The 474,882-nt window shown below is 36.0% G+C and overlaps 99 protein-coding genes, 4 long non-coding RNA genes, 6 other non-coding genes and 15 pseudogenes across 217 annotated transcripts in view; 53 read left to right on the top strand and 71 right to left on the bottom strand.

Annotated features, from left to right (window-relative positions):
• Positions 1–2,733: 2,733 nt before the first annotated feature.
• LOC147935651 (uncharacterized) lies at positions 2,734–3,331 on the top strand. The gene is made up of 2 exons (XR_015572550.1): positions 2,734–2,863; positions 2,964–3,331. It is a non-coding gene; the product is annotated as an uncharacterized LOC147935651 (long non-coding RNA).
• Positions 3,332–7,229: 3,898 nt separating this feature from the next.
• On the bottom strand, positions 7,230–8,678 carry LOC104727311 (ethylene-responsive transcription factor ERF010). Its single transcript, XM_010446380.3, has one exon. The coding sequence runs from the start codon at positions 8,038–8,040 to the stop codon at positions 7,486–7,488; it is 555 nt and encodes a 184-aa protein (XP_010444682.1). The 5' UTR covers positions 8,041–8,678; the 3' UTR covers positions 7,230–7,485.
• Positions 8,679–12,347: 3,669 nt separating this feature from the next.
• LOC104727310 (putative inactive receptor kinase At5g67200) lies at positions 12,348–15,722 on the bottom strand. The gene is made up of 2 exons (XM_010446378.3): positions 13,774–15,722; positions 12,348–13,086 (listed from the first exon to the last, which is right to left on the bottom strand). Exons 1-2 carry the CDS (start codon positions 15,215–15,217, stop codon positions 12,521–12,523), a joined length of 2,010 nt encoding a protein of 669 aa, XP_010444680.2. The 5' UTR covers positions 15,218–15,722; the 3' UTR covers positions 12,348–12,520.
• Positions 15,723–17,932: 2,210 nt separating this feature from the next.
• Positions 17,933–19,129, top strand: LOC104727308 (protein IRX15-LIKE pseudogene; annotated as a pseudogene). The gene has a single exon (XR_015571477.1). The product of XR_015571477.1 is annotated as a protein IRX15-LIKE pseudogene (transcript).
• LOC104727309 (uncharacterized) lies at positions 19,078–20,917 on the bottom strand. Its single transcript, XM_087473281.1, has 3 exons — positions 20,387–20,917; positions 20,177–20,283; positions 19,078–19,913 (listed from the first exon to the last, which is right to left on the bottom strand). Exons 1-3 carry the CDS (start codon positions 20,807–20,809, stop codon positions 19,184–19,186), a joined length of 1,260 nt encoding a protein of 419 aa, XP_087329407.1. The 5' UTR covers positions 20,810–20,917; the 3' UTR covers positions 19,078–19,183.
• A 518-nt stretch (positions 20,918–21,435) lies between these two features.
• LOC104727305 (putative beta-1,4-xylosyltransferase IRX14H) lies at positions 21,436–23,420 on the top strand. The gene is made up of 3 exons (XM_010446374.2): positions 21,436–22,308; positions 22,409–22,963; positions 23,049–23,420. The coding sequence occupies exons 1-3, from the start codon at positions 21,584–21,586 to the stop codon at positions 23,260–23,262; spliced, it is 1,494 nt and encodes a 497-aa protein (XP_010444676.1). The 5' UTR covers positions 21,436–21,583; the 3' UTR covers positions 23,263–23,420.
• On the bottom strand, positions 23,278–26,789 carry LOC104727306 (small RNA degrading nuclease 3). Of its 2 annotated transcripts, none has more exons than XR_015571476.1 (13): positions 26,613–26,783; positions 26,319–26,501; positions 26,126–26,215; positions 25,941–26,009; positions 25,699–25,842; positions 25,394–25,580; positions 25,223–25,323; positions 24,981–25,112; positions 24,835–24,880; positions 24,548–24,649; positions 24,145–24,456; positions 23,953–24,054; positions 23,278–23,860 (listed from the first exon to the last, which is right to left on the bottom strand). XR_015571476.1 is itself a non-coding variant. In XM_010446375.2 (13 exons), exons 1-13 carry the CDS (start codon positions 26,643–26,645, stop codon positions 23,531–23,533), a joined length of 1,926 nt encoding a protein of 641 aa, XP_010444677.2. In that variant the 5' UTR covers positions 26,646–26,789; the 3' UTR covers positions 23,278–23,530. The 2 variants fall into 2 exon arrangements, 1 of the variants encoding a protein (XP_010444677.2); XM_010446375.2 differs by having other exon boundaries at positions 24,740–24,880; positions 26,613–26,789.
• A 478-nt stretch (positions 26,790–27,267) lies between these two features.
• Positions 27,268–29,217, bottom strand: LOC104727304 (F-box protein SKIP2). Its single transcript, XM_010446373.3, has one exon. The coding sequence runs from the start codon at positions 29,085–29,087 to the stop codon at positions 27,471–27,473; it is 1,617 nt and encodes a 538-aa protein (XP_010444675.1). The 5' UTR covers positions 29,088–29,217; the 3' UTR covers positions 27,268–27,470.
• Positions 29,218–31,920: 2,703 nt separating this feature from the next.
• LOC104727303 (cyclin-D3-2) lies at positions 31,921–36,484 on the top strand. Its single transcript, XM_010446372.3, has 6 exons — positions 31,921–32,040; positions 33,023–33,089; positions 33,220–35,432; positions 35,538–35,742; positions 35,838–35,968; positions 36,056–36,484. Exons 3-6 carry the CDS (start codon positions 34,932–34,934, stop codon positions 36,326–36,328), a joined length of 1,110 nt encoding a protein of 369 aa, XP_010444674.2. The 5' UTR covers positions 31,921–32,040; positions 33,023–33,089; positions 33,220–34,931; the 3' UTR covers positions 36,329–36,484.
• A 1,182-nt stretch (positions 36,485–37,666) lies between these two features.
• Positions 37,667–38,304, bottom strand: LOC147935650 (uncharacterized). Its single transcript, XM_087474217.1, has 2 exons — positions 38,173–38,304; positions 37,667–38,079 (listed from the first exon to the last, which is right to left on the bottom strand). Exons 1-2 carry the CDS (start codon positions 38,191–38,193, stop codon positions 37,852–37,854), a joined length of 249 nt encoding a protein of 82 aa, XP_087330343.1. The 5' UTR covers positions 38,194–38,304; the 3' UTR covers positions 37,667–37,851.
• A 315-nt stretch (positions 38,305–38,619) lies between these two features.
• Positions 38,620–43,097, bottom strand: LOC104727302 (microtubule-associated protein RP/EB family member 1C). Of its 2 annotated transcripts, none has more exons than XM_010446371.3 (8): positions 42,730–43,097; positions 42,410–42,531; positions 40,481–42,168; positions 40,151–40,306; positions 39,935–40,038; positions 39,408–39,666; positions 39,223–39,336; positions 38,620–39,131 (listed from the first exon to the last, which is right to left on the bottom strand). In XM_010446371.3, the coding sequence occupies exons 3-8, from the start codon at positions 40,601–40,603 to the stop codon at positions 38,865–38,867; spliced, it is 1,023 nt and encodes a 340-aa protein (XP_010444673.1). In that variant the 5' UTR covers positions 40,604–42,168; positions 42,410–42,531; positions 42,730–43,097; the 3' UTR covers positions 38,620–38,864. The 2 variants fall into 2 exon arrangements, with proteins under 2 accessions (XP_010444673.1, XP_087330342.1); XM_087474216.1 differs by having other exon boundaries at positions 42,410–42,556; positions 42,730–42,958.
• A 536-nt stretch (positions 43,098–43,633) lies between these two features.
• Positions 43,634–46,827, bottom strand: LOC104727300 (putative LRR receptor-like serine/threonine-protein kinase At4g37250). Its single transcript, XM_010446370.2, has 2 exons — positions 44,854–46,827; positions 43,634–44,399 (listed from the first exon to the last, which is right to left on the bottom strand). Exons 1-2 carry the CDS (start codon positions 46,493–46,495, stop codon positions 43,765–43,767), a joined length of 2,277 nt encoding a protein of 758 aa, XP_010444672.2. The 5' UTR covers positions 46,496–46,827; the 3' UTR covers positions 43,634–43,764.
• A 3,512-nt stretch (positions 46,828–50,339) lies between these two features.
• On the bottom strand, positions 50,340–51,932 carry LOC104727299 (D-amino-acid oxidase). The gene is made up of 2 exons (XM_010446369.3): positions 51,015–51,932; positions 50,340–50,836 (listed from the first exon to the last, which is right to left on the bottom strand). Exons 1-2 carry the CDS (start codon positions 51,862–51,864, stop codon positions 50,457–50,459), a joined length of 1,230 nt encoding a protein of 409 aa, XP_010444671.1. The 5' UTR covers positions 51,865–51,932; the 3' UTR covers positions 50,340–50,456.
• Positions 51,933–57,841: 5,909 nt separating this feature from the next.
• LOC147935649 (uncharacterized) lies at positions 57,842–58,807 on the bottom strand. The gene has a single exon (XM_087473081.1). It carries the CDS (start codon positions 58,805–58,807, stop codon positions 57,842–57,844), a length of 966 nt encoding a protein of 321 aa, XP_087329207.1.
• A 298-nt stretch (positions 58,808–59,105) lies between these two features.
• Positions 59,106–60,014, bottom strand: LOC104729089 (uncharacterized). Its single transcript, XM_010447982.1, has one exon. The coding sequence runs from the start codon at positions 60,012–60,014 to the stop codon at positions 59,106–59,108; it is 909 nt and encodes a 302-aa protein (XP_010446284.1).
• Positions 60,015–64,415: 4,401 nt separating this feature from the next.
• LOC104727297 (cytochrome P450 81Q32) lies at positions 64,416–67,394 on the bottom strand. Of its 2 annotated transcripts, XM_010446366.2 has the most exons (3): positions 66,481–67,392; positions 66,019–66,397; positions 65,668–65,923 (listed from the first exon to the last, which is right to left on the bottom strand). In XM_010446366.2, exons 1-3 carry the CDS (start codon positions 67,390–67,392, stop codon positions 65,916–65,918), a joined length of 1,299 nt encoding a protein of 432 aa, XP_010444668.1. In that variant the 3' UTR covers positions 65,668–65,915. The 2 variants fall into 2 exon arrangements, with proteins under 2 accessions (XP_010444667.1, XP_010444668.1); XM_010446365.2 differs by having other exon boundaries at positions 64,416–66,397; positions 66,481–67,394.
• Positions 64,507–65,693, top strand: LOC104727298 (transcription factor MYB44 pseudogene; annotated as a pseudogene). The gene has a single exon (XR_015571910.1). The product of XR_015571910.1 is annotated as a transcription factor MYB44 pseudogene (transcript).
• A 5-nt stretch (positions 67,395–67,399) lies between the features above and the next one.
• Positions 67,400–71,648, top strand: LOC104729088 (WD40 repeat-containing protein HOS15). The gene is made up of 14 exons (XM_087474215.1): positions 67,400–67,774; positions 68,193–68,338; positions 68,443–68,953; positions 69,063–69,157; positions 69,289–69,335; positions 69,414–69,567; positions 69,728–69,791; positions 70,171–70,329; positions 70,418–70,539; positions 70,640–70,714; positions 70,804–70,857; positions 70,951–71,024; positions 71,120–71,194; positions 71,279–71,648. The coding sequence occupies exons 1-14, from the start codon at positions 67,714–67,716 to the stop codon at positions 71,496–71,498; spliced, it is 1,857 nt and encodes a 618-aa protein (XP_087330341.1). The 5' UTR covers positions 67,400–67,713; the 3' UTR covers positions 71,499–71,648.
• A 465-nt stretch (positions 71,649–72,113) lies between these two features.
• LOC104727295 (metal transporter Nramp4) lies at positions 72,114–74,487 on the top strand. Its single transcript, XM_010446363.3, has 3 exons — positions 72,114–73,028; positions 73,146–73,282; positions 73,373–74,487. Exons 1-3 carry the CDS (start codon positions 72,499–72,501, stop codon positions 74,248–74,250), a joined length of 1,545 nt encoding a protein of 514 aa, XP_010444665.2. The 5' UTR covers positions 72,114–72,498; the 3' UTR covers positions 74,251–74,487.
• Positions 74,488–74,859: 372 nt separating this feature from the next.
• LOC104727294 (U-box domain-containing protein 2) lies at positions 74,860–78,407 on the top strand. 2 transcript variants are annotated; one of them, XM_010446360.3, is made up of 7 exons: positions 74,860–75,200; positions 75,297–75,362; positions 75,520–75,596; positions 75,719–76,003; positions 76,090–76,206; positions 76,330–78,018; positions 78,104–78,407. In XM_010446360.3, exons 3-7 carry the CDS (start codon positions 75,591–75,593, stop codon positions 78,158–78,160), a joined length of 2,154 nt encoding a protein of 717 aa, XP_010444662.2. In that variant the 5' UTR covers positions 74,860–75,200; positions 75,297–75,362; positions 75,520–75,590; the 3' UTR covers positions 78,161–78,407. The 2 variants fall into 2 exon arrangements, with proteins under 2 accessions (XP_010444662.2, XP_010444663.2); XM_010446361.3 differs by lacking the exon at positions 75,297–75,362 and having other exon boundaries at positions 74,878–75,200.
• Positions 78,408–80,037: 1,630 nt separating this feature from the next.
• LOC104727293 (uncharacterized) lies at positions 80,038–81,356 on the bottom strand. Its single transcript, XM_087471032.1, has one exon. It carries the CDS (start codon positions 81,066–81,068, stop codon positions 80,157–80,159), a length of 912 nt encoding a protein of 303 aa, XP_087327158.1. The 5' UTR covers positions 81,069–81,356; the 3' UTR covers positions 80,038–80,156.
• A 2,118-nt stretch (positions 81,357–83,474) lies between these two features.
• Positions 83,475–86,647, bottom strand: LOC147935648 (subtilisin-like protease SBT1.7 pseudogene; annotated as a pseudogene). The gene has a single exon (XR_015571908.1). The product of XR_015571908.1 is annotated as a subtilisin-like protease SBT1.7 pseudogene (transcript).
• A 2,556-nt stretch (positions 86,648–89,203) lies between these two features.
• LOC104729087 (protein CONSERVED IN THE GREEN LINEAGE AND DIATOMS 27, chloroplastic) lies at positions 89,204–91,390 on the bottom strand. 2 transcript variants are annotated; one of them, XM_087474214.1, is made up of 7 exons: positions 90,904–91,390; positions 90,638–90,790; positions 90,474–90,551; positions 90,288–90,383; positions 89,895–89,930; positions 89,645–89,826; positions 89,204–89,566 (listed from the first exon to the last, which is right to left on the bottom strand). In XM_087474214.1, the coding sequence occupies exons 1-7, from the start codon at positions 91,171–91,173 to the stop codon at positions 89,401–89,403; spliced, it is 981 nt and encodes a 326-aa protein (XP_087330340.1). In that variant the 5' UTR covers positions 91,174–91,390; the 3' UTR covers positions 89,204–89,400. The 2 variants fall into 2 exon arrangements, 1 of the variants encoding a protein (XP_087330340.1); XR_015571909.1 differs by lacking the exon at positions 89,895–89,930 and having other exon boundaries at positions 89,645–89,845; positions 90,284–90,383.
• A 184-nt stretch (positions 91,391–91,574) lies between these two features.
• On the bottom strand, positions 91,575–94,408 carry LOC104727288 (casein kinase II subunit alpha-1). The gene is made up of 10 exons (XM_010446353.3): positions 93,801–94,408; positions 93,367–93,496; positions 93,084–93,278; positions 92,840–92,997; positions 92,659–92,749; positions 92,492–92,557; positions 92,329–92,411; positions 92,147–92,210; positions 91,999–92,067; positions 91,575–91,898 (listed from the first exon to the last, which is right to left on the bottom strand). Exons 1-10 carry the CDS (start codon positions 94,124–94,126, stop codon positions 91,839–91,841), a joined length of 1,242 nt encoding a protein of 413 aa, XP_010444655.2. The 5' UTR covers positions 94,127–94,408; the 3' UTR covers positions 91,575–91,838.
• LOC104727287 (BTB/POZ domain-containing protein SR1IP1-like) lies at positions 94,394–98,435 on the top strand. 2 transcript variants are annotated; one of them, XM_087474213.1, is made up of 5 exons: positions 94,394–94,989; positions 95,936–96,005; positions 96,110–96,724; positions 96,854–97,381; positions 97,728–98,435. In XM_087474213.1, exons 3-5 carry the CDS (start codon positions 96,149–96,151, stop codon positions 98,265–98,267), a joined length of 1,644 nt encoding a protein of 547 aa, XP_087330339.1. In that variant the 5' UTR covers positions 94,394–94,989; positions 95,936–96,005; positions 96,110–96,148; the 3' UTR covers positions 98,268–98,435. The 2 variants fall into 2 exon arrangements, with proteins under 2 accessions (XP_087330339.1, XP_087330338.1); XM_087474212.1 differs by lacking the exon at positions 94,394–94,989 and adding an exon at positions 95,191–95,806.
• Positions 98,436–99,001: 566 nt separating this feature from the next.
• LOC104727285 (uncharacterized) lies at positions 99,002–100,963 on the bottom strand. Of its 2 annotated transcripts, none has more exons than XM_010446352.3 (3): positions 100,535–100,963; positions 99,838–100,021; positions 99,002–99,745 (listed from the first exon to the last, which is right to left on the bottom strand). In XM_010446352.3, exons 2-3 carry the CDS (start codon positions 99,916–99,918, stop codon positions 99,287–99,289), a joined length of 540 nt encoding a protein of 179 aa, XP_010444654.2. In that variant the 5' UTR covers positions 99,919–100,021; positions 100,535–100,963; the 3' UTR covers positions 99,002–99,286. The 2 variants fall into 2 exon arrangements, with proteins under 2 accessions (XP_010444654.2, XP_087327156.1); XM_087471030.1 differs by lacking the exon at positions 100,535–100,963 and adding an exon at positions 100,184–100,525.
• A 3,373-nt stretch (positions 100,964–104,336) lies between these two features.
• LOC104727284 (peroxidase 73) lies at positions 104,337–106,004 on the top strand. The gene is made up of 4 exons (XM_010446350.3): positions 104,337–104,630; positions 104,741–104,941; positions 105,090–105,255; positions 105,422–106,004. Exons 1-4 carry the CDS (start codon positions 104,415–104,417, stop codon positions 105,826–105,828), a joined length of 990 nt encoding a protein of 329 aa, XP_010444652.1. The 5' UTR covers positions 104,337–104,414; the 3' UTR covers positions 105,829–106,004.
• On the bottom strand, positions 105,995–107,657 carry LOC104727283 (SAGA complex subunit Hfi1-like; annotated as a pseudogene). Its single transcript, XR_015571907.1, has 2 exons — positions 107,513–107,657; positions 105,995–107,087 (listed from the first exon to the last, which is right to left on the bottom strand). The product of XR_015571907.1 is annotated as an SAGA complex subunit Hfi1-like (transcript).
• Positions 107,658–107,766: 109 nt separating this feature from the next.
• Positions 107,767–109,645, bottom strand: LOC104727282 (scarecrow-like protein 32). The gene is made up of 2 exons (XM_010446348.3): positions 108,576–109,645; positions 107,767–108,312 (listed from the first exon to the last, which is right to left on the bottom strand). The coding sequence occupies exons 1-2, from the start codon at positions 109,475–109,477 to the stop codon at positions 107,913–107,915; spliced, it is 1,302 nt and encodes a 433-aa protein (XP_010444650.1). The 5' UTR covers positions 109,478–109,645; the 3' UTR covers positions 107,767–107,912.
• A 4,087-nt stretch (positions 109,646–113,732) lies between these two features.
• Positions 113,733–117,627, bottom strand: LOC147935647 (uncharacterized; annotated as a pseudogene).
• Positions 117,628–122,373: 4,746 nt separating this feature from the next.
• Positions 122,374–123,787, bottom strand: LOC104727281 (LOB domain-containing protein 37-like). Its single transcript, XM_010446347.3, has 2 exons — positions 123,272–123,787; positions 122,374–123,175 (listed from the first exon to the last, which is right to left on the bottom strand). The coding sequence occupies exons 1-2, from the start codon at positions 123,453–123,455 to the stop codon at positions 122,589–122,591; spliced, it is 771 nt and encodes a 256-aa protein (XP_010444649.1). The 5' UTR covers positions 123,456–123,787; the 3' UTR covers positions 122,374–122,588.
• A 5,105-nt stretch (positions 123,788–128,892) lies between these two features.
• Positions 128,893–130,694, top strand: LOC104727280 (putative N-acetyltransferase HLS1). The gene is made up of 3 exons (XM_087471825.1): positions 128,893–129,304; positions 129,404–129,564; positions 129,773–130,694. The coding sequence occupies exons 1-3, from the start codon at positions 129,140–129,142 to the stop codon at positions 130,611–130,613; spliced, it is 1,167 nt and encodes a 388-aa protein (XP_087327951.1). The 5' UTR covers positions 128,893–129,139; the 3' UTR covers positions 130,614–130,694.
• Positions 130,695–131,490: 796 nt separating this feature from the next.
• On the bottom strand, positions 131,491–135,424 carry LOC104727279 (phototropic-responsive NPH3 family protein NPY3). Of its 2 annotated transcripts, none has more exons than XM_010446343.3 (5): positions 134,590–135,424; positions 133,659–133,791; positions 133,503–133,572; positions 132,236–133,393; positions 131,491–132,128 (listed from the first exon to the last, which is right to left on the bottom strand). In XM_010446343.3, exons 2-5 carry the CDS (start codon positions 133,718–133,720, stop codon positions 131,667–131,669), a joined length of 1,752 nt encoding a protein of 583 aa, XP_010444645.1. In that variant the 5' UTR covers positions 133,721–133,791; positions 134,590–135,424; the 3' UTR covers positions 131,491–131,666. The 2 variants fall into 2 exon arrangements, with proteins under 2 accessions (XP_010444645.1, XP_087331812.1); XM_087475686.1 differs by lacking the exon at positions 134,590–135,424 and adding an exon at positions 133,979–134,305.
• Positions 135,425–137,930: 2,506 nt separating this feature from the next.
• Positions 137,931–139,301, bottom strand: LOC104727278 (zinc finger protein AZF1 pseudogene; annotated as a pseudogene). The gene has a single exon (XR_015570552.1). The product of XR_015570552.1 is annotated as a zinc finger protein AZF1 pseudogene (transcript).
• Positions 139,302–140,741: 1,440 nt separating this feature from the next.
• On the top strand, positions 140,742–140,813 carry TRNAM-CAU (transfer RNA methionine (anticodon CAU)). Its single transcript has one exon. It is a non-coding gene; the product is annotated as a tRNA-Met (tRNA).
• A 54-nt stretch (positions 140,814–140,867) lies between these two features.
• On the bottom strand, positions 140,868–142,671 carry LOC104727277 (glucan endo-1,3-beta-glucosidase 13). The gene is made up of 3 exons (XM_010446341.3): positions 142,398–142,671; positions 141,203–142,309; positions 140,868–141,118 (listed from the first exon to the last, which is right to left on the bottom strand). The coding sequence occupies exons 1-3, from the start codon at positions 142,447–142,449 to the stop codon at positions 141,087–141,089; spliced, it is 1,191 nt and encodes a 396-aa protein (XP_010444643.1). The 5' UTR covers positions 142,450–142,671; the 3' UTR covers positions 140,868–141,086.
• A 2,805-nt stretch (positions 142,672–145,476) lies between these two features.
• On the top strand, positions 145,477–149,720 carry LOC104727276 (formin-like protein 6). The gene is made up of 4 exons (XM_010446340.3): positions 145,477–147,413; positions 147,498–147,697; positions 148,253–148,494; positions 148,575–149,720. Exons 1-4 carry the CDS (start codon positions 145,900–145,902, stop codon positions 149,367–149,369), a joined length of 2,751 nt encoding a protein of 916 aa, XP_010444642.2. The 5' UTR covers positions 145,477–145,899; the 3' UTR covers positions 149,370–149,720.
• Positions 149,721–150,545: 825 nt separating this feature from the next.
• Positions 150,546–153,352, bottom strand: LOC104727275 (BTB/POZ and TAZ domain-containing protein 4). Its single transcript, XM_010446339.3, has 6 exons — positions 152,693–153,352; positions 152,033–152,305; positions 151,737–151,867; positions 151,329–151,635; positions 150,909–151,222; positions 150,546–150,823 (listed from the first exon to the last, which is right to left on the bottom strand). The coding sequence occupies exons 2-6, from the start codon at positions 152,276–152,278 to the stop codon at positions 150,694–150,696; spliced, it is 1,128 nt and encodes a 375-aa protein (XP_010444641.2). The 5' UTR covers positions 152,279–152,305; positions 152,693–153,352; the 3' UTR covers positions 150,546–150,693.
• Positions 153,353–154,090: 738 nt separating this feature from the next.
• On the bottom strand, positions 154,091–154,653 carry LOC104727274 (uncharacterized). Its single transcript, XM_010446338.3, has one exon. The coding sequence runs from the start codon at positions 154,617–154,619 to the stop codon at positions 154,320–154,322; it is 300 nt and encodes a 99-aa protein (XP_010444640.1). The 5' UTR covers positions 154,620–154,653; the 3' UTR covers positions 154,091–154,319.
• Positions 154,654–154,831: 178 nt separating this feature from the next.
• LOC104727273 (mitochondrial outer membrane protein porin 2) lies at positions 154,832–157,180 on the top strand. The gene is made up of 6 exons (XM_010446336.2): positions 154,832–155,073; positions 155,325–155,392; positions 155,947–156,057; positions 156,151–156,237; positions 156,328–156,536; positions 156,623–157,180. The coding sequence occupies exons 1-6, from the start codon at positions 155,025–155,027 to the stop codon at positions 156,927–156,929; spliced, it is 831 nt and encodes a 276-aa protein (XP_010444638.1). The 5' UTR covers positions 154,832–155,024; the 3' UTR covers positions 156,930–157,180.
• A 495-nt stretch (positions 157,181–157,675) lies between these two features.
• Positions 157,676–158,404, bottom strand: LOC104727272 (large ribosomal subunit protein uL24y). Its single transcript, XM_010446335.3, has one exon. It carries the CDS (start codon positions 158,285–158,287, stop codon positions 157,847–157,849), a length of 441 nt encoding a protein of 146 aa, XP_010444637.1. The 5' UTR covers positions 158,288–158,404; the 3' UTR covers positions 157,676–157,846.
• A 9,190-nt stretch (positions 158,405–167,594) lies between these two features.
• On the bottom strand, positions 167,595–168,629 carry LOC147935646 (uncharacterized). The gene has a single exon (XM_087473080.1). The coding sequence runs from the start codon at positions 168,627–168,629 to the stop codon at positions 167,595–167,597; it is 1,035 nt and encodes a 344-aa protein (XP_087329206.1).
• A 2,583-nt stretch (positions 168,630–171,212) lies between these two features.
• On the top strand, positions 171,213–173,092 carry LOC104727271 (adenylyl-sulfate kinase 4, chloroplastic). The gene is made up of 6 exons (XM_010446334.3): positions 171,213–171,661; positions 171,887–172,018; positions 172,107–172,375; positions 172,502–172,586; positions 172,680–172,726; positions 172,841–173,092. The coding sequence occupies exons 1-6, from the start codon at positions 171,418–171,420 to the stop codon at positions 172,955–172,957; spliced, it is 894 nt and encodes a 297-aa protein (XP_010444636.2). The 5' UTR covers positions 171,213–171,417; the 3' UTR covers positions 172,958–173,092.
• A 319-nt stretch (positions 173,093–173,411) lies between these two features.
• On the top strand, positions 173,412–176,506 carry LOC104727268 (peptidyl-prolyl cis-trans isomerase CYP65). The gene is made up of 11 exons (XM_010446329.3): positions 173,412–173,770; positions 173,870–173,932; positions 174,033–174,136; positions 174,234–174,325; positions 174,432–174,521; positions 174,611–174,686; positions 174,775–175,133; positions 175,210–175,466; positions 175,573–175,861; positions 175,941–176,048; positions 176,141–176,506. Exons 1-11 carry the CDS (start codon positions 173,643–173,645, stop codon positions 176,357–176,359), a joined length of 1,785 nt encoding a protein of 594 aa, XP_010444631.2. The 5' UTR covers positions 173,412–173,642; the 3' UTR covers positions 176,360–176,506.
• LOC104727269 (uncharacterized) lies at positions 176,484–179,001 on the bottom strand. Of its 2 annotated transcripts, none has more exons than XM_010446330.3 (3): positions 178,575–179,001; positions 177,534–178,190; positions 176,484–177,443 (listed from the first exon to the last, which is right to left on the bottom strand). In XM_010446330.3, the coding sequence occupies exons 2-3, from the start codon at positions 178,152–178,154 to the stop codon at positions 176,613–176,615; spliced, it is 1,452 nt and encodes a 483-aa protein (XP_010444632.1). In that variant the 5' UTR covers positions 178,155–178,190; positions 178,575–179,001; the 3' UTR covers positions 176,484–176,612. The 2 variants fall into 2 exon arrangements, with proteins under 2 accessions (XP_010444632.1, XP_010444633.1); XM_010446331.3 differs by having other exon boundaries at positions 177,534–178,090; positions 178,575–178,940.
• A 392-nt stretch (positions 179,002–179,393) lies between these two features.
• Positions 179,394–181,987, bottom strand: LOC104727267 (uncharacterized). The gene is made up of 9 exons (XM_010446328.2): positions 181,608–181,987; positions 181,345–181,532; positions 180,999–181,274; positions 180,849–180,907; positions 180,718–180,754; positions 180,569–180,640; positions 180,342–180,492; positions 180,076–180,252; positions 179,394–179,968 (listed from the first exon to the last, which is right to left on the bottom strand). The coding sequence occupies exons 1-9, from the start codon at positions 181,791–181,793 to the stop codon at positions 179,585–179,587; spliced, it is 1,530 nt and encodes a 509-aa protein (XP_010444630.2). The 5' UTR covers positions 181,794–181,987; the 3' UTR covers positions 179,394–179,584.
• A 596-nt stretch (positions 181,988–182,583) lies between these two features.
• LOC147935645 (U2 spliceosomal RNA) lies at positions 182,584–182,779 on the top strand. The gene has a single exon (XR_015573238.1). It is a non-coding gene; the product is annotated as a U2 spliceosomal RNA (small nuclear RNA).
• Positions 182,780–182,977: 198 nt separating this feature from the next.
• Positions 182,978–185,253, top strand: LOC104727265 (ADP-ribosylation factor-like protein 8b). Its single transcript, XM_087474211.1, has 7 exons — positions 182,978–183,227; positions 183,321–183,574; positions 184,087–184,168; positions 184,268–184,300; positions 184,402–184,523; positions 184,622–184,783; positions 184,882–185,253. Exons 2-7 carry the CDS (start codon positions 183,537–183,539, stop codon positions 184,997–184,999), a joined length of 555 nt encoding a protein of 184 aa, XP_087330337.1. The 5' UTR covers positions 182,978–183,227; positions 183,321–183,536; the 3' UTR covers positions 185,000–185,253.
• Positions 185,254–185,362: 109 nt separating this feature from the next.
• On the top strand, positions 185,363–189,450 carry LOC104727266 (pentatricopeptide repeat-containing protein At5g67570, chloroplastic). 5 transcript variants are annotated; one of them, XR_015571903.1, is made up of 11 exons: positions 185,380–185,983; positions 186,084–186,275; positions 186,373–186,454; positions 186,568–186,759; positions 186,861–186,974; positions 187,087–187,180; positions 187,273–187,430; positions 187,511–187,918; positions 187,988–188,583; positions 188,682–188,818; positions 188,923–189,450. XR_015571903.1 is itself a non-coding variant. In XM_010446326.3 (10 exons), exons 1-9 carry the CDS (start codon positions 185,412–185,414, stop codon positions 188,573–188,575), a joined length of 2,400 nt encoding a protein of 799 aa, XP_010444628.2. In that variant the 5' UTR covers positions 185,380–185,411; the 3' UTR covers positions 188,576–188,583; positions 188,682–189,450. The 5 variants fall into 5 exon arrangements, 4 of the variants coding, with proteins under 4 accessions (XP_010444627.2, XP_010444628.2, XP_087330333.1 ...); XM_010446326.3 differs by having other exon boundaries at positions 188,682–189,450; XM_010446325.2 differs by lacking the exons at positions 188,682–188,818; positions 188,923–189,450 and having other exon boundaries at positions 185,363–185,983; positions 187,988–188,676.
• On the bottom strand, positions 188,634–191,085 carry LOC104727264 (telomere repeat-binding factor 2-like). Of its 2 annotated transcripts, XM_087474210.1 has the most exons (7): positions 190,783–190,919; positions 190,411–190,491; positions 190,072–190,280; positions 189,746–189,966; positions 189,558–189,642; positions 189,404–189,487; positions 188,634–189,313 (listed from the first exon to the last, which is right to left on the bottom strand). In XM_087474210.1, the coding sequence occupies exons 3-7, from the start codon at positions 190,219–190,221 to the stop codon at positions 188,954–188,956; spliced, it is 900 nt and encodes a 299-aa protein (XP_087330336.1). In that variant the 5' UTR covers positions 190,222–190,280; positions 190,411–190,491; positions 190,783–190,919; the 3' UTR covers positions 188,634–188,953. The 2 variants fall into 2 exon arrangements, with proteins under 2 accessions (XP_087330336.1, XP_087330335.1); XM_087474209.1 differs by lacking the exon at positions 190,411–190,491 and having other exon boundaries at positions 190,783–191,085.
• A 72-nt stretch (positions 191,086–191,157) lies between these two features.
• On the top strand, positions 191,158–192,748 carry LOC104727262 (NADH dehydrogenase [ubiquinone] iron-sulfur protein 4, mitochondrial). The gene is made up of 5 exons (XM_010446320.3): positions 191,158–191,471; positions 191,604–191,692; positions 191,927–192,056; positions 192,194–192,223; positions 192,504–192,748. Exons 1-5 carry the CDS (start codon positions 191,316–191,318, stop codon positions 192,558–192,560), a joined length of 462 nt encoding a protein of 153 aa, XP_010444622.1. The 5' UTR covers positions 191,158–191,315; the 3' UTR covers positions 192,561–192,748.
• A 94-nt stretch (positions 192,749–192,842) lies between these two features.
• On the bottom strand, positions 192,843–193,645 carry LOC104727261 (protein CYSTEINE-RICH TRANSMEMBRANE MODULE 13). Its single transcript, XM_010446319.3, has 3 exons — positions 193,391–193,645; positions 193,133–193,289; positions 192,843–193,032 (listed from the first exon to the last, which is right to left on the bottom strand). Exons 1-3 carry the CDS (start codon positions 193,434–193,436, stop codon positions 192,987–192,989), a joined length of 249 nt encoding a protein of 82 aa, XP_010444621.1. The 5' UTR covers positions 193,437–193,645; the 3' UTR covers positions 192,843–192,986.
• Positions 193,646–194,070: 425 nt separating this feature from the next.
• On the bottom strand, positions 194,071–197,322 carry LOC104727260 (uncharacterized). 2 transcript variants are annotated; one of them, XR_015571905.1, is made up of 10 exons: positions 196,800–196,995; positions 196,351–196,564; positions 196,066–196,223; positions 195,812–195,957; positions 195,652–195,711; positions 195,471–195,567; positions 195,193–195,354; positions 195,006–195,115; positions 194,733–194,881; positions 194,071–194,646 (listed from the first exon to the last, which is right to left on the bottom strand). XR_015571905.1 is itself a non-coding variant. In XM_010446318.3 (10 exons), exons 1-10 carry the CDS (start codon positions 196,894–196,896, stop codon positions 194,381–194,383), a joined length of 1,455 nt encoding a protein of 484 aa, XP_010444620.1. In that variant the 5' UTR covers positions 196,897–197,322; the 3' UTR covers positions 194,071–194,380. The 2 variants fall into 2 exon arrangements, 1 of the variants encoding a protein (XP_010444620.1); XM_010446318.3 differs by having other exon boundaries at positions 195,475–195,567; positions 196,800–197,322.
• A 3,610-nt stretch (positions 197,323–200,932) lies between these two features.
• LOC104727259 (uncharacterized) lies at positions 200,933–202,207 on the bottom strand. The gene is made up of 3 exons (XM_010446317.2): positions 201,634–202,207; positions 201,373–201,554; positions 200,933–201,170 (listed from the first exon to the last, which is right to left on the bottom strand). The coding sequence occupies exons 1-3, from the start codon at positions 201,884–201,886 to the stop codon at positions 201,057–201,059; spliced, it is 549 nt and encodes a 182-aa protein (XP_010444619.1). The 5' UTR covers positions 201,887–202,207; the 3' UTR covers positions 200,933–201,056.
• Positions 202,208–204,576: 2,369 nt separating this feature from the next.
• Positions 204,577–206,619, bottom strand: LOC104727257 (uncharacterized). Its single transcript, XM_010446315.3, has 2 exons — positions 205,871–206,619; positions 204,577–205,421 (listed from the first exon to the last, which is right to left on the bottom strand). Exons 1-2 carry the CDS (start codon positions 206,617–206,619, stop codon positions 204,761–204,763), a joined length of 1,410 nt encoding a protein of 469 aa, XP_010444617.1. The 3' UTR covers positions 204,577–204,760.
• LOC147935644 (uncharacterized) lies at positions 205,871–208,143 on the bottom strand. The gene is made up of 5 exons (XM_087474158.1): positions 207,698–208,143; positions 207,556–207,604; positions 207,154–207,465; positions 206,861–206,937; positions 205,871–206,696 (listed from the first exon to the last, which is right to left on the bottom strand). The coding sequence occupies exons 1-5, from the start codon at positions 207,800–207,802 to the stop codon at positions 206,691–206,693; spliced, it is 549 nt and encodes a 182-aa protein (XP_087330284.1). The 5' UTR covers positions 207,803–208,143; the 3' UTR covers positions 205,871–206,690.
• Positions 208,144–208,626: 483 nt separating this feature from the next.
• LOC147935643 (uncharacterized) lies at positions 208,627–210,237 on the top strand. The gene is made up of 2 exons (XR_015571885.1): positions 208,627–208,786; positions 209,463–210,237. It is a non-coding gene; the product is annotated as an uncharacterized LOC147935643 (long non-coding RNA).
• A 396-nt stretch (positions 210,238–210,633) lies between these two features.
• Positions 210,634–211,466, bottom strand: LOC104727256 (uncharacterized). Its single transcript, XM_010446314.3, has one exon. It carries the CDS (start codon positions 211,326–211,328, stop codon positions 210,861–210,863), a length of 468 nt encoding a protein of 155 aa, XP_010444616.1. The 5' UTR covers positions 211,329–211,466; the 3' UTR covers positions 210,634–210,860.
• Positions 211,467–214,148: 2,682 nt separating this feature from the next.
• Positions 214,149–216,086, top strand: LOC104727255 (U-box domain-containing protein 31 pseudogene; annotated as a pseudogene). Its single transcript, XR_015571884.1, has one exon. The product of XR_015571884.1 is annotated as a U-box domain-containing protein 31 pseudogene (transcript).
• A 571-nt stretch (positions 216,087–216,657) lies between these two features.
• On the top strand, positions 216,658–218,811 carry LOC104727254 (uncharacterized). Its single transcript, XM_010446311.3, has 3 exons — positions 216,658–217,485; positions 217,596–217,783; positions 218,032–218,811. Exons 1-3 carry the CDS (start codon positions 216,888–216,890, stop codon positions 218,608–218,610), a joined length of 1,365 nt encoding a protein of 454 aa, XP_010444613.1. The 5' UTR covers positions 216,658–216,887; the 3' UTR covers positions 218,611–218,811.
• Positions 218,733–221,955, bottom strand: LOC104729083 (DEAD-box ATP-dependent RNA helicase 27). Its single transcript, XM_010447976.3, has 12 exons — positions 221,343–221,955; positions 221,069–221,254; positions 220,786–220,971; positions 220,601–220,684; positions 220,468–220,509; positions 220,306–220,380; positions 219,907–220,209; positions 219,776–219,814; positions 219,584–219,688; positions 219,439–219,507; positions 219,229–219,354; positions 218,733–219,109 (listed from the first exon to the last, which is right to left on the bottom strand). The coding sequence occupies exons 1-12, from the start codon at positions 221,766–221,768 to the stop codon at positions 218,960–218,962; spliced, it is 1,791 nt and encodes a 596-aa protein (XP_010446278.2). The 5' UTR covers positions 221,769–221,955; the 3' UTR covers positions 218,733–218,959.
• A 276-nt stretch (positions 221,956–222,231) lies between these two features.
• On the bottom strand, positions 222,232–225,327 carry LOC104727252 (ACT domain-containing protein ACR1). 4 transcript variants are annotated; one of them, XM_010446308.2, is made up of 7 exons: positions 224,983–225,327; positions 224,276–224,377; positions 224,133–224,178; positions 223,911–224,025; positions 223,758–223,825; positions 223,092–223,567; positions 222,232–223,005 (listed from the first exon to the last, which is right to left on the bottom strand). In XM_010446308.2, exons 2-7 carry the CDS (start codon positions 224,347–224,349, stop codon positions 222,345–222,347), a joined length of 1,440 nt encoding a protein of 479 aa, XP_010444610.1. In that variant the 5' UTR covers positions 224,350–224,377; positions 224,983–225,327; the 3' UTR covers positions 222,232–222,344. The 4 variants fall into 4 exon arrangements, with proteins under 4 accessions (XP_010444610.1, XP_010444611.1, XP_087331711.1 ...); XM_010446309.3 differs by having other exon boundaries at positions 224,867–225,215; XM_087475585.1 differs by having other exon boundaries at positions 224,133–224,167; positions 224,867–225,215.
• Positions 225,328–227,818: 2,491 nt separating this feature from the next.
• Positions 227,819–228,641, bottom strand: LOC104727250 (phytosulfokines 5). Its single transcript, XM_010446307.3, has 2 exons — positions 228,332–228,641; positions 227,819–228,117 (listed from the first exon to the last, which is right to left on the bottom strand). Exons 1-2 carry the CDS (start codon positions 228,443–228,445, stop codon positions 228,001–228,003), a joined length of 231 nt encoding a protein of 76 aa, XP_010444609.1. The 5' UTR covers positions 228,446–228,641; the 3' UTR covers positions 227,819–228,000.
• Positions 228,642–231,702: 3,061 nt separating this feature from the next.
• On the top strand, positions 231,703–232,421 carry LOC147935642 (uncharacterized). The gene has a single exon (XM_087471729.1). The coding sequence runs from the start codon at positions 231,768–231,770 to the stop codon at positions 232,383–232,385; it is 618 nt and encodes a 205-aa protein (XP_087327855.1). The 5' UTR covers positions 231,703–231,767; the 3' UTR covers positions 232,386–232,421.
• A 2,098-nt stretch (positions 232,422–234,519) lies between these two features.
• LOC147935641 (uncharacterized) lies at positions 234,520–234,869 on the top strand. The gene is made up of 2 exons (XR_015571746.1): positions 234,520–234,626; positions 234,811–234,869. It is a non-coding gene; the product is annotated as an uncharacterized LOC147935641 (long non-coding RNA).
• A 2,393-nt stretch (positions 234,870–237,262) lies between these two features.
• Positions 237,263–237,985, top strand: LOC147935640 (uncharacterized). Its single transcript, XM_087473079.1, has one exon. The coding sequence runs from the start codon at positions 237,299–237,301 to the stop codon at positions 237,983–237,985; it is 687 nt and encodes a 228-aa protein (XP_087329205.1). The 5' UTR covers positions 237,263–237,298.
• A 1,514-nt stretch (positions 237,986–239,499) lies between these two features.
• On the bottom strand, positions 239,500–240,513 carry LOC147935639 (uncharacterized; annotated as a pseudogene).
• An 826-nt stretch (positions 240,514–241,339) lies between these two features.
• LOC147935638 (small nucleolar RNA snoR8a) lies at positions 241,340–241,438 on the top strand (annotated as a pseudogene).
• Positions 241,439–242,512: 1,074 nt separating this feature from the next.
• On the top strand, positions 242,513–244,044 carry LOC104727248 (protein arginine N-methyltransferase 2). 2 transcript variants are annotated; one of them, XM_010446304.3, is made up of 2 exons: positions 242,513–242,564; positions 242,940–244,044. In XM_010446304.3, exon 2 carries the CDS (start codon positions 242,968–242,970, stop codon positions 243,943–243,945), a length of 978 nt encoding a protein of 325 aa, XP_010444606.1. In that variant the 5' UTR covers positions 242,513–242,564; positions 242,940–242,967; the 3' UTR covers positions 243,946–244,044. The 2 variants fall into 2 exon arrangements, with proteins under 2 accessions (XP_010444606.1, XP_010444607.1); XM_010446305.3 differs by having other exon boundaries at positions 242,516–242,569.
• Positions 242,693–242,803, top strand: LOC147935637 (small nucleolar RNA snoR126). Its single transcript, XR_015573520.1, has one exon. It is a non-coding gene; the product is annotated as a small nucleolar RNA snoR126 (small nucleolar RNA).
• Positions 244,045–244,660: 616 nt separating the features above from the next.
• Positions 244,661–246,192, top strand: LOC147935636 (putative FBD-associated F-box protein At3g60710; annotated as a pseudogene).
• A 2,262-nt stretch (positions 246,193–248,454) lies between these two features.
• On the bottom strand, positions 248,455–250,270 carry LOC147935635 (uncharacterized). Its single transcript, XM_087473078.1, has 4 exons — positions 250,049–250,270; positions 249,811–249,842; positions 249,372–249,561; positions 248,455–249,111 (listed from the first exon to the last, which is right to left on the bottom strand). Exons 1-4 carry the CDS (start codon positions 250,268–250,270, stop codon positions 248,455–248,457), a joined length of 1,101 nt encoding a protein of 366 aa, XP_087329204.1.
• Positions 250,271–252,082: 1,812 nt separating this feature from the next.
• LOC104727247 (F-box protein At5g65850 pseudogene) lies at positions 252,083–253,485 on the bottom strand (annotated as a pseudogene). Its single transcript, XR_015572405.1, has one exon. The product of XR_015572405.1 is annotated as an F-box protein At5g65850 pseudogene (transcript).
• Positions 253,486–253,608: 123 nt separating this feature from the next.
• Positions 253,609–255,672, top strand: LOC104727246 (thioredoxin-like protein AAED1, chloroplastic). Its single transcript, XM_010446301.3, has 7 exons — positions 253,609–254,007; positions 254,092–254,138; positions 254,257–254,371; positions 254,930–254,974; positions 255,057–255,116; positions 255,205–255,300; positions 255,411–255,672. The coding sequence occupies exons 1-7, from the start codon at positions 253,693–253,695 to the stop codon at positions 255,528–255,530; spliced, it is 798 nt and encodes a 265-aa protein (XP_010444603.3). The 5' UTR covers positions 253,609–253,692; the 3' UTR covers positions 255,531–255,672.
• A 634-nt stretch (positions 255,673–256,306) lies between these two features.
• LOC104727245 (receptor-like protein 57 pseudogene) lies at positions 256,307–257,431 on the top strand (annotated as a pseudogene). The gene has a single exon (XR_015572404.1). The product of XR_015572404.1 is annotated as a receptor-like protein 57 pseudogene (transcript).
• Positions 257,432–258,094: 663 nt separating this feature from the next.
• On the top strand, positions 258,095–260,182 carry LOC104727244 (putative pentatricopeptide repeat-containing protein At5g65820). Of its 2 annotated transcripts, XM_010446300.3 has the most exons (2): positions 258,118–258,789; positions 258,928–260,182. In XM_010446300.3, the coding sequence occupies exons 1-2, from the start codon at positions 258,158–258,160 to the stop codon at positions 260,042–260,044; spliced, it is 1,749 nt and encodes a 582-aa protein (XP_010444602.1). In that variant the 5' UTR covers positions 258,118–258,157; the 3' UTR covers positions 260,045–260,182. The 2 variants fall into 2 exon arrangements, with proteins under 2 accessions (XP_010444601.1, XP_010444602.1); XM_010446299.3 differs by having other exon boundaries at positions 258,095–260,182.
• Positions 260,183–260,238: 56 nt separating this feature from the next.
• On the top strand, positions 260,239–261,198 carry LOC104729080 (uncharacterized; annotated as a pseudogene). Its single transcript, XR_015572403.1, has 4 exons — positions 260,239–260,320; positions 260,419–260,528; positions 260,624–260,680; positions 260,781–261,198. The product of XR_015572403.1 is annotated as an uncharacterized LOC104729080 (transcript).
• Positions 261,199–261,287: 89 nt separating this feature from the next.
• Positions 261,288–263,862, bottom strand: LOC104729079 (heat shock 70 kDa protein 2-like). The gene is made up of 2 exons (XM_087475171.1): positions 263,546–263,862; positions 261,288–263,233 (listed from the first exon to the last, which is right to left on the bottom strand). The coding sequence occupies exons 1-2, from the start codon at positions 263,757–263,759 to the stop codon at positions 261,489–261,491; spliced, it is 1,959 nt and encodes a 652-aa protein (XP_087331297.1). The 5' UTR covers positions 263,760–263,862; the 3' UTR covers positions 261,288–261,488.
• Positions 263,863–264,290: 428 nt separating this feature from the next.
• LOC104727243 (putative pectin methylesterase CGR3) lies at positions 264,291–266,400 on the top strand. The gene is made up of 7 exons (XM_010446298.3): positions 264,291–264,518; positions 264,919–265,078; positions 265,183–265,222; positions 265,333–265,371; positions 265,454–265,828; positions 265,920–265,975; positions 266,099–266,400. The coding sequence occupies exons 2-7, from the start codon at positions 264,962–264,964 to the stop codon at positions 266,249–266,251; spliced, it is 780 nt and encodes a 259-aa protein (XP_010444600.1). The 5' UTR covers positions 264,291–264,518; positions 264,919–264,961; the 3' UTR covers positions 266,252–266,400.
• A 2,494-nt stretch (positions 266,401–268,894) lies between these two features.
• On the top strand, positions 268,895–271,945 carry LOC104727242 (1-aminocyclopropane-1-carboxylate synthase 5-like). Its single transcript, XM_010446297.3, has 3 exons — positions 268,895–270,262; positions 270,356–270,516; positions 270,611–271,945. The coding sequence occupies exons 1-3, from the start codon at positions 269,984–269,986 to the stop codon at positions 271,581–271,583; spliced, it is 1,413 nt and encodes a 470-aa protein (XP_010444599.1). The 5' UTR covers positions 268,895–269,983; the 3' UTR covers positions 271,584–271,945.
• A 9,600-nt stretch (positions 271,946–281,545) lies between these two features.
• On the bottom strand, positions 281,546–283,301 carry LOC104727241 (transcription factor RAX3-like). Its single transcript, XM_010446296.2, has 3 exons — positions 282,902–283,301; positions 282,652–282,781; positions 281,546–282,537 (listed from the first exon to the last, which is right to left on the bottom strand). Exons 1-3 carry the CDS (start codon positions 283,035–283,037, stop codon positions 281,682–281,684), a joined length of 1,122 nt encoding a protein of 373 aa, XP_010444598.1. The 5' UTR covers positions 283,038–283,301; the 3' UTR covers positions 281,546–281,681.
• Positions 283,302–287,189: 3,888 nt separating this feature from the next.
• On the bottom strand, positions 287,190–289,918 carry LOC104727240 (branched-chain-amino-acid aminotransferase 5, chloroplastic). 2 transcript variants are annotated; one of them, XR_015572402.1, is made up of 9 exons: positions 289,554–289,916; positions 289,194–289,466; positions 288,706–288,882; positions 288,471–288,602; positions 288,279–288,377; positions 288,076–288,192; positions 287,883–287,978; positions 287,607–287,741; positions 287,190–287,519 (listed from the first exon to the last, which is right to left on the bottom strand). XR_015572402.1 is itself a non-coding variant. In XM_010446294.3 (9 exons), exons 1-9 carry the CDS (start codon positions 289,686–289,688, stop codon positions 287,402–287,404), a joined length of 1,260 nt encoding a protein of 419 aa, XP_010444596.1. In that variant the 5' UTR covers positions 289,689–289,918; the 3' UTR covers positions 287,190–287,401. The 2 variants fall into 2 exon arrangements, 1 of the variants encoding a protein (XP_010444596.1); XM_010446294.3 differs by having other exon boundaries at positions 287,607–287,719; positions 289,554–289,918.
• Positions 289,919–290,173: 255 nt separating this feature from the next.
• LOC104727239 (protein CROWDED NUCLEI 4) lies at positions 290,174–294,858 on the bottom strand. Of its 4 annotated transcripts, none has more exons than XM_019233029.2 (10): positions 294,362–294,794; positions 293,825–294,034; positions 293,479–293,732; positions 293,113–293,383; positions 292,923–293,006; positions 291,101–292,809; positions 290,758–291,004; positions 290,568–290,673; positions 290,413–290,462; positions 290,174–290,337 (listed from the first exon to the last, which is right to left on the bottom strand). In XM_019233029.2, exons 1-8 carry the CDS (start codon positions 294,572–294,574, stop codon positions 290,632–290,634), a joined length of 3,030 nt encoding a protein of 1,009 aa, XP_019088574.2. In that variant the 5' UTR covers positions 294,575–294,794; the 3' UTR covers positions 290,174–290,337; positions 290,413–290,462; positions 290,568–290,631. The 4 variants fall into 4 exon arrangements, with proteins under 4 accessions (XP_019088574.2, XP_087331295.1, XP_010444595.2 ...); XM_087475169.1 differs by having other exon boundaries at positions 290,785–291,004; XM_010446293.3 differs by having other exon boundaries at positions 290,174–290,462; positions 290,785–291,004; positions 294,362–294,858.
• A 270-nt stretch (positions 294,859–295,128) lies between these two features.
• On the bottom strand, positions 295,129–297,813 carry LOC104727238 (uncharacterized). Of its 2 annotated transcripts, none has more exons than XM_010446292.3 (10): positions 297,347–297,813; positions 297,081–297,267; positions 296,832–296,965; positions 296,647–296,759; positions 296,440–296,563; positions 296,171–296,320; positions 295,922–296,077; positions 295,758–295,837; positions 295,611–295,660; positions 295,129–295,384 (listed from the first exon to the last, which is right to left on the bottom strand). In XM_010446292.3, exons 1-10 carry the CDS (start codon positions 297,725–297,727, stop codon positions 295,230–295,232), a joined length of 1,530 nt encoding a protein of 509 aa, XP_010444594.1. In that variant the 5' UTR covers positions 297,728–297,813; the 3' UTR covers positions 295,129–295,229. The 2 variants fall into 2 exon arrangements, with proteins under 2 accessions (XP_010444594.1, XP_087331296.1); XM_087475170.1 differs by having other exon boundaries at positions 297,081–297,262; positions 297,347–297,810.
• A 264-nt stretch (positions 297,814–298,077) lies between these two features.
• Positions 298,078–302,913, bottom strand: LOC104727236 (uncharacterized). Its single transcript, XM_019232531.2, has 9 exons — positions 302,444–302,913; positions 300,470–302,128; positions 300,124–300,350; positions 299,720–300,052; positions 299,389–299,635; positions 299,185–299,313; positions 298,903–299,118; positions 298,692–298,815; positions 298,078–298,608 (listed from the first exon to the last, which is right to left on the bottom strand). The coding sequence occupies exons 2-9, from the start codon at positions 302,033–302,035 to the stop codon at positions 298,367–298,369; spliced, it is 3,084 nt and encodes a 1,027-aa protein (XP_019088076.1). The 5' UTR covers positions 302,036–302,128; positions 302,444–302,913; the 3' UTR covers positions 298,078–298,366.
• Positions 302,777–304,861, top strand: LOC104727235 (uncharacterized). 12 transcript variants are annotated; one of them, XR_015572398.1, is made up of 10 exons: positions 302,777–302,917; positions 303,011–303,081; positions 303,208–303,286; positions 303,374–303,448; positions 303,546–303,660; positions 303,765–303,822; positions 303,893–303,973; positions 304,068–304,231; positions 304,328–304,451; positions 304,547–304,861. XR_015572398.1 is itself a non-coding variant. In XM_010446288.3 (10 exons), exons 1-10 carry the CDS (start codon positions 302,798–302,800, stop codon positions 304,617–304,619), a joined length of 933 nt encoding a protein of 310 aa, XP_010444590.1. In that variant the 5' UTR covers positions 302,777–302,797; the 3' UTR covers positions 304,620–304,861. The 12 variants fall into 12 exon arrangements, 8 of the variants coding, with proteins under 8 accessions (XP_010444590.1, XP_010444592.1, XP_087331290.1 ...); XR_015572399.1 differs by having other exon boundaries at positions 303,889–303,973; positions 304,095–304,231; XR_015572400.1 differs by having other exon boundaries at positions 303,889–303,973.
• An 858-nt stretch (positions 304,862–305,719) lies between these two features.
• LOC104727234 (putative xyloglucan endotransglucosylase/hydrolase protein 6) lies at positions 305,720–307,351 on the bottom strand. Its single transcript, XM_010446286.3, has 4 exons — positions 306,933–307,351; positions 306,746–306,846; positions 306,438–306,634; positions 305,720–306,309 (listed from the first exon to the last, which is right to left on the bottom strand). The coding sequence occupies exons 1-4, from the start codon at positions 307,126–307,128 to the stop codon at positions 305,925–305,927; spliced, it is 879 nt and encodes a 292-aa protein (XP_010444588.1). The 5' UTR covers positions 307,129–307,351; the 3' UTR covers positions 305,720–305,924.
• A 928-nt stretch (positions 307,352–308,279) lies between these two features.
• Positions 308,280–310,711, bottom strand: LOC104727233 (cysteine desulfurase, mitochondrial). Its single transcript, XM_010446285.3, has one exon. It carries the CDS (start codon positions 310,042–310,044, stop codon positions 308,683–308,685), a length of 1,362 nt encoding a protein of 453 aa, XP_010444587.1. The 5' UTR covers positions 310,045–310,711; the 3' UTR covers positions 308,280–308,682.
• On the bottom strand, positions 310,699–314,549 carry LOC104727232 (LRR receptor-like serine/threonine-protein kinase HSL2). Its single transcript, XM_010446284.3, has 2 exons — positions 311,357–314,549; positions 310,699–311,232 (listed from the first exon to the last, which is right to left on the bottom strand). Exons 1-2 carry the CDS (start codon positions 314,058–314,060, stop codon positions 310,853–310,855), a joined length of 3,084 nt encoding a protein of 1,027 aa, XP_010444586.2. The 5' UTR covers positions 314,061–314,549; the 3' UTR covers positions 310,699–310,852.
• A 5,465-nt stretch (positions 314,550–320,014) lies between these two features.
• LOC104727231 (leucine-rich repeat receptor-like serine/threonine-protein kinase BAM1) lies at positions 320,015–323,788 on the bottom strand. Its single transcript, XM_010446283.3, has 2 exons — positions 320,890–323,788; positions 320,015–320,738 (listed from the first exon to the last, which is right to left on the bottom strand). The coding sequence occupies exons 1-2, from the start codon at positions 323,489–323,491 to the stop codon at positions 320,320–320,322; spliced, it is 3,021 nt and encodes a 1,006-aa protein (XP_010444585.1). The 5' UTR covers positions 323,492–323,788; the 3' UTR covers positions 320,015–320,319.
• A 4,062-nt stretch (positions 323,789–327,850) lies between these two features.
• LOC104727230 (COMPASS-like H3K4 histone methylase component WDR5A) lies at positions 327,851–329,562 on the bottom strand. Its single transcript, XM_010446281.3, has 2 exons — positions 328,804–329,562; positions 327,851–328,455 (listed from the first exon to the last, which is right to left on the bottom strand). Exons 1-2 carry the CDS (start codon positions 329,467–329,469, stop codon positions 328,168–328,170), a joined length of 954 nt encoding a protein of 317 aa, XP_010444583.1. The 5' UTR covers positions 329,470–329,562; the 3' UTR covers positions 327,851–328,167.
• Positions 329,504–332,986, top strand: LOC104727229 (putative starch synthase 4, chloroplastic/amyloplastic). Of its 3 annotated transcripts, none has more exons than XM_010446279.3 (13): positions 329,504–330,051; positions 330,271–330,304; positions 330,373–330,442; positions 330,538–330,666; positions 330,747–330,954; positions 331,040–331,174; positions 331,267–331,371; positions 331,508–331,606; positions 331,707–331,836; positions 331,922–331,969; positions 332,051–332,161; positions 332,252–332,340; positions 332,421–332,986. In XM_010446279.3, the coding sequence occupies exons 1-13, from the start codon at positions 329,927–329,929 to the stop codon at positions 332,521–332,523; spliced, it is 1,386 nt and encodes a 461-aa protein (XP_010444581.1). In that variant the 5' UTR covers positions 329,504–329,926; the 3' UTR covers positions 332,524–332,986. The 3 variants fall into 3 exon arrangements, 2 of the variants coding, with proteins under 2 accessions (XP_010444581.1, XP_010444582.1); XR_015572395.1 differs by having other exon boundaries at positions 329,839–330,051; positions 331,703–331,836; positions 332,421–332,783; XM_010446280.3 differs by having other exon boundaries at positions 329,839–330,051; positions 330,750–330,954.
• On the top strand, positions 332,955–336,279 carry LOC104727227 (putative sphingolipid transporter spinster homolog 1). The gene is made up of 13 exons (XM_010446278.3): positions 332,955–333,274; positions 333,655–333,786; positions 333,898–333,999; positions 334,111–334,215; positions 334,318–334,393; positions 334,491–334,565; positions 334,655–334,760; positions 334,857–334,953; positions 335,037–335,307; positions 335,396–335,515; positions 335,605–335,733; positions 335,832–335,910; positions 336,008–336,279. Exons 1-13 carry the CDS (start codon positions 333,168–333,170, stop codon positions 336,115–336,117), a joined length of 1,509 nt encoding a protein of 502 aa, XP_010444580.1. The 5' UTR covers positions 332,955–333,167; the 3' UTR covers positions 336,118–336,279.
• Positions 336,280–336,435: 156 nt separating this feature from the next.
• On the bottom strand, positions 336,436–340,201 carry LOC104727226 (phosphoenolpyruvate carboxykinase (ATP) 2-like). 2 transcript variants are annotated; one of them, XM_010446276.2, is made up of 10 exons: positions 339,887–340,201; positions 339,463–339,766; positions 338,959–339,131; positions 338,701–338,854; positions 338,454–338,538; positions 337,781–338,354; positions 337,450–337,694; positions 337,198–337,367; positions 336,938–337,106; positions 336,436–336,827 (listed from the first exon to the last, which is right to left on the bottom strand). In XM_010446276.2, exons 2-10 carry the CDS (start codon positions 339,756–339,758, stop codon positions 336,684–336,686), a joined length of 2,010 nt encoding a protein of 669 aa, XP_010444578.1. In that variant the 5' UTR covers positions 339,759–339,766; positions 339,887–340,201; the 3' UTR covers positions 336,436–336,683. The 2 variants fall into 2 exon arrangements, with proteins under 2 accessions (XP_010444578.1, XP_087331274.1); XM_087475148.1 differs by having other exon boundaries at positions 339,463–339,762.
• A 4,236-nt stretch (positions 340,202–344,437) lies between these two features.
• On the bottom strand, positions 344,438–347,071 carry LOC104727225 (putative E3 ubiquitin-protein ligase WAVH2). The gene is made up of 2 exons (XM_010446275.3): positions 346,412–347,071; positions 344,438–346,321 (listed from the first exon to the last, which is right to left on the bottom strand). Exons 1-2 carry the CDS (start codon positions 346,808–346,810, stop codon positions 344,564–344,566), a joined length of 2,157 nt encoding a protein of 718 aa, XP_010444577.1. The 5' UTR covers positions 346,811–347,071; the 3' UTR covers positions 344,438–344,563.
• Positions 347,072–355,209: 8,138 nt separating this feature from the next.
• LOC104727223 (auxin-responsive protein IAA9-like) lies at positions 355,210–358,376 on the bottom strand. Of its 2 annotated transcripts, XM_087475157.1 has the most exons (7): positions 357,773–358,376; positions 357,471–357,574; positions 356,652–357,250; positions 356,333–356,559; positions 356,070–356,211; positions 355,852–355,913; positions 355,210–355,574 (listed from the first exon to the last, which is right to left on the bottom strand). In XM_087475157.1, the coding sequence occupies exons 3-7, from the start codon at positions 357,200–357,202 to the stop codon at positions 355,531–355,533; spliced, it is 1,026 nt and encodes a 341-aa protein (XP_087331283.1). In that variant the 5' UTR covers positions 357,203–357,250; positions 357,471–357,574; positions 357,773–358,376; the 3' UTR covers positions 355,210–355,530. The 2 variants fall into 2 exon arrangements, with proteins under 2 accessions (XP_087331283.1, XP_087331282.1); XM_087475156.1 differs by lacking the exon at positions 357,471–357,574 and having other exon boundaries at positions 357,773–358,371.
• Positions 358,377–366,572: 8,196 nt separating this feature from the next.
• On the top strand, positions 366,573–367,615 carry LOC104727222 (uncharacterized protein At5g65660). The gene is made up of 2 exons (XM_010446273.2): positions 366,573–366,943; positions 367,322–367,615. Exons 1-2 carry the CDS (start codon positions 366,707–366,709, stop codon positions 367,502–367,504), a joined length of 420 nt encoding a protein of 139 aa, XP_010444575.1. The 5' UTR covers positions 366,573–366,706; the 3' UTR covers positions 367,505–367,615.
• Positions 367,616–372,290: 4,675 nt separating this feature from the next.
• On the bottom strand, positions 372,291–374,733 carry LOC104727221 (transcription factor bHLH93). Its single transcript, XM_019232151.2, has 4 exons — positions 373,717–374,733; positions 373,020–373,202; positions 372,684–372,851; positions 372,291–372,565 (listed from the first exon to the last, which is right to left on the bottom strand). The coding sequence occupies exons 1-4, from the start codon at positions 374,347–374,349 to the stop codon at positions 372,479–372,481; spliced, it is 1,071 nt and encodes a 356-aa protein (XP_019087696.2). The 5' UTR covers positions 374,350–374,733; the 3' UTR covers positions 372,291–372,478.
• Positions 374,734–388,350: 13,617 nt separating this feature from the next.
• Positions 388,351–391,084, top strand: LOC104727219 (transcription factor GTE7). Its single transcript, XM_010446269.3, has 3 exons — positions 388,351–390,089; positions 390,184–390,394; positions 390,506–391,084. Exons 1-3 carry the CDS (start codon positions 388,611–388,613, stop codon positions 390,583–390,585), a joined length of 1,770 nt encoding a protein of 589 aa, XP_010444571.1. The 5' UTR covers positions 388,351–388,610; the 3' UTR covers positions 390,586–391,084.
• On the bottom strand, positions 391,061–395,089 carry LOC104727220 (organellar oligopeptidase A, chloroplastic/mitochondrial-like). Its single transcript, XM_010446270.3, has 17 exons — positions 394,596–395,089; positions 394,343–394,510; positions 394,122–394,245; positions 393,958–394,034; positions 393,694–393,837; positions 393,369–393,599; positions 393,202–393,292; positions 392,957–393,078; positions 392,767–392,874; positions 392,435–392,680; positions 392,196–392,341; positions 391,972–392,089; positions 391,725–391,884; positions 391,598–391,629; positions 391,455–391,520; positions 391,296–391,367; positions 391,061–391,206 (listed from the first exon to the last, which is right to left on the bottom strand). The coding sequence occupies exons 1-17, from the start codon at positions 395,025–395,027 to the stop codon at positions 391,126–391,128; spliced, it is 2,418 nt and encodes an 805-aa protein (XP_010444572.2). The 5' UTR covers positions 395,028–395,089; the 3' UTR covers positions 391,061–391,125.
• A 121-nt stretch (positions 395,090–395,210) lies between these two features.
• On the top strand, positions 395,211–395,284 carry TRNAN-GUU (transfer RNA asparagine (anticodon GUU)). Its single transcript has one exon. It is a non-coding gene; the product is annotated as a tRNA-Asn (tRNA).
• Positions 395,285–395,939: 655 nt separating this feature from the next.
• Positions 395,940–396,536, top strand: LOC109127635 (uncharacterized). Its single transcript, XM_087475160.1, has one exon. The coding sequence runs from the start codon at positions 396,027–396,029 to the stop codon at positions 396,363–396,365; it is 339 nt and encodes a 112-aa protein (XP_087331286.1). The 5' UTR covers positions 395,940–396,026; the 3' UTR covers positions 396,366–396,536.
• A 2,240-nt stretch (positions 396,537–398,776) lies between these two features.
• LOC104727217 (L-type lectin-domain containing receptor kinase IX.2 pseudogene) lies at positions 398,777–400,867 on the top strand (annotated as a pseudogene). The gene has a single exon (XR_015572394.1). The product of XR_015572394.1 is annotated as an L-type lectin-domain containing receptor kinase IX.2 pseudogene (transcript).
• Positions 400,868–402,295: 1,428 nt separating this feature from the next.
• On the top strand, positions 402,296–410,005 carry LOC104727216 (uncharacterized). Of its 50 annotated transcripts, none has more exons than XM_087475145.1 (26): positions 402,296–402,578; positions 402,749–402,851; positions 402,925–403,031; positions 403,169–403,274; positions 403,370–403,430; positions 403,597–403,638; positions 403,726–403,803; positions 403,922–403,996; positions 404,105–404,233; positions 404,346–404,421; positions 404,510–404,601; positions 404,706–404,804; positions 404,908–404,937; positions 405,875–406,052; positions 406,135–407,410; positions 407,488–407,616; positions 407,712–407,837; positions 407,923–407,969; positions 408,055–408,206; positions 408,316–408,419; positions 408,548–408,745; positions 408,860–409,066; positions 409,158–409,305; positions 409,401–409,531; positions 409,618–409,707; positions 409,803–410,005. In XM_087475145.1, the coding sequence occupies exons 15-26, from the start codon at positions 406,202–406,204 to the stop codon at positions 409,884–409,886; spliced, it is 2,625 nt and encodes an 874-aa protein (XP_087331271.1). In that variant the 5' UTR covers positions 402,296–402,578; positions 402,749–402,851; positions 402,925–403,031; positions 403,169–403,274; positions 403,370–403,430; positions 403,597–403,638; positions 403,726–403,803; positions 403,922–403,996; positions 404,105–404,233; positions 404,346–404,421; positions 404,510–404,601; positions 404,706–404,804; positions 404,908–404,937; positions 405,875–406,052; positions 406,135–406,201; the 3' UTR covers positions 409,887–410,005. The 50 variants fall into 50 exon arrangements, 47 of the variants coding, with proteins under 47 accessions (XP_087331271.1, XP_087331258.1, XP_087331262.1 ...); XM_087475132.1 differs by having other exon boundaries at positions 403,569–403,638; positions 404,121–404,233; positions 406,140–407,410; positions 408,055–408,236; XM_087475136.1 differs by having other exon boundaries at positions 403,569–403,638; positions 404,121–404,233; positions 404,510–404,607; positions 406,140–407,410.
• Positions 410,006–410,276: 271 nt separating this feature from the next.
• Positions 410,277–411,300, top strand: LOC147935634 (uncharacterized). The gene is made up of 3 exons (XR_015572397.1): positions 410,277–410,415; positions 410,497–410,564; positions 410,848–411,300. It is a non-coding gene; the product is annotated as an uncharacterized LOC147935634 (long non-coding RNA).
• Positions 411,157–414,883, bottom strand: LOC104727214 (putative LRR receptor-like serine/threonine-protein kinase At5g65240). Of its 5 annotated transcripts, none has more exons than XM_087475152.1 (12): positions 414,763–414,827; positions 414,117–414,244; positions 413,859–413,991; positions 413,703–413,777; positions 413,426–413,569; positions 413,253–413,324; positions 413,098–413,163; positions 412,935–413,005; positions 412,689–412,829; positions 412,248–412,589; positions 411,766–412,160; positions 411,157–411,683 (listed from the first exon to the last, which is right to left on the bottom strand). In XM_087475152.1, the coding sequence occupies exons 2-12, from the start codon at positions 414,187–414,189 to the stop codon at positions 411,369–411,371; spliced, it is 1,827 nt and encodes a 608-aa protein (XP_087331278.1). In that variant the 5' UTR covers positions 414,190–414,244; positions 414,763–414,827; the 3' UTR covers positions 411,157–411,368. The 5 variants fall into 5 exon arrangements, with proteins under 5 accessions (XP_087331278.1, XP_087331277.1, XP_087331280.1 ...); XM_087475151.1 differs by having other exon boundaries at positions 414,362–414,822; XM_087475154.1 differs by having other exon boundaries at positions 413,699–413,777; positions 414,362–414,819.
• Positions 414,884–414,978: 95 nt separating this feature from the next.
• TRNAM-CAU (transfer RNA methionine (anticodon CAU)) lies at positions 414,979–415,063 on the bottom strand. The gene is given in 2 exon segments: positions 414,979–415,014; positions 415,026–415,063. It is a non-coding gene; the product is annotated as a tRNA-Met (tRNA).
• A 107-nt stretch (positions 415,064–415,170) lies between these two features.
• On the bottom strand, positions 415,171–416,891 carry LOC104727211 (uncharacterized). The gene is made up of 3 exons (XM_010446246.3): positions 416,132–416,891; positions 415,704–415,814; positions 415,171–415,536 (listed from the first exon to the last, which is right to left on the bottom strand). The coding sequence occupies exons 1-3, from the start codon at positions 416,762–416,764 to the stop codon at positions 415,384–415,386; spliced, it is 897 nt and encodes a 298-aa protein (XP_010444548.1). The 5' UTR covers positions 416,765–416,891; the 3' UTR covers positions 415,171–415,383.
• Positions 416,892–416,919: 28 nt separating this feature from the next.
• On the bottom strand, positions 416,920–419,723 carry LOC104727213 (polyadenylate-binding protein 2). Of its 2 annotated transcripts, none has more exons than XM_010446249.2 (6): positions 419,504–419,723; positions 419,280–419,379; positions 419,012–419,082; positions 417,616–417,807; positions 417,381–417,508; positions 416,920–417,294 (listed from the first exon to the last, which is right to left on the bottom strand). In XM_010446249.2, exons 1-6 carry the CDS (start codon positions 419,624–419,626, stop codon positions 417,246–417,248), a joined length of 663 nt encoding a protein of 220 aa, XP_010444551.1. In that variant the 5' UTR covers positions 419,627–419,723; the 3' UTR covers positions 416,920–417,245. The 2 variants fall into 2 exon arrangements, with proteins under 2 accessions (XP_010444551.1, XP_010444550.1); XM_010446248.3 differs by having other exon boundaries at positions 419,501–419,694.
• Positions 419,724–419,833: 110 nt separating this feature from the next.
• Positions 419,834–421,306, top strand: LOC104727208 (ras-related protein RABA4a). Its single transcript, XM_010446242.3, has 2 exons — positions 419,834–420,310; positions 420,642–421,306. Exons 1-2 carry the CDS (start codon positions 420,078–420,080, stop codon positions 421,087–421,089), a joined length of 681 nt encoding a protein of 226 aa, XP_010444544.1. The 5' UTR covers positions 419,834–420,077; the 3' UTR covers positions 421,090–421,306.
• Positions 421,307–421,423: 117 nt separating this feature from the next.
• Positions 421,424–422,643, top strand: LOC104727209 (actin-related protein 2/3 complex subunit 5B-like). The gene is made up of 5 exons (XM_010446243.3): positions 421,424–421,552; positions 421,804–421,925; positions 422,009–422,081; positions 422,183–422,283; positions 422,368–422,643. Exons 2-5 carry the CDS (start codon positions 421,828–421,830, stop codon positions 422,501–422,503), a joined length of 408 nt encoding a protein of 135 aa, XP_010444545.1. The 5' UTR covers positions 421,424–421,552; positions 421,804–421,827; the 3' UTR covers positions 422,504–422,643.
• LOC104727210 (lanC-like protein GCL1) lies at positions 422,514–425,106 on the bottom strand. The gene is made up of 5 exons (XM_010446244.3): positions 424,397–425,106; positions 424,099–424,301; positions 423,665–423,776; positions 423,301–423,527; positions 422,514–423,221 (listed from the first exon to the last, which is right to left on the bottom strand). Exons 1-5 carry the CDS (start codon positions 424,571–424,573, stop codon positions 422,639–422,641), a joined length of 1,302 nt encoding a protein of 433 aa, XP_010444546.1. The 5' UTR covers positions 424,574–425,106; the 3' UTR covers positions 422,514–422,638.
• A 1,024-nt stretch (positions 425,107–426,130) lies between these two features.
• On the top strand, positions 426,131–431,287 carry LOC104727206 (uncharacterized). Of its 4 annotated transcripts, none has more exons than XM_010446240.3 (14): positions 426,131–426,775; positions 427,280–427,368; positions 427,642–427,800; positions 428,026–428,239; positions 428,547–428,633; positions 428,707–428,846; positions 428,981–429,061; positions 429,183–429,247; positions 429,444–429,619; positions 429,747–429,877; positions 429,957–430,038; positions 430,144–430,357; positions 430,451–430,551; positions 430,627–431,287. In XM_010446240.3, the coding sequence occupies exons 1-14, from the start codon at positions 426,608–426,610 to the stop codon at positions 431,125–431,127; spliced, it is 2,208 nt and encodes a 735-aa protein (XP_010444542.1). In that variant the 5' UTR covers positions 426,131–426,607; the 3' UTR covers positions 431,128–431,287. The 4 variants fall into 4 exon arrangements, with proteins under 4 accessions (XP_010444542.1, XP_087331273.1, XP_010444543.1 ...); XM_087475147.1 differs by having other exon boundaries at positions 426,317–426,875; XM_010446241.3 differs by having other exon boundaries at positions 426,343–426,775; positions 427,664–427,800.
• Positions 431,288–431,636: 349 nt separating this feature from the next.
• LOC104727205 (protein SALT UP-REGULATED GENE A) lies at positions 431,637–433,135 on the bottom strand. Its single transcript, XR_015572396.1, has one exon. It is a non-coding gene; the product is annotated as a protein SALT UP-REGULATED GENE A (transcript).
• Positions 433,136–439,589: 6,454 nt separating this feature from the next.
• On the bottom strand, positions 439,590–441,790 carry LOC104727204 (homeobox-leucine zipper protein ATHB-5-like). The gene is made up of 3 exons (XM_010446238.3): positions 441,179–441,790; positions 440,408–440,820; positions 439,590–440,323 (listed from the first exon to the last, which is right to left on the bottom strand). Exons 1-3 carry the CDS (start codon positions 441,243–441,245, stop codon positions 439,871–439,873), a joined length of 933 nt encoding a protein of 310 aa, XP_010444540.1. The 5' UTR covers positions 441,246–441,790; the 3' UTR covers positions 439,590–439,870.
• A 3,175-nt stretch (positions 441,791–444,965) lies between these two features.
• Positions 444,966–446,480, bottom strand: LOC104727203 (transcription factor bHLH99-like). Its single transcript, XM_010446236.3, has 3 exons — positions 446,058–446,480; positions 445,369–445,737; positions 444,966–445,202 (listed from the first exon to the last, which is right to left on the bottom strand). The coding sequence occupies exons 1-3, from the start codon at positions 446,415–446,417 to the stop codon at positions 445,113–445,115; spliced, it is 819 nt and encodes a 272-aa protein (XP_010444538.3). The 5' UTR covers positions 446,418–446,480; the 3' UTR covers positions 444,966–445,112.
• Positions 446,481–450,461: 3,981 nt separating this feature from the next.
• On the bottom strand, positions 450,462–451,575 carry LOC104727202 (protein MIZU-KUSSEI 1-like). The gene has a single exon (XM_010446235.2). It carries the CDS (start codon positions 451,505–451,507, stop codon positions 450,746–450,748), a length of 762 nt encoding a protein of 253 aa, XP_010444537.1. The 5' UTR covers positions 451,508–451,575; the 3' UTR covers positions 450,462–450,745.
• A 2,808-nt stretch (positions 451,576–454,383) lies between these two features.
• Positions 454,384–454,923, top strand: LOC147935633 (uncharacterized). Its single transcript, XM_087473077.1, has 2 exons — positions 454,384–454,401; positions 454,594–454,923. Exons 1-2 carry the CDS (start codon positions 454,384–454,386, stop codon positions 454,921–454,923), a joined length of 348 nt encoding a protein of 115 aa, XP_087329203.1.
• A 704-nt stretch (positions 454,924–455,627) lies between these two features.
• Positions 455,628–456,654, top strand: LOC104729077 (uncharacterized). Its single transcript, XM_087473076.1, has 2 exons — positions 455,628–455,946; positions 456,062–456,654. The coding sequence occupies exons 1-2, from the start codon at positions 455,628–455,630 to the stop codon at positions 456,652–456,654; spliced, it is 912 nt and encodes a 303-aa protein (XP_087329202.1).
• A 2,918-nt stretch (positions 456,655–459,572) lies between these two features.
• Positions 459,573–460,270, bottom strand: LOC104727200 (histone H3.2). The gene has a single exon (XM_010446234.3). The coding sequence runs from the start codon at positions 460,143–460,145 to the stop codon at positions 459,735–459,737; it is 411 nt and encodes a 136-aa protein (XP_010444536.1). The 5' UTR covers positions 460,146–460,270; the 3' UTR covers positions 459,573–459,734.
• Positions 460,271–461,391: 1,121 nt separating this feature from the next.
• On the top strand, positions 461,392–462,855 carry LOC104727199 (putative clathrin assembly protein At5g65370). Its single transcript, XM_010446233.3, has 2 exons — positions 461,392–462,053; positions 462,242–462,855. Exons 1-2 carry the CDS (start codon positions 461,599–461,601, stop codon positions 462,687–462,689), a joined length of 903 nt encoding a protein of 300 aa, XP_010444535.1. The 5' UTR covers positions 461,392–461,598; the 3' UTR covers positions 462,690–462,855.
• A 245-nt stretch (positions 462,856–463,100) lies between these two features.
• On the bottom strand, positions 463,101–467,184 carry LOC109124794 (protein DETOXIFICATION 27). Its single transcript, XM_010446232.3, has 9 exons — positions 466,731–467,184; positions 466,341–466,628; positions 465,834–466,087; positions 465,651–465,737; positions 465,388–465,444; positions 463,819–464,057; positions 463,629–463,747; positions 463,456–463,545; positions 463,101–463,332 (listed from the first exon to the last, which is right to left on the bottom strand). Exons 1-9 carry the CDS (start codon positions 467,007–467,009, stop codon positions 463,282–463,284), a joined length of 1,464 nt encoding a protein of 487 aa, XP_010444534.2. The 5' UTR covers positions 467,010–467,184; the 3' UTR covers positions 463,101–463,281.
• A 3,903-nt stretch (positions 467,185–471,087) lies between these two features.
• Positions 471,088–472,072, bottom strand: LOC104727197 (classical arabinogalactan protein 7). The gene has a single exon (XM_010446231.3). It carries the CDS (start codon positions 471,701–471,703, stop codon positions 471,329–471,331), a length of 375 nt encoding a protein of 124 aa, XP_010444533.1. The 5' UTR covers positions 471,704–472,072; the 3' UTR covers positions 471,088–471,328.
• Positions 472,073–474,057: 1,985 nt separating this feature from the next.
• Positions 474,058–474,882, top strand: part of LOC104727196 (uncharacterized) — a 1,890-nt pseudogene continuing 1,065 nt past the window's right edge. Inside the window, exons 1-3 of the transcript XR_015572390.1 lie at positions 474,058–474,390; positions 474,578–474,681; positions 474,770–474,811. The product of XR_015572390.1 is annotated as an uncharacterized LOC104727196 (transcript). The remainder of the gene's footprint in view (positions 474,391–474,577; positions 474,682–474,769; positions 474,812–474,882) is intronic.

Here is a 474,882-nt window from a genome sequence, read left to right as displayed (position 1 = left end):
AAATTTATCGTGAATTAAAAAAAAAAAGTTTGGTATAAGAAAAAAACGGAAACGGAAATAATGTGATGGAAGCAAAAAAAAAATGTAATACCGAAATTGCCCCAATCCAAGAGTATGGGAAACAAGTCTCGCTCTCTCTCTATCTTGTCCTATCCCTGCATCGCTATTGGCTTTGATTACAACTTCACTCTCTTGTTTCCCATGCGTGTTCTCACGCTCTTTCACATCTAGATCTATTTTTTTTGTCTCAAAAACTTATTAATCAAAGCCAAATTATCCGATCTATCAAATTTTTGTTGGTTTTTAAGGTAATAATCAGGAGAGTTCACACCAAAAAAGTTATAAAATAGTTTAGCGATAATCTGTATTCATGTGCTTAAGAAATCTCACTTTGAAAAAAAAAAAAAAAAATCTCAGCTGACAATATGAAAACAGTAGTGTGTAAACTGAAGAATAGCGAAGAGTGTCTCTGCCGACCAAAAATTATATATTTATTTGACACAAATTTTCATGTATTCTTTGTAAAAGAAAAAAACGCATATTTTTAAATACTTTTTAAATAGTATTTCTTTTGTTTTATAATATAGAATATTTTCAACTTTTTAAATAATTTTTAGATTATTTTTATATTTTCTTATTATTTATTTTATACAATTTTATGATTGGTTGAACTTTTTTAAAATGATTATTTTTTAATTTAGATACTTTCACTCAAAACATCTTATACTAAAGCAAAACATGAAACAAAGAAGAGGTATGGGAAAAAAAGGAGAGCAAAAGCGTGAAAGAAGAATATCACAAGTGGGGGGAGAGATACAAGCCAAACCTTCCCCTAATGGAACTATGACGACGCTTTGATGCTCTCTGTTTCTTTCCCTAATTAGTAATTAAATAAAGCTCTCTCTCTCCCCTTTCTCTTTTGCATATACATATCTATCACTATGGTTTTGTTGTTTGATTCCATATTGGCAAATCTTAGCCCCACCGTACCATTGCCTCGCTAACAAATCATATCGGATAGCGTTTCTCCTTTTTTCTGATCGTAGATTGCTTTTTCCCCTATCAATCATGGAGTCCAACCAATTTGAAGATGCCACAAGAGCAGAGATATTATTGTTACCATTTACCAATCTATTAATCATTGATTAGCATGTAAACAAATAAACGGAAATCAATTCTAGGATACATATATATGTTTTATATTTATGGTGGTTATCGGTTTTGTAATTCTTCATAAAGCTGGAAATTTGAATAAATTTAAATATATAATCCACTGTACAATCCAAAAAATAATTTAGACTGATTTATAATACAAAAAAAAACGTGTAGGAGATGGGAATTTGCTTCTAAATTTGAGTTAGTTTGAATTCCACACTTCGATAACTTAATGGATCGAAAGACTCAGATTTAAACACGCGTAACTATATTAGTAATGACATGTTAACATTATGTTTATGTAGTTGTCAAAAAAAATATATATATATATATATATATGTTTATGCTTGTGCACGTCTTTTATTTCAACCTTATCGTCATGATCTTCAATAGCCAGTTTTTGACTAAACAGAGTACTTAAATACTTAAATTGAATTAAAGATTAATGTACATGATAAACGTGGCTTGTATGAACCTTTTTCACTAGTGATATATTATAATTAGAATTCGTACAAAACTTAAAAAATTGAGAGACACATAAGGGTATTAATGAGAGAACTTTTTTTTGTGTTCTTAGATTAAATATATAGTGAAAATAATGTTAGATCAGTTGTTAAGATCATAGGTAAAAAAAATGGGAGAACTAATTATGGTGTTCTTAGAATAAAGATATACACTAAAAAAAAATGGTTGATTGCATCACTTAGATAGTATCACAAAAGTAAATGATATTAATTTAAATGACTTATTAATAAATGATGCATGATTATGTATTTAGCATCAGTTATTATTATTGATGTCGTAATCGAATAATTTGACATCAGTTAAATAAAAGTGATATAATTTTATTTGAATTTGCATCAATTCAAAAATATTTAACAGAAAATATAATTTACATCACTTAATATAATGATACAAATTTTATATCAATTAAATAAATGATACAAAACTGATATCAATAATAAAATGATGTTAATTCACACACATTCGATTTAAATTAATTAAATATATGTCTTCCAGAATTTTATTATATCAGTTGCATAAAACTGATGCAAGTCAATATTAATTTACATGTGTCAAAACTCAAAATATTCAATATTAATCTCTTTTATTCTCCAAGGATCAATTTACTTTTCCATAAAAAATCAGAATCAAACATATATTACTATTTCCCAAAAAAAGTTTTACAAATTTCTATTATTAATTATTTTAAAGATACGAAAATAATATTTTTAAAAATATAAATTATGTTTATGTTTATTTTATTTATGAAAATATAATAAATATGTTTTCCACCTAATCAACCTGCAAAAATATTTTATTTTCAAAATAATTAATCATTATTTCACAAAGATTTCCATAATTAATAATTATTAAAAAAATCGTAAATGTTTAAAAATCAATATTATCACAAATGTTTAAAAATCAATATTATCACAATTAATCAATATTATCACAAATGTTTAAAAATCAATATTATCACAAATATTTTCCATAAATAATAATTATAAAAATAAAAGAAAACAGATCTGTTTAGATATCGTAACCTGGTCTCTATCTATATAAGAAAAAAAAAATGAGACTGATCAAATCAAAAACTTTTGTAGAAGTTCTTCTTTGAATGTCAACAAGACAACCACTGGTAAATCAAATTATGCATTTACAACATATCTTCAGCATATAATCATCACATCTAAAACATTTAAAGGTAAAATTTATTTTCTTCTCCCTATTTTATATCAAGGTTTTTTTTATGATCAAATATAGAATTCTAATTGTTCCTCTGTTATTTTTGTTTATCTACTCAGAAAATCTCAAGATGAAACAACAATGTCATGAAGACAATGGAAAAGAAAGGGAGGGAACAAAAGCAATATGTGTTTCATATAACACTTATGAAAATACATATGACACTTCAGCAAGAAGAAAAAAAGCTCAGTTATGAATTTATGATCTGAGTTCATATTGGTCTTTTTATTTCTGTTTGTAATTCAACGTTGAATTTGTGATCTGATCAGTTTTTTTTTTCTTTTTGTTGAATCTATATTAAATTAGATGCATTGTATTTATGTTTATTTATTTATTTTGTAAAGATGCATTGTGTTTATGTTTATTTATTTATTTTGTAAATAACAATTTTAATAAAAGATATTAGTACAGATTCGAAAAGATTTTAATAGATATCAAAGACAATTTTTTTCATATTAAAATAATTTCGAAAATATTTTAAATAAATGATTCTGTTATTATTTTTAAAACAAGAAATCTTTTATTAGTATCAGTTATTCATAAATGATACCAAATTAAAATCATTTATAAAAACTGACACAATAATTTAAAATCATTTGTTATAACTGATTTAATATAACATCAGTTTGAAATAAATTGATGTAAATTATTTGCATCAACAAATAGTAAATCATTTTTTAAAGTGATACAAATTATATTTACATCATTTAAATCTGATGCAAATATAGAAAAAAAAATGATTTAAAACAACACATTTTTTGTAGTGATAGTGAAATAATATTCTTAAACATATTACAATTATAAAAACTTATAAAATAACATTTAAATTGCTTATTTATATAAAAGCAATTATATACTTATAAATTAATATAATATTCTTAAACATATTACAATTATAAAAACTTATAAATTAACATTTAAATTGCTTACTTATATAAAAGCAATTGTATACTTATAAATTAATATAATATTCTTAAACATATTACAATTATAAAAACTTATAAATTAACATTTAAATTGCTTACTTATATAAAAGCAATTGTATACTTATAAATTAATATAATATTCTTAAACATATTACAATTATAAAAACTTATAAATTAACATTTAAATTGCTTACTTATATAAAAGCAATTGTATACTTATAAATTAATATAATATTCTTAAACATATTACAATTATAAAAACTTATAAATTAACATTTAAATTGCTTCCTTATATAAATGAAATATTTTTTTTTTCCATAAAATCTCGTCCAATCACATGAAGCCATGTCAAATAAGAACTGGGCTTAGATCAGTTCTACATCAAAAATTAAAAAAAGTGTTCTAAACCACTATTCATTATTTTTATAATTTTTTTGGGCTAAGAACACCTTTGGTGTTCTCTTATTAATGATGGCCTCACACCAAAAGTGTGTCGGCACAATCATCTCAAACTAGAAAACCTATAATATATGTAGTAGTATATATTTTTTTTCTTTAATTCAAAACTATATACGATGATGACAGCTTGGAAACATCGGACGGTGTCGATAAAATCATCCTCGTACTGTCGGTGAATCTAGACAGTTGAAATTTGTGGGCTCCATCTTTTCATCAAGATCACGGAAGCTTGATCTCTCTCTCTGCAAACGTGACTCACATGAATATATAAAACTCTTTTTACGTATCTCTCTACCTATTTCAAAGTACTAACATATCTACTGGGGTTCGAATCATGAATCATGAATCATGAATCATCATCATAATAATAACTTTTTACTATATCTATATGTCACTGTAGTTGATTGTTTTTGTATATAAACTGCATAAAATCGCTTAGATAAATAAAATACGACGACTCCGGGCATTGATCTAGAATCTAGGATTATGAGCTAGCAGCTAATGTCGAATTGGATACCGATGGGTTACTCGACCAATGCACCCAACTCAATTTCCAGACAGTACATACCAAAATGGTATAAGGCATCGCACAAGAAATCGACAAATAAAAAAGGAATCAAACTTGTACAATATATTATATCAAGAAGGGCGGGCATATGAAGTTGATTTTATTTGTTCTTTCTTTATTTTTTTGAAATCGTCTATTATTTATTTACAAAGTCACATATTTTTCTTTTCAGTTCGTGCACAATGAGACAAACTCGCAATGTCTCATGGGCCAAACTAGGCTTACCAAATGAGCTGACGCTTTAATTATAGACCCAAAAGCTTACCGAATGTAAACCGAAATTGACGAACTTATTGGTTTTTTATCTTCAAGTTCAAAAGTAGCTTCAGCCTTATTTTAAAAAGCCCATTTAATTGTGCTTGCTGTTATGAACGGCACGGCTCATCGTCATCATTCATCCACAGAGTGGCAGAATATCATGATTTTTATATTTACACAATAAGTACAAGATTGGTTAATTAAAAATATATCTATTATATAGTTCCCTGATCTTATAAACTTTTGGATACCAATTTATGAACCAGGCTTTCACATTCCCCGGTACTATGCAAAGTGTGAACTCTTTTGATTTGATTGTGGTTTTTAAAATGCCTAACAATTTTAAAGAGATGACTCCATCGAGATAATGACAAGGAGAAACAAGGATCAGACATGAAGTTTGGGTAAAGATGGGGACATGGTTAATGATTTTATATTGATCAGTCGACTCGTGTATTGGCATTAGCCTTGGTCAGATTCGTGATTACGGTTCAATTATACTACTCTACTCTTTTTTCAATTAGTCTGTTTTTTTTTTCATTTGATGTTATAAGAGTCTAAAAAAAAAACAAAAACACCAAAATGCTCTCACTGGAGTACGTGAGACCGATAAGAAGATAAAATAAATAAATTAAATTTTAAATTTGTTTCAGTTCGTGAATTATTTAGCTATAAAAGAAAGTTTACTAATCGCTAAGAGTGTAATAAGGGAGGATCGTCGCCAATCGTATGTAGCAATCGGTTTCCCATGTTGGTTACAACAGCTTTTTATGGAGGATATGGCTAGAATCTAAGGTTATATTAGCTGGTTTTTGCTGGGTTGATTGTCTTTGATCCTTCAGTTATTGTAACGGGTTTCATTTTTCAATATATATAAAATCTTTAAGTGAAAAAAAAAATATAATAAAGTTTACTAACAGAAGAAAAAGTGAAGGCCGATCAAATATCAAATCAAAGCTCCACCTTTGCCATTCTTGTCTTGGACTTATCCACCTGTACTCTTTCTTATTTTAGTATCTTCGCTTTTTTTTTTGTTGGTTTCTTCCCTTTTCTAATAATAACAAAGATTAATCAGAAACTATACTTTTTATGTTTCTAATAAATTCATTTTTACAACATATATATATATATACAAGTTATTTTTTTTACTATTCATTAATAATAATATAAATTTTCACTTTTAATGTACTATGTAAACAATAATGTAAACCTTTTTATAGATAGATAAATATTATTAGAAATAAATGGAGGAATGCGCCGACAAAAAATAATGGAGAAATGCAATACGTTTATATAGGATAATATATGATATATATATATATGTATATACATATATTTTTAGTTCTCCTTGCCCATGTCACAAACAAATACTAATAGATAATTTATAAAATGCATGGTGAAGGAAACTTTCAAGCTCCAATGTAAACTAAAACTATACGTATGAAATTTTTTATTTAAAACACACAACTCAAAATAAAAGCAACAATAATTAATTTGTAATAGTAGAAGTGAAAAAGATGGAGCATATAAAATCTAAATGGTACCCACAGAACAAATGGAAATGGAGCAGAAGACAAAAAAACAAAACACCCCTCCAAGCCAAGTCCCCCGACGACTCAAAATCTTATCCATATTATTATACATTACTACTATGTATATATATATATATTACTACTATGTATATATATATATATATTACTACTATGTATATATATATATATTACAAACTTTATGAACTAGAAGAAAAACAAAAAAAACATATAGACGTAATTAATAAAGATAGACAATGTCAAGTTGCTTTTATATGATATTGCATGTAGGTCATACTTTGTCCCGTTATTATTATTCAACTTGATATCCCATCCCTTCGATATAATCTTTTACTAACCCTTAGATATGAAATTATAAGAGGGCATTTTCTAACAAAACTGTTCCTAATCTTTTTTAGTAAAGAAGACCTTTCTTAGTTTCTTACATTAAGATTTCCTATAAAAAATAGGAATTTTGTTGATTTTAAGGTTGTGTTATGTTTGGAATACAAGTTAAAGTTTAGGGTATTTTGAGTAATTCCTTTTTTAAACACTAACTTAAAGAAAGTAAAAGAAGACAAGAAATAGGGCGAAATTTTCCATTTAATGAGTATTAATGAGTAGCTTTAATATACATTTTTGCATCCTTTAAGCAATAGCCTAAAAATCCATAAACCGCAAATCCCGCAATAAAGGAAAAAAACAAAAACAAAAATTAATAACTAAAAAAAAAAAAAAAAAAAAATCATGAACGGCGCTAGTGATTCGTAGAAGCAAAGCCGCAGCTTACGTTAGCAACAGCCACCGCTCCAAAATAAAATAAAAAAGTATTTTTTTTTAATTAATATCTGCTTTTCCATTCTTCATCGGAGCTTTCCGGGTCGGGTAATTTATTCAAGTCAACCCGATCCAAGAACCGGCCGCCACTCTTCAGTCCCTTGTCATCCTCTTCCTGATCATCTTCTTCTTCTTCACCGTTTTGATAATTCCGATGAAAATTCTTCTTGTCATCATCACTATCTATATTCTGACCAAAGACACGGTGGCGGTTATTCTGAACCGCCGTACCTAAAGCATCAACCTGAGCACCGACCTCCGTAGCTTTTTTCCTGATCGTAGCAGCAGACATATCCTCGTCGGAGAATTTCTCTCTAGGAAGAAGCTCAGGGAAGTTAAGCCTCGCCGAGGGTCCTCTAAGATAGAAAACCGCCGTGTCGTAAGCACGAGCCGCCGCCTCAGGGGTCGAGTAAGAGCCGAGCCATAGCCTAGACCGCTTGTTTGGCTCTCTAATCTCCGCGACCCACTTTCCCCACTTCCTCATCCTTATACCTTTGTAAGGTCTCTCTCTCTTCCTCGTACCGGCGACTGCCACGTCAGCTACTGCGCCGCCGTCCATGGAGCAGAGGATCTTTTTTTTATGAAAAAAAAAACCCTCCAAAGAGAAAAAAAGACTTTTCGAGGGTGGTGGGTTTGTAAGAGACCTTTCGATCGAAAGCTTTTAGAGAGGAGAATAAATATGTCGGAGAGAGCTTGCAGCAGGTAGGTATTATGATGATGGAGGATGAGGATGAGAAAAAATCCAAATTCACCGACAATAGCCCCAAAAAAAAAGTAAAAAAAAAAAGTAAAATAGAGAGAAGAGAGAATTTAAGGTTAGTTGGATTTAGAAGATAAACTTGGATTTCCATCTTTATGTATACATATATATAACAAGTTTTCCTTTTCTTTTTATAAAATAAACATTCTGTTTCGTTCGAAATTATCAGTTTTAAAATAAAAATAATAATAATATAAAGAAAAAATATATTGGGAGAGGAGGATGATGAAAGCTGTATCTTTGTGTGATGATTTGTTATTTTTAATGGAACAGAAACTTTTTAAGAGGATAGGCGGATGAAGAGGTGGTGGAGATGATATGCGCATCCCATATTATATTTTTTTTATAATAATCAAAAATAAATAAATATATATATATATTCTACTATCCATATGTATTATAGGACGCAAACCTCTGTGTGTTTCAGTTTTTTAAAATATTTTTCTCTACGAATATACCCCCCCCCCCCCAAGCCAATACATATTTTATTTGTACATACCAAATTCTTAGTAAATTTATACCAAAGATACCTGAAAACTCTCTCTGTCCAGATAGACAAAGCCTATATAATCATCGTCAAAAAACCTTCTCCATTATTAACTGAAATCATATAGTATATCCTATGTTAATTACTACCAATCATATTGCATGGTGAAAACTTTACAAACAGTCTTTATCAGAAAGAGAGAAAAAAAAAATGAAAACTTTTGTAACATGGATAAACATTTTTGACTGGTACAATTTTTAGAGTAGCTAGTAGAATTATAAGAAAATATTTGAAGAAAAAAAGAATTCACAGAGATATATTTTACGAACAATTCCATGAAATAAAATAATTTATACTCGTATTGCAAGAATCGCATCTCTTCTTTTAATAACCTTTCTTTTGTACTTTTCAAGCCAAAAAAAAACTGGAATTTGCTTCGTTTCCCCTTTAGTTTTTTTTTATTGGTGTGTGTCTTGGTGAAAAAAAAAACAAAATAGAAAAACATAGAATAAAATTTAATTGTATGATGAAAAATTATTGTAAATAAACCAACGTTCCTCCGAAGATTAGAAAAAAAGTTTCTAATATATAAATTAAGTCTAAACCTATTTAGTATGAGGCTTTTTGAGAAGGAACCCAATAAAAAATCCATGCGGGCTTTGCCATCTGGGCCCAAAGCGGACAATATCATACTAATAAGAGAGTTGGTTTGGGCTTGGAAAACCCAACAATTGATATCAGAGCCTAGGTTGAAATAAATAAACCTAAGAAGTAGGTATGAGCTTAATGATTAATGTGGGAGAAGCCTCTCAATATGACACGATAAGAAGGGTATCTTGCGAATAAGGAAGCACCGAGTTAATGGTGACAAGATTTCGCTGAAGGGGAGACCTAAGATTTGTGGTCCTTGGTTTAAGGGGGAGTATTGTTGAGTACAAACTAACGTCCCACATCGGAAAATTAGAAAAGAAGTTTTTAATATATAAGTCTAGTCCAAATTTACTTAGTATAATGTCTTTTGGGAAGGAGTCCAATAAGAAATCCGTGCGACTTTGCTATATGGACCCAAAATAAATAATATCATACTAATAGGGGAGTTGGCTTGGGCTTGGAAAGCCCAACAAACTCCTTCTATGAGCAGTAGTAGTAGTATTAGTGTTAATGTAATTGCCCTAATGGGATAATACAGTAAAGTCGGTACAGAGAGGATTAGTGGAGCAAGGAAGGAAGGTAGGTCGGTGGGTCGGTGGGCTGTGAGGCTGGGGATGGATACCGTTAGGATTTGACTTTGTGTACTCTTATTACGACACGTATTGTATGTTTTTGTCCTTTTTGTCCCTTTTGATTCCATTCCCCGTTTTCTTCACTTTTGTCCTCTCTTTTGCTCTAAACTTTTGTTCCCAGGGAGAATTTTGGTATTAATCAATTTTTATGAACCCACTTACGCTCCATCTCCATCATCATATTTTTATACAAAACCCAATCAAAGACACACATAAACTATATATAATCACTACTACATATAAAAAACAAATGTATAACTATACAATAAGAAAATTGTTTCCCAACCGATATTAACTACAACAGCAAACCAAATAATATGATCAACAAAAACAATAACAATAAGCACATAAAATTAATTGATTTTTTTGTTTCTTCTAAATCAAATAGTATTATATACAGCAGGTGGATATTAGATTAATGATTAGATAAATGTCAATCCGCGAAAGAACCGATCTTTCAATAATTGTTTTATGTTATTTTCAGGAGTGTTGAGTTGTATTTTCTCCATTAATAATTCCTTTGGATAATGATCTTTATTCTAGTTTTTTTAACAATGAATTAGCTTACAGGCTGCAGCATATATTATATACGATATAACTATAAATCTACTAATAAGTTGGCCATATTTTATGATGTTTGCTGCTCGCTTGACTTGTTTCTTCACGATTTCAATAATTTGTGATGTGAAACCATCTGCTATATATACCTCCATAGTCTTAATTTTCTAAGTGGACCTATTTTTTTCTAAGCGATTTTTTTTTTTTTTTTTGTATTCAAAAATTTGCTAGGTGGTCCTTAATCATCATATATACACACGTCTGTTTATATATCTATAAGTTATTCCGATTATATTTTAACGTTTATATACGTATTTTCAATTGTTAGGAGCACACAAAGAATAATTTATATAGTAACAAATTTAATTAGCAATTTATGTTCCTTTCACAATAATTCTACGATCATTTGGGAATCGTTACACGCAAAAGAATTAGAAAAAAAAAAACATTATATCGAAATTATCATATAAAATATGTGGGGTAGGAGTTGAGTGATATTTGGATTGTTCCCACGACTTTGGTTTAAAATTTTTAAAATCTTAATATTACAAGAAGAATAATTACAAAAAATAATTTCACTTGGGAAATATGAGATTTTAATAATGTAACTTTTAGCTGTGACCCAGTTGGCACGTGAACATGGTGCCAATTACCCCGGAAAAGCAAAATATCATTACATTTTATAGAAACTGGACCACTTTGTTTACAATGTTTATTTTCAAAATTATGGGGTTTGCCAATTTCTTTTTATATCATTTTTGTGTTTATATTATTGTTGTTACATTAACATAAACGAATACAACAGAATCAGTCCAATCCGGCCATACGGGTTATATATATAACACCCTTTCGTAAATTATCATAGATAATCTTTGATTTAAATCAATATAACGCACCAACCGATACAATAGTTTAGTTGCAGCAGATCTTAATAAGAAAAAAGAAAAAGATTCAGCTTCACACGAACAAATTCGTAAAACTAAGTATATGCTTAGATAAACGAACCGGCGAAAATTCATTAAACTCCCAATATCGGATTCGATAAAAACAAATCTTCCTAAATCGTTATCCGGAATTCTAAATTTATAAATAGGATAAGAAATCAAGTCAACAGTGTATTGTTGTATCAATCCATCCTACATTCGAAGTTATGACTAAGAAAATACTAGATCTTTGTGTATTCTTTTAAAGGACCACATACATACACAAAATCTTGGTATATCTTATCTGGTAGAGAATTGATATATATAGTCGTCCGATGGAAATATTGATGAGCCGAGGCCATAACTTAGATATGGGCTTTTGCTCTTGAATTAGTTTTGGGCTGAATTGTATAAACGTTTTGTTCCAATCCAAATTTGCACTGACATAGTTATGGACATCAAAAAAATTTATTGGTGATTCTACAACTAATTTTGTAAAACTCTTACAATTGAGCAAACTAATTGGTGATTCTAATTTCTACAACAACTATTTGTTTGTCGATTACAATTGTAAACGTTGAACATCAAAATTAAAATCCCGTTGCATTATGATAAGAGATATACATTTAAATACAATATAAACCATTTTTGTATGAAAGAGTAGAATACTAAATATAGCACAAAAAAATCATATTAATTTCAAAAATACATGTCAATGGTAACTTTGTACTGTAGTTACTGACTTCTCTCATTGTGGGTCATAAATATTCTGACAGAGGTGGGGCCTCAATAGAATCCACAATTATTTGTGGTATAAATACCCAATTTTTTTCAACGGTTGATATCATCCACGGATAAGAAAAAAGGAAACTTCTTTGACTTTCGTCCTCTAAATTCCAACGGTCTTACAATTCCGACCCCACATCCTAAGAAAATTACATTTACGCACCCTATATTCTCTTTTCTCTAACTTAACCCCCCCTCCACTTGGAAAATTGTTCGGAGGAAACCTACAGAGAGTCTTTGATTCACCGGAACGGATCGTTCTCTTCAGCCATAACACTCTCCTTGATCTCTTGAATCATCTTAATCACTTGTCTCATCGTTGGTCTTTGCTCTGGTGATGTCACGCGACAAAGACAAGCTGTTTCAGTCATCATCCCAAGCCTATTATCCTCTGTTCCTTCTTCTTCTTCTCTCATTGCTCTCACCCAATCAAGCATATCGTGAGGCGCCATAAACGGATGCCTCGACGCGTTCTTACCGGTCAAAAGCTCAAAGATCAATACACCGAACGAATAAACATCACATTTGGAAGTCGGTCTACGTGATGATTTCCTGATCTCAGGGGCTTTGTAAGAGGATGAGTCAGGATCATCAGGTGAGGCAGAAGAAGAGTCTGTTAACACACTGAGGCAGTAATCTGTTAAACAGGCTTCAAAGTCTTGTCCTAGGAGAATGTTTGTGGATTTTAGGTTTCCATGGACTAATGCTGATGAGGTTTGGTGGATGTAGTATAAGCCTTGAGCTACATCTTCTGCAATCTTTAAACATGATGTCCAATGTAATGGCTTTGCTCTTGACGATCTTGAACCTGAATTTTGGAGATTAGTTAGAAGTGTCTTTTATTTGGTACAATATCTATGGGACCAAGAGAAGCAGCAAATCAAAGCATTACCAGATTAAGAAACAAACATTCTTAAGATGCAATCCTCCCATTCTTGGAAAATGTTTACAGTTTCAGTAATAAGAGTATTTATATAAATGGTGTACTTTTATTTTTCCGGCATTTAAGCACTAACACAAAGGTCTAGTAGACAAAGCCATTGCAAAAGACGAGATTTCACGTGGAGAAAAAACAGCACAGAGTTCCACCAAAGTCTGTCTTCTTCCCACTACGACTAAGTAATTGAACGAAAATTTTCAAAAAAGAGCAAAAGAACAAAACTTTAATAGTAAAATAAAACCCGAGATTGTCGCTGTGGCTTGTGTGGTCATCTTCAATGTCAACAAGTTCACTACTACTAAGTGGTAAAGCTATGTGCACAAAACCCTCCACACACAAAAAGACTCATGCTTTCATAATTTTTAGGGTTTAAAGCTTATAATAAATACAAAGAGTGGGTCATTAGTAGTCCCTCTCTATGACCCCAAAACGGTTAGTCACGTCATGATTAAGACCAACGCAATTAATTAAAGAAGATCATAAACTCGGATATAACTCAGTGAGTTAGATACACTAAAACCCTTCCAAACAAATTGAAGAAGATGAGATAATTACCGTGAATGAGATTGAATAAGCTACCATTGGGATGGTAATCATAGATGATGAGCCTCTCTCCATTAGATTGAAAGTAAGCTCTAATGGGAACAAGATTCAAGTGTCTGAGTCCACCAACAATTTCCATATGATTCTCAAACGCTTCTTCACTCGTCACAGCCGTTTTAGTCGCGTCTAGTCTCTTCACCGTCACAATAAGCTGATTATCAAGAACCGCCTTGTACGTTATCCCAACTGATCCTCTTCCCAACAGCTCAGCGGAAGCTCTCATTAGCTGCTCCAATGTATACATCCCTTGACTCCTCGATTCACCACAGAAGACAAGACTCCCACTGTTTGGTATCCGGCTTTGTAGCTGCTCCGTTGCTTGTAACTGAACCTCTTTCTCTCGCTTCTGAGATTCAGAATCCGAGTTCGTAACCGGAACTGTTCTTGTTGTTCTTGGAGTTTGGATTTGCGATTGATGTTGTTGCTGTGAGGAAGACGTGTCTCCTTTTGGATTTGGTTCGTCGTTTCGTTTCTTTATCACAAGAGAGAACACGACGAGGCAGAGACCGAGTACAATAAGGGAAGCGAGACCAGCGGTGAAGCCAAGAATTAAGCCACTCTCTTTACCTTTCTTCTTCGTAACCACCGGAGACATAACCACCGCGCCACCGTTCTGCGCCTGTGCGCTTTGACCTAACGGAGCTTCAGACGACGTCGTTTTGTTCGTACTCGATCCAAAGAACGGCGAGCGTGAAGCGCAAGCTCTGTTGATGATCTCGCCGCAGAGTCCAGGGTTAGACCTAAACGACGACGCATCGAATCGAGACAGAGTCGGTGTGACGGGAATAACTCCGGTGAGGTTGTTACCAGAGACGTTGAAAGACGCGAGAAACGACTGATTCAGCGACGGGAGAGTTCCGTTGAACCGGTTAAACTCGAGATTCAGTGAAGTTAACCGGTCAAGAGCGTTGATTCCAGAAGGAATCGGACCGGAGAAGTTGTTACGAGAGAGAGAGAGAATCATCAACCGGTGGAGAGAGAGGATCGACGGAGGAAAAGCACCGGAGAACTGATTCCGGCTAAGGAAGAGAGATTTGAGGTTAACGAGAGGCGAAAGATCAGGAACCGGACCAAAGAGCGAGTTGTTCTCGAGACTCAGAACTCGGAGCTGGTCAAGACGGCTGAGAGTAGAGGAAGAGAAGTAGCCGCGGAGACCAACGCCGGAGAGAACAAGACGAACGACGCGTCCTTGTGCGCATTTGACGCCGCGCCATTGGCAGTAGTCGTAACGCTCAGTGAGGGAATACAAAAGCTTGTTGTCGAGATCGGCTGTGGATTTGAAAGAGAGTAAAGCAACGGCATCGGAAGGAAGTAATGAGTTGAAGTAATTTGGCTCTGCTCCGGCGGTGACACGGGGGACGATGATGAAGAAGAAGAAAACAAAGTTGAGTGTCATTTTTTTTTTTTGTTTACTTTTTCTTTACAAAGTCACACACTCACACTAGACCCAATTCAAATCCATATGAATTGTATCTTTTTGTTCTTTCTAATTAAAAGAAGAGGAAAAGATAAAATAAAAAAAATATGGGAAGCAGCTGTATGTCCGGTGAGAGACGAGGAGAGAGATGTTGGGACTGTGAAGTGGATCACGTGCTTGTGGCGATTAATATTTAGAGTAGAGACTGTTACAAAGGATCGTATTATTTACTATTTTATACTAGGGGTACTACTTAGCTAGTAGTAATAACTTTGGGTGCAAATTATACCTAACGAACGTTATATGTGTAAGGTAGAAGAAGAAAATGACACCAAACGATCCAAAAACTTCAAAATGCATTTATATCTTTTTGTATCGTTGTATAAATTGTAAACCCATATATAAAAAAAAAGTCAAGAAAAGCTTTTTTGGTTTGGGGAATCAACAAAAATCCAAAAAAGTTACTGGGATGTTAAAAAAATTAACAGAATTTTATGCATTTCTTCTTCAAAAAGAGTTTTGCTTACCCGATGCGGGCAAAATTAATGTTTTCCAAGAAGAGAGAATCGCATTGGGACTGAGGGACACGCGCGGTATTGAAGCGCTTTGAGAATCAGCGTTTGGAGCCGTTATTGAGGGCTTGAGCGAGTCCGTGAGAGTGAGCTATAGCCGCTCCATTGGTGATTGGTCCGTCGTAAAAAGACTAGACTCGTAGCCAAGTAAACACTGTGGTCCTCTCTCTTTTTTTTTTTTTTTTTTTTTTTGTCTTCCTTAATTTTTTGATCTTTACAAAATAGCGACGTTTTTAAAAATTTCTGTAAGACAAATCATAAGCATATATAGTTAATGATATTATGGGTGGAAAATATAATAGTGAACCCGATAGTTATTGACATTGTGACAAAGTATGGAGAGTTTCTTCTTTCTACAGAGTTGTACGACTTTGGGTCCAATCATATATCCAATTAAAATAAAATAAAAAGAATCTCTTTGTTCCCATTCTTCTATGTTATTTATTCGTTTGTTAATGATCACTTTTTTTGTTTTTGGTTGAACTTTCTTTATAAAAGATTCAAAAAGATAAGCAAAGCGTGCTGCTTTTAGTGACATGTAAACAGCATCTCCACTCTCCATTTGCGTCATTTCCTTATACTAGTATACTTGAGGCTAAACTTTAAACCTTAAACTATTCACTGTGCTGTTAAAGGTTATAAGTGTGGTGGTGGTGGCTATACGGAAGCCAAAGTGAATTTGACTTCATCATTTGTAAATAAGATCTAAAAAGAAGCACCCATCATTCTTTATACTGGTGTTAACTGTTAACTAATCCTCGGCAACAGATATAAACTGTATAAAGGGTCTGTAGACATTTTTTCTGGAATATGTATGGGCAACACACTAAAGCCCAAAACTAAAATATGATCTTCTAATATGGGCCATATCAGGTGGATTTTAGTAAGGGAGAATCCCTTATGTGACAAAGGCAAAGTCCAACCTGAAAAATTAATCTTTTGTTTCTTTTCAAAATTAGATAAAATCTACCTCAAAATAAAGTTTCTGAAAATCTATAAATTCTTGGGTGTAATAAGTAAAAAGTACATTAAGTGAATATTGGTTTACATTTTTAACCATAATACCTGTTTAGGTTGATATCATCACTTTAAATTAGGTGAAATTAGTAACTACACTTGTAATTTAGTTTAGATGAATCTTAATGCGTAAATCTTTTGGTTAGCTTTTAATTTATACTGGCTCCAAGAATGATCCTACAAAATTTCCAAACAAATTCGATGGGCAAGGCCACAATCTACTTGCACATCTGATACTCAATGTGAACAACCGACTAGATTCATATGACATCTTTCTTCCTTTTTTTTTTCCAATTTACTCAGCTGTTAATTTTTTTTTTTAAATAAAAGAATAAATAATGATGTTAGTTGTTAGAAACCAATTTCTAATGCCACTATATGATACTAATATTTAATGAAATGTTTTAAATATAAATATTAGTATTTCGTAAGAAATAAACCAAAGAAGAGGAAGAAGGGACAAAGACTTGTGGCCTGTTATTAGTTATGGTGTCACTTTGCAGTAACCAAAACGCCGACACCTCCTCTTCTCTCTTCTTCATTTCACCAGCTCCATGCATGTACGGTACAACCACCTCCTGACATTACACATTGTCATCATTTTGCGTTTAGTCCAACTCGTCCTTTGTAGTTTTATGAATAGTCTACCCCGTAAAAAAAACAAGTCAACAGCAGTGCATTTTTATTCTTACAAAGTTTACAACTGCATCAAGGATTCGTTTTGAACTAGTCTTACTTTCACTATCTTCAAATTTACCGGACACTTCTACTAATTAGGTAATATAAGATAAATGTTATTTTCTTAATTGTATTAGAGAAATGTCACCTTCAAGAAATCCCCCAACCCAAAAGGCCAAAACAACACATTTTCAAAGGGAAAGGGAATAGGTTTAATCTTCTAGAATACAAAAAAAAACTATACATTATACTATTTTCTACCACAATTGTGACGTTTGTCGTCATTCTCTGATAACGCTTCAGACCTTTTTTTTTAATAGTTCACTAAACCAAAACACTTGCTCGCTTTTAAAACAGAGTCAATCTCCTCTGCCTTCTTCCTCTGACCAAAACAGAGAGAAGAAGAAAAACAGAGGAAAAGAAGAAGATGAAAAGTGGAGGGAACACAAACACGAAGCTCATACTTGTTCATCCATACATTCAAAAACAAACAAGCACAAATCGTCTATGGCTTCTCGCTTTCGTCTCTTTCTTCACTATCGCTTTCCTCCTAACTCTTCTCTACACCACCGACTCTATCATCCATTCTAAAAACGTCTCCTCCGCCGTCGACCCCGTCGTCTCCTCGGCGTCTCCGATCTCTCAGTTGCCAACGACTGCCATCAATGCAATGCTTCACTACGCTTCAAGATCCAACGACAGCTTCCACATGTCTTATGGAGAGATGAAATCGATCTCCGACGTCCTCCGCCGCTGCTCTCCGCCGTGTAATCTCCTAGTCTTCGGCCTAACACACGAAACCCTTCTCTGGAAATCTCTAAACCACAACGGACGTACAGTTTTCATCGAAGAGAATCGTTACTACGCAGCTTACTTCGAAGAAATCCACCCCGAGATCGATGTCTTCGATGTTCAGTACACGACGAAAGCACGTGAGGCGCGTGAGCTTGTGTCGGCGGTTAAAGAAGCGGTGAGGAACGAGTGTCGTCCGGTTCAGAACCTTCTCTTCTCCGACTGTAAACTAGGACTCAATGATCTTCCGAATCATGTCTACGATGTTGACTGGGATGTGATCTTAGTCGATGGACCACGTGGCGACGGTGGTGATGTACCGGGAAGGATGTCGTCGATATTCACGGCGGCGGTTCTTGCTCGGAGCAAAAAAGGAGGGAACCCGAAGACGCATGTGTTCGTTCATGATTTTTACAGAGATGTTGAGAGGCTTTGCGGCGATGAGTTTCTTTGCCGGGAGAATCTTGTGGAATCTAATGATATGCTTGCGCACTACGTGTTGGAGAGGATGGACAAAAACAGCACGCGGTTCTGTCGTGGTCGTAAGAAACGCTCTGTTTCTTCTCCATCTGCTTGAGTAAAATGTGCGCTAAAATCTTGTGGCGAAGAGAGTCAAATCAACAGACAGACGGTGGTGATTGACAGCTACCGTCAATCGCGGAGGAGTTTGTGTAAAACAAATACTTTTTTTTTCTACCTTTAAATCTTATTCTCTCTACATTTTCAAATCTTTGAACTATATATTATGTGAAAAATTCAATCAGATCAATGGAAACAAAATAGTGAAAGTGTTACTTCAGAAGATATTAATAAAAGATTAAACTGTTTATAAGTGGTGATTGGTGAGACAACAACATAAAACCCAATGAATCAAGAACGTATAAATTCAAGGGACTCCATAAAGTTTATCTAATTGCTTCTTCTTGTAGAGTGGAACTCGTCCGCCAAGCTCTTTTAGCTGATCTACAAGACCGTATAGAAACTCAAACGTCAAAATGTTTTGAGCGTTGAGCTGTTCTCTAACCTGAGGGTGAACCCTAAACCATTCTCCCAACATCTTATGAACGTGAGATCGAATCATCCTCCATGGAACCGGATGCTTCTCGCATAACTTTAAATACTCAACAACTAAATCTCCCTGATCTAATCCTCCATCTACGAATCCCTCTTTTTCATTATCCGCTGCCCATTCAGCTGTTCTAAACCCAGCAAAGACCGCCGGGTTTTCAAGAAGCGTCTCAGCGGAAAGAACACCTTCAACACCGGTCTCTTCAATGCAATCATCAACATCTTCGATACATCTTACATTCCCATTCGCTAGAACAGGGATCCTCAAAGCGTTTTTCACTTCCTTGATGGCACTCCAATCAGCTCTGAACTTTTTCCCGTCCTTCTCATCCCTTGTTCGGCCGTGAACAGCTAGCAGCGAGCAACCAGCATCTTCTAGCATCTTGGCGTATTTGAGTGTATCTTGAAGGTTTGGGAAAATCCGGATTTTACAGGAGACAGGAACATTAAGGTTCTGAGCTAACTTTTCAACAAGTGATTTCACCAAAGGAAGATTATCCATCAAGAATGCACCATAGTTTCCTCGCCTCGCTATACGTTGAGGACACCTGAAACCAATATTCCCCAAAACATTCTTACTCAATATCTAGAGTACTATGTGTCACTGTGCTCTTTCGATACCTAAATCTACAATGGGTATTATTAGCCCATGATTCTAATTACTGAAACTCATTGAACCCTAACGTTCCAAGAAAGTTGGAACCATTGAATCCTCTATCTTAGTCAGTTATCAGAGTTAACAATCTTAAAACAATGAAGCGATAAAGGTACTCTAACAAAGAAAGATGTGAAAAGAGAGAACTTTACTTACCCTAAATTGATATCAACATAATCGCAGTAAGGTTCAACTCTCTTTGCAGCTTCCAACAATGTATCAGGATCATTAGCACAGAACTGCACAAACAATGGCCTGTCCTCCTACAATTTTTCAAAATCCAATCAGAACCCTAAACCCCATAAGAAAAGAAAAAAAAAAGGCAAAAAAAAAAAATCAAATGAATTGGTTTCAGTTAAATCTTACCTTGCAAGTGGTGAATTCCTGATTTCGATACTTCTCAGTCTCGGTGAAAATCCTAGAATGCAACATCGGAGTATAAGCAGCCTGAGCTCCGTATTTTTGGCAGAGCAATCGAAACGGAAGCTCAGAGTTATCCACCATTGGAGCAACGATGTACTTGGGTCTGCCCAGTTTCTTCCAGTGTGTCCAAGCTTGCTCTACCCTAGTATCAATGCTTAAGACCCGACTTGGAGATCCCAAGCTCGTCGGCGCTGCCTCGACCGTTTCCTGAATCTGCCCATCACGCTGCTCCGAGCAGATGAGATCGTCTACTAACTGAGACGGATCAGTAATTGGATCCGGATTTTGAGTCATTGTTCGCGTCTGGTAGATAAGCGATTTTCTTGGGGTCCGCATAAATCTGAGATTCGAGAGATTTAGTTTCATGAGCTGACGACGGAAGACGAACGCATCGCCGCCGCCATTAAAATTAGGGGTGAAGATTTTGGCAAAAAATGTTTTTCTTTTTTCCTTATCACAGTGTTTGGGCCTTGATGGGCTACATGTATTCAAAATAATTGATGGGCTTATATATGCATTTGAATTTGGTCCATAATCGTGTGAACAACATTACAATGGGATGGAATTGTAACTAATATCGTCTTATAATTTAGATTTTAACTTTACCTTACACAGTTACACTACATTTCATATAAAGCTGTTCCAGGGATAAATAGTAGTTTAATATCAAGATTATCAATTTTCCGGAAACTAATAATAGCTCTAAATCTAATTAAGTTGGGCGCTTAAAATAAGCCTTTGCTTGGAAATAAAGTGAAACCGGGTAACCCAAATCGTACGACTATTAGGATAATCCTTGCGTTGACTGCTTACATAATCCAGCACGAATCATTAGTTAACGTCACGTCTCTATGATTTAGACACGTGCTTTAACCCAAATATCCTCCTTAATCATCATCACTCAAGCCTCAGTAACATTTCGCCACGTGTAGCTAAAGTTGCTTTTTCTTTTCGATTTCTTTCACTTAAAATATGTCCGTTGTACCAGCAGAAGGGTGGTGTGGTAACCATAATTAATGATTAATTAAAACCTTAATTGAAACGTAATTAATTAATCTTAACAGACATTTTTATTATTTTTCCCTCTTTTTATTTTGGCCGTTCGGTCTCTCTAACTGTTCACAGAGAAGAAGGAAGACGATGATGAAGCTCTCTATGTTTCGATTGAGCTACTGGAACCGTCGAGGAAGCAGTTTCAAATCACCGCCGTCGTTGGATACCACATTCGACGGCAAATCTCCGTCTTCTGTGTTTTGGCTCGTCATTCACGCTCTCTGCTGCTTGATCAGCTTGATTTTAGGGTTCCGATTCAGCCATTTAGTACTCTTCTTCCTATTCTCGACTTCCGTCACCAATCTATACACCACGCCTTTTCTCTCCGTCGGAAACGGCGGTGTGAGCCAGCTTCTCCGGTTGAAACCTCTGGAAACAGCAACTAATAATAACAGCACGGCGGCGAAGAAGAACTCTCGAGTGGTGGTTGGAAGACACGGGATCCGGATCCGTCCGTGGCCTCACCCGAATCCGATTGAGGTCTTGAGAGCGCATCAGCTGCTTTCGAGAGTACAGAAAGAGCAGAAATCGATCTACGGTGTGAGGAGCCCTAAGACTGTGATTGTGGTGACGCCGACTTATGTACGGACTTTTCAGGCCCTTCATTTGACCGGAGTTATGCACTCCCTCATGCTCGTTCCTTACGATTTGGTTTGGATCGTTGTCGAAGCTGGTGGAGTCACCAACGAGACTGCTTCGTTTATCGCAAAATCAGGATTGAAGACGATCCACTTAGGATTTGACCAGAAAATGCCTAATACTTGGGAAGATCGTCACAAATTGGAGACCAAGATGAGACTTCACGCCTTGAGGTGTGAAATCTTAGATTCACATTTTTATTTGTTTCCTGTTTTGATTTATTACTGACTTGAGATTGTTTTGTGTGCTGATTGATTTGATTTGGAAGAGCAGAATCGTGAGAGAGAAGAAGTTAGATGGGATTGTTATGTTTGCTGATGATAGCAATATGCATAGTATGGAGCTATTTGATGAGATTCAAACTGTGAAATGGGTTGGTGCTTTATCTGTAGGTATACTTGCTCACTCTGGTAACGCTGATGAGTTATCATCAGTCTTTAAGAATCAACAAGGGAAACCTGTAATGCCAATCCAAGGTCCTAGTTGTGATTCCTCTGAGAAATTAGTGGGTTGGCACGTTTTCAACACTCAGCCTTATGCCAAGAAGACTTCAGTATATGTTGATGAAAAAGCTGCTGTGATGCCTAGTAAGATGGAATGGTCAGGGTTTGTGTTGAATTCTAGGTTGTTATGGAAGGAATCTGTAGATGATAAACCAGCATGGGTGAAAGATCTGCATTTGTTTGATGATAATGGTGAGGAGATTGATAGTCCATTGTCTTTGGTCAAGGATCCTTCCATGGTGGAGCCGCTTGGTAGCTGTGGCCGCCGTGTCTTGCTTTGGTGGCTTCGTGTTGAAGCTCGAGCTGATAGCAAATTCCCACCTGGGTAAGTATATTTTTACACTCATTCTGAGCAAATATGTCATCACATTAACCCATCGTCACTTGCAATCTTCTACTTGTGTGTGCAGTTGGATCATAAACTCGCCTTTAGAAATCACAGTGCCACCAAAGCGAACACCGTGGCCAGACTCTTCCTCAGAGCTCCTAGTGGCGATCAAAGAAGCGAAAAACAGTCAATCAGGCTCAGAAAGACGTCCCACGAAGGCAAGAGGATCAGAGAGCACCAAGGGGAAACAGGAACCCAAATCTCTTGATGGTGTCAACACATCAACATCTAGTTAACGAACACGTGAAAGATACATACCAATGAGTTTCATTTCATATTCTTTTTCACCGTAAATAGTAATGTCGTTAAGTGTGCATTGGCTTCATCGTATACAATACAAAATCATGTGGGATGTTTCGAGTTCTTCAAATCGATACTTAGCTCTAAAACAAAACTTGGCATACAATAGTTTCAGAATTCTGTTCAACCTTAAAATTAGCCAAAATTTAATACTCAAAATCAAAAAACAGGTGCAGTGAACTCCGGAACTTTCTCGAATCATGATCAACACTTTGACTGTTTCTTCTCCAATTTCGCTTTGAGGTTAGCTATAATCTTATCCTGAGCTATGATCTGATGTTCCTTGGCTTTGAGTTTCAGCTTTAGTTCTTCAATTTCCTTTGAATGACCTTCAGAGCTGTTCGCGAAGTCCTTAGCTTTGAGTTTTTCCTTCAGTGCTTCAATTTCCTTTAAATGATCCTCACAATGGTTTACATTTTCCTTTTTGGCCTCCTCCTCAGATTCATCTTGAACCATTTTACGAACATATAAACAAGTTCCTGATCCTGAACTCAGCTTAAACGCAACCATTTTTTGTGCCAAACCCCCTTGATCCTGAAAAAGATGAGACAACAGAAATTTATTATATTGATTTTCTTGCGATAGTTTCAGATCCTGAAAATGATCAGAGAGATGATTCTAAATACCTTAACTGCGTCTCCTCTAACGTTTTCAAATGCTTCATTTGCTTCTTCTGCACTCTTAAAACTAACAACTGCATTATAATATCTTCCTTTTCTTCTTGCTGGCTGCTCAAAAACAAATCACAAAAACATGATCCTCGTGAGAGAGGAAAAAGATGAGTATAGAGATTAAGATGTTCAGTATTGTTATATTACCATGGTTTCAAGTGTGAAATTTCCTGAAATAGCTCCTTGTAACTCTTCAGACGGGACGCTGAGAGGGATTTTATGAAGGAGGAGCTTTTTCTTATCAGCCTCTCTTTGGTTTACAACTGCTTCATTGATCTCCTCAGATTCATCTTCTTCTCTCTTTTGTCTCTTAGAGGAACTCTCATTATTCTCCTCCTCTGTTCTAGCTCTCTTTGGTGCAGATATTTCATCATGAACCATTTTACGAACAAATAATTTAGCTTTTAATCCTGAACTCAGCTGAAACGCAACCTCTTTTTGTGGCAAACCCCCTTTATCCTGAAAGAAAAAAGACAACAGTAACTTGTTATATTGATTTTCTAACAGTAGTTTCAGATCCTGAGATGACCATAGAGATGATCCTAAATACCTTCCCTATGTCTGCTTGTACATTTTCAAATGCTTGATTTGCTTCTTCTGGACTACTAAAATCAACGACTGCAGTATAGAAACCTCCTAGTTTTTGTGGTGGCTGCCCAAAAAACAAAATATAAACACATGATCCTCAGTGGGAGAGAAAATTAGAGTATAAGGATTAGAATTTTTGGACTTATAACATTACCCTAACACCGAGGGTGAAATCACCGGTAAGAACTCCTTGTAACTCTTGAGATGAAACATGGGGAGGGATTTTATGAAGGAGAAGTTGTGTCTTACCAGCTTCTTGTCTTGCCTCATGTCTTGCCTTCTCAGCCTCCAACATCTAACGATGGAATTCACAGAAAAGTTTGAATGAGTTTCAGAAAACTATAAATATATCATTTATTTTGGACCTTAGAATGAATTGTAAAAATTCGCCATACTTCTGGAGTTCGTTGAATTGTAGTCTCTACTCCTCTTTCTACAACAGCAAGTACAAGTTTCATGGCAGCTGCTGCGTCATGAACACAATTGTGAGCAGCATCAGCCATTCGCAGTTCTTCACCTAAAACATACTGGAGAAAAAAGAAAACACACGCACACACACAAAGCTTTATCAATCATTTACATATTCAGGATTTGATTTCACAATGAGCAGGGAAGAATAAAAGCTTAGCATGCTTGCCTTGCATAGATTGTTCAAAGAAGGTCTCTTATGCTTTGGTGCATTGGCAAACTCAAATACAAATGAAGTATCTATTACTCTCGCATGATCTATCCTCAACACTGTGCATCAAAGTAACTGGTAAGCACAATCCAATTTAATTATACAGAAAATTTAGAGCTTTTTAGTTACCTTCAAGATCATTATGCAAACCATGCCCTACCAAAATAGTTCCTACAGAAAGAAACCTCCGCAATTTTTTCTGAATATCTGTAACAGATAGAGTAGCTCTCTCAAGATCCTCAGCAGTAACTCCAGTAATATCCGTCTTATAGTTAAGAACTGGTTTGTCCGGTTTCACAAATTTGTCAAGAACCACCTAATTAATGAACATCACAGATTAAAAAAACAAACAACATGGTTACAATGCCCGATCACATAGTGCTGACAAAACAAACTAAAAGATTGAATGCTCTAAAGCTACAGCCTACACACACCTTTAAGTCGCGGTCCACAGCGCCAACTCTAACTACAGCGTCGGTCCCATCTTCACAGGTAACCATCTCACAATCAATAGCAAGCATTCTGGTAGATTTAACCACTTTAGACTTCTTCTTACCAAGCGAAGTTACATACCAATCCTGTTTTGCAATTTAAAAAAAAAATGATTTTTCTTTTCAGTAATCTCAAATGCAGGAGAAAGAGAAGGCAGCTAATGAATGGGATAAGAAACACAAACCTCGGAATGAGAAGGGAAGGAATAGGCTGTAGGGTACTGGTAATGCGCAATAGTCAATCGAACTAGTCTCTGCACTGCCAACAACTTAGAGTTATGAAACCAAATACTAAAACTCAACTGCATTACAAAACACAAAACCTAGAAGTAAGTAAGTAAGTAAGACATCCTTCAAAAGAATTCTCAACCTGCTCAGGAGTCTCTTTAGCCGGTGATTCTTCCTTGAATTTCTCAATTAGATCACGATTAGCACCACATTGCATGATCCTAGCTATTAACTGAAAGTAAAAAAAAAAACAACAACCAAATACACAAACATGGTGAGAACTGAGAGAACTAAGAAAAAGCCATTAAAATGTGTGTGTATGTGAAGTTTGTTACCTGCATATCTTCTTTCTTTTTGAAGGACATAAGAAAAGCAACCAAAACATCATTGGAACGTCTCGCAGGATCACTCAAACTCGACCCGAACTTTTTGTCGTAAACATTCAAAAACTCCTTCCATCCTCCATTTTCGCCTTCTAAACCACGTCTCTGGACTAGCTTCACCAAGTCTACTAGCATCTAAAACTCATCCCCATGATAGTTTTAATTTACCAAATTCGAAGCGAAAGGATATATTTTTAGCTTAGAAACAGGTAGGTAGGCAGTGCTATGATAAGGACAGAGACTTACTTTTTTCTCGGCAGTAGCTAGTTTATGCTCCATTACCAAAAGTTTTGAGGGACGGTGGCGCTGTGAGTTTTCAGAGGCGGCGAGTTGGAAAAAGAAGAGTTTGGGAAGACGGAGAATTGTAATTTAGGGTTTTATTCTGTTTCTTTCCCCTTTTTTTCTTTTTTAAATTATAATTTTAAGTTCCGGGAGCTTATCTCATCTTTTAATTACTGTTTTGTCCAATTCAATGTTCCTTTGTTTGAAATTAATTAATTTATTTCATATTTAATTAAATAAAATCTTTGAAATACCTTTATCTAATGAAATTAATTATTTTAGTGTATAGTAATTTTTATTATGAATCATATATATATTTCAACATAGTATCGAACTTCTAGTATGAAATTAAGACCGTTTGAAACCAAATAGTGTATGCCCTAGTGGTTTTGATTGAATGAGATTAAACTAGATTTGGTCGCGGATCTACTCCGCTCCGATTATAAAACAAAAGACCTTTAGGACAGTTTTAACTTGCTTTCAAAATCACTGTTACCAAAATAGTTCTTTCAGAGAGAAACTCTGCAAAACTCCTTGGTTACCAATAAGTTATAAATACAAGTCGAAAATGACATTTCATTCACATCAATTGACTAATATTCAGATTCCAAACAGAGAGTAAACAAATAAATCTGGACACCAAATCAATAATAGTCAAATACAATAAATTTGTTCATCCTTGGAATGACTTTTCTAATCGACAAAGTCTTCTTGCACACAAATGAAAAGGAAAGAGGATTACAAATCAAGACAGAGATATCACTTGAGGAATAATTTTGGACAATTACCGTTTTTATAGTTATAGCTGATGAATGATGATGATCACGTAGAACTACTAGCATTATCATTATGAGACCATCTTCTGAATGTGCAAGTTACCAAGTTTCTTCCAGCAAGAAACCCTAACTTTGACCTAATCGTTGCTAATCTACTTCCTCCATTGTTGCCGCCAACATTATTAGCTGAACCAATCTCCGCCACAGCACCACCTGCTTGAGCCACCCTCGGCTCCTCAACAACAACGGTTTCAACCTCACCATCCACAACAACCGCTGCTTCTGTTTCATCAATATCCATACTCACCACAAGTGTCCTCCTTTGTTCACGCAGCCAATCCCCAATCTCTCCAGTCACCACTCTACATTTCTTCACCTTCAATTTCACCAGGTTAGGACAGCCCACAGCGAGCGCCTCGATGCCTCGATCCGAAACCGGACATCCTTTGATACAGAATTTCCTCAATGCACCACATTTCTTAGCTATGCAAGCGATCTCTGTATCGCCTATGGTTCCACTTCCGCATAGCGCTAATCGTTCGAGTTTCTCACAGTTGGAAGCAATGGCTGCTAAACTCATATGAGTTGCATGAACACCAATCAGCACAAGTTCTTGTAAGTTTAAGCAGTGTTTAGCTACAGATATAAGACCTTCATCACCAATCCTATTAGTCCTCCAACCGTCAATATGAAGTTTCCTCAGCAGCTTACATCTCTCAGCTACATTAATCAGACCATAGTTTGAGCATTCTGGGGTTTTGACTATATGCAGTGTGTCCACATTAGGGCATTTCGATATCGCAGAGAGCCCAATGTCACTCACTTGGAGCCTCTCTAAATGAATCTCACTCAAAGAACTTTTACCATCTCCAATCATAAGAAGAACTTTATCCCAATCACCCAAACAACGAATGATTTTAAGTGTTTTCAGAGTTCTTGTATTAGCAACCAAAGGTTCAAATACCTGGCCATTAACGAGCTCCTTCAAGCAAATGGACCTGAGCGAAGAGGACGAACCAGCAGCAGGGAGCTGAATCAACTCAGCAGCTTCATGGATTCCTCGGAGACGTTTCACCGACAATTCCTCGAGAAGCTTGCAATGCTCAAGCATGGCGTTGACGCCTTTAGCTCCAAAATTGCAGGATCCAACAGAGAGCTTCTTGAGATTTTGACAATTCCGAGAAAAGTCTTCCATTCCCAGATCCGTGATTTCGCGACAACCGCGAAGCTTAACACGAGTCAGATTCAAACAACGAACAGAGACCAAAGCGAGAGCTTCATCGCTCAAGCTAACGGACTTGCGATCGCATCGGAGAGCAAGCTTAGTAACCGAATCGAAACGATTGAACATAGAGGTGAGGAAAGAGAAGATCTCATCCTTGGCATCAAGAGATAACCGATGACGGTACTGACCGTCGACGAACAACCACCGTTTACAAACGAGAGAGCAACGCTTACGATCTCCAGCTCCGAGAAACTGAAAGACATGAGCTAAACACTCATCGGGAAGATCTCCGGTGAAATCCCGATCTCTAACCGCAACAACATTTCCCAAAGAAGCCATCAATTCTCCTCCTCCTGAAGAAACAATCACAGGAGACCATAACCTCAGATCAAAATCTCGTCCGTTCGATTCCGCCGTAGACGATGGCGCTTGGCCCATCACCACCCAAGAGTCCTTCTTTTTGGTTTCCTCCTATCTATCTATCTTCTTCCCCTTTTTTCTTTTTTTGTATAATTTTGTTTGATAAGGGAAGAGGAAATTATAATAAAAGTAAAATAAAGTACACACAGCAGCAGCAGTAACGGCTCATCCCGTTAAATAAGGGAACACGTGTCATAATCGTAGTTGACACGCTTGACCCAACTCACACTCACACGCGCTTTATTTTAATTCATCTTCAACCGTCCGATCTAAAACTAAGTTGTTGAGCTGAATCGTGATCGTTCATTAATTCGACTTTATGTGGGTTAGCTTTTATTATTTTAACCTATATCGATCGTCACGCTCTTCTTCTGGCGACATCATTCATTACTTTCTTCTCTCCTCGTGTTCAACGGTCAAACATTCAGGTTCTCAAGACACTCCTATTACTATAGACTTTTTTTTTTTCTTTTCTTTCTGGTATGCTAATGAGACTATTCAATTACTACTAATTTTTACGTAATTTTGTTTTCTAATTATTGAAAATTTCAAATTTTGTAAATAAAAAAAAACTGTCAAATACGTTACGACAGGTATAAATTAAAATTTTATATACACCGATGAGAGAATCTGCGCATATGCGCGGTTTTTTTTATTTGTTTTTGTTTTTGTTTATTGAATGTTTGTTTGATAACACCATTTATTTTTATTTAACATATTTGAACATTCGGATGACGTATTATTGATGAAATATCAATGCACCTGTCCCCCCCCCCCCCCCATCATTAATTTAGAGAAACAAAAGTAGAAAAATCATAAACATATATCTGACATCTCATTGGACAACCTTGTCTATCAAATTTGAATTATCAACTTGCTTTCCTTATAAGCCCAACAGCAGCACAAAATTTTGGATCCAAATATTTATAAAAGCCCATATTTGAGTTTGATGGGCCAAATCGTATAAAAAATATATACTATATTGTTTCTATCAATTACAAATTTGTGAAAACTTTTGATTTAAACTGTAAAAGCTATAAATTAATAACAGAATCAAAGAAAATAATCTACTTTGACTTACAAGTTACAAGTATAGAGAAAATTAGAACAATCCTGAACGATGATATTGGACGAAAGTCAAAAAAGTTGGTGTGTTACTTTAATATATCGGCACATTTATGCATTAATATTACGACACTATTATTACACACAACAACAACAACAACAACAACAACAACAAAAAACTTTAAAAAGAATGTGCCCAGATTTAAAATGGAGTTGTCCCTTTTTATCCAACCGAAAACACAATGATAATATGCTTAAACCAAACACAGTACAACATGTTCCATGTTTGACTCCAGATCATATGATCAATTCATAATCCATGTTTTGTTATTTTTCTTTTCTCCCAATTAGTCCCCCGACACATCTCTATCACTATTCAAACTATAAATTCCATATATCATCATGATTGAGTACTTACAACTTAGGTTGGTGTTAATGACGTTGGATTATGTAATAATGAGTACGTTCACATTTTTTGTTTATCTTGCTATGATATTTTGTCTGTGACCATATCTCCCGACTCCCATAGTCCATGATAGTGACTTTTTTAACAGTTAACTATTATACGCCACTATCAATATACATAATGTTACTGATTTTTACGGCGAGCATCGTTTGAATTCGAATAAAGATAAGAGAATGAAATGAATAGGAGAGGTGGGGACATTTTTACAAGATGGAAAAAATATAAAGATGTGAAAGGTGGAAATGTGAAGTCGCTATTAAACTTTGTAGTAGTAATCTCTCTCAGATTCAGACTCGCTTGTTACCAATGGCTTCACTCACATCTATCACTCTCGTGATTTTTACTCATCTATACTGGCGCGTTTACCATCCTTCAGACACAAATAACATCCAAAACCTTACTAATTTGTTGTTTATTTTAGCAATAACATGGAGTAATAATCAGGTTTAAACATGATTAGTAATGATATATCGATACTAAAATAAATCACTAATTTCGTTTATTGATAAAATTCGTTAGTTTCATACAAACATTAACTTCCTTTGTTTCTTTATAGAAACTAACGATTTGTTTCCACTTCCTTTGTTTCATTTTTTTTTCACTTATTAGAAGAAACTAAAGTGTCTGTATTTTAATGAGGTCCAGAAGAATGCATTTTGACCACTAATGTGGCTGTTAAAGTTTAAAACAACATCCTTTTTGGATAATCTAGTTATTATTGGAAAAGGCCAGCGAAATATATTTTTAATTAGCTGGCCTCGAATCCGAATTTTTAGCATATAAGGAAGGAAGGCAGGTTCCAATTAAATAATCACTCTTCTGAAGAGATCTTTATAGAATACGTAAAAATTAAATTTAAAACTATCTATAGAAACAATAAATAAACGATTTTTATATATCTTTTGCTTTCAATTTATGTATATATTTGGACCACAGAGAATCTGCAAAGCTATCAAGAAAGACGTGACTATAATAAATACCACGAACAATAAATAATTAGATTTATATTACGAATCTTTACGTATAAAATAAAAACTACTAGTATAATACTAACAATTTGTTTATATATATTTATTTATTTTACAGAATTTAAATACATCGATACTTAATAAACAGAAACATCATTTACTATACACATGCATATTTGAAAGAAGAAAAAAATTAACAGAAACATCATTTAATAAACAAAATTCAATTATGGAGAAAGAAAAATCTCTATTATAGTAAAAGATAAGTACAACTTTTTTCGGACGAAAATGCCACCGGCGACAAAGAAAGAATACAATATAAATAAGGTCAAATAAGACTTTTAAGCATCTTGGGTCGGGTTTTATTACAAAAAATGACCCAGAATTTTGAAATCGGGCATCCCGAAATAACCCGAAATCAACATAATTGGATCCATGTCAAAAAGATCCGCGTCCTTTAAATGGATTAATGGTGAGTTTTTCTTTTCTTCAATTTTTTCCCAATAAACATAATTTTAGAATTTCATATATAAAATAAAATGTTTTTAAAAAACTTCTCATATCCCTTACGATCCTTCGATGGTCAAAGAACGACATCAGAGAAGTTGTTTACCGGTGGTCATTAACCGGATTATGCCATGTTCGAGAAAAAGGAGAAAAATAATATGGTTTTTGTTTTTGACTCATAAATCAAGGGTTAATTGATGGATCTAAGATATTTCTGTACAAAACTCATCAAAATCGTGAAAAATCAAGTGCTAGCGTGATTTTGGTTTTTGGAGAAACTAGATCTGTAATAATCGTGAGGGAGAGGAAGAAGATAAGGGTAGTTTTGTAATTTATTATTAACTAAAAAAATGAGAATAAAAAATGGGTTGAACACAAAACCAAGTAATTTTAATCTGACTCCGTCTATTACCACTGTGGATTACTTTAAATTTTACAGTACTTGACAACAAATCTTATACATTCAGCTTACAATTGATTAAGTTCTAAATAAAATAACCATTAATGGCCGCAAAAAATCGTAACAAAAATATTCCATAAATATGGCATATTAAGTTTGAAAATATCGAAAAAAGAAAGAATTTAAATAATATTTATAAGTGATGGTAACCAAAACATTTAAATGGTGAAGATTTAGTATCTAACGTAACAACTACAATTATATCCAAATCCTAAAAATCTTTAATGTTAATTATTCGGATTATAAAGAACTAACAATATTTAATAAAATGTTTAGAGATAATAAGGCAATCAGAATTAAATCAATCATAAAAAAACCAATTATTATTATAATCATAAAATCAATTATTATAGTTGTTCATTTCTACCATAGAGAATTTATCATTTGCAATTTTTTGTATTTTGAATTTGCAAGCAAATGATTAATTATTCTCATTGTTTAGTACATATAGCGTATCTAATCTTTTTAATCTTATAATATTTTTCAGGTGTGTCGAGCAAATCACTTCTCCTTAAGATAATATAACTTTTTAATCGGTTAAATATGCTTTTCATGTAATTTTTTTAATCATTTTTGATAGCTATATGTTTAATTCATGTAGCTTTCATCATCCCATCTATGTGTTTGCAATAAGTTTTATTTATCCAATATTATGTAAATTAATGTTTTTTAGTATTTTTGCAGGAACATTTAAAGCTGTAATTATATCAAACTCATATGTTCTTATGTGATACAGGTATGTATACGATTTCATTCAATATTTTACCTAATAATCATTCAGATTATAACTATCAAACTAAATTATAATTTATATTGACTTAACTATATTGATTTATATTAATAATAATTTATATTGATTTATATAAATCCTTTGATTTTTTTCTTATATCTAAATTTATAGTTAAATTTTGTAAATATGCCCCAGGAAATCAGGGGGTTAAAAAAAGGAGAGACCATGATCACAAGATCCAAACAAATTTAATGTATTCCTAATGTTGTATTTGTTTGAAACATCAATTCAAAATATTAATAATTTTTCATTGAATATATAAATCCTATTTCTAATTGTAGAGTAATTTTATCCAAAGAAAATTTGTATTCCGTCCTATAGTCAACGATAAATGTATTCTTTTTCATAATTTTTTTTTATAAATATATTTACATTAATTCTTTTGTTATATAATATTTTCTAAGTCTATTTTCTCTCTTTATTTTATGACAAATCATAGATGAGTTCTCCATCGTTGATATATTGTAGTAGTTAGTCAAAATCATTTTTATAGATATATATGTAGTTTTTCAATGGGTTAGAACATCTTAAGATCCATATATAGGTCTATTTTATCTATAACAATTATTGAAGTAATTAATCAAATTCATTTATGAAGATATATATATATAATTTTCAACGGATCATAACATGTAAAAAAATTTAGCTTTTTAGGTTGTTAGTCCGTAACATACATTGTGAGTGTGTAAGTTTTAAGAATGCAATCTTTACATTGTGAGTGTGTAATTTTTACTAATACAATCTTTACATTATGAGTATGTAATTTTTATGAATGTAATCTTTACAACTTAAAAATAAGTTATTTTTACGAATATTTACTCATTTTTTATGTACTATTATATCCAAACTAATTACAAAAATATGATTCTTTATATTTGACCATATTATAGTTATGTAATATATTTTTTTATGTTACAAATCATATATATCTAAGTAAATATTTCCCCATGCTGTAGCACGGGTCCGGTCCTTGTATTATTGAGTATTTTGAGATTTTGGAAACCATCAATACGAATTACAATTTCTTTGATTACACATTTTTAGTATTATAAAATAAATATATGTATAGAAATGTGAAACATTCTATATTTTGAAATACAACAAAAACATCCTATAGTTTTTTTTAAATTAGAAGGGGTAATAATTATGTGCTGTAATCAATGAAAAAAATCCAAAAATAAAAATCTACTGAGTCCGCAACACAAAGGAGCGTAATCATCACGATCCTATCAAGATATATCTTTGTCTCGATCGTACGCGTTTATGCACGCGCCATATGTAGCGTAGAGGCTGACTGTAATTAAAATTCGTTAATTATAATCATCATCTCGCGCGCCAAACAATCCGAATATTAATTGAAAAAAGAGACAAGAACAAAAATAATAAGAACAATTTGGTAATTATTAAAAGAAATTATTAGAATAAAAAAAAAAGACAAAGCGTGAGATAAATAATAAAAACCCTTCGCTTTCTTAGCAATTGGTCTGGTCTCTTTGGTTCCTTGTTCTTTCTTCCTTCACTGTAGAATCCGTCGACGAAACTAAAAGAGCTTCCAATGGCAGAATGAGCAGAGTAATCTGCGATTTCTTCTTCTCGGAAGGAGAAGATGGCTTTGGAGAAAGAAGAAGAAGCGTCTCAAAACGCACCGTTTTGTGTTCTTGATGGGCTCTACTGCGAGGAAGAAACCGGGTTTGTGGAAGATGAGGATCTTGACGGAGATTTAGATTCCGTTGATGAGAGTGTCGCTGCAACAAAGTTTCAGTTTTTACCTCTTTTGGATATGTTTTTATGGGATGACGATGAGCTGATGAGTCTGATTTCAAAGGAGAACGAAACGAATCCTTGTTTTGGTGAAGGAATCTTAGATGGGTTTTGGGTTTCTTGTAGGAAAGAGGCTTTAGATTGGTTTTTTAGGATTAAATCTCATCACGGGTTCACTTCATTGACTGCTATACTTGCTGTGAACTACTTTGATAGGTTTATGACTACTATTAAGCTTCAGACTGATAATAATAAGCCATGGATGTCTCAGCTTGTTGCTGTGGCTTGTTTGTCTTTAGCTGCTAAAGTCGAAGAGATTCATGTTCCATTGCTCTTTGACCTCCAAGTTAGTTTCTTTTTCTCTCTCTCTCTCTTATAAATGATGTGGATTAAGTGTTTGCGGAAATGCGGATTTCTAATTATGTTTTTGTGTGTGTTTGTGGTTTTGAAGGTGGAGGAAGCAAGATATGTCTTTGAAGCTAAGACTATACAAAGAATGGAGCTTTTGGTTCTATCTACTCTTCAATGGAGAATGCACCCTGTCACTCCAATCTCTTTCTTTGATCACTTTATTAGGCGGTTTGGCTCTGAATGTCACCACCAGCAATTGGACTTCTTTGGCAAGTGTGAGCGTCTTCTGATCTCCGTTGTTGCTGGTGAGGTTTCCATTTTTTTTTAAACCTTTTTCTTTTGATGTTTTTTAGTTTGGATTCTTTTGGTGGTGGTTCTTAATTATGGATCTTGGTTGCAGATACGAGGTTTATGAGTTACATCCCTTCGGTGTTAGCTACTGCAATAATGATTTATGTTATCAAGGATTTGAAACCATGTGACGAAGATGAATACCAATCTCAATTACTCACTCTACTCAAAGTTGATCAGGTATGTGCTTTAGAAAAGACTTTGTAATTAGTCCAATTGTACTGTTAAGGATCAAAATCTGATTCAGCATCATTGACTACTTCACAGAATAAAGTAAATGAATGCTATGAACTGTTGTTGGAGCACAATCCAAGCAAGAAGAGGAAAATGAATTGGCCCGACCAGGACAGTCCAAGCGGTGTATTTGACTTTGATGACAGTTCAAATGGCTCCTGGGTTGTCTCTACTTCTTCAGTGTCATCATCATCATCATCATCTCCAGAGTCTCTGCTCAAGAGAAGGAGAGTGCAGCAGCAACAAATGAGGTTGCCTTCAATAAACCGTATGTTTCTCGATGTACTCAGTAGCAGTCCTCGTTAGTACCTTTCTTTTGATCAAATGTGTCAAAACATAAATTTTAATCTCTCTTTTGCGTATCATTATCGGCTGTGGCTACAATTTAAAGGCAGAACATTTTGTGATAACTCTAAGCTCTGTCTTTTAAATCTTAATATCATTCATTATGCCTTTGCAACATCTTCACAATTAAGAGGATTGATTGATTCTTTATGCAATTTCGTTTATATTATCAAGTAAAGTGTTAAAGTGAGAATTCAAACGTCAAAATACTACATCGTCCTAAGAATTGACTGAGAAACACATAGGGCTGTAGTCTTAAGAATTGACTGAGAAATAAACATCAGTAACAGTAATAAGTTAAAAAGTATACATCTCTCTCTATCAAGTCTCGCTCGTGATGTGTCAATTGTTTGATATAAAAATCTCTTGGACCTCTTTAAGTTATGGGGAGATAAGATTGGAAAAAGAAGAGTGGTTGATATAAATGATAAACCTGAAACATCTGATTTCTTCTGTTGGGTTAGTGAAACATGTGAAAGAAAACCTCAGTTGTACCTTTTGTGCAGAAACAAGAAGAGTGGTTGGTTTTTTCTGTCATAATTCTGTAAAAAATAATCTCTATAATTTTCAGAGGTAATTTGGATTTTGATTTGAAAGGAGAGGTTTTAGAGACCAGACAAAGGGTGGTTCAAGTACTTGTTTTGTTTTTATCCTTGAAGATGAAAGAGATCTGGTGGACTGTGGACATGTATGTATGTAACACTCTCCCCTATGACTTTTGAATTTACTGTCTCATGTCATGTCAAAGACAATAAATATGTTTATAGCTTTTAACCACCATCTGTGTGAATAACCCATTGGACATTTATCAGAATTTCAGACATGTATATGGTATAGAATCTGACATATACATGAATTATTGTAATGTTTTTATTAGCGATAGGGGATTTAAACAATCTTTCTTGGGGTTTTAACTTTTAAGTATTGCTTGAGCTATATATCACCACTAAATACACCAATTAAGACCTTCGTATAGTCTCTGATGGGATTTATTTCGTTCTTTACTCAAATGGTTATGGTTTTTTTTTTTTTTTTTTTTGGTTTTGGTTTAGTATTATTGTTGATATATTGCTGAAAAGAGGATAGTGTATCCCACTCCAACGGTCAGATCTTAGCTTTTTTCTTTTCAACAAAACAAAAAGAAAAAGCCAAACAAATTTATAAAAAGTAGTACGTACATTTGTCTTGCCCACCAACATCCCACACGGTAAAAGCTCACGTTTTCGTACTACATGGTCTTTATAGTGTTTATACGTTATATCCGGATTAATTTTTAATAAATGAACTCAGCACACAAAATTACATATTCTAATCAACTTCATATTCCATTGAGACTACATATATAATTAGCAAAAATCGCTTAAGATGAAAAAAATAAAAATCGGTGAAAACTAATAATATTAGGGGTTTTGATTATGGGAATACAGAAGATTTTTTTTTAATTTACAATTGTAAAGTACTAGAAATTAGTAATCCGATGTTTTTTATTTTTTAAGGTTTTGAGAGATGACTTCTTTGGCAGATTCAAGGGTGGATTCGACCGCGGCTGCAGCTCCGACAAGAACACCACCGCTAGTTTTGGGGTGAAATTGATGAACCACTTCTATATTTTTTTGCTCTGAAGCTTTCCCCGCCGACGAACGATGCTCCGTTGTTTCCACCACCACTTTTGATGATCCATCCTCCTCTTGTCTTCCTTTAGTCTCCTTTTCCTTTGCAAAATTCAAATTAAATTCATTATTTTTATTACTAAAAGAATAACAATTTATATATACCACAAAGAATACAAATAACATATTCAATACCTGCAAGGCTTTTAGGTTCATATCTGATCAAATTAATTCTTTTTTTTCGAAGAATAAAAAACAACTTGTACAAAACAGAAAATAAAAATTATAAAAGAAAGTTCCCAAAAGAGCATATATATATCGTTGTTTGTGTGGGGTAAACGTAGATCCCGTTCTTGCGTTAGTCTTCCTAAACTTTTCCAAAGTATTTGATTGGCCAGCCCGAGTCTTAGGAAACATTTTTGCTTCTGTACCTATATGGCCGACAACGCCGTAATTAACATGCGATTTCACACGATTATGCAAAATTACTATTTTATGTTTGATCACTCTACACTGTTTACTAATCAATAAGATGTGAAACTGTATGCCAAAACATATTATACCATAATGATCACAAGAGACGTGAAACTGTAGGAGCCAAAACATATTATACCATAATGATCATCACAAAAGATGTGAAACTGTAGGAACCAAAACATATTATACCATAATGATCACAAAAGATGTGAAACTGTAGGAGCCAAAACATATTATACCATAATGATCACAAAACATCACAACAAATGATATTTTCAACAGAGTACTAGTACTAGTAGATTTATAAGAGAAGGGATATGGAATTTTTTTTCAAACATAGAGCCAGATTCTCTCTGAGAGAGAATGTTTTCATAATAGAGTAGTATTATAGCAAGTAGTAGCTAATTGATTCAGCAGGTCAAGAGAGGAGATGAACCACTGCATTTGACATCAGAAGCATCAGAAAGGCGTTGTCTTGGAGAGAGTGTTGTAATCGCCGCAGCTTCTACGTCGTGATTCACTATGAGTTTCCTCTTCTGCGACTCTATTACACTGTTTCTTCTCTCTTCTGATCCTTCAGCAATGGGGCTCAAAGTCTGTATCTCTGCCGTCTCAGCTGCTGCTCCAACGTCTTCTCTATCAGCTGCGTATAGGATTCTTTTTATGGAGCCAACAAGCTGCGGAACAAAAAAGAGTGATGATGATTTTTTAAAACATTTATGGAGTTTTCTTATAACTGAGACAGAGAAGAAAAGACTTTTTGCATACAGGTAAGTGCTCTGTGTCTGGGTTTTGGCAGAGAATCTCCACATCTCTTAGTTTAGAGAAATAGAAGTCTCTTTCTTTCTCTAAGCTGTCTATGTAGAGTTTCAGTTCTGTGATCTGTGTGATAAAAGAAGTGGGTTACTGAGCTATATATAGACTTTAATGTTGTGTGCTGAGAGAAACAGTACCTTTTCATCATAAGCAGGCACTGGTTTAGATTGTTTAGCTGATGGTTTTGAAGCGTGGTGATGATTCCCAGTTGAAGAGTGGTGGTGATTCCCGGAGTTGGAGGATTGTGGTTCGTGTTTACGGGTTCCATTAGAAGACGAAGGTCTAGGTGCAGCTGAAGAAGAAGAACTCTTGGCTGATTGTTGTGTAGCTGCAGCAGCTCTCTTGGTTGCTTCTTTTCCTCCTTTGCTGGCTTCTCTTCTCTCCAGTGCGTGGTAACTAACAATGAAAACAAATACAAGAGAGCAGTTTCAGAGACGAGTATATATGAATGAATTTGGATCATATAATGCTAAAACTTCATAGAAACAGTATATATGAACTTAAAGATTGTTGAATTTATATATCTATGAGCAGAAGAGCCAGAACATATGATACTAACTTTTTCCTCATAGTCAATTTTGGTTTTAACTTAATGAAATGGATTCAAGAGTCACATAGCAATCCAAGTTAAGAGATAGGTTGTGATAGTAGCAGCAAAACTTACTTATGCTGGCCTCCATTAACAGAATCACAGTACTTCTTCATCCACTGCATAAACTCCAAGTTATCCAATGGCCTTCCCTTAACGAGTTTGCTCACTTCGATGTGCTACACAGCCATAAAATTAAAACCACACAAAGTCAGTTCTACTATATATGCCTGGAAGAATCAAGACCCCCCACAAAAAAAAAAAAAAATAGTGAAAAAGTAAGAAGAAGACCTTAGTGAGCTTGAGTTTATTAAAGACATCCTGAAGAACTTTATAGTTCTGAATCATCTCATACTCGCTCTTGGCATCAAAATTAACCTTGTGCATCGGAACAGTTCCAGGGTGTACCGAATCCATTAGCTGACAATGAACAGCGCCTGAACTAGCCTATATACAATAATCATCCATAATCCAATTTTCAGATCCAGATCAAACAACAACAACAACACGCAGATAGAGAAAAAATTCATCGAATCTGTACTCAAATTCCCAAATCAAAACAGATAAAAAACGAGATCCTCCGATTCCAAATTCCAAAACGAGATTGATTAGGTTTTTTACCTCTTCGACTTTGGAGAGATTAAGTTGGAGAGTGGAGTTAATCCAAGCCAGAATCTCCGATCTACCAACGAAATAAGCAGAATCCATCATCCCAATGTTCGTAGCCATCTCCGATTTGCTCATATTCGACTCTCTCTCTCTCTCTTTCTCTCTCTAACGGCTCTTTTGAAATTAGAGGAGAAGACCCAATACAAAAAAAAAAAACAAAGATAGGGAAATGGAGAAGAGACGAGAGCGGAGTTTTCAATTCAAAATGCAAATATCCGAATCTTTCTTTACTCGCTCTGGCTATTTCGGATCCGGGTTCTTTTAATAGGCCTATCCATCCAAGCCTTTTTAATCGAAAGCCCAAAATATTGTAAGACCCTACCTCATTCCTTGTATATCCACGCCTTTTTCGTCAAATTTCATTTAACTTGAAATTGAAATGTCGATATACATACAATTTCAAGCCAATCCGACAGACTATACGTATCAATAATCTTTATAATTTATAAATAATCTTTTTTTGTTCGAGGACATATTTTTTGTCTTTCTTATAGTCAAGAAATAAAACTTAAAAAGCTTTAAAGCTTTGAAGCTTAACTAAAAAAACTTGAATACTATAAAGTTTAAGTTTGAAAAAAAAAAAAAAAAAAGTTTAAGTTTTCAATAAAATATTATGTACTTAAATACTAAATAAACATTCAAATTTGTGGAATGTTTAACAAAATTTCAACCAAAATCCAATTAGTACATAATATTTTTTATGTCACTTAACTTTAAGTTTTCAATAAAATTTGTTATTTAAATTTGTTAAGTTTAGAGTAAAAAATAAAACTAATTTTAAATTTTAGTTTTTAATTAAATGAAAGACCTAAACTTAAATACTAAATACACATGACAAAACGGAAACAGACCCAATTTGTGGAATGTCTAACGAAATTAATTGCATCCAAAATCTAGTTATTCCATAATGTTTTTGTAATTTTGTAATTTAAGTTTAAGTTTTCATTTAATTTTTATTTAAATCTGTTAAGTTTTAGAATAAAAAATAAAACATTTTTAATTAATTGAAAAACCTTAACTTAAATACTAAATACGCATAACAAAACGGAAACAAGTCGAATTTGTGGAATGTCTAACAAAATTAATTGCATCCAAAATCCAGTTAGTCCATAATATTTTTTGTAATTTAGTATTTAAGTTTAAGTTTTCGTTTAATTTCTATTTAAATTTGTTAAGTTTAGAATTAAAAATAAAACTAATTATAACTTTTAGTTTTTAATTGATTGAAAAAACTAAACTTAAATACTAAATACACACATAACAAAACGGAACCAAGTCGAATTTGTGGAATGTCTAACGAAATTAATTGCATCCAAAATCCAGTTAGTCCATAATGTTTTTTTTTGTAATTTAGTATTTAAGTTTAAGTTTTCATTTAATTTTTAATTTCTAGTTTTTATATAGTTAGTTAGAAAGAGAAAAAAAATAAAGAGATGAAAAGAAGAGTTACCTGGCTCAGGAATGGATGAGAAATTAAGGGAGGGAATCTGATTGTTGTTGACCCACTTCCATTCTTCCATCATATGCCTTCTTATTTGTTGGACTGTTAACGTAGTTGCAGCAGCAGCCACAACACAAAAAAAAACTGTCGATATCCCTCCATAATATCTCCATCTTCTCAATTTGTTTTATAACAACAACTGCAAATACAAACAAAAGATGTAAACAGATCGGCAGTAAACTTGTAAACTTCCAGATTGAAGAAACAATTTCTAAGACAATTCTAGAGCATGAAGAAAAAACAATTAATCTTTTTTCGAAACTTTATTAAGACATTGAATATGTTTATGAAGAAACTTTACTAAGACAATTTCTAAGACAACTTTTAACTATGAAGCTATCCCAAAAACCTATGAATATGTTTATTATATCAGAGCTTACCCATAAACGATTGTAATGGCATTGAGGAGAAGAATACTCGTAAATATCGTAGAATCAACAAAAGAAAGCTCCGTGATGAGTCCGTTTTACTGGAACTAGTCGTGTGCGGAGGAGACGAGAAGCTTTGGGAAGGGAACAAAAAAAAATCTGTATTAAGATTTTAGCAATTATTTGTTTTCCATGTGACTAAACAAACAAAAAAAATCAAAGCTTGAGCAAAAAAGATAAGTAAAATCAATTCGATAGGAATGGTGGTATAAACGAACAATTTTTTAATGCAAACAAGATCGAAAAATAGGAAAGTAAAAAAAAAAAGTTACCTTTTTTTGAGAACAAATTGCAGGTTGCTTCGATCAGCTGTCGGAGGCGTAGAACAGAACATGTTGACGTTTAATTGCTTGATGATGAAAGAAGAAGAACAAGGAGACGCAGGTTATATATATTACGAACAAAACCCCATTGGATTAGTTAGATTTGATTGATGATGATAATCGGAAATTAGAAGAAGAAGACACGAGATGAAGAGCTATCGATGAGTCTCTCTTCTCTGAGGGTTATTATATAGAAACAACATACATATGTCGGTTTATTTTCACTTTTCAATGGATAAAAAAAAACAAAAAGGTAATTTTCTTTTTTTTTTTGAGTTAGAGAAAAAAGGGAAATATTGTTGTCGAACGCGTTGGGAAAGTAATGTAAATAGTGTAATTAACGGCTATAAGTGTCTAATCAGTAATAACGTAATGATTACTGCGGTGTAATCTCTCTGTCTACACACGAGATAGACTTATGGGCCGGGCTTAGGGTCTGCTACTGGATCCAACTCTTTTTAGCTCGTTAGTTATCCACCCTAAGAATCCATTATTTGAGATTCAATATGTGGGATTATCCAGTATCATTATAAAACTTTTATATATAAAATATCAATAAATTTATAATATTAATTTTTTTTGTTTTACGCTATGTTATATTCCATCCGTTTCAAAATATAAGATGTTTTAACTAAAAGACGCAGATTAAGAAATCTTTACTTTTAACAAGTTCAATCAATCAGAAACAATACTGCATAATATAAAATACTAAACTAATCTAAATGTTGCATAGAAACTTGAAAACATCTTATATTATGAAATAAAAAACTTCTCTAAAACATTTTATATTTTGAAACGGAAGGAGTATAACAGGAGAGGAGAGGTCTCGACTGGACCAGATATCACCACTAAATATAATAAATCCAAACATAAATTTAAAATCAGAGGAGGCCACATGAGAATTTTTAAGAACATAAAAACTCGCCTATTAATCTAACTCCTAATTACACACAGTCAGGAAATATTTCTTATTATTATTGTTGATTAAAATGAATGAGGGAATCTCTCGAGAACTTGTAACGCCTCTTTGATATTATTAGGCCTTCTCTGTGGTATCGGAGATGCACAAGCTAGACCCATTTTCAAACATGCCAACACCGCTTCTTCTTTGCCTTCTAATTCCCCCCGTATAGCAACGTCCGCCATCCGAATCGCCCGCTCACCGTCATCAATCACGAGGCCATTAACCTGTCCAAGCTCGTCCACCACCACGATCTTTCCCGTTAGCAACTCAAGAAGAATAACTCCGAATGAGTACACGTCCCACTTCGGATTCGCTTTTATGCTCCGGAGAGATTCAGGAGCGTTGTAAGGTAACCCGACTGAACTAGGACTTGGACTTGGACTCGGTCCAAACTCAAGAGATGTTGTTGATCTCTTGCTTCCGAATATGGGAGCTGATCCACCGGCTCTATAACTCATGTCGCCAATTAAAAGCTTTTCAAGGCCAAAATCCGCAACTTTAGGCTCCATATCCAAACCCAAAAGGATATTACTAGGCTTAAGGTTCCCATGCACATACTTCTTGTCGTGTATGTACGTTAGCCCTCGAGCTATGCCTTTAGCTATCTTGAGCCGAGCCTCCCAAGGTAAATGACAAGGAGAGGAGCCCACTTTCCCTGGCAATAAAAGGAAAGAAAAAACAAGCCCGTATATTAGGTGAAATCGAACATATATATGTTGTTGTGTGTACACGTTAGCAAATCCCACACTGTTACTTATCAATACAAAAAGACAAAAGTGAAGCAACGGACTTGCTTCTGTCAATACAAAATTACAAAACCTTTTTATATGTGGGGGACTCGACTCAAAAACAGAGAGATTTCACAGAAACACAGAACTGTCACTATCTTGCGCTTGAGATATTAGCTTACGATAAGAAGAAGAAGAAAAAAATCAATTTCGAGACTCCCCGTTGACTCTTGTCCGATCATTAACTGACATACTTTTTTAGTTGGAACCAACTCTCTGACTCCGAGACCGACACTCTGCTTATGTTAGCCAACTAATAAATGATTCTACTAACGTAAGCGCGCATTAAATCAGATTGAACGGAGAAAAGGGGAGACTTACGGTAACGGGCGTTAGCGAGACTGCCGTTAGGGACAAAATCGTAAATGACAAGCTTCTCGTCGGATCCCCAATAGAAACCTCGAATTCGTACCAGGTTTGGATGTACCAGTTTAGCCACGGCCCGAACCTGAGCTTCGAAATCTCTAAACCGGTCTAAACCGCATTCAGCTATACGTCTAACCGCCACGGCCGTTCCGTCTTGGAGAACCGCTTTATACATAATGCTCGAACCGGTGGCTCCCAAAATATAAGCCGAAGCTTTGAGAAGCGTTTCGATCTCGAGCTCTTTCTCTGAGTCGAGATTCACTAACGTGCCTTTCTTGTCTTGATCGTCCAATCCTGACCGTCGGTGATTTGGTCCGACGGAGTTCTCTTCTTCGGATCCCGATGTATCGGATTCTTCTTCCTCTTCTTCGTCTTCGCAGTCACCGTCGACGTAGATGGTTTTGCGTAGACAGTACCATTTTGAGACCTTGGAATCTGTTGATGACGTGGACCATTTTGACGTAGCCGTTACGGTCTTCCGTTTCCTCGACTGGTAAATGTAGAAAAACACAATCCCGAGGATAGCTAAACCGGCAATGTCACCGACAACGATCCCAATTATAAGAACCGGTTTATGATCCCATTTTGGTTTCTGACCGGTTTTGGAGCTGATTGGGTTGTTGGTTAAGCCGATCGTATTTGGTATAGCAGCTAATGCCGGAGGAGAATCTGGTGTCAGCGATGATGGAGGTGGAGATGTTGTTGCTTCACCGTCACGGCAAGGGTGTTTTGCCGGGTCTGTCCCGCAGAGACCCGGGTTACCGGAAAAGGAGTTGGATTCTTGGTTACCGAGAACCCGAAAACCCGGGATTTGACCCGTGAGCTGGTTGAAAGAGATATCTACGGTGGCGTATTCCGGGATTTCGTCGGCGAAACCTGACGGAATCTCGCCGGAGATTCTGTTGTACGAAGCGTTGAAATAGCGTAAACGATTCCCTCCGAAATGTGACGGCAACGAGCCTTTGATCAAGTTCGACGACAGGTCGAGATACTCCGTCGACTTGAAACCTCCCGGGATCTCGCCGGAGATATGGTTGTTCTTCAGTGATATCTCCGTTAAGTTCGTATTCCATCCCAAAGTCTTCGGCAGTTCTCCGAAGAAGGAGTTACCGGAGAGGTTCAACGCCTGGAGATTCAAAAGCGCGCCAAAACTCGCCGGTAACTCGCCGGAGATGTGATTATCCGACAGATCAAGAAACCTAAGCTCCGTCGCGTTGAGAAGCGAGACCGGGAAAGAACCATTGATATAGTTGTTCGAAAGATCAAGCCTTTGAAGAGAACTGAGAGAACCCAAATTAGAAGGAAGAGTACCGGAAAGCTTCGAGCTAGGAAGCGAAAGAACAGTCACGTGCCGGGAAGAGACATCGCACGTGACGCCACGCCAAGAGCAAGGAGTCTCGTCCTCGAACCTCCAGCTCCGCAAAACTGAAAGAGGATCGTCGACGATCGAGTAACGGAAAGAGAGGAGAAGAACACCGTCTGTGCTCAGAGCATGAGATGATCGGTCACATAGGAAGAAGAAGAACAAAACGGTAATTAGAAAAAGATAACGTCGGAGATCATCGGCGGCGAGTGTCGTCATGGTGAGCTTACGCATAGATAGAAAAGGCCATGTGAGTGTGAGCGATATGAAAGTGCTTATCTCTTTATGGAATTCTTGATTTCCGTAAAACTATATACTCCATAGTAATTAAAAATAAAATAAAAACTATATTACTAATATATCCTATGTAAATTGCACGGAATATGATAACAAAAGCTTAACACTATTTTTCCTATTTCGTAAATTATGCTGACGTCGCTTTGTCGTTTTTCACGTTTATAATCAACGTGGACCAAATCATGTTCATCATTGTTTACATTGATCTTTCAAAAGAAACATAACACAAAACCCATATAAATCCGGATATTCTTGTAACACAAATCTTTGCTAGATCACAAGAAACACTATACTATATAATAAATGATTTCTATTATTCCTTTTGACTGTGTGATGAGTTCTAAGAGAAAAATTGTGACGTGAGATTACACATATCGATCATGTGATGCTGTGGGAATATTTGTATTATTAACCAATTAACTTAATATATTATGGACCATGATCAGATGGGAGAATAGTATCTTTGCTATAAGACATTCACAAAAAGTTCGAAGTTTTTGCAGGTCTGACTTGGATTTACTTCTACTATCTATATGTTATGACCGTTTTATTATTATTTTCCTTATTACCGACCTCTGATCATAGTACATCTCTTATAGATAGATATAGGCTAATTAAACTAATGTTGTGATTCGTTATAATATTGACTTTATGCGCGAAACACACATAAATTAAAAAACAAGTGCTTCCTACCAAAAAAAAAGTACGTTAATTTAATAACTGTATTAATCTCTGTTTTGCTTCAGGCTTGTAACTTTACATATACCAAAAACAAAATCTAAAGATATAGTTAATGTTTCTGGAATCTTTATAGTATAGATTAACATGTATGGGGTAATAATCCCAATGGATCACGAGAGGTAGATTGAATAAAAGAGGAAATAACAAAAACAACTAAACAGTTATGTGTTCCATCAAAAAGATATAAATGTGGTACTGTTATCTACCTCCGGAGGTCAACATCACACGTAAAAAAAATAAATGCTTTGTCAAGATTAATGTACGCCCGGTCAAATTAAATTTAAAATCGGTCCCCGTTTTTAATTTTAGCGAGCGTCATTGTGGTCCTTTGTTTCTTTTGTATTTGATTTCCAAATCGCGATTTTTTTAATTTTTATTACACGTATATGTTTTTACCATTGGAATTTATTTGATTTTAACACCACATATGTCAAGGCTGCTTAAAACAAACCAATGAAATCGCTAGACCGAAACAATGGATCAAGTCGTACAAATTGTCAAAAATATAATTTTAGACTCTATTTCTCAACTGCGTTATAATCCATCTGGATTCATAGTATACTTTTTTTCAACAATATTTTCAAAGAAAATGCGTTGACGAAAAATTAATTAAATGTGTTAACATGTCGGTACGTAATATCAAAATCATTTATAATGGTTACTATTCAAAAGTAAAAAAACAATTTTCTAAGTTTTATTTCTGTGGTGTGTGAAACAATAAAACATGAGTGTCGTGTAGTCCAAGTTACAGACGTTGGGCTTATTAATTACCATACAATAACGCTTTCATATTGACCACTATTCAATATTTCGTTTTCGTAACATATTTTTGTTTTATACTATTTCTCAAACGTATATTTATACTACTTGCTAATGTTTAAACGAAATTTACTATTGATGTTGTGTGTGAACAATACCCATAACAGTGATATAGGATTCATAGTTTGTTTTCGACTGTAAATTGTCAGAGCGCATTTAATTTATAGAAGTTAAAATTCATTTTACAAAATTAGACAAGGTAGGTTTCGAGATTCAGTTCACAATTTATTCACCGTTGTGGTTTCTTTTTATCTCCATCTCTCTTTTTAGACGTAAACATTTTGGTAAAAATGCTCGTACGTACGTATGTAATTAGCCAGTAAAGTTTTCAATACGAATATATACAAGATGTAACCATACAATATTAATTAGAGAATGGCTGCTAGTTTGGCGGTGGAAAAAGACGTGAGATACATCAAAAATGGCGTTTTCTACTTACCATTTTGCAAAACTCCAAACTTGTTATCGTCTTGCAAACAAATTATAATTCAATCCCTGATTTCGACAATTTTTCAAACAGTGATAATATATAATAATACAACACTGCGAATTGTCACTTGATCGGTCGGGTGTTTTTGGATATATTATGATATCTGTTATGACTTTTTTTACATTCTTCATTTTCTTCCACATAAATGATTTATAGATTGAAGTCTAGAAAATAAAATTGTTATAATTCCTAGATAGTATATGATAATTATGCCAATAATATTGGGATACAAACCGAGTCCCACATCTGAAGTTTAAAGGGACTATTATTAGTATATAAAGGGTTAGGATCAATCTACTAATTGCCAATTGATTTTTAGTTAGAAGCTCAAGATAAACCCAAATTTAATATGGTATTAGAGCCCAAGGTTAAAAATTCTGGTGGACCTAGAAAAGTGGATACGAACATGCCTCTTGTTAACCTGAGTAATAGGACCCAAGAAAGGGTTTATTATCGGTTCAAGTGGAATCGGTTCGAAATGGAGTTATCATCTCGAAAAGACGTGTTAAGATCCCATATGTGGTCCTTGGTTTGAAGAGGAGGTTGTTTGGATACAAACCAAGTCCGACATCTGAAATTTAAAGAGACTATCATTAATATATAAATGGTTAGGATCAATCTACTAATTGCCAATTAATTTTTAGTTAGAAGCGGAAGATAAACCCAAATTTAATAAATGATATTAAGATTTTTATTGATTCTATGAAGTGAACACGTCGAAGCCATTTCTGGTAGTAAGCTACTACTATCTAGTGACTTTTTTTAACAACGACAGATGATTAGAATGATTAAGTGAAATGGGTCATGATTATTTAATTGTTATTGACATTTTTTTCAAAAGACAAAAGCTTAAAAAACTGCCTTTGCTTTGTTAACGATGTGACAGAAATTAAAGAGAGATATGGTCTTTCTTCTTCCTCTTTTACTAATCATCATCTTATGTATTCTTCTTTTTATAAAGTAATCATATTTATTCTAGGTTTATAAATAACTAATCTAACAATTAATTAGGAGTATATTATTAAAATGATACTGTAGTATAACTAGTAGAATATGTTCATCATAGTTATTAATACATGCGCTTGACAAAAAAAAGAAGTTATTAATACATGCTGGCGAGTAATAAATTTGTAACATTTATTATTATTTAGCTTTTCAAAGAGGTGTAATGGATGGTCTTGAAGATATATTTCAATCGCTTTTTTCTTAGGTTTTTTTTTCTTTCTTTTTATGGAGCCTTTTAGAAAGCTTACAAAGGAATTGGATACAAAATTAAAAAGGCCGAAAAGCTTCACATATGAAAAAGCTTGGGAATAAAATTTAGCAAATCACGTGTAAGATGATTCGAAGGTTAAGATAAAATACTTTTATGATGATGTTAATTTTAAAGATAATATTCTCATTGGATTGGTTTTGTGCGTCCCTTAACGGGTAAGTAAAAAGTAATGTGAAACCCATTGGCATCGCAAATTAAAAGCTTTTATCTATCAGTCAGTCCATTTGGTTGGGCATACGATGCTGTGTTCTCATTTTTATATTGTTTAATAATAAATGAAAAATTCAGAAATAGACCTAAAAAGGCTAATTGGTGAAAAACCAACTTACTATTATTACTCAATTGAGTTTAAAGATTACTTGCAATTTGAAGATAATTCTACCAATAATAGATTTTGGTTTAATTACAATTTGGTTTTAGATCTAACCGGTGCGATCAACAAAAATGCTCAACGGTTACAAAATACAATCACGCATCATTAACACATTAAAGGATCCCTCGCAATCACACATCATCGAACAGATTATATAGCTTACATATCTATGAACACACTATATACAGTAGTAACAGTACTAAACCCTTCCTCTTCGTTTGCTAAACCGGGAAGGACTAAACCGACTAAGATCAACACTAGTGGCTACGCCATCTACAATAAGCTCAGCTAATGCAGCACCAGTGGCTGGACCATTAAGAATCCCCCAGCAACTATGTCCTGTGGCTACATAACAACCCTTGATTCCTGGAGTCTCTCCGATCACAGGGACTCCATCGTCCGTACTGGGCAAAAAACACGCTTGCTCTGCTTTCACTAGAGCGTTTTCTTCGTTCAGATAGCTCGAGACTGTTTTAGCTACTCTCTTGAGGACCTGGATTGATTCAGGATTGGTTGTGACCTGATCTGGATCATCAGGTACTTCTTCTTGTGATGACATTCCACATATGTACACTTCACCTGTCCCACAAACAACAATAAAACATACCAATTACTTCTCTCTCATCTTCCGTTACTTGTATCAGTTTCATATTATCTTAATCAGACTTTTGCATTAATCCTCAGTTATTGAAAGCAGATGATCCAATGTGAAGCTAAACTTAGATAGAAAATCACACGAAAGAACCGAAGATATTACCTGTAGGACGAGGGTATACTTCAGGGTCCAAAGCTTCACCACCATGAGAAGGATGATAAGTTAAGAAAAGAGCATGAGGCGTTATAGCATTTGGTTCCTTCGGTTCCAAGACAATGCTATGAGCTTTCGTACCGTAAACCCTAAAAATCGAAGACAACAGCTCAAATTTACTCGACCATGGACCCATCGCCAGAACCACCTTACCAGTATCGATAACTCTCCCACCTTCAAGCACCACCGCGTCAACTCTCCCTGATTCCACTCTCACCTCTTCCAATTTCCCGATCACAACCTCAACACCATACTTCTCCGTCGCCGTCGCTAACAGCTTCCGAGTGAACAGCTGAGGATGCACTTGCGCTGTGGTTTGCGTCGTACCAATCGTCGATGGGGTTTTAGCTGGGCCGTTGACCCAATCCGGTAAGCCCAAACCGCCAGAACCGGGTTTAGATTCCGTCACGGCGAGGCTAAGAGTCGTGAGCGGTCTGTATCCATACGATTCGACGCCGTTTAGCTCCTCAGCGAGCGATCGATGGAGGTTAAAGCTCGCGCGTGCTAAAGGCGCAACAGGGCTTCCATCGCACCAATCAAAAGCGAGAAATCCGCCGGCTTTACCGGAAGCAGCGCACGCGACGGCTGATTTCTCGACGAGAGTGACGGCGATTCCTTTCTTGGCGAGGAAATAAGCAGTGCAAACGCCGATTACGCCGCCGCCGCATACAACGACCCGATTTGAGGTTTCTCCATCGATTTGGTTTTTTGCTGCCATTGATTTCGATGACTTGGAGCGGATCGTGATTGTTCGTCGGGTTAACGCCGGAGGGAATAATAACGATGAGATCGCCGCCATTAGCGAGATGACGTGGATGACTCCTCGAGTCCACACGTTTGTTAGGAAATTATTTATTGGGCCTTATATTGTTATTGGGCCGATACTTTTAAACTCATTTGAAGGATTCTTGTGCACTGTTGTCTTGGGATATGTTGCATGTAATCTCATTAGATACCATTTGGATAGATTGGTTGAATGTTGAAATGAATCAATTAAGCAGGATGAGTGATTTAAAAATATGATTAGAACATGTAACAATTTGGTTGCGAATCTTAGTCCGTAAGTTTAAAATGTTTAAAAAAAAATAAACTGAGTAAAGATAATATTTTATACTATATATCATTTTCTATATAATTTTGTACATATCAGACCGATCAAAGATATAATTTAACTATCTTTGTAAAATAATCTATTTATCTTACCCTTAACTCCATAGATTAAATATATTGTAAGTTTAGGGAATAAACGGTAGTTTTATTGAAGAATATAATATATTGACTCAGTTCAATTCGTTGTAGTCCTCCGCGAAAAATAATATCCCACCACATTCCTTCTTTGTTCAGGGATTTTCTTTTCAATGTAGAATATACAAAAAATTTTGTAGTCACTGATGTCGGAGCTATAAGTCACTCCAACACTTGGCTCAAACTCAAACGATGGTCCCTTGGGGAAGAAGGAGAGTCTCCCTCGTACAAGGGTTGCATATCCATATATGCAGATCACAAAACTTGCTTTCTACCTCTTCGTCAGAAAACAAATTCACGCAGCAGATAAGTCCTTTAAAGGATGAAATCATGTACATGAAGTCCTCGTGGCTTCTTTGAGATGGATCACTAGTGTTTAGGAGGCAACGTTTAAAACTCTTTGCATCCCTCAAATACAACTTCATTGCTCCCTCCATAATAGGACAAAAAATTAACGAGGGATTCTTCCTTGATTGCTCTAACTGCAGCTTGTAAAAATATTTGGTACCAATTAATAGATACTCTGCATCAACAAAACAGAGACATGGAATGTTGTTAGATTTGGTTGCGAATCTTAGTCCGTAAATTTTAAATATTTAAAAAAAAAAAACTGAATGAAGATAATATTTTTATACTATATATCATTTTGTATATATCAGACCGATCAAGAATATAATTTAACTATCTTTGTAAAATAATCTATTTATCTTACCCTTAACTCCATAGATTAAATATATTGTAAGTTTAGAGAATAGAAGGTAGCTTTATTAAAGAATATAATATATTACAAACTTTTATCACAAACATGTTATAATTTTTTCACCGGTAAATAAAAAAAAATAAAATGAATTAACTCTCCATTTAAATTATAAGAACGTTAGGTGTTACAACCCCAAACATCTCATCAATGAGAATTGAGTCAGCAACATCAAAAGTTCTCTCAAATTCAATTTTGTGAGCTTTTTTTACGATTTACATAGTTAAATGAATTACCATTCGCTTTCTGATTTTTTATGGTTCACAACCACAAATATAATAGTATATTTGAAAATTTTAGATGATATGTCTTGTGGGGAAGCATATATACAAAAATAGATACTTTTGATGCAATGGACTTTCAATCTTTGATCGAATGTCAAACATGGCAAATAATAGAGCATCATGTACATTCAAATCTAATAATTGGTTTTATATTTCAAAAACCATATAAAAGCAACTAAGACCGTAAAATATTTATAACGAATATGACATGCTAACGTATTTGTACCAAAACTGTTTGAAGTAGTAATAATAGTGAAAAGACCAAAATAGCTGAAAAGGTTATAATTTTCTTAAATGATTCATAAATCTTTATCTATCTACCTTTTTATCACGTATTTTTGGTTGTTCTTGCAAAAACATAGAGTTTAGTTTTCTGAATCCATTGTTTTTGCATTTCAAGTACACACATGATACCATTTTTACGATGTTTAATACAAACAATAATATGAATTAGTATTTAATTAATCTTTTTGGATAAAAAAAGTTAATACTTCGTACCAAAGCATTTCTCTTTAGAGTTTGAAACTTACAATGGATAAGTTGGAGGCAAACCTTACCATGAACTTTTTCGGCATCGCGTATTCAAATTATGAATGCTAGTGATATATTTTTCTATTGTAGTACTTTCACAATTTGTTAGGAAATGAACCAAAATGTTGATTGATTAGATGTTTTTTGAAGTTGAAAAGGACTGTTAAAAATAAATAATTGAAAAGGACAAGTGACCAAAACAATCACACAGGCCATTCCAAATTTGGGCTCCACCACTTTGACGACAAAAGCCCATTAATAGGGCGGCTCCTTCTTCGGCCTTTCATCAACCACACATACCCTACTAATGATTATTTTATATTTTATATATTTATGAACTACTGTGATGTTTTCAATTTTCAGTTCGACCCGCCGAAACTTTTCATATAATATTACATATTTCATTCTGTTTATAAACAGAGGCTTCTTTGTGTTGACTGAAATTGGTTTTCTATATTTAAAAAGTTTCTGCAGTTTTAGGAAATATATAAAACCGTTTTATGAAAAAAACTGGAAAAATAATAATATATAATCTGTTTGATTAACTACGAGAATTTGTCAAATTTTACATGATTAGTGGATGAAATGAGTTATATTTTAGCCCATCAAATATCCAAGTGTAAATGAGTAAATCAAAACTTAAAAGACATTTTACATCTACACGTTATTTTTGTTAGATGTGTAAAATTATGTATTAATTAATTTCATTTATAACATAGAATAGTGAATCGTTAGTAAAATTATGTGTTAATTTTGATATATATATTTCATTTATAACATAGAATAATGAATTTATGTGACATCATTAACTAGGAATAGTTGGATAATTATTTTGTTTGTCAAATATCGTTTATATTAGTTTCACCATTGTACTATCGTTCGTTGATATTTAAATCTGTTGGAATATATATCGAAAAGTAGTTCTATTATTTTACATCAATAAAAACAGTAGTTTAATTATAATTTGCAACATTATCTTCTTACGCCTTATTTATCAGGTGTGTCTCGAGCCATTGTCATTGTACACAAAAGTTGATGATCAGGTCGTTCTTTTCTCCACACGAGAAGTATTGTTTCTGATTTATATAAAATGTAGAACAATTCATATATAATTGACCCAAAACAGTGTATAATGTAGAGATACATATCGCTTTTGATATATATATATATATATTTTTTGAATCTAATGTTAAATTATATACAAAAGAAAATTAAATCGTTAACAAAACTTGGATAGGTAATGTTTCAAAATCTTTTTCAAAAAGTGTACAAATTAATAGAATCTTGCTTCAAACCATACTTGAATACTTGATCCTCCGTCATCCTTGATTGTACTTAATTGATTACGGACAGTCTTATCTATGAATTTGACGATCATTTCAGCTGGTGAGTGTTTTTTCCATGTCGTCGGTTGTTCCTCTCTCTCCAGAGTTAGTGGATCGTACTTTGAAAAGCATATCCCACAAGTAATCTCTTGGTCTTGTCCAGTATGTTCCCTACTAGTAAATTCATGACATCTTGCTAGCAGTTTGTAAACTTGTCAGAGAGCAGATCCTGTACTAATACCTCCCAGACCTGCGCCGAGAAAGGACATTGGAAGAACAAATGTTCTCTTGTCTCCGGAGGGTAGGTACAAAAGATACAACCTGTATTAGTCGGTTGATTCCAGCGTTGCATCCTTTCCCCTCTTGCGATTCTGTTTTTTGCCACTAGCCAGGTGAGAAAAGCGTATTTAGGGGTAGCATGTGGAAACCAAATCACTTTATGGTTCTCCATTGTGGGATGAGCGACGTGGATATGGTTCCATGTAGCTTTAGTTGAGAACTTGTCCCGATAAACACCATATGCGCCTTTCCACAGAGCAATGTCATGGGCTGCAGGAACCTGTGCTATCCGATATTTCAATATTTCCTCCTCAACAGATTGGAGCCGAGTATCTCTGTGTGTTCGACGTCGAGACACAACAAGTACTTCACCAACAATACTTTTCTCCGGGATTCCCATAGCAATGTATCCTCTTTCACTAATCAGTTCTTGTAATCTGCCCAAGGAGGACCAGTTGTCAAACCAAAAAGAAGTGGTTAAGCCATTTTTTACCTCCACATGATGAAATTGTGTCGCTATATCTAGATACTTTAACACTTTTTTCCAAATCCATGAACCACCTATGGCGTCATCTCGCACAACCCATAAAGAGCCACTACATAGGAGGTAGCGTTTCACCCACGTAGTACACAGCGAGTCCTTTGCAGACAGAAGTCGCCAAATCAGTTTCAACATACTCACTTTATTTCCCTCTTCAACAGAGCGCAATCCCAAACCTCCTTCACTCTTTGGGAGACAAACCTCTGCCCAGGAAACTTTTGTTTTCCTAGTATTCAGAGAGGGTCCTGACCAGAGAAAAGTAGAACACACCTTTTCAATTTCCTTGATACAAGGTTTAGGCAGTCTAAAAGCTGATAACCAGAAATTTATAAGGCTAAAGATGACAGAGCGGAGTAGCTGAAAAAGACCAGCAAAAGAAAGCATTCGAGCTGTCCATGTACTTATCTGGTGTCGAATTTTTTCCAACAGAGGGGAAAAGTCAGCAGCAGACATTCGTTTTGGGGACAATGGTAGGCCAAGGTACCGAACTGGCAAGGTTCCAGTAGCGAATGGAAATTGTTGTAGGAGTTTGACCTTATCCTCCGGTGAAACCCCTGCTGTATATATAGTGGATTTTTCAAGACTTACTCTTAAGCCCGAGTGGTCTGCAAAATCATCAAAAACCTTGAGGACGCCCATAACTTAGTGTTGGTTACCCGCCATGAATACCATTTAATCATTGGCAAAACATAAATGAGTAAGTTGCAAGTGTTTGCAGTTCGGATGGTAATCGAACTCCCTGTTTTGAGCAGCTTTGTCCAATTTGCGCGAGAGGACATTCATGCAAATGACAAACAAATAGGGGCTAAGAGAGCAACCTTGGCGCAGACCACGTTACTACCAAAATATCTTACAAGTTCACCGTTCACTTGCACTGAGAATGATGCAGTGGAGATGCAGGTCTGTATCCAGTTCACATATTGATCAGGGAAACTAAGTGCGCGCAGTGTGGTGAGTAAGAAGCTCCATTGGACTGAATCGAAGGTTTTTGAAATATCAATTTTTAAAGCACATTGAGGAGAGACCATTTCCTTATGATAATCCTTGATTACTTCAGTTGCAAGAAGTAAATTTTCCAAAAGTAATCTATCCTTGACAAACGCATATTGAGTTGGTGAAATAAACTTAGGCAAAATAATCTTAAGCCGGTTCGCAAGTATCTTAGAGATGACTTTATAAAGAACATTGCAGCACGAAATCGGCATGTAATCCTTCATTACTTTCGCATTTTTCTTCTTTGGAATGAGAGCCAGGATAGTGGAGTTCACCCCCTTAGGGAGAAACCTTGTTCTAAAAAAAGACTGAATGGCAACCATGAAGTCTTCACCAAGAGTTCCCCATGATTCCTTGAAGAATTCAACATTAAACCCATCTGGTCCCAGAGACTTATTAGTTGGCATAGAAAACAAGACCCTCTTTATCTCCTCTTTAGAAACCTCATGTGTTAGAAGACTTTTATCACTCTCTGAACAGCGAAAATCCAAAACACTTTGGAGCTCCTCACAGGTCCAGTCGACATAGTCCCCAGGTATGAAGGTGAGAAAGTCGTGAAAATATCTCTCAGCTTCAATCTTTATATCTTCCTGCGTAGTGAGAGTCTGGCCATCAACACATTCAATCTCGCGAATACTATTACGCATTTCACGGAGAGTTGCACCAATATGAAAAGCTTTGTTGTTTTGATCACCAGTTTGGAGCCAATGAAGCTTACCTTTCTGTTTCAGAAAGCTCTCCTCCACATCTGAGAGTCTCTTCCATCGCTCATAAGCATCAGCTTCAGCACTCACTGCATGTGACGTAGGAGTAGCCATTGTCTACATCTGCAGAGCACAAAGTCTTTTATAAGCTTCCTTTGTACGAACCGATATAGCTGCAACCAGATCTTTCCCCATGGTTCTCAAATGTGGTTTAAGGCCCTTCAACTGTTTAGAAAATCTATACATTGCAGAAGTCGAGTGGAAAAGTGGATCGAACCCTCTCCATTTCTCTCTAATCATATCGTGGAAACCAGGGTGAGTACTAGTAGCAGTGACAAAATTAAAAGGTCGTCTAACCCTTGGGGCCTCTTCCTTGATATAAAATCGACAACACAAGTGGTCGGAACATCCACCAGATTCAAAAACAGAGTAAGAGTGCGCATAGCGGCGAAGACACGGCTCATTCACCAGGACTCTATCCAATTTCTTGCATATAGGCCCATCCTGCCTTTTATTACTCCATGTAAACCGCTGACCCTGATAACTCATATCAATTTGATCACAACTGCGAACCAACTCTTGAAAATCTCGCATTCCAGAGGATGTAGATGGATCATAACTATACAAAGAATGATCATCACCTTCGAGAGTTTCATTGAAATCTCCGCAGATGAACCAGGCTTTATCCTTAAAAAGAGGTGAACTATGAATGTGTCGTAGGTCATTCCATAAAAGCTTTCGTTCTGCTGTCAAGTTTGAAGCATAGATGAATGTGGCAAAAAACTCTTGTTCACCTTCAATATAGATCGAAACAGTGATCATCTGTGATGTTGTGTATATCGGGGTTACTGTCACATTATTTCTCCATACCAACCATATCCTTCCTAACCTGTGTCCTTCATAATTAGAGAGAAAAGACCAATCCGCAAAGACTGATCGAACCACCTTATCTGCCCTTCTCGTCTTAACTTTTGTTTCAAGTAAACAACCAAAATCAAACTTACTATGAGACATCCATTCTTTGACTACCCGGTGCTTTTCCTTTTTGTCCAAACCCCGAATATTCCAAAAGAAACCCGACATCAGATATGGTGAGGGGTTTGACTTGTCATCAGGCTACTAGGAGCTGGGATCCTAGTACTCTGCAACCCTTTTTTGGACAAAAATTTATGATCCTCCTTTGATGCACGAGGTAAGGAAGGCCTAATTGTCAACCTCGTACTGTGCAATTCACTCTGTTGATCCTCATGTACCGCTGTGGTCTGATTCACCACAGGGAGATCCACAGGCTCCCGAACATGCGAAGCTTTGAGACTCTGTTCGGCCCCTGACGTAATGTCTTCTCCTTTTTCCCCCTTATCACTAAGACAGGATAGAAACCTCACCAAAAACGAGGTACACTAGTCTTTATCGGACTACGCGTGCTTTTAGTTGGTGTAATCCAACCCAAGTCCTCAATTCCTGTTTCCTCGTCTGAGTGGTTTTCAGACTCCTTGTGCTCTGTTTCCACCAAAGTCGTTTTTGGTTCCCCGCCAATGACCATTTTATCATTTCTACTCTGCAAATCCTCTCTCAACCCACCAGGATGTGGCGATTTGTCTCCGTTTGGGTCAGTTACGGCCACAATCACATTTTTCTTTTGCAAACAGTCTGAATTTTGGTGTACCCATTTTGTGCAAAGTGTGCATCTCGGTGGCAGCCTGTGATAGACAAATTCCACAACAGTGTCACCTTCTTTTTCTGATTTAAAAGAAAAGTTTTTAGGTAAACTCTTTGTTAAATCCACTTCCACAAACACCTTAGCTTCATCAAACGTCGTACACGCCTCTGTATCAGGATATAACTTTTTGGGTACTCCTAAAGGGCTTGTGATTGCACTCAAGACCTTCCAAGAGAAATACTTCGGTGGAACATTCTTGACTATAACCCAAAGAGGAATAGTCGTGATCTCGTCTTGTTCCATATCCACGATGGGGCTCCATTTCGACAAGACGACATGAACTCCACAGAGATTCCACATACCACGCCTAAGAACACTAGATCGTGTACGTTCATCTTTAATACGAAAGCGCACTGTTTTGACATTCATCACAAACACATTAATCTTTACTGTTTTGTCACCTAGCGTCCATATTTTATTCACCAGAGTGTGGATACCTTCCACAAAAGGAACTTTGGTCAGGAACCTGCCCACGAGGAAATCTTCCCATAAAGGATGCGTATCCTCAAAAACACTATCCGGAATTGGCACTGTTTGCAAACCATCAATCTCTTCAACAGGTTGATCCATCTTTTCCATCTCACCCGAGTTTTTCACACTAGAAACCCAAGAACGCTGCTCTTTAGAAGAAACACGTTGCTTTGGGACTACCAGTTTGCCCGACTCTTTTTCCACCGCGACAGTCTCCACTTCTCCTCCTACCCCCTCACCAGGAGTATTAACTTATTATTATAATAGTCTAAATCATTATATTAACTTATTAAGTCAAAAAAAGCCGGCGGCCAATGTGGGGAATAAGCTTCACACTTTGATGTAATCAGTTCTTTTGTTTCCAACTTTATGTACTATTTTCCCTCACTTTTGCCCGTTCATGACTCGTATGATGCTTCAACGTGTATTCCATATATATATACAAAAGATCAAGTTACTAATATATGCGAGTTGTACATATATATGTTGATAATATATGTTTGAAAGTTGATAACATTTGAGTTACGAAGTTGATAAATTCATTATTGCTATCATGTAAAACATGCATGTCATAGAACTTAACAGTTTATAAATCATGTATATCGAACTATTATGATCCAAGTTTTAGTTATACGTGAAATCAACTAGCTTCTGATAGATAATTTTGGTTTGAGAACCTATTCGTTCCAAGGATTTGTTATGACTCATTGCTTATTATACGTACATACGATTTATGGAGGATAGGTACGGGATAATCGACGAAATTCAGTTGTTACGAGTTTGTTTAACCTACGTGACTTAATAAATCATAAATTGTCTGATTGGTCACTATTTCAGATTATAGAGACGGAAATAAGTTCTTGCAATATGATGAGTATATGAGTTCGGGGTTCTAGTAAGAAGAAGTTAATTCGATAAGTTTTAGTACATAGCAAGTGTAACAGTACTTGGTAGGTACTAAAAATAAAACGTTTTTATTCCGGGCATAAAACTAAAGAGAGTCACACCCCTTTTTATTTGTCGTCTACAAAGTACGCTTTTGAATCATGCTATAGTAAAGGTGTTAGGTGTGTGTGGCTTAAGCATACATCAGAAAACCAAAAGAAATTATCTTAAGCACGAAGGTCACTGAAAGCCGTCGTTTCCGCGGCGACCATACCATTAATTGCAGATGTGTGCGTGTGGATGCATACATGCACACGTGCGGAGTGGAAGGTGAAGGTACAAAATGTGCATACGGCTTAGGATAAGCGAGAACGGAAGAATATTTTTGTTAGCGGCATCTTCCTATTCTATGCAACTAAGTAAACGAACCACATGCGCCAGTTTTATTTTTATTGCTTTAATGAATCTTTGTTAACAGCATTATTGTTTTTTTTATAATAATTATTATCCCCTCTAAATTTACATAATTACGAATATCGATTAGATATGGCATGGATAATGATTTTACATATATATAGCATCGTTTTACAGTAGTTATAAAAATTTCCTGAAATTAATATAACATGTAAAAAGTGTACAATTTTCATTCATTTATGCATATTGTAGTATGAATTAATTGGCAAAAAAAGCATCATTTAGATTAAAATGTAAATAATATCTCATTTCTATTCTGAATTGAGCTTATAATTTTAATAATAGTGACAGTTCAAACCCGTATAAAACCGTTAACAATGTATGAAATGTCAAGGAAAAAAAATAATGAAAGTGTTAATCATGGGGAATAAAAAAGAAGGGAAGCAGACAATGCAAGTGGAAGAATATCTAAAACACGTAGACCAACCAATAGCAATTACAGTTACAGCTTACACGCGACAGGAGGAACAAGACAAGAGTAGTTTTGCCTTGTTAAGAATAACAATGAGTATGACACGTCACTTAAATCTATACGTGAAAGGCTAAGATCAGTACACGTGGACAATAACTGGGAAACAGCTGTTAGATATTTGTCCGGTTCTGGTAAGTTTAAACATTTAAAAAGTATAGTTAGCCGAGTTAGGTCATGTTCCACGTGCCTTTTTTTCTGCACCACTCTCCACTTTTCCACAAGAGGGGCAATGATTTTTTTTTGGTCCAAAAATATACAGTTGTAATCTTGGACGGTGTGTCTTAATAAAATATTATATGGACGGTGTTTTCTTTAATGTTTTCAATTTGTTCATATGAATTTTTTCGGTTGGTCATTTCAATCACAAATTTATTATAACTGAAAACAATAAATCTTTTTAGTTCAATAATTGCCGATGTACGTTGTGTGTATTCAAGTTCTCGTAGATTTTTTTCTGTATTTTATATTTGGAATTTATATTAGTGTCGTGTATGAATTTACATTATTTTTTGTAAATTATATGTTTTGTGTCTATTAAACAACCATATCATTACATTTTTATGTATGGATAGTAGTATAAGTTATTCGTAGTAGCAAATCAAAAATGTTATGATATGGTTGTTTAATAGACACAAAACATATAATGAAATCTTTCAAAATATTTTTGGAATTGTCTAATCTTTGAGTGAGTAAGACATCGTCAATCAACCATCAATGTCATCAATCAAAAACCATCACCTATTGATCCATCTTTTAGGTTTTAAATATAAAATTTTCAAAAACTAGCAGACCAAAACCGACACTCGGACCATTGATCATAGCAACAACGAGCAACGATATAGTAATATTCTGTTTAGTCTCACAAAACAACACGTAAAACCAATATAATAATCACGCAAGGTACATCTACATCTCATTGTGCCGATCACAACAATCTTTTACCATTTTTATACACAATAATTCACTCAAAAGTATGTTTAACTCGACACTGCTAATACGTATTAACAAATGTACGGTTTTCACACCAACGGTTTTCAGTTTTCATATAAGCGAAAAGGACTTCTATTGTAAACTACTACAACTAACCCGTTTATGATTCGTAAACACATTTTTCATGTTTAGCAGTTAGATAAACTAGTTATACAAAATGTCGTTAGTTTGTTACACCAATAGAGAACTCAAATGTTTTGTGGTTATTTACTTAATCTTGAATGTCTGTCTTCTTAATTTATTATATTGTACATCTTATACATGATTGATTAAGAACAAATAATAATACTATAAGTTTAATTAGAAAAGAGAATGAACCGCTGGAGGAAGGTTAGGGCGAAGGTGCAAAGGCGTTGGGGAGCGTGCGTGCGTGCGTGAACACTAAAACCTGACGATAACCGACCAGACTCGTACCGTACGTACAGATCAACGGAGCCTTTAAAAAAACCCGCGTTTGATGATCGACACGTGGCAGTTTGTAAATGGATTACAGTTAGTATTTTATTAATTGTTTTTTGTTTCGATCAACAAGTTTACAGCCTGGCTTGGCTTTTTTAAAATACTCCAAATAATCATCTTTTTTTTTTTTTGTTGGTCAGGAAATAAAAGGGGCAGTGATGATTTTGCGTTCTAATTCGGCAACCTACCTTGTCGTTTTCCGCCACGTCACCAACTCCTATCTTTTGTTAGCCGCATATTTACATCACGTTTCTTAAAAACTGAACATTAATATCTCTAACCACATTTATACATTCACTTTAAATTGTTTGAACACACGGTTCCGTTTCGTATGATCAATTCCATTTTAATTCAGTTTACATATTCACTGAGAAAATGAATTGATTTTGTTCTATTCTCCAAAATAAGATTGGATTTCCAATAATTTGCATCTATATAGAAAGTAAAATCTATAACCATTAGATTTGTTTTGTTGTTTAAACCAACTATAGCATTAGTGTTGTCATGCATAGTTTTTTTTACGTATGGATTAGGTGTTTGTGATTTGTCTAGTAATTATAGACCTTTTAAATCACAATTTGCCTCTTTTTTATACAATTTTTTGATTAGTTTTTCAACCCGGGAAATCGGTTATACTATTGTAAAAGTAGATATTATAAAAAGCAACGTGAAGTGGTATACAGCCTGGCTTCGCTATTCTAAAGTCAGACTAACATATTTTTTGTTTTAAAAAACTGTCCTTACCCAAACCTAACCGTTAATGTTATCATCTTTATTTCAGATATTTCTTTTTAATTTTTATTTCCCCCTCCAAAAAAAATAAAATTAAAATTTTTTCACCTCAAATTGTGCGAATATTATCATGGCTTTGCTAGTTGGGTTTCGTGATTTTGTCTCTTTAACTTCCCACTTCCTCCACGCGCTTATCAAACGCATGTATACAAAACCTTAGTCATTGACGCTCGATTGATCTCCACGCTCAAACTGGTACGATATTTACGAACTGAACAAATAATAAGGAAAACGACAAAAGAAGACACATCGACGTAGTCAGGCTTTGACGCGTGTCCACTTACAGCTGTATCGCAAAACTTTGAAAAACCGCTTGCGTGGAAGAAGCGTTGCCCATGACTTCTCCACCGTCTTAACCGGTCTCCGGTTTATACACCTCTCTCTTAAAAATTCCTGTATAAATAATTTTGTCCTCTCTTTCATTTCTCGAACTTGTTTTTGGTTCACCTCTCGAAAGCAAAATCGCTTCAAAACGAAAATAAGTTTTCACAATCTCATAAACAAAAAAAAAAAAAATCAATGGCTGATCGGATTAAAGGTCCATGGAGTCCTGAGGAAGACGAGCAGCTTCGTAGGCTTGTTGTTAAATACGGTCCGAGGAATTGGACGGTGATCAGCAAATCTATCCCCGGTAGATCGGGGAAATCGTGTCGGTTAAGGTGGTGTAACCAGCTTTCGCCGCAGGTCGAGCACCGGCCTTTTTCGGCGGAGGAAGACGAGACGATCGCACGTGCTCACGCTCAGTTCGGTAATAAATGGGCGACGATTGCTCGTCTTCTCAACGGTCGTACGGATAACGCCGTGAAGAATCACTGGAACTCGACGCTCAAGAGGAAATGCGGTGGCTACGACCATCGTAGGAGCTTCGATGGTTCGGAGGATCATCGTCCGGTTAAAAGATCGGTGAGTGCTGGATCTCCTCCTGTCGTTACTGGGCTTTATATGAGCCCAGGAAGCCCAACTGGATCCGACGTTAGTGATTCAAGCACTATTCCGATTTTACCCTCCGTTGAGCTTTTTAAGCCTGTGCCTCGACTCGGTGCGGTTGTGTTACCACCACCACCGCTTCCCATCGAAACGTCGTCGTCTTCTGAGGATCCACCAACTTTGTTAAGTTTGTCACTCCCTGGTGCTGACGTGGTAAGCCAGGAGTCAAACTGTAGCCATGAGTCAACGAATAACAACAACAACACTTCGAGCCGCCACAAGAAGAACAATACAGTGTCGTTTTTGCCCTTTAGTGGTGGATTTAGAGGTGCTATTGAAGATATGGGGAAATCTTTTCCCGGTAACGGCGTCGAGTTCATGGCGGTGGTGCAGGAGATGATTAAGTCGGAGGTGAGGAGTTACATGGCGGAGATGCAGAGAAACAATGGTAGTGGCTTCGTTGGTGGATTCAAAGATAATGGAATGATTCCGATGAGTCAAAGTGGAGTTGGGAGAATCGAGTAGACAAGTTGAGATTGTTTAGGTAAATGTTCAAGTCGTCATGGATGATATAAGTGGAAAAGAAGACAAAAATGCTCTGTTTTTTTCTCCTTTGGACTAGGCTTAAGAATTTTGGGTTTTAAGAAAATGTATAGAGGCAATCGAGTGAATAAAGCTCGAACAAAATGGGGACCTAGAGGAGACGAAGACGAAGATAAAAATTCAAAATTTCTCTTAAACTATTCAAGAAAATTAAATAAAATTTTCTTTTTAACTAATTATGAAAACTGGGTCATACATTAAAATTGCAATATTTTGAAAAAATGCAACAGAAGTAGTATTATTACAACGTGTCTGCTAATATGTGATTCAGTTAAAGAACAACTTTGTCGAGAATTGGTAAAGACTTGCACTTGGCAACTAAAGGTACAGCTTTGGGCACGGTAAGACCCTTTCCTTCCGACATGTCAACAGCCACATCATCCTCATCTCTCTCCCAATCAAAACACTGGATCAATGAACCTAAAGCCAAGCTCAGTACAAGTTGGGCTAGACCCATACCGGGACATGCTCTCCTACCGATTCCAAAAGGCAGAAACTTACCACGATGGGTCTCTGATTCGAATCTCTCCGGCTTGAAAGAGTCAGGATCATCCCATAGCTTCGTATCTCTCTGAATAGCCCACGCATTTATCAGTAGCCAAGTGTCACGTGGAATGTCATATCCAGCAACTTTGCAGTCAGCGGATGATGCGTGTGGGACAAGTAACGGCGCTGCCGGATACAAACGGAGAGTCTCGGATACCACATTATTGAGATACGTAGACTTGCTTGCATCTGAATCCTCCAACACACGCCTTTCTCCCGAAACGTCGTTTAGTTCTGTTTTAAGTTTCTTTAACACTTCTGGATGATTGAGAAGGTTAGCCATAGCCCACTCCAATGTCACCGACGCTGTGTCTGTTCCGGCGAGCAACATCACCTGCAACAAAAATTCCAGCGTTCAAAAATTGAATGCTTTTACTAAATGACTCCAAAAAGCAAATAAATCAAAAGTTCACTAACCTGTACGAGTCCTTTGATGATATCGTCAGTGTAATACTCAGGTCCCGATTCTTGAAGAGTTAGTAAATGAGCGATCATAGTCTTCTCATCATACTCTGCTTTTCCTCTGTTTCTCCGATGCTCATCAACCAAATCCTGAAAAAACTTATCCATTCTCGAAAAGAGTTCTTTCATTCTCTTTAAGAAGCCGTCGAAATCAAGTATCTTCAGAATTGGAAGAAAATCTCCGACGTAAGTAACACCAGCGAGCTCGAACACATCCCTAATCAGCTCTCGAAATTTCTTAGCTTCCTCGTCCTGCTCTCTTTTCCCGGCGATCATGCTCATAACGATGTTAAACGTAAGCGTAGAAAATAACGGCCTAAGATTCACTCTCACCGAGCCATTATTACCTCTAGATGTTGATACGTGAATCGTCCGAAGCAGAGCTCTCACTTCGTCTCTCCGAACCTCCGACGAATCTCTGAGACGAGCGGGGGAGAAGATGTCTACGGTGCAGAAACGGCGTAGTCTCCGCCAGTGTTCTCCGTAGGGAGCTGAGCCAAGCACCGTGTAGTTGTAAGAAATGATATCACTAAAAGTAGCCTGAGGCCTGTTGGCGAAAACAACATCGTTCTGCTGAGATAAGAACTCCTCCGCAGCGGAAGCTGACGTCACAACCACAGCTCGCCGAGAGCCTAGGCGGAGAAAAAACACGTCGCTGCGTAGGTTCTGAGAGAGGTCACGGAGGCAACGGTGAACAGGTTCTTTGAGAAGGTGGAGGTGTCCGAGCACAGGAAAACCAACCGGACGTGGTGGTAAATTTTTATTCTTCTTCTTTGACCGGAAAACATATGACACTACCGCTGTAATTAGACCAGCGATGAGAGCGACTAAAATCAAATCAATCATCTCACCGATTTGTGTGCCCATAATGTCTAGATAGGAGTGGTCTCTCACGTATTCATATACAGTAATCTATTGATTTTGGATAATGATAGTGACATGTTAAGTGGGTTGGGCCTTAAAAATTAGGCCCATTAGGATGACTGTATTGTGATTTGTTTTACCCAATTAAGGTTTTACATCTGACTGATTAATGTGAGGACTCACAGAGCTTTGATAATCTCGATAAATCTTTTTTTGACGAAGCTCTTCTCGGGCGGGGGCGACGTTGTTTGCTCGGAGCTCGTCGGTTGATTTTTTTTTGCCTGTGTGGTGGTGTGATTCGAAAGGGAGGATTTGGATTTGGAGATGTCTTCACTCACTTCCGTCGAATTGAATTTTCTGGTTTTCCGATATCTTCAAGAATCAGGTTAGTATTCACTTCTCCATCTACCTTGTTCTCGTGGATTTTGTTTCTTTTTGTTCCGGTAGTTACATGCTGAGGTTTTGGATTTGGTATCGAATTGTGAATGTTCGTTCTTCGAATTTACAACAGTGTTAGTGGTTTTCTTGGATTCGGCTTAGGGTTTCAGAGGATTACAGAAAATTTGTTGATTTTAGAATCATGGTAATGTCTCTCAATGATTCAGGGTCCTTTAGATCTTCTAGTTCGTTTCGTACTTGTACTCGCCAATCTAGGTTTTGATTTTTTTTCTTCATGTGGAGGGTCTGTGAGCTTGAGTTCTCTCTATCTGAAGAATTTTTCATTATAAGTTTGATTAGATAGTAGTACTTAGTAGTAGTTTATATACTCTGATTGTATTTTAAATCTTATCTTCTTTATGTAGGGTTTACACACTCTGCGTTCACTCTAGGTTATGAGGCAGGGATAAATAAATCCAACATTGATGGGAATATGGTTCCACCTGGTGCTCTTATCAAATTTGTTCAAAAGGGACTCCAGTACATGGAGATGGAAGCTAATTTGAGCAATGTTAGCATATTTTTTTCAACCTTTTTTTGGATCTATTATTGTGTTTTTTTTTGCATGGTGTTTTTGGTGTGGTTGAACTGAGTTATGTTCTTTTTTACTCGCAGGGTGAAGTGGACGTTGATGAGGATTTCTCATTCTTTCAACCCTTGGATCTGATTTCAAAGGATGTAAAGGAGTTGCAGGATATGCTGAGGGAAAAGAAGAGGAAAGAGAGGGATAGGGAGAAGGAAAGAGACAGATCTAAAGACAACGATAAAGAGGTTGAACGAGAACATGAAGGAGATCGCAACCGAGCAAAGGAAAAAGATAGGCACGAGAAACAGAAGGAACGAGAGAGGGAAAGGGAAAGGATTGAACGAGAAAAGGAGAGGGAAAGAGAGAAGATCGAACGAGAAAAGGAGCGGGAGAGGGAGAAGTTGGAACGAGAAACATTCGAGAGGGAAAGGGAACGATTGAAATTAGAGAAGGAAAGAGAAATGGAACGGGAGAGGGCAAGAGAGAAGATTGAGAGGGAAAAGAGCCATGAAAAACAACTTGGAGATGGTGATAGAGAAATGGTTATTGACCAAACTGACAAAGAAAATGCCGGGGATGAAGAGCATGGGCGTTCGACAGGTTACTCTTCTAACTTTTTTCGTTGTTACCTGTCTTCAGACTTTGCTGATATTTTGTGACATGCAACATCTGTTTTCCAATATGAGTCTGTGTGTTTTTATTTGTACAGGTGCAGAACCTATGGATATCTCGATGACTCCTACATCTCAGACAAATCACATTCCTAGTTCTGATGTGAGGATTTTGGAAGGGCATACTTCCGAGGTACTTTATTAGGTGACTTTATCTGTTAATTGAACATGTTCTATAGTTGTTTCCCATCTTCACTGGTATCTATTTCATTAATCCTAATCACTTATGCTAAGATTACAATATTGTCTATATTACTGACTTAGGTTTGCGCTTGTGCATGGAGTCCCTCGGCTTCACTTCTTGCATCAGGGTAAGTCGTTTGTTGAGAATGCACGTGTCCAATAATTATTTTCTTATTTCGATTTATACATCTTTTGCAAATAATCAGGTCTGGTGATGCAACAGCGCGGATCTGGAGTATTCCTGAAGGATCATTCAAATCTGTGCATACTAGTAGTAGTAGTATCAACGCTTTGATTCTGAAGCATGCAAAAGGCAAGTCAAATGAGAAGAGCAAGGATGTGACCACTCTTGACTGGAATGTGAGGGCTGCTGCATTTCACATTTTAAAAATAGATATTCGTGGATAGTGCTAATTACTGGTTGTCCTTTCCTTTCTTTTACAAAAGCTATAGAATATGTGAAGCATTTCTGGATGTGCCTTAGATTCTGCTAATAAGTTTTTTAATTTCTGAATTTCAGGGTGAAGGGTCTTTACTTGCAACTGGTTCATGTGATGGCCAAGCAAGAATCTGGACTGCAAACGGTATGTCCTCGTTGATTTTACTCGTTGTATGAGACCATGAGTTATCCCTTGGATCACTACCATCTTTGTTTTCTTGAAATTAATCTTATTTTTATTTTGAATCGATAAATACACTCAGTCGTTTATGTCTAAATTAATATCTCTGATCACCAATATGCATGAGCTACAAATTGTGATGTTAGAGTTGTGTGGGCTTTTGATAGTAACACGATTTCAGCGCTTTAAACAATAATATCTATCAGCTAGTAAAAAACCATACAACTCTGCGTTGGGTACCATATCCTTGGCCGAAACATTTACTTCCCGTTCTGTTATGTTTTGGAAAGTCTGTTTCTAAATTACAAATTACTTATGTTTTTTTTGTTTTTCACATTTCCAGGTGATTTGATAAGTACTTTGAGCAAACACAAGGGCCCTATTTTTTCCCTGAAGTGGAACAAGAAGGGAGACTATCTTCTAACCGGTAGTGTTGATAGAACCGCTGTTGTTTGGGATGTAAAGGCAGAGGAGTGGAAGCAACAATTTGAATTTCATTCAGGTACGATTTCTTTTCTTTTTTTGATGATACAGCAATTTGAATAAACTTTTCTCATGCATATAACATTGAATAAAATTGAAAAAAATAGGTCCTACACTTGATGTTGATTGGCGCAACAATGTATCTTTCGCAACAAGCTCCACGGACACCATGATCTACTTATGTAAGATTGGAGAAACTAGGCCTGTCAAAGTCTTCGCCGGGCATCAGGTTTGTATCTCTCATCCAAGTTTCTCCCATATTATTATGTTCTCAGTTTTAAATCTCAGATGTCTCGTACTAACCAAACCCAGGGCTTTCATAATTGCAGGGCGAGGTTAATTGCGTGAAATGGGATCCTACTGGTTCATTATTGGCTTCATGCTCAGACGATAGTACTGCTAAGGTTTTCTGAATTGAGCTAAGCTTAAATATAACATTTGTTTTCAGTGTTTTTTTTTTCCTGTTTATAAATGTATATTTTTTTTTCTTCAGATATGGAGTGTAAAACAAAACACTTTTGTTCATGACCTCCAAGAGCATACTAAGGTAAACCAAGTCTTTAGAAAATTTCAGAAATTTGTTTTTTTTTTTTTTGGTTTTTGAATAGCATCTAAAGATGGATATTCTTCTTCTCTTTAGGAAATTTATACAGTCAGATGGTGCCCTTCAGGACCAGGAACTAACAATCCTAACAAACAGCTAACTATTGCAAGGTATATAAGAAGCTTTAAACATTGAATATTTTAAAATAAAAGTATAATTGTAACATATCACTGATCATCTCTGTGTTGTTGTTTGGATAAAACAGTGCATCATTTGACTCAACAGTAAAGCTATGGGATGCAGAACTCGGGAAGATGCTATGTAGTTTCAACGGGCACGGGTAAAACTTAATCCGTAGTATGATTTTGTGGTTAACGGTTAACCATTGGTGGTAAAGTTAACTGGTTTGTTTTTGGATTTGAAGGGGACCGGTTTACTCACTGGCGTTTAGTCCAAACGGGGAGTACATAGCGAGTGGGTCGTTGGACAAATCGATCCTCATATGGTCGATAAAAGAAGGGAAAATAGTGAAGACATATACAGGATATGGAGGCATATTCGAAGTGTGCTGGAACAAAGAAGGTAACAAAATCGCAGCTTGCTTTGCTGATAACTCAGTCTGCGTTCTTGATTTCAGGATGTAGTTGTCTTAATTGTAGTCCTAATCTCAGACCAAGGAGGTTTTTTTCCATTTTGTTGTTGCACATATTTATATTATAAACACTAAATGCGAATGACGAAGAATGTGAAATTGTACTTGAGATTAATCTTCACAGTGTTTTGGTTTGACTAAAGTGAATAACAAATAATTCGAAAGAAAACAAAAGGAAGCAAATAAAAAACATATCTTGGAATTTAGACCACATCCTGGATTTGAATTGAAATTAATTTATTGTAACTGAGTTACAAGGAGAGATGAGCTATAAGCCTATAAAGACTTTGGAAAAAAAAAAAAAAAAAGAGATAGGAATCTGTATTTATGCAGTAGAAGTGTCGAACCAAGCGTTGGGTGAAATAGTGAAATGGATGGCGCGTGGCGAGAGCTGACGGACTCGTGCAACCTCGCGCGGGCCATGGCAAAGCACGTTTCGTCGTCTTCTACTTAACCCATTCATTACCTTTTTATATGTGTTTTATCTGTTCACCACGTCGCAGTTTTTTTTTATAACCAGAAAAAATAAAATCAGAGCTAATAATATCGTAGACAAACTCCCACGATCATTTATAATTATGCAATTTTTATTAATCAAGAAAGAGCTAAATAACAGAGATTGTAAATTAACAAAAAAAATGTATCCCACACATATTTTAAAATTAGTACATTTAATTCTATAAGGATAGTGATACTTCCAAGAAGAAGACGACTCGATAATCCCCAAGTTTGAGTTTCACAAGTTCACGCGAGTTTTTGACAAATCTATCCCTGCGTTTATATACCATTCACGAGTACTGCCAATTTAAAATTATGACGTGGCATAATTCAATTGGATCAAGCAGTATTAATCTACCCCATTAAGTTGATTACTTATTATTGAAGAAGCAACGAGCAGTTGCAAATAAAACGCTACCACACACTTTAGTAGCAGCAGCAGCAGCACCACCACCACCACCATCGATTGTGAGAATCGCCGGTTTCCGGGAAAAATGTCGGAGACAGATAGAGAGCGACCATTATTACAAGCATCGGAAGAGAGAGCTTATGAAGAAACCGAGAAAGTTCTCATAGTAGGAATCGACGAAGAAGAAGACGCTGATTACGGCGACGAACTCGGCGGCAACTCGCCTAAATTCTCATGGAAGAAGCTATGGCTATTCACCGGACCTGGTTTTCTCATGAGCATAGCTTTCCTCGATCCAGGCAACCTCGAGAGTGATCTTCAAGCTGGAGCCATCGCTGGTTACTCTTTGATTTGGCTCTTGATGTGGGCTACCGCGATTGGGCTTCTGATTCAGCTTCTCTCTGCTCGGCTCGGTGTTGCCACGGGTCGTCATCTCGCGGAGCTTTGTCGTGAAGAGTATCCGACTTGGGCGAGGATGGTGCTTTGGATTATGGCTGAGATTGCTTTGATCGGTGCTGATATTCAAGAAGTCATTGGTAGTGCTATTGCCATCAAGATCTTGTCTAATGGTTTGGTTCCTCTTTGGGCTGGTGTTGTTATCACTGCTCTTGATTGGTATGCCCTAATTTTTTGGAATTTAGGGTTCTTTAATCTTGTTTGTTTGCTTATCTTTAGTTTGAGATATTAGATTGGATACTTGTTTTGCTTTAACAGTATGTGTTAGTATTGCAGTTTCATCTTTCTGTTTCTGGAGAATTATGGAATAAGGAAACTAGAAGCTGTGTTTGCTATTTTGATTGCAACAATGGCGCTTGCTTTTGCTTGGATGTTTGGTCAGACTAAACCTAGTGGAACTGAACTTCTTGTTGGTTAGTTACACTCTCGATTTAACGTTCTTTTATTCTTTTGTCTTGGATGTGGGAAAATATAAATGGTAACTGTTCATGTTTTGTTAACAGGAGCATTGGTACCAAAACTAAGTTCGAGGACTATCAAACAAGCTGTTGGAATTGTGGGATGTATTATCATGCCACACAATGTGTTCTTGCATTCAGCACTTGTGCAATCCAGAGAAGTTGATCCCAAGAAGAGATTCCGGGTCAAAGAAGCTCTCAAGTACTACTCCATTGAATCCACTGGTGCTCTTGCTGTTTCCTTCATTATCAACGTCTTTGTGACTACGGTGTTTGCCAAGTCTTTTTACGGGACAGACATAGCGGACACCATTGGTCTTGCAAATGCAGGACAATACTTGCAGGACAAATACGGTGGCGGGTTTTTCCCTATACTCTATATATGGGCGATCGGAGTCTTGGCTGCTGGTCAGAGTAGTACCATCACGGGTACTTACGCTGGACAGTTCATAATGGGAGGGTTCTTGAACCTCAAAATGAAGAAATGGGTTAGAGCCTTGATCACAAGAAGCTGTGCCATCATCCCAACAATGATCGTTGCACTTGTCTTCGATTCATCAGATTCAATGCTCGATGAGCTGAACGAATGGCTAAACGTGCTTCAATCTGTTCAGATCCCATTCGCGGTCATCCCTCTGCTTTGCTTGGTCTCCAATGAGCAAATCATGGGCAGTTTCAAAATCCAACCTCTAGTCCAAACAATCTCATGGATTGTAGCTGCTCTTGTGATAGCCATTAATGGGTATCTGATGGTGGATTTCTTCTCAGGAGCTGCGAGGAGTTTGGTTTTGCTCGTACCAGTGATCATGTTTGCGGTTGCGTATGTTATGTTTGTGCTTTACCTTATCTCACGAGGCCTAACGTACACTCCTTGGCAACTAGTGGCGTCACAGAAAGAAACACAGAGGGATGATGATGAGTAAAGTTAGTAAGTTTTTCATCGAAAGAATAAGAAGAAAAGAGAGAGATGTGGCTCTTTTAAACTGGAAACAAACAATATAGAGTTGGGTTTTCAGTACGGTAACAATGTCATGATGAATCTGTAATATAGTGTTTTTATGGTTTTAGAGTATAGTTTTGTGAAGAAGATATTCAAGACTCTGAAAATGTAGCTTTTCTTTGAATTTTGGCAATAAAAAATAAAAACATCATTGGTACTACTAGTACACTCAATTATCAAGTAGAATTAGTGTAAAGATTTTTTAGTGTTTTACAAGAAAATTTCACTGTTTAGTCTATGTATCTATGTATGTATGAAGAAAAATACGAGATGTGTTAAAAAGGAAACGTGAACACTGGTTTTGAATTTATTTAGTCAAAAGAGAAAAGGGGAAGAAGAAGCAGAAGAACTAATGGGTAACGCGCTCGCATTTAATTTGATGTTTAAAAAGGTCAAAACTATGTTTAGTCGTTTAGGGGAAAAATAACCACAATTTTCTTTGATTCGTTTTAATTATATATAGCCTTGTACTAGTATTTCTGGAAGCTAGTGAACGAACGAACGAACACTTGGGTAGTATTTGACAAAACGTGTAAATTTAAACATAAATGAACACACCGAAACTGGAGTAGCTTCTCCTAACCCAAAAAAAATCCAAAGAAAAATGGAAAGTCAAAAATAAAATACTGAATTTTAAAATAACAAAAGCTATACCTTCTAATCTATATTATTACCTAACAAGGTTTGACGTAATACACCGCTACTACAAGTCTTCTTCACGAATTTATTATGACTAAAATTTTTTGATTATAAAACATCCCAATTATGGAGCCAATCGATGAGTGAGTGATTTGGTCTTCTTGCCGCGCTTCCACGGTCGTAATCTCCGGTAGAGAGAAAGAACCGAAATTGCCATTTCCTTCTGTCCGCAAGGTTCATTCTTCTTCTTCTACGCGTCTTTGTTCTCTCGTTTCCACATATCTCTGTTTTTAGTTAAGCTTCATTTTTATTTTCTCGGGTTATATGCAGATTCATAACTGTGTAGCGTAGAATTCATCTAATTTAAAGTTTTCGAATTGGAGCTGCAAAAAAAAGGTTGAATTTTTTTTGTTGTTGGGTTCGATTCAGAGTTTTATTATGTTGACTAGAGGGCCAGAGGGGTGGACTTAAAAAGCATCTGAGTTCTTATTCTTGGGTTCTTTTTTTTTTTTTTTTTTTTTAATCTTTTCTTACTTGGTGTGTCTTGTTTCAGGGATTTTCACAGGGGCTTTTTCAATTTCTGAAACACTTTTTATTCATTAATTCACGAGTTCATTTCATTACATGATGGTAAGTTTCTGAATGTCTTCAAATGTCTAAAAAAGATAAACTAGCTTTGATTTTGTTCTTTCTTTACTAATTAGTATAAAAAACTCATCTTGTTGTTGTTGTTCTTGTTTTGGTGAGTGAAGGTACATATGGATGTTTCTTGGTTAAGAGTTCTTCTAGATAACATCTCCTCTTATCTAAGTTTATCATCAATGGAAGGCTTACTACATTCAAACCCAGCTTATGAGTACTACACCAGGGGAGAAGATATATCTAAGCTTCTCATGCCTGTTCTTGACAACCTCATTGACTCTGATGCGGCTCCTAGCGAGTTGCTTAACAACGGGTTTGAAGAGTTATCTCAATACGTTGATGAGCTTAGAGACCAGTTTCAGAGTTGGCAACCTCTTTCTACTAGAATTTTTTATGTAAGTAATTATTCAAACAAAGAATCTCCATTTTCTTGACTGTTTCTGAGCTAACTCTTTTACTCATGTTTGTGTGTTATTATCAGGTTCTTCGTATTGAATCACTAGCATCAAAGTTAAGAGAATCCAGTTTGGAAGTCTTTCAACTTCTGAAACACTGCGAACAACATTTACCTGCTGACTTGCTTTCACCATCTTTTGAGGTAAACTCATCATGTGAACTTCATCTGAATGTCAAAAGTTTGGTTTACCACTTCAAGAATCTGTGTAGGTTTTTGGTTGATCAGGGCTCCTTTTATGTTGTGTGACATTTTTTCATATTGCAGGAGTGCATCGAATTGGTGAAGTTAGTGGCAAGAGAGGAAATTTCGTATACTATTGATCAAGCTCTCAAAGATCAAAAGAAAGGTGTTGGACCTACTTTGGAGGTTATGCTGAAAATTGCTAAGTGTGTTGGTTTAAGATCCAACCAGGAGATTCTTATCGAAGGTGTGGTACTTTCAAATATCAAGGAGACTGCTGAGATCACTGACAATGACACCGAAGCTGAGTATTTAGACGGATTGATCTCCTTAACAACCCGAATGCATGATTACCTTACCGACATAAAGCATGCTCAGTTACGTTGTCCTGTACGTGTACCTTCTGACTTCCGTTGCTCTCTATCTCTTGAGCTTATGACTGATCCAGTCATTGTGGCATCTGGTCAAACATACGAACGGGTTTATGTACAGAAATGGATCGATATGGGACTCATGGTTTGTCCAAAGACAAAGCAGGCTTTATCTCATACCACTTTGACACCTAACGTCATTGTCAGGGCTTTTATTGCCAGTTGGTGTGAAACTCACAATATCTATCCTCCTGATCCATTGGAGTTGATTCAGTCAAGTCAGCCATTCCCTCTTCTTGTTGAGTCAGGTTCTGGTGATGACTCGAGTGGTACTGAGCTGGATGATTCACATAAGTCAGAGAAAGCTGCATCTTTAGATGATGAGGAACTGCATCAGATCTTCAGTAGGTCTGCTTCTGCGCCAGGCATTGTCTCTGATGTGTTTTCCAAAACCAAAAGAAGAACTTATGCTGCAGATAGATCAGGGGCACTGACACGGAGTAATATTCCTTGGAAATTTCCAGAAGAGAGGCATTGGCGTCAACCTGGAATCATCTCCGCAACCATAAGAGAAACTGGAAGCAGTTCATGTATTGATCCCGAGGTGAAGAAACTCATTGAGGATCTCACGAGTTCTTCGTTAGATACACAGAGAGAGGCCACAGCTCAGATCAGGATACTATCAAGAAACAGTACAGACAATCGCATTATGATTGCTAGGTGTGGAGCAATCCCTTCGTTAGTCAGTCTGCTTCACTCCACGGATGAGGGAATCCAAACGGACGCAGTGACTTGCTTACTAAACTTATCCATCAACAACAACAACAAATCCCTCATAGCAGATAGTGGAGCTATCGAACCGCTCATTCACGTTTTGAAAACAGGATACCTAGAAGAAGCCAAATCAAACTCAGCAACAACTCTGTTCAGCTTATCTGTAATCGAAGAGTACAAGACAGAGATAGGCAAAGCAGGAGCTATAGAGCCACTAGTTGATCTCTTGGCAAACGGAAGTCTCAGTGGCAAGAAAGATGCAGCCACGGCTTTGTTCAACCTATCAATACACCACGAGAACAAAACGAAAGTAATAGAAGCTGGAGCAGTGAGATACTTGGTTGAACTGATGGATCCTGCATTTGGAATGGTGGAGAAAGCTGTGGTTGTGCTGTCGAATCTCGCCACGGTTAGAGAAGGAAAGATTGCGATTGGGGAAGAAGGAGGCATACCGGTATTGGTCGATGTTGTGGAGTTGGGCTCAGCAAGAGGCAAAGAGAATGCAACCGCAGCACTTTTGCAGCTTTGTACGCATAGCCCAAAATTCTGCAACACTGTCATAAGAGAAGGAGTGATTCCTCCTCTTGTGGCTCTTACCAAATCAGGAACAGCTAGAGGCAAAGAGAAGGTTAATTTAATCTTTGTTTCCCTCTTCTTGTTTTGGTAATGTTCTAATATGATCATAGTAATAAATGTTATATGCTTTGTTTCAGGCACAGAATCTTCTGAAGTATTTTAGAGCACAAAAAGCCAATCAGAGGAGAGACTGATCTAGGTTTACTGCAGAGGTTGCTCTAACTTATACACACATACATGAATACATATTGGTGCATTATTATCTAGATACATATAGTATGAAACTGTGAAACTTTTGTCCATGTCAGTTCCTGTTGTGAACTCTAAAAATACTCTATTTGTTTTTTTTCATAAAATTTGGTTTAATTTTGTAAAAAAAAAAAATATATTTATATGGTGCTATTTTACTTTTGTTTTCTCAATGAAGCAACTATTTCAAAATTGAATTAATGTAGTGGACTTTGAACCGAAGGACGGCCCCTCCTCCCATTAGATAATGATAACAAGTTTTCCTTGTCAGCAATAAAAACATGTTATTAAAAGTTTAAAATATTTTAGGACAATATTTCAAATGTATCTTTAATTTATTCTAGTTGTACTAGGTTTTTCCTGCGGTACACCACGGGACTAAATTATAAATTATTATATTTTAAATAATAATTTTTAATTTATTTAATTTTCAAATTTCCAATTAATTAACTTTTATCTAATTAATTTATAATGTTTTTTCTTCTTTTTATCTTTTATACAGTTTAGAACATAATTACATTGAATTTGTTATTAGATAGAATATAAAAATTTAAAACACTTAGTTTTGTTTTCTATAATTAAACAGAGATATATGCCTATATGGTATATTAGTGTATATTTTTATGTGTATACAATTTTTTTTTTTTTGGAATATTAAGAATGTGTTTTAGTATGTGTAATATTTTATATTTCATATACTAAATAATTTATAAGTTAATTTTCCAAACTATGACTACAAATCTATATTGTATGAAATAAACTAATAGTTTTAGTGTTGGTTATATGGTTCAAACGTCATGCGAAACCCGTGAAAGTAAAATATAGTATGTGAGGCTAAAAGCTATGTTTTTAAACCCGGACCGACCGGTTGACCTAATAAACTAATTGACCCGTGGTTCAACCGGTCTGACCGGTTGATCCAGTGACCCGAAAGACTTTCAGTTCACCTTCCGATCCGATTTTAAAAACATTGGCTAAAAGTCACTTTTTATCAAGTAAAAAACAATAAAAAATAAAGAAATAAAATTTGTAGATATTTGTAATTATGTTTGTTACCTTTTAAAACACTTAGTTTCTATATAAAAAATCAAATATAGATAGAGTTAATTTGTTTATTGTTAATAGCATTCCCTATAAATAAGTGTCAATTTCAAGATTTATTTCATAAATATCTCAAAAATATATATATAAATAATAGAGTATTTGTTTTTATTAGAAATATGTAAGACGTTCAATAAATTACATATGTGTGGCGTACTAAAATATTGGTTTAAGTTTAAGCATCTGATTACGTATACATTTTTGGTTGTTAATCATTGTTATTTGCAATGACTCACTGAATTGCTTAGCCGTTTATGCTCATAAGTGACATAAATAAGGCCATCGAGTTGATATTCAAACTATAATTATATAACGAGAAAAAGAAAACATTATACTATACGCTATGATGGCGAGAATTAAACGTCCTAGATTAAAAAAAAAACAACACATCATTACTTTAAATCATGCCAAGCACCTGCACCACTCCTCATAAGAGACGAATCTATCATGAAAAACAAAACAAAATAGAGTTTAAAAAAAAAAAAAAAAGTAAGGACACCCATATGAATATGATATTTCACTTTCACATCATTCTCGATATATATACTTTTTTTTTAAATATGATGTTTCGCTTTCATACCTGTATTAAAATATGTTAACTAGCTCTAACTTCTAACATTAACTATATGAATTTGTACTGTTTCAAACCGTATTAAATCTTCTCATAAGGATGAAAAAAATTTACATCCTAATATCAAAACTCATTGCAAAACATAAATCATTAGAAAGAAAAAAAACTAAAGTATATATAATTAACAATTAACACTAACATACAAAAAGAAAATCACGTACGTAGTAATGATTATAACACAAACAAAAAAAAAAACAATTTTAAAGAAATCAGACTAAGCTTCGTCTTCCATGATCGACGACGAAACCAACCTGTGACAATTCTTTTAACCAATCAAACGTTCTCTTCCTCGCCATCGCCGTTTTCTCCTCTTTCTTCGCCGTCGAAGTCTTCTTCTCCACCACCTTCCTCTCATCTTTGATTTTCACAGGCACCACCGTCATCGTCTCCGTCGCTGTCGAACATTTACAATCCGAAAACAAAAAGCTTCTCCTCCGACTCCTCGATCTCGTCGTCGTCGTCTCTCCTGTTTTCTTCGAATTCGAGTTCGTGCTCGTACTACTACAGCTACTGTTCCGACTCACTGACACTTTCCCGTTTGTTCGGAGCTCAATCTCCGGCGTACGGACGAGTCCTAACCTCAAAAAATCCCAAATCGTAGATGACTTAGGGTTTCTGATGGAGTTCACACGAGCCGTCATGCTCGACGATCTTCGAATCTGTGGCTGCGGACTCGGTTGACTGTAATCGATGAAATTGTTGTTTTTGATTTTCCGGTCCGATCTATTAATTCCGGTTCGTCTGTATTCAACCGATTCGGATCTCGTGATTAACCGGGTTGGTTCGGGAAGTAGAAGACCGGCCCCGGCGTCTAAACTGACGGAGTGACGTAACGGAAGGATCCGTCCTTTGAAGAACAATTCGTCGGCTGTGCTCATCTCCGGAGCCGGTTCACAAGAATCCGACCCGGCTCTAAACGATGACCCGATTCCGAATTCGAATTCTTCATCGTCTTCTTTGGCAATCGATCGTAACTCGCTGTTGTTCTCGTTCGGTAGTGAATTCACAGGCAAATCACATAGAGACAAAGCTTCTTCTTCGTCTTCGTCTTCTTGTTCTTGATTGAGATGATGAGAGATCAAAAGGGCTGTTTCATCATCATCTGTACAAGTCACCGCCATATTCGAAGCTTCCGAGTTTCCAACGAAGAGACAGAGAGGTAAAATAAAAATAAGAGTTTACACAAAGAGTGGAACAAAGAATTTGAATATTTAAAGAAGACAAGAAGAGAAGTTTCTGTTGAAAAAGTCAAAAACGATTTCGACCTTTTTTTTTTTTTTTGTTTCTTTTTCTATCACTTAACCTTATTATATAGTATAGTCTTTTGATACATAATTGCATTGTATTTTATATATACTTGGAGCAAGACATAAGCAATCGAAAAAAAAAAAAAAAAAAGTTGGTAATTACAACAATACACCGAAAGTTATTTGTGTTTTTAGAAATGTTAACCAAAAAAAGAAAAATCATGAGAAGTATGAGAGTCCTCTAGTTTACTAGCATAGATGATAGACACGGTTTTTTTCTTCTTTCCTTTTACTTTTTACTTTCTTTTTCTCTAGCAGTATCGTGACCATTTTCTACAGCAAGTGACAGCATGGTCAATATAGTTCTTTACGTGAATAAATATTTTGTAATTTTATTTATTTTGGCCTAATTTTGTGTGCTGAAAATAATGCTTAACTGATTGTATATATATATATATATATATATATATATATATAAAATGGTCAACTTGCATTACCGTCCAATTTTGTGATTTTAAATTTTAAAACCTTGATTTTTTGGGTCACAGTTTATTAGTATAACAAAGTGTATTAAATACTATTAGTTTCATAGCCTGTTTGATGTGTAAATTGCTACGTTTTTTTAAGGAAAAAAAAAAAAAAAAGAAGAAGAACACACATGATAAAGCTGAGAGGTTGTAAGATATGGCAGCCTTTTCTTTTATTTCCTACTTGCTTTTTTCGATATATGAAAACATAAATTGTTAAATCATTTTTTGTTTGAAAAAACCAACAAATGAAAACATAAGAATAGCTTATAAGGTTGGGTCTGTGGAGGAGTGGGCCTAGACCACTATTCTTGGCACGCGATAGCTACACTTTACCCAGCACCATCACCATCATCTTCAACATGCATTACATTTTTTTTATCATCATTATTATCATTTGTTTTGGTGTTTTCTTCCTAATTATGAGCGTTTAGTTTTGTTTCTATATATATATATATGTATGGATAATAAATTATGCATCATTTTCTCTATCTTTATAAAAGAGAAGAGACAGAAAGTTATGCGGGGAAATTGATCATATTAGATCATTCTAATTGTATTTTAGCTAGCAATTAGGAGTTTGGATTCCTTTTCAAACGCGTAGTAATGGTCTACGATTGTCTCCCTTATTTGTAGAAGCATTAGACTTTGACTACAACAATAATTACAAACTATGAATGAAATGAAAATGAATCTTTGCATATTCGAAGTATAAGTTCTACATATCTGATTTGTCAAATTCTAGAAGGATATAAGCTAATAATGGTCGTGAAAAAAGAAAAAAACTTTACACCTATATAGTCAAGACAATGTTTTCATCTACGAGATAAAAGGTAGAACGGATTTGAAATCATATGATACGTCTTGGTCGAATTGTATAATTATAAAAGTAGTTTTTGACTTAAAAGCACTATATAGAAAAGAAGAAAAACATAAATAGTTGAAACTTGCGGTGTGCAAATCACAACAATATGTGTTTGTCAACTTTTGATTTATTTAGATGATGGCCACTATTGTTCATTGCTTGTGACTCATGCGTGGCTTTGTTCCATTGTTTTGTTTTTGTATGATTAAAGGGCCGCAAGAAACGACGTATTATATTGTCGTTTATACTTTTTCTTTACGTTTTTAATTCATATTTTTCAAATCTTAATAAGTGATCCTGTTAATCTGAATTGGAACGTAAAGGATAGTTGGATACCTTTTAACACACTTTTGGTTTTCGTTTTTTGTGTCTAATTTTCGAAAATATATTGAAAATACCGAACTTTCCCTATACACATTGTACGTGTTTAAACGAATGCCCATATGTGTAATGTACTGCGTATATTTAATTTTCGCATGTGGATATCGGTAATCGTGAAATGCCTAATATTTGGCTTCAAAATCTTAAAGATGTTTAGAATCATGCAACGTGAACCAACATTGGCCACGGAAGGCATGATACGAAATAGACTTGTGGAGTGTATAGCCACTACTAATCAGATAATGCATTTACTAAACGACACGACACACGAATACAGGAAACAACGACTCCACCACAAACGCTTTGGGAATAATAAGGTTTCCATTCAAACCAATAATGGGCCAAACATTTTAAAGCCCATTCAGTTACACCGTCCTAATAAAGCCCATTCAGTTACACCGTCCTAATAAACCCATTAATTCACCGACGCCGAAGCCTAATCATGTTTTGTTTTCTTTTTGATGGGTGACAAAGAAGAGGTTTTCTCACAGACAAATCTAATCATTGATAATCAATGCATATGCCTATAGAGGCTAATGCCTATGGTATCAATTTCATAGTTCAGAAACTCTAGTTAAGGAGCATCCCTCGGTAGATACATTTGGCTAAAGTCTAATCAACAGAAAAATCTTACTTACTGACATGATGGTAAACGGTGAATTATCAAATATTCTTGACTTTTTGTTGATCATTTCTTTTTCCAGGCACACCGTTGTGCCCGGAGAATATATTTCTTTTTTAAAATTAGGAAGATAAAAAACAGCGAGACATCCACAAAAACAAACTAAACAAGCCTTAACAGACTGCATGCTGTTTTTTTTTTTGCTAAACAAAGCTTCTTATATAAAACGGCATTACAAGAAGAGCCCTTTCCATTTTTTTTTCTCATAATTAAAAAAGTTTACGACTATGTCCAGCTAATCGCCACGGGGCTTCCAACCACGTGTTTCCCATCTGACCATTCAATAGTCCCAAAGCTGTTAGATCCAGACGCTTTTGATGAGTCTACAGTAAACGTCACCGTATACGATTGCTTCTCGTTAGCTGCCTTGAAATTCAAAACTGCCGGTTCAACCGAAATCTTGACTGCTGTCGTCTCGGATGTTAATTTAACCGAGTAAGTGCCCGCTCCTCCCACGCTCGTTACAGTGCGCGTGTACTTGTACGCTCCAGCTTCCTCAACGTTAACGGCGAACGACGGGTAGTTCAAATCAGCGACGGAGTAAGATTTACTGGGATCGCAAGTGTAGTTACGTCTGGAGACACTTCTGATTTGCGACGATGTGTAGTTCAACGCGCAGAGGAAGCCTAAGTAATCCTCCGTCGTTAGATCGTAGATGAGACCTGGATTAGTGGCGGTTGCTGGTGACACGTGCCCTGCACCGTGTTCGAACGGCGTCGAAGGCTTCCCCGTAGCGATGTCGAGTAAAGGTTTACCGTCTTTGTAGGTTTTGTAAGCTGTGGTCATAAGAGCAGATCTAATCGCCGCGGGGCTCCACTCGGGATGCACCGCCTTGAGAAGCGCCGCTAAACCACTCACGTGAGGGCAAGACATGGAAGTTCCGGAGATGATGTTGAACTCAACGCGGCGAGAATCGGAAGCGAGTCCGGTTGGTCCAGCAGCTCCGGTCCACGCGGCGAGGATGTTGACTCCAGGAGCGATCAGATCCGGTTTAAGAATATTCGGCGTAATCGAATTAGGTCCTCTCGAGCTGAACGCCGCAACCACCGGTGATGGTTTAACACCGACGACGGTTCCCAAGATTGAAACCGTAGCGGTTGGATGAGGATCGGTAGTTACGTAATGCCGGATAAGATCACCGGCCTTTTCACCAACGGTGGTGGCCGGTAACAAATGAGCATCAGCAACAAGCTCTTCACCATTCGCCGCCGTGTTAGCCAGAATCATCCCAACTCCACCAGCTGCTTTAACCACATCTCCTTTCTGAACTCTAGCATTAACTCCTCTGTCACACATCACAATCTTCCCCTTTACTTTCTCCGGAATCAAAGTTCCGGTCATACAGAGATTACCATTAGTAGCGTTACTAGCATTCCCGGCGTAGATAAACGGAAGCAATTTATCAGGCAGAGCTTCTCCTTTAAACAAGGAGACTCCGGTGAAGTTCTTCGCGTTGCCGAGAATCGCAAGGGCCGGGAAATCACGATCTAGAGTACCAGCACCAACAGTTGTAATCCATGGAGCAACGTTTGATAAACTGAAGCTGCTAGGACCAGCATTACCAGCTGAGCAAGATACCAAAATCCCTCTTTCCATGGCGGCGAAAGCTCCGATAGCAACACCGTCTCTATAATACTCAGACGTACCACCGCCGAGTGACATCGACAAAACGTTGACGTTATCGGCGATGGCTTTATCGATAGCAGCTAAAATATCTGAGCTGAAACAACCACCGAGCCAACAGACTTTGTAAACGGCGACACGAGCGCGTGGAGCCATACCACGAGCTGTTCCCGAAGCGTAACCTAATAAGCTAGCTCCTTCGACGACGGATCCAGCGGCGGTCGATGAGGTGTGGGTTCCGTGTCCGTCGTCGTCTCTAGGAGATCTGGATTCTTTAGATTCGTCGATTGGTCCCATGGTTGATTCGTAGCCACGAGCGAAGAATCTAGCTCCGATTAGTTTACGGTTACAGTGAGAAGCGGTGAAGTTGGTTCCGGTCTCGCATCCGCCTTTCCAGGTAGAAGGAACCGGACCGAATCCTTCGTCGGAGTAGCTTTTACTCTCCGGCCAGACTCCGGTATCGAGAACACCAACGACGACGTCGCTGGATGCGCCGGTTTGAGGGAACAGATCTGCGTTGTGATCGTCGAGGCCGAGGAAGAGAGGAGTACGAGTGGTGTGAAGCTCGTAGCGGTGCTCCGGTAAAACAGAGAGAACACCAGGTTGAGCCATGAGGGAGTCGGCTTCGTCTTGAGTGAGACGAGTGGCGAACCCATGAATGGCGTTCTCGTAGGTGTAGAGCAACTCGGCGGAGTCGGAGATAGATCTGAGAGATGAATCGTACCAGTTAGAGTGGAGGTCGAAGGAGGACGGCATCTGAGATTGAGCCATGTGAACGATGTAAGTTCCTTGTTCGCTGGAGGAGGATGAGGAGGACACGTGGCGTAATCCTAGACATAGGATGAGAAAGAAAGCAGTGGTGGAGGAAGAGAGAAACGACGACATGATTGAAGACCTTGTTGTGTTGTTGTGTGTGTGTCTCTCTCTCTCTCTCTCTGAATCGAAGAAGAAGAAGAAGATGAGAGAGGGGGTTTAAATACAGTGGTAGAAGAAGAGAGAAGATGAAAATGATGCGTACCAAGGAATCATTTAGAGAGACTGTTTGTGTTGTGTCCACTCTTCTTCTTTTTGACAGTGATGACTATTCTTTTTTTTTTTTTAATACTCTTTTGTGTTCACATAAGTGTACTTATGTTCATATACGGATACCGTATTATTATCGTATATTATTGTCTCGAGAGCCTCGTTGCTTTATCGTCTCGAGATACTGATTCTTTTATTTTATTACTTATTTTTTTGCTGTGATTTGTTTGTATAAAGATGGTACAGTAGTATTATTATGTAGGTTCGATAGAATCATGATGCCATGTGGTTCAGAATACCATTATGATGTTGGTTTGACGTTTGAAAACCATTTATGAATAATCGAATTTATACGGTATAGCCTTTTTTTTTAAATTGTCGTATTAATTGAGTAGTATTTTGTAGTATATGTTTGTCCTCTCTTGTCCAAGGTATCTTTAATCATGCTTTTTTTCTTATCTTATCTTCAAGTCATTTTTGAGTTAATATGTTGTTATGTTGGTTTCCACGTACGTACGGTTTGTATTAATGCGTTACGAAATGGAAATAATCGACCATGTAACAAGGAGTTGGGAATGACTTGGTGTGAAGTGCCTGATGACTCACCAAGGCATGATTACGTAAATGCGAACTTTGTAGGTCTACTAACCAATGAAACCAAAACAATTCATCTCTTTTGTGCGTTAATAATCCCTAAAATTTATTAAAGATAAAGATTCTAATTATGAATTATACGATATGGATCCAATGCCCCACTCAAAAATAGTCAAAAAAAAAAAAAAAGTCTCGTTTTTGGTTTTAATGATGATCTTTTATATCAACAAAACTGGTTACAAAAAAAAAAAAAAAAAACTGGTTACAACCTATATAATATACGGTATATACCCAATATCAGTGGGTACATTATATTCCGGTTGAAGTAATATATACTATTATATTGAGTTGAAACGTAATGCTTTTGGTTTAGTTTGAACAAAAAAAAAAGCTTGATCTTAGCTCTGATCAACTGTTTCCGATTGATCTATATATATATTCATAGGATTCACTGATTGAGCCATGCAAAATTCATTAAACGTAATTTCTTTTCGTATTAAAGAGATACAAATATAACCGAAGATGCAACTAGTGAGAACACACATAATACTAAGATTTGGATCCAAGCACAGCTTTTTGGGATTACGGCCCACGTGTCATAACATGCCATTCCTCCAGATCTCTTCCCATCCTTTACTTTCCTCTAAAAGAAATCGAACCAGATCTCTCTCTCTTATCTCTGCAAACTCCAAAGTCCAAACTCCTCCAAACCATCCACAACCGTTCGTTATATTCAAGAGATCTGACATTTTATTCTTCTCAGTTTCCCATTCCAAAAAAAGATGTGCAGAAGAAGCTCGATGTTACGTTACACACTAGGATTATGAAACCTTTCCTCTAAACGACATTGATATTAATTACATGGGAACTAGTCTACTGCAGAAACAAATGAACAACATATACGTTTTCAGAGTAAATCCAAAACATTTGTAGTAACTTCCCTATTTTCCCCGATTAGTTGACTGAGGTTCAATCATTCATTGGTTCAATTATGACAGTTAGGACAGCTGAGTCGCAACAAGTAGATATTAATTCGCGACATGTGACCTTAACCTAAACTAATTAATTAGTAGTATTTACTTTTATTCAAATCCTTAGAATATCAACTAAACTACACTAATCTTCTTTTTTTTTTCCCAACGACCACATCATACGAATTTCCTGCCTAATACAGCTTACACTAATGATTTAATATGATAACATCTGCAAAAACAAGATATATATTAAACCGACGAGCTGTTTAACGCCTGGTGTTGTACGGTACGCTAAGTGTCGATTCCGGTTAACAACGGTTTCGATGTATACATCCAGAGTAAGTGTGAGTCAACAATTTTGTCTTACCTCGAAGTACGTTTTTATGCAAGATTCTAGGTTCTCGTGATTCTCTTTTGTTTGTATGTACACAGTACACAACAATACTCTTTGGTTTGCATGTCCGCATTATACATCAAAAACGTCTTAATGTACACACTTTATATTTATTTTAATTTTGTTTCTTAGTAACATATATGTACACACAGCACTTTATTTTAAAGTAGTGTTTATGTAAATTACCTTTACATAAGAAATCTATGTGACGGTCCCCGTGGCGTCCATTAAATGCTTCAACTATTTCTTACTCAGCAAGTTATCGTCTTCGGATTTTAATGGTAACATTAATGTCGTGTTTGTGCAAATTTCACCCGTTACATTTTCTTTCATTTACCGTCGTCAATTTTATAATTTGATCCCACACATGAAGAGATAAACTCTAGTAGTAGATTACATTAATGTTTTACTCACGCAACGCAATAACATCCACTGGTATTACGTATGAGAATGTGTAGAACAAAATTATTTCCGTATAACATGAATTAACGTGTCTTTGTTTACATCAGACCTAACTAAATTCCCATCCAACATAGTTAACCTTACAGTCCATTACACAGTGATACGTTTCCTTATAGTTTTGTTCATAAACGAAAAGAATACAAATAAGATAAAGAGTGAGTAACAACAGCAGAAGCTGGCAGGTTGGTCCATTTTATTGGACTCGTACTGATAATGTCACGATAAAGAGTATTTGACTCTTTGTGTTTTTTTCTTCTTTGAAATTTAAAGTAGAAAGTATACTATATCTAAGTAAATTTAATTGGACCACGCTTTTTCTTGTTTTGGAAATTGAACTGTGTGCCTACCAAAATTTTTATTCTAGGAACATCTTTTTCTTTTCTTTCGAAGTTTTAATTATTTAACAACTCACGCAACCTATGAGAAGAGTAATATAACTCTTGTGCTTTTTGCCTTTCAACTGATAAAGTTAATGGGCCGTTAATGGGAGACTTAAACATCATTAATATGGGCCTTTAGTTCTTGACATGATGACCCCTGTGGTCAACGAACCGACGAATGCAATAATCTCTGTATGGATAAACTATTCATAGTGATGATGAGGCTTTAGGCTTATTAAAGCCATTTTAATCAAAACTTACGTAGAGCTTGTGTGTTGTGTTGATTATTCTATTTTGACAACTATTTATTAACGAGATCTTCCCATTTGCAGTATTGACCACCGGCTAATGCACGGTAGTAACGGTCTCTGCAATAGACAGGTCTTCCATCAGCAGCCTCAGCCGCGGCCGCTGCCAGATCATCGTCGGTCACAACATCTACAGGTAACCGAAGCAACTGTTCTTTCCTGCGATTTTGTATACCGAAAGAGGTGTGAGTTTGCTATTTCTTGTAAGCCATAAATTTCTTTGATCAGTCTCCTTACCTCATATTGAACTTATTGTTGGTTCTTGAAATGGAAACTTCTGGTTGGTTTTCTTTGGCACCCAGAGTGGTTTTAAAGAAATCTTCGACTGGTGTTGCGAATACGAATAGTACGAATGCTGACACGAGTAAAGCTCCTGTTCCAACTAATGTTTGTTTGAGCATCTTGATTACTGGCTTCACCTGAAAATTACAAACTCTGCTGATTTTTGTTTTTTGTCTTTAGAAACATTGTTTGTGTATTGTGTTACCTTGTAAGAGCCTAACAACCTGTCGCGAGCCAGCACCTGAGAACACAAATTCAAAGTCACAGTGATTCATCAGTTGCGTAGTTCTTAAATTAAGCAGGTAGTGTTAATCTCATACACATATATATGCATAGAGTTTGGCAGTGCATAGATCCATCTACAAGCTTTTGCCAATGTTTTGGAATAGATTTTGCTTTGACACTTCATGAATAATTACTGAGGAATATCCACAAAAAAAAACTAATTTATGGAGAACTATAAAAATCAGAGGTTTCCAAATTAAGCTACAACAAAATAACTACAACTATGAAAACTTGGTTGGTAGCAAGAAGATTGTGTTTCTATATTCATCAAGTAGATTAGCAAAAGAAAGGACTATTTTAAGTAGCTACTAACCTCTGGTGGTTTGACCCACATTTGTCCATCATACCATCCACTCTCTTCATATGGTATAACTGCAGAAAGTAGTCTATCTCCAACGTAGCTCCATCCCTAAGAAACATACAAAAAGTGAAGGACAAATCAAACCAAGTTTCACAAGTAAGACTTCTTTGAAGAGAAGAAGCAGAGAAAGTTCAATACCAGGTAAATTCTCAAGACAATCAACGAAACCAGGAATAACGTTCCAGTTCCGGCAGCTAGAGCAAATCTCAAAGGCTCCTGCAACATATAAATAATATAGTGTGTTTTACTCTGTACTAAAACAAAAAATCTTGTGGCGGAGGGCTCTGTTTCAAAAAGCTCACTCTGGAAGGATTAAAGCTAGCAGCTGCAATAGGAACTCCAAGAACAGTGAAAGTGACCAACCAAAGACCACCGAGACGAATAAAGAACTCGCTTGGACCCAATTCTCCCCATGAATACAACATTCCTTCTTTTAAAGACGAATACTCATTCACCTGTACACACCAAAACAAAACACACAGGTATTAAATTCTACACACTCAAAATCTCATCACTGCACTTTAGAATCAGATAAAACAAAAAAAAAACAAAAGTGATTTTTACTTACGGGTCTTTGGTCTGAAGAAACTTCAATCTCGGAACTGGGATCCCAGCTTTGACCAGAGAAACTCATGCTTCCACCTCCATTATTACCTTTGTCTTCAACTGCTTTCACCGTAACGCTTAGAAGAAGTTGCTGCTTCTTACCATCGTCGCCGATTCCGGCATATCTGACGATCGATGAAGAATCATAGTAACTCCCGAGCTTACCACTGTTGCTACAAACCCGGTGAGGTTTCTTGGGAATCAGAGGGTAACTAGCGATTAACCTGAGCATTGTGCTCTATCTGATTCTCTATTCCTGAGAGTGTACCGCTGTTTGATTGAAGATTGAAGGTAAGTGGAGCAGAGCACCTGAAACACGGCAACCAACACAGCGCCAGAAATAATAATAATAATCAGTTTTTAATTTTCGTTTCTTCTGAGACTTGTGGCGTCTCTCTCTCGCCACGTGGCACATGCTCCCTTGCACGCATCCTCTCGTGTTTCCACGTGCCTCTCCCTTTGTTGTCTCTCAGTGATATTATAATTATCTGGGCCATCCAGGCCCAATATATAAGCGTCCTTTAATATAACAAAACGAAGAGCCCAAAACCACATTTTGCAACTGTATGCATATTTTTTCTAACCTTCATACTTTTTGATTTGAATGTCTTTAGTTTGAAAAAAAAAAGTCTATTTTATTTTTATTAATTCTTTTTTTTTTGTCGGCTTTTATTTTTATTAATTCCTCCGACCTAAGTTTTTTATCTGCTTGGATTTTTTTTTGTTTTTGATATATAATAAATGTACGACCAGTTTACATACTTAAATAACAACATACAGTCCGTCGAAGAAAATATTTAAAATATAAGACGATTTGTAGAAGAAACATCACCTTGATTTAATAATACTTGAAGAAAAGATAAAAAAAAGTTTGACAAGCATCTCTGACTCTGAGTTTCATTGACTTCTCATTCTGCTCGTTTCTGCTGCCCTAACTTGGGCGAAGTATGCGTGTCCCTGTCATCAAATCAACAAAGCGCATTATTATTAATTCACCTCTAACATGTGATTAAAAAAAAACGCGGCTCTTATTTGTTCTCTGAAGCATAATGCGTACCATGGCTTCTTTTGCAGTTAATCTGTCTTGATGATCATACCGGAGCAGCTTGTCGAGGAAATCAATCGCCTGCACGGTTTAAGACCATAACACGTTAAAACCTTACTAAACCATTTTCTATACAAAGGAATCAAGAAAATGAGTAAACCTCGGGTGAGATTAAATGCTGATTGTCTGAGTTGATGAATTTGGACCAAGGTTTCCTGCTATGCCTGTGTGTTGTGTTCCATTGACCCAAAATAATACAATTGTTAGCTTTTAGCTCATTACATGGAAATTAGAAGCTCAGTGATTACAAAATAACCATTATAATTCTTAAGTAGCACGTACCGTCCAACCTGTGCTTCGAGTTGTGGCTCAAGTTCTAACTGATACTTGTTCAGATAAGCGTTCAATTCATCGGTCCCAAGTACCTGTGAATAAGAAGGAGAGAATTCATGATGACAACGGAAACGGGAAGGAGATCTGCCAAATTCTAATACTGAGATAATACCTTGGCGATTTTCACTAGTTGATCCTGATTGTCATGACCATAGAAGAAAGGTTCCTTACGGAATATCTAACAGAAGGAATGAAGATTAATTAGGTAATAAATCAGATCACCAAAATTACTATATTGAGAAAAAAGAACGTCCTCCAAATGTTACATCATGCACTCACCATCCCAGCAAACATACAACCAAGGCTCCACATATCCAATGAATAATCATAGTCTTGTAAGTCCACGAGAAGTTCAGGTCCCTTAAAGTATCTGATACACATTAGGAGAGATAAACATCACAGTGAAAAGCTTTTGGCTACTGCGAAATAATGAGAAAAATGGTATAAAGTAAAACCATACCTTGAGGCAACACGGACATTATACTCTTTTCCAGGGTGGTAAAACTCAGCGAGACCCCAATCTATAAGACGAAGCTTACGCAACTCATGGTCAATCATAACATTGTGAGGCTTGACATCTCTGTGCATTATTCCTTGTGAATGGCAGAAGTCCAGTGCCTACAACAAGTAGTCGAAAGAAATGTAAGTACGTAGTCAAATGGAACACTTAAATAATTATAATCCAACCGATACCACATGGTTACCTTCAACAGCTCATATATATAGTAACGAATGTCGTAGTCAGTCAAAGTAGGATACAGAACTTTGAAGTCTGTACTGTTAACATATTCAAATATAAGGCTAGGAGTTTTCGAATGTTGATCTCTAACAACATCAAACAGCTTGACAATATTTGGCCCACCGCATAGGTTCTGGAGTATTTTAATCTCTCTTCTTATCTACAGAAAAAGATACAATAGATATTCAAGAAACAACCTCAACTATCCAAACTAATCAAATCCAAAAACAGTAAAAACAAAAAGTCACCTTCTTTTTCTTAACAGGTTTGAGGATTTTGATTATGCACTTCTCCTTACTGTTCACATTAACACCTTCGAAAACTTCACTATATTTTCCACGCCCGACCTTCCTTACTACCTCATAATCATCTTGCTCACTGAGAGAGAGCAAAGAACAAGATCAAAACTTTAACTAAAACATCATTGCAATAGCAAAACGCGAGTTATACTAAACTAAAAACCAAATTCATCTTTTTAATAGATACAAGCAAAGTTTCTTCATTAGATTAGCTTAATCTAGAAGCAAATCCAGAGCAGACTGAACATCAAATTCACTTAAAAAAAAACCCTAGAAAAATCGATTATGAGTCCTTTTCAAGTACCAATTCAGCTGATCACAACATGACGAAAACACAAAACCAGTATCCGTGACGACTAATTCTAGGGTTTCAACAATCTTACCCCCATTGAACAATGAGCGACTCGTAATCCCAATAATCCTTGGGTCGAATCACGTTGACGTCGGTGTAAACACGAGCTTTCGACATCGCCCCCGTCTGGTTAAAATCAGAGATCTCGACGAGAGAATCTGGATCGATCGTAGTACTACCGGAAACGTCCGAGACAGATTTTGCTGTGGGGGTGAAGACAGATGAGCGCAAGATAGGAGAGTGCGCCAACGGCGCACGTAAGGTTAAGACGGCGCACACTAACAAGAGACGTCGAATAGGAGATTCGAAGAAGAGGAAGAAGGAGAAGAAGAAGAATAGCGTATGCGTATGTATCATTCACTACGCTCTTCCGCACCAGATTCTGATTTCCTTTTTTCTTTTGCGTAGTTTTTGTATAATTGCGCCAATTAAATTTACCAAGAAAGCCTGACATACTGGGCTTTATGGCTCAATTTATTGGGTCCACTCGCTCATACTCAATGTTAGGGGTTTGCGTAGTTTTTGAAATTGCGCCAATTAAATTTACACATACTGGGCTTTATGGCCCAATTTACTTAGTCCACTCGCTCATAATCAATGTTAGGGTTTTCAAATTGGGAAATTAGGGAAATTTTGTATTCTCGATCTTGTGAAAACTTTCTGAATTTCGATTTCGGAATTTGCAATAAGCGAGGTTCAGATCGGTGGGTCTGCTAATTCTCGAGAAAGATTGCAATAATGGGCAAAAAAAAAAGTTCGGAGAGAAGTAAAAGGTGGAAGCTTTTGTATTTGTGTCGTCCCCACGATTCATCTGCGCAAGATTAAGAACTGAAGGGGATGCGACAAAGCCATTTAAAGATTGAGCAGAATCCTATCACTCTCAATGAGTTTTTTTTTTCCGACAAAAATGTGACAGCTAATTTGTCCTAGTCGTAGATACGCCCGAAGATTACGCCATGGTTGTTTTCAAGAAGTGCAGGCAGGGTTCTTTATTAGAAATTAGGCATTTTGAGACATCTCGATGGCATGTGGATGGATGAAGAGAGGTCAACATATAGTGTGGAGTCTACATCAGATTACTTGATCTTGAATTGGTTGATTCCAATGTTGAGGACTTAAGAAGAAGATTTTGAATGTCATCTTTACTCATTCGGAAGAGTTAAGACCTGAGACAAATAATGGAGGAACTGAAACTGACCAAGCCATGAAAACAACTAGAGGTAAAAAAAAACTCAGACTCTATGTACCATCATTCTCTGTTTTTATTACCTCAACTATTTGGAAATTTTGAATTTTTCGTTGAGGACGTCTTATATTATTCAGCGACACCATTTATTGCAAGATTGAGTTGAGTCTCAATCAAAATGTTGAGGCATATAGTGACTTCAATTATCAGAAAAAAGGAAGAGTTTAAAGATGATATGACTCTTTGTAGGGACAAGGATCCTATCTCATTCATGTTCGGTCACAAAACCAAGATTCGGCAGCTTACATATACTCCTACCCTCTCTTCTACTTACCATAAAACCAATATATACCTAACATTATATATTGTATTTGTAAGAGATAGATACATTTGTGGAGAGGAATCAATACTCATTTTTTTGCTCTCTTTTGGAATTATTTGTTTTGGTCTGAAAGATGTGTGTCTGATCCACTGGGACTCTTCTAAAAATTTTAAACCAATCCATTACCACATACACTCCCTCCTTAGACAGACGCTCTATCTTGTACTCTCCTTGAGAATTACATAATTACCCTTTATTCCTCTTGGTTGTAAGGGGTAGTTTGTGGTTTTCTTTGTTTGGGGAATTTTGGGTGCTCTGTTTGGTCACAATTATTAGGGGAAGAAGCTCTTTTGCTTGATCTTATTCTCTCTTTTAGTACGTTACGGCACGTCTTCTTCATGAGTTGGACTTGAAATAGTGTTCCATGGTGAATTTCTTGAGTGAGAAGTTTCTACCACCTAAGTGTTCGTAATATGTCAGCAAAGAAGAAAGATCTTTTGTCCTCAGCCATGAAGAGAACCAGTGAATGGTTTCTCATTCTCTTCTTAAATTTATTTTGTTTCTCAAATTCATCTTTCTTTCCAGCTCTGGAAGTGAAAATTCCTTCTTTTTATGTGGTAAAACATAATAATCTACTCTTGTTTTTGCATCGTTTCAGGATTTCTTCTCAGGAAGTCTCTAGTGATGTCACCGTTCATGTTGGAGAAGCTTCGTTTTCACTGCACAAGGTAGTTTCTAGATCTATATTTACCGATCAATCTCTATGATGTAAAAAACCAATGACATGGTCCCATTCTTGCCGAATCATTTATTCTCTCTCTGAATCTTGCAGTTTCCACTCTTGTCAAAATGTGGGTTTATCAAGAAACTTATGTCGGAATCAAACAAAGATTCAGATTCTTCCGTCATAAAAATCCTGGATATCCCCGGAGGCTGTGAAGCATTCGAGCTAGCGGCTAAGTTCTGCTATGGCATTAACTTCGATATGAGCACAGAGAACATTGCCATGCTGCGATGTGCAGCAGAGTATCTAGAGATGACAGAGGAACACTGTGTGGAAAATCTCGTCGTAAGAGCTGAAGCTTACTTGAACGAAGTAGCTCTCAAGAGCTTATCGAGTTCGATCACAGTCTTGCATAAATCAGAGGAATTGTTGCCCATTGCTGAAAGAGTGAAACTTGTGAGCCGTTGCATTGATGCGATTGCTTATATGACCTGTCAAGAGAGCCACTTTTGCAGTCCTTCTTCAAGTAATAGCGGTAACAATGAGGTTGTGGTTCAGCAACAGAGCAAGCAGCCTGTGGTTGATTGGTGGGCTGAAGACTTAACAGTTCTTAGGATTGATTCGTTTCAACGTGTACTGATCGCAATGATGGCTAGAGGGTTTAAGCAGTATGGACTTGGTCCAGTGCTTATGCTCTATGCTCAGAAATCCCTTCGAGGGTTGGTGAGTTACCTGCAAACAAAAAAACCATTTAGGTTTCGGTTGAGTCTCCTCTTTTGTTGAAGTTTAGTAAATTAGTTATATAGAAAGATCCATGAAAAGTTGTTTTTTCCTTTTCCTTTGCAAATGCAGGAGATTTTCGGGAAAGGAATGAAGAAGATCGAACCAAAACAAGAACACGAGAAAAGAGTGATTCTTGAAACAATCGTAAGCCTTCTCCCTCGAGAGAATAATGCAATGTCCGTTAGCTTTCTCTCGATGCTTCTACGTGCAGCGATATACCTTGAAACAACGGTTGCTTGTAGACTTGACTTGGAAAAGAGAATGGGATTACAATTAGGACAAGCAGTGCTCGACGATCTCCTGATTCCTTCTTATTCATTCACTGGAGATCACTCTTTGTTTGATACAGACACTGTTCAACGCATTCTCATGAATTATCTCGAGTTTGAAGTTGAAGGAGTCCGCATAAGCAACAATGGTGTTGATCTTGCTGGTGATATGGAACGTGTTGGTAAATTGTTGGAGAATTATATGGCTGAAATTGCTTCGGATAGAAATGTGAGCTTGCAGAAGTTCATCGGTTTAGCTGAGCTTATTCCTGAACAGTCTAGGGTTACTGAAGATGGCATGTATCGAGCCGTAGACATCTACCTTAAGGTAATATTAAGCTAGTAAATATTTACATTCATTTGCAATATATTGATCCGTTTTGATGACTACAAAAACTGGTAAATGTTTGATATTTTCATAAAGTGGTCCTGAAACTGATAGATACTTGGCATTTTATATAATTATGACAACTAATTTCCTGAAACTGATAGAGATCGTTTGCAAAAATTGGTGGCAACCAGTTACTGAAACATATATTTGTTGTGTTTAGGGAAACTAATTACCCCTCACTTGAAATCTTGTGGTTAAAGGAGATGATCAAGTTCCCATTATCTTAAGAGATTTTGAAAATTTTAAGAAATCTCTAGTGAACAACTATGTTTTTTTCTTGCAGGCGCACCCGAATATGAGTGATGTAGAGAGGAAGAAAGTGTGCAGTTTAATGGATTGCCAGAAACTATCGCGAGAAGCCTGCGCTCATGCAGCTCAGAATGATCGTCTCCCTGTTCAGACCATTGTTCAAGTCCTTTACTACGAACAACAACGTTTACGAGGAGAAGTCACTAACGACTCAGATACTCCAGCCTCACCTCCACCAGCAGCTGTTCTTCCTCCGAAACTCAGCTCCTACAACGACGAACTCTCTAAACTTAAACGCGAAAATCAGGACTTGAAGCTGGAACTTCTCAAAATGAAAATGAAGCTTAAAGAGTTTGAGAAAGAGAGTGACAAGAAATCATCTTCATCAACCATCAGCACCAATCCAAATTCACCAATCTCAACTGCTTCCATGGATAAGCCTCCATTGCCAAGAAAGTCATTCATAAACTCTGTTTCAAGAAAACTCGGAAAGCTAAACCCTTTTGGCATCACGCCATACAGCGGTAGAGGCAGAACCAAACCACCCAAAGATCGGAGACACTCTATTTCTTGAATACCATATAATATACACACATATATAATAAGTATATGTTTAATTTTTTTGTTGGGACTTCTAAGTTCTGATTCAAGGATTTATTTTTCCTACTTGACACAGCATTTGGTATTTTTGTGTGTTTATGATGTCTTTTTGTACATAAAGCTGGTAATTTTTTTCAAGAAATATTCGAAAATATCCCCAAAGTAAGTTTTGAAAGAAAATCACAATTTTGCAAGAAAAAATACAATAATATCATCACTGTTTTAGATACATACATACAATTATTAATGTATAAACTTTATCTGTGGAACTTATCACTGATGAGTATAATAGATCATAGAGAACTTGGGATTCTAAAGCTGATGATGATCAAACAAGATCGTGGGGTCATGTATGAAAAAAATAATACTAATCACTTTTCGTTTTAAATCTTTTTTTTTTTTTTTTGAGATTAGAAAAAGATATAGTATATATTCATAAATCAGAATTAAAACAGAGGAAGTAGGTGATGCTTGAAGCCTGAAGGGAACATGCCAGCAGATAGTGCATGTTCTTGTCCCATAACAAATTCATCATTGGCCCCTTTTATAACTTCTCCTCTATTATTATTTCTTATTCATAATAATTCAATTTTGCTGACCCATAAAAAAAACTATTTACTTTGTTTCTCCTTTTTTTGTGTGTTTTATAGCTAAAGATTGAACCTTTTTTTTTATAGATATAATATACGTCTTATGATAAACTCGAGCTCGAAAATGATTAATATATTATCTTCGAAAACAATAGTAATACAATAATATTGATTTTATTTACAAGAAACCTAAAAGAAGAAGTAATTAAAGAAGAAAATTACTGATAAGCATTAAAGAAAAAGCAAAAAAAAAAAAAAAAAAAAAAAAAAACCCACCTGAGAAAAGAGGCATGATAAAACACTCTCATCAGGAAATAAAAATTTAACTACTAATTCTTTTTTTTTTTAAGAGAAAGATGCAAATCTATTTCAGAATACAGTCAAAAATTAATATAATTAATTATCAGATAACATTCAAGGTCAATGCCTGAAGCCATGGCTGCTTCTGCTTCTGATGTTTCATCATTCTCACTTGCTCTTCAAGATTGTTGTTGTTGTTATTATTACTTGATCCTGTCGAAGAAGAAGAGAAACTCCGGCGACCAGAGTTTAAATTCCCGTCCATCATCATCTCCGGCGAAGAGTTCTTCTTCTTCTTGCTCATCCTCATCAAATCACCATCACCGTAACACGACGGACCAAGCGTTAACTCGATCTCACTCTCATCCATAATCTCTATATCATTATTTTTGTTATTACCACCGGGGAAATTCGTCGGCCGGTCAATCTCATGGTCAACTCTTCTGATGAACGTTCCTAGTCCTGAGTTCACATTATTATTTCCTTTGGTAGTCAATTTATTGATCTCCATGTTCTTCATTAATATCTTCTGGACTTGATATAACCTATGAAGTTCATATACCTGAAAAATGTAATCAAGAACTATATATATTAATCTTAACATGTATGTGTGACGTAAATATGAATTGGATCAGAATCTTCTAATTAAATTACCTGTTGCTTGAAAGTTTCTTCGTGTTTAAGCATAGCCATTTTCATGCACTGCTTATCGTACGGGTTAAGAAGCTTCTCCATGTTTTGATGTTCCAAGAAATCAGGATTTTATTTTATCCAGGATATATATCTCTAAGTAGATTTGATATGACGCACTTGGAGCTTCTTCGCTTTGTAATATAACCTGTAAAATTTGAAAAGTTGTTAATTAGGGACCAGAAAAAAAAAAATGTTTGTTTGCTAGTACTCGATTTAGATTCTGCAAATTTTTAGCCACTAATGCTATAAATCTGAGCAACACAAAAATATCTTCATATATCTATACATACAAAATCTCATATCGTACTTTCAAACACCGATTTGGTGGTTCATGTTCTTTCCCTTAGACGCATGTCAATCTTGTCTTTTCATTAATAAAGATTCTTTTACATTTCTGAAGGACTTTTGTGGTTTTCACAGTAAGACTTGATGTCAAGTTTGGTGGGAATAATAATAGAGCTATATATGTTCAATCAAAATGAACCAAACCAATCTGAATACTCACACCAAATTATATATATATATATATATTTGGTGATAAAATTTAATATCTGAAACACAGATATCAATATATATAGTACAAGCTGATGAAGAAATGACACGCAAGTAAAATCAAATTAAGAAGAGAAAATAAGTAGGGATTATTATCGTTACTAACCTGAAATCAGTTAGGTTTAGAAGCTGATTAAATGATGGAAGGAGATGATGATGAAAAATTAAAAGAGAACTTTTGTTCTTCTTTTTAAAGAAGAGAATAATGAGCTTAGAAAAGCAGATGATTAAGAGAGCTTAGAGAAGAGATATGGATTGGTGCGTCACATTCTTCCTAGTTATATATACTGCAGATAAACTATTTTGAAAAGAAGTTCACTAATACAGTATATACAATGATTATAAAAGTATTGTTTAAGTAATCATTTGTTTAAAACTATTTAATTAATCATCTCTTTCACACATATCACAAAAACCAAAGTGATTGTTGCAAACTCATGCCAAAACCAAACAACACTGTGTCTTTAGCCAATAGCCTTCAAACGTTTCTTCTGAGAAATATGCCATACTCCACCTCTTCAGACAGCTCCAGCAAAGCTTTACTTACAACATCCTTATATATAATAATAATAATAATATCTTACGTTTATATGTGTGTAAGTATATATGTCTACATAATCGTGTACATAAATACATGCTTGACAGATGAGACAATACTAGATTCAATTTCGGATCCATCACATATCCACATAATTTAAATTCATCCATATAGAATAATACTATATAATATTCATGGATTGGGGTTTTATGCTTCATGAATTTTATATTGGTGGTTGAAGTTATATTTTATATCATCTTTATTTATTATGAATACCAAAACTTTTTTGGAATTTCTCGTAAGCTTTATATTTTTTTAGGTAAAAATCCCCGAGAATGTGTGTGTGTATATACATTGTCAAATAAATGTGAATTTAGTGGTTGTTGAAGACTTTATATCTAATAAACTTTATATAAAATTATGATTCGATAATAATTATGATTAAGATATAATAAAGAGCGACGGGGAACATCTTATATCTTGCTGAGCTTGAATCACATGCAACCCAGACTAACAAATCAACAAAAACAGTTGTCTTAATAAATATATAATTAAATGTATTATACAAAGAAAGTATGATTAGTGAAAAAAATTGAAGATATTATAAAATAATTAGAACAGACTTTTGGAGAATAATTTGGTATTTAGGGAGAGAGCGAATCAGAATCTGAGAATAGGTGGCATGTCGTGGGTCCGGCCAAGTATGGGGAGAAAGAGATCTTAGCCGTTGGATTTTGTTAAGGATGTCCTTTCGAACTGTTCAAAGGTCTTAAAACTGACCCAACAGGATCTGATCTCCACCGTATCTACAAAACACACACATAAATAAAAGTGACCAAATAATTCTTCTGTAAGCAATAATCACATTTGTTTTTAGTATTGTTTATAATGAAAAAAGTTTTCCTGGTTAATTGTTCCTGGACCGACTTTTCTTTCTAAAATAAAATTTTATTATCTCGTTGAGTTTGCATGTTATGTCAAATTTAAATTAATACAAGACATTGGCTTTAGAGTTGGCCGTGATTGTGTTAAATTTATCTTCTAAAAAAAGTCAATTTCTTATGTAATGTGTAACGGGAACAATGTCAAATCCTTTACAACTCACTAATCATAATTCATAAGTATATGTTAACGATAAGGAATGGTTTTAAGAAATATAAAGTAGCAAAAGTGTTTCAACCCCCACTTAATTTGATATAAAGGTGTTGTGTATTTCTATAGAAGCAGTCATTATAAATATATAAATTGTGAAAATGTATGTTGTAATCGTAACTCTTGGATCTCATAAATAGGAGGGATTTAGCTAATTATGCTAACATGCTAAGTTAAAATTAGATAAAAGCGTAGCCTACCGATTCGATCTATCTCTCATTCCAATTTATCAACCTAACCACAAACTCCGTATATGTACCCATCTGTTGTTGTGTTAACATAAAACATGTGACAACTAGCTACTAGTTTTATTTCTATAACCAAATAAAGAAAGAAACGTGCTTCGAAATGTGGATGAGAGAGATAGAAAGAGAGGCACGCGTTGCCGGAGAGAAGAGCGGCAATGGCATGGAGCCGTGGGTCCGATCAACGCCCGCGTTTGAGGAGTGCTCATTCTCCCTCGTAAATTGTTGTTTTCAACTAAAATATCAATTATTTATGTGTTTCTGGAGTGATCGCATACTACAGTATGTCAGTATCAACGCTGGTTCCAGAGGTGTGAAGACTGTCTTCGTAGGTTCTTGAAGCAAACGAAACACTGACTTCTGCAGTAATGTTTTGTCCCTCTTCCTACGCTATAATCACGCGCTTTATACTCACTTTTGTTTTTTCACGTAAGCCTTAATTTTTCGATTAAAAGAGTAGTATTAACAAATTAACGATATCATATTTTGTAGTCTATACGCATGGATATCCGTGTGTGTGTTCACACATGCGTGTCTTCGTGTGCTTCGAATTTGATTAGTTATTGAGATAATATGAACACAGAAATGCATGCGAAAATGTAAATGTATAAATCTATAAGCACATATATATTGTACATATCGTAATTACACTTACTAGCATATACTATATATTATGTAATTTCATAATGAAACTTATTCTAAAGTTATAAATATGTGGAAAAACATATTTTTAGCATTCAAAATGTGTATCGGCTAACCATGAGTTCTAAACCAGATATAATTAAGATCTTATAGGAGAAACTTGAACATTAGTCTTCTTATTCTGTAAGGTAATCTTTTAACAAATATTAACAATTTTAATTGTTAATCAAATTTTGAAATCAAGATTTTTTATTCTTATAGTTAAATGACTACTTCATTATTTATTACTATGTACATATAATACTAGTGTTTTTAGGAGTATTTTATTAGATGTGTTTATTAGGACTTTATTAAAGAAAATGGAAATTTCGTTTTGAGACATGTTGAGAAAATCAAGGATCACGGCCCTCTGGAATTCTGAACCTCGGGTTTCCCATTTCATAATCACGAGAGCTTGATTATTTCTAGTTGGAAAGTGTAATAAGATGATTAAACAAGTGTTCTCTTCCAGTTACGTGTCACTAACACTAAGGGTAATTATGATAACCAATGGGCGACATCTCGAGCTTATAAAACGTCTCTTATTCTTTTTACTGACATAAAAGTTTCGACTTCGAGTTTTATAAAAACAGTAAAAGCACTCTCTTTTCACAATTTATTTCCTCTTTTATTTATCAAATCAACTACAGTATATATAAGTTATACAAGAAATACATGAAGATGGACGTAGATGATTTTTTTTGTTCTTTATATTATTCCATATATAACCACAATACCTTTTTGGTCACCTAGTAGTCCTATAAATTCTACAAAAATACAAATTGTTGCTATTTTTGCTCTGCACGAAGGTCACGTTTGAGAGTATCTTTATATCCCATCTTTAGATTCCCCAAGTGGCATGTTTCTTGTTGCTAGAGACCTTTTTCTAGATTCCCTGAGGCTGAGATATGGACCCATCAAAAAAGTATATAAATTTCTCTAACTTATCTTATCAAAAGTACTTTTTATGTCCATGGGCCTGACTACATGAAACACTTAAAAAGCCTGTAGAAGTCAAATTTACAAAGTTGGCCCAAAATAGAATTATACTAGAAGAAGTAAACACGTATATTCATCCTATAAAGTCAACGATTAAACAAAACTCAAATCCTTTTACCACTAATTGAAAACACATATGACTGAAGAAACAACTCGTCGGCCATCACCTAGAACGTGGCTCCAAGTTATATATATATGAATCGGCCAAATTTGAAAACTTCTTCAAAACACGTACAACTTTGTTAAATCATTTTTTTTTATAAAGTCCAATTTACCATTCCTATAAATACAATTCCATAGTTTCCTTCATTTCTCACGACTCAGACAACCTCTGTCGCCTAAAACACAACAACTTTCATTTTTCCGACGAAATGGCGCGGTTCAGTCTGGTTCTAGTCGTGGCTCTTAGTATCACCATCTCCATGTTCCCGGACACAGCCACCGCTCAGCTCAAAACCAATTTCTACGGAAACTCATGTCCGAATGTTGAACAGATCGTGAGAACAGTCGTCCAACAAAAAGTCAAGCAGACCTTCGTCACCATCCCAGCTACCCTCCGTCTCTTCTTCCACGATTGCTTCGTCAATGTAATACTCAAACAAATTTGTTGATCTTTTGTATTTTGTATTTGAAACTTTTCTTACGATGGTTTCTTAATTATTTTGGTTGGTTTGTATATATATATATATATATATAGGGATGTGATGCGTCGGTCATGATTCAGTCAACGCCTACGAACAAAGCTGAGAAGGATCATCCAGACAATGTGTCATTGGCTGGAGATGGATTTGACGTTGTGATCAAAGCCAAGAAAGCTCTTGACGCAATCCCAAGTTGCAGAAACAAGATTTCTTGTGCTGATATTCTTACTTTAGCCACCCGAGATGTTGTTGTTGCGGTACGTTATATAGATTTCATATTCTTTCTATTATATACATTATTTTTTGGGAAATTATAGGTAAAAAACAGTTATGTGTAAAAAGATTTGCTTATCTATTATACAACAACAGATTAAATGTAGTTTTAATGTTTTCCGATGTAATTAGGCCGGAGGACCGTCGTACCCAGTGGAACTCGGAAGGTTTGATGGTTTGGTGTCGACTGCAGCTAGCGTTACTGGAAACTTGCCAGGGCCAAATGACAAAGTTACAGAACTTAACAAGCTTTTTGCCAAAAACAAACTTACCCAAGAGGACATGATCGCTCTTTCAGGTAATAAACAACTCACTCAGTAATATTTTGAAGTGGATACTCAAGTATATGGTTTGGTTTTTGTATGGTTTATTTGGTTTAATTTGTTTATATATAAATTGCTGCTCAGTTTGGTTATGAACAAAACCGAATCTAATCTAAGTTTTTTTCTTTTTAAACAATGCAGCGGCTCACACACTTGGATTCGCCCATTGTGGCAAAGTGTTCAACAGAATCTACAACTTTAACCGTACTCACTCTGTTGACCCAACTCTAAACAAGGCCTACGCTAAGGAACTTCAATTGGCTTGTCCCAAGAAGGTTGACCCAAGAATCGCCATCAACATGGACCCAACCACTCCAAGAAAGTTCGACAACCTCTACTTCAAGAATCTGCAACAAGGCAAAGGACTCTTCACTTCCGATCAAGTTCTCTTCACCGATGGTCGCTCAAGGCCCACCGTTAATGCTTGGGCCAAGAACTCTGCTGCTTTCAACAAAGCCTTTGTGACCGCTATGACCAAACTCGGCCGCGTTGGAGTTAAGACTAGACGCAACGGTAACATCCGTCGCGACTGTGGCGCGTTTAACTAAGAGAGGGGAATCAGAAACAAAACAAAACAAAACTGGTTTTCCCTTTTTCTTTTTTGTTGGATCGAGATTTGTTTCTTTGATGAACTATGAATTATTTTTTGTTGGTGTTCTCTGTTTGTTTTTGCTTCGTGTATTTTTGAAAAAAATTTGACAATTTTTATACCCCTTTTTATTTATTCTGGCTGTAATATTATCTTATTAAAAATTCCAACCTAAGCATACAACAAATAAACACAAAACCAAGACATATATATTCACATAATCTAATAAAGATGTTCAAAAACACAAAATCTGTAATGGAAGAATCACATCTATCTAGTTATAGTGTTAGTAGCCAGTCTGAATCTGCAGGCAAATCTGGTTTGACAAACCGGATCTTCTCGAGCTTTGCAGGCCAATCTTCCCCGAGTAGTGATGGGTTTAACTCCATGGCTACTTGAAGATCTACTAGAGAAAATGCTGAAGAGTATACTTCTCCTTGGCTACTTCTAGACCTTGAAGCTGCTAACTCAAGACACGGTTTGATCAACCTCTTCAAGAAAACATCGAGCCCTGCGTTTAACAAGTTAGAAAACCCGACCGAAACCTCTAATCCTTCCTCCATTATTCCCAAGCCATCCTCGAGTTTCTTCTTTAAAGAAACAGAGTCAGGAAGCTCACCAGAGGAGTAACAACAAGTCCCTATACGATGTTGTTTCTTAACCGCATCCCTAAAATTAGCACCAAGAGGAGGTTCAATAGGTTGACTTCTCCAACATCGAACCAATTGGTCAACTTCTTCACCATCTTCCAAAGACCAGTAGTACTGTTGCCTACCACTAGAGGAAACAACCTCAGTGATCTGACTCTTCCCTTTGCTAATAATAACTTTATTACCATCTTTAAACCTCCGTTGAGTCCTTCCTTTACGAGGCGATTTCGGAAGGTCTTTGCACAAAGATTGGAAACCATTCAATGGCTTCTTCTTCTTCTCTATACCATTCTTTATCGAAGGAGGTGTCTTTGACAAACAAACATTCCTAAGAATCCCTCTGAGCAACGCGTTGTGTAGACTTACATTCTCCTTCTTAACCGTCGCAACGATAAGCTTATCGAAATCAGATTTGCTGATCTTCAAAGTCAAGAACTTCGACAAGAGATTAAGGTAAGTCTCAGTTTTGACCCGACCAATCTTCTTCTCAATCTGAGATTTTAACTCCGAAACGTCTGTTCTAACGACATGATGCTGACTCGTTGGCATTTGGGTCCCTCGAATTTCCCTATAAAAAAAAACCCCAATTTTTTTTTAAATTACTGAATCTGGGATCCGTATATAAGTCAAATCAACGAGATAATGAGGTCAACCCCACCCAAGTAACGAATACACACAAAAAAAAAGTTGTCGAATTGAGATCTGAATTACGAAACCCAGATTGTAAATCGTCGAAATAAGTAACTTTTTCAACTTCATTGATATGATTCCATGTGTAATCACAATATGAACAGTAACCTACCAACACAAAATCAAAAAAAAAATCCCAGTTTTCGATTCCCGAGAGAAACCAAGAACAGAAAATTATAAACTCTACAGTTTCTTTTCTCAGTCATGAATAGTGAAACTTGAATTCTATCCTACAGATTACCAGATTCGGAAAATTCACAGAGAGCACATAAAAAAGGGTGAAACATCCAAAATTTGACTAACCTTGAGAAGAAGAAGAAGAAACAGTTGAATTGAGCTTGAACTGGAAGAACAGTAATGAAACTCTCGATTTCAATCGCGACTTGGAGGAGTGGGAAAAAAAAAAAACAAGAGAGGGATTTTTGGGAAAATATTATTAGACCGAATAGATCGCATATTCTAAATTTCCTTTTGGTTTTTTTAGAAGCTTCTGTTTTGAGAGAGAGTCAACGTTTAGTCAACGAGGCACGTGCAAAAACAATACTCCAGCTGGAGAGTTTGCTAACGGACCAATCATATTACTTTATTTGCAAAACTAAAACTTTGAAAGTCAGCCCTTTCAGACACTACCGGGTCGGGTTAAATTTCCCTTCACTTTTTTTTAATACAGTACTCGTACTAATTAAGGTAAGATAAAGGAGCTCTATATAAGATCAGCAACAACCCCATTAATTGGTGCCCAAGAAGAGGCAAACACAACACTATGTCCCTTCCAAGTCAGCACAAAACGTTCCACGTCATCATCTTCGTCAACATCTCTCTTCATTCCCCAACCGGTTGCGTGTTCCTCCAGCATTGTTTTAGCCTCCGTAGCCACCTCCTCGCCGAACCCAACTCCCGCAAACTTAGCTTCCCTCATCCGCTCGAACCACCGGCTCTTCGGCTCCAATCTCTCCACTCTCTCCGCACCTTCCTTGGCTATCACGTTATCTATCTTCCAACTTACATCCGCCTCGTACCACTGTCTTTGCTCGCTGCCACGTGTCAAATACATGTCGGCCGTGTCGTAAGGGATCCACATGTAGTTGTAGAGAGACCTTAACCTGAAACATTTGAGCACACATTTACTCGTTGGCGGACCTATTATGAGGAAAGGGGGTTCAATTGACCCCATTCATATTAAAATTAAAATTTTTTTGTATAGAAATATGATAAATAATAGACTTTGACACCCCTAAACCAGGGTTCAATCCTCTCTATCACCCAGGTAAAAATATTTTCTGGGTCCGCCAGTGAGTACGTATCACTTTCATAATAAGGTCAACCGTTCTTTCAAGTTTTAAATAAAACCAAAATAGATAAAAACCTGGAGATAAGATTAGTTGACGTGAAATCCGCGTCTTCATCGATTAGGGTTACGATCGTAGGGTTTAGGTCTCGAAGCTCTTTCAAGAAAACTGATCGGGTAGGATTCGAAGTTAAGGTTTCGTCGGGAATGTAATGAAGCATCATGTGGCAGTTAACAACGAGAGCTTCGTTAAAGACAAAAGGGTCGTTTCGTAGCTGTTCGATAAGGGAGGAGAGACCGTCGGAGTAAGAAGAAGATATGATTCTAAACTCCATTGCTATGTTACGTGTGGTCGCGAAGTTTACTAGCTTCGAACCAAGCTCTTCGTAGGAGATTTCGAGCAGTGGAGGCGGATGAGATTCGTCATCGGAAGCGATGACGGTGAGTTTGAGAAGTGGAGGAGGTTGTTTGTGTAGTTTGTTTGCCAGTGAGTCTATAAGAGTAGGCATTTGCATGCAGTTAGTCAAACTTAAGTCAACGATATGAACAGAAGAGTAACCTTCGACAGCGTCGAGGATTGCGGCGTTCGCGGCTATGAACCCGAAACGGTGCCACGGAGTTAGGTCTACGAACTCAGCTAGCTCTATGACGGAGAAGCGGTGCAGAGTTTTCCGGGAGACGGAAGCAGCGGTAGCAGCGACTGAAAAAAAAGCGAACGCCGGGATTTTAGAGGCGGCGCGTGACATCAACGCGCGGAGGAAGGAGGAAGCGAGTCTCTGAGTAGAGTCTCCGTCTGGTGAAGCGAGGTTGTTGAGGACCCAAATGATATGTTGAGCCAACGTGGCGTCGTTAGATTCGATGGCGTTTGCGCAGTGAAGAAGAAGCTGCTCCATGCAGTTGGCGTCGCCGCATAGAGATTTGGAAGAAGAGAAACCGGGCCAAAGGGGTCGGGGCGGGTTTAGAATCCGGGTCGTATTCATAATTGTATGATATAGCTAGGTAGAGATATGGAACAGAAAGAACGTAAAAGAGAAAGAAGATGAAGGCAATTACAAAGGATGAGAATAATAGTAAATGCAAATCAGAGTTTTTAAGAGTATAAAAGAGCAAAAGAAAACAAAGAAAGAGGATGACAGAGTGTTGAAGGCAAGAAGGAAGAAAGAGACGAGACATATTGAGTAGTACCTTATCAATATGAAACGCACCGTTTGATCCTCAAAACGAGACAAAACCATAGGGATGCAGCTTTTTGCTCTCTGGTCATGTGCTTTCGTTTTCGTTTCTCTGGGTCTTAATTCATATAGGCGTTAAATATGTCTGAAATAGCTCAATTTAGGTTATTGTAGTCTGCTGCATTTATGGTGGTATCTCTATGTATATATGGTCAAAATTATCTATCATTCGTTAAAGTTCGTAATTTTCTTACGTGGTCTCTGTCTCGCCTTCCAAGTTCTCGTACGTTCCAAAAATAGGTATACGTTACTTTATACTAGTTTGAATAGTTATTTATTGGAGAAAAAACACCAAACAAATGTTTGCTTAGATGAGAACCTCAGTACTTAAACATGGTTTTGTCACTAAGTTTACTTATATTTAAACCAGGAGAATTCATATTTGCTACAGTTATTAAAAAATGTTATGTGTGATTTTACTACGCCTAATGGCACAAATCATATTTTTGCTTGTGCAAGACAATGTTAATGAGAAAATAACAAACCAAAGAATATATATATTTCTAGGTGGGGACATCAAATCAAATGTTGGGGGAGGATTCCATAGCCTTGAGATAACAGGGACTAGAGGACATTTTAGGGTTTGGTGTGGTTTCATTACCCGATGTTGAAATAGATAGACACCACGACAAATACAACATTGTCGACCATAAGAGTCTAATATGTCAATCTGATCGGCTATAAAAATTCGTTTGGTAGTTTTGATGAGACGAGCTATCAACATTGTCGACCATAAGACTCTAATTCTTGTCTTAGTCACGTGCTCTATTAGTGGTCACTCCAACTTATGTAATAAGAAACTCTATACGCCAATAATGGACAAGACCGGTGTGAAAAGGCAATTCGTTTTGCGCACTGTGGTTGGGCAAGTGCTATTCGTGATCAGCCCTTAGTACAACTGGATGAAGCGGTGGTCTTGGAGGGCTCATCATATTGCTAGGAGTCAATTAAAAAAAAGTGCTTTGACCAATTTTTTTTTTTTTTTTTTTTTTTTTTTTTTTTTTAAAGAAGAAGAAAGACACTGAATTTTTTTTTTTATTCTTTTAAAATATAATACATAGATAAACCAATTTCCTTTTTTTTTCTTTGGTTAAAATACTGAGATAGGCTCAACTAAACAGCACATTAGACTCTCTAGGCCCATCATTAATCGTATTTGATTCACTGAGATCAGCGGATTCCTCCTACTCATCTGATAACGGTTAGATACAATGTCCTTTTTGCCTTCTCTGTTTGGAAACACCAATAATAAAAAGAAAGGAAACTAGCCGTTAGTTAGATAAACAAATTTCCTTTTTTTTCTTTGGTTAAATAGTACCCTCTGTATCATAAATGATAATTTTCTAGTATCTTTTCTTGTATCATAAAGAATGATTTTCTGTATACTTTAATCAATTAATGCATAAAAATTGTAAATTTCAAAAACCATTAAATAAAAATTTAAAAGTTTGATGAAATACTATTGGTTAATAATTATAAAATATTTTATTATAAATAAATAATATATTTATTACTAAACATTAAATATTTTTCTTAATTCATGTAAAATTCCTAAAACATCATCTATAATAGAGAGGGAGTAACAAAGATCCATTGATCATCGTCACAACCCAAATCTATCTTTCGAAGACTTAAGTGGAAAAGACGATCACCGTGCCTCCGTTTATTGAATCAATTAATGTTCTCGCTGATCTCAACGATCCCATCGTTCCGTTATCAACGTCGGATCTCAGCCTCTCCTCATAAACCGCTTAGAGTCTCTCGTTACTCGTTCTCTACAGATCAAATCCAAAGTTCAGTCTTACAGTCTTACTACCTCATCGCTCATCATCACTCTGTCTTGATGACTCGTCTTATCTTCGATGTCCTACAATAATTAGATTATGACCGTTCGATTGATGTTGAGATTCGTAGTATAACCAAGATAACCGAGAAGAAGATCAAGGCAAGTGAATTTAGAAGAGGGAGTAACAAAGATCCATTGATTTAGTGAAGGGTGCCATCATTTTGAATGAGAAGTTGTTGTATTGAAGGTTTTGGTTGACTGGAATGTTAAGACTAGGGGCTTGCACCTGTAACTCATGCATCTACCTATACCTAAAGTGTCATTAACTAGGCTACAGAGCAATCCAGATCACAAGGAGGTATACCATTTTTCTGGTTCAGATAAAGAGTATGTACTTCTTGTATTTTCTACATTGGTCTATGTCTTTATCTGCTGAACCTTTTAAATACTTACTACCGCCACCCCCTTGAATGCAGATGTGGATGGAGATGCAACATATTCAGGATTTATTTTAATGCTTTGTGCTTTGGAAACACGTTACATGGATATCCATATATTCTTCAGGGAGGCCGACGATATCTTGACCATATCCAAATTTCTTTCAAAGGTTTGCTTTTAAAATTCATCTATCAATATTGAAATGAGATGACTCTACTACTCATTTGAACGTCAAGTCAATAAGAACAATACTTGGGTTCACCCCTAGGGGTGAACCTCTTCATTCACCCTTTATAAAATAAAGAAATAAAATCTGTATGCATTATTATAAAATTAAAAACTTAAACCGCTCTTTAATAAACCCAAACCGACATATAATTTGATTCTACTTGTAAAATCTAAACCCTAACCATCTCATTTGTGAACCCAAACCGACATATAATTTCGTTCTACTTATAAAATCTAAACCCTAACATCTCATTTGTGAACCCAAACCGACATATAATTTCGTTTTACTTATAAAATCTAAACCCTAACCATCTCATTGTAAACCCAAACCGACATATAATTTCGTTCTAATTGTAAAATCTAAACCCTAGCCACCTCATTTGTAAACCCAAACCGACATATAATTTTGTTTTAATTGTAAAATCTAAACCCACATATAATTTTGTTTTAATTGTAAAATCTAAACCCTAACTACTTCATTTGTAAACCCAAACCGACATATAATTTTATTCTAATTTTAAAAATCTAAACCAAGTCAATATTTAATTTTCTTTAATTAAAAATATACAGAATTTGTTTCCTTAATTTGTTTTGCTTTTTAATTTAATTTTGATTTATTTTTTAAATAAAATATTAGATGGAAGATTCTGATTGGCTGAAAGAAGAAGGGGTGAACAAATAGGTTCACCCCTAGGAGTGAACCTAAGTATTCTTCTGTCAATAATTGTAGTCCGCTCTAAAAATGATTTTTGTTTGTTTGTTGTTCCCTTGAGAATCAGGTTGTCACAGAAATATGCTTCTCAATTGAAGCAGCTCTAAAGGAATTGAATTTTGTCTCACCATCTTCACGTACGATTTCCCCACCCAGGTGAACTTTGATTATTATCATATCAATATATCACCATCGTCATATTAACCTTCTCATGTTCAAAAAGTAGAATTTAATAGCAAAAAATAGAATTTAATAGCAAAACACACATTAAAAAAAAAAAGAATTTAATAGCAAAAAAATTCGATCTACAAAAGCATTAATGCTCTCTCGATTGTGATTTTAAGCGACCTATATTGGCTAGTGCCTGCTTCCTCTATTTACAGGGTTTTGACAGAGATATTAATGGGCTAAAAACCATTGGACCTTAATAAAATGATATGGGCCCAGAAAGCATTGAGTGTTAATGACAGCCAGCCAGTTCGAAATCAATTGACGTAAAACATATGAGCAATGGCCTAAATAGATCTAGTACTAGCTAGTATTTCGGTTTTGATAATATGGGGCCATTTATGCTACGGAAACTTTTGTAATTTACATGCAAAACACTTTATTTTAACATTTTATCCAGGTCAGTTGACCCCCCCTAACTTCTATTTGGATCCGTCGTTGCTTCGTTATACTAATAAAATTGAGACTATGGAGTTATTGTATAACAAATATAACAATTATACGCTGTGTGCTTTTTTCAAATTGGTATATAATACTTGCGTGTATGTATATGCAAGCTAAGCTATATGTATATATTTTTTTTTTTTGACGATCAAACCCCATATATTAAGTTATCGGAGATGACTCTCTTCGAGAGAGAGCCAATTAGGTACCGACGAGCTTACATAGGAAAAACAGAAACCTCGTGCTCTTGCACATTTCGCAAGTTTATCGGCACGGATATTATCCTTTCGTGGGATATATCTAATGCTAAAATTAGCAAATCTATCTCTAAAATGAATAAAATCCTTCAATTCTGATGAAAATGTTGGCCAATCCTCGATATTAGACGTCATCCTTAAGAGATCTGAACAATCCGTAGCAAAAAGAGCTTTATCAAAGTCCAACACTAGTAAGCACTCCATAGCCCAAATAAGGGTATCTAACTCTGCATGTAATGGGAATAAGCTTCTGCGCGATCCTTTTAGCCCCATGTGCAGGATTCTATCACCGATAGACGCAATCCAGCCATGTCCACTCCTATCCACCTCTGTATGCCAAGATCCATCTATGAAGCATACAAGAGATTCTTGAGGAATTGGGATCGAAGGTATGCATGCTTCTACTACCGCTGGTGCTAAGTCTCTGTTAATTGCTCTTCTCCAAACTTCTTCTTCTTGGATAGCTTTCTCCAGTGTATCTTGCGGAGATTCAGAGATATTTTCAAACACTATCTTGTTTCTTGCCTTCCAAATGTACCACATCATCCACGGGAACATTCTCAAGTTTTGATCAGTTGCACCAGAGTCTTTACCACGCCCATATAAAAAATCGAGGTTGCTATATAGGGAACATGAAGGGAACACCATAGGATGGGAAGGGATTGTCGATAAAGCCCATACTTGACGTGCTGGGGGGCATTCAAATAGCATATGGTTTATAGTTTGCTCCTCCGCTCCACATCTAGGACAAACTTTATCTCTACCAATATGGCGATAATGCAGGCGTTGACATGTTGCCAAGCACCCAGTCACACATTGCCACACGAAATGCTTAAGCTTCCGTGATGTTTTTAACTTCCATGCTTGCGCCTTAAGTGCCGTAACACTAGGTCCCTGAGAAGGGAGGTCGCAAGCAGGGCGAAAGATAGCTCTCGCGGCTTCGTATCCAGATTTAACGGTATAATTTCCAGACTTTGTCAGAGTCCAAGAATAGCCGTCCCTCGAGGCATTCAAGCTCGGTTTAATCCCAAAATAAGGGTAATATCTTTCGGGGGGAAGAGTTCCCGAAGACGTTCGATTTTCCACTTTTTTGTGTTAAAATCTATCAAGGTGTTAACACAAATCAAGGGATTTCTCTCATTAGTTAAACTTTGGGGTGGTCGTGCTGGCGTATCTGGGATCCATGGTTCAGACCAGATGCACGTATTAAAACCCGAGCTTATGGTCTTACGAATTCCGTATGAAAGAACATGCTTTGCTGCCAACATGCTCCTCCAACCATATGAAGGTCGATTTGATACTTGTATCTCTAATGGACTACAGTATCGAAAGTATCTCCCTTTTAGAACTCGGCTAAGAAGGGAATGTGGATATCTCAACAATCTCCATAATTGCTTTGCCAAAAGGGCAAGATTAAATTCTTCCAGTGTTCTAAACCCTAACCCACCTTCCGAGAGTTGAGTACACATTTGCTCCCATGATATCCAATGTAGTCATTTACTGTCTGCTTTATTGCTCCACCAGAAATTGGCTATCGCGCTAGTTAATTTTGAGCAAATAGCTTTTGGTAAGAGAAAACACGACATTACATATGTCGGAATTGCTTGCGCCACTGATTTGATCAGGACTTCCTTGCCTCCCTTGGATAGAGATTTTGAAGTCCATAAGTTTACCTTCTTATGGAGTCTATCCCTCACGAATGCAAAGATTTGATCTCTTGCCGTATATGGGACGGGACCTCGGTTCCAATCATGATGGAAGATTTGGAGAAGTTAATTTCTTGTCCAGACGCCTCGCCATAAAAGCGGATTATATCGATAATTTCCTTACATTGCTGAGGATCGGCTATGCAAAAGAATAAACTGTCGTCTGCAAAAAGTAAGTGGGAGACACGTGGGCTTGCATTCGAAATACGTAAACCTTGGATCTTACCCTCTCTTTCTGTGTTCCTAATCTGAGCAATTAAGGTCTCAATACAAAGTATAAATAGGTATGGAGAGATTGGGTCCCCCTGACGAATCCCACGTGTTGGCCTAATTCGTCCATTGGGATCTCCATTGATCAAAATACAATAGGAGACGGAAGTAATTCATTGCATTATCCAACCCACCCATTTTTGATCAAATCCCATTTTTTCCATCAAAGCTATTAAGAAATTCCATTCCACCCTATCATAAGCTTTGCTCATGTCCGTTTTTATTGCCATAAATTTTTTCCGGTTGGCCTGATTAGAATGGAGGGCATGGAAATTTTCTTGAGCAATGAGGATATTATCTGTGATTAATCTTCCTGACACAAAGGCAGATTGGGTCTCGGATATAAGTTTCGGCAAAAACTTCCTCCGCCGCAAGCTCAAAACTGTTGAGATGACCTTATAGCTCACATTTCACAAGCTAATAGGGCGAAATCTTGACATATCACGAGGTCGTTCTCCTTTCGGGATTAAACATATATTTGTCTCATTTAGCTTGCCATCAAAAATTCCTGAGCTAAAGAAATTCTTCACCATCTTAGTGAGATCGCCTTTTATGGTTTCCAAAATTTTTGGAAGAACAAAGCAGTCATCCCATCCGGTCCTGGAGCCTTCCCCGGATTCAGGGAGAAAAAAGCTCGTTTAACCTCCTCTTCTGAGATTTCTTTTGTGAGATGCTCATTCATAGCATGTGTGACCAATGTAAATATATCCTTAATGGCCGATGTAGGATCACTCGCACTCGAGGATGAAAAGAGATTGTCAAAATACTCTACCGCAACTTTTTCTATTCCCTCTTATGTATCAATCCAAACTCCAAGTTGGTTAAGGATGCCAGTGATCTTGTTCCTTGCCCTTCTTTGTTTTGTGGAAGCGTGGAAGAATTTTGTATTTTGGTCTCCTTCTGCAAGCCACAGTTCTCTGCTTTTTTGGTGCCAATATGCTTCCTCTTCTCTATAAGCTTCACATAGTCGCCATTTTAGGTTGATGAGAGTCTCCGACGAAGCTTGATCATCTCCATATGCCTCATCAATCTTTTCTTGAAGTTCCTTAATCAGCTTTTCTGAGTTTGTTTGATTATTTTTCTTCCATATGGAGATTGCTCTTTTACAGTATTGGATTTTTTTCAAGATGGATCGTTCGACCGAATTGTCGTCCCCTCCCCATCCATCTATCACCGCCTCTTTGAGGCCTGGCTTGTCTATCCAACGCTTGTCAAACATAAACCTTCTCAAAAACTTTTTTGGACGTGAAAGAATAGATGCAAGGAGGGGACGATGGTCTGAACCCCACATCTTCATATACTCCATATTAGTGTGGGAAAATATATTATGCCACTCTTCATTTCCCATGGCTCTATTTAATCGACAACGAATCTTACCATTTGACCTTTGACCAATCCATGAAAATTGATTTCCTTGGTAGGGAAAATCAATTAAACCACATGAATCAATCATAGCACGGAAAGATAGAAATGAGGCTTCCGATCTTTTTTTCCTCCCCTTTTCTCGTGATTCCCGGTTATTTTATTGAAATCACCAACAATAAACCACGGCTCTGATCGGGTCACTCCAATCCGCATTAACCTTTCCCACACATAGTCGCGGTTAGCAGGAACAGGGTCGCCATAAATAAATGTCATGTAGACACGGTTTCCATCAATAATGGTTTCGATATCAATTAACCGGTCATCTAGCAACAAAAACTTAACCGGAAACTCATTCGAATAAAATAAGGTTAAGCCACCACTAGTACCCTCTGACACATCTCGCGCAGTCGACGGTGGGTCAATTTGGCTCCCGCCCATTGACAATTCCATGCTAGAGTCCTCATTTTTTGTTTCCGGAGGGAGAGTAAGACCCCACCGTACTAACATTGGTTCCCAAGAACTCGACCCTTAATAATAGAACCACCTCACTATGAGGGAAATAACTTGAATTTACAAGGGATTTCAATTCTGACTCCCGCGATATGGATTTCGGATATTTAAGAACATTTAAACTCTCCTTACAATAAGGGATTAATTTGGTTCGAATCTTTATTACAATTTTGTATTCCAAACTCTCCATATAGGAGGAAATTGGTGGAGAAGCTCTCTCTAAATTGAAAGATGAAAATGGCCCGTAATTGACATCAAACAAGCTTGAGATAAAATAGAAGCCCAGTAAAGGAATATCTATCAAGGCCCACTTCGAGGTCCAAATCCAGGTCCACCAACTAGAACTTTTAGGGGTTAGACGTACATCTAAATTTGATGAGCAGCTGCGGACATCATCGTCTCCGGAGACCGAGAGGAGGCTCACGCGCGACTGGGAGGAGGCTCCTATGGCGCCTTGCGAAAACGATGGGTGTGGGCAAGGAACCGCGATAAAAGACGGAGACAAGAGATCCTGCACAGATCCAAAGTCAAGTCTCGACGGCGGCAGGTTGCCTCGTCGGAAGTCAAAGTTATCGGAGGATGCGGAGAGGATGTCGACTGTAATACCCATCACGGAGTTGAAAGAAGATGGGTGAGTGTAAAGAGGAGATGTACTTCTCAATCTCAGCCGAGAGGGATGACGACTTCCGGGGAAATGGAGTGAAGGTTGAAGGCGGAGAAGGGCAGCGGAGATCTGAGTCGGAGATGGCGGAAAGTTTGTCGGTTCACATAGATCCTGTGGTTCCGACGGCAAAAGGTGATTCAGCGGCGCCAAGGAGATCGTCACATAGAGGTGGAAGATAAGAGAAACTTGATCTGGGATCAGAGTAGTGTTCTTCCCATAATGGGAGATATGGCCGCCGTTAGGGAAGTCTCGGATAAAGCAAACTATTTTGACGCCATCTTGGAGAGATATAAAACGGCAAAGCGGGAGAGCTAGTAGGCAAGGCATGAAACAACTTATGTTCTTGTTCATAGTCTTGTATACATAGATCGTAGAATAAACTTACAAAACCTTCAATTAGACAGGAATCTTAGCAAAAGCTAGACAGAACTTGGAGCAGAGACTTAGCAATGGCTAGAAGTGGGACTGAACCCATTCTTAAGTTTTCGTTTTGCCTGACTATCTTCAGTTTGAGAGAGGGAATTTGGATCTGGTTGGGAGTTCTTGAAGATCATGGTGGTGGGGGAGGGAAAGAAACAGCGGATAAAGGCAGGGACCAGCTTCTATTAGTGGGATTGGGTGGGTGAGATCTGGTTAATAGCGTGCATCCTTGTTTCTTGAGTTCCGTGCCTGGGAGATATGTTCCCCCTCCATGTTGCGCAGTTTGCCGAGTATTATACAAGCTATATGTATATTGATTAGTCAAAGTTGTCAATTCCTTTGTAGGCCCAAAGATGCCAAGTCTGGATATATAAGTTCCGGCGATGCGGGAAACAGTCACGTGAAGTTCACGTGTTAGAACACTGTCCGGTCATTGTCTCGTAGTCAAATCTACATTGGTCCCAAGTCCCCAGATTCTTTACGCCTCTCTTCCTTTGGATAGATTTTACCATTCAAAATTATTACCCTAATTACTCGAAAGAACATTCTCGATCCTCTTGAATAATTTGTGAACTAACGACGCCGTTTCAATATACAAATAAATAATAAATTAATACTAATACATATTTTTTCTCTCGCAAACTGCGAATTCTATTAGCTTTTTCCCCTTATCGAAAGAAGAAATAAAAAGATAGACCAAATTAGTTTTTGATTGATAATTCCGTAACCTAATATTAGAAATGTTTGTATTTGCCGGTATATGAACAAGTTATTGGTAGTTCACGACAAAACTTAAGAGAAATTATAAAAAAAAAAACTCATACAGTAGAACCCACACTCTGAAGTCAATGGAATTATAAACCTTAAAAACGTATATTAATTACTTTAAATCAGATCCGACATGTGTGGAAGGCATCAATAAACAAGGGAGTAGATTTATTTTCTCTTAATTAAAAAAAAAAAACAACATGTAGTGGATGACGTATGAATGAAACAACTACGAAGTGCGTGGATTAGGAGATGGAAAAGAAAAGAGTTAAGGATACGACCAATAAAATTGTTGAAGAGGCAATATGTCTCTTGGACTCTCCCACGACGAAGGATCGTTTATTTTGTAAAAAACCCCCTTATTATTTTTTGCCTGTTCATTAGTGGCAAAACCGACACTTGTGAGTTATGACATGGCTTTTGTCTTATAAATCATCGTACGTCATCTTATAAAATCTTTCTCAACGATTCAATTCCTACAAAAATTATAAAAACGCACACAAACAAAGCTAAATCAAATTATTTGTCTCTTTCTTAGGTCTTATAAACACTTATTTTTCCATTCTGATAACTTGTGAGATTGATTCAAATTAATTTTCCTCACATAATCTGTATGAAAAAAAATGTTCATTCATTGTGATAATTTGATAAACATTTGGATAGAAACCATAATCCTATTCCTATAGATGCAATGGATAAAAGCTAAATAATATTAAGTCAGCAGCAAGTGGGCTCAGAGACGTAAGGTGAAGGACAAAAGACTTTAATAGGCCCTACCAGTACCAGGGTCCAATTACAACTACGGCTTTTTTACATCCAGCACGAGTCAGAGTCATCCTATCCGTTTAACATTATTGACTTCAATTTCACATTAAAAGTTTTTTAATATCGAAATCTCTTAATCTTGAGACAAGTCGTTGATGATTTCATCTTTGGATATGACTGAGTTAGGTGTAAAACTGGATAAAATCTCTTACTATTATTATTAAGTCTTCTGTGAGTGTTTAATATGTTATCTATATGCAAATCTGAATAATACGAAGTTGGGGACCTGATAATAAAATCAAAATAATATTTTTGTTTGTGATCTTATTTAGTAAATTACATTATTTTAATAAAACAATAAGCTGTTAAGTTTGCAAAATAAAGAAATAAAACGCCAAAATAGTCATGTCACACTCTAGATTACAAATCCTTTTTACAAGGGATATTGTCTTTGCTTTTTAAAAAAATGATAATTAGGTGGAAGGAACTAAATAAGTAGAACGGACGGATCAGATAGAAAGATGGAGAATGACGTGGGATCCATCCATCACGTTCCCAAGATCGGTGGAGATTAAACATCCTCAAATCAGGGAAGGTAGAGATAATCAGCATATCATAAAATGCCAAATAGAATAAACAACCGAATGAAAAAAAGGAAATAAATGAAGTAATATTAACAAAGAAAATATAATACTTAAAATTCATAGCTTGCTGATATAAAAACAGTTCTGTTTCAAAATTTATATCAGCGTATTTATAAATATTGACCTCTAAATTTATAATATATATGAATTTTGTCATATTAAAAAAATTGTGGATAGTGGAGTCAAGAAACTGTGAACTCGTCAATGTAAGAGTTTTCGGAAAACAGTATATCGATTTTAAAATGAAGAAAGCTGACGTAGACCACTGCCTAATGTTTGCAATTGGATGGTTGGCAGAAGAATAATTGTAGGTCACAAGTCATAATATCCTTTAATGATAAATAGTGTATATAAAACATTATCATAAAATGCCAAATAAATCTTATAAGAGCCGAGCTATAACTTATATAACTTGTTTTTTTTTTTTTTTTTTTTTTTCATTTTCGGCCAACTTACATTTGTCTTCACATAATTAGTTCGGTTTCGTACATACTATACAGAAAAGAACAAGTATAAAACAAAACTTATCTACCGAAAAAAGGAATCATCACATGCAAAAGAACCTGAGAATTAATAACCTAACCAAACAACAACACGGTGAAAATCAAATAAAAGCATCAGTATGAAGAAAATAACAAAGAAACTTAAGAGTGCATGCGTGATCGCAATAATGTATTATTTGCGAGTACTGTATTTATTTATTTTATCTTGTTATATATAACATTGTTGTATCTGATAAAATAGGCTCGTCCGATTAGATTGGAGGGTCGATCCAAAATAATGGGATTGGTTATTGGAAAAAAAAAACGACGTTTCCAAAGGTTTAAAGTATTTAAATTAAAAAAACGAAGAGATATGTATGGAAAAAAGAGAGAGTGTGTTTTAGGGTCTTCCATGGGTGAAAAATGGCTCTTAGCGTCGTCCAAAAGCCGCCCTCTAACACAAAAAAGGCTCCCTTCGTGACATGTGTGCCTCCTCTCCTACCATTTGGTCCAACCACATGCTTTAGATATTCTATATCCACTTTATTGTCATTATTATTATTATACACACATCATTTAAGTATTACTATTTATGTACGGTCCAACTATATCAATTGTTTTTGGTATTTGCTCTTTTTAGTTTATTTTATAATGTGGTAGGATCGTCCCATTCTAATGGCTGGGAAATAACCTTAGGAAATTGTTTTATTCAAATTCTATATGTTTTTCTTTTTTTTCTTCTTTTAGTTTCACATTGAGAGTATATATCCATATAAAAAAAACATAGGTTTTGCATATCTAAGCCAGTACTCGCGATCGATCGTGCTTCTTGGATGCTTAACTAATTCGAGTTTGTTCTATATAAATCCAAAAGTAAAAGGTTAAAAATATACGGACACATTCATATTAGATGATGACGACATTTGGGAGATAAGTAAGTAAATCACACCATCGAAATGATCAAATTTTGAACTCAATAAAAGTTTTACATTGATTAATACTAATAAACCTCTAAACCGAGAGAATTCAAAAACGACGTTGTTAATTCGCCGGACCAATATTTTTTTTACCCACGGGGAAAAAAAAAGAGAAGAAAATGTGTAAAATTACATTTTAAACCCTAAAAACTATTAAAATCAGTGACAAAAAACACGACGCCGTTTTTGCATTAATTAAACAAAAAGGTTAAGCAGCTTGCTCGTTTCACCTCCTCCGTTGCCTCCGTACAACACATCACCCTTGTCACAAAACGACGCCGTGGTCGTGGTCGTAACAGAGTCCTCCGAGTTCATCGACGGTGTTAGTGATCGCCGCCGTGTAGAAGAAGGCGTTGTTGATTTAGGGAACAGAGATAGATCAAGCTCCGAAGATGGTTGTTGTTGTTGTTGTTCTGATGTTGTTACCCGCTTACGTTTCGTCGGAGGAGAAGAAGAATCCATGGTGGATCTAGATCTAGAGCTGGAGAACCGAGAGTGATGGTATATGTTACGATCGGATGAATCATTATTATTATTCTGCTGGAGATTCAACATCTCAGTGCAGATCTCAGATGCTTCTTCAGATGTAGGAGATGGAAACCCAGCGAATCCGCCGCCGTGAGTGAGAAGCTCCGGGATCGGTCTCAAAGAACCGCCGCGAAGCACCGTTTCAACCGCGGCTTGGCAAATATTCCAGTTTTCAGTCCATAACATTCCGATTGCTCCGTTTACTGGATTCACTGTTCTTCCACAAGCTTCGTATAACAAAGACTGAAACAAAGCTGCACGGCCAAAAACAAAAAACAAATGAGAAAAAACAAAATTAAAAAACCCGGTTTAGAGAGATCTGGTTTAGTGTGAGAGGATTTTAAAATTACCAGGACGTTGAGAATCCGGTACGGCGGAGATAAAGGACATGAGACCAGCACGGCCGAAGAATTTAGCGACGAAGACGGTAGCGTGGCCTTGAGCATCGGCGGTTTCAATCCATTGAATACATGGTCTGAGGATACAGTTCTCGCTGCAACCTTTTCGGAGAACACGGCAACCATTGCAGCTCATTTTTTTTTTTTTTTTTTTTTCGATTCTCCAAAAAACTTTTAAATAAATTTGGTTTTCTCTTTGTTGTTAAAATTGTGGGTCTCTCCTGAATGTTCCTGAGGGTCTGGAGAATGAAGATTTTGATAGAAGCTTTGGGAGCAAGAAAGAAAATTGAGAGAGAAACTAAAAATGTTTGTGAAGATAGAGAAGACCACTTATATATATACACACATTTATACGTTTAAACTTTATATTATACTCCCAATTGGTAATTTTTTTTTAATTTGGAATAATAAAATAATAAAGAGACATAGGGAAGGGGAAGCCTATTGGTGCGTGAGGCTCGCCGCCGTAGAAGAACCTTACACTTACACCAATTAAATTTTAAAAACTATAATTATCAATGACTACAATTTTATTTTTTTACGAAAAAAAATATGATTGGGTAATGTTTTGTGAAAGAGAGTGGTAAAAAGATTCCAAGATGATGGGTGCGAGCGGCTCCGTGTTTCCGCGAAAAGTTATGTCTTCTCTCTGCCGTTAGTTTTTTTTCAATTTCATAATTATAAAAATCTCGAAAAAACAAAGAAAAAGATGCGTCGACATTATCCACAGCTTGCAATTGATGACAACTGTTGAAGTAAAAATTGGAGCTTCCTATTTGTTAAAAATATATGGGTCATTTTCTCAACGGATTTCTAATCCTTTAATCATTCAACTTTATTTAGTAGATTAGGGTAATTAAGGGTAGTAATCGTTTGATTTTTGCCGTCAATAATTGCTTCCATGTTTGCTTAATGATTTGGTAAATGCTATAATCATGACAACTTTTGATGTGAAATCTCTACAAGGTCACATGCAATGCAATACAAGAGGGATAGATGCGAGTTTTTGTCCCCCCCCCCCACCCCTTAATTCCGACTAATCACCTAGCTTGATATTATTAATTAGTTCATGACCTCTACACAATCGTGTATGTATGTCTATATGAATTTAAATTAAGAACATTACAAGAACTAGAAAAGGACAAAACTATATGGGATAAAAATATGATAATTTAGGGGACTAACCTCTAAGTTGACCCCTTAAAGAAAAAAAGCTATTGACCCTATAACATACTAAAGAGACCTCACCTACAACAATGTATTATCATTTAATATTTAATTTTGCAAATTTAAGTCTTCTTCTTCTTTTGTCACTCTCCAGTCTCCACACAGCTAAAGAGAGAGCCTTTGCATGCATTGATGTCATGGGTGACGCAATCAACGTTTTCTTTTTCCCACATACTTAATCCTATTTATTGGGATTATACCAATCTGATGAAACGTCGTCGTTTGCATTTTGGTGCTTAAGTGACGTCCATCTTATACCCCCAGCAATTAGGAGGCCCATCACAAAGACCATTAACTTAATGGGAAATTTTTTCTTTATTCATCAATGGACCGAACCGTTTTATATTTACATTTTCTACCTAATGAAATGTATGGATGACGATGTGGGACTCGAATTTGGGTGACTAAATTTTCCTATTAATTTTATTGATCAGTCTTAGTATTTTGGGCTTTAGGATGATTAAATATACGATGGGCTGGGATTTCAGACTAACCCATTAACCGTTGTATTTTTGAAGCCGTTTGATATCCAAAATACAGCAGGAAATTAAATGGTTTTTTTTTTTTTAAAGTAAAAAGTAACTCCAAGCTGAACACACATCCACTACCTCATAAATCCATGCTAGAAATGATCTCAAACTACAATACGAACTCTGATCTTATCAACCGAAATTTTTTGAAACAATATTTTTAAAATGAGGTATGGTAATATAATGCATACATTTTCCTCCTGAAATTTCCACATACCCGTTTATATAAGTTAGGTAAACTAGTAAACCGTAATCAGATACATGCATTCAAATGAATTATATTCTACAAAGAATGCTTATATTGATCATGTATGGGCATACGTGTTTTGGACCAGGTTATTTAATTTATGTGTTATATATACAGATATATTAGGCTGCTTGACGCCTTGACCCCTAAAATAAGGAAGAAATAAGATTAAAAAATACAAATATTTTCGAGAAGTAAGTAAGTGAGGTCATAAAGTTCAATACATCAGCAGACATTTCATGTCTTTTAGCAAATGAGACATGACATACGTAGCGTGATGTACAATTTTGGCATTTTAACTTATTATATTACAAATAAAAGGAAATTCCCTAGAGGTTTACAACTAATCAGGCCCATTTGATTATGATTATCTCTAATTAGTAATTTCTTAATCCATTTTCAACTCTTTTATGTGGACAACAAACAAGGATATAATTAAACTCATGAATATTCTAAAGTAATGTTCGAGGCAGTTGCATGACACACAATTATATATATATATATATCAGCAGTAAAATATGCAATATTTTTTGTTTTATATATACATTTCGTTGTTTTATGCAATATTTTTTGTTAACTATACAATAATAAAAATATGCGTCGAGATTTTTAATCAATCACGTAACTTAAAATATCCATTTTTTTTCCTTTCAATATCTCATATATATATATATATATACTTTTTGTTCTCTAAGATAAATATATAATTGACGCCAAAAGAAAGAAGAAGATGATAACCTCTTAATAAATCCAGCATCTTCTCGTATGGTACTATCCTTTCTCAGTTCGCTTTCAAATCTTGATAGCATAAACCAATATAAAATGTCAATATGACAGAATATTGTAAGTAACATATCGTTTGTAAAATCAAGAACAGATTTAAAAGATAAATAAGAACTAAAGATATAAAGAGATTTGGAGGTTTATAACCAAAGATTAAAATGTCACTTTAATGTAAATGTATAATAATATATATATATATATATATATATATATATATCCCTAGGGACTGTACTTGTGAATAATAGTTAACGAATTGATTGGATGTAAGGAAGTGTAAGGAGATTAGAGAAGAAACTAAGAGATACGAATCCAATCCAAAGAATATGAAAAAGCTGAGAGAATATTGTGGAAAAAAGCAAGCCGTCTGGTCACGTTCGTTATATTATGATTAGCGCAGAAAGATGATTATTATTCCACTATAAGGTAACTAAAGAAGATTGCTAAGCACCTTCGCATTTCTCTTAATTATGACTTAAACACTATTTTAAAAGCCAGAAAGATTAATGTCTTTATTCTAATTGGGTCCACGTCGAGAACAAATCGACGGCCTTAGTTCCAGGAGAAATTTGCAGGACCACCAACTCTTGTTTTGCCACGTTGCAGATTCTTACTCCGCAGCTTTGTTCTTCGGACCCAACCAACCTATCTCTAATTTTTATTAACAAAATCCATTAATCCACTACGATTTAGTACTAATTATTAATTCCGGAGACTATAACATGTTAGTTTTAGTCTACTCTCTATCGTAAGTGTTTCTAGCTAGCTCTCTTCATTTTTTATGATCAGATATATAGTATGCTGGTTGAGATACATATATATGCCGGGGTTGTTCTTTTTTCAACCGAATTAGTCGAAACTATACTTTTCTAGCGACATTTTTATATGTAAACCAGATCATACTTTGCATTGTTGAAGAAATACATATACGATTATAATATTACGCATATGGTTATTTGGGATTTACTATATGTTTTTTTTTTATAAATCCTATTGGTAAATTGCCCGGTCACTCTCGGTAGAAATGCACCGAAATGTTTTAAAATGGACTTCTCCCCGAAGAGCCACCACAATGTTTGTTCCGAATTTGGAATGTCTTCCGACTAATGTCAGAGGATAGTCAGACCGCCTGCATTTCTGACTACCATGTAAACCAATTGGGCCAAGGCCCAACTGACAGACTTCCCACACAACCGTGATTTTTGTTTCCAGGGTGGATCGAACCTGGGTTAATTTTTTTCAACATTTCCCCAATTCTCCCTTACTACTAGACCACAGCTGTGCGAGCGAGATTTACTATATGTAAACAATGATAAAAAGAACAGACAAACGCATACCTAAGCATGTTGACATATCAACTATAAATGTGGTCAAATAAATATAGAAATGTCATATGCACAATTAAAAAAAAAACGGGTCTATGTGGTGGACAAGTAAATATAGAAATGTCATGTTTCCAAACGTGTTACTATACTTAGTCGATAGAAACGGGTTGAAGTCTCTTTTTTTTTTTTCCGGGACTCTCACATCCTGCTGATACGAGCATTTTTCATCGATTACACAGCTATATATATTTTCTTCCGTAGATCTATTTTTAATAAATAAAAAAACAAATTTCATTAGTCCGGTATTATCACATTGACATTTCGAGTTTATTAGAGAGCAATGAAAAAGTAGTTTCAGAACTCTGATGTAGTATGTTTTTTTTTGTAAGACCTTAGTATGGTTTTCATACTCTGTTTGGTTATGCTAAGTGCACAAAACTATTCTCACATTTTTCTTTCGATTCAAGAATCTGAAATAGTTTTGGTGATGAAACACATGAATTGCGTAAAAGACCACAAATCATGCATATTGAGTATGATTGTAATTTTTTTTTTTGGCTAAAAAAAAAAAAGAAAGGATGCAACATGAAGAGTTCCCGGAAGGTCATCCATCATCTTAATAAATAAAAAATAGAAATGACTACGAAAGGGAAAGGATATCGATCGAGGTGATGATGGCAGTGATGATATTGTGCAATCATTATGACCTAATTTAAAAAGTAGATACATACATGTAATATTTCCCATTGAGCTCTATATTTATATTTTCGCAAATTGATATAGGCTATATATATAGCTGACTCTATATATATCTCTAAAATTAAAGCAAATGATAAAAGGGATCGTAGCTAATCCTAAACCCACCACGTTTCTCCGCCGTCATTTCAGCTTTTCTTTTTGTGCGCTTCGATCGACTTTTTCTTCCGCATTTTCTATTTTGTGAACGTATTAAATTCCCAATTGCCTTTCCTTTGTGTGTGTGTTTTTCACTTGTAAAAAATTCGATCGGAATAAGTACAATCCATATCGCATAATTGATTAAGGGTAATTAATAACAAATGGGTAAAACGTTGAACTACAAACGTTATGTGAATGATTCACGATAGTAAATATACATCGATGTAATATTAAGTTTTATTTTTATTTGAAGTTGGCATGTAATGCAGTACTCGCAGTGCCATGTAATTGGAAGAACTATCAAATACGACATTTGGGATGTAACGCAGTACTCGCAGTGCCATGTATCTGGAAGAAGTATAAAATACGATAGAAGTTAGAATCGTGGGGTATTAATATTTGTATCCGTCCATATATTTTATATATGCGCCGTGATATTCCCGGAAAATATATATAGCTATACACGAATCCTAGCTAACCGGATCATCAACATAAAATATAACCAGATATGCGAATTAAATAACACAAGGAAATTGAAAAGAATCGACAGAGCTCCAAAGAAAGAGCACTAACCATCTTTTAAAATATGGAGAGAGATAGTGATGATTAAATAAAACGCCTATCATATATAATCAACCAGGGAGAACAATAGCAAAATAGTAACTATAAATAGACTAATGACAAGACCCACTTTGTGAAAGAGAGAACGATCTGCAATACTTGCAAGAAGGGCAAAAAAAAAAACTTTTAGGTTTTGATTTCTTTGTTATCCGTAAGGTTTTATTATATTAATACTTAAGTTTAACTTAAGGACATGGGGAAAGGATTTCAAGTAGTTGTGGTTAGAGAGTATGATCCTAAGAGAGACTTAACGAGAGTGGAAGAGCTTGAGGAAAGCTGTGAAGTCGGATCTTTATTAGTCGATCTCATGGGTGACCCGCTTGCCCGGATCCGACAGTGTCCTTCTTTCCACATGCTGGTACGTATCTGTATACTAATAATACTATTATGTTCTCAATTTGTTTTGATTTGCTCTATTTGCTAAACTATACTCGTTTTTGGGCAATGCATGTAACAGGTAGCCGAGATCGGTAATGAGATAGTTGGAATGATCAGAGGAACGATCAAGATGGTGACACGTAGTGGCAATGCATTACGTCAAGAAGACGGCGTTTCGCCGGAAATAAGCACCACCAAACTTGCCTTTGTCTCCGGCCTCCGAGTCTCTCCGTTTTACAGGTTCGAGTTTAATAGTGTTTTCTTAATTGATTCATTAACCATAACATAAACAAATACATAAAGAACAATCACTTCTATTTTTTTAAATTATATGATGCTTACAACTTAAACTATACTATTTTGATGATACATAACGCCTAACGGGAAAAAAAGAAGTTATTAACGACTTTTTAAAAAAATTTAACTAATCAATTTTAAAAAAATATAGGAGGATGGGAATTGGACTGAAACTAGTACAAAGACTCGAAGAGTGGTTTCTACGAAACGGCGCCGTATACTCTTACGTGCAAACTGAAAACGACAACACAGCTTCGGTCAAACTCTTCACCGAGAAAAGTGGCTACTCCAAATTCCGTACACCCGCTTTCCTGGTCAACCCGGTCTTTAACCACCGAGTCACGATCTCTCGCCGTGTCAAAATCATCAAGCTCACTCCCTCCGACGCCGAGTCACTCTACCGCAACCGGTTCTCCTCTACCGAGTTTTTCCCTTCAGACATCAACTCAATCCTCACAAACAAACTCTGTCTCGGCACTTACCTGGCCGTGCCACGTGGCGAACACCATGTTCCCGGGTCGTTCCCTGACCAGGCCGGGTCTTGGGCCGTTATAAGTATATGGAACAGTAAAGATGTGTATAGACTACAAGTCAAAGGAACGTCGCGTCTTAAACGCATATTAGCAAAGACGACGCGCGTTTTCGACGGTGCGTTTCCGTTTTTGAAAATCCCGTCGTTTCCTAATCTTTTCAAGTCGTTCGCGATGCACTTCATGTACGGTATCGGCGGCGGAGGGCCACGAGCGGCGGAGATGGTGGAGTCGCTTTGCTCACACGCGCATAACTTGGCTAGAAAAAGCGGTTGCTCCGTCTTGGCTGCTGAGGTGGCGAGCTGTGAGCCGCTCAGAGTTGGTATTCCTCATTGGAAGGTGCTCTCGCCGGAGGATTTGTGGTGTTTGAAACGTCTCCGAGATGACGATGAATATGACGGCGAAGATTGGACCAAGTCACCACCTGGATTGTCTATTTTCGTTGACCCTAGAGAAATATAATAATTTGTATAGATATATCTTAGAGGAATGTAACTACCGAACACAAAACCAAATACTAAATCTCAGTGTTATACTTAAAAATTGCACTTTAAATTTTATACCGAATAAATTGGATTACAAGCACAAACTAGCAAAACATATGTAACCAACGTTCGTATAGTGTAACTCGAATTATATCGTTTCATATTATTAATGTATAGCGGATTGTTGGTGTACGAGTAGATTGTTATAACTACATATCATAATTCTTAAAATGTGTTAATATTAGTATCAATGGTATCACTGTTCAAGTCAAGTATATAAAGTTATAAACCAACTTGTAATTTCTCTGTTTTTTCTTTTCCATTTCAAAGACCAATTAAATAAGCTAATTAGTCGTTGGTGATAACTGATAACTGAATAAAATCTCCACTTGTAGAATACGAGAATGTAAATCTCCAACCCCTTAGCAAAGGAAGTCAAAACCAAGTTTTTGTTGTTATAAGTTCGTCCTTATAAAAAAAAAAGAAAAAAGGAATATGTTTTCTTTTTAGTCAACGAGGAAAAGGTTAATGAATCAAAAGTAAATAAATTACTAAAATGGTACAAACGTAACCTTTTGAAAGTATATAAATAAGTCGGATGACGTAGAACAAAGAAGCTCATGGAAAAATATTAATCGACTTTTCTTTATAGTTTGTATGGTCAATTCTGCCGGCTAAAACCCTTTTTTAAGTTTTCAAAACAATCCTTGCAAATTGCTAATATTATTATCTATCACAAAGAAGGGAACAGGTTCCATAATTAGATTTGAAGTTTGCAAGTAATCTTCAAAAGTTTTTCTTGAAATTATTCTTTTACACTAGAAAATTTGGATTTGGATTTGGATTTCTCAAAATTTCTAAAAGTAACGTTAGAATTTGGATTTCTCAAAATTTGTTACGTTTACATAAACCAAAAAAACTTTTGGGTTTACAATCACCAAAATAACTGACCCAAAATTTAATCTAAACCAAAAGTTAGCTTAAACGAAAAAGGCCTAATCTTATGATAAAAAAGCCCAACTTGTCCAAGTCAAGACGATGATCTTCTGCGGCGAGTCGACGGCGTCGATTTATCACCGACGGTGGTAGCTGAGCCAGGGCTTTCAGATGTATCTGAACTACTAACATCCCCAACACCATCTCTATCTTTACCTGTCCAAAGCTTCGAAAAAATCCGAGACATTACAACTCCTTTAGCTTTCGTCTTCTCGGAACTACCCGTCTTGTCTCTCGTCTCCTCCGTGGCCGTTACTGAGTCACACTCTTCTTCCGTCGTCGTCCTCGAGCTCCCGTGAGAGCCGCTCGGTGGAAGAGAAGGTTTCGCTGTGGGACACGTGGCACGTACTTGCTCGAAGAATAGGATCTGCACCACGACTCGTAGAGGTAACCTCTCGTTTTGCACGGCGTGAGCACAAGCTTCCGGCGATAATTTCCGGCAATCCATTAACCGGCTTAACGATTTCTTCTCGCTCTTTGTTATTCCTGGATGTTGCTGTATTAATCAAAGTTCAAAACTTTAATTTTCAATTGATGATCAAAAACTTAAAAACTGCAACTTTAGAAAATTTAGGGAGCAGATCTGAGAGCAGAAGTAGTTACCTTTAAGAACATGTCAATGGCACGATAAACACCATCATGTGATGATCTTGGGAAATTTGAAACCTTTTCTGCAATTGAGATGAACTTTAAAGGAGACAAATTGGGTTCGATTCTTGAGATTTCAGCTAAGTATCCATCGATTAACTTGGCGACATTTGCTTTTGAACTGTCTGAAACAAACCCATCTCCTTCGTTGATGTCGTCTTCTGAACATTCAAGCTCGTCTCTTTTCTGTGTTTGTGTAACATACTGATCGATTAAGGTTTCAACAATGTCAATGTCATAGACTGTTTCACCTCCCTCTGGAGCTCTGATCAAGAGATCAGTCACATTTGCTTCCTCTAGCTTCTCTCCGATTCTTCTACTTAGCTCTTTCCTCTCTTCTTTTCCACATTCCAAAGAAACAGAAGATTTCAAAAGTTTGATCAAGAAACCACAAGAAACACTCTGTTTCTCCCTAGGCAACAACGAAACCAATGTCTCTAACAAAGATCTTTGTTCAATCACATCTTCAACATCATCGTTTTGGATCATGAAACCTGTTATTCTCTTTGCTGCATAAACCTCAAGAGCTTCTCCTATAAACTGAGGCAAAACCCCGCCTTTTCTTCTGATAGTCGAAACCACTCTCTTGAACAAATCAATGCTAAGCTCGGCGAGATCCTCTATCCACCAATCTACTGGTACACCATTCTTGTTAATCTCAGGTGGAAGAAGCTTCCTTCGGTTATAAGTATAAGACCAATCCACTCTTGCTGGATCAATAGCAGCTTTCAAAGCGATAGACTCCAAACACCGTACATCGAGTTTCACATCTTCGGACCACGGATAGAATGATCTTGTCGTCTGGAGAACAATGATGGAGTCTTTCCAGCTTCTTAAAACACTCGAGTTCAAGAAAACCTCAATCTTGTAAACAAGATTCCCGCTTTCAATCGATTCATACATTTCGAGATACTCTGCAGCGCAACGCACAGCTACAACATTGTATGCGTTGAGAGTCACAGTCATTCCGTAACAGAATTTAGCGCATATCTCAAAAGCTGGAGGGCCTCCAGGGATATCGGGAATGCGGATTTCGTCATCTGATGATTGTTCATCGGTTGTGGTTGTGGCTATTAACTTCTGAAGACGAGCGCTTTTAGACAGAAGAGGGAACTGTTTTTTACACACAACAATCAAAAGTTTGTTTCAATATAGATCAGTAGCTAAAGACCAAAATGGTTGGTGTTCTTGATTTTTGAAAATTAGAGATTGTTAAGTTTACCTTATGAAGATAGAATTTCACATCTCCTACATTTACAACTACATCAGTAGCTAACTCCGTTGCTACGTATCTATAAACAAACAGCCAGAAAAAGTAAGATTCTGAAGCAAAGAACATATGAAGAAAGAAACCAAAATCTTGAAAACATTTTACTACCTTACGGAATCTTCATCGGACTGAAACGAATCCGGTTTGGATCCAAGTTTCATAAACTTCATTTCTTCACAAAGAAACAAGCCAGGAAGAGCTTTCTGAAGATTGTTCTGCTCTCTTTCTCTGAAATGGTATTCTGTGACAACAAGAAGAGCATTAAGGAAGGATTCAAAAATCTGAGATCCTTATTGGATGCAAAAGTATAAACAAGCAGAGTATTGGTGAAGGCAGAAGCAGCTGTGAAAAATTACTATATATTATTAGACTTTTTAGACTTAAACTATAAGAGAAGAAACCTATACATTGCTTCTTCAGTTGCTAACCTTGAAAGAGAGATTAAAGGAAGAAAACATGAAAGAGCAAAAGAGAGAGAGAGAGAGATGCTCTCCACTTGCTTTGTAAGTCCGACACGTTGCATAATACTATTTTCTTTATTTTATACAAATTCTCTCTGTTTCTTTAATGTTCTTCTGTTGTTTTTGTAGCGAATCTTATCAGGTTCAGAAAGCATCAAAAGGAAGGAAGAAGAAACAAAAACCCAGAACCCTAGAAAAAAAAGTGCGAATATCCGATTAAGAATAAAGCAGTTCTTGGTTTGTGTCGTGAAACAAAAGCATTAAACAAACCAAAAGAGAGATCATTAGATCAATGAAGAGTTTGCTAAATAAGCAAAATATATATATATATATATATATATATATATATATATATTATGTTATGTATAGTTAATTAGTGACATAAAACAATTATCCAAAAATCAGAGATTAACCAAAACATGTGGTTAGCGTTACAAATCTACAGAATTAGGAACTTATAGAAATTACTCTTTAAGCTATAAAAAGGTGATTTTTAATTTCGAATTTGGACCTAAAATCTAGAAGCCAAACCAGCAAATTTCAGGTAAAATGAGTTGGAATGAACGAAAAAATCATACCTTTGGTGGAGAAAGGATCAATTCGATGGAAATGAAACGAGACAGAGGCAAAAAGTGTGGGCTATATTGCTGCTGCTGTGTGTAGACAGAGAGAGAGGAACAGAGAACTCTCTAATCCTCCAAGAGTGTTCCGACAAAACACAAAACAGCAATCCAACAAAAAAAAAAAAAAAAAAAGGAAAAAACCCTAAAAAAGTGAAAAAGAAAAGAAAAAAACAGAGAGAATCAAAGAAGAAGATGAGCTGTTTCGTCTTCCTTCACCATAGTGCAAATCTGAAAGCTTCAGAATGTTCTGTCCCCTTTTTATCTCCTCTCTCTCTCTCTCCTCCCAATACTAATACCCCACTCTCTGAATCACCACCACCGCCTCCACCACTCAACTTATAAAAACTTTTATACTACTACCATCATTAAATAATCAAAGATTAAAGAGAAGAAAAGAAAAGAAAAGCTGTGTTTTGATAAATAACCCAACCCCAGGATTTGTTTTTCAATCGAATTCAGTGTCTATCATGTGTTTGCTTTTTCTCTCCTGTTGGTTGTGGATATAAATTTGGAAGCAATGCTTCTTTAAAAACCCTTTATTAAAAGGTAGTACTAGTAGCAACTAGTAGCAAGTAGCAAACGATTGAATGCGTTATACATAAATTCAGCCACGCTAATATCTGACAAGTTAAACTGTGCTATCCTCATTCTGACTTGCACCTTTTTTTTTTTTTTGTAACAATGAATATTATTATCACTAGAAAAAATACTAATATGAGTCAACAATATTTTATTTTATGCAAATTGTGGGAGTCAATTCAGTTCTATCCTCATTCTGTTCCATCCACAAGGATTTGTGCCATTAGTTTGGTTTACTGAGTTGACCGTGGAAAGTGGGAACCAATTTAGAGAAAAAAAAAAAAGAAAAGGTTAATTCATATAAAAATCGTTATTTGTAATCCAATAAAATGTACTTTATATCCCTAATAGTTTGATGTTTAGGATTTTTCACAGATATTAAGATAAAGATTAGTTTATTATTTATTTTTTTGATGATTTTTTATAGTCATTTTATGTATATGTGATGGCTATTTTTCTGATATTTTTTTTACTTTTCCACTTTTCCACTTTTCTAGTATTAAAAATATTTACAAAAACAATTTTTTTTTGTTAAAGTACAAAATCAATTTTGAGAGACAAAGAAAATTCTCTAAAATATCAATTTATCATAAACAGAGAGAGTATAAGAGATTGAAGAAGACTATTATTATTGTACATAACGAATAATAAAAGAGGGCTGAGGAAAAATCAGTTACTATAAAAGTTTTTATATTTGAGGGGATAAATGAAAGACCGATCAAACGAGTGAACCCGTCTTTTGCCCTAGTGGACGAAAGGGGACCGCGCACGCAACTTTTTTTATTTTATTTTACTGTAATTATATACTTATATACTCCATTTAATAACGCTCAAAACTTTAAATACCAAACAACAACAATCAAATTTCTTCTGCCTTTTAATTCTTTCTACAGAACCCAACACTGAAATCCAAAAGGATCCAATGTCAATTAAACAAATAAAGATGTGTTACTATAACATAGTTTAATTCACTACTAATATTTTATCATCGCTTTGTCCTGCACGTCACCCTGGTGCACATCCGCATGAATGTGCTTCATACCATTTATAAGATATAGTTTAAAATATAAAACCATGCAGTTTAAAATTCTTATAAGGGGAATCTGACGAGTGACGGCCATCACCCTTGATATGTAATAGATATAAATTTCGAATGGAAAATAATACGAGCTTTTTAATATATATAGTAATACTTATGAGTCGTGTGTATTCTGTTAATCTTGTTTTATCAAGACACTATGCACGATAAACAGATTTTCTTTTAAGAGTGTGGCTAGAGCTTTGATTTTTTTTTTTTTTTTTTTATGTAAAACAATTAAACAAAAACGAAAAATGAAAACATAATAATGAGATAAAATCAAAAGGAGAGCACATAAAAATGAGGGTCACATGATTATGGAGAAAGATAAGGCATTCTTAAGAGTTTTGGTCGGTTAGGGGAAAGCTTGATATATGATTACTTCCAACGGTTTTGGTCAATGGACTTTTAAAGAAGGTTGAACATTAGTAGTTTAGTACATACCCACATGTGCTTTGTAGATCTTTTCAACGTCGTCGTCCTATCTTAAATATTTATTATCAAGTCAGTGTTTCTTGATCTCAATTTATACGTTAAAATTTGTCATAATATATCCAAACTAAAGGTTTACCATCATTTTCCTCAATACATATCGGCGACATTTTGAAATATTTTGGAAGACATTGCATTGATTACATCTCTAGATCATTTCCCGTTATATACCTTTTGTAGACTTATTCAACGGTCTATTAACATAGTTGATTTCTAATTGTACGATTATGTTTATGCTAAGAACATATATTATACTTACGTACCTATATGCATAAAATCAAAAGTCTAATAAGCATGAGTTGCTAAATTTATCAAATTAGTTGTTGGTAAGATGATAACGCAGTTCATGATTAAATATCGTTTAATTAGTCTCTCATTATCGGTATTGTAGAGAGTAACGTGAATTAAATTAGTAAAAACAAGATTAAACTGATATCAGAAGGCGCACATGGGAGAAGCAGATTCTCATAGACAAACAAGATCGAATGCATGCATATATGCTGATTCATATCCCGTGTTTGGTAACATGTTCGAATCATTACAGTCAAAGTTCTTGTAGTTTTCAACTTTTTTTTTACTCCCAATATCACCTTATTTTATTTCTTGTTATCGATTAAATAAAGTTACAAAATTTAACATCGAAATATAGATTTCTGCTTTGCACTATTGGGCCATCAAAGAAATATATATGGGCTTCTTAAGCTGGCTGATCTCTTTCTTATATTACTGCTAGGGCCCATTCGGGAATACTTGACGACGGTCCACTGCGTTGTCAAAACCATAATGATTTTATATTTTATAAAAAAAATTAAGATGAAAAAATCATTAATTAAACTAATTAAGTGGAAATTTTCAAGTAAATCAGTATGAAACAAGTCAGAATGTTTTCAGTTTTTAATCGATCAGATTAAGCCTTTGTTACCAAACGTTACAAAAATAGTATTATAACTGGAAAATATGACAGACATTTATTGACGTATTATATAGTTTTTAGGTGAAGGAGGAACAGATCACTAAGAGCTGTGAGAGTAACAGAGAATTCAAGTGGCTTTCCTTCGCTTGCGGAAGTAAATGAAGTATAGATTACGACATTAAATTATATATTTATTTCAGAATTTTACAGAATGGTCCACTATATAATAACGTGTACGATCCAATCATCCATCTCTGCATTATTATTACTTTCTTTTTAAATCAAGATAATAAAAATATATCAATATCCCAATTGTTTCCTCTAATCTATAAACAAATCCAACAACAAATAAACATTTCTTTTGTAAAAATAAATAATAATAATAAATGCAAGTCCACTCCAATCATTTTCATTACAGACTCAGTCCAAGCCGAAGCAACTGGAATAGAAACGACCGTTAAAAAAACTTCACCGTCCATCCACTATCCCTGCCTTCGTCGCTTGAGTACAGTTGACTTTTCCTCCCCAAAACCGAGTCAACGTTAAGAAGTCGTCACTGAGACTTGATCAGCCGGTAAATTTAGGTCAAACCCACGGTGGCCGCCACCTATCGCACTCTCTTCAGATGATCTCTCGTTTTCCACATCGCTAACGTCACTACCTCCAGCAACGACTTCAACGCTGTTGCTACTACTGCCATTACCGCCGTTGTTGCCACCGTCATAGTGACACCGTTTGTGTCCACCTAAGGCTTGACCTGACGTAAACGACTTGAAACAGATGGAGCAAGTATGAATCTTTCCACTTGTTTGACCAGCTGCACCGTTACTAGTATTCACGGTAACGCTGATCACAACGGGACCTCTGTTACTGTTACTGTGGTGACTGCTGTTATTAGACAGTTCTTGGTTACCGGAAGTGATGATGATAGTACTGTTGTTGTTCGTCGGTTTCCGGTGACTCGTCTTGTGTCCACCTAAGGCTTGATAAGACGAAAAAGACTTCCCGCATACCGTACACTTGTAGTCTCGTTGATCGGACGGTGAAGGACGTGACGGAGAAGGAGATTGTACGGTGGAGCCACGAGCGAGCATGAGGAGACAAAGAGCGAGATACTCTTCTTCGGAAGGGAGTTTTGTATTCGTTTCTTGATTCTGATGATGGTGACCAAAACGCTGACGTTTAGTGCGTTTTCTTTTTGCCCATTGCTCGAGATTCTCCGGCTCCATTTCTTCGCGATACCGGAGAAGAGGGCGAGCGGTGGTTGTGGTGGTGGCTGTTGGAGAATTGAGAGTCTCGAGAGCCATGTGGTTCTTTTAATTTTGAGGTATTTAAGAAGAAGAAAAAAGAGTGAAGTGTGTGGTGTATTGTGAGCACGTCTTGTGTTTGTGTTTGTGTTGTGTTTTTTGAGTGTTGGTTTTGATTTATAGATATATATATTATGTAACAAATCTTTAGAATTGGGATTGAGAGTGGGAACGTGGGCTATGAGTGATCAAGTGGTGCTGCTCTTGCTTTCTTCAATCCATTAAATTCCTTTGTTTTTATATTAAACATAAAAAGATGTTGTCATTAATTTTGGAGTATTAGATGAATTATTTGCCAAGTCAATGCAGTGTTTTTAGTCAGAAACTGCCAGAATTATGTTGAGATAAGTGTTTATGTTGGATTGTAAAAGTTTAATAACCACTCCTCAAAATATAAAAAGTGTCAACAAAAACACGATTTCGAGGTTTATTTACTAAGCTAATTATGTCATCACTCGAAACTTTCTATCGATCCTATAACTTTTTGAGGGGTTCACAACTTTCGTTTTCATGCTGGTTCAATGTTTTATTTTAGCAACTTGCATTTTCTTATTTATCCCCCTCAAATCTCAACTATATGAATCAATCACCTTTAACTTATCCTACTTTAGAAAACGAAGTTTCCACCTATTTGATTGGGAACTCTTCAAAGGATTTTTAGTTAAATATATGTCCAAATTTGTATGACTTCCAAGCTGATTCTAATATGATACTTTCCGGGGTAGTAGTCACCCAAACTTTTATACAATTAAAGTAAAGAATAACGTCGATTAGGGATGTAAAGATTAAAATTAGGAAGACAATTGTTCTTGAAATGGAGTGCCATATCTTCGGAGTTGTATTTAAAATAAAAATAAACAAAAAGAAGAAGAAAGAAGAAGAAGAAAGAAGAAGAAGCTTTTGCCACTCTGGAGTATAATCTTTTCTCGGTTTGTGATATGTGGTGGCATTGGGGATACTGCTTATCTGGCACTTCCTCATTGGCTTTGAGAAGGCTGGATTCTTCTGTTGGACAACGTGTCGTAACAAGAATGGTGGAACTTTTCGGTGGACAGTTAAAGTCAGTACGAGACTAAGGCTCAGGCTAACATGAGGTTGACACTTCGTTGCACCACCGTCAACACCGTCACACACACTATCTATGTTTTTGATTTATTATCTTCGATTTTGGTTTGTTATATTCATTTCAAATAATAATAATAGCACACTTGATTCTCTCAAAAGAATGTACGTGAGTTTGGGGTTTGTAAGACTTGCCCACTAGTCAGTAGCCACCAACTAAACACACAATTATATGTTATAAAAAAAAAATATAAAGAAGAAAATTAAACAATGCGTAAAATAACAATTGGGGGTCGTTGACGGAGATAAAAGAAAGAAAGTGGAGTAAGTCTTTAAGTCGTCGAGTTTGTTGTTGTATTATGAAGTGGGTCTCGTCGTTACTCATAACAGTTTCTGTCTACTTAGTCAATATTCAACTGCCAAAACATAGCTTCAACGAATATCTATCTTATAAGCTGTCCTTATGCAGAAGAATATTGGGATATCTTCTACGCGGATTTATAGAAGAAGCTAAAAGAAAGTCCTATAAAAATGTCGTAAAGTTTTAAAATACGAGTTAAACAAAAAATGAAATTTGGTAGATAGACAAATTGCCCATCAAGTCAACAGCAACAGAGGAGCCCAAAGAAGTATTGATTCTTATAAATATATAACTGGTAGAGACATATTAGCAAATATCAGAGTGGCGCAGCGGAAGCGTGGTGGGCCCATAACCCACAGGTCCCAGGATCGAAACCTGGCTCTGATATAAATTTGGGTGATTATTTTTTTCCCGTTTTTCCTACACAGAAAGGCCCCATAATCGTAAAACAAAGCCCATTAATAGTAACAACTGGGCCGAATAAACGGCTTAAAAAGTAACAAAAATTAACTTGAACCCTAAATGATAAACATAGTTTTGTAACGATGATTAAATTAATAAAACTAGCGATCGATCACTAGAAACTAAAATTATTTTTCCCTTAATCGTCTTCTTCATATCGCTTCCGTGGTAGATTAGATCTTCAATGGCTGACATATCTCAACTCAGAATAAACCGGCAATGCTGATAACCTGCGGTACCAAAATCAAAGTTTCATAACTCTGCACTATCGAATCTTGAAAGGTAAATGTGAACTCTGCACTATCGAATCTTACTAGGGTCAGTAGTGATAAGCATGGCGGTTCCACCGAAAGAGCAAGTGCCTCCGTTTCGTTTAGTCTTTTGCCAGTAACTGTTGAAAGCGTAAGAGGCATGAGCCATGACTGTGTCTGGATAGTAACATATCCCGTGAGGTTTAATCTCATCGCAATTGGCTCCTCCTTGTCCACACGCAAAGTCCAAAGATTGTTGCAATGTCTCTGCCGCTACGCTCGGTTTCGCCACGCACCATAGTCCTTCCACGTCTTTCTTCTTCACCGGAGAAGGCGACGGCGCCGGATGAGTAGGAAGGCACGGCGGCGGAAGAGAGATCCCTTGATTCCTTTGGTTCGGTAGAGGAGGAAACTGGGGAGGAGATGAAATCGGAGATTGCTCCGGCGTGTATTGTGGAGGTTCAGGGAAATAGGATACTGTTGGTGGAGATGAAGATCCGATTGAGGAGTGAATTGGTGAGTTCTCTGGTGATGGAGAGGGTAGTGTTGGGAAAGAGATTGTGAATTTGCTGCTAACGTTGATTAAAGATCTGAGATTTCTCCTTGTAGTAACTTCTTCTGGTTCAGGGTTTAAGAAATTGACCTTGTTGAAGCTCAAAGATCCCAACTTTTCCACGGAATGAAGCAAATCTAGATGATTGTCAGGTGAAGAAAGGAAATTTAGGGGTGGGTTTATGGTGAAAGTTGAGTTTATGGTCTTGAGGAAGATGAGAACAGGGTTGAACAATTCTGAGCTTTTTGGGTTTTCTAAGCATTGGTAAGAGAAGCCAAAGGAGACTTTGATGTTCTTCTCAAGACCCCATCTTGTGAGAGAGTGGTAAATGTTTTTCAAAGAAGTCAGAGCTAGATCAAAGCTGGGTTTGTGTTGTGTGGTTTGGTGGCAAGAATCAGGGAAAAAGACAACAATGGTGGTGATTTTGATGGTAGGGTAACGAGAGAGGACATGAGTTTTAAGCCAAGTCTCAGCCTTTATGATACTAGAGGAAATCTCGGTAATGGTTTTGTTGTCGCTCACTGAAACAGCGAGATCAAGATCAGTAGTTTGAGGAAGTTGAAGGACTTTGTGATGCAGGTTTAGAGCTTCAATGGGTGTTGATTCTTGACCAGCTCCTGCATACAAAGATTATTATTAGCTATGAGTTCACAATAAAAAAAACAAACAATCTTTAGCGTTTTTTTTTGTTTGTGGTTTTGTTACCTGCAAAACCGAGAAAGGCAATGAAGAAGAAAATGTAAAGAAGACGACCCATTTTTGCCTTTGGCACAGCTTCCTTCCTTTCTTTCCTTGTGGTTTTTGGTTTCTTTCTCAGCACATGAGAAGTTTATAAAAGATGGGTTTTTCTTTAGAGTGCAGAGGAAGAATCAAATAATGTCGTTTAATACTTTTAAGGAAAAACAAAAAAAAAGAAAAAGGAAGATTAATGTTACACAGTGACTGTTGTGCTGCTCTTGCTGCTTGCTGACTATAAAGTGGTCTGACATGGAAAATAATGGCGTTGAATACGTTGAACTGTTCTGTTTTAAGAAACCGTACATTGCGACACGTGTCTTTGGTGGTAACAGAGCACAAGACAAGACTATTGAGTGTTCACAAGATAAGCTTCAAATAGAGCTTCTACAAACATTGAATTATGGTTCAGGCCTTCAGGGTTATAATTATGATCGATCGTTGTAGTTTGATTTCGTGTTAGAGTGAATTCGATTTATTGAGATGAAGACATTTGTTTTTCAAAGGGTCTAGCTCTAGTCCTAAACATCAATAGAGCGTTGAATATCCTGAAAACGTTGCCGTTTTAGAGAATTTTGTAGAAGAGGGAAATTACACGGCAGGCACAAACATCGTGGGACATTTTGATAAGCTTCTGATATAATAAACATTTTGATAAGCTTTTACAGCTATAAATTAAGACGACGGCGTATTATCGGTAGCCTTAAGATGGTTCGGCAATTATGGGCTTTACTTAGGGCCTCTCTTAAAGCTAGAATATGGGCCTGACTAGACATCTGATTTTTTGCTTCTTCGTCCAAGTTTCAGCCATTTATAGTTTTCTTCTTAAAAGGAAACTTTATCCGAACGATCAATTTAAAAGCTCCCATTTCGAGTTATTTTATTTAAAAGGCTTGTGATTACTGATTAGACTGATATTATTAAGTGAAGAGTGGTGTGTGGGATTCTAAAATTACTTTGAACGTTTTGAATAATCCTGTCATAATCATTATGACAACACTAGCAAGGGATTTGTCGAGTAGCTTTATCATGATTACCACCTCAAATTAATATTTAATTAACCCAAACAATAAACTAACTAACGAATAAGAGAGATGACAGTGTATTAAAATCCAAGCATTGACCCATCCGACCCATGAACCTCTCTGATTTGTCGGTATCATTACATGCTAGTAATAGTCTTATCAAACGTTAATTTAGTTTCACTACATCAAGAAATTTGTTTTGACTATTAAGGAAAACCCCATTCGAAATTGGTTTAGGCTTGTGGTCTCAATAGAAAATATCAAAGAGTGGCAATAATGAGTAATGACAGAAAAAACAAAAGAGTACAAATTGTGTTGAAGAATATTGTCTATCTTGAGCTTTAACACAAACACAAGCGTTGGAGAGATTTTTATGTTTACGTGGAAGAGAAGAAAAGTTTTTTATCCTCTCAGGAATATTTATTTATTTTGGCCAAGAGGAATATTTGTTTCTTCTTATTGACAAATGCACATGCAATTTCTACCTAAATATATAAATAAATCTGAAAAATAAGAAGGAAAATTACTATTTTAGATTGAACCTCATGATTTTGTATTAGTCACTACTCTCACTAACGTTTCTGCGTTATTCTTTAGTTAAAGGAGAAGAGATTTAGGGCACAATTGTAATTATGAGGAAAAATAAAAAATGGGCATCCCCAGCAAATAGAAAAAGTTTTAAAGATTCTAAAAGAAAATGAGAAAGTTATTTGTAAAAAACCAAAAACAAAAATAAAAAACGAAAGAAAAAAAAGCAAAAATAAAGCAAAACGCAAGAGAGCGTGTGGTTGACCCCTCAATTAACATTACAATAACTATTTCACCATTACCATTAATATACATAAAAACACAGAATGAGAGTCGGTGGAGCTCATACATCATTTATTTTTCTTATACCCAAAAAAAAAAAGAATGAAGCTAAAGAAAACTGAAAGAATATAAAAGACAAAAATAAAAAGAGAGAAAAAGATAAAAAAAGATAGGGATGTAACGTTAAGCCCGTTGTGTCACTTTATTCCAAAATTACATGTATGGGTCTTCTTCTTTCTTCCTCTTTTCTTTTCTTATTCACTATAAATTTTTCTTACCATAGATTCGCTATAAACTTGATTTATACGTTTACTTATATCGTGTACAATAATTTATTTCTGTATGTGAAAATTCCTTGTTAGAATAGTAAAGTAAATAGTGCCCAAAAAAAAAAAACACAAGCAGTACAATGGAGACTTTCGTATTTTAATGAATGATTGAATATAGCTAAAAACAACCGACACTTTAACAATTTATTTCTACACTCGAAAAAAATTGTTTGATAAGCAAAAAAAAACTTAAAAGAGTCTTTTGAAAATTAGAGTTGTTGTCCCATATCAAATATGTATTCTGATCTACGGTGGAGCTGGACCACCGAGGATTGGCTTCCTTCTACAGAATCAGCCGGACTAGATCTGTTTTTTTTTTTTTTTTCGTAAATCAGAGGGAAAAATACAATAAGATCGAAAAAGTCGACGATGGAGGTATGTTACGTGTCTTTTTCCTGCGTCGTCGTCTTGAAATCAGCGAAAACAAAACTTGAAAATGTCTACGTTGGACGGAAAAGGACAGTCACATTCTCAGTTAATAAATACATACCAAGGGACATTTACGTCTTTAAGCAGCAAAAACCATACGGGGAGTACTGACTACTATTATTAAGATTGTTGAGTAGAAATCTCACGTGGCGGAAATTATATATTATTTTGTGTTTAAAAAGAAAAAGCAAACAAGACGACGATGATGAGAGTCCATCCTTAATTTTTAATAACAAAGTTTGAATTGCTTATGTATTATATAATCAAAACTAGTCAATTAATTTCCATGACGCTAAACGTGAAAACGTTAGGCTGTCTATTCTTCGTTTTAAAAATGTCGTCTTTTACTTCAGCAGCAGCTAGACTAGTAAAAATAGAAGTATTTGTTTAAAAAAAAAAACATATGTTTGTTGTCGCACACGTATAATACAAGATACATTTCGTTACATTATTATTACGTACGATTAGTTTTATTTGTTTGGGGAATCACACTAATTAACGAGGTTTACAGAAAGAAAAAAAAAAGCAGATTAAACGATCCCCGGAATGTAGACGTCAGCATCATAAATCTCAGATCTCGAAACGAAACGAAACGAAACGAAACGAACTTTCGTTTCTTCTCCCCTCTCTCTCTCTCTCTCTGCTGCTGCTATTACTTTCCCTTTTTTCACCTTCTTTTTCCTTTTTCTCTTTAATTATTTTTTTCCCATAAACTATTTCTTAATTTTTCCTTTCCATTGAAGATTACGATCTGACGAACAAAGGCAAACCCCCAAAAAAAAAGTTTCCGAGAAAGCAACAAAAAAAAAAATACAGAAGGAAGAAGATGAATTTAGAGAGAGAGGTGGATAATTGTAAAACTGTTAAACACGATTCGCCATGAGAGCTCTTCAATCCATTTTCTTCTTCTTCTTCTTCTTCCTCTCAATTTCCGTTGGTGCCGTGAACTTGAACCGATTCACTACTACTGAAGAACTTCATCGGAGAATTCTTCATCAGCCTCTTTTTCCAGAAGCTTCTTCTCCTCCACCACCAGATTTCGAATCAACAACGCCGTCTCCTCCCGATCAACCATTTTTCCCGGAGAATCCATCTACTCCTGAGCAAACTCAGTATCCTCCTCCGCCATCTCCTGTTTCCGCCGACGTCAATGGCGGTTTGCCTATTCCGACGGCGACTACTCAGTCAGCAAAGCCGGGGAAAAAAGTCGCAATCGTCATCTCCGTCGGAATTGTCACTCTCGGCATGCTTTCGGCTTTAGCGTTCTTCTTGTACCGTCACAAAGCCAAGCATGCCAGCGACACTCAGAAGCTGGTCACTGGAGGTGGCGATGCCGCTTCTTCTCGGAGATTTCAGGAAGATCCGGTACCACCGACGACGACGTCCTCCACTTTTCTTTATATGGGAACCGTTGAACCGAGCCGTGAATCGGCGAGTGAGTATAACGGCGGAACTAATGGACCGGTTAATTCCTCTCCGTACCGGAAATTGAATTCGGTTAAGAGATCCGATCGTTATCGTCCGAGTCCGGAGCTTCAACCGCTCCCTCCATTAGCTCAACCGCGGCTACCGTCTGATAACTCTCCTTCCGCTTTATCTCCTTCTTCTTTATCATCTTCCGGTGAAGAATGCCGTGACACGGCGTTTTACACACCGCACGGATCTGCGATGAGCAGCGATGACGGTTATTACACGGCGTTTCCTCACTCCGTCAACAGCAATGGCGGATCACTTCCTCACTCGAAGAGAACTTCTCCCAGGTCTAAATTTGGATCGGCTCCTGCGACGGCAGCTTCTAGGTCGCCTGAGATGAAACACGTCATCATCCCGTCGATTAAGCAGAAACTGCCGACGCCTGTACAATCTCTACCTCTAAGGAGCTTGGAAAGCGATGAACATGAGTTTCCTTATTCACAGAACAAGCCGAAGTTCTCGCAGCCTCCTCCGCCACCGAACAGGGCGGCGTTTCAGGCCATTACACAAGAGAATTCCCCTCTCAGCTCACGATTGCCTCCACCACGGCGGTCTCCTCCTCCTGTCCAGGCTCCAGCCCCACCGCCACCTCCTCCGCCGCCTCCTGCTCCTCCGCGTTTTACTCCTCCTCCACCTCAGAAACGGCCGAGAGATTTCTCGATACTACGGAAACTCACCAATTCTGAAGCAACAACGATTTCCACAACGTCTCCTTCAAGAACACAAGCGTTCAAGACTCCAAGTCCTAATTCCAAGGCTGTAGAAGAGGTCAATGTGATATCAGCGGGTTCTCTTGAGAAAACAGGAGACGGAGACACAGACCCAAGCAAGCCAAAGTTAAAACCACTCCACTGGGACAAAGTACGAGCGAGCTCAGATCGAGCCACTGTTTGGGACCAGCTCAAGTCAAGCTCATTCCAGTGGGTTTTTCATTCTTTACTACATTGTTTGGCTTCATACATTTGAATTTTGACTAACTTTGATGATCTTATGGTGTTATACAGATTGAACGAGGATAGGATGGAACATCTCTTTGGTTGCAATTCGGGAAGTTCAGCTCCAAAGGAACCTCTGAAAAGGTCAGTGATGCCTCCAGCTGAGGGTGAGAACAGAGTGCTGGATCCAAAGAAATCGCAGAACATTGCAATTCTCTTAAGAGCACTAAATGTAACACGAGAAGAGGTCTCCGAAGCTCTCACGGATGGTAAGTAATGACGTCCAATTTGATTTGTTTTTTAGGGAAGGATTGGTAATTTGGTATTTTCCTAGATCATGATAAGTTAGTAAGCTATCTACATTTAGGTTCCTCTGTTTGGCACTTAACCAGTTTTCGAGTATTGATGCCTTGATGGGTTAATTGAGATCTTTTGATATGATTAATAGTAATAGGGACTAACTCACTCTTTGTTATGAAGCTCCCTTGTATTAAACTCTTCACTTTTATATAAAATGGTATCTCTTTAAAAAATAAAAATAATAATAATAATCATAGGGACTAATCTCATCAGAGGTAACAGTGGTGAAAATCTGAATTATACTAAAAAGGCTTAGGCCATGACATATGAAATGATTATCTCTGCTTTATATTGCTTCTAACATGATTGTTCAACTTATGAAACAGACCACATGTAAAGGAGAAAAAGAGCCAACCTATAATTTTTATGAACACAATTGATTTCATTACGTTATTGTTCTAAGATGCATGAGCATTTGTGGTCCCTATTACTTTAATTTAATTATACTTGTGGTACTGTATCAGGTAATCCGGAGAGCTTAGGTGCTGAGCTTCTAGAGACTTTGGTGAAGATGGCTCCAACAAAGGAGGAAGAGATAAAACTCCGAGAATACTCTGGTGATGTCTCGAAACTAGGAACAGCTGAAAGATTCCTCAAAACCATTCTCGATATCCCTTTTGCATTCAAAAGAGTTGAAGCGATGTTGTATAGAACCAACTTTGATGCAGAAGTCAAGTATCTAAGGAACTCTTTCCAGACATTAGAGGTTAGTTACACTCAAAGACTCTTAATGATCTAATTGCTCGAACGATTTGTCCTAGTTCTGATCCCTTGGTTGCTTTGTAGGAAGCAAGCTTAGAGCTAAAAGCAAGCAGACTATTCCTAAAGCTCCTCGAGGCTGTTCTAATGACTGGAAACCGAATGAACGTTGGCACGAATCGGGGAGATGCCAAAGCCTTCAAGCTTGATACTCTTCTAAAACTTGTAGATATCAAAGGAGTTGATGGCAAAACCACATTGCTTCATTTTGTCGTCCAAGAAATCACAAGGTCTGAGGGAACAACAACAACAAAAGACGAAAACATCCTCCATGGAAACAATAATGACGATTTCAGAAAGCAAGGATTACAAGTAGTTGCTGGACTCAGTAGAGATCTGGTTAATGTGAAAAAATCAGCGGGTATGGATTTCGATGTACTGAGCAGTTACGTGTCAAAGCTCGAAATGGGTCTTGATAAACTCAGATCATTTCTCAAGACAGAGACAACTAAAGGGAAGTTCTTTGATTCGATGAAAACGTTTTTGGTAGAAGCAGAAGAAGAGATTCGAAAAATCAAAGGAGGAGAAAGAAAGGCTTTGTCAATGGTTAAAGAAGTAACAGAGTATTTCCATGGGAATGCTGCAAAAGAAGAAGCACATCCTTTGAGAATCTTCTTGGTCGTGAGAGATTTTCTCGGAGTCCTAGATAACGTTTGTAAAGAAGTGAAGACAATGCAAGAAATGTCGACGTCGATGGGCTCAGCTTCAGCTAGGTCGTTCAGGATATCAGCAACAGCTTCGTTACCGGTTCTTCATAGGTATAAAGGAAGACCAGACGACACAAGCTCAGATGATGAACACAGCAGCAACTCTTCCACGTGATGATGAAACAAAAAGCTGTACAGTTTCTTACACCAAGACAAAAGAAGAATTAAAATTGGTGCCGGAGGAGATATATCAGATGTTGAGTTGGTTTAGTCGGAGAACACGGACACGGTTAGAGAGTAACAACAAAAACACTATAATGATCAAATTTTCGTAACAAATAAGGAACCCTTTTTTCTTTCTTAGATTTTTTTTTTTAAATTTTATTTTTGTCGGCAATTTAAATATAGATATAGATATATGAAAATATCGTAATTTCTTGACTTTGGTTGTTTATTTCTTTGGCCTTTTACCGTGCCAAGGTCAATAGAGGCCTAAGGCAAATAATAAAAAATGTAGCTTTTCACATTCTAACTTTGAGAGAAATTTTATCTTATTTTAGTATAAAAAAGGAAATATTGTTTATTTTCAAAACAAATTGCAAAATTTAGTAGCTAAGCAAAGGAAAAACAAACAAATTTTCCATAAATGTAAATGATATGAGTCTTGTTTCCAAAAAATGTCCTATAACATTACATAAAAATGAATGTTCAGCTTAATTTAAGAAAAAAGTAGCCTATTATTTATGTAAATTTTTTGTGGCCTAAAGCAAATGCATTTTTTTATATACTTAAGGCACGACTCTGGGCCTTTATAAGCTTTTATAACTATACAAAGATCAATTTAAATATAGTGATGACAGGTTCGAATCGTGTGTTTTTTTTTTGTTCTTGTTGAGAGAGAAAAGGGAATCAGAATCCAATACGAAAGTGATATAAAAGGATACGTGGTCTAAAATACGATATAGGGAATTGGGTTTGTGACAATGAATGTTCCCAAACATTTACTTATAATAAATGAAATAGAAACATGTGATGTGAGTGAGACCGAGATTGTGTACACTAGTACCACGTCCTCTCTCTCTCTCTGTCTTTTCTTATTGGTTTTGTCTTGTTCTACGTCACTTTTTCCCACCACGATCTTTTCGTTTCTCTTTTCCATTTTTGGAGTTATTAAAAATAACAAAACAAGTTGGGTCCTATATAAATTTTTTTGGTAGATTCTTTGATTCTTCTTCTCCTGTGTTGTTTTGATGCCTCAGCTTATTACCAATTTTGCCACTGAGTAATTAAAAGAACAAAACCATTGTTAAACCGGATCAAATCCGGTTTACAGATATTTTTGACCCTTTGCTGACAAAATCTTTGTGTTATTATTTCCATTGGTTCAATTTTATTATGGTACACTTGTTGTTCTTAGGGTAGGAGGGGATCACAAGAAACGCTTAATACTCGCCCTTCTTGAGGTTTTCGAAGATGGTGAAACCTTGAGATTGAGGATTTTAACCGCTGGTCACCGGTAAAAAGTAAGGAGACCCTCCGATTTTCTTACTCCCCAATACATTCTTCACCAGAAGTTTCCATCTTGTTTCATCTTTCTTGCTCTGTTTCTCCATCTTTTCTTTCAAGTTTCTGTTCCCAAAAAAAAAAATCAGACATAAGACCACCCTGATTCTGGTCTGAACAGCTCTAAAGGTTTTTTAAGTTGGGTGTTTACCTGCATAGAGGGACTCGACATCGATCAGAATCTGCACAGAGACGTGAGTGCAATTCAAGGAGTTGCCACATTCTCTTGCAATGTACGCAACCTCCTGGAACTTTAAGCTTACAGCCTGCAAAATGCCTGATCAGTGATTCTAGTCCCTTGCAAGCTTCATAATTACACTGTGCGTGGTTCGGTTTGAAATCTTTGTCGTGTGGTCCTATTGTTTTACATCCATCTCTACATATATGAACAAGAGCTTCCATTGCTTCATATAGCTGCGAATACATCCGCTGATCCTTGCGTTTTCTGATCTTCTCTTTCCGCATCTGCGTTTTTATATATTTACACATATTTAATACTTAGACGTTTGTTGAATATATATATATATATACAAGGGGACAAAAGGTTTTTGTTGAACAGAACTGTACTTACATTTTCTTGGAGGATCACTGAGTCTCTAACTTCTTTCTCAAGAAACGGATGGCTTTTCTTCATAGCTGTCCATGATTCTGTCGCAGAAAGCTCCTTAAAGTGTTTCATGATCATACGGTGAGATATGACGCTCAGCCGAGGGAAATCACACAGCAGCGCAAGCTGGAACACATCAACCACGTTCTCAGTATTAAGCAAACCATGTTCTAGATGCCATTCACAGACCCGTTTCAACTGAGGAACCACATACGCGTGCGACAGTAGTAGCAAATGCATGATAAACTCGTTCATTTCTTCTTTCTCATAGCTACACCCAAGAAAGTAAAGTCTAATCAGTACTACGATAAGACAAATGTTCAAAAAAAGCACAGAGCAAATAAGTAGGTATAGAGGCAATGAGTTATATACCAAGAAGAGTAGAGGAAACGGATGAAAACACGGACAGCATCATGAGGGACACCACGGATAGAGATTGTATGCCACTTGCCATGTCTTTTGGCTTGCTTCAACATGCCTTTGATCACAGTGGAAGCATTTCCCTGTAAATTCAACAACCAAGACAAAAAAACAAAACTATCAATATAAACCAAGTCTAGAGATATACGGGACTAGGAAGCAAGTATGTATTCGCCTAGCTAAGTAGTAAGTAGACATTGATCAACATCAAAAGTTTTGAAAAGAAGTGTTAAAAGGAGAGAGCTTACAATGATGTTGGCATGAGCATAGATGACGTTGCCAGTATCTGTGTAAATCACAACATCAGCTTTGTATCCATCGTTGAAAAGACGATCCCACAAATCTCTTGTAGCCGTCGAAACGCAGCTATTCCCGAGTCCTGGTGCGCCGTATGTTCTCTTGTGTCCATCAGATTTTGATGGAAGAGGTGGAGGAATAGGCACAGCAGAAGAATCTGAAGAAGATTGATGAAGATCAACACAAGCAGTCACCATTCTCTTTTGATTCCTATCTTCTCTTTCCTGCCTCAATCAAAATGAAATATTTCTCCATGAATATTTGGTAAAAAAGATTCGTAAATATTTGCTTAAAAGTTAAAAGACAAGATCTTGCTTTCACTCCAAACATGCAAAAATGAAATCCAAAAATCATGTCTTTGATTCGTTTATCCGATTAATGTGATTCAGAAAACAAATTCCACATCATATCTTTATTATTACTCAAAAAAACGTTTGGATAGCTTTCCAAAGGAAGAATCAGATCTCTCTCATTCATTGATTAAGGAATTGAACAGAAAAAACAGAACAAAATAAATCTCTATACATTTTCATAAATCTGAAATGTTCCTCACAAACAAAACAAATCCAAATCGATAGAAAAATGAAAGAAACAGGATCAATCGAACATACCTTTTGAGCTCTCAATTACGATAAAGACTCCTCCTTTATCAAGAAAAGAGCAGCAGGCGAAGAAGCTCTGTAATAGAGAGAAGCTTCTTGAGAGAAAGAGATCAGAGATCTCTTCTCATTATATAAACACACACACACACACACACTAAGTCACAAAGACAACAAAATTATAGAAGACGACAAATCTTTTCGAGAAAGGAAAAAAAATCCAAAGCTTGGAAAAGGATATTTTTCTTTTTAATTTCCTTGTTTTTTTTTTTACTTTTTTGCGTTCAATAATAATATAAAAGATATTATTTTGCTTCCTTCTTCATCATCATTTCAATTTCACGGCAGGCAAAGACAAAAACCACCTTGCGGGAAAAAAAAAATTACGAAGAGGCGCGTGGAGCCTACGGTTACGAAACGGACGGCTTAGAATCCACGCGCCTTAACGGCTGAGAAGAGGTGGTGGGTTTTTATACATTTTATCTCTTCCGCTTTCTCAATTCAAACACGACTACTCTGCATGTTTTCTTTTTCTTTTTAAAATGGGTTAAAATTTAAGAGCCGTACAAAAAACAGATCGGTTTTGTCCTTTATTTTGTTCTTGTTCGGCGTTTCACAGCTCATTTTTAGCTGTCCTCGTTTTTTTATATTTGTAATCTCGTATTTATTACTAGTATTATCCCTTTTCTTGTTTACAAGATAAGTTTAGGATTAGTCTTAATTTTGTTAACAAAATAATAGTCTTAATTTTAAACCACTAGATTTTTGTCTGCTATCTAATAAATAAGGGGTATACTATTTCAGATACTTTTCATTTTCAATATGTTCATTTTAGTTATAATCGCGTGCATTTGTGTATATAATTCGTGGTCCGGAAGATGAGCGTCATAAATATTTTATTTGGTCTTTTGATACTATTTCTTATCATGAATTTTGATTGTTACCCATTTTTTTGTGTGTGTTTCATTTTAGTGACACGTTTCCTTGCTTCTATCGGTTATACTATAAAAGAAAGAAAGAAAGATATTTTTGATCATATTTCTGATATTTTGAAATTTTATTTTTAGTATTTTGATCGGAGTTCTAATAACAATTTAAGTTATTAGCAAATATGAAATCAAATAGTTAATGTTGTAAGGCTTCTAGAAACTCAGTGTGCCGACAAAAAAAAAACATCAGTGAATTGCACTATTCTTTTTTTTCTCAAATTGAACATAAATTTTATTCTGCAGTGAATCACTCTAGTCTTAAGTGATTAGAGAGACATTGGAGTTTTGCAACAAATATAATTGTTAACTGAAATGTATTGAAGTTTTTCTAACTACAATGATTACGGAATTAAAATTCGATTTCGAATCAAAAAGCCAGAACTAGCTAGCGAGTAGCGACGATAACAAAATCAAGCGAACCTTATGGGAATCTTATGTATTCATCAAATCAATAAACCCAAGCATGAAAATGAAGCACACAAGGAAACGAACATAGAAGAATTTGAAGTTCTACTTAAGTTTCTTCTTCACTGTTCTCCCATTATTTGCAATTACATAAACACATATATCAAACGAATTTGTTCCCCAAATTTTCCCAGAAATAAGAAAGACAAGAACAACCTACAGTTTTTTTTTTAATAAGGATCGTCTCAGAAATCAGAGCATCGACCACGTTGTTCCCAATCGCCGTACCGAGTCGGTTCAGGACCTCTAGGTCCTCCGATCTCACCAGTATCTTTGTTCATAAACTCCTCACCTCCTTCTTCTTCTTCCTCTTCCTTCTCTTGAAGATTCTGATCTGGCTTCACGTTATCCTGATTCGGAGTCGGAGATTGAGCTTGCGGTGGGGGAGGAGTACCGGAGCTAAAAAAACGTGAAACTGGCTCCAGGAATCTAGAGGAGACGGATCCGCTTGGTGCGATCAAACGAACGATTTTGTTCGTCGCCATTCTTTTAGATGATGCAATCGGCGAAAATCAGATCCCCCGACCTTCACGATATAGGGGTTCGATAGTCACTTTGGACGGGCCGTAATTTGATGACAAGCCCATTAGTCTCGAAGCCCAACTTTTACATGTTTATTAAGATGGCCTAGCCTGGATTAGTAGGCCTCGTTAACAAAAGCGATTCGATAAACCGGCATCTTATGCTATGATGCCACATCAACGATTGTGAGTGGTTTGTCACTAAAGAATGTGACAGGCTGTAATTATAGTAAACGATTTCACTATTTATTTTCGTCTACCACGGAATAACAAAAAAAAAAAAAATAATAATAATAACAAGACGTATTTTTCTATCTTCACCGCTTCTCCTCACAAATCTTCGACGATCTCTACCATCTCCGATCAACCATGAGCAAAGGTCCAGGACTCTTCGCCGATATCGGCAAAAAAGCCAAAGGTTAAAATCATCGTATCGCTCTTTTCTTCTATTTATTATTAAATCTCTCGTCGTTTCGATTCCGGTTGAAATCACAACGCAGTTGTTGCGTGCATTTTATGCCTGTTCACTGATTCTGGTGTTTCGAATCTTTTCTTGTACGCTAGAAAAGATTTTCAGATATTTTTGATTTAGGTTTGGATGGTTCTGTTGATTCTTTAAGCTGATTCCGTTGCTTTTTTTTTTGTTTGTTTGTTTCCCTTTCTTGGTAGATCTGTTGACGAGAGACTACAACACCGATCAGAAATTCAGTATTTCCACTTACAGTGCCTCCGGCGTGGTACGTTTTGTTATATCGATGCATCCCCTTTCGTAATCTTAGGTTTCCGTTCGTTTTCGGTTTTGGTTAGATTCATCTGAGTATGTTTCTTTATATTCTTTTTCCATCGTTGTGTTTCTGTGATACTCTTCTGTGTCGTGTGCATTTAGCAGCTCTTAGAGTCTATGTTCTTGGTCTCGTTGCTTGTTAAAATCGATTTCATAAGTTCTGTATTAGATCTTTGGGTAGTTTGGATCTATTAAGTGCAAGACGAGTGTAGGATGATGATATTACTTCTCTTTAAGAAATACATGTTTGAGAATGATGCAAATGAGGTCAACGTTGCTATAGCTTTGTTGTATCTTTCATATTTCTTCTGTGGGTGTAGATTTGCTGTAGAAATTATCTATTTGTACAAGTTTGTTATTGTGTGAGACTGTGTCAATTGATAGCGATTTTGTTGTTGTTGGGAAATTTTTGTCTTCAGAAGCCTAATAATTTAGGCAGGCTTGACTCCATGTATAATTTTGCACGAATGGAGAGCCTTATTTACTTGTCTGTGTTCTTTTGTTTAGGCCCTTACATCTACTGCTCTGAAGAAAGGAGGAGTTCATGCTGCTGATGTTGCCACACAATACAAGTACAAGAATGCTTTGTTTGATGTCAAAATCGACACTGATTCTAGTGTGAGTGTAGTAGTAATTGAGATTCAGCAAACACTTTTTCATCTAAAACCATATCAATCTGTTAACCGCGTTTGTATGTTTTTGGCTTGGTAGGTTTTGACAACAGTCACATTCACCGAGATCCTCCCATCCACAAAAGCCATCGCCTCCTTCAAAGTCCCTGATTACAATTCTGCTAAGGTTTGAAATCCTTTTTTTGTATGAAATCACAGATGTTAACTTCTCAATGGTTTGAAAATTAACCCTTCAACTTTTGAATCGCATTAACAGCTCGAGGTCCAATACTTCCACGACCACGCAACAGTAACCGCTGCTGCAGCTTTGAAACAAAACCCACTAATTGACATAACAGCTACTCTTGGTTCACCAGTCATCTCATTTGGTGCTGAAGCTGGATATGACACAACCTCCAAAACCTTCACCAAGTACAATGCTGGGATCAGTGTGACAAAACCAGACGCTTGCCTTTCTGTGATATTGTAAGACCACCAATCTTAAATCAAATCAATCCTAGGGAAGGCTGTGTCTTGTGTGGGTCTAACTTATATGAGTTTTTTTTTTGCAGGGGAGACAAAGGAGACTCAGTCAAAGCATCGTACCTTCATCACTTTGATGAATTTAAGAGAACCGCAACAGTTGGTGAGGTTTACAGGAAATTCTCAACTAATGAAAACACGATAACGGTTGGTGGGGTGTACGCGATTGATCATTCGACTACAGTGAAAGCTAAGCTCAACAACCATGGCACACTCGGTGCTCTTTTCCAGCACGAGGTCATGCCCAAATCACTAGTGACGGTTTCCAGTGAGATTGACACAAAGGCTTTAGAAAAGCATCCAAGGTTTGGTCTCTCTCTTGCTCTCAAACCTTGAGAACTCACTCACACACAGAAGACCTGCTGGAGTCTCCGTACTTTTCTCTCATTGTTGATTTCTTCTACGGCAGGACACGAGAGAGTTTGCTTGTTTCTTCTTCCCTTTTTTTCCGTTCCGGTTAATTGGAATAAAAGATCCGCAGTGAAACGGATAATTCTTTTTCAGATATGTTTGGTTTTTGTCTTGACTTTTTTGTTTCGATTAAGCAGTATTCTTGAAAACTCAATTGATTTTTAGTCTTTTTACCATTTCATTTTGCACAATCCATCAAAGAACAAAGAAGTAAATAGTTTGATAAAATATGATACTTTACAACTCTTGAAAGTAAATAACCTGATTCGATGAAATCTAAAATGGTTTTCAAGTTGCGTCTATCATTCGTTAGGCTGATAATGGGTTTACATAAACTTAGAACAATAATCATTCACACACTAAGAGCCAAGAGGAGGATGCAAATTATGCAACAAATCTCTAGGAAACCCTGAGCCAGTTTGCCTAGTTGGTCAGCTGACTGATTGGAGTATCGAACCGAGGGTGTATACATTTGCAAAAGAAGATTCTCTCAAATCGTTAACCCTAACTTGTTCCCCAATACTGTCAGCACCTTTTCAAAACCGTTAGCGAAGAGATTGGATAGAGATTTACAATCACTTCAAAATCATCCCTCGATTGATTGAAATATATATCAATAACGATTAAAACCACAATTTAAATCTCAATCAGATTCTTTAATCACGATCCAATGTCAAGAGCCAGGAAATATATTAAGCATAAAATGATGGTACATTGGTACCAAAACCAAAAAAAAATTAACTTCGAGTTCTGAATAATATATATCATCATCCATGGAGTAAAAAAAATTCATATAAACTTATATAAAAATAGAAAACTAGAGAAAAAAACCTCATTCAATATCAATCTACGTTCTCCATAACATCAGCCGCTGAGAACTTGGTACCCTTCTCCTTATCCGCGGCAGCACGTCCATTAGCCTTACGCTCCAAAAGCGATTTCCTGTCCTTGTCGAGACGGAGCTTAGTGATCATCACATTCGACGCATTAACACCGACGTTGACCGTTGTTCCGTTGACCTTCTCCCTTGTGATTCTCTCGATGTGAATCACCCACTTACGGCGATACACCTGCATCACCTTCCCTTCTCTTCCTTTGAACGTCCCACGAACAACTTGCACCTCGTCGTCTTTACGAATCGGCATCGATCTGACATTGTACTTATGTCGGAGATCTTTGGATAGCGGCGAGCTCATGAGCACGCGTCTCACGCTCGAAGGAGCTGTGAAGTGAGCCTTCCTGTTCTTCCGGCGAGAAGAGGTCACACGAGGATTGTACTTCATCTTCGCCGGATTTGTGAACCAAAATGAAGAGATTAGGGTTTTTGTGTGTGTGTGTGGCTGTAGAAGTGAAGACAGAGACTTGTGAATCAGTTTATATATCAGATTCACTTAAACGCTGCCGCTTTTGTCTCATAAACGAGAATTAGGGTTTTTCAAGATACTGGGTCAGATGGATTTGATAAGTTTTACATGGGCTTTTAAAACCGTTAAAATGGCCTTAGAAGACCTTCTGGACGAGTTAGAGGGTTCGCAGCTATTTGTTTTTTTATTAATAAAGTAATACCACACCCCCGCACGTGCGGATTTTCTTATCTTTTTTTTTTTTTTTTTTTTTTTTTTTTTTTTTTTTTTTTTCTGTATTTATTTACATCCATTAAATTTAACTGATAAAGAAGTTATATTAACGTTTTGTTCAAAAAAAAAAAAAGTTATTAACGTAATTTTCTCCAACTATTTGAAATTTGATGTGTTTCTCTTATTTTTGAATAAATAATACATTTCTTACTTTTATTTTTAAAATTACATTGTTTAGCTCTTATTCACAATTCCTTTCTTAAAAACATTAAAATGTTATCTTTAAAAATAGACTGAAAATAATGTTAGTTTGATATCTTATATACCTTAAAATGAACCATATTTTAACTTATATCCTTTAGAACTAATTTCTACTATGCAAAAATAGAAAATAATTTTAATTCATATTATTTCAATGTTAGTACTTTTAAATTAAAATTCTTTTGATACTATGTTATGCATAGTTTTTAATAATTTTCTTAAATTTTCATATGGGTTTGATATTATACTATAACTAAAATTTTCTTAAATTTTCATATGGGTTTGATATTACAGTATAACTAATTAAATTTAAGATATTTAAATATAAGTGAAAACATATCAATTTCATATAATTAAAAGTTAGTGTATGATAAAAGCTGATTGAAATGGTAACAGGCTAATTAGAGATAAGGATATGACAGAAGAATCTATTATAGTTTGAAACAAATCAATATATGTTAATAACAAACGTTTAGGGAATTGTTCTCTTGTTATTAATCTATCCCATAGGATATAACACATAGATAATGATACAACTTTAGGATTTTAGGTTGATCTACTAATGAGCAGATAATGGACATCCATACAATCTAGAATATTCATAACACTCCCCCTTAGATGACCATTATAAAAATATAATTCCAAATGCGCATGTGAGATGCTGCCTCGTAAAAAACCTTACCAGGAAAACCCAGTGGTAAAAACCATGGTTAAGAGGAAAAGAGTGCAACACGCTTTTACTCCTTCTCTTGAGTACATAACTTGAAATCTTCGAGATGATTGAACCAATATGATGAAGTAGCTTCTTTTTAATAGTGGTTAGAAACACCTTGGTAAATGATTCGCCAAATCTTCACTTGAACGAATATGTAGTAAACGTATATCGCCAATTTTCTATTGGTCATGGGTCTCACAAGTGACTCATCTTTATCATTATCTTTGTTTCTCACAATCTCATCAATGTATTTCAAAGACTTTTAAGATGATAGTCTTTCACCATTGGAATCATAATATTCCTCTTCAGGTGTTTATCTTTCGCGTGTTCTTAGTTGTCTCGTTAAAAACCATTCAAGGAAAAACCCAATGGGATAAAAACCATGATAAGGGAAAAAAGAGTACAACCACGCTTATGATCATATTTCTCCCCCTGAAAGCATCATCTTCAGGTTATGCATTATGATCATATATATCATCTTTTCTGAACTGTTATAAACAGAGCCTTAGTGTTATAAAACACATATGATCATCATATATTCTCTCCGGTCATTGGACTTCAAGTCATTTGCACCCTTTTCATATAGAAGATTCCTTAGAAGATTCCTTAGAAGATTCCTTTTCCATTTATTTGAACTTGAAGCTCGAATTTTCTTTTTTCATACAATCTTCCAAACAATAATCTTATATATAAGATTTTATTCATAATCTCCTTGTAAAACTTTCTCTTTCAACTCTTCTTTCTTAGTATGGTACTACAAGACCATTTTTCTATGTAAGATTATGTAAGCATCCTGAGATAACATCTCTTTCATCAGATGCCAAATCTGTAACTTCAAGAAATTTCATGAAATATCTGCTCTTATACAATCTGATTTCTCCATCTTTCAGGAGTAATATTTCACCACTGATTATTTCTCCAAATATTCCTTGGTATATGAAATCTCTACTGGAGATCAGATAATCTTTTCATGATCAACATATTTCGCACTTGTTCTTGAACATTTCTTTTAACAAGAACCAATTGTAAGTGCTGAAGAGATAAAAGACACATATAATTTTTCTATTAACGAGATTCAGCAAATGCCTACATCCTCAAACTTTCTTGAAAATACTTCTTGAACACAATTACAATGAGTGTTCAATCTCGGATTTACACAACCCTAAGATATTCACTTAGCTTGTTCCCGATCTATTTTCAACCTACTATGAGATCACTAAGATCAATAACAATGATCTACACCCATGATTGTCCCATAGAGATAAACTTTCACTATTTTCTCCTTAAAGATGTGAAAAGTCTACAAAACTTTTGCTCGAGAACTATAAAATATTGCTTCTAGCAATATGATCACTTGATCACTTTAAGGAAAACTTCTGACAGTTTGAAAACCTTCTCACTATACTGAATCAAGTCTTACTCTTATTGTCAAACTCATAAGGGATCTACATAGTTGCTTCCACCATATGAGAGTGCATTTCTCATAATAAATATCAAGTATTTATGAGAATCATTGTAATATTACATATACTTTATTTCTCATAAAGATCCCCTTATATTCCACTCATTTTACACTTTCAAGTGTAAGGACTACAAGTCCAAATATTATCTCTTTAAGAGACTTGAACTATTTCATAGTTCTTCTTTCAATGATTAACCAATCATTCTTTGTGTACACTTTTCAATAAAACTTTTTGTATTAACCGCGGTTTATGATCTTCGATTTTCATCAATAACATCATCAACTGCAGCACTGCAACACTGCATGCAAACATATTACGACGTCGATTTGTTTATTGGTTCCTTTTTCATTATAGACATGACTCAACTTGTTGAGATTTCTTTTCATTATGATTCTCAGGTACCTGAATCTCTTTCTTACTCATGTCTACATCTCTCCTAGAGATTTTCCATTACTCTTTGCTTCCTCGGTGCCATATTAATTTATGCTCATTTTTCTTTTCCGATGATGCTTATATTTGGAACCATAAGTCTATCACACTTCATGCGATCATTAGACTTACTAGCAGTTGATCTTATCCTTCTAGGATATTAATTTCAATTGGAGCACAGCTGGTATATGTGACTTTATCACTCAAGGTCAGAAAATGGCTCTTGCATGCTTTTAGCATCTTTGCAAATTTTGCCAATAAATTATCTTTTTAATTTCTAGCGCACATTTCTTAGTACGAAGATCAAGATAATTTCTTACAATATATTTCTTTACCAGCTGTTTATTTTCTCCCCTCATGTTGGAAAGACTGACTCACTGAACCAACAGTCTCTGCATCTCGAGATATTCAATCATCAAGAGAGATTTATATCCAACTATTTCCAACATTCTTTCAAGTCCCAGTTTAATCAATGTGATGGAGCAACTCAATATGTATAACAGATTTAGATGGGATATATGGTTTCTGACCCAAACCAATTATAATGGGGAGTACTCATGATAATTTGTTCATGATGCGAATTTATTGACATATAGAATCATTTGTCAATTACATAGTCTGGTTTCACCACCATTGTCAATTAACCAAATACTCTCGCAAACTCAAGGTTGCATGTTAATAACAAAAATATATGGTGGATGATCACTCCACAATATCTCTTTGTATACGTACCAGAAAATTGACACTATCCAAATTCATGGGGCTGGTGAAAGCCATATAATCGGCTTGCTTTGTAAAACAGCACACATAAGAAATCATTACGAAAACTCTTTAGGTTTTCTAATGAATCTTTTTAGAAATTTCTGATTATTCTTTTGCATCACTAGTGAACCGGAATGGCTTAACCGGTCATTCTAAACAGTGAAATTTTCACAAAGCATTTTATCTTCTAGATAATGCATGTGATCTCTAAAATACTTTTATTGCCCTGGGTAATACTTATGATTTCAAAGTATTTTCTTCGCATATTGTCTCAACATGATTACTTTTCAAATTCTCAAGATTTGCTATTTCATATGAGTGATTAAACTCATTTTGGATGTGAACATAATCTTATATCTGTTCCATCACCTCTGTGTGTGGGATTTATGAATTCTCCCCCTCGAGATGATGACACTTCATGTCTATCAATCTTGATTTGAATTCCACTTTGTAATCAATAACATTCTCAAATTGAGTAATGTATTATATCTTAGACCCTTTTAACTTTGAGACTAATTGGGAGATTATAACACATAATTATCAAATTATGTTCCCATAGGTAATAGAAAATATACTCTTCAAGAGCTTTCAATACTTTTTCTACTACTTCTTAATATTGTAGTAGAATAGTGGAAATTGTCTCACACTAGTTTCTTTCGTCGTCATATATCTTATTATTCAATTCTAGTGGAGAAACTAGTCGACATTGAGCGTGGCTTTATATATCCTATCCACATTCATGACCACTTTTATAGCAATTTTCTCGACTAATGTTATTAGTGTTGCTTTCTTTTTCTTTTATAACATAATTCACATAAATAGAGCAACCCAATAGGATGTGATTCATGATCAACATCTCACTATTTTACTCATTCACAAATAACAAGATTATAATATTTTTAAAATATATTTTCATTATATTGTGTCTACATGACAACAATATTTTATGACAAGTAGAATATATTATCTCTAATATATTCCAACAATGATATTATCTTCTATTATAATTTTGGTTATAAGTGGAATTTAGTTGTTTATATATATTCTCTTATAGACTTTTAGTCATTTACTTTCTTTAGAATGAATTTTTATGGTCATATACTTGGACTTAAACCTCCTCATAGAAGTGAAGCCAGGAAAACATGATCATAATCATTATTTAGTAATTTGTTACTAAATTTTCAATTTATTCACCATACAAGTCGGAGGACATGATTAAAAATATTTCATCATAATATTATATCTAATTTTATTAGATTTAAATTTGTGATTAAACAAATATAATTCACAAATATTATAAACAATCATATAAATGAGTGTTCAATTAGTATTAACTATTAAGCATCATTTCTTTATATATATGTATATATATATCTTTTTCGTTTAAACGTTTTTTTTTTCATTAAAGATTTTATGTTATGAAACTAGAGAATTCGAAGGTGTAAATCTCTTCTTCTTATTCATGGAATCGAATGGAGGTTACATATATATAGGGATAGTACAAAACCGACTAGACATAGGAATTTGGTATTGGGCCTCGGCCATGGGCCATACACTCTAGTACATGTAACGGGCCAGTTATGGAAGATCCACTCCAAGTGTTTTACAACACTCCCCCTTGGATGACATAACCGTGCCGATGATAAGGGATCAGTGCAATACGCTTGGGGGTGCTGCCTCATTAAAACCTTACCAGGAAAACTCAATGGGACAAAACCATGGTGAAGGAAAAAGAGTACAACACGCATTGCTCCCCCTATTCTAAGCATCCCTAAAGTCCTTAAGCCTCCGCATTCCAATCTGGTGCATGAACTTCTTGAATGTAGTTGTCGGTAATGCCTTAGTGAAGAGATCGGCTGAGTTGTCACATGATTGAACTTGCACCACTTGAACTTCTTCGGCCTTTTGTAGTTCATGTGTGAAGAAGAACTTGGGTAGGATGTGCTTCGTCCGATCTCCCTTGATGTATCCTTCCTTGAGCTGTGCGAGGCAGGTCGTATTGTCTTCGTATATGATTGTTGCTTCCTTATCATCGATCATGCCACAATCTGTCCTGATATGTTGAGTCATTGACCTCAACCAAACACACTCACGTCCGGCTTCATGAATTGCTAGGATCTCTGCATGGTTAGACGAAGTGGCTACAATGGTTTGTTTCATAGAACGCCATGAGATCGCCGTACCACCGTGAGTAAAAACATAACCGGTTTGAGACCTTGATTTGTGCGGATCCGATAAGTAACCTGCATCAGTAAAACCAACTAAACCTTCCTTGTTATAGTTAGTATAAAACAAACCAAAGTCTGTCGTCCCTTGTAGGTAACGCAGAACATGTTTAACACATTTCCAGTGCCTTTTAGTCGGACAAGAACTAAATCTTACTAGGAGGTTCACGGCAAAACATATGGCCGGTCTAGTGTGGCTAGCCAAGAACATTAACGCTCCTATATCACTGAGGTATGGCACTTCAGGACCGAGAACTTCTTCATCGGCCTTCTTTGGACCAAATAGATCTTTATCCAAGTCAAGGCTCCTCACAACCATTGGGCTGGTCAATGGGTGAGCTTGGTCCATATTAAACCTCTTGAGTACCTTTTCTGTATATGCCATTTAATGCACAAGGATTCCATTATCAATGTACTCAAGCTGTAATCCCAAACAGAATTTAGTTTTACCTAGATCTTTCATTTCAAACTCTTTCTTGAGATATCCTACTGTTTGGGCAATTTCACCAGAGGTTCCAAGGATGTTTAAATCATCCACATACACTGCTATTATCACAAACCCTTTGTTTGCAAACTTCTTTATAAAAATACATGGACTGATGGGATCATTCTTATAGCCTTCTTTGGCTAGGTACTCACTTAGTCTATTGTACCACATTCGCCCACTTTGTTTCAGTCTATAAAGGAATTTGTTCAGCCTTATGCAGTATTGTTCTCGAGAACCACTCTTATCTTTAAGCTCAAAACCCTCTAGTAATCTCATATAAATCTCATTATCCAGTGGACCATATAAGTATGCAGTTACAACATCCATTAACCGCAAATCCAGTTTTTCTCTTATAGCCAGACTTATTAGATATCTAAAAGTCGTTGCATCCATCACAGGAGAGTATTTCTCCTCATAATCTATACCTGGTCTTTGAGAGAATCCTTGTGCTATAAGCCATGCCTTATATCTCACGATTTCATTACTCTCATTTCTCTTCCTTACAAAGACCTACTTATGTCATACTCGTTTTATATTGAATGGTGTCCTTAAAATAGGACCAAACACATTCCTCTTCTTTAAAGAGTTCAACTCCACATCAATGGCTTCTTTCCATTTTAGCCAATCTTTACTTTGAGTGCACTCTAATATAGACGTGGGTTCATGATCCTCATTTATCTCAAGTGCTACCTTATATGCAAATACTTCATCAATGTCGACATTCTTACGGTTCCATTGAATTCCAGACATGATATAATTGATTGAGATATCATTGTTATCAATACCTTCAGGACCTTGAGGTTCAGCGTCCCAAGCCTCATTTAGTACCTTAGGATTTGCCGCGGCCATGTCTGTAATTTCCTTAACCTCGGTCTGTTTTGCACCTTTCTTAGATTTCCGAGGGTTCTTATCTTTGGAACCTAATGGTCTACCTCGTTTTAAACGTGGCTTAGACTCTGTAGCTACTTGATTGTGTTCCTTCTGAACATCAATACGTACTGGTGCATTACAAGCTGGTATGTACGATTTTGTTACTCTCTTTAGATCAGCAAAGGAATCTGGCAATTGATTAGCTAGCTTCTGTAAATGAATAATCTTTTGAACCTCTGCATCACATGCTAGAGTTCGAGGATCTTGCCAATTCAAGGATATTTGATTCCATGATAATTCTTTAACCAGCTTGCTTGTCTCTCCACCCAACATAGGAAATTCGGATTCTGTAAATTGACAGTCCGCGTATCTAGCCATAAACAAATCTCCTGTAGTTGGCTCAAGATACTTAATTATGGTGGGAGAATCATATCCAACATATATTCCCATCCTCCTTTGAGGTCCCATCTTAGTTCTCTGTGGTGGAGCAATCGCTACATAAACGGCACACCCGAATGTTTTGAGATGGGATATGTCTGGCTCATGACCCGTTAATAGTTGGGATGGTGAATACTTATGTTCACTAGATGGTCTGATGCGTATAAGCTCTGCTGCATGTAATACTGCGTGTCCCCAAGCCGACACAGGAAGCTTCGACCTCATTAACAATGGTCGAGCAATCAATTGTATTCATTTAATGAAGGATTCAGCTAATCCGTTCTGTGTATGGACATGTGCTAGAGGATGTTCCACACTCACCCCCATGGACATACAATATTCATTAAACGCTTGGGATGTAAATTCACCAGCATTGTCTAGACGTATAGTCTTAAGTGGAAAATCTGTAAAATGTGCTCTTAGTCTTATAACTTGAGCCAACATCCTAGCAAATGCTAGGTTCCTTGTGGATAGCAAACAAACATGCGACCATCTGGTCGATGCATCAATAAGGACCATAAAGTACCTGAACGTCCCACAAGGTGGGTGTATAGGTCCACATATGTCCCCTTGTTTCCTTTCCAGAAAATGCAAAGTTGCCTTAGTTACTTTGACTGGTGATGGCCTAACAATAAGTTTCCTTTGTGCACATGCTACACACGTGAGATTCTTAGGGATAACTTTTCTCTCTTTAAGAGTGTGCCCATTTGAATTCATAATAAGCTTACGCATCATGTTAGAACCCGGATGGCCAAACCGGTCATGCCATAGAGTGAACTGTTCATTAAACATTTTATTCTTTGCCAAGTTAGATTCTATCATGTTAATCTTAGCATGGTAAAGACCAGTGGCTAGTGCAGGTATAGTCTCTAGGACTTTCTTATGTCCTTGTATGATTTTAGTATTATATAGAAACTCTTTGTCTCTTTCACCCTTTGTTTCAACATGGAAACCATTCAAACGAATGTCCTTAAAGCTCAATAAACTTCTCTTACAGCTGGGTGAATACAAGGCATCACTTAGTTCAAGATGTGTGCCATTAGGTAATAATATATGAGCATGGCCGTAACCCTCTATAAGGCTTGTTATACCCGCAATTGTACTAACATTGGCATTTTTCATTATGAGATTAATAAAGTATCTCTTATCCTTCAAGATTGTGTGGCTGGATCCACTATCCACCACAAGTTCACTTTTGTCCTCAGCCATTTCTATAATGACAATAATTTTTGTTTTAAACAATATATTGAAGGAAATGAAATAACTTTGAATTTAAACCAAATAATCATTCAACAAAATAATCCAATCAAATGCAAAAACATAAAGCATAGAAATTAAACTAAAACAACATTTTTTTTTGAGTTCACATATCCTCTCCTAAACAATCAGAGGTCTCATGATCAAATAGATCATCCTTCTCATGGTCAAAATCATCTTCACCATCGAGAGGAACCAGGTTAGCCTCTGGATTTTTCTTTAAGCTCTCTTGATAGAGATCAACAAAGTGCTTAGGAGTTCTGCAAGTCTTTATCCAATGGTTCTCCAAACCACATCTATGGCAAGTGGACTTGGTCTTTGGTTGAGGCTTGAATGCCCCGCGGCCTCTACCCCGACCACGGCCGAAACCGGATCGATTACCACGGCCTTGACCACCAAACTTGTGTCCTTGGTAAGTCCCATGACCAGGACCGCCACGTCCACTTCCTCCTCGGCCACGACCACTCTTGTCCCTATGGACATAGTTAGACTCCTTGGTCTCCTTTGGCTCTTGAGGATTTTTCTTTGCTAAATCAACCTTGTGAGCTTCTGGTAATTGGGCTGTACCAGGAGGTTTCATTGCACTATTCATCATTAATAGCTCATTGTTCTGCTCAGCTAGCAGCAAACACGAGATTAGGTCTGCATAGGTTTTAAACCCCTTTTCACGGTACTGTTGCTGAAGCAGTATGTTGTTAGTGTGAAAAGTAGAGAATGTCTTCTCTAGCAGCTCCTTCTCGGTCACCTCAGTACCACACAACCTAAGGATTGAGACTATCTTAAACAGCTCTGAGTTATACTCATCCACGGATTTGTAGTCCTGGATCCTTAGGTTTTTCCAATCAAATTGAGCCTTTGGTAGGAGCACCATCTTTTGGTGTCCATATATGCTTTTCAGCTCTGTCCAAAGGTCAAGAAGATCCTCTATGGTGAGGTACTGATTCTTAAGACTCTCAGCAAGGTGATGGCGCATATGCATAATGGCCTTGTACTTTTGCTTATCAGAACAGTCATAACCTTCCTCAATGCACTCAAATAAATCCTTCGATTTCAGCATGATCTTAGTGTCCAATGCCCATTGCAGGTAATTGTCTCCAGAAGCATTCAAGGCAACATAGTCAAGATTGTTAAGCCCTGCCATCTACATAATACAGAAATAGACAACCGTTCATTAGCATGCAGTATTATGAGACCGATCCATGCAATTACTTAATAGGACATGCGGTAATGAGACCGAACCATGCCAAATACATAGGGTCACGCGGTAATGAGACCGATCCATGCCCAACACTGGATTTCTTTTTTCTTAAGATTGGATAACAACAAAGTTTTAGGAAATATTTCTTAAACCTTTAAGATAATGATTATAATAATTTTAGAAGTTATCCAAATTTTTTTTCATGCAAATTTAGACTAATTTCCGATTTTAAAGTTTTAGATTTTAAGTTTTGATTAAACAAACAATCTTAATTGGTTTTAATCCTTAGAACAATCAGATTAAATTTCTTCTATGAATTTCAAATTTAATAGTTTAGTTCTAGGGTTCTTATGCAACAAACAAACAATCAAACAACCCTAAACTTTTAATTCTTAAGTAATTCGGATTTTTAGGGTTTAGATCTAAGGATTTATGCAACTAATTCTCAAACAATCAAACAATCATAATCGGATTTTAATCATAATATAATTGGTTTAATTCACAAACAATCTATGCAACCCTAAGCATAAGAACAACCGATTTTAAAGTTTTAAAGTTATAGGGTTTTACTGTATAAAACTTGTTTGTTGATTGTTTACTTTTAGTTTTAGGGTTCCAATATATTTAATAGATCAAGTTCGATTTATAGGTTCTAAGAGGGTTTGATCTTATTTACCTTCACCGATTAGGAGGTTGACTGGATATGAACCGGGAGCTAAAGACCTCGGTTTTTACTCTTCTCTCGATCACGAACCTCAGACAAGGTAGGAGGAAGAAACCGATCACGAACTTGAGCTGCTACTTCGAACAGGAACCGATCGCCGAACAGAACTCACCCCGGACAGGAACAGACCACGAACTAGGGTGTATCACGAACAAGGGAAGAGGCGGCGGTTTTTAGGGTTTTAGGGTAAGGGTTTTTCTCAGCTGGCTTTAGAGCTTCGTGCTGATAACGTAGTGTTATGAAACTAGAGAATTCGAAGGTGTAAATCTCTTGTTCTTATTCATAGAATCGAATGGAGGTTACATATATATAGGGATAGTACAAAACCGACTAGACATAGGAATTAGGTAATGGGCCTCGGCCATAAGCCATACACTCTAGTACATGTAACGGGCCGGTTATGGAAGATCCACTCCAAATGTTTTACAACATTTTATTATAAAATCTAAAACGTTTTACCAAAAAATATAATTATAATAATATAATTATATATATTGTTTTTATTTTATTAGTAAACCAACAAATACCGAACAATTAAAACATTTTTTTTCTTTCGGTGAATCATCCAAGTAGATATGGGTCAATCTGTTATATAGAAAATTGAGTTCTATATAACGAAGCCATGAATATATTAATCATGTTTGATTACTGAAGCAATTAGATCTATATAAATATGTTGAGTAAAATAGTACTTAGCTCGATCATTGCCCGTCTCCGTGTCGATAATTATGTGGGGAATTCACGGTTAAAGCAATTTTGCCGGATCATCTCATCGTATACAACATGACCGATTAACCATATGTCATGACCATGAAACAACAAAACATGGTGGAGTTAAACTATACAAATCATATATGGTGGAGTTAAAACAACAACATGTCAACATGAGCATGTGTCGATCAATAACAAAGCATGGTTTGTGATAACAAATTAATTATTAAACTATTATGATGGGATATTATATACAAGATGATAAACCAATTTGATAAATGTCAAATATCTCAATAAAAAAAAAATACAGATCGATTAAAAGGGTAAACCATGTGTCATGACCATGAAACGATTTAATTTGATCATAAAACTATATCAAACAGATGGCTTTAGAATTCAAACTACCAAACCGATATAAGTTCATCAAACCAAACAGTAAAGCTTGACAATACCATAATGAATTATGATTCAAGCAGATCGTAGGAATAAATAATAACACACAATCCGTAGCATGAACCGATCACGACCAAATTATAAATCATGCGACGGTAATATAAATTTAGATGCATGAGTCAAATCGTCAATAAGTATGACTCAAACATAAAGTACAAATACTTATCTGATTGATAACGAAGATAGTTTGGTTCTAGAAGAAAGTCTGTCGGTGACGTCTGCTCAATGCCTCAACGTCTCGGCGGTTTGGATTTTTTTTTTTTTTTTATAGACGGCTAGGGTTAGAGCATGGTGATAACGTGTTAAGAACAAAGTTTTAGGGAATTGTTCTCTTGTTATTAATCTATCTCATAGGATATAATACATATATAATGATACAACTTTAGAATTTAGGTTGATATACTAATAGGCCGATAATGGACATCCATACAATATAGAATATTCATAATAATATATATTTTTTTGATCAATTAAAACTTGTTTAATACTGTATTAGGAGGTTTTGTATCTAATAAATAAATGAAAAGTCGACAAATCACATTCGAGAACATCTAAACAAATTGAATCCGACAAAGCCACCGATGTCGTCACGCTCGGGTCCATTCGTGGCTAACACTCGGCTTCCACAAGCCAAAGTTAAACAACAAAATTTATTTTATAAAAAATATATTATAACCGACTTTAAAATATTAATTTTTACTTTTTAAAAAAATATATAATCTGGGCAATTTGATTCAGAGTCACCACCGTTGAGTCTGTTCAATTGAATCGTTGAATCTCGCCGGTGCCATATTTATACGTTGGATTTTTGCGAATTTTTTTTATCTTTACTTGTTGTGAGATATGGATGTTGCGGCGGTGGCGAGATGCATGGGAAGAAGCTGCGATGTTTCTCCGGCGTTCGGTGATTCTGACCCGTTCCGGCGGTTTCTGAGATTATCGTTGTCTGAACGCTCCACGAATTCAGATCCCACCACCGGTCGTAAATGTTTGAAGTTTCGCAGGAAAAGTCACCGGAGACTGAGTTTCATCCGTCCGATCATGGCGACCGATGAATCGATTTCATCGCGTTCCTCTGGTTGCGCCGGTACGAATCACATAATTCCGACTATGATCCGTTCTTAGCTTTTTTTTTTGTTTTTTTTTTGGTTATTTCAAATGCTCAAAACTTATGGTTCTTTGCTAATTTCAAATGCTGAAGCTTATTTGATTAGATCTTGATTAGATGAACATATCCAAGATGAATTGATGATGAGTTATAATCAAATATCTGAATTAGATCTAATCTCAGATTATTGAAAAAACTAACTAGGTGAAACACAGCTGATCAACGGAAAGCAAAAGAACATCGTATGGCATGATTGTCCTGTTACTAAATCCGACAGGCAAGACTTGATTAAGCAAAAGGGTTGTGTTATTTGGATTACTGGCTTAAGTGGTTCAGGTTTGCTTCTTCATCTCATCATTGATGATCCTCTTAACTACTCACTTTGTGAGGTTCCATTAAAAATCTTTTATAAAAAAAATTTCAGGGAAAAGTAGTCTGGCATGTGCTCTTAGCCGAGCTTTGCACAATCTTGGAAAGCTTTCGTATATACTTGATGGTGACAATGTTCGATATGGTTTAAACAGCGATCTTAGTTTCGGAGCAGAAGATCGAGCTGAAAACGTTCGAAGAGTTGGTCAAGTTGCCAAACTGTTTGCAGATGCTGGAATCATCTGTATTGCAAGTTTGATATCTCCTTACCGGAGGGAACGAGCTGCGTGCCGTGCGTTGTTACCAGAAGGAGATTTCATTGAGGTTTGTTGATGTTTAATGAATGTATAATGCAGGGTCAAACATCTAAGATTTTAACACGGAGTGTATTGAAGTCTCTCTCTCTCTCTCTCTCTCTCTCTCTCTCTTTTGGTGTTTTCTCTTGATAAGGTATTCATGGATGTTCCACTCCATGTTTGTGAAGCTAGAGACCCAAAGGGATTATACAAACGTGCACGCGCCGGGAAAATCAAAGGTTTCTGAAGCTTTTTTTCTCTGCTTCTGTTTTCAACTTAACACACAATTTGAGTTGATTTTCTCTAATTTTAACCCATTTGATTATGTTTAGGTTTCACAGGAGTAGATGATCCATATGAACCGCCTTTGGACTGCGAGGTTCATAACTATCCTTTTTTTTTTCTCTCTCTTTTGTCATTTGAATTGATATAATTGAGTCTCAAATTTGAACTTTAATGATCAAAAACATTGGCCTACTACTACGAGTTGCAGATAGTGATACAAAACAACAGAGACAAAGGTGTTTCTTCTTCATCTTCGTCACTGACTGAAATGGCAGAGGTTGTTGTGTCGTACTTGGACAAAAATGGATACCTCAAGACGCCTTAGATTATTATATATGATCATATAGTAATATGTACTTTCCTTGTAATAGGCTCATCCCCCTCATGTATCCGCGTGTTAAATTAATTGTTTGTTTGAATGTAATAGTAAAGGTGCGGTTTCTTCCCGTCTTTTTCTTTACTTCTTCGACTTTGATTTGTCCTCCCAAATTTTCAGCTCGAAATAACACAAAAGCCTATAGATTTCAAGTTCGATGATGGCAACTCAGTCACTAACCGTTATGATTTTGGAAGTAATTTGAAAACTCAAACTTCTGACACCAGCTTATTTATAATAGAAATTGTTACTTCTCTAATCAAGGATGTTTTCCTTTTTCGATGTGGGACAAAATAACCCAATATAATGTCAATAGTTTGGGCCTATATTTGAAACAATAACAATAGTTTGGGCCTAATGTTTGAAACAAAACAGGCCTTTAAATCCGGGTCGGATTCTATTTGGGCTGGATCTTGCTCTACGGCGGCGACTGGGTAACTAAACGCCTTCCATAATAAAACAAGACGCGGTGGCGAGGGCGGTAGTCTCAGATCTCAAAATCGTAACGGTTAGGGTTCCCAGCTAACTAGAATCGAACTTTGAATCTATCAGGCTCGTGTTGTCTCGGTCCGAATTTGGATTATTCGAGTTTAAAGTTCTAGAAAATCAAAGTCGAAGAAGAAGAAGTGAAAAGATGGGGAAGAAACAGCACAGCAAAGATCGAATGTACATAACGAAGACGGAGTGGGCAACAGAATGGGGAGGCGCTAAATCCAAAGAGAACCGTACTCCTTTCAAGAGTCTTCCTTTCTATTGCTGCGCGTATGTTTGCTTTTTTTCCAACTATTCACTTACTCAAATCTGATTTCGTTTTGCAATTTTTTTGGATTTGAATCCCTAATTTTCAATCTCTGATTTCAGGCTTACGTTTTTGCCATTCGAAGATCCTGTGTGTACTAGCGACGGGAGTGTTTTCGAGATAACGTGAGTACTAGCTTCATTGTGAACTTTGGGCACTAAAGCTTTACTTTTTCTTATTACCTTATTGATTTTGGGAATTGGGTTTTTTTTTTTGATATTGCAGAACTATAGTGCCTTATATTAGGAAGTTTGGTAAACATCCAGTTACAGGAGCACCATTGAAAGGAGAAGATTTGATTCCTCTCATCTTTCACAAAAACTCTGAAGGTTTCTTCTTTCTCTTTCTCTTTTACATACTTATATGGTTCGTTGTGATTCTCATCCGTGAGATATGCTGATATATATATGTGTTGTGCCATTGTAGGAGAGTACCATTGTCCTGTTCTAAACAAAGTCTTTACTGAATTTACACATATAGTTGCTGTGAAGACTACTGGAAACGTTTTCTGCTACGAGGTTTGTGTTTTTTTTTCTTTCTTTCTTTTTGGTGCTTTTTAGAGTCATCTTGCTTGCGATTTTTGGTTTCAGTGATTCTTATTGTTGTTTTGCTATATAAGTTTAGGCAATCAAAGAATTAAATATCAAAACCAAGAATTGGAAGGAGCTTATAACAGAAGAACCATTCACAAGAGCCGACCTTATAACGATTCAGGTAACTGACTCCTTTCTCTTTTCTTGATACTTTGCAATGATTTGGTCTGGTAAAAGCGCATTTACTTTTTCTTTGTTGATGTTTTGCAGAATCCTAATGCAGTTGACAGTAAAGTCACAGTGGAGTTTGATCACGTTAAAAATGGCCTCAAGATTGATGATGAAGGTTTGATTCAGTTTTTATATTTGGTTCAGGCAATATATCATATTAGTTTATGTTGGTCATAACTCCCTTTCGCATGTGTGTTTTACAGAGTTGAAGAAGATGAACTCTGACCCAGCTTATAATATAAACGTGTCTGGAGATATCAAGCATATGCTTGCGGATCTTGGAACTGAAAAAGCTAAAGAGATTGCTTTACATGGTGGAGGTGGAAACAAGGCACGTAACGAGAGAGCCGCTGCTATTGCTGCGATTCTTGAGTCGAGATCAAAAATCAAAGAGGATTCTAAAGCAGAAGAACCGAAGCAGACCTACAGTGTTGTGGATGCTGCATCTGCTTCCGTTTATGGAAGAAGTGCTGATGCAGCTAAAGCTGGTTCTAGTGATAAAACAGCAGCAAGGATAGCTATGCATATGGCTGGAGATAGAGCACCTGTTAATACTAAACTGGTTAGTTTCTTGTACGGGGCACAATCGGTTTAAAGCTTTGTGTGCGTTGTTAAAATGTTTGGTGTTTTTGTTGCAGGTGAAGAGTCGTTACTCGTCGGGTGCTGCTTCTCGTTCTTTCACTTCCACTGCATTCACTCCTGTGACCGGAAACGATTTTGAACTAATTGAAGTCGAGAAAAACCCGAAAAAGAAAGGGTATGTTCAGTTTCGCACAACAGATGGCGATTTGAACATTGAGCTCCATTGCGATATAGCTCCTCGAGCATGTGAGAATTTCATCACTCTCTGTGAACGCGGTTACTACAACGGAGTTCCCTTTCACAGAAGCATCAGGTATCCATATATGCCTCTGAAATCTCCTTTGTTATACTTTTAAGAGTTTCTATGATGTTATTATCAACTAATATAAACGTGACCTTTTGAACTTTCTTCTACAAAGGAACTTCATGATTCAAAGTGGCGATCCTACTGGCACAGGATCAGGAGGTGAATCAATTTGGGGAAAGCCATTCAAAGACGAGCCAAACTCAAAGTTGCTTCACTCAGGAAGAGGCGTAGTTAGTATGGCTAATAGTGGTCCTCACACAAATGGTTCTCAGTTTTTCATTTTATACAAATCTGCAGTCCATTTAAACTACAAACACACAGTTTTTGGTGGAGTTGTTGGTGGTTTGGCAACACTAGCAGCAATGGAAAATGTGCCTGTAGATGAAAGCGACCGTCCTCTTGTAAGTTCCAAAAGCTTTTAACTCATTGTGTTCTTAAGTAGTTTTAGTCTCCTGAGATTGTATTTTGGAATTCTTGCAGGAAGAGATCAAGATAATCGAAGCAAATGTTTTCGTGAATCCATACACGGAGCTTGAAGAAGAGGAAAAAGAGAAAGCTGAGAGAGAGAAGAACGAAGACAAAGACATTGTTAGTATCTTCCCTTCCACCAAATAAATTCTCTTCTTTTCAAATTTGCTTTTCGATTGATCTTATATTTTATATGCAATGTGGTGTATCAGGAGAAGGTTGGATCGTGGTACAGCAACCCCGGATCAGGAACAGCAGAAGCTGGAGCCGGTGGTGGTGGCGTTGGGAAATACTTGAAAGCAAAGAGTAGTACAGCCACTAAAGAGACTAGTGGTGCCATAGACTCTGATCTTTCAACCATTGGTGTGTCTAAGAAAAGAAAAACTACTGCGTCAGCCTCCTCAGGGTTTAAAGATTTCTCTAGCTGGTAACTGATAACAGTCTCTACCCATTTTGTAAAACTGTTGACTAGTTTTGATAGATCCCAAATCATAATAGCATTTGTATGACAACGTTGAACCTTTTATGTTGAAAAGCTGGCTGTAATCAAGCTTCTTCAGTAAAAGATTTATTAGAAATTATAATCCTTACACTTGTGTATGAATGCCTAATCTACAAAATAAATCAACAACAATGATCAGCACAGAGAGATCGGTAAGAACATATATGGTTACAGGTATATCTTTAAGGCAGCCGCCATTTACTGTGCCAGTAGATAGATACTCTGGACCACATTGGGAATCCAAAATTGTACTCCAAAGGCTGGTCAGCAGGTCCACCGATAACCAACGGTAACCATACATATCTCGAATCCCGTAAATCAGCTGGGTTCCATCTATCTGCCATGAATATAAACGCACCGGGAACACCCGGTAACGGAATCACATAGGTGCTCTGCGCAAAGAATGTTGTTAACCGGAAAACTTTGTTACCACCAATACATGGATTCCCCAGTTTCTCCCATGGACCCATGATTGATTCAGCCGCATGAGCCAAGGCTTCATTAGGTGCCCAGCCAGTGCACCAAGAAGTGACCATGTAATAAACTTTCTGATGCTTAAAGATAGATGGAGCTTCCCTGTGTTGTCCCACCATTACTCTTTTCATAACCGGCGTCACATCAAGGTAATCTTCCGTTAAGGGTCCGATATGAAGCACGCTATTGACTTCAGACGAATATATTAGGTAAGCAACACCATCATCGTCTTTGAAGACAGTCATATCCCGACTGTCAAACCCGTGTGGACGTTTACTGTATAGATACTCGAAAGGACCTGTCGGGTTATCGCTAATGGCAACACCAACTGAAGCTTTAGTGTAGTTTGCATCGTCGATATGCATCCACATCACATACTTTTGTGTCTTTTCACTGTAGATCACTTTGGGTCGCTCAAGAACATTGGATTTGTGCAAATCATGGGTCTTGTTTGTTTCTTCAGCTCCGAGTACAATGCCTTCATTTTTCCATGTCCATAAGTCTTTTGAAGAGTAACAACCAACCCCTATAATATCAACCTGGAGACAACACAAGATGGAAAATTTAACCCAAAAGACCCACAAGAGCTAGAAATGCTAATAGGACAAGTGAAACAAAGTGGTACTTACTCTAGCTGGTCCTCTCTTGTGAGCATGGTAAGTTGGTCCATCTTTATATTCTCCATACCAATAGTATGTGTTAGATTTCTCGTCAAGCAGAATCCCTCCACCATGGGCTTGAATTGGATTCCCTTCCGTGTCCATCCAAATTTTACCGGGGAAGTAATACGAAGTCTCGTTTCCCATATCCTTGGTTGGACCAAAAGCAGCAGTTTTCAGACCGGGAAAGAAGAGATGGCGAATTGGTGACTTGTCGTCAAGAAACTCCTCAACCAGAGGTATCGGTTTTCTTGATCTCCGTTTGCTAGTACGAGGAGAACGCTTCCTAGGTGGCGGCATTCTCAGGATCTCTTCTTCAACTCTTACAAGTTGATGAACGACAGGATGATGAAGATGAAGATGTTGATGCTGATGCTGATGTACTACTTGTAACTGATCAGAAGAAGAAACGTCGTCATGAATGTTGTTATCTTTTCTGCTATAGAGCGAGACAAGATGAACCACCAGGAAAAAGCCAACGACGGTCCATATAATAATAGTAAGCAATGAATATCTGCAACCACCTCCTGCATCATTGCAATGCAAAGATGTTGGTTTCTTATTGTATTTGTTGTTCTTCATTATCCTCATTTCTCTCTCTCTCTTTTCTGCCTTCTTCTCAAAACACTGTAAATATATATACAACAACACTCTGTAGATCCAAACACACATATATATATATACAAAACTCAGACAACCACAAGAGACTCATCAACTCTAAATCAGCCAACTAGAAAAAATTAAGCAAATATGAACACAGATTTGATGCATTTCGAAATGGATTACTAGTGTTGATTTACTAAACTATGTAAATACGGCTCGATGCGTTATGTTCGAGAAGCTACTTTAGCTATTTCTAAGCAAATCTCGCAAAGTTGGTGAGCTCAATTCTAGCTGATTCAGATCCGAGGCTAACACCCAAATGAGCTGAGCAGAAGTTTAACCTTAAGTTTACGAAGCAGATTCAAACTAAGCTCCGCAAATCCGAGAAACTAGGGGACGGAAACGTACCTGAAAATCCTCGGAGACCGGCGGCAGAAGCCGAACTTCCCGACATTATTCAAAGATTCTCAACTCTCTTTAGCTTTGTCCGAAAGCAAACACCAAATCCAACACTTCTCTCAGATGCGAGATTAGGAAGCTGAATCGAGAAATCTTAAGAGCTATATTTTTTTTTTTGTTTTTTGTTTTTTTTTTTGTTTTTGCTGAGGAGATTCAGAAAAGTGGAGTAAAATGAAGTCTAGTTGAAACGGATCTTTCTAAGGTCTTTGGTGATTTCGACGTGCGAACGAAGACGAGACTAATGATTCTTCTTTCTTCCTCTGATTCAGCTCTGATTACTTCTTTGTCTTTGATTTCTCTCGGGGCATTTTTCCCGGTGATTTTATAATCAATATATAAAGGAGCTAGTGATGATGATTATTATTAATTAATTAGTGCAATAGTCTTTATTATCAATGTTCTTAAATAGTTATCTAATCCAAATCGTTGTCATTATTTAGTAACTATTACTCCCTTTTATACCAATTTTCTGGTTTTTTTCTTTACAACGTTGATACAAAGAAAGAAAGCAAGAAATTAGAAAGGGAAATTAATACAGCCAAAATAGAAATCAATAAGAGAGGAAGAAAGAGAGTGTTTGTTAATCTAAGTATCTAACAGTAATTATCATAAAGTAATGGTCTTTTTATAAATAAAAAAGATAGTTCATGCACATGAAATGTGGCTTCTTTGAGTGGTTGACCCATTTGTTTTCCACCTTTCTTCTCTCTCTCATCATTTGTTTTAAGGGTTCTCAATTAGACAACTTTTAACTTCAATGGAAACAAATGATACAACATAAGGTAAATAGTATTCTGGTGATAGTTATTTGAATGTATACAGTTTGCTTGTTCAGTCACACACTCACACTTATTACAAATGTTTGATACAATGTCATATTTACACTTTTTAAACACTCTCTTATCTTTCAATGATATTTTCTTTAAAATGTAAATTCCAAAAAAAAAAAATACAGTATGCTATATATTCACCTGTCGTATATCTGCAGAAGAAGTTGGATGAATCGAAAACCAAGCAAAACTTTTTCCTTTCTCTTGGAAAGCTTTAGCGAGGAGGAGCAAAACTAGAACCACCATGATAAGAGACAGAGCAAGGATCGATGCCCAAAGGCTATACATCGAAGCTCTGAAGGGTTCACATTGGTTAGAGACTATGCTCGATAGCGTGTCTTTTACGGCAAGGCATTCTGTTAGGTTTTGAAGAGAAGGCAAGATGTCGAGCATGCCTTGAGCTGAGTTGCTGTATGCATAGACCTTGAGGTAAGCTGATTCCGGGATGAATTTCCCGGTGGTTCTGCACGTTTCTGGTGGATCTTTGTCGTGGCATGTGAATCTCGAAAGAATCTACGTAAAGGGTTTTTATTATGTTCACTCATGTGTCTTAAGACTAATTCAACAGAGAGATTCATGGTTTTAACTTGGGCTGCATGAGTAGAATTTAAAAAACTTACGTTTGGGAATTCGCCGATTGGAATGGCTCCATTGGAGCAACTTTGTGGCGTGTAGCTGTTAATTTGTTGTCCGACAAACGGATCGCAAATGATTCCAGCTTCAGGCGCCCACGAAACAGTATTGCTCCGATCAGTCAACGCATTAGAACGCATTGACTCTGCTACTTTTGAATTTAGCTGAGAACAAAATAAAACAAGAAACAGAGGATTTAGATTCTACAATTAACCACAGTTCTTGACTCTTTCTACCTATTAATCATTAATACCTCGGTGATGAAGGTGTGAATCATCAAGCTTATTGCATTTAGGCTTTTATCAGAATGAAGTGGATCCATACAAGGGAAAAGATTAGTCAGTGTGCTGTTTTGTGGGTTTTGTATGAAACCACTGAAACCTAAACAAAGGTCTTCAGCGAAGCTGCGTGAGTGGAAAATTGAGGAGTTAGTATTTAAAAACACGTGGAGGGTTTTGATTATAAGGCTGATTGACTTACGTGTGAATAAAGAAATCGAATCCAGTTAGAACCCAACAAAGAGTTGTTATGATCCAACACAAGAATATCACCCTTTGTATGAAGATGAAGAGGAGGATTAGTATTTAAAGTTAACCAAATTTAATAACAACAATGTTTGAATTGCTCACATGATAAATCCAGGGTGCCAGTGAAGAAATAGAGGTACTAAGACAAAGACAAAGTCCAAAAATGTCCATTAGGATCAGTCCAATATCACCATAACATTTTCACAATTTAAATGAATGTTAAATGATCCCACCAAAGGCTAGAAGCAGAACGAACAAGTTGGTGGATGCAATCATTAGATGAGATATATACCTAGAGAAACAAACAGAACAGAACAATCAGAGTTCAGACTTCAGAGGAGATTAATCAAATATATATATGAGTCATTGTCATATATTCATACGAGATTTTGATGGCGAGATCAATGGAACGACCGTTATGACGAAGGAAGGATTGAATAAGGCGAGATCCTTTTCCGAGACGATGGGTGGTGACGTTGAGAAGATGAGTCGTATTCTGATCGTATGGAAGCAACAAGTACTGTATCTTAGTTAACGACACTATCACTGTACGGATGTTTCTCTCAACATCTTCTCCTGTTTTGTCTATGGTTTCTTTCATTTCCTCTGTTCTGTTCTTCGAGCTCTGGTTCGCTGCTATCACTATCCCTATCGTTACCCTGTTTTGTAAACCCAACATATTTTATTCTTTTCATAAAAACTTCCATATAAAAAAATGTATAAGCTTACATGGACAGAAGCATGACGAGGAGAAGAAGTAATAACAGAGGAAGATAATAACGGTTGAGATATCGACGGCGCGTGGAAGGAACGCGTCTACTTTTGTCGGAGAAAGCTACGTAAAGTCCCAAACATACTCCGAGAATAATCAACAATCCGGCGACAGCATAACCGTGAAATCCCGTAAATGCCGTAGCCTGATATTCCCATTAACACTTAAAATACCATACAATGTTAATGACAAAACACTAAAGAAGGTTAGAGGGACTCACAGCCCAATAGTGTTTGTTTCGAACATCGAAGCCTCCGTTGTAATGTCTAAAGCTGTTAAGAGGATCACGTCGCCTAAACCTCTCATGATCTCCACCGTCCGATAAACTTGAAACCGCCAAAATGGGAGAGATAACGAACGTTAGAAGGAGCTGAGACAGAACTCCGAGTATTCTTGATTTTCTCATGTTGTTGATGATCGAAAATCATGTTCCTTTGTTTATTGTCCTATTTTTTGGGATTTCTTTGAATAAAACAAAAGAGACTTATGAAAGTATAATTATAATTTTTTTGTTATAAAATTGCCTTTCTTCTTCGAGTATTTGGCTTACTTACTAAGGTAAGGATAGCTTGTGGCTACATTGTTCTTAATTAAAAGATTGTTTTTTTTTGTTCCCTCTCTTTTTTGTTAAATAGAAGAAAGGAGAGTGATTTGAGTAACGTATCTTGAGCCGTTTTCTCTGGATTTTTATTTGACTCGGCTCTTTCTTTTCTTTTTTTGTTGTTTACTTTTCAAATAAAAGGGGAAAAGGATCAAACCATACACTTTATTTTATCACTGAAGTGTATGTATGTATGTAAGTTATTTAAACCAGAAGCTCGAATTAATTAAGGATCCGCTCTTTAACTCTCTCTCACAATACAGATTACAGAAGCTCAATGTTCTTCGCTTTTATGAAAACAAATCTCATGGTTATTAAAAACCCTTAAGATAAGATGACATTGACTTAAGACGACAGTTAATTAATGTTAAAGCTCTAAAATAAAATCCCAGGCCATATGAAAATAAAATAAAATAAAATAAAAACCCAGATCTTGTTGAAAAATTGTGGCGACTTCTTTAAAAACCGCTGAAAGAAAAAGAGGGTTTAGTTTTGTTTAGTTTCACTCGTTCACAAAGTCCCACATCGCTTACAAGAGAAACTCGGAAGCAAGGAAGAGTAGTATAAAAGACGTTGCCGTGAGTCTAAACAACTCATACCTTTCTCGGCCTTTTGGCTAAGATCAAGTGTAGTATCTGTTCTTATCAGTTTAATATCTGATATGTGGGCCATCGGTTCACACGATATTAACTCTATTTTTTAAGGGAGAAGACCCGATAAGATAGCTTGCTATCTGGGCTTTCACGAGTCGCCCATGCGTTGCACTACTGCACGGGCCTGGCTCAACCCGCCATTGCTCAGTCTAAATTAATTATCAAAATAATAAACAGCCTTTTCTGAGATTTATAATTTAATTCCAAAATGCCCAAGTATATAGACGCGAGTCATATGAGGCCTATTACAACTGGGCCTAAATGTCCATAATGAAAAACCTTAACGAAAACGGGGCGTTATGAGTACTACACTACAGCTCCCAATCTCAAATCTCCAACGCGAGTGGCTGGCGTGGCGTGACATTCTTTTGTTTTTTTTCTTGACAAAATCTTTTTAATTCTTCTTCCGACTTCTCTCTGTCCCAATCGAATCTTTCTTCTGATTGGCTAATCAAATAATATTTTACATAAATACTACTCCACGACTTTCGCTCTGTCACACACAGCTTGAGTTTCCATACAAAACGAATAGTAAATCAAATCGTTAACCCCACGACGTTGAAGGACCTACATGATTCGTTTGACGGTCCAGATTTACTGATATTTTTTTGTAACTTTTTAATTCGCCGGCTCTCTCTCTCTCTTGCCGTGTTTTCGATTCTTTTTTTTTTTTGGACAGGAAGAGAAACACACAAAAGGAAAATTATATCTTCGAATGAGATAAATAAATTATCCGCAGCGAAGAGCGGAAGAAGGAAGCTTTCCCTTTTTAAGAACCCCCCCCCCCCCCCACTACATTGAGAGATCCGTGGCGGAGACCGATCTCTGTTTCTTACGAATCTCTCTCTTGTCTTTGTCGGGAAACTCGACTTCTATCTGATATTCTTATAAAAATATGGGTTTGTGGGATGCGCTTCTCAATTGGCTTCGCAGGTCAGTTTTTTTTTTTTTTTTTTTTTTTTTTTTTTTTTTTTATATCTTCTACTTCAAATTTCTTTTCTTGGTTTGTGGGATTTGATTTGGATTGTTTCCTCTTGGTACTACTTGAGTTCAATGATAGGAACATATAGAACTGTTTCCGCCGAATTTAATTTCTGATTCGTAGTTTATAATATCTTCGAATGACATTAGGAATAGCAAATACACGATCACGCTAAGAAAGCAACAAAGTTTGTTACTCTCTTTTATGAGCTTATTGCTACCGTTTAGATTTGATCATCAAGTTTAGGTTTTAGACAATACAACTGGGATGGGATCTATTGTTAAATGAAGATAGCTGCACAAAGAAAGAGCTAAATGAATAAGGGTTGTGAGTAATGAAATATATAAAGATCCCTACGGAACTAGTTGTGAGAGCAACAACTAAGGGTTTGACAAATCTCAAATTTCCTCACGTTTGCCCGATTTGCATAGTCTCAATTGGTTCAAATATACATTTTTTGCAGCCTTTTCTTCAAGCAAGAAATGGAACTTTCATTGATAGGATTGCAAAATGCAGGAAAGACATCACTTGTAAACGTTGTTGCGGTAAGTAGTATTAGTAAACTATACTTCCCCACCAACCTTTCTTCTATTTATCTTCTAAACACTCGTTAATGGCTTCCTCTCTTACCTTTCTTTGTTCAGACTGGTGGATACAGTGAAGACATGATCCCTACGGTGAGTTGCACTACTCCCCTATAATGTTTCGTTAAAAGTAACACAAAAGATTTGCTCGTTCTTGGACTAGTAGTAAAAAAGGATTCGTACGCTTTCTTAAGGTCGGATTCAACATGAGGAAAGTGACAAAAGGAAGTGTCACAATCAAGCTTTGGGATCTTGGTGGTCAACCTAGGTTCCGCAGCATGTGGGAACGCTACTGTCGTTCTGTTTCTGCCATTGTGTAAACATCTTATATCTTACTATTCTCAATTAGGTTTTTAGATGATTTAAACTCCTGACTCTTGCCACAATTTGGTTCCCTGCTGATTTTGTTTTCAGGTATGTAGTTGATGCTGCTGATCCTGACAACCTCAGTGTCTCCAAAAGCGAACTCCATGATTTGTTGAGCAAGACGTCGCTTAGTGGTATTCCTCTTCTAGTCCTTGGGAACAAAATCGACAAGCCTGGAGCTTTATCCAAAGAAGCCTTAACCGACGAAATGTAATAAAGCCTCAAACCAAAAAACACACACAAAAGACTCAAACATCTTTAATCCTTGACTTGGATTCTGATTATGTTTTCTCCATTGTTTTGCACAGGGGACTCAAGTCACTCACAGATAGAGAAGTCTGTTGCTTCATGATATCTTGCAAGAACTCCACCAACATTGATCAAGTCATTGATTGGCTTGTAAAGCACTCCAAATCAGCAAGCTAAACTTTGCTGCAAAAGAAGAGAAGTCAAAAACTCTTTGGAGTTCTTGATCTTTCTCAGTCTTCTTGTGTGTTGCTCCTTTGATGATGATGATGGTGGAAGAAGACAGTTGTTTCTTTTTTTTTTAATCCTGTGAAATACAAGATTTGTCTTTGTTTTTTTTTTTTTCCTGATTCTTTATCCTCTTTCATCTGTGTCTGCTGCTGTTGTCTGTATATTAGATTTGATTGGTTCTCTGAAGGTCAGTTTTTTACAAATTTACGAGTTCATTGCAAGTTTTGAAAGAAGAAAAAACTACTTGGCCTATTTCGTAATTTTGAAAAACTTCAGGCCAAAAACGGATATTTTCAAAAAAAGCAACAAGATAAAATTAAGGACTTAGCTTTACGCTCACTTGCACTATCCTCTCGCAACAATGGACGCTTCGGTAGTGAGATTTTCCCAATCTCCGGCAAGAGTGACACCGGAATTTGAACCGGATATGGAGAAGATTAAACGGAGGCTGCTCAAGTACGGTGTTGATCCAACCCCTAAAATCCTAAACAATCTCCGAAAGAAAGAAATTCAAAAACACAACCGTAGAGCCAAGGGCGAAACGGAGTCAGAGGCGGAGGTGTATACGGAGGCGCAGAAACAATCTATGGAGGAAGAAGCTCGTTTTCAAACCCTAAGGCGGGAATACAAGCAATTCACGAGGTCGATTTCTGGAAAAAGTGGCGGCGACGGTGGGTTAATGGTTGGGAATCCATGGGAAGGAATCGAGAGAGTGAAGCTGAAGGAGCTCGTTAGTGGTGTCAGGAGAGAAGAGGTTAGTGGTGGTGAACTGAAGAGAGAGAATCTAAAAGAGCTTAAGAAGATACTTGAGAAGGATCTTCGTTGGGTTCTTGAAGACGACGTTGATGTGGAAGACTATGATATGGACAGAGAGTTTGATCCTGCGAAGCGGTGGCGTAACGAAGGAGAAGCAGTCAGAGTTCTCGTTGATAGGTTTGATCACTCTTTTTTTTTTTGTTGATTTCAGTTTCTGGAAAATATTTGATGTTATGAGGTGTTTGCTTATGTTTGTTTGGTTGATTGTGTTCATTAGATTAAGTGGTAGAGAAATCACTGAGAAGCATTGGAAGTTTGTTAGGATGATGAATCAATCAGGGCTTCAGTTTACTGAAGATCAGATGCTTAAGATTGTTGATCGATTGGGACGTAAACAGAGCTGGAAACAAGCTTCCTCTGTTGTTCATTGGGTGTATTCTGATAAGAAGCGTAAACATTTTAGGAGCAGGTGATGTTCGAAAGATTTTAGCTTTTGTGGCTATCGTTTCTTGAGGTTGAATGTATATAGCTTGTTTTCTGATTGAATACAACACTGGTTTCTACAGGTTTGTTTACACCAAGCTTTTGTCCGTTCTTGGATTTGCGAGGAGGCCTCAGGAAGCTCTTCAGATATTCAATCAGATGCTTGTAAGTAGCTTCCGATTTGAGTCAATTCATGATGAGGTTGATAGAGATGAACATCGTACTATAGCATTTTCGTTGCAGTTCTTGGATTAACTCTCATTCCTTAGTCACTTTAGGGTGATCGCCAGTTGTATCCTGATATGGCGGCATACCACAGTATTGCTGTGACACTTGGGCAAGCGGGTTTGTTGAAGGATTTGCTGAAAGTAATTGAGCGTATGAGGCAGAAACCGACGAAACTAATGAAGAACCTGCGCCAAAAGAACTGGGATCCTGTGCTTGAACCCGACTTGGTTGTGTACAATGCTGTAAGTGTGCATTTCTGAATTTTGAAACTTTTTACATATCTTTATGCAGCGAATCAGTGTATCTAATTGCTAGATCCATTCTTGGCTTAACTGGTTCCCAGATTCTGAACGCTTGTGTTCCAACACTCCAATGGAAGGCTGTTTCATGGGTATTTATAGAGTTAAGAAAAAATGGTCTGAGGCCTAATGGAGCTACATATGGGCTTGCAATGGAGGTAGCGTTATGTTTTCCAACAAACAAAATGGTTTACATAGTTTTAAGTAAGATGCGGTGTAGTAGTTGTGGGTACCCTCAAGGAGCTGTCTTTAAGATGTCTTTTTTGACAGGTTATGCTGGAGTCAGGGAAGTATGATCGTGTTCACGATTTTTTTAGAAAGATGAAAAGCAGTGGCGAAGCTCCAAAAGCAATTACATACAAGGGTATCTATTGACTCTCTCTGTTTTTTTAGGTTTCTTCATTTTGGTATCTATAAGGTGATATGATGCTTATAGTGCATGCTTGATTTTTTCAGTTCTTGTCCGAGCTCTCTGGAGAGAAGGTAAAATCGAGGAAGCTGTTGAAGCAGTCAGAGATATGGAACAAAAGGGAGTTATAGGAACAGGTTCAGTTTACTATGAATTGGCATGCTGTCTGTGCAACAATGGGCGTTGCGGTGATGCAATGCTCGAGGCAAGTTCTCTCATACTTTACCCTTTTCGATTCTCGGAGAACCCCGCGAAATTAACTTTCTTCAGAATGCAATGATGCAGGTGGGGAGGATGAAAAGACTTGAAAATTGCAAGCCGCTCGAGATTACATTCACAGGACTCATAGCGGCTTCATTGAATGGTGGTCATGTTGATGATTGCATGGCTATATTCCAGTGTATGAAAGATAAATGCGACCCAAATATAGGAACTGTGAACATGATGCTTAGAGTTTACGGAAGGAATGATATGTTTTCAGAAGCTAAAGAATTGTTTGAAGAGGTTGTCAGCAGAAAAGATACTCATCTAGTCCCAAACGAGTATACATACAGCTTCATGCTTGAAGCTTCAGCTAGATCACTGCAATGGGAATACTTTGAGCATGTGTATCAGACGATGATTCTTTCTGGTTACCAAATGGATCAAACAAAACACGCATCATTGCTTATAGAAGCATCAAGAGCCGGGAAGGTAACAAATCTTCTTATAGTTTGTGTTTATGAAAGCATAAACTGTTGTCTAATTTGTTTGTTAATGCAGTGGAGTCTTCTAGAGCATGCCTTCGATGCGGTTCTTGAAGATGGAGAAATCCCTCACCCATTATTTTTCACTGAACTGTTGTGTCATGCAACAGCTAAAGGTGATTACCAAAGAGCCATCACACTGATTAACACTGTGGCTCTCGCATCTTTCCAGATCAGTGAAGAAGAATGGACTGACCTTTTCGATGAACATCAAGACTGGCTTACTCAAGGGAATCTTCAGAAACTCTCCGATCATCTCCTTGACTGTAGTTATGTAAATGAACCAACGGTCTCAAACCTCTCAAAGTCATTGAAGTCTCTATGTGGGTCTTCTTCTTCTTCAACACAACCATTGTTAGCCATAGATGTAACAACTCAAAGTCAGAGCGAGAAACCGGAGGAAGATTTGCTTCTTCATGATACAACAATAAAGGATGATAATGATGCTAATGGTGAAGCTTGGGAATTTACAGAAACTGAACTCGAAACGTTGGGCCTAGAAGAACTCGAGATTGATGATGATGAAGAGTCTAGTGACTCTGATTCGCTTTCAGTTTATGACATTCTGAAAGAATGGGAAGAAAGTAGCAAGAACGAGACTTGAAAATGCTTGTAAGGTTTCTCAAAATATTCGATATGATTTCGCTACTGTCTTACAAAGATTAAACAAAATCTTAATTTATTTGCTTATTCATCTCTCCTCAACCCAGTTTCAAGGTTACTTAACAGATCATCCACATATAATAAAAGACCAGTTTTACAGAATCTCAGAGACTCGGAGAAAAGAACATATATGCGATCAAACTGGGGATTTACATTGCTACTAACCAAAAAAAGAGCAGATAAGGTATGGAAACTTTTAAACTCTGCAGGTGATGAGATATCTCCCAACTCATTTCAGAAACCAGTAAAACCCCTATGTATATATATTTATGGCTTGCTCTGTTATAGAACTTCCCCGAGATGGTTGTTTCCTTCTGTTTCACCAAGTATGATTACGGATCCTGAACTTCAAAGCTTTCATGGCTGCCTTAGCAAAGATCTGAGCAGCTTCAGCTTCAGCTTCTGCTCTTTCTGCCTCTTTTGCTGCTTCTTCGGCCTCTGTGATAGCAAATTCTGCCTCTGCAACTGCTCTTGCTGCAGCTTCTGCAGCTTCTTGAGCTGTCATACCTTTTATCATAAGTAACTGATTGTCTACTCGGGACTTAGTGAGACTGTTGGCGCCGTTCTCCTCGGGTTTTGGTGGGTCTTTCTTGTTGTTTTCTTCCAAAATGAGTTGAGGAGGGTTCGGTCTTGCTCCTACGGTCATAAAATAAGAAGAAAGCCTGTACTTGTGCTTTATCTGAAAGTGAAAAAACACCAAGCATTTGATAATGATGAAAGCAATGAAGTGTTGTAATCATGAATCTTCATTCAAAAGTTGTGTGTTTACCTTAACTAATGTTCCATTTGATGATAAATGCTTTAATCTTACTGCCACATGCCTTTTCATATTCGGCGGAGTCTTGAAATTCTCCTGAAAGTTTACAGCTGCTAAGTATGCAGCAACCCCCAAAGAAACATTAAAATCCCAATGGTAGACTTACCTCTATATACATAAAGATTGATGTTCTGTCAGAACCACGTAGTTCCTTCAAGTTGGTAATTGCCTCCAAGATGATCTTATCCAAACTACAAGAACAGACAATAGCTCAAGATCAAATCTTTAAGAACCTAAAACAAAGGTAAAAGTTTTTATCCGGTGCATGAGTCACGACTTGGCAAAAAATCAAACCTTGTAATTGATCTCTTTGAAGCAGAAGCTCGTGGTGATCCACCACCAGAACGTCCAGGTGAAGTTGGTTTTGCCCGTTCATCGTCATTAGCCAAAGCCACAATGCTAACAGCTGTGTTGTTATCATCCGGTTTAGTAGCTGGTAGAGTCCTTTTAAGCGCAAGTTTAGCCTTCTTCCTTGAACCCCATAACGCTGTCACGCTTATATTTCTCCACTTGTCCTGTTACGCTTTGAACTATCAAGATTAGTCTGAAACACACATTCACAACCTCAAACAAAAACCCATCAATTAAGTTGCTTGTATCGAGTTTTTCTATTCTATTACCTTAAGATCAACATTAGAGCGAGACTTTAGGACTAAACTAAACTCAGGATCCGAGAGTATGGTACGCCACTTTCCAGTCCCATGCTTACGTACTCCAGCTTTAAGAGCTGCTTCTTCTTCTGGTGTCCACTTCTGCTTTGGGGCACCCATCCACAATTATCAAACGTTGTCACTTTTCTTTTAAAGAAGCTAAAATCTCTTCTTGTCGCCTGCCAAGAGATGAAAACACTAAAAACCCTTAGAATCTCTGAAAAAGTGTTTGTGGACAAAAATACTAAATTATGAAACTTAACAGCATCAATGCCATTGTAAAAAGCCACAACATAAAAATGTAATTACACAAATCCAAAGAAGTGATGAGGAAACTAGATACGCCCTAAAATCTCAATTCAACAAATCAACGAGTGCTTCGAGCAATTCCTAACCAAAAAAAAAAAAAAAAAGGATCAAATCACATTTTTAACGGTGATTTCAATTCCATTAACAAAGTCGCAAATCAACAGGAAATTGGAAATTCAGCCAATAATCAGAACAATTAGCGAAATGATCAACCAAAATCATATGGGACGATCAAAGGAATATATATATATAAATGTAAAACTCAGAGAAGAAAACAGCAATGAGGAAGGGGTGGAGAAGAAGGCATGCCAGATCAAACGGAACCAGAGGAGAGTTTTGAAAAGAGAGAGACTTGATGATGAAAGCTAATACCTTTTTTATAGATTCTTCATAGATCAAATGTAAATCTTCTCTGAAACGAACGAAGAAGAAGACTAGAGAGGAGGAGTAGTACAAGGAAAAATATCCAGAGAAACGAGAGAGAAAAGAAAAAAAAAAAAAAAAAAAAACTTGAGCAACCCTTGGTTTCTCTTAAAATACAAATTTGCCTCGATTATTATCAAATTACAAATTACACCTACTAACCAAATAAATCATCTAACTAGAATACAGATTTTTCTACATACATGAACCTTGTGAAATAGGAGGATTTTGGGGTTATCTGATCCCACAGACAGATAGTTGAGGGAGTATTAAAGTGTTTTATATAATACTAAGACCGATATGATAATTTTAGTAAAATGTAAGGACTGAATTGAAAATTTCTCTGTTAGAAAACTTTTTTTGTTTTTTTTGCTTTGCGTTCGCCATTTTCCTAAAATCTACAGAAAAGAAGAAACCCGAAGCGAAAAAAAAAAAATCAAAAAAAGCTCTGAAATTTTCCAGATTTCTCTTTTGGCGTGACGATGGCGCTTCGTGCTACTCAAGGGACTACCCGTCTCGTAACGGCTCTTCGACGTGTCGCTCGGCCTTTCTCTACTGACGCGGTGGTTGAATCGGATTACAAGCGTGGTGAGATCGGTAAAGTCTCCGGGATCCCTGAAGAGCATCTTTCTCGGAAGGTAAGTGAGCATTCGATTTTCTTCGTTTCTTATAAACAATTCAGTTCATAAATTTAGGGTTCGTGATCGGGGATTCATCTTAAGAGATTGAATTGGAATCGTCTTTAAAGAGATTGAATTGGAATTTTGCAGGTGATAATATACTCACCTGCTAGAACAGCTACCCAGCAGGGATCTGGAAAACTTGGGAAATGGAAGATTAACTTCGTCTCCACCCTAAAGTATGATACTTTTTTCATTTTCTCATTTCTCAGTTTTTGTTTTTGACTCATCTATCGATTCACCTAAAGATACATGTTATGGCCTCTTCAGTTGTTATATCGAGTCTTATGAGTTAAGTTCCTGTCATTGTAATGCTACGAGTCCATCACTTCTCAATTGGATGCAGCTTCTCAATTAGTTTTATGCTTGATGGATAATGGTATCACTTCTCTATGGCATTGATATGTTTGTAGGTGGGAGAATCCATTGATGGGATGGACTTCTACAGGTGACCCCTATGCCAATGTCGGAGACTCTGCCCTTGCTTTTGATTCTGAAGAAGCTGCTAAGTCATTTGCTGAGCGTCACGGTTGGGATTATAAGGTATGTTTGATGTTTTCTTCTTCTTCTTTATAATCTCATGTTTCCTTCTTCATTATAATATCATCTCATGGTTTGTTTTAAGAGGCCTAAATATATGAATCTGAGTACTGAAAAAACGCACATGTGACTCATGGCAGGTCAAGAAGCCCAAAACGCCGTTATTGAAGGTTAGTAACAATCTTTTTAGCTAATGCCTCTTGTGAGTTGTGACTTAACTAGCTCTACTCATATGGGGTGTGTAAGCCTAAGTCACTCACTAGTTAGAGATTAGTGCCATTAAGGAACTATTTAAGTTAACTCAGTGTGTTTCATCAGATATGGTTTGCTGTAATCTCTATAGGTTTTACCAAGTTTGTTGGAGATCATCTCTTTATCTCCTTTGATTTATTGGTAGAAGAGTCTTTAGATAGAATTTTTTACCTAACCCCATCAACTACTCAACTGCAGGCCAAGTCTTACTCGGACAACTTCAAGTGGAAAGGCCTTCCTCAACCAGAAAACTGATCTTTTACATCTCGAGCATAAGGAGAAACCTCATTTGATCATATTTCTTTGTTATTTAGCGCATCTGCAAACTTTTGTTTGAAAGAATCATTATCCATGGTTGGACTCTTCCTTTATGTTTCCCTATTATTACCAATAATAATATGATGAAACACACTCCTTTGATATTTCATCAAGTTTTCTGATCATTTTGTTTTTACTGGTTTATTTCTCAATAATCTCGAGTTCGTGTGAATGAAAGAGAGAGATAGATGGGCAACAATTATCCATAAAACACCAAAATTTAAAGACAAATTCGAATTGAAAAGAGATAACAACAGAAGAGAGATTGTTGAACGAGGCAACAAAATCTTTAGTCTTTTAACATTACATTAAACAATATATGAAATAGAATCGTTGGCTGAGCCAACGTGTAAAATCCACCGATCAGAAACAAGCATCCAAGAGACAGCAACAACAGAGAGCAGCCAAACTGTGATATAAACAGAGCAAAGAAGAATCAATATTATTCCATTAAGAACCAAAAAAAAACAACTAAGAGAGAGAGAGAGAGAAGGGGATCAAGAACGTACCATCCTTCAAGCATACCGGCGTTTTGCTTCTGCTGAGGAGCTTGAGAGTATTGCTGCGGAGGATATCCTTGAGCAGGGTATCCCTGAGCATATCCCGGGGGAGGATAACCGGCTGGAGGGTAACCGGCCGGAGGATAAGCGTCCTTGGGAGGATAACCTTCATAAACCGGAATTAAAGAGCAAGTTAAACCAGCTGAGTAGAGAAATAAAAAAAAACGATTCAGAATATCCAAGATTTAAAAGATAAAGATATAATACCTTGGGGAGGAGGAGCACCGACAGGATGTTGTTCTTGATGATACATCTTTCTTCTTCTTCTTCTTCTTTTTGAGTTCTTTGAGCTTTTTTGTTTTTCTCTCTTTGTTTAAGCAAGCAATCTCTGTTTCTTTCCTTTATAGCGAAGCTATGCCGGTGAGGAATATTAAATATTTCCTTTTCACTGTTCTTTTATTTAATAAAGCAGAAATTTTCCTTTAAAATAAAATAAAAATAAAAGAGTCTTTCTTTCATCATAAAGATTACTTTGAAAATAAAATCTTTTTTTATATGTTTATTTAAAAAAAAAAGAATAACAAATTACTTTAAAAATTAGGTGATCATTCATTGGTGCTTGACCCTTGACCGTACAAGAATTTATTTTCAGCTTCTTCGAGAATAAATAATTATGACCTATCTAGTATTTTCATAATTAAATCACTAAATATGCTTGCATTAAGCAATCCCATAAAAGTAGTTGGAATTAATAAAATTTCATTCAAATTTCTCTGTCATCGTTTTCCTTATACTATCATAACAGAGAAGTAAAAAAACAAATGAAATACGACCTCCCTCGCTTAAAAATAAAATACAAAAAACTAAGGAAATTTCAGAATTCGAGAAAAATATGACTTTTATCCACCCACATGTGTTAGTCCATGTTCCCATGACACTGATAACAGTAGAATAAATTATTCGAATATTATTAATATCCATACCAAAAGATTCACATTATATCATCATGAAATATTGAAATGTAGAACCCATTAAAGACCATAAAAGGATAAAGAATGCTCATTGCATTGTCTACACAGAAACATGACACAACCTAAGAAAACCAATTAGGATCGCTACAACAAATCGTGGTCTCATCCACAAAAGCTAAAACACTAACCAAGTCATAAAAGAAGAAAGCAACTTTACCTACAAGAGCTCTCTCTGTCTCTACAAAAATAGTTCCTTCTCTCTGTTTGAGATATAAACCCGGTTGCTTCAGAACCAACCCAGCCATTTCCGTGGCCGGTCTCTCCTACGAGAGTCTTTTCTCGGAGTTATATTGATCCTATCCGCATTTGCTGCTGCCCATTTGCCAAAATCAGGTGAAGACACCAATTCTTGAACCGCCTTTGTCGTGCTATCCTTGGTGAGCTTTTTCCATTCTTCTTTTGTCAGTTTGCTCCTTTCGGGAGTTCTATGGAAAGAGGAAGGAAAAGTATCTGCTTCAGATGGTGGTGATTCTCGCATCCCGTTGTTGGTTCCTGAAAACAATCATTACTTCAGCTTGTTGTTGGTTTTAATATAAGTTTAAGATTGTAATTTGAGAGAGAGATATCACAAATCAAACCTCCTGATGGAGAAGCATAATTAACACCGTTGCGAAATTCAGAAGCATCAGGACTCTTCTGCGTGAAGTCATGAAGATATCCAGGGAGAGATGGTATATCAGCATCACGAATTGCCTCCCAAATTCCTATCAGTAAATCCAATGGAATCCTGTGCAAAAGAAATCAACTTAAATTTTCAGGGATATGGATGCTGTGTAATCAAGCGAACGAGAACACAGATAGTTTGGTTTGTTGAAGAAAACGGATCAAAGAGATTGATCGCAGCAACTCACAGGAATATGCGTAGTAGAACAAACTTCAATTTGGTGATCTTCTTTAAAGTCGATGACATAATAATTACACATATCAGTGCTCCTCCAGAAAGCAAAGGATCTACGGAGCTCTGTAAACAACAAATTCTTGTTAGAAGGATCACTGGTTAAAAGGAGAAGTATATAGTTTAAGGGACATGGAAAAAACCTGAAGAATCAAAACCGCAGCCATTATTCGGATGGACCAAGAAACAAAGAGTGATGTGCTAACGTCAATGGAGCCATCTTCAGTCAGAACAAGTTTTCTCACAGTCCAAAATCCGAAAAATGCTCCACCCAAAGATAGAAACGCCCCCACAAAAATCGCCACCTACAAAACCAAAATGCAGAATTTTTTCTTTGAAATGAGAGTTTTAAACAGCAGATGCTGCCTGATCACCTCTAATACTACGACTACTGCAATGTATTGACATTATCAAAACTTACATACAGGTGTGTACATTTCTTCGTTGATTCCCATCTCTGTTAGCAAAGTTTGAAACAATCCAGGTACGTAGCGAAGAAGAAAACCACCCAAACCAAGCTGGGAAGATAGAAGCAATCTTGTGAGTAGTAGATAAAACAAGGAGTTCAGAGAAAGCGGGGGAACAAGAAAAAAGACAATCACCAGGGATGAGTATATGAACAATGCAAACGAACTCCGTCCAGTTGGTAGAAGCTTCATTCCCTGTACACATCACATTTACAAAGGCGTAATCAGAGATTTGGTACGCTATCGTCTGCAGGTCAACACGATAAACAAAATGAAACAAAAAAAATGAGGTTACCTGAAAGAGAACAAGCAACACGACAAGGATAATACCAACAGCCATGGCACTACCATAGTAAAACACTAAAGATTGACTCAGTGTCGAAGCCGAAGCCAAAAAGACAGCACCAACGATTAAGAATACTAGGCGATGCATATATAATTCTGCAAAGCCAAAATTGATAAGTTAGAAAAGTAGAACCAACTGCAAAACCCGAAAGAAAGAAAATGCAACTTAGACAAGGCAATAAAAGGAAACAGAACAAGAAGCACCTTCCACAGCAAAAACTTCCAGAGTAACCTTGTTAGAGCTAGCTACTCTGACATCAAGGATTTTGAGGTCAAAGGGTGACATTGTCTGAACCCATGATCCTTTAGAGGCTTTCACCCACCGACTTTGAGGGCACATTCCAATTTCACGCGACAAATTCCTTCATAACATACAAATCACGGAAAAATTTAGTGATTTGGATCTATGATAACCGAACCATATATTCTAAACCAAGGTGAAGAAATATCAAGAATTCAAGTCCAACAGCAAAAGAAAACACGACTCACCGGTGGAAGCAGACGTCAAAGTTACTGGTTCTCCCAGAGGTAGACACGTTAACCACCAACTTAAGTGAATGTGCATACTTGTCAATATGTTTAAACCTTCGAATTCCATGGATATGAATCCTCTCACAAAGAGTTGTTCTATCTGGCTTCAATCCAGGAGAACCCTTAACCTCTAAACTAGGAATCACTTGAAGCTCTCTGGTTTCTCCCACAACTGTCCAATAAGGTTTACAAGAAATTAACCACAGCACAAAATACAAAATACGTCTCAAACTAAAATTAGTAAAATTTATACTACGAATTCGTCTTAGTTACTTACGAGAATACAAAATTTAGGATTCCTAGACAAAACATTAATCAAATTCGAGTTCTCAAGTACTCAAATTTACTTAAGCCATAAACCCTAAACTTCTTAAATTTCACAATACGGAAAAATAAGAAAAGCTTACCGAATTGAAGTTCATCGGATGAAACAAGAGAGGCGAAAGCAAAGAGATGAAGCAAAATAATTCCGATAACGACGCCGGAGTTTCGTAACCCACCCATCGGTTTCTGGGTTTGAAGAAGAACGACCGACCAACAAAAAAAAAAATGTTTTAGGGCGCGGACTTGAATTCAACGCAAATAATAATAAATCGTGAGGGTATTTATGGTAATTGAACAGAACAAAATCATAACCGTAGATTCTCTCGAGTCGGCCTTGTAATTTTAAATGGGCCTTTTCTAGCCCAATTATGGCCTACTCATCACCTCCTTCCCGGTTTATTCAATTTATTTTGTGTTAAACAAACCCGACAAAATTAAACACTAGCTAGCTTGTACTATATAGTAGTCACCCTTTTTTCTTATTTCAACATAGCCTTCAATTTTTTTTTTTTTTTTGGATATCTGTCTTATATTAAATATAGAGGAAAGTTTACACTAGTGCCATAGGCACCATTAAGCTTTGGAAAGAGAAAGACATAATGAAACAGAGACTGAAAAAAGTAGGGTGAGTAATAAGTCTTTCATGACAAATGAAAGTGAGAGAACCATAAAGTGAGATAGGAATCTTGTTGTTGAGGCGTCGTGCTTGAGTTTCTGTCGTGTGCAAGTAACCTCCTTCTCATAAGTTGATGAATCCTTTGCTTGATTTGTGCTTGGCTTCGGAGTGTTGGGATGTGTAGGCGCTCATTACGCTCTTTCCAAATATGGTAAATTAGCGCTTGTAGAACCAACCAGCAAATTGCATTTAGCCTCTTATTTGCCGTTGGTCTTTTTATCCAGAGTAGCAATGCGTCAAAGGAGGAGAATTGCGGTGGAGATAAGTGAGCAAAAAAATCTGACCAAAGTTCTGAGGAGTAAGAGCATTGAAAGAAAAGGTGGTTCCTTGATTCCTCACCGGAAGCACAAAGTAGACAAGATGCTGGGATTTGAACAGGTAGATTCCATCTCCTTAATCTGTCTCGAGTTGTTAGCCGATCCAAAACTGTGAGCCAAGTCATGAAAGGCATTTTTGGGATATTTTCTTTGAACCAGACTTGATGATGCCATGGTACTGATGGTTCTGGAGGATATAAGTGACGCCACAGTTGCATGGATGAGAATTTTCCTTGAGATTGATCAGCTGTTAACTTCCACTGAAAAACATCATCACCCGTATCCTTTGTTGGAGGATTGTGAGTCATAAGGCATGATCGCAGGAGTTGTACTATTTGATGCCTCCCCCTTGGAAGTGACCAGGTTCCACTTGGAGCAGCTTGTTTGACAGTAGAGAGAATCCGGATACCCGTAACCCGTGGTCCTGAGTTACCAGTGATATCAATAAGTGGACCTAGTCCAGTCCAGTTGTCATGCCAGAAGAGTGCATTGGATCCAGAGTTGATAATGCAGTAAATATATGGTCTCGCCAGAGCTCTCAACTTTACCAGCTTTCTCCATATCCAACTGCCAGTTGTAGTGAAATTTGTATCCCAGAAACATCTTCCTCTGATTAAGTGCTTATTAACCCACGAAACCCATAGTGAACCTGCTTGAGAGTATAGTAGCCATATTAACTTGAGGCCAAAAATCTGATTCCAGTCAGCCAATCTTTTAAGACCAAGGCCTCCAGCGGCTTTTGGAGTACAAACAACTTCCCATGAAACCTTAGCTCCCTTGGCAGAGGAAGCAACACCCTTCCACAAGAAAGCACTGCACATTTGCTCAAGCGATTGCAAACAATTAGTTGGAAGCAAGAAGATTGATGCCCAGAAATTGATGGTACTGTTAATAACTGAACGTAGGAGTTGCAATCTTCCTGCAAATGATAAATGCCGATTTGTCCAAGAGGAGATGCGTCCCTTGACTTTGTCTAGAAGAGGTTGATAGTCTGATGGGTTTAGCTTGTTTGGGAGAAGCGGGACTCCAAGATATCGAACTGGGAGGGAGCCATGAATGAGGTTATGCCTTTGAGCCATATGTCTGATGTGATCTCTATCATTTCCATCAAGAAAAAGGCAAGTTTTTGCAAGATTTATTCCTAGACCAGAAGTTAATTGAAACTGAGCCAAGATATCAAGGATTGAGCTGAGAGAGGATTCTCTACCATCGAAGAAAACTAGGATATCATCTGCAAATCTCAAGTGTGTGATCAGAGGGTCGACACACTTTGGATGAGGCTGAATCCTGTTCATCGACACTGCTTCATCAAGTTGCTTGGAGAGTATATCCATTACTAATGTGAAGAGGGGGGCCGAGATTGAGTCTCCTTGTCTAAGACCTTTCCTTCCTGGAAAATATCCTATCAATTCACCATTAATATCAACATAGTAGGACGGAGTGGTGAAGCATGTAGTTATCCACTTAATAAACATGGGAGGCAGTTCCAGAGCTATTAGGATGTTGTGAAGGAAATTCCAGTCGATATTGTCAAAGGCTTTTGATAAATCGATTTGTAAGCATCCTCTAGTCACAGGACCATCAGTGTTGAAATCCGTAACAAGCTCAGAAGCTAATAAAATATTTTCACATAGGAGCCTGCCAGGAATGAAGGCTACCTGATTTCGTTGTACTGCTTGACTAGTAATCAGCTTGAGCCTTTTCGCCAAGATTCTTGAGATGACCTTGTAGATGGTATTACAGCAAGAGATTGGTCTGAATTCAGATAGTTTTTCTGCCGTAGTAGTCTTGGGGATAAGTGCTAGAATAGTTGCGTTGACTTGCCTTAGTAACCTCCCAGATTTGAAGAATTCAAGAACTGCTTCTATTAAGGTAGGTCCAACCACCGCCCATGAGTTAACGAAGAACTCAACCGTAAAACCATCAGGTCCTGGAGCCTTGCTTCGCGGTAAAGAGAAAAGAGTTGAGGTAATTTCTTCACTGGTGGGAATTGCAGTAAGCTTTGCTGACAAATCCGACGAGCATCTGAAGGAGTGTAGTTCCTTGATTCTCTCCTCTGATAATGGAAGCACTGATGTGTTTTTTGTACCAAGAAGAAGTTGATAGTATCCCACAATCATCTCCTTTAAAACTCCCTTGTCAGTAATCCTAGCCTTCAAAATTTCACTGGAAAGTATTCGCAAATGTGACACAATATTCGTCTGTATACGTTCGTTTGGCCGTAAGCTGCAATTTAAATTAAGTCTGTATGTGAGAATATTACGTCCAATGCGTGTTGCTTAAAATATGGTTGCTTCGATGATTTTTATGGTCGACTATTAATGAGACTGAAAATGATTGAACCGTTGATTACGTTACGTCGAGTTAACTGACCAAATGGAAACGTTGCATTAGTCGACTGAATTATTGACTGCGTAACTATGATTGACACACACACAAAAAAAAAAAAAAAAGGCCGACCAAATGAGCTGCCAACCATATTTTAAAAAGCAAACTACATTTACGTCTTTCTTACCATTGCCTAATGATCCAATAATGAACATTGCCTTAAAACTCGCTCAACGCTTATCATTTTGTTAGTTGACCGGTTGTTTACGCATAACATCTTCACATGAAACGTTATGATTGGATTAGAATATACGATATGACATAAAAATCTAATTAGGCACCCAGAAGAAGAAAAAAAACTAATTTAGGTCGAACACAACAACCATATCCAAATCTATACGAACTGTCGGTTTACATTTTAATTATTACATACATCGTTTTTTCTTTGACAAGTATTAAGTACATTGTTCAAAGTAGCAAATGATTACTGGAATCTTGAATCTGCAAAACAAGAAAAAAAAATCGGTAATACAATCAGTAAGTCCGGTACATATAGGGCACAACATTTAAGCAAAAAAAAAAAAAAAAACAGTCTTTGGATTGTAACAAATATACAATTATTTGGAAGGTATCACGTCACAAAACAAAAAATGTTTGAACAAGATTATGGATTGATAAAATACTAGGCATACCTAAAGTAACATATAACCTAAAAATCATATTTCAACAACACTATTTCGCTGATGTGCGTAATTTTTGGGTCGGTCTTGTAATGCAATATACAAATTCCAACGTTTGTAGTCTCCAATATATTAAAAAGTAAAAACTCTCTGGATATTTCAATTTTTTCCTTCAAATATTAGAACAATTGAAACGATTTTGAATTTCTTGAAAATTTTGTCGAGACTGAATGAAACTCATTAAAGCAACACAAAATAGTAACACAACATCGCTTTACATTAAACTTTCAAAGTTGTCGGATAGCTGCTTTAAGAATATCTACGGCTTTTAAAGAGCTCTCATGAGGATCCAAATTCCGGAATGCTGTGTAAAGCTGGTCTCCACCCACCGCCACTTCTTCCTCCGCCGTGACTCCTCCTAAGAAACCCATCTCCCCCGTTTTCCCCGGCCACCTATAAGATCGGTCGAATTGAATTAAGCATTGGTATAAGGATTCATAATGGTAAAAGGACAAAACGATGAAAGCAATGAGACCATGGGACCAGTCATGTATGAATATGATGTTACAAATAATATATCTATATGTTATATACAATAAACAGAAAGAAAAAAAACAAAATTGGACGTGGTATGAAAAAATTAACATGCACTTACCGCATCATTAGCGCCATCTTGGTTCGGATCCGAATCAGAATTCGGGTTGACTCGGCCCGTTTCTTGATCCAACTTCTTTCTGTGTTTCTTCTTCTTCTTCTTCGTCAAGTCAAGCCCTCCTCCGTCTTTCAGTAACTTCCCAAGCTTCACACACTTCTTCGTCGCAAACTCGTTCAAAACCTCTGCATGACGAAAAAATAAACAAAAGAAATTAACAGAGGATGTTTTTGAACAGAAAAAAACAGAGGTTACAATGTATACCTTCGAAGCTGACGAGACGATAGACATGTCCGATGAGCAAAGTGTCGTCAGGACGAAGGAGCTTGAGCTGCTTCAATGGAGATCCTTTCTCGTTCTTCATAGTAGGTGACGTCACAACCACCGCAACGTAATGACCGGGATTGGATCTCATGACGTCACTCGCTGTCACCGACCAGTAAATCCTCTCGATCTTGTTCTCCGCCGGATGATGAATCAAAACCGTCGCTGCTTCCGCCGCTTGACAATTCCCCATTATTGTCTTTTTTATATTTGTTGGGTTCCTGTCTGAAACTTAAAGGAGTAGTATATATAAAATAAGAAAAAGGTTTTGTACGTAGTATTGATTTTAATAAATAGTGACGTCAGGATTCTTCATCATTTGGAATTTGTCAGTTTTGACAAAAGAGGTCGCTTGAGATTGATACAAAAGGATTGAACACACACAAATTGTGTAATTTAATTTTTAGATAAAAAGAGGAAGTAGAGAAAAAAGAACACAAGACAGAGAGAAGTTGTAAATGAAAGAGATGTCGACAATTCCACAATGAGAAGAATAAATAAAGAGGTTGGGGGTGGTCGATCTATTTATTTTTAATTTTGATGTTTAGTAATGACAATGACATTTGAATTATACTATAGTACGAAAACTAATAAATGTTAGTATTAAGGATCTTGCATATCGCAACCAATTAATTGATTAACAACATGTTTAATTCTCTTGAATTATTAAGTTGACTAGAGCCTTATGTGGTATTTAATTAAAGACTAAAATAGACTGTAAATTTAATGACCAAACCATCTTTTTTTACCAATATTAGTCAACAATTTTAAAGTAGAAAGTGTATATTGATGATTTGATAGCTAACTTAGAAATCTTTTTAAATGTATTAAATTGTGTTGTTTTATATACAGTCAAATCTTTCTCTCATATGGGATTAATTGTTTCTTTTTAATGGCTTTAATGTGCGATATGACGCTCTAAAACAAACGATATCTGAGCTGAGCCTCACACAGTCAATTTTACATGTTCAACTTTAAACGTAGATGATTATTTACAAAATCTACATGTATATTTATAACCATTCATGTCTTTATGAGTATTTTGGACTTCGTATGTAAAAAAGTAATTTGAAACAATTGCCGAATTATGCAAATATTACATAAAGAAAATTTCCCCCAAGCTTCTGTTATAAATGCAGTAACTATTGGAATATAGATTTATGATTTATGTTAGATCAATGAAAATGAGAAGAATAAAGAAATATTTACAGTAAATGCTGTTCCAAAATTTTTACAGAGGAAGCGTGTTGATTTGGAATTACGGCAACAGTTAAAAGATTGATAGAATGTGTAGTGTGGGACCCATAAAAGTGGTTTAGTGACCGTTGGATTAACGTGGTTCTCAGGTTAGAGCCGTCGGATTTAAGAGACGAGGAGGTGTCTGATAACCCTATATATGACAATGGCAGTATCAAAAAGACACTGCAACTCCCCCTTTATACCGTCTCTATTTTCAATAGATTTGTTCGACTTTCTAAATTGGATTTGCTTATTTTTATTATTTTCTAATAAAAATGATACAAATAAATGATAGCACCATTTTTGATCGAGTAACTTACACTACTATGTAAGTATTCACCAATGTGTGATCTTCTTTTTTAAAAGTTACTTGTTAAGCGAGGTGTAAAATTAGACGAAACAAACTCTTTTTGAGTTTGGATCCATTTGTTTGGCGACTTATCATTAACTCTAGTTCCATAAGCCATTTGTTTTAAAAAAATTTATTGAAGAAAAAGCAAAAGAAAGAAGACACGTTTATTCATAAATTTGTTAATTTTCACTAAATAAGTTGAAATTGACCCGACCAAGCAAATTAAATTCGTTACACCAAAACACGCTACCAAAAAACTGATGAAGTCTGGTAAGAGAACACTCGTAATTAATTAATTACTCTCTCTCTCTCTCTGATAGTCTCAGTCTGATTGAAAGGAAGAGACTTGCATGCGTGTCAAATTTGCGCACTACACACGCATACATGCGTTGTTTAATGATATTGGGCTTTAAGCCCATTAAAAATCCTGAAAGGCCAGACTGATTTGTACAATCCGAATGAAACAAACTGAACCGAAATTAAGTTGACCAAATTAAAAACAAAATCAAAATTTGTACCAAACCGAATCCATAGTTTTGATTACTTATCTTGATCAATGATCATGATCTAGTCTAACAGTCGTGTAAGTTCTTTTTTTTTTCTCTTCAAAATGAATAAATGTGTGTTCTAAAGCTGGGACGGATTAAGAAAATATGTATGCAAGAAGTTGTTTGAGAATAAAATGAATTACATGTTTTCAGAATGTTAAAATAAATGAAAATTTCGTGGAAAGTTCAAAATTTAGTTTTATAGTTTTCTGAATATAGAGAGTTTGACTCACAACTGCTCCTTCAGCTTTTCTGAGTCCAAGGGGACGCTATTCTGATAGAAATTCAAGATAAGAAAAATCAGTTCAAGGGAAAACAATGATTTCTATTGCATTCTTAACAGACAATCCGATAATTATGAGTTTAACAGTCCTCTCCTCCTTGTATTGTAGATATAGGGAGGAGAAGATTGCTAAAACTAGAAATGTTTAGCGATGATTCTGTATGATGGTACATATTTGGCGCGAAAGCTTAAGAATTTGTGGAGCTTCCGAGGAAGAAACAATGGATATTGATGGATCCTTCCAATCTTCAGTCCATATGAATCTTCCTCATCATCAACTTCCTCACCATCAACTTCCTCATCAAATTCATCATATGAATTTTCCTCAGCAGATTGCTCTTTGCACTTAACTCGGAAAATTCTTCATACTTGCTAATACCTCATCACTGGCCTTCTGACAATAACGCTAAAAAAGCATCTACTCATTGTAAATGTCGTTTTAAGAATAAAAAAGACATATCTTTCGTTTAAAAATAAATATATAGATATTTGATTACTTGATGTTGATCATGATCTAGTCTGACAGTCGTTAGAACTTAAAAAAAAAAAAAAAAGGAGACCAAACATAAATCCGCCGAGTTCAACATCCTAATCATAGATATCATTATAAAACACCAAATACATAGGCAAACAGAGATGGGATCCTCAGATCTGCATAGCGTCTGGTTCGTCTTCTGGAGCAGCTTCATCGGTTTTGATTGGTTCACTGAACATATACTGACTCTGATACTCAACAAGATACTGCATCGATCTCCTCACATCCAAGAACAATCGATAAACTCTCTGGATATCCTCAACCTCCACGAGTTTCCCTTTCCGTTTCTGGCAAGACAATGCAGCCGCGGTGATAAGATGAATCGCATACCTTAGAGAAGTATCCCGTCCGATTAATGTCAAAAGCTGTTTGGCCTCTTCATTCATCTCAACGTCTTCTTCTTGGCAACGGATCTCTAAGATCTTCCTTATGTCTTCGTCTGTGTAAGGTTGGGTAGTGATGATGAGAAGACGGTCAAGGAGATCGATTGGGATCCCATGGGGTGATTTCTGGTTCGTGCCACGGATTGTGGTGACTCCTCGGTTTGTAGCCACGACGAGGATTGGTGACATTTCGTTTTCCAGAGCTCGATTGAGGAACGAGAAACACTCGATGTCGAGCATGTGAACTTCATCGATGAAGAGAACACCGGGAACTATCTCGGCTTTTCCTTCTTCCCTCCACTCAGCTACTTTCGTATCGATTTGTTCCCGGACTTCTGATCGGATCTCTCCAGTATCGCCAGTGAAAAGGGCTAGAAAACCTTGAGTCCTGCAGAGGAACAAGTACGAAATACAAAAAGTTACTTTTTTTTTGGTCTACCAATCATGTTTCAAAGATCAATTTGGCAACCAAAATTGATTCAAACATTACCACAAACAGAATAGTTACTTACAGAGAGTGCCCTGATTACACATTGCTGAAGAAACGTCCAAATTGAACATGAGCTTGAGAATTTCAAGAGCATATTAACCAATGAAGTAACCTCACATTTGAGACATATTAACCAATGAAGTAACCTCACATTTGAGACATATTAACCAATGAAGTAACCTCACATTTGAGACATCTACACTGAACTTAGTGAACCAAATCAACTAAATTCCCAATCATACCTAAAAATCACTATAAGAAAATCTCAATTTACAGCCTACATTGGTCATGCATGTACCTAAATCCGGATAAACAATGTTCACAATTCAGGGAATGTGTAAAATTACCTGCTGTTGATAACATCAATCTCGTGAAGAGTCACACAATGAACAACCTCTTTCCTCTTCTGCAACTCGCCTTCAGGGCACTGCACAAACTTAGTCTGCGCACCCATAGCATCATAATCTCGAGACCTAGAAAACGATCTTCCAAGCTTAGTAATCTTCCCAGTAGCCTTATCAATGGCAATGACATCACCACTCTGCACTTTCTCCTTGTTCAAAGCTTCAATCATCTTCGCTCCCATATCATACACAGTCTCCATATCCGTGGTCTTCATAGTCATCTTCCCAGACTTGGAAGCAACACCAGAAGAAGCAGGCCTATCAATCTGAACCTCCACAACTTCACCTTCAATAACCTCAGTCTCTTCTTTGATCCTAACGCCGATAGCTTTACGGAAAGACTGAGTCAAAGCTTCAGTCTTGGACATCTCCAAAGAGAAAATCTCACTTCCTGCAATCATCGCAAAAGGAGTCTCCAAGCCAAGCGATTTGGCCATACCCATAGCAATCGCGGTCTTACCAGTTCCGGGTTGACCCGCTATTAGAATAGCCCGACCCGCTATTTTACCTTCCCTAATCATCTGAAGTATGACACCGGCGGCTTTACGCGCCTTCACTTGACCAACCATTCCTTCGGAGACAGCTCGCGGCTCGAGAGCCGAGTCGAGACCCAGTCCTCGGATGTGTGAGTGTGCGCCGATTCGCTCGACTCTGGTTAAGTCCCGACTCTCAGATAGCTTTAGTTCCGCCATATTAGATCAAACGTCTCCGTGCGATTGTGGCGGAAGAGGAAGAAGAAGAAAAAAGTTGAGGTTTTTAGGGTTTAGAGCTGCACGATAGCAATGGCGATGTTAACTTAAATCCACTTCATAAGGGTATAAAGGGAGTTTCATTAGAACTTCAGAAACGAGAATTACAAATTTAGTAATATACCCTTCTATTATCAAAGAAAAGGCTAATTAACTCTTACATAAAGATCTATGAATTTTTTACCCTAATTACTTTGGCCAGTTTCTTAGCCTCTCTCCTCTTCTTCACTTTTCTGGTCTTATCATTGTCACCAAATTTTTCTACCAAACAGGGAAAAAAAAAAAAAAAAAAAGAGTCAGAGACGTAATCTAATAATTATCACACAAAAATGGACAGCTTTGAAATTAATTGCACCAACAATTCCACAACTTGAGCTATAGTAGATTTTTGATTGAACTCAAAAGAACCCTTAATATGAATTTGGTACAGTTGTGATTATGAAATCTAGTTGGGGAAAAATGTCAAAAAAGCTGTACCTTGTTTCTTCTCTGGGGCATTTACTCGAACAGGTTGTGAGCAGGTTTTGCTTTCACTAGCTTCTTCTTCTTCTTCGCTATCAGAATCTTCTTCTTCAACGTTGATCCCGCTTGCATTTCCCACGAAGACTCTTCTACCATCTGCCGGAAGTAAAGGTCCGATAACTTTCTTCCGTCGAGCTGCTTCTTCTTTGAGCATCTTCTTCCTTAACCTCTTTCTCTGCGCTCGACTCGGTTTCTCAGCATTTCCCGATTCATCTCCGATTTCGTTGTCTTCTCTATTGATGGATGAATTAATTTTCAAGTAATCCTCTGAAAAAAAAAAAAAAAAACAAATTGACTCTGATTTCCAATTGTAAAATAACTTGTATTAAACGTAAAAAAATACATTGGTCTTCTTACCTGGGTTTATGAGCGTTACATCGAATGGTTCGTCATTAACAACCTCTACCTGAAAAACTCAGAGTTAAAACAATGGCGTTACCAATTTTAATATCTATTTTTCTTCAAAAACTCAAATCAAATATAGAGGATGAGAAAGTACCGGAAACGGAGAAGAGGAAGGAGGAGAAGGTGGAGATGAAGGAGGATAAAGCGTTTGAAGAAGAGCTTCGTGAAACTCCCGACGCTTCTCTTCTCGCCGTCGCATCTTCAAAGATCGCTCCAGAACTCGGCAGCGAAATCGCCGTCAGATTCCTAATATGTGCAACTTTTCAATTATTTGTTTTTAGTCCCTTAAGTTTTAGTGGTTTTTTTTTTTGTTCATCCTTGTCGCGGTTAATAGTAATATTTTAGTATTACAAATGTAACTAAAATTTCGAGTCACGTAAGCAAATGTTTCCATGTTCGTAACTTTTGGTCTTCAAATTCTCTAATAATATTTACTCTCATTTGATTTTTACTAGTTTCTCTCTAACAACAAAATGCTATTTTGAAAGACATTATTTAAAAAATTCTATCACTGACGATTTGATTTGACAGGCGAACGTTGGTTGCAGAGAGAAAATATGAACGTTAGAAAGTTTTTTTTTTATTTTCATCCTTCTCGCGGTTAATAATATTTTAGTATTAGTTGAAATGCAACTAAAATGTGGAGTCACGGTGTAACCAAATGTTTCCATGTTAATATAATATTTTTCTAGCAAGGTTCATAACTTTTGGTCTTCAAATTTGTAACACTAACAAGTAACACCTAATATTCATTAAATCATGTTTACTCTCTTTTGTAACAATAACACCTAATATACACTAGTTTCTCTCTAACAACAATATACAATTTAATAAAAAAATGCTATATATCAAAGACATTATTTTAAAAATTCTGTCACTTAAAGATTTGACAACGTTGGTTGCCGTTGCCGACAGAAAATATGAACGTTAGAAACAACTAAGTTTTTATTACCGTTATGAACTTATAAAAATTTTATTCTCTTTTAATTAAAAGGTATGGATTTCGACCCCTATAAATATAAGTGTATACTCCTCTCATTGTTTCGTTCAAAGTTCAAAACGCATTTAAGCTCTTAAATTTTTTGTCTGCTGTTTAATTCTGTTTCCGACTCCGACCACTGTTTGGTTCTCACTTGCTCATAGACAAACAGAGAGAGGCAGAGAGGCATCATCATTGTAAAAGGTAAGGCTCCTCCGCTCATTTTATTTTCTTTGGTCTACCACTAGTGTGTTAGAGACTTATTTTATATAGTTTGGAAACATTAATGACCATGTTTTAAAATCCAGCTCCTGTATGTGGGTGTTAAAAACAAAAATTTGAGATAGGGGACTTGAAATGTTTTTTTTTTTTTGAATTTAATGTTAAATTATATTCAAAAGAAAATAAATGTTTTACAAAGCTGTTGATAAAACCATTTCAAAAGAATAAACATATGGAATCATAAGATTAAAGCTAGTAAAATCTTTCTGCAAACCAGGCTTGGATGTTTATGTCTTGAAATGTTGTTGTCTTCATAGTATTATGTTTTGAGGTTCAAAAATGATATATATATATATCGTAAGTTGGGAATATAGTAGAAACGTTAAAAATTGGTTTCGATATACTACTATGTTTCTGCCTAAAATGTAGAACGATTTTTAAGTTCTGATTGAGAAATATATATTGGTATTATATGATGTCTCAAATGTTTTTTGTTTTTGTTGGGAATATACTAGAAACGTTAAAAATTGGTTTCGATATACTGCTCTGTTTCTGCCTAAAATGTAGAACGATTGTTGAGTTCTGATTGAGAAATATATTTTGGTATTATATGATGTCTTAAATGTTTTTTGTTTTTGTTTTTGGTTATTTGATGAAGGATGGACAGAGGAAAAAGGGATTTTACTATGTAGAGTTGGCAGTGAAACGACAGAAGCTTGATTCGCTTGTGTAATGTCTATGTAGTCTGTACTCTTCACGTTGTTCATCTTCCGCTTGATTGGTGCGGTGCGAGAGACTAAATCTCTATGTATAGTAAGTAGTAGACTAAAAAAACTCTATGGGATACATGTATAGATGAATGTCTAGGGTGCATGTGTGTGTGTGTTATTATTAGATGTATGTTTAGGGTGCAGGCGTGTATGTGTTAGATGTATGTGTAGGGTGCATGTGTGTGTGTATTAGATGTATGTAGAGGGTGCAAACGTAGCGACAATACTGGACCCCTCCCCCAACGCAAATGCAAAAACACTAGAATTAAACCACAAACAGAAAACAAAACGCCGAAACATTCTAAACCCACACGTTAGTCGAAACAAAATTTTAACCAGCAAAGTTGAAGTGTTGACACGTATCCACATTAATCACAAAGTTGAAGTGTTGGCACGTATCCACATTAATCTCAAAGTAGCTTACAACTAACGGTATGCAGACAGATTTGTCCACCCGGTCGACTACGGTTAGCATTTAGACCCATAAAAAGATGCGGACTAGACGGATTTTCTCAAACATAATTAACAGTAGTAAGCAGTCTTTTTCTGTCTAATTTTATAAAGTTATTTTTACAAAAATTTCATGATATATTTTGTTTATATAAATTTGAGAAATCTGATTGAGAATATCCATCTTAAGTTTTTGTAAAAGAATAATCTTAATCAGTAACAATAAAAATTTATACGGTTGTAACACATCGATCGAACGGTACTCTAGATGTGTGGAAAACCTCGTATTTGTGTCCGGTTTCGATTGCCCCAAAACTTTTGTTTCCATGTACACGCACAATTATTGTGTTGACGTTGCGTAAAATGGACTTCTCTGACGCCTAGGAAATAAAAAAGGCCTTGACAACATAATCTCATTTTTTGTTTGACCTTTTTTTTTTGGATAAACATGTTTATTTCCATGATCTCATAAACATGTCTCGCATTTAATAGCAATACTGTATAGTGTTTGTTGAAAGGTAACTACAGTATCGAAAATTCGAAATTGACATTATAGTCGAGTACCTTAAATATCAGTGAAAGATATATGGAACTAAATGATCATATCAATATATGAATTTTCCTATTCTTATTTTGTTTTTGTCCATGATCTATGTGAATTTTGATATTGAACTTTACATATATACAAAAACAAGAAATCTGATAAGCACGCACGCTTGAAAAATGCACACAGAATCCATTCCTTTAGCTGTTTGGCATTTTGAATCTAATCAGAAATGGGAGAGAAAGAAAAAAACAAGAAGAGATATTTTAAATTTGGTCTTCGGTTTTTTCTTTTATTGTTGATGAGTGGTAAAAACTCCACCGATTTTTCTTTTTTTGCTATAATCGAATAAAGATTCCTCAATTTCAAACTCATCACAAACCTTGTCTTCATCGATCCTTCCCATCGCCGCACAGCTATAATTTCTCCGAAGATCCATCCGTCGTCTCATCGCCATCGTAGTCTCCACCGAGATTTCTCCGCCGCTCGAGACAAATCTACAACGTTCACGTGTTGTCGTGGCAGAGTTTAAGGTGAAGCTACGAGGGAGAGCAGTGCTTTGAGCTTCGCAGATTTGAAAACTACCGGCCGGTAACCCAAAAACACCGGAGCCACAGCCACCACCACCGCGGATGAATCCGGCGGAGCATGACGTCATGCTACGTATGTAAGCGTCACGTGCCATGATCAAGAAACGAACCGGAGATTTCACCAACCTTGCTAAGTTGCTCTCTTTCTTCATCTCTTTTTTAGCTTTCATTATTTTTAAAAGTGAAACCAAGAAAATGAATCGAAGATTGATATAAAAACAGTAAATATAAAAAAGAGCGAGAGAGAGAGAGAGAGAGAGAGATGCGAGAAGAGAGGATGCCGTGTGTATGGACTTCGTTATAAATGCATTATTTCAATTCAGAGTTAATTATCAAGTTGGATGTTTACAGTTTGGTGATACTTATCTTATTAAAAGTTTACAAATATGAAACTATACTTTGTTTAAGTAGAAAAAAAAAAGAATGAAGTTGCAAGCTATGGGCCGGCAATATTATTTCTTTATTTTTATTAAGTTTCGAAGTAACGTCGTGGACTGTTTTAAGCTAGAAAAATAAGTACCAAGCTCTGGGATTATCCATATTCAAGCTTAACCCTTGCTTACAATATCAATAATTAAACAACAATTGCCAAGTAGTCCTTATGTGATTTAAACACGTTATCAAAAAAATATTTAAGTCGAATTTATTATTATTATTGTTCGATGGATTGAGATAGGACACCAAATTTCTTTCATAATGACTAAAAATACTGAAATATTACGACGGGATGTGTGAAAGATTTCATTGGACGAAAAAGAAAAAAGAGTGTCCAAAAATACTATAGACTGATACTGTCGACTTGATTCCCTCTAATCCAAGGCAGCGATATGATATTTAAAACCAATTTGTCAAATAAGGTATTGGGTACACCTTTGATTTTTTTTTTTCCTTCCGAAATCGATATTTCACATGGATTCAGTATGTTCGGCAACTTCAAATGAAAGCAATAAATTTCTTATTATATAACTTGTACCACCTATAATAAAGTTTTCGAAAGTCAATTTGAAACTTGTACGATATAGTATAATAATACATCGGACGAAATATATTAAATTTTTTATTTTACATCTTTGACAACAAGAAAGAACAAAAGAAAAAACACACACCCAATTTCGCATCTCTATCTTTTTATTTTAATGACTTGGGCTTAATATCCTCCTAACATGTACGAAGGCCGCGTGCAACGTTTTTTACTATCATTCAGAAGCCTTATAGCCCAATATAAAATACATCTTTATTTTTTACATTTTAACAAAACTTATATTCTGACCATTCTTTTTTTTTTATAAAGTAGTTCTTAAACACATTAACCCAATCTTGCTAATCGTGTTCAATGTAAGTATGTAACCAATGATCGGGATGAGCCGATGCTATATTGTATATAACTTGGCAGATACATCCGGAAAAATAAATCAGTTTCATCATGTTAAAATATTTATATATATTTTAAAAAATAAATATAGGCAACTAATTCAAAAATTAGTGACTATTTTCAAGAACTCATTTCTAATTTAATAATCAGAAGAAAAAAAAAACAGAAGCCCAACAGTAATATATGTCGTGATATTAATCAAAAGCAGTATAACAGCGCTAAACAGCCTGTCCTTATGGGTCACTAGGACCCTCTTATCACATAGAAACTTCCCTTTATTAGTTAAACATACTAATTGTACTATTAGCTTCTAGTATTTGGTTTTTTTTTTTTTACATCACAATCAGTCTCAAATATCACATGACACTAGTCGTTATTACAAAACACGTCACATCGAATTAAAACTCTTGCCGGTCCGCTTTAAGTTTACTAGTTTGACCGGGAAACTCAAATCAACACCGAAATCATTCATTGCCTCTCTATTGATAATGATAACATATTGAATTCGTATTTTTTCTTTTAAATCAGTATAATATATTTATATTTAAAATTTAATTAAACAAAAATATTATAAAAGATGAGACCAAATTTTAGTGAATTTTTCCTTTCTATTATGATTGTTTTTTTACAGCATTAATTGGGGATTTGATATCAGAAACACATAATTCAAACGGAATCCGTGTTGTTATTTAAAAATTTGAAAAATGTGTTTGGAATATCAAAGTTTCTGCATTATCTGGCATGGTACTCAACTCCAACAAAAACAACACATGGGTCTCAGATCTCTCTGCTGACACTCCCCATCAATTTTTTGCTTATTACTAAACATTATCTTCATTAGTTTAGTTAAATTTGTATTAAAAACATTCAAACACTGCTTAAATAAAGTTAAATCTCGATAAGTAGTGGTGACAGGTAGAGCAGTCAAAGGACGGAGCCAACAGAGACACGATCGAGGCGTACAGTCAAAGCAACACACATACATACACACACTGTCATGGTCAAATGTCTAGCTGGAGCTTTTGCATGTCACGAGCCCCACATCCCTTTATTTACACTTTTTCCTCTTTTCTTTTTCGTGCCAATCTAGGAATTGACACTTTAACGCCTACAAAAGAAACTACAAGTACTATTAATTATTAAAAAAAAAAAGTTACATTCAAAATTTTTTATAATAAACCCTGATTAACGGATTTCTCAAGTGACAGTTATATCCCATTTCAATATTCTCAAGGGAGAGAGGAGTAATGTTTTGTTTCTTACATGATTTTATTACTATAGAGTCTAATTTTATTTTTCTTTCTAGTAAGTAAACAAAAATCGAGGGTTGCTTAGTACTAGTAAGTTTTTTTTTTTTTTTTTTAGTACTAGTAAGTTAGTAGGCTTAATAGCATTGATAATGAATGATTAAAAAAAAAAGGTTTAAGTGAGTAAATAGGCCTTGAAATTATCATCGCACGTGCCTTAACCTGTCCTCGTGGGTATTTGGAGTTTAGTGGTAAACTGTGAGACTCTTCGCAGCTTTTTTGACTTCCGTGCGAGATTTTCTTTGCTCATCATTTTTTAATATGACCATTATACCCCTCTTTTATATAAAGTTAGCAAAATCACACACATAACACATTGCTTTAGTTTCAGTAACAATGTGAAGAGAGTGCTCTGTTAAGAAAACATGGAACTGAAATGTTCGTAGTACTTTGATCTGTAATCTGTAATTGTAAGTCCGTAACTAAAAAGATCAGTTAATCATGTATTTATGATACACTGCTGTATTATTTTTTTTACGTGAGTTGAATGTTTCCTTTTTGACCCATTTTTTAAAAAAAAACAAAGGAAGGAAGAAGAAGAAAGGCTCTGTTTTTTTTTTTAATTAAAGGGGTGAATTTGTCGAAAATGCCAATGTTTCATCCTTCGAAGAATGGTGGGTTTGATGGGCATATCCTAGATCTACACACGGCGGTTAAAGACGGTGTTCTCGGTGGTTGCGGCGGCGGCGGAGATGGGAAAATTGTGGTGGTTGTTGCCGACGAGAAGAAGCGATTGGATTTGAAGAAGATGATTTCCGAGCTCGAATTACCTGAAGTACCCTCTGTTTTCATCTGTCCCATCTCTCTTGAGCCGATGCAAGATCCAGTCACCTTGTGTACTGGTCAAACCTACGAGAGGTCAAACATTCTCAAATGGTTCAAATTAGGGCACTGTACTTGCCCCACGACGATGCAAGAGCTTTGGGACGATTTGGTTACTCCTAACAAGACGCTTCACCAGTTGATCTACACTTGGTTTTCTCAAAAGTATGTCTTGATGAAGAAACGTTCCGAAGACGTGCAAGGACGAGCCATTGAGATTCTGGGCACGTTGAGAAAGGCTAAAGGGAAAGCAAAGGTTCATGCTTTAAGCGAGCTTAAGCAAGTTGTGATGGCTCACGCGATCGCTAAGAAGACTGTTGTTGATGAAGGTGGAGTCTTTGTCATCTCTTCTCTTTTAAGTCCTTTTACTTCTCACGTTGTTGGATCTGAGGCTATTGCGATTCTCGTTAATCTTGAGCTTGACTCTGATTCCAAAGCTGGGTTGATGCAACCAGCTAGGGTTTCGTTGATGGTTGATATGTTGAGTGATGGTTCTATTGAAACCAAAATCAACTGTGCTAGATTGATTTGGAGGTTGGTTGAGGAGAAAAGTTTTAGAGCAGAGCTTGTTTCTAGTCACAGTTTGCTTGTTGGGTTAATGAGATTGGTTAAAGATAGGAGACGAAGAAATGGTGTTTCCCCGGCGTTGACGCTGCTCAAATCGGTTTCGGTTCATAAACAAGTTAGAAACTTGATGGTTAAGGTTGGAGCTGTTCCTCAGTTGGTTGATGTTTTGCCATGTTTGGATCCTGAGAGTTTGGAATCAGCTCTGTTCGTGTTGGATTCGTTGTGTTTGGAAAGCGAAGGGAGGATCGCTTTGAAAGATTCGGTTAACACGATTCCGAATACAGTTAGGTTACTGATGAGAGTATCTGAGAAATGCACAAACTACGCGATTTCGATCCTTTGGTCAGTTTGCAAATTAGCTTCTGAAGAATGTTCGTCTCTTGCTGTCGAAGTTGGTTTGGCTGCAAAGCTTCTGCTTGTGATCCAAAGTGGATGTGATCCTGCTTTGAAGCAACGTTCCGCTGAGCTATTGAAGCTATGTAGTCTACACTTTTCAGACACAATGTTTATCTCCAAATGTAAACTCACAAGAACAATCCAATAAATCAAGTTTTCACCCTCTCGAGTCAATGATCAACGCAAGATCTGCCCCATGTTGTTGACGTATATAAATGAAGATTTCAAGCTATTTGATCTGGTGGTACACATTCGCAGGATAAGCTTTAGGAGGTTGAAACGAGTTTGGTTCGTAAATGGAATAATCGTTAAGATGAAGCAAAATGTATAGATCTTTTTTGTTGTGTTTGGTTCAACATTTAGTAGAAAAATAGATGGAAGAAAGGAATCATTTTTTTGACCTCTTGTTGTATCTTATTTAGCTTATTTTAAGTCTTAATTGAAAAAAAGTATTAGTCTCTGAATTCTTTTTCTTGGCATATGAATTTTACACTCTTAATACCATAATGGTTATGTTAAACAAAAAAAGAAATGTAAGAAAAGACCAAATCTTGATTGACGAAATAAATCAAGTGATCCTTGATAGAACAGTAGGTGGGTGGGTCTCAGATTTGTGGAGGGGCACAAAAAAGAAAAGAAAAAGAAGTCTTTCTATGAACATGCATTGGTATGATTTGAATCACTGTGCAAAAATGAACAATTGATAAGAAAGGGATGATTTGACTTGTGACTCGTTACAACTGTTTGTTTGTCCAATAAGACACGTTTATATCTCTGTTCTTACATAACTGTCTGTTTTTATATAATTAATTGGATATGAGAGCTCTGAACATTGTATCTGAACGCGTGTGATGTCACTGATGTGAGAGCTCTTGTCTGGAAAATAAAATCTAACCAGTTACCAATCTTGGAAAAGATTTTGTGTTTTTTTGACCAAAAATAATTGGCGCTAATGGAAGAACCGAAGAAGAAACGTCGAAGCTTCTGAGATATCTTAAAATGGGCCTTAGTATGGGCTTTGATGTATTAGATCCAGCAATATTCAAGACGGTGAATCTTCGCTGGCTCTAAATTGGAATTACGCCAACACGACGAAATCGATTAATATATTAATAAAAGATTTAAAATTAGATAATTATTAAGATTAGCTTAAGAAGTTAAGATTGATTAAGACGGAGCTCTCTCATTCATTATCTCTATTTCTCAAGTATCACGATCGCAACTTGTGTGAAGAAGAAGAAGAAGATAGAGAGATTCATTCAGATATGGCTTGGTTAGCTAGATCCATTGCGAACTCACTCAAGCTAGATGAGGACGATGAAGATGATCAGAAGCAACGAGTTGGTGGTGATGATGAGACCGTTTCGAATCAATCGATATCGGATTCACAGTCTCCTCGAGGCGTTAAGGAAGACATCACCGAACTAACCAAAACCTTGAGAAGCCAGTTTTGGGGAGTAGCTTCGTTCCTCTCTCCACCACCGCCTTCGTCTCCGGATCTTAAGGAGAGAACAGATCACGCGAGGGAAGGTGGAGATGAGGATCTGATTGCTGGGATTAAGAACGATTTCGCGGAGATTGGTGGGAGATTCAGGACTGGGATGTCGAGACTCTCTGGGAACTTACCTGTTTCTGAGTTGAGGACTGGGATTTCTAAGCTCTCTGTACACTTACCTGTTTCTGAGTTCACTAAGATTGCTTCGAATTTTTTACAATTGAGCTCAGAAGATGTGGATTTGAAGGATTACGACAAGGATGTTGGAGTCACAGAGGAATTAGTTTCCTTTGCCAAGGATCTTGCGATGCATCCTGAGACTTGGTTGGATTTTCCTATACCTGATGAGGAAGATGATAGCTTTAATGGTAAGTTTCTCAGTCTGTGCTAATCAACTAAGGAATAGTGAAGTTTGTTTCAGTTTATATGATTTCATGATTTTGGTGTTGGTTTGTTTTGTTTTCAACTAATTTTGCAGACTTTGAGATGAGCGATGCTCAATATGAGCATGCCTTGGCCGTGGAGAGGCTTGCACCGAGCTTGGCTTCTTTGAGAATTGAGCTTTGTCCTGAATATATGAGTGAGAATTGCTTCTGGAGGATTTACTTTGTTCTCGTGCATCCTATACTCAGTAAAGACGATGCTTTGCTTCTGTCTACTCCTCAGGTATGTTGGATTCTCAACTCCATTGCTCTTCTAGATAGTATAATGGTAATCGAATTTGTGTCAAAACAATGATCCTCATTATTGAATAGTATATATATAGCAAATCAATCAGGTTTGCTAGATTTGTAAGTAGTTTTTACAAGTGGTGCTAGATTTGATGGTAGCAAGTCAATCAGGTTTCCTGGGATAAAGTTAGATAAATTTATTGTTCATGTCACTAATGTTTTTATTTGTCTTTGCATATAAAGGTACTCGAAGCAAGAGCAATGTTATCACACGAACTACAGAAAACAAACAAATTACCTATGGAAGCAGGGAGTTCTGAAGCTAATAATGCTGTCATTGTGGAACAACCTCTTGATGTGCCTCATGAACCTTTACCAGAAGCAGCAACTGTCAGAATCGTAAGTACGATAAAGTCATCCGACTTTCAAACAGACAAGCACCCAATTGAGAGCAAGGAGATACAAATTGTTGACAAATCTGTCATTGAAGAGACTGCTTCTTCATCTAAATTAATCAATGTGCAAGTGGATGACGAGGAAGAAGACGATGCAGATGATTGGTTGAACGATGAAGAAGAGACTTCATCTGTCGGCGCCATTGAAGGAAGAGCAAACACAAATCATCCTCCTGGTGAAGACGACGAAGATGTATCATTCAGTGATTTAGAAGAAGAGGATGAAGGAGACGTGAAGGTGAGTTACAAGAAAGTTACCAACTCTGGTTCTGATTCTTCAAACAAAAATTCACCAGATTGGGTTCAGCTAGAAGAGGTGAAAGTGAAGAAAGACTCAAACGACTGGCTTAATGTCGATGAATTGTGATGTGATGGGAGTGACATCCAGTGTTCTTTTCTTTATATATAACAGTCTAAGTCATCTTCCAAATATATGATCCTACCGTTGGAATATGCTGTAAATATTCTTCAAACCCATATATGAAGGCCTTCATAGGAACTGCCATTTTTATAGAGTTTGATTGCAAAAAAAAATGATCAAAATTTCTAAGTAACGGCACAACAGTCACAACACTGGTCTTCCTTTGTCTGGTTCCAGATAAAACAATCGTAATAGAACCAAGAAAAAGATACAACAATCGTAAAAAGCTTGTGCCAGTTATACTAACTACGACGTTGTCTTGGTTCTTCTGCAACTATAATTTTAGTCTGTATTTTTAATACCTCTCATATTTTTTACCGCCGGCTCTACCGCCGCGACCTCTGTTAAACTTATTAACCGGTTCTCTCTTACTCTTGTACCCTCCTCGATCTATCTTCAGAGCAACGTTGGGAGGATCGGCGAAACCGAACGAAGCCGCAACCTCCTGCAGAAAAAAAAAACAAAGATTTCTAGTTAACGTTTGAGGCAGAAAACAGAAACAGATTGTATTCCCGATTTCATGACATTTCATTATGTTGTGTATTATGCTGCAGATTCCATTACTTTGAGATCGAGTCGGTGAACATCAAAGGCATCTTTCATCTTGTGAGAATCATATCCTGCAATGTAAGTCTTGTATGCTTCTTTTGCTGACTCCTTCAATGCATAGTTTTTAGCTATCAAGTCCTCCTGCAATAACATTTTAAATAAATCTCTAAACTTTTTGTCTCGTCAGTGTAGTAAACCTTTTAAGAAAGAGCAAAAATATTTTACCAGAAAAGATTTCACATTGAGCAATTTCCCTTCTTCAAATTCATGTTGCTCAACGGGAATTTTTTCCGCCTGCAAAAAACAATATGTTGATTCTTTAATCAAAATTTCTCAAATTTTTACAATTTTATTGAATGAAAACAATTACCTTGAGATGCCAAATAAATTGCAACTCATTTGGAGTTAAGACAAGCAGAGCCTTTCCTTTTGCTCCTTCACCACGAGCGGTTCTACCAACTCTATGAATATACGTCTAGATAATAAGAGAGTAACATTTCAGACAATGAGTGATTTGTTAACACTAATTTTCACACGCATTTGCCAAAAAACTAAAACAGACCTTAGCGTCTTCAGGGGGATCATACTGCACAATCCAGTCCTATACAAAGCACACAATAATCACAGAGATTTGATTAAAGATCAACAACCAATTCAGACATTTTCAAAGTTCAGAATGTGGAGGAAGCATACCACATGGGGAATATCAAGACCACGGGAAGCAACATCAGTACACAACAGAATACCCGTTTCCGCTTTATTAAATTGGAAAAATATTGAGCTTCGTTTGGTCTGGTCCATCCCTCTACGGATTTCAAGGCAATCTAATTTGATATATCGAAAGAGTTCCGCATGGAACTTTGTCGATTTGCATGTAGAGAAAAACACCATGATTTTCTTTTTCCCAAGGAACCTCTTCAAGAAGGTCAGTAAAAAAATTAATCGCTTAGCACTTGGCACAACACAATAACCTTGCTCCAAGCCTTCATTTGTAACCTACAGTTTCCAGTTTCCACAAAATGAAAAAGGCTTGTTTCGGTAATAAAGTAAAATGTGAGTAAAGATAATAACATAAGTTGTGTTGATTGTTACCTCTTTTCGTCCTTCATCCACATCGATATAAACATGTTCATGTTCTTTAAGTGACACCCGAGCCAGATCCTTAACCTGATAGTTTAATTGAATTCCACTAAGTTAATTAAACTGACACTAATAAGAAACAAGTGACAAAACTATATTGATTGGTAAACAAACCTGGGAAGTCTGTGTGGCCGAAAACAGGGACGTCTGCCTTGTCTGCAGCAATAATACAAAAGACGGTTTATATCTCTAGTATATATGGTAAACTTTAAAACAAGAATACCTATGCAAGCCCCAAAAATACTACCATTGGTAAAATCTTGATAATCTTCTTCAGGTCTTCTTCAAAGTTCTGTTCCAAGATCCTATCAGCCTCATCCATTACAAGATACTGCAATGTAACACAGAATAAGAAATTGCAATAAAGCAAAACCAATGACGATACCAGTAGCAAAGAAAATAGAAATCAGAATTCTGTGGTTAGTTAACAACCTTCAAGTTCTTGAATACAAAACCATTAGTGTTTTGAAGGTGGTCAAGAAGTCTACCAGGGGTAGCTACTAACAAATTAACACCTTTGACAAGAATCTCAGTTTCTTTCTTTCTGTTCTCACCGCCAATAACCTTTCCCACAGTCTGTGAATGATACTTGAGAAGCTCTTTGGCTACTAAAAAAGACTGAAACATAAATGATGAATGATGAGTATCATTCATCATTCATCACAATGGGGTAAAATGATATATCAAGAAAAGGAGTGAGAGAGAAATGAAGGACCTGAATAGCAAGCTCTCTAGTTGGGCAAATGATGATAACACCAGTACCGTTGCGAGGAGTAAAGCTGACATTGTAAAGAAGCTCAATAGCAGGAATAAGAAAAGCTAAGGTTTTACCAGAACCAGTCCTGGCAGCTCCAAGCAAATCTTCTCCTTGCATCAATGGTGGAATTGCTTTAGCTTGTATCTGCAAAAAAGTATACAAATTTGAATCATCATCATCATTGTTCTTAAAAGAAGAAAACATTCATATTGAATTCGAAATTGGTTGTAACCTCAGTCAAGAATTTGAAGCCCAGCTCTTTGATAGATTTTAAAGTTTTATCAGATAAATTCAATGACTCGAACGTTTCACCAGTCATTATACCATTCCCACTAGTTTCCTCCCCTTTCTCTTCTTCTTCTTCTTCTTCTTCTTCTTCTTCTTCTTCTTCTTCTTCTTCTTCTTCTTCTTCTTCTTCTTCTTCTTCTTCTTCTTCCTCTTGGCCATTGTCTTCTTCTTCTTCTTCTTCTTTTGACTTCACAACATTCACATCCTTGTTCTTCTTATTCTTCTTCTTCTGATTCGGTTCGTCGTGGATTAAGATCGATTCCTTCTCTTGCTTAATTGCTAGCTTCTTTAGTATCTTCTTCTTCGCTTCATCTCTTTCTCTTTTTCTACTCTTCTTCTGCTGCTCCAAATCCAAATCCAAATCCGCCATATTTGTTGTCAAATCAAAAGCGAAACCCAAAAAACCCAACAGTGGGATTAACAAATAGAGGTAGGTATGGTTTCTTTAAAATCGGAATCGAGAGAGTGTGTGCTCTTAATTCTAACGGCTGCTCTGCCTCTCTCTCTCTGCTCTATCGACGTCCGTCGCAATTAGTTAGGGTTTTATTAAAAAGCTCTCTCAATTTCTTTCAAATTTTTAGTTTTCCGATAATACCCCTTGCATTGACCTTTTTTATTAGTATTGTATTTTCTTTTATTTTTACTGTGTAAGTAAACCAACTAAAATTGTCCAAGTTCATCAAATTCAAATTAGTTAAAAAAACCAAACCGCAATACTGAGATGGAATGGTGGATGCTCGAAGAACAAAAGAATGCCCCGGTGGATGCTCTAAGAACAAAAGAATGTCACAGTTATGATCGAATGAATCTTCACAAATTCACATCTAAAAGACTTAAACTAAGTTTACGAATTTTTCATTTCATAGTCTGCAAACATTCCTCTAAATCAGAGCTATATTTACAATGATAATCACGAAAACGAGAGAGAAACTAATTAAAAAACACGTCACAACGATTTTATCGACGATGATAACCTCTCTAATTTAGACCAAATCATTCTCCCAATCGACGACTTAGTTTTGTCTCGCAGCTCCACACTATCACTCGTTGAACCCATCCTCATTGGCATCATCCCAACCGCTTTAACCGCTGACACAACCGCTCCACCCAGTTCTCGTACAACCGCTTCGACCGCGTTTGGATCCGTCTCACCACCATTCACATCCGTAACATAAAACGAACCAACCGCAATATCACCTTGAGTACTCATCTCAGCTCTCGTTATCGACAAACCGTTCTCTCTCACAACTCTGGTCACTTCCGACAACAAACCCATCTTGTTCTCCGTCCGAATCTCAAGTTTCAAACCTCGTGAAGCCCGTCTCGAAATCGCAGCAACCAAACAATGTCTTAGTCTCTCTCTTTGCACCTCCGTTTCTAACGTGCAACCATTCTTCTTCCTTATGAAATATTCTTGCTCCGCCGTGGACCCTTTAGCTCCGGCGACCGCGTGAAACACTACGAATTGTAACTCTTTTAAAGCACACACCGTGTCGAAAAGTAGTTTTGGCCTGTCTCTACACTTAACGTTCACCATGGAATAACCATTACATGCCTCGATCGCTACATGTATCCTCTCGCATCTTCCTCTCCACAAAGCATCGCACCTGTCACATTCAAGGTAACATCATCATGTATCGAAACCGACGAAGCTTAATTTGGTGATTAGTACTTGGTATAAACGCAAACGCACCTGTCACCACTGAAGCAATCGCAATCGGAGCAGCTCTCATAGTCTCCTTCGGCGTACATTAGCTCATGAAGTCGTCTCTCAGTGTGAGCCCACCCGACCGGAGCTCCTTTAGCCTCGACGATCCTCACGACGACGCGAGACTCATCGCCGACTATATGATGGGCTTCCATGACGGTATCCAGATGATCTTTTACTTGGGCCTTTCTTATCGGGTCAATAATAGGCCCACCGTTAAACCCATCTTCTAGATAAATCACCATGGCCGCTCGCTCGTGGTGGGTCCATGCAACAGCGGCTGTCACGTGACATCCAATGTCGGAAAGTACGGCAGAGATTTCGGACAGTAGACCCGGTCTGTTTATTCCGGTTATCTCAAACGCCGTATGCTCTGTACACACGTGGCGCTGTTGCACCTCACGTTTTAGATTACTTTGCATCTCCTTTGTTATACCTCCCGTTCTACTAGAACATATTGCCTGAAAACAACAAAAACATACACACTTATATTGGTTGTGTTGTTGAGGTAAATTAGATACGTCCAACAACATCAAACAAAAAAACTTTAAACGAGACTGTTTATATTTTAAGAGTTAGTCAAAATTAAATCAAGTCAATGATTTTTTATAAGGTGTATTTTACTAATGATTTTTTTTTTTTATGTCACACCTGTTGAATGTAGAGAATAAGGCTTCGGTCTGTGAGCTTATTCCCGAGTTGGTCCGTCACGTGAAACACTAACAAAGAGAAATTTGCAGATGTGATAATATATATGTGGTCCACCAATGATGACATGTGAAATTGATGACGATGACGACTTACCATCCATGAACCATTCACCGTCGGATGAGATGTAAGATTTGGAGATAACGAGATCGAGATCAGCGAAAACTTGAACCATGTCCAGTAATATCCCGTACTTGTTCGCGCTATCTACCTACATATATCAACCACATGATTAATTATCGCTAATTAGTCATTATCTATATCAACTAGTATGATAAAGCAATTTATACAGAGTTTAGTATTATAATATATATGTACCTTAACAAGTGTGCACTCTGGGTCTGAGTCGTTGTCTACACAAACCCTAATTAGTGCACAAAAAAACCAGCAAATATTAAGATTACAATAAACTCTATAACAAAAAAATTAACAAGAAGTAGAATGATAAAGTATGAAATTACCTGGGAGGATTGATTCTCTCGACTAGTGATTCGATCTCGGAATCAATCCGAGGCTGATAAGCTATCTCCATCATCTTATTAATCAGCTCTCACAAATCCTACCTATATACACCACACAAACAAGTTTTAATTAGTCGAGGAAGAAGAGGAGCAATGTATCAAAATTTGTTTGTTATATATATACTTCCACGATGTGAACGAGGTTAAAAATATAATTATAGGAGTAATCAAAACATTAAAGTTAAAAAAGATAAATAAAGAAGAAATCGCCGATTCCTTCGGTTCAGAATCAAATCTAAACCATATCTTAAAATTATTATTTTACAAAAAAAAAAAAAAAAAACGTATGAAACAAAAATCTGAGACAATTAAGCTGTTTTTTTCCCTTTCTGAATCAAAATTATAACTTGAGAATTCTGTCCTTATGGTTTGTTAGATTAAGATTAAGCTCAGCTTGAAATTTCTTAAAAAATTAAGTCGCATTGGGAAAAATACTTGGATTACGAAACAGAGCATATTGGCAAATTCAGGAAAAGAAAAATAAAAAAAAAGTTGAAGAAGAAATCAATATTTGAGCACAGGAACACATACACTATTATGAGAATCTGAATCTGAATCCGTCTTGAAAACAACAGAGAAAGGGTTTGTATTTTTATTTCAAGACGAAGAAGGAAGAAGAATAAGAAAACGAACAGAGAGAGAGATACCTGAGTTGAGAGATTCTGATACAATAGAAAGAAGAATCCTAAAAGAGGAGAGATTCTCTAATAGAAAATATTGCGAAAATTTATTTTATTTGTTTTGCTGCTACAAAAGAGGAGAGAACTAGTTTATGTTGGTGGACGAGAAAAAAAAGAGAAGCCGAAACTGTAGCCAAATCGTATCTATCTCATGTACTACTACTTATCATATCTATGAAATGTTTTTGTACATACGATACGAGAGAGCACAAAATAATTTTAAACTTATATATATGTACAACCGATACATGCTGCTTCATTATTATTTTAGTCAAATGCATCCCATCTTTTTCTTTTTGACAAATGCATCCCATCAATCTTTGCTATATGAGAAACTTTTTTATTCTGACACATTTACCTTACAAGTGTTAAAAATTTTATGGTAAAAGATTAATATGATTAGTGAAAATCAAGATAGACTCATAAAAAAAGAAGAAAGATATTAAAAACAATAATAATAAAAAAGAAAGATATAAAATTTTGTAAGATGATGAGGTGTATTAGCAACCAACACAAGATTTGCCACATGTAACACTATAAAGCCACGTGGCAAGATGGGTGGACTCTGAGCTCGCCTCTTCAAAATCGCAAGAATCAAGCTGTCCACGTGTCGGTCTTCCATTTCAGGTGATTTTTCACAAAATATAAAGATTGAAAAATGTTTTTACAACTCATTTATTTGTGATTTCAGCTGGAACAATAAAGATAAAACAAATCTGTTTACATTCATAAATGCAGAGGTGTTTATGTGGGTTACACAAAACGTGGCCCGACCACACACACAAACAGAGGCCACTCCAGTTGTAGTTTACCTTTCTAGTGGTTTATACAACTTATGTCCTGTCAGAAGAAATTAACTTTGAAATCAGTTAATATTTTTATTAACAAAATTAATCATAACGTCGGTTAGTACCATATATATTAACACATTGTTTTCTTATTTAACTTTCATAATTTTTTTATTTTACTAAACTTGGTTCGAAACTATAAATTAGAGACTCTGTATTTTTAACTAGGTAGTAATCTATGAGACTATGACATGTGGTCGGTTGACATTTGCCAAGTTAGAATGGTGTTTACACCATTTTTAGGATTCTATTGTTCAAATTAGAATGGTGTTTATATCATCTTTAAGAAGAAGAAGAAGAAGAAGTGAGAATGATTAAGGAAGGATGTGCTTCTTAGGGTTTTATTATTCTCTTTGAGTTTGCAAAAACGTGAAATACAAGGCACTTACTACATTGTTACATTTTGTTTGTATGCATCGCATCGCCTCCTCCTACAGTAAACAAACATTGTGCTTCCTTGCAAACATTTGTCCAAGCTCTTCTTAGTTAAGGTCGGAGATTTACATCAAACATCCCAAAAATATTTTATGGAGATTAAGAAGAATCAGAGCTCTTTTCAGTGGCGGCTTCCTTTGCAGCAACAACAGCTTCTTCTCCTTCAAGCTTCTCCTTCCAGTATTGATCAAGCGGAGGCCCAAATATAGCTTTCCCTGAAACCACACCAATCCTGCAAAGCAACAAACAAACCAACCTCTCTTTTCATATTGATCTCTGCTTCACAATAGTAATTAATGACTTTGTTCAGGTTAACAAATTTCAGGAGATTTAACAATTTGGTATTTGACTAATCTCGGTTAAGACAATTTCACACAAATCCAATCTGATATGCTTAAATTGAAGTCCGATCCTAAAAAATTATCTCGAATTATACCAATGTTTTAGAATAATATATGCTCGGATCGATTTCTTATAACTAACTCGAAAACGGAGTAATCTACAAAGCCAATAAGCAAAACCAGATCTTCTTCACTCAAGAAACTATTCAAGATTTCGACTATCGCCCAAATAAAAATAAAAATGAATACTTACACAACTGCTCCGATCACCATCGGTAAAGACAGAAACCTGTTCCTTCGAAACATTTTACAAAAGAACGATAACAGTCGCCGCCGCTCAAGCTGATCTTCCGGTCAGCCGCCGTTCGCGACGAATCTATAAGTAAGGGTTTCCAGATTTGAGTTTATGACAATGCCAACTAATTATATTATGGGCTTGGCCCAACATTTTAGCCCATCAAAGAGCCATCTTTCTTTTTGTCAACGCCCCTTTACTTTCAGACACAGGGAAAAAGAGAAGAGACGGGACCAAAATACATAATTGTCACCCGACTCTTCTTCTTGTTTTCTTTTTTCAAGTTTTTCTCCATTTTATAAATAAGTTAAAAACTTGTGATCTGATTTTGACCACTTTCCAAAACTCTATACATGACTTTAATTTATAGTATTTGTACTATTAAATTCTCTAAAACAAATTATGTATAACCTTACAAATTTTTTAACTTCAACATATGTTTTGAGAAAACAAGTTCTTTTTTAAAGTTGAGTATTTCATGGGTGAATAAATTGTGTCTATGTCATTGACCTGGGGAGTTAATGCGAAGTTCGTCGTTATATTTTTAATATCCACACATAATCCCAGAGCATATATGTCTCTATTTTACATTTATAGATGCAGCTGTGTCATTATATAGCTGGTGGTATGCGTTTATTATCTTTATAAATGCGTGTGAGTGAGGTATGAGAAACTGGTGCTATCACCTATGAGGGGATTTAATTTTCGCAAAAAAAAACAAAAAAAAAGGTCAGCTTCTTTAATTTAAGACTGAAAACAAAATAGGAATCAAATGACATGAGATGAGACTAATTAATTTGCTTGTGTGGTCTGCAAGACGACTCTTAAACTATTTATCGAATCTTTTGTTATGATTTATGAACGAAGAAAGAAAAAACACTTAGTTCAATATAACTGATTTACTTTATACGCATGACAAAGATACAATCAAGTGTATATATGTGTTGTAATTTCGTTAAGAACGTAGAAATTGCAATAGTAAGAAGATAGATATGTATATGGATTTATATGGACGACTGATCATTATTTAATTCAAACAATATGTTCAGAAGCAAAGTAATCATATTTAAGGACTGTGGTTTTGAGTGTAGATGTAATCAGTGTGAGCAACTAAAGTTCTTCGTATCAAGACGCACTCTTCTTCTCCCACACCTTCACAGTTTTCCTCTCCTTGTTCTAATTTCTGCTCATAACATAACATATACGCACGTGACGGAAATGTTAGTCTCGATTAAAAAAAAAACTATATCTTGGTGATTATAAAATCTTCAACTGAACCTGAAACTCATATCAGTCCTCAAAACTTTAATAAAAGTTGGATACAGTTATTGGATATTCTTAGTTAGTTCATTATCTATACGCAAATGATAAACACACTAATTAACACTATCATATACCTTGATGGAGATTTCTTCCGGATAAACGGAGGTTGGATTGAGCCTGGCTGATGCGTATGTAAGCGTGGAACAGATAAGAAGAGCTATGATGAAGAAAGTACTGAACTTAACCATTTTCTTTGTATGACTAAGTATTATACAATATTTCTTGTTATACGTACTATGAAGGAGGAGAGGAGCGGTAGTAAATTAAGATGAAGAGGAAGATATATGAGAGTTAAATAAAGTTATGCAATTGAAGCGTATTTATAGAGAAAACATGAGATGAGATAAAAAGTTCTACAACTACGTGAGCCATATAATCTTTTGAGTTTGAGTAAGTGAACGTCATGAAACCATTACCATACCGAACACGCACATGTATATTATTATTTAAATTTGTGTATAATAAATTTTAAAAGTAGACTAGAGAAAGAATTTCCAACGAGAGTCTGTTTTTGGTTGGTTATAACTTATAAGTAATCAGTAGTCTGTTCTTGTGAAATTGATCAATATGGGGGAGTACTCACCTATATTTTTACCTTATTTTCTATTTACATTAATATATGCTGGTCATATAATAAATTTTTATCCTAATGTTGAAAAGAAGTTGGTGGCGGATGTACCTGTATACTGAGAATCACCCAATATTCTCACGTGAAGTTAACTACAAGAAGTTTGGTTTTAATTTACATATTTTCTTGTGGTACATTTTTCTTTCTTTTTTTGAATTTATCTGGTTAAGTGAATATAAGTGGGGATTCTATGTCTCTTTTTATACTGTTTACTAATTTGTCGTTATATTTAATTTATGGTTTTATGTATACTGTGAAGTCTGAATGGTCCTAAGCTTTTTTATATGCGGCCTGTGGCATACCTTGTAATCAAAGTTATAATAAGAGCAAAGAGACAGATAAAATACTGCTTTGTGTTTGACGTTTTCATCCATGTATATATTTACATTGTGAAATAGTCTTTGATATGTAGTACGAATGATCATCAGCTACAGTTATCTGAAATCATGTTCACTTTTCTAAGAAAATGGTTGATACAAATAATTAAGAAGCGTCCATCATAATGAAAATAACACTTCCCTGATAGGTATTACACGTCCATCACTATTCTATCCATGCAAGGAGGCATCGTAGAAAGTTTCGAAATGTGATGATCCATTGGATTCTTTGAGAGTAGTCTATGCATAACTCTGTTTTCTTCCTTGTTTTTTCTTTTTTTTTGCCAAGGAATTAAACCTTAGGTAACTTGTAATACCTAACTCTTTCATTTATATGATATTTACTAGCTTAGCGAAAAAAGAAAATAACACTTCCCCGCATGCGGCATGCCAGTGCCACAACACATTCTCCAGAACAAAACAAAAAAGTCTGGTCAATAAAAGAGGGAAAAAGGGCTCCGCAAACAAGATTCGTTTCAAACATAACATGTAGATTATTTAGTTCTATCCACACACGTACTGGCACCATCATATATGGTTATAAGCCTTATTCAGTTCCTTTCAATTGACTTTTGTTTTTGTAATGTTGTTTCTTGTGTAAATCAAGATCTAAGAGATTTGATCATCAGACAACATCAGTGGACTACATATTATAGGCCTCCGATCCATCAAACATGGGCCTATCTTCTACTCTATTATATGATTTAGGTTTTCGTCCAATTTCAGAACAGCTTGGCTATTTTTTTTCTTTTTTTCTTTTCAAATTCTTGTTATGTAATGTCACGAGCATATACACTGGTCGAAGGCGAGTCAATAAGCTAAGGGTCTAATTTAGTTGTTAACTTTTTAATTTGTAACTTTGTGACCATTTAAAATAATAATATGTATTAATTTTGATGACTTAATAGTTAATAATAGTGAAAAGATATATATATATATATATATATTGTACATATTTTAAGGTTATGTGCACATGAAGATGCCTATAAAGTAGAAAATTTTCGGTCATGCTTTTTTCTGAAAATTTTGCAGTTTGCGGGTACGTAGGGCAGCTTTGAACGCGATCTTTGCCGTTAAGAAAGCTTCCATCAATAATATTCTTCCTTTTTATTCAAAGAAAATTTAGGTTTGTTATTCCAAAATCACGCCTATATTATAATAACGTAGAAGATATACCATAATTAACAAATCGACTATATATATATATACTGTGATCACACGGACCGGTTTCACAGTTATATGAACGGAAACATATAATTTTCATGTTTCATGCATGTTATGATGTTACATATGAGTTTTTTTCCTTCTTTTCATTATGCTGGATTAAAGATTAAAACATGTTAAATTATTTTTATTTTCTTATGATTTTGTCTAAATAGAAGTCAAGAACCAATATCGTCCGTCAAAAACTTTTAAAAGTGCTAAAATCAACTTTATGTTATAATTATTATTATTTCATAAAAGTAGGAATAAACGACATGGCTGTCAATTTCTAAAGAAGTAATTGAATTGGGCTATGAATAGAAAAAAGAAAGCGAGCGATAATATAGAGTAGCAGCTCAACATCAATTTAATTAAGGAACTAATTTCGTTAATATGGTTTTCAACTACAGCTCCGCACATTAACCACTATGAACACAATTTTGGAATCGTTCATTCCCTTCTATATTTATCAAATTATTCGGTTAAGTTAAAGATGACAAACAAAATTTAAATCTTCGGTATTTTTAAATTCAATGTTTTATTGGCATTCAAACAATCTAGAAGATAAAAATGTATTTTCCACTATGAAAAAGCTGTTATCTAAACCAAAAGCAAAACTTGTTTTATCCGCTCATAAAAATCTATTATTACTGGCAGATGGGTCGATCATTTTTTTCATATTTTGTAGTGTATGTTATATATGTCAAAGCACACATCAATACGTCACTAATTGTCATACAAATCACATAACTAACTAAGTATTTGCAACTTTTACAAGCTTTTTTTTTTCATTCTTGTTTGGTCTGCGACTTTTTACAAGTATTTTGGAACCGAATATTCGGAATAAAGTATTACGTGCGTAATGACCGAGAATGATAAAGACCGGCGGCTCAGCTTACCTCTAATCCCATAATGACACATGTTCTTACTTTTTTTTTTTTTCTTTCTTTTTGGTTTGGTATATGTGCTCGATCGCTCGAGCTCGTAGTCACAAGCACTGACCCATGCTTGAATGCTACCAACGAGCCACTAGCGACAAGCACTGACACATGTTCTGACTCTATCTCTCTCTTTATTTTATTTTCTGGAACAATGTAAAAGTAAAATAAGCAAACACTGGAAACAAGAACTTTCATAAGATAATGGCGAAACTAACCTCCGGTTATGAGTCCGTCCGTCCATATAAATATCGACCTCCTACAATGCAATTTTTCCCTTTTCCCCTTCTACCCTCTCTCACTTGTAAATTTTTGAGATAATAATAATTTTTTCCTTCCGGTTTAAATTTTGAGAACCATTACTATGTCTACTATTTCTCCGGTTCTTTCATCTGAACCGGTTCTTTCCAATCAAGTACCGGCTTGGGAAACTGGATTCAACCCATGGGACACATCCGATCATTTCTCCATCTTCAGTTCACCGGTTAGTCCCATTGAAGTAAATCCCGGTTTAGATAAAACAAACCCAAGTCCAATTCAGAACCAACGCTATTCCAGTCCGGGTTTTAAAGATCAACAACCCTTGAAGAACCCTACTGGTTCGAACGTTGTCTCTTCGGATAAAGACGATCGGCGAAAGAAACGAAAATTATCAAACCGAAAATCAGCTCAACGGTCGAGGATCAAGAAACAAAAACACCTAGAAGATGTGAGAAGCAAACTTAAGCAGCTCAAATTCGAGAACCGAGAACTGGATAACCGGCGCCGGTACGTTTTGTACCATTGCGAACATGTAAAGATGGAAAACTATCGTCTACGGTTAGAACACCATGCTCTCCACGAGAAGCTCTTGAACTTACGACAAGCTTTGGTCATGCGTCAAATCCAACAGAACTCGACGTGTGCTACGTGGTCGTGTGTTAATAGTACCGTTGTAACGGTCAACCGAAATCCTTCGATGATGAGAGACCACGTAATCTAAGATTTACAATTACAAACACACAACTAGTATGCATCGTTTTAGACCTAAACAAAATATTTATGAGATACTATAGCTAGGAGTCTTCTCCGTTTCTTTTGTAAATAAATGTCTAGTATAAATATCATATATTCATATGGTGTAGTTTATGAGGGAAATCATATGTTATATGAATCTTTCTCGTTTTATTAATTTTTATTTTATAAATGAAATATAATATCGCTCGATAGTAAAACAACCACTAATTAAGTAAACATCACTTAATATCGCCTATATCCTTCGATGATGAGAGAACGTAATATAAGATAATAATATGCATCGTTTTAGACCTAACGAAGAAACATATATGAAGTATATACTACTAGGAGTGATCTTCTCTATTTCTTTTGTAAATAAATGTCGAGTAGTAAATCATGTGGTATAGTTTATGAGGGAAATCATTATATGTTATGCAAATATATTCTCTCTTAACGAAATTTTATTTTATAATTGAAATATAATATCGATAGTGAAATAACCACTTATATCACTTAATTCACCTCAGTTTTATAAAAGAACAACAAAAGTGTTATAAATCTAAAAATATGGCACTAATTGTAATATGAAATTATGTAAGTGGTTTGCGTGTATCCGGATCAAATACCAAACTATGTGATCTTTTGTCAATTTCGATTGTTTTAAAAAAAAAAAAGTTTATAATACGTCCAAAACAATGCACGCATAATATATTCTTAATTTTTAATTCTGGATATTGATTTTGAATGATCAGTCAGGATTTATAATTTATATTAGAATATCAAATTTGTCACATATATAGCAATTTTAAAAATAGTTCGAGTCTTTGAGACAGCGTCGCCATCCCTATCCTATAAGCTTTATTAAAGCTTTGAGTGCAATGCATATGTTTCATTTTTACTAGCCATAGCGATTCACATGCTTTATTAATGTGCAATGTATACGAATTTTATTTTTTGTTAGAAGGCTTAACGTATAGGAAATTTAACATGTGGATTGTTTTCTTTATTTTCTTACAAAGTTAGGAGATCAAAGATAGATGGTTTGTGACTTCATCGGTCATGTCTTGATTGATTAGGCGCTATCTTTGAAATCTGAACTCATCGTCATGTACTCAAACTACATGCATGTTAAAAAAATTAAAAAATCTGTATACTTTTTTTTGTCTTGGTATACAAAAGTTTCTTCTAAAATATTACATATACTTTCAGATTTCATATAATAAATCTTTGAATACTCATTAAACCAGTTTTTTTTTTTTTTTTTTTTTTTTTTTTTTTTTTTTTTTTTTTTTTTTGCATTGACGTTTGATTTACCTTGTCACAAAGTGCTGATAAGAGTTCGTATTAGTAGACTTCAACAAAACATTTGTCGTACAAGCATTTATTTGATGAATTTTAAAATAGTGAATATATGCCTGTTATGCTGAAATGAAAGAGTGAGCTGTAGCCACACAGCATCACTTCAACGTGTTCTATTCTTAGTATCGGTTCAATGGATTAATAGCTTATCTGTGTGGTTGATTGCATATATATAACAAGTGCTAATTAAGAATTACTTTAATATGGATCATCAAATCAAGACAAGTGTTTGATAATATAAGATGTAAGAGAAAAGACACAAAGATTACAAAGATGTCTTAAATTCGTTAAAAAAGAAAAGCAAAAGATTACTTTCTACAAGAAATCTAATATATATCTCTCTTTCTTTCCCGTTTAGTACATTAATTCAAAGTTGGATAAATACTACGGTTGTGAATGGTTGTACAGTACGCTCCGGACCAGACCAAACTCGGACTAGCCCGCAGTTAGTACGCCATTCACCATTCCAGACTACTATGCACTTCTCCATACTATACAACTCCATACTAGTCTAGAATTAAAAAAAAACTGCAGACTGTGTAAATTATACTATTGGTCCGATTATTTCAGTTTACTCTATAAAAGCTCCATACCAACTCCATACCAATAGTAAAAGTTGGGTAAAAACGTGTTCAAACTAGTTGGATCCTAGTACTTTTATCTCATTGGTTAAAGTTGTGTTTCTTTATACTTTCTACATATATGAATATATATAAATGCATTCATAAATGTTAAAAGTCACAACAAAAAAATCATATTCCCAAAAACAAAATTTAGATCTAGAGAGGACTCTCTTCTCTTTACTCATTGAAGCTCTTCAATCTAAAACTCTTTTGAATCAACCATTTATCTCATCTCAAATTCATAAGTAAGTTTTTTTTTCTCACCTCATTTTCTTTTTAGTTTAGTTTATAGTAGATATTTGAGAATTTATTAGTTAATTTTTTAAACATGATGAGCTAGTTTATTAGTATATATATATATGATGTTTTTAGTTAATTTTTAGTTTAATTTTATATTTATTAATAACTTCATATTGTTTGTGATTATAGATATGTCATCACAAGGTCGTAATATGAATGCAAACATGGATCCTCCTATACGTAGACGGGTAACTTTTATTGATTCAAGCTTTATTTATCTATCTAGTTTAAAATCACGTGTATTGTTTAAATAAATATACACAACTCAAATATACACCTAACTTTATTTGCAATAATTGAATTATATTATTATTACTCTATACTAATAATATATTATTATTATTACTCTGTACTAATAATATATTATTATTATTACTCTGTACTAATTAGAAAAAACCGGATCGAAGATACACTCTTGAAGAAGAAAGAACTTTGATTGAATTATACGATGAAGCACTAGCTTTAAATAATTATATGTTTAAAGACCCGGGACAACCAGGACGAGCATATATTGTTCGTAAGTTCAACGAAAAGTTCAATCAAAACATGAAGTGGACAGACTTAAGATGTAAATTCGATGAGTGGAAGAAACAATATAAAACTTGGGTCCTCTTACAAGGCAAGACTGGTATCACGGTAGATCCCATTAGTGGAAGAATTGAAGCTTCAGATGAGTGGTGGAATGATCGTATAAAGGTAATCTATTGTTAAATAATGTTATTATTTAATTATTTGTAGGTTTTTGTTTTCCGATTATTAATGTGTTGTTTTTTTATAGGAAAATGATAAAGTGAGACGTTTTCAACGAGAACCTCCTAAGTTTTGGGAAGTCATGAGAGTATGTTTTGCAAATCTTGATGTGGGTTCTCAACGTCAACACTCGGTGAGACAAAGAAGAGAAGAATTAATGAGTGAGAATGTGAATGATATAGAGGATACAGAAGATGCAAATGATGAAGAAAATGATGATGATGTGGGGCTCAGCGAAGTGCGTGGAACTCAACATGAGAATGAAGTGTATCGTGTGAACATTTACGATGAGTCCCAACCTCTCTATCAATATGCACGTGAGGGGTCTCAAGTACCTGAACGTAGAGGGAGACAAAGTTCAAGAGCCGCTCCATATTCTTCCGTCGGTGGTGGGTCACTTCGAGGGAGTGGGTCAAGAGGATCTAGTGGATCACGAGGGCCTCGTAGAAGACAAAATTTTGAATCAACCATCCATGAGACAATGTCGACCATAAGGGATTTTCAGAGAAAATCTTTTGAACGATTACGTCCTGGTCATTATGATCCTGAAGATTATGACGACTTTGATACTGCAGTTGAGCTCCTGAATTCATTAGAGATACCAGAATACATGGGTAAATTCTACATGAAATGTCTTCACCTTCTAAGACATGATCGTTTTTGGCGTCGACATTGGATGAATGCTTCTCATTTTCCTACCACGGAGAGTAGGTATTTGTTTTTGGAATCATTAACCCAATGTACAAGATATGGTGAGGAAACTGGGACCCCTCAACCAAGTGGATCTTCTAGATCAACTGGACCATCGTCCAGTGGCAGTGTCTCCGCTAGTAGTAGCCAAAGATCGTTCAGTATACCGATTAATCCACCGGTTCCAGAGTTCCGCCCTCCAGGATCACAAACATGCTTTCAAGGTTTAGGATTCTCTAGTTTTTCAGGGACACAAGGAGAGTATCCCAATCTAGGTTTTCAAACACCAGGAAGAGGAGGAGGATTCTTTAACATCTTTGGACAAAACGACCCATCTACATCTGAACATCCTTGTGTTCCAGCTCGTCAAGCTCTTTTTCAAGACCATTCACGTGATGAAGAAGATGACTAGTTTTATTAGAGTGTTATAAGTAGATTAATTGATAAAATTAGAGTGTTATAAGTATATTAATTAATAATAAGAAAGCTATTATAAGACCACGTACTACAATGTATGTACCCATATTATTATGCACGTACTATTATATAAGACAACATATCATTATGCATAAACTAATAAAACTAATGTTGTTATTTTTTTTTATTTTTTTTTGCAGGTTTATCGGATTTGTCAATTGCAATCACAAGGAATTCAAAATTTATCTGATGCAGAAAGATTTGAGCTATGGTCTTTGGAAAATGAGCAAATGGAAGATTTACTTATACAACCTACATTAGATTACTATGAGCGGTATATTCATAGAGGACCGTACCAGACAGGGGGAGGATTAGGATGGCAGAATCTTCGAGACCGTATTCAAAATGACAACGCTGCATGTCTCCAACTATTGAGAATGTCATTTGCTGCCTTTACAGAGTTATGCAATATTCTCAGTCAGAATTATGGTTTACAACCTACACAAAATGTCACCAAAATGTTAGTGTAGCTATGTTTCTTCGAGTGTGTGGGCATAATGAAGTTCAGCGTGATATTGGCCTAAGATTCGGACGTAATCAAGAGCCTGTGAAGAGAAAATTTGGTGAAGTGTTGAGAGCTACTGAGTTGCTTGCCTTTGATTACATAAAGACGCCTACAATGCAAGAACTACGTCGGATTCCACAACATCTTCAAGCGGATCGACGATATTGGCCCTTTTTTAGTGGATTTGTTGGGGCAATGGATGGAACTCATGTATGTGTTAAAGTCAAGCATGAACTGCAAGCCATGTATTGGAGTCGACATGATAGAACAAGCTTCAACGTAATGGCAATATGTGATATGAATATGCTATTCACATATGTTTGGAACGGAGCACCCGGTTCATGTCACGACACAAGAGTACTCTCACTCGCTCAAGATGGTGATCCTGAATTTCCATTGCCTCCTGGAGATAAATATTATGTTGTGGATTCAGGATATCCAAATAAGCAAGGTTTCTTAGCTCCCTACAGATCATCACGAAATCGGGTTGTGAGATACCACTTGTCACAGTTTAACAATGGTCCTCCGCCAGTGAACAAAGAAGAGTTATTTAACAGATCTCATGCATCTTTACGTTCTATTGTAGAACGAACTTTTGGAGTATGGAAGAAGAAGTGGAGGATTCTTAGGAATGATCCTAGATATGGTTTGGAAGTGCAAAAGAGAGTAATTATCGCAACGATGGGACTCCACAACTTTATTAGAGTTTCGAATTTTTCGGATACAGATTTCTTTGAAGATTTTTCAGAAGTGCATACAGAAAACGAGCAAAATGACTCAAATGAACAAGATGAGGTCGAGAGAGAAGATAGACCATATATGACAAACATACGAGACAATATTGCTGATATGTTATGGGATAATCGAAATAATAGATTTTGATTTAGAATTTTTAAAAATATTTTGTAATAGTTATTAGTTAATTATGATTAAAAATATTATTAAAACTGTTTTTAATATTTTTGTACACACCATTCCATACTATAGTCTAATTTTTACCATTCATAATGGTATGGTGTTATACATACTATTGTATGGTGTTGTGCATACCACTAATTACTCCATACTACAGTCCATTCTACTCCATACTAAAATGTTAGTATGCACTATGTAGTATGGAGTATATGGAGCAACCATTCAAAACCTACGTAAATTTGTAACTGAATACATAGTCGTGTTAGGTCAGAGACCATATGTTAGTTTATAGTAAGAAAAATAATTTTATACCTCTTAAAAATTATCTTTAGCAAATTTGAAAGCTGCTTTTCCTAATATTTTGCTTGAAATCATGCTGCAAATCGTGTATACTGTATATACCGTTTTAATACAATTAGGTGTCTCCTGCACCTGCACGTAACCAATATAAAAACCTAACTTTCTACAAACAATTTTGCTTCATTAAACAAAAAAATACTTTAGTTTATTTTCACCTAAATATGAACCAATAATAATATACATTATATGGATTTAATTTTAAAAATTTATATGGTCTTGCGCAGAAACCCATCTTGCACATGTTCTATGCTATTTTTGCTTACAACATCGTCAATCCATTCAGTCAAAGTGTCTCTTTTATTCTAGAGTGCCTTGGTGAAAAATCATGACAAAGACTAGAGAAGAAAAAAGCAGTGGAAAAAAGTAGCGTGAGCGAATCCATAGTACAACTCTGAACTAACGAACGCCCATAAATGCAGGCCTATTTATGTACAAGTTCATACAATTATAAGCCCAATGAAACCCAAGCTCACCCTTGGGTAATATATATATATATATAGTAGACGCTAGTCACTTCTATTTGTAAAACACTCGCCCAGCCACACATAAGGGCATCTCGCCCAGCCCCACATAAGGGCATCTCCAAACCTAATCTATTTTAGAGCAAAAACTCTATTATAGAGTAAAATTTTTTCCAACTCCACTTTATATTTTATTTTAAATAGAGAAAAATTGAGATTGCTCTATATTTAAAGTAACTCTATTTTAGAGGTGAACTTTTTTATTTATACTTTAGTCCTTCAAATATGTATTTTTTTTGTTTAATAACTCTGTACGCTTATTCACAAACAACAACATGTTCAATTTACTAACATCAACAAACTTGGATCGTATCATAGTTTTTAATATGTTGACGAACTTCAATTGTATATGTTGACGAACAACTTCACCTTTTTAATATTATGTATATTAATTAATTAATTTTATTGGCAATTGAATATTGCTGACAAATGCACATCTACATAATGTAACTTATTTTTTCAATAAAATTTTAATATAACAAGAATGAAACACACTTAACATACATAGTTTTATAAAATTAACTAAACAAACAAGTACCAAATTAAAAATAAGAAACATAGGATAAAGTAAAACAATAAAAAAAAAAAAAAACTAGTAAATTAATATTTTGGTAAATTGTTTCCCGGTCCACCAAGATCATTAAAATATTGTTCAAATGGAATAGATGGAGGAGGAGCTTCTGATCTTGTTGTTGACCACGTCGTTTTTGTAAAAATTTTGCTTGTTCAATCTCAAAATACTCACGAACATTTGGATTCTGAAAAGAATTCAAATCGCAAATAAAATTTTGTTTTCCTCTTTCAACTCATTCAAAGCATTTTTTTTTTTGAATCTCCAAATGATGTTCTCTTTGTCCGCTTGTCTTCTTTAATTGCTCCAAAAATTGTTTATTTCCTTCTTCTAAGGTGTTGATAACCGATATTGTTTGATCAACAAGTTTTCTTTTCATTTTAGACTTCTTTACCCCATTTGGTCTTGGAGAGGGAGATCCGCCAAGAATTTCCTCCTCATTAGTATTAAGAGAAAATGAAGACAAACCTGAAAATGTTTGCGTAGGAGAATCAATGGTAGGATTTTCTGACTCTAAAGATGTATACTCGAAATCACATGAGATTGTGTTTAACAGGGGTGACACCATCTTTAAACTTTTCAAAGTTCTTAATAATACTCCATACATGCTCAAATTTCCAACCTCCTTTGCAGCTTGAATCTTCACTTAACATTGATTTAGCTTGATTAAACTACATACCATTAAAAATAAAATTTATTTAGTTAAAGAAATGTAAATAATATAAAAATTATATATTCATATATACTTACAATATCATCATTTAAAGCACCATTTGGACGTCGGTTTTCACATTGTCTGATACATGCATGCAATTTTTTTGTTGCTTTCTCTATAGCTTGAATACGACATTAAATTGATTTTTTTGTACGTTCACTCCAATTTGCATTTTTTCCTTTCTCATAAGCTTCCATCACATGAGCCCAAAAATAATCAGATGATTGATAAACACCTTTGATAGGATCTTGAGAAATATCTATGTAAACTTAACATAAAAATTTATCTTCCTCTTGAGAATATCCATAAGAACGAGACATTTTTAATAATCAAGTGTGAATATTATAAAATGATTAAAGGGTGTGGATATGAACGTAGTTATATGTGTTGCTATTTATAGATACAACAATGACATGCAAATTATGTCTCAAGTTTACGGTTGTGCTATTTAATGTGATTTTCTTAACTAAATTATATTTACTGTTCACACGTTTATCCAGCCAATGCATATTAATACGTATTAGCCTTTATTTGGTCTTACACGATTATTATAGATCATATGGCCTATGTGAGTAAAAAAAAAAATCTGGGGTTGACTTTCATGTGACTGTATTTGTTGGATGACTATATTGTAGACAACTGTTGTATAGTAGACTTTCACTAACCAATGCATGCATGCTAGTTTGGTTGATTCTCTACGTAAAAGTGGAATTAATGTGAAATATAGATAAATGTTTGAATCTTTTAATAAAAGATTGAAAAACTACAGGTAGAAAATGCCAAAGAGAAAAGAAATAGGGAATCCAAACACGACAAGACAATAAATAGGTTTGGTTTAATTAGGTAGTTGAGCATAAAAAAATGGATCTAGTTGTAAATTTTATAAATAAAAAGTACTCAGAATAAAATAGAAATAGAATATATTTTAGAATATTTCTTTTTAGAGTAAAAAATAGAGTGGTACATTAGAGAGATACCCTACTCTATTTTAGAGTTACTCTATTTTAAAGCAAAAAATAGAGTAATACATTGGAGATGGTCTAACATAACTCTAGGCCTCCTTAGAAATATTTTTCTTTTAGTACGTCCTTTTTTTGTTTTTTTTTGTTTTTTGTTTGTGATTTGATTTTGTCAAAATTTTGATCGGAGAAGAGAAGAGAGCGGTGATTATAAACAATAAGAATTAAAAATTCTGATCTGCTCAGTTTCTGGGCATGATAGACTCATTATACACCCATAGAATATGAGCTCTCTTCTCTAATATCTATTTTTTGTTTTTTTCCAAATTTTTTTTATCAGTTTAGTTTTAGTTTTGTTGTTAGCTGTACCTATAAAGGCGAGTTTTGTTTTGTTTTTCCAATTGACATTGTTAATAGAAAAAACAACTACCGTAAATACAGAACTAGGCAACTTATGGGAATAAGTGGAAGATTTATGAACTTACCTTAAACAAGAAGACATGTCTAGTGGGATTGGCCAATGATCTGCAAACCCACTATCTCTTGCAGATCGAAGGAAGTGATTCCGACTCATGATGCATCTTTTGAGGTGATACATCACACGACTCGGATTTACTTTCTTCCATCTGTAATGGCAACTTTATGGGAATAAGTGAAAGATTTATGAACTTACCTTAGACAAGAAGACATTTCTCGTGACAATGATCCATTGCAGATACATCACGAGTCGGTTCATTTGATTCCGGTATAATTTGATTCCATCTGTGATGGCAAGTCAATAACATATAAGCATTTGGATATTTTATTAAGTGAGGGCTTACTCACTCCCTTGTCAAAATTGTTTACTTACTGGTCCACCGTCCATATGCCTCATGTAGTCATGTGTCTTACTGACAAGACTATGATTACTTACTCAATTAAGTCTGGATGTTGTGATTCGGATTGAATATGAACTTAATACTCAAACCTGAACTTTCGTGTCCCTAAGTCACGAAATAAGTTCCTTTGGTAAAGTTTGGAACAAGTTCCTGTATTAACCAAAGTGACGTAACATTGCTATCTTTAAACTATGAAAAAAGATGGAGTTTCTATCATTCTATGTATCATTCCAATTTTATCGGTTGTGTGGGACTGGTAGGTACAAAATCATGTCTTAACCTAGTGGTATAATGGAGTCATGATGGATCATATATTCAATGTTTCATTTTCCATATGATACTGATTTGGCTGGATCTATATTATTCAGAAATAAGCCCATTAAAGCACACCAACTTAAAATCAGATATAAGCCCATAAAGGTCCAATCAAACCCTAACTCTAATTTCGCCGACACATATATATATATAAACTCGCCAAATAGAAGACACCACTTTTTATTTCGCATTCTCTCCCTCAAGTCCACCACTCTGCATCAGAAAAGGCAAAGTAACCCACAACTTCATCTTCTCAATGTCTATTTCTTGTCAATTTTAATTTCGTTTCATCATCTTCCATATTCCTGTTTTTTAATCTCTTCATTTCCATTTTTTTTTTTTTAAATAATTATTGAGGCGGTGATGACAACAACATTTCTCGATGCTGAAACTTACTAGAGTGACCTAAAAAAAATTCTCTTGTAATGTTTCATATGATGCTTCTTTTTGTGCGTGTCTGAGCCTTAAAAATACCTTCTTTTCGAATTTGATTTAGGGTTTTTTTCGTTCTCATTGATGCTTTGGTTATCATAGATCCTAATTTATGCTTACAAAATTTTGTATTTCAGTTTCTAATTAAAGTTTTGCTTCGTTTTGTTCAGACGGCTTGGCTTCACACAATCGAAGCCCATGGAAGAAGCAGATCAGTTACGTGTAGCTGCTAAATCCGGCGACTTGAAAAAGGTCCAAACTTTAATAAACTCCGGCGCCGACGTTACACATTTCGACAACGAAGGTCTGACTCCGTTAATGCACGCCGCTAAAATCGGAAACGCAGAGATAGTAACGGCGTTACTCGAATCCGGAGCTCCGTGGAACGCGTTAACTCCATCGAATCTCTCAGCAGGAGACTTCGCCATGGAAGAAGGACACCAAGAAGCCTTCGATCTCCTTCTCAAAACCGGAATCCAATCAGAGCTAATCTTAGGAACAATCGCAAGAAACCAAACCAAGAACGAGTACTCTAACCAAGAGTATCTTCAAGATCGTGTTAGTTTCAGTGAAGACAAGATCATGGATAGTGAAAGCAAAGGTGTGATGATGGCTTGGGAAAAACCATTAATGGAAGCTCACGCTAAAGCGATTTGTATCAACGGTGGTCGCATTCTAAACGTTGGATTCGGTATGGGACTTGTAGATACTGCGATTCAACAGTATGGTCCGAGTAAACACACGATCATCGAAGCTCATCCTGAGGTGTATAAGCGTATGATTGAATCTGGCTGGGGAGAGAAAGAGAATGTGCAGATTGTTTTTGGAAGGTGGCAAGATGTTCTTGATAAGCTTGATGATCGTTTTGATGGGATATTTTTTGATACTTATGGAGAGTATTATGAAGATTTGAGAGAGTTTCATCAGAATCTTCCCAAGTTGTTGAAGCCTGATGGGGTTTATTCGTATTTCAATGGGTTTTGTGGGAGTAATGCGTTTTTTCACGTTGTGTATTGCAATTTGGTGACTTTGGAGATTGAGAATTTAGGGTTTAGCACTCAGTTGATTCCATTGCCGGTTAAGGATTGCCTTGGGGATGATGTTTGGGAAGGTGTCAAGCAAAAGTATTGGCAGCTTGATACTTATTATCTCCCTGTTTGTCAGTTTAGTGACTGAACCAAGTTTTGTTAAATTCAGCACTCTTGTGATATTGTAATCTTATTTTTACTCGTTAAAGCTAGATTTTTGTTAACATTACTGATAATTTTGTGAGTTTAGTTGTTGTGTACATCTACAAAATTTCAGACATGCTTGGCAACCTACATTTTATGACAACCAATGTTGAACCCACCGAAGTTAATGTACCTCTGTTTTGAGTATAGCTTGGGGAGTATCTTGTTTAAGCAGATTACATTTTGTTAGCAATTTTACAATGCTATTTTTTGGATCAGAACTTAACATACATCCAAAAAGATAAGAACAGTAATAAGATCCCATAGCCATGAGATTAGGAGCCAAGAGAACTTGACTAGCTCTGTTACAAATATCCAATGTTTTTAAACCCGATCCGGGAAGCAAACCGGAAAGCCTTCCGGGTCAAAGGGGTCGACCCGGTCCAACCACAGATCAAAAGTTTACTGAATTTCAATACAGATTATTCTTATATATATATGTATATATTGGTTTTATTAATATTTTTTTTACATTGTTTTATTTTAAAACATAATTATAAATTTCCATATATAATTATGTAAAATCCAAACAAAAATAGAAATTGGTGTTTACAGGAAAACAAAAAAAAACGAGATTGGAAGGTGAAAAAAAAAATCACAATTAAAATAAAAGAATAAACCATCTTCAATTTTAAAATATATGTTGTCCCACATCGAGAATGGAGGGTAACGTACATAATTGCTCTACTATATTAGTTGGTACCTGCATCACTAACTTTAGATTCGTCTAAGTTTAAATTTTAATCCTTGTAATTAACCCAAACCGCCGGTTCAACCGTCGGTTAGCCGGTTTTAGCTAGGTTTTTCCGGTTATATGCGGGTTTTTAAATGCTTGGGTTTTTAGCATAACCCGGACCGGGATCTGGACTGTGTTTTCTTCTACTCCATTCGGCGAGATATTCGTTCGCTTACTGCGTCGAGATATTATTGTCATACGATCCTCCGTGACAACTCTCCGCCGTGGACTCATGGCAGTCAGATCAGATACACCGTGGCCCAAAAAAAACCCTAGAGAGAGGAGTTACGGTGGAAGACGAACCAGCAACGTCTATTTGGGCGAAACTGAGAAAGTGGAAAACTATTGGAATTTTGTTACTAAAACAAAAAGGAAAAATCAAATAAAAGGATAGGAAAGATTAAGCCCAGACAAAACTAATATAAGTCCAAAATATCTGAGGCCCATTAATTTGTAACAACCCAAAAAAAAAAAAAAGGCTGGACCGAATTTGTATTTTGCGACCAAAAAAAAAAAAAAGCTCTTTCTCTTTGGGTCCTTCCCGGCGTTCCCGCGACGTCTCAACTCAACGGTTTGCTTCAGTCTCTGTCAGTTCACCTTCCTCGACCTTAGCTAGTAGCCGAACCGTCACGGGAAAACCCTAAATTTTGAGCTATTGCACCACGAAAAAGCCCTAATTCCTTGATCGACAGTGAAAAAGCCCTAATTCCTTGATCGACAGTGAAAAAGGGCACGCGTGAGTCTGTCACCACTAGTGTCTTATCGACCAGATGGAGAAATCTCTGGCGACATGTTCCTGGATTGCACTTTATTTGGGATCGTGATGTCACTGATTTTCTCAAATGATTCAGATAAAGATACAGATTTTCCCTTGTGGTTGTTGATCGATAGAGTCGTTACTAGTGGAGTTTAATGTTTGGTGATTGTTTGTTTTGTACAGTCGTTATATTTGAGTAAGCTGCCCCGAAGCTTTTATATGTGTGCTTGTACCTAGTCAAGCTGGGTGATTTTAGTGATGATTGTGAGTTTTTCTACCTACCTCGCCTCAAGACTATATATGCTTCTAGATTTTGTTGACTTCTCGACTGATGTGGTTCTAGAGATGCTTTATCTCGTGCTCACCAGTTCTCCAAGACTTGGGCATTACTCATGTTACTGTTGGAGTTCTGAACGTGCCATCTCAGACATTAAAGAACTTGAGTATAGACACATGTGCGTGTAATTGTGATTGACACTCCTAGCTTAGAGTTTCTGTATATCAGAGAAAAATCATTGCAAAACTTCAGAGAGGATCCGTTGGAAAAATTCAGATTGGAGAGTGTGGGTTCCTCTATCAAGGTCTGTATTGATCTCATCTATTACCGGGAAGATGACTTGTCGAAGATGCAAACATTGCACAAGTTTTTGCAGGGATCTCGGAGGTCACAGATCTTAGCATCTCTGAAAATACTCTAGAGGTATACGTATGATATATATATATATATATATAGGTATTTCAGCATATATATAGGACTATTTTTGAGATATCAAAACTAGTCCTAATTTAGTACTCTTTTTTTTTTTTTTTGAATTTAATGTTAAATTATATTCAAAAGAAAAATAAACGTTTTACAAAATTTATGTGAAAAATCTTAAAATATTTTGAAATAAAATCATTCAGTAGAATCTAGCTGCAAACCAAACTTGGATGACTGTGGTTTGGCCACCTTGAAGTGTACTTAGTCAGTTTCGGACATTCTTGTCTATTAGCTTGATCAGATGCTCTGTCGTCAAAAGGTGTTCTCCATGCCGTCGACCGTTTCTTTCCCTCCAAATCGAGTAGATGGTGGTTTGGAAAGCATAACCAAGGATTAACTTCACTGTTTTGTCCAGTGTATTACCAGCAAGAAGAGTGATGACATCTTTCCAGCGACTTGTGTATTTATCTGCAAGTAGCTTTTCAACTAACCCTTCCCACACCAGCTGCGTATAAGAACATTGGAAAAATAGATGTTCTCTCGTTTCTAGCGGATGATTACAGAGGATACAACTTGCGTTTGCCTGAGGATTCCACTGCTGCATTTTGTCACCTGTAGCGATTCTGTTTTTAACTACCAATCAGGTGAGGAAGGCGTACTTTGGAGTGGCTTGTGCGAACCAGATTGCTTTGAAGTCGACCAGTTGTGGGTGGGGAGCATGAATATGTTGCCATGTATCTTTGGTTGAAAAGCTGTTATGGTAACAGTCGTTTTTCCCTTTCCACAGAGGTATGTCGTGATCACAAGAACGACATAGCTTCTGTTTCTGGATCTCTTCCTCTACAACAGTTAACAAATGCAACCAATGTTTCCATCTCCTCTGCATATTCATTACATCAGCCATAGTGCTTGATTTAGAGATACTAAGATCGATGAAACCCCTATCTCTAAGGAAATCATGTAAACAGCCTAGCGAACTCCAATTGTCAAACCAAAAAGATGTTGATGCACCATTATGCACTTCCATCTTAAAAAACTGCTTAGCCTGATCCCTATATTTCAACAGTTTCCTCCAAATCCAAGAGCCAGAGGTTGTGTTATCTTTTTCAGCCCAGAAAGATCTGGTTCGAATAAGAGACCGTTGCACCCAATCCACCCATAAAGAGCTTATAGCTGAACAAATTCTCCAAATCAGTTTGAGCATACTCACCTTATTTGCTTCTGCGATTGACCGTAACCCCAAACCTCCCTCACTCTTTGGTAAGCAGACCTCTGACCAAGCAACTTTAGTTTTCCTTGTGTTCAAAGAAGGTCCAGACCACAAGAAAGCAAAGCATAACCGATAAATCTCTTGAATGCAGGATTTAGGTAGTCTAAAAGCTGATATCCAGAAGTTTGTCAAACTGAAGAGGACTGAACTGATTAGTTGTAATCGGCCTGCAAAAGAGAGCATTCGAGCTGTCCAAGAAGCTATACACATGCGTATTTTTTCTATAAGAGGGAGGTAATCCCCTGATGTCATCCGCCTTGGTAATAGCGGCAAACCCAAATACCGAACCGGCAAAGAGCCGTATGCAAACGGGAACTCGTGGAGAATCTCATCTCGTTGGGCCAAAGGAATGCCAGCAGTGTAGATAGTTGATTTTTCAATACTAATGTGCAGACCATAGTGAACCGCAAAGTCATCAAACACCCGCAGAGCACCAGAGACTGACTGTTTGGAGCCATCAACGAACACCATTAGATCATCAGCAAAACAAAAGTGGGTGAGTTTCAACTGTTTACATCTGGGATGGTATCCAAATTCCCTATTTGCAGCAGCCACATCAAGCTTGCGAGAGAGTACAGTCATGCATATAACAAAAAGATATGGGCTGATTGAGCAGCCTTGCCGTAAACCTCTCGTACTGCCAAAATAACCCGCTAGTTCTCCATTAACTTGGACTGAGAAAGATGCAGTTGTGATGCAGGTTTGTATCCAGTGGACATACTGCGCAGGAAAAGCCATGGCTCGCAAGGTGGTAATAAAAAAACTCCATTGTACCGAGTCAAACGCTTTAGATATGTCTATCTTTAAAGCACATCGAGGAGAAATTGTGCTCTTGTGATAGTCTTTAATGATTAGGGGTGATGAACTTTGGTAGAATGATCTTTAGTCGGTTTGCCAGAATCTTCGAAATGACTTTATAAAGGACATTGCAGCAGGAAATCGGTCTGTAGTCTTTCATGAGTCTCGCTTTTTCCTTCTTTGGTATGAGATCTAGAATAGTAGAATTGACCCATTCAGGTAGAAAGCAGTTCTGAAAAAGGATTGTATAGCCACTACAAAATCATCACCTATGGTAGCCCATGTAGCCTTGAAGAACTCCACAGTAAAACTATCTGGTCCCGGTGATTTCGAGCCTGGCATTGCAAATACTTCATGGGTGAGCAACCTCTGATCACTCTCATTACATTTAAAATCCAAAACTGATTCTAGTTCCTCTTGTGACCAGGGTGTGTAGTCTGCAGGTTGCAGATTGAGAAAACCCTGAAAATAACTTGCAGCTTCGCTTTTGATTTGATCTTGAGTGTCTACGACCTGACCATTGTCGCATTGAATCTCTTTGATACTATTGCTGGACTCACGGAGAGTAGCTGCAGTGTGGAATGCTTTATTATTTTGATCACCAACTTTCAAATAATTAAGCTTCGATTTCTGCTTCAAATATTTCTCCTCAATATCCGAAAGCTTTTTCCATTTTTCATAAGCAGTCACCTCATCACAAACAGCTTGTGATGTGGCATTTGCCATTGTTTTAGTCTGCATATCACATAAAATCTTATATGCATCCTTTGTGCGGACTGAGATGTCACCAACCATGTATTTCCCAAAGATCGCAAGCGAGGCTTTAATCCTTTCAATTGCTTTGAAAATCTGTGCATTGCAGAAGTAGAATTAAATAGAGTTGGATAATTTCGCCACTGCTCCTCCATATCCTTCGGGAAGTCTGGATGAGAGGTAGTAACATTGATAAACTTGAAAGGTTTCTTAATCCTTGGTGCCACCGGTGAGAGGTAGATTTGACACGTAAGATGATCCGAGCACCCACCCGGTTCAAACACAGAGTAGGATTGAGCAAAGTGCTGAAGCCAATGGTTATTAATAAGGACTCTGTCAAGTTTTTTACAGATTACCCCATCATGCCGCTTATTACACCATGTAAACTTTTGTCCGTGATAATGCATATCGGAAAGTTCGCAGTAGCGAGCAAAATCTTGGAAGTCCCTCATTCCTGTCGTGCAGAAAGGGGTGGAAGCATTAAGAGAGTGATCATCACCATCCAGTATTTCATTAAAATCACCACAGAGTAGCCAAGCTTTATCCCTAAATAAAGGAGAGTCCTGATGATGTCGCAAATCGCTCTAAAGAGCTTGGCGTTCAACAAAGAGATTTGCAGCATAAATGAATGAGACAAAAAACTCATCCATCCCTTCAATGTAAATAGAACATGTGATCAACTGCGTGGTTCTATAAACCGAAGTAACTCTAACATTGTTTCTCCAAATGACCCAGAGTCGCCCCAACCGATGTTCATCATAGTTTGAGAGAAAAGATCAGTCTGGAAACACTGACCTCACCACTCTGTCAGCCTGTCTTTCCTTTACCTTCATTTCAATCAGACAGCCAAAATCGAAATTTCCCTGTCTTAACCACTCTTTAACAACCCTCTGTTTTTTCTTTTTGTTGAAACCCCATATGTTCCAAAAAAACCCCGACATCAGAGTTGTTTGGGAGGAAGACGTGTTGCAAGAGATGTAGAAGCCTAGATCCTACTACTCCGAGAACTCGTGTTAGACAAAAATTTATGTACCTCCTTTGAGGCGCGAGGTAGAGAAGGGCGAATGGAGAGACCAATCTCCAGACGCTCCGGATCATCTGCACCCACACGACTCTGTTTCTCCTGAAACTTGATAGCCACATGAGTCGTATCATCGATAGTACTAGTCTCAAACACAGTACTAGGATTGCTAGGTTCCTCCAAATCCTCACCCTGTTCTCCATTATTGCTAAGGCATGAAAAAGAATTCGACATAGTCGAAACCTCTTCCTTGTTGGAATCCTGCTTCATTGGATTACATATACCTTTAATGGGAGTTTTCCAACCAAGGTCCGTATCACTCGCCGTATTCGTGACATCATCAGCAATTTTAGCTGATGTATCCGCAACTTCCCCCTGCTATATATCAGGCATTTGTGCTGCTGGTTCCACTGTCACTGCACCAGATGCTACACCATTTTCAACATTCTGCTTTGTCGGTTTTTCTGTTAAAACTGTGTCGTGACATGTTACCACCTGTTCCTTTCTCGTTGTACACACTGAATCCAAATGACCCCATTTAGAGCAGAGAGTACAGCGAGCTGGCAGCGAAGGATAAACAAACTCCACTATGGTATCACCACCTTTCTCAGATTTAAAAGACATTTTTTTTGGCAAACTTTTTGTTAAATCAACTTCCACCAACACTTTTGCTTCAATGAACGACTTACACGACTCTGTATCCGAAGGTAACTGTTTTGGGGTACCTAGTGGACTTGTGATCGCACTCAGAACCTCCCACGAAAAATATTTTGGAGGAACATTCTTCACTATAACCCAGATGGGAATAGTCTTAATCTCTTCCGGCTCCATCTCGGCAATGGGACTCCACTTTGATAAAACAACCGGAACACCACACAGATTCCACATACCTCTCTTCAACACACGAGTTCGCGTACGCTCATCCCGGATTCGAAATCGCACCGTAGTATTATCCATTGTATAAACATCAATCTTCATTGTTTTATCCCCAAGTGTCCAGATCTTGTTTACTAAAGCATGGATCCCTCCCACGAAAGGAGCTTTTGCGAGAAATCTCCCCACCAGGAAATCTTTCCAAAGAGAATGATCCTCCTCAAAAACCTTATTTGGTAACCGTACCGTAGGTATACCATCTATTTCCTCAACAGCCAGATCGATCTTAGTCATGTCCCCTTTAGATTTAACCATAGATACCCATAAATGTTTCAGTGAACTTTCAGGAGCGGCAAGAGGAGGAACCAACTGCAACTCCGAAGGAACGACAGAGGAAACCCCCTCAGTATCAATTTCCTTCAGCACCCTCCAAGGGGAACCCTTATCAAGCCCGGCAACCGGTGATAACTCACCTTCCTCTAGACCCAGGATCATCGAAGATCCACCCTCAGTGGACCCCTGTCTCCTGGGGGAGAAGCTCCCGACGGCATTAACCTTGTGCAAGAAGCAAAAACTCTAAATCGCCTTTGTGATCGCCTCTAGAGTAAAACGCAGCGTTTCCACCTAATATTGTCACCGACTTATCGCTACTAGTGGTTAATTGAGTTAAAACACCTTTTGTATTTTCTTGTCTGAACAAGAAAGTTTTTATAGAATTTCCATTTGTGTTAAACGTTTGTCAGGAAATCAAATATATAAAATTTTCCGATAGTTGTTAATTTAAACAATATGTTTCCATTTGAGATGGGTTATTACGAACAAGTCCATGCCAAGTCCTTGTGCAATCTCGTTAAGTAAATTTATCGTGCCCTCTTGTATTTGTATCTCGTTAAGTAAATTAGCTCTAAAAACACTTGTTCGACTTAGATGATGTCCGTTAATTACTTCGGTTAACCGGTTATGTTCTCATCAGACAATCATTACTATGGCGTTGTGAACATCTACAAAATTTCAGACATATGTTTAACAACCAAATGTTGAAGCCACAATCTCTGTTTTGAGAATGTCTTAGGGAGTCTCTCTTGTTTAGACTAAAGTTTAGCAGTTCAACTTTTGGTAGCAATTTTTAGGAATAAATTTGTTAATCTCCCAATGTTTGTGCCAGTTGGTTCGTTGTTTGAAAACAAGTTAGTCATCTGATCTAAAAAGACGAGAACAGTAATAAGGTCCCATAGCCAAGAGAGAGATAAACGAACCAAGAGGCGAGATCATCTCTGTTACAAATATCTCAAAGAAACAAAAAATCCTAACTAAAACATAAGGATAGAGGCTTAACGTTTTCTACATGGTCTAAAAAGGTGAGGACTGTGTGACCCTGAAGCGCTTCCATTCCTCGTATTGCAGCTCTTCTAATCGTTTGTTTCTCAATATTGAAGTAGAAGACATAGAAAGGCACAGTTTGATACCATGGCGAAAACATAAATTCTTTTGAACGAGTCACTCCAACAAAAGTATAACAACCAGTTCCAACTATATCCTGCCACCAAGTGGGCAATACGTACGTATGCTTAATACATTCCTGGTTTTCCACATCTTGTAGAACCCACAACTCGATGCTTTTACTTCTTCTATCAACAATGCGACTTCTTTTAGAAACAAGCGAAGCTAATTTACCATTGTAGTTGATCAGAACTCCATCATGCCCTGCTTGAATGAAACCTTGGATGGCTGTAATAAATCTAAACTTCTCGGAGCTGACATCAAAGCAAACGATTATGTCATCCGTTGAAGACATATCGGTAGCTGGATAATACAGAACACCGTTGATGCATATATTAGACAATCTATGAATACAATGAGGCTTGGAAGGTTCAATCACCCTCCAAGACAATTCTCCAGTTCCTAGAGTTAGAACTAGATGCTCATGAATTCCACAAGACAACAATAACTTGAATTGTTTCTCAATCGGTTCATACACGAAGAAGTTGTGTATACGAAGCCCACTCCACGTCGTCGTCGGTTTGGGCAAGTTCAAACACTGTCCCGTGCTAGGATTACATATCACTCTCACCGTTTCATTCGTTTTCTTAACGTCTCGCTCAAGACACACCAAGCCATTGATAGGACGAGAGACGCGACAGGAAGAGGAGAAACTCACAAGAGAATCGGCGGACGAGTTCTCATCCGGAGGTGACGAGAAGAAGAAGAGTTTACCATCTTTTCGGCAGGTGAACAATAGTTTCGGGCGATGCACAGATTTGGTGAAGAACAACTCCGTGAAGTCTTGACGGCTGATTAATGATCCCCAAAGCTTCGACACGCAACGACAAGCCGCAACAGATTTCGCCGGCAGTCTCAAGAGTATCTCGAAAACAAGATCAATTGGGATCTGGAATGAGTTTTCTTCTACTCCATTCGGCGAGATCTTCGTTCGCTTACTGCGTCGAGATATTATTGGAAGACGATCCTCCGTGACACTCATGGCGGATCATACACCGTTGGTAAAAAAAAACCCCTAGAGAGAGAGAGAGAACGGACGACGAACAATTTGGGGAGTAAGTGAGAAAATCGAAAACAACATTGCAATTTTCGTATTTTGTTTTAATGGACTTGTATTTTTGAATTGGGCCTTCAATATAAAGATGGGCTTATTACTAATCGGAATAATACTCGGTCCTTTCTTCGCCACGTGGGGTTCTAATTCTTATTCCTCTCGTCTCCTTCACTGTGCCATAAACCAAAACTTTAAAGTTTATAACTTTTTTGGTTTTTGACTCTCACCAATGGCGATGCTCTCTCTACGATCTCCAAGTTCTATGCCGCTCATTTCTTCCTCCTTTTCTCATATGTGCTCGAAACCCTTCTCCCTGTTACCATCATCTCCGATTGCTTCTGTTCCTTTTACCAGATTAAAATCCAATTACACCTCCGTTTCACCGATCTTTAGACCCCGCTTGGTTTCCGCGAGAGCTGCCACTGGAGCCACCGATTCAGTCATAGATTACAGAGAAGATATCGGTGAGATTCTTGGCGATGTCTCCATCTTCACTGCTTCTGGCCAGCGTGTGCAATTCAGTGATCTCTGGGATCAGAACGATGTATGTTAGAATCGAATCCATATAAAGAAGACTTTTTTTTTCAGATATTAGCGTTTGATGAATTGTGTGTTTTGTAATATTCAGGGAATTGCTGCTGTTGTACTTTTGAGGCATTTCGGATGCGTTTGCTGGTAAATTGATTTGATTTAGAAATTTTTCTGAAACTCGAGTATTGATTTGTTGCAAGAGTTTAGTAGAACCACTGAACTGATAAATGAAATTGGTTTCTTTTTTTTTTTAATATGGAAGTTGGGAACTTGCTGCTGCTTTGAAAGAAGCGAAACCGAGATTTGATGCAGCTGGTGTTAAATTGATAGCTGTTGGTGTTGGAACTCCTGATAAGGCTCGTATACTTGCTACTCGGGTATACTATAAATCTTTCTCCTTCTTCTTTAAATTATATAATCCGAACTTAGTAAGCTCATGGATATATGCTATCTTGGTGTCTAAGTTATGTTGGCTTTGCATATCTGCTGATATGTGCCTCCAAATTCATGAGTCGAGGATGCGACCAAACCAAGTCTTTAGTGCTACAATTCATTAAAAATAAATGTTTCTTGCTTGGTCTTTGTAAACCTTCAAATGTGAATGAGAAGTGGGTGAGTGATCAAGAGATACCGAACAGGGAAAAATTAGCTCTAGATGTCATCCTCCGTTCAAGTATTCTCATGGCTTTATTATATACTGTACTTTTGGAGGCTCATAGCATTAGATCAGAAATACCATAAACCAAAATAGCAAAGTTCCCAACTCCCTTAGAGAAGTAGGAGTTTCTCCTGTGGTTGAGTTCACAAAAAAATTAGAAAGATAAAAGGGAACGGATACTTCTCACATTTTGAAAAACTCAAGACACCGCATGCCAATACGTTATTGCTCAACCGAGATTGTGAGAGTCTAATAGTAATGTTTTTCATTGTTTTAGTTACCTTTTCCCGTGGAATCTCTTTATGCGGATCCTGAACGCAAGGTAAATTAAACGTACATACCTTGTTTTTCTAGATGTCTTTAATTTGATTGAAAATTTGAGATGGCTTTTCTTAAATATGCAGGCATACGATGTTCTTGGATTATACTACGGTTTAGGCCGCACTTTCTTCAACCCAGCTAGTGTATGAACCGCCTCTGACATTTTTTACCGTTTTAATTGTGTATATATTGTTTCACTATGAAACATAATAGAAACTTCGATTATTGCAGAAAAAGGTATTCTCAAGATTTAAAGAGATTCGAGAAGCTGCAAAGAATTACACCATAGAGGCCACTCCTGAAGACAGAAGCAGTGTGTTGCAACAGGTTCTTTTTTTTGTTTTGTTTTGTTTAGTTCTTCACTAGACAAGAAATTTAATAGATGAAGTTGTCTGTTTTTTTGGTTTGATCCTTAGTTATGTCTCTTCTTCTATCAGGGAGGTACGTTTGTATTCAGAGGCAAGAAACTGTTGTACGGTCGAAAAGACGAAGGCACTGGAGATCATCCATCTCTCGATGATGTCCTTAATGTCTGCTGCAAAACCGCTGTTGCTTGAAACATATTTCTCTCTAATTTGTTTGTCCTAAATACTTATAATCACTGTATAGCTATGAAATAGTGTCTGTCGATATTTTCTTAAATTTTGGATAAAGTATCAACTCAAAGAGCAATATATGTCCCCAACCCCAAGTTCAATCTTGTCCGCTCTTTTATTTTATGAAGATGTCGACAATTCATTGAAACCAAACCACACAAGTCTTTTCTAATGTAAGACAAGACAAATGTTTGGTTTTGCTATTGGCATAAAAATTTGTCTTTTTGGTTAGTGCATAGAAAATGCGTTTGTAAATTATTTGAAACTCTGGCACGTTGGATATATTAGCACATTTTTAAACAATATAAACAAACATATCTGTACGTACTTATTTGTGATTGTGATATGAATCTTCTTTCTTAGCTATTCTTTCTGATAATCTTATTTTGTCGGGGAAAAATAAAAAGAAAGAATAATATCTTGACGATACGAATCATACGAATATAATAATACTGGATTCAATACCTTAATGTCATATTATAGTCAAACAATTATAAGAAAAATCGCAAATGCGGTATGACATGAATAAGCATGAAACCTTGGTCTTACCATATAAAGTATTTTAAAGGCTGAAAACCGATTAAAACGCAAATTATGAAAGTGACTATTGTATCGTAAATAATATAAAGCACCTAATTTTGTTAAAATCAATTTTTAATCCCAAAAATAATGACACATACATACATACTAATCTAGTAATCTACCAAATCTCTATAATGCGCAGAGCCCAAGAACATAACTAACGTGCGCATTAATACCCGGCCGAAAGACGAAGAAGAAGATCACTCACAAAGTCACAAGGCAAGTTTATAAAGTTTATCGTCACGTGAAAGCTTCGCTCTTCTTCAGCCTTTTGAAACAAAAAAAAAATATCTCCGATGCCGGTTAATCACCGGTTTAGTTACCGGTTACTCTTCCTCCTCCTCCTTCTAAGTTTCGAAACGGCACGGCGTTTGGTCTCCGGAGACCCAAACGACGAGTTATGCTTAACGAATCTACGTCAGAGCTTAGAAGATCCGGCGAATAACCTCCGTAACTGGACAAAATCCTTCTTCTCAAACCCTTGCACCGGCTTCGCCTCGTCCCTCCACGGAGTCACTTGCAACAACGGCAGGGTTTACAAACTCTCACTAACGAACCTCTCTCTCCGTGGCTCAATCTCTCCGTACCTCTCTAATTGCACGAATCTCCAATCCCTAGATCTATCTTCAAACCAGATCTCCGGCGAGATCCCGCCGCAGTTACAGTACCTCGTTAACCTCGCTGTTCTTAACCTCTCCTCTCCGGTGAAATCTCGCCGCAGCTAGCTCTCTGCGCTTACTTAAACGTCATCGATCTTCACGGTAACAAACTCTCCGGCCAAATCCCGTCGCAGTTGGGGAGCCTCGCGAGGTTATCGGCGTTCGATGTCTCTGATAATAAATTATCCGGTCAGATTCCGGCGAATCTGGCGATGAGAAACGGGAACTTGCCGAGATTTAATGAGAGCTCGTTTACAGGGAACAAGAAACTGTTTGGGTATCCGTTGGAGGAGATGAAGAGCAAAGGATTGTCGATAATGGCGATCGTTGGGATTGGGCTTGGGAGTGGAATCGCGAGCTTAGTGATTAGCTTCACTGGAGTTTGTGTATGGTTGAAGATCACTGAGAAGAAGATGGAGGAAGAAGAAGGAAAGATTAGTCACTCTATGCCTGATTACTAATTTAATCACATTATTAGTCTTTTCTTTTTTCCATTTTTTCACTTTGAATAACAAAAGCTAAAGATACAAAAATAGGAGATTTAATTATTTTTAGATGATTTGATCATATGTAGTTTGGGTACATATATTATTAACAAAAACACAAGTTTTATTTGTTACAGTTTCTAAACTTGCGTTGTTTAGTTTTTTGTTAGGAGAATCGGAGTGTGTGATTTTGTAATGGGATTGGCTTGGAGCCTTGGACCTGTGCTGATTTGGATATGTTGGTGGATAGTAAACTACTTTAGTCATCATGACATCATTGGCTTAATTAAGGGCAATAGAGTAATTCACTAAATTGTCGCGCCGTAAGGCTAGTCAAACCTTGCTTCGAGAACTTAAAGCTTTTACTGTCAAGTACAATTATGACCCCACGTTATCATGGACCAATCCTTATCTTTCTCGTTTAATTATCACAAATCCATATTTATGGCCGGGTTTTGTTGGGGTAGCTTGGAGCCCGTGCTTCGGTGTTTGCATAGCATAAATTAATGACCATCCATAAAGTAGAAGTGATCTTTGACCCAAACAAAAAGAAGAAGAAGAAGAGATCTTTGGTTTAATAAAAAAAAAAAGATCTTTGGTTTAATAAGTTGTTCAATGATAAAAATAATGCATTAATTTGATTAATAATGATCGTTGGATTAATTTGATTAAAATATCTCAGCTTAGTGGCGCCAATTGCTTCAACAGGCCTAACAAGCGCTGAATAAAAGCCCATCAAAGATCTGGCCCAGGTCCGAATTCTTATTTTTTTTGTCTAAACGACGGTGTTTAAGTTGTGGGCGGACAAGAGAATGCGTGAAGCCGATGGACAAATTCATAAAATGCTTTCACCGTTTACGAGATGCATAGATTCTCTCCGATAGTCGAGTTTCTTCTCAGCAAACGCCAATTTTTCTTACCTTCTTCTCAATTAAAGTCTCGCTTTGACTTGATTCGAAGAAGTTTTCGCGTTTCTAAAGCTCTCGAAGATAATTTCCGGAGAAGCAACGGGATTGGTTTAGTCTGTCTCGATAAGAGCCGCAACGATCGTACGAAGAACTCCAAGTACGATGAATTCGCGAGTGATGTCGAGAAATCATACAGGATTCTTCGGAAATTTCATTCTAGGGTTCCGAAGTTGGAACTCGCGCTTAACGAATCCGGTATTCAACTCCGACCCGGGTTAATCGAACGGGTTTTGAGTCGTTGTGGTAATTCCGGGAATCTAGGTTACAGATTCTTCGTCTGGGCGGCTAAGCAGCCTGGTTACTCTCATACTATCGAATTTTACAAATCGATGGTGAGAGTTTTGAGCAAAATGCGTCAATTTGAAGCTGTTTGGGGTTTAATCGAAGAGATGAGGAAGGAGAATCCTCAACTGATTGGACCTGAATTGTTTGTGGTTTTGATTCAGAGGTTTCCTTCTGCGGTTATGGTTAAGAAAGCTATTGAGGTGCTCGACGAAATGCCTAAGTTCGGTTTAGAACATGATGAGTATGTATTCGGGTGTTTGCTTGATTCTTTGTGTAAGCACGGTAGTGTTAAAGATGCTGCGAAGCTTTTCGAGGATATGAGATTGCGGTTTCCTTCGAATTTGATATATTTTACTTCATTGTTGTGTGGTTGGTGTAGGGAAGGGAAGATGATGGAAGCTAAACATGTTTTGGTTCAGATGAAGGAAGCTGGGTTTGAGCCTGACGTTGTTGATTACACCAATTTGCTTAGTGGGTATGCTAATGCTGGTAAAGTAGCAGATGCTTATGATCTTTTGATAGATATGAGAAGAAGAGGGTTTGAACCGAATGTGAACTGTTACACTGTTTTGATCCAAGCATTGTGTAAGGTGGATAGAGTGGAAGAGGCGATGAAGGTGTTTGTTGAGATGGAGAGGTATGAATGTGAGGCTGATGCTGTGACTTACACTGCGTTAGTTAATGGGTTTTGCAAATGTGGAAGAATCGACAAGTGTTATATTGTGTTAGACGATATGATTAAGAAAGGGCTCATCCCGTCCCAACTCACCTATATGCATATCATGGCGATTCATGAGAAGAAAGAAAAATTTGAAGAGTGTTTGGAGCTGATGGATAAGATGAAGCAGGTAGGGTATTATGCTGATCTTGGCGTTTATAATATCGTCATCAGATTGGCTTGTAAACTAGGAGAAGTTAAGGAAGCTCTTCGATTATGGAACGAAATGAAAACGAACGGTTTGAGTCCTGGAGCAGATTCGTTTGTTATTATGATCGATGGTTTAACAAGCCAAGGTGTTTTACTCGAAGCCTCTGATCACTTCAAAGAAATGGTAACTCGAGGATTGTTCTCCGTTTCTCAATACGGAACTCTGAAGTCATTGCTAAATACCCTGTTAAGAGACGAGAAGCTGGAAACGGCGAAAGATGTTTGGAGTTGCATCACAAGTAAAGGGTCTTGCGAGCTGACTGTATCGTCTTGGACAATATGGATCCATGCCTTGTTCTCAAAAGGTTATGAAAAGGAGGCGTGTTCTTATTGTCTTGAAATGATGGAGATGGACTTCATGCCGCAACCAGACACATTTGGTAATCTTATGAAGGGGTTGAAGAAACTGTATAATAGAGAATTCGCTGCAGAGATTACAGAGAAGGTGAGGAATATGACAGTTGAGAGAGAGATGAGTTTTAAAATGTATAAGAGAAGGGGAGTGCGAGATTTGACCGAGAAAGCTAAATCTCAAAAAGAAGGGAAGAAGAAACAGAGGACTCAATAAAGAATACCGAATGACCATTTTTTCTTTTTTGGTTCAGTGTAACACTTCAATTTATGATTGAGAACGAAGCACTCTGGTGGTTGTTATCAAGTAGTCAGAAGAACAACAAAAGATTTGAAGAACAAAAAAAAAAACAAATACCTCGAAAGAGATGAAACTAGTGTGTCTTCTTCATCTTTTGTGTTGAAAGCTGAGACCTTTCCAATTGTCTCTGTGCGCAGACGGTAGAGTCTGAAAAGTTACTTAAACCAATACTGTCACCAGAAGAAGCTCCAGGTACTAGTAGGACACATACTTGTGATTTCTTCTATTATGTATGTATATGACTCGCATAGTTAGGTGCTCGTGTTAATTAGAAATTTCTGTAATGGCAGTGTGTGTACATGGAACTTATAGGAAGAATTTGGAATCCATCTTAGCATCAGGCTTAAAGCGCATGAATAGAATGCATGTTCACTTCTCTTGTGGCTTAAAGTGATTAGTGGTTAGATTTTTTTATCCTATTGTTGTTGTTGTTTCTGCTTTATGATTGCATATGCACATTTATCTGATTCCAAATTTACATGATTTCTGGCCAAGGCATGAGAAGGAATGTTGATGTTTTGATCTTCCTCGACATGAAGAAAGCTCTGGAAGGTATTACTCTAGCATGAGGCCTTGATTCTGTGTCTTAAATTTAGTGATGTTGTCCGTCAGAGATTCAACATTTCAGTAATACTTGTGAATATATATCCAGATGGGATTGCGTTCTACATGTCAGACAACAAAGTGATTTTGACTGAAGGCATTGATGGTGTAGTGCCTGTCGATTACTTCCAGAAGATTGAGTCTTGGCCTGGTCGGCAGTCCATACCTTTCTGATTCATATGATCATACACCCACCATGAGAAGATTCACAGGTTTATGTCTTGGCGTGCATACACATATGTCTTGGCGTGCATACACATATGTTTCTGACTCTTAGAAGATTTGCTCATCCGATTTGAATGATCTGATGTGGAACATGAATCTTAATTAATTTAATTAGTTCACCCATTTAGAGATACTTGTTTGAAAATATTGCAACTACATCTTCGTGAACTTTAAATTCCTAAGGTTTATGTATAAGTTGTGTAACTCGTAGTCAAATATTCGTAGCTGCTCTTCTTTGTTAACCTGAGTCCAAAAGTTTAATCTTCTTTTTGTTAGTACAACCATTAAAGTAAAAGTCCCTTGTTTAAGTTCTATGTTGACGACGTTCTTATATCCAATAGCAGACATTTTTTACTAATGAGCAAAAATGAACAAGTGTTCTATAGAAAACTTGTATCCGTCATCGTAGCTGGGCAAACCAGCCATTGTCCAAAAAAATACAAACCAAAAAAACACAACAAAACAACAATAAAGTCTTACGATCAAAAGTAAAGATAGACAGAAAGAGAGAGACATGTCAAGATCCAACAGATTAGTCGACCTCCTCGATCTTAGGGCCAGCACCGCCTGGAGCAGGAGGAGCAGCTTCGTCCATACCATGGGGACCTGGACCACCGGCTTCACCACCAGCTCCTTGGTACATCTTGGCGATGATCGGATTACAAACACCCTCCAGCTGCTTCATCTTGTCTTCAAACTCGTCAGCTTCAGCCAATTGGTTACCATCAAGCCATTGGATTGCTTCGTCAATCGAGTCCTCAATCTTCTTCTTGTCTGCAGCTGGAAGCTTCTCACTGATCTTCTCATCACGGATGGTGTTCCGCATGTTGTAAGCGTAGTTCTCAAGAGCATTCTTGGCTTCAACCTTCTTCTTGTGCTCCTCGTCCTCAGACTTGTACTTCTCTGCCTCTTGAACCATCTTCTCGATCTCATCCTTGGAGAGACGACCCTTGTCATTCGTGATGGTGATCTTGTTCTTCTGTCCGGTGGTCTTGTCCTCAGCAGATACGTTGAGGATACCATTAGCATCGATGTCAAAGCAGACAGTGATCTGAGGGACACCACGAGGAGCCGGAGGGATTCCGGAGAGCTCGAATTTACCGAGAAGGTTGTTGTCCTTGGTTCTGGCTCTCTCACCTTCGAACACCTGGATCAACACGCCGGGCTGATTGTCTGAGTAAGTGGAGAAGACCTGCTCCTTCTTGGTCGGGATGGTTGTGTTTCTCTGAATCAAAGTGGTCATGACACCACCAGCAGTTTCCAAACCAAGGGAGAGAGGAGTTACGTCAAGGAGGAGAAGGTCTTGAACTTTTTCGTTTCCTTCACCGCTTAGAATAGCTCCCTGGACGGCTGCACCGTATGCAACAGCCTCATCGGGGTTGATAGACTTGCAGAGCTCTTTACCATTGAAGAAATCTTGGAGAAGCTGTTGAACTTTGGGGATACGGGTGGAACCACCGACAAGAACGACTTCATGGACTGAGTTCTTGTCCATCTTAGCATCACGGAGACACTTCTCAACAGGCTCCATACACTTCCTGAAAAGATCCATGTTAAGCTCTTCGAATCTAGCACGGGTAATTGGAGCAAAGAGGTCAGCTCCTCCATGGAGAGAGTCAATTTCGATGGTCGTTTGCGCCGTGGAAGAAAGAGTTCTCTTTGCTCTCTCGCAAGCTGTTCTCAGCCTCCTGAGGGGTCTTGCGAGGCCAGTGATGTCCTGCTTGCTCTTCCTCTTAAACTCTTGAACAAAGTGGTTAACCATTCTGTTATCGAAATCTTCGCCACCAAGATGAGTGTCTCCAGCAGTAGCCTTGACCTCAAAGATACCTTCTTCAATTGTAAGAAGAGAGACATCAAAAGTACCACCACCAAGATCAAAGATAAGAACGTTCTTCTCTCCAATACTGGTGGCTTTCTTGTCAAGACCGTAGGCAATGGCAGCAGCAGTGGGCTCGTTGATGATACGCAGAACATTCAAACCAGCGATGACACCAGCATCCTTAGTAGCTTGACGCTGAGAGTCATTGAAGTAAGCTGGAACTGTGACCACAGCGTTCTTGATAGTAGTGCCAAGGTAAGCTTCACTAATCTCACGCATCTTAATGAGAACCATGGAAGAGATCTCCTCAGCGGCGAACTGTTTCTCTTCACCCTTGTAGTTGACTACGATCATTGGTTTCTCAGCAGTTCCAGAAGAGATGACAGTGAAAGGCCACAACTTCCTGTCGCTTTGGACAGATGCATCACTGAATCTACGACCAATCAACCTCTTTGCATCTGTCAAAATTAAACAAAACAAAATCAATAGACCGAACATAAAAATTAATCAAAATCATAGTGGACATTACAGACCAAATCATCAACTTAAACTAAAATTCTTTTGTCAGAGAAGATAAAAATCATAACTTCAACAAATCCACAGGAATAGTTAATAATCAGCGCATAGGGTATAACGCAAAGAAGTAATTCAACTCAAACCCTAAAAATCATCCTATACAAACCCTAAAAATTCGTGATTTAACTCAAACACGAAACACCGGGAGAAGAATTAAAAGCAGAGTATGTAATAAGATGAGAGAGTACACATACCGAAGACAGTGTTAACAGGGTTCATGGCGACCTGGTTCTTAGCAGCATCTCCGATCAACCTCTCGGTGTCGGTGAAAGCGACGTAAGACGGCGTGGTTCGGTTACCTTGATCATTAGCAATGATCTCAACACGGTCGTGTTGCCACACTCCAACACAAGAGTAGGTGGTACCAAGATCGATACCGATCGCAGGACCTTCTCCCTTACCAGCCATTGTTATTATCACAAAGCTTTTAGCTTATCAAGAAGAAAGAGACGAAAAGTTTTAGAGCTGCTTAGGTTTTTAGGTTTTTTTTGAGTTTGTGAAGAAAGCAACGAAGTCAGGGTTTTTTATAGAGGTTGAGAGTTATGTTTCCAGAATGTTCCTGTAATGTGTAATTCACCGTTAGATTAGGTTTGAGATTGATCGGACGGTTGTTAAGTGAGAGATACCTATTTCCAATTCCTAAGGCAGATTTTTGTTCCGAGGAAAAAAGTGATATTTCCAATTCCTAAGGCAGATTATTGTCCAAAAAACGAAAAGCGCGTCTGGGAGAATTGGAAAACTGCTCCAACGTTCATAATCGCCACGTCGTACGTTAACTATCATCAGTAGTGGGCCTATAAGAGATTTCTATACGCAGTCTGTGGGCCGTTGTGAGGCTTTTCTTTTACTGATTGGGCATTATAGTTAGAAAAGCTTATTTGCTTAATTTATTATTTTTTGGGGGATAAAACAGATTAGTCTAATTAAATTAGCTGAGAAGTGTCGGCAAAACGGCAAGAAGTCTAATAATATGTTAGTTAGATGCGCATAAGCAAAACGGCGGCGTTTTTGGGTAGTAACGCACTCGATAATAAACAGCACTAGGGGACGAAGCTCTTCTTTGGTAAAAATTTTAAGTGGAGCTACTTACACAGAACAGAAGAAGCAATTTTGCGGATCTGAGATCTTTAGATCCGAACATCGTTTATCTGAAATCGTTGATTCAAGGTATGTCATACTTTTATTTTATTTTTTGGGGGGGGGGGGGGGGGGGGGGTTCTAGTTAGCGTGTTTGATGGATCTATCAATTGGTATTGATTTGTTTTTTGCGGATTTCATGTTGAGCTTGGTGAGTTCTTGCTATTATGTTACTGTAATGATACAATGAACTTTGTTCGCCAAATCTGTTTTGTTCTATCTTTCGTGGATCTTATTTTTAAAAATTGATTCCATATCTGGTAAAAAAAAAAAATTGGAAGTAGCTAACGCGGAATCAAATTTCTGAAATCTGTGTGTCTTGAATTTGTGTCGGTAATGGTTAAATCCAGGAGTGGCGTGTATTAGAGAGCATAAAAGAACATAGAGTGTGGATGAATCAATTCTAATATGTCTATATATTGGTTTGAAGGTCTGAAAAAAAAAAAAAAAAAAGGATTTGAGGGATCTAAGCCATGTCAAGAAGGCAAGTAACGAGGCGTGTAGGGGATAGTGGAAGCTTTCCGTTTGTAGGAGCTTTGCATTCAAAATCTCGTTCGTCTCCTCTGTTATCTGTTTGCCTTGTTCTCGTGGTATGATGATGATGGTTTGTACTTCAGTGTAATCTCTAATAATAAAATTCGCTTCGTAGGATATAAAACTGATTGTTTTTTTTTTTTTTTCAAATGTTTTACAGGGAGCATGCCTTCTCATTGGTTATGTTTACAGTGGTCCAGGTGTGTATATCTATCTATCTTCAACTAAGTATATAATAAGATGCATGTCTTTTTTTTTTTGCTTGTGATTCTGATTTGAAAACCCTAATGGACATTTCCTGTGTTTACAGGTATGTTCAAAAGTATCAGAGAAGTTAGCAAGATCACAGGTAATTCTTGTTTCTCATCTTCGAGACATGTGCTTATGATAGGTGATATTAACTTTTGAACTTGTTTAACAACTCTCTACAGGTGACTATTCTTGCACATCAGAAGTTCAAAGAGCTATTCCTGTTCTTAAGAATGCGTACGGAGATAGCATGCGCAAAGTCCTGCATGTGGGTCCTGAAACATGCTCAGTGGTCTCGAGTCTATTAAACGAAGAAGAGACTGAAGCATGGGGTGTTGAGCCGTATGATGTAGAGGATGCAGACTCTAGCTGCAAAAGTCTTTTACACAAAGGCCTTGTACGTGTGGCTGACATCAAATTCCCTCTGCCTTACCGGTCAAAGTCGTTTTCGCTTGTGATTGTCTCAGATGCTTTGGATTACCTCTCACCTAGGTACCTGAACAAAACCGTTCCTGAACTTGCAAGGGTTGCTTCAGATGGTGTTGTTCTTTTTGCAGGTAACTAAACCTAACCATTTAGAAAGAAAAAAACCCTGAGATTAAGATATGTAAATCCAGTCTGATTGCACTTAATCTTCATCCATTATAGGTAACCCTGGTCAACAAAAGGCTAAAGGCGCGGAATTGTCCAAATTTGGGCGACCGGTAAGTTCACTTAAAACCATGTTCTTGTCATGAATGAACCAATACATTCACCAATTCAGAGATGTGGGTTTGGTCTATACTTCTCCGTTCTGCTAACTTGATGCAATCCCAATGTTTTTGCAGGCAAAAATGCGTAGCTCGTCATGGTGGATCCGTTTCTTCTCACAGACGAATTTAGAGGGAAATGAAGCAGCAAACAAGAAATTCGAACAAGCAGCTTCCAAGAGTTCATATAAACCAGCTTGTCAAGTTTTCCACCTCAAGCCATTACATTAGTACACTATATTATTACTGGTTCTTAAAACATCAAACCAGATATATCTCATCTCTGTTAAATGCCTTTTTCACTATAGAAAGAAACAAAAAGTGCCACAAATTGTAAACAATTCTCAACTATTTGATTCATAATTTAACTATTTAATAAATTAGCCTGCATCTTTATGATATAAAGGTATAACATTACCTGATAAAATCTGGTACTCTTGTTGCTAGTTCGCTAACTGTATGGTCGATGAGTCAATTTGAGATCATCCTAACTCATTTGGCTCATTCGATTATATCACTGTTTGTCATAGATATACCTGTCCCAAGGTTAGAGAAGGCTCGATGCAACTCTACAAGTCGAGAAGACTAAGAGGCCCCTTCTATTTGAATTGGTTGATAGAGGCCCAGGCCTAATAATAAAATTGTATGATTGGACAGTATAAAAGTGGCCCACGTTACACAAGAAATACTCGTGTAAGTTTATTTTCTTAATTCCTTGGTAAGTTGAGCCGAAACACAGAGAGTACATAGTTTTGTTGATTATGTATGTAAACCTATATAGCAGCTAAATGAGTCGTTTTCCAATCTATAATTGGTTTCAAAACTTGGGAACCATTTGCCAAAAAAGATAAAATGAAAAGACAATCAAACAAAATACAGCATATATAGATTTATGAATATGGAAAAGGATAGGGAGAGAGACAAATACAAACTGGTATAAAGACATAAACATAAGTCGACCATACTGTTTGTTAACTTGGTATCCAATGCAGGTGGGATTTTCTTGTTTTCACTTTTTTTTTTTGTTTGTTTGTCAAGTTTGCTTCGATATGAGTCATATGACCTACCCAATTGTCATATAACACCAACTTTTATATCTATATATACAACATCAATTTTGGATTAAGTCTCTTTCATGATTTTAATCGCTTTCAACTCTTTATTTTTATAAAACTTTGAAAATATATAACCGAAACATAAACTTCTTTTGGATGCTTCATTCTTGAAAATATATCAACGGAGTGAAATTTCAAATTTCAAACCCCTTGAGGAGAGAGTTATAGGCTAAAAAACTAACATTTTTTTTTATAAAAAAGGCTATTTAAATTTTGGGTTAGCTTGTTCAAAATATGGTGCAATTGAGAAAATTCTATGTATATATTTTGTAATAAAAAAATAAAAAAATGATGAAGGAGGAGGTAGAGACGTGAGGGGAGGCACATGGAGATGCAGTAGAAATAGGGTTGAAGAATATGCATGTGAAAAGTATAGGTTATAAGACCCTACCCACCCCAAGTCCCTACATCATCAACAACATTTTGTGACAACCATCGTGATCTTTCTCTTTTTCAATCTTTTTTGTTTTTCATAATTTCCACTATTCATGTTCCAAGAATTTAAAGCGTAGCCCCCAGTTAACACTCTCTCAAAACCTGATATGTATATATATATATTTTTTTCACTATTATTATTAGCGTGTTAAAACTTCCTTTTCTATTCTACATAATTTCTATTTTTTTGTTCTGTTTCTAATGTTGTAATATAAAAATGGGAATATATCTAACAACTCTGTGTTATATTCATAAAAATATTCATATGGTGTTCTAGCTTGATTCTTCAAAATATCGAATCTAAAGAAGCTGTATGATATAGTGGATGATTGCATTGTATGAGTTGATATGATATCTTTTTGGTTGTTTCAGAAAACAACAGAATCAAGAACAAGATGATGATGATGATGAAATGATCAATACCGAAATATATGGCTTCATCATCTTCTATATATCACATGTGATTTTCAATGAGTCGTATTGCATTCTATCAATTATTATGAGTTGTTATACGATGACCCATTTTTATCGCACCAATCAAATCAATTTGAGCTTTCTAAAATCTTATGAAATACGTCTCATTAATTATTAAGAAATTTCAAAAGTGGGTCTATTAAATAAACCATAATATTATAAAATTATATCTTTGAATTAATAACGATTTCCTGACGTCGAATATTTTTTTTCTTTCAGAGAAACAATACCTACCAAAGAATATTCCAGTTAAGTTAGTTAATAGTTGGAGTCAAACTTAAATCACACAAAATCGCCTAAAAATCTGGGGGCATAAGTTATAACCAACGGCTACCAACATTGGCTTTGATATCGTCCACTTGATTTTCTTATGTTAATATAACTCAATGTGATGGATTAAATATTAAGTTGATAAATTAATCATCATAAGTCCAAATCAATGAATCACTCATTTTAAATCATATTTTCATTAAACAATTTTTAGGAATTTTTTCTTATAGATAAAAAAAATCCCATGTTTAAAGAAATATTTACGCGTCCTACTGATATATGTATATCGATGGAAACAAGAAATTACAAGTTCGATCAATCTGTCGATTACAAAACGGAAACATCCTGATCAGTCAAAAACATATTTAGATGAATATGATCCCACCAAGCAAATAAGTTTCTGTCGATGAATATCGAGGAAGGAAATAAATAAATAATGACGGACCAAGACATTTGGGACTACTAGAATTTAGGGAGCATAAATGGCCCTATTTGACTTACCCTCTTTCGTATAAACTAATGTGTTTTACATGTATAAATGTATATATATATATACGTATATGCCTACGTATACATGATCTGGGCTCTTAAGGCGATTTGATGTCGGTATGGCATCACACCACCATTTGATCCCTACTCCACTTGTCTCTCTTCCCTTTTCGTGTATGTCATTTCCTTTTTCTTCAATTTTACGTTTACCACCCTATTTTATTTTCAATAATATTATTATATAAGTCAACGTTGACACTTAACTACAGAATCTGATGACAAAATCTCACACAATGCTCACAACTTTTATCAACAAAATTACTCACATTCTGCAGAAAGAGAGTTTTACCAAACTATGAAGCATTGAGTTAATCACTATCCAACTCCATAGAGTGAAATATAAAAATATTTATGATATTTGCGTTTTCTGTTTTTAATTGATATGTTTGGTCCCTAAAGGATGGTCATAATAAGGACGGTCCGGCGGTGACGGAAACGCGTAAAGACTAATCATTTTATTATTACTAAATATCGTTATTTTAATGACTGATCATAATTATATTTCCTTTCTCATCCCGATTAATTTGTAGAATTATTATTAAATATACTTAGTTATATCCTAGAAAACAAACAAAGAAATTAAAAAGTATATAGAAGCTCAAAATGTGATGTATATAGATCATTGGATTTGTAAATTATTATAAAGTATCCATGGTACTAAGATGTATGTGTGAATGCAATAACAAATAGAAAACTCAATAATGGGTCATTCTTATTTTCAAATAGAAACAAGAACTATTGTAATATATTACTCATTTATTTTTATCAAATAATAGCTGATTAATTATTAGCGATCGCATTAAATAAAACTGAAAAGAAGTTGTCTCACAGTCTTAGCGAATATTTACTAAAACTATGGTCATATGTCTGGACGGTAAAAAAAGTCTCTCTAGTTTCTGATTCTGTTGAGTCAAACTTTTTAATTTTTGGGATTAAATGTCGTAAGATTATTTATCTATATATACGTCCCAACAGACCCATTACTTCTCCAACCACATCTCACTCTTCACCAACTTTAAACCCTAATTCAGGATCTCTCTCTTTTTTTTCTCTCTATCTCTCTCTCTCTTCCCACATTAATCTTTTCTACGACCATAATCTCTTGACTTAAAATCAGAAAATGAAACAGCTTTCGACAAAAGTGACAAGCAATGGTCATGGACAAGACTCATCCTACTTCTTGGGATGGGAAGAGTACGAGAAGAATCCTTACGATGAGATCACGAACCCTAATGGGATGATCCAGATGGGTCTTGCCGAAAACCAGCTATGTTTCGATTTAATCGAGTCATGGTTAGCTAAGAACCCAGACGCAGCTAGTCTGAAGAGGAACGGTCAATCCATTTTCAAAGAGCTTGCTCTCTTTCAAGACTATCATGGCATGCCTGAATTCAAAAAAGTAAGCTTCTTTTGTGAGAACCTAACGTGTATCACAAGTAATAAATCCATTTATCAATACTGATGAACATCATTTTCTGTTATTTTATTTTAGGCTATGGCTGAGTTTATGGAGGAAATAAGAGGAAACCGAGTCACCTTCGACCCGAAAAAGATTGTTTTAGCTGCTGGTTCAACCTCTGCGAACGAGACTCTCATATTTTGTCTTGCAGAACCTGGCGATGCTTTCCTCTTGCCTACTCCTTACTATCCAGGGTAAATTACACTTCTAACCATATCCCACTTTAATTGGATACCAAGTAACCCATTAAATACCTATGCTTACGTTTAGGCTTTTTTATGATTACAGATTTGATAGAGATCTTAAATGGAGAACCGGAGCTGAGATTGTACCTATCCACTGCTCGAGCTCTAATGGCTTCCAAATCACGGAAGCGGCTCTGCAACAAGCTTACCAACAAGCCCAAAAACTTGATCTCAAAGTCAAAGGAGTTCTTGTCACGAATCCATCTAACCCACTTGGCACTGCGCTGACCAGACGCGAACTCAACCTTCTCGTTGACTTCATCACTTCCAAAAACATTCATCTCATCAGCGACGAAATCTACTCAGGCACCATGTTTGGGTTTGAACAGTTCATAAGTGTAATGGATGTCTTGAAAGACAAGAAACTCGAAAACACCGAGGTTTCAAAACGAGTCCACGTCGTCTATAGCCTTTCCAAGGATTTGGGACTCCCTGGTTTCCGTGTGGGAGCGATCTACTCCAACGACGAAATGATCGTTTCAGCAGCTACAAAAATGTCAAGTTTCGGTCTTGTTTCTTCTCAGACACAGTACCTTCTCTCTGCCTTGCTCTCTGACAAGAAGTTCACAAGCCAATACCTCGAAGAGAACCAGAAACGCCTCAAGTCGAGACAGAGACGCCTCGTGTCTGGTCTTGAGGCTGCGGGGATTACTTCCCTGAGAAGCAACGCAGGTTTGTTCTGTTGGGTCGACATGAGGCATCTCTTGGACACAAACACATTCGAAGCAGAGCTTGAGCTCTGGAAAAAGATTGTTTACAACGTGAAACTAAACATCTCGCCTGGTTCGTCGTGTCACTGCACCGAACCGGGTTGGTTTAGGGTTTGTTTCGCTAATATGAGCGAGGATACACTGGATTTGGCCTTGAAGAGGCTCAAAACTTTCGTAGAGTCCACAGACTGTGGACGAATGATATCAAGAAGCAGCCATGAAAGGCTCAAGAGTTTGAGGAAGAAGACAGTCTCTAACTGGGTTTTCCGGGTTTCATGGTCCGATCGTGTACCTGATGAACGATGAAAATATTCATCTCCCTAAGTTTGAGACGACGAACACGAAAAACTTCACGGTTTTTTCTTCTTCTTTATTTCCTTCATTTTTTTATATTTTGGGAAAGTATTTTTCATTTTCCAAGATATCTATAATCATATCATTATATATGTAATATTCATTTATGTTTGGGTGAGTTTTTATGCAATTTTTCGGTGTAAAGTTGTTATATGTTGTTATATGTTTTTAAAGTGCACTCAGTCCGAATGTGGATTTGCAGTGGTTATATATATAATATATATATCCCCTTGTAATTTAAGTGGAAGTTTGCATGTATTATTGTACACATAAATATGTAATTCACTCTTTTTAATATATATTATATTTTTGAATTCGTAAATATGGGACCTCTTTTGTTTAATTTCTTCAATATTTAGTTATCAATTGGTTTAGTGCTTGAGTTTCATGTGATAATTCTCCTTTGAGTAGTAGTCTATAATGATCGTTAGCGTTGGTTAAGGACGTTAGTTAAGGCATAAGACAAGGAGGCTTAATTTAGTGCCATGTAACTTAAGAAATTAATCATTATATGGTATTGGCGGGAGTTGGTCAACTGAAAATAAGCAAATGGGGAAAGTCAAAAGGTAATGTCACTTAGGTAAATCAAGAGAATGGCATGATCGATCTCACTGTCTAAAATGTTCGATGAAGCCTAATTATTTGAATTGGCTACTAAAACTTTGATGATTATGAAAGGGAGAAAGTATGTTATAAACTCCTATAGTAAGTTTTGAACTTAGCATTTGACTAGGTACGTTGCATTGTACAAGAATGTCCACGTCACATATTGTTTTCTTGAACTAAATTACAAGTTTTCTTTTAAAACAAGACTTACTCTACATGGTATCAGGATGAAAGTAATTAATGAGCAATTTTGAGCAACTTGTGAGAAAAAAAAGAAAAAAAATATGACAAGATTAATATTATGTCCCGATGATTCCAATCATCGAAATCAATAATTTTGGGAATTGAAAGGCTCCAATCATTTGAAGAGAAAAGGCGTTATAACCATTATATTTCATTTGTGTAATTATTTGCCGAGGGATAAAGTAGAGGATAAAGTGTCATATCATGGGCTAATCATTATTGTATAAGAAGATACCGGTCAAAGGTAAATTATGCTAAGCCTACTAGAAAAATAGAAAAAGTGCCATGAACCTTTGTTGGTACTACGAAATATATAATACAACTTTAGTAACCGATTTTATTTTTATTTTTTAGCATGATACGCGGCTATACCGGCCGTAACGGCAAATGATCCTTACATGTGAACAGCATTAATTTGGTGGTTGAGTCCCAAACAATCTGTCTGAATTAATTAATAAATCAATTTAAAAACTTTTTAGAGATATATAGTAGTATGTAGTAGAAGTACGTACTTTGACAAATAAGACTACAGTTAAGAGATTGAGAATTTGGTTGGATTTGAGAATCCGGGATGAGTAATACTGATTAAGTATTGTACTTGAAAGGTCTTAATTGCATATGACCGACCATAACTATACACACTGAGATTATGAAGTCGTTGTACCAGAAAAGTTTCGTCACTGTCTCAATGATCATGGTCATAGTCTAATCTTCGCAAATATTTTAAGTTAGTAAATTGGTACGTCAACAAAGCTACATACTGTACTAATCATATAAAATGGTTGTAGTGGTATATTGTTTATGATCTTTAAAATCGTGATTTGTTAAATTTGTGTGAATGTTAATTCCAAATTAATGTACTAATTAATAAATAATCATCTTAGGCTTCTACCAAAAAAATTGAAAATTTTGAAAAAATTGAATAAATCTGAAAGCGGTTACTTTTTTTTTGTTGTGTGTGTAAAAATAGATAAAATTTTGTTTCACCAAATTTTCCGAAATTGTAAAATTTGATAGATGTCAGTCCATGGTGTTTGGGATTATAGTAAACTTTAAAGTTAAAAATAAAATATGTTCGCATGTTGCGATGGTATTAATCATATATAGGGACAAGTAGGTTACGGCTTCTATAAATTAGATATAGATTGTGTACATTTATCTTTATAAACGTATGGTAAAGTAGATATGGATTATGTAACATGCATGTCAAGTTTGAACCAAGCTTTCAGTCACGTGGGCTTCGCGAGTAATGCCATATATAACAGCACATGCCATGACACCAAAACATATAACATCTCTTATACATACACATACATAGTGGTCAAATTTAAATGCATAACAAAATATGAACTGTAAAAAATTTGGTGTTTTCTCCATCTTTCACTTCGACCAGTACTGGACAAAATCATTTGGATTTTAAATTACATCAATTATATGCGAGGACCCATTTGATGTTCTTCATGTATGCATGAGGGGTCATCTACGCATGGCATTGCTACTTACATAGTTACATAATTACACATATACATTCTTGATGCATACATTATACATACGTATAGTGGGTAAAAAGAATAACCGGAGTTAAAATTTCATATATTATAAGCTCTAATATACCATGTGGGTCACGTCAGCTTTCTCGTACTTGATGCATATAGCTTAAGAGAATCGAGAAGTCACTTGGCTATTTTTTAATATACGAACATATTTTAAAATTTACTATAGAACTTAAATGAATAATGTGCTTCTTATATACACATCCAGTTAATATGTGCACGATTAAAAAGAATCATCGCACATTTGTTACGTAAGAAACAAGTATCAAATCACACAGAGATTCTTTTCTTTGGCTTCGATGCACCGTCATGAATTATATATAATACAAAGTCGATATTATTAATGCTCATGGAGTTTATCAATGTTCATCCTCTTCTTCCCATCTTTTCGAACATTGTTTACCCAAATTAATCTCTCTTTTTATTATTTTCTATTCTTTGACTTTTTGGCTAATTGTTTTATTGAAGGATATAATAAATTTAGTCGGCTCTTCTTCCCTTTCAACCTAAGTAATTTAGTGACGATGACAAGAGTAATTATCGTTCCAAGTCGTACCAAATGGGCTTTTGTGGGCCGTACGAGACCTATATTGTTGTTTACCTTATAAATGTGTCATTGCCATTTGTTTCACTTTTCCGTTACAAATGACCTTTAACGGGCCTTGCAAGTCTTTTGAACGCGAGTTGGACTCAATGTTGTTTTTTTTGGTTGGCTGGGAATTTTGTGGGGATATTTGATTTTGAATTTTTGATCTGGATATTTATATATAAAAATAAAATAATCAAAATGATACTTTATTTTTGAAAAATTAAAGTTGACAAATAAAAAATATTTTATTAATATTTAATTCAAAAGTAGCGGGACATTTTTCCGTATCAATCCCATAAGCAGATAACAAGAAATGGCCAAATCTCATATACGTAATGGAAACAATATTTTAAATCAATCAAATAAAAAAGTTAAAACATATACAAAACAAATCGGACAGACGCGACATTACTCCCATTTCCACAATCAAACATTTTCCATTATTTTATGTAAATAAAAAACAAATTTCCTAACTTTTAAACGGACAGAAAACAGAAACACAAAAGTTGAAAAGATAACTATTATTATAAAATAACAAAAATCAAGGTTAATAATATTAACGTGTTAGTGAGTGTCAGCATCAGCTGCATTATATATATATATATATATATATAACAAATTTTTTAATTATTAAGTACGTTGGTTCCTTTTTGACAATGGTCCAATTTTAATGGTTAAACAAAGAAATAAATATCATTAAATTATACAAAAATGTCGTCACGAGGCGAATTGTCGCGAGGCTAATCAAGGTTTTATATGGTGTTGTTTTACTTATCGTCTAGAGGTTTGACAGAATGTACCATTAATTAATCAGTGAATCCGTATACTATTATTCGCATAGTCTCTCCTTCATATATCGTTTTGTTTCTTGATTTCTTCTCAACGATAATTATTCCGTTTTCCTTCTTTTCATATATTGCTTTACGTCGACCCAATAAGAAGGACCTAAATATATAATTAGTTTCTGAAAAAAATATATATTTATTTTTCAGTTAAGCATAATTATATATCGGCCAATGTGGAAATGAAGATTTACTACTACGTAACGCTTTTCATGTTTCTATTTGGATTATCAAAATAAATCCGTATATTTGGCAAATGTTTATCAAATATTATCTATTTATAACGTTTTACGTGTATATATATTGATAGGGCATTTCGGTAGGTAGATGAGAAATGCTTTAATAGAAACTATAAAAGTTATACGGCTACGCTAAGTGTAGCATGCAAGTCCATGGTCAAGACACGTCCTGCCATCCACTGATGCAAGTGCTTACATACATAATCTTCATCACTATCTCTAGAATCTCCTATTTTTCCTCCCTAGATTACGATTTTTTGTATTTAATTAATTAGTATCTTTAATCCTAATTGTGGATTTGATTTATATATTAATTAGAAGAGGATAATTCCATAAGATTTGTCGTTTTTCTGTTTGTAGAGAATGTTTGGAACATACAGAATGACTTGTCTTTCAATTATTCATTTGAAAACACACTTTTATTTCATTGTCCGTAAGCGAATATTATCTATTTATCACATTAATGTGTATGTACAAAACTGAGATTAAAAAAGTTCATTCTTCTTCTTAATTATTATATATTTTACGTATAGTACCAATGAAGCACGGTTACATACAACGCATAATTATAATGTTATTTTCTAGAAATAAAAATGGAATAAAAATATAAAGCTATAAAATGTACTGGACTGTTAGATATTGTTTCGTTAACGGGTTGTCATATCAAAAACCTTTTTGATGTGTGCATCTGCATGAATATCTCCAATCTCATCATTTTTTTTTTGTAATTATAGTTTGTCAAACAAAACCTATATATGTTTATATAGATATATCTATTCCATTTATGTACAATATTTATTTTTAATAAAGAAATTTTGAAAACGATCATAAAAATATGACACAATTATTTACGTAATAGTATAATGTGAACACCAAGTTAGTCCCGCACGTATGTTAGATCATGTGAACTATTGAGATTTACATCTTGCAGATTTATAGTACTAATTGTCTTTCTCTGATGAGTGGGTTGATAAACCCTTATATATATATATATATATATATATAGCCTTTTTAAAGTCAATGTAGAATACGAATGTTTCGTCTCTAGACGTATAAAATATAAATAACTAATTCTTTTTACTGGTTAATATTTTTGACCCCTAATGTTGATTTACGTGAGAATATATATATTTACAAAAATCCCTAAAATAATAAAACAGCAAGAGGAATCGTCTCCAAAGTTCCTAAAACTAAATCGAAAATCTCAAAACTCCCCCATCTAATTAAAATTTATTTTTGATTTATTTAAAATCTGGAAAATTAGTGTTTTACTCTCCTACCCTACAAAAATAAGAAAAATTACAAAGAAAACTAGGGTTTTATCCACCCACCCATAACAAAATCGAATCTAACCCAATCTCCTCTCTCTCTCCTCTTTCTAACTCGATTAAATCCCTAAATTAAAAGAGAAAATACAAACCGCTCTTTTTCTTCATCGTTCTCCTTCATCGTTTGTCTTCATACTTGATAACGAGGATGGTAAGAACAAGGTGGGGAAAAAAACACTAAGATCACACAAGTAGAAAAAGGAGAGGAAGATTCGCAAGCGGTGGTAAAAGAAGGAGGAGAGAAAGATTCAAAATCGGTGGTAAAAGAAGGATTCGGAACCGTTGGTACAAGGAGGAGATAATCCGGTGGTAGAAAGAGGTTTTGAATCCGGTGGTTGAAGAAGAGGGAGAGAGGGATTCCAATGCGGTCGTAGAAGAAGGAGCTAACGAAGAATCCCTCTTTCCAGAATCAAGTAATCGAGATGAAGTTTAAGGAGATAACGAAGAATCCCTCTTTATGGAATCAAGTAGTTCGAGCTGGGAACAAACTCGAGAAGAAGTAGAAGCCGAAGTGAGAGCGAGACCATCGACTCAATGGTAAGTTTGGATTCGTATGAACATGTAAAATAAATAAAACTAGTTGGAATTGCTCTTGATGTCTCTCGGAATCAAATTTTTGTGGTATATAGAAGTATAACTACGAACTAGTATTTTGTTATACTGGAATAACTAGGTAGAACTAGTGTGTAAAACTAGAATAACTAGGTAGAACGAAGAGTCTTAATATGAATTTCTGAAACAATATAACTTGATAATACTTGGTATAACTATTTGTTGCAGGAATCCTCCTCCTCGACACCACTATAGCCTCTTAGAATTTACTTCCCCTCGAGTGAGTACAACAAGAAAATCAAGTATCGACGAGGTGTAATATCCATGAGATGATGTTGGTACAAGACATTGGTAAGAAGAAAAAGAAGGGTGTTAAACCGACTGCCGTGGAGGAAGACACCAATAACCGTAGTAAAAGAGTCTTTACAAGGTCATGGACATGTAGAACTAATTTTGTGGGTGTTTGGATGTTTTTCTTATTTCTATTTGTAGAACTACTTGTAAAACTTTGTTGGATTCATATTACTTTTTGGAATTTAGTTGTGTGCAACTGCAATTACTATGTAAAACTAATCTGTTTTTTTTTTGTTTTGGATTTTGTCCTGTACAACTGGAAATATTAGGTAAAACTAATCTGGAATTTTGGGATTTTAGAAAATATGAGATTTTCAACATTTTTGATATTTGTGGGGAAAAAAATAAAAATAAAAATCCGAAATATATTTCCACGTGTGTAGTATGTGTGTTCACACCTAGTATTCACACATAGTTTTACCCAGTATAGTAGTTGTACCATACTTGTAAATAGTTTTACTTTTAGGTTTTTTCCATTTAATTAGTTTTACACACTCTTAAAATTATATTTTTTAGTTTTACAGTTGATTAAATTCTATTAACATATAATTATGAATGTTTTATGCATTCAAATGTTTAAAACAAATATTTATGCAACTTTTTCATCTTTAGTTGGTTATTATTTACAAACTGACCTTAAAAGTATAAGGAATATATTGTGTTGAGTCTTTCATAACAACATAATTTTGCAACTTCTTTCTTATTACACATTGTAACATTTTTTCTAAAGTTTATGAAGACAGTAAGTATATTAAGTACTTTTCGTTTAGGTTTTGTTAAAAAAAACATAATTGTTATACATGTTTTTCCTTAGTTATTCCAGTATTACCATGTTGCCAAAAAAACTAGTATATAAATATTACATTATTGAAATCAGTTTGTAATTGAGAAATATGTGTTTTTGCAATCCTTCGAACTTGTAAACCACATTTACAGATTTTTATTGAACAAAAAATGGCATTAGGCCCGATTTTATCATCTTTTGAGTGGAACTTGTCATAATTCTTGTGTCTGCTCTCCGCACTTGCTTAAACAGCTCCGAAATAGTGATGACCTCCACAAACAAAATACACCTACGGTTCTCATTATCAATGGATGTTAGATTAGATAAACACATAGCTCCTTATCATCATAAATAGTAAATTGTTCATTATATCCCACATATGTCTTCAACATTAAACTATCCATGTGACCTTAACAATCTAAATGTATTTTGACATTGTTGCTCATTGTATCCTACAAATACAATACCAAAAAAAAAAAAAACTCAGTCTGTAATACTAGTTATACTACATTTATCAGTAGTACCAGTTTTACTACATTTACCATTAATACTACAAAAGCTCAAATTGGATGATTTCGGGTTCTATTCTACAATCTACTACAACTCAACCACTGAAATTCATTTGTTATCAATTTAAAGGCTTAATCGACCCATAAGCTATGGTAAACAGCCAATGTGAATTGCATAATTGCATAATTGCATAATCAAATCTATAAAACACCCAAGAGAAAAACCAATTCAATCAACTATTGTTAGATTATTTTGTTGAAGAAGGTATCTGGATTTTGAAGAAGAGCTCGATGCAGCTCCATAGTCGCGAAGAAACGGCGGCGATGGAGAGCTCTGGCGATGAAACAGCAGCGGTGGAGAGTTCTGGCGAAGAACGGCGGCAAGAAAAGAAGAGAGGATCGAGATCTATATTTTTTTCTTGTTTTTTGTTTTTAATTAAAAAATGAAAGAATAGAAGGAAGAGTATTTTAGTCAGAACATATTTCATTAAATAAAAAAGGGGTATAGAGAATAAAGAGGGAGATAAGAGATTTGTTTTACTCTAAGAGGGAGTTTTGAGATGTTTACTCGATCAAATCCGTACATATCCTTTGGAGAAAATGCAACCGTCTTAGGCCAATTTCATTTAAAATTTTACACAATTTCAAGAATATGTTAGTTCAAAATGGTCAAAGTTTGTGTAGATGAACATAGATTTTTGGTTTCGAACCCTATACCCACTCAATTATAATCCTTTTTTTTTTTTTTGGTTGAATGTTGTCATTATAAACTTTGGTTGGAAAAGTTACGGTTCTCTATCTTTGTTTCTTTCGTGCGCATGCTTGCTGTGATCGGAACGGATAGGAACCGGAACCCAATCTTTGGATTGTAGGTCGTCGTCACTAAACTTCTAACGCTTAGTTTATACTTTATACTATCGGTGAAAATCTAGTTGAAATTTTAATCAAACAAGAATGATATTTTTCCAGAGAAATTATAGCTTAGATATTTTTGCTGTTAAGTTTGGTAAATGAAAACAAATGATACATGTTCTTTTTTCCCACACCAAACTAAATTGGTATAAATGAAATGATTTTATTTGGAGGTTTGAATGGGCAAAGATATGTGCCAAACTCAAACAGGAAAAAGAGAATTTTGGGTGACATCATTTGATTCTGTGATATTCAAATTCCCAAACTGACTAGGGAGAGTTTTGAAGCTGTACGTACACCTTCGTTGAATGGGTAAGACAACTCTTCCTTTTTTTGTTTCATTTATTTATCATCATTGATTAACGATCTATGATAACAAGAGGAACCATTTCATTATAAAAGACTTTAATTATTTAAAAAATATTAATGGTTTCCAGCGACATTGTGTATGCATTGCAAACCGAAGAGATCCAAGTCGTAGTATAGTAGTCTTATTGAACCGAGGAAAAAGATATCTTTAAATTAATTAAATACTACTAATTATGTAAGAAATATAAATGACAAGTAACATTAATATATAGTTGTGCATACACACATATGTGTATTCGAGTGTTTGTCAGAGTATCTCTGATCAGACGAAGCCATATAGATCCGACCATAGACGTGTCCATATTACACCATTCTTTTAAATTATAGTTTAATAATTCTTTTTGTTGGTCGACAATTTATACTTATTTATATGATAATTCAACTACAAATATCACTTTATATGATAAAGATAAACTACAAATTTATCTTACGCTTACGTACGTATGCATTTACAGACTTATCTATGTACATTTACAAAATTATTGAATAACTGTTAGCCAAGTAATCACAGTGGTGGATTTTTTCATAAGTCAGTCAAGAAGAGTTGATATATGTGTATATAAAAGAAAAAGACAAAAAAAAAGAGTTGAATACGAAACAGGGCAGAAAATCATCCTTGGATTCTCCATTACTATAAGCACCTAACAATTACTGTTCAATATTTTTCGAGAACTATGTCTTATAACATAAATTAATATTTTAAAAAAATATTTAGTCTTTACATTAAAATAGAAAAACTTTATATTAAGAAATAGAAGAATTGTTTATATAATAATTGGTGTGATCGATGTTTGTGCGTTTAAAAGACGATCCTCTTTTAGGCTCTCAAATTTAGATTCATAGTTGTTTCCTTCTTTTTATGTGTCAGATGTAATTCGCAAAGATTATTAAATGGAAAGACCTAATTAATTAGGGGAAAAACAAAAGAAGCTAAAAGGTAGAATCACTTTCACATTTCTAAAAGCAATAACAATGAAGGAAAACTCAAAAAAGATCATAATATAGTGTTCCAATAAAGCTACGTGAAACTAAAATAAACAAATTTCTGCATGAATATTAATCTCTCAATCCATATAACTTTTCGACCATTCCCCTAAAGACACAAATTTATACAAAAATAAAAAAAAACCCTCATTATATATAAGTAAAAATAAAGTTTTGAATAAAATGTTACACATGATTTGGCCCATTGAAGTAACTTGCATCTTCGGAATTAACAAGAGAGGTTATATCCTCCCAACTTATTGTACTTTGATCCGCCGATGTACTTGTCGTTCCTCCGGCCAAAGCTGCTCCGACTCCGGCTACTGAGGAGTCTCCATAGACTTTTGTGTTCTCATTGGTCTCATGATTCACCATGTTGTTGTTGTTGCTTAAGAACATATCGTTGATTGCTTCTGTCTGAAAGTTACTGCTCCCAAACCACTGAAGCATCTCTTGCTGTTGATTTTGATGGTGATCACCACTTGTGTTTGGTAATGGTGAGTTTGTGCTGCTGCTCATGATAGAAAAGTCTCCTTCTCCTGCCCCTCCTGATCCCAAGTAGTAATTAGGATCTAGCAAAAGCTGAGAGAAGGAGAAATCAAAAGGGGTCGTCATAGAATCTTGATGTTGATGATGATGATCAGGGTTTGTCATTTCTGGTTCTTCTTCAATCTTGACCATGTTCTTGAGTGTGATCAATGGTTTTTGTTCTAGGTTACAAGACGGTTGTGTTTGGTAGTAGTTGCAGCTTGTAGGTTCCATCATCACAAGAGGTATTTGATGATGATGAGGAGGAAGCTGATGTGGTAGTAACGGCCATGGTGATGATCCAAACATGTTGTTAAGATAGAGATCGGTGCTACCATTACTTTGACCTTGTCCTTGTTGTTGTCTTTTCATCATCACCATCTCTTGCTTCATTCGCGCTTCTTGAAACTCTTTCCTTTGTTTGTTAAGAAGCTTCTTCTTCAGCCTCGTGTTCCAGTAGTTCTTGATATCGTTGTCCGTTCTTCCCGGCAATTGTGCAGCAATTATAGACCACCTGATATCAAAAAAGAGACATAGTGAGTACTCTAAGTCAAGACTAACTGACTAAGTGTGTCAATTATAATTCATATCCATGCATATGATATTATATAAGAAGTATATACAGTACCTGCTACCAATAGTAACATAGAGATTACAAATGATGTTGTCTTCTTCCTCGGAGAAGCCACCATGTTTGATGTTTGGTCTCAAATAGTTGAGCCACCTTAGCCTGCAACTCTTCCCACATCTCCTTAAACCTATACCATGTACGTATATAAATATCAACACACACACACACACACAGACATAGCCGACTGTCTCCAATATTTGGAAACTCAGTGCGAAATTTAAATCAAAAGTGAGTTTTAAGTATATACCAATCTTCTGAGGCAAAGCGATCCAGTTGCCTCCTGTTCCACTATTCTCGATGTAATCTTTGAGTTTGGCGTCTTCCTCAGGAGACCAAGGCCCTTTCTTCACGTTCGCCTTATCACAACACGGTGCTCTTCCCATCTTCTTAACTCTTGATTTTGTTTGTATTTGATCTCTCTTTCTCTTTTGGATCTCTCTCTCTTTCTCTGTCTCTCTCTCTCTCTCTCAATTATGTTGATGATAAAGAGAAGGAAGAGGATGGTGTATGATGGTGCGTGTGTGTGAGGTTTATATATACATACACGGAAATGTGTGTAAAGCTGAAAAATTATATGTGAATTGGAGAAAAATATAAAAGGAGAGAGGGAGTATATAATAGCTGGAGGAGATAGTCCTTCATGTGATGGAAGATGTCAAAAAGTAGGGCAATAAAATAAAAATGTTATACAAAAAGTGACTTTATGGAATTGGAAAATTAGATGATAAATTATGTGATAAAATATTAGTAGAGTTAAGAAATGACAGAGAAGGGGGGAGACTAATGTTTTTCTCCTTTGTCTTTGCTCATAATTTAGAATCTAGGGATTCAATTACATAAAACCTATTTTATAAATTCTCTTATACAGCAATTGGTTTTTGACAACAAGTTTCATTATGCGTAGTGCTTCTTAGCCGCCCGCCACCCTTTGACTCTTTCTCTCTTCCACACTCTTCTCCGTTTTTTTTTTTTTTGGTAATTAATTTTTTTTCCTTCTAATTTTAATATGCTTGTTTAACTTTACATCCTATTATGGTTATGGATGATATATATTAAAATTATTAATTTATTGAATGTAAACAAGTTTTAACTTCAAAGAACTACAAGATGGACATATCTAAATATAATATTGTATAATAGACATATTAGACTCGGAAATGTCTAATATATATAGGTTATATAGTCTTTTTCTTTTTGGGGACAAATATAGGTTATATAGCCTATATGTTGGAATTGATCGTTGTGTAGTCACATTTTATTTTTAGCCAATTTTTTGTTTTTAATTTCCTCCTTCATATGGTTCTATAGTAAATGTATACGCATACATATGACTTATTGTAGGATATTACACGCTATTATAGAAGTTTCCTCATGATTCATGTCCTGTCAAGTAGTGGATTATATTTTTATATTATTAAATCTTAGTGATTATATCTGATCCGCAGTTTAGGAGTGTGATTACGAAAACGACATTTCTTATATATATATAATCTAAATAGCATGCAATATACTTTAAGTTCGATAATAAAGGAAACGACATATGGTTTAGTTAATATTCATATGTGTATGTGTACAATATACATATATTTATGACATGAGATTTTGCGAAAGCTTGAAGCCCCACTTGCATGGCACATTACGCGAATAAGAAAGAAAGACCGATTATCGGATTATGTGTACTTTTATTACATGCATGTGGTAGACTTGGTCATCGAGAATGTTAGAAGAATTCAATGTATTCCAATTTGAACCAATAAGTGATTGAATTAGACTTGCATGTAGATATGTATACAAAATACCACACGCTTTTTAGTGACTCTACAACTTATATGTATTGTAGAGTCAATATTTTTTAGTGATAATTTCGTAGTATAGTACAAAGATGTGTATTATATATGTTGTCGAGATAGAGACAAATACTTCGAATGTTTGGTGATGGAAATGTGTGAATTAACTAAGAAAATTTCTAAGTCATGTATTTTATACACACAAATTCCTATTGAGTATAATCAATATAATATAGGGACCCTATAATATACTAGTTGATACCAAAAAAGTATGTAATATACTAGTTAATCAACTTATTCATAGTATATCAATATAAATAAGATAATTTATCAAATCCATCAATTTAATTCTAAAGAAATGCAACCAATTAGAATATGAAATTTGGTGGATGGTGAATCACTTGCTATTTAATATAGATTTGTCTTTTGAAAAGGAAAGGAGTTAATGATATGTGTATACCAAAAGAGATGAAAAGAAAGGCAGAGATATTGAAATTTGTGAGAGTAAATTCCGTTATGGTTGGTGAACAAAATTTTGCCAACCCTCTGAGAAAATTTACCACTAACTTTTCTAGATCAGGTACGTACGATTTAATCTATTATTAATCTCCTTCAGAAAATTTTGTAGTAAAATATATAACAAGTTATAACATTAAAAATGACAAAGTTTCAAACTCACGGTGACAATACTGATCTGATAGATGGGTTTGTTTAATGCATCGATAAATAAAGCCACTTAATAATCATGCACTACTAAAATTTGTACCTAATGACGCCTGTCCCATGGACCCAAAATCAAATTTTAATCAAAGATTTGATAGGGATGTTATATATCTATCAATGATAATTTAATTCAATAAATTTGATACTTAGACTTATTTTCCACGGCAGCTGAGATTAAGGAACAAGAAAACCTACTATACCTCTTATTAGAATGGCGTCACAATTTTTGGATCTTCTTGTATAAACGTATTCTCTTAATCTTTTATGTAAGATAAGTTGGTCAATTTTGGGTGTATTGTTTACTATAATTTAGTTCCTTGCAAAACAAGTGAAATATATACGACTGAATGAATGGTATACACTGAATAATATGTAAATCATAAAACAAATAAACGTGAACTGTAACTATTAATCGATTAATTTTCGTGTTAAACAAAACGAGCCAAAAGGCTTCTAGAGGGAAATTAATGAAGGTTGACTTGTCTTGTGATGGTTAATAAAGGGTTAAAAGTCAAAGCACTTGTAAAGTAATAAAAAGTCTTCAAATTATTGAGGTATTAGTCACTGTTTATATGTTTTTGTGGAATAAAATATGTATCGTCATGGATAAAATATCTTTGTTTATGGAAAAGTTAAAATTAAAGTAAATTTGAACTTTGAAGCTAAGGGTAATCAACAGGGGAAAAAAGTGTATTCAGATTTCAACAACACTAGTATGAAACAGGAATTGGTCTTGCATCATATAGGCCAACCCTTCTTTTTCAAAATTCTCATATAAATAGTTTGTATTATTGAGCTATTATAATGTTACTTCCAGTTTACCATGCTATATATACATGACATTTAATTTATCACGCTAAAATGTCAAAAACAAAATTCTTCCTTGTCTTAATTTCTCCGTAGTAACCAAAAATTGTGTTTACAAATATCAAGTAATGTGTTACGTACAGGTTTTGATATCATTAAGATCATGTTTTATTTTCTTAAAAATCAGTTATTAAACCAAAGGCGTTGGAAATCTGTATCCGAGATCAAAACATATGGTTTCGAATTTGAATCAAATGTTTTTTGTTTGTATAAATGGAATCAGTTTGTAAAAAAGAAAGAAAGGTGATAAGACACATACGATTGACTAGAAATCAATTATTCATAAACAAACAACTTGGAAAACAAAAATTAGTGTAAAAAGGAAGAAAAAGAATAGTAAGTCAAAAGGTAAAGGGGAAAAAATAAGGTCACAATGCAATGTACAGTATATCTCAAGGCATCTATCTCTCTTCTATGATTCTATTTCTTCTTTCTCATACTTTTTGTAGGATCCATTTACTTTTTGGAAGCATTTTAAAGAGATGAAAAAAAAAATGTGAGTTCATGATATGACTCTCGTGACAAATGTACGCTCTCTTTTAGTTACATGCACTAATCTTTAGAATAGTTTTTATATAAAACATGTTATAATTATATCGTAATCATGAGATAATCATGACATCCTTTTACATAAAGCTTTACGTCTCCTCTTGTCGCTAGAGGCTTAATGAGTTTCATATGATCCTTTCAAATATATAGTAGTAGCATATAACTTTTTTCTAATAATAATTGGAAAAAGAGTTATAAGGATTTTGCTTGGAGAATGTTTATAGAAATTATTTGGTAATTATAAGGATTTAAATCAGGATAGGAGGGAAATGTGTCGGTCATAAAAACACAGATAGTGGGGTTTAGATTTAGATTTTTGGGTGACCAAGTACGTAACTATTTTTATAAATAAAAGAAAACACACGTCAAGTTGCATGGAGAAGCTGTCACTCATTAAGCAAATAAAAAGCCACAAATCAGCGCCGAGCTCTTCTCTCATTTTTACACGCAAAATGTGTTTTTAATTCTTCGCCATGAGCTTTGTGATACATAGACAGCTACATCATCCTTCATACATGCACTTTTAAATTCGAAAACAATTCCAAAGATGTGATAAGATTACTTACACTCTATAGCCAGTCTGACCAGATTCTGAACTCAACCATGAAGTTTGGGAAATGATACAACGAGTGTATTTATGTGACTGGTACCGTAATTTGCATAGCATGTTAATTCGTGCTAGAACATGGCCTTTTTCCTGTTTTATCTATGTTAAAGACAAAGATTATTGTTTATCGTTTCAAGAATCAGAAACTAGAAGCCTCAGAAGCATGAAATTCTAGTATCTACATACAAATCCACATATATCGTTCTTCACTGGTTTAACTCAACTGAACAGTCCAGTTCATGTTATCTTCGGTTAGACCCATTTGGAGGCTCGTCAAGGAAGTGTACAGCTGTTTCGAGACAGTTCCAAAGCCATCTTCTCCATAAGAAAACCTAACAGATATCGGAAAATTTGTTTTCATTTAAACTCTGCGGCTTCATTAGCTTTTTAATTAAATGGGGAGATAAAAGGTTTGGTACCTTTGGCTTTTGTAAGTAATGCTTCCGACCGGAGATAAAACGACAGCCGTTCCTGTGCAGAAAACCTCATCCGCTTCTACCAATTCATCAACTGTCACATTTCGTTCCTCCACCTGAAATACCAGAATTAGGACCCTAAACCGAACCAAAAGTGAACCGTTGTTAAACCACCGACAAAACCATGAGGTATTTGCAGTGCATAGCATTCCTATGTTTTCTGACCTACTTGATCCTGAATGTTACCAAGAGCTTTGAAGAAGGGAAATTTGATTTTACCTTGAAACCTTGGCTACGAGCCACTTCGATAATACTCTTCCGGGTAATTCCAGGCAAGATGGTTCCTTTGATTTCAGGAGTAGAGATCACATTATCCTGTACAAAAGAAGAGCCCAACAAGTAAACAACGAGTTCTCATTTCCGGTAAGAAGCTTCTGAGATGTTCCAACAAAAAATGATATATAATCATCACCTTCACAATGAAAATATTGCAAGATGAAACCTCCTCGAGATATCTGTTGTGAACGCAATCAAGATATAAAACATCAGAATACCCTTTAGCTTTCGCAATCGACTGTGCCTTCAAGACCTAAAAAATTGTAAGTCTTATTTATTAGGCTTTTTGATAACAGAGGAAAATGAATATTGAAAAAGAGCTTTCAGCTATGTACTTACTGCAGCATAATTACCAATGGTTTTAACACCTCCAGTACCGCCAGGAGTTGCACGATGGAATTCACTTTCAACAATCAAGTTGATCGGCGCCACACCTTCCTGCAAAAGATTACGTAAGGCTCAGGAAAACAAAATGATGAATATAGAAAATTGGATCAGACCAAAAGGCAAAAAAAAAAAAAAAAAAAAAACCTTGAAGTAGTTCCCAACAGGTGAAACAAAGATAAGGAAAGTGTATTCAGGAGCAGGAGCAAGGCCAAGAACAGCTCCAGTTCCCATTAGCAATGGCCTTATGTATAATGATCCTTTACCTGGAGGTGGAATCTATATATAGTAATAAAGTAAATCAATAGCTGAGTGATGCAACACAACAACACCTGAATAGCCTTTTTCTCAAAAGAAGAGGGAGAGTGATCCAATTAATTACCCAGCGTTTGTTAGCTAATACAGTTGTTTTCACAGCCTCAACAAACTGTTGGACGGTTGGAGAAGGCATGCACATTCTGTCAGCACCGTTCCTCATTCGGATGGCGTTCTCCTCGGGACGGAAGAGGAGTATATTACCGTCTTGTTTTCTGTAAGCCTTAAGACCTTCAAACAAACCCTAAGAAAAAAACAAGGTATCACTATATATACAACCAAGCCGGTGATGTAGAAATAACAAAACAAGGTATCAGAACTTGAACATTTCAACTACCGAACCACATGGCCTGCTAAATAATTCTCAAACATCAAGTCCAAAAAGTAGAGAAACTAAGCTACTTAACGTAACAGAGAATCTTCATAGAAACTTAAACTAAACAGAGCAATTCAAGTGGATCACAATTACAATTCCATGTCAAAGAATCTGACATACTCGAGTTCCACAGAACAAAGTTAGGTACAAAGAAATCATTGACAATGAGAGAAACATACTTGTCCGTAGTTGAGGACAGCAGCTGAAGGGTTAACCTCAATGTTGCCAAATGGTTCCAATTGACCATTAGAGAAATCACCACCACGGCTACATCTCATGGAGTACATGTAATCCGTAGGCTTAAGACCAAAATCGATCTTGTCCCAATCAATTTCAATTTCGGCTAATTCAGTCACATCGGTGCTGTAAGAATTAGAGGACACGGCGTCGCATCGATTACGGGAAACTTCATGAATGATGATGAAACTGGAAGAGATGGAACAAGGACGAATCTACCAAGAATTTAAAAAAAAAAAAAATGTTAAGAGATTTCTAGTTAAAATAAACTGAGTGATTTTATTTTATATAAATTAATTTACCCTGAGAGAGGAAGACGGCGAGTTTCTGATGGAGGAGAAAGGGTAGTGGAGGCGCGTGGTGGAAGCGGCGGCGCGTGAAGGATATGGGATGTAATTTTGATGAAAACCTCCTGAGATTACGCCGCCTCTCTCCATTGCTCGTAACTGTGATGATGTTGATCTTTTTGAGTTTTGACTGTCTCAACTGTGTTATTTTGACTCGCGCCGCTGATGCGGACTCACTATATTATCACGACACCCTCTCTTTTTTACCTTTTTACCCTTTGTTAAATTAGTACTATTTACTCATTTTCTGTCAATTTTTCCCGACATTATTATCAGCCATAAAAGGGATTTTTGATCATCCAACTTATTCCCCCTTACAAAGTCAAATTGACAATTAAATTATCATAAACATTATTACTTGCAACATTTTTTAATTCTAGCCATTGAAACTGTGTGCTGGGCTATGAACAAACCTAAAGACTGGACCAGCCCAGCCCAATTTCGTTGATGGAGGAAATAAGCTTATGTAACAGACAGACGACAAGAGAAGAGAATAGTTTTCTTATGGGGGGGGGGGGGGTGGGGGATGATGATGATGAGAGCTATCAAAGACATCACATCGACACAAGAAACAATAATAAAACCCGCAACTCTCATTTCAACTTTTTAGTGTTTTGAAACCCACAAATCATCATATTCTCTCAAAATACATACACACGCTGCATGCAACACACAAGAAACCAAACGCTTCTTTCCTACCCTACCCCTTCCCTAACCAAACACACTACTCACTTCAAATCTGAAAAACAACAACGACAATGATTATCACATTCAGATTTCGAGTTTTAAAATTCAATCAAATCCATTTACATACCCCTTATCTTCTCTAAAAGCAAGCAACTCCCAAAAGGATTCATAGAGCTTCTGCATTAACAGACAACAAACAACAACTCCAGTTAGTGACTTTAAACTTTATGAGACCACATGTGGGGGGGGGGGGGGGGGGGGGTACAGACTGTGTAGCAGTACCTTATATGCATATATCTCCTTTTCCTACATAGCTTTAGTCATTATTCTTCTTCGTCAAGTGCACTCATGTTTCAATACCACCATCATCGGAAGCGTTTATCCCGGTCTACAACAAAAGCCAAGGGGTATTATTATTCATTCCTTATCAAGTGTGTTGAAAAAACTATGAGAAACTTTCAAGAAATACTACCTGATCGCAACTTTCAAGAAATACTACCTGATCGCAATCACTATCTGGTTTCTCCTCTCCCATTCCTGCTTCAGTAGGATTTTCTGAGTAGTCAAGGGTTGTGACTTTGTTGGTCACCTCTGTCTCACAGGTTACTGTCGTCACCTTAACGGTCTCACTGATGACTACCATACCACTTGGCATCTGGGTTTGGCTTGATGGCAGTTCATGTTTGTCTTCAGGCACGTTTTGTGGGCTTGAAATGACACTGAAAATTACAAGATGCAAGACCCCAAATCGTTGGTAACAGAAAAACAAGAACGAAACAATTCTATAAATTTGCTATTTAAGTATCAGATTTTACCTCTGGGTATCAGCTTCATCAGAAGATTTTTGGGTAACATCATGTTTCCTCTTCTTGTTATTGCTTGGTTCGCTAGTGTCAGTTCCAGCTGCATTACCTCTTCTTTTCCTTCCTGCTTCAAGTCTTTCTACTGCAATAGACATCCCCTCAGTGTAAGCCTTTTCTTCTCTTTTCGATGAATCTAGCTTCAACATTTCTGAAGGCAATCCTCCTTCTTCTTCTTCATGTTGATGCATTCGGGAAGATTTTTCTGGAGAAGACTTGAATATCAGATTAGTGTATCGTTTTATCCATGAATATGGAGTGGCAGATGAAGGTGCTGAGCCGTTCTGTCTTTCCAAAGAAGAGTTGTAGCCATCTTCGCTATTACTCACAGTGCTGACTCCATTTTGCAACTCTAGTTCATCATCCCTAGAAACAACCTTCTGCTTCAAAGCAGAAACCTTTTCCCAGCTACGCTCTAAATTGGACAGCTGCATTTTAGCCATTGACATATCATCTAAAGCGACTTTCAGATTCTCTAATTTCTTCAGTTCTTCAATCTCATGTCGGATTTCCTCTCTTTCAGCTTGAAGCATATGCCTTTGCTTCTCTAGTTTTTCTCTTTGCACCTTTAGCTCCTCAATCGAATCCTTTAACTCAGCCCACTCCCTCTCTCTTCTTTCACGATCCAGTTTAATTTCCAACCTCTCAGCATCCAACCTCTTCAGTTCTACTTGGAGATGCTCTAACTCGATTTCGGCGGTTTCCTTCAGAGACTTTATGCGCTCCTCCTCCAACTTCTTCTCTTGCTCAAAAGCCTTCTCTCTCTCCCTGGAAGCATTTTCCAATTCTTCTCGTTTACTTCCGATGCAATACTCCAACTCCCTTTTCTGCATCTCAATTCCCAACAAGAAATCAGCTCTCTCACCTTGTATTTTGCTAAGCCAGTCAGAATGCTCCTCCACCATCTTATTCATGAATTCTTCTCGCTCTTGGTTTAGTGCATCCACATCGTGTTTGTGCTGATTTCTCAATGCATCTCTTTCCTCTTTGATGTTATCACGCTCGTCCTTGAGATACAGTGAAAAAGCCTCCCTTTGACGAGTTATATACTCTGCTTCTTTTCTTAACTCTTCCCTTTTCACATCAATGTGTTCCCACTCAGCTTCAAATTCAGCTTTCTCCACCTTCAATCTATCTGCTTCAGCAAACATTTCAAGCTTTTGAGCCCTCAAATCATCTAACTCCTCCTTGAGTCTCATCTCTAAAGTAGATAATTCGCTTGTCTCACTCTTCAAGGCTTCAAGTTTTTCTGTTGCAGAATCAACACGTTTTCTCTTGTCTTCTAATGACACCAACGACTGCTGCAGATCTAGGTCCAATTTTCTAAGCCGTTCCTTCTCATTCTCCAGTAGAGTTTTCTTACGGTTGTTTTCTTCCTCTGTAGCAATCAAGTTCTTCTCTTTCTCATCAAGAGCATAAGACCTCTCTGTTATATCCTTTTCTTTCTCTGCCAATGCTCTTAATTGAACTTCCAAGTCATGCTCCCTTTCACCAACTAGGTCTTCCCTCTGCTTGATATCAACCTCCCTTAATTCAGAAGCCCGTCTCTTGCTCTCCATTTCATCATCCACCAATTTGCTCTTACGTCCCAATTCTGCTTCCACATCGGATTTTCTTTTCCTCAGGATAACTTCTTGATTCGCTAAGACATTCTGAATTAGTTCCTGTATTGATTGTTTAAAGGAGTTTTCATTAAATCTAGAAAACAAATGAGCACAAAACTAAAAAAGTATGACTGATAACTACAAGGTTGGTTGGATTGAACAAGTAAACTCACAGATTCCTTGCTGGCAATTTTTGCTTCAGCAACAAGCAGCTCTTGCTCCTTCTTAAGTAGTGAAGATTCCCTTTCAGAGAAGGCCTGTTTTCGCAAGGAAAAAAAATGAAACAGTACTATCTTGTCTGAATTTTTATTAAAGATGTATCATGCAAAACCAGAAATAAAAGATACTTGTGTGTATACAAACCTCTTCTCTTTTAGCAAGCAACGCTAGAGCGATCTCCAAATTGGACTTTTTGTCTAAGAAGTCTTTACGTTCCTCCTCAAATGTGGTCTTTGCAGACTCTAACCCCTTTTGAAGTTCAGCTAATTCTTGGGATTTCGCAAATATGTGCTCTTCTCTTTGGTTTAGTGAAACTTGTGCATCCAATAACATTTCATGCTCTTGCTGCAAGCTCGTCCGCCTCTCATTTAAAGTCCGTCGCTCAATAATCATCTCGTTCTCTTTCGTTTCAGATCTAAACCAAGTAAAGAAAGAACCAACTCAACACCTAAATACCACAACTTAATAGTCCAAGTTTTAAAGTCCAGTTCACTGAGACGAAAGACATACTCAGACTTGAAAGATGCAAGACGCCGAGCAAGATCATCTTCACGACTTTCGACTTCCTTCAGTTTCCTCTCTGCAACTCGGTGGTAACGGTTAGCTTCAGCTTGTAAAGCTTCTGCTGAGCGCATTTTTGCTTCAGCATCTGCAAATTTCTTCAGGGCATCCTCAATCATAATATGAGCTTCAGACATTCTACTCTCAGCAGAAACTTTCGTCTCGGCACATTCTGCACGCATCTCATGCAAAGTCTTCTCCAACTGAGAAAAAAAAAAAAAAGAACAATACAAAATCAATAGAACAGACTGAAAATAACCTAGTTCTGCTGGCTCTCAAAGTCAAGAGGTCTTACACTAGAGATACACTCTTTCGCAACCCCTACATCCTTCTTCAAACTCTCTTCTCGTTTCTTCGCTTCAGCTAAGGCAGAGACATATGCAGATTGACCTCGCCTATGTGCTAGGTCGGCCTCATCCACAGAGGCCTTAACCTCCTCATACTTTGACAGCAATTCGTTTTTCTCCAAAAGGAGAAGACCCATGTTGTGTTGGTAATCATAAACCTACATGAAAAACGCGATCAATATAGCAATGCCAATAGGGGTTTCTGATCAAACACCCAACATAAAATAAAAACTGGCCAATATCACAATCTCAAAAGAGGAAACAAAATCGAAACTTTAAAACTCCACACAAGCAAAGCAATAACTGCAGACCCATGAGTGTAACGTATATGACTGACGAATCAAACTTAAAAGGGCACAAAGCAATCCCAGTAATTATAACCCTCTCCTTAGTCAGTTTCATTGAGTTCCCGCCTAGACTACTACTCTAGTGCTACAACCAAACTAAAGAATGAAATTTTTTTCAAGAAGAATCGAAAAGCAAACCTCAGATTCCAGCTTGGCGATGTAAGCAATTAGGGCAGCTTTATCTCTCTCCTTGATTGATTGTTCATCAAACCCAGCTTCCTTGAGACGCTTCCACATGACTTCTTCAGATAAAGGGCTTTTCAAAACCCTAGAATTAGGAGTAATCGCCAATCTGTTAGTAGCCGCCGTACTCGGCGTTATCGGAAATCGTTCCGAACTAGAAGTTGTCATCGTTTATCTTAACCGCACAATGAATTAAACTGAACCAAGATTTCTCCGATCTCCGACACGGTGATGATTGTCTCTTTCACTTTTTTTTTTTTTTTTTTTTTTTTATCTCTCTCCCTCACAACAACAAAGAAAGGTTCTGTGACAGTGCGTCGTAGAGAAGTCTAGTCTCTCTCTTTTTTTTAGGTCGACGATTTAGTCAAAAGGGGTTTTTTATTCGAGCAGTCAAACTATCAAAACGTCGGCGTTTTAAAGCCTTTTTGATAGTTTGACTGCTCGTTTTTAGCGGCCAATACCAAAATTTTCCATTTAGTTTAAAAGAAAGTGATTAATATGGTAATTAAATTTTCCAAAGAGTCGTGACTGTTGGTAATTAAATTTTAGATTTTTCTAGCGTAACCACTAATTGTCTCATACTCTGTCCTTCACTTAAAAGTTTTAAACCAGATGTCACTGAAAATTTAATATTTAAAAGATATGATTCTTTAAGAACTTCTTTACTCACTTGACAGATGTGTTGTGTGTATAGCCAGCCTACTCATAACTACTACTATTAATTTTGTCTTTCTTTTGTATCTTTTTTATTAAACCCGATGGATCGGTTAGAGAGTTTCCAGCTTCCGAATTTCGTTGGACGATGATTCTTTACATTCTTCTCCTACCAAGAACGTTTTAACAAAGAAACCTTTGCTTCTTTTTCAAGTCGATAAGTTTCAATCCATCCTTCAATCAACCCTATCTCCGCTTCTCGCTGGTCCACAAGCCATTTTGGGTCATTTGGTGTCGATGGTCGTAGATCCAAATGATGTGCACCTGAGAAAAAAAAGAAGCCATCATCAACCTTGTTTCTGATTTTGAAAGAGAACGGATGATTTGAGATAGATAGATATACCAAACTAATTCATAGCATTGATTTGAATTGTGGGTTTATGGGATTTAATGACAAGTAGACTGCTGCTATCATGATTAAACGGTCAAGCCAATGCAAATGAACGAACATACGAGTTACATGAGAGATTGTTGAGGCTTTGAGTTATACCTTCTTTCGTGACAAGAGCAACAATGGTATCCGATAAGTTCTTGAGAACACTGCATTTTTAGGAGTCAAATCAACCATTCATCCTATTACGAGATCTGTTTTGTAAAATAGGTCTCGGGTCTGAGGTAAAGGGAGTAATGTACTTACCTACCACCACTCCAAGGATCTAACAGACCATTTGAGAAAATGATGTTACTTCCAAACGACTTCAGTGTGGTCTCTATGTCCTTTTACATTAGAGAGAGAGAGAGGGTAAAGATTCAGATTATGACATAGAATGAATCTTTGAGTTTATCAAAAGAATGTCTTACATGTCCACCGAACTCTGTTGTGGCCCATTTGGGTCTTGGATTGACTCGGAATGTATCCCAGCATTCCTCTTTGTACGAAGAGTAATTGAAATCATCAGCTGGAAACATGCTGTTTTCCTGGCTGCTAGACATCGGCATTACCATCTCCGTGCACGCCTATTGTAAACAGATATTGAAAGTGCTTAACTGGTAGATTCACTGACAATTATCGGAAAAAGGAAGACAAAGAAAGGCAGTTGTTCTTCGTACCTGCCAGTTCCATCCGTCCAAACCATGAGGGTCGTCATCCAACTCGAAGCAGTCAACATTCCCAGTGTAATTGTAGTACACACTTACTCCTGCATATATACGATCTAGGATGCTAGCATCACTATTTGCACCGTCAATTTTTCTGCAGACCTATAGAAAGATAATCAAATGATGACAATCCAAATGAGTATTCTTGGATTTTCTCCTATCATATGGTTTTGGGAAAATAATATTGGAAAATCATAAAGTGTTACTTTCCGAAAATATACCTCTCTAATGGGATGTCCAGGCAAAGGCATCATGAAGTCAGCAGGATATGGATAGTCCACCATTGCCAAATAACTATAAGCAGAGTCCAGCCAGTCGGAAAGGTCATCAGTACTGTTCAACACCCTGAAGATAGAGCAACAAACCATTACAGTATTACTATTTAGTACGCTTTACAAGCGCACACTAACTCCGATTTATTTGTTTACCTACAAAAGTGGAAAGTTTTCGTCAACTGCTGAAGGCCATTCTCCTTCTGACCCTCAGCTATTATTGCATCCCATGAGTTCTTAATAGTGTTGAAGCAGCTAATACTCTCACGCTACAACAACCACAACCAATAACACAATCACGATATGAAACGAGAAAGACATAATAAAGTCAATTGACTAACCTTGAAATCATTTGATGCAATGTCATAAAATGTCTCAGGAGGAACAATATCTTCAAACTGAAGAATTGGAGCGGAGGAAGCTAAAGCTCCTATTGCAATGTGAGGATACTTAAGCCTCATCCATGCTGCTAACACTGTTGTATATCAGTAAACAACAAAAACAAAATAAATAATCTCATCCAAAAGCATTCTCATTCCACCAACACAAAAAAAAAAAAAAAAAAACAGTATATATGATTCCTTACTTACTTCCACCATATGATCCACCAAACAACACAACTGGGCATGCTTCAGCAGACAAGTTGCGTTTCAAATCAGTCACAAAAACAGCAAAATCAGCAAGGGCTTGCTCAGTTGTGAGATATGATAAAGTGGTAGCGTTCTTGTAAGCTTCATCCCTGCTTCCATAAGGCATCGACTCTCCATAATACCTATGCTATACCAAAATCCCTAAAATCAGTAACGAATTGCTAATTTTGGGGAAATCAAAGAGGAGAGAAAACACAAAAACGAACCTCCGGGAAAACAAGCAAGGCACCAAACTTAGGAGCGATGTCCCAAATGAATCCAGAATTTGTAGCAAACCATTCAATATCACCTTCGTTGCCGCAGTAGAGGAAGATAGGCGCGAGCGAAGAGGCACCAAGCCAGTGATCGGAATTGATAAGATATCGTTGCTGGAATTTGGGAAGATCGGCGAAGCTGAAGTGGTCAAGCTGCTGAGAGAAGAACTTGGTCTCGTATCGGTACTCGTTTCGATCTCCCCGGAACGGCTTGATTCTGGCTCGGTTCTGGTTATTGTAGCGAGGGAAACGAGGTAAAAGCTTGAAAGAAGACGAGATAGTGATGACGTAAACGAAAGTGATGATCAGAAGCACGCAAAACTGGTTCGCCATGACTCTCTCTCTCTCTCTCTCTCTCTCTCTCTCTCTCTCTCAAGCCCCCCAAGCTTTACTGATACTTTTACACAGTAACAGTCACTAAAGGGTGGACATTAAACCGAACCAAAAAATCCCATCAAACCGACATTGAACCAAATTATCATATTAATTCAAAACGGTCTACCGAATAAACCAAACTCAATCCTACTAATTTAGTTAATCTTCTGATACCAAACCCAAACGCAAACCTAAATTTTTCAAACCGAACCAAACTGAATTTATATTCTCTTAATCTTTTGTGTTAAGATAAAGTTGGTCAATTTGGGTGTATTGTATACTAGAATCTTAACCATGGATTAGATTAGTTAAGCAGACACGAGACAGAGAGGTAGATTATTTTTCTAAAACTCTACAGTACAGAAGAAGTGAAGAACAATAATCTAAAGAAGAAGAAAAAACAAGCTCTTGCGTTTTAAACGAAACAAGTATAAACAAACTCCTTTAATGAGATCAATATCTAAATGGTTGCATTAGGGCATCAATTCTCTTGTAGCAACCATCTGTTTATTTCCAGTGGCACTTTTTGGTAACCAAAGATTCTCTCCTGTATCTTTATTTTGTTGTCTTTCTTTATACAGTCTCAAGCTGTCTTTTCTAAGGGACGACGGGGGTGATGGGTTCAGGTTGAAGGGCTTTCTTCACAAGATCAGTCTGCTCCTTAACATGAAGCTGGTAAAATCCTGTCGCTGTAGCAGCTGAAGGAAGACGACCTACATATTTTATGTCGTTGAAGTTTCCTCTTTGCAGCGCTTTCATCGCAGTGCAAAGCCTTGGTGCTATGTATTGGTATCCTCCCATGTTCATCGGCTCTTCTTGACACCACACAATCTCTGCATCTGTTAAACACAAGAACAAGTTATTCAGAGAATTCGACATTCAACCAAAACCATTAAACACAATCCTGAGTTTCAACACCTACTTGGATATCGCTTTAGTTCTCTTTGAATGAGATCATAAGGGAATGGGCAAAGCTGCTCTACCCTGCAAATGGCTACATCCTTTGTTTCAGACTTCTTTCGCTCTTCGTCAAGCTCATAGTAGACCTGATTCATCAACATTTACAAGTTTTAAATTTCAGAATGTCAAAACCTTGTTAGCAAATGAAGGAAAAACTGGGACGTTTTGTTTACCTTCCCAGAGCAGAGGACTAGACGTCTTATACCTTCTTCAAGATCAGAGTGATCACTTTGATCTTTGATCAACCGCTTAAATCGAGTTCCTTGCTTGTCGAAACCAGGATGTCCTTTTACATCATCAAATTCCGAGAGATTAGATACACACTGTTTGTGACGAAGCAAATTTTTGGGAGCCATCACTATAAGAGGCTTGCGGAAGTCCCTGTGTATCTGCAAATGGATGATATCAAGTGCGTATGTGTGTGAAGTTTAAAATACACTTCGTATTAGTTTTACCTGTCGACGCAGAACATGGAAATAGTTGGCAGGTGTCGTAACATTAACAACTTGCCAATTACATTCTTGAATCTGCTTACGAAGAGTTGGATCCATCTCAGGGATAACATAGGGATTGTCATCACTCATCTGCAGATGAAAATTAACAGATGAACACAAAAAGTAGAGACAAACTTAATGGTGAGCATTGGTTATATAATATACCTGAAGGAAACGTTCCAATCTTCCACTGGAATGCTCAGGACCCTGACCATCATAGCCATGAGGAAGTAGAACAACTAGACCGGTTTGACGGAGCCATTTGGCTTCCCCACTGCTAATGAACTGATCAAACATAACCTGTGCGCCATTAGCAAAGTCTCCAAACTGAGCTTCCCATATTACCAGAGAATTGGGATTCTCCATCGAGTAACCTAGTTCGAATCCAAGAACACCAAATTCTGAAAGAGAACTGTATACACAAGAACGTAACTGTGAGGATCATGCAATAAAAATTGAAAATTGGTGACCATATATAGAGATTCACAAAACATGCCTGTTGCTGACAGTGAACATTTCAGGGTCTTGGTTCATAGTCAGGTGATCTAAGGGGCAATATTGCTTGCCGGTTTCTTGATCATGAAGTACTGAGTGTCTATGACTGAACGTTCCTCTTTCAACATCTTGACCACTTAGCCGGACGTGGTTGCCTTCCACAACCAGTGTAGCAAAAGCAAGAGCTTCTCCTAGTCCCCAGTCAATGCCTTCTCCCGATTCAATCATTTGAGCACGTTGCTCATAAACTCTTTTCACCCCTCTGTGTGGCTTGAAGTTCTCTGGGAAAGTTGAGATTGCCTTTCCCACATTCTTCAAAATCTCTGGCTTCACTCTGCAAGAAAACAAGGAATAAAATAGACAAAAAAGTAATGACAAACTTAAATAAAATGAAAATGTTCATACCCAGTGTTTCGGACCCTAGAAATCTGCTCCGGTGACTTGAATCCAGTCCAATGACTTGCCAGCCAGTCACGTTTTTGGGGAATATAATCTTTACTTGCCCCAAATTCTTCATTTAGGATAGAACTTACTTTCTTTTGAATCTTATCAATATCTTCTTGGGTTACCTTTCCAGATTCCAAAAGCTTTTCCTGGTAGATTTGAAGCGAGGAGGGATGACTGCGTATCACCTATAAACAACAAGTAACATCCTTCAAGAAAGAGAAGAAATCCTGAAAAGACTAAAATGGAAACTGGAATTGGGAAAAAGTTATTTCCAAGAGACTGATAGATAATAAAATAGGCAGACCTTGTACATTTTTGGTTGGGTGAAGGATGGTTCGTCTATCTCGTTATGTCCAAAGCGACGGTAGCAAACTAAATCAACAACAACATCAGAATGGAATGTCTGGCGCCACTCGGCAGCAAGCTCACATGCATGCACTACTGCTTCAATGTCATCCGCATTAACATGGAAAATTGGGGCACTTAAAGCCTTTGCAACATCAGTGCAATACTGTGAAGACCTTCCTGCCCTGGGATCGGTTGTGAAAGCCACCTGATTATTCACCACAATGTGCACTGTTCCACCAGTACAGTAGTTAGGAAGTGCACTAAGATGCAGAGTTTCATATACCACACCTTGTCCGGCAAAGCTACCATCCCCATGGATCAAAATACCCATGTTCTTTGTTCTGTTCTCGTCTTTTGTGTAATATTGTTTCGCTCTGGTTTTACCCATCACAACAGGATCCACTGCTTCCAAGTGACTGGGATTTGCTACCAAAGACAAGTGGAGATGTTTGCCTCCTCTAGTTGGGCGATCATAAGATGTACCCAAGTGGTACTTCACATCACCTGTTCCAGTGTAGAGCCCAACTTCATCTACTGGCCTAGTACCCCCGCTAAACTCACTGAATATCTGACGCAGAGGTTTTCTAACAACATTACCCAAAACATTAAGTCGACCCCTGTGAGGCATACCGATAACGATGCTCTCTACCCCAAGATCTGCAGCCCTATCAAACATCTCCTTCATGCCAGGAATCAAAGACTCGGCACCTTCAAGTCCAAATCGTTTAGCCGTGGTCCACTTAGAAGCCAAGAAATTCTCAAACTGTGTGCTCCAGGCAAGCCTATCATAAATAACCATCCGACGCTCACTATGGTACTGACGAGGTGTTGGGGTCTCGATCTTGTCTCTCAACCAGTTACATTTTTCTCTATCAGCAATGTGCATGTACTCATACCCTATAGTCCCACAGTAAGCCTGCTCAAGCCTCGAGAGTATAGCCCTTAGTGTTTGAACGGGACGGTTCTCAGAGAGAAACCCTGACATCCTCCATACACCAAGAAAAAACTCCCGATCAAGATCAGCCTCAGTAAACCCATAAAGACCTGGCGTAAGATCCTCAGGAATATCTCTCTCCTCCAGACCCAAAGGGTCAAGCTTGGCCTTCATGTGGCCATTAACCTGGTAAGCTCTAACTAGCAACAACAAACGCATGCTTTCTTGAATGGTTTGCCCCGAGATACCAGGCGACGTAGAAGCCTGACCCACGAAATTCCTAAAGAAGTTATCCCAAGACTCATCAACACTGTCGGGATCAGCTTCCCAAGCTCTTTGTAGCTCCTCCAGATACACACTGCTAGTCCCATCTAAGAAACTATCAGTTAGCTTAGAAAGTGGGACAGGACGTGGAACAGGTGCAGCAGACTCTGCCTTTGATTTGAGTATAGTAGAGTGAAAACATCTGGTTTGAGAAGGCAAAACCCTTGTTCTAGTAGCATAAGAACACCACTGAGACTGAGACTGAGACAGTGTCCTTCTTATGGCAAGCTTAGCCACAGAGGAACCAGTTCTAAACCAAACCATAACTTTTTAAGTAATCTATGTAAAACAACAAATCATACAGCCAGCCCCAGACTCTCGAATTCTCTCAATCGTTTTTGTTTTTTTCCTCTGAACCTGTAAATAATCCATTAAACAACAAGACAATAAAATACTCAAAACAAAGAAATAAACAAGTAATTAATGGCTAAACGAGTAATATATCTCATGCAAACACCAAAGAAATTAGAAAATCTGAAATGAAAATAACATATCAATTCCACAGTCTCTCAGCGATCTGATTTGTTCAGATGATCGGGAAAAAAAAACTCCCAAATATGATCAACAAACCTTCGTTTTCAGAAATTTTTCCTCCGGGTTAAAAAAAAACTAACATGATCAACAAACAAAAATTAAGTAGGAAGATTCACGAGGAAGGAGAAGAAGACGAACCTGGATCAAAGATGAGGGCGAGACTCAGTGAAGTGGCTTCTTCTACATGACAGAGAAAGAAAGAAAGAAAGAAAGAAAGAAAGAAAAGAAAAAGAAAAAGAAAAAGAAAAAGTAGGTGCACCACCGCCTTGTTAAAAAAAATCCATGTTTGGCTACAAGGACAAGTCTATACCTAATCCGAATAAGAAAGATATTATTAATAGAGAAGAAGAGAAGTGAATGGGCCCTTAATAAGATTCATTCTATCTATTGGGCCTATTGGCCCATATCGCAGCACTCGAATTCATCACAGAAAACACCCACTAACTCCAAAAGTTTCCAGAGGTTGAAGATGTGATCTGAGTGGAGTAGATAATGAAGATGAATGCTTCTTCTTCTGGTAACAATTTATCTGAGGAATGTATAGGAGGAGGACGTGCAAGATGTGAGGAATTAGCCAAATCGTCGTCGTTTTACCGCATTGTTTACACGGAGGTTAGTTTAATGATCTCTATCCATCTTTATTCTTTCTTCTTCTTCAACAATATTCAATTTTGGTTGATGGAACGAATCGGGTTTTTGTGTTAGATTGAGGAAATTGGATGGGAACCGCTAAGAAGATTAGGTGGAGATTTAACGTTTTTCAGCTTTCACATTCTGTAAGCTCCAGAACATTTCTTTTTTAGGGTTTTAATGGCTACTGTCTAGAATTGTTCAATCTTCGTGTGACTTGTTTAAGCTTTGTGTTCTGAGCATTATCATCTTGTATTGTTATGTAAGTACAGAGATAACAAGGGAAGGGCACACATTTTAGAAATCCAACTGGGTAGAGACTATCCTAAATCTCCACCTTCTGTTTCCGCGGTTCGTTTTGTGTGTTTTTTTCTTATGTTTTTTACACTCTCCCTAGTAGTTTACGGAATTGCTCGGTTAACTTTTGCTTGACGCCAGGATGTGCCTTATATGTTTACTTTAGAATGGTCAACAAGGTCAAGATTGAAGGATGTGATGCACCAATTCCAAAAGGTAGCTAGCTTTTTAAGACTTCGCTACATTTCTCTCTCTTTTTTTTTTAACCCATTTAACCGAGCAAAATGCATAAATCAGAATTTTCTGCTAACAGCATTTGGACAATCTTCAAGAATTTTGGTCTGTCTTGGATGATATTGACAAGTCTTTCTGTGTTGTTGATGCTAAGCAACCATCTCGTGCTTCTTCTGTCCGTCGGATTCATGCTGGTATTACACCTTCAACACTCTTTTTTTTTTTCTCTAATCACTTTTAGTTCTGTGTTATAACATTTCAAATTTTATCTATTTTTTACTTGGTTCATTCTTCTCAGGGAATGACTGCATCATCCTTGTTCATATCGACTTCAACGACCCTAAATCCCTACCAGAGTATGTTTCTAAACACACACTGACAGTAACCTACTTGTCGACATTTTCTAACAGTGAATTGCTTAGACAGGTGCCGGTTTATTGGCCCTTTGCCTCCAGCTATGCATATGAACAACTTACATAAGTTATGGAGAAGAAATAGCAAAAAATGGTAAACATCTTTTGTCTCTTCTCTCCCAGTTTAAAATCTCTTTCGAGTATTGGCTGAATTAGAAAAGTAAGCTTTATTGATTGTGTGAAAGCAGGAATCACGATTAATTGTAATCACACAGGTCAAAGGAAATATCATTTCGTGAGAACCTCGAATGTATTCTAGGTACTGAGCTTCCAAAGCCCCCAGGTCTCCGAGAGGAGGATGATCATCAGCCAATTGAATGTGGAATCTGCTATGCGCAGTTTCTACCCACAGGTGATTTGTCAAACCGAATAAATATTTGATTCTTCATAGTTCAGATTAAAAATTTGCTCTGATGGTTCACTAACTTCTCATTTACTTTAAACTAAGATGAGGAGCTCGGAGCTAGAAGTGGGACGCCAACAGACTACACATGCGAAAACATCAGTTGTAATAAGTCTTTCCATAGCCTTTGCCTCACAGACTGGTTAAGATCTATCACAACAACAAGACAGTAAGTAGAAACTCTAATCACTTTCTTTATCTCACATAGCAAAACACACACACAAGCCTTATACTCAAGCTCAAGTGTGATCTAATTTCTTGCAGGTCTTTTGATGTTCTGTTTGGGAACTGCCCTTACTGTTCAGACCCAGTCGCAGTCAAGATCAACAACAAATAGAGTAGAGAAACCATCAAAATTAGGCAGCTGATTCTGAATGTTCTAGTGAAACGTGACACAAAGAGGAAGAGTTAGTACAGTAGTGATGAGTAGTAGTAGTGGACTAGTGAGGACAAAACTCCCTTTTTTACTATTTTTCTTCTGTACGTTTAAGATAGAACTCAAGTAGCTTTCAAATAAGAAATGTGAATGTACCTTCTTTTTTCCTTCTGGCCACTCAATTCCAAAGGCTGTTCTATCAATCACCATCAATGTGGAGTTCCAAGCAATAACTCTTTTACTTAAAGTAATTTCGAAGAAAAAAGAGGACTTGAATGCTATTATTTGCCTTTTTCTCCACGGCTGCATCCTTATTCTCCAGCTGTACTAGTACTGTCGGTGGCTTAATCAATCTATGTTTAAGAACTAATATAATCTAAACAAATTAAATTACTCTATGTACTAAACCAATCAAACAAACCAAGATTAAGTGGTTCAGTCTTAGAGAAGTTTCATATAGAGATGAAAGTATGAAGGTGAATTTTTGATTACTTACTGGGTACATGTAGTAAAGAGATAAAGCTCACACCACTCTCGACAGTATGCTAGTAATGCTACTCTTTCCTTCACGGTTTATATAATTCTTTGCTTTTTTTTTCTTCTTATAAATAAGTAATGTCAGTCTTATACTACTAGCTATATAGAATTGTAAATCTTATCAATCATCTTAGAAATATCTCTGATTAGTGTGCATTCAACAAGAACTTTTGGAAGATGAAGGGCCAGAAAAATTTAGATATTACATCCAATCCCAATAAATTTAAATTGGTTTTCTTGGCAACATATCTTAATGAGTTTTACATTATTTCAACAAGTTCTGAACTTGATAAGACATTTTCTTACTACTGTTAAATGCAAATCTGACGCCTTTGCTGGAAATGGGACCATATAGCCTAAACCAATAATATATCTGACTTCCTGCAACAAATCCTTGTAAAACACATCTATATAGCTTTTGAATTCTTTCATTATATAAAAAGTGTCAGCTTATTAAATATGTTTGTAATTTGTAACGCTAAAGAACAAACATTATGCAATACATTTATATTATCATTTTAACATTTTGTTCGCAAAAATCCATGTTTATTATAAATTTTCAACCACAAAATAACCATTATACATCTATACACATGGCGCACTAATTAAGTACGTCTGCACAATTGCATAAAAGGACAATACAATCCACATTTTTCCCACAGTTTTTATAGAAAAATTATCGTACAAGACGAAACATGATCATTGTAAAGCGTACGTATGGTATTATTTTCAAGCACGACACTCGGGTGGTGGGACTGGAAACCTAGACCGGTCGGTACAATAATCATAAACCATATGGTTTACTCTAACCCATCGGTAACGGCGAGCTTCGACGGCGTTAAGCGACTGATAAGCATAACCTTCCCACCAATTGTGAGGGTTCGATGGACAAGAGGTTGGTCCAGGAACAGGACAACCTTCGATGTCAAAATCTTTGTAATAAGCGTAGAAGGGAGCTTTTTTCCAATCAATCTTCTCTAATCCACCACGTGTCGCCCAATCATCGGCTTCCCATAATGTTGAGTAAACTCCCATAGGTTGTGATGTTGGGTAAGCTATGTTCTTGGCTTCGTTGTTTTTGTATTCTCTTATTGGCACATCGTCTACGTAAAAACTGATTAACCAAAATACATAAACCGAACGTTAAATTAAGTTTTTCTCCAAAAAGTAAAATGGTAAAAAATTTGGAAACAGTAAATGTTGATTCTATTCGAAAGTTGTACGTATAAGAGAGAAACTTACACAATGTGTTTGTGTGACCATAAGATAGTGTAAGTGTGGAAATCCAAAGCCGGGTCGAACCAAAGATTAACTCTTTGTTCTCTATCTCCTTTACCATGAGCAAATATGTTTGTTTGCACTGAGTAAGGTTGACCACTTCGGTTTCCCAAGAACTCGAAATCTAGCTCATCTCTCACCGTGTTCGTATCGGAGTTCATCTATAGATATACATATGAATGAATAGTAACCGTTAATGTTTCAAGAAACAACCATTTGGTAGTGAATGTGTAAACTTTTTCAAAACTAGTGGAGTAAAATGATAGACTCACGTAGAAGGCGGTGACCGTACCGGCAGAGTCTCCGGGAATAAGTTTGATCTTCATGCTCACTCGTCCGAATAGATACTTTCTTTTGGAAGCAAATCCACATCCTTTAAAAGACAAATACGAACATTTGAGGGTATGTTATAACTTACAACATAAAGCCTACTGTTATGTGATATTTATGTGTGTGTACCTGTGCTCTGGTCAAGGACAAGCTGGATAGCTTTTCCACCGTCCATTTGGCGGATGTGAGATTCCGACCATGCGGCTTTGAAATCCTCGGCGAATGTCGTGGGCCGAGCAGAACTACGGATGAACATCACCGCAAAGAGAGTAAGAATGCAAAGAACATAAGTATCGAGAAAAGAAGGGAAATATATCTTAGCCATGGGACTTGTATTTAAAAACAATGTCTATATTTTTTTTACTTGTGAGTTTGTTTTTAAAGTGAGTAGAGAGTGATAAGTGTGCATGTATGTATTTATACACACAAATTCATTTTTGTTGCCAAACCTTATCATTGCCAACGGGCTTTGGGGTTTTAAGACGCTGACGTGGACGGTGTCATCTTAACACAAAGAGACATGGTTTAGCTTTTCCACACAGCTAACTGCAAGCCCTCTCTTGGCCTACTCATTTATAATCATCTAGTATTAACTTTAATTCTAAAATTGACCTAAAATTTGATGCCATTGAAAATGCAAGGATGAGAATGGTTATCGTCTTATATTCATATGGCAAACTAAAATAATTAATCAGCCTTAAATTGTGGTTCCTTTTGATAAACCTTATGAGGTTTCTACTCGTTTAACTATACTACAGCTACTATACTATACACCATTTGACACGCCTAATTTATAAGGGTATGAATCATCATTTGATCACCTTCTTTACAAATTAGCTAAAATATTGAATATAAAGCTTGCAATTACCAAACATTAGTTAAATGTTTCTCTTCTTTCTTTCTTTTTTACATATAAATATTTAATTAGAAGAAGAAAAAACAACACGGAGAAATGTTAAGGAAGAGAAGGTATATAAACGTGTGGTTTATAAACGTGAAGGGATGTAACGTCTCAATCGAAGGATGGTTGTAGTATATAACATAACCTATGGTTCTAATTATTTTGGCATAGAGAATTTATAAGTTGAGGTTTTGTATCCATTGGATGCTTCCCATGGGCCACCTACGACCTACTATAATACTTGTTTGTTTCTATCCAAATTTCAGAAAAGAAATAAGAATATAAAAATTTATTACATAATTCGGATCATTACATATTTTGAGTTTGTAGCAAAGGTCGACTCGAGCGTACGTGGATCCGGAAAATTTTAAAAAACTTTTGTGTACCAAATCACATGGGATAATTATGGTCTACTTCGACTTTACATCAAGGTAAGAACATTAATAGTACAGGTCCTTATAGACGTGATGCTTTAAACCTAAAAAAATTCAACAATACATTTGCTGTCCTCTTAATGTCAATTTTAATTTCATGTTTTGTTTTTCAATCATCATAAACTCAGTGACTCGCCGACATTGAAGAGGTGAAAACATTCATCATTTTGAGTGAAAGAAAAAAAACAGAAAATAGTAATTTTGAACGAAAATTACAGCAACGAGAGAAAAAAACAAACAAAAAACCTTGTGTATTACCTTAGTACGGGTAATAAGCTATTAAGGTTCAGAACACCTACAATTTAATCGTCCACAAAGGATCACAAACCAGAAAATAAGTTGTGTTCCTGCTCTGCTTTATTACAAAACCACACAAGAAACTATCACTTCGAATCTCTCTAGAAAACATTACAGATAACTTACCAACATAGCATAGTAAGAACTCAGGATCAGATCATCGTCCATACTCGCATCTCAGCATGGCTCATCCCCGGTTGCGCACAGACCGGCGTTTCCCCCCACGGTTTGAGTGGAAACTGTGGAATCAGTGTTGAGACCATTGAATGTTCTTGATATCGATACCTTCTTTAACCATTTCATAAAGCGGGCTCATTTCCCTCAACTTCACAACTTGTTTAACCGTAAGTTCGACAGCTTTATCGATCTCTTCCTTGGTGGTAAACCTACCAATCCCAAACCTAATCGAAGTGTGAGCCATGTCCTCATCCACACCCAGAGCTCTCAACACATACGAAGGCTCCAAACTCGCACTAGTACAAGCACTTCCACTAGACACTGCAACTTCCTTCAACCCCATCAACAGACTCTCTCCTTCAACGTAAGCAAAAGACAAATTCAGATTCCCTGAATATCGACTCTCCATTGAACCATTCACCACAACACCATCAAGCTTCTCTCTAATCCCATTGAGCAACCTCTCCTGCAACCCTTTAATCCACTTCTCATCATACTCCATCTCCTTCATGGCCAAATCACAAGCAGCCCCAAACCCAAGGATTTGCTGCGTAGCCGCAGTACCACTACGCAAACCCCTCTCCTGACCTCCACCATTCATCAGTGGCTCAAGCCTGATTCTCGGCCTCCTTCTCACAAACAAAGCACCAACACCTTTTGGTCCATAGATCTTGTGAGCACTCATCGACATCAACCCAATATTCCACTTCTTAACATCAACAGGTATCTTCCCAATAGCTTGAGCAGCATCAGTATGAAACGGAACATTGTGCTCTTTGCAAATTTGACCAATCTCCTCCATAGGCTGAACCACACCAATCTCATTGTTCACAGCCATAATAGAAACTAGCCCTGTGTCTGGCCTAATAGCTTCTCTCAACATCTCTAAATCGACTAATCCATCAGTTTTCACAGGTAAGTAAGTTACCTCAAAACCTTCTTGCTGCAAATGCCTACAAGAATCAAGGACACACTTGTGCTCAGTCTGAGTAGTTATAACGTGCTTCTTCGTGTCCTTGTAAAAGTGCATCACTCCTTTAACGGCGGTGTTGTTCGCCTCCGTTGCGCCGGACATGAAAATGATCTCCTTGGGTGAAGCTCCGATCAGTTTCGCGACCTGGATTCGTGCGACTTCGACGGCGTTCTCAGCTTCCCAACCGTAGAGATGCGTACGCGAGTGAGGATTCCCGTACTCATTGATACCAGAATCATTCATCGCATCGAACACCCTAGGATCAATCGGAGTCGTCGCTTGCATATCTAGATAAAGAGGCCTACCTGAAATTCGAACTCCTTTCATCATAATCGATTCATCCTCGTAATCGGTAGCAGCAGCTGCGGCGGCGGTCGATAGGTTGTGACGCCGGAAAACAACGCCGTGCGGTTTGGTTAGAGTTCGGCGGATTGTGGAAGAAATAACCTTAGACGCCATAGATTCTTAACCTCGGCTCGCGTTCTTACGATTTTTCTATGGTTGAGTGGATTGATTCTCTTCGATTGCTTCGTGGAGAAGAAGAAGAAGCGAAAGGTGAAGACGATAGCGTCACTGGCGGTTTCGTGACGGAGGAAACGTGGTCGTCTCTCAAACCCTAAACTGGAGACGGTGAAAGTAACAAAGTCTATGAGAAACAGGCCTGCTAATATATAATGGGCCTTTAGTTTGGCCCAATACTTTTTTCTTTTATCGACGAGGCTCTTTGTATATCAGCATCATTCACATAACACAAACACATTAATTGGAAGACAAAAAGAGCTAATGTCAAGAGAAAAAATAGAACCCCACTTATATAGTGTGTCACTACATCTTTTTCAGTCAAGACTTGAGCATCTAACCATTCCTGCACATTATCTCTGATTTTGATAACTGTTGCAGGAGCACTAAATCTTTTTCCTTCAATGCTACCAAGATTTCGGTTTTTCCATAGTTGCCACAGGATCCACGGATAAGCTTTCCTAATCTCCAGAGGCACTTTGATGTTCTTACTCACAAGCACCAAGTAATTCAGGTTCTGGAAAATAGATTGTGAGTCGAAACCATTTTCTGGGATAGGAAAATTGTAAAGGCGGCTTTGAAGTATCCTTGTAATATATAAAGCTCTCTGTCATTAAATTCTTTTGAGGCACGAAACATACAAATATTTCATTAGTTTTCTAAAAGCCCAAACGTAAGTAACATTAGACAAGCCTATTAATAAAAAGCCTATGACTAAAATTAGACAGTAAAAAACGACACCGTATCATCACTCGAGTGATTTCTTCTCTTTAAGCAACTCTACTACTTTCCTCATGGTCGGCCTGTTCATCGGAAACGACGATGTACAAAGCAATGCAACGTCGAGAACTTTCTCTATCTCTTCATATTCTCTCATCGAAAGTTTCATCTTTGGATCCACAAGCTTGCCAAGATTTCGATAATTTCTAGTTGGTGAATCTTGATTCATGGCTCCATCTTCCGGTGACGGAAAAGAACACAAAGCTGCTTCCATTGCAAATTTAACAATGTCCTTATTCTCACCAAAACACGAATCGTTCGGTCTTTTTCCTGTAATCAATTCGAGCAAAACCACCCCGAAGCTATAAACATCACTCTTTTCGTCCACTTTTGACGTATAACCATATTCTGTAAACAGAACAACAACACAAGTTTCAAATAATGTTACTAAAAAAAGTGCTTCAGAGTTTTGGGTACTTTGGTATATCTAATTCATGAATAGTAATAGAGTCTATAGAAATAGAATTGTTACCAGGAGCAATGTAGCCGTAGGTTCCAGCAACACAAGACATGGTAGAAACATCGGAGACACCATCATTGTCTTTTCTCTTTAACGGTTTAGCTAAACCGAAATCAGCAACACGTGGCTTCATCTCATGGTCCAACAATATGTTATTGCTTTTAACGTCACGGTGAACAATCGGTGGAACAGAGTCATGATGTAGATAAGCAAGTCCTTGAGCAGCACCTACCGCTATCGAAAATCGTGTCGTCCAGTCGAGTGAAGAAACGGCACGATGTTCTTTCTCCGAATGCAATTCTTTCTCCGAATGCAAAACGTCACCCAAGCTTCCGTTTTCCATGAACTCGTACACCAAAAACCGAAACTCATCGCCGTTACAGCACATAAGAAGCTTCACGATGTTTCCGTGTCTGACCCGACCCAGTGTCTCTACTTCGGATCTGAATACGGATTCAGATTCCGGTTTCTGGCCCGGTCCTCCCCAGAGTTTCTTCACCGCGAGCGTTTGCCCTGTCTTGAGTTTCACTTTGTAAACCAAACCCGAACCGCCCGACCCGATTATGTTCTCTTCCGTTAATTGCGGGTATATGTCTTCCTCCGTGAACCCGACCCGCTGGAAAATGATTACCTTATTAATCGGTTTCGGTTTTCTCTTGAATAACGGTTTGGTTTTGATGAATAGCCAAACCAAAGCTCCGGTTAGTACAAGGATGCAGAGGATTGAGATCGCGAGGATGTACCGAGTTTCCGGTTTAGATCGGCAAGGTCGAATCGGATCTAAATTCGGGCCACATAGATTCGGGTTACCCAATAAACCGGATCGAAAAACGTCTTGCTGAAACCCAAAAGGGATCTTACCGTAGAGTTTGTTATCGGAGACGTTGAATTGATTAAGCTTCAGTTTCAACAGCTCCGACGGAATCTCACCGGTGAGTTGGTTATTAGAGAGATCCAGGTAATTCAAAACCGGTAAATCACCGAGTTCCGGTGGTATTCCGCCGCGTAAACGGTTGTTCGAGAGATTCAACTCGGTTAACTGGGTGCACGAACTCACCGAACTCGGAATCTCACCGTCGAGCATGTTCTCCTGCATCTCCAGTCTCTCTAGCTTCTTCAATTTGTTGATGCATTTCGGAAGAGATCCTGAGAAACGGTTGCGGCTAAGATCGACGACTCTGAGATCTCCGAGATCACAGATACTGGAAGGAATCGCACCGGAGAAATCGTTACCGGAGATCGCAAGCTGAGATAGATGACGAGCATTGGATATCGAAGGAGGAATCGAGCCTTGTAACCGATTGTTGTTGGCTAGCTCGAGACGAGTAAGAGGAAGCTCCCAAAACCTAACCGGAACTTCGCCGGAGAGTTTGTTATCCGCCATACGGATGTAATTAAGCGAACCACAACCGCCGTAAGATTCCGGAATTTCGCCGCTCAATTGATTGTTGAAAGTGATGATACTTTGAAGTTTTCTTTTGTGGCAGAGATACTGCGGCAATTCGCCGGAGAATCTGTTCGTGGAGACATCGAATTCAGATATACCAGAGAATTTTCCGAGATTCCTAGGTAACGTCCCCGTGAAGCTGTTGTTGAAGATCTTAAACTCGACGAGATTAGGATTCAGAGCCACGAGATCTGGCAATTCTCCGGTGAAGAAGTTATCGTTGAGATTGAACGAGATAAGTTGCAGAGCAGCGATTTTTTCCGACAATTCACCGGTGAGATTGTTCTGAGAGACATCCAAATTCCTCAATTCGGTTAAATTCTCGATACTCTCCGGTAATTTTCCAGATAATCGGTTATCAAATAGCTCAATTTGATAAACCGATTTGAGTCTACCGATACTCTCAGGTATTTCTCCGGTGAGAGCATTCATAGCTAAATCGAGATTCTCTAGCAACGCCAGGTTCATGATCGAACGAGGGATTTCTCCTACGAGGTTCGATTTAGTTAACAGTAGCTCACTCAGCTTCGTCAAGTTCCCGAAGATGGATGGGATCGGACTAGGCTCGAAACTGATGTAAGCGAGATCAAGACGAGTCAACCCAGTCAGATTAGCCAAAAACGCCGGAACGATTCCGCCGAGCGGGTTGCCGTTAAGGTTCAGAACTTGGAGAGAAGTTAATCTCCCGTAGCTCTGAGGAATCTCGCCGGTGAAGAGATTCGATTCCAATTCGAGAACGCGTAGATTACGAAACTCCGGCGAGAATTCAGGTAATTTACCGGAGAAGTTGTTAAGGTTGAGGATCAAAACCTGAACTTTAGAACAGAGCGAGAGAGGAGCTGAATCGATCGTGCCGTTGAGATTGTTTTGAGAAAGATTGATGTTGATGAGTGTACGTATACGACAGAACCCGTAAGGAAACCATCCGAAGATATTATAGCCGGAGAGATCGATGGCAGTGACGGTGCTACCGTTTCTGATGTTGTCGTCGCATGTGATTCCCGTCCAGTTACACGGACTACGGTTATCTCCGGTTATGATCCAATCTTGTAAATTTCCATCCGGGTCAAGAAGTCGGGTCTTTTTAACCCGGCTCAGAATCTCAGCATCTCCGTTGGAAGAAACTTGGAGGAAACAAGAAAGAATAAGAAGTAGAGAGAGGAACAAGGAGAGAGAAGTAGTAGTAGTAGTAGTAGTAGTGGTCATCATCGTGTTGGGAAGATGATGATGAAACACGATGAAGGTGAATAAGGAATGTTGTTTGTTCATAGGAATCGTGATTAAAGAAGAAGAAGAAGAAAAAAAAGGTAAGTGACGTTTAAAAGAGATGGTTATATAAAGATGAACGGATTTGCAGGTTTTTTCCAATGAGACTTTCGCTCGTTTTGGTTGCTTTTCTTGATTCACATGGGAAGTACCAAAGTAGGTTTAGTGTGAGTGACAGTTTTTTCTTGAAGTGTTTGTGGAGTCTTAAAAGATATAATTAGTTGAAAAGGAATCTAGAAAACTTTTGTTAGTGACTTGGTGTTCACTCTTTGAAAACCCCAACATTATCTACATTTTTTTTTTCTTCTAGTTGGATGGAATTGGATGAACCTAATAATTAATGTATGGTGTAAAATAGACTAGTTTTAGAAAGAACATCTCAGCATACGTCTAATACAAAAATGGTTATTACTTGCTTAATGGGAATTGAAAAGTTTTGTCATTGTTTTTAAGACATTTTTGGTTATTAGAAATATAAAACGGTCCGAGTGTGAAGAAAGTAAAATGCGAGCAAAGCGTGGGTTAAAATGTCCAAATCTCTTGAGGTTTACAATTACAGACAATCCATGAATTTTGAATGGGAAGCGAGTTTGAAACAAATACAATTAGTGAAATGCGGAGTAAAACCCGAAAACATGAATATGGAGTGGTAAGTTATAATAACAAGAAAACGTATTAGCGTAAACGTATTATATAACGTTTCATCCTTTTTCCCACTAATGATGTGTGCGTGTGTGAGCTTTCATAATCATAGTTGCATTCTACTAGATTATGTACATTTGTAGGCTTTCTATTGGTTGTTTAAGCTTAGAAATGCGTTTACATAACAAAATTATTATGTTTGACTTCAATGTCTTTTGATGTGTTTGATGAATCCAAGGTCAGAGTTTTTTTTATGTTTCACCCTTAATTTTTTATTTTGGAAAGCAATTTTTTTTATTTAAAAAAAGGTATATACTTTGAAAATGCGAATTTGTTTGTAAAAATATATGTGGGAACAAATGTAAAATATTACTAATTCTTTTCGAATTCGATCGATATGCTACAAGATTGTACAAAGTTACTAAATAAACAGGTTATAACTAGCATTTCAGTAAATAAATCATACCAAAAATAGGTTCTTCTACGACCAAAACATATTTATTATCAAGAAATTTTTTTTTATTAAGCCTGAAGTTATGTTGTTGATGGTTAATCGAACAACAGTTAGTCAGTAACAGTAGCTTTGACTAGGAAGGAGGATGGTAACTGGTAAAGTGTCTGTGTCTCTCAAGTGGATGCATTTACAAACAGAGAATGTTAGGTAATGCCGCCTTTTTCAGTCTTCAGTTAGGCGCAGTTAATGTCTAATCTTAAACTTTAGAAATAATTTAACAGTGCAATGAGACTTTTTTACCCTCTCGCAAATTTAGTTTTATGTTCAATGTTTTTTGTTCTTGTTTTAGCCATCTTCTAGAAGGCAATGACAAATTTGTCATAAAACGCTAACTTCGAAACACTATAACCACATTCACGTACGGCTCATCAGAATTTGAGGCTTCTCTACTTAATTAGCATAATAGCATTCAATTGTTTTGTTTTGCTTTGGAATATGCAATCGCCGGAAGACACTCTACGTCGCCGTGAAGACTCTTCTGTCTGAGTAAATTGTACTTTTAGTCAACATTTAGCTTTCCCAAAACATCTCCTAATTTTGCTTACTTCAAAAGAAATTCATTTTTTAGTCACTATTAGAGTAGTACATTATCCACGCTAAATTTTTTTATATATATAAACACTGGTACGTTCCTTAACAATAAAAGTAATTAACAAAGACTAAATACATTGAATTTATCGAAAAAAATGGATGAGAAAATATAATAATGTATGTTTGTGGTTTTTCAATTAAAAGCACATAACTTTAGAAGGTTGTTGAACAGCTCTTCTGTTTTTTTTTTTTTTTTTTTTTTTTCTCACTTTGTTTTTTATACACGACACCACTCTCACTCCACTTATGTGTAGTGTCTCGCTTCTTAAGCATGTTAAATCATTTTTATGTACATTGTACGAACCGAACGGAGTGGAACAGAACAGAACAAATCTTCAGTACTGCCTGACGACTACTTTAACTAACACTGCAACTCCCGCGGGACATTGAGGGTGTAATTATCTCGTCTCTAGATATTGGGCTTTAGTCTTCAAAAATAAAGCCCATTCTACTATTTTAGTATCCGAAAATAACATGTGGGTCGGGCTAAGGACCGTATATTCCTGGCCTAATTAATATGTATTTATTCAGATGGTGTGGTGTCACGATTTTTCCCCCAAAACGGATCATTTACTTACTCACATCCGCATATAAATAAGAACCTTCTCTCACGGACACATAATTTACGGTTGCAATCATATAAAACCAGATACTAGTGTTTTGGTGTGTGGGACGTTCTCGTGTTTCTGTGTGTCGTGTCTCGTGTGATCTCTCATTTTGAAAAGAGTATCAATTAAAGTACAAACAAACCACTAAAATTGCAGCAAAAGGAGAAAAATGCGAAGAAAGAAAAAAAGTAAAGAAAGGCAAAATCTCAATAATGAGTTCTCTCGTGATGCTTTTAAGTTTTAACAATCTATCGTGCGTTTTATAGAATGTTTACGAGACACGTGTGGGCAACTCACGTGTCAAAGTTGACTGGGTCTTCCTTATTTGGAGGATACTAGTAATTGGTGGGATTTGGATTCGAAATGAGAATGAAAAAAAACAAAGCTAAAGTTTTTGATTCGTAATTATAACTTTGCTTTAAAATTGTCTTAACTTGATCAATTTCAATTTATCGAATATGTGATCATTACTATATACTGCTAAGTGCTAACCTTGACAGAGAGTCTCAACGGATATGAGTTTAGTTTTGTTTAATTTTATTACTTTAGTATAGACAATTTTATACGAAAATGCAAGAATATAAACCAGTGGTAAAAATTTAGCTGTGTCATCTCATTTTATTACCAGCCGACATTGTTGTTAACAATGTTAAGGCGTGGTTTGCGATAACGCATGACTAAAATTTTCAACGTAACATTGATTTCAACCTGTATAATTTGTTTTTAAAAAGCTGATAGATATTGTTTGTGTTTATGCATGTGCATAACTTACAATAATGGCAGTAATAATTACATATTAGACAATATTCATTATTAGGAGTTAGATCATGCCTTGTATACAAAATAAAGGAAGATAGATTATTCAAAACTTATATTTTATGTTATCTCATGAATAGTGTGGCGAGTGAGCTTTACAGCTAATTTTAAATTAATTATTTTCGTAAGAGGTAGATATATACACTGTATATATGCGTGTAAATTCAAAAGGATCAGAAGAAGCATATGGAAACATTTGTCACGTTTGATTTTTCAAAACTGTCTGTATACAAACGAAAAGGGAGCATTAACCAATGTCTCTTCTGCTTTTTGTCATCTCAACGTCACCTCAATATAACACTTTATAAATTTAACCATATAATTAATATGTTATGATAGTTCTTCTCTGGTTACAAGAACATATATTACAATCATGAATTATATATCCTGCATTTTCTTTTGAAAAATAACAAAAAGTACTCCAATGAATCATAATTATATAAGTACACATTATTACTCGTGAAACTATGAAAGTTCAAAGTGAATCTTTTTATTTTCATATATGGATGACTGACTGGATGATGTATTACGAATCTCTACCTAACATCACGTTGCGATATGACATATAATAATTTTCACACACACATAACACATTACATAGAGAGATGTATTGACGCACACGTACTACGTACCATGAATCAACTTCATCTACTAACTATTTACGTCCTTTATTTTACTTAAGTTCAGTCACACATGTCAGGGAAAACAATCGGTTGACGTACGAAGTCATTGCATTTCAACTCCACTAATCATACATTGTAAGAAGTAAGAACACATAATTAATCCGATCTTTTATGGAATTTATTTTGGGCACATATTAACATAATTTATATACCACACAACTTATATAGGGATTCACTACATAATTCAAACGAAATGGGGAATATTTGGGCCAACACAACAACCACTAGTACATAAATCAGGTTAATAATAGGTAAGAGTATCTTACATAATTAATTAGGCACTTTCGTATATTATATAGGGACTAGGGAGTGATAGCAGGTAAGAGCCGATTAGATTGTTTTTTTTCTTGTGTAAGAATTTCGAAATTGTACAAGTGGCTGATACCAAATATATACATAACTCTATTAACGGCATATTTTTTCACATATCAAATCAACAAATAAATATCTAAATTATGTAATTGTAATTTACCTTTGGTGTAAGGATTCTCTTAGCAACTACGAGGGGATGGGACATAACTATGTCGGGGAAAACAATGAAACCAAGAAGATGACAAAAAGGACCCATTCAAAACCACAGTGCACTCCTTTCTTTCTTTCTCTTATACGTGTCTCTGTCACATCACAATCATATATTCCACGTGGCATTTTTACCTCTAAATCTAACCAATAAGAAATGTTTGAATTTGATTTTTATACTTATGTGCTACTATGTGGAAGGCCTATAGCGTAGACACAGAGTAAACTGAGTTAGAAAATTGGGGAGTCTAATTTTCAGTGCTTATGAGTTGTCACAGATGAAAATTCTTTGAGATAAGAAAGTTTGTAATTTTTTTTTCTTGTCCGGGAATTACGCATAATGTGAGAATATAAAGCTGATAAGAAAAGACATTGTTAACTATTTTTCCACCTTTTATTTTCACCTTTGTCATCCATCGAACATGAAGTATCCCATGGCCGTATAGTTGTTATGTGAATGATGAAATCGTGATCACACACACGCAATGGACGTGTGAATGTATCAAAGCATACAAAAAACTCTTTTTGTTCGTTTGTGAAATAATCAAATAAACGTTATATTTATTTTTTAATTATAAATTTGCAATAACCTCTTCAAATAGTTATTATATAAAAATTTTAAAAAACGCTCTTCAAATAGTTACCTGTTTGGAGTATAGTAAAAAAAAAGAATCATAAACATATAGCAATAGATCTTACTAAATGGATGACAGTGTTTGGATTTTATCTTTCAACGGAGGACTGTTGCATTATAGAAAATGCTTAATTTCGTGTAAACATTTATCATTGAGTTCCTTGAGAATCTCCTATCAAAGCCACAACTTGCCGATTACTTTATGCCATACAAAAATTGAACAAACATTACATAGCTTCAATTTTGTTTGTTTAGTCCAAAATTCCTTGTAAAAACCTAGACTTACTCTAAGATCTACAATCATCATTGTAAACTACGTACAACCAAATGAAACCATATAAATGTAAGTTGGGTGCGGCATATATTTATGAGCACGAGCTAGTTCATAAATGCTTAACGAAGACTAGAAATTGCTTCATGAGAAGGGAATAGAGTTAGACAGAGAGATCTCATTAAAACCATTAAAGGACTTACGACTTGGTATATAATTTTGCATGTGGGAGAAAATATTTGTGAGCGAGAGAGCTTTTTTACTTTCTTACCTTCTCTCATATTAACTCAAAACCAATCATTTATCTCCCCACCACATTTATACCTTTGATCTCTCTCTCTGACTTTTTTTTTACCCACATGCGTTGTTCTCTTTAATTATTCTTCCAAGTTAAAAAACTTTCACCTAAATTCAATCTTGTTGATGGAGATCAAAAGTTCAAATATGTATTTTCTTCTTGGGGTGTATTTAAAGCTATAAGGAGGATTAATCTGAATCAGTTTTTTTTTTAAACAATTCCAGTAACAGTAAAAAATCGTAGATTTTTACGACGGTTCTTAACAATGTCAAAATACCAAAAACCAATTAATATAAGAGGATGTTCATATCAGTGGCAAATACGTGACGCTACAGCTAAGACATGCACTGATGCAAGAGTCTTCACACTACACAATACATGTAACGTAAAATTAGTTTTCCTCAAAACCCCAACTGTACATATTTCATTCATACAAATTACAAACTAAAATAGAGCTGAATTTGATAATTAAAAAACAAAAAAGAAAAGAAGAAGATAAAAAGTAAAGCCGAGGAAAATTTAAACACACTTAAGAAAAGAGTTAAACCAATAAATACTAAACCGAACCAAATCACAAAACCAGTCTAAAAAGTAGATTAACAAACCAAATCTCTCATCGCTAAAACCATTGAAAGGACGAATTTACCCCTATACCCCTAAATTTACCTCCGGGAATCGTAAAACTTTCAGAGATTAAGTAGATCCGGTGGACCTCCTCCTTGACCACCGGCTTTAGGCGAAAGCTCATTCTCCGGCGTTGATTCCGTCGTCGGCTGATCCTTAGACGGTGGCAACTTGGGGATTTCGGTGAGAATCTGAACAACTTCTCTCATCGTCGGCCTCTCAACAGCTTGTTCTTCAACACAGAGCATCGCGACGTAGAAGACGTGTGTAACTTCATGAATCGGAATCGAAGAAAGCCTCGGATCGAGCACTTTCAGAACCGACTCTTTGTTCGAATCAGTCATCTTACGAACCCATTGCACGATATCGACACCGTCTCCGAATTCTCCGACGGGCTTTCTTCCGGTGACGAGTTCTAAAAGAACCACTCCGAAACTATACACATCGCTCTTCTCATCCACCTTCAACGTATACGCATACTCTATACAAACAACAAAACAGAGCAAAAGATCCTCAAGTCAGAACCTTTAAATAGAACAGAGCAAAAGAGATTAATGTAAAGTTTGAATCTTTTTTTTTTTGTGTGAAACAGAGCAAAAGAGATTGTAAAGTTTGAATCTTTTTGTTAGTACCTGGAGCTATGTAGCCGTATGATCCAGCGATTGCAGACATACATTCAGAAGTACCAGAATCTTGAAGGAACTTAGCGAGACCAAAGTCAGCAACATGGGCTTCAAAGTTTGAATCAAGGAGGATGTTGTTTGATTTGACGTCTCTGTGAACAATCAATGGTGAACAATCGTGATGAAGATAACAGAGTCCTTTAGCAGCTTCAAGAGCAATCTTGTAACGTGTGTCCCAATGCAAGTGTCCTCCTTTCTTACCGTGAAGCACCTCACCGAGACTACCATTAGGCATGTACTCATAGACAAGTAGATTCGTCTCGTGGTTAGAGCAAAAACCAAGAAGCCTCACGATGTGTCTGTGCCTTATCCTTCCTAAGGTTTGAATCTCTGCGTTGAATCCGTGGTCATGGGAAGATCCACGGGACATTACAGCGAGTCTTTTGACCGCAACTAGATCACCATTAGGCATTACACCTTTGTAGACAATACCAGCTCCTCCTTTGCCTATAATGTTGTCTTCTTTGAGAGAATCCAATACATCATCACATGTGAAGTCTAGTCTCTGGAAAGCTGTTAGTCTCCAAGCCCGTGACTCGCTAGCCTTTTTCAATGATCTAGCTTTGATTATAGCTGCAACCGCGAAAGCAATCGAACATACGAGTAGTCCAAGGACGAGCAATAGCTTCATAGAAGCTGATAGAGGTCCTTTGCTATGACTCTGGTGACCTCCTTTAGCAACACCATCTTTACAAGGACCAAGATAAGGACCACAGAGATCAGGATTACCCAAGAACGATGTGTAGTTGAAGTAACTGAACTGTCCGGTTCCCGGAACTAAACCGGAGAGATTGTTATAAGAGAAGTCAAGTGATGTTAAGCTCTGCATTGACGAGATCGAACCAGGGATTGATCCAAGCAGATGGTTTCTCGACAGATTCAAGTAATTCAAAATCCTCATACCAGTGATCTCGTTTGGTATTTCACCAGAGAGCTCGTTTCGGCTCAGATCGACAAAAGTTAAGAGCTTGCAACGGCTGATCTCCGGAGCGATTCTACCGGAGAACAAGTTGTGGCTGAAATCAATCTTGGAGAGCTGCTGGAGCTTCCCAACCTCTGAAGGAATCTGACCTTCGAACTTGTTACCGTCAAGGAGAAGCTTCTGAACGCCGGTGAAGTTTCCGATCGCCGGAGGTAATGGACCTGAAAGCTGGTTGTTTGATAAGCTGATCTGGCCAAGATTGACGGAGACACCTCCAGCCACCGGTAACTCTCCGGAGAGATAGTTATCTTGGAGCTCCACTTGAGTTAATTTGGGTAATCCGAATAGTCCTTTAGGGATTGACGCGTTTAAGAAATTCTGACCCATTCGGATCCGGGTCAAAGACTCACACTTACCAAGAGAGTCAGGGATTGAACCAAAGAGGAAGTTTCCGAGAGTGATTAAAGTCTCCAACTTGTTACCGGAGCACATGTTCGGCGGTAAAGTTCCGGTGAGTTTATTTGAAGAGAGATCAACGAGATTGAGTTTACCGTTTTCCCCAAGTTTCTGCGGTATGCTTCCGGTGAAATTGTTCTCCCAAAGCTGCAACACTTCAAGCTCCGGCAAGTCTCCGATGAACTCCGGTATCTCGCCGTGAAGCTTGTTTCTGAAGAGATTCAAAAGCGTGAGGTTCTTAAGCTCCGCGAAACTCGCGGGAATCTCTCCGGTGAACATGTTGTTAGACAAATCCATCGATTTGAGACTCGAGAGCGTTCCTAGCTCCCAAGTTAACGGACCGGAGAACACATTCACTTGCAAGAAAAGCGTGTCGAGCTTCTGAAGCTTCCCGATCTCCGGTGGAATCTCTCCGGTTAATCCGCAGTTAGCACCGTCGAGTCGTACTAGCTCCGATAAGTTTCCGATCTCTGGAGGTAAACCATCTTCAAAAGCGTTGTAGTAGCCGATGTAAAGCTCCCGGAGAGTCGTTAAGTTTCCGATCTCTGGAGGGATTTTACCGACGAGCTCGTTTCCGGAAACTGCTAGATACTCAATAACCGGCCAGCTTCCGTACGAAGGCGGGATCTTTCCGGCGAAGTAGTTCCCGCCGAGGTGAAGATGACGGAGCTGAGTTAGGTTGGTGACGGAAAGAGGTAAATCTCCGGTCAAGTTGTTGTTGTAGACATCGAGAACTCTGAGATTCACTAATCCAGAAGAAAGCTCATCGGGAAACGAACCGTTGAAGACATTGTTGGAGAGATTCAGGTGACGAAGACCGGAGAGAATCGAGATCTCAGGCGGAATCGGACCGGAGATCTGATTCTCAGCGAGTGAGAGGTTCTGAAGAAGACGTAGATGGGAGACGTCAGGGGAGAGAGTACCTGAGAGGTTGAGACCAGAGAGATCAAGAGAGGTCACGTGACGGCGAGAGACGTCGCACGTGACACCAACCCATGTACAGAAGCTAGTGGAGACTTTCCAGGAGGAGAGAGGGGAGTTTTGGTCATCGCTTCCGGCGCCGGTGAGAGATGATTTGAGTGAGAGAAGGGCACGGAACTCGGAGATTGGTCGGCTTGTGGTGAAGGTATGAGAAATGTGGAGAAGAAAGAGAAGTAGAAGAAAAAGTTTCATGTTTTTTTTTAGCGCTCTCTCTCTCTCAGTCTCTCTCTTGTGTGTGAGAGATTAGGGTTGTGAGATTGGTGTGAGGAGGGAGTGTGAATGAAGATGGTAAGTGAAGAAGACGAAGTTGAGGAAGAAGGTGTGAATTTGTTTTATATTCGTTTTATTTTGCTTTATTTTTTGGAATTGAAGATATTTGCCACGTCAGATTTTGATTTTAAAACTAAAAAGTAATTGGAGGTAGATAAGTAAAAACAAATTACTAGTTCTGATTAGATAAAAAAGTGAAAGTGATAGACTGCCAAAAAAAAAAAACCTATACATTTTAATTCAATAGTGAAATATTCACAAATATTGATATACGTTTCTGAAATTGGAGTTTTAATTTAATACAAACGGAGTAAAACAAACTATATACATTTTTACAAATAATTCAGATTCCAAAACCATTATGCTTTGACGAAATGAATATTGTGCTATGATTATTTATTCATAAGGTTCGTACGATGGAGAATATACTATTATTAGCGAAGGTTCATTTATTTTGTTTTGGAGCCATGTTGTTCTTGAAACATTTGAAATGTGGTGGTGATATATATTTTCAAGTGTTGACAAAATCCCCTATAATACGACTACGTATTTTTCTACCTTTTTTTGTTTCTTTCTTTTATCTAATAATCAATTGTTGTTTACTTGTTTTCTCCATTAAACTTGAACATGTTTAACTGTAATTGGATGTAGAAAGAATAACTAAAACCACTCAGAAATACCAAAAAAAAAAAAAAAGGGACAGGTGATATATATTCTTAAAACTATGGTTTTTTGGGAAAACGACAAAAGCTAAAAAAAGATCGTTATTGGTAATCTAATCCCATACGTAAATAAGTTAATGATGCTTTAAAGCGAAAGAAAACCCAATAATGAAATTTAGATGAACGGTCAAGATGCAATCATCTCCAAAGGGAAGGGGGGCATCCAATGGATTAGTCAAAAAGTTTACCACCGAGGGACCCGCTGTCTAAAACAGAGGTTTATACTTATTGGGCCGTAAATTTTTGGCCCATGTGTCCGAATATACAATAGTGAATTAATTATTATGTTTTGTTTTGTACTTGTTGTGCCTTTTTTTGCGTTAACAATGGGTCGTATTTATTTGATTTTGGTCGTATAAAAAAATGTGAAGTACATTTCAGTAAATAGTGTTTTTTTTTGTTGTTGTTGTAGTAGGAGCCTATAAATATATATCTACACCAATTCATACCATATACTCTCTCTGTCTAGTAAAGATTGATGTTTTGAAATATTTTTTTGTCCCACAAAAATTGATGTTTTGTAAACTTCAAGAAGTAATCATTGAAAATATTTAAAATTTTGAATTATTATTGATTTAAAATTAAATAATATCTCTTTAGTCAAAGGAAAAAATATATTTAAACTCAGTAATCATTATTTTCTTAAAATATGTAAAAAAATTCAAACATCAATCTTCATCAGGAGAAAGAGGGAGTAATAAAATTCTTTCTCAAACGATATGTATAGAAAAACGAGCAAAAGATAAAAATTTAGAAAAGCTATGTGAAAGTGTAAAAAGACTCTGATGAAAGAAAAGAAAAATAAAAGTTGTAAAAAAGAAAAATAAAAGAGCTTGAAAATGATTGATAACTATTAAAAAGTAATAATTCTGCTGGTGGTATGAAAAATTAACAGAAAGGTATTGGTCAATTATTTGTTTGACTGAATACATTCTTGACCATGGAACATCTACGTAATTACTTCTGTGCCATTGGGGGGAACATGAATAACCCAGGCCAAACAGCTCGTTGGACTTGAATGGACTGCTCGTTCCACTGCAGTTGAAATGACCAAACCACCCCAAACCACAAATTGTTATTGTCGGTTTTGGTATAACTATTGGAAACGACTAGAACACCCTCTGATTTGTTGTCATTAACTATTTATGAAGAGAAGGAAACTAGGGGCGTGATCGTAATTGTAAAGTGTGAAGGGTGGAAGTAGCTACTTCCACAGCTAACGAGGTTTCTTTGCCAGTTGCTACAGTTCACTGTCACTGACCTTTCTATAATCATTCTGCATTCTCGTTTCCACAGTGTAATAATATTTAAATGCTAGTCTCAAATTTATATGCAAATCTTTTTCTGGCTTTGGTGTAGGGAGAGTAATTAACTTATATTGTTTGAAAAATCACACCATAAATGTCAACAGATTTCTTAAGTAAACCTAAAACCATCTTCGAAACATTATTGAGCCAGATTCATACTATTATTTAGATTCTCATTTCGTAAGCACGTGTGAAGGGAGCTTTATGTAAGAAACTTTATGAAAGTTGTGGGAAGTAGGTGCTTAATGAGATTCGTTTATTGATTTATACACTCTCTTTTTTTCCTACCCTCTTCCCTATTTCCAACCTCTTTTAGAAATTTAAAATTTCTTGAAAATTGAAGTTGTAAGAGTTATATACTACTACAATAGAAGAATAGATTGGGATGAAGCATAATGAGATAACATTGGTTTAAGTGTTTATTATAGAGAAGAATCCAAAGCCAAAACCAAAGCTATTTTAACCATGGATGGAATCATGTTGTATCCATTACCACACTTTTTTTTTGTATATTCTTTACCGCATCGTCTCGTGTTGTGTTCCTTTTTGTCTCCTTAAATACACATCTTTATAAGGATTCTTGTTTGTACCGAGGATTGCACAATTTAAACAAATAAAGATTCTGTGGAAATTAACGGGGGAAAACGTGAGATCGTCACTTAAAACAAATCGGGATCGAGCTCGTTAGTTCACAAGCGAACTAGCAAGCTAAAAGTGACGAACTGAAAATAGGAATGAATTATACGAAAGACAATAACAGTTTCCGATGCAAAGTATTGCTCTTTAGGTATTGTCCGCCGGTCTGGATCTTGATCCCAATAAATGCTTTCTCCCTTTATAGGAGACTGTTGACCTAGAGTTCCCTAGGGTTTCCGATGCGAATTGTCGAGATTGCCCTCTGCGGAAAGTGAATGACTTTCTCACAATCTTGTTGGGCTGAAATTAGAATTAACTTGTTTTATTGGGCCGAGTGGCATATTGAGCACAACCCATATAATAAGTGTTTATTATAGAGAAGAATCCAAAGCCAAAACCAAAACTATTTTAACCATGGATGGAATCACGTTGTATCCATTACCACACTTTTTTTTTGTATATTCTTTACCGCATCGTCTCGTGTTGTGTTCCTTTTTGTCTCCTTAAATACACATCTCTATAAGGATTCTTATTACCAACACAAATCTTGATTCAAATCTTTTCTCACCAAAAAGATAACTATGATTAGTAGTAATACGTATATGAATGGAATGATTATACCATATTCATAGTTTTTCTAAAGCTAACAATACCATGTGAAATCTTTTTTCTTTTTCAGTCGTTGGAACCGAGATCAAACGGAAGAATAAAACAACCATAGTTGATTTTAGTACAATAAGGAATTTGAAAGTTTATTATATTAGGAAAAACTGAAGCATAAAGTTAAGGTTTAGGCAGTGATATGTTTTGCTTCTTTTTGAAATCGTGTAATAATAGAGAGAACATGGTGTGAAAGTGACGCATGATGAAGCAAAATAAACCAAGACAAAGGTCTCAACACAAAGTCATCTTTTTTTTTCTTTTGGTTTGATATTGATATTAGAAAAAAGAATGGTTTTATTTTTTTCTCTCTTCAGTTTCTATTTCTAGTGGTCCATTTGAAAGGTTGAAATACGATCCAATAAAAGTGAAAATGGGACCATAAACTTGTCATCTTCACATCATCCACTCTGTTTCTGAGTCCGACCATCACGGACATAAAACATGGTCCAACTAATTTGATACAGTCCCCATAACTTATCTCTACGAGCTGTTCAGTTCGTATGATCACTTTTTTAAAACACTCCATTACTTGAATAAACTGTATTATTTGTACTGGGAAAGAAGAGAGGAAACAATCATGTTCTGAACATTTACTGTATTACCTCTCGCAAATCAATTTCCTTTTGCAGGATTTACTTTGAGTGGCGTGAGACTGACTTTTCTGTTGTCTGAAATGCCAGGCTCGTGACAGTTTCAGTGTGAATGATTATAAAGATTCAATGAATACAAGGAAACCAATAACACAATATCTAACAATCTAAAGCTCGAGCCTTTAAGATTCATTCACCAGCTTATGGTCAAGTGTTGATGCTTATTGCGCCAAGCCCGTGGATTTGTGGCCCGGTTGACAGCTCTATCTAAAAACATAGTCCAATTAATTTGATACACAGTCCCCAAGAACTTATCTGATCTCTACGAGCTACTCAATCAGTATACTATACACAATTAATAAATACTTGAAAAATGTATATTTGCATTGGTAAAAAAACAGAGAACAGAGAGAAAACATGTTCTGAACATATTCTGTAGTTACTCTCGCAAGTCATTCTCCATTTGCAGGATTTTAAACCTAATGGTGTCAGATCGAGTTTATGTCTCTTTTACAATTGTATCGCACTTTCTAGTTTCTACATCACTAGACAACTGATGAAAACTAGCATCAATCAAAGTAGAACTACATTAGCAAGAACATGATGATACTGCATTGGATCACTGGTGAATGTGTACCTCTCTCGACAGGATGGGTTCTAAAAGATTTTGTTGTTCTTCTTCATTCTTTCTTCTGTGTCCAAATCCTTATTGATTGGTCGAGTGAGCCTGATGCAATCATGTTCTCGGTTGGGTGGGATGTCACGGTCGTAACGGTTTCGGTGTGACCTTCTAGTTTCTGAAGCATTTCCTTGGAATTCATCTCCCACATGTAAACACAATTGTCCTCAGATCCGCTAATGATCCGCTTCCCGTTTGTGACAGAGAATGCAGAAGAAATGCAGTACTGAGAGTTTGAGTGTCCGGTGTATGTCTTGATGAACTTAGATGTTGAAATGTTCCACAACCTCTGTACATTCAAAATACCGCAGAGAGAGTGAGAGAGATTGATTGAGAGGAAACCAAAGAAGGCAAAAACACAATTTCTAACAATCTGAGCTTCAAATCCATGTCTTATAACCTCTCTAAGTTAAAACTAATCTCTAACACAACACTATCGACCCAAATGAACCTAGAGAGACCACTGATGGTTCTATTATTCATAAACAAGTCTTCATTTACTCAATCTACTACTATAACACAAAGCCTTCCTAATATCGTTTTGATTCGATTCTCCTACATATGAATTCGACAACAAGCAACCTCGAATTGAAATTAACTAAACATTGTAAAGGTCAAGTCTTTGAGACTCACTCACCAGCTTATTGTCGAGAGTACCAATGAGGATGAATTTGCCATTGGGAGAGAACTTAACAAAGGAAACAGGAGGATTCTCATCGTCAATCAAGGTCTTCACACAATGCCCAGTCCCAGAATCCCAAACCCGACACAACCCATCGTAGCTACTGGACACAATGAGAGACCCATCACGATTGTAATCAACACAAGTCACGGGATCAGAATGCGCAGGAAGAGTTTTCAAGCATTTGCCAGATTTAACATCCCAGATCCGAACAGTCTCATCATAAGAACCAGAGACGATCATGTTGGATTGAGGATTGAACTTAACACAGAAGACGTAGTTAGAGTGTCCCCTAAGCGTTTTGATGAGAGAACCAGTTTCAACGTCCCATAGCTTAAGGGTTTTGTCATCTGAACCTGAGACGATGAACCTCGCGTCGGAAGAGAAGGCTATGTCCGATACGCCGTTGTCGTGGCCGGAAAACTCGCGAACGGGACTGTAGATGGAATCCGATTGAGCAGTGTCGATTGCGTAAGTGCGGATTGTCTTATCGGCGGATGCGGAGGCTAAGAGGCGACCGTCGGAGGAGAATTTCACGGAGGAGACGGCTCGATCGTGGCAATTTAGGGTTTGGGAGTGAATGTAAGGTGTAAAGCATCCTCCTTTAACTTCCTCCGCCATGAGTATCACAAAAAGGATTGATCTTTTTTGCTCTGACAAAATCAAAATCTTAAGAAGGGGTTCTGGTATAGTACCCACACACTACAAAATTGTGGGGTGAGTTTCGAGAGTAACAACAATTATTGGGGTATTTTCGAAAGAGTTCTTTTAGAAAGTGTGGGCTTAATTCGCAAAATAAAAGTAAATACAGGGGGGTAACTCCCGAGTTTCCATACTATAATTTATGTTTGATATCTCTATTTGTCCTTTTAGAAGTTATAGGGCGAAATTTGAAACAAACGATAATATTTGGGTTGAATGTTGAAACGTTTGAGAATACTGGGGTATTTCGAGTTTCCATATATTTGTGATTATTATTTTTATTAATTTATTTCCGGCTGTTTTCTATTTTGTCGTTCCCGGCAAATTTGGCTGAAGTCACTAAATTTAGCCGGCGACGAATTCGAACTTTTACCAAATGATGCAAGCAGCGGCGGCGGTGAATCTTTCGGTGATATGGAATCTGTCGCTGCGTGGTTCATCCTCCAAAGTCCATATACTGAGCCCCAAGTATCAAAAGTCTCACGCTCTTCATTGTCTGAGGTTGATTTCTCTTACTGATCTTACTTGACACGGATTCTTCAAGTTAATAGTATCATAGCTTATTGTTTGGTGAATTTACAATTGATTTTACAAATGTGGATTATAATTTCATGAAATCGTTGCTTATCTAAAGTGAACTTTTGGGTTGTGTTAAAAAATGGATTTTTTTTTTTTTTTTCTTCCTTTCTCTTCGACTGAACTAGATTTTGTTCATTCCAGATCAGAAGGGCACGAAGAGTTGGAGAATTCTCAGGTACTTTTATTTGGTTTGAAGTATGTGAATCTCCTATGATTTGCTTAATGTGATTGGTAACTTTACAGGAAAATATTGGACTACCTTATGTTGCAAAACAAAAAGATATATGGAACCTCTTTAGAGAAGCTCAACAAAGTAAACAAATTTTGGATGCCATTAGTTTCGGTTTTCATGTTCTGAAAGGTTAATAACTTACTGGTTGTATTGTATTGTTTTTGTTATGTGTTTAGATATCTTGCTCTTAAACAAGCAACGCGTAGCTGCAGTTGAGGAGCTGAAGAATCTGAAGAAGGAGAAAGATGAATTATTAGAAAGGATAAACCAGTTGGAGGAAGAAAGTCAGATTGTAATCAAGAAAGGTTCTGTTTTTTCTGCAAGTCATGCTTTGATTTGATGATTCATAGATATGTTTCTGAAGTTGTATTTTTCCATATATAAGTAGATAAGTCGTCTCTATTCTGGGAGCTGCTTCTCCGTATTGATGCTATGGTGATCAATGGATTAGTGAACATTGAAGAGGCTTCATCCATGAGAAAATTGGTTAAGGAGCATGAAGTGAACATCTCCGAGTTTCCCTTTGATGTCCTGCAACAAGGAGATGCCGAAGTTCTAGCAGAACTCAGACGGTTCCCACATAAAGTCCAAAGGTAAAAATTTGAGTGTGCTTTATTTTCAAACTCTAAGTTGGATTTTTGATTTATGTTTTGACTTCTATGTGTCATTTGATTCCAGGAATGGTTTCCACGTGATTCATATTTGCACCGAAATGGCTCCTTTAGTTTCTGCTGGACCTTTGGCCTCATATATTACAGGACTGTCTTGTGCACTCCAAGGAAAGGGCTACTTGGTTGAAGTTATATTGCCAAAGTATGAGTCAAATTCTTTGGACAAATATATACTTTCACCAACTTTAATGTGTGAAGCAGAATCCTATTAATGAATACTGTATTCATTAATAGATATTCTACACTTGATTTGGACGAAATTGAAGGGCTCCGGGAAATCGAAGCTGATGCATATTCTTATTTTAATGGCCAACTGCATGCTAACCGAATATGGAATGGGTAAGTGAGTCGGTGGAAGTTACTCTTCTTATAATGCTAACCTTTTTCAGTGTTGGTAAGAGAAGAATCAGCAAAATATTGTCAAGCATTCCATTTTCTTCCTCAATATACGGTAAGCAGAACCTTGTTTATGCAGAGTTGTCTGTGGGATAGGAGTGACGCTTATTCAACCAGTGTATTACTCGTCAATGTTTAGTCGTGATAAAGTATATGGCTATACAGATGATTTTGATAGGTCAGTACTTCAATTTGATATAATTGAGCTTGAATCTCCATTTGTTCTTAGAAGGGTTTGGTTTATATGTGAGGTTGTTTTAATCGGTTAAAAAAGTCAGGTTTTCCTACTTCTCTCGAGCTTCATTGGATTACATTGCAAAATCTGGAAAGCAGCCTGATGTGTTACACATTCACAACTGGCAAACTGCAATAGTTGGACCGCTATTTTGGGATGTTTTTGTTAATCAGGTAAAGAACGCTTCAAACTTCAGCATTCGGTTAATGACCATCATGCCGTAGTTATCTTATAGACAACTCTCTGCAAACTTTGTAGGGACTTGAAGGTACTAGAATACTCTTGACATGCCAAGACTTTGACAAGGCAAGCCACTCTGCTTTTTTCCCTTAATTCTTACTCATTCTACATTGGCAAAATTGATTAAGAACTGGCTGTGCTTTTTAGGGTCTTGTGCCTCCTGAAAAATTGGAGCTATGTGGGCTAGATCCAGCTGAGCTACGCCGTCTTGATCGCTTACAAGATAACAAAAATCCACATTTTGTTAATATTTTGAAGGTAAGTGGAAGGTAAATACAAAAAAGAATAGTATATCCAAGTTTCATTATTTTTCTCACAGTTCTTTACTATGCCCCTTACTAAAACCAGGGTGGTGTAGTCTACTCCAACAAAGTTGTAATAATGTCATCATCACATAGCTCAATCCCTGGTCTCGAACCAACATTAGCTATTCACAAGTAAGGGATCTCAATACATCGATCACGGTGTATCGTGTATGTATAATAACTGCATTTCTCTTCTCCTCTTAAAAATATAGGGACAAGTTGTTGTTTGCTCCCTTTGAACTGGAAAACCCAATGGAGAAAGACTTGTGCTGTGACCTTCACGTCTCTGCATATACTTCCATTAAGAACCTCTGAAACTACAAACAAGTAGTAAACAAGAAGGTGGTGAACATATTATTATTGATACGATTGTGTCCATGTCATATAAAGAGGCCAAAGTAAGGAATTTTTTTTTTTTTTAAACTACTATGGTTGTGTCCGTGTGTTTAGTCAAATTGGTTGTATGTTTGATTTCTTGTTTCCAACTAACATTTGGACTCCTAATAAGTGTATTAAAAATAGCTTTTATTTATTTTAAGATAATTAAAAAAAATATATAAAGGAGAGATTACACCTTTTTTTGTTTTTTTTTGGGTCAAAAGGAAAATTACAACCTTTTTTCAATAATTCTGTTGATTAAAAGAAGGAAATTTAGAAACCGTAAGTAGAAGATATTGTTTTGATTTTTATTTGTAAAGTGATAAAATAGAATAAAATTTGGATAAATTAGAGTTTTTAAAAAAAATCACAGTTTGTTGCATAAGTAAAAAAAAAAAAAGAATATACCCAAATCAATATAGGAATCGGATTCATAACAGAGATAGGAAGAGAACTCTCTCTCTCTCTCTCTCTCTCTCTCTCTCTCTCTGTATCAAAAATCAAAATTTGTTCCTTTAGTAAAGAAAGAAAGACAGAGTGTGTGAAATTGAATCTGACAGCGATAGAGAGAGAGAGAGATAATGACGAAAGTTGGCCTGAGAGATTCTCCGGCTAACGAAGAAGTTTCGACGAAGACGACGACGACACCACCGCCGCCGACTAAAAAACGGTTTTTGACTCCGGGAAGGTAAAAAAAAAAAGATGAGCAATTTTTTGTTTATTTCTTTTGGTGGGTTTTTGAAGTTGATTACGATGATGATGACGAATTATGAATTTTATGATCTCTCTCTGTCTCTCTCTGGTTTTGTGATTTAAGCATGATTGTGTGTGAAGGCAAAATCTAGTGGATTGGGGTGAGTTTAGATTTCCAAAAAGTAAGGCAAGAGTTTCGTGATATGATAAAACTTTTTTAAGGTTGTGTCATGTTTTTTTGGGAAGTAAGCTCTCAAACAAAGATTGAATTTTTGACCTAAGCACTTTGTGGGGTTTTGATTTTAGTTTTTTTGTTTGTTTGTTTACTATTTGATTCTGTAACTCTTCACGGTTTTTTTTATTTCTTTGTTCTAGATTCGTTACAATCTTATGTCTCATTAACTTGATCAATTACGTGGATCGAGGAGTGATCGCTAGTAATGGTGTTAACGGAAGCGCAAAAACATGCGATGCTAAAGGGGTTTGCTCTGCCGGAACTGGAATCCAGTTAGTTTTTTTTATTTTATTTTAATCTTTCTATCTGTTTCTGATTTTGATTTGATTGTGTTTTTTTGGGAATGACTTATATAACTTTTTCTTTTTGTGTTGTTGATACAGGGGAGAGTTTAGCTTAACCAACTTTGAAGATGGTCTTTTGTCATCTGCGTTTATGGTTGGACTTCTTGTTGCTTCTCCAATATTCGCTGGATTGTCCAAAAGGTTGAATTTTTATAAACATAAAGAGTCATTGTTTTTAGGTGTATGTGTATATTATTACCTTAAGAGTCATTGTTTTGATTATTACTGTCACTTTTTATGATTTGCTTGCAGAGTCAATCCTTTTAAACTGATCGGTGTTGGATTAACTGTTTGGACTATTGCTGCTCTTGGTTGCGGGTTTTCCTACAACTTCTGGATGATTGCTGTTTTTCGAATGTGAGTTTTTATTTCTTAGCATTACCCGCCTTCTCATTCCGGTTACTGTACATTATTAAGTTATTAACTAACAGTCTTTTTTTTTTCTTAACTTTCCTATAGGTTTGTTGGGGTTGGTGAGGCTTCTTTTATTAGTCTTGCAGCACCGTATATCGATGATAGTGCACCTGTTGAAAGGGTTAGTTTTCAATCCATCTGCTGGAACTGTTACTGTTTTTTTTGCTAGTTGTTTACTCACTTAACTTTAATGGATTTTTTTTTGTCTTTCTCTCCAGAAAAATTTCTGGCTTGGACTGTTCTACATGTGTATACCAGCAGGAGTTGCTCTAGGCTACGTGTTTGGTGGATACGTAAGTTTATGCTAAACTCTTTTTCCCGGTAAAAGTTTTCTGTGTCTGAGGAACTATATGTTTATATTCTATTTGATTTCGTTGTTTAGATTGGTGACCATTTGGGATGGCGTTGGGCGTTTTACATTGAGGCAATTGCAATGGCTATCTTTGTTGTTTTGTCCTTCTGTATCAAACCACCGCAGCAGCTAAAAGGTGAGATACTAGATACGTAATAATCTTCTTTTGCGTAATTTCTTCCAGAAGCTGTGCCAATCTTTATTGAAAGTTTCCTCTTTTCGTTGTGTATAGGTTTTGCTGATAAAGATTTGAAGAAACCCTCTACATCTATTGAAACAGCGTCTCCTACAGATGCAGAAGCTTCAAAAATTAAAACCAAAACTCCCAAGTGAGTTTCTCTATCCTCGCTTCATTGTTCCGATCAATGCAAAAGACAACTTTGTATACTGACATCTTCCTTGTTTTGGGCAGATCCAAGAACCTGTTTGTCGTATTTGGAAAAGACATGAAGGCTCTTTTCAGCGAGAAAGTGTTTATCGTAAATGTTCTAGGTTACATCACCTACAACTTTGTGATTGGAGCTTACTCATATTGGGGACCAAAAGCTGGTTTTGGTATCTACCAAATGAAAAACGCAGACATGATTTTTGGAGGACTTACAATCATCTGCGGGATTATTGGAACATTAGGAGGAAGCTATGTGCTTGATCGCATAACTGCTACACTTCCAAACACCTTCAAGGTAAAACCAAATTCATGAAACACCTTTTTTAATTACAATGAATGATCATCTTTTTCTGATTACCTCTTAACACTAATCTTTTATACAGTTACTAGCTGCATCAACTCTACTCGGCGCAGGGTTTTGTTTTGTTGCTTTCTTGATGAAGAATATGTATGCCTTCATTGGTTTATTCGCATTGGGAGAAATTCTAATCTTTGCACCACAGGTAATTTATCTTCTTATTGGTTCATTGCTAATCTCTGTTTCTTTTCTCGACTTGTTTGACCAAACAACATTTGCTTATTTTTTCTGCAGGCTCCAGTGAACTATGTGTGTCTCCATTGCGTTAGACCAAACTTGAGACCACTATCAATGGCTACTTCAACTGTTTTGATCCATATCTTAGGCGATGTCCCTTCTTCTCCACTCTATGGAAAGATGCAGGTTTGCATTTATCATTAGTGATTACTAACTACACAAAGATTATAATTTACTTTTCTAGAACTAGATTTGTTATTAAACTCTCTCAATGCTTTTTGCAGGATCGTCTCAAAAATTGGAGAAAATCAACTCTTATCATTACTTCAATCCTCTTCCTCGCAGCTATTATATGGGGAATTGGTAATTAAGGACTCAAATTTTTGTTCTTTTCAACTCAGCTCATAATCTCTTTCTCTATATATATATTTATCTTTACGTAATTTTTATTTGTTTGTAGGGATATTTATGAATAGTGTGGACCGGTCCAATGAAGTAAGTGAAGATGATGAGGTCGTAGAAGAAGAGAAATTGGAAAGCAAAGCAGACAACAACTCTCCTCACGTCTGATTTTTTGAAGACATTTTATAATTTTTCTTCTGATACAGGACCATAATAATTCTTATCTCTCTCCATTGTTTACAATTCTTTTGATTCAATTATTCCTTAGAATTTTCAGTTTCTGTTGTGTACATAATAAACCTAATTTTTTAGAATAAAATTTGTTCTTTATTCCTTAAGTTTTTTAAGATTTAATGAAGGTCTTTAAGCTTACATTAGTTATACATAAATTTGGCTTCTATGTTTTTTTTTTTTTTCAGTTAAAATATGATTAACTAAAACAAAATATTTCCAAACTTTTACAATCATGTGTGTAAACTTATTTCATGGAAGAGAAGAAAGAATTGGTCTCATTTCAATTGGAACAATATAAACAAATAAATCAATGAGCCACCAAACAAATGGGGTGTCAATGACATTTGTCTACTAACATTATTTGATTTATTATAAAATCTACTATTTTTACTGAAATATCTCATTTAAAAAATGGGGGAATTTGAAAGAAAAAAAAAAAAGAATTGAAGTTGTCTTATTGTGAAACCAAGGGCTGTATTCATCATCATCATCATCATCACTTAGAAGTTAGGACCAGCTGCAAGAATCTCTTCAGTCAAGTTTCCATCATCACCAATCTTATGATTTGTGAATGTCTCAAAATTGTTTCTAAACAAGCGAGCCAATTTCAACAATGTGTCCTGATAAGCATCTTTGTCTGCCCACTGCGCCAAACACAAACACACATAAACCATTAGTGTCAAGTTTTTAGAAATGAGTTACTCTGATTCATAAAGAAGTAAATTGTTTTATTTATCTAGCCTATCTGACTTACTGCATTGATAGGTTCGAGAATATCAGAAGGAACTCCCTCAACTTCATCTGGAATCTCCAATCCAAATATATCTGTTTTACGGTACGTTGCATTCAAGAGACTACCCGAGTGTATAGCATCAATGATCTTTCGTGTATACCCCAACTTGATTCGGCTTCCAGATCCATAGCTGCAAGTTTGATCACCAATTTTGTATCAAAATTTCAAACACTTTTTGTTCTGTTTTTGCGGTTGTAGTTGAGAGTTCAAAGATGGTTTACCTTCCACCGGACCAGCCGGTGTTAACAAGCCAACCGGTGGCTCCTTGAGCCTGCATTTTCTCGGCTAACATAGCAGCGTACTTGGTTGGGTGAAGCATAATGAAAGCAGCACCAAAACAAGCTGAGAATGTAGCTCGAGGCTCTTTAACTCCTTCCTCTGTTCCCGCAACCTTAAAAAAACACACTTTCATCAGGCATCGGTTACAAGACAATCAAACCGAACCAAACCAAACCAAATAAACCGAGACGTACAAGAGCAGTGTAGCCACTGATGAAATGATACATAGTCTGAGCCAGATTGAGCTTGCTAATTGGCGGCAACACACCGAAGGCGTCACAAGCCAATAGGATCACGTTCTTCGGGTGTGGCCCTACGCACGGTATCTTCGAGTTGGGAATGTACTCTATTGGATAAGCCGCACGTGTGTTCTCTGTCACTGATTTGTCACTGTAGTCCACTTCTCGTGTATGCTCATCAAACACAACATTCTCCAAAACTGTCCCCAAAACGTCAAGATTTTATATTTAGCATGTAAAAACGTAACGCAAAATTTTCGTAATAGAAAAGAAAAGAGTTATTTACCGGTTCCAAACTTGATAGCGTTCCAGATATCAGGCTCTTTCTCCCTAGCCAAATCAATGCATTTCGCGTAACAACCACCTTCGATATTGGAAACTCCGGTCTCACTCCAACAATGTTCATCATCTCCGATTAATAACCGGTTATGATCAGTGGACAATGTAGTCTTTCCGGTTCCGGAGAGTCCGAAAAAGAGAGCAACATCTCCACTTTTGCCCATGTTACAACCAGAGTGAAGTGACAAAATCTTTCTCTTAGGCATCAAGTAATGCATCACACCAAAGAGTCCTTTCTTCATCTCTCCAGCATATTGTGTGCCTAGAATTACCATCTCTCTTCTTCCTAGGTTTATGTCCACACTCGTCGACGATGTCATGTAATGAGTGAAACGGTTACACGGGAATTTCCCCGCGTTATAGATCGTGAAATCGGGTGTTCCGAAATTTTCCAACTCCTCAGGTGTTGGACGGATACACATGTTGTGCATGAAAAGTGAGTGGTAAGCTCTTGCTGAAACAATTCTCACTTTGAGTCTGTTCTCAGGATCCCAGTTTAGGTATTGGTCATTCACAAACACCTGACGACAGTAAATATATAAACAGGCTTTAATTATTAATATATATAGTCTATAGAATTCAACTACACAATATCATTTAAAATATCTATCTTAAGTTACCTTGTCCAAAGAGTTTAAGTAGTCAACAGCTCTCTCTCGGTTCACCAAAAAAGTTTGTTCATCCATTTCGATGTTCGGTGATCCTCTGTAAGAAACGTTACGTGACGTAATAATAAATTAACCAATATGTCCGTGAAGGAAAAAAAAAACCATGTGGATATGATCACATTAATAACACTAAATCAGTGATTAAGATTTTATAATATGGTGTTCTTCATTTGCTGACATGTGATATAAAAGGACTCACTTTCCCCACCAGAGCTCAGCCGCAGTGGTCTCATCCTTAACCACACGCTTGTCTTTAGGAGACCGACCGGTTTTGGCTCCAGATAACGTAGCCAACGCACCAGTCGATGTCACAAACGATCCTTTTTCAAATTTAATCGCCTGCTCGTACAGCTCTGCAATCATAATTTGATATGTTTTTACTATAGAAACATGCATGTAATAAAATCACTTCGCATTGGTCCTTGAATAAAAACGGTGGCGTTTTAGAGGGTGTTACCGGCGGGAGAGAGGTTGTGAAGGACGTGAGTGAACTTCAAGCCACTGTCGCTGACGTCAGCAGCCGGAAGTGACGTAGGAGTGTGTGGCACGTGTGCCACTTTCGCCAAGGACGTCGGGTCTCCTCTTATCAACTTCGGTCCTGTCTCTCTCGTCAACGAAGCCAACGATGCACTGTCCATTTCACCCAAATTATACGTTCTTATCATTGTTAAATATACATGCATGCAAAACTTATGTAAAAAAAAAAAAAAAAAAAATCGAAAATCAATAACAAGATTTTGGAAACCTTTCTAATCATTAAAATAAAGAAAATCACCATTATAAATCACGAATTCCTTGTAATTTTCGAATTTGTGATTGGTTAGAAAAATTAGCCAAATTGGTACGCATATTTATAGGCATAAGAATTAGTATATTTTCTTCCATTCACATATTCTAAAAAAAAAATATGTCACTGGACCTTCAGCCATATTAATAACAAATGTATAGGATTATAATATACCTGACGGATTGAAGCATGTTCTCGGCGGAGACAGGAGTGGTGGGGCCACTGGTTCCGGTGACACCAGCGACACCGCCATCTCTAAGAGGAGTGGTCGGGGCAGATCGTTTCTTCTGGAGACTGTGAAGCTCGTCGATGGTCTGAAAGTTGACCGGCGGTGCGGTGTCGTCCTGGCACACACTCGGCGACGGAGATTTGGCTCCCTTCTCCGTGGTGATCCTCGGAAGCGCATCACGCGCCGCCGCAGCCGAGAAACTGAAGTCTCCACCCGTATTCTCATTTCCGTTTCCCGCCATTTTGCTAACTTCGCATTAAGATCAAAACACACGATTATAACTATTAACACTCACACAACATATATTACAAACGTAGATGAATGAATTTAAAGAGATGTATGAAGAACAATGTAATGTAATATTAGTACCGCAATGTCTTCCTTTCTTCTTCTTTAGTTTTCTTGTGGAAAGAATAAGAAATATATAAATACGAAAATAAAACAAAATTTGTGTCAAGGAGAGATCAACGGCTGTGCTGGGGAAGAGGCAGAAGAGGCCACTTTTATAGGCTTCCTTTTGACTCAGTTTCTTCTCTTTTGATCAAATTACGCGTTTTAGATTTAACCCTGACCGATAGTAATTTTGTCTATAATTGAATGATGATTATCACGTTTGCTCATATATATAGAAATGTTTTCATATTTGGGAGGATTTTGTATATAGATAATACTTTTTAATGTTATGTGGATAATGCTACCATTAGTCCACTGTATATGATAATTAGATGACTAGGCATTACGTTGATTTAGACTCATTTGTAAATCTTAATTAATTAGGATACTAATTATAATTTACTTGTGCACATGGGTGGATCCGATGGACGAGAATGTGTATTCATGTCTTCACGTTTGGAATTAGTTAAGAAACAATTCCAATAACATTCAATATAATTTCGATAAGATTTTCTAAATGTGTTTCGATTTAAATATGTATGCTTCCGTTTTCAAATTATACAGTAAAACCTTTATAAATTAATAATGTTATGACCAAAACATTTTATTAATTTATAGTGATATTAATTTATCTATAAATTAATAATTATTATTTTATAATGTAAATTAATAATTATTAATTTATAGATATATTTTTAATAGTTTAATTTTAAAAAATTATGAATTGAAACAACTTTAACAAAATAAAATTAGACTTTCAGATGTTCTAAATTTTATGATATTGGAATTAAATTTGTAATATTTAGAAAACATTATTAACAATAAATTACAAATACAATACACAAATTCACTTATACACATGACATACATAAATTCAAAATTATGAATAATAATATCAATTGTTGTATTTTAATAGTAAATTAAACTATCAAAATGTAAATGATGTATATCTAGAAATTGAAAACTTAAAAAAATGTAGTTATCTTTATGACATGTTACAAAATATTTTATATCATTATAGTTTGAAAATACAACATAACAATTATTTTATAGATATGAGCTTTAGGAGAAACATACATTATTATATCAGTATATATATATATATATGTAATTTACATGATTATTAATTTATGATATTATTAGGACTATATTTTATATGGAGATTTCAAAAAAATTATTATCTTATTATCTTATCGAATTTTGTTATTTTTTACACTAATCTGACTTAAGTTTAACAAAATTTATTAATTTATAGTTTTTATTAATTTAAAGAGTATTAATTTATAGAAGTTTTACTGTAAATCGCTTTCCTCAATCTTATCCGTACATTTACAAAAAGTATTTTTGTAAAGGATTTTATTATTCTAATCAAATGTGCGTACAGTTGTTTGACTTAGATTACATAATAATTTTCCAATTCGCTTCGACAATTTTTTTCCTGGGTATATTAACATGTTGTGATATATATTTTTTTGACTTATTATATAAAAATAATTAGCTAAAAAACACAAATATTAAGATATCAAAATTCAACCAAGAGAAACATATTGTAGAATACAAATAATTAGAAATTATCAAGTTAATATAAATTATGTATAGAAATTTGATAAAATCTAATAAAATGGAAGCTTTAAAACTCGTATATAATGGGACAAACAGAGTATAGAATATATATTTTGTAATAAAAATATGAATTTAGCCTATTAATATTATATGTTTTTTTATCTTGCATTTGTATTGTTCATTCATTGATTCTGTAAATCAAATCTATCAATAAAAAAAATCAATACCATTATATAGCTGTCTTTTAAAAAAATAAAAACCAAAATTATAATTTGAAATATATACTATTTTCTTTTAAAAGTCCACCGCCAAAGAAAAAACATATTGGTTGCTTTCAGAAGCTAATTTACAACATTTCGGGAAAGGTCAAATACGAGTTCAACTGGTTTTTTACGATCTCTTGTAATCTAATGCACAATGTAATAACATATATACTTTATTTATGTGATGTTAGTATGTTACTAGTTGCATCGCACAAGTCATCAATTAACAAATGTTAGAAATAAAATCCTTGAATTAATTTAAACAAAGGTGGACAGTCCAACGTGTGCTGTGTAGTAAAGGAGGAGGCTTAACTTGAAAATTAGATAAATTTAATTATAATCAACCTTTTTACAAAGCCAAGTGTCAGTATACTAATCTGGACCGTTGATTTTCAAGGGACGGCGATCGGAAGGTCAATGGTTGACAGCTTTTTTTTTTTTGCTCCATCAGTCACAACCACGTCAGCTGCCTTATCTCTGTGACGCATTACGAGGAATTAATATTATCGACACGTATACCTTTTGAGACTTGAGAGAGTTGACCAAACTTTTTTTTTTTTAAACTTGTCAAAATCTCATCAATTTACCATTAAATAGACTAATAGAGAATTCGGTGATTTACGTTTTCGAATGCAAGCCCATATTTATTTGGGCTTCAGCCCGTAATCCTATTTTATGATGGACTTTGCTTTACAGAGAGATTAAGGTAATTTTCGACATCTTTATTTGTGGGTCGTTCCACACCAGGCAGTGACCGGCACGGACGGTGAAGGCTTTTAATTTGGGAAAAGCCATATACAGTAAAACCTCTATAAATTAATAATGTTGGACCAAGACTTTTTATTAATTTATAGTAATATTAATTTATCTATAAATTAATAATAATTATTTTATAGTGTAAATTAATAATTATTAATTTATAGATATATTTTTAATTGTTTAATTTTTAAAAAATTATGAATTGAGACAATTTTTGTAAAATAAGATTATAATTTTGGATGTTGTAAATTTTATGGTATTGGAATTGAATTTGAAATAATTAAAAAATATTATTGGCAATGAATTTTTAATATTATAGATAAATTCACTTATACACATGACATAAATATTCAAATTTATGAATAAGAATATCAATTATCGTATTTTAATAGTCTATCAAACTATCAAATGTAAATTATGCATATTTAGAAATTGAAAACTTTAAAAAGTTTTAGCTATTTTATGAAATGTTATAGAATATCATTATAGTTTGAAGATACAACATAACAACTGTTTTATAGATATGAGGTTTAAGAGAAACATATTTTACTATATCAGCATATATATATATATATATATAAATTTACATGATTATTAATTTATGATATTATTGGGATCATATTTTACATGGAGATTTCAAAAAGATTATTATTTTATTATCTTATCGAATTTTGTTATTTTTTATACTGTCCCGACTTAGGACTAGCAAAATTTATTAATTCATAGTATTTATTAATTTATAGAGTATTAATTTATATAGGTTTTACTGTATAATGGGCTTACTTACACGTACATGGTAACGAACTTTAAAAGCTAAAAAGCCATATAGAATACATGGTTATCAAAAATCAAAACTCGAAAATACAGTACTAATATGCTCTTATACATTGTTTTAAAACAAATCGGATGATAATCATGATATGGATAATGTGATGGGATAACATGATTTTAGGACGGATCAGATACCAAATATGTCCATGTCCTGAAATTTCAAGATGAAAATCTGATCATATCCACTTTTTACCTAAACACTCAACAAAGGTAATCTGTCTCCCCTTTTATAAGTTGTAATCAACCCATGTGTGATTGATGGAGGTTAGATTAGTACTCTCCTCTTTCAGTCTTGATTTGACCATTAGTTTGAGATTCTTCGGCCACTGATCATTATAGAATCATATCGAGAAGTGGACCTTTGACAATAGTTTGATCAATTAATCCATTTAATTAACACATATAAATCATTGCCTTAAAAAAACAAATGTAACTTGGCCGCTGGCTACATTAATAGTTAAATGAAAAGAAAGCATTGCAACATTCCCAACCGGCGCAATCCCACCACGGTCCATCCCACTCAACGATTCACCAACAACCCCAATCCACATGCCCGTGCCCCACGCACTATTTATATCCTTCAAACCCGGTGCAACCAACACCGTGGAAATAGGCTTATTAGCCCTGTAACCCCAATCAAAATCCTTTAATACTACTATTATTATTATAAAACAACCTTGGAATACACTTTTTATGGTATCCTACTAAGTTTTCTATCACAAAAAAATAGGCTATAATGATGATCACATGACTAATCATGATCATTCATATGAAAATGTGTAAAATATAATAAATCCCCTAAGCTTAAACGACAAGATAATATTAACCAAGTAGAAGTTAACTTTTGATTTTGAAGTCCAGCATTACAAAGCACACTCTAATCCACTATAGACTTTCATTTTATTTTATCTACAAATTCTTTTTCAGCTTTTCAGTCATATGAATTTGGATTTTCTGAAGATTACAGAAAGGAAGAAGATAAAAAAGACCAATTAATTTCTCAAGTAGGGTCTCAATCTCTCTGCATACAAAAGGCCACACCCGTCGGCTACTGCTTGTCACTATCATCCACCTTAGTAGTACTAGACTACTAGTAGAGTAGTAGGGGTCCTTTTCTAAATCATACTTCTATTATTAATTTATACCTTACTAAATTATTGGCTATTATATTGTCTATTAATATATAACAAATATATTCAAAAATCATTGAAATGGAATTTATGGAAGAAAAAAAAAATTAAAATCTGGCATTTTCCAAGCCGTGCATATCGCTGACTCGATTTAAATGCTTCCTCATAATAGCCACTTTAGCTAACTTCTCGGCTGCTCTCCAAGCCGAAGTTGGCGTAAGCTGCTCCGGTTTCTCTTCAGCTCGGTTTACTAAACCATTTCTCGGTTTAATCCGGCTCAGCTCAGCTAACTCACCCTCTAAGCTCCTTATTAAACAATCATCATCCGTAGCATTGGACCTAGCCGTCGTTAGGACCTGATAAGCTCCAGCTAAGTCTTCACGCTCGATAAGCCGACGTGAATCAGCTACGGCGCGGCACACCGAGTGTAGATTCCTGAGCCGTTCGATGCTCGAGGATACGAATCTGACTGACTGTGGCCGTGGGATCAAAAACCGTTTCTCTTTAGGACACGTCATCGGCTGATGTGTCATAGGGTCAACGATCGAAGACTGTACGGACATTACATGGTGGGAACCACTCGACGAAGTCGGCACTTTGAGCTCAACGAGAAACTCTCTCTCCTCCCCGGCGAACAAATCTCCGACCACGACGACCGAACCGGATCCGAAACTCTCGGATCGACCGGTTAAAGAGTAAACCGATGAAATCTCGGTCAAATTAGATCCACTGACCAAACCTAGGTTAAGCTTCACGTCATGGAGAGCCACGTTGAGCAACGAAGCGATTCGCTCGGTGAACGCGTCTCGAAGCGGCGCGTGATGCAACGCTCCCGGAGACGCGATGTAGACGTAGTGAACCGGGATCTCCGAACGGGATAAGCGCGTGGTCGAAACGACGAACGGCGCGCGCGTTGAGTTTAGTTTAGCTTTCAAAACCGCCTCCGGTTGATCCTGACCGTCCGATAAAACAAAAATGCTCGCCGACGGGTTCTTCTCCCGGCGATCTTCAACGACTTTAACCGCTTTCTTCAACGCGTCGTTAACTGTCATTCCTACACCGGCGGTGGTTTCAATTCCGACGAGTGCGTCGACCATCCGCCGCGCCGATCGTCTTCCTTTCGCCGTCATCCGTCGTAACGGTATTAACCGTTTCGATCCCCTCGAGAAAACGACGATTGATAACCGATCCATATCTCGGAGCAAAGAGATCACCGATCTCATCGCGTGCTTCACCGTCTGCAGATTAGCTCCGCCGTTGCTCAAATCGAGAACCGTCACCACATCTATCGACGGCCTTCGCGCTTTAATCGCGTCTGTGAACGAAGACGACGACGACGCTTTCAATTTCATGACGACGACGTGTGTCTCCTTCCTTTTCCCGGTTTCCACAACGGCGGATTCCGGTTGCAACCTAACTTCCAGGTTGCCGGAGATTGAAGGAGTCGGATCAGTCGAAGAAGGCGCAATCGAAGAATCGGCGAAGAATCCGGGGAACTCATCGTCATCTTCAACGTCGTCGTTTTCGTCGGATTCATGAATAGTGTTGATCTGAGCAAGAGAAACCGGCGAGTAAGCTAACGGCTCGTCGTCGTTGTAAACTCTAAGAGATTTCCCAGTCTTGATTTCTCGGATCTCGGGTTTTCCATTCGGGTCGGATCCGAAGTTGTTAGTGACAGCCGTAGAATTAGACTTGGGGGTGTGGTTCCACGCGGCGGAGCAAAACGGACAACGCTTGTCTTCTAACCTAACGGCGCAAGAGAGGTGAAAAGAATGTGAACACTCCGCCGTGAAAATCGCCGCCGTGGAATTGGTTTGGTTTGGGTTCACTCTTTGCAAACAAATCCCACATCTGCTACTATTACTCTGTATCCACACCAGAAAAAAAAAACAGAGCTTTAGAGATTAATTGAACTTAGTAATTAGTATAACCAAGTTAAGAGGTAAAGTAAGTACCTTGTTGAGAAGAAGCGTGGCACGGAGGAGAGAGACGCCGCCGTGAGAGGAAGAAGAAGATGATTTAGGAGAAGAAGGGTTAGAGAAAAACTTGGGACTTGAGCTGTTACTTGTCCTTGGAGTAGCATTGCTTGTGGTCCTGCACTGGAGTTTTGGACTAGTTGGAAGAGATGGGAGAGTGACTGCGGTTGATGAGGCGGAGCGGCATCCAGTGCCACCACCACCACCACCACGAGATCGGAGACGAGGAGTTGAAGGGTTGGATAAAAATCCAAACTTTGAACGGAACCTTGGAGTGGGAATTGGAGGATCAGCGTTATGAATGTGTTGAGGTTGTTGTTTATCTTCTTGATTACTTGGAACGGAAGTGCAAAACGCTTTTCTCCAACCAAACACCATTTTCCAAGCTTTGTTTCCTTCTTCTTCGTCTTCGTCTTCTTCTTGTTCTATTTCTCAAAGTAGTTATAGAGAATAAGGGAGAGGACTTTGGGCATGGATCATAAGGAAGATGGAGAAATTAAATACTAAAGATAACGACTAAAGAGAGAGACGTTTTTTTCTTTAGTGATGTTAATGTTTATTTTAATTCTTAGGACATATGAAAAGGTTAAAAAATGTAACTTTATGCGTCTGAAATGGCTTTTGTTTCCATTTGCATGTAAGTATTTTGTTTGCCTCGAAGAAAATCATATCACTGAATCACTGATCTTTTACGTCCCGCTTTTTTATTTTTTTTTGGGTCAAAATTGTTATTTTTTTTATTTGAAAATGATATCATTGGGATGGACGATAAAGTAAGATAAAAGTCAACGGTATAACCGACCATATGCAAGCAAAAGAGATTTCAATTAACTTAAGACGCGGAGATCTTTGTTTCCCAATTTGCATGTAAAACCATTACTAAACATTTAACAATTAGTATATTGATTGTTCAATGTGTGTTCCTCTTGAATGTTCTACATTGTGGTTTGATTATAATATTTAAACTCGTCGGATTATTCGAAATGCAAATTATATGATAGAGTGAAGGTCAAACATGTGGCACGTGACACTAGAATCTGAGCAATAAACGGTAAGCTTGTTTTTAGAACCAAAATAATATATATCAAAATGGAAAATTTACATAGATAAGATAATACAAAAATACGTCGTAGTAAGAGGTGTATTGTGTTGATTGAGATATATAAGTTGAATCTGATAGTTATGTTCTTTTCGATAATCTATGCATTACATGCTGACTGGATATAATTTACCTATAAGTTTTGGATTCGGGATTACAAAATGAAAGAAAAGTTTAGATGTTGTTTGATGGAGAAAGATCGAAGTGCATACTTTTTTTTTTTTTTTTTCATTTATCTACCAACAAAATAATATTAAAATTTTCAACATTTCGAAATATCCAAATTATACAATTATATGATGACGACAAGAGCTAATGATATGACATAAAGATTAGACTGGTCCAAGGCCAGCAAATTTTGAATTCTAGCCATGTTTTTTGTTTTGATTTTTTTACTTCGATAGTTGTTCCTTTATGTATTACTTAATATGTTGACAACCTTTTTATTGGCTGATCAAGTTATTAAGATTACTCTATTGGCTGATCAAGTGATTAAGAGGATAACGTAATACTAGATCAAAGGTATAAAACTCCATAATATAAATTACTAGGAAAAATCCCACCCTTTGCGTGGGTTATATTAATATATTAGTTATATATATATAATTAAATATAATTCTTTATTTTAATTTTTGTATTAGAAATAATATAGTTGATTTTATATGTTCCAAGATAAAATACTCATACATAGACTTTTAAATATGTAATATCAAAAAACATTTATTTATTAAATTTAATAAAAATGTATGGTCAAATACGTACACCTAGACTTTCTTAGGAATCATAGTATCTGCAAATGTTAAATTTCTAAGAAAATTGAAATAAACAGAGTTTTAGGAGTAGGAAATTAGGAAGTAATTATGATGTAAGAACTGAAAATGCAATATAGGTGTTGATGTAAAGACGTTTGGTAGCTAAAAATTAGGGGTTGAAGTAAATATTTTATTTAACGGACGTAGGAGGGAATCATGGTTTCGAGTATTTATTTATTTTGATTTGGGATTCAAATTTTGAAACTGCTAACTTATGTTTGTATAGTAATTAGTAGAGGGGTTTGGGATATTTTATATTGGGAAGCAAATATTTTAGCAATTGTTTTGGAAAGAATTGAGTGTTCACAACAGAAAATTACTGAGACGCTACATACATTTGAGATTCTAATGTACCTCCTGCAAGTTAAATAAACTTTTAACCTTCATCAGTGCCATAACCTGAAGCTCCTAAAGCCAACATTCCAGGAGCGAAGAATGCCAATTCATCCATCTGAATATAATAGAGAAAGAAGCAATGTCATACCCACAATAGGGAAACCTAAGCAGCACAAGAAAATAGTGGTGGCATATCCCATTGTCTCACAATTCTACAACTCCAGATGTATGTTTCTCTTTTCATCATTCAAGTTAGACTGTTTGTAGTCACTGACAGCAGCTGCAGAGGAGAAGAAAGTATCATATCCACACTAAAGAGTCAATATATAAAATTCACATATAAAGTGAAACAACTTAAAATTACATGTGATAAGAACCAATGGAAATGCAATGCTTCCTCCATTCAAGTTTTGAGGTTGGAGAGACAGTTTGTAGTCACGGACAGCTGCAGAGGAGAAGAAAGCATCAGAACAACACTAAGAGTCATTATCGAAAAGGAAAATCTCATAAATTAAGTGAAAAATTACATGTGACAAACCTTTGTTTTTGTTTTTATCTCAAGTGCTACTGCAGCAACCATCAAATCAGATGAAACGAGAAAGAGAAAACAGAACAAAGAGCAACCCAAGTGCTACTGCAGGGTTAGTAGTATAACTTGGTAAATCTCAAAAATCCAAGTAAAAAAAGAACAAAGAGAGGAGAACAGAGTTAACTTACCTTAGTCAGTCTTCATTCTTCAACCCGACCTGCACAACATATACAGAATTAGATTTAGTTAATTTTACAAGTCTGAATCAAACAACGACTTAAAAGAGAAACCCTGAAAAAAAAAGAACTCTAGAATTTTTAAAACCTGTACTGACCGTCGGTCAAACCAGAAGAAGAGACACCAACTACTGAAACAAAACAACCAACGTCCTCCCTATCCTTACCGGGAACCAAAATCCTCCTGCAAAATCATCAACCGAGATACTCACGAGTTAGAAGACAAAGACAAGACAAGAGAAGATGTCTTACCTTAACTTAAAAAAAATAAACCCTAGGATTTGTATACCTTAACTTGCTCGTTCGAATAAGAAGCGCCCGTGGAAACCCTGATTCGTCAATTAGAAGACAAAAAGAGAAGAGACACTGAGAGAGTCAGTGTACGTTTTATCAAATTATTCTCTAATTATAATGAAAACAACAAAATCAAACATGAATTTGAACTAACACACACGATGGACTGGGGAAGAAGCAGATATTTACCGTTTTTTAACAGCAACACCACCTCGTTTCTTCTTTGAGTTAAACGGAAAAGCATAAAGGATAGAAGACCTGCGACCTGGTTGTCTCGAAATTCATTCCCAGCTGAAGGAGAGAAAACATATGAATCATTCTCCCACTCATTATGAGAAAGTGAGACAGGGAAAACCTAAGAAACACAGAACAAAAAAAACAAATGTGGGTCTCCATACCAGAAACCATAAATGATCTTGCGCTCTAGCATGTCATCATCATGTCCACTGATGCCTTTCTTTGGTAGTACGTATCTGATCAAATTTGACAATCATTGAGGCTCATGCAACAAAAAAAAACATGCATACCAAAGTTGGCTAAAGAAGAGATTTAAAAAAAGTAATCATACATATATAAGCACGTCTCATGAGAGGAAACCTACCGAAGGACATTTTGTAAGTGTAAGTGTTTCTTAGAAATAAATATAATGATAAAAATGTTCCAAATTTGGAATTAGGAAGAATAAAAGTTGTACCTCCTCATCCAGAAGAAGACACTCGACACTAAGAAGAAGATTGTTGCGTTTGAAACCACGGGCATCCCAGAAATGGAGTAGACGAATGATGATGGTTGATGTGTCTATATGGACTCGATAATTTCATCGAGCTTGAGATAGGAGAAAATAGGGCTATATGGAAGGGTTGTTTGGGTTTTAAATTTCATGAGGGATGAAATCAAATATATATGTAAAAAGGTAAGGCTTTAAATCGGGGTAGTAATTAGTAAGTTATGGTGGAATCGTAACGGATCACACAATTAAGGGAAGGCAAATAATCAGGAAGGTAATTAGGAAAACACAGCGGTTAGGCAATTTAACCATTAAGTAAAGGCATATAATCAGGGTTGAATTACCTTTTATGGCAGGAAAATAGTAATGTGATAGAACTTAGGAAGGTAATTAGGGAGTCACGGTGGTTAGGTCATTTAACCATTAAGGAGAGGCATAAAATCAGGGTAGAATTAGTTTTAATGGCAGGAAAACCTAAGAACATTTCAAATTTAATAGTTTACCAACCTGGCATGCAGTAAAGAAATAGTTCTATTCAGCGAGTCCAAGCAACATGAAGTTAAATGGGAGGAAACAACAATAAGCATTGCCCAATAAATTAACAGAAACGCTAAATACATTTGAGATTCTAATGGACCTCTGTTGGAAGTTTAATAAAATTTATAACTTCATCAGTGCCATAACCTGAAACTCCTAAAGCCAACATTCCAAAGAAACCTCCCTGAAGAAGAAGAATAAGAAGAAAATAACAGATCAACACTAAAGAGTCACTGACAAACCTCAGTTTGTTTTTGGTCTATGGAATGAGATGAGAGCATACCTTTCTCTGGTAGTACGTAGCTCATCAAATTTGGCAATCATTGAGGGTGATTCCAACACAAAAAAAAAAAAAACATACCAAAGTAAGCTAAAGAAGACAGATTTTTTAAAACAAATCATACACATAACCACGTCTCATGAGAGGAAACCTATACGGTCCATATTGCTGTTTGTTGTAGTGATCCATTGACAACATTATGAGAAAGCTGTTGAGTAGTAATTCCAAAATCTTCCCAGCCAGACGCAGTTTGGTTCTCACAAACCTGAGAGAAAAAGGGAAGAAGATCATTAAAAACATTGCGAACACAGAAGAAGCGATAAACGGGTCTAGGTCTTTCTCTGTCAACTACATACAGAACATGGATGATGAAAACTATAGATAACATTTCAGTTTAAGCTTAACAAATCTCTCTCACAGGACACGATGTAGTAAGCTGAAACGACCTATGACTCTCTCTCAATGATCGTTTTAGATCAATTTAAAAGACCCCTAAATCTGAAAAGAATGGTCAATTATTCAAACTAAAAAGGATCCGACGACCATGAGACGACCTTTAAAAGAGAATCAAAACACGACATTAACTCTACAACCAAATAAGAGAAGTAACCTTGATAGAATTCTACGACCGTCATCAAAAAGAGTATGGCCAGTATCGATTTTAAAACATAACTTAGCCGATCAAAACTTGGAATTACGGAGAGGTGAAGGTGAAGTTTGGGCTTCTTTGTTTATCACTTGACGCCATTAAAGAAAGATCCACACAACCCTGAAATTCTAAATATTAAATCGCACTTCAAATAGGAAATGAAGACCTTTGATTAGAAAAGAGAGGAATAGAGGAGATCGGCAACGGGGATCTGTCGGAGATGAACAGATAAGCATGGAGGATTGGGGAAGAGAGAGAGCCGGGGAAGAGGAGAAGACTACTCGGAGTTTTCGTCGTAATATTTGTGTGGCATTAACCCAGTTACAGCCCATTAGCAAATGCACAATGTACAGCCCATTATGTAGGTAAGGATTTTTTAGAAAGAAGAATTTAGAGGGTGCCACGTGTCGGGTAGAGAGAGCTTTTTAGAGGGTGTAACCCTACTTTATTATATTAGATTGCAATGAATGAATGGAACAGTATGGCCTAAATGACAAGTGGTAAGGCTAATAATTCTATAACACTACGATAACCAATACTCTTTCTACGATTATTTGGATTTACACAAGTGTTCTGTTCATGTGGGCAAAATCTCTCCAAACGTCGTAAGTCCTCCTAACTATGAGAAATAATAATCCGCAAACATTTCTTTTTTACAAATTAGAGTGGTACGTGTTGAGGGGATGCTAAATCAAAGTTGTAGTTACGCATTTGCAAATTGTTTGGTAGGCTTTTTTAAGTGGCTGCCATTGTAGGGGGAGCACATGACTTCGTGCGTGCATGACATCGAATCATTGATTATCATCCAACAGAAACAAAAAAAAAAATTGAACATATTAGTTTCTTAATTTAATTTAGTTGGGTATATAATTTAACATTCGACAGGACTTGTATTTGTATACCTATTAATTCGAAAACTGTGGAAGATCTTTGAGTGTCCTACACAATCACAAATGTACGTATACCTGGTCTGTCCGGACAAAATTGCTAATCAAACCTTTCAAAAGAAAAGAAAGAAAAAAAAAACTTAATTGAACAATAATAATGCTGATACGATTTTGTCCATATATAAATTAGAACATGACCTCCCATGATTGATAACTGATAAGAAATCTATGGATACCATCGATTCGGTGGGTTGTTGAAGGTCTACCAAATCGGAATACACATTCGTACTCAAAATTTTATGTATTTACATTTATCAAGCTTATGTTCTGTGATATTTTGTTGGTAACCCCGTATATTTGATATATTTTCCTAGAGTTTGAATCCAACTGCATGCAAACAGTTCATTCCGACAATTCGATTCTTAAGACTCAGTCGAATATCTTATAAAAAGATTCAGTTGACGCAATTTACCTAATTAGAGGTGTGTCAAACACCTAATGCAGTAATGCTAACTAACGATAAGTCGATATATATACTATTCTTGTATGTGAAATATATGCAGATACTCATAATTGTCCATGTTCCATGTTAATCAGTTTATATATCTACCATCTTACTCATACTTTTTTGGGTTTCTCGTTTGATGAGAAATAATTTTGGGAACTACCAACGATAGATGAGTGTTATAGGTAATGCCACGTTCCATTGTAGAGATGCATAATTCAATTCATATCTGTTGGAGACAAATTTTGACATGTCATTCCCTAAGTCTATTCCATATTTAATTGGAGAAATATTGAATTTAACTATATAGTTTATTGACTTATACAAATAATAGTATGTCCCATTCGAAATAAGTGCATCAAAACGAAGCGAATTAAATGAGATTCACGACCAATGATTGTTGTTTTATGTGTATACTATTAAGTTCACGTGAAGCTACAAGAATCACACATACATACATATAACATTATTTGGATTAGAGTAACAAGAAGGCTGATTAAAATTCGACCCGTAGATTCTCTTTTAATCATATCGATCGAATATATGCTTTGGAATTTGATTAGTTAATGCCTCTTTGAAAAAAATAGATAGCTGAATATAACCTTTCATTTGGGTGGGGTTTAATCATATTGTTTTGTCAACGCTACGAAAATTATTAAAATGAGCATTAAATTATGATTAACACAATTTTTTAGTAGTAATAAATAAACAAACCACCATAGCCATCTGCCAGCCAAAAGGCCCAAAACCAAAGGCGCATTATGTAAGCACCTTCAGGAACAGCAAATTAATAAACGTTCCTTGAAAGAGAGATTATGTAGCAATCTATGTCAATGTATCTTTTTGATTATCTTTCTCAACGATATTATTCGATACTATTTTAAAGTATTCTTATTCACTGAGTTTAAAACTGATTGGTTGCAGTTCATGATACTATTTAAAGATATTATTATAATATGCTGATGAGTTTATACGCACTCATGGGAGTGCTAACAAAATTTAATGGAAGGTTAACAGCTTAAATGAAGATATTAAAACCATCTTTAGTATGACTATTTATGTTGGTTTAAAGATCATTGCATTATCGATTCAGTTAACTGACAGTTATAGAATTATTTATTGGTTTTTAAATTCCATATAAACAGGCATTGAGGAAAATTTAGGGCTAATTAAACACATTTTGATTATTATAATCTTCTAACTCGATGAGCATTTGAACGATGACAAATTGGTTGAGTTAGTTCGGGATCTCATCGATTGCTTATGTTTCCATTTCCCTATCCTCGCTAAATTCGGAATATAAGTATGTGTTATGATTTAATGTTTCCGTATTAAAATATCTGTTACATTTTAACAAATCCACCTCGAACATTTAAGTATATATCTATATCTAAGATTGTTTTGCAAATGCATGCACAGAAAGGGAACCTCTAATGGGTACAATATTCCTTTCTTCACAGCTCACGTGTTACTAATATAAACAAATGGTCTCGTAACGATGCAGATGCAGGAAAATTAGAAGATGGGAGATGAAGTAGAGCGGAGAAAAAAACTGTTACATTACACTAACAAAAAAGACTTAAAAGCGAACTGAACCAAACCGGAAAAGCTAAACCACACTGAAACAAACCGGAAAATTGAAACAAAATCGAGCCTAGACTTTGTTAATAAACCGATTGGTTCCTTTACCGAAGTCACACCGAATTAAACCAAAATTTTATTAATCAAAACCAAACTACTTGGTTTTATTCGAATTCAGGTTTTGCAAACCGTTAAACAACTGACAACCAAAAACAAAAACAAAAAAAACAAATCAAAGCCGAATGGCCCGAATCGTTAAATCGGACAAGAAACAAAAAGGGAGAAGGAAAAGGAAGAGATCAAAAGAGAGAGTAACAAAAAACATTACATCAAATAACCAAAAGTAAAAGTGAAACACACATCCAAAACAAACCAACAAACATTAAACGAAACAACGACCAGTTACTGGTTCGACTAAATCAACAAACAACAAAAAAAAATAGGATCATTTTAATTCTTCTTCATTTTTCCTTACAAACGTAGTCTTACTTACTTTTTTCTTTTTCTTAAAATCTCAGAAACTACTAAGTTGATATCGATGTTTCCAAATTAAAAAGAAACACCGCCAAAAGATCGCACATATTTTGTATATAATTAGAAAGCTTGGTCATTATCATGTTCCATCTTTAAGCTCTCATCTTTGATTTCTCCACTGCTCTCGGAGCTGCAGCTGTAACATCACATTAAAGACATTTCAGAATCAAAGAGTTAGACCAAGCTCCCTAATAAGGGCTTAATACAGTAGTGTTATATACTTGACATGTTTTGTGTTTACTCCCCAAAGAAAACAAGTGATCATACATGATTTTGCTAATTCGAAATTGGCTCCTTGTTACTTTCGTTACAACAACAAATCACTAATTTCATCATACAAACTTCTAATAATGGATCCTGAGAAAGTATTTTGAGTTGTATCTTAAGGAGCAGGGAGAGAAGATAAAACTTACCCAGCCCAATGGCATCACAGCCTTTCATTATCTTCAGCTTCTTGCAGACATCAATGAACATCCTGTAAAATTCCATTGGATCAGCAATCACTCAGGAACGCTTTTACCAATCACAATGATTTAATCTTCTATTGTATGTTTTAGATTTGATTCTAAGATATATGGCAGAGAGAATAGAAAGCTTCCAACAAGTTTTGCAAATAAAAAAGGAAACGTACTCCCACGGAACATCTCCAACAAGCATCCAATCTCCATCCTTGTCCTCATAAGTGAGCACATAGTCTTTTCCATTCAAAAGATCCTTTAGCTTGGTCTCACTAAGCATATCCTTGCCAGCAGCTCCATTAGATCCACATTGACCTAAACATCAAAAAAAACTGTGCAGGTTAAACACTTTGATTGCACTCACTGACCTACACCAATAGAATAACTAATAAAGACGTTTTCAAACACATCACTAGCAATCACTGAAACATCTCACCAAGAGTGAAAGTGGTGAACATTTTCTCTAAAGCTGAAGAAAGCTCCCCGTAGTTAGTGTAGCTCCTCAGGTCAACTTTCCTCAGATAAGGAGCACCATCCATACTGACCTTCACGAAAAGGGCTCCAGAACCTGGCCTCCCATCAACTTCATCACTGTTCTTACAAGTGGTGGCCAATGTGTTCTTCCTGTAGGATCTCACAGGAGGCCAACCAACAATTTGTGCCCTGAAACCAAAAAAAAAAAAACACCAGTTAGGCTGATGGAGAGTAATCCGTATCAAAAATGGGGTGAATGATCCTATTTTTCTAGGTCATACTTGGCTGCAGGTGGACTAGAGCTGTTGTTCGTAGTGCTCGACTGTCCTTTCGGTATGCTCTGTGGCACATCCTTCTTTGTAACAGACTGAGTGGCTGCAGCTTCAGGGAACATCCAGTTCTTCTCAGTATACACTGAACTTTTAGCTTCAGCAAACTGATCCATGGTGTCAGAGAAGCCTCGCTTGTTTCCTGAGGCATTGTTTTTCTGTGAGGAGGAGCAAATGTCATCTTTAGAAGGAAGCAAAGGAAAGAACGGCTTCTCATCTAGCTTTACTGGAGGAGTCATCAAGTTAAGATCTGTGTCTCGTGAACCAGGAAGGCCAAGTGTAAGCTCTGTAGCCTTGAGGCTGAAAGTGGCTTTGTCATCTTCGACAAGACCCGCGGAGAGAGTGGAGCTTCCAACAGAAGAAGAACAATCAGAGAGACCCAAGTAGTTATGCTCTTTTAATCCACCACATACAGATACAGTGGTTCCTCTCGAGATGCAATTGCTAGTAGGTGAAGAACTAGCCACAGAGACATTGCTCTGTAGCTCCTCTTCCGGAGACATTGGAATAATACTAATAAGGTTCCTTCAACTGCAACGCTGCTGCTTTACCTACAAAAGATCAAATCAAGGAAACCTACTTCAATTCCTACCAAAATAAAAGAGAAAACATAAAATTCTAGGCTCCCAAGAAACTCTAAATTTGGTTTCTAGGTTATATAGATTCTTATATTCTAAATCAAACCAAACGTAACAACTACTCAAAATCAAAGGATACTAAACAAACACTCGCAACACAAAAGGAAAACAAATATGAAAAGCTAGAAGCTACCAAAATAAAGAAGTCAACTCAAGGTCAGACGAAGAAACTGAACAGGTCCCAGATACATTTTTTTTGGCGAGCTTGATCTCAGATTTCACCTTCTGCAAATTTTTCTATAAACACACCACAAAACCTAAAGAGTATATAAGCCGGATAAAAAAAAAAAAAAAAAAAAAAAAAAAAAAAAAAAACTCAATAGCTCGTAGATCTAGTAATTACAAACACAAATTCACACACACACACACGCAAACATGAAACTCGATTACACGGATTTGAGAAAACCTAAAGAAGAGGTAAGAAAATAGTTTTACCTCAAGAGAAAACAAAATCGTAGATGCCGGAAATGGAAAGCTTATGAAGAAGACGATCGAAAGTAACGAATCTCAGAGAGGAAGAGAATAATTTGCAAACTGTAGAAGAGGAATAGCAAAGAGAGAGAGAGAGAGAGAGAAGTGTGTCAAGAAGAAGGTCCTTCCATTAAAGCAGAAGCTTAATTTAATTATTCAATCACCCAGAAAACTCGTAGCCGAGAGAGAGAGAGAGAGAAAGTGGCAGAATAGTAAATAAGTCGAGAAAGTTGCCCATTTTCTTTTGGGTTCACGGATGGGATTCTAAAATCCAACGGTTCAGATTGGATCGTGTTACGAAGGGGCGTTGTTTGATGTATGGGGTGTCGGGAGTCGGATCTTTTTTTCTGGCTCCACCCGGAAAGAGGGATGGATGGATGGATGGATGGATGGATGGTTTTGTCTCCAAATTATTAAATCCCGATTATACCCCTCTTTAATGTTTTATTAAGGCGATTAAAAGAATAAAAAGGGTAAAAAGAGTAAAATAGAAAAAGAGGGGACAAGAAAGCGGCATTCCAAGTCGGTTTGCCGGGTGGTGAATGGGACATCTAACCTCCTCCACTTTATCTCTCTCTCTCTCTCTCTCCACTTTACTAGTACTAATCTCTTTATTAAATTTCTTAATCTTTTTATTTATTTATTTTAATTTAATTTTAATGATAATCTCTTTTGATTCTTTTTAACAATTAATTTTAAAATTAAGAGGATTCCGCCACCTTCCTAATTTCTTTTAAACTTTCATTATTGCATTTCCTTATCTTTCGCTTCTTTCTTTTTACTTAGATTGGCCCAACTGGATGGGCCCCTATTAGTCTCCCAAACTTGAATTTTTTCCGTTTTTTCTTTTGTGTGGATTCATTTTTAGTCTTCTAGATGCTAGATGAATGGTAAATTGATTTTTAATCATGAAACTATAGGTTAACTTTTGTTTTTAATACGGTTACGTGCTAGACTTTTGTTTTAAAAATTTTGGTGAAACTACACTTACTTAGTAAAACTAATGGAATTTTTAAGGTGCATATAAGTTTAAGTTGTATTTTTATCGACTCCCTTTATGGTTTCGAAATAGTGACAAAAAAATATGTACTCTCAAGTTAAAATAAATAAAAAAAAATTGGATTTACCCATTTAATTCTTATGGAAATGTATTTTTTGGTGGTTTTATTGTTTAATCTAAAATTTTGGATATTATTTTTTACAATCATCCCTCATATAATTATTCATTATGGAGTAGTTACTGTGGATGGTAAAAAAAAAAGTAAATTTGTTGGTATTAGTAATAAAAAGGATAATTGTCTTGTACTGTAGATCAAAATAATTTTTCCTTTGTTGTTAATGAACATATTCCTTAATTTATTCACCATTAGAAGATGAAAGTAAAAAAGAAAAAATAAAGGAAGGGTGTAGAAAATGGATTGGGGAAGGGAGCATAATAATAACAAGCAAGGGGGGTGGGATTGAACACGCATGGGAAGCACAAATATCTGACCGTTGGATTTTGATGCTAACAGAGAGAGCGAGAGAGAGAGACCTGTGGGCTGTGTGTGTGTGTGTCTCCGTTCATCATCATCATCATCACCTTCTCTGACTTTTTTTTTCATCATCACTCTTCCGTACCACTCACGTTATCTTTTATTTACCACCCTCTCTCTCTCTCTTTTGTTTTTTATAACCCAAACCAACAAAAAATTGTTTTGCTTTTCCAAATATATTTTAAACATCTCTCTTTTTACAAAAGTCTGAAAAGAACCTTATGCACGAAGAGAAATAGGAACAAAAGAAGAAAAAAAAAACAATATATGCACCGTAAAAAAAAATACAGCTTTTCTTAATATCCTCCATAAAAAGCTTCGACATGTTTTCTTGCTCACACTTTGTTCAATATCATATAATAAATTCGACAATGCATCCATCATTATAAAAAAAACAACTACTTCTGAATTTGTAAATAAATAGACTTTTACAAATAAATCTTAACATATAAAATATTAACAATTCAACATATAGAAACCTTGACGTAGTTTCAAACATCAAATTAAACGCACACACGTTAAACAATTATTTCAATAAAATCTTTTACTAATAAGAAACGGCATTTTGGGTGGAGAATAAAAAAAGTTGTAAATGGGAGTTCTTCATATATAGTAATATTTTAATATGAGGATTTCATAAAGATAAAAGATGTATGGCTAATTAAACAGTGATTAGTAAAAACAAAAAAAAGAATAAAATTATTATTCTACAAGACATGTGGTGTCAAAGAAGGATTTCTTTGCTTGGAAACATAGCAAGTTAGGGGATTACTCGGTGAAATCCGGTTATTGGTTAGCTACTCAGATGGAAAAGGAAAAAATAATTCGAGAGGCAACAGCTTTGCCCTCTTTAAATACCTTGAAAGAGTAAATCTGGAGATTGCAGACTGAACCGAAGATAAAAACTTTTCTTTGGAAACTTCTGAGTATAGCTTTGCCGGTTGGAGATTTGTTATCCCGAAGGGCTGTTATAGTAGATGGAAGATGCCAAGTTTGTGGAATGGCTGGTGAGTCTATTTACCATGTTTTGTTCTCTTGTCCTTTGTCTAGACAGATTTGGGTTCTCTCCAACTATCCGTCGCCAGCTCCAGAGGAGAAATCGGTCTATGCACATATGCATCATTTGCTAAGCAACAGAGAAAACCAGCTTTGGCACTTTGAAATCAAGAAAAGTTTTCCATAGATACTGTGGAGAATATGGAAAAACAGGAACAATTGGGTCTTTAATGGAAAATCCTTTTCGCCAATGGAGACAGCCGTGAAGATTAAAGAGGATGTCGAGTTGTGGTTCTCAGCTCAAATGGTTGAACAACCACACCAAACTATACAATCCAACTTGACTGGTTTTCAGAGACATGAAGATCAATCGATGGTTCAGGATCAGTGGAATCCTCCTCCGCAAAATTGGTTGAAGTGTAACATTGGTTCCTCTTGGTCAAAAAAGAAGGAATTGGTTGGGGCTTCTTGAGTGGTAAGAGATGTTACTGGTGTTGTTGTGATGCACAGTAGAAGAGCTTTCTCCAATATAAAGTCTAAACAAGAGGCAAATCTAATTTGTGTGGTTTGGGCCATCGAGAGTATGATCAGCCACAAATTAGGCAAGATTATCTTTGCATTGGAGGATATTGTCTTGGTGGGTGCGGTTAATAGGCCAAAGGCGTGGCCATCTTTTGGTTTTCATTCTGCTCAGATCTTATCGGTATTGTGTGGAATCGATGAATGGAAACTTGTTTATGAATCAGGGATTTCTAATAGAGGAGCTTTTCTCATTGCACGTAGTGTGTCCGGAAATAGTAGGCTTCACTCGTATGCAGCGGCAGGTTTTCCTTTTTGGTTAACAGGTCTTTTCAATGATGAGAGAGTTGGATCCTCTTTGTGAACTATCCTTTTGCGAGTAGTACTCTTTGATGGAGCCATTTTTTTGTAAAGACCTCTGATGATCTGGATAGTGTCTCAGATGAATTAATGACTAACTATTAATTTTTTGGTCTTTGTACAGCACATGACTTTCCTCAAATCATATAGTAACCCATATCTTCTCTACTAATATAATTTCAGTTGCGACAAAAAAAATATTATTACAAAACAAAAAAAAGAAAGGTAAACAGTAGATCAGGTTAGTAGTAGCATTTGCGAGTACAAATAATGCGGGTTGAGACAAGACAACAGGACCCACAGTGCTTTTGTCCTTCACGCTTATTTTATTAGTCTTCGATTAATGATGATGATGCCACTACACACCCCCGTTTAATTACTACTCTAATTTCGTTTTTTATTAATTAATTAATTAACAATTAGAAAGATCAATTAATCAACGACAAGACATGTTCTACTGTTTATTTGGGCCCAGACTCTTTTACACACTAGCAGCATATACAATATATAAAAAATTCCTAATTGGGCTTTTAATTCACTATTTGTAACATTGGCCCATAAGTCACTATCCCTTATTGATGGACCTGACCTGTTTATTTAGTTAGTACTTAGTAGTAGTATACGCTCTCTCTCTCGGTACTGAGGTTCTGAATTTAGTAATATGTACGTACGATATTTTTCTTCGTTAGCCAGTCACGTTGCTGTCAATGTTTATACTGTATTTATCTGTATACAACAAAACAAATAATTAATTATTGTCCAATTGTTATAGATTATATACCTCTTTCTTATTTACGGTCAAACGACTAGGAAACTAAATCGGATTTGCACAGCAAAATACTATAATTAATTTTTAGTACTTTCGTATAAGACAATGTACCAAGACGTGATCATTCATTTTTAATACATGAGAGAGCCATTAAAGTATATTTGACCCAAAATCAAATACACCTTCGAGTTTTCACATAAGACCTCCTGTAAGATATTTCTTCATCCCTCATAATAAAGTAGTACTACATTAGATAACATTTAAAATGATAGATATATAATCTAGCTGTATATGGATTGGATTAAATAAAAAAATCGTTTTTCTTTTTCTTCTATATATCGAATAACACCTGTGTTTGGATGAGTACCTATCGCTATGGGTCTTGGTCTACATCAACATGGTCCCCCTACAGCTTAGTTTTTACTTGTGCAACAGGTTTGGATTTTCCTATAACATAAGAGCTATAAATGCATATTAAGTCAATTTCTCTATTTAATCAAATCTTTTTGTGTTTCTAGAATTGATGTCACCGAATCGCTATGTATCTTTGATTAGATTGGAGAAGAGACAGATTTGCGTCACTCTCAAAAACAAACCGAGCAACATGCTGCATACTTTTTGAAATCCTAATTAGTACGTAGATGATATATCTATGTACTTCATTAGTGGATTAATGAAAGATTATATTTAAAAACGTTTTACGGGTTTTGCTTAGGACAAAAATGCAAACACACAAGTTGTGATGGATATGAAAAAAGTGTTAAAAACTTGGTTTAGAGTTAACAATTATAATGGTTAAAACACGTTTTATAGGATATTTTATTATTGTCTTGATAGAAAGCAAAGACACACACAAACACAAGTTGTGATGTGAAAAGTGTAAGATGGGATTAGTGGATACATACTCATTGACCCTAAAAGAAACGGCGATGACCAGTTCAAGACCCATTGACAGTTCACACACACATCAAAAGAGATAGATATTTTTTGTTATAGATATTTTTTGTTTTGTGATTACAAGTTAAAATATGTTGTGATTACAAGTTAAAATAGCAAGTCTACTTTCCAGTAAAACTATAATTTGTATGAAAATATTGCTTGTTGGGTTTACAACCATTGGAGACTCTCAATTACTATGAAATCCAAGTGGATCATATAATGTCGTATCGTACCTCGAGGACAGGTTAGATTAGTGTCACGTTATCAATAAATGGAGTGCTCACTGGTTTAGCAACCGTATGCTATCCTAGTCCGTATGAAACTCAAAAAATCGGAAACAAATGTCTTATAGAAAGGAACAAAAGAAAAAAACAAAGAAGTAAAAATTTAGAGACTAACAGAATTTTGGCGGTATTTATAATTAAAGATGCAAAGACAAAATACAGCTATACGAAAAAAAGAAAAATTAAGTCAGAATCGAAGTAAGAGTTATTGTCAAATTCGAGTTCCACACGGCAGCTACTCTTTTGTTTTTTTTTCATCATTAGATTTGAATAGCAGCCGTAAAATCCAACTTAATATTGACTTTAATGGTATACACATATGGGTTACTGATACTGTCCCATGTGACAAAATTTAAATTATTGTTATTTATATTGGTATCTTCAACGATCAAACATGTTACGTTTATTTATTAAGAAATTACATACACGTCAAAGACTATATATAAATAAATAACAAAGAATTCTCAGATCAGTCTTATCATCGATATCCGTAGTTTCAGTTGTGAAGTCGTTTAAAGATTTATGGACCAATATTTGTCCCTTAGGAACTCAAAAGGCCAAAGGTCCAAAACTCGAAAACGCTCAGGTCCATTTTCGTCATTTTTTAATTCGAAATTGTGGTAGTTTTGAGTCGTATATTTGACAGCTTTTTTATTTTATGACTTGTAATTACATATAAAAACAGTGTTTTCAAACCCTTATTTTATCGTAGATGTTTTTTTTTAAATTAGAAATTGACATATTGGAAAAAAAAAAAAAAAGTTGATACGCCTTGCCGGCAAAAGTCCCAAACTTTTGACGTAACTACGTTTCATAGTCATCCGGAAAATGAGTTTTTTTTTTTTTTTTTTTGGCCTTTTGGCTATGTAAAATATTTTACCTATAATATGGATTTTATCGGATCGGAGAAAATATCATTTCTTTTGGATTTACTTGTATTCCGTTTTTCTTTTATGTTATCGCGACCAAGTGGATATAATCAACGTATGAACCACACATCAACAACATCTTAATCACTAAATACATGATTAGTAGATGTCATATCTTTATTATGTATCATTCACAATTAAACCTTGTCTCTCATAATCAATCAAAAATTAATGCATATGACAAATGAGTAAATTTTTGTTGAAAACTTGTAGATTCACGCAATAAAATTAAATTGGTGACGAGAGATGAAAATAAAGAGAGCGTATATATGTGAAGGAGACATGTTAAAGAGTAAGTGGGGACTAATTGTCTTGGGACGGTGTTTGGACCCAATAACACATTACCTGTTTTAGATGTTCAACAACTTCTTTCAGAAAATTAAGTTTGCACAATTTTTTGGTTTTCCGAACGCCTTTAAATTCTTAAAAAAAAAAAAAAAAAAACTAACGAATACGAAAACTAAACGACGTACGTACGATCAACGAGTAGTACTCAACTTCTCTTCCAATCGTTACGATTCTGGTGTGGCTGATATAAACACGCGCCCACACATCATCAATGCACATGGCCATATATATTATTTTCGTCTTTATAAAGAGAGGTTAGAGAGCCTAGGCTTCGATATGTTATCACACAACATTTGGAAAGTTTCCTTTTTTGATTCAAAGGTCGGCAAAACACAATATTCATTAATTGACTACGAATTTAAGGTAGTAGCGACTGGTATATTAGTATCTTATGTAATTAAATCTCATATTACAAAATTTCATATTAACAAATAGAATTACAATTTGAAAAAAAAAAAATTGCCATCTTTGCAAAACTCTTAAACTTCACTTAATAGTATCAAACAGTGAAAGTGCATCAAACAACTTATGTGTAGAGCAACGTTTATTCCGATTTTGCGTATGGGCATATATATATATATATATATGTACTATATAGATTAAATAACTACATTATTTTTTTTATCACATCGCGATAAATATCTAGTAACCAAATCAAAAGATGTAATAAAGAATCTCTCGATCAGAATTTATGTAATAGTTTAAAAACTAATCGATCGAATAGAGACAAATCATGTGATAATTGTTTTGATTTGGTAGCTAGCATAATCGTACGTGTACCAGCATATACTTTTCTCTCGCATTAAAAAAATACGTGAAACTATATTATAAAATGTTGAAAACTCAGATAGAAAATTTAATAGAATATCGTCGGTGGAGATGGACGAGCCAACGTTATTCCTTGAGTTTTCAAATAACAATGCAAGTGTTTTTCTTTGTCATTAATTAAAGAGGATGAATGATAATTACTTTCAATTATGTTGTCTTAGACACCACAAAAGACATATACAGATGTGTTAGAAACTTATTTATTTAGGGCTTATTGAGGAGAGCCTATGATTATAGCAAGAAAAGAGAAAGTTAGTATGCACATTTGGTAGGAGTAGCTAGTGGAGATAAGAGTAAGGATTAGGGTAAGTAATGAAGATTAGGTTAGCAGCAACGGCTGAAAAGATTAACATGGTGGATCTTGGAGCCCACGACTTCTCCGTACAAGCAGCCCTCTCTCTCTCCTCTTTCCACGTACATTCTCCACTCTCTCTCCCCTTTTTCAAGCTTCATTTATTTCCATTTAAGAATTAATCATTTGAATTAACAATTTGATTTGTTTATTAGAATTTTATGTAAGGAAAAATGGGAATATAGTAAAATATGTAACTTAAATTATGTATTATTAAAAATAAACAGTTGTTAGCTGATATTTTAATTGTTTTTTTAGCATTTTGCATACCATCAAATTACATTATTTTGTTATTAAGTTGTTCCATCCCACTAATATCTAGTTGTTCATTACGTTTGTAGATTATTCATCAAATTATTTTCATTTCAAATAATAATATATATAAATATATAACACAAAAATTTCATTTTGTGTGTATCTTTGTTTACTTCAGAAGATTAAAGCTTCGGATGCGTATATCTTCATTTTGGTAAAAGAATCTCACATATTATTCTAATATCAACATCTCCAAGGAATCCATAAAAGTTAGCTAATTAATTTCACGTCATAGAATACAAATTTTTTTCACTCGTTAAACCTTAATTTCCACTAAAAACAAAAAACAAATAGTCTAAATCCACTGCATAAAATCAAAATAGTAAAATGATTCAACAAAGTCAAGAAACATAATCCTTATATTTTGAAAAAATAATCCATCCTTTGATGATATAATTATTAACAGGGAATAAAAAAAGTTTCAACGGCGAAAAGAAAAGGGACAACTTTATTGTACAGCATATTTGCTTTTTTGTACTGAGAAGAACTTTTTCACAGTTGTAAACAATTTAATATTTCTTTTCATTTTATTTGCCAAAAAAAAAAAAAAATCTTTTATAAATAATCACTCCCTATCTCTTCTTGTTTCCCCGTCCCCTGTCCTCACCAAACTCACAACTCTTCTCCTCTCTTCTCTCTCTCTAACACATGAGAGAACAAAATCATCAGCTCAAAATCTCAGCCGTTGATTACAACAACATCGTCGCCATCGTAGTAGTAGAAGATGGAGAACACTCAAGATTTCTCGCCGCCGCACATGGATGCTTCTCGGCCGTCACTAGGATTCCCTCTAGGCACAGCTCTGCTTCTTATTATCATTTTCAGCCTCTCCGGAATATTCTCTTGCTGTTACCATTGGGACAAACATCGTTCTCTCCGCCGCTCTTTAGCCAATGCCTCCACCCGTCCCTCCCCCGCCGACATCGAGTCTAATCCTTACAAACCTAAACCCCCTTTTCCGGTAACTCTCCCCTCTCCTGTATTTTATTATTTCCCAAATTCTTGATCTCTATTAATTATAATTGTACCAATTTTTTTTTTTTCATATTTCCTCATATAAACCATAGTTTGAACTTTGAAACGTGTAAGCAAAAAAAAATATTGTTTTTAATTATTTAGTTTTTAATTAAAAACTTAAATAAAGGAAATTTTAATTTGGAGAAATAACTATTGAAGATAACATTTCTATCGTAACGAAGTTGTAATTTACTTGAGATGAAAGTCGAAATATTTAAACATGTGAGTCACTAATAGTAATTTACTTTATTTTTTTTAACTATTTTACTTTACTCCTAAGGTGAATGATTTTTAACTAATAAGAAATGATTCATATGAACAGGAAATGAAGAAGCCTCAAAATCTGAGCGTACCGGTACTAATGCCTGGAGACAATACACCCAAATTCATAGCATTGCCGTGTCCGTGTGCACCACCTCGACCGGAGAAACTCACTGTCGATGTTCAGACTCCACCGCAATCACCTCCTGTCAAGCCGCCGCGTTTTCCCGTTCCTTTGTATTAGATTTAATTTAGCTATAAGATAACCAAAAAAAAAAAAAGGGCCGACAATGTCGAAATATCTCGTTTGATGTACATATGGATCATAAATTTTACATTTTAATTTTTTTTATCACTGATTATTTATTTTGTATTCAGTTGGTAACAAAATGGAGTGGTCTTATTGTGCAACAAAGAAAATAAAACAAGAATCGCATGATTATTTCTCAAAGCTGCATATGTTATATAGTATATTTAAAAAAAAAAAGAAATCATAAAAATAGCACAGTTTTATTTTTGCATCAACAGTAAATTTGTTTTTATGTTTAAACAGACTACCCACCTATCTGTTTGTGCTACTACCTATGTAAGCGCAAAAAACACATGGCACATTTCGTCGGACGATAATTTCGATGTCGATGTCCTGACTCAATTCTGTTTTCCTTGGCTACAAATGAATTGATACACGAAGTTTTGAATACTAAGAAGTTTATATTTTTAAAATATTACCAAAACAATAGATTGCTGGCAATTTAGGACATCTCGAGATCTGTATGAATTGTACCAGAAATAGCCAATGAAGATTGCATGATTCTTCACATTTCCTTTTGTATTAATAATCCAAAATTTTAAAAAGGTGTTTTATGCAACCACGTTTGATGTCTTTAATCAGAAAAACTTCAAAACCAAAGTTTCAATCTTGTGCGGTACAACAAGATGTCTTCGTGGTTAATCATCACATAATATTTATCATTTTCGTAATATAGAATGATATAAAATTATTACATTTTACAGTATGCACAAGAAAACTAATAATTGTTTCTTTCCCGCCATTAGATATTTAACTCTTTGGATGGGGTAAACCAAATAATAAGATCAGAATCAGATATCTTAAAATTCTTACAAAACGAGACATGTTTTTTTTTTAATGGAATTACTGAAATTGACGTCTAACCACCAAAAGTTAATTTGGTAATTATTATTAGGTTATAGAATACGGATTAGATGTAAAAAATAGCCCTCCGTTAATTACGATGCCGATTCCGTTAATTGTCAAAAAAATATATTAAACACTGTTTAATAAAGTTAGGGACCCTCAAAATATAAAATAGAAAAACTTTATATTTGGGCACTAAAGTTTTACAAATCGAAAAAATTGACGTCAGTGACAAGTTTCTCATAACCAAGTGCTCAAAAACACATCCCCACCACTTGGACCCTCCAACATTAACAATCAACTTCATGACCTAATTTCACTGTATTTTGCTTATTTTATTCTTATATTTTTGTGAATTGATGATTTTTTTCAGTCCCGTTAAATCCATTGGTTGATCCTAATATTCTAATCCAAAATGATACTCGAATCTGATCGATAGAGATTTATCTTTTGCTTAAGTCCACTAATTATCAATTATGCAACCAAATAAAATAAACTAGCAAAAGTTAATAAACTAATTAAATAGAAGCTTGACATCAAATCTATTTTTATGCATATCAAGTTTCGAATTTCAAAACGCGTCACAAGAAAAAAAAACGGTAAATATGAGAGATAAATTAATGAATTTTATTCAATCCAAGAAATTAAATCTTTTGTTAAGAGTTAAAAATAAATACTTATTGTATTACGATAAATGCAAAATAAACAGTGTTGCTGTTTCAAGTGCGTCCTACACTGCAAAGTACAATTTGACTGTACTGATTCCTTTGATGACGTTATCTAATGCTTCGTGGTTCTTCCGCGGCCATTTTTCGTGGGATATTATTTTGTTGCAATGTCTACTTTAAATAGTTCGACTAGTTAAATTACGTTTTATGACGCTAAGAAATTAAAGAGACTGTGAACACAAACCGGTAACATGGAGGCTGAGCACAAAAATTTCAGTCAAAATACATGTGTGATGTTTTTATACATTCCGGAAACTCCGATGGTTAAAAAATAAGATTTTTAAAAACATATATACACAATATGACCTATTATATATTGTCATAATATTATTGTTTTTAAAAAATATTATCATGAAAAAACCATTGAAAATACACTGTAGACATATGAAAACATGTGAAGGCACCGCAATCACCGCTGAAACCTAGGGATCATGCCATTTTATCTCTTTTTTTTTTTTTTTTTTTTTTAGCTGATAAATTATATACTATGCTATAATTCCAACTTTAAAAAAAAAAAAAACCTAAAACACCTCGGCTCATAAGATAACATAAATTAATATAACCAGATTATAAATTGTTAGATATGAGCTTTTCTTTTATAACCACTTTATTATTTTAGACGAAAGCAGTATTCCTTGTCACTACTCAAAAAAATAATATGTTAAATGACCAAAAAATCTTTTAAAATAAATGATTTTTTAAAAAACTATTTTAAAATGTCTTTCTTTTTGTTGTTGTCATAATTAACTGTTAACAAGTTTTCCTTGAAAGTTGGTACGCAATAATACGTACATTCCTTGAAAGAACTCAACACAATACAATACAGTACATAATATAGTCAACTAAAAATCAAAGATAATTATGTATAATATAGAAAAAAAAATTTTGAAAGAAAATGATGAAAAGTGGAGTATAATGTAAAACGTACGGATGATAAGCAAGACAAGAGCGGGCCTGAGATTGAACAAGGTCACATGGGGGAAACATCTCCTAGTGACCTTCTCTTATCCTGACGTCACCTTTTTATTTTTCTTCCAATCATTATTTTTATTTCCTTTTTTATTCGTTTTAATTCATTTTAAAATTATTAATAGCGACGATGAATATAGAAAATATCGAATACAGAACAAAATAATTATTTTATTTCAAAAACGGTTGTAGTGGAAGTCCATGTACAGAATGTTAGGTACATGGCAATGTTCTAAATGAAAAACAATTCGCCTTGGATTAATACCAAATCCTCTTTTTGCTTTTCCTTTGCGGTTAAAACCACAAATTTGCTTAGAATCATTCTTATACGAGATTGGCCACATAATTCAAAAGCATCATAAATCTTAATTAACTCAAGTTAATGTAGTGTGTGGACCGTAATCTCTTAGAGGTTATAATCCATCATAATTAGGCGTGATACTAATTGGATCATCCATATGTGTTATTGATAGATATATAGTCATCTCTTAATGAATGCTTTCTTTGCAGATTATTAGAAAAATACCTTACTTTAGAAAACTAAACTTCACCATCCATACCTGTCCCATTATATTCTCATTTTTTGGGACCTTTTGTTTTCTGTAATATCTGTCAGGTATGATTAAGAAAGGGCTGCTACACAACTTGTTGGGCTAGATCAGAATTCGAAAAGGATTCATCATTAGTAATCCAAAATGAAGATAATGTTAAAACTTGGATATGGACAAGGCTATGTCATACACACGTGTATGTTTTATAGTGTATATGTGCTTTTGCAAGTTGTATACTGAGATTCCTGCAGGTTAGACCTGCATAATGTACCAGTAGTTTATGATATTTGCTTTTTCAAGCTTGTTTTTTTTTTTGTTTAATTTAGACTTCGTTCGTGATATTGTTTATCTTTTTATAGAAAATGTTGATTTATGTTTTCTCAATGCTTCCAATCATTGCGATTATTATCACTAAGAAGTGAGAAACCTGACGTATAAGTGAAATGAATCTTCATGACAAAGAAAAAAAAAGAAAGTGAAATGAATCTTTTGGGCCTTTTGTTTGTTGTCTACGGACGATAGCGTAAGTCTCATTTTCGTCATGCTATTGAGTTTTTTTTGCTGTGGCAAGTTGTTTCATAGTGCGCAACAGCGCAAGTGGAGTTCTTTCTAAATAAAGTTAAAAAAAAATCTATATATTTTATTTTATACAATTATTTTAGTATTGGAAATTTAGAAGTCTGGCTTCATTCTTTATGTGATGATTCTTTAAGTCCAATGATTATATTTTCCATTTGTATAAATGAAATAACTCAACGGAAAGTTCTATTTTTAGATACAAGGAGTTTTTAATTATCAATCGACCATAAAAAAAAAGAGTTTTGATTATATTTTCAAGTTGTTATCCTTTTAACAGATACATTATATCTCTAAGTTGTTTTGCACAAATTAGAAAGTTACTTCAGTGGTTTGAGATTTTATTATATAAATAATGACCTAATTTCTATAAAAATACCAAGTTATTTGAATATATCGAAAAAATTACATTTTGAACATTTCTATTTTGTTATAATCTTTTTTTGGGCGAATTCTAATGTTTTTTTATCTATGGCAGAGATGACAAAACTAATATTTTGTCCCCAAAAAAAAGATAAAACTAATATATCTGGGCTACTAAATAAAGCCCATTTGATCTATACTTCAGTTACCGTTCTAATAGCCCATTGAGATATCCATTACAAGTCCGGCGGACCAAGCGACCGACATTAACTCTGCGTTGACTATTCTTGATCGGGAGACGAGATGGGCCTGGCCATGTAGTATTGTTTAATCCTATGTTAGGCCTTTCCGAATAAAAAGTTTTCACTGATTAATAAATGTTTTTTATCGCTAAGATTAATTTGGTGACGTACTGACTGACACACACTGCCTTTGTAAATTTGTAATGATGAATGCGTTGATTGGTGGAGGCACAGTCCATTAGCATTATAATTACTCTTATGATTAGCCTTACTTTATGATGATTAATACGCTTTTCTTGGATGCATCTTTCGAACCTAGATACATCGGTCACTGTCATTTACAAACCCTAATTTCAATTATCGATCGAGTGTCCTAAATTTTAGATACATAAGATGATTAACTATATATGGATATAATAATAACCTCCAGTAACCATCCAAGAAAGAAAAAAAAACATCTCTTTTTAATTTCCTTTTCTTTTATACAACTCATAATGTTTTCCCCTAGAACAAAAATAAAAATCAAACTGACAAGGGAATTAAGCACAACATCTAAATTTTTTTAAAAGAGCTATTATTATTAAAAATAAACAATCGTTTTGGTTTATTAAATTTCAAATAATAGCAACTCCCTTACAAGCAACTTCCTCCATAACCTGCGTTTCTGAATAATGCTTGCTTTATATCTTCCGAGGTAATGAAATCTCTCTGCTCAGCTCCCTATAAATTAACACACACAACAAAACGCATATATCATCAATCTCATTACAATTAGATAATTAAGATACCATATACAGTATATCATATATATTATACTAATTTGTGTATGTATAAGTACCTCAGAACAAGAAGCCTGCAAAGAGAAATCACTGAAGCAGCTTATAACACATTGTTCAATCTCCAAGCCTAGAGTCTCTAATGTATTAACAGTAGATAGAAGCAATCCCGGTTTCGGTGAGCAACATATATCAACTCGAGTATCGTCATCTCTCCTATCTATTTCAAACTATCCACAACATGAACAAAAAAAATTAACAAAATCAGCATCAACATATATTAATTAGTGATTTTAAAAATATAGAGAGTTTGTTTGTAACAATTCATGAATAAAGGGGCTTATATGTAAAAAATACAAGAGAGCAGTGTAAGCAATATGAAAATATCTTTTGTGTACCTTTGGTGAGTTTCTGACCATAGGTTCGTTTGTATTAAGATCCTTGAGATCACCGAAGAGCTTAGAGTGATGTGAATTGTTGCTATTTCCAAGTTCTTGTTCCTCATCTTGTAATTTGTTGATTTTGTCTAAAAGCTCCTTCATGTAATCTATGGCATCTCCTAATATCGATGTTCTGTCCATCTGTTTTTTTTTTTTTTTTTTTTTTTTTTTTTTGGGAACAAAAACCAATATAATCATTATTTTAAAAAAACTTTTTAAAATGATTTACTCACTTTTCAACCGGTTCTGTAGATTCCCATAAAAGTAAGAACACAATAATTAAACAATCTTGAAGGCAAAAAAAAAAGGGTTCAAACAAGAAGAAACAACACACATAATGTTAAAAAGAATAATATATACCAAAAGGCTGAATTTGAAACCAATTTATATAATTAATTCACTATTAAAAAAAAAAGGACGAATCATTGTTGATCTTTCGAATCAAAGGTTAAACAAATCTTGACAGAACACAAAAACCGTAGCTTTTTGGGGTTAGACTTAGATTTTTGGGGTTAATTAAGAAGAAGATCATTAGAAAGGTTATTATCTTTATGACCTATATGTCATACTATATAATACATTAATCTACTAATTAAAAAAGATCAATCGTTTAATTATTTTTTAAAAAGATTATTAGAGTAATTATAAATTTTACCTTACTGATTTTTGGGACGATGGATCGGAGCATAGAGAGACGATCGTTAAGTCGTTTTCTCCGCCGTCTCTCCGCCATGAGATTCTTGGAAGGTTGGCCTTCGAGCTTCTTACTCTTCTTCTTGTTCGTCTCTCCTCCACAGTAACCAACACTGAAGCTCTTGCTCTGATCAGACTCCATCAATGGCGAAGGATACGACGACGTTGGATTGTGGAAGTTGTTGTTGTTATCTTCTTGACCATTCTGAAGGATCAATGGTGGCGAAGAGGAGGAAGAGTCGATTATCTCTTGCAACGCCTCAAGAAAAGGGTAATCGAACGTTGCTACTGCTGCGGAGGATGATAACGGCGGAGACGGTGGCTGTAACGGTGGTGGTTGGTGGAGAAGCAGTGGAGGAGGCTGAGAGATTAGATCCATGAAAGAAGATGGATAAAGAAGGGTATTTTCGTCTTCTTCTTCGTTGTTGAAACAGAGGTAGTCAATACTATATCCATTTGGGAAGAACTGATGATGATGATGATGATGATCAAATTCGCCATTAAAGCTTAGACTGTTGATGTTGTTGTCGGTGGTTTCTTGCTTTGTTGGAACAAGAAGCTCTTCATACACATTCATCTGTGTCGACAGTTCCATTTTTTGTTTGTTCTCTCCCTTGTGATGAAAACTCTGGTTTCTTGTAATAATAAGAACAAACAAAAAAAAGAGAAAACAGAGTGTGTCAAAGAAGATGAAGTTGTAAGTGTATTTATATATACAATCCAATCCAGAGATGTGTGTGTGTGTATACAATCCAATCCAGAGATGTGTGTGTGTGTGTGTGAGTATACTATTAATTAAAATAAAGATTCCCGTTTAATTTGTGATTACTACTATTTCATTATTTGTTTATTTTTTGAATAAAAACTCAATGTAATATTTATGGGCTTTTTTAATATAATGTATGGTTTTTATTCTGATTACTAGTAAGATATTTTATTGTTTTCTCGTGACAAATAATAAAAACATTTTTGTTTGCTCTAGCCTCTACCTAGGAATAGATGAGCTATATATATATTACAAGACTTGACATGGATCGATGTAGTTTTTATTTTGGTAAGAAAAAAAACATAGTAGTATAAAACACACAAAAGTTTATTTTTTTCTTTCGGAAACCATAATTGAATTATTCTATAGGAAACTTTTTGGTTTAATGATTGGTATTTACTATAGTAAGACTTTCAGAAATTCTGCGATTCGTGTGTCATAGTTTCAAGTTTTTGGATTCTAATATCTCTCGCTATACGTGCATTGTATACAGACAGATTCGTCCACTGAAAAATATACCATGATTTAGATATTAGTCTAAATGACTGTATCTATGTGTTTACTCTAATCAGTTTTAAACAAAAGTTGCAATTTCTGGCTGTTACAATTTATTATTATATATTGTACATGGTTATATGGTTTAAAGTGTGATTAATATACTCCAAACCATTTGGTCATAGCATATATGTGTTTGATTAGCGTAATGTAAATAATCTCTTTGCAATATAAAGGCCGACTCGAACTGTTGGAAAAGAAAAAAGAAAACTTGACTCAAATTTTCAGGCCTTTATTATATCAATGAAAGAAATGTAAATTATAGTATCAAATTGTTTGAGTTATCTAATTGACAAAGAAACAAAAAGAGAGCAAGTAATATACATTGATTAATTCCCTTTCCTTACAGGAAAACGTTGATCCCACAAATTTCATGTCTCGACAAAAACGGATGAACATTTGTCTACCCCTCTTCTTCTTTTTTTTTCTTTTTTTTTTGGGTCTGCCAATTTTTAAAAGTCATAATATTTATATACATATTATTATTGTTGAGATGGAATTACTCGTATTACGTAATTGTCTGTTGTGTATACGCATACACTAAATTGCGTCAAGATCTTGATTTAATTTGTTAATCAGCATCGCTTGTTTTAAAAAAAAAAAATTGCAATTTGACCCTTAAATCAAGGTAATGTTTGTGAATAGTAATCTGAAAATTTCCAAGCGTAGGCCTTAGAAATAATTGCCCTTCGTGTTCACATTTGTCTTACGTTTGATATGACGTTTATTCTTTTGATTAACGCTTTAGCATAGTCAAATTTTTAATAATTGAATGCTATTCGCGGTAATTATTAAGAAAATGAACTAATGACCGAAAAAATGGGAGCTTTTAGAATTTCTAATGATATGTTCTCATCGTACGCACTGTATAATTTGTTTGCCATCAAGGGTGTGAATTAACTATTCCGAAAGTAAAGGGGTGAAATTTGATAGTACTACATTTATAGAAGCAAATCTAGCTAACTTGACTTAATATACTATGAAATTTATATACGAAACAAATCCGTGTGGAATAATATCATGCATATGCCTAGAATGTAGCTTTTTCATTTTTTTTATATGAGTAATATTTTTATGTTTGCATGTGAACTTCTTCTTGCCCCATCTTCAGTGCCATTCTCATATATAAAACCGTAAAAAAAAAAAAAAAATGTAAATAAAAATTAATAGGAATAATAAGAAGAAAGAGAGCACATGGTAAAGAGAAGCTCCATGTTCACGAAAACAAACAAACTGTCTTAGGCCTCTCTCGTCCTTTCAGTTCACTCACTTTCAATCTATAATACATTCAACATTTCGTATATTATTTTATAACATGTGTGAGTGTATAAAATTCATGTAAATGATTTTAAAAATACGAAAACATAAGTTCTTTGACTTAATGATGAACAAGAAACAAAAGCAGAGAAATAACATTGAATGAATCTTTTACAAATATATAATTTGATTTATGTATTATTGAAATATCGTATGCTTGTCCACAAATTACTGTCTATATTAAAATAGCAAAAGACACAGTATAATGGCCCCACAATTTGTGGCATAGATAACATAAAACACTATTAAACCAAGTTATGGTGGACTTGAGTTATTCTTATAATGTTAATCAAATATTGTAGAAACATACTAAAACTCTAAAAGTAAGTTTACGGCATACACTTACGATTACAGTTTACAAATAACTATTTTGTAGGTAAACAAACAACTATAGGCACACATCCTGAAAAATACATATATACGGTATCGTACACAAAAAAAACTTAGATAAACCCACCACGTGTCGCTATAGGCACACATCCACAAATGTGTGTGTGTGTGTGTGTGTGAATTTACAAAGATGATGAGTGTGAAGAAGAAGGAAGGAAGGAAGGAAGGAAGAAGAGACGGACAAGTCTGTGGTTAATGGATCGAGGCTTGTTGTTTGTATTCAGAAGAAGCTAGGATATGCGTGAGAGTTTGTGGGGTTACATAGAGTGATTCAGTGGACTGTCTCGTATGTATTGTGACCCTCTCCTAATTAATGATCTCCATTATCTCTTTCTCTTCCTCTTCTTCTGCTTCTTCATCATCTCCTTCGTCTTCACATGACGACGTGACTAACCAAAAAAGCTGCTCGTCAATTTTAATTATAACTTCGTCTTCTTCTGTATTAACTTCTCTTTGGATTCTAATCATAAGTCAAAGCCCTCACTAGACGTAAGAAAATTCGATAGACGATTTTTATTTTTATTTTATTTTTATTTTAGTTGATCTCATATTTATATATAAACGAAAAGATTTAACTTTTATATGTTCAAACTAATTAAAGAGGATAAAGTAAATGGTGTTTGTGCCAGCTAATAACAAGTGCTGATGATCTGTTTAAACTTTTTGTACAGCTAAAAAATCTAAATTATGGATTTCATTTTTCTTAATATTTTGATGGCATCTAAGAAGTTATTTTTTTTTGCTAATTAAATAATGTCATCTAAGAAGTTGGTTTAATATTTCCTTCTACCAAATTAAATCTATCGTTGTGTTTGTCTACTTTCACACTCTATTATCAGTAGTGGTTATTAATTGATTGAAAAATTCACCTTAAAACTTAGGATACTAAAATTTAGAATTCTTACTGCACTACGACTTTATTTTACAGTTTACAATCAGTAAGTCATAAAAACTGCACTCTATCGTAAAATAATGAAATTATAATCCGAAAGCCTATAGATAATGGAAAAAATAACCAATCATTTTTATTTCTTTCTTCTAGTGTATATAGCCTTGCATGTGTCATATACGTGTCTAAAATACATTAAGATATATATCTAATGTTTAATTATACTACTAAATTTAAGTAATTTTGTATATGATACGTAAGATTAATACACCATTTAAGCATAAAGGAGAAGGAAAAAAAAGAATGTGTTTATGTATACTAAATTTAAGTAATTTTGTATTTGATACTGTAAGATGATGTTTGTATTTTGTATAATCAGTTAAGCATTAAGGAGAAGAGAGAAAAAAAAGAATGTTAAAAATTAAAAGAAGCAAAGATTGACCTGATTCGGTTCTCAAGAAGGTGAATGTGTGACAAAGAGAAGGGGCCAAGACCACGTGAATAAACACAAACCTACGTGGCCTTTCTTCAAGCGTCCACGTGTCCATGTTACCAATGCCAGGCGACCACGCATCTTTTCCGTATGCGCCAAACCTCAAAAATGTTTTTAAAAAAAAACTTTTGCGTAAAATAAATTTTTAGATTTTGCAATAAAACACCCCTCTCCTCTCCTAGCTTTATTATAAAATTTATCAAGGACATAAAAAAAAAAATACAAAACTTTGTTACTGACAAAATTTTTATGAACTACAGTTTTGTACAAAAATAAATAATACTAAAATGTGGTGTGTCATTTAGGGAATGCATGAGAGAATAAGCTTAAATCGAGGGATGCCATGTAGATGCGGAAAATTATGCAAGATGCAGAATCTGTTTTTTTTTTCTTTCTTTGTTGGGTTCTTGAAAAAATAGATTATTTTAAATATGGGGAACAGTTATTTTGACTTCCACAAGAAAGCATATTAGTATTATTTTCTGATTAGAGACAATTCTTCGAATCATTTTTTTAAGAACCCTACTAGGTCTATTTAATACTAGTGTACCACTTTAGGTTTGAAGAAGTATTATGTCTTTTTCTTAAGATTTTTAAATTAAATATACTTGGAAAGAATCTCGAAACGATTTTAGGAATTTTCCTTCATTATTCTTAAATAAATTTGCGAGCACTTTAGCAGCGCCCTATTTTAAGTATTGTCTCTCTAGCTACGAAATTGTGTAATTATTTGTCCTAATTAGAGAATCTGCAGCTAGATTACATAATATAGTATAGATTAGTTTGATTGAGTCTCCAATTTATTCGTTCGAAAACTAAAATATTTTTAATTTTTCGTACGTAACGAGATTTTGTTTGCATTGCATGAAATCGGTGGACAGCCCATAGTTTATGCATATTCTCTCATCTAAAACCGCTTTTCACTTTTCCCTTTGTCCACTCTTTTTTTTTCTTCTTCTTATTATTATAACATATGATTGACACATATTTCTTTGTTTTGGGCCCGTTTTGTAGACGCCTCAAGTTAAATTTTATTTTTAAATCATTCAATGGAACTATTTGTGAGATTTAGCCGTTTAGGTTAAACGCTAACATAATAAAAATGGTTTAGGTTAAGCGGAATGACTAATATCATACCATCGAGGACAACACAAATATGATATACACAAACGTTTACAGAAAATTTTCAAATAAAGAATGTATATTGAGATTATGTACAAATTCCATGTGAATCATAATATTAAATGCTGCACAAAAATGTTTGGAAAAGTTAAATACATACCTTTAAATTGTAATTATGTCAAGTCATCTTCTAATGCATGTTATTGAGTTAGTAGTTAATGCACCCCAATACTTACAGCGCACATAAAAAGTGTCATCACAAGAATCTTTAACTAGGATGTTACATTGTACAAGAATGCTTATCCTAAAAGATAACTCTAACTGAAATATATATCATTCACCATTTTTGCATCTACGTATATGTAAATGAGCTGGGAATTTTTAACTTACTTCCGTAGAGATCTAGAGTATATAAAAAATCAATGAGGTCTAGATGCTGATAAAATTACTAGCTAACATTGACTATATATCAGCTAGTTTATATTATTGTTACGACTATTCTAAGCATGGCGTACGTACAAGATAGTAATATATACGATCATACTAAAACTTAATATATAATTTAGGCATTGTGAGGCTACGGATACAATATCTAATCTTAGTGATACAAATTGAAGACTTATCATGTCAAAACGAAGAATCAAGTTTCATATATCCATCGCGTTTCCATGTTGGCTATATATAAAAACCGGGTTTGGTATTGGGTCTAAGATTATCCGGTTATCATAAATTATTGCAATAAAACTGATTTCCATATAGATTTCAAAAGTTTGTCTTAGGGTTTAACATTTTTAAAAAGAACAGTGCGAAAGAAAGAAGAAAAGTATGTTGTCATATATGTTAGATTGTTTCATTCTATATAGTTTTGAATCTTTTGATGTTTGAAGTCGAAAATATGATATTTTTTGCTAGTTTTATAAACAGGGTGTGATCTCAAAGAGAGAGAGACAGAGAGATATCGCATTGTCGTATAGGATGGGTTTTACAAACATGATTGAGAGGAGATGGAACGGGAGTGTACAGGAGCATCATTGTAATTTTGTCCACCCATACCAAAACCTGGAGGTTTATATATACAATCATTAATATAACCGTTTATACAACAACAAAAAAAGAATAAGAAAAAAAAAACTAAAACCAATAATATTCAGTAGTTATAGCAACGAGAATGCGTATGAATAAGAAGTTAAATGGCAACGTCATATTCTCCCATCCATATATAAGTGTACGTTAAAGTAAGAGCTCACGTATAGTCGGCATGTCACACTCATTACATTTTTTATTCATCAAACATACTTTTCCAATCATGCTAGTAGGTGTTATGGCATTTTTATTCACGAATTTTAATTGGTCCACCCATACATAACAAATTGAAATTATTTATATAAAACATTGTGTACAGAAAAACATAGTGTTGCATCATAACTTTAGATTTTAGCATACACTCTCACACACATACAACACGATCTCGGGTCCCCCGGTTTTATCTCGTGTCCTCTCTACTGATGCCATGATATTATTTGTGCGAACTAAATTATATTTCGGGAGTTTTATACAGTTATAAATTTTGCACTTTGCGTGAAACGAAGGGCAAAAGATCATTCCCGTATATTCTGAATTTAGGAGGCATATATATCTTAGTTTTTTTTTTTTTTTTTAAATACATCACATATATAGTGGAATCAAATTGCGGGTATATATGTCATTTTAGTTATCGTTATATATGGATAGAGAAATCTTAGCATATGATTTTTGGATGACTTAGATGCATGCTGGATCAAACTCCAAATTAAAAATGTACAAAGGTTTGAGATACAGTAAACGGTTTTTGGTTTTGATCATGTTACTTTCATTTACAACATTAGGTAAATTACATATAAAGACCACCAAGCCATACACGCCGTAAGTCTAGACCATCTAAACCATGTTGTTCGGACTGCCAAATCTGTATCTAAACCTGTTAGCTAAGTATAATCCGGTGAGAGTTTGTGTAGCGTCTAAGTGTCTCCTTGATGGCTGTATATCTTACTTTGTTGAGTGTTATTCAAAATCCAACGTGGTTAAAATATTGTAGTAGTTATCTATACATGTAAAGCAAAAACTTTTGTAATCCGTGGCTAAAAAACAACGCTATCTACTGCTTATACAGTTCATGTTAGTCTAATAAATCTAGTCCCTATAAATGCCTTATCATAGAGTAAAAGTGCATACTAGACAAATCAAATACATTTGTTATATAAGACTAGACTTCAACTTTCACTAATACATCACCGGCTGATAATTAAGCCTCTACAAACAATTTTAACGAGTTTTGCACTAGTGAATATATAGGTTAGGTTAAAAAACAAAAATCAATAAAATCAACAGATATTTTAACTATTCAGCCACTAGATAACGATAAAAACATGATTTGAAACTTTTCAAATTGATCGAAGAACGCCTTGATATATCGGGGGTGGAGCACAGGGCCATGCCTCAGGTCCATTCGATCCACTAATCCACTATTGGATCGATCAAATTAGTCAAAAGTTGCGAATTTTTTTCTGTTATTTAATGAGACATCAAAATATCAAATTCGACACGATTCATATTTTTCATATTATACATTTCCATAGAAACAAATGGAACGACTTTTTGAAATAAAAACAAATGAAACGAATAGAAAAAAAAAGAAAAAAAAAAAGGTAGGGACATTCAATTATTACAACATAAGAAGGGAGCTTTATGAGAACACGAGCCAGATTCAGTTAATTATGTCTACTTCTGGTATATATATAGATATATATTACTTATTTTAATTTTGTTTTTTTGTTTTTACACCAAAGATTTGTACGAATCATAATCAAAGTCACATCTCATCTCACATTCACATGTTCAAAACTATTCATTTTACCCTGGAAATCAAAGTTACATTTAATTCGTGTCTTCCGATTTGTTTAATGCCAGCTTGCAAATTTTTATGTTATTTATGATCGCCTAAGTCAAAATTTTTAGATAGCATCCTATATAATGATTAGTGTTATCATTTTGCTCGTGTAGGGGCTAATTATCATAATTCTATGTTTTTTCTTTCAAAAGTCATACTTGAGTGAGAGGAGCAGCTACCTGTGAGAGTTTCGAAGATACCTATTGGGCTAAAATAAAGCCCATTTTCTGGTCAGCCGTTTATAAATTCGAAGGTCCAGTCCAGCTATTATGTAATGGTTTAGGTGACAAGACTAGCGGACCAACCGGTCCATGGTTCAATTTTTGAAAAAAGTATCGTTATCCAATATTGGTTTTATTTTGGAAAAAGTATCTTTAGAGAAATTCATTTTCTAAGTTAAAAAAAATCAGAATTTACATTTTATTATTTGCTTTCTTTTCTTCTATTATAGTCTTTTCATTATTCGTATAAATCGTACAACAAGAGATAACCATGAAGAAGAGTAGAAATTTCCAGAGTAGTTTGTTGTTGTAATGAAGTGAATGATTTTTTTGGCTTTGCGACGAATTGTTTTTTTTTTTGGTAACGTTTGAAGTGCGCGTGGGGGTTAGCAAAAATACACTTATATCAGAAGAGACCTTAGCTGTATGGTCCCATACTTTGGATGTTGTTAAGCGTAGACGCTACTCTTTAATTTAACATTCTCAGTTCCCATTTATGCTCCATATTTTTTAATCAATGTTAGAAGAATTTGGCCCACGACCACGAGTAACAATCGTATGGGCTTCGAGAAAACCTTCTTTAAAAATCCAACGATCCAGATTTGACCCAAATTGGTTTGAAGATAAATAATATAAATATGAAAAACTGCACTCGATTCAATGATTGTGTTTTTATTTACTCTTTTTTTCTTGCTTTGAGTTGTCTCTCTATCTATCCTATCCATCTCTCTTTCCCTCTCCTCACTATTGTTATCTTTCGTTGTTATTTTATTATAGTGTTCTTCTTTGTTTCTGAGAAAACATTGGGAAGTTTTACCAAAAAAAAAAAAAACATTGGGAAGTCTGATTAGTTTTTTTTGGTGAGGGAAAAAAATAGCTAGTGTGTGTGGGATTGTAATATCATAGGAATTCAAACTTAAAAATCACCATGGGCATTCGGCGGAAACCGGACAAACCGAACCGAACAACCCGAAAATTTCGGTTATCGGATCAAACCGAAGAAAGAAAGCATAACCGTTCGGTGCAATTAGATTGGGTAATCAGATTTCGGTTCGATTCGGTTCGGTAATCGGACCGATCGATTTACTAAAACCCGCAGAAGTATATAACCCTAAGTCTCTAACCGTCTCCATTAACCCTAGTTTTCTCTTTTCTTTCTTTCTGAGACAAAGCAGTCAACATCATGCGATTCTGAAATCAACTCCGCAGTTCATCCTTTTTTTCCGATCTAATCAAAATATCCTTTATTCTTCTTCATCAACTCATCTTCTTCTTCTTCTAAAGAGTTCTACTTCCTCATCTTCTCAGTCTTTCGCGATCTACAACCCGGATTGAGAAGTTTGTAAAGGTCAGTTCTTTTGTTGTTCTTCATAGTGAATTTGTATGTGTTCTTTTGATGTTTTTAGTAGTCAATTTCTATATGTTCGATTCGTTAGCAACCTTTTAGGAGATTGGATAAAAAAAATTAGGGTTTGGGTTCCAATTTAAGTATGAAATTTGGGGTTTTGTTCCTTAGTTGTTTGTCTCCGTCAATTTGTCTATCTCCTATTCGTTTGGTTTCCAATTTCAGTATGAAATTTAGGGGGTTTGTCTCCATCAATTGGTCTATATGCAATTTAGGGTTTATCTTGTATGTATTTTGTTTATGATATAGTTTCAATATGTTTATTAATTCGGGACAATTTAGGTTATGCTTCGATTTGGGACAGTTTAGGTTAGGATTCAATTTGGGACAGTTTAGGTTTCTGCCGGTTTATCTTCTATGTACTTTATTTATGAATGTTATTCTAAGCTAATGTGAGCATTAAATTGATTTGTAGATGACTAATGAGAACGAGGAACATCCAGTTCAACCCGAACAACAAGAAGAAGATGCAACTGCGAATGTTGAGGTTCAAACCGGGAAGAAACGCCCAAGACCTGCATCTGCTGCTGATAAGCCTCCCAAACCACGAAAGAAGTATGCAAAAAGAGCTCCTGTTTGGGAACATTCTCTACAAAGGGAAGGGGAGACTTATAAGAGCTACTGTAAGTATTGTGCAGCAGAGATTGGTTGTGATACTAAAGCAGTGGGTACTAGCCCAATGATAGGTCACATTAGTAGATGCAAACAATACAAGGATTGGGTGGAAAAGGAAAAGCAGAAGGTTCTAACTGGTGATAACAATGGGAATTTGAAGGTGATCAAGTATGATCCGATGCTGTTTAGAAGGTCAGTTAATGAGATGGTAGTCGTCAATGAGTTGCCACTCTCATTTGTAGAATCAGATGGATGGAAGCGGTTCTGCTTCAATATTTTGCCGTTGTACAAGACATTCTCCAGAAGGACTTGTAGTAAAGACATTGTGGCGATGTATCTGCAAGAGAAGGCAGCAGTGAAGAATTTGTTCAATGTAGAGAAACAAAGGGTTTCTCTAACTACGGATATATGGACGTGTCCTACTACTTCTTACGGCTACATGGTGATCACGAGTCACTGGATTAATACTGAGTGGGAATTGCAGAAGAGGATTCTAAGCTTCAAGGTCATCACTGATCATAAAGGAGACACCATTGCAGGCCAGTTGATGGATTTTTTAGACGATTGAGGGATTGAGAAAGTCTTCACAGTTACAGTTGATAATGCAAAGAACAATGACAAGGCTTTGGATGCTTTTAAGGATTAGTTAAGGCTGAGAGGAGGAGAAGCATTAGTTAGAGATGGTGATTATCTTCATATGCGTTGCTGTGCACATATCCTCAATCTGATTGTTGGAGATGTTTTGAAGAAGGCAAATCATCATATTGTTGCGGTTAGAAATGCAGTGAAGTATGTTCGGTCATCGTTCACTAGGCTTAAATCTTTCGCATTGAGGTGTGACACTAGTAAGATGTGTAGAGGGAGTCTGCCATTGGATATTTGCACACGCTGGAACTCAACATATCTGATGTTGAGTTCTGCTTTGAAGCTAAGGAAGGCTTTTGAAAAGATGGAAGCTGAGGACAAGTTGTACTGTGATTATTTTGAGGAAGATGATGAGAAAACAAAGGCTAAAAGAGTTGGACCGCCAACTCATTCGACTTGGGATGAAATTGCAATGTTGGTAAAGTTTCTCAAAATCTTCTATAAGTGCACTTTAATATTCTCTGCTTCCAATTCGGTTAGTTCCACCTTGTGCTACAATGAGATTGTGGACATTGAGAGGAATCTGATGAGTAAGTGTACCAGTCCTGATGCGGAGATCAGAAAGCAGGCTCATGTAATGAGGGATAAATTTGATAAGTATTGGGATGGGTTGAAGAGCATGAATCCTCTGGTTATTGTGGCTAGTGTCTTTGATCCTCGAAACAAGATGAAGTTTGCTTCTCTCTGCTTCGACCAGCTGTATGGTAAGGACACAATTGAGACTCGGCACCTCAATGCAAAAGTTTCTGATGTAATGAAGAACATGTATGATCATTACAGCTACAAGCTGAGCACACCAGAAGCTATAGAAGACACCACTGCTTCTCAGCCACAGTCTAACGTTTTTGAGTTATCAGATGATGAAGATGGTTGTGAGGGGATACTTGCAATACTCGGAAAGGTGGTTGGGTTGAAGAGTAATGCAGATAACTTTAATGAGTTACAACAATATCTAGCAGAAAAACCTGAGCCCAGAGTAGAGAATAAGTTGGGGATGGCTTATGATGTTCTCAGTTGGTGGAGACGTAGTAGCTCAAAGTATTCGGTCTTGTCAGAAATGGTTAGAGATGTTCTAGCCATTCAAGCCTCATCAGTTGCTTCAGAATCGGCTTTCAGTACAAGTGAGAGGGTCTTGGATCCTTACAGAAGTTCTCTAACCACTTACATGGTTGAGGTTTTGTTGTGTACCCAACAATGGTTAAAGTCTTCTTATAAAGGAGAAGCAGTCGTAGCAAACTTGGCCCAGATGTTGGAAGAAGTTGAATTCTTTGAGTCTCTCGGTAAGTTTAACTTCTCTAGATTTAGTAATCCTTTCAAATCTTTTTATATCTATAAGTTTACTAATATCTTGTCTCTGTTTTCTTCTATAGATTCTCGGAATCCAACGGAAGCTATTCCATGATTCTTCATAGTATGACAGGTATGATTGTGGTTCTAAGTGTTCATATGCCTTTTCTTTTTGTTTTTGATTAACATTGTTTTTGTTATGATTTTCACAGGTAGGAAGCTGCGTATTTTGTCCTTTTTGATGCGTAACGCAACCTTAACAATGGATAGTGTAGTACTGACTTTGAAGCTGCTCTTTTGACTACTTTTTGATGCGAAGTAGCATGCTTTTGTTGATGGAATGATTTTTTGATGTAATGCTAGCTTAAACTAGATAAAATGCTAGCTTAGCAGCTTCTCTAATGGTCTGTAAGGGTATGTAGTCTGTACTAGTAGCTTAAAGTCTTTAAACTCATTAACACAACTTTAAGCTACTAGTACATGAACTTAGCAGGTTCTATTTGCTGTTGATTTCAAAAAATCTCTAATTCGGGTAAAATAAACTGAATTAGAGATTAGTTTCGGATGAAAAATTAAATCAGGTAACCGACCCGATTAATCCGAGTACCGTCCGAACCGAACCGTATTTCAATTTAAGTTTAATTCGGTGAAATTTTAAAAAGCCCGAATTCAGAAAAAAACGAACCACCCGATTCCGCCAAACGCCCAAGGTGATTAAAAAGTGTTGTGATGAGGTCATCATCAACAGTCAATATTCTGGGTAACTAGTTCTGCTCCACACAATCTTTTCCTATCCTCTCTCTTCTTTTTTTTTTTCGAATTATGAGGTGTGTGGTAGTGATATTTCTAAATTTTAACAGTTCCTCTAGCCTAGAGATATTTGAAAGGAAAAAAGCCCATTTGGTGATCTGGTTCATCATAAACAAAGGAGGATACGTTCGTCATTTCAAAAGTGTTATTGCCTTAGGTTCGTTTGCCCGTCCAATCGGTGACACACCACCTATTTAAATCGGAATAATTAATCGTTAAAAAAAAAGAGTCAGAAGAAATGGTTCGATCTTCTTATTTTTCTTTCTCAAACCGAGAGATCCATAAATCGGGATCCTAATCTGTTAAGCTATGTCTACCATTACCGAAGTATCATCTACTAAAGTATCAGTATCATTTTAATATATGACTTAGGTCTATGTCAAGGAGGTAAACCAGAAAAGTTTGGGTAGAGCCGGATCGAAATGTTGGCTAGGTAAACGTCCTGTAGTAAGAGGAGTAGTTATGAACCCTCTTGCGGAGGAACCCTTGGGTTTTCGGGGCATTGGATTCTCACTAATGTTTGCGTTACTCAAGCCGACATTCTCACTTCTATTGGTGTATGCGCATGAGAAATAAGGAATCTTGTGAGCTCCATTAAGGAAAATATCGGAATTTGTATACTATATGTAGAAAAAATCAGTGAATTTGACATTCATATTCTCTATATCAGAGTTATGTAACATCTTTTTTACTAATAAGTTTTCGACTAATTTCCAGTTTTAAGGGTTAAAAAGAAAAGAAAAGAAAAAAAAATTGGAAAGTTACGAGATCCTAGCTGTCACCACGTGGCAACCGCTGACCTGGCAAAAGAAAAAGCGACCAATCACAGAGCAGTGTCTGTAATTTAAACAAAAACAAAAGGAAAACAAATTATGGTATAAAATAATAAAAATGTCAGTGTGGAACCCATTTGTAAAATCATTTTTTTTTTTTTTTTTAAAAGGACCCATCAATTTTTCGTAAAGTTCAAAAATTAAAAACCCAAAAAACACACACGACGCCTCACGAACAAACGACTAACATAACGCCACGTGGCTAATTACAACGATCTGAGCCATCCGTGGCAGTTTTCTCGGGTAGCTAGATCGGTCAGCTTCACCGAACAGATCTGAACCGTAAGATCTAAATTCAACGGTTTGATTGAAACTAAGCGTTATATCGGTCAGATTCCAATGGCCTTTAAGTAGAGATGATGCCTCTCATCTTCTTCCTCCTCATCGGCCTATCTCCCCCAAAACCCCTCTTTTTCTTTTTAACCTTCCAAAATTTTATTTTTTTCCGACCGCCGGGAATTTTCGCCGGTGATGTAATTTTCCCGCCTTTTTTTTTTTGTTTTTGGAGGTTAAAGTTTTCTATTTTTTTTTTTTTTTTTATAAAAGAAGTGGGAAGAAACACGACATGACCCAGCGATTCGTATGGCACCGGCTGTTTTGGCTACCTTAAACGAACCGTCGTACCAGGAACAATGCGGCGCCGTTTTTATGAGGAAATTTACGAACCAATCCCTCGCCGAAAACACCAATAGCCTTCATCCTCCTCCTCTCTTCAACCCTAACCCTAACCCTAACCCTAATTTCGACGGGAGCAATTCGGGCAAGCAGTTCGATGATTCGTCGGGTTTTGGAAGCTACGCTACTTTCAATGTCGCTGGGTACTCCTCGAATCAGCTCAGGGAGTTGAAGAAGCGTTTCACCTCTGAGCTCGAGCAGGTTCGGATCTTGAGAGAACGGATCGACTCAGGCACGTTCGGGACTCAGCAAGCTTACACTTTACCGGAGGTTCCCGCCGTTCGTTCAGCTCCGTTGAACAGTTTCGCCGGTGAAACGAACGAGCTTGGACCGAAGAAGAAGAAACAGAAGAAGAATGTGTCAGCTCTGAAGCGAAGCAATCAATTGGCTACTTTGGATCCGGAGTCGGAGAAAGTGTTGGCGGGTATGTTGAATACTTGTGGTCAGATCTTGGTTAAGCTGATGAAGCATAAATGGGCTTGGGTGTTCAATACCCCTGTTGATGTGGTTGGCTTAGGGCTTCATGATTATCATGTGATCGTGAAGAAACCTATGGATCTGGGTACGGTTAAGTTGAATCTTGATAAGGGGCTTTACGTTTCGCCCATTGATTTCGCTACCGATGTGAGATTGACATTTAACAATGCAATGTCGTATAATCCAAAGGGTCAAGATGTGTACATTATGGCTGAGAAGCTTCTGGATCATTTTGATGGAATGTTCAACCCTGCATTCAAGAAGTTCGAGGCTCAGCAGCTAAAACTCACTGGTTCATCATCTCGTCCTGAACCTGAGTTCAAACAAGAGTTTAAACCTGAGTCTAAGCAAAGACAGTGGAATCAGAACCCTATGGTGGCGAATCCTAGGAAAGGAACAGAGCAAATATCTATAGCTAAGAAGCTTGATTCAGTGAAGCCGCCACAACCTACATTGCCTCCTCAATTAGTCGAGCCTACACGTGTGCAATCTCCTTCTCCTCCGCCTCCTCCGGTGGTTCAGCCTCAACCACCACTTCCGCAGCCGGTTACTGAAGAAGTTGAAGCGCCTCCTGATGTGAGTGAAGTTACAAAAGGGAGGAAAGGGAAGTTGCCGAAGCCTAAGGCAAAGGATCCAAACAAAAGGTTGATGACCATGGAGGAGAAGTCAAAGCTTGGTATGAATCTACAAGACTTACCTCCTGAGAAGCTTGGACAGTTGGTTCAGATTCTCAAGAAGAGAAACGGACATTTAGCTCAAGATGGAGACGAAATTGAGCTAGATATAGAAGCTGTTGATAATGAGACTCTATGGGAGCTTGATCGGTTTGTGACAAATTACAAGAAGATGGCTAGCAAAATCAAGCGCCAAGGGTTTATCAGGAATGTGACAACTCCACCTAGAAACATGGTAAGCGAATCAGCTCTGCCTCCCTCTCCAAACAGCCGTTTGATTTTTGTGCTGTCAATACTTAAATTGCTGTCTTGTCCTCTGTGTCTCTTAGACTTCGATGGCAGAAATGGGTAGTGCGGAGAAAAGAACAAGGAAAGGAGATGCAGGGGAAGAGGATGTTGACATTGGAGAAGACATACCAATAGAAGATTACCCATCAGTAGAGATTGAAAGAGATGGTACTGCTGTTGCAGCAGCTGCTAGTAGTGGCTCTAATTCTTCTTCAGGCAGTTCCAGTTCTAGTAGTGGTTCCTCGTCTAGTGGTATATATCTCTTTTAACCTTTTTTCCTAAAACCCTCCTTGCTAAAAGTTTCTCCTTTTAGTTGTGTCATTACTAATAGTTTTTTCGTTTGACGCTTATTTGCAAAATCAGGGTCAGGAGGGAGTTCATCAGGTAGTGATTCTGATGCAGATAGTGTCCAATCGCCATTTGTGGAAGCAAAAGAAGCTTAATGATAGAATCATTTGGGGATTTTAGCCATTGATTCTGTCCTGAAGTACTAGGAACGTTTAGCTGTGGGTGTAAAGGGAGGAAGGAAGGAAGGGAGAGAAACTGAAAGGAATGGATTTGTTTTTTCTTTGGATGAAAGCCTTAGGAAGCAGTTGTAGGTAGAGAAAGATGTAAGGGGTAGATAGAGAGAATTCTAGGTTAAGCAAGAAGAAGAGTTTGTTATTTAATTACCTGTTAGAGGTAGGAGTTGTTTAGTGTAATTGTGAAATGCTGAACAGTGGGTGAGAGAGTGAGTGGGCAGGAGGAGAAGAAGAAGAAGACGGAGAGTGTCTTTTGGGTTCAATGAACTTATTTTTTTCTTGCTGTTGTTAGTGTTCAAGAGTTTGGTTCTGGTAGGAAAAAAGGTAATCGAAGAGAAGAAAGTAATCAATGCAATGTAGTAGCTGAGTGAAGTAAATGGTTGATATATCAATGTCATTTGTTGAGAAAAGTTGATTTTCATTATCTTGAGAGTACTAAAATGTTGTGTTAAAATACAAGATTCAAGCAGTAGCAGCTAAGAGTCCATTGTGTCTGAGAAGAGGCTCAGGTGAAGGCTCGCGTCCTCTAAACTCAACAAACACCTGATGATCGTAATATTGAATCAATTAAACACTGAATTGCCATAGATATTGAAACTATTATTATATGAACAGCTACATAATCAAAATACCTTGAGAGGCGCTTTTCCTCCTCCAAGTGCAAGTATGGTGTTTCTGAATCTCTGTCCTGTTTCCTTAACAGCCTGTTTGCATATTATAATTTCATAATCTCGTGTCTGAACTTGTCGTTACTAAAAATGTATTAAAGGGTTATAGCATATATGGGTTACCTTAATGTCATCCAGTCCAGCGTCTTCAAAAGCTGAAAAAGCATCTGCAGACAAAACTTCTGCCCACTGCAAGTTTTCCGAGAAATTTGGGTGAGAATTATGAAATCCAGTTAGAGTTTTGCTATGTATAGATTCAAATATACCTTATAACTGTAATATCCAGCTGCATATCCCCCTGAAAACTCATGAACAAGTGAATGGTTAATCAAAAAACCACCAAACACCAAGTATATATGTATATATATCTCAGGGTTTTAAAGGATTGCTAACCTGCAAAAATGTGACTGAAGCTACAGAGGAATCTATCCTCAGGAAGTGGAGGGATGACTTGGGTTTTAACTGATACCCTTTGATCAACGTCATAGATGGACTCGGGTCCCCCTGGTACGTATTTTGTGTGTAGCTCAAGATCAACAGTGGCAAATTTCAACTGAAATTCAAACATGGAACCATCATTACTTTGTACCACTGAATATATAAAACCTTAGCAGTTTCTTGTGTGGTACTTTGTACTCACCTGACGAAGACTAAAGGACCCTGCACGGAATGTTCTTGCAGCAAGGATTTTCTTGTATACTTCCTCTGGGAGTGTTTCTCCTGTTTGATAATGCTTGGCTATACTCATTAAAGTGTCCCTGAAACCAGCAATCCAGAATCATAGCGCTCATTTAACATAACTTTCAGTTGAAAATTACAAAGCGGGTAAAATTTCTCTCTGTTAATGAACGAACTCCTTAGTACCTGTGGTAGCACCAATTCTCCATAAACTGTGATGGTAATTCAACTGCGTCCCACTCGATATTCCGGATACCAGCCACTAGCCCCTCATCTTCCTTGGTAAGCATATGCTGGAGAGCATGTCCAAATTCATGAAATACTGTCTCTACCTGTAAATCAGAGTGACGTTATAGTCAGCAAGTGAAAAAAATCGAGATTTCATGTCAAGCTAAGATATAAGCATGATAATTTTTCTCATTCACCTCGCGGAATGTCATAAGGCTTGGCTTGTCACCTACTGGTGGAGTTTGGTTGCAGACCATGTGCGCAACAGGCAGCCTAACAGAAGAGCCTTTCTGAGCCATGACTCGGCTACGGGAAACAACCTCATCCATCCAAGCGCCGCCTCTTTTCTCTGAAGGGCGAGAGTATGGATCAAAGTAAAAGTAAGCAATTGGGTTCCCAGAAGAATCTTTAACGCGGTAGAACCGAACATCGCTGTTCCAGACCTTCAAATCAATAATATATTTCAATTAGCAGACTTTAGTAATTATATTTTAGATGTATACTAAACAGATAAAATTCTAGATCTTACCGGAGCTACACCATCTGCTGGTTCAATATCGATTCCAAATAGTGTATTAGCTAGACTGAAAAGTCCATCCATAACTTTTGGCAGTGAAAAGTATGGACGTAGTTCTTCCTAAAAAGACCAAAATGGGAGATAAAGATCAAGACTTTCAAAATGATATATTTGAATAATAAGCTAAAGAAGGACTAAAAACCTCATTAATATCGTATTTGGATTCACGAAGCCTCTCACTCCAGAAAGTGGTGTCCCAGTGAGTCAAACTGTCAGATTCTGCAGCACTTTGGTTCTTTGCAAAACTCTTGAGGTCTTCCATGTCTAATTTATACAACGAATAAAAAAAGTAAAAATTATGTATTGGAGAGGTCAATTCCAAAGCTACGGCTTCAAACTGTTACAAGTTGCAACAGTAACGTGATTCGAAAATATAATGTATGTTACCTAGAACAGCCGCATCCCAGGAAGCGCTACGAAGCTTCTCTAAAAGCTCTGCTGCTTTCTCAACAGTAGCCATTTTCATAGACATGCTTACCTGGAACAACAGAGAACACCATTAAGCCAATTAGAAAGAGAAAAAGAAACGCTTATACTTAGGTTGATGACTCTACCTCAGCGTAATTGTTGTAACCAAGAAGCTTAGCTTTTTCCAAGCGGAGCTTCAAAATCTGGTCAATAATTGCTGTATTATCCAAATCACCAGAAGAGGCACGAGTTAGGTAAGCACGGTACAGCTCCTCACGCAGAGCTCGGTTTTTGGCATGTTGCATAGCAGGAAGATAACTAGGGGCATCCAGTGTAATGATCCATGGTCCATTCTCAGCAGTTGCATTTTCATGGCCCTTAATGTCACGGATCAAGAAGCAAAAAATTGACAAACCCCCAAAGAAAAGAAACATGGAACGTTGCATATTTTTCAGTTAGTATTATTAATACCTTGGAAACAGCAGCCTGTGCGAATAGCCCAAGAGCGGATGGAGGCAATCCCTCGATCTCTTTCTTGTCTGTTATCAACTTTTCAAACTTCTTTGTAGCATCCAAAACATTTTCAGAAAACTTATGAGAAAGCTTTTCGAGTTCCTGCAATCAAGAACCGAAATGAAGTAAGCATTAGTATTGAGAAATGACAGTTCCTTAGGAAAGCAAGACAGTGAAAACCTCAAACAAACTGAAATTAATATACAAAAGCTCAAAAGAAACCTGTTCAATCTTGTTAAACTCTTCTCTCTTGCCATCATCAAGAGCAATACCTATGAGAACCGCCTCCTTTATTTGTGCTGAAATCAAGCTGAAACAACAGTTAGAACACTTGCAAAGAGAATGAAATATATGTTCTTTCAATACTCCAAACTAGAACTACTTGCCTTCAACTAAACGTTGACGAGCTTCACTGAGTGAAGACCAATCAGGAGAATCACGAATAGCTTTAAAAGCATTGTAAATAGGCTTGCTTTGCCCCAACCTGAGCTGGAACTTCACCTTCTCTGGCTGCAGAAGAAAAGATTCAAACAAAATAATAAATACAAAAAATTCACGGCACAAACACACTAAAGCAAGAATGAGAAGACTGTTTATAAAAGAGGACCTGAACGTCTTCGATAGCAGCACGAAGCTCAGGTGTGTCCTTGACAGCTTTAAGGTGATTCACCATTCCCCAAACAACAGTTAACCGATCAACAATTTTCTCTAATGGTTCAACCAGTTTCGGCCACGATGGCTCCACAGATTTCTCTAGCTCCTCTAATTCAACTTCCTAAAAAATTCAAAAAAAAAATCCATAAAAAAAAATCGAATCAAAGATACATAAATCGGAAACGAAGAACGGGGAGAGAACATACGAGGTGCTTCAATAGAGCACGAATCCCAGGACGGACGTGACTGGCATCAACGGAATCAAACGGAGGGAAATCGAAATCCTGCAAGAGGGGATTCGAGGAGAGAGTCTCGGCGGAGTCCACGGCGGCGGCGACGGCGGAAGACATGGACGGAGGAAAGGAAGAGAAGGGATGGAAGGAGGTGGAAGTGGTGGATCTAGGAGGAGGGAGACAGAAAGAGAAAGAAGAAGACCAGATGGGGCAAGAGTATGATTTACGAAAAGTTGAGGGACGAAAATGTGAAGAAGAAGAAGATGAGAAATAGTATTTGTGAGCGTTGGTTGGTTTTTTAGGATGAGGTGAACGACGAAGAAGATTGAGAGAGGCTCGAGAAGTTGGAGTCGCCATTAACATGTTTGCTATTACGAGCGTTGCCAGTATTCTTATTCTCTTCATTTTTCTTTTTTTCTTTATTTTTTTCTCACACACCTTTTTTTTAGGGTATGATAATTTCTGGTAAATTGGTTTGAGTGTGACACAATCGTTTTTATGTGAGCTTCCAAAAGGGTGAAATTTTAAATCAATTAAATAACTTTATATTATATATATATTTTATGTTTGAAATTTATATAGCAGAAAGCTGGAATAGCTCAGTTGGTTAGAGCGTGTGGCTGTTAACCACAAGGTCGGAGGTTCGACCCCTCCTTCTAGCGTTTTTCGTCCCTTTTTTTGTTTGGAAGTGTTTGTTGTTGTACAAACAGAACAGTAATGGCCTCACAAGTTAACGAGTCACGGGAGATACGTAAATAAAATAAGTTGTTCGACTAGAGAAGAGAGGCCCAAAAAACAAACACGACACACGTTCAAGATAGCGATAACGTTTAATAATATTATAACAGATAGCGATAGTGATGTAGCTTTATGTGAGTAGTGTCTTGTTCCCCAAGACCAATGCTCTCTGGCAAACAAACAATTACCCATATCATTAAAAATCATGATTTACTTATGGTGATAAGAAAATTAAATATTCAAAAAATCCCTAGGCGTGATTAATTTAAAACCATACCATAAAATCTATAAGCACGTTTAGGTCAATGAAATTTAAGCAACGGAGTTAAAGTTGATAGTTACTTCACATTGTATGACCATTTTATTATTACCAAACCAAGGATGTAGCCATGTAGGTATAACAATAACAAAAAATGTTGACTAACAACAAAAAAACACTTACAAGTTTCACATAAACCAAGAAATTGTGAGTTGCCAAAAAATCAAGAAATTATGATTGGACCGCCAAAACATAAGCATCCAAAAATGTAGTACATTATATTCAATTTTTTTTTTGGTAAATCCATTTATTGTTGTTAGCTTTTACCTCTTCTTCCGTCGATTACAAACCCCAAATTTTCATTCAATCAAAATAAACACTTTCATTTTTCTTTTCTTTCCCAGAAAATGGATAGAGATCTAGCCGACAACCGTAAACCATCGTACGTCAACAGTCGATGCTTGAGTTCGCCGTTATCTTGTCTCATCCACACAGAGTCAGAGTACGTTCGAATCAGTAACCACGACAAGAAGAAGACGAGATCAACTCCGATGTTAAGGGGTTTGATGAGAAGATTGTTATTGGTCAGAAGTTGCGGATTCGAGAAGAACAACAAATCGAAAACGTTAGTGACGTTTCACTACGATGCTGTGAGTTATTCGCAGAACTTCGACGATGGTTTTAATTTGCGCGATGATGATCGTAGTGCTTTTCGAGATCTTCGAAAACTGAGTCCGGATCACTAATATAGTTATATCAATTTTACATATGCTCTGTTTTTTTTGTTTCTTTCAGTTTTTATCGTCGAACATAAGATCCAATATTCGTATGTACCTAACCTGTCTTGTTTATTACATTTGTACCATGAACTTTTGTTTATCAAGTATATATATATACCCAAACAGTTTTGTTTATTACATGTGAAATTTCGTTAACTTGTTTGAGATACCATTGGATATTTTTCAGCAGATTGGCTGGAGTAATTCTGTCAAAGCATGATAAGGCTAAGGTAACCCCTGAGGTTGATTCTAGTTCTCTAATAATGAACTTGTTTTTTTTTTTCTGATATCAGTTTTGTTGTTGACTTGAGGATGGTCCCAATCTTCATCCTAAAACAGCGAGGCCTAATGTTTCTGGTTATAGCCATGGGTTCGCTTTCTTTCTTGCCCCTGCAGGCATTGTTTCATAGGTCTTTCAATGAAACCAACGGTTACTCATCTCGGTTCCCACTTGTGCATATCGAATTTGATACGTATTATATAATATGGAATGGGATTCTGTTGATATTATGTCTCAAGTTTGGATCAACAATAACTCGCTTGCTTCCTCTAACTACACTTCTTGGAATGCAAGCTTGCACAGTCAAGATGCATGTAGGTCATGCGCGGATATGTTATGATTCAGCTTCTATAAACTTGAGCATCTCTTGGGCTTACCAAGAAACATCTAATCCTCTGGAGAGTTCGAGTCTTTGCTTTCCTTCATTTTCTACGTCATCGACCTTGCGAAGGTGCTTCCTGCAGAAGTTACCATTGGGTTTTCAGGTTCTACAGGAGCAAACACGGAAGAAAATAGCTATAGAGAGAGAACTCCAAACAAGACAAGAATAATTATTCTAGGTTTGCATGTGAAAGGTTAGGCAATGTTGTCTTAGCAGAGCCTGCATCAAAATGGATACCTTTTACTGAAAGCTCAGCATGGCTTTTGGATAGGGTTTCACAGGCGGAAGCTCACAACGTGCTGATACGGATGCTGTTGCCCATCCGATCGAGGACTAGCTAGCTAGGAAGCAAAACTTGGTATTCTGATGTTGTTTTATAAATATGTCAAACTGATATGTTTGTGTTAGTCAGCGTACTTGATCTGTGTGGAATGGGATCCTGTTTATATTAAGTTTCGTGTTGGGATCACCAATAACTTGCTTTACCTTCACGAAGAGTGGAAGCAATGCATTATTCACTGGGACATCAAGACGAGTAATATAATGTTAGACTCCAATTTTAATGCCAAGCTAGGTGACTTTTGGTTGGCTCGGTTGATGAACCACGAGCTAGGTCCCCAGACTACAGGATTGGCTGGAACTTTTGGTTACAATGTGTCCTGAATACAGAGCCGGCGTTGAACTTTTTTAGGGCTACAAGCCCAAAAAAAAAAAAAAAAAAAAAAATGCAGCTCGAAGAGGTCGAACCTGAACAGTGGTGCCAAAAATAATATTCCTAAACCACTGGCCTAAAGAAAACTTTTGTAGAAAATAGCCGAAATATTTCTTTTATTATTATCGGCCGCAAGCCAATGCTTGACTTGCTTGGCCTCTTGGCCGGCTCTGCCTGAATACATTAGCACCGGAGGTGCCAGCAAAGAATCTGACGTTTATAGCTTTGGAATTGTTTTAGCAGAGGTTGTCACAGGAAAGAAATATGTGGGATCCAAGTCAAGGAAAACACAAGGGAAACTTGAGTCTGAAGCAAGTCTTTTGTATCAAATGGAAAAAGATTATGATGATATGAACCAAACAGAGTGTCTTATGGTTGTGGGGTTATTGCATTTTCTTGTCTAAATTATAGCATTTTCTTCTTTCTTTACAGTCAAACTTTTGTTTCTCCTACTTAACTGTTGTTAATTTACTCTGCTTTATACTCTCTTTCTTTGCTGTAAAATTTTCAAACCTTCTTAGCTTAAGAAAAAAATAATTTTGTGTTCCCTTCTGGTGGCTCACTTCTATTTAACACCTTTTAATTACTTAACATTGAATTAAACAGTGCTGCTTATATACTTGTCGTGCTGGTTTGGTTAGGCTGCTCTCATAAGGTTGCTAAAATGCTACAGGGAGGTCCACTTTACGACCAGTTACATTTTCAAGATTGATACGTGTAACGACACAACTTACAACTAATTTTATGATTGCAAAGTATTTAGGAGCATTCAAGAGTCTTTCAAAGGTTTTTTTATAGCACTGATTTGACTTTTTGATTAAAAGAAGGTTCAAAAGAAATTCAGTGATAGTGATCTTCTTGAATAGACCCTTATTAGATTAAGCTTCTTTTCTTGACCACTCTCTACTTTTTGAATTGTGTTATATGTTCTGTAACTTGATTATCTAAAGATCATCATTAACCAAATCTTTGCTTTATTTTACTTCTGTAAAAATCTTTACTCCATGTTCAATTCATTCTTCTACCTTTCCTATGTTCTCTTCCTTCCTTTTGTTGTTAATTCACTTTACTTCAATTTTACTAGTTTCCGGCCAGGTGATCCAGAGAACATAGTTTACAACGGGGATGCAACGCCCGATGAAGATGGAACGGTGAACTTCAACAACGATGAACAAACATCTCAGGTTGGTTGGATTACTTATTCCAAGAAAGTACCTATATGGAGTCATAGAACTGGCCAGGCTTCAAATTTTAACACAAGTTTCTCCTTCAAAATCGATGCTCGTAACCTTTCAGCAGATGGTCATGGGATCTGTTTCTTTTTCGCTCCTATGGGAGCTCAGCTACCTGCATACTCAGTTGGTGGTTTCTTGAATTTGTTCACTCGAAAGAATAATTACTCGTCTTGGTTTCCACTCGTTCATGTTGAGTTTGACACATTCAACAATCGAGGATGGGATCCTAAGGACGTTGGATCTCATGTGGGGATCAATAATAACTCGCTTGTTTCTTCCAACTACACCTCTTGGAATGCAAGCTCACACAGCCATGATATTGCTCATGCAAAGATCTCTTACGATTCCGTGACTAAGAATTTAAGTGTGACTTGGGCTTATGAGCATCCTAAGGAGAGTTCAAGCCTTTCGTACATCATCGATCTCGCAAAGGTTCTGCCATCAGAAGTTATGCTGGGGTTTATAGCTGCTGCTGGGTCAAACACAGAGGAACATAGACTTTTATCATGGGAGCTTAGTTCAACTTTGGATAGCGAGCAAGCTGATAGCAAGATAGGAATGATAGTTGGCGTTTCGGTTTCCGGGTTCGTTCTCCTGACCTTTATGGTCATCACAACCGCGGTGGTTTGGTCACGGAAGGAAAGAAAGAAGAAGAAAGAAAGAGATATAGCAAACATGATATCAATAAATGAAGACCTCGAAAGGGAAGCAGGGCCAAGAAAGATATCTTATAAGGATCTTGTGTCAGCAACCAACGAATTCTCAAGCGATAGAAAGCTGGGTGAAGGAGGGTTTGGAGCGGTTTATGAAGGAAACTTGAGAAAAATCAATACAATGGTTGCGGTGAAGAAACTATCCAGTGGTTCAAGGCAGGGAATGAAAGAGTTTCTAAACGAAGTTAAGGTCATCAGCAAACTGAGACATCGAAACCTAGTTCAACTCATCGGTTGGTGTAATGAAAAAACGAGTTTTTGCTCATCTATGAGTTACCAAATGGTAGCTTGAACTCTCACCTCTTTGGTAAAGGGCGGCCTCATATACTCTCTTGGGACACAAGGTACAACAAGATAGCTCTTGGTTTAGCCTCTGCTCTTGTTTATCTTCATGAAGAATGGGATCAATGTGTACTGCACAGAGACATCAAGGCAAGCAATATAATGTTGGATAGTGATTTCAATGTAAAGTTAGGCGATTTCGGGTTGGCGAGGCTTGTGAACCATGATTCTGGTTCCCATAAAACAGGATTGGCTGGAACTTTTGGATACATGGCACCTGAATATGTGATGAAAGGAAGTGCGAGTAAAGAGTCTGATATATATAGCTTTGGAATCGTTTTACTAGAGATTGTCACAGGGAGAAAATCGCTGGAACGGACACAAGAAGAAAACAATACTGATACAGAGAGTGATGAGACCAGTCTTGTGGAGAAAGTGTGGGAACTTTACGGGAAACAAGATGTGATGACTTCATGTGTTGATGAGAAATTGGGTAAGGATTTTGATAAGAAAGAAGCTGAATGTCTTGTGGTATTAGGGTTATGGTGTGCTCATCCTCATAAAAACTCGAGACCTTCGATAAGACAAGCGATCCAAGTCTTGAATTTTGAGTCACCATTGCCTGATCTTCCACTGAAGAGGCCTGTTGCTATGTATCACATCTCGGCTTCTTCTTCTTCTCCCTCGGTTAGCTCAAGTGGAGTTTCGTTAACGTTCTCAAGCATTGAGTATGGTCGTTAGTCATCATAGCTGAAGATTAAAGATTCCCTTTTTTTTGTTTTTGATCTGTTTTTTGTCATCTCTACGTATTATATTTGTTCACGCACTTGAATTGAAGCATGATTATTCTTTGTGTTAATTATCATCCTTAATCTTATTTGTATGTTGTTAATTGTGTTATTATTATCCTTTGTGTAATATATCAAGGCAATATAAAAAATCACAAATAAAAAAAATAAAAGACTACTAGAAAAACGGAAACAGCAAATAAAAGGCTGTAATAGGAAAAAGGAAAATAAGGAAAACCTAGGTTATTAATCTAACGGTACAAAAAATAGACCGACCTATCTATTCTCTATAAATATGATGCTCCACTACACTTATAAGTTTTAATATCTCATCCTATCTTTTTTATGTTGTTTTTGTTCTCCTTCGTTAGTCGTCTAGGGTTTCTGATCGATGTTGTGATAATTCTTCTAAACCCGACGGGTCTCTGATGTTTGTTTGTTTCCAACTCGATCTCAACACCTCTCGTTCCGACTAGTGAAACTGAAATCTTCTTCTTCTAGGGTTTGCCTGCCGTTTGGGTTTCCTCGTCAATTGCATCAGTAGTAGCTTTTTTTAATTATTTTCATGTATTCCCTCCCTCTGTTATATATCTATCTTCTTCTTCACGAACGAGACTCTGATTTGTTTTTTCTTTTGTTCATCTTGCAGGTTTATTCAATCTACGTTGATCCTATCCGATCCGATCATCACCGATCGTTCTAGGGTTTGGTCTCTTCTTTGTTTTTCTTCTAATTACATGTTATTACTTACTTGTTGTTGTTGTTTTTTTGTTGCTTTAGGTTTGGGTCCTGCGATTGATCGGTGATGGTTTCTAGGGTTTGTTTTCTAAATTGCATCAAGTTGCTTTTTTTTTTTATTTTAATAATGAAATTGTCACGTGATTTTACTTGTTGCTCTGTTATTTCAGGTTATGGTTGATGCGTTTATCGATGAGGGTGATGTCTCAAGGAGACAAGGATACGTTTCGCTTATTCTCTGTGCTAACGTCTTCAAGGGTTTTGTTCTTGCTCTTAACTCTTCTTTTACACTCTGTTCTTCCTTAGTGACATGTGATTTACTTGTTGTTGTTTTTGTTTCGTTGGTTCAGGTGGTGTGGAGAAGGATCCTACAATTGTTCAATGACTGATCGAATTCATGTTAAGGTTTGGTTTCTAAATCCGATATTTTTTATTATGTTCTCAAGAGGAGATAAGGGACACGCTTAATTTGCATCTTTTCTATGCTAAAGTCTAAAAGTGTTTTGTTCTTCGTCTTCCTGGGCTGGAGAAGAAGACCCGAGATGTTTCTTGGCGGATTTGTTTTGTTTAATGAAGCTGTTCACGAAACAGAGTACTTTCTCTGTTTCGTGAACAGCTTCATTAAACAAAACAACGAAGCCCTGGTAAATTATTCCCCCCCTCCCGGAGCCCAATAACAACAATTTCAGCCCAATAAACAACGAAGCCCTGGTAAATTATTCGTCCTTTTTTTTTTATATATATAAATAATAATAATCTAGAAAATTATATTTTTAATGGTTTTTCTTTTTCTTTTTCTAGCTATGAAGAAGAAGAGGAGAGATAGAGTGGAGTGGAGACGATTCGTAATCGTACGAGTGTTAGAAGACGAGCCCTTAGAGAGGCTACATCACATGTCGCCATGTTGATGTTGGAGATAGATTGAGGGGAGGGGATCATCATCTCATTGGTGGGGTGGATTCGTTTTTTTCCCGGCAACGGTGTTGTGTATCACTCTAGGATTTAGGGGTGGATTCATTCTCAGCGAGGCTTCAATTATCAATTTTACAGGTATTCATTAATTATACATTTATCAATTGTCTGTGGGTGGCCATGATTGAGTCAGAACGTTTTATTGCATTACTTAAAGAAGAAGTAGTAGAATCAATGTCTTCAGAAAACCTCTGTGTGAACATGTGATGATATGCAATATTCCCTAATATGCTCTCTTTTTTTTTCAGGTTGGTGTGCCGGTTTATGCAGCAAGGCCTAAAAAAAAAAAAGAAGCTCAAAAAAGGAGTTTGTGTAGATGTTGTTATCATGAATACTGCAGAAAGGCTTGAGGTAATCTTTTGTCCTTCAAAGTCATTGGTCCATTGTAGCTTTAGTCCTGAAATTGACTCTTTGTGACACATAGATAAAGGCATGATGGACGAACTAAAAGACTTAAGGAAATTTCTGAATCCAACACAAGTGTTACTAGTTGTTGATGCCAATGACTACCTGGACAAGAAGCTGATGCTGGTACGCTTGTTTCTATTCTATATTTTTCCAAAAGAAGATATTCGAAACATCCTGTAAAATGAATTAGTTTCAGAACCGGACCTGTATTAGTCATAATACTAATTAAGATGAGCTTATTTATTATGTACTTCCTACAGCTCTGGTGACAAACCTTCAATGTAGAGATAGGAATCACAGAAGCCATTCTGACTAAGCTAAATGGTGCTGCAAGAGGTGGTGACTGCTGCTTTGAGTGTCAAGGAGGTTTGTGTTCTTCTTCTTCTTCTTCTTTGATTAATTATGTCACAGAAAGTTACTTAATTAACGTTTTGCGTTTGTTTAATTGGGTATCTGGAAAGGCGATTTAAATGGTATGACGTGGAGAGCGGATGGAAGCAATGATTGAAGTGATGACACCAGGTATTATTCTCTGTTCCTTGCATACTCTTCTCTTGGGTACGTCTTCAAGCTTTCTCACGGGTTTTGTTAACATGTGATCATTTTTTTTTGGTCTTTATAGTTGTTTCACTCTATCGTTTTGGTTTCAATAATACTCAGGTGTGGCTCTGATGGTTGTGTTTCATAGATTCCACATGATGAGATGGGTGGAGGAGAGCTACACTCAAGGGTTTTGTTCTTCCTCTTAACTCTTCTTTTATTTACTATCTGTTTTTCCTAATTACATGTGATTTACTTAGTTGCTGTGTTATTTCAGTTTATGGTTGATGCTTTTATGGATGAGGGTGATGTCTCAAGGAGACAAGGGCACGCTTGGATTCTTCTCTGCGCTAAGGTTTTGTTCTTCCTCTTAACTTTTCTTTTTTCTCTCTGTTTTTCCTAATTACATGTGATTTACTTGTTTTTTTTTTTTTTTTTTTTTTTTTTTTTTTTTTTTTCTTTTGTTGGTTTAGGTGTGTGGAGAAGGATCCTACAATGGCTCAATGATGGCTTTGACTGATCATTGTCACTGCATACTCTTCTCCTGGGTACGTCTTCAACCTTTCTCACGAGTTTTGTTAACATGTGATCATTATTTTTTGGGTTTCATAGTTTGTTTCACTTCACTCTATCGTTTTGGTATCAATAATACTCAGGTGTGGCTTCTCATAGCTATGTATCAGGTCGTACATGATGAGCAGCTAGTGAAATTGTGATTGCTGGAGGAGAGGTGTCTGATCTACACTTTGCTAAATTAGGTTTCTGATCTACACTTTGCTAAATTGGTACTCTCTCAATTGCATCTGTAGCTTTTTAATTATTATGTTTATGTGTCGCTCTGTTAATCTTCTTCTTTCACGAGTCTCTCACTTTTTTTTTGTTTTGTTTGTCTTGCAGGTCTTTTGGAAGCGAATCTATAATGATCCGATCATCGCCCCCCCCCTGGCTTCTTATTCTCACTCCTCCTCCTACGGTTTGGTTTATAATTCTCACTCCCTTGTTGTAGACTCAAATTTGTTGAAGATGTTAAAAGTCTTTTACTAGTTGCTCTGTTATTTTAGGTTATGGTTGATGCTTTTATCGATGAGGGTGATGTCTCAAGGAGACAATTGAGGACAGGCTTCGCTTCTTCTCTGTGCTATCGTCTTCAAGGGTTTTGGTCTTCCTCTTAACTCTTCTTTGACTCTCTGCTTTTTCTTTTTCCTAATTACATGTGTTATTTACTTGTTTTTTTTTTGTTTTGTTTTGTTGATTTAGGTGTGTGGAGAAGGATCCGACAATGGATTAATGATGGCTTTTACTGATCATTGTCACTCGAAGAAGAGCTGAGATGTTTCTTGGCGGTTTTGCTAACAGGTGATGCGTTTTGGTTTTAGTTGTTGTTTCACTTTATCATTACCTACTTATCATTTTGTTAAGTTCTGGCTCCACACTCATCATGCATTTCTTTGACAACCAGCTCAAGTCTCTCTTCTTCTGCTCTAAACAGGTTTGTCTACTTTTCATGCTTTTTGAGCCTTTGGCTTTACTCATTATTGTTTAGCATGAGATGAATAATTCAGTTGCTTGTTTCAGTTACAAGTTAGTGAGAATTCTTAGATTAAAGTAGTATTAATTGATAGATACCATTAGGGAAGGATGGTCTTACAACGTTTCGCTAAACCTCAAAAGCTGAAACCTCTTATGCCATTTAAAACCCAAATTCGAAGCCTTTTTTTTTTTTGTTTTCTTACCCTCCCAAACCATGAAGGTGCAGTTAAATCGAATGGGTTATGTAATTTTACTCAAAACGGAGAACGCCCACAAGGTGCTCGACACAATTCCTCAATACCCAAAATGGCTCTCCGTTGTTTTTTTTTTGCAAAGACCCTGTCACGTGTGGGTTGTACGTGACATCTTCTACTCGTTGATTTTTTTCCTTTCCCGCTTGTCCTCTGTTTTCTCTCGCCAAGAACAAAACCTCTCTCAGACTCAGTACCAAGAAAACGCAAGATCAGATCATAGAGAGTCACTTACTTGCTATTATTCTCTTCTCCAACATGGAGCCTCCTGTTCTAGGAGATGTAAACTGCGAACAAATCTTCAAACGCGCCAAAGATTCCTACTTTGCGAAAGATTACGTCAAGGCGTTGGAGGTAATAGAAGATCTGTCTTTAGTCCAAGGGGAAGAAGACAGGGAGCATATTAATGCGCTACAAGCTCAGATCTTTATGGACCTAGGGCAAAAAACAGAGAACACTGATGTGAATGCTGCATACTACTTGGGTTGTGCAGAATGCGTTTCGATATCTCCTGGGTCGTCATCGTTGGCGGCAATTTCACTCTTCTGTCTGGCAGAACAACTTGGGTCATCCGTGTACTACAAGAAATCCGTGCGCAAAGCAAAAGAAACTTTGTACAATCTTACAGTGAATTTGAATTTGCAGGAGGACCCAGAATTTGCCAAGAGAGAAGAGAAAGCAATGATGTCTGTGATCCAAAATGCAGAGTCAAGAATTGCTGAATCCAAGACCAAGACACGAGTAGCAAGGAAAGAAGAAAAAGGTAGGGATACAAGGAAGAGCGAGCCTGATTTCATCAAAAGATTGATCTTGTATTGGGCAGGTTTGAATGTTGAGACCAAACGGAACTTTATGAAAGTAAGCACTGTGGAACTTATGAGTAACGTTGAGGGATTATATGGTAGTGAAGGACGAGATGCGTTGGAGCAACTTCTTACTTTTGCAAGGGATGAGAGAAAATGGAGATTCTGGATGTGTCGTTCTTGTTCGACCAAGTTCTCTAGTGCTGAAGAATGTAAGAATCATCTTGAACAAGAGCATCGTGCAAAATTTACACCTGATTTGACAAAGTGTATGCCCCAAAGGATAAGTAAAGTCTGGGCTCGTAAGATATCTGTTGGAGGTTGGGAACCAGTGGATACAGCAGCTGCCATCGAACTGATCAAGAATCGTTTGGAAGATGTGAAAGCATTTGCCTATGAGAATGGATGGTCCAAAGGCTGGCCTTTAGCTGCAGATGAAGAGCGCAGTAAGTTACTCAAGGAAATTCAAATACTCCTTGTGTCGTTTTGGGACTGTAAGATTCTCTCTTGTAGCATTCGTGACTTGGTGATGCAATTTACGGTTAAGCATCTTGAAAAGCTTCAAGTTTCCAAGCATACTCTTACTGATTGTCACCTAGTGGAGACACCTCAGATTATCTGTTTTTGTGAATCTGGCCAACTCATTGAAATCCTGCAATTTCTTAAAAACATCAAGTGTGAAAGGGATGATGGTACAGATGTGGTTTGCAGAGTAGTCGACAATTTCTGGGATGGTACTCGAGTTAAAGAAAAGCTCGACTTTGACCCTCAGGTTTCAGTTCTGCTCCTGGATAAGAGACTGCTGCAATGCAAGATTGCTCGATTCGATGATGAAGGGACAATCAATGTCTTTGATCCCAGTGTTCACTATGCCAATGCACATGCTCAGGGAGGTTATATCTTATCCTGGTTAGTCGACAACTCTGTACAAGATGAGAGTTTTCGATTTCCCATGCCTATCAGGATGCACAATCTTGATATTTGGGTGGCTGTTCTGAAAGCCGTTCAGTTCACATGTAGGACTTTGGAAATTACATATGTAAAGAAGTGTCAGCTCCTAGATTATGATGCAGCTCTTACCACCGCCGAAAATTTGTGTATTGGCGAAGATGTAAAGAGGAGGAATTTACAGAAAGATCAATGGAACAGTTATGCATCTCTTCTATGTGATACATGTGAAGAGCATTTAAGGAGAGACGCTGGAAAATCCCTAAATACAATGATATTCTTGTGTGCAGTACAAGATGTTTTCAAAGGAGCAACATTTCCAACATTTGATTTTCGCATTTGCATGAATGTTATTCGTGAGCATAAAGATCTTAGTGATGACATTGTGATGAAGTCCATAAACCTTCTGAAATTAGTGGTCACCAACAAGGTTCATTTCTTATCTGAATTTTAATTAACAACAGGATATCATAAAATTGTTTATCTTAAAGTGTCAATTGATTGCAGGTTGCTCTAAAAGATTCAAAATTTTTACTGGTTGAAAGTTCAAGGATTAATTTGCTGAATAGCCTCACCAGACTTTCTGTTTTTGACTATCGCTATTACATTCTTCGACCAATAAAAGAACTCATCCTGGTTGGTTTGATTCTCTACAGAGAGCTTCATTTCATTTCATTTCTGATTGGGTCTTTCACATGTTCCTTATATTATATATGATGTCTCGTGTGTAGGATGGTATTATACATATGGAACACAAAGCAAATTTAGCTGCGGCAGAAGCAGATCTTATATCCGAGGAAAAACAAGAGGAGAAGATGAAATTACCATCGAAGAAGAAGAAAAATAAAAACAACAAGGTCTTTGAAGTTCTAAATTTTTTATTTGCTTCGCTGACTTTTTGGTTATTCAATTGTAAGAAGGAATGTCTTCATGGTGCAACAGAGAACTTCAACGAGCATGCCTACTCACCTTGATAAGAGTGTTGAACAGTAAGTACCTCACGATTCTTTTTTTGTTATGATGATATATTGTTTTCTGGTTGTTTCTTAACACATTGTGTACTTACATCTCTAGTGAAAATTCAGTCAACCTTGAACTGGGAAATACACCTCCATCAGTAAAAACGGCCGAAGAAGTTCTTATGGAACCAGATGATACTTTTTCAAGTGAAAGGGGTCTATCGGAAATGACATCCAATATTAACAATCAAGAGGAAGCTACCAAAGGTAACCTGGTTGTAAAAGAGCTTCTCAATTGTCGAGTATTCTAAAAGCTCTATAGCCTATATTGTTTTGAGATGTATAATTCTTATTTCTTTATCTTGTCGTCTTCAAGATATGCAAATCATGCCTGGAGAAGATTCATCGTCAGAACACCTGGGCTCAGTACATGAAGAAGCTACAACAAGATATAATTCAGTTCTTGACATTGTTCTTAAGGTAAAGCAATCATGAACAAAAATAAGATTTCAAAACCTAAACTATGTTTTACTGATTTAGACCATTCTTTCTTTTCATGTATTATCTCTTTACTTCCTTATTTTGTTTGAATTTGTGCTCTACTGCAGGCCCTCTGTAACATTAAGGTTCGTAAAGAGGATCTGGTGCCCAATCGGCAACCATTTTCTGACAACTTGGAAGAACAAGTTCCTCGTGCATTACGAGATTTCTTTGCTGCTTTTGTCTCGGGGGAGATAGAATACGAAGGACTCTACAATTACCTTCAAAGCGACTTACTTGCTTCCTTAGAAGAAGTTCATTCCACGGTTTGTACGGAAGATAAATTTTAACATTGCATATTTTATTTTCCAAACAGCTTTGTTGTTATCTTAAATGCCATTCTAATTTCTTTTTTTTTTATCCTTTTGTTTCCTGTTTAGCTAAATGATGCTGCGGAGGTAGTCGTAGCCATCCTTGAGTTTTGGCAATGCTGGAAAAGTCCACAAAGAGAAAGCTTGGTAACTCGTCTTTTTACAATTGAAGAATATGAAAGAATGAAATGTAGCAAATGCAGAAAGATGCCAAATTATCCAGAGCAAAGGTCTTATGGCGTTGTTATGGCTGCAGATTCAATCAGAGACCTGAAGGTATATTTCATTTATTTCACTCTTTGTCTTTCCTACAGAAACTGGTACTACTTCTTAAGAAGTTGTGTTGTGGTTATGTATATATATGCAGTGTGCTTTTGGCAATATAAAGTTTGAAGACATCATTAAAGTGATCCGTATGGAAGATAAAATGTTATGTGACATTAAAACAAGAGGGTGTGCAAAGGCAAACTTTGTTCGTCATACTATAAGTAGATCCCCGCCTATCTTCACAATTGGTAACTTTTGACGATGATTGTGACCTTATCTACTCATTTCATTTGTTGTGGTATGATTATATAATGTTGTTGTTTTTGTTGGTTTGCGACATTAGTGTTGGAATGGGAGAAGAATGAAACTGAAAAAGAGATATCTGAAACGCTAGAGGCTTTAGACTGGGAGATAGATATCAGCAGGCTATACGAAGGCGTAGAACCAAACACAGTTTACCGGCTTGTGTCAGTGGTAAAATATGAAACAGGGTCACAAATGTTTGTGCTACTGTTCTTCTGTATCTCTTCTTCGTTACAGTCTTAAAATATGGAATCCAGATTGGTTGTGGTGAAGAAGGAGAATACATTTGCGTGGCTTATAAAAAGAACCGATGGGTCAGTCTCAGACATGAAACTCTAGCAGAAGAGGTAAGACGAAAGAGTTGGATTTGCCTTTCTTGAGCTGAAGTTAGAATTTTTATGGGTCATAAAATTAGTGATATGTGGTGATGTTATCCTTATAGGTTGTCGGTAAATGGAAGAGTGTGGTTAAATTCTGTGGAAAATGGGGGGTTCGGCCAGAGGTTCTGTTTTATGAAGTTGTCTGATTGATGGCCTAATAAGTGACATAATTGTATCAATATAGGAACCCAACATTGATGTATAAAACAGTGGCAAGTCAGAAGTTGTGTTCATCATGTGAATAGATCAGTTGAATTTTCTTCTTTTTCGGCCGGATTCTTATTAAACCGAAAAAGAAGTAAATGCTTATATCTAGAGGGCTAACAACTTCTAGATGGGCTTCTCATAAAGCCCAATATAATTTAGTTGGGTTGTGAATGTGAATGTGATGATAAAAAGGAAAAAGATAAACCGACCCCAATTATTAACGTTCGTGAATTTCCATATTTCTTAATTATTAACGACTTAACGTTAGCGATTTTCCTTTTTTTTTTCTTTTAACGTTTCAGTAATTTCCTTTTTTTTTTTGGCTTCAGTAATTTTTTAAATGAGTAGGAATAGGATCATCATCATCGGATGCTTCTATGTATACAACACAGTCGTCTCTTCCACACTTGTATCCCCAAAATCCGTCAGCCTGGGAGAACCATCAACCATGTATCTCCCTCCAATCAGGTTAATCCTTCTCTCTTTCTCAATTTTATCTCTCTCTCACTCCGTCGTTGATGATTCTCATATATTGTTGCTTGCTTCTAGGGTTCCATCGGTTCTCTTGTCATCGTTGATGTGACTCCGTTTTTTTTTTGAATTTTCACACGTCACAGGTATGATTTGTCACTTGTATCCTTATATGACTATGTAAGTAAAGTGTAAGTGAAGAGCGTCTTGGCCGTTTTGATGATAATAGTTCTTTACTTCTGACTTATGAGGTTTCTTGCTTCCTGGGATGTGGTTGGTTTTAATGATTCTGTAGACATCTGATAATGAAGTCCTCGCTTGATTTTTTGTTTGGGTGATTTGGTGAAGAGGTTGATTAGATATAGGTTGTTGGATTGTTACCTCTGTAAAATCATAGTTCCTTTCTTCCTTGGACTTATTGGCTTGCAGGTCAAAGCTTTCAGTCTGACACGTTAAAGTTACCTCCATTCTAGTTACTTTGATTCAGATTCTACGACAGAAGTGTCTAGATCATTTATGATGAGACCTTCGGTGTGTTTTGCTTGTACTTGGCTCTACAATTGCGCAAATGATGGTTTCTCAACTTCTCATTGCTTGGAACATAGAGGACCCTCTTTTAGATTTGTCATGTCGTGACCATGAAGCCTAGTAGCCTACGCTAGTGTTGCGGTTTCTGAAGTTCTCATGGGAAGATGCACTGTGACTAGACTGTGTAGTAGAGACTGAAAATTATTGGAGTTTGTAAATAGTGATTTTGTTCAGTTATGTGAATTGATAGGAATGAGTACACACATGAGAAGTATATATCCGTTGGTCAGCATTATGAAGAACTGTCTCATTCTTACATAGACCATTTATGAAGAACCATTTGATTCTTCTTCACTTTACAGATGTGATCGATCACATTCTCATGATTCTATCTTTTGAATCTCTTAAGTAATTTTTGTTTCCTATCTTCCACCAGATAATTCGATGGCATCTTGATTATTAATGGAATCTTCACCCCAATCAAATCTCCTCTGCAACCTTTGAAACTCTTCTTGCCTAGTGACTTCAATATTCTGCCATTCCTCCCATCTCTCTGCAAGCCCTTCTCCTTCAAGCATCCTTACAACTTCAGACATCGCTGGTCGTTCTTCCGGTGCTGCTTGTGTGCAAAGCAATGCAACTTGTATCATCGTTTCAACTTCTTCCGTCATATAATCCTCTTCAAGCTTCTTATCTACAATGTCTCCTAATCTCTTCTCTCTTTCCAGTTTCTTCACCTGAAAAACCAAAAGATTACCATTTTAATCACAATATATATCAGAAGCATGCGAAGAAATAAAAGATCAACAGGTTACGAACATGGTCTAGCAATAAGACATCATCTTCTTCCTCTAGCCGCGAGAAATCAATCGCTCTTTGTCCAGTTACAAGCTCTAGAAGCATAATTCCATACCCGAAAACGTCAGTTTTCTCTGATGATTTCCCTGTGGATATACATTCAGGTGCAATGTGACCCATTGTCCCACGGACCTGAGTGGTCACATTGGTTCTTCTAACATCCACCAACTTGGCTAAACCAAAGTCACCAACCACTGCTTCAAAGTCTTCATCTAGTAACACATTTGCAGCTTTCACATCTCGGTGTATGATCTTCGGGTTGCAATGTTCATGAAGGTATTCGAGTCCTCGTGCTGCGCCTAGCGCAATCTGTTTCCTCCTGAACCAGTCCAGAATTGGATCACCGGGTTTAATCTCTGCATATTATAAAACCCGCAACTCCAGATTACAAAACCTTCAACTCCTGAAACCAAAAGTGTAAAAGCTTTTGTTTCTTGTTTTACCTCTTAAGCAATATGCAACACTTAGATTCTGCATGAAAGGATACACCAAAAGACGTTCGGTTTGTGTTGTGCAAAAGCCGATAAGACGAAGCAGGTTCCTATGAACAGCTACACTTATCATCTCAACTTCTCTCTGGAAAGCTTCGTCTCCTCCTGGACGTTCAAAATCAGTCAATCTTTTCACAGCCACTTTCGTCCCATCCGAGAGTACTCCTTTGTAAACTTTCCCAAACCCTCCTTGTCCGAGAACATTCTTTTCATTGAACTTATCTGTAGCCAATTGAAGCTCTCTCCATGCAAATCTTCTCAACTGTCCAAACGCAATCCTTCTGTCCACTTCACCTGAAACCAAAGTTGGGAACGAAAGTCAAAGATTTGAGACCATATCTATAGTTCTTATGTAGTATGTAATCATACGAAAGATTGATTATTATCACATACCTGCAACATCCACAAACACATCACGCTTATATCCTTTATGCTTATCCTTGCAGAAGAAAAACATGAAGAGTCCAAGGAGAATCACTGCAATCCCGCTAACAACTCCAGCAATAATTCCAGTTTTTCGAGTGCTTGAATCACCTATTAGAGCAAAAACAAACTCTCTGTACTTAAAATCTGTGCAAGGTAAATGGCAACTAAAACATGACTATGGAAGTATTCAGCAGTAAACTCATGTAATTTTACCTGAAGGGTTGGAGACTGTTACACAAGGTTGAGGGTAAGTGCCATCACAAGTCAAGTTGTTTGCTGTGAAACTATAAATTTGAAAGACTCGACTAAGATTAGTGATAAAGATCAATGAAAACTGTAAACATTTGTGCTTTGAAACTAAAAAACTCTTACGCACTTGTATTTTGGAGTTTTGAATAAACTCTGAGGAATCTCACCGGTGAGATTATTTGAGTCGAGCAGACTGCAAAAGTAGTTCAAGCAACAGCATTTAAGACACTTGAGTGTTTTCAAACATAAGGAGAAAAGAAATCAAACAGAACAACCACTTACATATTTATCAGTTTTGATAGTCCCGTAAGTGAATTCGGGATAGTCCCGTTTAAGTTATTCCTACTCAGGGTCCTGCTTGGCCAAACATAGAAACAAAGACATGATCTTTATTATTCTTTGTTCCAAAGTTGTCAAACAAGTTACAAGACATCTGAGGGAGAAGTATCACTTACAAGAACTGAAGATTCTTGAGATTGCCGAGAGTTGATGGTATGCGACCAGTTAACTGATTATCCTCCAAATCCAAGCTGGTCAAGCTAGATAGATTTCCAATGGATTCTGGTATTCCACCCATAATTCCATTTCCTTTCAATGTCCTACGACCCGGAAAAAACAAATGAATCCTCAATATAACTAACACAGACTTCACAGAAACGTTTCCATACAATGCAGAAGAAGAAGAAAAAAAGAAACTTTCCACAAGCTCACAGTTTCTAAGTAGGCACTTACAGAGTCTTGAGAGTTGTCAAGATTCCTATCCCTGAAGACAAGGTTCCGGACGAGAAGTTCATGTAAGACAGTGTGCTGCAAATCCCAACAATATAGCAAAATTAATATTCACTCAACCAAAATAACTAAATTAAGCTCAGTGATAATAAAACTTACACGGAAGAAACATGTTTCTTGTCCTCACATATAACTTGAGACCAAGTACAAGGATCGACTTGATTCTGGTTCCAATCACTTAGCTGTTCAGGGGATGCACGTAACGAGCTCCTCAACGCAAACAGCGCATTCCCTGAAAAACGAAAAGGAGATTTTGGAAATTGCAATAGTTTAACAAAATAGCTATACTTAGACAAAACGTAGAAAGTACTAAAGAAAATTCTGAAGTGACAAAAAAAAAAGGAGAAATGAAATGACCTTGAGCATCTGGTGACACAGGTGACCATAAAGATGTAAACAACACCAAGGCAGTAATGAAAGCCAGAGCCATTTATTCTAAAGAGCTAGCAAATTTCAAAATGTTGGATTCTGAGAACTTGTAGCATCTACAAGAAACGTTTGAACAATAAAATTACAACATAACTTTTGGGTTTAGTAGATCATAGAGTGGATCTACTACGCGAAATCCACAATTCTATAGTAAAAACAAAAAAAAAAGGAACCTTTTCAGTTGCCCAGAAGATAAAATCCAAAAATTCAATACTTTTCACGGAAAAAGAAAAAAAAAAACAGAGATAAAACCCAAATCTAAAGATGCCAAATTTGAGAAACTGAGATTTGGGAAGAGCAAAAGAAAGAGAAAGGTCCCAAAAATATAAAAAAGAAACTCGAAGCAGAGAAGAGAATCCAAAAAAAAAAAAAGTGAAAAAAGAATAACTCCAGCACGAAAGATTCACTCAGAGTCGAATAAAAAAAAAACCCAACAAAACTTGGATTGGATGGATGGTTCCACTTCCTAATGAGAAACACTTGTAAGAAGAGAGTAAAAACTCTGTTGTTCTCTTCGAAAATTCAAAAGTTTTAAAAGAAGCAAACTTTTGATTTTCTTTCTTCGTTTCATTACATTTTGTTGTCTGTTAGATGGGAAAAGTCTTCGAAGCATATCGCAATTATGACTGCCGCCGTGGCTAGTCAAAGAGATACCAAACAAAAACAGCTTGTAAAACTGCTTTTGCTGCGTGCTTGATTAAAAAAAATAGAGTTAATCATGATGCTTTGAAATGTGATTAACAATTAAAATAAAGATTAAACTGTGAAAATGCATAATTAAAAAGAATATTGGGGTGAGAGAGGCTCGAACTCTCGACCTCAGGATCACTCAGTAGCTATGAGACCTACGCGCTAGCCAACTGCGCCACCACCCCATCTTTTTATTCATTCTCTAGTTGTTTTATATAACACATTTTGGGTCTACTGAGGTTATGAAGTTAATGCTTACATGTGAATAGGTTTGTCTGAAGCTTAATTAAAATCATCGTCAACAACTTTCCTATTAGAAGGAAACAAGTGAATATTACAAACCCCAAAACAATGATGACAAATACAGCAACAATACTACAGTGACTTCTCCATATTTCAGTGTTCTCTCTCTCTCTCTTGGGTTCAAGAGTCCAGGAAAAAACTTGTCTAGACAAAACTTACACATTGTCGTCGCTGGTTCTTGTGTGTTTGCATTATGTCTCGTTTATTGAACCAATACTTGTTTAGGTGTTGAGGGTTCCTCTGCTGCTTTATTGGCTTTCTGCTCGTTAGGCGCTTGCTTGCTACTACTGCTCTCAAACAGCTTGCTGCTCTTTGCGATTGTAAGAATTAGCTCGAGTTGCTTTCGCTGTTGTTCCTGCAAAGCAAGCAACCAGCTCTCAAAGGAAACTAGTTATCGATATCTTCAATTCAGCCATGACATTAGCTTAGAACACACTTCTACTAACTAATGGGGATACAAACCAGTTTCGAGTTTTATAATGATCAAATCCTAAATCGATGATGGGTTAAATAGATATATACCTGCATAGCGAGCAGAACCTTCTGAATTTCGCCTAGCTCCTTCTCTAATATCTCTTGTTGTGCAGCTAATACCCTTGTGGCCTCAGAATTCTTCTGAGCCAAAGCTGCAGTCTTTGGACAAAACAAACCAAACTCTTTTAGATACATACAGATACAGCACCAAAGAACTAAACTTAATGCAAAGACAGCTACATTGATCAGTCAGAAAGTGCAAACTGGAAATATCTAAATCTCTTCTGCAAGATTACCCAAATCTCCAAAATCTCGGTTTAAACACTAAAACATTTGATACTTCCTCACACATTCAATCAAACTTGTTCCTCACACAACTTGTTCCCTTTCATCCAATTTCACATAGACAATCAAACTTTTACAGTGTCGAAGCATTTGAAGCAAAGCTCGAGAAAAGGCACAATGGGATTGTTTACCTCAGAAATTGGTTCCTTTAGAGCTTTACGGGTGACCCGAAACCGAATCCCAAGCTTCTCCAGATGCCTAGAAAGAACTCTAACAATGGTGGTCGAGCTTTTTAAATCCTCTTCAAGTTTCTCCAACCTTCGAATCAAATTCGTCCCTTCACTCTCTCTCGCTCCTTTGCAAATCCTCATCCATTGCCGTCGTCTAAGCCACGAACCAGTGGCGACTGAACCAACCAATCCAACGAAACCTAAAGACAAAACCTTTTTCCCGATTTCACCAACCACCACGTAATTCACCGCGAGAACCACCGAAATCACGGCGGAAGATAGAATACAAAGCGCCTCCGCGAATGAAACAAAGCTCCCCAAATCGAAGCCATCGGAATTGGCGTCTTCGAGGTCCGTAGAAGAACTGTCTTCGTATGATCCGGTAGAAGACGCATGGGCTCTACAATCTCGATCGATCTCGAAATTAGACCGGGTAGAGATGACGTGGCGGAGGAGGATAGGCTGAGGGAATGATAAAGAATTCCGGCGAGAAAGTTGTACGGCGGAGACGGCGAAGCAGAGGTTGCTTCTGCTGATGCGAACAGGAGTCGACCCTGAGAAGAGAGCGTATCGGGAAGGAAGCGATAAGGACATTATCGTCTTTTCGGATCTCCAACTAAAGTGACTGACTCAATGACTCAATGTGTCGTTGCGAGAAAATAATGGCTACGACCTTAACGTCCTCATCAAAAGAGAACCTGAAACTGCGCGCATAGTAGCATTAACCTACATAAAATGCGCCGGAAGACTTAGTTTAGACTTTAGACTAACTAAATCATTGTTTAATGGTTTTACACAAAATCAATAAGTCAACTCTTCTTTTGACCTTACATAGTCAACGGAGTCAACACTCAAAGGCATATTATAAGCGACACTTAATCCAATCATCATATGATTCATATCAAAACGATATGAAACTTATAACCAGTCTAGTTTCCAAAATGTTTACGAGCAAAGTTCCAAAGGCCTAAGAGCCAGAGTCATAAAGAAAGCTCAATAAAGGATGGGTATTAGCCCATACATGCATCCTCCGCTCCCAATAGCTAATCCGCTCAATCCTTAACCATGACGGTTTTTATTGGTACGGCATGTAACGCATTGGCCTTCTGAACCTAGGAGCTTTTCTGCAAATTCCAACAAAAAGAGTGAGAAGTGGAGAAAGCTGTGCAACCCCAATCAATATATGTCTTGGTGTTTAAATCCAACTTACCCATATCCATATGGGGAATACATATAAGGAGGTATGAAAGGTCTGCGGAACCGGTAACCCATGTACGGATTGAATCTTCTACCACGGAACTGTTTCAATCCAGGAACGTTTGTTCTCTTTTGCATGACCTGAAATTTATTCAAGCCAGATGAGATAAGGATGAACAAATAAGCTACTTTCCCATTATAAAAGTGTTTGGTTTGATGGTATATAGTAAAATCATATTAATGTGTACCTTCAATTGACGACCATGTAACTCTGATTCATTCAGTTGTAGAGCCTCTTGAACAGCTTCGACTTCGACAAATTCTACATAAGCAAATCCCTTTGGCTGCCCGAATTTGTCTGTCAAAATGGTCACCCGATGGACAGTGCCACATGTTTGGAAATGCTGCTGCACTTCTTCGGGAGTACAAGCGTAATCAACCTGCACAGTGACATATGCAGTTATAGTTCATAGCAAACAAGCATAACCCATGATGTCTTTCACTGAGCACACACAGAGTAAACAAGAAATCCAACAAAGACATTTCTCTTTTACCATCCTTCATCAAACAACACCACATAAACCTTTCTTTTCATATGTGCAAAAATGAACAAGAACACCAAATTTCGCAGAATGGAACCTAGTAGCCTTTAACTTTAAAGATCCCTTACGCTGTGTACCGAGCATCAAACAGCTGCCTCTCACCAAATCTCTGCTGCTTATAGCAGCTATGAGCCTTGACTAGAAAGCATCCGCCATCTTGATTCAGCTCTTCAGAGGTTATTTCCTCGAGGATGGATTGCGAAATCCTTCACTCAAATATTATCCCCTCTCCAGACATCTCTTTTCTCCTTCAGGTGTCATGACATTTTTCCTTTTCTACATTTCCTAATGCTCTAAAAAGTATTGACTTCTTTTCTTTTACACTTTTTTCTTAGCTTTTTTTCTATTCTTTTTGCATCTTTTTTTATAGCTTTTTTCATCATGTTCCACAACAAAACAGAACAGATCTTTTTCAACTCTATAAAAGGAAAAATGTAATGACCCCACGAAACCTAATTGATAACCCAGAGCAAATAAGAACTTCAAGAATGAGAACAATCCTGCGATTGTAGTAAGAAAAACCATAAGAAAAGCAAAACTGAATGCAAAAAAAAAACCAAAAACTATAGACATCCTCAAATTTGAACAGACTAATAAACTGAAGATGTGTAAACTAGCATATCTTTGATTTCGTCAATGCGAAAATCTCTCATTGAAGATGTGTAAACTAACATAACTAGCAGAGTTATCACTAATGATATTACTGACAACTAGTGCAAGCCATAGCAACAAAGATGTGTGACACTACACCTACTTCATAACCCACTATGTGAACAAAATTTGATGAGATTCCATGCCACGAATTCAATCATGGATCAAGAACAGAACAGAATCAGATTATAGACTTCACAGGCGTACTATATTTAAAATCTAACATCCATGATGAAAAAGTATTCATATAAACAGAGCTAGTGACTTCCGCACAATTCAAAGTCTAGAAGAATGAACACTTTAGATCAAAAGACGTAAAAATTATAAAACCAATCAGAAGCTATACGACTCAACAATAGAATTAAGAATAAACATAAGCGTTCGTTCTTACATTGCCAACAAAAACTGATCGAGCATCAACCTCCTCCTTGCCTGCTTGATTTGCTGCAATACTAGCGGGATCTGGAATAACAAAAAACACTTTAATCAAGAAGCAAAACAACAGCATAACATAACTTAATTCACAGTACTTAAGAATTTAAAGATAGATCCAAACACCATAACCAACGATTAGAAAAACCTAGCGACGACGGTGAATGAAATCAAAGAGCCGAATTATATAGTGAACAAACAAAAAAAAAAATCAAAGAGACGAAAACCTTGGCCTCCCATTTCCTTCTCGACCTTAGCCTGCATCTCACGCAGAGCAGCAGCCTCATCCTCCATCTCCTTCAATCGTTTCTTCATCTCATCCAACTCCTAGTATGTATTAAAGCACCAATCAAAACATATATACACGCGATTACTAAAATCAATCGAGATGATCGATCACATTTAAGATGAACGAAACAGTAAGAGAGAAAAAAAGAGCGTAGCAGACCACCTTAACCGCATCATCATCAGCAGCAGCCATATCCAAATCGGGATTAGGAGCGTCCATATCTCCATCCATCTCGCCGACGTCGGGAATTTCTCCCCCGTAAACCTCGTGCTCCTCTTCCTCCATCGTCTCTCTCTTCTCTCTCTCTCTCCGTCGCGACGTTTGCTTTTTTATTTCCCTGAGAAAAAAAAACGCTTAGGGCACTTTTTGGTCAATTCAGATAGCGACACGTCATCATCAATCCGGGCCATTTATCATAAACTAATGGGCTCTATGGCCCAGTTTTAAGATCCGAACTTGCCTTATATATGACGCCATCACCAAAAAACATGCGCCTTGCTTGCAGCAGAGAGAGATAATTGTCGTATCTGTCAGATCGGTGCCTAGATTCGAGCCGGCTAAATCCAACGGTTAATAAATTAAACACGTCATCAATTATTGACTAAATAGTTGACAACGACGACGACCGTATCAGATCTCTCTCTCTCTCTCTCTGCGTTTAAAACTTCAAAAAGAAAGAAAAGCTCACTTTTTCGGTAAAAGCTTTGAAAACAGAGGATTCAAACTTCAAAGCGAGATGACGAGTGGAGGAGGATACGGAGATCCGTCGCAGAAGATTGATTACGTGTTCAAAGTTGTGCTGATCGGCGATTCAGCGGTTGGGAAATCTCAGATACTGGCGAGATATGCGAGAGACGAGTTCAGTTTGGATTCTAAAGCCACCATCGGCGTTGAGTTTCAGACTAGGACGCTTGTTATTGATCACAAGAGTGTTAAGGCTCAGATCTGGGATACCGCCGGCCAAGAACGGTATAATCTCCGATCTCTCTCTCCGGAACTCTTTTTAGCTACTTTAATTCCTGCTACTTCTGAACTTAGATCTCGATCCGATTATAGATGATAGTTTAGTTTAGGATCGATCTAAAGTAGAATTAAGAAACTTAATCTGAGATTTGGATTTCAAATTATGTGTAGAGTAGAGACTAAACCAGCTTCCGTAGTTGTTATGATTGGTAACAAATTAGAAACTTAAGGCATCATTATCTTTAATGAATAAGCTTAATCACCACATTCAATGACTTAATCGTTTGCTTACAAAAGCGTTCTATCTGTATATATGTGTGGTTTTGGTATAAAACAGATACAGAGCGGTAACGAGTGCATATTACAGAGGAGCGGTTGGGGCGATGTTGGTTTATGATATAACCAGACGCCAAACCTTTGATCATATCCCAAGATGGCTAGAAGAATTGCGTGCTCATGCAGATAAGAACATTGTGATCATCCTTATTGGTAACAAGTCAGATCTTGTTGATCAACGAGCTATACCGACTGAAGATGCTAAAGAATTTGCAGAGAAAGAAGGCTTGTTCTTCTTGGAGACATCTGCGTTTAACGCAACCAATGTCGAGAGCGCTTTCTCCACGGTTTTGACTGAGATCTTCAACATTGTGAACAAGAAAAGTCTTGCGGCGAGTGAAGATCAAGAGAACGGCAATCCAGGGTCGCTTGCTGGTAAGAAGATTGATATTGTTCCGGGTCCTGGTCAAGTGATACCAACGAAGAGTAACATGTGTTGTAACTCTTAGATAACCCAATTCAATTCTTGAATTTTTATTTGACAATATATATATATATATAGATAGATATTTGTAAGACTCTGGTTGGGATTGTTTCTCCTCCTAATCCAGAGTTGTGTGATTCGTTTTTGTTGCTTGATTAGCAGTTTTTTATGGGGGGCTTTGAAAACTTATCTTAAAAGGTCAAATTGGACCTTAATTTGATTAACATGGTTTTATTTTGCAATCACGAACTTGTATAAGTTCATTTGACGTATTCGCTTTTTCATTTATTACAATTATGTACCAGCATAACAGCTTTTCCACTTCTCTTGTTACGCCCAGAGAAGAAAAAGTTACAATTAAAAAAGTGTAGCGTCCGATTTTTAATTGATATCACAATTCTGAAAAACCCTCTCTATCGGTCGCTCAATCACTTGATCGCTTGATTCTCTCTCATTTCACGTTAGCTTCGGATCCTTGGCTGATCCATGTATGGTTTGATCCTCTGACATTTCTGGATTCTGATCTGATCTAAAGCTGTGAGAAATTTGTGTACCATCGGCATTGGATTTTTCTACATGAGTAGAATTGATTTCTCGTGATCGTTACTTCTCTTTTTATGGCTTGAGAAGTTTTGCATTGCTTCCCATTGATGATTAGTTTTTGTTTCCTTATGCAGCAAGTTTTTGATTTGAATGAAGAAATGACATGAGTTGATTAATGTTTCAGATCATTTTGCAGGAGGAATAGAGAAAGAGAGATCCAATGGCTGGAGCATCAGAAATTGTTGAAGCTGATAATGCAGAGGCAATAATCGCGACGATCGAAACCAAATCGCAAAAGATTGAGAGCTTACTCAAACAGTATAACCCTAGATTTTCTTTTGTATTTTTTTTTTTTTTTACTTTTCTCAGAAGACCGATAATAGTTTACATTGTTTGTCCAGTTACAAACATTTCGAAGCTCTGAAAACAGCTCTCGATGATTCGCCTCCCAAAACTCTCGATGAACGTTGCAAGGTTCTCTCTGTTTCTTAACTAGCTAGTGGTTTGTTTGTTCCTGATCAAAAGGATGATGTGATTTTTGATAAATGGTTGTTTCTCAATCGGTGAAATTGTAGTCAGCTAACTGGATAGTTGTGCACAAAGTTATCATGGCGATAAGGGATATCGACGGAATGTTGAATGCTCTTGGTGCCGAGTATTACGACATTCTCATGAAGTAAGCCCCTCAACTTAGCTTTTAGCTAGCTTCATGAAGAAGTCAGTGTTATTCATTCTTGTTTGCTTGAATGTTGTGGATCAGGTACTTGTATAGAGGCCTTGCGACTGGGGACGAACCTACATGCGATCAGTGTTTGATGATTCACGAGAAACTAACAGAGAGAGCTGGTCTCGGTTGCATTCTCCGCTGTCTTAATGATACTACCAATACCGTTTAAACCACTAAGCTGATCTTTTCATGCTACTTTTATTCTTCTTTTGCAAGAATGTTTTCTCCCAAATAGATGATAGAAAAAGGAATAAACCGGGGAACCTAAAGATCGTTTCACAAGATAATGGAACCAACAGTTTATCTAAATCATATAACCAGGAAACTTAGAATCTACTGGTGACACAAGATCAAACCAGAGACATACTGGTCCAGCTAGTCCCCGGAAAAGAGAATAATCATGTTCTGCTTCTTGCCTTGACATATCCAAGAGATCTCTTGCATCATGACACAAGTAACTCGCGAATGCTTTTGCTCTCTCTTCGTATACAACATCTCCAGTTAACCGATAAAGCGACAAGAAAGCATAGGCGTTACCAGCAACTCCATCAGCTAAACCTACCTTCTTCACCAAGCCACTCTTCCACACTACTTCTCCTGCTTCAATGGCTGCTTCGCGGAAATCCCTTTCCTTTGGAAACACCTGAGATGCTTTAGCCAAAGTAATGGCCATGCCGGTTGCTCCATGAGCCCATTGGACCAACTTATCCCTCGGATTCCCTTCGCTGCACGGGTAGTTTCCGCTGTTTGGGAACCTATTACTCATCATATACCTCAATGTCCCTTGAACATCCTTAACATCCTCTTCCAATAGAGGAAAATGTAGCAACACATACAAGATTCCAGCTAATCCGTTTGCCGCACCCCAAAATCGAGTCCCGTGAAACCTTAAAAGCCACAAAAACTAAGATAAAAGTTTCCTAGTAAACCGAAATAGGATCACACTAGCTACTATATTGCGCAAACCTGTATAACAGAGGACAAGCTTCATGATCTGCGGCTCCAACTCGTCCACCGGCTAAGATAGCTGCAACGATGGGTGATAAGAGATGGTCAGGAACAGTGCCTTCACCGAGATATCGGTTTAGGAACAGAGCACCCCAAAGGAAACCCGCTCTTCCATAGAGAAGGTCATATGACATCCCAAATCCTCCTTCCTCTGGTCCTGCTGGTAACTCTCTCTCTTCTGCGAGCTGCTTGTAAGAAAATAATCATTTAAAGTCCACTGTGAATGGTTTCTTGTATCAATGTTAACTCTAGACCAAATCTCACGTTGGATAAAAACAGTGAATCGGTGGTAATATAGTAAAAAGTCAAAAAGGATTGGAACCTCAAGAAAAAGACCAAGGAAGTGGTCACGTTTTGATTGGTTTCCTCTGTAATTGGCTACGATTGCACCAAGCGCATAAACTCCTCCTCTTCCACATAAAAACGTCACGTGCCTATTCATGAAAATCTAATTATTTTACTTACAAAACGACAATTCAATTTTGAGTGTGTAGATATTATTTCATTGGTTCAAGATTTACATACTTTTCATGTTAGTGTTTATACTGTTATAGACGACAATAATTGGATAAAAGTGACATCTTTGTAACTATTCAATCTTGCTACTCAATCTGCCTAGATGTGTTTTTCTGTCAGGCAATTATTCGAATTCTATTTTCAAAATATTCTTCAAAGTGATTAGATTACATTTTTGGTTATATTTTTTTTATTTGATGTTTACTCGGCTAAGGAACTTAGTGGCGAAGATATTTTCACCTGGTCGTGGCACGTGCAACGTTAGCACACCTGTCGATTATCTCTGCGCAAGTTAGCAGATCTTGATGGTTCCTCGTGACTTCGTACGACTTCAAGCAGGTGAACGCTGTGCCTAGTAGTCCTGTGTACACAGTCGGATCCAGCACCAGACCCGAACCAGGGGCAAGAGCTTCGACACCGCCTTTCCACGTGGCCTCCACAACCTACATATACATCGACCAAGAAACATATATGAGCCAACGTACGGGGATCTGGCTTACGTTAGCCGTGTGAGGCGTCACGTCCTTATCTTACGCACCTGGTTCTTGAGTAACGTTGCTGCTCTGAGGAAAGATTCCGTAGGGATAGAAATTGTCGGAGCCGACGGTTCGGAAAGCAAATGATCAAGTTCGTCTTTCTTTACCGTCTCTCCGCCGTTGCCATCGTCGTTGCATCTCCGCTGCTCCGCCACAAACTCAACCGCCGACGACAACATAGCTCTCTCTCTCTCTCACTCTCACTCTCACTCTCACTCTTGATCTTGATATCTTAAAGAGAATCAAATACGGACGCTATATTTAGTTATATAATATAAGATGTTTCGTAACAGCCGCAATTTATATACTGTATCTGCCCTTAGTTTTATTCGAGAAATGTTCTCTCTTTTTTCGTTTTTTATTCACTAGTGTTATTATCTAATATCCAGCCCAAATTTAATAGTATATAATATATTTTTCTTCTTTACAATTTTCAAATTTTAAATCAATTAACTATTTGTGCAATTATACCTAAATTCTTTTTTTTCTGGAACTGTCTAAAAGAGTTGCTCAGTCCTCTTTATAGTTTAGATTATGTATAAAATTTCATAATAAATTTTTGATACTATTGAGTTTGGTATATATAATTTCGTATAAAACTATAAATATCTAAAGACTGTCAGTTTTGAAAAAAAAAAAAAAAAAAAGGTTGAAGGTCAGGATGTAGTTTTAATTTTAGGTACTTTCACCAGTTCAGTATGATTTTAGTTCCACACGTGTTTGGTAGTTTTGTGCTTAAATGGATCCCACTAGTACTTAAATCGATTACTATGGCAATGGCATATTGGAGGGAAAATAAAAGTGATAGTGCTGTTAAAGTACCAAGAAACAAAGGGAAATGGGAAGTGGGGTTTACGGTATAGGATTCTGGTTGCCGGATATGAGTCATGGATTATTGGACGGTGTTAACCGGTAGACAAAACCTAAACGTGTCATGATGATCTTGTCGGCTCTATTATCAATTTGCCGTTGGATATATATGGCTAAGGAAATATGGACGGATAGAGTACGAACGGTCGATGTTGTATGTATTATACTTTTATAAACACCAGGAATACAGTGCAGAAACTTGGTTGACTATCTTAATCAGAGGATTAAAAGGGTAATAGGAATCTGTGAATGTGTGATGCTTTAGTTGATGAACTAATAAATGAACTACTAATTTTTAAATAGGTAAGTGGGAACGCGTATATAAAAGTGAATCTTGTCAATTACGAATTAGACATTTGTTGGATACAAATACAAGTCACAGTATCGGACATGAATCAAGTAGATTAGCGCTGACCTGGCAACAGCAACACGTTTGGAAAACGTGAATCATGTTAGCTATTTAAAGTGTTTTATATCAAAGTATCAAACCAAACTAACAAACGATATATCTTGGATAGTTTGGATATTATTGGCTATAGGTGTAACTAGGCCCATATTGAATTCATCAAAGTATTTTGGATGTAGGTGTAACCAGGCCCAGTTCCTGACTATCAAAATATCATTAGTTAGCGCTTTGTAAGTGCAGCCCAATTCCTAGAGGCCTAAAACTTTGTTTAATTAATTTTCTTCTATTAAATCAATAATGAAGTTAGTTTTTTTGAAAGATACCACTAAGTAATAATCAACTATAAAAAGCAAGAAAAAACACATACATATCCTACGAAAATGCGCAGCATGATCACAAAAATATATATATATATATATATATATATATAAATTGTATGTTCCTTCAGAAAACAACAAATGACATTAATTTAATGACTTAAAAAAAATCAGATTATCATTAAATCCGGCGTATCTTTCACAACGCAAAAAATAATATTAATTTAAATTTGATGGTTGAAATTATTTAATCTTGATAAAAAAAAATTTAAAAGATAAAATTATTTATTATTAATCGGACTAATTCTTCTCAACTAAGTTAAATATTTACGTTTCCTAAAAGCTCTTTCTTCTTCTTGGTCGATGAACCGAACCGAGATCGAACCAAACAACCTGAAAGAAGAAGAAAAAAAAACGAAAACGAAACAACAACAACAAGAACAAGAGAGAGAGACCTTCCTCTCAACGGCGCGTTTCTCTCACGCGCTAACATACACACAGACAAGTCGAGCGATCTCGCGGCCGACGTAAATCGATACCTTTGAAAAGCTCCGGTTGTTTTATATTTTTCGTTAATAATTGATTGATTGAGTCTACTGCATCGAGAGAGAGAGGGAGAGATGTGGGTTTTCTATCTGATCTCGTTGCCTCTAACCCTTGGATTAGTTGTTTCCACGCTCCGTTACTTCGCCGGACCGGAGATTCCTCGGTACGTTCTCATCACCGTTGGATACACCTGGTTTTGCTCCGTCTCCGTTATTATCCTCGCTCCTGCCGACATTTGGACGGTACCACACATTTTTCTCCCCAAGTTTCGTTTTCAATTTCGGACTAGTGCGCGATTCTGATCGAGGACTTATTTTGCTTGATTTGGAATTGAATCGTGTGGTATGCTTTAAAGTTTCATAAGATCATTCATACGTAGGATTAAGATTTAGCTGAAGAATGTGGCTTCTGAATACGGCTTATAGTCATATGTAAGACTTAATTTTAAATTGGTAGTTAACGTTGTAAGAGTTTGAAAGACTCACTGAAGGTTTTTAGGCTTGAAGTCTTAGCTGATTTGGGGGAGTCAACAAAATTTTATGTAGGGATAGTAGTAAGTTTAGGTCTCTCATGGTGAGAGAGCTACTGAGGAATATATTATTGGGAAAGCTTCATCGTTTACTGCAATATATGAAACAATGGTCGCTAGATTTCGGTTGTCATGTTTGATTTGGATTTTAACCAAACTAGGAGACTAGGGAATCATTTCAAATTTGTTGCTTCATTTGTCTTCTTCTGTTCTGCAGACACTGTCTCTGCAACCTGATCACCCTGAGAATGGCGCCATTTCCTTCTTATGGAGTTGGTCATACTGGAGTACGTTTCTACTCACCTGGTATGAACTGGTTGAACTTTTCAGTGCCTTTTTCTCTGACACATGTCTTTTACGGTACAAGGTGTCCTGATCAGATCCAATATTAGGTGGTAAAACCAGATTGTTGTTGAAAAAAAATACCTTAGTTAACATGACAGGATGTGTCCCATGTTTGTCAAATAACTTTTATATGTATGGTTAGGTGTAAATTTGTTTTGGTTGCCAGTAATTGAGATGCACCCCTAACAATCTATCTATTGTACATTTATATTAAACTATGTTACCTCTAAACAGGGCTGTGGTGCCCCTTATTCAGGGTTTTGAAGATGCTGGAGACTTTACAGTGTCAGAGAGATTGAAGACTAGCATACATGTCAACTTAGTTTTCTATCTTGTTCTGGGATTCATCGGTCTTCTCGGTCTTATCCTTCTCATCATGATGCACAGGAACTGGTAAAATGTTCCTTCATTGTTGAATATACTTATGTATTGGATTTGTATCTCCTGCCTTTGTATCTCATGCTTTTGTCATTAGCATTCATTACTGTTGCATTGTCTAGCAATAGATGATATATGGCTCACTGGGTTTAGAATATCTCGTGCCCAATCTTTCTTTCTAGTGTGAAAGTTACATTCGTTCCTGGACTATTTGACTGAGGCGTTCTTGTATGTTAACAGGACAGGAAGCATTTTGGGTTATGCTATGGCATGTTCAAATACTTTTGGGCTGGTGACTGGTGCATTTCTTCTTGGCTTTGGCTTGAGCGAAATACCTAAGACCCTTTGGAAGAATGCAGACTGGACCACCCGCCAAAAAGTTCTCTCTCACAAAATTGCCAAAATTGCTGTGAAACTTGATAATGCCCATCAGGAACTTTCAAATGCGATTGTGGTAAGTTTTATCTGGGTTAAACAAGTTTTTGTCCTCATCTGCTTAAATATGCCCTCTCTACTCCAAACTTAACTAAGAACTTCGTTTATAATATCATAGTTCATGACATCCTCATTGGTGCAATTTAAGATCTAAGGAGATATTCCATCTAGCAGACTTTGTATCAAAAGTAAATTTACTTCACGTAATGAAGTACCCTGAGTTTTTAGCAATTCAAATAACTTTACACGGTGCTCCCTCCAGAAATGGTGACATGTGTTGTTTTCTTGTCAGACTGTTTATCACCCCCTAACTATTGCTTTGCTAGGTTGCTCAAGCGACTTCAACTCAAATGTCCAAGCGTGATCCTATGAGACCATACATGAATGTTATAGATGCTATGCTGGCTAAAATGGTAACTTCTACCTCCCAGTATCCTTATATTGTGACTGGAACTTCTCCAATTTTATTGATGATATTCTATACAGTTCAGGGAAGACCCATCATTTAAGCCACAAGGTGGTCAGTTGGGTGAAAATGATATGGACTATGACACAGATGAGAAATCGATGGCAACTTTAAGGCGACACCTTCGAAATGCTAAGGATGAATATTACAGATATAAAAGGTATGGAGAACTTTCTATTGGCCCTGTCTTAACTTCTTATAATACTTTGTTAGGAAACTTGTTCCATTAATTGACTAAGTTGCAGCTTTATTATTTAGAAATCTCTAGTAATGTCTCACTATGGCTGTTTGCAGTGAGTATCTAACTTACATTACCGAGGCCCTTGTTCTTGAAGACACAATGAAGAATTATGAACGCCGTGATGCAACTGGATGGTCAGATTTTCGATCATTTCATCTCTCGTACAGTATATAATTAATTACCTCTTCCTTCATTTATTTTAAACAAGTTTATGATACCTTTCACCTTAAGCAGCTTTTTTGAACCGTATTTCAGGAAATACATTTCGAGCTTCAGAGCTAGTCGAACTGGAAATATGGGGAATTTTCTCGACACATTCGGTAAACTATTCAAATACTTTTGTACTTATGTGCTCTGTAAACCTGCTGAACGTGTTACTGAGGTGGAAAAGTTCCCACTTTGAAAAGAACAGGATAGAAAGAATGAAATCATCCCTGAGTAGAGTTGTTGATTGGATTATTCATTTGTCGAAAAGTCTGGCATGAGAATACTTATGTACATTATTACTATTGGCAGAATTTATGTGGAGGTGTATATTGAAGAAACAAATTCAGATGGTGTTGGCAGTAGTTATGGGGATTATGTCTGCTGCAATTCTTTTAGCAGAGGCAACTCTCCTTCTTAGTAAACTGGACTTGTCCCTCTTCTCAATACTTATTAGCTCTGTCAAATCCGATGAACTGCTAGTGCAGGTATATTGTACTTTACATTTTGGGTTCAATTCTCGCTTTGATGGAGCGCGTCATATCTTGTTACCTTATATATCAGCAAATTGTTTCAACTAACTGACTTCTTGAATCCCGATCACTTTGCTTTCAGGCATTTGCTTTTGTACCTTTGGTGTATATGTGCGTCTGTACATACTATTCACTTTTTAAAATTGGGATGCTGATGATTTATTCCTTGACTCCTCGACAAACAAGTTCTGTGAATCTACTTATGATTTGCTCGTAAGTGAATATCTAACGATCCTTTTTTTTAGATAAAGAATTTTACATGCTTATAAATGGTTTATATGTATCTCTTAAGGATGATTGCTCGATATGCACCACCAATATCTTACAATTTTATTAATCTCATTCAACTTCATTCCGAGACTATATTTGAGAAGGTATTTTTCTCCGTCTCTCCCTTTGCGCATTTCATTGTCTTAGAAGTCTTTAAAATTCATGCCATAACTGGGCTTCTTTGCAATGTTTTTCATTTGGTTCTGCAGAAAATGGGTAGAATTGATGATGCTGTCCCGGTCTTTGGACAACGGTTTAATGAAATATATCCGCTCATAATGGTTATCTACACATTGCTAGTTGCAAGCAATTTCTTTGATCGCATATTTAATTACTTTGGTAGCTGGAAAAGATTTAGATTTCAAACAGAGAGCGAGGATACAGACGGGTTTGATCCTTCGGGGGTAATGATTCTTAAAAAAGGTGAAAAACCATAGCGATCTTTTTCTTTTCTGCATTGATATTTGACTAAGAACTCGTGTTGTGATTCATTTTCCTTTCTTTTCCAATCCTTAGAACGAACATGGCTCGAAGAAGGACAAAAAGTCGGCGAGCATGTTCTTCCATTAGCAAGGAACTTCAACGATGTTGACATTGAACCAGGAAGCAATTTCTCTGTAAGTAGTCAACCGATAACATGTAAAAGCAGAGCTCGTAGTGTTTGTTCCAAAGCCTGACTAAGATTTTTGCAGGAAAATTCATCTGTTGAAATGAAGATGTCGTCGAGCTATGACATAGACACAGTGAAAGGAAGTTCATCGAAAGATGATATGTCCCGTAAATACGGATCAGCTAGAGAAGCAATCACAAACAAATATGCAGCCATTAGAGAACAACAGAACAAACACTCGCCATCTTCTATCAAAAAGCCAGAGAACATGGCTTCAGCGAAAGTGTCCTTACTGGAAACAGACAGTTCAGGTCCAAGTAGTAATGGTGAAGGATCAGGAGAGCCATCGTCTCGTTTGGCTTCCACATGGCGAAACATGAAACAAGGAATCCAGAGTTTTAAAGAAAATGTAGCAACCAAGAAGTTTCTTCCACTAAGACAGGGACCAGAAACAACAACACTAACCAGCACAAGCAGAGTAGTGACTTCATCGGTGCCACAGTCGCTAGATGAGATATTCCAGAGACTGAAAAACCGGTCTGTAGAACACGGGCACTATCTCGATGAAGATGATGAAGTTTGACGACTATGAAGAAGATGGTGATGAAAATTTGAAAAGACTCAAAGCTGAGTGAAAGGAAAGCAAAGCAAGCACCAGATTTGGTCACCCTTAGTGTAGAACAACATTACAAGAAACTGATGAAAAGCTGCTAATTTGAATGTTAACGAATCTCAAAACGGAACATCCAAGAGTCAGGAAGGGGCCATATTTTTGTGTTGTAGGTTTCATATCCTCACTGTTAGTTACATACAAGTATTATATACTTTTCGGACTATATGATATACATAAATTTTATCGGTTTATATAATGAACAAATTGCCTTCAAAAAATATTAGAACGTTTTGTTGATTTTAAAATCCATGGCTGCTGTTGATGGCATGCCAAATTGCTAATATGAACACGCAAAGTTTAGGATATGATCAAAATCACTGATTGGTTGGTCAAATCAAATCACAGGAAAGTTCATCATACCTTTGAATAATTTTGGTCAATTTTAAATTTTGTAATACGAATGTATATTTTTCTACGTATTATCAGAAATCACTTTCATTAAATTTTCCACCATTTCACTTTCTTTATCTGTAACTGTACACATCAAAAATAAAATTTCAGAAGAAAAAAAAAGAAAAGAAAAAAAAGGGACTAAATTGGGTCATTTAATAAACTCGTTGACGTGAAGAAACCAATCCACCGACGTCGGCGGAAGCAACGCCTTTTCCTTTGAGATGAAGCAACTTAGTCCAAAACCCAGTCTTCTTCACCGTCGTAGATTTCAACTTCTCCTTGGTCTTCTTCTTCTTCGTCGAATCCCTACCAGTATTATTATTATTATTATTATTATAATCCCTGGGAACATGCGCCATAGATCTGCTTTTCTTCAACCCTCCACCTAAAGCTTCGATCAGATTACCACTCAACGCTTCCCTCACAGCGAAAGACATCGACATCGAACCAGCTCTCCGATGATCCTTAACCGCCGGAGACGACGGAGAAGACGAAACGGTTGTGGAGGAAGTAGATCGATCATCGGATCGGTGAACGATGTAGTACGACGTCGTGTTAGGTAACCGGGAGAGTTTATCTCGTAAACAAGTTGGGCAAACTCCTTTGCTGCCATGGTGGTTGTGTTTTCTGCATTCCATTTTCTTCTTCTTCTTCTTCTTCTGCTTCGTCTCTATGATGTGTGTGTGGGTTATATATATATACACAGGCACACGCACGTGTGTACCTACGTGTGAAATATTGCCACGTGGGTTTCATCGTCGGTATAAGGTTTGGCTATGTTGACAGGGCTTTCGTAGAAGAAACATATCTGACGTGTGAAGGACTGTTTTTTCAAATTTTCCCTTTTTTTTTTTTTTTACGTCGATAATATATGATTAAAAAATTTTAAATGATTGGTTTTTTAAGCTCTTGATAAATTAAAGAACACAATTTTTAGAAGATGATTGTTTTCTTTTTGGTCAAACTTAACAAAATGATTATTATATTAATATTGAAAATAACTGGAAAAAGAAACAATAGATAATTTAGCCATATAAATCTTAGTTTCTGTTTTTATTAATTAATGAAACTATATTGTTTACTTTACTAGTAGTATCATCTAAATTTATGACAAGATCCAACTAATAATTTTGGAATTTAATTTGGTATCTTTAATGTATTTGGATTTTCTTGCTTTTTAATTTTATTTTGATTTCTTAATTAATAAAACTAAATATTAATCATTTTAAATTAGACACGTATTTCTTATTTTTCATTTTAAATATTTTGAATTACATTTATTTGTTTCGTTTTTTAAGGAAAACATTTTCCCAAATTAAAGTTATAAAAATCTAACCGGAACGCCCGTAGATTTTGGGACTACTCAGCGAATATCATAGAATGGGTGATGTAAGTGAGAGAGCAGTCCACACAGCCTGTGACACTAATAAAAACTCAATTCGCGTTCACACTTTCGTACAAATTTCACAATGAAGACGCCAAATTTAATAGGGTCAACAAAAGAAACGCAATAAGAAAAAAAAAAAAAAAATGAGATGTGATAACGATGGACGGTTTTGATTTAAACAAACATTCAACATGTTATGGGACCGACTTGTTAGGTATCATCTGACGGTGACCGTTGGCCGGTGGACTCGGACACGGACTCGCTTGTAACTTGTAACCGCGTTCGTACCCAAAAAAACAAACCCACTCGTGCGCATTTAAACTTCAATTTATTAAAAACTGTTACTACGTGACTTTTTTGGTTTCTGTAAGTTTTCTTTTATTTCTTGAATAATGGGTGCGCCGTATGCTTCAATTTCGTGCGCACGTGAGTTGTGTAGTCAAAAAGGACGACCATAGTTTTATGGGAAATTGCAAACTATTGAGGAGGAGAAAATCTAGAACTTTGTACGGTTCATGATCGTGGGAATGAGTGAGTGATTTTATTATCTTGGATCGGATTACAAAGTAGATCCTCTTGCTTGCATTAACTAACTAATCCGGTATAACACTATTCATTCGATGAACCTTCCTTCATACTCAAATACTTTATGTAAAACATGTTCTATGAAGTATGAACCTCGTGGTTTTGACGATGCCAACAATACTATTAAACTCCAGTAAAAGCAGCTTCACTTCTCACGCTAATGTTGTTTCTACATTTATGTAATAAGATAAATAAAATAATACAGTATGATATCGTATTGTGTGATGGTGATGGGCATGGAAATTAGTGAGGAGTTCTTCAGCGACGAAGTTAGCCCTTTTGGATTATTGGGGAGGCCCAAAAGCCCAAGTAGATATAACAATGGAACTAATAAAATAAAATATTGGGGTGAGAGAGGCTCGACCTCTCGACCTCAGGATTACTCAGCAGCTATGAGACCTACGCGCTAGCCAACTGCGCCACCACCCCATGTTGTTGACTTTCGAAGTAAGATGTATTTATCCCAGTATCGTTCATTAAAACACCGACTCTTTTAATGTACCAAAAAAAAAGTACATACGATTTTTGGCACACGAAACAAAATTTACATATATACACTACAATATAGCATTATTCAAGTGAGAAACTCTATGAATATTATGCATTAATTTCGCCTTTTATGGGTTAGTTATCCAACTCGTCAAAAATGGACCAACTTGTTACATTAAAATCAGACTGTCACATGGAGAAAGCGAGCGACAAACGACCACTCGAAAAAAGAAAAATTGACTAGGGTAGATATGTGGTTTACTAGTAGTTTTTTCCTTTTCTAAGCAATGACATTATGGGACTTGAATTATCTAGCTCCATCCATAAAAAGGATTTGAGCCGAGCCTGTGGATCAACGGCCAAATTGGATAAGCCGTGCGCGTGAGTCAGAGTCAGAGTATTCGTATAGTTATAAACTCCGAGGCATATGGAAAGGGCGAATGAATGGGATTAGTGCTGCTTACGTGAGAAGAGAAGTGGTCAACTTTGGCTGACGGATGAATCTTGGGTCCCTCTTGGTGGTGACATGACAAAAGCCTAGCTTGTTTCTTTCTGGATCTCTACAACGTCCCGTTATGGGATTTTCATTTTTTTTTTTGTTTTTAATGTTTTATAATTTGCTAATCTGTAAACAAAGAACAAGATGTTCTTAAACGAATAAGTTTTGAATTTGGAAATCGCATTCTTGATAGATATGATCGTTAGAATAATTGTATTAATAATTTATTGTAAAAAACAACGTAATTAATCAGATGGTAAAATTGACTGCAATTTCCAATTTCACAGATATGAAGAATCTGATCATGATCTTTTTTATAAAAGAAAAAAACTAAACTAAAAATAATATTTATATTTCTCGCTGAACTCAGTTATTCCAGGGTTTTAGCTCTCCGATTAATATTAAATTTATATCCCGATACTAAAATGTTTTTAAATAAAAATGAGGAAACAGCATATATCCTAGGGGTGTAAGTGCACATGCATGGTTGGGAACTTGGGCAGCATCAAGTTGGTATTACACAAAATTCTCGACCCAAAAATTAGAATCTCTCTTATTATTTTAATTTTATTCCAGAGATATAATATTATGAACCCTGTACCAAAACCATAACTTTTCTGTTTTCTTGTTGTATTGGTTAGTGAGACTTTTATTTCTTATTAAAAAATTAAAGACGAGTTATATATCATATATTTGCTTCAAATTGTCATGAAAAATGATTATCACTCAGAAAGACTATATAATATAGATTTACTGGACTAGTACAACTTGGAATTCACATAAATGAAACAAACAGTAGAGTAAAACTCACTTTATATAATATAGATTTACTGGACTAGTACAACTTGGAGGAATTCACATAAATGAAACAAACAGTAGAGTAAAACCCACTTCCAATATTTAAATTTGATATTTTATCTTTTCTATGATATTTTGTTTGATTGACGCAAAACAAAAGCATCGCATTGAGTTAGAAATATACAATATCTTATAAGTGAGACGAGCAAAAGATAAAAAAAACTTTGATACGCCATTCGTCTTAGCCTAGGGTGAAATCGTATCAAATTATAAAGCTATAATTAAAGGGATAATTGTATTAATAATTACAATTTGCAGATAAATTTCCAAATCATAACCGGTATAGCGGTGATCTTTCTTTAGTACCTTTAGTCTTTTGGCCGCGCGCATCCATAGATATGCCTACGAGTACGCGTCCAATTCAATGTAAGAGGAACAATACGATAAAATAATAGCATATATATTAATATATATGAGTACTACAATTTGTAATTAACTAATACAATAGTTGTGCATGCATGCATGCTCCAACTTCAATCAAACAACACAGATTAATCAAAATATCTATAGAGCAAATTTAAGCTAAGAACAACAAAAGTGGGAAAGAAAAAAGAAAAGGAGCAAAGATGCCCTAAAACTACAACATTATCGCTGTTTAGACAGAGTGGAGCATGTCACCCCGAGTGTAAACTAATGATCAATTATTCCCTCGGCTTATAACCTTAATTTATTAATTATCAGACAGCCAATCATAGTTACCATTCATAATTAGTTATGTTTATTTTATTTTATTGTAGTGCGTATATTTTGTTGCTAAAAAGATGAATGATAGATAGTGGAAGTCGACCTGAACAACTTTATAATTATTTGTTATTAAGTGAAATTCCTTCCCATATTACTTAGTTAATCCCAGTTGAGTTTTATTAAATAAGCTGCTTTAAAACAAATACTATGGATTAGTTTCTTACCCAATACTTTTAACTTTCTCTATCTTTTACTTTTGTGCCAACATCTTCTATATTGTAAAGTTTCACAAAACTGTTTTTTTCTCTCTTATTGTCAAACTTTTCTATAATCAAGCTAAGATTTTGAATAAACTTATTTTGTTGACCAACCTTTTTTTTTTTTTGATGGCGGTAAATGATTATATACACGTGCATATGTTATTAACCATTACCGTGAAAATATATATACAATTTTTTAATGAAGACTGCGAAAGGTGGAGGTGTAAAAAAACAAACGGTGACGCGACGGCGTTTAAAGTGACGTGTTCGATGTAATGTGGGACCTACTCACATGGCTCTCCACCAATGTCTTTGTCTGAAAGCGACAGCGCAAAAGTCTTGTGGGCTTTACTTGGGCCCCTACCACAGCTTTTGCGTCTTCACCAAACTAGATCTCGTGCAAAATCTAACACGTGTACGGCTGACACGTCTTGAGATCCAGTGGGATCGCCGCATGGAGATAAAACCTTCCTGACTGAAACTAATGTTTTTTTTCTGTTTCTGTAACCCTCTCAACAAAATCCCATGTGCACCATCTCTCTACTTCGTCTTGTCTGACATTTTTGCTCTTTTTAATTTTATTTTGTGACAGTTTCATTTTTAATATAATGGTGGTTATGAAGAACTTGTTGAGCAAAGAAAACAAAAATAAAGATATGAAAGATCAAAAAACAACATCAACCGATAAGACTGATAACTAAATTGAAGATAGACACGAATCTAATACGAAAAAAATGACTCTTTTGGGAGATATATATAGTTAGTGAGTGGTTTCCATTTGTAACGTTGTATGACAATGACTATGTCACAAAACTCACAATCGATATCACTAAGCGGTAAATGTGATTAATGCATGCATGGTCCAAAAACAAACAAAAACAAAAAAGAATTAATGAAACATGACATACTACACTGCCAGTTTTTTGTACGATAATCTTTTTGAACCGGTGAAAAAATGGTAATAACTAATGAAACTTAGGAATTAGGTATACCTATTATTTACAGCTAGTTTGTTATCGTAAAACAATCTCATTTCATAGTTCCACTTCCACGAGTAAAATAGTTAGAAGTTGAGCATTATCTTTATATACTAACTAATCAATATATATATATATATGTACGTATAAAGGAGATCGGCGGACGGAAACATTGTATTTGAATAAACAAACAGTATACAGACTTTTGTTGCAGCAAAAAGGCAAATTAAAATTGGCTTTAGGTAATGAAAAAGCAAGTAAACAAAAGGAGAAAAAGGAACGGCTAGAAACAAACGCGGATATTTAGGGAGATCAAATTATGTGGCTCGGCTTTTCATGTTTTCATCTCCATGTCCTTATGCTGTGAATATATTTTCAAAATAAAATATTTGAACGTTATCTTTTTCCTTTCTCTATGATTCGAACGTTGAACGTTTCACGTTTGTCATTATTTCCACAAACAAGGTGTGATCAGCGTTATGAAATTTTTCCTAATTACAAAGCAGTAAATCAAAACTTATTCTATATCAAAACAAAATTCAAAACTTATAATAGCCAAATAATAATCGACTAACCTAAAGATTCTCAAAAAAACTCTACAAATTCAGTAATGAACCATTGACAGTAAAAACACAGAAAGACGTCAGTAATGAACCAATAAGTTTGGACCGATTAAAAAGTATTGTCGATCATAATTCAGAAATAGGCTACGAATGGAGATAGTGTATCAGGCGTAGCAGATCTAGCATATCTAGCGGATCAAGCGGAAAAAGTGGATTTAGCGGATCTAGTGAAACAAGTGTGGATCTAGTGGATCAAGCGGTATAAAATTTATGTTTGAATGGTAAAAGTGGTTCAAAGTACTGTACAAATTTAAAATAATATATTTCAATTTTAAAATTAGTATTTAATTTTTCATAAGTAGATTCTAATTAATATTGTATTATATGAATATTAATTATTTTTACATACTAAATTTGAGTTTTTTTTATAATTTTGTATTACATTAGTGTGTAGACATGAATCATAAATCTTATATAATTGTGTATATATATAATATATGTCGATGGTATAAATATTTATAATATTATACATATACAATTATAAACCTTAGTCAAAAACATAAAAATATTATACATATACAATTATAACTTTTCCTCACTAAAAGTTTACAAACCTTATTTGCTGTTAAATTTTTATTCATAATATTGTTTTATTAACATACTTAGGTCTCTATTTTATAAAAGAAAAACATAATTACAAACCTGTTAAATCTCTATGTTATAAAATAAAAACATAATTAGAAAACATGATATATATAATAAAAAAATTTACTAGCATTTCTTTCACATAAGTAAAAAAAATAACTACAACAGCATTACTATAGATTATTATAAAAATTTAAATTTACGTTTACATATATAGAGATACTTTTCAAATATATATAAATTACAGGTTATGAGCCATGTATAAAAGTTTTTAATTCTATTGATTTCCTTATTAATTAAATTGATTTCCTTATTAATTAACAACTAAAAACATCCTAACATTATGATTAATTAAAATTATAACTAATTTAGTCAAAAGCATAAAGGTAGGAAACTTTTCATTTACTAAAATAAAACTACATCAATGTTAAAAGTGGTTCATTCACTTGAAACACCTTCATATCTATATAAAAGTGGTTCATTCACTTTTTTTACTAAAAGACAAGAATTTCTTATTTACATGTGTTCCCTTCACTTTTTTTTTTCATTTACACCAGGAAGGAAGAACCACTCATTTTCCTACTCCCAATTCAAAGCCATACTATAATATTTTGGGGTTAACAGGAAATAATTGGTTGATTTATCTTATCAAATCGACATCTCAAATAGTCAAATTTAGAGCAGTCTTAATCTCGAAAGAATCAGTTCTTATTAGCAATCGTATCATCTCGACTTTTGAAAGAAATCAATGACAGAAAAAAAAAATGATGTAACATTTTTCAAAAGTCAAGACACATTTCTGTTTCTGTAATAAGACTTTCACATAACATCAAGGTAAGAAAAATGTCAGGTAAACTACAGAGTTTAGAATCTTTTGAGTAGTGCGTAGTCGTGATCATGAACAGACAACGAGGGAAAAAAAAAAAAGTCGTTACTATAGTGTGCTCATAATCGGAATTTAAAGATTTTCTGATTTATCATCACATTCATAGATTCACCCCGTAAGTAATTATTCAAAAACAATAGTATAAATAAACGAAAAAAATTATTTCGTCACATTTTATTTTTATTCATTCCCGATAATTTCAGACATTTTTTTTTTTGTCATGTCTCTTCAACATCGAAAAGATTACGGCCGCACGTGCATGAAACCGCACGTGATCTCTCGGTTTTTTACCATCTCGCGTCATGTCCCCACTTTCACAACTAAGAAGACCCCAACATTTTGGGTAATTCATTTTCCGACCTTCAGAAATATTTATACATAGCCCCCTCCATTTTCCTATGTTTTTCAATTTCTACCCCCACATATTTTACGAATTCCACTGATCGGAGCAATACCATTGTTCATTGTCCGCAAACAACTTGCAAGCTTCCTCTCCACTGAACAGATCTTCATGCTCTTCCATCTTTAAGAACTGGCTGAAACAACCCATCATCGTTGCCGCCACTGCACCCGCCGCTTCAACGGTCGTGGGACTATACTCTTCGTTCAACACCGCGCTCGAGTCGTCACTGCTATCGGCAGGATCTTCGCTGAAGCTTTCGGTCCGTGGAAAAATGGTAAACATTTCGTACGCGAGCTCCGACGTCGGAGCTGGAGCTTCCGTAGGAATATGCGGTGGCGGAGGACGGTGGTTTAGCTCTAAGACTTCATTATTAGCCATCACCACCGTCGTCTGATTTGCATCCGCCGCTTTGACAACCCCGTTCTCTTCTACACCATTGACCCCATCCACCTTAAGTTTTGCTCTGAGCTCTTTAATCTGCAGAGTTGGATCATCTCTAAGTTTAGCTAAGCTTATCATCAAACTCTCTTAACATATACACTAAATAAAATATGCTTATACCTGTCCAAGGAGAGAATCGTTATCGCGTTGAAGTGAGTCGCGGCTGCGTTTGAGTGCATCAAAGTTTGACTTAAGAACGCCGTAATCACGTTCAAGCTGCTTTGTCTTCCACCGAGCACGGCGGTTCTGAAACCAGATCGCGACTTGTCGCGGCTGCAACCCAAGTTCTTGAGCCAGCTTCACTTTCCTCTCCGGCTCTAGCTTGTTATCAATCTCAAAATTCTTCTCTAACGCTTTCACTTGCTCTACACTCAACCTCCGTTTTTTCTCCGCGGCCGTGGAAGACGCGTGTCCAACGCCTCCCATGTCGTCTAGACTCCCGTCGTCGTCTAAAGCGTCGAACATCTGAGAGTAGTCTCCGGCGCCGGAATAGAGAAAGCCCGTGTTTGTTGGTCTTGGACTTATTTGTTTGTCTGATAAAATCATTAAATCACGGTACTACATTAAAAACAATACAGAACAGTAGTTTTTATATACTTAAACCAATCCCATGAACGGATAATTTCAATCAAATAATGGAATATTTATGATGTCATGAGTAAAATCACAAAACGTTTGTCAGGATAACGTCTCGATAGTATGAATTGTCAGAAAAATAAATTAAAACACATCTTTACTTAAAATTATTAAATTAAATAAAACACAATTATAATAAAAATTCAGTCTTATAGTTAATTGTACGTTTCAAGTTAGTATTAAGCTAATGAACATCAAAGATATAACAATTGCAGTTTCAGAATTGTATAATAAGAATCTTTTTTGTTTGTTTACCTGTTGTAGAATGGCGAATTGGTAAGAAACCGGCCAAAGAATCGGAGCTTCCACGTGATCTCTTCATCTTGTTTGGTTGGGAACTATTGAGATCGTAAAATTGCTGAAGAAAAAAGGAAACAAAAAGTTTGTACTGAAATGGCCTAGATCGATCGTTATTGATAAAGATATATCTATCTATACGACCAATACATGAAGAAACGGTCCTCTCTCTTCTCTCATTTGCTTCTTCTCCAAAGAAGAAGAATCTTTGCTCTGTGTGTACACTATATATTCATTCCAAGATGGAAACAGAGAATTCACTAATAATAATACCCAGAAATATTCATCTACTAATGCCCACCAAGAGAATACAGACTTTTAATTCCTCGGGAGAGATTTCAAAGTTCTTTATGATTTTTGTTTTTTGTGTTTCCCGAGAAATCCAAATTTGTAAGAGAGAGGGGGAGAGAGAGAGAGATGGCTTCTCACTCCATCTCCGGGTTTTAAATAAGACGACAGGTTAACCCTAGGGGGAGTGTTGGAGATATCTTTCATCTTTGAGTTATTTCAAGAATTTCGGGCGATTTTTTAATTTACGAAAAATTATATATATAATTAAATGCAAAAAACAACTTATGAGGGAGTCTGATCCAGGATCTAAATGATGCCATATTCCCCATAGGTTTCAGCTCGGCTACTTTGGAGCCGGTTAAGATTCATTCATTAAATTAAATTAATCGTAATCACTAGTTTAATTTCTAATTAATTTTAAGTATGTTTCCTCTGTTTCTATTACTAGTGTTTTTGATTATTTTCTCTTTTAGAGTTCAATTAATTTGATGTAGTAACTATTTGTTGTTGATTAAATTGTTTTATATTTTATATTAAAAGATATTTCAATATATATATATGACTAATAGAACAAATGTGGACTCCCAAAATATGGCTTTCTGTACTTCGTTCTCTCACTTGTAGTTCTTGTTTGTTGGTGATTTAACTGAAGAAAGAGTAATTACAACCCAATGATAAAGCGTTGATGAGTTGTTGACACACCAAAAAAAAAAAGGACAAAAAGGGTTGAGTCCGAAAATAGGAATTTGCAAATGCAAAACTTCACAAATTCACTATACGTATATATTTTCTTTTTTTGTCAACAATTCACTACACGTATTTTACATGTTATTTTTTTCTTTTTTTTTTAAAAAAAAGAGGTCATTTCTTACACTGATTCTAATTTGTTAATTAGAAGTTAGTGCTTATGATTAATTACACATCTATATAAAAATATATTATTATATAAAATAACGTCACATGTGCCAAAAAAAGATGATAATAGTATGTTATTTACCAAATTCACTGTGAACAAACCGTCTATAGATCAAGGTATATATGGTCGAAATGGACTCTCTACAGTAGAGTTGATATTTTCCAATTAAAATGTCATAATCAATCGTAGTATTAATACACTGGACCAACCATTCAATTTTAATACAATTAATATAGACATGGGTCATGGGTGTTATATATATCGAAGATACACGCAAAGCAATACTATATAAAAAAAAGTTGAATAGAAGTCGGTCCAGTAGTTGGCCATGCAAATTGATTTTGCTTTAACATAAAAGATTTTAAAATGTGGGTCAACATTTTTTTTCTTCCCCAAACGCTAATTACTTACATTTATAGTGGCATTCATATTCGTAAATTTTATCTATTTCTGTTGTCATTTATTTAGATGACATATTAACTCGAGTTACAAGTTACAACCCGACTGTCGGTATTGAAATATCACGATAGACATTTTCCAAACTTTGAAGCACATTTTTCATATGATATTAACGATTTTATAAAATAACGTAAAAATAGCAAATTTCAAAATGACATGTTTTGTAGTCTAGTGGTTGTAATATGTGAAACTTTTATGATTTAAAAATTTACGTGTGTTAATAATTTTGTGTTAAAAAGCGTATGTGTGTTTTATAAGTTGTTACCGTTTTTTTTTTTTTTTTTTTTTGATCAAACATAAGTTGTTACCGTTTAAATAACGACTTCACACACATATATTGATCGACATGTATATTAAAAATTGATACACATGTATTGGTCCAATGTTTTTTCTTTAAGAAGTATTTACATCATTTGCACACCAAAAAAAGAAGAAGAAAAAGACGTATTTACATCTTTAATTGGTTAATGATCATATTCATGATAAAAGTCGCATCATATTTAACCCAAGCGGGATGTAAAGTAAAATTATGTAATGATATACTTTTGTTTCCTCGTCACATTTGCTGACATGTAAACATTTTTAGTTTATATTTTTAGTTGTGTAAACATTTTGCACAAAAAAAAAAAGTAAACATTTTTAGTTAATAGTTGTACACAGACATGTATGTATTGTAGTGTTAATATAATAATATATGGGAGAAAAGTATGTGGTGTACAAAGGATATTCACAAACTACAAAATACTTTTAAATCCAGTAATGGGAAAGGCGACAGAGCTTTGATGAGATAGCTGTTTGTCTCTGTAACGATCTTTGCCCATTTACTACAAAACAAAACGTATTATTTTTGTCCGGCCATAGTATTTTAGTAAATTTATATTTAGAATATATACAAAACAAAACAAAATCCTTTAACAATAACTTTTGTAATGAAGATCATAATAACTTCGGCTTTTATGAATTAAAAATTTCCGTATAACCTAGATCTCTAAATTCAATAATTTGTAATACAACAAACATTTAATTCATCATTGATAACAAATTTTAATACAATTATGTATATGTATATAGCAAAGTAGGTTTTACTTAAGCAAGTGTTTCAGAACCTAACAATACAATTTTATTACAAAAGAAAATTAGTTTAAGAAAAAAAAAATAGTTTAAGAAATGAACGTAGATTTTTTGTTTTGACATATAATTAACAAACGAAAAAAGCATAAAAGCAAGGTGGAAAATAAAGAAAAAGGTTCTTGGAGTTGAGACTTTATGTTAATATTCATATATTAGTAAAAGTTTAGCCATTTATATAGTGACATACTGACATGATGATTTCGTACGTATCCATCTAAAATCTTAAAATTGAAAAGCCTAAAGTAAAAGAGGTTTGGTGTTTCATTTTTAAAATATAATCTTTTAATAATAGGGAGTTTGGTCGATGAGCTGGTTATATATCCTATGAAAGCAACTAATTCCACTAGATTCTTGATGTTTTTTCTCTTCTAGAAACATTGATCACGACATGAAATTGATCAATCACAAAAATTTCAAAATCGCATCATTTATATTAGCCATCGAAATAATATTAAAACGTTAGATTTGACATTGGAGAAGATCTGTAAATCATTGGGCTTTTTGGGTTCTATTTTAGTATTTTTGCTTTCCTTCAGATGTTTCGGCCACCGGTACAAGTGTTTCCTCGTAGAAAGAAGCTCCGGTTTTCCCAAACTGAATCTCATCCGCGTCTGGTTAAGCTGGAAGGCCCAATACGTTACAATACAAGGCCCACGTGTGAACCGTATACGTAAAACTTCGTTCTTGCATAATACTCCCTTCGATTCAAAATATAAAATGTTTTAAAGAAATTTTTTGTTTTATAATATAAAATATTTTCAAGTTTCTATATAACTTTAAATTAGTTTAATATTTTATATTATGCAGTATTGTTTCTGATTAGTTGAACTTGTTAAAAATAAAAACTTCTTAATCTGCGTGCTTTATTAAAAACATCCTATATTTTAAAACGGAGGGAGTATAAAATCAAACCGGTTTTCCCAGTCTGTAGTATATTTATATATGTACTTTTAAGAAGAGTCTACTAGTATAACTTTATTTAGATTTGTATGAAATTTTTAAAAGATGAAATTTAAAGCCTATACACACTTGTTGACTTATGGCCATGGGTACTGATTATATTACAAGAGATTATTTTATAATTGTGATAAAATTTCAACTTTCCTTGTGAATTCTTCTAACGACTTCATGCACCGCATTTGCGACATCATTAATTGAAGGAGTCAATTGACAATTCGCCTCTACCTAATCCAGATAAACCAATTATTTAAGGATATAAAAAAGTCGATGCTTAAAAACAATAGGTCTAACAATACTGTATAAACGTTTATGTTAAACCGACAAATCCTGTTATCATTATTATCTAATATTTCCCACAAAAAAAAAATAGAAGAGAAGGAAAATTAATTACCTTGACGCCAATAGTGAAGAGAGACATTTCATTAGCAGTTATTAAGTTGAGATGTAGAGTACTTAAACCTAAAGAGTAAAACTCATTGATCAGCTTGAAGAGCAATCTTGGCTGTGTCTTTGTTAACACTTTAATGTTGGCATGTCTTTCTACCATTGTAACCTCCACGTCAGCAACTGTCTTGTGGCTAGAGGAGAAGGAGGAGGCAGTAGTGGCGGTGGAGTATTGAGGGAACATGAAGAAGTTGGAGAATTTGTTTGGTGATCGATTAGGTTTACGAGCTTTTAATTGTGCTTCGAGTGAATGAAGAAGTTGTTCTAGCTTCTTCAGATAGTTGATGGTCCCTTCTATGATTGATGCTTGGTCATTCTGTTAATAATATAAACGGAAAATCACAAATTATTTATTAGCTCGTATATATAGTTGTATTTGATATTAATGATCGCGGAAAACATATAATAATTGAACATTAAGAGCTGAATAAAGTTTTCGGGTGCATTTGATAGCCTTAATTCAAATTAAAATCTACTTATATAGTTCAATAGTTTATGAAATTGTATGCACCGGAATAATGTTTTAATCCTAGATCTTAAAACAAAATTACATGATAAATTAGTAAAATGAAAACGTGAAAAACGAAAGTAGTGTACTAATTAGCAGAGCTAAAAAGAAGATAGAAGGAAACTCACAGGTTGAGAATAAGAGAGAGGCATCATAGATTTGAGGACAGAGATAAAATGATTCATCTGTCTTCTCCGGTTACGTTCGACGGCAATGTGATTCATCCTTTGGTTCTCTACATCTTCTATCTTTTTATCACTTGTCGTTCTCCTTGTCCTCTTCCGCGATGGTACGTAGTCATGATCACTCGAACCACCTCGTGGTCTCAGAGAAGCTAACTTATGAGTTGAGTGAGATTGTTGTTGCTCTGTTACGGAGCAAGAGACTGTCGATGAATAAGAAGAGGAAGAAAGGGAATTTTGCTGTGACTTGGAAACGACGATGTTTTGTATGAAATCCAAGATATCGTAGCTTAAGGATGTTTCCATAAGTGAAAGCCAAAACTACACGAACGCAACCAAGAAAATTGAGAGGTTAATGGCTATGTATACACAAAAGTCATTTTTATGCTCATATTTATAAATTGGGTCCTGTTGGTTTTATTTATTTTATTAATCTTGGATAGATATACTAATCAAGTTTTTGCGACGTTTACTATATGTGAGAAATGAAGCCCTAGCTAGAAACCAACGTACACGAATTGAATAATTACTAATATTAGTACAGCTGGCGTCTCCTAATTGGGAAGTTTTGTGATCAGACTTAGCACAAAACGACCCTACGTACCATCGTGTAGTTAAATTAGTAATTAGAAACCTCAATTCATTGCTGATTTTGTGGTTCACAGTTGACATGTACACAATTAAAAAAAAACAGATATCGATCCAATTTAACTAATACTAAGATCAACTACGTTATTATACTTTTCACCAAATTTTACGCTTTTATATATCGTCATGAAATCTCTTATTTTACTTCTCAAATCTGCCACGTTTGACTAATAAGGGTAAACAAACATATATCAAATATATAAAGCCATTTCAAATCTGCAATTAATTTATAAAAGAAAAATACCTTAAAATAGCACTAAATCAAGTTTTATGAATAACTATAGCACACATTCTATAAATTTTCAAAAATAGCACTATTTAACATATTAAAATGTTTAAAATTAATTTTTAGAATTTGTTTTTTTTTTATGTTTGGGTTCTCAATTTCACATTTAGGGTATAGTTTTGATGGGTAGGGTTTAGTATTTTGAATTTAAGATTTAACTTTAAGAGATTAATTAGTGCTATTTTTGGAATTTTAGAGATGTTGTGCTAAGTTTGAAATAAAAACTTATTTTGGTGCTATTTTGAGAATCTTCCTTTATAAAATACATCACGAAGCCAACATATAAAATTATAATAGTTAGCTTGCTAAACAAAACCCTTTTTCATTAACAGTTAATAATATGTTTCCAATATAAAATATTAAAATTAAACCACCGTTGATGGCCGAAGCTCTAGCAACTTTGGCAACAATGAGAGTTGCAATTGAATCGGATTTCACCAACATCATCTTTGCTTCAGACTCGTTAAATCTTGTTAAAGCCCTCAACCGGGAGATCCAATCCAAGAAACTCCATGGGATTTTACATAATATCCTATCACTATCTTCTCAATTTCTCTCTGTTTCTTTCAATTTCTTGCCTAGGAATCTTAATCAACAAGCTGATGCTTTTGTAAAGGGGGCTTTATGTGTATTGAACCCTAATTAAGAAATAAAATATCGTATGTTTGACCAAAAAAAAAAACAAAGCCACTATTTTGATTCTTGTGTGTAATATTCCTCACTTGTTTCAAACATAAAAAGTGGACCTAAGTGTCGTCTGACTAACTTTACATTGTGAGGAGAAGGGAGTGGTGAAGAAAGAAAAAAACAAATACTCAAAACCGCATAGCGCGATTGAGAACAATATATTGGGACATAACAAAGAAGAATATTATCTTTCTTGATCGTTTGATAAAACCTTAATATTTTACTATCTAAATATAATGAGACAAATCATTTATATTTTTATGTGATTGCCAATCACAATGTCGTTTTATATGATGGGTACTTTTCATCTAACGAAGAATCGAAATTTGCTAGTTGTGAGTTGAAAATTCGTGATTTTTGGTTTGCTACTATTGGATCGTCGTTATCAATCTGACACTAATTGTACTGTTTTATATATGGTTGTGTCTATAATAAGGCAAGCTATGGTTACTACATTTGTCTACTTCCACATTCCCACTTATTGTGTATTTTTTTGACTAATAAATGCAACAATAAATAATAGCAAAGGTATCGACAATACGAAAAGTGATGCGTTTTGTATGGTAATTTTCCTGTGAACAAAGTGACTTATTATTAGAAACTTAATTTTCCAAATTTTTGTTGCACAATTAATAACACAATCGAATCTATATTTTCTCAATCAAATCTTTTTAGTTTACAGCTGTGGACAGTGTGCCATCGAGAGGCTAATTAAACATTCCTTTTTCGTCTTCACCATCGAGACATTAATTAAGGAAATCTATGCAAAAAATTGGAAAACGAATAGAAATCTTAGGCGCACCTCTTCACGCGACGCGTGTTCCCGTAGGCACCAAGACATCTATATAGTATTGACTATTGAGTTCACAATGTTTTCACCTTCCAGTTTCATAATTCTTCTTCTTCGTGTTCTCTCAGGAGGAAAAAAAACCCTAATTTCTTGCTGCTGAATCAAGGAAAAATCACGATGAAGCAAGCTTCGTCTTCTTCGTCTTGTAATTCAACAAGTTTAACAAACAGACTTAAGACCATCTTCAAGAAAGCAATTACGAGCTTTCAGTTCTCTGTGCGATTGAGGTTTGCATCATCTACTATGGACCAGACGGCAGATTGAAGACATGGCCTAAGGAGAAAGAGAAAGTGAAAGACATGGCTTTACCCTTGCATCGTCTTGTCTGAATCAGCTGAAACAAAGAGATGAAGAGTAGTGCTGAGTGTTTGCGACAAAAATCCTAAGGACTCTCAGTAGAATCTTTGCACAGTTTCTGAGCAATGGGATGATTAGGATGAAGATTGAGATGGCTTGATGATGTCAATATCACCGTGAAGGGAAGATTATTTCCATAGGCCATTCTCTTTAGGAATTAGGATATATACCAATCGACCCGATCCAACAACAAGAAGCCAACAAACAAAACAAGACGCAAGTTTCCGGTTATGATTTCCATTGGCAAATCATTAAACCTGGGTGAACATAACCGGGAATTTGATATGATTTTCTTGATTACAATTTTGTTCTGTTTTTTCGGTATGCCAGAAAGTCAATTGGTCAAAACTTCTTCTAATGGACCCATTAATAAAGAGCCTCCATGTACTTTAATTTCAAAGCCCATTTAGTTATATTGATAGACTATATAATAATAAACGTTCTTTTTTCTTTTTATTAAGTTATCCACACGCCTTATAAAAGCTAAACCAACAAAATTTATGAGATTGTGGGTTTTCTTATAAATCTTTATACCTCTGTTTCTGAGATTGTGGTTACTACTCTAGACCAAAAAAAAAAAAACAGAACATGGTGTGCTGTCAGATATTTCATCTTTTATGCTTTGTTCTTCCTGTTTACATTATTTGTATTACGATTCTTACGCTAGCTAGTAACCTGATCAAATAATTCTCAATTTTATGCATTTAGCTTAGATTTTCGTTTCTCTTAAAAATTTGAAAAAAAAAAATTGTGGATCTGTAAAAGTTAAATAATGAAAAGAAGTTTGTGATTTATTGTTTTTTTTTGTGTGGCTAAAAACAAAAGAACAACATTGGAAAGACAGAGGGAATCAACAACAGCTTGCCATTTTCTCTAAGCAAAAGTAATAAAGTCACGAATGAATAATGTTGTAATACTAATAAGTTATCTGGTTCTGTCTATTTATGTAAAATTATTATTATTTTAATCTAAAGTTGTTAGTGTTCTTGTAGTGATGGATTCGCCGCGTGGACTCTTATTATTCTACCATGATAACTCTCGACCCTCGTTGACCTCAACCCCACGTACGAGCTTTTCTTTATTTAGGAGATGGAAAAGAAAAAAAACTATTGATGGATCATGCCATCATGGATTGACCACAAAAATTTTGGAGTTAAGTTGGCGATCCCGTTTAATTGATGGGTTGGTCACCATTAACTATAAATTGTATTATTAATCAATTAAACAAAATTATATTATCAGTTGAATACATAGATAAAAATATATATATATATATGATGTATGATGTCATTATAAAAAGTAGCTATACAGTATTTTATAACTGAATTGTGGGTATTGTGGATATTATATATGTATTTTCGTTTGTAAAAGTATATATATAGTGCATGTTATAAATAACAGACGAATTAAGAAATTTAACTATACAATAATTCAGTTTTCGTTTAGTTGCCAACCAAAATTATTAACTTTATTCGCCAAATTATTGACAATAATAGAAAGCAAATGTAAAGATATATACATATAGAAGATTAAAAAACTTTGCACTATAAGAAACACATGAACACATGGTCACCACTACTATACAAAAGTTGAGATCATCAAAAGCTATGCTTATTACATTTTGCATCTAATTAAGCACAGCTTAAAAAACACTACGAGATAGATTTTTCGGTTCAGTTTGCCTAATAGAAAACTTGTAAAAAAGGAACAAAAAAAAACCACCGATGAATCTCGAAATAATCCCAACGTATAGTATGCAAGTGCACTGATTGATGTCCGTATGCTAGAAAACAAAACGATCCAAGATCATTTTTTTGACGATCTAAAAAAGAAGATACTTAATTCTTGTCCAATAATCCCACGGGGGTCGACGAGATGAAAAGATTCAGAATCAAACGATCCAAACACTCGTTTGAAACTCGCTCTTAAGTACATCATATGATCACTTTTATCTCGGTTAATCTCTTCTCCGTTAACAACTCCGGCTCCTTCAGCCACCGGAGTAAGGACCTTCAACGCGGCTAGCAAGGCTTTTGAAGGCTCCCGTTTGATGGCGAATCCGACTTTCCGACCGTTGCAAAACATGTTCCATAAAGGTGTTGTAAGAAGTGAAGAAGAAGAAAAATCTTCATGTGAATCATATCCGTCATTATTGTTTGATTCGAGAGCGATTCTTAGCACGCCTCCTCGCATTTCACGAGCTAAGACCTCGGTAGGGACGGTGAGCTCTAAGAGGACAATGATTGGGTTTAGGGTTTTGGAGTTTGTTGCTTGGATGCAGAAGTTTACTTTGCCACGGCGGAAACCAAATATTGTCCCGGTAAAAGTGGAGTTTGTGGCGGTTGAGGAAGCGGAAGAGGTTCTTGGTTTGATATGGCGGTGAGATGATTTGTCTTCTTGAATATCACTTGGATCTACGATTGTACAGTAACAAGATGGGAGGAGAAGTTGGACGATGGTGCGAAGGAGCCGCCATGAACGAACTTGTTGATGGCAGTCTACAGCTACCGTTGCGCTTGTGGTGGTTGAGGCGAGGCGGCGACGATGTGGGTTTGTGGTGAAAGACATGATTTCTTTTTTTGAGTTGTGGGAAAAAAGGATGATAATTTCATGTGCATGTGTGTGTTAGGGTTCAAGTGGCATTGATCTATAATTCTATATATAGAGAAATGGTCATGAAAAGAAAATAATATATTACTAGAATATTATAGTTTATCTTACGATAATTAATGTATCACTTAGAGGAAAAAATATATATTATAATTCTTAAAAATGCTTGTGCAGTGTGGAGCATATTATTGATTCAACTGAATCAAAAATGGCTAGAAAGGAATGACACGGTGGCTTAGGAAATTTCCGTACAACCACGTTGGGAGTGAGTCCAATCATTGAATCATAATTCGGCATTTAACCTTATATCAAGTATTAAGAAATCCTAATTAATCTACATAGTTTGATCTATTTAATTTAGTTAATGATTACATATGTTCGTGCACAGTTGACAATAACACTGCTAATAATATCAGCAGGCGATAACTACTAAGTTTCTAGTATACGGATCCAAAGTTTTGTTGATATCTTTGGGTAGTTAGTACGATGGTAATTAACAAGTTATGATTCATGGTAAACAACTTTCAAACTTCTTTTTTACAATATTGATTAAATTAGTGACATAGTTTCTTACCCTTTTTTTGGTTTTGTTGCATGATGATTCGTTTAACTCAAATTGTAATAAATCCAATCCTAAATGGACAAACAAAACATCTAAATAGACGACAAAGTCAAATCAACCGTCTATTCGAGCATCCACAAGGATTGATCATGGGGATGCAATTGTTACCCATATTTGGCCCATCATTGGCCCAATATATTCCTTATGGTTCCCACTAAATCTGGACAATCTTACACATACCACCACCATATCAATTTCTAAAGTTTTTCCCCAATCGATTTTTTTTTAACGGTAGTAGTGTAATACTGTTAACGGATTTTTTTTTTAAACCGCCAACATAAACGGGTATGAATCGGAAACTAATGTTAGACCAAATAAATTTTGTAAACAATGGAAATAAACTCAAAATCTCAAAGTCATATTCAAATAGAGGTGGATCTCTCTCTATCAGGAGGATTACCTGACAGTTGACACGTTTATTTTATTTTGTTAACTTTTGAAATTATTAATTGTTGTCATTCCATCTTTTGTTTCAATAATTTATCTCCGCGTTGGAAGCTTTTGCCAAAACGATGCATGTTGGAGAATACATTGTCGTTTTCTACTTTAAAATAAAATTAAAAAATATTGCTAACTTTGGATCTTTCCACTCAAAAGCATTATAAACTTTTTCTTATTTGGATTTAACAAAATAAAAGAAAATAAAATAAATGACAACACAATATATATATATATATATATCATTGTCTCAATTTCTCTCAAACTATTTTTGGATTTTCTTCTACTTTTTTTCGGTAATTTATTGCTTGTTCTTTATTTTTAAAACGACGCCATTAGGGATACTAAGACCAAGAGCGCACCAAACTTAAAAGCAGAACACAAACGTTAATTAAAACTTAGAATGACTCAAAAAAAAAGACGAGGGCATGCAAAAGCATATCCCGCCAAATACGCATAGGACATAAGACCTTCCCCACATTCATAGGAGAGTTCTTAGTATTTTGGTGGAAAAAAATAAATCAGAACAAAAGAAAAAATTTAAGAGCTCCCCTTAGGGCAAGTCCATCAAAGGATTTAAGCAATTGCTTAAGGGTTTCTAAAGTATTATATGTGATTAAAGTTAATTTTTTTGGTATGATTTAGTTTAGAATCGTTCTTTAGCTAAGATGTTTTTGGTATGTTTAGAAATTTAGGTGTGTCAGTTTCTGATTGGGTGGGAGAAAAATAAATTTTTCCTTTTATTTTTTTTATTTTTTTGTTAATTATATTTCTCTCTTCTCTCTCTTCTCTCTCGTCTCTCTCGTCTCTCCCCTTTGATCGACAGAAGAAGAAGAAAAAATGAACCGACAAGGCGGTGGTGGGATTGAAGAAGAAGAAGAAGAAATTAACCGACAAGGCGGTGGTGGACAACGGCTGAGATCAGCTAGATTTCTTTGCTTTGCTCCGGCGACCTCTCGTCTCTCTCCGGCGATTTTATTGTGAGAAACGTCTTTGCTCTCGGCTTTGCTCCGGCGATCTCTCGTCTCTCTCCAGCGATCTCTCTCTTCTCTCTCGTCTCTCTCCGGTGATCCCGTCGTATGTCCCCCTCCCCACTTTCTTTTCTTTTGTGTTGTTTTGCTGAATTCCAAATCTATTACTAAAAAACTCCGATTTCGATTTGTGTTTGGTTCGGTAACGAATCGATTTAGACTAGTGAATGAATTTGAAGTTTTGGTGGTGAATTTGCATTTGAATCTGGTTAAATCATATGCCCATGAATCAAAAATCTTGTTTTTTTATGTGTAATTTGTTTTCTTGCGATCTCCACTGACTTATCAAATTGCCAATTCAGCTTGCTGGCGGCAATGCTGCTCTTGCTCTTGCTCTTGTATTATGAGTAGGGTTCAAAATCTTTGTAAAAAATGGAATGAGTATTGTGTCTTCTACCACTGAAATTGATATCTTGATAGCTCTGTAACATCGTCCATATATATATGTGTTGTGTGGATGTTAACTTGCGTCTTCCTTTTGATATAAGCACTACGAAGATCTGTATAGGGTTCCATTACATGTGACTAGAGATGTCTAGTTTTTTTGATTGATTTTTTTCTTTTTATTTGATCCTCTCTTCTTCTTCTTCTTTTTTTGTCTTTCTTCAATTCGTTTGATCCATGTTTCTCTTTTAGGCAAATCTTGAATTTGTCCCTCCATCCTCTGTTTTATGTTTTGATTTAGGTTTGAATAAACGCCATTGTTTGTAGAGAGACAACAACATATGGTTTAATTGTCTTAAATGAGGCAATTCAACAAGGTATTTGTACATAAGTATTTGACAAAGACTCTTGAGTCAAATGTGAAAGGAGCATGCTATGAGACAGCTTTCTCTGTTTGGTGTCTTTTGGTGGTTATGTTCGATTCTATATATTTCTATGTTTGTTTGTGATGAGTTGTAGTAAAGCTTGTGTTAGGATTTGTATTATTGTCTTTTTATCCTTTTCTTAAGAGTGATCTTCACTCACAGTCATCAAGCTCGGTTCCAGTGAATGATGTAGAGGAGGAAGCTCGGCCTACTGGTATTAAGGCAGCAAAGGCGAAAGGTAAAAGGCTTGTGAACAAGCCAACCTCAGCTCCAGAAGGCTCTTCCCTTGTCGAGTTTCAGAGCATGTGGGAGATAAGACAAATGGAATTTGCCTTGAAAGAGAAACAAAGTATAATTGAAGAGAAGCAAAACAAACATAAAATGCTTGACCGTCTACTTGCTAAAACTGAGCCTTTGACTGAAATGGAAATCGCTTTGAAGAATAAGATAATAAATGACATGTTGTCAAGTTAGTTTCAGTTTGAGTTTATGTTTGATGTGTTTGTTATGTTGTGTTTAAGATATTTACCGAATGTTTGTCAACTCTTGACTATTAACGATGTATTTGTGTTGTTTTCTCTCAATGTTTGCTTGTATTGTTTCAGTTTAACTTGTCTTAATGATATGCATAACTCTGTTTCACCGAATGATTGCTTTCATTGTTTGCTTGATTTGTTTCAGTTTAACTTGTCTTAATGATATGCATAACTCTGTTTCACCGAATGATTGCTTTCATTGTTTGCTTGATTTGTTTCAGTTTAACTTGTTTTAATGATATGCAATGGTCAAATGATTGTTATGTCTCCTTCCATTAGGATTGACGACAAGAAGAAGAAGAAGACAAGAAGCTGTTGGTCACGGACAAGAAGCAATCACGGACCTGCATCTTTTTCTCACGGACAAGAAATCTTTTGCTTAGAGTCACATGTTATGTTCACGGACGAGAGTGTCATGCCTTTGTAACACCACAAGGTCATCAATATATAAGACCATCTTCGTAGACACATAAATATCAAGCTTTTTCATCTTTGTACCCACAATTTGTACTCACAATATCAAGCTTTTTCATCTTTGTACCCACAATATCAAGCTTTTTCATCTTTGTACCCACATATTCTTCTTCTTCTACAATATTATTCAAACACTTTATCAAGCTCTTCTTCTATTTTTTTTTTAAAATGGCATCTTCTTCTAATAACATTGAAGAAAAGATGGATGAGTATTTTGATCAAACACTCAACAATTATTTTGATCAAGCAATCCAGAATCGTTTTGATCAAGCAATGAATCCGTTGGAACCTGAGAAGAAGAAACGAGTCCACATTGAAAGAAAACGTGAAGAGGGTCACCAACGCTTATGGGATGACTATTTCCGTGAAGATGCAACATATCCTCCTCAAATCTTTCGTCGCCGTTTTAGAATGAACAAACCCTTATTTATGCGTATTGTCGAACGACTCTCAACAGAAGTTCCATACTTTGAACAAAGAAGAAATGGTCACGACTGCATGGAAAGGTCAATATACACGTGGATCTGGAAAGCCAACAATTGTTTTAGAGGCTGTAGCTTCACAAGACCTCTGGATATGGCACGCATTTTTTGGAGCTCCAGGTACATTAAACGATATCAATATTCTCGATCGCTCACCAGTTTTTGATGAGATATTACAAGGTGTAGCTCCCAAAGTAAAATACTTTGTCAACGGACGACAATATCGTATGGCTTACTATCTCACCGATGGTATTTATCCAAAATGGGCTACTTTTGTCAAATCAATTTCAATGCCACAAGATCCGAAAGCATCGTTATTTGCTACGTACCAAGAAGCTGTACGTAAAGATGTCGAACGTGCTTTTGGAGTCTTGCACGCTCGATTTGCCATAGTCAAAAACCCAGCTCTTATGTTGGATAAGGTAAAAATTGGAAACATAATGAGAGCATGTATCATATTGCACAACATGATTGTAGAAGATGAACGTGATGGGTATACTCAGTATGATGAGGCCACATTTGCACAAGTAGAATCAAACCAAACTTCGGAAGTGGATTTCACGTATTCTACAGACATCCCTTCAAATCTCAGAAATATGATGGGCGATACGATAACCATTCGAAATGAAGTTCGTGACAAGAAAATACATGACCGACTGCAAGCGGATTTGGTTGAGCATATATGGGAAAAGTTTGGCACAAATCAATATTAAAATTAATCATTTCGTAATTTATTTTTAATATGCTTTTATGTAATGTTTGTTTAAATTTTTATTAAATGCAATATTTTTAAGTTTTTTTAAAGTATACAAGTCTTATGAATTTAAACAAAATACCATAATAATTTACAATAAAAATATATATATACTTTTTTAAGAACCTCAAATTTAACAACCTTCAATGGACGCATGAAATATCTAAGTTTCTTAAGAAATTCTTAATTTCATTTTTTTCAAAATTTAAAATAAAATATGTTTTAAGATACTTTGGTTAAATCCTTTGATGTAGATGCCCTTATATAGTATACCATTTGTGATTTAAGAGACTGTACGTGTCACTTATTTGTTGGCTAAAACATAATATCGACTGATTATTTTTCTTCTTCCTCTCCATCTCTCTGTCTCTCTCTCGATCGAAGTCGAATTGGCAATAGAAGAAGATGAAATCAAAGGAGATGGAACCAGAGGACAATCGATATCGGGTCGAAGAAGGTGCGACGGAGATTGAATCGGCGGAGGCTATTCGGAGGGTTTTGAATCGAGGAGAATGTTGTCGAGATTGTTCAAAGCTAGTGAAAAGGTTTTGTTGAATCTCGTTAACAAGAAAGACTTTCACATGGCGTCAAGGAATCAGGAGAATTCTTCTCCCAGAGTAAAAGAGCTTTACGACCTCTACAAGGAGACTTTCATTGGCAAAGCTCCTTCTCCTGCTTCCATGGCTGTCCAAAAACTATGCTCTGTCTTGGGTATATTTTTCTTTCTTTCTTCTTCTGTCTCTGTTTGATTTTCACGGATTGCAGTTTCTGCTGGTTTTGATTGAATGGGTGATATACATATATTGGTAGTCATTTAGAAAGATTTAGTTAAAACTGTTTTAGATTGGTTTCATTGGATTTTGAATAAACGTAGGAATAGCTCAATTAATTTGTGAATTCCACTAAATCTGGGCAATTGCAAATTCACAATTTGAAGTCGTTAGTCTCAAAGTTGCAAAGGTTGTAACTTTTATGTATAGATGGACTATTAGGAGCAGAGGTGTGATCTCTTCTGATGGGTTTGATTCTGTTTGTCCCATCTTTTTCATGTAGAGGCACAAGACGCTACGGAGCTAAAGCACAAGAGACTCGTCAAGTTGTTGGGATACTGTTTAGATGAAAATGAAAGGCTTCTTGTTTCAGAGTTCATGCCTAATGATACTATTGCTAAGTGTTTGTTCCATCGTATGATTCCTTCTCTCTTCATCTGCTTCTTTTGTGAATCTGAGGTTAAACACGCTGCATTGTTGGTTTATGTGACATGTTTTGTTTTAAAGATGGTGTTAAAGTATCTGCTGTTATAGAATCGATTGAAACTGAACTAGCTAGCATCTTCTCTATTTTGAATCTGGAGGCAAAGAGAAGTAATATTGGTGATTTATGTGTCACATTAAACATTGGTGAATTTGAGGTTTGTGTGTCAAGAACTCATGATTGTGCATGTAGAATTGATTGAAACAGAACTTATTAGCATTCTCGGTTTTAATTCTGAAGTCATAGAGAGGCGGCATTGGTGGTTTAAGTAGCATGGTTGTGCTTTAGATTCTTAATGAAAGAAACTTTTATATGACTAACATGTATAAATGTATCTGCTTTTGTGGAATGTTTTACAACAGAACTTGTATCTGCTTCAAGAGAACCCAACTCTCAAAGAAGCGAAGAGAGAAACATCAGAGGCAACATGTATCAAAGTTGAAACACAAAGAAGAAGCTTCTTCAGATGCTATGGAAGTGGAAGACAAAGCCAGCGTTGATGGTCATGTCTCAGCACTGTCCATGATAACCACTGCAGACACAAGACCTTTGTTCCACAGTCTGTTCATAGGGAGACTGGTCCAAATTTCTGGTACAAGACCAACAAATTGGGTCTGTTCTCCCATTCTTTACTGTTTTAAAAACACACTCAACCAAAACACAGCTTGTTTAGAAACAGAACCTAAATATTTGGCACAAATCAATATTACATTAATCATTTTCCCCATTTATGAATTGCACTTCTATTGTAATATGTATTAATGTTTTTATTATGTTTTGTATGTTTGAAAATTAATTAAATGCAATATTTTTTATTTTTATAAATTCTTAAATGTTTACACATTTATACCACTTTTATTCTATTTAAAATTTTTAAATTTCAAAAAACAATATTTTCAAAAATAAGAGACCCAAAATTAGAATCTACCATTGGAGAAGAAAATTTTTACTAAGAAATCATGGGTTCTTATATTCAAAACAATACACAATTAATTCATAAAAAAATCAAACAGTGTTTAACATCCTCCTTATAAGAACCCACCGATAATCTTGCCCTAAGTAATATAGACTGCAGTAACAGAAGAAAAAAAATCTCACTGAGAAAAATCCTCGCAGTCTGCTTTCTACGAGCCATTTTAGGAAGAATTAACAGATAACTTCTTTTGTGAATTCTTGATTTGATTTCTCGAATTTTGTTATATGCAATGTAGTGACTTGAGTTGTAACGTTTAAAAGGGGGGGAGGGGGGGAAGGAAATGAAATTTTGGGAGGGAGTTTAAAAAAAATTTGTTTTAAGAGGAAGAGATTCTGATCCGTTAGATTCACTATCTATCAAATGAACGGTGCATATTGAACGATCCCCGTGGTCATTAACCCACCAATCAGAGACCTTCGTTTATTTTTATCGACAAAACCATTCTAATTGTTTTAGATTTTGGGAGGCGCCACTAGAAATTTTTTTAGATGTTGCCGCCGTTCCAAAATATTTTAATTTGCTATCTTCTTTGATTCTCAATTTCTCATACTAGTGTTTTCATTCTTGTAAGCCAGATTTATAGTTTTCATTTTAAAATGTTGAGATTTGCACAGTTTATATAAAACTAATTGCAGTAATCCTGAAGAGATTAAAAACATTGATTTAAGATTCATTGAGGCATTTCATCGAACAACATAAACGCAAGGAGAGCTAATCCACGAAATTAGGGAAAACGACGCAACGAAAGATATACAATAGACAAAACAAAAAGAAACGATTCCGATTCCAATTCCAAATCTCTCTCTCCCTTAAGCTCTCTCGCCTCTGATTCTCCTCGCAAGCTGGATATCCTTAGGCATGATAGTGACTCTCTTAGCGTGAATCGCGCAGAGGTTAGTGTCTTCGAACAAACCAACGAGGTAAGCTTCAGCCGCTTCCTGGAGAGCCGCGACGGCGCTGCTCTGGAAACGCAGATCCGTTTTGAAATCCTGTGCGATCTCACGAACCAGACGCTGGAACGGTAGCTTGCGGATCAGAAGCTCAGTGCTCTTCTGGTACTTCCTGATCTCTCTTAGCGCGACTGTTCCGGGACGGAATCTGTGTGGCTTCTTCACTCCTCCGGTCGCCGGTGCTGATTTCCTCGCCGCTTTTGTCGCCAGTTGCTTCCTTGGAGCTTTTCCTCCGGTGGATTTCCTTGCCGTCTGCTTGGTACGAGCCATTTTTTGGTAGATGAGAAACTTTTGAAATTTGCGTTAATGGATCTGAGGATTCGAGAGTGATTTGATGGAGAAGATGATGAGAGAGGCCTTCGGAGATTGGATTGGGTTTTGTTTATATAGTGAAGCGTATAATTGTTTTGGTTCGTTAGATCTTTAATTTGATCAACGGTTGAATTGATTTAAGTTTAGTGATCCGTGTCATGTCTAAATCAACCAATCACATTACTTCTTTCTAGCGCCCAAATTATTTTTAGTTTCCTTCTCACTTTTTTGTTTTTTTTTTAATTTAGGCGCGTCTTTCAATTTTTTTGGCCAAATTTTGGAAACCTAACAATTAAAAAAAAAGCCCATGTTGTAGTATGGGTTGGGCCCGTTAAGATGTCGTGTATCCATTAGTCATTATTATTATTTTTTATTATATTTTTCCCATTTAGTAATTTACATTTGTGTTAATGGCTGGTAACTTTGAATATTGGTGTCATGAAACTAATCACTTATGGTAGCCAATATTAACTTGAGAAGTAATGTCATTGACGCACGTATACATCTTAACGTGTAAGGTGGTGTGTAAAATTAGGCTTTAAATCTATTGATTTTGTGTACCATTTAAAAAAGCCAATATTGAGCAATTTATTACTAGTTAATACACAAAAAGTTGATTTTTTTTGCACTTTTTAATTTAAAATTTGTATTGATTGTAAATGCACGAAAAAAGGATAGAGATATGAGTCAATTTTTTGATATGATCATTGAACCAACAAATGTCTGATATTTGGTTTTCTTATATTTTTAATCTTTTTAATAAATACGTGTTTCTATCACAAAGTAAAGTACTATATCATGGATTAAGACAAAATATAATGACCAAGCGTCATTTTCTAAGAGGTTTTTAGTTTAATTTTTACTTCAAATAAGTTGAGGATGTTAAAAAAAAAAAAAAAGTTGAGGAATAATCAATTTAGATAAATTGTTATCTATATATATTAAAATGTTTTCAGATTTTCTTAATGAAATCTTTCTCAAAATTCTATATCATATCAAAATCTTAAAATAGGTAAATAAAGTTTTAGCATTTATTTATGAATATTTTAATAATTACATTAACTGTAGTTTTTAAAAGAGTAAAAATTAATCTTTTTTAAAAAAAACAAAATAAAATGATTTAAACTGTTAATTATTGTAATTATAAAAATCCACGTGTATTTAATTTTCACAATGGATGTATATGATATGGGTAAACAATCTAGTATACATGCTAAAGAGATGATTATTAAGATAATTAAGAACTTATTTCATGATCTTACCCAACAATTAATTAACCAATAAATACACATTATGAAACCTTCGAATCATTATAAAAGCAAAGCCACATTGCTAAAGATTCAAACACTAATTAACAAACAATATTTATTCGACGACCCCAAAAAAAAAAAAAAAGTAAAATAACCAAACTATGGGCATATTGACAACCTTGGGAGGCAAATTGAAAGACGAAGCCTCGCAAATGAAACTCAACGTGGTTCATTTGTGTGGCTCCGAGAACGCAAAAACCATCAACGAAGCTATCTTGAAAGCCACGTCTCACACTTCACAGAACCCACCCTCAGACAAACACGTCACTTTCCTCCAATCCACTGCTGACACGTGTTACGGTCCTGATACCATCGCTGCGATCCTACAGAGGCTTCGTTTGACAACGGACGTGTGTGTGGCTGCTAAATGTCTCATTCTTCTCCATAAGATGATTAAATCGGAATACGTGTACAATGGAGAAGATAGTGTTCGTGACAGAAATAACAAAAGTCATCGTACTTTGATCTATAATCAAGGAGGGAGTAAACTTAAATTGAATGACCTTAATGTAGGTTCATCTCGTTTTACTAGAGAGTTGTCTCCATGGGTTTGTTGGTAAGATTACATATATCGAATATATGTATTGGTTATAGTTTTGGCTGACAGACAAATTAATAATTGAAAAGTTGACTCCGATCCATATCATTTTCCTAAATTTTTATTTTATTTTATATGTTAAATGGCAATTTTATATATGGAATATATAGTCTTATGAATTATTTTTAAAAATGTCTTTTGAATAGGTACAAACAATATCTAGTTTGTTACTTTACAATTGCGGAGGCTTTAGGCGTTACCCCAAACATAAAAGATAGGTCGGAAGATAAGCGTCTAGAAACTCACCGAGTCTCGTCTTACACAACCGATTGCATTTTTAAACAAGTTGATTTTTTAGTGGATCTGTTCGAACATATAAGTGACAGGCCAATAGCTCCGAAATCGAAACTCAACAAAATCGTTGTCGAAATGATAGAACTAATGGTACAAGACTACTTCTCCGTCATAAGATTGATGAAGATATGGTTTGAAGAATTGAATGAGAGAGTTGCTAAACCGTACGAGTTGGTTCCGGTTTTGGAGAGGCTCGAAATGTGCAAAGAAGGTTTGAGGGAGTTTTCTTGGCGATGCAAGTATTTGGTTGAAGACTTTTGGTGTTTGGTATCGAAATTAAAAGATATGCAACGCCTATAAAAAAAAGAAACAGTCCGGTCCTTACTATCATATAGCTTAGTCCAAAAATCGGGTATTCGTCTCTGCGGCATTGTTATTTAAATGACTATAGTCGATTCCTTGTATATATATTTTCAATAATTGAATTATAAATAATATATGTAGCAAAATCGTCACAAAACAAAAATCATCGATAAATGTAGGAACGGTAAGTGAGTAAACCATCACAAAAATCTGAACCATTACTATCCTAACTACACCGACCTCGGAGTCCTTGTTTTGTACTCTCTCCCAACCAGAAAACATCAAAAGAAGGCATTGAGTCTACTTAACCAATATTCACGTGGAAAATAATAAATTTTTATTGTTTAAATTGAAATCAAATAAACCAGTTCAGCATGTTAAGATATTTCTAATTAATATTACAAGGCATGATATAAAACGAATATATTACAAAGACCTCTACGGTAATTGCAGAGACCCCTTGTAAAATATGAACCGGCTGTGAGTTATATTGCATTACATTTTCGATACCAACAACATACACCAGTTTTCGTAAAAACAATTATGCTGCAAAATTATTTAATAATAAATAGTTGCACTAAACAAATCTTCATTTTATTGCGTTGGACCATTTGTTAACACGAGCACTTGCTTTCAGCGCCTGAAAGAATTACAAACAGACCAAAAAAAACCACACACACACACATTATCATGATCAGTAAACTCAAAATTGCTAAACGAAATAAATTAATAAGACAAAACCAAGGGAAACATATCAATGTACCTCTTTCTCCCAATCGCATCTCATTGTGATATAACCTAAGATCATTGTCTGAACAAAAGTTCCTCCAAAAATCATACCAGCCCAAATCCCCTATAAATAAAACCAAATCGATAGAAGTAATGAAATAACTACTTATAAATTAACAAAAACATGTGGAGAAAAATAGTGATTACCATGACGCCGAATTTAAAACCCCATCCCATCAGAAACCCAAGTGGAACACCGACGCAATAGTAACATCCCAAGTTTATATATGCAACGTAGGATTGCCAACCCGATCCAACCGCGACACCTAGCCATCACAAAAATCATTGACTCGGTATATATATACAAGAAACTCTTCAGAAATTAACCGTGACGTACCGGAGAGAACCGGTTGGATGCTGTTGAGAAGAACGGTGAAAGCTAAGAGAAGTGAGAGTTTATTAACGGCGTCCAAGACGGCTACACTTGAAGAAAATATCCAACCGATTTGGTTATGGAGAAGCATTATTATCACCCAGAAAAATAATCCGATCATTAACGATTGTGTTACTGATACAATCGTGGCGAATCTTGCTCCTTTCCCATTACCACCTCCTAATTCGTTCGCCACTCGTACACTGCAGTCGTTAATGTAAAGTAAACATATATAGTTCTGCAACATACATTCTAAACTTGTACTGATTTTTATATAGTTCTAAATCATATGTAACTGCAATCATTAAAAATATTGTTAGAAATTTAAAAACCTATACCATCTGTATATCTATATTGTTTTAAAAATATTTTGTATGTAGGTTAATCCACACCAACATGGCAAATAGGCAACATCACTGTCTTTACTCTTTACATTTTTACACTTTATTCTTCATCAATGCTTCTTTTAAAACAAGTGTAACTCACATATTGTGTCTCTCTATATGCCCTAGCGGAGAGATCATGTCCACACAGACGGAAAAAAAGAAAAAAAAAAAAAGAGACCCAAAAAAAAAATAGAAATAAAAACGATTGAACATAAAAAAAGTTATGGATGAATGAAATAATATAATATATATTAAGGAGTAAGAAGAGAGTTACTCTCTAAATCGTATCCTCGTAGAAGTCTCTATACAAACAACACGACAAATAAAAAGAGAAGAAGAACTCAAAGCAAACACGGAAGGAGATAGAAAAATGTTATATGCCAAATGTTAGGTTTCAACTTCCTAAATTTCCACACATAAACTATTGGTCCTTCAAACAAAATAAACGAACTAACTAACGGTACTGTCGTATTTAATATTTATGTCGACGTACGATAATTTAATTTTCTAACTCTAAATGAAAGGTGTAGACGTGTAGTAGCGGATAGTCATTGATACCGATAAGTTAATGTATTTAAAATTGTTGTCCAATCGAATAAAATTTGGGTAAACCAAGTATAAGACCCATAATTTTGCGGAACTATGAGTGGTTTCAAATAATTTTGGAAAATATTCTTTTAATATTACAAAAAAATTGCCAATTTTTTTGTTTAGATGTTATAATTTTAGATAACTTGAAAGAGTTTAACGAAAAACAAAAAAATTTCGGATATATAGCTACTCGACCCAAGTTGTATCCTTATCGTTGGACCACATTATTTGGACTCAAACTAGTCATTTCAGTTGTTGACAACAAAAATACGAAAAAAATAGAGTAAATTAAATTGAGAACTGGGATAGGAATAAAAATGGTGGACACGACTCGAAGTACCACCACCAAATAAGCATTTACTATTTTATTTTTCCGAATTATTTGAAAAAAATAGAATCCAACATGACATATATTCCACATTCAATGCAAGTTTCTAACTTCCAGTTTCACTGGGTACGTGTATTAAAATTAGACTAAACTGAAATAGGGGTCAATTAGATCATCACTATCAACCGGATTAAAAATGAGCAAATACTAAGAATAGACACGCTTTACCCGGTTCCGGCGAAGAAAGCGAGAGGAATCATCATTTCCCAACCATTTATCGTCATGCTGCCAAAAATATTATTTTTTGAAAATGATTGGTCAATAAAATATTTTGAAAAGTAGTCAATTCACTAAATAATAAAGAAGATAAAAACAAGAAAACAACGATAACCTTTCCGCAACAACCCAAAAATCCAGACGTGAAAACAGTGCGATAAGATATGTCTTTTGAGGCGGTTTAAATAAAATATTTCAAACATAAAACGACTTACCATATGGACAAGGAGTCAACAGCGATTCGAGCATTCTCAAGATTGCCAGTCATTATAATCAAAATCCGATAATACCAATTCTCCAAACTGTTAAAAAAAAAAAAAACACCAAGCATCTACCGTTAAAAGTTGTATCGGACACAATTAGCCTAATGTCACAAAAGTGTATATATTCATTGGTACCAAAGCATAACGCCGGACGAAGCAGAGAGTTTAAGGAATTCCCAAAGTCCAGTGAAGGCTTCGGAAGAGAACCCGGTCCAAGTAAGTGGACAGCCACCACAAGTGGAGTATACTAATAGAATCAGAACGTTAACCCACCAGGAGATATTAATCGTAGCCATAGTCCCCACGACTCCTAGTTTAAGCCCGTCCACGAACAACCAACACACTAAAAAATGAACCACCAATGCAACCCCTGCAGCATACGCAGTCACCTAAAACCACACAAAAAAACGAGTAGTTCGAACATTAATACGTTATCATCTACGTAATAAACCATTGTTATAGAGAAAGTCTGATTTACTTTTTGGACTATTCAATTTTAAAACATATAAAAAGATGCTTCTGACACGCACAAATCTAGATAAACTAAATAATATTTGTATATTAAAACTGTTATCATTTTGACTAGCTTGGACGCATGAATCATGCTATTTGAAACAATTAAATAGATCGATACGTCGGCACCTGATTTTTAAGCTGGCACTGGAGGAAACGTTGAAGCGGGAAAGACAAAGTAAAGGCGAAGTGAAGAGGGATGACCCAGAGGGCGACAACACCGGAAAGCTCAGCGATATCGTCCGGTTGGCCAAGAAATTTGAGAACCGGAGTTGTGAAAATATAAGTCGGTAACAATAAGACACAACAGAAGAAGAGAACAATCCAAGAACGCTGCATATAGATTCCCAACATGTAATACTTCTTTGCTCCAAACGCTTGCCCACACAGCGTTTCCAACGCACTCGCCATTCCAAGCTGCACCACCATTTTATTATATTAAAACCCCTCCCTTAAGAAAAAAATGTCAATATAACCCTTAAATTAAAAGTTGAAAACATCAAGACTATTGTTGTATACCAAGAGACCAAAGTTGAAGCCAACGATGACGTTATTAACAATGGAGATGGCGGCTAGTTCGAGATCGCCAAGGTGACCAGCGAAAGCTTGAGTGATGACAAGCATCGAGTACGTCGTTATTCGACTGAATATGGCTGGACCAACGATTTGCCATAGCTTTGTTGTCTCAACCCAAACTCTAGTCTTCAGTTCACCACCGTCGTCTTCCTCCGCCGTGTGAGGACTTTTCAACAGTGCAACTCTCAACTCCGATCCTTCTTCTCCGCCGCCACCTCTCATCGCTAACCCTTTTTTCGTTTTTTTTCTATTTCTTAAGCTATGGAGAAGAAATGAAATATAAAGAGAATGGAGTGAGCGAAGAAAGGTGAAGAGTGAGTCGTGTGTGAATTGGCTTTTCTTTGTAAAAACTCTGTGGCTATTATTCGTTTATTACTTTTCTAGATTTAATGAATTTAGAAACTTATTTTTGTTTGTTTGACCATCATTACAAAACTCCAAATATGACGAAAATGATAAAGAAAATTTTATCTACGTTATATGGAGAATGAGAAAATAAAAGGAAAGGAATTATTTATTTTTTGGCAACATGAAATTTTTTCAACTATGACGACAGCAAAAAGATAAATTTCTAATTATAATTAAGTGCTAAAACATGACACTTGTTTGACCGTAAACATATTTATCTTTATGTTCCACGATTTCCATGTTATGGAGTTAAAAGTACAGAACTAATAGAATAAAAAAGTTTGGTAAGGGTAATCAAAATTAGCAATCTTTACGTACGGCATTTTGTGCTAAGATATACATTTGATTAATATTTTTCTTTCAATACTATTTTTCAAATTTATGTACTAGTCCAGGTCACTGGGATTTGCTATATAGTGAATTATTATTCTTATTATTTTTTTTTTCACGCTTATGCTATCTAGTGAATTATAAAATAGGTAACTAAAACTGAAAAAGGTCCGTAATATACATTTTGAGTTCTACCGAAACTGAATAAGCGAGACACGTGAGAGGCACGTCGAAGGATTTGGTTTAGGGTGACATCGTTTTATTTCCACGTGTCATTATCCTTTGTGATCTCATTGCTTACCTAATAATGGCCTAATGAGCGTGTATGTGTCTGATTGAGAACATGCATATTATTTTCTCCAGTTAACCTTTTTTTTTTCCAATTGTTCCTAACAAGCTTTAGAAACTGTAACTAGACGAGGTATAATTAACATTTTCTTAGAACAGTTATATAAAGTTATATAACTAAATCATTGATGAATAATTTATCATTAAAAATTCACATGTGTACTGACAACCAAGTCAGCACTGATTTCTTGTTTGGTTTTTTTGACTTATCTTACACTTTCCGATATTTACTCGTTTTGATAATAATTTTGTCGTCTTAATTGGTGATTTTCATGCATCCTAGCTCTGTCAATCTGTCATATTGCAGTTTTTGATAAACTTGCATCATAGCCATCAGATTTGAGTCCCTGAGTTTGTAACATGGTTTGATATATTATATTTATATGTCCACACATAAGTACAAGACATACCAACCATATTGCTTTCCCGCATAGATATTATATTTTTGTCACACAAACTATACATTTATTATTTTATTTTTGTAAAACTCACACAAATTATATTTATCTGTATATCATTGCGTTATTTCGTAAAATAAATTGACCACATTCTCATCTATGGTGACATCGTTGTAGATAACCAATTCATTTATCATGTCTCGTAGAAGATTTCGTCCATGGTCTTTAATCTGAAATGCTTCATAACTTCATTTTTTTGGTTAAACAATTACTTCCTTTTCTTGATTTTCCACCTTCGTCTTGGATGGCAAATCGTCACTTCGTCATCATCTAGTATATTCTTTACAAGTGTCGTATTCAATATTTAACTGAGAAATAAGTAATTAGTATAAACTTTTCTTTCGACGAGGCAACAACAATCTACTGCAGTAAAAGATACTGAATCTTATTCAATGAAAAGTATTTCATAACGCATAAATAAACAAACGTAGTAGGAATGAAGAGTGATTTAAAAGGGAGTTCGATTATATATATTTCAAAGTACACAACTAGTCAACTACAAAAGAAAATTGGAAAGGACGAGGACAAAGTTATGGGAGTTTTACGGTCTGTAATAGCTTAGAAAACTTAGGAATTGACTAGTTTGGATGTTTTTTGTGAGAAATTTAATGGTATATAATCTTTTGGATGGTGAATAAGGAAAAAAAAAATTATCATTGTGCCATTAAAAATGTAAGGCCAGGTAATCATATTTGTCAGAACTGTTCAAAGTTTGGGAGAGAGAGGGAGGGGGGGGGGGGGGAGGGGAAACTTCCGCGTTCCGCCCATATAATCTATTTGACAACAGACTTATATAAAAGTTGGCTGATTTATTTTGTAGAGTTTGAGAGTTTAGTAGATTTAATTGGCAGACAAAGATGAGTGACGGTAGACTTTGAAAACATCGGTAGATTTTTGGTGGGCAGTAGATATACCATGATTATGATAGAATTATGTATTTCTGATAGATATATTACTACAATGGTGACAAATTTAATTGTCTTTTTCCGAATGGCATGTTTGTTTGACAGATTTATATAGTCATTGTGGGATTCAAAAACTCTAGCGGCAAAGCTTTTGTTGCAAAGAATCCAATGATTGCTTGTTGCAACAAATCATGTTTTTATTATGTGTTTTCCAAGATGGTTTTGTATTAAGCAAATTGGGACACATAAACAATTAAAATGATTCAAAATTCTTCCAAAACCAGTTCAAACCTAAACACATCGAACCCATCATCAGCAAAATATAAGTATTACAAAAGATAAAAAAAACCAACAAATCAAACAAGAGATGCGTTCTTAGATTGATTGATTCATCCTTTGATCGATGAATAACTTCCCTCTTTCTGTTAATTTTCTTATGTCGATCTCAGATCCATTTAAGAGATGTGTCAAATTTTTCTGGTTTTAGAATGAAGCTATTCAAATCTTCTAAAAAAACATCAACTCTGACAAACTCCACCACCGATTACATGCATATTTGGTATAATTTTTCTCTTTGCTCTTATAATCTGAGCAAAATAATTCGTTTATATTTGTGATTTTAATCTTTCTTTTTAATTAAATGATAACATGAAGTAAATAACAAAAAAATAAAAGGTTGATTGTTTATTTTATTTTTAATTATAATAGTATGATTGTAAATAAAAGTTTGACCTAAAACTTCAATGTCTTTTTCAAAATTATATGTGTTGTGCGAATAAAAAGTTTGGTTGAAAGTGTTGTCGTAGTAAATGAATAACTCATTACTAGAAGAATTGATTGAGAAATTAATTCCAAAAATTATTTATTAAAATGTTTATTTTTATATACTTTATAGTCTTTATTTGAAAGTTCATAAAAGGCAAAGTTTGGCCAATAATGTCTAAATGCTTTTGAGTTTTGAAGCCGTAAAAGTGCCTCTGATCGTTTACCAAACAAAAAAGTGCCTCTAATCATTGACCAAACAAAAAATGCCTCTCTAATCAAACAACCGTCTGGTGAACAAAAAAAAAAAGAAAAATCAAATAACAGTTCCTTTTTTTTTGGTTCTTTTGTTCCCTTTTTTGTAAACATTTATTTTAGTTTTTTTCTTTTCATAATCTATTTTTCAAACTAAATTTTTTACCATCAATATTTCAATACAACAATAACAATTAATAGTTTTTATAATGTTGAAAGACCAAACTCGAATGTTGTTACTGTGATTTTATTCATATTTTGGTCGGCATTTGTTTTTTTCATACACAACCTACAGTATTAGTTTCAGTTTCAGTTTGTTCGCTGTTTGTCAAAAAAAAAAAAAAAAAAAAAAAGTTTGTTTGCTAAAAAAAAAGAGTTTCGATTTATGATGTTAGGCCAGCAATAATAGCCCATATAAGGGGAAAGCAAAGGGCTTTAGAGGCCTGGTGGCTGGTGAGTGGGTAACATAAATTAGATATAATTCATTTGGTTTTGTGAGGTTTAAACATTGATACTTTTTTCATGCACACATTTCGTAGTTGCTGACTGCTGAGTAGCTATGTGTTTTGGGAGCTTTGACAAAATTAACTTTATAACAGATCTGAGATCTCGATTTCAGAAAAATATTTATTTAATTGATTTTGGAGTCGTACTCACCCAATAAATAAGATAACACAGTTAAATAAAAAAAGAAAAAGCCAAGAACACATGATTTTTTACACAGTTCTGAATTCTCAAGAAGTAACGACAGTCAGATCTGGAGAAGATGTATACATGAATAAAAGACTCAAAAGAGTGATGAACCATGTGAATTTTTTGTTTGTAAAGACATTATTAATGTAATGATTTTATTAAGCTATTATTACTCTGATTTACATAACATATTCCAACCTCGACAACACCACGAAAAGTTACACGTGTCAACAGCTCATTTAAAGTCGGCCGTAAATAAATTTACGATTCTCCCCCGATCGATCAAAACAAACAATTCAAATAACGAACATCAATCAAATTAACACCGACACTATTGATAATAAAATGGTTTATACGATCATGTAAATAACAATATGTGATCCTAAGCCAAAACGACGGCGTAAACAACTGCGGCAAAAGCGGTACCAACGACGAAAGCTTTGCTGGAGAAAGCAGAGTTAGGTGGAGGAGCGGCAGCGTCGGAAGGGGTCGGGGCTAGATCTCCGGGACTAACTCCGGGACCTTCTGGTGCAGGTGGAGAAGCTGTGGGGACATCAGACGCAGAAGGAGCAGTGGACGGAGGAGTAGTGGTGGGGGCAGGGGTTGCGGCAGGTGGAGGAGTTGTAGCCGGAGAGGGAGTTGCTGCCGGTGGTGGAGAAGTGACGGTGGTTGTGGGAGTAGGAGCTGGAGCTTGAGCTAAGCATGAGGTAGCGAAGAGAGCAACGATGAAGAAAGCTTCGATGATCTTCGAATTCATCTTTTTCTTCTCTCTTAAGATCGTTTCTCTCTGTGCTTTGTGATTAGGGGAGGGAGAAGATAGGGAGAGTGAAGCAGAGTGGTTAAGGTGAGGAATGACGATGGAGGAGCTATATATAGACTTAGCGAGAGGTTTAGAACAATAATAAGTATCTTGTGGAATAGGAAAATAATTATGCGGAAATTATTGGTATCATGATTAGTATCTGCTATCTAGTGTACTAGTATGTCTTAAAATAAGAGGGCATTGTCGATTTGTATTTGGATAAGAGTTTTAAAGAGTTTAGATACATGTGAAATCTGTTTTTATTACATCAATATTTTGTTTAACTTTGTTAAAGTTTATTATTATTAGTTTGTGATTTGTAAAAAATCATTTAAAATCTTAACAAATTTGGGTTATTGGATTCAGACTTTTGTAATGTCAATAAATTTTTTGTGTTATTCAATTAAAACAAAAGAATCTAGGATTGTTAATGAATTCATATATTATGTTATTGGTTCATAATTTTATATACTTTTTCATAAAATAAAGTCATAAAAAGTATCAAAAATTAAAATACATATATTGTTTGGAGTACTTTGCAAAATTTTATAAAACTAATCAATAAAACTATATAATACTCTTTAGCAATCTTTTAAAATCTTTCATTTATCCATTTTGATGATTTTGTTAAAATCCTCACAAAAATTTATAAATTAAAATCCAATAACACCTCCTAAAAAAATAACATGATGCTAGTGAAAAACAGCAAAAATGTTGGTGTAGAAATTAGCAAAAGATATTTGATCAGTAGTTTGTTAAGGAATTGTAATTTTATTGTGGAAATTAAAAAGAGAATACGTTTTCAAAATTTAAAAATAGATAAACCTATCATTCGTCAGCATATAATGTAGTTGCACTATGTAATGCAGTTTCGTAGGACTAACATTGGATGATTCTATCGTATATCTTAAAAAAAAAAAGTAAAATACTGGCGTGAAAACGCATACTGTATATAGGAACATGGGGAAATAAATGTTGATTCCAAACTCGTCTCCAATGGATTAAGATAGACTGGACAAACCGTTGGTTTACCTCGGTTAAATTGAAAGAAACACCAAATCATATCATGTTTGTCAATAATTGGACAGAGAAAGAAACATATACAACTATGCATTGAAGAAATATCATGTTTGTCTACTCGATCCACCCACCGGTAATATAGTTTTTTTAATGACATACTACTAATGATCTATACGAACCTTAATTACAAAAATACAGATCTATCAAACAAAGGACGATGTCGTTATTATCGTATATCCTTATCCCATGTGCGTAGCAGATCATCGGGATTATTTTTGATTACTGATAAAAGGATATGGTTGTAATTGTGTGCTTGTTTGTTACCGTCGAATATTGCTGTTTTTGTCTTAATCATTTTCTTTTGTCGACTTAAATACAATCTCCGACTCTTTCTTGTTTTTATTGCTCGTAAACAAGAGTTGGAGATAGCTGTCAGAGAAATTTAAAATAGTTGAATAAAAAAAAAAACAATTACTATTATGACAAATAAAACGGGCATATAATATTATGATACACATAACTGGAGAAGACAGTTGATAGCCTGTAAAGGTTCTTTTACAGTGAATCGAGAACGTTCGTATTTTATTTTCAATAAATTTAAATGTAATGAATTATATAGTATATAGTTGGCAATTTTATGAAGGCCATATGATGCGAAACCTAACCGACGATTATACATTATACCTACAACTCGTGTATAATGAATTCAATCCCCTACCCTGATTAATCCCTAACCAAAGTCTTGACAATATTAAAGATATTTTACATCCAACTTTATTTTCATTAATTAAGTATTGATTAAAATGAACTGAATTATAGTACTGTAGTTGGCAATTTTATGAGGCCATATCCATATGATGTGAAACCTTACCGACGATTATACATTATACCTACAATTTATGTGTAATGAATCCCTCTAACCAAAGTCTTGACAATATTTAAAGATATTTTACATCCAACTTTATTTTCATTAATTTGAACACCAGTTCAAAAAGCTTGGGTGAGAAGATCATTACAGCTCTTTCCAGATAATAACGACAAGTTCTTTAATTATGCACTCTTAACTTGCTTTGTTACTCTCTAATAATCTCATCTTGCAACTAATTATTTTGCACCAAAGAAATTATATAGACAAATACTACGCCGGGCCGATTCAATCACATGATTTCAAAGGGGCTCTTATTTCCGGGCTGATGGGCTTATGGGCCTTACTAACACAAAGTTAGGAAGGAGAAGAAAAAAAGTTACAACAAACTCTTTAATATGTTCGGAGACAAGGATAAGTCGAAACCTCACGAAGAGAGGTTAGCGCTTGTCCGATGTTAAGACACTCTAGTTCTTGTTTCCAAACAGCCGGTGGACTCCGACCGGGATTACGGTTAAAGATAACGGCGATGACGCCGGTAAGTCACCGGGAACCGAAGAACCCTAGAATCCTATGTCTCCACGGGTTCAGAACCAGCAGTCGGATTCTCCGCGCGATTATTACAGATAAATGGCCGGGCACGATTCTCCGAGATCTCGATCTTGATTTCCTTGACGCTCCTTTTCCGGCCACCGGGAAATCAGACGTCGAGCGTCTCTTTGACCCGCCGTACTATGAGTGGTACCAGGCTAACAAGGTCCGTTGCAACAAAACCTTAACTTCAATTTTGGTCATTGATAATACTATTGAGTAAAAAAGGTTGGTTTTTTTTTTTGCGAGTAGATTTTTTTTTACTTAGATTGAATTCTTAAAATTCCAGTAGAGAAGCAGAGAGATTGGTTTAATTTGGGTGAGTGAGTGACTCAAGTGTGTTTGTAATGTAGGAGTTTAAGGAATACAAGGAATTTTGAAGGGTGTTTGGGCTTATATAGAGGACTACTACATGATAAAGAATGGACCTTTTGATGGTCTTCTTGGTTTTTCTCAGGTTTGTTTGATTTGATAAATATATGATGAGCAGGATCGTGGACCGTTGATTCTTGATTCATCGTGTTGTTATGTTCAATTTCTTGTAGGGAGCTTTTCTAACAGCGGCTATGCCCGGAATGCAGGAACAGGTACGTAACCAATCAGAATCCAGGTTCTGATGAGATTAAATCTTCATATGTGCTTTTAAAGAATGCAACAC

The sequence above is a fragment of the Camelina sativa genome, chromosome 11 (assembly GCF_030686135.1).
Source record: "Camelina sativa cultivar CO46 ecotype springtype chromosome 11, ASM3068613v1".
Lineage (NCBI taxonomy): Eukaryota > Viridiplantae > Streptophyta > Magnoliopsida > Brassicales > Brassicaceae > Camelina > Camelina sativa.
This window is presented reverse-complemented; position numbering and strand designations above follow the sequence as displayed.

What these genes read in the sequence shown, in the direction of transcription:
- LOC104727311 (XM_010446380.3), bottom strand. Translation starts at nt 8,040, where the DNA reads ATGGACGGCGGCGCAGTAGCTGACGTGGCAGTCGCCGGTACGAGGAAG.
- LOC104727310 (XM_010446378.3), bottom strand. Translation starts at nt 15,217, where the DNA reads ATGACACTCAACTTTGTTTTCTTCTTCTTCATCATCGTCCCCCGTGTC. An exon ending in CTTATTCAATCTCATTCACG is followed by an intron (nt 13,087 to 13,773) that starts GTAATTATCTCA and finishes TCCAAAATTCAG; the next exon opens with GTTCAAGATCGTCAAGAGCA.
- LOC104727309 (XM_087473281.1), bottom strand. Translation starts at nt 20,809, where the DNA reads ATGAAACTAAATCTCTCGAATCTCAGATTTATGCGGACCCCAAGAAAA. An exon ending in AGGAATTCACCACTTGCAAG is followed by an intron (nt 20,284 to 20,386) that starts GTAAGATTTAAC and finishes GAAAAATTGTAG; the next exon opens with GAGGACAGGCCATTGTTTGT. An exon ending in TATGTTGATATCAATTTAGG is followed by an intron (nt 19,914 to 20,176) that starts GTAAGTAAAGTT and finishes TATTGGTTTCAG; the next exon opens with GTGTCCTCAACGTATAGCGA.
- LOC104727305 (XM_010446374.2), top strand. Translation starts at nt 21,584, where the DNA reads ATGATGAAGCTCTCTATGTTTCGATTGAGCTACTGGAACCGTCGAGGA. An exon ending in ATGAGACTTCACGCCTTGAG is followed by an intron (nt 22,309 to 22,408) that starts GTGTGAAATCTT and finishes TTGGAAGAGCAG; the next exon opens with AATCGTGAGAGAGAAGAAGT. An exon ending in GATAGCAAATTCCCACCTGG is followed by an intron (nt 22,964 to 23,048) that starts GTAAGTATATTT and finishes TTGTGTGTGCAG; the next exon opens with TTGGATCATAAACTCGCCTT.
- LOC104727306 (XM_010446375.2), bottom strand. Translation starts at nt 26,645, where the DNA reads ATGGAGCATAAACTAGCTACTGCCGAGAAAAAA. An exon ending in CTTTGAACAATCTATGCAAG is followed by an intron (nt 25,113 to 25,222) that starts GCAAGCATGCTA and finishes TTTTTTCTCCAG; the next exon opens with TATGTTTTAGGTGAAGAACT. An exon ending in ATTTCACCCTCGGTGTTAGG is followed by an intron (nt 24,650 to 24,739) that starts GTAATGTTATAA and finishes TTTTTTGGGCAG; the next exon opens with CCACCACAAAAACTAGGAGG.
- LOC104727304 (XM_010446373.3), bottom strand. Translation starts at nt 29,087, where the DNA reads ATGGGCCAAGCGCCATCGTCTACGGCGGAATCGAACGGACGAGATTTT.
- LOC104727303 (XM_010446372.3), top strand. Translation starts at nt 34,932, where the DNA reads ATGGCTTTGGAGAAAGAAGAAGAAGCGTCTCAAAACGCACCGTTTTGT. An exon ending in CATTGCTCTTTGACCTCCAA is followed by an intron (nt 35,433 to 35,537) that starts GTTAGTTTCTTT and finishes GTGGTTTTGAAG; the next exon opens with GTGGAGGAAGCAAGATATGT. An exon ending in CTCTACTCAAAGTTGATCAG is followed by an intron (nt 35,969 to 36,055) that starts GTATGTGCTTTA and finishes ACTACTTCACAG; the next exon opens with AATAAAGTAAATGAATGCTA.
- LOC147935650 (XM_087474217.1), bottom strand. Translation starts at nt 38,193, where the DNA reads ATGAACCTAAAAGCCTTGCAG. An exon ending in TGAACCTAAAAGCCTTGCAG is followed by an intron (nt 38,080 to 38,172) that starts GTATTGAATATG and finishes AATTTTGCAAAG; the next exon opens with GAAAAGGAGACTAAAGGAAG.
- LOC104727302 (XM_010446371.3), bottom strand. Translation starts at nt 40,603, where the DNA reads ATGAGCAAATCGGAGATGGCTACGAACATTGGGATGATGGATTCTGCT. An exon ending in ATCTCTCCAAAGTCGAAGAG is followed by an intron (nt 40,307 to 40,480) that starts GTAAAAAACCTA and finishes TATTGTATATAG; the next exon opens with GCTAGTTCAGGCGCTGTTCA. An exon ending in ATAAACTCAAGCTCACTAAG is followed by an intron (nt 40,039 to 40,150) that starts GTCTTCTTCTTA and finishes ATGGCTGTGTAG; the next exon opens with CACATCGAAGTGAGCAAACT.
- LOC104727300 (XM_010446370.2), bottom strand. Translation starts at nt 46,495, where the DNA reads ATGCGTAAGCTCACCATGACGACACTCGCCGCCGATGATCTCCGACGT. An exon ending in TCTCGCTAACGCCCGTTACC is followed by an intron (nt 44,400 to 44,853) that starts GTAAGTCTCCCC and finishes TTTTATTGCCAG; the next exon opens with GGAAAGTGGGCTCCTCTCCT.
- LOC104727299 (XM_010446369.3), bottom strand. Translation starts at nt 51,864, where the DNA reads ATGGCGGCGATCTCATCGTTATTATTCCCTCCGGCGTTAACCCGACGA. An exon ending in AGTATACCCTCGTCCTACAG is followed by an intron (nt 50,837 to 51,014) that starts GTAATATCTTCG and finishes TTTGTGGGACAG; the next exon opens with GTGAAGTGTACATATGTGGA.
- LOC147935649 (XM_087473081.1), bottom strand. Translation starts at nt 58,807, where the DNA reads ATGTCGGGTTTCTTTTGGAATATTCGGGGTTTGGACAAAAAGGAAAAG.
- LOC104729089 (XM_010447982.1), bottom strand. Translation starts at nt 60,014, where the DNA reads ATGGATCAACCTGTTGAAGAGATTGATGGTTTGCAAACAGTGCCAATT.
- LOC104727297 (XM_010446365.2), bottom strand. Translation starts at nt 67,392, where the DNA reads ATGGGCACACAAATCGGTGAGATGATTGATTTGATTTTAGTCGCTCTC. An exon ending in TCATCAAAGGACTCGTACAG is followed by an intron (nt 66,398 to 66,480) that starts GTTAGTGAACTT and finishes TTTTTGTTGCAG; the next exon opens with GTGATGTTGCTCGCCGGAAC.
- LOC104729088 (XM_087474215.1), top strand. Translation starts at nt 67,714, where the DNA reads ATGTCTTCACTCACTTCCGTCGAATTGAATTTTCTGGTTTTCCGATAT. An exon ending in CCGATATCTTCAAGAATCAG is followed by an intron (nt 67,775 to 68,192) that starts GTTAGTATTCAC and finishes TTCTTTATGTAG; the next exon opens with GGTTTACACACTCTGCGTTC. An exon ending in TGTAGTTTCAACGGGCACGG is followed by an intron (nt 71,195 to 71,278) that starts GTAAAACTTAAT and finishes TTGGATTTGAAG; the next exon opens with GGGACCGGTTTACTCACTGG.
- LOC104727295 (XM_010446363.3), top strand. Translation starts at nt 72,499, where the DNA reads ATGTCGGAGACAGATAGAGAGCGACCATTATTACAAGCATCGGAAGAG. An exon ending in GTTATCACTGCTCTTGATTG is followed by an intron (nt 73,029 to 73,145) that starts GTATGCCCTAAT and finishes TTAGTATTGCAG; the next exon opens with TTTCATCTTTCTGTTTCTGG. An exon ending in TGGAACTGAACTTCTTGTTG is followed by an intron (nt 73,283 to 73,372) that starts GTTAGTTACACT and finishes TTTTGTTAACAG; the next exon opens with GAGCATTGGTACCAAAACTA.
- LOC104727294 (XM_010446360.3), top strand. An exon ending in TTTCTACTAGAATTTTTTAT is followed by an intron (nt 76,004 to 76,089) that starts GTAAGTAATTAT and finishes TGTTATTATCAG; the next exon opens with GTTCTTCGTATTGAATCACT. An exon ending in CAGCTAGAGGCAAAGAGAAG is followed by an intron (nt 78,019 to 78,103) that starts GTTAATTTAATC and finishes GCTTTGTTTCAG; the next exon opens with GCACAGAATCTTCTGAAGTA.
- LOC104727293 (XM_087471032.1), bottom strand. Translation starts at nt 81,068, where the DNA reads ATGGCGGTGACTTGTACAGATGATGATGAAACAGCCCTTTTGATCTCT.
- LOC104729087 (XM_087474214.1), bottom strand. Translation starts at nt 91,173, where the DNA reads ATGCTCAGGTTAATCGCTAGTTACCCTCTGATTCCCAAGAAACCTCAC. An exon ending in CTAGCTTTAATCCTTCCAGA is followed by an intron (nt 90,552 to 90,637) that starts GTGAGCTTTTTG and finishes TATATGTTGCAG; the next exon opens with GAGCCTTTGAGATTTGCTCT. An exon ending in TTGTCTTGAGAATTTACCTG is followed by an intron (nt 90,384 to 90,473) that starts GTATTGAACTTT and finishes TATGTTTCTTAG; the next exon opens with GGATGGAGCTACGTTGGAGA.
- LOC104727288 (XM_010446353.3), bottom strand. Translation starts at nt 94,126, where the DNA reads ATGATACATACGCATACGCTATTCTTCTTCTTCTCCTTCTTCCTCTTC. An exon ending in TCGCTCATTGTTCAATGGGG is followed by an intron (nt 93,497 to 93,800) that starts GTAAGATTGTTG and finishes GCTCTCTCTCAG; the next exon opens with TGAGCAAGATGATTATGAGG. An exon ending in GTTGTATGTTTGCTGGGATG is followed by an intron (nt 92,558 to 92,658) that starts GTGAGTGCATGA and finishes TCCTTCTGTTAG; the next exon opens with ATATTCCGTAAGGAACCTTT.
- LOC104727287 (XM_087474212.1), top strand. Translation starts at nt 95,751, where the DNA reads ATGTCAGCAAAGAAGAAAGATCTTTTGTCCTCAGCCATGAAGAGAACC. An exon ending in ATGAAGAGAACCAGTGAATG is followed by an intron (nt 95,807 to 95,935) that starts GTTTCTCATTCT and finishes GCATCGTTTCAG; the next exon opens with GATTTCTTCTCAGGAAGTCT. An exon ending in AGAAATCCCTTCGAGGGTTG is followed by an intron (nt 96,725 to 96,853) that starts GTGAGTTACCTG and finishes TTGCAAATGCAG; the next exon opens with GAGATTTTCGGGAAAGGAAT.
- LOC104727285 (XM_010446352.3), bottom strand. Translation starts at nt 99,918, where the DNA reads ATGGAGAAGCTTCTTAACCCGTACGATAAGCAGTGCATGAAAATGGCT. An exon ending in AAGAAACTTTCAAGCAACAG is followed by an intron (nt 99,746 to 99,837) that starts GTAATTTAATTA and finishes TACATTTTTCAG; the next exon opens with GTATATGAACTTCATAGGTT.
- LOC104727284 (XM_010446350.3), top strand. Translation starts at nt 104,415, where the DNA reads ATGGCGCGGTTCAGTCTGGTTCTAGTCGTGGCTCTTAGTATCACCATC. An exon ending in CCCGAGATGTTGTTGTTGCG is followed by an intron (nt 104,942 to 105,089) that starts GTACGTTATATA and finishes CGATGTAATTAG; the next exon opens with GCCGGAGGACCGTCGTACCC. An exon ending in GGACATGATCGCTCTTTCAG is followed by an intron (nt 105,256 to 105,421) that starts GTAATAAACAAC and finishes TAAACAATGCAG; the next exon opens with CGGCTCACACACTTGGATTC.
- LOC104727282 (XM_010446348.3), bottom strand. Translation starts at nt 109,477, where the DNA reads ATGAATACGACCCGGATTCTAAACCCGCCCCGACCCCTTTGGCCCGGT. An exon ending in TCAACTAATCTTATCTCCAG is followed by an intron (nt 108,313 to 108,575) that starts GTTTTTATCTAT and finishes CAAATGTTTCAG; the next exon opens with GTTAAGGTCTCTCTACAACT.
- LOC104727281 (XM_010446347.3), bottom strand. Translation starts at nt 123,455, where the DNA reads ATGAGCTGCAATGGTTGCCGTGTTCTCCGAAAAGGTTGCAGCGAGAAC. An exon ending in ACCGGATTCTCAACGTCCTG is followed by an intron (nt 123,176 to 123,271) that starts GTAATTTTAAAA and finishes TTGGCCGTGCAG; the next exon opens with CTTTGTTTCAGTCTTTGTTA.
- LOC104727280 (XM_087471825.1), top strand. Translation starts at nt 129,140, where the DNA reads ATGGGGAAAGGATTTCAAGTAGTTGTGGTTAGAGAGTATGATCCTAAG. An exon ending in GTCCTTCTTTCCACATGCTG is followed by an intron (nt 129,305 to 129,403) that starts GTACGTATCTGT and finishes TGCATGTAACAG; the next exon opens with GTAGCCGAGATCGGTAATGA. An exon ending in CGAGTCTCTCCGTTTTACAG is followed by an intron (nt 129,565 to 129,772) that starts GTTCGAGTTTAA and finishes AAAAAAATATAG; the next exon opens with GAGGATGGGAATTGGACTGA.
- LOC104727279 (XM_010446343.3), bottom strand. Translation starts at nt 133,720, where the DNA reads ATGAAGTTTATGAAACTTGGATCCAAACCGGATTCGTTTCAGTCCGAT. An exon ending in TCCGATGAAGATTCCGTAAG is followed by an intron (nt 133,573 to 133,658) that starts GTAGTAAAATGT and finishes GTTTGTTTATAG; the next exon opens with ATACGTAGCAACGGAGTTAG. An exon ending in CCATTGACATGTTCTTAAAG is followed by an intron (nt 132,129 to 132,235) that starts GTAACTACTTCT and finishes TGATTAATACAG; the next exon opens with CAACATCCAGGAATAACAAA.
- LOC104727277 (XM_010446341.3), bottom strand. Translation starts at nt 142,449, where the DNA reads ATGGGTCGTCTTCTTTACATTTTCTTCTTCATTGCCTTTCTCGGTTTT. An exon ending in TGCCTTTCTCGGTTTTGCAG is followed by an intron (nt 142,310 to 142,397) that starts GTAACAAAACCA and finishes CTTTGTATGCAG; the next exon opens with GAGCTGGTCAAGAATCAACA. An exon ending in GCTTATCACTACTGACCCTA is followed by an intron (nt 141,119 to 141,202) that starts GTAAGATTCGAT and finishes TTGGTACCGCAG; the next exon opens with GTTATCAGCATTGCCGGTTT.
- LOC104727276 (XM_010446340.3), top strand. Translation starts at nt 145,900, where the DNA reads ATGAGAGCTCTTCAATCCATTTTCTTCTTCTTCTTCTTCTTCCTCTCA. An exon ending in CTCAAGTCAAGCTCATTCCA is followed by an intron (nt 147,414 to 147,497) that starts GTGGGTTTTTCA and finishes GGTGTTATACAG; the next exon opens with ATTGAACGAGGATAGGATGG. An exon ending in ACTCTTTCCAGACATTAGAG is followed by an intron (nt 148,495 to 148,574) that starts GTTAGTTACACT and finishes GTTGCTTTGTAG; the next exon opens with GAAGCAAGCTTAGAGCTAAA.
- LOC104727275 (XM_010446339.3), bottom strand. Translation starts at nt 152,278, where the DNA reads ATGGTGACTGCTTGTGTTGATCTTCATCAATCTTCTTCAGATTCTTCT. An exon ending in ATGCTCATGCCAACATCATT is followed by an intron (nt 151,868 to 152,032) that starts GTAAGCTCTCTC and finishes TTGAATTTACAG; the next exon opens with GGAAATGCTTCCACTGTGAT. An exon ending in CGTTTCCTCTACTCTTCTTG is followed by an intron (nt 151,636 to 151,736) that starts GTATATAACTCA and finishes TCTTGGGTGTAG; the next exon opens with CTATGAGAAAGAAGAAATGA.
- LOC104727274 (XM_010446338.3), bottom strand. Translation starts at nt 154,619, where the DNA reads ATGGCGACGAACAAAATCGTTCGTTTGATCGCACCAAGCGGATCCGTC.
- LOC104727273 (XM_010446336.2), top strand. Translation starts at nt 155,025, where the DNA reads ATGAGCAAAGGTCCAGGACTCTTCGCCGATATCGGCAAAAAAGCCAAA. An exon ending in TATCGGCAAAAAAGCCAAAG is followed by an intron (nt 155,074 to 155,324) that starts GTTAAAATCATC and finishes CTTTCTTGGTAG; the next exon opens with ATCTGTTGACGAGAGACTAC. An exon ending in CTTACAGTGCCTCCGGCGTG is followed by an intron (nt 155,393 to 155,946) that starts GTACGTTTTGTT and finishes TCTTTTGTTTAG; the next exon opens with GCCCTTACATCTACTGCTCT.
- LOC104727272 (XM_010446335.3), bottom strand. Translation starts at nt 158,287, where the DNA reads ATGAAGTACAATCCTCGTGTGACCTCTTCTCGCCGGAAGAACAGGAAG.
- LOC147935646 (XM_087473080.1), bottom strand. Translation starts at nt 168,629, where the DNA reads ATGGCAGGGCTTAACAATCTTGACTATGTTGCCTTGAATGCTTCTGGA.
- LOC104727271 (XM_010446334.3), top strand. Translation starts at nt 171,418, where the DNA reads ATGGATGTTGCGGCGGTGGCGAGATGCATGGGAAGAAGCTGCGATGTT. An exon ending in ACGCGCCGGGAAAATCAAAG is followed by an intron (nt 172,587 to 172,679) that starts GTTTCTGAAGCT and finishes GATTATGTTTAG; the next exon opens with GTTTCACAGGAGTAGATGAT. An exon ending in AACCGCCTTTGGACTGCGAG is followed by an intron (nt 172,727 to 172,840) that starts GTTCATAACTAT and finishes TACGAGTTGCAG; the next exon opens with ATAGTGATACAAAACAACAG.
- LOC104727268 (XM_010446329.3), top strand. Translation starts at nt 173,643, where the DNA reads ATGGGGAAGAAACAGCACAGCAAAGATCGAATGTACATAACGAAGACG. An exon ending in GAAACGTTTTCTGCTACGAG is followed by an intron (nt 174,326 to 174,431) that starts GTTTGTGTTTTT and finishes ATATAAGTTTAG; the next exon opens with GCAATCAAAGAATTAAATAT. An exon ending in ATGAAAGCGACCGTCCTCTT is followed by an intron (nt 175,862 to 175,940) that starts GTAAGTTCCAAA and finishes GAATTCTTGCAG; the next exon opens with GAAGAGATCAAGATAATCGA.
- LOC104727269 (XM_010446330.3), bottom strand. Translation starts at nt 178,154, where the DNA reads ATGAGGATAATGAAGAACAACAAATACAATAAGAAACCAACATCTTTG. An exon ending in ACAAGAGAGGACCAGCTAGA is followed by an intron (nt 177,444 to 177,533) that starts GTAAGTACCACT and finishes TGTTGTCTCCAG; the next exon opens with GTTGATATTATAGGGGTTGG.
- LOC104727267 (XM_010446328.2), bottom strand. Translation starts at nt 181,793, where the DNA reads ATGAGAAAATCAAGAATACTCGGAGTTCTGTCTCAGCTCCTTCTAACG. An exon ending in GAAACAAACACTATTGGGCT is followed by an intron (nt 181,533 to 181,607) that starts GTGAGTCCCTCT and finishes TGGGAATATCAG; the next exon opens with GCTACGGCATTTACGGGATT. An exon ending in TTCACACCTTCATCACCGAG is followed by an intron (nt 180,253 to 180,341) that starts GTATTAATGATT and finishes TTTTGTTCTCAG; the next exon opens with CTAAATTCAAAAGTAGCAGA.
- LOC104727265 (XM_087474211.1), top strand. Translation starts at nt 183,537, where the DNA reads ATGGGTTTGTGGGATGCGCTTCTCAATTGGCTTCGCAG. An exon ending in CTTCTCAATTGGCTTCGCAG is followed by an intron (nt 183,575 to 184,086) that starts GTCAGTTTTTTT and finishes CATTTTTTGCAG; the next exon opens with CCTTTTCTTCAAGCAAGAAA. An exon ending in GTGAAGACATGATCCCTACG is followed by an intron (nt 184,301 to 184,401) that starts GTGAGTTGCACT and finishes CGCTTTCTTAAG; the next exon opens with GTCGGATTCAACATGAGGAA.
- LOC104727266 (XM_010446326.3), top strand. Translation starts at nt 185,412, where the DNA reads ATGGACGCTTCGGTAGTGAGATTTTCCCAATCTCCGGCAAGAGTGACA. An exon ending in CGTAAACATTTTAGGAGCAG is followed by an intron (nt 186,276 to 186,372) that starts GTGATGTTCGAA and finishes TGGTTTCTACAG; the next exon opens with GTTTGTTTACACCAAGCTTT. An exon ending in GCGGTGATGCAATGCTCGAG is followed by an intron (nt 187,431 to 187,510) that starts GCAAGTTCTCTC and finishes GCAATGATGCAG; the next exon opens with GTGGGGAGGATGAAAAGACT.
- LOC104727264 (XM_087474209.1), bottom strand. Translation starts at nt 190,221, where the DNA reads ATGGGTGCCCCAAAGCAGAAGTGGACACCAGAAGAAGAAGCAGCTCTT. An exon ending in CAATCTTTATGTATATAGAG is followed by an intron (nt 189,488 to 189,557) that starts GTAAGTCTACCA and finishes GTAAACTTTCAG; the next exon opens with GAGAATTTCAAGACTCCGCC. An exon ending in CAAATGGAACATTAGTTAAG is followed by an intron (nt 189,314 to 189,403) that starts GTAAACACACAA and finishes TTTCACTTTCAG; the next exon opens with ATAAAGCACAAGTACAGGCT.
- LOC104727262 (XM_010446320.3), top strand. Translation starts at nt 191,316, where the DNA reads ATGGCGCTTCGTGCTACTCAAGGGACTACCCGTCTCGTAACGGCTCTT. An exon ending in AAGAGCATCTTTCTCGGAAG is followed by an intron (nt 191,472 to 191,603) that starts GTAAGTGAGCAT and finishes GGAATTTTGCAG; the next exon opens with GTGATAATATACTCACCTGC. An exon ending in AACTTCGTCTCCACCCTAAA is followed by an intron (nt 191,693 to 191,926) that starts GTATGATACTTT and finishes ATATGTTTGTAG; the next exon opens with GTGGGAGAATCCATTGATGG.
- LOC104727261 (XM_010446319.3), bottom strand. Translation starts at nt 193,436, where the DNA reads ATGTATCATCAAGAACAACATCCTGTCGGTGCTCCTCCTCCCCAAG. An exon ending in CGGTGCTCCTCCTCCCCAAG is followed by an intron (nt 193,290 to 193,390) that starts GTATTATATCTT and finishes CGGTTTATGAAG; the next exon opens with GTTATCCTCCCAAGGACGCT. An exon ending in GCCGGTATGCTTGAAGGATG is followed by an intron (nt 193,033 to 193,132) that starts GTACGTTCTTGA and finishes TTTATATCACAG; the next exon opens with TTTGGCTGCTCTCTGTTGTT.
- LOC104727260 (XM_010446318.3), bottom strand. Translation starts at nt 196,896, where the DNA reads ATGGGTGGGTTACGAAACTCCGGCGTCGTTATCGGAATTATTTTGCTT. An exon ending in TGTTCATATACTCATCCCTG is followed by an intron (nt 195,568 to 195,651) that starts GTGATTGTCTTT and finishes CTATCTTCCCAG; the next exon opens with CTTGGTTTGGGTGGTTTTCT. An exon ending in CTGCGGTTTTGATTCTTCAG is followed by an intron (nt 195,116 to 195,192) that starts GTTTTTTCCATG and finishes TGTTGTTTACAG; the next exon opens with AGCTCCGTAGATCCTTTGCT.
- LOC104727259 (XM_010446317.2), bottom strand. Translation starts at nt 201,886, where the DNA reads ATGGGGAATTGTCAAGCGGCGGAAGCAGCGACGGTTTTGATTCATCAT. An exon ending in TCGTCTCGTCAGCTTCGAAG is followed by an intron (nt 201,555 to 201,633) that starts GTATACATTGTA and finishes TTCGTCATGCAG; the next exon opens with AGGTTTTGAACGAGTTTGCG. An exon ending in AAGATGGCGCTAATGATGCG is followed by an intron (nt 201,171 to 201,372) that starts GTAAGTGCATGT and finishes CCGATCTTATAG; the next exon opens with GTGGCCGGGGAAAACGGGGG.
- LOC104727257 (XM_010446315.3), bottom strand. Translation starts at nt 206,619, where the DNA reads ATGGCGGAACTAAAGCTATCTGAGAGTCGGGACTTAACCAGAGTCGAG. An exon ending in ATTGATGTTATCAACAGCAG is followed by an intron (nt 205,422 to 205,870) that starts GTAATTTTACAC and finishes GTTCCTCTGCAG; the next exon opens with GACTCAAGGTTTTCTAGCCC.
- LOC147935644 (XM_087474158.1), bottom strand. Translation starts at nt 207,802, where the DNA reads ATGCGACGGCGAGAAGAGAAGCGTCGGGAGTTTCACGAAGCTCTTCTT. An exon ending in CTTCCTCTTCTCCGTTTCCG is followed by an intron (nt 207,605 to 207,697) that starts GTACTTTCTCAT and finishes TGAGTTTTTCAG; the next exon opens with GTAGAGGTTGTTAATGACGA. An exon ending in TGCCCCAGAGAAGAAACAAG is followed by an intron (nt 206,938 to 207,153) that starts GTACAGCTTTTT and finishes CCTGTTTGGTAG; the next exon opens with AAAAATTTGGTGACAATGAT.
- LOC104727256 (XM_010446314.3), bottom strand. Translation starts at nt 211,328, where the DNA reads ATGAAAGCTAAAAAAGAGATGAAGAAAGAGAGCAACTTAGCAAGGTTG.
- LOC104727254 (XM_010446311.3), top strand. Translation starts at nt 216,888, where the DNA reads ATGGCTTGGTTAGCTAGATCCATTGCGAACTCACTCAAGCTAGATGAG. An exon ending in GGAAGATGATAGCTTTAATG is followed by an intron (nt 217,486 to 217,595) that starts GTAAGTTTCTCA and finishes CTAATTTTGCAG; the next exon opens with ACTTTGAGATGAGCGATGCT. An exon ending in TGCTTCTGTCTACTCCTCAG is followed by an intron (nt 217,784 to 218,031) that starts GTATGTTGGATT and finishes TTGCATATAAAG; the next exon opens with GTACTCGAAGCAAGAGCAAT.
- LOC104729083 (XM_010447976.3), bottom strand. Translation starts at nt 221,768, where the DNA reads ATGGCGGATTTGGATTTGGATTTGGAGCAGCAGAAGAAGAGTAGAAAA. An exon ending in GTCTTGATATTCCCCATGTG is followed by an intron (nt 219,815 to 219,906) that starts GTATGCTTCCTC and finishes TGCTTTGTATAG; the next exon opens with GACTGGATTGTGCAGTATGA. An exon ending in ATCCCCCTGAAGACGCTAAG is followed by an intron (nt 219,689 to 219,775) that starts GTCTGTTTTAGT and finishes CTTATTATCTAG; the next exon opens with ACGTATATTCATAGAGTTGG.
- LOC104727252 (XM_010446308.2), bottom strand. Translation starts at nt 224,349, where the DNA reads ATGATGGAGATAGCTTATCAGCCTCGGATTGATTCCGAGATCGAATCA. An exon ending in CAGAGTGCACACTTGTTAAG is followed by an intron (nt 224,026 to 224,132) that starts GTACATATATAT and finishes TGATATATGTAG; the next exon opens with GTAGATAGCGCGAACAAGTA. An exon ending in CGGTGAATGGTTCATGGATG is followed by an intron (nt 223,826 to 223,910) that starts GTAAGTCGTCAT and finishes TCTCTTTGTTAG; the next exon opens with TGTTTCACGTGACGGACCAA.
- LOC104727250 (XM_010446307.3), bottom strand. Translation starts at nt 228,445, where the DNA reads ATGGTTAAGTTCAGTACTTTCTTCATCATAGCTCTTCTTATCTGTTCC. An exon ending in CGGAAGAAATCTCCATCAAG is followed by an intron (nt 228,118 to 228,331) that starts GTATATGATAGT and finishes TGTTATGAGCAG; the next exon opens with AAATTAGAACAAGGAGAGGA.
- LOC147935642 (XM_087471729.1), top strand. Translation starts at nt 231,768, where the DNA reads ATGTCTACTATTTCTCCGGTTCTTTCATCTGAACCGGTTCTTTCCAAT.
- LOC147935640 (XM_087473079.1), top strand. Translation starts at nt 237,299, where the DNA reads ATGGATGGAACTCATGTATGTGTTAAAGTCAAGCATGAACTGCAAGCC.
- LOC104727248 (XM_010446304.3), top strand. Translation starts at nt 242,968, where the DNA reads ATGGAAGAAGCAGATCAGTTACGTGTAGCTGCTAAATCCGGCGACTTG.
- LOC147935635 (XM_087473078.1), bottom strand. Translation starts at nt 250,270, where the DNA reads ATGTCGAATTCTTTTTCATGCCTTAGCAATAATGGAGAACAGGGTGAG. An exon ending in TACCTCGCGCCTCAAAGGAG is followed by an intron (nt 249,843 to 250,048) that starts GTACATAAATTT and finishes ATTGAAATGAAG; the next exon opens with GTAAAGGAAAGACAGGCTGA. An exon ending in GTAATAAGCGGCATGATGGG is followed by an intron (nt 249,112 to 249,371) that starts GTAATCTGTAAA and finishes TGCAATGCACAG; the next exon opens with ATTTTCAAAGCAATTGAAAG.
- LOC104727246 (XM_010446301.3), top strand. Translation starts at nt 253,693, where the DNA reads ATGGCGATGCTCTCTCTACGATCTCCAAGTTCTATGCCGCTCATTTCT. An exon ending in ATCTCTGGGATCAGAACGAT is followed by an intron (nt 254,008 to 254,091) that starts GTATGTTAGAAT and finishes TGTAATATTCAG; the next exon opens with GGAATTGCTGCTGTTGTACT. An exon ending in GAAGCAGTGTGTTGCAACAG is followed by an intron (nt 255,301 to 255,410) that starts GTTCTTTTTTTT and finishes TTCTTCTATCAG; the next exon opens with GGAGGTACGTTTGTATTCAG.
- LOC104727244 (XM_010446299.3), top strand. Translation starts at nt 258,158, where the DNA reads ATGCATAGATTCTCTCCGATAGTCGAGTTTCTTCTCAGCAAACGCCAA.
- LOC104729079 (XM_087475171.1), bottom strand. Translation starts at nt 263,759, where the DNA reads ATGGCTGGTAAGGGAGAAGGTCCTGCGATCGGTATCGATCTTGGTACC. An exon ending in CCCTGTTAACACTGTCTTCG is followed by an intron (nt 263,234 to 263,545) that starts GTATGTGTACTC and finishes TAATTTTGACAG; the next exon opens with ATGCAAAGAGGTTGATTGGT.
- LOC104727243 (XM_010446298.3), top strand. Translation starts at nt 264,962, where the DNA reads ATGTCAAGAAGGCAAGTAACGAGGCGTGTAGGGGATAGTGGAAGCTTT. An exon ending in TTATGTTTACAGTGGTCCAG is followed by an intron (nt 265,223 to 265,332) that starts GTGTGTATATCT and finishes CTGTGTTTACAG; the next exon opens with GTATGTTCAAAAGTATCAGA. An exon ending in AGAAGTTAGCAAGATCACAG is followed by an intron (nt 265,372 to 265,453) that starts GTAATTCTTGTT and finishes AACTCTCTACAG; the next exon opens with GTGACTATTCTTGCACATCA.
- LOC104727242 (XM_010446297.3), top strand. Translation starts at nt 269,984, where the DNA reads ATGAAACAGCTTTCGACAAAAGTGACAAGCAATGGTCATGGACAAGAC. An exon ending in GCATGCCTGAATTCAAAAAA is followed by an intron (nt 270,263 to 270,355) that starts GTAAGCTTCTTT and finishes ATTTTATTTTAG; the next exon opens with GCTATGGCTGAGTTTATGGA. An exon ending in CCTACTCCTTACTATCCAGG is followed by an intron (nt 270,517 to 270,610) that starts GTAAATTACACT and finishes TTATGATTACAG; the next exon opens with ATTTGATAGAGATCTTAAAT.
- LOC104727241 (XM_010446296.2), bottom strand. Translation starts at nt 283,037, where the DNA reads ATGGGAAGAGCACCGTGTTGTGATAAGGCGAACGTGAAGAAAGGGCCT. An exon ending in CGCTTTGCCTCAGAAGATTG is followed by an intron (nt 282,782 to 282,901) that starts GTATATACTTAA and finishes TACATGGTATAG; the next exon opens with GTTTAAGGAGATGTGGGAAG. An exon ending in TATGTTACTATTGGTAGCAG is followed by an intron (nt 282,538 to 282,651) that starts GTACTGTATATA and finishes TTTTGATATCAG; the next exon opens with GTGGTCTATAATTGCTGCAC.
- LOC104727240 (XM_010446294.3), bottom strand. Translation starts at nt 289,688, where the DNA reads ATGGAGAGAGGCGGCGTAATCTCAGGAGGTTTTCATCAAAATTACATC. An exon ending in CGCCGTCTTCCTCTCTCAGG is followed by an intron (nt 289,467 to 289,553) that starts GTAAATTAATTT and finishes AATTCTTGGTAG; the next exon opens with ATTCGTCCTTGTTCCATCTC. An exon ending in CTGTCCTCAACTACGGACAA is followed by an intron (nt 288,883 to 289,193) that starts GTATGTTTCTCT and finishes TTTTTTTCTTAG; the next exon opens with GGTTTGTTTGAAGGTCTTAA.
- LOC104727239 (XM_019233028.2), bottom strand. Translation starts at nt 294,574, where the DNA reads ATGACAACTTCTAGTTCGGAACGATTTCCGATAACGCCGAGTACGGCG. An exon ending in AAATTGCCAGCAAGGAATCT is followed by an intron (nt 292,810 to 292,922) that starts GTGAGTTTACTT and finishes CAATCAATACAG; the next exon opens with GAACTAATTCAGAATGTCTT. An exon ending in GATGAAGCTGATACCCAGAG is followed by an intron (nt 291,005 to 291,100) that starts GTAAAATCTGAT and finishes TGTAATTTTCAG; the next exon opens with TGTCATTTCAAGCCCACAAA.
- LOC104727238 (XM_010446292.3), bottom strand. Translation starts at nt 297,727, where the DNA reads ATGGCGAACCAGTTTTGCGTGCTTCTGATCATCACTTTCGTTTACGTC. An exon ending in AAAACTTTCCACTTTTGTAG is followed by an intron (nt 296,564 to 296,646) that starts GTAAACAAATAA and finishes CTCTATCTTCAG; the next exon opens with GGTGTTGAACAGTACTGATG. An exon ending in GATCCTTGGAGTGGTGGTAG is followed by an intron (nt 295,661 to 295,757) that starts GTAAGTACATTA and finishes CTAAAAATGCAG; the next exon opens with TGTTCTCAAGAACTTATCGG.
- LOC104727236 (XM_019232531.2), bottom strand. Translation starts at nt 302,035, where the DNA reads ATGGTTTGGTTTAGAACTGGTTCCTCTGTGGCTAAGCTTGCCATAAGA. An exon ending in CCCAACCAAAAATGTACAAG is followed by an intron (nt 300,351 to 300,469) that starts GTCTGCCTATTT and finishes TGTTGTTTATAG; the next exon opens with GTGATACGCAGTCATCCCTC. An exon ending in TCCATGTTCTGCGTCGACAG is followed by an intron (nt 299,119 to 299,184) that starts GTAAAACTAATA and finishes ATCCATTTGCAG; the next exon opens with ATACACAGGGACTTCCGCAA.
- LOC104727235 (XM_010446288.3), top strand. Translation starts at nt 302,798, where the DNA reads ATGAAGATGAATGCTTCTTCTTCTGGTAACAATTTATCTGAGGAATGT. An exon ending in TGATGCACCAATTCCAAAAG is followed by an intron (nt 303,449 to 303,545) that starts GTAGCTAGCTTT and finishes TTCTGCTAACAG; the next exon opens with CATTTGGACAATCTTCAAGA. An exon ending in TCTATCACAACAACAAGACA is followed by an intron (nt 304,452 to 304,546) that starts GTAAGTAGAAAC and finishes AATTTCTTGCAG; the next exon opens with GTCTTTTGATGTTCTGTTTG.
- LOC104727234 (XM_010446286.3), bottom strand. Translation starts at nt 307,128, where the DNA reads ATGGCTAAGATATATTTCCCTTCTTTTCTCGATACTTATGTTCTTTGC. An exon ending in TGTCCTTGACCAGAGCACAG is followed by an intron (nt 306,847 to 306,932) that starts GTACACACACAT and finishes TGTCTTTTAAAG; the next exon opens with GATGTGGATTTGCTTCCAAA. An exon ending in GTACGGTCACCGCCTTCTAC is followed by an intron (nt 306,635 to 306,745) that starts GTGAGTCTATCA and finishes GTATATCTATAG; the next exon opens with ATGAACTCCGATACGAACAC.
- LOC104727233 (XM_010446285.3), bottom strand. Translation starts at nt 310,044, where the DNA reads ATGGCGTCTAAGGTTATTTCTTCCACAATCCGCCGAACTCTAACCAAA.
- LOC104727232 (XM_010446284.3), bottom strand. Translation starts at nt 314,060, where the DNA reads ATGAACAAACAACATTCCTTATTCACCTTCATCGTGTTTCATCATCAT. An exon ending in CTACGGCTACATTGCTCCTG is followed by an intron (nt 311,233 to 311,356) that starts GTAACAATTCTA and finishes TTCTGTTTACAG; the next exon opens with AATATGGTTATACGTCAAAA.
- LOC104727231 (XM_010446283.3), bottom strand. Translation starts at nt 323,491, where the DNA reads ATGAAACTTTTTCTTCTACTTCTCTTTCTTCTCCACATTTCTCATACC. An exon ending in ATACGGCTACATAGCTCCAG is followed by an intron (nt 320,739 to 320,889) that starts GTACTAACAAAA and finishes TTGTTTGTATAG; the next exon opens with AGTATGCGTATACGTTGAAG.
- LOC104727230 (XM_010446281.3), bottom strand. Translation starts at nt 329,469, where the DNA reads ATGGCGGAGGAAGTTAAAGGAGGATGCTTTACACCTTACATTCACTCC. An exon ending in GTACTCTCGACAATAAGCTG is followed by an intron (nt 328,456 to 328,803) that starts GTGAGTGAGTCT and finishes TTGAATGTACAG; the next exon opens with AGGTTGTGGAACATTTCAAC.
- LOC104727229 (XM_010446279.3), top strand. Translation starts at nt 329,927, where the DNA reads ATGATGCAAGCAGCGGCGGCGGTGAATCTTTCGGTGATATGGAATCTG. An exon ending in AAGAGTTGGAGAATTCTCAG is followed by an intron (nt 330,305 to 330,372) that starts GTACTTTTATTT and finishes GTAACTTTACAG; the next exon opens with GAAAATATTGGACTACCTTA. An exon ending in ATTTTGTTAATATTTTGAAG is followed by an intron (nt 332,162 to 332,251) that starts GTAAGTGGAAGG and finishes TACTAAAACCAG; the next exon opens with GGTGGTGTAGTCTACTCCAA.
- LOC104727227 (XM_010446278.3), top strand. Translation starts at nt 333,168, where the DNA reads ATGACGAAAGTTGGCCTGAGAGATTCTCCGGCTAACGAAGAAGTTTCG. An exon ending in GCTACGTGTTTGGTGGATAC is followed by an intron (nt 334,566 to 334,654) that starts GTAAGTTTATGC and finishes TTCGTTGTTTAG; the next exon opens with ATTGGTGACCATTTGGGATG. An exon ending in ACCACCGCAGCAGCTAAAAG is followed by an intron (nt 334,761 to 334,856) that starts GTGAGATACTAG and finishes CGTTGTGTATAG; the next exon opens with GTTTTGCTGATAAAGATTTG.
- LOC104727226 (XM_010446276.2), bottom strand. Translation starts at nt 339,758, where the DNA reads ATGGCGGGAAACGGAAATGAGAATACGGGTGGAGACTTCAGTTTCTCG. An exon ending in GCTGAGCTCTGGTGGGGAAA is followed by an intron (nt 338,539 to 338,700) that starts GTGAGTCCTTTT and finishes CGTTTCTTACAG; the next exon opens with AGGATCACCGAACATCGAAA. An exon ending in ACTTAAACTCTTTGGACAAG is followed by an intron (nt 338,355 to 338,453) that starts GTAACTTAAGAT and finishes TACTGTCGTCAG; the next exon opens with GTGTTTGTGAATGACCAATA.
- LOC104727225 (XM_010446275.3), bottom strand. Translation starts at nt 346,810, where the DNA reads ATGGTGTTTGGTTGGAGAAAAGCGTTTTGCACTTCCGTTCCAAGTAAT. An exon ending in CCACGCTTCTTCTCAACAAG is followed by an intron (nt 346,322 to 346,411) that starts GTACTTACTTTA and finishes GTGTGGATACAG; the next exon opens with AGTAATAGTAGCAGATGTGG.
- LOC104727223 (XM_087475157.1), bottom strand. Translation starts at nt 357,202, where the DNA reads ATGTCTCCGGAAGAGGAGCTACAGAGCAATGTCTCTGTGGCTAGTTCT. An exon ending in TCTAGTCCACCTGCAGCCAA is followed by an intron (nt 356,560 to 356,651) that starts GTATGACCTAGA and finishes TTTTGGTTTCAG; the next exon opens with GGCACAAATTGTTGGTTGGC. An exon ending in GTTCACCACTTTCACTCTTG is followed by an intron (nt 356,212 to 356,332) that starts GTGAGATGTTTC and finishes TTTGATGTTTAG; the next exon opens with GTCAATGTGGATCTAATGGA.
- LOC104727222 (XM_010446273.2), top strand. Translation starts at nt 366,707, where the DNA reads ATGGAGAACACTCAAGATTTCTCGCCGCCGCACATGGATGCTTCTCGG. An exon ending in AACCTAAACCCCCTTTTCCG is followed by an intron (nt 366,944 to 367,321) that starts GTAACTCTCCCC and finishes TCATATGAACAG; the next exon opens with GAAATGAAGAAGCCTCAAAA.
- LOC104727221 (XM_019232151.2), bottom strand. Translation starts at nt 374,349, where the DNA reads ATGGAACTGTCGACACAGATGAATGTGTATGAAGAGCTTCTTGTTCCA. An exon ending in TCGTCCCAAAAATCAGTAAG is followed by an intron (nt 373,203 to 373,716) that starts GTAAAATTTATA and finishes AAAAAAAAACAG; the next exon opens with ATGGACAGAACATCGATATT. An exon ending in TGGTCAGAAACTCACCAAAG is followed by an intron (nt 372,852 to 373,019) that starts GTACACAAAAGA and finishes TGTTGTGGATAG; the next exon opens with TTTGAAATAGATAGGAGAGA.
- LOC104727219 (XM_010446269.3), top strand. Translation starts at nt 388,611, where the DNA reads ATGGCACCGGCTGTTTTGGCTACCTTAAACGAACCGTCGTACCAGGAA. An exon ending in CAACTCCACCTAGAAACATG is followed by an intron (nt 390,090 to 390,183) that starts GTAAGCGAATCA and finishes TGTGTCTCTTAG; the next exon opens with ACTTCGATGGCAGAAATGGG. An exon ending in TAGTGGTTCCTCGTCTAGTG is followed by an intron (nt 390,395 to 390,505) that starts GTATATATCTCT and finishes TTGCAAAATCAG; the next exon opens with GGTCAGGAGGGAGTTCATCA.
- LOC104727220 (XM_010446270.3), bottom strand. Translation starts at nt 395,027, where the DNA reads ATGAAGAGAATAAGAATACTGGCAACGCTCGTAATAGCAAACATGTTA. An exon ending in AGTTTAACAAGATTGAACAG is followed by an intron (nt 393,838 to 393,957) that starts GTTTCTTTTGAG and finishes TCTTGATTGCAG; the next exon opens with GAACTCGAAAAGCTTTCTCA. An exon ending in CTGGACTGGATGACATTAAG is followed by an intron (nt 391,368 to 391,454) that starts GTAACCCATATA and finishes ATATGCAAACAG; the next exon opens with GCTGTTAAGGAAACAGGACA.
- LOC109127635 (XM_087475160.1), top strand. Translation starts at nt 396,027, where the DNA reads ATGGATAGAGATCTAGCCGACAACCGTAAACCATCGTACGTCAACAGT.
- LOC104727216 (XM_087475094.1), top strand. Translation starts at nt 405,488, where the DNA reads ATGGAGCCTCCTGTTCTAGGAGATGTAAACTGCGAACAAATCTTCAAA. An exon ending in AGAAAAATAAAAACAACAAG is followed by an intron (nt 407,838 to 407,922) that starts GTCTTTGAAGTT and finishes ATGGTGCAACAG; the next exon opens with AGAACTTCAACGAGCATGCC. An exon ending in TTCTTGACATTGTTCTTAAG is followed by an intron (nt 408,420 to 408,547) that starts GTAAAGCAATCA and finishes GCTCTACTGCAG; the next exon opens with GCCCTCTGTAACATTAAGGT.
- LOC104727214 (XM_087475150.1), bottom strand. Translation starts at nt 414,189, where the DNA reads ATGGCTCTGGCTTTCATTACTGCCTTGGTGTTGTTTACATCTTTATGG. An exon ending in TTGACAACTCTCAAGACTCT is followed by an intron (nt 413,573 to 413,702) that starts GTAAGTGCCTAC and finishes TTTTCCGGGTCG; the next exon opens with TAGGACATTGAAAGGAAATG. An exon ending in CTATCAAAACTGATAAATAT is followed by an intron (nt 413,164 to 413,252) that starts GTAAGTGGTTGT and finishes CTACTTTTGCAG; the next exon opens with TCTGCTCGACTCAAATAATC.
- LOC104727211 (XM_010446246.3), bottom strand. Translation starts at nt 416,764, where the DNA reads ATGTCCTTATCGCTTCCTTCCCGATACGCTCTCTTCTCAGGGTCGACT. An exon ending in TAAAGGAACCAATTTCTGAG is followed by an intron (nt 415,815 to 416,131) that starts GTAAACAATCCC and finishes TTTTGTCCAAAG; the next exon opens with ACTGCAGCTTTGGCTCAGAA. An exon ending in AGGTTCTGCTCGCTATGCAG is followed by an intron (nt 415,537 to 415,703) that starts GTATATATCTAT and finishes CTTGCTTTGCAG; the next exon opens with GAACAACAGCGAAAGCAACT.
- LOC104727213 (XM_010446248.3), bottom strand. Translation starts at nt 419,626, where the DNA reads ATGGAGGAAGAGGAGCACGAGGTTTACGGGGGAGAAATTCCCGACGTC. An exon ending in ATGATGATGCGGTTAAGGTG is followed by an intron (nt 419,380 to 419,500) that starts GTCTGCTACGCT and finishes AATACATACTAG; the next exon opens with GAGTTGGATGAGATGAAGAA. An exon ending in TATTCCCCATATGGATATGG is followed by an intron (nt 417,295 to 417,380) that starts GTAAGTTGGATT and finishes TGGAATTTGCAG; the next exon opens with AAAAGCTCCTAGGTTCAGAA.
- LOC104727208 (XM_010446242.3), top strand. Translation starts at nt 420,078, where the DNA reads ATGACGAGTGGAGGAGGATACGGAGATCCGTCGCAGAAGATTGATTAC. An exon ending in GATACCGCCGGCCAAGAACG is followed by an intron (nt 420,311 to 420,641) that starts GTATAATCTCCG and finishes GGTATAAAACAG; the next exon opens with ATACAGAGCGGTAACGAGTG.
- LOC104727209 (XM_010446243.3), top strand. Translation starts at nt 421,828, where the DNA reads ATGGCTGGAGCATCAGAAATTGTTGAAGCTGATAATGCAGAGGCAATA. An exon ending in ATTGAGAGCTTACTCAAACA is followed by an intron (nt 421,926 to 422,008) that starts GTATAACCCTAG and finishes TTGTTTGTCCAG; the next exon opens with TTACAAACATTTCGAAGCTC. An exon ending in CTCTCGATGAACGTTGCAAG is followed by an intron (nt 422,082 to 422,182) that starts GTTCTCTCTGTT and finishes GTGAAATTGTAG; the next exon opens with TCAGCTAACTGGATAGTTGT.
- LOC104727210 (XM_010446244.3), bottom strand. Translation starts at nt 424,573, where the DNA reads ATGTTGTCGTCGGCGGTTGAGTTTGTGGCGGAGCAGCGGAGATGCAAC. An exon ending in GTTGCACGTGCCACGACCAG is followed by an intron (nt 423,777 to 424,098) that starts GTGAAAATATCT and finishes TTTCATGAATAG; the next exon opens with GCACGTGACGTTTTTATGTG. An exon ending in TCCTTGGTCTTTTTCTTGAG is followed by an intron (nt 423,528 to 423,664) that starts GTTCCAATCCTT and finishes TCTTACAAGCAG; the next exon opens with CTCGCAGAAGAGAGAGAGTT.
- LOC104727206 (XM_010446240.3), top strand. Translation starts at nt 426,608, where the DNA reads ATGTGGGTTTTCTATCTGATCTCGTTGCCTCTAACCCTTGGATTAGTT. An exon ending in GAATATTACAGATATAAAAG is followed by an intron (nt 428,847 to 428,980) that starts GTATGGAGAACT and finishes GGCTGTTTGCAG; the next exon opens with TGAGTATCTAACTTACATTA. An exon ending in AACCAGGAAGCAATTTCTCT is followed by an intron (nt 430,552 to 430,626) that starts GTAAGTAGTCAA and finishes AGATTTTTGCAG; the next exon opens with GAAAATTCATCTGTTGAAAT.
- LOC104727204 (XM_010446238.3), bottom strand. Translation starts at nt 441,245, where the DNA reads ATGAAGAGATCACGTGGAAGCTCCGATTCTTTGGCCGGTTTCTTACCA. An exon ending in AATTCGCCATTCTACAACAG is followed by an intron (nt 440,821 to 441,178) that starts GTAAACAAACAA and finishes TGATTTTATCAG; the next exon opens with ACAAACAAATAAGTCCAAGA. An exon ending in ACGATTCTCTCCTTGGACAG is followed by an intron (nt 440,324 to 440,407) that starts GTATAAGCATAT and finishes CCAACTCTGCAG; the next exon opens with ATTAAAGAGCTCAGAGCAAA.
- LOC104727203 (XM_010446236.3), bottom strand. Translation starts at nt 446,417, where the DNA reads ATGGAAACATCCTTAAGCTACGATATCTTGGATTTCATACAAAACATC. An exon ending in CTCTCTCTTATTCTCAACCT is followed by an intron (nt 445,738 to 446,057) that starts GTGAGTTTCCTT and finishes TATTATTAACAG; the next exon opens with AATGACCAAGCATCAATCAT. An exon ending in TCTTCACTATTGGCGTCAAG is followed by an intron (nt 445,203 to 445,368) that starts GTAATTAATTTT and finishes TATCTGGATTAG; the next exon opens with GTAGAGGCGAATTGTCAATT.
- LOC104727202 (XM_010446235.2), bottom strand. Translation starts at nt 451,507, where the DNA reads ATGTCTTTCACCACAAACCCACATCGTCGCCGCCTCGCCTCAACCACC.
- LOC104729077 (XM_087473076.1), top strand. Translation starts at nt 455,628, where the DNA reads ATGGCATCTTCTTCTAATAACATTGAAGAAAAGATGGATGAGTATTTT. An exon ending in CTTTGAACAAAGAAGAAATG is followed by an intron (nt 455,947 to 456,061) that starts GTCACGACTGCA and finishes TTGGAGCTCCAG; the next exon opens with GTACATTAAACGATATCAAT.
- LOC104727200 (XM_010446234.3), bottom strand. Translation starts at nt 460,145, where the DNA reads ATGGCTCGTACCAAGCAGACGGCAAGGAAATCCACCGGAGGAAAAGCT.
- LOC104727199 (XM_010446233.3), top strand. Translation starts at nt 461,599, where the DNA reads ATGGGCATATTGACAACCTTGGGAGGCAAATTGAAAGACGAAGCCTCG. An exon ending in TTGTCTCCATGGGTTTGTTG is followed by an intron (nt 462,054 to 462,241) that starts GTAAGATTACAT and finishes TCTTTTGAATAG; the next exon opens with GTACAAACAATATCTAGTTT.
- LOC109124794 (XM_010446232.3), bottom strand. Translation starts at nt 467,009, where the DNA reads ATGAGAGGTGGCGGCGGAGAAGAAGGATCGGAGTTGAGAGTTGCACTG. An exon ending in GCTTCAACTTTGGTCTCTTG is followed by an intron (nt 466,629 to 466,730) that starts GTATACAACAAT and finishes ATGGTGGTGCAG; the next exon opens with CTTGGAATGGCGAGTGCGTT. An exon ending in AGTGCCAGCTTAAAAATCAG is followed by an intron (nt 466,088 to 466,340) that starts GTGCCGACGTAT and finishes GTGTGGTTTTAG; the next exon opens with GTGACTGCGTATGCTGCAGG.
- LOC104727197 (XM_010446231.3), bottom strand. Translation starts at nt 471,703, where the DNA reads ATGAATTCGAAGATCATCGAAGCTTTCTTCATCGTTGCTCTCTTCGCT.